This window comes from Ursus arctos, unplaced genomic scaffold, assembly GCF_023065955.2.
Source record: "Ursus arctos isolate Adak ecotype North America unplaced genomic scaffold, UrsArc2.0 scaffold_18, whole genome shotgun sequence".
Lineage (NCBI taxonomy): Eukaryota > Metazoa > Chordata > Mammalia > Carnivora > Ursidae > Ursus > Ursus arctos.
This window is the reverse complement of record NW_026622852.1, coordinates 16,312,749-16,889,464: the sequence shown is the minus strand read 5'-3', so window position 1 is coordinate 16,889,464 and position 576,716 is coordinate 16,312,749. Positions and strand designations below refer to the sequence as shown.

Sequence of the window (576,716 nt, the reverse complement as noted above, 5' to 3'; positions counted from 1 at the left end):
CATTAATCAGAATTCCATTAGCACATCAGTGGTTGATTCCAACAAAAAAATCAGCCTTTATTAGTATCAGTCACAAGTAAGTTTGAATTTCCTCACGTGTAATTAATTTTAACATTCTTTAATTTTGCATCTGCGATGAAACGTCACTTGTACCCAACATCTAAATATAGTATTGTGTTTTAACTTAATAATTATGATGACTATTTTTACCCAGAAAAAAAAATCATTTTACCAAAAATGATGTGTCCTTACAATATAAATATGGAGCAGAATATGATTTTCAGAATATAGTCATTAGCCTTCATAGCCACAATCCTTAAATAGTTCTCTATCTAGATATGCCCTTTTAGATATTCAATATATGTCCTAGATATTCAAGAAATAACATAACTGAGTCATTAAAAGTATAATCTCTGGAATACAGCCATCATAGTTTCAAATCCTGGCTCTACCACCCAGTAGCTGTAAGACTTGGGAAAATTATGTAATCCCTCTAAGGTGAGTTTCCTCATTTGTACATAAAAATGATGATGATGATGATGATGATGATGATGATGATGATGACGACTACCACCTCATATTGCTGTGAGGATTAAGTGCTAAGAATCTGAAGTTCTTAGCATAATGCCTGGCTGGGAAGCAGTAAGATTTGTTTAAATATTAGCTATTTTTTTCTCTTTTTTTCATAGTTATACAGTAAAATGGGAATCTGGAGGTAAGGATTATTGGTCAAGATTAGGTATGCAGGAATTTTATCAAAGAGTTTCTTGGGAACAATCTCTGGGTGGAGCAAAGGAAGCAAGTAGCAGAGGGAGAAGTTGAGCGGTGGTCACAAGAAAGGCCTACACTGGTCTTATGGTGAGCTCTAAAACCGGGATGGCCCATCAGATTGTCCAAAATTAGGGCAGGAGGACCAAGATTTCTTTTTGAAATATTCATTTATTTATTTGACACAGAGAGAGAGAGAGAATATGTGCAGGCAGAGGTGTGAGGGCATCTTAAGCAGGTCGCGCTAGGAGCAGAGCCCAACGTGGGGTTGGATCCCATGACCCGGAGATCAAGGACCTAGGCTGAAACCAAGAGTCTGATGCTTAACTGACTGTACCACCCAGACACCCGAAGGACCAAGATTTTATACCTCCACTAGAGCAGATACTGGGTTCACAAAACTGGGATGTGACGTTAGTCAAGATGAGTTTCTTTAGTTGAAGGCAATTCTTAGAGAGGGATTCATCTGAGACCTTTCAGTCACCAATATTCTATCAGCTTGGGAATGAGTGCCTTGGTCCTAAAGAGAATCCTGGGATGTACACCACAGCATCCACTATTGTAAGTTACCTAAACTTTTCACCAGTAAATAAGCTATAGTATAGTAAAGCACTATTCAGATCAAGGGAAGATCATTTTAAATTATAGAACATATGCTGAAATATCCTTAAATATATTTGATTATTTTTAACGGATTCTCATTTAAGGTAGGAATAAGAGTTTACAATCTTAAAGACTTTTCAAAATTAAGGAAATGTGGAGTGTGTGTGTATGTGTGTGTGTATGCATTCATTTATCTGAAAAAAAATGGAGAGAGAGAGAGAGATAGATAGATCTCCTGCAATCTTAATGACTCTTATTTTCCTGGTAGATTTCTTTTTAGAGATAGCATTTTCAAATTTCAGCCCAGCGCAGGTAAAATTATTATAACTCCGCCTTACTGGAGACTATTTCAATGAAGTTCCATTGTTTTCTCATTATAGACAAAGTACAAGTACTTTGCCTGCAATGAGAGAAAGAGAACGTTTCCTCCCTCCTAGCTAGTAGGAGAAAACTTCCTGGAGAAGGTTACATTTTAGCAATGGGAAAAGAGGAACTTGCAGAGGTGCAGAAGTCCTTAACACAGATGTAAATTGAGTGAATTTCAAAAATTCTGAGATGGATAATCAGGCACATGGGAGAATGAGTCAGTATGCCTCAGTGGCTATTTTGGGAAAGCCTGATTAAGAGATTTAAACCAAGAGTTTTGTTCTTATGCCTAAGGTAATTAGAGTTTTCAACAGGAATGTAAAAAACGATATGGTGATAGCAGTGTTCAGACAAAAGAAATGTGACGATAGCATTCAATACTGAGGATAGGAGAGTATGCTGGGGCTTAGAACTTGATGAGAGTGAGAAAAGAAGCATTCCATTAAAAATGACCAATTCACGAGCCATGGATACACCCTGTGAAAATCAAGAAAGACAAGATATATAAGATATAAGAAAGTGTTCTATATTTAAATTCGGGCTCACTACGAAGGATATTAAATTAAGAGAAGTCAAAATTGTTTAACTTTTCTCTGAAAAACAAAATGTAGTTGAGAATGAAACATTCCCAAATCAAAAGTGAAATAAAGTTGAGAGAAAAGTTTAGAGGAAGAAAAGCTCTCACTTTTTTTTGTCTAAATAACTGCATTTATTTTTGCATTGAATGGAGAAGGAAAAAACTAGGAGCCATAATTAGAACTCAAATACTAAAAAATCCAGCAATTCAGAAGAATACACAGAATCTTAAGTCAAAAATTTTTATTTTTTTTATTTTTTATTTTTTTTAAGATTTTTATTTATTTGACAAAGAGAGATACAGTGAGAGACGGAACACAAGCAGGGGGAGTGGGAGAGGGAGAAGCAGGCTTCCCACTGTGCAGGGAGCCCGATGTGAGGCTCGATGTGGGGCTCAATCCCAGGACCCCGGGATCATGACCTGAGCCAAAGGCAGATGCTTAACAACTGAGCCACCCAGCCGCCCCTTAAGTCAAAAAATTTTAAAACATGAAGTGACTTTAAATCCATGTAGGAAAAAGGATTCTAAACTACTTTTTTTTCATGTTTTATTTATTTAAGAGAGAAAGAGAAAGCACATGAGCAGGGAGAGGCAAAGGAAGAGAGAGAATCCCAAGCAGCCTCCACACTGAGCTCCGACTGAGTCACCCAGGCATCCCTACAGTACTTTTATTGCATAATGTTTTTTTGGAAAATTGAATGAGCTCTTCTTCAGTATATATATATGTATGTATATGTAAATGCACAGTTATCTTGCTTAAAGTAATGAATAATGGCAGGGATTACAAAGAACTACCAATCAGGTTTATCTTCTTATCCTTGGAATAAAATTTAACCCCTGTTCTAGTTCAATAGTCTACAATTTATGTATAAAGAGAGAACTAAGAAGATGAACTAACTTATCTATAAAATCGAAAAGAAAATGTATGGCAGAGCCAGGACTAGGACCATGTTACTAAACTCCTTCATACAAAATATTCTTGCCTACATACAACTTGACTTCATACAAAATGTTCCATATAGACAAGATTTTACTGTCTTTGAAGGAGAAATATTGACCATATAGGAAATAATATAATGTAATTTTAAAATGGTAAATATTAGTAGAATACGAAAGTCTAGAAACATTCTTTATATTTCCTAATAACATTTAAATTTGTCAGAAAATATCTACCAAAAACTTTCAACATGCCCTTCACTCAGCGATTCCACTTTTAGAAATGTATCCTACAAGTTCATACTTATAAAAGTTTATAGAAATTCAAGTACAATGATGCTCACTGTGTGCCATATAAAATAGCTAATGACTAAGAATAGTCTTTATGCTTCTAAGTAGGGGTATGAATTTAAAATATATTACTTAAAATCGAATACTGTGCAAACATTAGAAAAATGGAGGTAGATCTATGTGAGTGAATATAGAAAGATTATAAAATATATTATTGAAGACTTCTGTTCTTTGAGATTTGATGGGCTAAATATTCTGAAAGATCCCTATGTTACCAAATGACTAGATGCTGCATAAAACATACTGCATTGAAAGACTCCCAAGAAGTAAGACATTTCCAAGGAGAAGAAATAATCCTATGAGCTGAAACCTGATTAGTGACCAGGACACAAAAGACAGGCATACCAGATGGATATATGCTATTAATACCACAATCAAGAGGCAAATGCCTTAGCCTGAAGGTCACGAGTATAAATCTGAGACTGTTGAATTAAACTGGAGATCCTAGGAGGGGATAAAGTAGAACCAGGTTAGGAATAGTTTTTGGTACCAGAAAGAAACAAATGCAAACCATTTATGAAGGATAAAATTTATAAATTCAACTTTTACATTTTCCACCAATTAAAAGCAACAAAATATGGTATCACAAACATCACAAGTATATAATTTTTTAAAATGTATTATAAATAACTATCAAGCAGATTTGAATGAGAAAAGAATTGAACATATTTTATAAAATTTCTACTCATATCCTGTCTCTCAACAACTGGGTGAAAGGTAGAAAAATACATAAAAAAGAAAGCAAGAGGAGAGTCAAAAACAAATGGAACAATAAGAAACAACTAGCAAGATGGTATGTTAATCCAAAAATATCTATTGCTACATAGAATACCAAAACACACACCAATTTAAAGACTAAAATTGTCAGATTAATTTAAAAAGCAACACTCACCTGCATTGTCTATAGGAAAGTTACATTAAACATAAAGTTACATTAAACATAACTTACATAGGTAAGTTAAAAATAATTGATGAGATTATTACTATAAATACTATGCAAACACTATTCAAAAAAAGTTGTAGTGTCTATATAAACAGCAGAAACAGTAGACTTTAGAAAAATAAATACTATCAAAATGAAGAGGAACAACCCACTAGGAAAACTAAAGCTTAGATGTTATTTTATGTGCATTTTATAATAGGTTATGCAAATACATGAATCAAAACAGAAATGAAGGGACAAATGGACAAACCCAATTATTGTTGGAGACACTACTCTCAGTAATCAATAAAACAAGTGAATAGAAACTCAGAAAGAATATAGACTCTAGGGGCAGCTGGGTGGCTAACTTTGTTAAATGCCTGCCTTTGGCTCAGGTCATGATCCCAGGGTTCTGGGATCAAGTTCTGCATACGGCTCCCTGTACCTGCTTCTCCCTCTGCCACTCCCCCTGCTTGTGCTCTCTCTCTCTCTCTCTCTGTCAGATAAATAAAATCTTTTTAAAAAAAAGAATATAGACTTTAACAATACAATCAATCAAATTAGCTTAATTGACATTTATAAAACAATCCATCCAACAATGACAGACTACACATTCTTTTCAAGTACATATGGAACATACACTATCGGATCATAAAACAAAACATTAACAAATTTAAAACAATTGAAATCATACACAGGATGTTCTCTAGCCATAATGAATATAAACTAGAAATCAATAACAGAAAGATATCTGGAAATTCCAAAATATTAAGCTAACAGCAATACACTTCTCAATAACCAAAAGTAAAAGAGAAAGTCACAAAGGAAATTAGAAAATATATTTTTTAAAGATTTTATTTATTTATTTGAGAGAGAGATATGGCACATATGAGAGAAAGCATGAGCAGTCGGTCGGGGGTGGGAGTGGGGTGTGTGCAGAGGGATAGGGAGAGGGAGAAGCAGGCTCCTTGCTGAGCAGGGATCCCAACTCCAGGCTCAATCCCAGGACCCTAGGATCATGACCTGAACTGAAGGTAGACACTCAACGAACTGAGCCAACCAGGAGCCTCAATGAGAAAATATTTTTAATTAAAGAATATTGGAAAAAAACACCCTGTCAAAATTTAGGATGCAGCTAAAGCAACATTCAAAGGGATATTTATAGCATTAAAGTACTTATATTGGAAAAGAAGTTTCAAATAAATGATTCAAGAATACACCTTAAGAAGCAAAAGAAGGCCTAATTATACCTAAAGCAAGCAGAAGGAATAGAATAATAAAGGTAAGAGCAGAAATCAATTAAACCAAGAACAGAAAAACAACAGAGAAAAATCAGTGAAGCCATAACTGTGTCTTTAGGGGGAAAAAAAAAAGATAATCTTTTAGTCAAATTGATCAACAAAGTAAGAGAGAAGACACAAATTACAAATATTAAAACTTCTAAAGAGGACACGTCACAATAGATACTACAGACATTTAAAGACAAAAACTATGAAAACTCACTCAAGTAACAGATACTCTGAATAATCCTGTATCTATTAATTAAAGTGTATTACTAGTTTAAAAGTTTCCAACAAAGTACAGTCCATGCCCATACGGATACATGGGCAAATTCTCCCAAACATTTAAGAAATAATACAAATTTGACACAATCTTTTCCAGAATAGAAAAGAGAATGGTTCTTGACTCATTTCATATAAGGTCAGAAATACGCTAATATCAAAACCAGAAAAAGACAACACAAAGAGAGGGGCAGAGGCTATAGGCCAACAACATTCCTGTGGACAAAAATCCTCAACAGAATACCAGCACACTGAATCAAGTAATACGTAAAAAACAAAAAAAGTATCACGACCAAGAGCAGTTTATTCAAAGAATGCTGGACTTGTTCATCATTTAAAAAACAATCAATGTATTCACCATATCAATGGAATAATGAAGAAAAAAACATGTGTACATCTCAAAAGATGCAGAAAAACTTGGCAGAATTCAACTCTGATTCATAATTCTTAAAAACTTCCAGCAAACTAGAAATAGAAGGGCATCTACAAAAAATCTATAGCTGACATCGTACTTATTAATGAAAAACTGTAAGTTTTTTTCCCTAAGATCAGAACAAGGCAAGAATGTCAGCTTTCCTATTCATCATCATACCAGACACTGTCCAAGACAGTGCAATAATGCAATTATAAGAAATAAAATGAATACAGATTGGAAAGGAAGAAATAGAACTGTCTCTAGTCATAAAAAATAAGACTGTACAGTTTTTTTTTTTTAACCCAAGATCTATTTTTAAAAAGCTACTAAAACTTATAAGTGACTTCAGGTTTCATATATAAAATCTATATGCAAAATCAATAGTATTTCTGTATACTAGCAATGAACAATTGGAAATTGAAATTTTAAAAGTACCATTTATAATAGCATTAAATACTATTAAATATTTAAAGTCTAACAAAATATATGCAAGATCTGTATTCTGAAAACTACGTAACACTGATGAAAGAAATTTAAAAAGATGTAAATAAATGAATAGGTAAGCCACTTTTAATGGACTGTATGGAAGACTCAGCATGTTTAACATGACATTTCTCACCATATTGCTCTACAGATTCAATTTAATTTCAATCAACATCCCAACAAGTTTCTTATAGAAACAAACAAGCTAACACATGTTGCTGAAATAATTGGTTGTCTATATGCAAAAAACATGAATTCTGATCCCTACCTCACACAATATACTAAATTAATTGAAAATGGATGACTGACCTAATTGTAAAATCTGCAACTATAAAACTAGAAAAAAAAATGATCAAGAATCTTTGTGACTCTGGGTTAGACATTAATTAATTAATTATCAGATAAAAACCCAAAGCATGAACCATAAAAAAAAAAGAAATTGATGCAGGGAACTAGCAAAATTAAGAACTTCTACTCTTCGAAAGACACTATGAAGAGAATGAAAAGATAAGTTAAAGACCAAAAGAAAATCTTTGCAAATTATAAATTAAAGGACTTGTATCTGTGCATAAAAATTCTTAAAGCTCAATAAGAAAATAATTCATTTTTCAAAAGGGCAAAACATTCAGACACTTCACCAAAGATAGATATCTATATGGCATATATACATCTAGCAACTAAGCACAGGAAAGAGGTTCAATATCATTCATCATTCAGAAAACATAAAATAAAACCCAACACAATCACTAAGAAAAGAATGCCTTAATTTGAAAAAAATAAAAATAAATAACAGACAGTATTTAGTGCTAAGGAAGACGCAGAGAATTGATAAATTCCCTGTGGAAATGCAAAATGATACACCCCTTGGAAATACTGGCTTAATATAAAGTTTCTTACAAAGTTAAACATACACTTGCCATATGACACAGAAATCTCACTTTTAGGTATTTACTTAAGTGAAATAAAAAATTTATTCACACAAAAACATATATACAAAGGTTTATACCTGATATGTTTGTAATTGACAAAAACTGGAACCATCCCAAAATGTTCTTCAGCTGGTGAATCAATAAACTACAGTAAGTACACAGCTATAATAGAATGCTATTTAATCATAAGAAATGAACTACTGATACATACAAAAACATGTATGAATCTCAAATGCATTATGCAGAGTGAAAGAAAGACTCAAAAGGCCACATAATGTATGATTCCACTTGTACAACATTCTGGAAAGGGCAAAACTATTGAGACAGAAAATAGATCAGTGGTTGCCAAGGGCGGGGTGTGGGAGAGGGACTGACTACAAAAGGGCATTTCAGTGGTGACAGAACTGTTCTATGTCTTGATTGTGATGGCATAACCATTTGTCAAAACCCACAGAACTGTAAATTACATGGATGAAATTTACTGTATGTAAATTATACTCAATCTTGAAAAAAATAAAAAGGATATACACTTTGATAATCAAAAACATTTTAGAAAAGGAAATGATAAAATCCAGGTTACTGGGTATCTATAGGTAGGAGAAAATGGACAAGATAAGAAAGAAACATAATCATATAAGTAATGGTTTAGGTTTAATTGGATGGTGGATTCACTAGTGTTCAGTTATTGTTATGCTGCATTACTTACATACCTGTAATATGCATATTCTTTGATATTTGTCAAACGTTACATAATTCTAATAAAGAACAAAAGGAAGTACCTTTTAATTGAAACGACAAACAATAAAAAAGATACAGTATTTGAGAAAATGAGGCGGACATCAACTATTCCTTAAAATATTAGGTCGAAGGGTGTGTACATTTTAAATGTTCGGGATATACTTTAGAAGGTTTATTTATCTAACCAGTTTCTTTTCTATAAAAATTAATACATTTACGCATTTTTAAAAATGACAATATTTTATTTTAACTCACTAATTTAGAAAGCTTTAATTTCTGAAAACAAAATATTCTTTCCCATATCTTTTCAGTTCCATCATTTCCATTTTGAATTTAAACAAATCCAGTGCAATTTCAGTATCGTGTACTTCTAAAGCATTCCTAAAACTTGACAGTCTTCCTCTGAAGTATGTACTCGAATTGCATATGTAATGTCGGGTATCTTTACACAGTCACACCAACTCAAGAATTATGATCATTCACTCATCACGTATGTATTTTAAAAGAAGAACCCTTCTCAATCATGCAAGAATTCAGGGTGGGATCTCTAAACTCTCCAAGTCTCTGTGACTAAATATTTCATATACTCTTTAGTAAGGGTAATACAAATGTGAATCACTTTCTCCTTAATTGTCAATATATGATTGCTAAAGATATACATGAAATGTACATACTGTTCGGCTACTTGCTGCTCAGAGGGTTGGAAATGCAGCTGTCACCCTGATACTAGTGATCAGATCAGGGGAGCAATCAGGCCAGGCATGCACAGATTCCATTATCCTCTCAGCCTTCACCCTAATCCTGCCATCCCACTGAGAAGGGCTGTTAGAGGAGGATCCTGCAAGCACCCCAGCTGCAAGTTTTCCTTTAGTTCTCAGTAGCTGCCATCAGCATCACTCCACCATGGAGTCTCGTGGGAAGTGCTGGTCCACAGCTTTCATCTACAGACATTAAATCAAGCAGTTGTATTTGGTTTGGTTTTTTAAGTCTTTGCAAATCTTCCCTCCCTCCCCTTCTCATCCCTCTACCCCTAATGTGACTTATTTATATTTTTAAAAGCTTTGCAGGGAGACTTTCCAGTTTTTATCATGGACTAAAATCCATCTGAGTTAAAATCGTTCAAGACTTTATGCACGATGGGGGGAAAGGGACTGTGCAAATTAATGTATTCATTCCAGATTGTATTTAGCTAACATCTTTCTTCACTTGAGCCTAACAGCTCGAGGGATTGCAAAATTATTGCATCAGCTTGACTGTGATGCTTTGTTCATTTAAAAAAAATAAATCTTTACACTCTGGTATCACCCTACTTTAAAATACTATTACAGTTTCCTAGTGGCTACACAGTCAAAGGGACTGTGTAGTTTCATTTAATCTCTTTGACTCTTCAGAGATCTGCATACCCTACCCGTCTCCATTACCTCAGGAATTATGATTGGATTTAACCTTCTGCTCATTGAATTAGTGTCAGCTATCATTCTTAGTGTACATTTGTTAAATTCAATCTCTCCTATAGGGGAATGCCAGGCAGAGAAACGATAAGTGTATTAAATAGTCAGAGAGGGAAGACTGCAGAAATTGGGACTTAGAATCACTGTGCAGATAAAGAGAACTAAGTTCATGTTGCTGCTTCGTTTCTTTCAAGGAGGATACAATCGCAGCAGGAAGTGTAAGCCTTTATAGTCAGCCTTCCAGAGTGTAAGGAATACTAAGTGACTCGGGACTTTCTTTTCCCTAAAGTGAAGAGGTGGTTTTTTTCAAGTCAATGTTAGTGCAACTGGGAAAGCAACCATATGGAAAACCCTAAAAATTCAGGTCTTCTGTTAATCCTCAAAAAAAAAAAAAAAAAAAAATTATAACACAGGCAGTCACTGTGAACACTTCCCTCCAGCAAAGCACAGCATCTTCGACTGCTGGGTCAGAAATGAGGCAATTATATCCTGCTTAGCCACATGGCTCACAATACGGAACCACCCTGATCTGCAAAGGTCCACAACGCAGGTGAGAGTGTGTATTCATCCTGCTTTCAGAGGAAATCCCCATGTCTGTGCCAGGGCTGCACGGAAAATAAATAAATAAACAAAATATTTTAAAAATACAGCAAAACAATCCAAGCACAAATAAATCTTCCAAACTTTAAAAATTGATCAACAGAAGTAAGACATCATTTTATTAAAGTCAAAAAGGAGAGAGCAAATTAGGTTTAATAGAAAAAAATCTAGGGGCGCCTGGGTGGCACAGCGGTTAGGCGTTTGCCTTCGGCTCAGGGCGTGATCCCGGTGTTGTGGGATCGAGCCCCACATCAGGCTCCTCCGCTGGGAGCCTGCTTCTTCCTCTCCCACTCCCCCTGCTTGTGTTCCCTCTCTCGCTGGCTGTCTCTCTCTCTGTCAAATAAATAAATAAAATCTTTAAAAAAAAAAAAGAAAGAAAGAAAAAAGAAAAAAATCTAAACCAACACATCTGTTAAAAAAAAAAAAAAATACCCTCCTCAAGCTATTAACCCTCCCAACCTTCTGATTTAAAGAGCCTCCAGGAGAAACATCCATAAGGCCCAAAGATAGGATGAGATATGAAGGAGTGACCAAACACAAGGAAATGTTACCCTGCATGCCTAGGGCCTAAAAGGAATCAAGGGGCCCAGAACATAAATTAAACAATAGGCCTAAATGAAATTTAATGTAGGCTGCCTTTCATTTCATTTCCCTTTTAGCTTGGTTTTCTAAAGAATGGGTTCCTCAGGGTGAAACTGTATGTGTTTTAGCTTCAGGGAGAAAAAGAGATCTTGGCATCCTAATACAATGTTTCTCTAACATTTTCTCTCCAGCTTTCCTTAATATAGTAAAACAGCCTAACCTTTAAAAAATAAAACAAAATAAAATTAAGAAAAAAAAAAACCTGGCAAGGGTTTTGAGATCAGATTGCTAGAGAAATGTAGAAACACACTGTCAACATGTAAATGCAGGAAACTAGTGTCTAGAGACCACGGGGAGAGTAAGAAAGGAAAGAACCATCCGAGGTTTTATGAGGGGCAATGAGCAAAGGATAGAAGCAGGAATATGCCAGTGTGGCTCATACCTCTATGGCAAGAAGTCATTTTTATTTTTCCGACTAATTTTTATGAGGGAGGGGGGTTAGAAAACTGAGGACATCAGGGGCACCTGGGTGGCTCAGTTTGTTGAGTAACAACTCGATTTTGGCTCGGGTCATGATCTCAGGTCATGGGATGGAGCCCCAAGCACTGAGTTGTGCTCAGAGCTCAGCAGGGAGTCTGCTTAAGAGTCTCTCCCTCTACCCCTCCCCCCACTCACTCACATGTTCTCTCTCTCTCTCACACATAAATAAATAAATCTTAAAAAAAAAGAAACAAAAATGAGGACATCACAAATAATACAAGCTCTGTAAAAATGTTTGTGTTTTTTTTTTCTCTTACTCTCTTGCTAGGAGGTCATGAGCATAAGAATGAGTGGTCTATCAAAGGACCTGAAGGAGATACTGTAGTTCATGATGGAAGATTAGAGTTAGAAAAAAAAATTTATTAAATATATATAAATACATATATAATGTATATATTTAACTATATAAATATATTAAATATAAAATATATAATATATTAAAAACAAAATGTATATTCTAACTATATATTAGTATATTTATTAAATTATATATTAATTATATATCTATCATCACTAATAAAAATAGTCTATATTTAACAAATTGCCATCGCTTTTCATTTATCAAAATAGTAAAGATTACTACAAAGAGAGTGGCATTGTGATAAATCCCTGGAAGAATAAAAACTGGCATGACTCCTTTGGAAAGTGATTTGTCAACAAGTATCAAAAGACTTAAATTGTGTGAGAGGCTCTAACCCAGTGAAGTTCTGGGAATCCATCCTAAAGGTATAACCTTGAAAAACAGAAAAAGCCTTATTCAACAAGATGTTCAGCACATTATTTACTATGAATGAAATTGTGTCAGAAAATAAAGAAATCATGAAATAATGCATGTTGTAGTGTATTCTGCAGTCATGAAAATATTCAGGTATTCATGCAGACTATAATATAAAAAAGGATTACAATATAACATTATGTAAAAAAAAAAAAAAGCAGGATATAAAATTTTATATATGGTAGTATCCCAACAGTATTTTTATCTTCATACATTAAGGAAAGACGAAAAGAGGAAAAAACAAACTATTTACATGGATTACCTTCTACGTACACAATACTTTCTTTGTTCTCTTTCCTGTATTTTAAATTTTTTCTAATAAATATAAATTTTATAATAAAAAACACTGAGCTACAAAGCAATGCAAGGGTAAAAGCTTAATTAAGATGCAGAATAAGTAGTAGTTATAAATGTAAGCCATACCAATTATATTTTTCTGCCTGAACTTTTAAAAATTTGTACAGCTGATGCATAAAATTTGACAGCAGATAATGGTAAAGCTGTTTTTTTATGTCAGCATTTTACTATGAAACAAGCAGGCAGGCATCCACCTTTCTAGACAAAATCCACTAGCATAACTATAATGGAAACTTTTAGGATGGGTAAGAACATAGTAAGTTAAGGAAGTAAGATCAAATAATAATTATGGGAAAAATAAACTTTCTAAACTCACATAAAGATTGAGTGCCAACTGTGGTACAAATAGGGACTTATTTCCTACATAAATTTACACTCAGAAAAGATTTAGTAGAGCACATGGACCAGAACTACTGGTAAGGCACTTTTATTATCTCATTAAATTAAATCTGCAAGATAAGCATTATCCCCTTTTAACAGATGAGAAAACTAAGATTCAGACAGATAAAAGAATCTGTCAAAGGTCACAATGAATTCATAGGTTAGAACACTCTTGTCATTTTTCTCTGAATCAAAGCCCAAGAGACCAGGGTAGAGGAGTAGGCCTGAATGCCATCTCCCGTACTTGAATACAAACAGTTGAAAACAGGATGACAAACCCTTAACAAACCCTCAAGCCTCAAATTAGACAAAAACTGAAAATATTTTTGAACTCTTGCATGCAAGAGATAAGAGCCTGACAAACATACAGTGGATATCCTATAACTTAAAAAACAAAAACAAAGCATATGAAATTTAGTATGTACTTTATGCCTGAACCTGAGAATTGTGCTACATAGCTGCATATTTAAATACTGGAGTTTTAGAAGTAATCCTTTATCTTGGGAATTCCTTTCCCAGCCTAGTCAAGAAGTTCTTGCTTCTCAGCTACAGACTTTTTTTTTTTTAAGATTTTATTTATTCATTCGATAGAGATAGAGACAGCCAGTGAGAGAGGGAACACAAGCAGGGGGAGTGGGAGAGGAAGAAGCAGGCTCACAGCGGAGGAGCCTGATGTGGGGCTCCATCCCAGAAAGCCGGGATCACGCCCTGAGCCGAAGGCAGACGCTTAACCGCTGTGCCACCCAGGCGCCCCCTCAGCTACAGACTTAAAAGGAACCCAGAATCTTGCAGGATCGTGTGATCAGCTATCTTTCGTGTTTCGTGTCAGGCAGAGGGGACCACAGGTATGAGCATGACAGGCAGAGAAAGCATATGATGATCCTACCCCGGGCCCAGATTCATGGGTGTAGAGAGCTTGGTTTAATGCTCTTCTTAAGATTGAGAATTTTATCTTTTAAATTGTGTATTGTAAGTGAAGTCCACTGGGACAATCAAGCATGTGCCGAAGAGGAGAGGCAAGTGCCATCTGGGCGTCTGCCATTCCTCGGCACCCCCTTCACATATGGAGTTCAGACGCCCCATGAGCACAGAAATCTGGTAGACCCACAATGCATGAGAGTTCATAAAGACACAAAATGAGTTCTAAGTGAGGGTGTTCCATCTATGACTGAATAAGCAGAGGCACTGACAGCTTCCAAAGGCCATGCTCTCCGTTCAAATCAGAACTTGACTGAAGTAGAGAGACAAAGCAAAAGTAGGCAATTGTTCTAAAAAACATGAATGGCCCAGGAACCCTATTTACCCTGTCTTGCTAGTGTTACTTCTTCATATTAGTCAGACTCTTACATTTAAAATGATGGCATAAAAGGAAAGGAAAGGTAGGATACCCCACAATTCCTTTTTCTTTCAGTCCTTCCTGACTCATCTGTAAGCCCAAGGTTGAGAGTGTTGGTAGAATGTGTGTATGTCAAGGAGTAAAATACAAATAGAGGTAGTTTCACACAGGGTTTCCACGCTTCTGGTGAGAAAGAAATACATATATATGTATGAGCTACAAAATACAAACTGCACAATTTGTGTTATTTCACATATGAGTTAAATGTTCTCAAACTGCATTTATTTAAGATTTGCTTATTTATTTGACAGAGAGTGCATGCAGAGGGGAGGGGCAGAGAGAGAGGGAGAGAGAGTTAAACAGACTCCACTGAGCACAGCCCAACGTGGGGCTCAAACTCATGACCCTGAGATCACAACCTGAGTCAAAAACAAGAGGCGGAAACTCAACTGACTGCATCACCCTAGTGCCCCTCGAATTGCATTTAAAACTGACATCATGCAACATAAAGATGAACAATAAAATTTATGCCAATAATTAAAATTTTCAATTTTTCTTTTCTTAAAATGACATTAAATAGCAAATAAAAACCCACCTTGACAAATCAAGAAAGAGACCATGGGAGAATGAAAAAAGCTTTACATCTTAGTACCTTTAATGGCATTTTTGTTCCTGCTTAATGAATAAAGGGCTCCAAATTTTCTCTTTGCATTTGACCTCAAAAATTATGGGACTGGCCCTCCCTTACACCAACACAGCTTTGCCTTGAAATTCCAGTAAACAGACACATCTAAGAAAAGAAAAAACCATTTGGGGGGTGCACATGGACGAAATGAATGGTTCTATTTGAAACAAAACTATTCCAGTCTTGATATTCTGTGCATTAGCAAACAGGATATGCCGATTCACAGTAGCAAGATTTCACTTATTTGTTTTCTTAGACAAATAGCATTTGAGATTTTGAATGCAAAGGACAAGTACTTTATCATGGCAAAGGTCATTTAAAATTCATACCCTGCGCTACAATGTGCAAGCCACCCCTTGCAGTCTGATGTCTTTCCTAAAGTTAATTAACGGGCCTGCTACTTCTCTTCCATTATCTTGGCCATTGATGAAGATGTTAAATAGATTGGTTCTTGGACTGACCCCTTGAAGATGAGTACCAGTGAGGTCAACCCAAGCTAATGCAGCTTAGAAGTCCTTTTTAAGCACAACTCTAATAATCTGAGCAATTACTTAACAGGAGTGTCTCTCCATTTGTAGACAGCATGTCATACAAAAGGGAAAAGTCTTCCTTAGTCAAGATAAATTACAACTGATGTCTTCCCTGTTACCATTCCTCCTCTTCACCCACCCCCACACTATCTATTAAGCCCACCTGCCTTGTCTCAGAATGAAATTAGATCCATTTGCCTTGGCTCAGAAAGAAAACAAATGAGTCTCAATGGTCTGACAGTTTCCGTCTTGATTATAATTTGAAAAATAAAGCTGAAGCAAGACGATATTTACCTTTGAGGAACGGAGAATGTTGAGGAAGAGAGAAAAAGGTACATCACCTACTTCTGCACTTTTAATACATGCTCATGCCCCTTGGATTCTTTATGGTTTTCCTCAGGGTTTTTCTGTTCTTATCCTTTATTCACATGTCCTCACCCACAGGAAGTTTGAACATTTGCATTGGCACCTAGGATAAAGGGATTCCATTTCCAAGATAGTTTGGAATATCATTAACTTTTATTCATATAAGAAATACTCATTCTAGGACATGATTTAAAGGTATCAGGCACCTAGAACAAGAGAAATAATATATTCAGTTTCCCTTAGCTCACTTTGATTTATTTTTTATGGAAAATTAACTTTTTCAGGCAAACATGACTTTATTGTAAATAGCATAGGACAGAATTCTCTAGGAGAAAGTAAAAGAATTCCTTTGTCCATACTTCTATAAATACAGGTGCTAATATTTATATAGCAATATCATCCTTTAACTCTTTGTAAAATCTTCCTGCTCCCTTAACGCCACCCTTCCCTCCAAGCATTGTATTTTAAGTAGATCTAACTTGCATTGAAAAAATTACTTAGGACATAAAACAATGAACTGTTGTTTAATTATAAAATTGACAGGCAAGAACAACATGGACCCACTGCTTGTTGAATTATTTTAAAAAGTTTTATTTTTTCATATCAGTCATAGATGATCTTGGGTATATAGTAACAATAACTAGCCATTTCTAGACCTGACAGATGAACTACTGGACAAAAATTTAATAAAAGACGTAATTTCTGCCTTCCAAAGATTTTCACTATAAACATAGAGATATGATCTTTCCTTTGACTGTTATGAATAAGCTGAGAAAATGGCAGATTACTAAGATAGTTTCCACATATTCCCTGTGATAATGGCTCAAAATGAAATTAAGCCTGTCAACAGCTGCAGCACAGAGTGGCCCCTTTCCCATCTGCCAAAATCCCTAAACTTTTTCTTTAGTTAGGTCGTCATTAACAGAACAATGTACAGGACAATATTTCAAGCTGACAAATTATGTGATATGAATATCCTCTCTCTGTTCTAATATTCTGATGTGCTAGTGGATTTCCTTTCTGAGATATTAAAGAAGTATTTGTATGTCCTCATCTTCTAAATAGTGTTATGGGTTTTGTGCTTGTGCAGGCATGTACAATTGCTGATTTAAGAAAAAAAAAGGGGGGGCTGAGGGATCCCAGAATCTCATAATTGATATTTATGCCTCTTCCAATAAACTAGAATTTAGGTTATAAAAAACACCACGAAATTACTAAAATCATCTTCTTTGCAAAAAAAAAAAAATTAAATCCATCAATTTCTTTTAACTCTTGAAAATTTAAATTCTTCAAGTATCTTAAATTGTAGAAAAGTAAAATGGATAGATTAAATACAGTAACTAATGGGAGGATTTATGGGTCATGCCTTATGATAAGTTTATAACTCTAATGCATTTGATTTTTGTTTTTTCTTTTTCCTTAGGGTTCACTAATACTTCCTAATTATTTCTTTTCATTTTTATTATCATAGAAAAATATATTTAATATAAAAATATTAAACTTAAGGATGAATATGTGATCTAGACCAGCACCATCCAATAGAGCTTTCTGAGATGGTAGAAATGTTCTATATAAGTGCTGCCCAACAAGGTAGGCACTGTCCACATGTGGCAATTGAACAATTGAAATGTGGCTGGTACAGCTCAGGAACTGAATTTCTCATTTTATTTAGTTTTAGTTAATTTGAATTTAAATAGCCTCATATGGCTAGGGGCTACCTAGCTAGCACAGATCTAGACCAACCAACCTTCAGATGGTTGGGACCACTCTGCAAAATTCCTCCTAAGCTTCTGTCTCCATATGATCACTAAGAGCTATCCTGAATTATATTTTGAATTTTATTATATAATTCTGAAACAAAATAAAGCTCAGATTTAATTATGCTAAAATGTCAATGGTACACACATGCACATGTATGTATTGAAAGTTCTCTATTTGCTCAGATTTGTATTTCCCGTAATAACAATGCTTAATTCTTGTCAAACAGTTTGAGACAAACACAACAAAAACAACCTCCAAAAAGAGCAATATGTTATTGTGTGTCTACTTCTGTAAATGTTACAAGATTTAGAAGGAATAAGACTGAGGAAAGACATTTCTACTAACTCCAAAATGGCTTCCTAAGGAGGATGACACACTTAACTTACACTATGGGCAAAATTAGTCATCTAATCTCTGAACAGGGGCTGGTTTTCATTAAAAGAATAACTGCATGGTCATTTAAACACCAAAATATTATCAAGAAAAATTGTACCAATAACCAGGCAGTTAATTAACAGCAAATCATTAACTTCTGAATATAGCATTTCAAATGTTTATTGGTTAAATGATGATAACAGTGTCATCTTTTTAATTTAACTTCGATTATCACCATAAGGGTAAAAACATCGAAAATGCTTTTTAAAGTTAATGTGTAATATTAAGTACAATGCATTGCTTCAGAGAATCATATCCAGCAAGAAAATGGTAAAACACACTACAAATTAAAAATATTTGGCTACTGGCTAAATTTCCAGAATTCTAGAGGAAAAGAAATATAACTCAAAATAAAGAATTTTTAAAGTTTCCCTAGACAATAAAGTACACAACACTCCGTATGATCTACCAGACAAACACCACTTCCTCTAAACAATAAAAAAGCAACCCAGGTATTAATGAAGATCTGGCAGCTTGTCTGTACAGGCTACTCAACAAGGCAGACAACCTTCAGAAAGAAGATACAACCTGTCAGGTTCATCCAGCTATAATTGGAGTATATATTGACTTTGGTCAGTTAGCAAAGAGAATATCAACTTACAAAGTGTTAGCTATGATGGAGATGTGATAACTGAAGATCACTGTTAAGATGTCTGACACTTTCAGAAAGATTTGTCTTCAGAAGTTAATAAGAATTTTAAAGTGCTGCAACAATTGCATGTCAACATGAGCTATTTCTTGACTATTACACATAAATTTGTAATATATTAATTTGAGCATATTCTTTCTGTCATTGAATTCAATTAAAACTGAATAATTATAAACATATAAATCACTAGAGCCTAAAATAACTAATTTTCAAGTAAAAATAAACTAAGAAGAAATTATCCACATTCAATCACATTTTGCCATCAAGCTTATTTTTCTGATGAAATATTTTCAACAAATAAAAACTTAAAATGGGGTGCTGTAATAGGATCATTAATAGATCCTTAACTCCACATAAAATGATTAATGCTTCTATTATGTGTATTATATATTGTTTGAGTTAAATATATCATTGTATTCAATTGGTCTGCTTTCTCTTAAAGCAAACCGTTTCACAAAGAAATATGTATTTCAGAAATATATAGGACCGTAAATAATGGGCATATTTGGAAGCATGAAATTGATAATACCTTGGTTTGATAGACCCGAAAACTGAAACAAATTATAGTCAGTCTGGATAACCTACCTATTGTTTTATATAGTTTTGTTTCAAGCTTAAAAATTAAGAGAAAGAAAAAAAAACAATAAAATTATTTTCACTGAAGCCACAAAACTTTGTACCATAACCTGAAATCCCACCTGAAATCTTGATCAGACTCACTTAGCTGAAAGAGCATTCTTAGACCACTAACTTTGTAACAGGAAAACTAGATTTAAAGACTGTGTTCCTTATTCTCATTTAAATACAAATATGATTTATTTTTAAATTTATTTATTTATTTGAGAGAGAGCACGCGCTCATGTGAGGCACAGGGGGAAAGGGGTAGAGGGAGAGGGAAAGACAGCATCTCCAGGAGACTCCCCACTGAGCAGGGAGCCAGAAGTGGAGGTGGGGCTCAATCTCATCAAGATCATGACCTGAGTCCAAATCAAGAGTCGGAGGCTTAACCGACTGAGCGACCCAGGTGTCCCTAAATTCAAATATGCTTTTTAAAAAGTAACTCAGAAAAAGGTAAAAGAAGCTCAGTTGTCCTGATCACATGAGCAAAACCATCTTTAGTCCAGCATTTAGAATCATCGCTTTCCTCTCAATCTACTTTCTAATTTACAAAATGACGTTTTATATACCAGAATAAATGAGAAAATCCATTTTTGCCATACCGAATTGGACTATTGTCCTCACTAGGATTTCATGAAACAGTTTCAACAAAATGCAATTACAATAAAATTTTTTGAATTACATTAACATGATCACCTTAGCCTCCCATAGAAAACACCAAAAATGTTTACTTTTTTTTTTAATTTTAAGCATTTTAGTTTGGTAAATCCTATCATGTTTGCCATTAAAATACTACTAATGCTAAAAGGTGTACAATACTTCTTCACTTAAGGCTCCATGTGACTAGAGACTTGGCACTTGAAGGCTCCAGGGGAATCACTAATGAGCTACAAAGCCTTTACACCTCTGGGTCAGGAGTTTGGATTAGACCTAGGTTGGGAGTGACAGAAAGTCGTTACCATCTCATGATAGTTCAATGGTGTATGTGAAGGGAATTCATTGTTTCAGGCCACTTTCTAATGAACAAGCATCCACCTCACAAAAAGTCACCACTGCTTTTGACAGTAATTGGCAGAGACCTGGAGAATGAAAAATTCAACCAAGAATTGTGTTCACTCCATGCTATGATGACCATATCCAAGTTAGGAATCCTTTTAATGGAAAAAGACACAATGCTCTGCAAGTATATCTGAAAAGTGTGGTTGGGAGAGAAAGAGAGAAGGAGAAAAACTGAAGGGAAAAGAGAGCCATTCAGAAGAAAGGAGTAAATCAAAATGCAGTAATACCCATCATCAAAAGCTTTCCTAGTACTTATACAACAAAGGTATTTAATTCAGAAAAGGCATACATCTGTTAATCTGTTTCTCTCCTGGTAAGAAGGCAATAAAATGTAAAAATATTTCCCAAGGCCTCTCGATTAGGGAATCAAAAAGATGATAAAAGCCTTGAAACAGTGTTCCCTTAGCAGAAAGTTGTCACTACACGGTATTGCCCTCCTCTTTAGGAAGCCATATTGATTAGTGTTAGTGAAAGAAACCGTGTCAATCTTTCTCCTTCTAAGTCTTTTACCACTCACAGACATAGATACACCATCACATACTGTTCTGTACTGTTCAGAATTGTTTTTGTATGGGTTTGTCTCAAGCTTTATGGCAAGGAATAAGTACATGCTTAGTCATCTTACCGTCACCATTATGTGAAATATAAATATGAGCAAATAGAAAATTTTCCATAAACACATGCACACATGCATGCACACACACACACACACACACCATTGACATTTTAGTGTAATCAAATCTGAGCTTTGTTTTGTTTCAGAATTATATAATAAAATTCAAAATATAATTCAGAAGTTATTAGTGATCATATGGAGACAGAAGCTTAGAGGGATTTTGCAGAGTAGTCCCAACCATCTGAAGGTTGATCTGTGCTAGCTAGGTAGCACTTAGCCATATGAGGCTATTTAATTCAAATTAATTAAAACTAAATAAAATGAGAAATTCAGTTCCTGAGCTGTACCAGCCACATTTCAGTTGTTCGATGGCCACATGTAGACAGTGGCTACCTTGTTGGGCAGCACTTATACAGAACATTTCTACCATCTCAGAAAGCTCTATTGGATGGTGCCGGTCTAGATCACATTTTGTCCTGAGGGAAAACATTAATTTGTAAATGGTATATCACTTTAAGATGCTTTCAGATGCATGTAACACAAAACCTTACTCAAACAAACTTACACAATAAGGTTGACTCCCCATAAGTGCAAGTCTAGAGGTAGGCTGGACTTCAGGATACCCTAATCTAGTATTTAGTTCTATTTCTCTGAGTTCTCCCTTCACTCTTCCTTCCAGTGAATTGGTTTCATGTTCAACATACTTCCTTCAGGCCTGAAAAATAGCTGTGGCAATTCCCATTTTCATATTCACACATCCTGAAATCTAAAGGAAGAGAGATCTCTCTGATCTCTTCTGGGTCAGAAAACTTTGTTCTTTGAATCTTCAAACAACCCTGTCCCCTTACATTTTATTGACTAAATTGGGTTCCATGTGCCTTCCTGAACAAGACTCATACTTAGGCTATCTGGCTTAGACCTAATTCCTAAATAGTGATTGTGAAAAAAAAAGTTATGACTGATGAATTTAGACCAACCAGGACCTACTCCTTGGAGTCAGTATGTGGCCACCTTCCCCTGAAGCACTTGGACAACATGGCAGGAAATTTGAGGATTCCCTTACGAGAAAGGTAGGGTGATAATGAATGCTGGGTAGGCAAACAATAGTGGCCACTATAGGCAGACAAAAACGTTTGTCTGGTATTACAATTTTTATACATTTCCTAAGACTTCCTTTGAAATGTGACAATTTAGGAGTCAGTATTCCCACCCACTTGCCCCAAGACACCAAGCATAAAAATAAACAGCAGAAACATCTCTATTTTTAAATTATATGAGGCTCTGACATATGAGTGGGTAGAAAGAAGTAAAGCAAGTGACAAGGGTTGTGCTACCATGGGAGATAATTAAAATATATTATAAAAAGAAAGATCTACTAATGTGGGGAGAAGCTACAGAGAGGAATCCAGGTTAACATATCTAAGAAAAGTGCTCTGTTCTAAGGCAGATCTTTATCAATTCTCCCAACTATAACCCAATTTTTGTGCTCTAGAGAATTAAGAGAGGGAGAGAGATTAAGCAAGTCCTTGAGATGGTCAGTGACAGAGCCAGAACTCAATCCGATCTAACTCGAAAGCTCATTTTAGATTGCCTCACCAAAACCCAGTATATCTGAAGCAAAGCCAATTGCCACAACTTTTCTATTAAATCCCCACATCCACATGTACTGAGGAGCAAGTCACAGTGAGCAAAGCATTGTGTTGGTGCTAGTCAGACAGACAAAAGTTTAAAATATATACATCCATGCATGAAAGCATATGCTAAGTGCTCAATCAGTAATTCAGACAAGGAGCTCCACCAGAGTGGAGAGATGGGGAGAAAGGAAGAGGAGAAACCAGTAACTATAATCCCAAAAATAAACTAAAGGAAAGGACATTAGACATTACGGACCCATGTGCATAGTGAAAGCTTCAGCCACATGAATCTGAGGAGGAGCAACATGAAAAGTTTTCAGAAGAAGAAGAATCCTAATTTTTCATTTGTAAAATGCCTTGTAAACTTTAAAATACTTTCGCATCCATAAATTGCAATGACACTACCATGTACTATCAGGTATTCTACATGTACTATCTCAAACCTAACTGTAGCCAGTAGAGACAGGTCATATGATATCACCATAGTCACACAGTGAAAGAGCAGAGAGGGAACTCAAACCCAGATCTATCTGACTGTAAACACTGCTCTTCTCATACTTTGCAATTTCTAAATTATTTTACTTTACTTTCCAATTGATATTTAAAGATAGGATGTGAAGTTTTATAATATTTCAACTGAGTTGGATTAAGAGTCATACAGGAGAGAGATGGATAATTGGAGAGAACATATTGAAAAAAAAATTATATATAGCAAATGAAAAAAAAGATTTTATTTTTGTAACTCACAGGCAGCCAAGGTAGATTGTATGTTCCTGGGTGATGAAGATGCCAAAAAATCAACACTGATCCCCAATGGGAATTCCAGAATCCCTTCTGGAGAGAATGGAAGACATATGTTTATGACTGCTTGTGATTGATCTTCCTCCACCCAACGTGAGATTCATCCACATTAGTGGATACACTGCCCCCTAAGAAAATGTAGATTAACAAACTTGAAATTTTACTAGGATTCCAGAGGCACAGAATTGAATCTTAAAAGATAGGAAAAGAAAGAGGAAGAAAATATTCAGAGACATACAATGCATCTGTAAGTGTTAGGTCATCTAAGATAGCCTATCAACTCTTAGTGATGGACAGAAAGCAAGGGTTTGAGTGGAGAAAGAGACTTGCTGTAAACACCAGAACTTCCCCCACTGAGATGTAGTAGCATACATCAGCCCTAGTATTGTGGCTTGCATTTCTCCTCTATTATCTATCTTGATGCAACCAGTTCTTGCAAATGTGAATAAAACTAAAGGAAGACACTAATAGCAAACCCCTTTTGAACAGAGTTTTGTTGGTTATACAATCAAAGTTGATAGCTCTCCCCTGAAGCCCAAAACTATGTACATCAATGCATATGAGAAGGGAGTTGAAAGGAAGAAACACAGAGAGGTTCAACATAGAAACACTACTTCAAAGTAAAGACTAAATAAAACCAAAATCTCCGTAAGTAAACATGCTAATACCAACCTCCAGCAGAGTATTATTTTAAGTATTACTTTAAATACTTTTATTGCTTCTGTTATTACAATTATTTTGCTCATAAAAAATCAGAAAATACACAAGAATACATTAATTACATGTATATTACATACATATACATACATATATATACATATATATAAAATATGGTGTATGTATAATATATATGTACTCATAAAATACATATACATAAAGGTAACCATTGTTAATATTTTTATTGCATACACTTCCAGAATATTCGGGAAATTCTGAGAATATATATGTGTATATGTAAAATTATAGATTTGTATTGTAATTTATAATGACTGACCCAAAAAAGCTCCCCTCTTCAAATATAAGTTTGGGAATCACTGGAGTAAGTTGTTTTAACTAAAATAAAAGTCAGGTACAAGTTCCATTTGTCATAAATGTTAAAAAAAAAAAACTATATGAATTTTAGGGAAAATGTAAAGGAAGAAATGGATGACAGGAAGGGCAAAAATCAAAGATTACTAGATAAAAGGATGTAGTGAAAAATGCCTTTGTATTTACAAACTAAATCTTAAAATTTTTATCACTAATCTGATTAATATATTTTTAATCTCATGGCAAATTTAAAGCCTCCTAAGAAAATATTCTAATTTTCAAGATTTTGTATTCAAGAACATTAATAAAAATCAATTTTGTTTTAAAATGGAAAGTATAGTCCTATCTTAGTGCTGTGAGATCAAACATAAATGCTGAATAATACTTTCTCTCCTCTAGAATCCTATGTGCTTACTTTATTTTCTATCTGGCTAGTTTTCACTTAATCACTGCCAAACGATGTATCTTCAATGCCTGAACTGAAATTTTAATAAAAGTTAAATAACAACATTGTATTGAAAACATAAAACAGTACTGCCTTTTCCAAAATCCTTTTGCTTCATCTCCTCAATATATTTGCAAAGTTTGTAAAGGCATGGACATTTCTCATCCTATGTGCCCAAATTAGGTAAAATAAACCCAGAAAGAGGATGCCTGGGTGGGACAGTCAGTTAAGCATCTGATTTTGGCTCAGGTCATGATCTTGAGGTCCTGGGATCAAGCCCAATAAATGGTTTCCTGTGGGGAGTCTGCTTCTCCCTCTCTCTCACCCCTTTTCCCCCAGCTTGTGTTCACTTTTCCTCAAATAAATAAAATCTTAAAAAAAAAAAAAAAAACAGAAAGGACACACAGTCTCTACCATGTACACAAGGCCATATCATATTGTTCATCTTTCTTGTCAATTTTACTCAAAGACTTTTTGGGGGGCCAGATAAGCATTCTTTACCTTTAATACTAGTAAGAATTTTAAAATGTATCTATATTGTTTAAAATCCAATGAAAAAAATCACATGTAAAATTTTTAAAACAGAAAAACATCTTAAAAGAAATGTGCCAGTGGTACCTGGGTGGCTCAGTTGGTTAAGCATCTGCCTTTGGCTCGGGTCATGATCCCAGGGTCCTGGGACTGATCCCAGCGTTGGGCTCCCTGCTCAGTGGGGAGTCTGCTTCTCCCTCTCCCTCTGCTCCTGCCCCCACTCATGATCTCTCTGTCTCTCTCTCAAATAAATAAAATCTAAATAATAATAATAATAATAATAATAATAATAACAAAGAAATGTGCCAGTGCTTTGTTTGTGGTTGTTTCCCTAGAACCCTGAGAATAAGAGGTTTCACACTCTGCATCTGGGATTTTTGGCAGAAAGTTTTGAGAAGCAATGTCTCACCATTAGCACAATGTGTCTTGTACATAATGGAAGTTTGGCAAATAATTATGTTGATTTGATTTGAGTTGCCATTAGATGTAACTTAGAAATATTAGAAAGTTTACTTTTTTTAATAATATTTTTTATTATGTTATGTTGGTCATCATACAGTACATCCTTAGTTTTTGATGTAGTGTTCCATGATTATTTGCGTATAACACCCAGTGCTCCATGCAATATGTGCCCTCCTTAATACCCTCACCAGCCTATCCCAATCCCCCAGCCCCTCCCCTCTGAAGCCCTGTTTGTTTCCCAGAGTCCATAGTCTCTCATGGTTCATTCCCTCTTCTGTTTTCCCCACCTTCATTCTTCCCTGCAGTCTCCTACCGATCTTCCTGCTATTTCTTATGTTCCATAAATGAGTGAAACCATATGATAATTGTCTTTCTCTGCTTGACTTATCTCACTTAGCATAATCTCCTCCAGTCCCATCCATGTTACTGCAAATATTGAGTAATCGTTCTTTCTGATGGCTGAGTAATATCCCATTGTATATATGGACCACATCTTCTTTTTTTTTTTAATGATTTTTTATTATATTATGTTAGTCACCATACAGTACATCCCCAGTTTCCGATGTAAAGTTCGATGATTCATTAGTTGCGTATAACACCCAGTGCACCATGCAATACGTGCCCTCCTTACTACCCATCACCGGTCTATTCCATTCCCCCACCCCCCTCCCCTCTGAGGCCCTCAGTTTGTTTCTCATAGTCCATAGTCTCTCATGTTTCATTCCCCCTTCTGATTACCCCCCCTTTCTTTATCCCTTTCTTCCCCTAGCGATCATCCTATTTCTTATGTTCCATAGATGAGAGAAATCATAGGATAATTGTCTTTCTCTGCTTGACTTATTTCACTTAGCATTATTTCCTCCAGTGCCGTCCATGTTGCAGCAAATGTTGAGAACTCGTTCTTTCTGATAGCTGAGTAATATTCCATTGTATATATGGACCACAACTTCTTAATCCATTCATCTGTTGAAGGGCATCTTGGCTCCTTCCACAATTTAGCTATTGTGGACAATGCTGCTATGAACATTGGGGTGCATATGGCCCTTCTCTTCACTACGTCTGTATCTTTGGGGTAAACAACCAGTAGTGCAACGGCTGGGTCATAGGGTAGCTCAATTTTTAACTTTTTAAGGGACCTCCACACTGTTTTCCACAGTGGCTATACCAACTTGCATTCCCACCAACAATGTAGGAGGGATCCCCTTTCTCCACATCCTCTCCAACAACTGTTGTTTCTTGCCTTGTCTATTTTTGCCATTCTAACTGGCGTAAGGTGGTATCTCAGTGTGGTTTTGATTTGAATTTCCCTGATAGCTAATGATTTTGAACATTTTTTCGTGTGTCTGTTAGCCATTTGTATGTCTTCATTGGAAAAGTGTCTGTTCATATCTTCTGCCCATTTTTTGATTTGATTATTTGTTTCTTGTGTATTGAGTTTGAGAAGTTCTTTGTAGATCTTGGATACCAGCCTTTTATCTGTAGTGTCATTTGCAAATATCTTCTCCCATTCCGTAGGCTGCCTCTTAGTTTTGTTTTTTTTTTTTAAAGATTTTATTTATTTATGTGACAGAGAGACAGCCAGTGAGAGAAGGAACACAGCAGAGGAGTGGGAGAGGAAGAAGCAGGCTCACAGCGGAGGAGCCTGATGTGGGACTCGATCCCGGAACGCTGGGATCACGCCCTGAGCCGAAGGCAGACGCTTAACCGCTGTGCCACCCAGGCGCCCCTGCCTCTTAGTTTTTTTGACTGTTTCCTTGGCTGTGCAGAAGCTTTTTATCTTGATGAAGTCCCACATTTTTTCTTTTGTTTCTCTTGCCTTTGGAGATGTGTCATGATAAAAGTTGCTTTGGCCGATGTCAGAGAGGTTGCAGCCTATGTTCTCCTCTATGATTTTGATGGATTCCTGTCTCACATCGAGGTCTTTCATCCATTTGGAGTGTATCTTTGTGTATGATGTGAGACAGTAGTCAAGTTTCATTCTTTTGCATATAGCTGTACAATTTTCCCAGCACCATTTATTGAAGAGACTATCTTTTTTCCACTGGATGTTTTTTCCTGCTTTGTCAAAGATTAGTTGCCCATAGAGCCAACTTTTGACACATTAGACAGCATATCAGAGGGAAGAGAGAGGAGAAAATAGAAAAAATAATAATAAATTCTGTTAAATAACTCCTCTGAGAAATACTGAATTCTCCAATGGTTGCCTTAGTACTAACTGATCTCTCAACTGCCTATGGAATAAAATCCAAACTCCTTAGCCCAGCATGCATCCAGAATCTCAACATATCCTGAGAGTTCCACCTTGTTTCCATTTTACTACTCCGTTTCAAGCCAAATTGCAGTACTCCCAGTTTTCCACACGCATCCAGAATTTTCCTATGTTTCATCCAATCTCTTCCCTCTAATGAGAATGCCTTTCCCTATCCGGCCACTATCATTTGTTGAGCATGGTCCAAATGCCACCCTCTTCCAGAAAGCCCTTCATGATCTTTTAGCCTAAGAAGTTATGGTTCCTTGTGATCTAAATAAGAAAGTTATACATGCCTCTTTCATTGAATTTATTTTCTGCCTTATGTTAGATGTACATATATGTCTTACTTTCCCTATTAAATTATAAACTCTTTAAGGAAAGGTAAAATGTGTGTGTAAATGCCTAATAAGTAAGTAATGAATTAATATATTCAAATCCTTCCAAGAGCCAGGAATATCATTAATTTAGTTTGTTTTAATTTTATTCTACACACATATTTAAGGATCAATTTCCATTGTCTCCTTTAACAATTGTTTCATTGACTGGAGAAAGCAGAAAGGGAGGGGAAACACCCTTTAATAAAATCTGCAAAGATCCTATCTGTTCAAGTCTGTACTAGGAACACAGTGCCAAGTTCCTTTTGGATTCTGTCAGCAGGATTTCAACCATTTCAATTTAAATGAATCACCCAAAAAATCTCTGGCATTTAATACACCCACTTCTCAGAGATATGAAATTCAGTTTTTCTTTATGTCATTTAATTGATGGTGACAGATAATGTCAAAAGCTTACTGATTAATAGCTGTTTTTGATTTGGTGGAAATAACTAAAACAAAAGTTGGATAAATTATTTTTTATAGAAATGTTTGGTCTAAGTGCAGAACCAGACTCAGTAGGGAATAGTTACATGCCCTTCTCAGGAGTGCCTATAGCTATCATAGACTTTAAAATGGACTTTGAACTGGTTTAAGTGAGGACATGATTACAGCAAAATATGTATTTATAATTCCCTCAATCATACACAAACATAAAAACATGTTTGCTGTTTCAGAAAGGATTGGAGGCATCTGAGAAAATAGCATAAAAATAAAAAATAGCAATAACACCACAGGACATCTTTTGAACACAGAGATTGCCAATATGAAAATCTTACAGGAAAAAGGTAGTTCAACTTAAGCTTTGGAAACTAAATGAATACTGAGAAACCTGGAGAACTTATTTTATGAAACCTTTTCTTCCACCCATTGAAGTGGGTATAATATACTATAAAAACAAATGGACATGAATATGTGTTATTTCAATAGCTTTCTTTTTATTCTCTGCTTTACTGAGATATAACTAAGGAGCTCCTTTTGGAGTTACTACCAAGCTCTTCCAGGTAACTCTAAAAGGAACATCTTAGTCTGATTGGTTTAGATTTACACAAAACCAGTTTTTGTTGGAGGTAGCTCTTTAAATTGCTTGTTTTCCTTAATTAGAAATCATTTTCAAGGACCCTTGACTCTAGTCTTTCCTTCTCTCTCAGAATTTCTCAGCTACTTCATCCTTATCCACCATTCATAATATGCTCAAGTATTTCTGTTGCACAAGAGCAAATAAGTAAGATTCTTTAGCAAAGAAATACATTCTATTAGCTTACTCTACTTTTCCAATAACATCTAATTAAGAAGTATAAATAATCTTATATCTTTTAGAGCTGTAAATTCTAAATAAGGTGAATTACACTGAAATAAGCCCAAAATCAAAATATACTATTAACAACTTCAGAGAGTAATTGAATATCCATCTATTATCAAGAAGTAGCTTTTGCTAAATTCTTTTTTCTTTTTTCTTTAAGTCAACTTTATTGAGATATAATTATATTCAATAAAACTCACTTTTTCTTTTTTTAAAGATTTTATTTATTTATTTGAAAGAGAGAGATAGAGATAGCAACAGAGAGCATGAGCCGAGAGGAGAGGGAGAAGCAGACTCCCTGCTGATCAGGCAGCCCGATGTGGAGCTCAATCCCAGGACGCTGGGATCATGACCTGAGCCAAAGGCAGATGCTTAACCAACTGAGCCACTCAGGCACCCCAAAACTCACTCTTTTTAAACATAGTTTGATGAGTTTTGACAAATGTACACAGTCATGTGAACACTACCACAATCAATAATCAGAATATTTCCATCATCTAGAAAAGTTTATTTCCCTTTGGGGTTGATGACCCCTATGGTCCCCAGCCCCAAGCAACCACTGATTTGTTTTCTGTCCCCAGAGGTCTGCTTTTTCTAGTATATTATATAAACGCAATCCTATAGTTTGTGGTCATTTGTCTCTGACTTTATTCATGTAGAACAATACTTTTGAGATTCATCCATGAGGTCCCAGGTATTTGCAGTTCATTCCTTTTTACTTCTAAATAACATTCCATCATATGAATAAAACACTATTTATTCATATATTCATCATTTAATGGACATTAGACTTATTTTCATTTTGAACTTATAATGAACAAAACTTCCATGAATATTTGAGTACACATAGGCCTTTGTGTGGACTTGTTTGTATTTTTGTTGTTGTTGTTGTTGTTGTTGTTGTTAAATACCTAAAAGTGGGATTGCTAAATCATATGATGTGTGTTTATCTTTATTTAAAAAACTGTCAAAACTGTTTTCCATTGTAGCTATATTATTTTGTATTCCCTTCAGCAAGGAATAAGGATTTCCAATTATACCACAACCCCATTATCAGTTGTTATTGTCAATCTTTTTAATTTTTGTCATAATAGTGGGTCTATAGTGATATCCCAATATGATTTTAACTTGTATTTCCCCACTAACTAATGATGTTGAGCCTTTTTTCATATGTCTAATTGGTGAAATGTCTATTTAAAACTTCTGTCCATTTTTAAAATTGGATTGTCTTCTTATTACTATAAAAGTTCTTTATAAACTCTAGTTCAAGTCCTTTATCAGATATGGGTTATGACTTTGATGAATATTGTAGTCCACATCCCGTTGGAACACTCGTTCAATGATTGTACAGATCAAATTAGATAAGGACTGTATCACCCAAGAACAAATTCCCTAGGAACCGCACCACCCAAAGGTCAATTTCCTCTAAGACTGTATCACCCAGTGGTCAACTTCCAAAAGACTATATCATGCCCAAGTCAAATTCCATGAAGGCATTCCATGAGAACTATACCATTCAATGTCTTCAGGAGAAAGTAGCTTTCATTTATCATATTCTGAAATCTGCTTTGTGTTTATATTAAAAATGATCTAATTCTGTCATTCTCATCAGGTCATATCTTGAGATCATTGACTTTGAGAACAAAATTGATTAAGATTTACACTGAGGGCAATTTTTAAAAATACTTAGCTTTACTCTACCAAACTTATACTTTTAAAGAGTCAATGAACCTCAGTAACCCCAGTTTCTCTTTTCCATGCCCTCTTGGGCCACTTGACAATATTAATTTTATCCGTATATTTCACTGCATATGTTCTGATGTAATTTTTTTTCTGCCTGTTTGTAGTGTCTCTTCTTTAAGTTAAGAATCACTCTCTGTTCTGTCTAGAGTACATTGCTCAGTATTTAAGCTATGTTTCAGTCAGACTCCCAGGAGGAAACAGATTTCACACTCAAAGGTTATAATAAAGGGTCTATTTACAAAACTGTAGGCAGGCATAAGGGAAACCAGCAAGCCATAGGTGTTATTATTTTGAGGTCTGAAGAAAAATGGAGAGGGAGAAGTTGTTCAAACCTAAACAGAGTACTATAGCTACAGGAGCAGTGGTCTGTTGTGGATGGATTCCAGAGACCTTATGGTGATACGGCAGGAAACAAATCAGGAAGAAAAAATACCCCAGTCTTATTCTCCTTCAGCTGTCCAATCTCCTGATAGTGACTGCAACTGGGAAACCCCAACAGGGAGCCAGAAAGCAGGAGATCATGTTGATGTGCTTCATAAAGGTCAGCCTCCCAGCACACAGAACAACAGATAAGAAGAGTGGTGGGTGGGGGCGCCTGGGTGGCTCAGTGGTTAAGCATCTGCCTTCAGCTCAGGTGTGATCCCAGAGTCCTGGGATCCAGCCTCACACTGGGCTCCCTGCTCTGCTGAGAGCCTGCTTCTTCCTCTCCCACTTCCCCTGCCTGTGTTCCCTCTCTCGCTGGCTGTCTCTCTCTCTGTCAAATAAATAAATAAAATCTTAAAAAAAAAAAAAAAAAAAAAAAGAAGAAGAAGAAGAAGAAGAGTGGAGGGTGGATCTGAATGGGCCACAGAAATTATTAAACATAGAAGGTAATAAATATGCTCTACTCATTGAACTCTGGATCTATATGGGAAATAAAATACAAAATAATGAGAATTATTAGTGTCCCCATGAAGAAATAAATGACTCTTATTAAGCCAGATGCTCAACAGGTTCTTTATGTTTGGACACACAGCCATTCTGTATGGCAGAAATAGGACATATATTTAGGTTTTTTGTTTTATAATCAACTAAAATATTAAATTAAGTTCATAAATTGGGGGAGTTTAGGGGAAAAAGGATGAGGGAAAGTAACCTGACCTGACTTGTATTGCCTTACCTATCAACATCTAGGAAAGATACTACTGCTGCCATTCTTGAACCACCTATACTATCCTAAAAAACATAATAATAATATCTATTATTTTTAATTTCATAAAAATGTTAGTTTACCTCCTTAATCTGAGCATGACTCTACATGACTCTTGAAAAAGTATACTGAAAATGGCATGGAATTAGGTATTGGTAGACCTAGGTTAATATCATGGCCCTATCTCTACTAGTGGTAATGACCATGACAAAATTATTTAACTTTTTTAAGCAAAAATTTCCTCATCGGAAGAAAAAAAACAAAGGAAACAAATAGTAATGACTATTCATCAGGACTGGGTAGAGTTTAAGTAAGGTGTGAAGAATTTCTCATCACTGTGTCTGGAACATTACAGACACTCTGTAAATATTAGCTTTCCTCTAATTTTTACTTGGGGACAAAATCTCTGGATCCTAAAGAAAGCACTACAGATGACACTTACCAAATAATGCTAGACCAATTTTACCCATAAACACCAAATGATACAGATGACTATGGGAACACTGTGGCCTATGAAGTTTGAATTTGGTACTCTATGCCATTACCTTTTTTCTCCACATATTCTAGGTTCACATTCTACCTTTTTCAGCCTTGGGGGTGGGGGGGAGTAATATGTTGCATTTCACAAAACTCCTCGAATCATCTATAACATGTGAGAAAATAACTATTTCCTTAAATCTCTAACTGAACCGAGGTGGGAAGTAAATGAAGAACACAGAGAAACTGATAATCTATGGAAATGGTCACCGAATTCAATAAGCAAGTCACAGACATGGATAGCATAGGTGATCATCACCAAAACCAAGTAAGAAGTACAGGACTAGACTAAGGAGATACCTTGATCCTTGGGAAGAACAATCACATTTGGACTGACAAAATTCACACACTTTCTAAAGCAACTGATGCTCTCTATGTACCCTACTTCCAATAAACTTCATAAATGGGCAACTCAAAGTTACGCTTCGTAACAAAAATTATGATTTTACATCAGGTCCCTAGAATTTAGTTTACCAAAATACAATTTGAGCTTTCGAAATTATAGCTTACAAAAATACTTGGACAATTATTTATTGTGAGCCCCGAAAGCAAGATCATGTGGAATTTTTTTTGTTCTATTTGAGAAAACTATTTAAATAAATGTTTGCATATATTGACTTAATTTAAATTTGTTATTTGTGTGAGTACTACAGAATTCAAGTTTTGTTATGTATTAGTTGTGCAAGTAGTACTGAAAATTATAAAAGTGGTATCTTTTTCATTTTATCTTAGATATATTTAGTACCTATTACTGGATAACTGCATTATCTAATATTGGACAATACAAAAACGAGTAATATTTTGACACTTGAATGCTACTGCTATCTAGAACTGGTTATATATACTTGACTCGTAAAGATAGAGAACATTCTGTGAAACATCAGTGTTTATTATTAACATGCTAGTTACATACTTAAAATTATTATGGTACCTGAAGTGTTAAGCCTAGGACTGTTCAACCTACTGCTCAGTCAGGATGAAAAGTAGCCTCTACTAGGTTTCCTGGCCTAGGAAGGAAGCAGATCAGTTCAGTTGGTGGGGACACTATCAGAGGAAGGACTCTCTGCTATGCTTTTGAACTGAAATATATAAATAAATGATACCCAAAAAAATCACAGCAGAAAATTACTATGGAAAATTTCAAAGTAACCAAATGAAAGAGGTGGGAGGATGTTACATTCCGACAATGAATAAACCATCCCACCTACTAATTTCCCCAAATGAAATTATATCTAAACCACCAGTTTCAATTTTAAATAGTAATAGGTGCCATTTATTGAGGGAAAAGCTTTATATACATTGTGTCATTCAATCTTCAACATAACTCTATGAGGTATATATTATGATTTCTATTTTATAAATGAAACGACTGAAAGTCAGAGACATTAACAATATTTCTAAAGCCATACACTTACAAGAAAAAAAGATTAAACCCATGTTTTTCATAAAACTAAGCCTGTATTCCTAGCCATGAATGCAGGTTGTCAATTACTTTGAGTGCTTCTTAAGGTAGAAAACTCCATAGGACAGAAACAATCAAATAATCAAACCATGGCAATTTTGTATTACTAATAAATTCCAAAAAAGTACAACAATAATAAAAAGATTGTGAGAGCTAGGCATATTGTTGTCTTTTATGTTTTTTATGGCAATCTTTGTATTACTCTGTATTACTCTGTATTTTAAACTGTTTTCAAAATTAAGAGTATCACAAAAACACCAAATTAGAAAATAGATCCACATTCAACACATCAGAGCACTTCCAGAATGGCAGTTAGAACCTCTGAAAATCTGCCTCTCTATAAAAGCAATGAGAAAGAACACTAGCATGGTGACTAATATAACAAAATAAAAATTATTTTTAAAAAAGAAGAAAAAAAAGAACAGTAGCAAAAATGATGAAAATCAACTTTATCAGAACTCTGAAATTAAGACTTGCAATAGTCCAATGAGTGTCTATTCAAGAAAAACAGCTGAAACTTGATAGGAAAAGTAAATTTTGTGGCATTTTAATTTGCCCTCAACACATTTTCTCTTCCCAGGCTTACAGTAGCCTTAAAAACCAACAGCTTCACAATGATGGTAACCGTGAAACCCTTGAGGCTTAGCAACACTGGAGTGGGCAAAATGGGTTTGGAACTTAGTCCCTAAAGCCCAGAGAATGTTAGTATTTGACCTGTTTAATAGCATCCCGAAAAGCACCATTCTCCAGATTTGTCTTTATTTAACCTGGTGCAGAGGGCACTCTGTGCAAACTGACCTACCCCCGAGGCATTATTGAAAATAATCAACAATGTTTAATGTCAATTAATGTGGCAATTGTTTAATGCAGTAGTTTCCTGAGGCAGTGTTATCAGTTAAGGATAATAAGAGGTTGACCAAAAAAGTTTAAAATGAAAAACTGGGGAATGAAATGTCCCAAAGGGGCTTTGAAAAACTCCGACATATTATTGGAATCTAGATTGCCACATGCATGTTCAGGGTTGTGTGCATATCCAGGAAAACCTAAAAACATACTCATCTCTCACCTCTGGCTGACCTTGAGGCGCTGCACAAGCAGAAAGTTAAATCTAAGGCAGAGTTATAAGCTGCCTACAGGAGCATTCAATACATGCTCCAACACACAAGACATGGTCTCAGCAAAGGCTGGGAGACGTAGCCATATAAAGCATTTAAGGAAATCTCTGTCCAATCATGAGCTAACCACTAGGCTAACTAAGTGGAGTCATCAGTGGTCAGATATAACAAAGAACACAAACTTTACATAATTATTCCAGGAAAATCACAAACCAAAAAAACAGTAATAAATAGCAACAAGAGACCCTGACGGTAGGGGGAATCTAATATCCAAAATTACCACATTATGTTACTTTAAATGTCCAAAAAACAAAAAAGTATAAGACACTCAAAGAAACGGGGAAATATGGCCAATACATATTGGGGAAAAGCAAACAATAGAAACTGTCCCTGGGAAGCCCATATTGTGAACTTATTAGACACAGAATTTAAATTGACTATTATGACTATGTTAAAAGAATTTTTAACCATATCCAAAGAATTAAAGAAAATTATTAGAAAAATGCCCCTGCCTCACACTACATACAAAAATTAGCTTAATATAGATCACAGGCCTAAAATTAAGAACTAAAACTATAAAACTCAGAAAAAACGCTTAGGAGTAAATCTTTGTGATCCTGAATCAGACAATGATTTCTTAGATATGGCATCAAAAGCATAAGAAGCCAAAGAAAAATAGATAAGTAGACTTCACAAATATTAAAAATGTTTTCCTCAAAAGAACACCTCCAGAAGGTGAAAAGACAACCCACAGAATGGGAGAAATATTTGCAAATCATGTAACAGGGGATTCCTATCTAGAATACATAAAAAACACAACTCAATGATAAAAAGAAAAATACCCAATTTAAAAACGGGGAAGGATCTAGATAGACATTTCTTCAAAGGAGATATATAAATGTTCAAATGGCACATGAAAAGACATTCAATAAAATCAGTTATCAGATAAATGCAAATTAAAACCACAATGAGGCACTGCTTCATATCTACTAGAATGGCTATAATCAAAAAGATGTATAATAACAAGCATTAGCAAGCATGTGTTGAAATTGGAAGCCACATGCATACCTGATAGGAATATATAATTGTGTAGACACTTTGTAAAACACTTTGGTAGTTCCTCAAAAATTAAACATAGAGTTATCCATATGAACAAACAATTACTCTCCTAGGTATGTCACCAAGAGAATTGAAAACAGATATATGACCACACAGTAACTTGTATACGAATATTTATAGCAGCACTATTTGAGGTAGTCAAAACATTGAAACAACTCAAATATCCATCAATTGATAAATGGATAAACAAACATGGTATACCCAGGTAACTGAATATTATTTAACCATAAAAGGAATGAAGTACTGATAATGGCACGACACAGAAGAGTCTTGAAAACATTATAGTAAGTATAAGAAGCCAGACATAAAAGACTATATACTGTATAGTTCCTTTTATATGAAATTTTCAAAATAGATTAATCTATCAAAACAGGAAGTAAATTAGTTGTTGCCAGAGGCTGAGGGGAGGGAGGAATGGAAAGTGATTGCCAATACATGGGGTTTCTTTTTGAGGTGATAAAATATGAAATCTCTTCTGGAGTTAGACAGTAGTGATTGTTGCACAACTTTTGAGTATTTTAAAAATCACTGATTTGTAGTTTAAATGGGTGAGCTATATGCTATATGAATGCTATTTCCAAAACGTGTTCTATTTTTTTTAAGTATAAAATGCATTCTGGTTGCTGAGGCCTTGGGCCTTGGCAGAAGTCAGATTGGAGGCCCAGGGTTCCAAGTCACAAGCCAGCCTGACCCTGGGCCCTCTGGGCTCCAAAAAGGCTACACTTTGGGGGCCCATCTACGTGCAGTTCACTCTGGTGCACAGCATTAGGGCCAGAGCATGGTCCCCACACCTGGCTGGGCTGCTGGAGTGAGAGGCTGTTGTGCTGTGACTGACAGAGGGGTTCAAGGAGTCCAGAGAATTGGAGATTGCATGATACGTGGTGTGAGCCAAACTCCCTATAGACGCTTCTAGAAGGAGGGCACTGAGGCACCAGGTGTTCCTCATCCCAAGACTCCCCTACTGCCTTGTAGATCTCCCTAGGTTCTCCCAAGGGGCATCCTCTGGGAAGCGTGGTTGTGGCTGCCTCCCCTCCAGCCAGATTCTGCTGTTTTCTGAGCCACCTTTGACCCTCAGCACATGCCAGCCCATCCTTTCCCTGCCCCTCCGCCAGGACCTGCACTTACTGCCCCACATACCCGAAGTCACATACCACACCCTGTGGGCTCCAACTGCACCCTCTGCCTTCCTGGGAAACCCCAGACTCCACCCACCATGACTTGGCCCCGGCCTAGTTCCCTAAAGTCCTACACAATGTGCAAAAAAGAGAATTTTTCCTGATTGGGTGGGGAGGGGGCAATGGGGGCGGGGCTTGGGTTAGCAAGCCAGCTCTGGGTCACAGGGTGCTGATAGATGGGCTGGGTCAAAACAGTAATGCCCTGAGGCTGCTCCCCAAGGCAAAAGCTGGTGGACTGAGATGGTCTCCTGGCATGACCTGCAGACTCCTCACAGTGGCCCCGAGAAACATCTAGCCCTAAGGATGCGCGTGAGTACCTGGGTTGTTTTTTTTTTTATATATATTTCTGTGAGAGTACGTGTGTTTCTTTTATTTCCCCTACTGCCATGAAGTGTACTTGCTCTTTCTCCAGAGCAGTCTTCAGTTGGGGGGGTCCAGGGTACCTTAGGACCCGCCGTAGACTGTGTGCTCGTTCCTATAGCGTGGGGTCAGGGAGTAAGGACTGTTTTTTCTCTTCGGTTCAACTTGTGCTCAGAAGGCTTCAGCGGGATTCCATTTCATTCACGGGGATAGCCGCCTGGGTCTAGCTGTGAGAATGTCTAGACTGCTGTATTTTGGGCATCAGGGTGTAGTGTTGGAAGGCTGGCATGTGACAGTGAGATGTCGGCGCCCACGAACCCCAGAGGCTGTGGTGAGCCTTTCTCTCAGGCGTGGGGGTGGCGGACGGCCAATGCCCTGTGGCCCTCGATCTGCGCATGCCCAGGCGATCCCAGGGCTGGGGTGCCCAGCTCCTTTAGCTATCAGAAACCCTAGGCCGAGGAGGGTGTCACGGTCTGTGGTTTGCGAAGAGGTCTTTGGACCGAACTGTACTCACATCTGCAGGAAGAGGAGAAAGAGGCAGCTCCCACGCAGTTCCTCCGCCAGCCTGACACACCTTATGTTCTGATTTCAGAATGGAATGGTGCATTCACGTTGCTGCGGCTTGGGATTTTAGCAGACATCAGATGAGGGGTTTCACGCCGGAAGCTGGGTGGCTGCTCAGGGCTGGTGCGGCTCTGGAAAGGCTAGAGATTTGTGCCTTGCGCATGCGCAGTTTATTCTCCACACCTCAGTTAGGGCGGTTCCTCCCAAGCACAGCGTTTGGGCCAGACCTACTGAGTGTGTGCGAGCGTATGTGCGCATGATTGTTGGACAAAATCCAACAGCGTTAAGAAACGAAAAACCTCAAAAGGAACCAAAATCATATGAAAGAGTAGACCCAAAAAAGTGAGGTTTTCCTTAGAAACCCAAAAGAACCTTATGATCAGAGTGAGAGCTGAGAGAAAAAGTGGACTATGGAAGGGAGGCAGATTCATTCAACACCTAGTTCTACGCCAGGAAGTAAACAGAGTAAGTCCTAACGCAAGTGAAATAAGACATTGGCCCAGATAACTTACAGCCATCACAAGGACAGAGAGCCTCCTCTTAAAAAGAAAAATCCATCCAACAAAAATGCCACCCAGTCATAAGACTCAATCCCTATTTCCACAAAACCATAAAAGCTGTAATGCCTGTTGTAGAAACATGCAATCACTGTCCTAAGACTGGAGATCCTCAGACTAGAGACTGTAATGATAGCTACTAATTAGATTTTTATAGACCCTAACCTATAAATAAAAATGGACAGTCAAAATCACCAACAAATAAGATAGACAAACAATGTATAAGAAAGAAAAATAAGAGAGAAATAGAACTCAGATACAGAACTAATTGCCAAAGATCAGAATTAATACAGGAAAAATTTAAGTTTTTAAATTACATGTAAAAATATTCTCAAAAAGTTTTAAGAATACTACCTCTGTATTTAAAAAGTAAAAAAAAAAGATAAGCAACAATAAAAAAGAATAATTGAATCTTTCAAAATATATTTGTGAAAATAAATATATAGTAAAATGGCTGAAAAACAGAAAATTAGTGTACTTAATTACAAAGTTTTAAAACATAAAAAGCAAACTCTATTAGAAATTCGAGAAGGTAGTTTCTATTTCAGGGAATATGAAGCAACAGATACCTTGAAGGACTTCTCACTCCAAAACATTTAGATCCAAGGTAAATCTCTTTTAATATTTTGTTGATCTTTCAGGAAATTAAGGAAAAAAGAAAAAGAAAGCTGTAACTGAACAAGAAACAGTAAGTGCTAGGAAAATATGAATGGTAGGAGTGCCTGGGTTGAGTTTCCAGCACTGGCTAAGCCTTGGTTCCCAAGTGAACCAAGGTGACCACATTCCTGGTTTAAAGTCACTAGTACCCTCTAGTGACTAGTCTCCAGAAGAAGCAATAGTAAATACGTGTTAGGGGAAAGCATCATCAATTTTGGCCCTTAAGGTTTCCACAAATTCAGATCAAACATAAATGAGCCTCCAGTCAAGGGAATGTAAACACTGAAGGAAACAGGTTTCTATAAATGAAACTCAGAGACAATAATAAACACAAATTTAAATACACAAGAACTTCATGTATTTAAATTATCAGATATACAATATAAAAGAATTTATATAAGATAGTTTTTTTAATGGAAATACCAAAATGAGCAAGCAGGAGACTATCCAGAGTGACCAGATTTTAAATTAAGCAAATAGAATTTTAGAAATGAAAAATAAAATTGTTGAAATTAACATATCAATGGATAAAGCAGTATATTAGACCGTGATAAACACAGTTAATGACAACCAGAGAATAAAGAGAATAGAAAATATTCTATTTTCTTTCTTTCTTTTCTGATAGCCAAAGGATAAAATGAGAAGGTCTATCATGGAACAAGTCAAATTCCCAGGAAAGAATAAAGAAAATAGAAGGCAGGAACTATTTGAAGAAACAATGACAGAATTTTCTAGAACTGATGAAAGATAATGAACCCACAAAAACAAGAAACACAATGCATTCCAAATAGGATCAAAAATTCACACCTTGAAAGTTGTGATGCATCTGTAGTTATACCAAAGACAAAGAAAAAATTGGTGGTGCCTATCTGGCTCAATCTGTTAAGCGGCTGCCTTCAGCTCAGGTCATGATCTCAGGGTTCTGGGATCGAGCTCCACATCGGGCTCCCTGCTCAGCGGGGAGCCCGCTTCTCCCTCTCACCCTCCCTCTCTGCTCTCCTTCTCTCTCTCTCTCTCTCAAATAAATAAATAAAATCTTTAAAAAAAAAAAACCTGACAGATAGATAAATCTAACGAAAATAGTCTGTATTAAATAATATAATAAATATTATCATAATAATGATGATACCTAAGTTTCAAGATTAAACAAAGACAGTACTGAAATGTTCTAGCATATTATTCAGAAGGTCAGGAGTACTAAATTGTACAGGAAAGGTGTTTATATAGATTTTTGTTTAAATATACCTGGTAACAATATCAGGGATAAATAGTAAAAGAATAGAAATAAAGAATATAACTTCAAAGCACTAGAGAAAAAATGAAATGAGATAAAAGAACTACAGCAAACTGAAAAAGTAAAGAAAAGAGAAAGATGAAAGCATACATAAAGGGGAATGAATGGAAAACAAATAGAAAAAAATGAGTAGTGATATAAAAGATTTGAATGTTCAAATTTGATTTAATAAATCTGCATAGCAATGTATCATTTAATACCAAATAAACAGTAAATATGTATTATTTTCAGATAAAAGGGAACATTTATATACGCTTGGGTATCAATCAGGGCCCAATCAAGAGACACAACCACACTAGCATACTAGTCCTCAAAAGAAATATCAACAGAATTTTAAAATAAGACTTTAGACCACATTTCCTTTTTTTTTTTTTAAGATTTTTTTGTATTTGTCAGAGAGGGAGAGAGCACACAAGCAGGGGGAGCAACAGGCAGAGGGAGAAGCAGGCTCCCTGCTGATCAAGGAGCCAGATGAGGGACTCGATCCCAGGACCCTGGGATCATGACCTGAGCCAAAGACAGACACTTAACCAACTGAGCCACCCAGGTGTCCCTAGACCATATTTACTAATCATGATTCACTAACATTATAAATAAAAAACAAAATGTTTGACCTACTACTAATGTTGGAACAAAAATCCAAGCATTGGTATATTCATTTTGTATTTCTACTATAGCAAGTTATCACAACTTAGTAGCTTAAAACAACATAAATTTATTATCTTACAGTTCTATAGATCAGAAGTCTAACATGAATCTCAACAGATTAAAATCGAGGTATTGGTATTCAACCTTCTTATATCTAGAAGCTCTATGGAACCATGTTTTCTGTTTATTCGGGTTGTTTACAGAATTCACATCTTTGTGATTGTAGGATTAAGGTCCTGGTTTTCTTGCTGGCTACTGAAGGTCTTCCCCAGCTTTTAGAAGCTTCCACATTCCCTAGCTCATGGTTTCCTACTTCCATCTTTAAAGCCAGCAACAGTGATTCAAGACCTCATGTTGTATTTCACTGACTCCCTCCCCGCCTTCCTCTTCCACTCTCAAGATATTGTGCAATTATATTGGGCCCACCCAGGTAGGATAATGAAGATAATCTCCCCATCTCAAGGTCCATAACCGTAATCACAATTGCAAAGTACAACTTGCTAGGTTGTCAGAACCAGGACATGGCCATCTTTGGGGGCCATTATTCTTACTAAAATCATATTGACACCAAATATATATATATTGACATCTACTAATGGTGAGGATGAAGGAAAACAGAATCATTGTGCAAGTTTATTAATGAAGTTTTTTAGAGCCCAATTGTATGATATCGATCTAATTTAAAACACAAGTTTTGGCTCTCTGATTCCAATTCTAGGATGCTCTCCTGAAGAAATACTTGCACGTATGCACAGAGATACAGGATGTTTTTGTAGTACTCTTTGCAAGAGCAAAAATTCTAAAAAAATCTACATTTCCACCTATATGATAATGGTTAAATAAATTGTGATACTTCCATAAAACATAATATAATGCAACTTTTAGGAAAATGAGACAGAACTTATTGAATGTACTGACTTGGGAGAAAAGTAGAAATATATTATGAATCAAAAAACAAGTTGCTTAATATGTGAGATGAAAAACAGCTAAAATAAAATCTTTGTCTTTGAAATTTAAAAATACCCACCTAAATTACTTATATTAAAAAGGAAATCAAAAATGAATTTAAAGACTATTAAGAAATTACTGACAAAATCTATGTGATGAGCAAAGAAGCACTTGGCAAAAGAATCATAGACTTAAATGCATCTATTAGCTGTCAAGAAAGAATTGAAAATAAGTGAAGTAAGCATTTAATACAGGAAGCCAAATTACAATAACAAAATCAACTTATAATAAGCAGTTGATATTTATAAAGATAATAGAATAATTAATGAGTTAAAAATAGAAAAAAAAAGCAGAAAGAAAAATTAGTTCTTTAGAAACCAAAACTTTAGAAAATCTTTTTTTAAAAAAGATACCAATAAATAAAATTAAGAAAAAGAAAAGGAACATTGGGAGATACTTTTTAAAATAAAGCCAATAACATAGAGATTGATTCCAATAAGTTGGCATTGGGGGGGATTAGATGAAATGGGCAGTTAACAGAAAATTTTTCCAGAAAGTCTTTAGCTACTCAATTTGAGTTTTGAAAGAGATAAGAAACTTAAGCAATAATGAAAAAATGTACTGAAAGCGTAGTCAATATCTACCCTTCCCCCAAAATGCACAAGACCCAGTTTTACTGATCAGTTATACCAAATTTAGAAAGGATAGGTAAGACCTAGGTTATTTAAATTTATTCAGAGCACAGGAGTAAAGATAAAAAGCTTATCCAACATTGGATCAAAATCATTATTGTCTATAAAGAAACTACAGATACCTTTTACTCATGAATAGAAATTTTTATGACAAATATTGGCAAATCAGGCCTAGGATTCTACCACATTAGGGTTTTTCACAAGAAAGGAAAGTTCTACATTAAAATATCTATTAATATAATTCAAATCATTAGCAGATTGTCTTTAAAAAATGACAATCTTGATAAATGCTAAAACATTTTATATAATTTCCCCACCTGGTGGTTCCAGTCTGAGGCACCATCTGTACCCACAGAGTTGAGGATGAATTCCACAATGTCACAGAGCATGGGTTAAGGAATGCACTTTTGGGGAGAAAGGGGAAACAGTTATTCCAGTAGTTAGCAAGAGAAGAGATGGCATAGACGGACACCCCTAATCCTGCCAACATGTCACAGGGAGGCCAACCAAACAAGAGCATTGCTGACCCAAAGGATTTGTAGGCTCTCCTAGCAGAGGCACTGTAACCCCCACCCCTCTACCACCTCTACATCCTCATCTACTCCTTATAATTCAAGCATGAGAGTCAAACTTGTGGGTGGAGAGAACACTCGGGCTACTTAGTATCAGGTTCTCTGGATTTAGAGTGAAAGCAGTTTATAGGAATTACCTGGGAAGGTCAGCCATCTGTCTGACTCTGGGGCAGTAGGATGCTACAGTTCCTCTCGTGAAGGTGAGATGGCAAGGGGGTGGAAGCTGCATTTCAGTGAGTTTTCTCCTACTGAAGGAGAAGCATCCTTGTCCCAACTAGTCTGATGTCCAAGAAAGCCAGCCTGAACAACGCCAGCTGTGGGCGTCAGTGAACACCTGCCTGTTGCCTCACAAAAATTTAATTCGTATGTATGTCTTTTCAAATCTTCATAAACGTGGAATAGAAATAAGTATGTTACTTTATTGGGGAGAATCTACCAAGAACCTGAAGCAAGGCTCACATTAAATAATAAAAGATCAAAGGCATTCCTTATTTAAAACATGAAAAAGACAAGGAGGTCCTTGCTTTTAACATTTCTGGAAACCTTCATAATACAGTAGGAGCAAAAAAAAGATGTATTTTTAAAAGACATGGTTATCAATATTTGAAGATATGATTGACTACCTAGAAAACAGAGGTTTCTGAAACAGTAATAATTGTATTTTTTGACCTAGCTCATGGTTATATGGTGTAAGCTTTATAAAAGTCATCAGGGGGCACCTGTGTGGCTCAGTAGGTTCAGCATCTGAATCTTGGTTTTAGCTCAGGTTATGATCTCAGGGTCATGGGATCTAGCCCAGCATCAGGCTCTGTGCTCAGTGTTAGTCATTGTTAGTCAGCGGGAGATTCTCACTTTCCCTCTGCCCACCCCTCTCCCTTCCTGCACCCACCCTCTCTCTCTCAAAATAAATAAATCTTTAAAAATATAAAAGTCATCCAGCTTTTCACTTACAATTTGTGCAAATCTTATTCTTCAATTTTCCTTCAAAGAGAAAGAATTAAAAATCAAGAAATAATCATGCATATATATGGATATTTAGGATAAGATAAAATTAATGTTTTAAATCACTGGTAGAAAATCGACTACTCGGTAAGTAATGTTGAGATAGATGGCTATCTACTAAGGGAAATTTTAATTTAGGTCACTTATAGTTAGATAAAATTATAGATGGATGAATGATGTGAACATTAAAAATCGATAAAACTACTAGAAGAAACTAGCGGGAAATATTTTTATAATTTTTGATTGGAGAAGTTCTTCATTCACAAGACAAAAATCTAAGAGCCACAAAGAAAAAATTAATAGATTTGGCTACCAGATACCAGAAACAAAGTAAAAAGATAAGTGACAAGTTAGAAATATTTACAACATATGTAAGAAGAAAAGGAATAATTTCAGAATTTTTTAGATAGTTCACAAGAATCAAAAAGAAAAAGACCATTCAGTTTTTTAAAAGAGCAATGATATGTATGAGCTGGCAATTTACAAAATATATATATATAAATGACTGATACATATAAGTAATTATGTTCAGTCTTATATTTTGAATGAAAAAAATAGAAAGAATAATGTAATATTGTGTTTCACATATCTGACTGACCCAAATGAAAAATTTGACAATATCTAGTGTTAGTTAAGATATAGGGAAACAGGGGGGGAAAAAAGGATATAGGGAAACAGGTACTATTAAGCAGCATACTAGTTTGTACAACTCTTCAGCAAGCAATTCGGCAATATCTGTCAGATTTAAAAGAGGCATACTTTTTGAGACAACATTCACACTTAATACTACTCTGCAGAAATACTTTTACAAATGAACAAAAGAACAAAATATTATTGCATCATTGCAATAATAAAATACTAGGAACATCCATTGCAATGGTAATACTTAAATAATACATGAGTTATTAAAAGAATAAGGGAGCCAATATGTATAAGCAGGGTAGGATGAAGAGAAAAAAAGAAGGGGCTAGCTCCTGGGCAGGTTGCTTTAGGTTGCAGGTCAGAGTTCTATTTTTATGTGTGGTCTGACCATCATCTGTATATTCAGTCTCTCAAGTGGTAATGGTTAAAGAGAGGAATGATTGGATTCATGACATTATCTGGCCATGGACCTGACAAAATTTGTTCATAGGTTGGAAGTAGGAAAGTTAGTGAAAAAGAAGAATGTGGAATGACTCCTCGTCTGGAGTCCTAACAAGCAGATGTGATAGATGGTGGTTCCTAGAATCAAAAAGTTGAAATGTAACTTGGGCCATAAAGCTGAGCACTTTTATTTGGAGCAGGGGTCAGCAAGCTTTTCTGTAAAAGGCCAGACTGTAAATTTTGAGCTGTATAGGCAGATGGTCTCTGTTATAACTCCTCAACTCTGCCGTTGCAGCATGAAACAGCCACAGACAAAATATAAGCCAATGCAAATGGCTGTGTTCCAATAAAACTTAATCTATAAGCAATAAATTTAGAATTTCATATAATGCTCTTTTGATGTTTTTAACCATTTAAAATGTAAAACTCCCCCCAAAAAAATAAAATAAAAATAAATAAAATATAAAAGCCATTCTTAGCTCACATGCCTTACAAAAATAGACAGGAGATAGGATTTGGCCTGAGGACCATGGTTTGCCAACCCCGGATCTAGAGTCAAGGATTGTTAGGTGCATGTGCCAAACTTTGTATTAAGACTTAATACAGGATGGAGTAACTGGGTGATGGACATTAAGGAGGGCATGTGATATAGTGAGTACTGGGTATTAGATAAGACTGACGAATCGCTGAACTCTACCTCTGAAACTAATAATATACTATATGTTAATTAATTAAATTTATTTTTTTTAAACGAGAAAAAAGACAATACAGATTATTTTATAATTCTCACAACTCTATGAGGTCATAGCTATTATTTTACCCATTTAATTATTAGGTAACTGAGTCTTAGAGAAGATAAGTAACTTTTGCAAGGTCACTTGCCTAATAAGGGCCAAAAACATTTGTTACTGAAGTAACAATATTTGACTTGGATTCAGTGTTAACACCTCATTTTGCTGGACAGGTAAACAACTCACTTGACCTGTCTCGACTTTAGTCACTACAAGATTAAGAATGCTAATAAAACATCTCTATCTTGCTTTGGTTTTTGTAGGACTCAGATAAAATAATCATAGCTTAAATTTCACCCCATCAAAGACGTTTATTCTGACCATCCTAAAATAGCATGTCTGTGCTATGATGTTTTTTCTTCATAACACTTTTCACACTCTGTTACATTATAGATTTATTTATGTGATTATTGTCTGTCTTTCCATATGAGACTACTACAGGAAGCCCCATGAGAAAAATTGCAGCTTGTTTAAGCCCGTGCTATATCCCCAAAGCCATGAACAGTGTCTGGCAGACGTAGATACTTAATAATTATTGAAAAATGAATATATACATATAAGGTATAACTTCCATGTAATATTTTTTCTCTTCTTACTTTAGTAAAAACTTTTAGTAGAAAATTTATCTCACTGCACACATTCTTTTAAAAGAAAGTAGACACAGCACTAAAGCAGCTATGAAAATAGCATTATAAGCGCTAGAACACTCCTGCTTCCAAAAAAGAACACCTCTATAATCCATTTTATTTTTAAACTTGTTGACTTTACTTTGAAGAGTTAAAAGAACTTTTGAGTTCCACAGAATTGTGTTAGATGAATTCATAATAACACAGACATCCAACAAATAAACCAGAAATTCTAGAGTATTGAACAAAAACTATTGGTTGAGTTGGAAGATATCTCTAAAGGTTAATAACCCCACATTTTGACATCTTGTCAATTATTAGTTTCAGGTACCTTTTTGGTTTGACTTCTCTCTCTCTTCCTGATCCCAATCCCTTCAAGTCATGCTACTTTGATATAATTCTTAGACATATCCAGTTTTTCAGGGTTTTAAAATTTTTGTTCAACTAGCACTAGCTCTCCAATGTCTCCTATGAAACTTCGTATGTTTGTGTATGTGAGTGATTTTCCAGATATTTCTGGAAACTCTGTTTCACTCTATTACTTCCTATTTGCTGATTTATATTTTGTTAAAATTTTATTTCACTATTTTCTTAGCTATTCTTTCATGCCTTAGAATTCTAAATTACATTTATTATACCCATTAATATTTTTAAAAATTTTACATTTTAGTGATGAAGACAGTCTTATCCATATTTTCTTGAGATAAAGATTATTTTTAAAAACTCCTAAAGATGGTTTCTCTTAGTTTAGTTACTTTTTCCTTTCAATCATAACCCATAATTACATAATAATTTCTACTTTAATGTACCTGAATATAAACATACGACTGTATACATAGATATCTAAGAACAGAACATGATCTGTAAATGGGTGCTACCTAAAGGAGAAACTAAATAACAGAAAATTTATCACTGTCCTGTTTGAAAGTATTAAATGGGTAATGCTATATTTTGAAACATTACTTGAGAAGCTGCATTCTGCGAAAATATCCAAGAACTGTATTCTGTGAAAATATTAACCAAGTTAGAACATTACTTATAAACAATGCTCAAAGTTAAAAATGCATGAAAAGCTATAACAGCTATAATAACTTTAAGAGAATCCCCTCTAATTATGGAGATAAAGAGTAACAGAAGTGTAAATATAACTCAGATTAATAATTTTTATCTTCCTAATATCCATTCCTTGAATATGTAAATCATTCCAAGCCATCTTTTGTGCTTCTATGTGCACTTATGCTTATTTTTAAATGACAGCCACAGGGGCAAATGGGTGGCTCAGTTAGTTGAGCCTCTGACTCTTGATTTCGGCTCAGGTCATGATCTCAAGTTTGTGAGATCGAGCCCTGTGTTGTCCCCCCATCAGGTGTGGAGCTTGCTTAAGATTCACTCTCTCTCTCTCTCTCTCTGTCGCACCCCCACCTTTCTAAAAAAAAAAAAAAAATTAAAAATTTAAAAATAAAATGACAGCTACAAAATGAACAGATTCCAATAGATTCACAATGAAAGAAATTTAGCAAATGTGTTAGCCTTAGTCCTGTTTATAGAGTTACGTTGGGGAAGAATAATAATTTATTGACTTTAGCAAATTCTTATGCCTGTTATCAAAATGGGACAATAGGGACACCTGGGTGGCTCAGTCAGTTGAGTGTCTGACTTCAGCTAAGGTCATGATCTCAGAGTCCTGGGATTGAGCCCTGTGTTGGGCTTCACACTCAGGGGGGAGTCTGCTTGTCCCTCTCCCTCTCCCTTTCCCCTCCCCCCCCCACTCATGTGCGCTCTCTATCTCTCAAGTAAATAAATAAAGTCTTTTGAAAAAATGGGACAATAATGGGGTGCCTGGGTTGCTCAGTCGGTTAAGCCTCTGTCTTCAGCTGAGGTCATGATCTCAGGGTCCTGGGATCGAGCCCCACATTGGGCTCCCTGCTCAGAAGGGAGCCTGCTTCTCCCTCTCCCACTCCCTCTGCTTGTGCACATGCACGCTCTCACTCTCTCTCTCTCCCTGACCAACAAATGAAATCTTAAGAAAAAAAAGGACAATAATGGCAAACAATGGATGTTTGCCCGAAATTCAAGTTTTGTTATTTTAAATATTTTATCATTTGCTGATAGGCTCAAACACGAAAAAAGATGAATTTCAACAGCATGCTACAGGACATAGGCAGATTAACATTTATTTCCTGACTTTGTGATGCTTTCAGGGCAAAGTGAAAACTTGTAGCTTCATTATACTTGCCTCTAGGTTGACTTCATTCAGTGAATTGGGACTACCATTGACAAAAATCCACCTTTAAAAAATAAATAAATAAAGAGAAAATTAGAGGATTCTTGTTGTTTCAGCAAAAGCCCACATGTGTTAGTACTTATTTTTTGTCTTATGAGCTCAGATTTTTAATTTTCAATTCTTGCTTATGTAGTTTTATGGCTGCTTTTTCTGACCCAATTAAAATTATTCATTCACTCATATATTCATTCAGAAAACATTTATTGAGAGGACTTACTAGGTTCTAAAAATATATAGATGAATTTAACTGTTCCTGCCCGCAAGAGTACTACAGTGAGAGTTACAATTGTGTGTGTGTGTGTTAACGATAGTAATGCAGTGTGGTAAATGCCATAGTAGCAGTAGGGAACAAAAGACGTTTCTATCGCCCTTGGCAGAGTTGGGGAAGGCCCTTCACAGAGAAGGTCACATATCATATTGCCAGACAAGTAACATTTTGGAAGTTGCAGGGGAGGAAAGAAGTCCAAACAGGAGATACAGCATGGTTAGAGGCACAGAAATTTGTAGGCAACAACAAGAAATCCAATGAATTTTATGGTTGGGGATGGCAGAAAATGTGACTGGTAACAAAGAGATTAAATGACCATTCATCAAGAAACTTCAATAAAGGATTAAAATAGGGAGGAAGGTTAAATTCTAACATCACTTCCTAAATATCAGTCCATATTTATGATGTTCTTGCCTCCGCGAGCTATTTAAACGTGAGTTACCAACTTCTAATTTACTTGTTAGCAATTCATAAGTTCACATAGAGTCTGCTAACACTATTTGTCCCTATACTCACAATAATCATTAAAAACCTAACACTAGCTATTGATTAATCATTCTGATAAACATTTTAAAGTTATTTTGAAATAAATAAACAAATAAAGCTATTTTGTTTATGAGATGTTCTTAGAAGTTTCACACAACTTGGTTAACCTAAAGTGTCTCATGGATAAATGGGTTGAAAGGATCTACAATGACTATATTGAATACATAAAAACGGTTTACTTTATTGTTATAATCAAATAAGTGATTCAAGATAGTATTAATAGCAGATTTCTCTAGAAAAAAGTGTAATCTTATTTACAAGAAGCCCAGATATTTTATGTGGACACTTTCAATTTTAAATTATTTTATACACAAAACCAAGTGTCCATGTGAAACCTAAATTTTCATGAACACATTGCTTCATGGTATCACAGCATTCAACATCTCTAATTTTAAGAATTAGTGTTTGTAATATTCACCAACTATTTTTTGAAAATGATTTCATTGTATTCTGCTCAGTTAATAGAAAAATTAAATTTATGACATTACGTATTTTGTTGGTGAATTGAATAGTTTAGTATTTGATCCCAATATCTTGGAAGAGAAACTCTTTGTAAGTAATAGTGGTCCTGCCAGAGTTTTCCCCATCTAACCATATCTCCAAGATCTGCCAAGTTCTAAGTGTAGTAGAATAAACACAGACACACTTTCATGGAGAGAATGTGCCAGTTTTTAATCATCCCTTTAATCACCTCCAACATCTGCCAGCTTTTTTCTTTCTGAAAAGTGCTGCCACTTTTAGCATGGACCCCAAGAGGCAGGTGCAATATACAAAAAGCATGGTGTGGTGCTTTCCAATTGAATCCCTCTTGGCTTTCAATTGAATGATGTCCCAGCCTCGTTTGGCTGAGATCAGATGGGTAACTCCCCTCCTCCACCACTCAATATGACAACACCACAGGAGTACTAAGTCCTGGGGCTTTTCTAGCAGTCCCTGAAATAAAATAGCATAAAGAAAAAGAAGTCTGAAGAGGAGGTTCGGAATTCAAAAGGATAAAATAGTGTGAAGTAGGTGGACACTAATATATACATGAGCAAAAAAAAAAAAAATTGCAGTAGCTATATAGGATTCATCAACAAATCAGATGCCTACATTTCAAATAGCAATTCTGATTGCAAATTAACTGGGTAGGATGAAGTATTGGAGACAGTTTACAAATCAGATAGATTCAAAGAGTGCTCCTACTGGGTCTTGGCTTAGAATAAATCCTGCCTGAGTACCCTGAAATTCTGAGTTTAAATAATCAATTGCTATTGATTTTTCACTTTTGTTCTGCCAACATTTGGTTATTCCCTGGGTCACGTAGCCTTGCCATTTGAGCCAAAGTCAATAAAGAATTTATTCATTCATTAGAATCCGTAGAGGTAGAATGTAATGTTGAAAAATTACATTTAAGATTTCTACAGTAAATATCCAACATTTTGTGTGGGATTTTAATGTCCATGACAAATCTGTACTAAAGGATACCAGCGAAATAAACTTATGCCTTGTGAGGGACTGGTTTTGATGACTTAAATTGCATTACTGGACGAGAAAGGCAACTTTAAAAGAATCTAATAATAATTCCTTGGACTTTGTGGTAGGACTGTGAATTTTAATTTATTCAATATATTAATCATGAAGTACTTGTACTATTTTCTTTGTATTTCTTGGAAGCACCAGATACAAATAGAGTATTATGACCAGATCTCTATTGGCCAATTCCATTCCAATGATAAATTGCTAGTAAACGCACAGAAATAAAGGTTTATGTAGCAATATCAAAGTAAAATAGCTCCCAGTTTGTCTAATCATTACAACTACTACTTGTGAAAACGTCTGAATTAACTAGAAAAAGTTTATTCTGTTCTCACTTATTACATTGACTCAAGTATTCTCTTTAATTTTTATGCAAAAACACCAAAATGCCTTGCAGTGCTTTTCAGTAACTCTAACTCTATCCATCACTCTGAACAATAATATCAAATTGTTTTTTTAAGTATATAAAAATAGTAAATGTTGCTCAGAATATTTCGATAAATTAATAAGGGTCTATTTCATCATATCATTTAGTAATTATTTTCTAAGATATTAAACATTTCCTTTTAGAGCCATTTGTTTATTTTCACCTGGAAACCTCTTTGAGGGTAACCACTGGTGTACAGTGTTGAGCACATTCTACTTCTTTTCACGATTGAATATGCGAAGTTCTCAAATTCATGACTATGGAACCTTCCTGGATCTTCTATAGTTTTTCTAATATTGTGTAGCCTTTGTGTAGTGCTTTTACATTTACAGACATGTTCTCATCAGTTTTCCATTCTATCCTCTCATGAAGTATTTCCTCGGTTTTACTTCTCTTTTTTTTAACATTTTTTTTCTTTTTAATTAATGGATATAGTTTTTTTTTTTAAGATTTTATTTATTTATTTGACGGAGAGAGAGAGACAGCCAGCAAGAGAGGGAACACAAGCAGGGGGAGTGGGAGAGGAAGAAGCAGGCTCCCAGCGGAGGAGCCCGATGTGGGGCTCGATCCCAGGACTCTGGGATCACGCCCTGAGCTGAAGGCAGATGCTTAACAACTGAGCCACCCAGGCGCCCCTCCTCTGTTTTAATTCTAAGAAAACAGGTACAAAAAGATTGAGTGAAACCAAGATGTAAAAACATTGCTTATAGAATTCAGATTAGAACTCATCACTTTGTCTGTTATCTCACAGTCTCCATTTGTCCTGCCCAAATTAAACTTAAATGATAATTGCTTCTACAAACTCATGCTTTTCAAACAAAGTTCCATAAATTCAGTGATGTGCTAGTTACACAATCTCAACCTGGGACAATGAAGGTAAGTGACTCTATCTTTTAAAAATTAACTTATTAATTTATAAAATTAACAAAATTCTAGATCATATGAACAAGATTTCCTTCTCCCAAGTAAACTAATATGTTAATGTAAAATTTGATGTTCCAAAAATGACTGTTTCTCTTACATTTCCTTCATAAGTTTTTGAAAGAATTGTAAGTGTAGGGGGGAAGGTTAAACCTTGAAGAAAATACATAAAGCAAATATTTGCCTTAGGTTTCTTCTTATTAGCAACCATTAGAAACCCACCGGGAGATTTTCCACATCCCTATCCCATCATCCAAAATACGTATTTTAAACAATTCCTTAGATTCTCATGGATTTTTGTTCTTTTTCATATCAAGTAATTCATTCCTATATTAAGACTGACATTTTGAATCATAAGATATTTTTACCAAATAAAAATTAAATGATTGACTATCTCAACATTTTCATTTTACAAATATAAAATGTAGATTTCAAAGATAGATTCAACAGTGGGTTTTGTGACTCTAAATGATATTTTCTTTCTGCTTTTTCAAAACAGGAAAAAAAAATTAAGTGAGGGTTTGTATGGCATACAAGTGAACACAATTAAGGAAACCCTCATTGTTGTCTTCTGAATAGACTTGTCACATTACTATTCACAGCTTTGTCTAGTGACAGTGGAATATCAAAAAGATACTGAATAATATAGCAAAAATCTATTGTGCCACTGAGATCTAATCTTTGTCTGAATGTAATTGCCTTATTAAAAGATTTGCAAGCTTACTCTTTCTGTGATTCTAAAATAAGCCAAGAAAAACCATGCTGTAAAACTGCAACTGTAGTCTCTATGATATGACAACAGCATGTAAGTCAAACTGAAAATTAAAACCCCATTCCATGGTTCCCCGGCAATGGCATGGATGCTTCTAGTCCTGCTATTATCCCTGGTGGTATGAATGGCATTTGGAAGACTTTCTTCCCATGAACTTAGCTAAGAGTGCCTGAGGAACTGCTTATGTAAATACGAATATCTCATTTAGATTGTAATTTATGTTCTGGGCAGTGTCTGCTTCTTAGTACCTGTTCATTATAGCTAATAGATTCAGGATAAGCTCTTTGTCTTTTTTCCCCACTCCCTTCCCCGAAACACCTTGCTCTAAGCCTTCCTAGGGGAAGAACAGTTTCCACTGTTCAGTGGAAACAGATAAGTAATTGCACATACTGATGCCAATACCCTTACAAATTGTCAGCTTTAGTAAATAGTGTAAGTGGATGAATCTTCTTCTTCTTTTTTTTTTTTTTTTTTTTTGCCCTTCAGCCTATTCCTTTTATATATTGTAATGTTATACTTTTATGATTTCATGAAAGGCATTGCTTCCCACTCCCCTCACTCCCTTCACTCAGATGTAATAATAAGACATAATACAAGCTCCACGGTAATAACAGCATTAATTCACTTCTATTATGGCCTCAAGTCCTTATTCTTAATAGAGAAATGAACAACAACCAATTTCATTCTTCTAGAATATAACTATCTCATTGAGGACAGAGTAGCCACTTTAACACAACCCTTTCAGTAAGAGTGGATTGGGGCAGGAAAAGGGGGCACGGGCTGTTGATAGACTCGTGTGTATTTTAGTGATGTGTAAGTCAGAAGAATTTGTTATTCATCCAGCCTTAATGGGGTTTTGGTATATATTCAATATGTATAAAATATGATACATGTAAATTAGATGTAGTTTTTCTTCAATATTCTGTTTGCACTTCAATAATGGGAGTCTATTCACATAATTGTGAACTTAAAACCGCTTGTTTGCCAAAATGAAAATATGAAGTTAAGTCTAGTCAGAAACTATGACTCATCACTGTGACCACCATGAAATATCAATTTAATGCCAAAAATTACATTTGAGCTCATCTTTAAAACACAAATATTTGACATAACTACATAAAATGGAATTTGTTCAGTGACAGTATTAACAAAATTCCAAAAATGGGAGCTTATTTATAATAGTAAGCTTCTCCTTACAAAATCAAAACTTTGGTTAGTTATTATGGAAATTAGGACTACATAACTATTATTTTTTTTTAAAGATGTTATTTATTTATTTGACAGAGAGAGACAGCCAGCGAGAGAGGGAATACAAGCAGGGGGAGTAGTAGAGGAGGAAGCAGGCTCCCAGCGGAGGAGCCTGATGTGGGGCTCAATCCCACAATGCTGGGATCACGCCCTGAGCCGAAGGCAGACGCCCAACGACTGAGCCACCCAGGCTCCCCAGGACTACATAACAATTATTAAAAGAACACTTTTGGGGCATGTGGGTGGCTCAGTCAGTAAGCATCCGCCTATGCCTCAGGTCATGATCCTGGGGTCCTGTGATGGAGTCCCTGCCTTGGTCTCCCTGCTCAGCAGGGGGCCTGCTTCTCCCCGTGCCTCTGCTGCTCCCCCCGCCCCCACTCATGCCCTCTCTTTCTCTCAAATAAATAAATAAAATATTTTTTCTTTTTTTTTTTAAAGGTTTTATTTATTTATTCGACAGAGATAGAGACAGCCAGCGAGAGAGAGAACACAAGCAGGGGGAGTGGGAGAGGAGAAGCAGACTCATAGCAGAGGAGCCTGATGTGGGGCTCGATCCCATAACTCCAGGATCACACCCTGAGTGGAAGGCAGACGCTTAACCGCTGTGCCACCCAGGCGCCCCTAAAATATTTTTTTCTAAAACACTTTTTTCAAATTATAGGTGTGTGAATTAAAAAGACCCAAATACATTTGCACATAACGTGCATGTGCTAATTTATGTATGCCTTCACTTCTAAAGACTAATCATTTAAACATAATTATTGTTCCTTTTCCTTTTTTTTTTTTTTTTTTTTGTTCCTTTTTCCTTAAATCCTCACCAGATCTTCTGTTTACAAGCATATATGGGATCTTAGAGGATAGACACAGAAGACATTACCAGTCTCATAGTAAGTGAATGTCCAACTATTGGTGCTCTTGAACAGGAGTGAGGTAAATGCTGCCTTACAGTAAGTTAATCCAAATCTGTCCAGTGTATAATGCACAATTGTCTAGTTGAAGCAAAAGTAATATGACAAAACATTGGGCCTCTGACTTTATGCAATTCTGGCAAAACCATTCCTTCATTCTCTTTCCAAAATCTCTTAAGTTCTCGGGAAGAATGTAAGGTAACCAAAAGGAATGTCCACTCCACCTTACCTCATTAGCAAATTAACCAAATTAAACACTCATTATTCTAAGGTGTCCACATTTAGATGCATAATTCTGAGTGTAAAAGAGGGAGCTATGAATAATTATACCAAGACAGCAAATGTAAATAGAAGTGTCTCATGAAAACTAGAAAGTATGGGTACCATATCCTTCCCCCTATATTTCCCATTTCTAGGGCAGAGAACACTCACGCTCTTTTCTCTTAGGATAGAGATAATGTGTCACAGATAGGATGTTAATGATGTATCTCTGACAAAGACTTGACTCTTTCTGGAGACATCCTTTGGTAGTCAAAGGTGTAAACTGTCTTGAGATCTTGGCATCTCAATTTTTCATCTGCAGAACAAAGATATTAGAATAGATAATTTCTAAGATCTCTTTACTGTTCTAATATTCTAGGATTTCCCACATGAACCTGAAGTTCTGAATTGTTAGGAAAAGGAAAACACAGCAAATGTTTTGCTCCTTGTTTTAAAAATGTTGCTCATACATAAATATAAGAAAATATCACATTTTCCCCCTTAAACATGAAATCCTTTAGCGATAAGCTTGAATTCTCATATCTTAAAGGGAAAACAACATTTCTTTTACTGAAATCTAGGAACAAAGCAGAATCAAACAAATAAATTGTAAGTGATGCAAATATTGTCATACACCCATGTTTTTTAACACTTAATAAGGCTAAGACTGATAAAATAAATATTACATATAATATTTTCAATTTCTTCAAATTATGCCCACATCGCTCTTCTTTTGTGTGTATCTTCTCACAGCTTCCTACAACTTCAGTGGAGATTTTTTCTCTCTCCTTTCTGAAACAAATTACTTTATTTTTGAGATATTGATATTGTTTCTCACCAGATAGGAATTTTTCTTACATTTCATAGCTTCCTTATACTCATGATCAGTTACATTAAAATTTTGTTTGAAGAAAATTACAAGTGGATGTGGATGCTTTTAAAATTAAATCATTAGGGGCGCCTGGGTGGCACAGCGGTTAAGCATCTGCCTTCGGCTCAGGGCGTGGTCCCGGCGTTAGGGATCGAGCCCCACATCAGGCTCCTCCGCTGGGAGCCTGCTTCTTCCTCTCCCACTCCCCCTGCTTGTGTTCCCTCTCTCGCTGGCTGTCTCTATCTCTGTCGAATAAATAAATAAAATCTTTAAAATAAATAAATAAATTAATTAATTAATTAAATCATTAAAATACATCCAATATAATCTCATGAACACCTATTATAAATTTTCCATTTATTGACATAGCTGGTGATATGTTTTCTACATGTTTTGCTTTTAATTTTACTTTACATAATAAAAGTTAGGCTATATGTCCATGGAACTTGTACAAAAGATATAAAATGCCTAACATCTCCATACAATATTTAGATTATTTTAGAAACCATTTTCTAGGGGCGCCTGGGTGGCACAGCGGTTAAAGCGTCTGCCTTCGGCTCAGGGCGTGATCCCGGCGTTCCGGGATCGAGCCCCACATCAGGCTCCTCCTCTATGAGCCTGCTTCTTCCTCTCCCACTCCCCCTGCTTGTGTTCCCTCTCTCGCTGGCTGTCTCTATCTCTGTCAAATAAATAAATAAAATCTTTAAAAAAAAAAAAAAGAAAGAAACCATTTTCTGAAGCTAGCCATCATTTTTAGCCACAAAGAACTGGAAAATATTTCTATTTGTGGACATAATTTTAGTGTAAGTGTTTTTAGGAAATAATATTTCCATCACTATTATATGATATCATGATGCCCTAAGTCTTTATTTTAAATTGGAAGATATTCCACTGAATATTTTCATTATTTTCACAGATGATACGACAATAGCTATCCAATTGAAAGACTCTAATTCTCATCCAATGTGTTTAATGTATTCATGCCAAATGTAGATTTTTTTTTATTTTCTTCAAAATATAAACTGCTAACTTCTAAGTCCAAAAAATAGTGTATTCATCTTTGAAATTCCTGAGATATAATTTTTATACTGCATTTATACTACACCATAATTCACATTTACTTTTGTTTTATCAGAAAGAAGTTTTTTAGATTATATGCGTATATTATCTACAATACAGTGGAGATACAATCAGAGAAAGCCTACTATTTAACTTTAAGCTTACCATAGGCATTAAATATTCTCTGACAGATGTTATAATGTATGTTGGTTTGTCATAAAAATATCTAATAACTCTTGTCTTAAGAAATCGATTTGGATTAAATATGAACATCACGTACACATTTCTTAATTAACCTCCTGACACTTACAACAATATTTTCAGCTTTATGGTATTTTAAATGAAAGCTATACACAGACTTTTGCTAAAATAATTTTTACTATAACTTTCTGTTTTATTTTTTATCTTATATTTTATTACAAAAGCAATACATAACTATTATCTACAATTTGTAAAATAGAGCAAAATAAAAGGAGAAAATACATCCATTATCCCAACATCTAAAGACAGTTCTTATTACCCTTTTGGTAATTTTCCTTATGGACTTTACTCCATAGAATTATTTTTTAAGTTGTTTCTAATTAAACTGTGTAAAACTGTGTGTCCTAAATTGTACATTTAACATCATACAATATTTTCTTATAATAATATAAACTATTCATGAATGTCAATTTGAAGGACAATGTGACAATTACAGGAGATAAGACATAGAAAAGACTTAGTAGAGCTCACGATACACAGTAACTACATGTCAGCATATGTCAGCTACCATCTTCATCATTATATTTCTTATTGCATAATATAAAGCCATAAGGCTTTACCATAACCTATGTGACCATCTAATTTTTAAAAGATATTTAGGCTCCTTATATTTTTTAGCCTTATAAATAATGCTGGATTGGACATATTTTGTACAAAAAGCTGTTTCCACATTTTATATTATTTTCTTAGGAGAGATTTCCAGAATGGAAACTACTGAATAAAATAGGATGCCCATTGTCAAAGGCTTTTAATATAAATCACCAAATGTTTCAGAGGGTTTTCCCAACTTCTATTCCCTCCAGCAATGTGTGAGATTGGCCCTTTCGTGGCACCCTCACTGACATTCAATATTCTTATTTTCTCATCTACTTTAATCATGTCCTTAGCTCTGTCTCTAATGGCATATTATATGTTTTTTTTTTTTTATTTTTGAGAAACGACATAATTTAAGAGTAACAAAAAAAACAGGGCACCTGGATGGCTCAATAGGTTGGGGGGGTCCTGATCCTGGGGTCCTGGGATCAAGTCCCCCATCGAGCTCCCTCCTCAGCGAGGAGTCTGCTTCTCCCTCTGCCCCTCCCCCCTGCTTGTGATCTCTCTAACACATTCTCTCTCTCTCAAATAAAGAAATAAAATCTTTTTTAAAAAAAGAGTAACAGAAAAAAACAATAATACAAAGAATTCTCCAATACCCTTTACCAGGTTCCCTAAATGTTGGTGTTTTATCACTTTTGCTTTTTTCTTTTTTCTTTCTCTGTCTATAGATATTGATGGAATTACTTTCTGAAATATGTAAGAGTAAGTTGCATAAATGGCACTTATTTACCTTTAAATATTTATTTCACATGAGCACAGTACAGTGATCAATATCAGCAGATTAACACTGACACAATAGATAATATATATATTATCTAATCAACAGATTAGACTTGTAGGGGCGCCTGGGTGGCTCAGTCGTTGGGCGTCTGCCTTCGGCTCAGGGCTGATCCCAGCGTTCTGGGATCGAGCCCCATATCAGGCTCCTCTACTGGGAGCCTGCTTCTCCCTCTCCCACTCCCCTGCTTGTGTTCCCTCTCTCACTGGCTGTCTCTCTCTCTCTCTCTCTGTCAAATGAATAAATAAAAAATCTTAAAAAAAAAAACAAACAGATTAGACTTGTAACTAAAGCATTTGTGCTACCTCAGGATTGGTTTGTTTTTTCTGTGGTTTTTTTTCCTGGACTATAGGTCATATTACCCTGGTTTTTGCACGGCTAGAAAAATCATATACTAGACATTGTGGATGACACTTGTGGACACTGAATTTTGTCATCTTCATTTGAGAAGCTATTTGATTTTGTTCTAGCGTAAAAGTTAACTTGGTGGGACTCAAATTCCACATTCTTCCTTGTGGTGAGCAGCCCCGGAAATCTCTGCTCATCTATTTAGCTTCTCCAGCTTGATATCCACGAGGCTGCTTCCGGTCTTCCTTGCGCATGCGCAGTTCAGGGCTTAACTAAAGATTGGAGAGATTTTGTAATTCACACTGTGGAGTACTCTAGTATGAGATTAACCCCTTTCAATTTTGAGCTACTTGGAGGGCCCCAAACTCCACAGTGTGACACCACAAGCCAGTACTTCTGTGTCTCTTTACTCAAACTGCCCTGCACTGCCTAGGCTAGGAAGGGTGCTCTGGGAAAAGTCTATGTAAATGTGGAATCTCACTCAGTGCAGTTCTTTTCCTTCAAGAATCAATTTGCTTTTAGTATATTTTCCTACTCTTGGTGAAACCTCATGCCCTTTTATATATATATATATAAAATCCGTAGTTTACAATTGTTACAAGCAGGATGATTAGTCCAATACCAGATCCTTGGCTATTACTGGACCCAGAATTTAATCATTTCTGTAGCCTATATCAGAATCCAACAGATTTAGGAGCGCCTGGGTGGCTCAGTCAGTTAAGCATCTGCCTTTGGCTCAGGTCATGATCCCAGGATCCTGGGATTGAGTCCCGCATCTGGCTCTCAGCTGAGCGGGGAGCCTGCTTCTCCCTCTGCCTGCTGTTCTCCCTGCTTATGTGCTCTCTTTCTCTCTCTCTCTCTCTCTCTCTCTCTCTGTCTCTTTGACAAATAGATAAATAAAATCTTAAAAAAAAAAAAAAAAAGAATCTAACAGATTTAAAGCAACATTTTCCAAAGGGTGTTCTGGGGAACACAAGTAATTCCTTGATGAACAATCAAGAGGAGGTTGTTATGTGGTCAAATACTTAGGAACCCTGCCTAGTCTTTCACCCTCTATGCCTCTTAGATATTTACAATTGCATAAGCATATTGAAGGATAGTCCAAGTCCTCAAGAGTATAAAACTATTAAACATTAACACAGGTTTCATTGGTTTAATTAATATTTATTCAGTGACATTTTAGTGGAGGTTTTTTTCAGATATATTTCATCATGGAACTCTCTTTTCTTTCTTTTCTTTTTTTTTTTTTTCAAAACTACCCCATAACCTAGCGTTCTGTGTAACACACTTTTAAAATGCCACATTAAAAGTATGGTCTTCACCTAGAATTTTAATTTTTCTCTCCTCAAACTTCATTTCAAAAATTTTCTATTCTAGAAAACTGGTGTATTACCCCATAAACACATCTCAATTGTTTTCTACCTACATGATTTTATTTAGGGCAAATATATTATCAATATATTTCCACCCTAACTAGTAAATTTATATTTCTCAATTATTTTACCATGAAGTTCGATACAGTTTTACTGCTTTATTCAAACCAGTTTTTATTCAAACCAGAATGTCACTACAGACCTAGGACAGTCCATAAAATTTCTCTCAAAGATGTAGCACATATTAGAGAATGCAGAATAAAAATGACAACAGAATTACAACACATAAAGTAAAATGTCTTTTGTTGTTTATCTATTACCATGAAACAAACTACCTCCAAAACTTAGTGCCTAAACAGTAATCATTTTATTATACCTCACAATTTAGTGGGTCAGAAATTCAGGCAGGATTTGGCTGGCAACCTCTTCTTCTCCACGTGGCATCATCAAAAATTACTCAGGGATACTCAGGGAGCTTCTAGGCTGGTTGGTAAGTTCTTAGATGGCCTCACTCACTTCCCTAGCACCTTGATGGGGATGGCTGGAAGGCTGGGCTCTGCGGGAACCTTCTGCATCTCTCACAGCCCCAGAGCCTCTCCATCTTCTGCTGAGGAGTCAGATTTTTTCCACAGTGGCTCAGGGTTCCCAGAGGGGAGGATAGAAACTGTAATTCCTCTTAAAAGCAAGGCCCAGAACTGGCCAAAGGGCCCCTTCTCTCATATCTTATATATTTTTTGTTAATATAGTCATTGGCCATCCCAGATTCAAAGCAAAGAGAATTAGACCCCACTCTTGATAGGAGGGATTTCAGTGAATTTGTGTTCATCTTTATTTAATCCACCATGCTATTCTCATGGTAAAAGGCAGTAGACATTTTGCAGAAAGTGATATGAAAGAAAGGGAATTCTGTTCTATTCAAGAATTATATAGATAGGGACAATAAGTAGAAATTGCTAGTGTTAAGATACAAAACTGAGGAAATTATCACAGACACTGCAGACATCAAAAATATACAAGTATATCATGAACAGCTTCATGCCAAAACATTTGAAAATTTAGATAAAAATGAAAATTTTCTAGAAAAATATAACTTATAAAACTGATTTAGGCAGAGATAGAATTATCTAGATAGTCATCCACTATTGGAGAAATTGAAACCAAATCAAAAATCTTGCCACGTTGAAAACCCCAAGCCCATACGATATCACTAATGAAGACTTCCAAACATTCAAGGAATAAATATTCCAATAATATTCAGGTCGTCCAAAGAATAGGAATACAGGTTATAATTCCCTAAATCATTTTATGAGCTAGCATAATCTCATGTATGATATGTTTATTAGGGAGATCAGCCTATAATTGCTTTTTCTTTGCTGTCCTTCCTAGCATGTCAGTGACTCTAGTTTGTCATTATGTAAATGTGTAAAAAATGTAAAATATAGCTCACATTATACACTCAGTATTAACGTACATTATCAAAAGTTAATTAAACATTAACATGTGCTAATGGATGATGATCAGTCCCTCTCAAGAAAAGAGACGTAGATGATTGGATTCTACATGGTCTTTTTTTTTTCTTTTAGATTTCCTGGACAGAGTAGGGTAAAAAATGTTTCTAATGTTAGTTTTCTGTTTTCCTCTCTTTCTCCCTATCGCTACTAAAGACAAATTTGTTATTGCCCTTTTAGATTCTCTTCTTTCCTACTTTCTGAGGAGATCCCCTTCTTTGTCGGACCTGTTCTTTTGTGATGCAAAAATATAAGAATCAGATTGGCAGAGGGAAGGAGAGTCCTTAGCCACAAAGCCTATGTTTATTCATATATCAAAGAACTGGGAGAGAGAGGATACGGATTAAAAGACCTGGGTATCTGGGGGAGTTTGGGGGAGATTCCTAAATCCCTCAAAGAAATTACAGGATGAGTAAGGTGTATTCTAGACAGCATAGTTTGGGAATATGAATTTGATTCCCTTTTTTGTTATACAGGTGCAAGTAAAGATTGAAATTACTTTTTCACTAAAAAGTAACTGACCTGACAGTGTTAGTCTTTGCATACATATGACCCCCTTCAAAGAATGAGCAATGCAGAGCACTACAGTGAACACCTTCCATTTTTCCAAAACATATGAAAAGAAAAAATTACTCATTTAACCCAGATATCAGCTGGGGATTTCCCATGCTTTTTACCTGCGCAAACTTTGTCTAGATCTGGTTGACAAAATATAAAACTTCCAAAAATTCCAACAAATTGGTGAGGGGCTCAGGTTCTCAGAATCTTTGGCCACCTTGGTTCTTGGTGCTGTATATACTATCTCTATAATGCGTAACTTTACCCTGGACATGAAACTCCACCCCATCTCCAATGTACGCAGACACTAATAGTGTGGAGGATTCATAAACTTAGTAGACTTTACTGACTTTGGAGAGGAGGAAGGGAAATAGGCTTATATCTCCGCAATTCAAACAATTTCCTCTGGAATATTATTTTTTAAATTTTTTTTTAATTTATTTATTTGAGAGAGAGAGAGAGAGCAAAGTGAGCAAGAGCAAACACAAGTGGGGGTGAGGGGCAGAGAGAGAGAGGAAGTAGCAAACTCTGAGCAGGGAGCTAGATGTGGAGCTCCATCCCAGGACCCTGAGACCATGACCTTAGCCAAAGGCAGATGCTTAACTGACTGAGCCACCTAGGCACCCCAATTTCCTGTGGAATATTAAATCTGAACTATTTTTAAATGCCTTTATGCCCTTTTACTGTTGTGATACAGTCCCAGGTTTGCCCCGACTTTCTTGAACCCCTACCCTCCTCTCTCTTTCTCTTTCTCCATGTTCCATGTAAAGGAGCTTTCCCTCTTTTAACAATGAAAATAGTAACAGCTAACATTTATTGAGGACTTCATATATTTCAGATGCTGTGCTATGTGTTTTACATGTATTACTACATTTATTCCTCACAAAAATCCTAGGAAGTAACTATTAATATTACATCCTTTTATAGATAAGGAACCAAAGAATCTAGTAATTTTTCCAAGTTCACACAGCTAATATGTAGTAGGGTTGGGATATGAACCAATACAGTCTGATTCTAGAACCTCTTCTTTAAACCACTATAGCATACTACCTTCAACTGTAATATATGACCTTGGCAACTGCCACACTCTTGCAACAAAATATAATTTATTGCATGGGAGCTTTTTACCCCCAAACCCTTCTCACTGTGAGAGAAATTCTGAGGCTAATTGCTAAGATGGTAAAATGTTTTCTCATCTCCTTACATTTACACTTTTCAAGCTTGACACAAAAATTTGGCAGAGAGCAAGATGACAAAAAGCATTATTTTTGTGACACACTAATGATATTTATGTTGCCAAATCAATATGAAGACTCAAGGCATGATGATCTGCTTGGAAAATTAGGAAAAGACAAGAGGAAAAGGCAGAGGTAAAAGAGGATCTGAAATGATACCTATACTCTAAAACAAGTTGGGTACTAGGGAAACAACTCTGCTTGCAAAGACAAAGCCATGTAAAGACTGCTGTATCCTACATGTATAGCTTTGGTCTTCGTCGTCCACGAAATGGAGTTCAGAATCAGGAAATACAGGAAGCAAACAATAATTAGGAATTTGATGAGTTGAATGGTAGAAAAGTAGGATTTAATTGTTCAGTATAAGGCCTTATCCTAGAGGCCAGATATGGAGAGGCAACCAGTAATATAAGATTGAAGACAGACGCCAGTACTATTGACTACACAAACACACAGTGGGGGAGCCACCAGGAGGTCCTGAGAACGTTAGCCCCTGAACATGAAAGTCACATGGCATCTGGAGCTACTTGCACCTGTCTGGCTTCTTTGAAGAAACAGAACTGATAGGAGATGATAGATAGATAGATAGATAGATAGATAGATAGATAGATAGATAGATATTATAATATAGACTATATAGAAATTAATATATAGATAGAGATTATTTATAGACTATATAGAGATTTTAAGGGATTGCCTTACACATTTGTGAGAGTTGGCTGCTCTGAAGTTTGAAATCTGAAGGGCAGACCAACAGGCTGGAAACTCAGACAGGATTTCTATATCATGGTCTATAACAGAATTCCTTCTTCCTGGGAAATGTCAGTTTGGGGTCTTAAGGCAACTGATTGGAGAAAGTCCACTCACATTATCAAGAGCAATCTCCTTTACTTAAGTCAATGATTATAGGTGTTAATTACATCTACAAAATACCTTCAGAGCAACATCTAGTCTAAGGTTTAACCAAACAACTGGGCACCATAGCCTAGCCAAATCGACATATAAAATTTAGCCACCACAGTATTCTTTTGAGTTGTTTGGTTTCTACATCTGGTTGAGAGGGGAAAAATTCATGGATCTAGAAGGCGATTTGCCTCGGTTGGAGAAAGACTCAGGACTCAGAGAAGGGACCCAGACTGGTATAAGAATGGTGCACTTCTCTTTGAGAAGCTAGTGAAAGGGGAGAGGCAATACAGATTAACTCAGATGATCATGATTTTTAAATGTTAGGTTAAATAAGAGTCACCTGTTTGTTTAGAAATGTGCTTAAAATTCAGATCACTATGTTTTTGATTCTGTAAATTTTGCTCGAATCTAATAATCATCCGAAGTGATGCTGATGCAAGTCACACACAGATGACACTTGAGGAAGAGTTGAAGTGAATAACAATGTTCATCCCATGGCTAAAGAAAGTGAATTCCTAACATAATACAATCTCAGTGAGGACAAGCTTCACCCACTGAAATGATAGAGTGACCAGCTAGACCTGAATCCTATCATCCCACAGAATGAAGATAGCTCCACGAAACAAAAGCAAATGATAGCCTAGATATGCCAAGCAAATTTAATTTCAAAATAGCCATTTTTGAATGTACAAATGGAATCAGAACAAGTCACAATTGAAAGCCAGTTCAGAATATGGCCTGTACCCTACTTCCCATCCCTACGCCTTTCATTTGTTTGTGGTAATAAAATTAGAGCATATCACAGAGAAAAAGAACAAAGTAACTGCAATGCTAAGTGAACAGTTTGTTCTCTACCCAGTTTTCCAAACTGCTGTTTATGAAAAAAACAACTGCATTCTTTTTGCCAAATGAGATGCTCACCAGTTTGAATGACTTACATAGGGAATATCAGAATGCAAGTTTACCAAAGACAAAACTTCTGATGGAAGATGAGCTTGAAATAAAATTTTAATTGAATTACTGTTGGTAATAGAGAACGAGAAGTGAAGTCAAACTTTCATCTTGTAAGACAAAGCACTATTATTATCATACGTTTGAAACTGTTCTTATAGCCATGCAAATAGAAAAACAAAAACCTTTCCCCCTTTGAACTTGATCTAATTCATAATTGCCATCCAAGGACCTCTAACCAGTTTCCTGTCATTTAGAATTATGGATTTCTAGAATCTTTGATGTGCAATGGACCTGATATTAGATCCAAATATCCAAATCATCTACACCACATATTAGCCAAACAGCTTCCAGCATCTCTTCAAAAATTTCTAACAATGGGAAAGTATTATCTCTGAAGTAATACCTCTCTATACTTAGCAACCTTAATTTTAAAGTTTCTCTTTGATCTGTTCTCTTTTCCTACTCTCCCTCAACACCCCTTACCCCTCTCTGTCTTACTCCTTACCTCCCTACAAACAGAAATAGTCAGACACACACCTCCCACAACTCACATACCCTCTAATCTCCTGGGACCTTTAAAAACATTAACCATGACAAGAAAGAACACAAGCAGGATTTAAAAATATATCTGATTCCCCTAAGGTAATCACTTATTAAGTTTAGGGTGCTAGTATTTTATTTCACACATGGGAAGTAACTGACCTTCAGTTTACTAATAATCTCAGTCTTTAATCAGAAAAGAGACAAGGGCTATAACTATACAAGGCAGATGTTTTCAGGCATTATGAATTGTTCCATCAAAAATTCTTTTTTTTTTTTTTAAGGTTTATTTATTCATTTTGAGAGAGAGTGCAGAAGCACACAACCGTGAGCAGGGGAGGGGCAGAGGGAAAGAGAGAGAAGCAGATTCCCCACTGAGTGCAGAGCCCTACTCTCAAGGCTCCATCCCATGATCCTGAGATCATGACCTGAGCCAAAATCAGGAATCACTCACTTAACCAACTACGCCACCCAGGCGCCCCCAAAAATTCTTTATATTGAAGGCTTCTAAGACAGTGGGAAGAATGAAATATAATTTGACATTAGACTGTCAAGGAGGTAGATAAATAATTAGGAATGTGATTTCTGAATAGCTGCATTATTATAGAAGAATATATAGAAGAATAGCTCCTTATTATAGAAAAATATATTTTGCAACAGCACTTTTAATGATACTTTTTAAGGAGGGCACTTGGTGCGATGAGCACAGGCCGTTATATGCAACCAATGAATCACTAGATTCTATCCTGAAACTAATAATACACTTTATGTTAACTAAATTGAATTTAAATAAAAAATAATAAATAAATAAATAAAATGAATGCTCAGATCCTGTACATTGTTAGTCCCACAAAAAAACGTGGCCTGGCAGTTAGTCAAGGTGCTTAGTGTCTTCTGTGCATCCAATTACTGTCTTAACACATCACCATAGCTGAGTAAATGTTAGGTAAGATTTAATTAATTATTTTAAAAATTTTGTACCTATATTTAAAGGTTACCAACTTGTAAAAATGAGTTCCCAAAATACGCTAATTTTGTATATAATATGAAAAGTCACTAAATTGTTTAAGGCTCTATTTACAAACATTAAAGGAAAGAATATTAATATTTAATTTTTTTATAACCTGATACCCCATGAGATTGGTAAAATAGCATTATTTACTGACATTTCTTTAAAAATTTACTGGAAGTTAACATAACTACATCACAGTGCTCACAATTCTATTTGTATAAATGCCATTGCAGAATAAAGTGAGTTTGCATTGTATAAAGGAAATCTTGACCCAGATGAAGAAAAGAGAAATAAGTTGGAATTCTGTCTCTACTACTTACCAGCCCTGTGGCAATGAAAAATTTATTTAACTTCTCGGATTGTCAATCTCTTCATTTGCAAAACAGGCATAAATTATTGTTATTGGTATTAAACTATCTTACGACATTGTCGTAAAGATTACAAACATTTTATGTGAAATAATAAACACAGTACTTGGTACATAGTAAGGCTCAGTAAATCATAGCTGTTGTCTGCTATTGCTGCTTTTACTGTGTTAGGTGACCAAAAATCAAAGAAAAACAGGATTCAAAACAAAAGCAGAAAGCTTAAATCGTTTCTATTGTGTTTACGCCAGTCTTTTGATTTTAGAACTTACAACTATTGAAATAGCACATTAATATAAGAATATTTATATATAGTGTGAGTTTCTAGAAAAATCTTCATGATAAATATTACAATTATTTTTAGATAAATGTGAAACACAAAGAGGTAGGAATTACCACCATATGATTTAGACAAGAAAATTGGGCCTCAGAGAAATCATTGCTTGATCTGGATCTCACAGCTAATGCATTGGAAAATCAGAATTTGAGGCAAGTTCTGAAACAAGTTTTAATGTTTGGAGTGATAAAAAAATAAGGAAAATCAGAGCAAAAAAAAAATCAAAGTATAAAATAGGAGTGGTCAACCTGAAAACATGAACAAAGATTATATAAGTAAAGGTATTCCAAATTATTTGATTATTATCATATATCCCAAATGAAAAGGATCACCTCTTTCCATGACATTATGTTCATAAAATAATGAAATCAGATGTAGGAAATGTTTGCTAAGATATCTCTTTGAATGTCTTCACTAAGTACTGATTACTTTAACTATAATAATTATATATTAACATAATTAATTTTAATTAATATATAGTACTATCTTAGATATGTTTATATAATGTACATACATCATGTATTTTCTATAATATAATGTATTACATATAATTGTTATGGTATATATAATTTATTGATTACTATTCTAATTATTCTGAACATTTGTTAGAAATCCTATAGAAGTAACATTTACTAGCTTGGAAAAAGTCATTTAAGTCAGTATTCACTAAAGTATGTTCCACAGTCCGTTTTGTTTGTGAGTTGAATTATTATTTTATGATACCTAATGTAAACAATTCCATTCATTGCTAGCAATTTATCAAAAGAAATTATTTTCTCCCCTTAAATTCCAGTCAGTAATTGAGTGTACGAGGGAGAATACTGCCAAACAGATGAGTTAGATGATCCAGCAAAAAGGAGTTTAATAAATGCTTGTTGGTTATTTGATCTGTCCATCAAGATAAAGAAAACCACTACCAACTTTGGTATATTTCAACTTCAGTATTTTCAGCTCATTACCTTCCAAAGCTATCCTGAAAAAGGGGATTTCTCATTTTAAAATGTACTGAAAATGCATTTTAATTAGTAAAGGACAAAACATCAGATAATAACAGGCAATCATGATTAGGTGAGAAAATGTACATAGTTTTTAGAGTTGCATACCAAAGTACGCTGAAATATGTAAAGGTGAATGACAATTTCTGAAATTTACTTATAATACTTCAGCACATGTATACATAAAAGAAATGCATGCATATATTCAGCAAAAGGCACATTAAAGAATGTTAATGGTAGCACCATTTTTAATGCCAAAGACTGGAAACAATCCAAATGTTCAAGAGCAAAATAATGGCCTATCCATACAAACCAGTACCATACAATGATAAGAATAGGCAAACTCCAGCAAACTGCTACAGCACGGGTAAATCTCATAAACATAATATTGAGCACATAAAGACAGACACAAAAGAGTCCATACTATACAATTTCATTTATATAAAATCCCAAAAATAGGCAAAACTAATCTATGATGACAGAAGTCATAATACTGGTTTCCCTTGAAGTTGGTAGTAGTGACTAGAAGGGGGCAGAAAAACACTCTTGGGGTTCTGTTGTTCTGCTTCTTGATACAGAGGCTCATAGGGTTATATTCTTATGGTTTGTGTACTTTTCTATAGTTTGTTATTCTTCAAAAAAAAGTTTATATAAAATACTCCTGCAAAGTAAAAATTATAAAACAATCATAGTAGTCTTGGTAACTGTTGAATTTGGATGATTCGTACACAGAGATTCATTTTACTTTTCTTTCTACTTTGGTGTCTGCTTGAAAATTTTTATGTTAAAAATTAAATGTAATCTTAAAAAACACCATATCGTTAGGTGGGGACCTGAGAATTAAAAATTTATGAACCCTTCAACAATACAAATTCAAGAAGAATTTGGTTTATACACATATAGTACATTGAATCTTGTATGAAAACTAATCAAGATTCTGCCCAAAATGCCCTTCCCCATACACATAATGGTTTATTGTTGAATTAAATTGTCACCCACCCCAGAGAACTGACCTAGCTAATGTAAGAATAATCACATTGGACATCAACGTTTATTTTATTAAAGAGCCTGAAGAAATTAAACCACTTGGCAACACTAAGAAAGATGGACGTCTTCCCTAATATCCAAAGAAAATAGCTATGTTTAACTGATTCTTATTAATGTTTATTGTATATATTCTAAAGACTAGTTCTAAAAGATTTGGAGGGAAGATTTGAAAGGGAAGTAAGAAAAAAGGGTGAGTACCTTGAGAGCAGCATGTCTACAATTTTCAGCAAAGCAACTTCAAATTCAGATGCAGTCAGAGTTGGACAAAATATTATTAAGCTATTGATTTAAGGAGGTAAAGAAAAATTTTGTCTACAAGGAATAGTACAATATTTCATTATGTCAATATGAAAACTCAAGAGTTTGCTGAATAGAACCTACTGGGTATGCATGGCCAATACTTTGTCTTTCAAATTTGGCCATTTTTATACCCACTATGAAGAGTGCTCTTTCTGAGTGTGTTATTAGTTAAGCTTTGCAAGCCTAAAAAGGTATTCTCATGGTATATGAAAAAATAATTGATTCCCCCCTTCTTTGTTTTCCTTCTATAAATATTCTTTTTATTTTATATAGAATCAGGAAACTTGATGTCCGAGGTGAGGCTGGAAATTAACAATTCCAAGTATTGATAGATTTGTTTTTCATTTTGTAACCATTTGCTAGAGTATTCCTACTTTTTTTTAACCTAACTTGGAAAAAATATTTTACAGCAGCCAGTTACAACAGAAGTCAGTTTCTTTTTAAGCAAGCTAGCACTGCTTGTTACTTTTTTATGTTAAAGCTCAAAAGAATTCACACCTAGTCACAGGGTATATGAATTGTACTTAATAAACCATTACTCTCTGTGAACATTATGATTCTGGATTCCTACTATTATATATTCCTTAAATTAAAATTTTAAAAAAATCTCTCTCCATTCAGTACAAGTAAAATAGGCTTAACAGTAAGTAATTGCTGATCATTTTTGCCAGATATTTTTATTAGAATTGCATGGTAACCATTAAAATGGGTTTGCATTTTCTTCAGGAACATTAATTTTTGGATTAAATAAAATACATGGTCTTATTTTAAAGCAGGCTCATTTTATACAATAGAACAGTTTTTTTAAATGAGCTACCCTACACTTAATGTCATTAGTAAACAATGCATTTAGTCACACAGGAATACAAGGCTCATACATTTAAAATACTTCAGCATCTTGTTATGCCAGCTGAACCCCGGCACAGTGATATAACCTAACAATAGCTACTTACATAACCAAATGAATATAGAAGACCACATTTTCTAGCACAGATGCTGCCTCTTATCTACCCTTCCTAGGACAATGTCAAAATAGTGATCATTATCTGTATATGTTGAATCTCTATGTGGTATTTTTCTGAGACGAATGAGAAATTGAATGATCCATATTCTTTCATAGAATTCCGTGGAACATCTACCAACTGAGATTTTCCAAGAGATTGTTCTGAGATCTAGGGCTTACTGTGGTATGTCATAGGAGCTATCTTAGGTTATATCTATTATGCATGGGGGTAGCGGTCTACAATGTTAACATCATTCTATCATTGATAGCTAACAATTATTAACCATTTGCAAGGCAATGTGCTAAATCCGTCACGTGCTTACTCTCATTAAATACTTGCAAAAGCCCTATTATAGATGCTATTTCCCCATTTTTATGTCCCCATTTTATAGGTAAAGAAACTGAGGCTCCAAAGAGATAAACAATGTGCTAACCATTATACAGCTAGAAAAAGACAAATTCAGATTCTAACTAAGTCCATGTGACTCTAGACAGCAAATCACCTCAGCTAACTTGATACCTTTTTAAAATAGTGACTTCTATTTTTTTCTTACTTTATGCCTCCTATTTTTCTCTAAAACTAAAGCCCCAGAATTTGCAGATAAAGTGTAATTTTGGCACTAACTCCAGCACAACTCAAGCATATATACAAGTTATTTGCAAATAAATGATTTATTTTCTTCATTTGAAACAATCATCAAATTGTAATGTTTCTCCAAGAGGTAAAGTAATAAGTAAAAATTTGTAATACTCAAAAATTTTGTTAAATTCAAGTTTTTCAGTGCTATTAACATAAGGATGACAGTTCAGATTTTTAAAATAATGATATAGAGATATCATAGGTTTATAAATAAAGAAGGAATTGTATAATATTTGAATCACAGGTACTCTATGGGGTAAAAATCTACAGGAATCATCTGGTGTCCTTCTGCCACATCATCCCCAGGTCCAACACACTGTCCATAACATACATACACAAACACATATATCCATCAAATACTTTAGTACCCTCAAATAACATTACTATAATTGGAGATCCCACCTCTGCTTAACTCCCAACAATGATGAGAAACTCTCTATTTTAAGAGGAAACTGATTCCATTTTTCAAGGGGTTCCAATTAGTGAAGTTCTTCCAAAAATAGTGCTTGCCCCCCAGTCTCACTAAGGTAACTAAATTCAAAATAACAACTGTTGGAATAACAACTGCAACATTTATAGATGTTGCCTCTCTTCTCATTCTGTTTGCCCTTGTGAATTATATCTCTAGCTCCTTGACTTTGGTTTTAATGTCATTTTAGGAGGGAATACACACAAATACATGTTGTCAGTGAGTATATTTAAGTGGAAGCTCTTTATAATTTTTCAGCTCTATAGCTGTCTCAAGAAAGGTTTCTTGTGATTTATCCACTCTCAGAATTTTTTTTTAAAGAGAGAGTGAGTGTGCGTGCTTGTGCGTGAGAGCCTGTGGGGATAGGGAGCAGAGAGAGAGGGAGAGAGAAAATACTAAGCAGGCTCCATGCTCCACACAGAGCCCAATATGGGGCTTGATCTCATGACCTTGAGATAATGACCTGAGCCCTGAAATCAAGAGTCAGAGGCTTCACCGACTGAGCCACCCAGGTACCCCCAGAGCTCTCATTTTTAAAGCAAAAGTGAGCAATACTTAGTTGAATCAGGAGTTCAATAAAGATGTTTGTTATGGATAATATAACTTTAATATTTAAATTTAGATTAAGACTTCAGATTATTCTTGCTGTTAAAAGATAGCAATACCAAAATTTGTCACAAAATTTAAGAGAATGCTTGAAGTAAATGACAGTCAAATGGAAATCAAAGTATTTTAAATTACTTATTTTTAGTTTAAGTTTCAATGAAAAGATAATATGAGATACCCTCCCCAAGGGAATAATTTATGTGAATCATGTATTTAAATATCTAATTATATTTATGTACATGAAATACATTTATTTTCTAAATTGCTTTAATTCTGTTACATCATCAGAAATAATTTTTTAAAATATCAGAACTTCGAAGAATTAAGGTAAAAAGAACTAACCCATGTCTCCTAAACATAAAGTCATAGAAAAAGAAACATCATTCCAAATCCAAGATATTTCTGTGAAGAGTGTATTTTCAACAAATTAAAAAATTGTTCATTTGTATAGTGCTTTAGCTTGTTATTGCTGTATTTTCTTCTTTATCATAATATTCTGCATTAGATGGTCAGAAAAGGGGGGAGGCAAGAGTGGGCTCCTGGAAAAAAAAATGGAACAAGGACATTGTGATTAAGAGCAGAAAGGCTAAGGAAAAATAGAGGCCTTAGAAAGTCAAGAAGAAAAGGAAAGTAAGAGGCAATAATTGTGTTTAGTGATGGAAAAGGAACAAGAAAACTCTCAATGGGGAAGGACAAAAGGAGCAAACAGCATATTACAATTGTCCCTGTTTGGGGTGCAGGGAGAGGGTACTCTAGAAGAAGGCGGTGCCTGGGTGGCTCAGTTGGTTAAGGGAGGGACTTTTGACTTCAGCTCAGGTCAGGATCTTAGGGTTGTAAGATCGAGCTCCATTTTGGCTCCATGCTCCATGGGCAGTCTGATTTGTCCTTCTTCCTCTGCCCCCCACCCCCTCCCAAATAAATAAAATCAGTTAAAAAAAGGAATTCTGGAAGTAGTAGTGTATTCCTACAATGAAATATTGCAATACAACAATAAAAATAGACAAACTGTATCTATAAGTAATGACATGGATGAATTTTATAATGTTGAACAAAAGAATACAGGCAAAGGTATACTTATTGTATGATTTCATTCATATAAAGAAAAAAAAACCACATGCAACTAGATTATAGTGCTACAAGTCAGAGCAAGGCCAATAGTGATTGAGAGAGAGATACAATCCATGCTTCTGGAGTTTGGGCAATGTTCCATTTTTTGACCTAGGTAGTGCTTTCAAGGGTTTTACTTTGTTTTTAAGTCATTGAGCTACCCATTTGTATTTTGGGCACTTCTCTGTGAAGGTGTTACATTCAAAGTGGAACAAAACAAAAAAGTATTGAGAAAAAAAAAGCAATGAGATGGTGACAAGACACAAAGCCAAACACTAAACTTCAGTCATATACTTTTTGAGGCTCAAATGCTAACACTATTCCATCCACTTGGGCCTAACTGCCCCTCCCAAAAAATAATTAAAATAAATTAAACCAGTGACCTTAAATTTTTTTTTAATTTCAATTTTTAAAAATCCTTTTATTATATTAAACAAGACAAATTTGGGGGTCTCTGCCTGAATCAGTCGGTAAAGCATGAGACTCTTGATCTTGGGGTTGTAAGTTCAAGTCCCATGTTGGGAGTAAAGATTACTTAAAATCAAATCTTTTAAAAATAAATAAAAATAGGGGCGCCTGGGTAGCGCAGTTGTTAGGCGTCTGCCTTCGGCTCAGGGCGTGATCCCGGCGTTGCGGGATCGAGTCCCACATCGGGCTCCTGGGCTGGGAGCCTGCTTCTTCCTATCCCTCTCCCCTGCTGTGTTCCCTCTCTCGCTGGCTGTCTGTCTGTCACATAAATAAATAAAATCTTAAAAAAAAATAAAATAAAATAAAAAATAAATAAAAATAAATAAACAAGACAGATTTCATATAAATTTTAAATATCAATTACACAGTATTGGGGTTAATGGGGAGACCATCAAACAGTCCCACTAACTCAGAGATAAATAAAAGATATTCTTTAGATATTCTAGGCAGCCAGGGCAAATCTTTGTACAGAAGAACTAAATACCCTGCCTTCATAGAGATAACAGTATTAGGGAAAAACCAATAAATAAGCAAACAAATACCATATAGGAATAACTGCCATGGACAAAAACCAAAGCAGGGTAAGAGAGACAGTGACATAAATTGTAATGATGGGTGAGGCATTGCAATTTTAGGGAGTGAGGGTGCACACACACGCAGGGGGAGCAGCAGAGGGAGAGGGAGAAGCAGACTCCCCACTGAGCAGGGAGCCTGATGCGGGACTCGATCCCAGAACATGGATCATTACCTGAGCCGAAGGCAGATCCTAACCCACTGAGCCATCCAGGTGCCCCAGCATTGCTATTTTACATAGAGTGGTCAAGGACATCTTCTCTGTTAAGGTGACATTTGAGCAGAGGAAGGAAGTGAGAGCAAATCATGATGACGTGCAGAGGGGAATCGTTGTTGTGGAGGCATTAGTCAATGCAAGTGGAGATCAGAAAGAGAAAGAGATACAAAAATTGAAATGGAAGAAGTGAATTATCATTATTACCAGAGTAGTAAAGTCATGTACCTAGAACACCCAAGAAAATGAGCTAAAAACCTCTTCCAAATATCAGTAAGATGACCAGGTAAAATATTAACATTTAATCAACAGCCTTCATACATTCAAACAACAACTTAGAAGATATAATGAAGAAAAAGATCCAATAAAAATAGCAACAAAAAAGATAAAACACCAGGAATAAAATTAACAAGTAATATATTAGCTCTATATGAGAAAAATATTAAAATGCCACTAATGGATACAAAAGAGGAGGTAAATACATAGAAAGGCATACCATGTTCTGAGTAAAACTGAAGCTCATAAATAATACCCTTTAATTTAATTTTTAAGCTTTAATTTTATCCCAATAAAAAAGTTAGACAATATTTTTGGAACTTGACAAGCTGCTTCTAAAGTTCATATGGAAAATAATCAAGCAAGAACTGGTAGAAAATTCTGAAAAATAAAGTTAAAGAGTCCTACCCACTTCAAGTACTAAGGTGTATGAGGTAAAGAGCCCTAGGTATTAAGACAGGCATTGAAAAACTACATTAATTAAAAGATTATAGGAGCACCTGGGTGGCTCGTTCAAGCAGCTGCCTTCAGCCCAGGTCATGATTCCGGGGTCCTGGGATTGCCCCACATCCAGCTCCTTGTTCAGCAAGGAGCCTGCTTCTCCCTCTCTGTCTGCCTCTCCCCCGTTCATGTTCTCTCTCTCTTTCTCTCTCTCTCTCTCTCTCTCTCTCAGATAAATAAAATCTTAAAAAAAAAAAAAAAAGATTATGGAATGAATATGTGTGTGTGTGTGTAGAGGGTGCATCATGAAACAATAATAGACCCAAATACATATGGAAATATAATAAATGATAAAGGAGGCATCATAGATGAGAAAAAGATTGGATTATACAGGAAATAGTGTGGAAATAAATACCTGGAAAACACTACATTGGATCTGCACTACATACCTCATATTGATGTAAATTTGAGGTACATCAAAAAGTACTGTGAACAAAGGACGCCATAAAAGTTCTGAGTGAAAAAAGCCTTTTAAAGAATGAGTTTTTTAAAAAGGTACATAAAAAATGTAGATTAATTATATATATTCTATTTCTGCATAATAAAAGATACCATAAACCAAGTCTAAGATAAATGCAAATTCAGGAAAAATATTTGCCACTCATATTACATTCAATCATTTGATTTCTTTAATATATTGATTTAATGGTAGGAATCTTTAATTCCTATCATTTAATTCTTAAAAAGCCAGTCTCCCAAACTGCACAAAAGACATAGATATTTCACAGAAAAGGAAAAACAAATGGCCCTTAAATTATAAAATAGTTTTACCTTTCCATATAGTAAAATACATGCAAATTAAAATGACAATACATACTTTTTTAAAATTTATCAGATTGGGGTGCCTGGGTGGCTCAGTCATTAAGCATCTGCCTTCAGCTCAGGGCGTGATCCCAGCGTTCTGGGATCGGGCCCCACATCAGGCTCCTCTGCTGGGAATCTGCTTCTTCCTCTCCCACTCCCCCTGCTTGTGTTCCCTCTCTCGCTGGCTGTCTCTCTGTGTCAAATAAATAAATAAAATCTTTTAAAAAAAAATAAAATAAAAATAAAATTTATCAGATTGACAAACCAGGAAATTTGATTACACACTCTGTTGTATTATCCTGTGTGTCAGAAAGTAAGTTCTTTCATAAGCTGCTGGTAGGAGTATATACTGATATGTTATCAAAAATTTTAAATCATTTTTCCACAATTCTACTTCTAGATGTTTTCACTGTAGATATGCTTGAACAAATGAAAGATGACACATGTAAAAAGAAGTACAGAATTGTTGGTCGTAGCAAAATGTTGCAAAAATCTTAAATGTTCATTGATAATGAGCCAGCCAAATAAATATTACAGGATGTGAAAATTGAAGTTTCCCCCAAGACATGTATGAAGTTCCAAAGACAGAGTGTTACATGTAGAATTTATGAAGCACATTAAAAAAAAAAATCACTGTGTCAAGCTGAAAAACTTCTGTTAATCAAAAAACACAATCAACATGGCAAAAAAGCTACTTACAGAACAAGAGGAAATCTCTGTAAATGATCAGAAAAGGGGTAAATATCCAGAATATATGAATAACTCCTAAAACCCAACAACAAAAAATCAAATAACCCAATTAAAAAATTGGGAAAGGACTTGAATAGACATTTTCCTAAAGATGATATACAAATGGACAACAGCCTTATGAAAAGATGCTCGACATCAATAATCATCAGAGAAATGCAAATCAAAACTACAATGAGATATCTCACAATTATTAGAAAAACAGACAATAACAAGTATGGTGGAGATTTGGAGATGTTGGAATCCTTATGCTCTGTTGTTAGGATTGTAAAACAGTGCAATCAGTATGAAAAACTGTGGGGGTTCCTCAAAAAATTAAAAATAGAACTACCTTATGATCCAGCATTTTCACTTCCGGGTATAGATCCAAAAGAATTGATAGCACGGTTTCAGAGAGATATCTGCACCTCCGCATTAACAGCAGCACTACTCACAATAACCAAGTGGTGGAAGAACCAAAGGTCCAACAACGGATGAATGGATAAACAAAATGTACTTTATACATACGGAATGCTATGCCTCCTTAAAAAGGAAGGGATTCCTGTCACATGCTACACCATGGATGAAGCCTGAGGATACTATACTAAGTGAAATAAACCAATCCCCAAATAATAAATACTCTACGATTCTACTTATACGAGATATCTAAAGTAGTCAAATAGTAGACTGGTGGTTATCAAGGATTGGGGGCAGGAGGCAAAGGAGAGTCATTTAGAAAGTACAGAGTTTCAGTTCTGCAAGGTGAAAAAGTTCTGGCGATCTGTTTCACAACAATGTAAATAAACAGTGAACTGTACATTTAAAGTAATTGAGATACTACATTTTATGGGTTTTGTCACAGTAAAAAAAATTTTAAGTAACCACTGACATTTAATTTTTTGAGTGTTTGGCATTACTATAAGTACTTTATAGGAATTGATTCATTTAAACCTTACAGGAACTCCATGAAGAACATAATGTTATTATCTCAGTTTTATAGATGAGGAAATTGAAGTTCAGAGAGTTTAAGTAATTCCCTTGTAACTGGCAAGGGCAAGATGTGAACCCAACTGACTTGTTTCTAGAATTTATTTCTCAAGGTGCTAACCATACTACTTCTCCATTACCTACTCAGAGACAATTTCAAGACCAGTGGATGTCTCAGCTGGATCAAGTTATAAAAATAACTCAATGTATGGAAAACGGGGGGATTTTGTGAAGCGATTTTCTTAGAAGTATTGCACTGATGTGAAAAGGAAAGAGGGGGGATTTTCCCTCTTTTAGCTCAAAGAGGGAGCAGGGCCAAATGCAAAACTTAAGGGAGCTATCTTTTAGATAGTATGAATAATGCAGCAGTGAACATTTTTTTGTGGACATATATTTTCATTTCTCTTGGGTATATCAATAGAGACAGAAAATAGATTACTGGCTGCCTAGGGCTGGGGAGAAATGGGGCAAGGGGAAAGAGCTTTTAACTTCCTTCCACTTGGTTCAAAATATGGGAAGATATTTTGATTAGGTATATAGGGGTATGCATTTTCTTTTTGCCTCAGATGCCACTGTAGCTCAGCAGAGTACTAGAAAGGAGCTTTCATTGGGGCCAGTGAGAAAGCTTGAGCAGTGTTCCCTGCAGGGCACCCTATAGGAGGTAAGCAGTTCGAAGGGTAAATAAAAGGTTGACTAACCACTTGATGGTAAAGCCAAGAAAGTTCTCCTGTGTTAAGAGTGACCCACAGTCCTAAGATTGTGAGGGGGAAAAAGACATGATTCCCTATTGACAGGCTATGGACAGAAGAGAAAGAGCCAGGCTGGAGCCATCTTTAGTTTGGCCTAAGAGGGCTTCTGGAAACTGGCAGAGGTGAGAGGACCTGTCATTGAATGACTATGGAAGGTGAACTACCAGAGAAATGTTAAGTTGAGGCAAGATAGGAAGGGGCCTGCTGAAGGAAAAGGTACCTACCCCATATCAAAAGAATCTCATATGTGGTGGGACCCAGCAGAGAACCTCTGAAAAGCCCACCAGGGATGGTCACCTTTAAACATCTGCTCAGTCTAGACGGCATGAATACATACAGCTTAAAAGAAATCAAACTAAACTTCTTGCCCTTCCCCATCCTCCCAGAAGATTTGAATAATCTCTGAGACAGTGCCTTCTGATTTCTGAATTCAATCTGGGTTTGTGGCAAAGGAAACTATCACTTCCTAAGAGGGAACAAAAAGTCCTGGGAATCTGCCCACATTTCTACCTGGGTGCAGGGGGGAGGCGGATTGTACTTACTGAGTAAATTTTAAAGGAGCTAATGGGGAAACAAAAGCATCCTGTTATTACATCTCATGGGTCTGAGTTACATCATTATGTATGGATACAAAACAAGATATTATGCACAATTAAAAATAATGCAGCAGTTGTATGTTTTTACATGGAACTACTTCGAGATATAAATTTTTTAGAAGTATAAAATTGCATATGCTGGGGGCGCCTGGGTGGCACAGCGGTTAAGCGTCTGCCTTCGGCTCAGGGCGTGATCCCGGCGTTGTGGGATCGAGCCCCACATCAGGCTCCTCCGCTATGAGCCCACTCCCCCTGCTTGTGTTCCCTCTCTCGCTGGCCGTCTCTATCTCTGTCAAATAAATAAATAAAATCTTTAAAAAAAAAAACAAAAAGAATTGCATATGCTGTATGCTATTATTTTTATTAAAAAAGTAAAAAGTATATACACAAATGCCATTCCTGGAGATTTACACTAGAAATTGATGACAGTGATTTCTCTAGGGAAAGGATCCATACAGATGGGAGATAGGAATACGTAGTATACTTACTTTACACTGTATGTACATTTGTGTCTTTTGCATTTTGTACTGTATATTGCCCATTCGAAAAAATTAATTAATTAAAAGGAAAAAATGACTTCAAACTTACACATGAAGATGACCAAATGAAAGTAAATTACAGAATAAGAATAGTAAAACCCAAGCCAAGAAAAAAAAATCATATATACAAGGGAAGGAACATAGCCCAAGATCATTTAAAAACGTGGGTGGCAAATGGAGTAAGTAAAGGGTTCTGGAAGACAACATGCATGATGAGTCTGACAACGTCAACTTCTAACCTGCCCCACCCCCAGCCAGACTGAACTGCTGAGGTCTCTGAAGAGGCCTTTCTAGCCTACTTGTGTTCTGAAGGGGAAAAAATGAGAACACAAGGTATTGGCAGAAGGGAGACATATATATTATATTTATAATACAAAGAAGCTAAGTTAATCACATAGCTTAGGGTAAAAGCAAAATGAGTGACCAGCCAGCACGTAGAATTAGACAGATTTATCCACCAAATTAGAGACATCATTACCTATCAGAGAAGTCATTCCATCTCCTTTGGCACTCCTTGATTAAGGAAAACCCAGAATACAGTGCTAATGGATCTTGTCCAACAGGAAAAGTACCATCAGGAGTAGGCTACTTTATCATCTGACTTGGGAGTAGTTAGAAATGATTGCCAAGGAGGAGATGAAACAAGGAAGTGAACAATGGTGTGGGTTCTCTCTTTGAAAGAAGTGAGGTCTATACTCAGAATTAAGGGACCCACCCAAATTCCAAGTATATGCTTCAATGAGAATAAGACATCCCACCACCACCAAGTAGAAACAATGAACCCTGATAGAAGACCTTTCACAATGTGTGCAAAGTAGTAGCAGAGCCCCGATGTTCATACAGTCTTGTGTTGTCCCCCTTTGCCTTCATGATCGGGGGGCAAGAGGGGGATCTAGAACAATAAGTTCTCAGCCATCAAACTCTATATGAGAGGAGAAAACAAACTGATCTTAGTTAAGGTGGCATTGTTGTCAAAACATTCCTTTCACTATAAGAAAAGAAATGCAGGTCTGCACAGATCCCCATGAACATGCACCATGAAAAGAAACAGCAAGGCAACAATGCAAACAATTAGGAAGGCAGGAAGACTGTATGAAAGACCAATATTGAACCAAGCCTAGAAAAAACATAATGCAAGAAAATGAATTAATTCTCTGCAAGTGCTATGCTATTTATAATAACTTAAGAAGAATAAAACAAAAATTCAAAAATGAGTCTAAAAATGGCAGAATGAAGAAAAGAGGGATTGCAAACCTAAGGAAATAGAAGACTGAAACAGAATCATTAAATAATAAATTTCTTTTCTTTTCTTTCTTTCTTTCTTTTTTTTTTTTTAAAGATTAGGTTGAGAAAGAGGAGCACGAGCAGGAGGGGTAGGGGGAGAGGGAGAGAGAATCTCAAACAGACTCCATTCTGAGTCTCAACCTCACGACCCTGATATCACAACTTGAGGCAAAACCAAGAGTCTGACACTCAACCAACTGCACCACCCAGGCACCCCAATAATAATAAATTTCAAAAGCAAGAAAGAAAGACCTGCGATGACCACAGTAAATACAGATGAAAGAAGAAGAAATTAAGGAATTGGAATGAAGCCGATCGAAGTAGAGGATGACAAATTCTGTGAAACACTCCCGTGTCTCTTAGGTAGAAAACCCAGAGGAACACAGCAATGTACCCAAAGATATAATTTTTTCTAAATGAAGAAGAAATTTCTCAGCAATGAAGCAACAGTTTGATCTGCAGATTGAAAAGTAACATATGTTCCAAGGTAATTTGATTGGGAACACTCATCACTAAAGCATGAGATGTTTTAGCACCCCAAAAGCAAAGCAAATCATTATCAAAGAAAAATACCCATGCTGGTCTCATGATTGCACAGTAACATTCACTAACAGAAGCCACTGGAAAATATATAAGGAATTTTTAAGGAAAGAAATAGAATCAAACAACAATATAAACATCCAAAATATACAAAGTACACGCCCACTTGGTATACAACAACAGTTGGTAGAACAGAGAGATGTTTTCAAACATGAAAGAAGTCTGAGGAATAGAAGACCCATGCACCCTTCACCAAAACAAAAACAAAACAAAACCCAAAAAAACAGACAAACACACATTACTTGATAATAAAATCCAGCTACTTACAAGCAGACTAAAAAATAAAGAGGAAAAGAAGAAAAGGTCCTGGGTGAGCATTGAAGCAATTTAAAATATATCTAAATCATTTAAGAATAGAGTGCAAATATATAAACCTTGGCAGTAATAATATAAATAACAAGATCAAGAGGTGGGAGAAAGGAAAAGAAGCTAATGTCTTTATCTTTCAGAGCAGGGAAACAATTGATGCCATCTACAGTTGAAATGTGCAAGTTTTAAAGCTATCATTTCAGCATTTTAATGTTTCTTTATAATCTCTTCTTAACTTTAGAGGGATCTCTTAAGAATTAACATGCGCTGTACTGGATACATTTATTTGAAATTTAGCAATCCATTCTAATTTATTTCAGCTTCATTCTAATTCATTCTACTTACAAAAATAGCAAGTATTAAATGTTAATAATGGTAAAAAGGGATTTGGGGTGATTTTTTTAAAAAACCTCTTTTAAATTTTCTGCATGACTTGAACTCATTACAATGAGCAAGTGTTTTATTTACAAAATCAATAAAGTAATTTTTCTTTTAAAAATGAACAGGAAAGATAAAAACAGAGAAACATTTACTTTTTTTAACAAACTGTTATAGAACTCAATAAAAACAGTGTTGTAATTTAGTTATTTCTCAGACTTATGATTTTCTGTGCACTTGGATAGATCTCATCTCCAAATTCCAGATAAGCACTTCCATTTGAAAATCTTTTGATTCTGTAAACAGAATTTAGCATGCAGAATACGTCCTAGCACTTAAATCACTGACTTGGCTGCTAAATCAACAGCATAGATGGGATCTAGGGTTGGCGCCAAGGGAAATGATGAAGGTTGGAGACTGCAATTATTACATTATAATAAGAACGCAAAAAATTGCTTCTACTTTCACAAAGCCATCGTTTGATCTGTTCCTTCTGTTTATACCTGTACCCATTTCAGTTGAATTGATCTCCATTACTTTGGTGGGGGCTGGGTTTTACAAATGTTTTCCTTATACACACAGGCATGATGCTTTCAACTTAAATACATTACTTACAGGGGCGCCTGGGTGACTCAGTCAGTTAAGTGTCTGCCTTGGGCTCAGGTCATGATCCCAGGGTCCTGGGATCCCACGTCGTGCTCCCTGCTCAGCGAGGAGTCTGCTTCTCCTTCTGCCCCTTCCCCTGCTCCCTCTCTCTCTCTCTCTCTCTGTCTCAAAAAAAAAAAAAAAAAAAAGATAAATAAAAATAAAAACAATATTTACAGGAGATGAACTATAGAACCAGATATGCTTTTAAAAAGATACATTCAGGGATGCCTGGATGGTTCAGTCGGTTAAGCATTCGCTCTTGGTTTCAGCTCACTTCATGATCTCGGGGTCATGAGATTGAGCCCCACGTCAGGTGCCTCCCCACTTAGTGGGAAGTCTGCTTGAGATCCTCTCTCTCCCTGTCTGCCCGCCTGCCTGCTCTCAATCTCTCTCTAAAATAATAAATAAGTAAATCTGTAAAAATGAAAAACTCACTGTCCTCTGGATGCCTATACTACACTGCCTTTCCAGGACCAGGCAAGTAACTCATGTTTCACCTTCTTCCTCCTGCAGTTCATTTCTAAGACCTGGGACACTGCTGCAGTGACAGAACCTATAGTACATTTTAAAAAACAAAAAAACAAAAAAAAAAAACAAAAAAACGGGTGTCTGAACGTAGAAACAAGGCAAGAGGTTCCTTTTCCTAGCATAGGCGTTCCAAGGAGAGGTTTCCATCCACGTCTTGCGAAGAATGTAAGGGGGTAAAGGGACGGAGTAGAGAGGACACAATGCAGTTGGCAGGTAAATCCTGTAGCAAATACATGAACAGATACCCAGGCAGGTAGACGGTGGTTCCAGGGAAGTTGAAAGGCAGGTAGCGAGCACTAGGACAGGTAATGAACAAGACCTGTGAGAAGGGCATACCAGCCAGTTAACTGTATAAGGATCTAATAATACCTGTTGACAAAGAAAATGGAGAACAAAGCAGATTTCTTAACTAGAAAATTATGATCAAAGTAATAAAACCTTGAGACCAAGTCTAAACACTTCAAACATAGAGATCCATGTATTGCCCTTACCCTGAGGTTAGTGTCACCGGAATGTGGGGTTGAAGTTAATGCCCCCATCAGGGAATGGTATAAAACTACATGAGCAGGATCAAAGCTTGCCATTATATACCTACTGTGTTCAAAATATAATACTTCTGGTTCCCATTCTCACGGAAGCCTTTATTCATTAGATTTCATTGCATGAGAGTAAACTTAAGCAGATAAAAATAATTGAGGCAGCATAACCCAGTACAGTGGAACTTTTCAACCTTTATATTTATTGTTAACCCCCATACACCTGGGGGCTGGAGCCTCTGCCTAGGTCAAAACAACTCTGAGGTTGTTGCTCAGTGTCTCCATTTTTGCAATCAGGGGTGAATATTTGGCATCATAAAGATTGAAAGGTTTATATTGTGAATAACTTTAGCCATGTGATTGCACTTCTTTAGTTTTTTTACCTGCAAAATAAGAGGTTTGGCCTGGAAGGTATTTATAGTCCTTCCAGTTCCTACAGTGTGCCAAAGTGGAGAGAGAGCGTCTTTGGTGCTAAAAAGACATGAGTTCCAATATCAACTCCACCACTTACTGTGTGACACTGAGTGAATTATTCCATCTGTATTAGTCTCAACTTCTTCATCTGTAAAATGGGATTAATAACAATACCCACTTCACAGGGTTGGTGTAAGAATTAGCAACGATATACATAAATTACTTAGCAATCTTTAAAATGATCTTTATAAATATCATCTCGCAAATAACAGGATGCATTAACCTCATTAAAATGTTATCATTATGGGGCGCCTGGGTGGCACAGCGGTTAAGCGTCTGCCTTCGGCTCAGGGCGTGATCCCAGTGTTGTGGGATCAAGCCCCACATCACACTCCTCTGCTATGAGCCTGCTTCTTCCTCTCCCACTCCCCCTGCTTGTGTTCCCTCTCTCGCTGGCTGTCTTTATCTCTGTCGAATAAATAAATAAAATCTTCAAAAAAAAATGTTATCATTGTAAACGTTCTCAAGGAAGGCCTGGAAAATTATGTATGCTACACATTTGGTAGGATGTATCAATTCACAGACTGCTGCATAACGAAGGACCTAGAAACTCAGCAGCGTCAAACAATAAGGATTTATTACTGTTCATGGGTCTATGGTTCAGCTGGGCAGTTCTTCCACTCTTGACTGGCATTACTCACGCATCAGCTGTGGGTCCTGGAGGCAGCTCTCCTGATTTTGGCCAGGCTCTCTCACGTGTCTAGTTGCTGATGACTGTAGGCTGGTCTGGATGGCCTCAGCTGGAACACCTGGGCTCCCCGCCATGTGATCTCTCATGTTTTATAGGGCTACTTTGCTACTGTTTACATGGCGATGCCAGGGTATCAAGAGAGAGGAAAAGGGCAAGGATTCTTGAGGCCAAGGTACAGAATCAGTACACTGTCACTTCTGCCACATTGTATTGGTCAAAGCACTTCTCAAAACTAACCCAGATTCCAAGGATGGGGACAGAGACTCCTCTTGATAGGGGAAACTGCAAAGCCACATCACAAAGGACATATTCCTTGCTCAAGCCTATAGCTGTGGTTGCCAAATTTTAGCATGCATCAGAATCTCATGGAAGGCTTGTTAAAACATAAACTCCTAGGTCCACCTGAGTTTCTGATTCATTAAGTTTGGAAGAGGCCCAGTAATTTGCATTTCTAACAGTTTTCCCAGGTGATAACGATGCTGTCTGCAGATCACGCTGTGAGAACCATTGGACTACACTGGAGTCTTCTACGTTAGAGAAAACCTAAAATTTAACATGTCTAATTTTATTTTTAAATAAACTATTTTCTGCATAGTATAACATATTATTCATGATTTATTTCTCTTCCCATAAAATACGAAATTTTTAAAATCTAAGTACTTTTAGAGGACTTTGATTTTTCCCTTTTCTCTGAAAAATGTAATTTCCTTTTTCAGACAGTACCCTAACACATAATAAGCCATAGTCAGTCAAAAACTATTGAAAGATTTCCAGGGCGCCTGGGTGGCTCAATTGGTTGGGGTTCAACTTTTGGTTTCAGCTCAGATCACAAGCTCAGGGTCCTGGTATCAGCCCCCACACCTCAGGTCAGACCCTGGGCAGGGTTCCCCACTGGGCAGAGATTGGCTTGAGGATTCTCTCTCTCCCTCTCCCGCTGGCCTGCACATCCGCGTGCTCTCTATCTCTGAAATAAATTCATCTTCAAAAAAAAATAAACTATTGAAAGATTTTATTTCATTATTTCATTTCTCCCCTTGTATCTCTCTACCCCTTCTACAGTCTGTCCTCCTTCATGCCAAATGCAATTAGGTCAGTGAGGGGAAAGTCTTGTTTAGTTAAATAAGACAATTGTATTTTATATTTTGTTAAAATTAACTACAAGCAAATAATTGAATAACTGAGAAGTATATTCATATTCCACTTTCTCATTTAATAGTTGAAGGACAGGCACAGAGGAGTTGACTAACCCAGACACCAATTTTTGTTTAAAAACCTTGCTTGATATGTCATAAACACACATGATCTAAATCAGTAGTCATCTACCTTCTACTGTCATCTTATTTCTCTGAGTAATGAAATACCTCTGGAGATCTTGTAAACGCCAAGTTAATTGTGCCTTCCTGGTTCTTAGAAAATGCATCCAGTTTTCTATTCTTTATTAACAAGGGAGAAAGAAGTAATTACCAGATTCTTACCTATTTTTGAGAACATTTCCCTGGGAAGACAGGCATTAGCTATATGACACTGAGAAAAATAAGACCTAGGTAGGTTAAGAGATTTTTCTAGAATCATGCATGGGAGCTAGGACTTCTTTGTTTCTACTGCATCAAATGTCTTTCCACTGCATCAAACAAAATAATAAGTATCCAGATTATTCCATGTTAACTATCCATGATTAACTCATAAGTCACTAAAAATAAATTCATTGTTCATCTCTTTTGTTTTTCAAAGTATCATGGAAAACACCTTTATTCCATTAGCTAGCATTCCCATTCCTTACATTTTTCCTCTCCTAATAGATGTAGTTCTGGGTTGGGGGAGGAGAAAGGGAGATCAGAGAAAAGTGAACTTAGTAAGATGTATATTTTCCAGAATTCCTTCAAATCTATTGAAAAGTAGACTTGTGGCTCTTGGTAGCAACTCCCACAAACAGCCTGATATTCTTTACATTTTAAGTATTTCGAAGACTTCACTATTTACCTCACATGGTATTATCCTAAGTGATGTTTGTTAATCACGCTCTGTATGGCAAACATCATATGCAAAACCCATATTTATTATCCCATTTAATCTTCACAACACCTAAGACAGGTACTATTTTTATCTTCATTTTACAGATTAAAAAATAAGCCTAAGTGATCAAATAATCACTCAAATCATACAACTAGTAAGTAGTAAGGTTGGAGTTCAAATGAAATTCTATTGGATTTGTAATCTTACTCCTTATTGGTGACACTGTTTTGTCTTGCAGCTTGTACTTTTAAAAAAAAATCAACTATAGCAAAGTGATAGTACTACAAAAAATGCTTTGAATCAATTGAACAGTGAGCCTGTTTCAGAATAAGAAATTTATGACAGAATGGAAGGGGAAAGGTGAAAAGGAAACATCTGGTTTGTTCAAAGAAACTGCAACTGAACATAGCAATGAGATTGACAAATTTAGCTAACACATGTGACCAAGTGTGTGAATCTCCAGAGCAGTCACCTTGGGGAGACATATGTTTATATAAACAATGTCATCACTGCTACGACCCATTTTTAGGCCCGTTTTAGGTCTGATTATTTTGTGTACACACCTGTTCTTTTAGCAATAACAACAAAAATATGTATTATCCAATTTGTAAGTGATTGCATACTTACTATACCAGATTTGATTGTGAACAACTTTTTGGATATTTTCCAAAATCAAATCCAATCTTTAGAGAAAAAAATTGTCGACATTGCTATCATTCCCTAAAACTGTGATTCAGATTCTGAACATAATTCCTAAAAAAAGGCATTTAAATTTTTTTGTCTATGGCAGCAAACTAAGATCATCCATTACAAATAAGTGTTTTTGTATTCCAAGGTGAATATTCTAAATATTTCAATATCGATATATTCCAAGGTGACTATGCCTATATGTTTGTTTGAAAACAACAGCAAAAAAAAAAAAATCATAAAAGAAAAGAGTAAAGATGTTTGGACTAGATAAACTTTAAGTTCAACCTATTATAGCACAATTATGCAGCTTCCTCAGAAAAAGACTATTAGTGTGGGACTTCCTCAAATAAATGATTCTTACAACCTACTCCTTGTTCAATAATTTGAACAGATTATCCCATCCAGTACCAGTGACCTGGTTACAGGTGGTGTCTCAGAAATCTTTTACCTGGAATTCAAAATAACTGTCATGCAGTCATAGTAATCAAGGTAGATTGCATTTATAAGCAGGAATACACAACAGTAGCCAATATATCAGCTGGGAAACCCTGAAGATACAGAATATTCAGTGACATACCGCTTAAATAGAGCTTTTTTCCCATATAAAACAAGAAGTCCAAAAGTAGTCAGTATAGGACTAATTGAACAGAGCAAGCATGTCATCAGGAACCGGGGTTTTCCCATCTTTCTTCACCATGTTTCAGGAATTGGCCTTCAACTTATTCATACTTGCAAGGTGGTTGCTTTACCTGCAGACAGCATACAATATCCAGGTAAGAAGAAGGCAGTAGGGTAAATGGGCAAAAGGTCATGGCAGATATGTCTCTTCCTCTGTCATCAAGAAAGCAAAAGTTTGTCCAGGCAACACTTCAGCAAATAGGTATTTATATTAAATTTGCCAGAACTGTGTCAAACAGCCACTAATAGTTGCAAGGAAAATTGGGAAATCAAATATTCAAATTTCCAGGCTCTAAATTAAAGACAAGGGGGGAGGAGGTTGAGAATTTGTGTTGAGTGAACCCAATTACATTACCTGTTTCAGTAGGGCTTACAGTTTACTAGACAGTGTGTTTTCACACTTCGTATCATTAAATCATCACAACAGTAGGAGTTGGTCCTTGTTCTTTTAATTTTACTGGAGAGGGAAGTGTGCCCTAGAGTGGTTAAGAGAATTGCCCATTATCCAGTTTATAAGCACTGGAACCAATTTCAATATGACTCCAGAAATCCTGCTCTCTAATATGGGCAAAAACTTCATAAGAGCACAAAAACAATGCTTTCCCAAAGACTGAACCTCCTCTTAAAAGGTATCATGAAGGAGAATCTTTAGAATCCATACTGGATTCTTACACAGTGATCTTGTATTTACCTGTCACAAAACTTGTTGAGAAGTTCCTAAAAGGAGAAAGTCAAGGTCATTTAGGATTAAGCACTGTATTCCATTAGTCACTGAAGCCTTTAGCATGCTATCAACATTCACCCACTGGTGAGAGATTAACCGATGGTGAATTGCTTATTTAATACCTAGCTTATATATTTTCCAGACTTGGTTTGCTTTTATTGATTATAATGTATTCCTTGATGTATGCCAAAGAAACTGTTTTGTCCTCTATTTTCTCCTGCCACATAGAGCATGGCCTGAAATAAATCAAGCCTATAATTGTATTAATAAAAATAGAAAATAGAACATATTACCTTTGTCAGGTATTAAACACTCTTTTCAGAATGTACTAATATTATCATATAGGTAATTGTGGAATGTGCTAGGAAATTTTGGTAAGATAAACATTTTACAGGATGGTAGATTTAAAAAAAACATCTACAGTTTTTCTTTGGACTTGATATACCCTTCCCTCCTAGAGAACTTTCAGTCTACATTTAGGCATATGACTCTTGCCAATTTGGTACAACTGTGTTTCACACACGAGGCTCAAGTTCTCGTTAATGCTGAGTGAGTTGATGTGTCTTAATAATCTCCAACCGTGCTAACTTCTCTCAGGTGCAATCTTACGTTTCACAGGGTTAATACGTTTAATCTATACACTTACTGGAGCTGTTTTTATCCCATCTTGAAAGTCTCATTTAGTAAAAGACCCAAAGTCCAAATTATCGTTCACTTTTTGGTCTGCTTTTCAAAGTGTCAGGGAAAACACCTTGATTCCATTAGTGTTCCCATCCCTTCCGTTATTCCTCTCCTAATGATGTAGTTCCAGGTTGGAGAAACAGAAAGGGTGATCAGAGAAATGTGATTTTAGTAAAGTGTATATTTTCCAGAATGCCTTCAAAACTGTTGAAAAGTTCATGAAGGCAGAGGAGGAACTTACCTGGCCAGCTAATGAGTTATTCTTTAAAAAAAAAGGTCATAGTTTTCAACCAGGATAATATGTTCAGAGGCAAGTATTTAGTATCTTGCCCATCTAGGTCTTGAGGCATGGAGAGCTTCAATAACAACATAAACTTTAATTGTTTATTATTATACTTAAAATTAATAACCTACTACAAAAGCTATTTGCTGTCTCCACTCACTATTTTTTAGCTAATTACATTACACAAATTATTAGTAAAACAATGTAAGTACAACTCTTTTAAGTTTTCATGCTCTTACAAAGGTGTTTATGTAGAAACAATTATTTTGTTAATTATATATAATTCTTATTCTTCCTCATTAAGGTTTATCTCTAGGGATTTCTTCTAAGCATGCTTTATTAAATCAGTATTACTGTCAGTCAATATATTAATTAATACATCAATTTATTTATATTTTTCACTAATTCTAACTGGTCTTCCTACCCCACCTTACCCCTTTACTTAATTATGGAAGATACGTGAACATAAGTCTGGTACTACCTTCAAATCATAGAATTGTAAAAAGTTGTGAAAAGTAATTGGTTAAAAAAAGAGGAAGTTTTCTGTGACATTGAAGATTTATAAACCTGAGAGAACCCCGCAAAATCAACACCACGCCCTTCTTTTCCATGCTGAAAGTCTTCTGACAAGATCTTTCCTTCTCATCTACTAAAAGAAGCAATTAAGAGAGTATGGTTCTTTTACCTTCTCCAGATATCAGAAGGTTTTTGAGGAGGGTCATAAACATCTTTCTTAGGGAACTCCCACAGCCTAGAACAGGCTGCATAACCTATATACACAAATTTTAAGTGATTAATAAATAGCTGACATAAAAAGGAAGAGATGTTTCATTAAACAAAAATTTCCTGTTTTCTCTCTCCTTATTGCTTTCTTCTCGCTGCTATAAGGCATCAATGATGAAAAGAGTCGATTACGTAGTGTCAGAGACGTGGTGCTCCATAAACTCTAACCGACATAAATAAATATCACGTGTTCTGAAGAAATCGCTCGGGTTGTTTGGAATAGGTGCTTTGTAGCCATATCAAGAGTATACAGCGTCCCAATTTGTTGTAAATAGAAAGTTGAGCAAAAGAAATCGTCTACTTGTCCACGTAGGAAAATTAAAGCCCTGTAAGACTTCCCTATACTTGAAAAAATCAGTGCTTCTGAACTGGATTCTTTTGACCATTAACAAAATTGAAAGAAAAAAAGTATCCTGGATGTTTTCAACAGGACAAGAGGGAGTCAAGAAAGCAAAAATTCAAGACTCCACAAAGTGGGCAAAAGGAGAGGCGTTTTTAGTGCTTTCTGCCTTCCGGGGGCAGCGGGGGCCAGAGAGAGAAAGGAGTGAGGCGGGAAGGGGGTGTCAGGTCTGGAGGCGGGAGAGAGGAAGAGGTCGGGGGTCGCGTCCGGGAGATGACTTTGCTGCGTACCTGCAGGGGCGGTGCTCCCCCGCACAGGAGGGGCCCGGAACGGAAGCGGAAGGGGGGCGTTGGCCCTAGGAATACCCACTAGCCCGGCACAGAACCCCTTGTCTGACCCGCCGTGCCGGACCCCGAAACTCATTCCAGCACCGGGGCAGCCCCTCCCCAGCCAGTAGGCTTTAGGTCTGGGGGCCGGATTCCCTCCCCTCAAGGCTTGCGAGGTCAGAGTGTAAGACCCCTCATGCAGTCTCCTTCCCACGCCGGGGTCTTCGGGTTGGTTTTATTTTCCTCTCCTCGCCCTGCTGCCCGCCCCTCGACAGTCCCTGGCCTTGAGAGCAACGCGGTGCGCGCGGTAGCGCTGTCCCGCGCCTCCCGGAGCCGGGCGGAGTTGGTGGTGAGAGTTGACTCACAGTTGCAAACTATCCGCCAGTTAATATCCCGCTCTCTCCCGCACCCACCCCGCTAGCTCTTCTTGCCCTTCCTGCGCCCGTATTTTCGATTTTAGGATTTTCTGTTTCCTTGTTTGGATAAAATCGCTGTCCATAATCTACTGAAACAGAAATGAGCCGATGGTTTTCATACTTTTTTTGAACGCTGACTGCAGAAAATGCCATAAGGAGGCGGGGAAAGAGGAAGGAGTGTGTGTGTGTGTGTGTGTGTGTGTGTGTGTGTGTGAGAGAGAGAGAGAGAGAGAGAGAGAGAAACCGACCTAGGGGGAGGGCAGGGGGCTTCCCTCCTGGAGGACAGACAGAATGATACATACTGTCATTAACAGTGTTGACCCACCCAGACCCCACCCTTCGGTTGCATCCATCACACAGTCTTTACAAAGGGGCAGCGCTGTCATACGGCTTGCCCTGCTCCTGGGGCTCTCGGGCTGGCTTAATGAGGTGCACCCAGCCGGGACTATTGTGCAGCGCGAATGAGGCAGGAACGCGACGGCAACGATCCTAGCAGCTGCTCGCAGCAGCCCCGCAGCCGCAGCCAAACCCAGACCTCAAGTGGATGGATGCCTCTGGAAGTGTTTTCCTGAACGAACCCATCAGGCAGTGGAAGACTGTGACAGGGCTAGTGAACTTAGATGGGGCATTCCTCTCCTGAAGTTGAGCTGGCTGGAGGCAAGTGCAGTCACTCGGGTAATCGCTGGGGTGCTGGGAGCGGGGGGTGATGGTGGTGGTGGTTTTAAGCCAGTCCTCAGTCCGAAGACGGTTTGGATCAATTTGCCCTGCAACCACTCAACTTCCCCTTTACCTTTTGTTTTGTTAGCTTGGCTTTTTTCACCCCCACCCTCTCCCTCCTGTGGTGTGAACCGTGCGTCTTGCTCTGAGGTTTGTGCATTTAAATGTAATTCTGATTGGTGAATGTTCTCTCCTTTTTGTTGTGATTACTAGAGATACTTTAGTCCTGCCTTCCCAGTTCTGCGCCCTGCACAAGCAGTTTTGAAAAATTAAGTGCAAAAAGCATGACAAAGCAATATGAGGTTGCCGTGGTAAGTGAACTTTTAAGCCAAAAATTAGCATTTCTGCTCGTATGCTCGGTCTGTGGGTGGTTTGAAGGGGAATCATCACACACAAAGGGCTGGGGGCTGGGAAGAGGGGGCGGTGAAACAAACAAAAAACAGTAGTTGTAATTTTGTTTTTCTTTTAACAATGGTCAGGAGACATGTTCCGCATTTATCTGGTTGATACTCTTGGGATGTAATGGGCTTGATGCATTTAAAGTGGGTGAGAGTTGGCAGTCTGCAGGGTCGAGGTGCAGGGGAGGGAGGCGAAGGGAACAAGGTTATTGTCCGGTTTCTAAAGAACCGTGCAGCTCTGACTTCCTGAACTCAGCACAGTAGCCGGATCATTCCTGATCCAAATCCTTAAAGAGAAAAAGAACAATGGGGTCATCCTCAGTCACTACAACTATCTCTCTGTCCTCACCTGTACTGATAGACCTCCTCCTTTCATCCTCATACTTCTCAGGTAGCGACATTAGAAGCCATCATTCTTAGACAAAATCTAAACACTTATGGATGATAAAATAATACATTTGGAAAGCTGTAGTCTTAAAAAGAGGTTTGAGGCTGGAGAAAGGAATTGCTTGCCACCCCACTTCCCACTTCTACATTCTCTTCTCCTTGCCCTCTCTCCTTTTAAACTAAAGAGTACAGATTGATTTAAGGGTTCCTCCCCAAACTCCCCGTCCTAATCCCTTTTCTTGTTTTAAAATGAGAGGTGTGTTCCAGAGAAGGATTTCTGAGTTTTGCCCCTTAATCTCATTCACTTTCTGAGAATAACTATCTAACTCAGTATTTGTGGTATACTTAACCATTTCAAGTTTGGTAAAAGGTTCAACCTTTCCTCTGGAAAACTCTAAATTGTTTGGCCAGCTCTGACTTAGAACATAAAAACATTAACAGTACTCAGTACTCTTAACTTTTTCTGTTTGTGAATCTGGTTGCCCTTTAATTTGTCAAGGGGTGTTGTCATGGAGATGACTGGGATGCCCTATTTTGGAATGGACCTGCACAGTCTCTGGTGAGGCAAGGCCATCCAAGTTTTCTCATCTGAAGGATGGAATAGAAACAAAAATGCCCCCCCCGAGAGGAATTATATTCATGTTTTGTTGAAACCATTCTTAATTATAATTATTTTTGATAATTATGTGTGCAGATATAATTGCATATGCTTACATTTTTCAAGACCTATTCTAAAATATTTTTAAGCTGTAAACTTCCTCTGATCATAAAAAACACAAAATAACTTTTTAAACTGATTACTTTGCAACAAAATTCATGAATTTTATTGGGATAATAGTTTAATAACTTAACAACTGACTTATTTTTGATCTCTTCTTCATGAAGTTGATGTAATTTACCAGTAACTATCAAAGGAAAGTGACACCTTATGCAGTTGGCTTCCCAAATCACCACGGTTGCTTTTAGTCTTGCTGTTTGCAATGACCTTCTTTAAAACAGTTTTCTGTATGAGAGTTTAAACACCTAATGGCTAACTAAACTACTCAGCTGTTGGTACAACTAGAATCAACTCAGTGAAACTTTGAAAAAAAAAAGAAGAGTTTAAATTAGAATGTAGTATTATATATATTTGTAGTAGCAAGAGTTTCGATTGGGAAGTTTGCTTTTCTTTTGTACTGATATTCTTAGGCTATAGATAGTCAACCAACAATATTTTTAACTCTGTAATTTATTTTGGAGCATTCTACTCAACTGTCATACCTATTTAATTTTGTAATTAATCTTCATCTCTATTGGTACTGCCTGGGTTGTTGTTGTTTTTTTTTTTAATGAACATCTTAAACTGTATTTACATAAGGAATATAAACAAAGTAAGAATTCACTATTACTGTTGTACAGATATTTGCAAGTAAATTTATGGCCTGTATTTATGCAAAGTTAGATTACTAGGACATTTGGGGAAAAATGTTTAATCGGAATTATTTTATAATACTCATAATCCAACTAAGCTCTCAACTTTACTATAACTTTCTATCTACACATTGAAAATACTGTTTCATTTGAAGACATTCATAAAAATTATTACTTAAAATAAGTTGGATAATTGAAAGTTGTCTAAGTGATAATAATAGTGCATGTAGTTTAATATCTTATAAACATACTTAGATTATTTAATGCCATGTATTCCTGGCACTTTCCCTCACTAATACACAATCTGTGGCAATTTTAGATTTACTTACTTTTCTCAATATGGAAATTTCTTTATATCAGATTGTGATACTATAATCATTTCTTTCCTCCATGTTCTAATTATATGTCATGAGCACATTAGAAATATAGTGGCCATGTTCTGATATTTCCCCTAAATGTCAGTCCATTCGAATAAATTTTACAAAAACAGAAAGCTTATAATGTTCATAAGAACACAATTGTAAGTGTTTTCAACTAAGCAGTATTCTCAGAAATATTCATCACCTCCCATAACATTGCCTCACTTTATGTTAGTATCATACATAAAGGAGCAAAATAGATGAGCTAGATGTAGGCAGTGCAGGTAGGTGGCAGCCAGGGTCATCTAATGTTACATTGAACACTTTACCCCTCGTACCATATCTAGGACAGGAAATGTGCTTGCAAGCAAACAAGCAAAAGAGAAATGGCTGAAGTGATATTATGATTTTAACAATTCAAAAATAACCTTCATTTCTTACTTTTAATTAGTATTAAACTTAATATATATTTTCTATCAAGTATGCAATCTAAAACAGCTAAAAAGTTAACTTTTTTTTATTTTTTATTTTTTTAAAGATTTTATTTATTTATTTGAGAGAGTGAGAAAGAGCATGAGTGGGGGGGGAGGGGCAGAGAGAGAGGGAGAAGCAGACTCCCCACTGAGCAGGGAGCCCGATGCAGGATTCGATCTTAGCACCCTGGGATCATGACCTGAGCTGAAGGCAGACACTTAGTTAAAACTGAGCCACCCAGGTGCCCAGAAGTTAACTTTAATAGTTAACATTTGTTGTCTACCCGCCATGATCCAGGCATGAGTCCACTCATATGTGAGTGCTTTACATATATTATCTCAGTTAATCTTCAAAACACTCTAACAGGTAGGTTTTATTATGCCTAGCAACTAACTATAGTAAGGTCAGTAGCTTGATGAGCATTTGAATCAGATCTATTGAAACTTGATCTAAAATCAAACAAAATGAAAATCAAATAATAGAAAATGCGAGATAATTTTCTAAATTTAAAGAGACCCTCCACGTAAAACCCACATGATCTCCACAAATTCCCAAGATAGGAATGATTACCCTTAATCTTGGCACTTTCTTTGATAAAACATTTTTGAACAAATAAAGCTTAGTGAAAATATTCCTAATTATAACTCCCACATTGGGTTTAGATACATTAGGCTAATTTGGCTGGTTGTTTCTCTCTTGGGACAATAATTATGGAGAATTTATTGTATTCTCCATCCCACCCCAAAGACAAACAAAAGGAGAGGAAGCTTAAATCAATATAATGACAAAAGTATTTTCAAATAAGTACCAAAAATGCCTACTTACTAAAAGGAAAACCTAACTGCAAACCTAGTTTTCCTTAAAAGGGGACTTACGATCAAATAAGCGGAGTGATTTTTTTTTAATTTTACCAACTTAAAATGCTATTTAATTTTTCATTTTAAAGACTGTAAAATTTTGATTATAATAATATTTGCCTAAGTAGTGAAATGTTACATGGTTTGATAGGTGGCAAATCATTTAATGATTTTTTACCATACTATGTATTTTTTTAAGTTAGTTTACTGTGATATACCTATAATCAATTAACTTCCACTGTAATTATTTTGTGAATTTTTAAATTGCCCTCATTTAGTTATAGAAAGTGATATAGAAAATAGAATTTTCAAATGAGATCCCATTATTTGATTCCTTTTTAAATATGAAAGATGATAGACTCTCAAATATTAGAAAAAGATTCCTTCCCTTTAAAAAGCTCTAATTGTGCTCTTTTTTTTTTTTTTATTTATGAAATCCTTGAACCTGAGAGATTGGGACATAGATATTGCATCTGCTCTGGTTTGTTTATTTATTAACTTGAATCTGGAAAAATGGAGATGTTAAGATTCTATGGAGATAATCCATTCAAGTTCCCTTAAGTACCGATGAAATATTGTTTAAGGACATCATTTCCATCCAACAGAAAACTGCTCAATTTTTTATTTTCACCTGAGAAGAAATGAAAGCACTCAGAATAACTCTGTTATTCTGAGACGCAAAAATGGTCTCCTGAGTTGTTTTGTGTAAACATTTTTTTAAAATTGGGTTACTTTTTAAAAATGCACAGAGCTCACATGTTAAAAGAGATTTTGAATTTATGTTCTTGTCAAGTGAAGAACTTTTTAGAAATTGATTTGTTTTGTAAGTGTCAGCTTTTTATAAAGTGAAATCATCCAGATCTATCTATCATATTTATTTTTACTTTCTTTAAAGATTTTATTTTTAAGTAATCTCTGCACCCATCATGGGACTCAAACTCACAACTCTGAGATCAAGAGTAACACACCCTACTGACCGAACTAACCAGGCACCCCATAGATCTATCAGGTTTAAACCCCAATTACTATGAGACTGCCAGTAGCTTCTTTAAAAGTCTGAAAACTTTCGATTTTTAAGAACCATGTTACTATCAGAGAACTGTGGGGTTTGTGTTTCAACCCGGCAATATGCTAGCTATTGGTCACATATAACTCAGCTTGACTTCACTTTGACCTTGGAAACCACACCTTGACAGACCCTTGGATTTTCACCCTCTAAAAACTAATTCTAGTTACTCGCCTCATTTTAAATAAAATTCAGTCTCAGTTTTTATCATAGTTAATAAGATATTTGTATAATTTTGTTTTATCCTTGATTTGAAAATTTCCATTACATTACTATGTACTAAAATCATAGAACTGTATCAAGATGATTTTCTTTCATTTCAAATTCATCAAAGTGCACAGGCCTATATATAAATCATAAATAACTGTAAATATACATATACAAAAAGTTATGGCTTTGTTAGTTTGAAGCGAAAGAGAAAACGTATTAAAGCAGTTTTTCAGTTTTAAATTTATGGGATAATTAATGCCACAAAACTGAATTTTACCTAATGAAAAGTATATTAACTATATTTATTATTAACTAAAAATCTAAGAGAATTTTAGGATAGGCCTGTGGAGCCTATTCTATATCTCCACTATTGTTTTCCCATAACTTCATGCAAAATGTTAATTTCTCTTGAAAAATTAGGAGATGTGGGCTATGTTTAAATTAGGAAAAGAATGGAAGGACCTTAAGATAGTTCCTGCATAGGTTCTGGAATCCTTCAAGCTTTGCACCTCAATAATCCCTTTAAATTCTTTTAAACATGGAATTATTACATTTTGTGTTCAAAGTAAAGTTGTATGTTAAGGATTTTCAAAGCTTCTCAGAGCATGAAGGGTTTACAGGAAAGGGCAAAATAATACAAGCTAGATACCACCACACCTGACAGACATTGACAGAGGTTGAAAAGACAGTATTTTAATGGATTTTTTCTTTAATAGAAATGTGCAGTTAATGAAATCTGAGGTCATTACCGTTAAGAACTAAGAACTCAGCTTTTTGAATGTTTCCAATAAAAATAATTAACCACAGGACACATTATAAATATTTAATAAAATCTAAAAAATTACCACTATCCTTTGTTAAGGATAATGAGAGTGAAGATTGCTATAGAAATCTAGACTTCTACAAGCAGAGAAAGACAATTATCATGTGGTTTCACTCATTTATGGAACATAAGAAATAGCAGGGAGATCGGTAGGAGAAGGAAGGGAAGAATGAAGGGGGGGTAAACAGAAGGGGAAATGAACCACAAGAGACTATGGACTCTGAGAAACAAACTGAGGGCTTCAGAGGGGAGGAGGGTGAGAGATTGGGATAGGCCCGTGATGGGTAATAAGGAGGGCACGTATTGCATGGAACACTGGGTGTTATATGCAAATAATGAATCATGGAACGCTACATCAAAAACTAATGATGTACTGTATGGTGACTAACAAAACATAATATAAAATTTAAAAAAAATTAAAAAAAAGAAATCTAGACTTCTGAATTTCTAATTTCTCAGTGCTTAATTTATCACCATTAAATTCGGTGTTATGGCAGAGATAGTATGTAATATGCTTAGTTCTTATCATAGACACCATAACATTTTGGTGTGTCTTAGAATACAAATTAATGGTATATATTACTCAACAAACATTATCACATGCTTACTAGGTTTTAGGGACAGTGCTGGAACCGGGGAACACCGCACTGGGAGAGATGGCTTTGCTATCAAGCAGTACGCAGTCAGTGTAGGAGACAGACATGTCAACAAATGGTTATAATGGAGTGAGATCATTGCTATCTGAGCTATGTACAAAGTGCATTTAGGAGCGTGGAGGAAACTATTGTCAATTTGCCCGCAGTTGGCTTTAGGGAGGGTATTCAAGAAGTGCTTCTCAGTGGAGGTGAAGTTTGCACACTGACTTTTTTTTTCCCATTAAAAAAATGTAATACTGGACCTCCAAATAATATAAAGAAAGATGCAGTATATATTTTTTGAGTTTTTACATTTTGATTTGTACTTAAGATGAGGGAGAGCAAGTTTTCTGTGTAGGATGCTGAATTTTTTAAGATTCATTAGTGTAATTTCTCAGATACACTGCCTTTGACAAATGTGCACAGCCAGGCAAGCCTTTAATATATTGGTTATGTTAGTGTTTTGTTGCTAGTAGCATAATGGATAAAGCACAGGCTCCATTTTTATTCTTCTATGCTCTACCAAAGGAAAAAAAAAAAAAAGAAGTATATTGCAAACCGTGAAAGGCACACAAAAGCAAAAGTAATTAAATAACATAAATGGTGAGGGAGACTGCCTGTGATCTGGGCTAGAATTAGAAAAGGAGGTGTAAGAAAGAGGTTATTTGAGAGGAAATGATATGAAAATGTTTTAAAATAGAAAAAAAAGAGTTCTGCTTTGTAACAATAGGGCATCAACTTAAGTGATTTCACTTTCCTTTGTGTTGCTTTCACATTTACAACAGAGGAGGGAAGTACTATTAATCTGAAATTTTCTTTACTTAGGATTAAGTTTCATCATTGATCAGACTGAAACCACCCTATTTTTCTTTCTTAAACTCCCAATTGCATGAAAAATCTTCACTTCAGAGTGATTAGTACTTCATGTGAATATCATTATGCGTTTTGCTTTCTGATATCTTGACAATGCAGTTTATCCCATTCTCGCTGGGATTCTCTCTTGGCAACAATTTTTTATTTCCTTGTGTTCATTTTTAGGAAAATCCTCTCAACATTGTTTTATGTATTATTTTATAGGAAGGAAGCATGTAAAATACTCTTGAACTCATTTTACTTGTGAGTTTGAATAGCATTCAGATTAGAATGATTTCCCCAGAATTTTATAGGCTTGCCCAATCCAGCTGTATATTTTATATGCTAATGTAAATTCTATTTTTGTTCCCCTTGGGGGTTTAAGTGATTATAATTGTTGCTCTTCAAAAGCCAAACAGATGATGATTGCTGCTTCAGGAGTATACCAAAAGAAACTGGGTTTCATTAAACCTGCTCATCCACTTCATAATTATCTCCATTTTATCTAGCTAAGAAGCAGAAAAAAATGGCAAGTACAGTTCATTGAAGCCAGTTCAGTTATTTAAACATCCCCTTATTGAACTAGCAGGAGGTGTAAAGTAGGGGGAATGTTTTCATTCTAACACTGATATGTAGCCAGTGGCCCAACTCAAGAGTTAGTTGAGCATCAAATGCCAGAGGCCACAGGGAAGGAGAGGGGAGACAGTTTGAGCCATTCTGCGAGGAGTCCTCTAGTACATACCATAGTACTGCAGTGACAGCGATGCTGAAATATTCTTTTTGCTTGTTCTTCCTGTAAGTTAAAAATGAAGTTAGCTATGTAGCTTTCTACTAAGAAAGACTCAGAAATGCATCCGAAAAGAAAGAGAAATTTCCTATGTAATGTAAAAAAAAGGGGGGAGGATATTGATAAGTTCCAAATACCAAATCCTGAGACTGACATCAGAAATCCTTCAAAGAATCCTTATGGTCATACAAGCCTTGTGATCTGATCATGGGTCAGAAAGCAGATTCTTATGGAGGTTGATTTTCCTCAACAGAAAGAGTATCTTCCCATTCAGGTGACCTGGGGCTCTGAGTTATCTGTTCCCTTGTCCTAGGGGGTGGGTGGAGGGGGGCTTTGGATTTGGCTTGTATTGGAACGTGTTCCTGACCACATACATTGCTGGCTGTCCTGATGGCACAGTGAGGGTCCTTGAACTCTTACCCAGGGGAATAGAAGAGTATCCAGAGTCACCAGCTGTTTAAGCTTCCAGCTGTGAGAAAGCCCTTCTCTGTTGGTTCAATGAAAAATTCTGAAAGAGCTCCCTCCTCTAAGATTTGAAAGAGCCATGTTGTAGAAACCAATTTTCTAAGGGTAGACTTAGATAAAACATTATTTTCATAAACAAAGAGAATGGAAGGTTTTAGTTTTAGTTTAGTTTTGTTTTGTTTTGTTTTTACAGATTTTCATTTTCATGTTCCATAACAGTCCTGCAAGTTTCAGACAATTTCACTTTTGAAGTTTTAACATAGAGTTGTTATTTTACAACCTGATTTTGAAACTTTGGTGGAATCATATTGAAAAAGGGGGGAAAAAGTTTACTTAATAAGAAAAAGGAAATATGTTCCTGAAAGACTTTTGGATAATTTGCTGGAAAGTTCTATACATTAAAAAAATAGTTATTTTCCTCTCAATTCGTATGCCACAACAATAAAAAATTTTCCAGTTTTCATATGTGTAATCTTATTTTGGCTTCACAATAACCTCATAAAGGAAGAAAAGTAAATAATATCATTTCATTTTATATATAGAAACAAAGATTCATAGTTTTAAAACTGGAATCTGGGGTATACCAACTCCTTGATCAATATTTTAACACCTAGATCTACCAATAGCTTGCCAATACATGATGTTGGAATTACATCTAGACTGTAAGAGTCCTTTCTAAACCCCAGGGTTGGGCTAAAAATGTTCCCAGAGAATGAGTATTTTCTCAATCTTAGGTCACCTATGCAATTTGCAGTCTTAGATCCTGGGAGAGGATCTATCAATGGCATGCTCTCTAAAAACTCTCTGAATTAAAAACTCTATCTGGTAGTGGGACAGTATTAGAATTTTCTTGGATTCCTGTGCAGAAATGTGCCAGGGTTTACATACTCTGATTTCCTACCAACAAGGCCTATAAAAACCATAAGCTAAGAATATACCAGCTGCACCTGGAGCTGCTCGAGGCAAAAATGGTGAAAACTCTGTGATTGGTTTTCTCACCTCTCCATCACCTTCTGATACCTCTAGGACCTGGGCATCCTTTATTTCCCTAGGGCTGTGCTGTCCCTTTACTCATATTGTTAAAACCCAAGGTCTCCTAGGACAATATCTCTTTCCCTTCCAAGGTGACAGGTTGTTAATCTAATAAATTATTCTCCACTAATGGGAAGATATTAAGGAGAGCCCTTTTTTTCAGTTAATATTTAAAAGTCACTCCCAGGGGAGATGTCCTCTCTTTTGTTAAACAATCATGGTGAATAACTTGTAGGGTGGTCATTGTCAGGCCAGTATGAATATTTTTCTGGTAGCTGCTTTTCTTAACCATGCGGCCCTTCTTCATCTCTATCACTGAGGAGACTGCTTACTTATCTTGAAATAGGACGGTTAAAAATGAGCTCACTCACCAGGAAAATATAACTAAAAAAGAACCCTGCCTTATCTCTGTTTATTAAATAGAAGTAAAAGCTATAAGCTAGAGTAAACACTAAAAATATACCCATGCCAGTGGAATGACTGTAATTTCCCAGGGCCATCTTACACGTCTGTTCTTCAATATGACAGGAAATTGTGGAAAATCGTGCTGACTCTGTGACCTCACGGGCGTAAGAATGTAAATCAAAGTCTCCCAGTTAAATCTCTTTCAGCATAACACAAAGTACAAATTTGGCAATTATTCTAATTAATCTGTTCAACAGAGAGCCACACTAAAATAGTTCAAGCCACACTTTAACTCCAAGTTAACTGAGCAACTGAAAAATTGGTACTGTTTTGTTTTGTTTTGTTTTGTTTTAAATCACTGGTTCATCAGAATCATCCGTGGAGGTTTTTATAAACACCTAGGCTTAGATCTCACCTCAGAATTACTGGGCAGACGTCCTGGGATACAGACCAGCCATCTGTACTTTAAAAGAAAAAAACCTCCCCGGTAGGTTGAGGCTTCGATCCACAGCTATGTATGAGAACCTCCAGGCTTTCCTTTCACCAGTTCTAACGGTCACTGAAGAGTCACTCGTGCCAGGCATTCTTCTAAGCCCTTGACAAGTATTTTTTCACTTAGTGCTTACAATAACCCTAAAAGGTGGGTCTTATTCGTATAGTACTTATTTTACTGATGAGAAATCTGAGGCTTGGAGAGGTCGGGGAATGTGCCTAAAGTCATATACCAGGGATGTGGGAGAGGTAGAACCAAAATCCACATCTGCTCGAATACTGTGAACCGCTACAACCCTGAGAAGGCCTTTAAAATATACAGCTTGAAAATGCATGGCTGTGTTTTATAGCTGTAATTTCCAACCTAGAAGCTCCCATTTTGCTGCTTTGATTATCCTAAGATTATCCAGAGTGTACAGGGATTGTTTCATTTTATGGCCTTAAAAGAGAGCTACTATATTCATGTGAGAGGAGACATGGTCTAATAGGTAAAAGATTTCTTAAAATTATGGGTGAACTGTTTTGCTTTCTTTGTATAAAAGTCACAGACGACTTTCTACTTTAGGTCTTAATTCAGAAACTCAGGAGCTGCTGTAAACTACCTTTTAATTTCATGGCTAAAAAAATATTCAGAGATGACACAATGTTAGAAGAGCATACTTTTTTGCTTCCAGGTTAATTTCTTATTAAAAAATATTAAAAATTACATAAAATCATTGCTGAGAAATACAGTTTCCACTGTGGAATATGCAATTTTAGGATTTGTTCTTTCTGATTTGGGGCTGACACCATTATTTAGAATAGTGATGACTCATGTCTAGGACTGAAATCTGTTCTTCATGGGTTTATACATTTTCCCCTTGAATTGCACCAAAAATGGTTTTTTAATTGGCTTTAACTCATGCCCAATAAATTGGACAAAAATTGATTGCCGCAGTCATGTTTGGTTTAAAATTATTCAAGACTGCGCCATGAGTCAAATGAGTGCGTGATCGAGGGCAGCGATGCTTTATGTCCTCTGTTTATGACAAATAATGTTTTTTCAAAATGGTCATAATTCATATCTAAAAGTTAATATATGTTCACAACTTAGAAAGCTTAAAAGACAGTAGCAGAGCCACGTTAAAAACTTCATGTTAAAAATTTCTTTTATTTTTATATTATTTCTTAATATCTTCTTTTTCCAGTTCTCCCAAGACTACAAGTTTGGTCATTATATTCCTTTAAAATTAAATAATTCTGCATGTAGTTCTTGATAGATTCTTGGTCATAATATTAGAATATTTTTTTTAAAGATTTTATTTATTTATTTATTTATTTCACACAGAGACAGCCAGTGAGAGAGACAGCCAGTGAGAGAGAGACAAGCAGGGGGAGTGGGAGAGGAAGAAGCAGGCTCCCAGCAGAGGAGCCCGATGTGGGGCTCGATCCCAGAACGCTGGGATCAAGCCCTGAGCCGAAGGCAGACACTTAACAATTGAGCCCCCCAGGCGCCCCTAGAATATTTTTAAATAGCAAAATTAAATAAATGAGAATGTTCAGACTGTACCATCCTATAGAGTTGAGACCGGGAGCCAGTTTCCCATTCTCTGCAGAGTGATTTTAAAGACAAATATTAAACAATATGAAAATTGAATTAACTCAGGTGACTGTTTAGGGCATTGAAATAGCAATTCACTAAATGGTACCTGTCAGGAAGCCAGTTTTTGTTCAATCTCATTATAATTATTTACTGTGTTATGGTTTTCATTTATTTATATGCCATAGAAATATAAGCAAATCACTTTAAGGTCTTTGCTAGTTGGGAATAAAGGTGCATTTTATGAGATTCTCTAACAACTGCAGGAAAGGGTATAATAGGGAAAAAGAAATGATTAATTAAATGAAAAGAACATCCCTTGGCCATAATATAGGTAGACATTAAGTGAAGGAAATAGTTGATATTATTGAGTATAGTGAATATTAGGCAATTCTAAATGGACAGGATAGTTATTTTCTTATATTGTATTCTTCGAAGAAACTGGTGGAGCAATTTCTGAAATTTTTGTCAATTTGCTCTATTATATATGTATTTTTCATATGTATTAAATCTCAAGATTTGTTTTTGTAAATGAATATTATTTTGTTTATAAACTCCGGGGCTGTTCATCTGTCCTCTCTATGAATCTAAGCCGTCTTTTAAGTGGTCCCTGGTCCTCACCATTTAGTATCTACCACCAGCTTCCACCTGCTGACTACAGGGCTGAAGCTTGAGCTCTTCAGCCATAGTTTTTGTGTGTTTTTTTGACCCCAAACACAAAACTACCCGTTTTTCAGGTATATAAAAAATAATGCATGCTCAGAACTTTTACAAACCCAATAATGTGGAAAACAAAGAAAAAAAGATCTAAAGGTCCAATTCTTATTACCTCAAAATAGCCACTGTTTAATGCTAGTGGCTGTTCTTTTTGTGATGAATATTCTCAACAATATTTCATGGAAATCTTTATCTATCACAAAATTCCAAATACATACTCTCCTTTGCAATGGCTTATAACTGTTTACTGTGGTTATAGAGTAGACTTCTGAAAATTAAAATCTACAAAAACTTAATAATGACAATTTCCTCAAAACCTAATATGACTGGTGGCTTGGACCTCTGAGGACATCATATTTTATGTTCCTCAAAATCCTATTGATTTGACCTGAATCGTTTTAAAGAAGTGAATCATCTCAGTATCTTTTATCTCTCTTTCATTTGTCAGCAATAGATGGCATGTCAAGACTTGAGTATGATTATTTCCATTTAAAAAAATTGAGTTTTGTCTTTTTATGTTAATTGTAATCTCTATTTTCCCTGTACTTTTCTTCTCTTGTGAGTGTTATGTCATCTTTAATTTCTACTATATATATATTTTTAAATTTCTGCTATATTTCTTTAGAATTACTGGATTTTACACCTGGAAAGTACCGCAGAGGTCATCTGATAAGTGGTTGTTGAGGACTTAGGCCATACAAAGGAACCACTTGGGGTCAGATCACACCTCTGTCAGTTTCTAGTGGTGTGATCTTGGGCAAATTACTCAACTTCTTCAGGCTCCTGTCTTTAACATGATAGGATTATTGTGAGGATTAAATGATTTAATGCGTGTAGAACATTAAAATGCTGTCTGGCATGCAGTACGTACTCAATACTTGTTACCAATGATCATTATTTTTACAAATCCAGTCTTCTGGGAATCGTGGCATTTAGGGTGCCTTGCTGTTAAGGAATCAGCTAGTCAGTGGGAGAAATAATATTCAGACTCATGTCTCCTTTTTCCGAGCCTAGGAATCTGAGCTCAATGCATCCTTCCTAACAGTGTTTTTAAAGCCCCCTCTTGGGCACAGAGCTGTCTTAGAGGCATCCATAGCTAATCAGGGTACAGGCTCTGGTGCCTGGTTTCTCACGCTCATAGCTGTCTTGGGCTTTTTGGCTCAAAAATAATATTTGCTCAGAATGCTATCACTTTCTCAGGGCCTTCTATAAATATTTTGGCCATCAAAACATTTTCATTATTATCAGTGAATCCCTTTTCTAGACCTATCAGTCTTCCCCCATCTTTATTTATCCCCTTGCCTTGCCACCTCATTCCAAGGGGTCTTAGGGTGGTTGTTGTTGTTGTTGGTGGTGGTGGTGGTTTTAACTTTTTAGCTTCTTAACCCTCCTTATGTCTTGATTCTGATTCCTATACCTTTGAGTCTCTTCCCTCTTGGCATGCCCAAAATTTACACTTATCAATAGATATATCCTATATCCAGTAGTTTTATGTCAGTATCACTTCTCGGCCTTTTGGCTAAGATCAAGTGTAGTAGTTTTATGCCAGCATTTTCCTCTGCTGGCTTTCAAAGCCTTCCATGATGTGACTCTGGAAGACCTAACCAACCTGATATCTTTGCTCTCCAGCCCACTTCCTTCACTACAGTCAGCCTGGTCTCCTCTACCAAAGTCTTGCAGTTTTTTCCTCTGAACCTCATGTCATTTGCTCCAAACATACACACACATGCACACACCCCAGTACAGTAGATTTATATAAAGATCTTTTAAAACTAAGGACTAAAACACTGTAACATATATTTATATTTTCTCTTTTATAACACCTTGTAAGGAGGCCCAGATCTTCATGTCTCCTTTTGATGTGGCTAATATGGAAACATACCTCTCGTTTAGCATTCATTTCAAATCTAGGAAATATTAGTATTCTAGAAAACATCAGTGCCATATGAGTTAAATAATGAGCTTTGACATAAAAGAAAGGGCTTTTTTTTTATTGTCTGTACAAGGAATCTAGAAATATCAGCAAAAGAAAAAAAGAAATTTCACAGTAAATTGTGTCAAAATAATTCAAGGAAATGTCTATTTGTTACTCAAACAGCTTAAACAGTCTGTAACACCGTTCGTCTGTGTTACATCTTCCAACTCATGTTTACAAAAACTGACATTTCAAACAACCATAATTTCTAATTTCTTATACCAGAATGACAGTGACCAAAGAAGAGAACATCATTTTTATTACAATAGAATTCTCAGTATTCTCTTAAAATGCACATTCATATGCTCAGTCAGAGAAACAGATTTCCCGTTTAGCCACGTCAACATGAAGGATTAAAAGGGGTTGGTGTGATGGCAGTAAAGAGCAGCTCTGGCTGTTCTGTGTGTACGCATGTGGGTTTCTTCTCAGTGCTAATTACACTTCCTCATCGAAGTCTGGCAGTCACATGACTTGACTGGGCTTTGTGTGATTCGGTCTCATCAAATTATAAGGTGCATTTAGGCACAGAGAGATGCTCATTGAAGTTTAAAATGAAAACACCATTGTTTTTTTAATTGTAATCTATGAACTTAGACCTCAAAAAGGTATAAGATTCATTCTTTGATCAGACTGCAAAGTTTTGTTTCCTTCCATTCCACTTCTTCACCGAAAGTCCATATCCATAGCTGCATCTCTATCAATCCATGGCGATGCTAGCCACGAGGGAACTGTGAAAGTATAAACCACAAGCAAATTTTAGTATTCTTTTGGTATTGTATGTTTTCCAATGTCAAGTGTACATTATTCCCCCCTTTTGTTTCATTCAAAACAAACAAAAACTATTATAAAAAGCATATTCTCTTGTGCCCTTTATACACTTTACCTCCATATTCCTTTGTATATTTATTTTGATAGATTTATTGAGCACAGACAACCTAAGAAATAGAAAGCTAGAGCAGAAAGTACTGTTAGCCTATGTAAATGGAATAAATATAATAGCCTATAAAAATGTGGAGAGGGGGAATGAGCCTAGGGAAAGGCCAGCGGTAAGGGGATTGAAACTGATTTCTTCCAAGGTCATTAATGACTAGTAACTTTTAAATTCTTGCCTGAGAGTTAACATAGAATGGTAAATAAAAATGGATAATATATATGATTGAATAATAAAAGAATCTCTTGGCATAAAATCAAAATATTTTAATTTGATTAGACTGTGATGGTATGTATTTCATTCAACTTGATTTCAGTGTGTAATTAACTGAATTATAACTTATACTTAATACCAAACACCAACATTTTGAGCCTAACTAAAGTAACAATAGTCATAGTCAATGCCAAGGAGAGTAACACATTGTAGAAAGACTGACATTTAGGAAAGCTTCTCTTTATTCCTATTAATCTTAAAAATGTAACCTGTATTCCTAATGCCTCTGTTATGCTCCTGAAAATGAGAAATAATTTATGTCCTTCCTTACCTTCTGGGTTACAATGATAAATATGTAAAAGTGCATTGAGCTTTTTGTGATAAAAGGTACTATAAAAATCTAAGGTGTTTTTATTATTATATCAATCAAATGGGATCTCAGATTAAGTTCCTTTTTGAAGACCCACAACTTTTTATGGGCAAATAATGAAATTGTTTTGGGAAATATACTGAAGCCACATAAGAGGGCAGGCAGAAGATTTTATGCCTTTTGAGGCCTTTTAAACTTGGTTACAATTAGAAATGGGAGAAGATATTTATCATAGCATTTATCAGTTGGGATACTAATGAGAGCAAATGACTATATTTAAGAGACAGTATGTAAAAGCAGGAACTCTAATTCTTGCTTCATCAAATAAATGTGCTAAATCACCATTTTTGTTTCCATCATCATAGTTACTGTGTATCAACTGTTTCCTCTGTTTCAGGAAGTTTGAATCTTTTACACTCCTGGTTACATTTAACCTCACAGTAATCCTACATTAAGCATTATTATCACCATTGTATAGATCAGTAAATCAAGGCTTAGAAGAGATTAAGTAACTTGCTAAAGGCCCACAGTGATGGAGTCAGGTTCAGATGGGGATGTGCCTGAAGTACAAACTCAAACTCTTAACAATTTACAAAATTGTAGCTCATGATAGAGTAACATTTTAATATCTATTTAAAGGACTAATTTCTGACAAGCTATACTATTAAAAACTTACAAGGAGATGTACAAATATAGGCACTCAAAAGATGCTTGAATCAAAGTGAAATGGGTCTTTTGTCAAAGATCAGGAATAAATACTTAGAAACAGGCACTGATTATGTATTGGTCATTTGACCTTCACCTGAAGATAAATAGTATAAGGACACTATTAGTTGTCTGATTTGTTCTTTGGTAATAGATTTATAATCAGTTTTAAACAAAAATATTACAAAATTAGGTATTTTTAAAGCTCCTGATTTTTTTGCCTTTATACTTCATAGAGAGAATGTTTTCCTTAAAAATCTATTATCCCATTTCCCACAGAAAGGAGTTAATAGTGGAAAATCCCCCTAGAAATAAAATAAGCATTTTTTGATTTTTTAAATTATTTTTCATCATTCGTAATGCCATACATATCATTTATTTGTGACAAAAATTAGGAGTCCTTTTTTATAATCCATGCTAAAACACTTTTCTGTTCAATAGTGTAATTTTCTCTTTTTAAAATTATCTTTTAGTTTTGAAACATTATAATGTACATTTATACAATATCTTTTTCTCACATTTTGGACTTGGTGAGAGTACATCTTTTAACCCTTAGGTATCTTTAAAAAGTCCTACCTGTCTTGGCAAAGAATAGTTTTAACTGTCCATTGTATGCATATTTTCAATTTAATTAAGAAAAAAATAAGCATAGCTTAAGAGGCTCCTTAAAGCTGGCAGTTCAAATTTAAGAGTATTTGTAACTAGCAGAAAAATATCTTATTGTCCAATTATTTGAAGATAATCGTGACTGAAAGGCTGGAATTTTAAAGACTACTTCTTAAAATGCTTGCATAGCAGCCATTATTTAAACCAATATAACATTATTGAAAATGGTGATATGGAAGGGAAAAGTTAGCTTGAATAAACATAAATTTCTCTCTCATTAAAGAATACCTACAGCACTCATTCGTCATACACTTGAATTAAAAAAAAAAACCCACCTGTTTTCTGGGTTGGAAGATATGAAGCATTTTTGCATAAAGAATTGAAAAGAAATGTGGTTGAGATTCCTTGACTTGTATTTATTTGCTCATCTCCCTATGAGTAATCAGATAAGTGCAAAGTTTAAAATAATAGTTTTTTAATGTATCTAAATAGTTTAATAAGTACTGAAATGTATACCTGCACCTTAAATTTTTTTTCTCACTACTTTTCCTAACAAATTCATGTTTAATTCTTCTACTTCCCACTGTGATTTAAGCAGCCTTAATAGTATCAATTAAGTGTATCCTGGCGTTGACCAAAGTTTTGGGGTTAAAGTAAAAACTGATTTTCTAAAGCTGCATTAACTATGTGTTATCACCAGAAGGTTCTTTTTAGACATGTTGCTAAAACTTGAGATATAAATGCTGTTGTGGAAAATGAAATGTATCCTGTCATGCACTCTCATAAATGCACACCAGTGAATTTACAATCCACTCAATGACAGAAAGAACAAGGTACAGTGCAAAGTCATTAGTGAATCAAGACACCAAGGTCACTGGTTATATTCTGGTCATTATACATTTTAAACTTTCGTGAAACATTTAGTCAAATTATCATAGAATTTCCTGCTATCCACAAAAGCAGACATACGAGTGTAGGTATAAAGTGTGCTGTAAGAACCATGTGGTGTCAAAATACACACATGGAATTTTTTTAGTTCCCTGAATTACCCCCTAGTAATTATCTGAGTAAAGGGGAAAGGGGTGAAATATATCTCTTATTCCTGTAAGTGGGTAAGCTCTTCTGTGGTCGATAATTTCTTAGGCTATTCTAAAAATTACCCTGGCATCTCTGGTGGCTCGATCACATCAACAAAAGGTCAAGTTAACCTCAGTTTATGGTAACTCCTCTGTCCAGTTGATCTGCTTTTCTCAAAATAAAAGGAAAAGTTTAGATTGCATTAGAATCAGTTTCTAATACTGTAGTCAGAGAGCTTCCTTTGCCCCGTGTTCTGATAAAGACAGATTTCTATTTTCTATCAGATTGCTTTCAGTTGTTCCTTACTTTTTATTTCACCAAACTTCCCACAACTTTATACTTTTGAGATTGTTTATGCAGGGTAGCTACGACTAGGAATCATGATCGAGATGCTGTGTCCCTTTACTAGTCCTCCTCAGTTTACCCTCCCCAGATAATAAAACCGGTGGGCTTTTTCTCTCACAGCTCCCCTATCCCCCCCCCCCTTAAAAAACAAAACAAAACAATATCCCATTCCAGGCGCCCCCTCTCTGCCTGCCGCAAGCATTTTAATGACAGTTTACTTTAGCGGTCTATCAGCAGACTGCTGCCTCTGCCACCTGAATTTCAATTTCTTAATTTACAGCTCAGATAAAACAGAATGGAGCAGGATCCGGGCTGCTCTCTACATTGGGTTGGCCTTATCAAGCGTGAAGTTTGGCGCATTGCAAACCTATTCAAGTGATTATCTGTTGAGGACCTCTCGAGCCATCTCCATCTCTGCAGCGGGCTGATAAGACAGCTGTTTCTCTAGCCGCCGTGTCTCCCCGGGCCTCAGTCTTCTTCTGATACAAACTCCGCCTTTGTCACCGTGCCCCGGTGCGGTCACTTGCTCTATGGGGCAAGGGTCTGATCTGAACACACGTGGGGGGAAAGTGCGAGTGTGTGAGAGAGCAGAGGAGGGAGGAATGAGGAGGGGGAGGGTGGACGGTAGGAAATAGTGGAGGGAAGGAGGGTTAGAGACCGGTGGGAGGTGGGGGCAGGGCTGCGTACCCTGAGCAGTTGATAGCTCTGATTGACTGGTCGCTCGGCCCGGCTGTATTATTTCAAATTAGACGTGCATCGCACACAAGTGGAAACATAAATCTTCAATATAAGAAAGAGCCTCCGAGCATCGGAAGCAGAAAAACCGTTTCTTCCCAGGTCCCGGTAAAGGGGCCGGCCAAAAGACTGATTGCCACCAGCTGAGACAGATGGTTTCCTTTAACTTTGGAAAACTGCTATTTTTAATTACTTGTATTAATTTTGCATGAGATGTATCGGCTCCAGGAGGAAGCTTAGAGAAAGCTGTTAGCATCCCTGAAAGAAACGGACACAAAGCTCTGATTTGCCTTTTCTCACCTCCAGTTTTTCTTACCTCACCCTTGCCTGGTCGCCCAGCTCTCCCTTTGCATGCTCAGCAAAGACGTGAGTTTATCCTGCTAAAAGTTGCCACTGTGTAAAAGAGGGGAGGAAAAGAAATCTGAGGACATTTGTGGGAAGCTTTACATAAATGATCGTCGATCCCAGGCTGCAAATATATTTTCCGAGACACTCTGGGGCACGTGCAACAGATCTTAGTCTGAATCTGAATATCTGCAGTCAAATCACTTAAAGGAGAATGAACTTCATACAAATTTTGCCCAGGGGAAAAAAAAGGTGGGAGGTGGGGGAGAACACTCTAAGCTGGTCTCAAAAGATTTACCGCGACACTACATTACATTTAAAAAATTTTAAACACTTAAATAAACAATTCACATGTCTTTAAATGTGAGCAGTAACCTAAGGTTTTAGGGGAATTCTCCCTGAGTCTACTCTCTTTGCAGTTTTTTTTTTTTTTTTTCTCTCGAACAGGAGTTTAAAGCAAAATATAAAGAGAAAGTGAAGGATGTTTGTGATCCTGCTCACTGCCGCTTCTGGCACTGTCCCTGATGGAAAGTGTTTGCAATATAAAGGGTCCTTTGCAAAATAGTCTAGGAGGTCACTTATCTTCGGATAAAAGACTTTGCCCCTTTGCCAGTAGGTGGATGGAGCCGGGGAGGAACTGGGGGTGGGGGGAGCAAGGGGGAACGGGTAAGCGTTTTTTTTGTTGCGATTCCCGCTGGGAATTTTGAGGATTAAGAACTCTGGAGTAGGTTTAGCAGACTTTCCGATGACTACCTGGATTTTCATTTATTTTGCACGAACACTTTAATGAAAGGCAGGCTCACCAGGGCAAGGGAGTGTGTGAAAAGAGTTCAGTGGAGGGTGTGCCCAGAGTTCGGGGCTCTAACCCTCCTGACGGTTTGTCACCAAGGCCAAGTCCTAGCAAAAGCCAGCCTAATTAAAAATAAACGTGTTTCTGTGAAGTGGGACAGCCTCTTCCTTAAAGTCTGTGGAATGAAACGTTCCCAAGAATTGCAGTTTCCGTGTCTTACTTGGGAGGGACAGAAAACACTGACAGGCTTTGCAAACCTTTATTTTGGATCGGCTCGTCTCTGTCCATGGTGCTAATTTCTGCCTCATTCTCTTGCCCGGTAGCCACGCTCTAAACTCAGTATTGGTGTCAATTTTCTCGAGAACTTTTTTTCTGTTTTCTAAATTGTAGAAGGAAAGTTGACATCCTCCTTTAGGTAGAACAAATAAAAGAGTAATCACCAAGCTGTGTAATATCTATATTTCTCACGCAGGCATTAAACTGTCACATTTCCAACATTTTGAACCACAGACCCCACCCCCACCCCCACCCCCACCCCAAACTGTCCAACAAACTCACACAGAATATTTTTATTCTTCTGAGAGAGTATAATGTTTGGAACTAGTGCCCTAAGCCACACATTGTAAACTCACCTAAACAGCTTAACTGCTTTATTTACTTAAAAAAGTCACAATAGTAGTTTATAGTGTCCTTTATCATAAAATGCTAAAATCACACCCCCCTCAACTAGTGTAAGGGAGTTATTTATTCTAAAAGATATTGACCACAATAGCTTATGAGTATTCCTGCGAATGAGTGTTGCTTTATAAACTGTAGCAAAATAATCTACTGAATTCATTATTTTTCAGCTTTGAGAACTATTCTTTTTGCAACTTTCTCCACATCAGACTTTTTCTCCAAACTTTCAGTGAGTGACCCCCAAATCTATCCATTCTGTGCTGCAGTTTAAAATAATGCCAAGGACTTTGAAAATATCAGAGCTACGATGACAATCATAACTCAGATGTCTTTTAAATGGCATTTCTAGTGCAAGTTCAGATGCTGTGGATAATTCTTTACCTAACTATGGGTGAAGAGGGGTTGATTACAGTTCCTTAATATGGAGTGTGATGTTTACACATAGTCTTTATTAACTGCAAGCTAGATTATGTTAGTATTTCAGGCTGTGACAACATGAATTTCAAAGTGAAATCTACATCCAGATATCACTTATTTTAAATAGGCTGTATTCAGTTTTTATTTTTAAAAGTTGGATAAATACACATTACGTAAGATATATGTATCCATTTAAATGTTTTTAAATTTAAAAATGTCTGTTTTATTGAGGAAGTAAACTAGTTTTTTAAGATATTTTCAATCTTAAGTCCATTTTACCTATATAGAAAAAACAACATGTTGAAGATGACAACATTTTGAAAAACATTTGCTCCTCTGCCCAAACTAAAGAAAGCATATATACCCAATCCACAGAATTTAGCATTTTGCGTTTGAATGGATAAGTTCACTATTTTCCAAATAATTTCTTTAACTATATAACACACAAGCTAGATTTTCATCACTCCACACCACACCCAGCTTTCCTTATCTACCCTCCCCCTTTAGGAAAGTATACCATTGTAATCTGCAAATTCTTGTGGAAACAAACACACATCTAAAAATAAAACGAAGTATTAGTTTCCACCCAATTAGATGATACTTATGTAGTTGTAAGTTAATGGTAAAGATTTTCTACAGAGTGCTGAGAATATTACATGAATACATGCAATTAATTCAATATTAAGAGCATGTTAACAAGGAGAAAAGACAATTCACTTCATAAATAAGTCTGCGTAAACAGTATTATATTTTTATTTAAATTGTATTTATTACTTTAAGAGTTATTTCTTTATACTGACCTGGGGATGAGGGGAGGGATTGAAGGAAGATGATAACAAACACAATCTTCAACTGTTTATTCATACAGTGATTAATCTATTTTAGGTGAAGTGGAGTCTTTCTGTCTTTTCCCTTGACTTGTCCTTCCCTCAGCCCCTTCACTCCATTTCCTCAAGCTCCTTTTCTTTCTTCTTCCCATGAGTTCCACCCAGGTCTAGAGAATAGATTTAAGTTGAAATTAGGACCCCAGTCTTGTTGTTATATAAAAAGTGGGGCTAGGGATTAGGACATGGTAATTATAAATTATAAGATAACAATGCTAATTATAAGATAACATATAGATTCAGGCCTCCTTTCCCAACCCCCCCCCATTATTGTCATGCAAAGTAATAGAACTTGAACATATTATACGGCTGTACGGGAGATAAACAGGTCTTCTGTTCTTTGCCATTAATCATTTATCCACACTCAAGGACATTCTCAAGGAACTCTGAATCACTTCACCCCTCACTTTGTAGTCATTTTGCTTTGTGACTATCTGTCCCTTTCCCTCCATCCCACTCCACCTTCCTGCAGTCTCTCTTACCTGTACCTCCTTTTTCTGTTTTCAAAGATAGCCACTAGTAGTAAACAGGTAAAGGAATTCCTTTTAGATAGGCATGAGCATCTAGAGAAGATACGTTACATTGTGTAAGAAACATAAGTACTATCTAGGAAGTTGGCACTGTCAAGATTAAAAGAAGAAATTCAGGCTGAAAAAGAACCTAGGTCAAGTTAATGTTGTCTCTATTTATACATCAAGTCAATCCTGAGGACCACGCTTTCACTTGTAGGAAGAAATAAATACCATGCACAAAGCTATACTTCAGTCTCTTGAATGTTATTAAAATATGGTATTTAATAAAGTAGTCTTCATCTATAAAGCAGAAGCATTGACAGCACTTGGTCTTCTGGTTAAACTTTCTAAATCCTCAGAGAAAGAACCCAGATAAAGATTCGACTAATCTTTACTGTCAGCAATACATGTGTGGTCCAAGAACTGTACCGCCAGCAAGTACAGAGGAGTGGCTTGTTCTAATTTTATATACAGATGCTCTTTTTGAGTCACCATATACCTCAGAGTAAAGGACCTTAGCTCTGTTCAGTACCTCTTTTCCTGACAGGATGTTTATCCTACACTTTCCTAACATGAAATGAAAGCTAATTCAAAATTCAGCTTTATTGAAAGCATTTCTGAATTCATTCTTATCCTAAAAGGATGCTTTAAAAAATAAACAAGAGAGTTGCAATATGCATATATTAAAGTAGAGAAAGACATAAAATTGCTTAATATCTAATACAGAATACTGGAACACAAATCGAAAAAGGCATGCGGGCAAGTAATGGATGTACTTTCATCCCTTTCACTCAGATCAAAGAGAGGGAGCTCTCAATGACTCATACATACCGGACAGAGTTTAATGTTATAAAGAAACGTGCCATAGATGCGGCAGTGATGGCAAGGAAAATGAGTCTTTCGGAAGCAGAAAGATTTAAGAGGAAAGAAGATCATGCCATATCGCAAACTCTGATACTACAGTTCCAACCCTCCCACGTTGCTCTTTCCATCTCTTTTTGCTTCTTGCATTTCCCTTCGCCGCCTGTGTTAAGTGTGTACCTTCCCGCACAACTTACCTTGAAACGGGACTCCATTGAGCTCTTGAGAGTGACACAAGCTTCTAGCCAATCAGATCAAGCATGCTCGCCCGGGCGGCCGCAATGGAAGCATCTAGACCAATCAGAGTCCTGGGGAGATGAGCAAGTTACGTTGTGGCGCCACTCGGCGTATACTTCCGCGCGTGCTGCCCGGGATAGGAGCCTGGCAGAGCAGCTGCACACACGGCAGTGCGGAGGCAGAGAAGGGGTTGGTGATACGGTGCTATAAATCTGTGGTCCAGTCCACCTCCCTTTTAAGACGTCCTCCCCCCTTATTTCTGTTCTCAGTTAGAGATGCAGCAGCTTACTCCTGTAGCGACCTACTAAAAAGCAACAAGGAGAAAGACATCGTCTTTTTGAAAAAACGTTCTTTCGCCTCTTTTCTTTGTTCCTTCGTTTGTTTTTCTTGCCCCTTTTTGTTTAGTTGAACGGCAGTAGGAGGATAGTCTCTCCGTCTTTTTAAACTCTCTTTTTTAAGTTTCCCCTCCCCTTTCATATTTTTTTTTCGCCATTTCTTTTAGCGTTGGACTTTGGGGTCGAAAGCATTTCTTTTTATTTGCTTCTTTTAAGCCGAGCACAGTTTAGGTTTCGTGCTGTCTTAAGAGAACTATCCAGCAGCTTCTTGCTCATCCTTATTGGGAGAACTGCACCGTTACTTTAAAAACACACATACACAAAAACCTTAAGGGAGAAAGGTAAGTTTCGGTTTGGTTTCTTTAATCATTAGTTGCAGCGATGCGCTGGCAAACCCAGAAAACCTGTAAGTGAGCGGAATACAGAATATGAAGTTAATTGCACATGTTTGTCTCATTTCAAAGCTACTGCTCTGCTTTTTAATTCTAGAGAGCTAGACTTAAAGACAGGGGACGCATGCTTGACGTACTGAATTTTCGTAAATGTCAATGGCATAAACTTAAGTGGTAAATGTGGCTAGAGTAGAGCAGGGGTACAATGGGAGTCTAGGTGTTGAGTGAGCTACGGGATTGAGGTTGGAAGTTCATTTCGTGGGAAGAGAGGGATAACTTGGATTTTGAGGGATGCATGCCTCTACTTTGGCACAACCACCGAAGGGCTGGAGAGGCTTTAATACCATTGAGGGGAATCAGAAGCCCGGACTTGCAGATTAGACCAGCGAAAACCCCACACTTAATTGCATTAACCAGATAACATGTGCTGGGGAGATGGGATTGCCAGATGGAATTTAAATGCACCAGGCTGCTAGTTGTAGTTGACTGAAAAAGTACATGCCGCCTGAGGGCTAGGGCTGGGCTGGGGCTAGGGTGGGTAGAAGCTGTCAGAACTCATCATTGCTAGGTGTGCGGGCTCTAATTCATGGTTGCCAGTTACCGTGATTCTTTTTAAAAGAAGGTAGCCAATTTAGGGCCGAATTCTTAAGCCTGTACCGGATATGAGATTCCCTTTGTTCAGAAAAGCGTAAATAAGATCCTTGGAGCTGTGTCTGTGGAGTGGCGGCTGCTGCTGCCTTGCTGTGCTGGGCACTGGGAACTGGATTCCAAGCCCTGTCCTTGGTCCTACGCGGCTGACTTCGGCTTCCGGGCGAAGGGGAACCCCTTCGCAGCCGCGAGGATTCACAGTCACCCCAGGAGCCAACTCGGCTACGTTGCCCTCACCCCCTTTCTTCCCCCCCCCCCCCATAGCTATTGTTAAACTGACGCCGGGAGAAAGATGGTTGGGGGTGAGACGCTGGGCAGACACATGTTTCATTTTAACTTTTGTGATTTCTCAGGGTTAGGGAGAAACCAGCTGTCTTTCTACTGCGGAAAAAGAGAAATCAGGGTAGATGTGGAAAAGGGGGAGGGTGTTCGCTGGGCGGGGAGGACCCAGAGGGTGGTGGTGGCGGTGAACGAGGTGCTGCCTTTGCCTAAGAGAAGTTTAAATTATTGGCACGAGGGGGTGTGGGTGAGTGTGCGTGAGAGCGCCGGTGTGGTGCTTGAGATGGAGAGAATGGGGAAAAGGTACAAAACCGGTCGGGGTTGTTAATTTCTCCCTGTTCTCTACCCCACCCACCCTCTCGGGTCTAAAAGCCAACTTGGCGGCCAGCCTCCAGACTCGACTCTGCCATCTCCGGGGCGGTGGGGTCTGGGGATAGCAAGGTGGCAGTGCCCTGCACGGGAGCTCCGCGCCGAATAGGACTTCGCGTGGCCATTGTTGCTTAATTTATGCCCAGCACGTTGCTACGTACCCACCTATTTCACGTCTGTAAAGAATAATATGAGAGCTATACAACTGTGGCAAATTGGAGGTTGGATACGTTCCCCGTTTGCCATTTTCAAGTACGGGTTAGCGAAACTGATGTCGAGACTTGATATTTTCTCTTGTAATTGCCAGCTGCAGATCTGGCTTTATTGTGGCCAGAGTGAGAGAAATAGTCAACCATTTAGTATTTACTCTTAACACTGCTGGGATGGGAAGAATGTCTCTTACTTTCTCCCCGAAATGCAAGGTTCTTTCCCCTCCCCCACTCACATACAAACACTCTTGTTGGTTAGGATTCTAAACCTTTAGCCTTTCCCCAAATCTCTGTTTATATGTATATATACCCATCTTCTGGATGTTGGGAATAGGAGGGAGATGGAGATGGTTTATTTCTTAGGCCTACACTGCAGCCTATAAAGTGCAAGCTTAAAGTGGGGTGGGGGCGGTGGAGAGTACAGAGCAGACAGTAGTAACCGAATAAATTGTTTTTCTAATTGGAAATAAGTTCCTAAAGGTCAAGAAAAAAGTGTGCATGTTTTAGGGGTGGTAGAGTGGAAAAGCTGTTTGGGCCTGTAAGACTTCCTTCGTAAAATGGCTTCTTAAATGGGACATCTGAAAGGTTTGTCAGAATCTGAACAAATAAGTCAGCAAAACAGGAAAATGTTGATTGTTTAAAAGTCGCTTTTTGGAGGATTTAAAAAAGTAACTATCTCTCAGTTATTATTGTCATTCCCTGAGTCTGTCTGTCTTACACCACTCACTCCTGGGTTCTTCTTTCCTCTTTTAACCAAGTGCTTAGGCACCCCGTTTTAACCTGTTCTGGAGTTCACGAAAAACGCAACGTTTGCAGGTCGAAGGGGATTGGAAGACTTGGGGAACTCTGTAGAGAGGTCTCCCATAACTTCAAGAAGTCAGCTTCAGGAAGTAGGGCGTAGGGCATTCTAAGAGTTTTAGGCTTGGATTGGCAAATGTGGTAGGCCCATTTTTGCCTAACGTTTGAAAGCAGGCATTTTTAGCAATCCTGCCTGCCTGGGATGGGAATATTATAATTAACTGTTTAGAGGGAGGTCAAAGAGGCGCAGGCGCTTTGAGCAGTTTTCCCAGTAACCCCGTACAAAGTCAATTAAGGTCATTTAATTGCTAATCGGATTTGGGGTGACAACAGAAATGCTGATATAGAATCAATTAGCTATTTCTGGTGTCCTCAGTCTGGGTCCCCTAAATTGAGGGATGAACTGTCTCCATTTCGATTTTGGTTAAACCCGTTACTTCACTACCCCTGATTTGACTTCGCCCAAGAGGGCAATTTTGTCTCCTCCACCCCCGCCCTGGGTGAAAGAAGTCCTTCCTCCATTCTGTCCCCCCCAACCCCGCCCCGCCCGTCGCGTGGGGGCGGGGAGCGCTGGGCGCCCTTAGCGGACCTTGCTGCATCAAACCCGCATCATGCCCTTGAAGCTGTAACCTCGGTCACGTTCTTGCGGCGATTCGGTCGCCCACTGCTCAGTTCCTTTCTCTTACCTTCTGCGATTTCAGGTAGGTATGACAGGTGATATTTTAAGTTCAGGTTTTAAGGGGGAAGGATTAAAACAGAAGCCTTTGCAATGAAAGCAACCACAACAACACGACAGGTGCTCTCGTAATTAAGCGGCTGAGCAGGTGTAAAAACGTGCTCCCACCGCGTGGCTCGGGGTCGGTTTTGACTCCCAGTCGCGGGGCTGAGTCTGAGGACAGGCACAGGTTTTTCTGGGGAAAGGCGATTGAGCAGGGCGTGGGGGCGGGCCAAGGCTAAGCAGCGATGTGACGCCCCCTCGGTGAAGAGTTGGCCATTTCGGGGCTAACGTGGGGGGCGTTGGAGGGATGCGGCGAGCGGCAGGCTCTTGTATAGTCGAGTGCAGGATTTCCTACTTTGCGTTTGAAGCAGAGTATAGCACCCCGCACAGGTACTCGGGCTTATTTGAACGTCAGATTCCATCTAGAGAGGCAGAGAGGGGCAGCCAGGGCTAAGCCTTTAGTTTTCCGCTAAGGGACAGGACGCTTCGGCTGTGAAGTAGGGGGAAAAAAGAGCCTTTTAACTCTGCTTGCAGTATATGTGTATGTATGTATGTATGTATGTATGTGTATATATCTGATACACATATACATCAAAGTAACCCCCGCGCGAGTCGCTCTGGCTCCGCGTTAGCGCCTGGAACCTCGGGGTTTGCAAACTTGCACCGGGAATCTACCGCCTCTGGGCGCGCGACGCTCTCCGTGCTGCCAGGGGAACCTGGTCCCAGAGCTTGCTCTGAATCGGAAGACGGGAGGGACCGAGCGGAGCGGCCGCAGCCGGGCGTCTTCTCGCAGGCACCGACCCCCGGGCGGCCGGGCAGGGCACGCGCCGGCGGCGGCAGTCTCGGCGCCGCTAACTCGCCGCCGGCCCCGCCTCCTGGCGCTCTTCCAAGCAAGCCCCTCCTCCCCGCCCCGCTACAAACAGCGGGACCGCGGCGCCTGGGCGTCACTGAGGCAGCTGCCGGCCGGGTGAGGAGGCCGGTCGCCGGCGCGACGCGGGTAGGGCGGGGGTTTCGCCGGGTTCCAGTCTGCCTTCCCGCCTCCGCCAGGACTGGGGACGCCGCCGCCGCCACCGCCTCTCCGCGGAGCCCGCCCGGAGCGACTCCTCCGCGGCTGTGCTGACGGCTGGCGGCGCGAGCCGTAGTAGCTGCAGCTCCGAGTCGTAGCAGGCAAGTGCGGGGGCGGGGGGGGGGGGGTGTGGGAGTGGGGGCGGGGAGGGCGGGCACGCGGCGCCTGGCCTCGGGTCTGTTTTGGACGCCGAGGCTAAGGGCTGTGCGCGGCGCCGCGGCGCCGAGCGGAGTCCGGCCTCCGCTTGGTGGGAGCCCTAGTCCGGCCTCGGGCGGGAACGCCGGTGGGGGTGGCGGAGGTTGTGCACGCGAAGTTCCTAGAGCTCGGCTTCTTGCGGCGGGAGTAGAGGGAATTGGGCGCTTCGGGAGGTGGCACCGCCCCTCCTGTGGGCACAAGCTGGTTGGGGGCGGCGGGAGCCGAGCGGGGCCAGTCGCGCCAGGCAGCGTGCTCAGGCCTGGACGTGCCCGGGTACGGCCGCGTGTAGCGCGAGGAGAACTGCGCCGAGACGCAGGTGAGTGCTTTGGGGGGAAAGTGGGGGGAGGGGGCTTTTCTAGAAAAAGGGCAGCATTCCTGTGGCGGACTGGCAGCCCCGCCTGTGGGAGGCTGTGTGCACTGGGTTCTCCAGTCGGATGGTGCCTGGTGGCATGCCCACTTGGTACGGCGCCTCCTCGCGCGTGGTCCTTGGAGCTCCTGGGGCGTCTGGAGACTTGGGGCGGCCACGCAGTGTGCGGAGGTGGCATGGGACTGGGGGTGGCCAGGGCAGAGCAGCGAGGATCCCCCGGGCCGCTCGCTCTCTTGCGCGGTATTAGGTGAGGCCGGGCGCAGCCGCGCGAGGTCGCAGCTCGCGGTGGCATCCTGGGTTTGCGCGCGAGCAGCGCGCTGGGCGGGAATCGCCGGGCGGGCCGCCGGGCGAGCCGGACTCCGGGGTTTGGCTCGCTCGGGTAGGTTGCGGCAGCTGTGCCTTCAGCTCGGCCGGGAGTGCCGGCCAGTTGCGGCCCCCGTGCACGGACCAGTGTGCGTGCACTGGTCTGATTGGTGGTCTCGCGGGTCCAACATCGGTTCACCAGCAGGTGCTCCTCCAGTGGTCCTGACAATGAGCAGCAGGCAGTCTTTCCACAGCGCTGCTTTAAAAGCCTAGTTGTTATCCTGGAGGGCCGGGGCGCAAAACCTTGTCTCTAGATGTGAGCACGGAGTTGTAGCTGTCCAGATGGTCATTTAAAATAGTGTGCGTTTAAAAAGATCATCTTTATGATGAAAATTTCATCTCCTGTCTTCTCCCTACATTTTCTCAGAATGTGAGAAAGGAGGACTTGTTCCCAGTTATCTATTCTCTTTCATTCCCTCCCCAAAGAATGGTGCTTAGCAATGCTAAGTGAATATACCTCCATCAAGGACAAAGAGTTTTTCGAAACTTAATTTTTTTGGTGGACCTACCCGTAATAATTCTGTCTTCATTAAAATGTATCTCAGCCCCGAACTTATGACAAATAAGTCCATTTAAAACCACTCAAATACCAGTTGGGGCGTGATTTCCCCATCTCCTTAAAAAATCAGTTTGAATTACTGGTTAGTTGCCCTTGAAGAGAATCTTCTCAAGAACCGTTTCCCCAGAGTCCTTTGAATTTTTCGTTTGTGCTAAGCTCGCTCTTTCTTGTGGAAGCTGACCTGGAGTCTCCATTTTGGTGAGCGGGTAGACAAGCTTTCCTGGATCTACTTTCGTATCTAGACCTTTGGGTCTAGAAATGGTGACTGTTTCACTGGATGGACTGGAACATTACTGCATTTTTTTTTGGGTTATTCTTTATGAGAGGTTTGTAGGAATGATGATTTAATACTGCTCAGGTGGGGGTGTGTGTGTGCATACTTAGAGAAAGTTCCTTTGGAAATGGGGGAGGAAAGGGAAAGGGCAAGAAGAAAACCTGTCTGGAAAGTAATGCCTGGGGTGGGGTAGGAAAAATTAAATTATGAAGAAACATTCCAACCAGTTTGATGTGATTTCTCTGCTTTTTTTGTTGTTGTTGAGAGAATGTTTTTGTGTTTGTGTGATCAAACTGGCCCCTTATTGCCTATTTGGGTAACTTGGTGCTGCCACCTTTCGGGAAATGAGGTTTTTTATTTACCCTTCAAAGACAGCGTGAGGCATTTAAGGCCCCCCATTTTCTCTAGGTGTTTCCTTCAATGTGTAGTGTTTGTTCTTAGGAATCAGGTCAGCTCTTTTAAGCTGTGGACACTGTTCCTGCGGTTGAAGAGAATTTTAGTTTTAGGGTAAGCTCCTGGAATAAAACAGGTACCCCCAAACTGGTAAGTGTAGGCCAGGCCTGTTATTTACTACTGGACCTTATTTTCTAGGCTAAGAATGCGTGAGTTAAGAGTTCTGTTTTTGTTTTTTTGGGGGACAGGTGGGCAGGGTTGGTTGGTTGGTTCTGGTTAATGCTTCTTCACCAGAGAAACAAGGTCCTTCTCTTCCTGGGTTTTGCACTTTTTGTTTTGATCTATCTCCTGGTGAGATATGGAACAGCAGTGCTCTAAGTGACATTTCTTTTTTTTTTTTTTTTTTTTTTTTAAGATTTTTTATTTATTTGACAGAGAAACAGCCAGCGAGAGAGGGAACACAAGCAGGGGGGAGTGGGAGAGGAAGAAGCAGGCTCCCAGCAGGGGAGCCCGATGTGGGGCTCCATCCCAGAACGCCGGGATCACGCCCTGAGCCAGAGGCAGACGCTTAACGACTGAGCCACCCAGGTGCCCCCTAAGTGACATTTCTACTACCTCATTCCTTAATCCACCCTTTTAGATTTTTGTATACAGACAGATGTTCCTGGCTGAATCCTTGTTACCACTTCTAGCCATTCTAGCCTTCTATGCTTTTCTGGTTGACATTATAATTTTTAAAAATATTCCTTTCCATCCCCCCCCCTTCTTGATTTTATTCTAGAAGCAAGTTCCAGATTTTCTTTAAGGACACAACAAACCATCCAGAATTCCCCGACTTCTAAACTGGGATCAACCTTTCTTTGATGGGGAAAAAACAAATTTTTTTTAAACCTAGGGTACTTTTCAGGTGTTAGCATGACACAAGAACACCACAGTGGTACATTACTCTTCATGTTCTTTTTTCCCCAAAGGACTGGATATGCCAAAATAGCATCTTTTTTTAGACTGACTTTACTGTTTACCTTTTTGATAGATCGGTCTGCATGGTAGGGTCAATTCTTTAGCTCTCATTTGAAGTCTTACTAAAGCCACCATAACACATTCTTTTTGCCACTATTGTCACCAATAATGTTTATTTGGAAATAAGGGAGGCTAGAGATCCATGGTACTTATCCCTGTCAGGTTATTTACTTATTTATTTATTTATTGATGGCATTGGGGCTGTATGGGTGAGGTGGTATGGGGCCTGCGTGGTATGCTACCCTGTGGAAAACCAGCCCATGGGCGTATACTCCAGCTCTTTCTTATTCTTTGGATATTCAGCTGGAAGGCCAATAATCACGTTAAGCTACCACATTTGAGGTTTTGTTTTGTTTTTAAGCATGAGTACTTGGTTGGAAGCAGAACTGCTTTATGGTCATATAACCTGTGCAGTTTTAACCGTTCTCCCTTGAAATTCTTAAATTTTTGAACAAGGGGACCCTCTACTTTCATTTTGCACTGGAGTCCACAGATTATGTAGTTTATCCTGGTTAGGGTCTTAATCATTTGTCAATATTTTTAGCTGCCAATACTGCTGTTTTATGCTAATATGTTATAGAACTGTTTGAACGCCTTATGCCCTGGTGATGCCACACCCAACTCTCGAGTTAACTCTATAGAGGACATTAGACACACAATATTCATTTGCTTTGGCCAGTTTCATTTTACAGATGTGGAAGTCTTCACTGGTTCTGGTTACTCACAGAACCCACATGTTGTGTACTTTAATGCCAAACTCCTTGTTTTATATGTTTCTAATTTGGGGAGAAAATTTAAGTTCTGTTTGATTTTAGATACTAATCGGTTTGCAATCTTAGTTGATTTTTCTTCTTGATTTTAAGTAATATAAATCTAAGCAGAAATAGAAGGTGCTTAAGCTTGAAAGGCAATAATTTGTTTTAAGGCTTTTGTGTATTAAAAGATACACATTTTATTATGGTTTAAATAGCATCGGTAACTTTTGGAATCTGAACTAAAAATAGGAATTAGTATAGTAAAATGCTGTGGCGGTTTTATGGAATATGTAGGAAACGTTTCACTAACGAGAAAACAGATTTGGCTTTCAGCATGCATGAGGCCTATCATAATTTTAATTTTAGTAAGATCACAGGAGAATTTTAAGAGAGTTTGACTTTCTATATTTCTAGCCTTTTATTTTGTATAAAACAAAACAAAAGGCGACTCTTCTGTTACTCTGTGGGAGGTTCATTCCTGTAGACATCTTCTCCTTTAATACCAGTGCTACCTGTGGAGAGATGGGGCTACATTAAAATATCTACTTCTGGTAAAGGTATTATTTTCTCAGAGTTATGGGTTAGGTTTTGAATGCATCAATTTCACTGATACTCTTAACTGTATATTTCCCCTTTGAGTGTTGCTGAATAGTTTTGAGTGATGACATACGGGTTTTCCTTGTAATAAATCTTCATGCAGAGAAGGACGGGTGCTTTGGGAAGGAGTAGGATAGGTAAAATAACCACGGTCATAGGAGCAGGTGGCAGGAGGTTAAAACTAAACCAATTTGGAGGTTGCCTTATTAATTGCAAGTAACTTTTTTTCTTTTTTTTAAACTTGCACTTTTGTAGTGCTTGTGTGTTGTTTCCATATCTAATTTCCATTATGTCGGTTTGACTGAAAATGTGTGGCAAATAGCGTTTGACAGGCAAGACCCCCTTTCCTGTTTTTAGAGATTATTTGGGGGGAAAAATTGATAGTTTTTCTCAATAGGCTTATTTATTGTGAGACAAAGTAAAATGATAGTTTTTGTTTTGTTTTAACATGTTAAAGGTTTTGCTTTAGATTAGATAAGTTTTGAACTCCTAGGTTGAGTATCTGTATGTTTTTTCCTTGTCTAATCTAATAGTGATAGATTCATACCAGTCTTTTCCTTTGATTTTTTTTTTTTTCCAAAGATTTTATTTATTTGACAGAGATAGAGACAGCCAGCGAGAGAGGGAACACAAGCAGGGGGAGTGGGAGAGGAAGAAGCAGGCTCATAGCGGAGGAGCCTGATGTGGGGCTCGATCCCATAACGCCGGGATCACGCCCTGAGCTGAAGGCAGACGCTTAACCGCTGTGCCACCCAGGCGCCCCTTTTCCTTTGATTTAAAGGAGTCATTCTCATAAAAAAAGAAACTTCTACATGACTAGCTTTTCTTTTCCTACAGAATTTTTGTTTTTGTAGGCTGTTTGTTACCAGAGATGATTGCAACAACTTTAAAGGCTGTATGAATAGAATGTCACAAAAATCCATATTTTCATAAATATCAAACAGATTAACCTTATAGGATGGGTTTTTGTTTTATTTCATTTTGCTTTTTAGTTAGCAGTGGTCAAACTCACTTCAGGCTTTATTAGACATTTTCTTGACTAGTTTTATTTCTTTGTGAGAATAGGGATTCTCAGCTTTCCTGTATCTTTGTTACTGAATTCCTCTAAAACTGAAATTTCTTATTAATATCGAGTTGAGTCTTTGAGCATCTGGGAAGAAGGCTGTGGGCCCTCTCTCCCTAGAGAAATGTACATACACTGACATTTCCATACAATTCTTACCATCTAGCCCTCAGGATTCAAGAAGGTTAAAATAAGGTTCTGTTTGGAAAATAGGACTTCGAATATTGGAGTTGTCCTCTATACTGGTGAGGGCAGAGGGAAGTCATCCCGATCAGTTCTTATCTGCTGTAGCCTTAGCAATGCGGGCTTTTCATTAAAGGCTGACTCTAAGCTTCCTTGTCGCCTCATAGTTTGTTTTAAAATCCATTCTGATTTTGTAAACAAATATTACACATGTAAGGTCTTGTGGTGAGCGCAGTGCTGCCAGTTTAGCTACTGAGTTGTCTTGCCTCAGTAGGTTTTGTCACTTAAGTAGAAATTCTTAATTTAGCAGAGCCAGGTGGAATATGCTATAGGCTGGAAGCCTGAAGTTTCCGTTGTCTGGTCTTTGACTCAATTACTTATGTCCTCGGTTTCTTAAGCTTTTTGAATATAAAACCTTACCCTCCATATCTCAAGGATGAGGTGATGATGGGAGCATACTGAAGTATGAGATTTTTTGGCAGTGGATTGACAGTGTTTATTGAATTGGAAAGGTGGTAATCGGTGGTTCCCATTGATTAGTTTTAGATCTTTGGCCTTCAGTGCCATATTATAAACCATAATTTTTAGTGATTCTTTACAACATAGCATCATATAGTGCATATTTCTGCCATGGAGAAAGAGAAAATTCCCAAACTGCAGGGAGGTTTTGAGAGAATTGTGCCTTTGAACATTTCAGTATGGAAATAGGTATAAATATATCTATGATGATGGCATTTGGAAGGGAAGTTTCAAATGCATTTTTTTTTTCTGGAAAATATAAATAATGTTAAAAAATTACATGTGAAATTATGAGAATTTAGCCAGCTAACATTCCAGGAATATAAATGTCTTAATTTAAATAATCCATCTTTTTTTCAATGAGAAATCAGATCTTTAAATTTAAGCATTTAAATCAAAATAATCAGTCCATATTTTTCTGATTTGAATTTTGTTTAATCTCTTATAGAGGATCTGTTCCTCTACATCACAAAATGGAGTTTACATAGAAATACATTTTTTTCCCTGTTTGTTTCTGTACACTCTCACCACCTTAAGTGAAAAGTCATTGATGGATGCCCTGTCAAGTAAGTTATTGGAAATTGTTCACTTGTTCAGTTTTTAAAGGATGTTTAACACTTTTTTATTCTTTGGGTGTCATGTGTGTATCAAAAGTACACGAGGTATTTCTCAAAGCAAATAAATCACAGAGTATTTGAAAATAAGTTCAGTGAATTGGGTAAGGTTAGGAAAATATTCTTGAAACTGATTGTACTTGATCTTGAGTTTACTCTGAGCTACTTTTGAAAGTCAGTTTTTTAAAAATCTCACTGTTGCTGCTTCTGTACTGGAGGCACCTCTGGTGATGTGAGGATCCCCCACCATTACTGCAGAGCTAGCTAGGCTGTTTTACGCATACAGAGTTTATTATAGGGTGAGCAAGTTTTTATAACCTATTCCCAGGTCAAGGTCTCTTTCCATATGAGTTTACTCAACACCACTTTCTTTCCCTGAGGTGCTACTTACTGGTTGCTGGCTTATTTTGTCTAAACCCCTGGGGCCCTTTTTGGCCTATGGCTGTGAATGACTCATGGACTTTTCCCAAATACTAGGTCATCAGTGCTTTTGACTTTCATTATTCCCCACCCTAGTCTCTGCAAGGAACTTGATCTACCCACAGCCTTCCTCACTTCTCTTTGACACCTCTGTGCTAGCCCTCTGTCCCTTAGTCACCTGTCTATGCTTCTGAGCCCTATGGTAGTCTACCTCTAGCCTGGCAATTCTGGGTCAGGTGCAACCTAGTCATTTGTCTCTATTTTTTAATTTGGCTTGCACCTTTCCATTAGCTCTTAAGCATTTTGTTATATTTCACTCACTGAAGAATATCTTCTGTGACCAAGTGAATTGCTGTTAGAGGACAAAAAGGAGAAATGGGTATCCATGGACAAATAGTTCCTGCCATCAGTCCCAAATGATGGCCAGAGGTTGCATATAGTCTGTAGTTGTTTCATTTGGCCTAAACCTCCCCCCCGCCAAAGAATTTTTTTATTTGAGAGCAAGTGTGCGTGTGGGGGAGGGGCAGAGGGAGAGAATCTCCAGCTGACTGAGCTGAGCATAGAGCCTGACATGGCCCCGATACCACAATCCTGAGATCATGACCCCAGATGAAACCAAGAGTGATATGCCCAACCGACTGAGCCACCTAGATGCCACTGGCCTAAAACATATTTTTTAAAAAAAGTAGTGAAATTTTGATTTAGGTGCTGGGAAATATCATATTAAGATCTAAAACCATATTTCATGTTTCTTGAAAAGTTAGAAGGGTGGAGCAACACGGGGCCCATATTTGTCAACTGCATCCTTTATATGGAGCATGATTTGTTTTACTTTGGAATAAATTACTGCCTGGCCTTTGTGGGTATTTGAGTTATGACTTTGTGACGGTTCCTCAGGCTATGGGAAGTAAAAAGTTTACTCGAATATAAAGACAAAGGCAGTAGTACTTAAGATTTCATAGTCTTTTGATTGTGTTTGTAAATATTTAAATTATGTTAGATCACGCCATATAAATATTTGTGGTCTCCTTTAATCTCTGGTCTAAAGAGACTTTCTCCTTCCTTTATAAGATGTACTTCTAGCAGTTTATCTTACCTTTCCCCCCTTTTCCTGGGATTTTAGACCTGCCCTACTGGGAGTGGGAATTTCTTCCTGCTGGTCACCTGCTTGTATTCATTCACATGCTTTGGGGTCAGCAGAAGTTGCTTTGGTGCTGTGAAAACTAATAGGATGTTATGAGCTGTTTAAAAGAGGCCTGTGGCCCACCTGCTAACTGCATTGCTGATGGTGTCAGCTTAGAAAAGACATTCTCCCTTCAGATTGCAGTAAAAAAGAGCTGATATGAGAGGTTACCAGGTGTGAGGTTTATGTGTGTTGTTTGTCTCTCCTCTTCCCCGTTATTTTTTTCAGCCTTCAGCCTTTTCTGCCCTTCTATAGAAACAGCAGGACGGCTTCAGCACAGCTTTCTCCCATGTGTGCAGTAGAGCAGGCTGATGCACCAGCAGAAGTAGAAAGGGGCTCCCCATATCATGTTTGGACCAATGCTGTGATTTTTTTTTTTCTTTTTTACAGTAAGGAGGGTGGATATTATTAATCTACTCCTGAGCATAATAGCACAATCTGAATAGCAGAGAGCAACTTTGGTGTGTGTTAATGTCTAGTGAGATGAATGCAGATGAATGATAAGTAGGTAGAAAATGTGAGTGTAGAGCCTTCCTTTTGGTGACTTGACGCACTTACATTTCTAGTTAACTTTTTGTTCAGCCTGGCAAACAGATACAAAGATCTGTTTGATCAACCTGGCACTGATGTAGCCTGTGAGGACAGAACAATGCCTGTAAAGCCCTGCTGTCTTGGCAGCCACTTGAGGCAGGCCAGTCATAACGAAGAATTGGAATATGTCCCTTTATTGAACATCTTAGTAAAACCCTTCTGAATAACAGGAGTGTGATGCTGGCAGTTTTAAAAATGGGTGCAGTCTTCAGCCCAGCCAGTTTTTTTCCCCCTATACTTGGGGTGTGAGTAAAAGTATATGCTTGTTTTAAAAAAACTAATTTTGAATTAACTGTATATAGTTTTGAAAAAATTAATAGGTGCATTCTGAACCTTTTTTTTTAATCTTTTTTTTTTTAAAACTTTTTTTTTTTAAAGATTTTATTTATTTATCTTGGGGGGGGGGGGAGAGCATGCACAAGAGCCCGCATGGTCAGGGGGAGGGGTAAAGGGAGACAGAGAAGCAGACTCCCTGCTGAGCAGGGATTCCCAATGTGGGGCTCAATCCCAGGACCCTGGTATCATGACCTGAGCCAAAGGCAGACGCTTAACCGACTGAGCCACCCAGGTGACTCTCTGAACTTACTTTTGAGAGGCACTTAGAACTCTTGGTAACAAGATTACCAGTCCTTTTCCTTGATTATATGATTCTTTTAGATGAATATGTTGTTTATTTTGATGTGCCCTGGATCATCTGGTTGAGGGGCTTCTAGGGTGTCTTGGTTGTTGGTTTGGGTGAGGAATTGAGAATTGGGGGGGAAAAAGTTTTTTTTTCTCCCTAAAGGTTGAAAATCATTGTGATGGAGCTTACTCCTGTACAGTAAGAAGGGCTTTGGTATAGATGGGCTGTGGTTAACTTGGCATCTAGATCTTACCCAAATTCATCTAGAGTTTTTTTAGTTTTGTTAAAGGATTTTAAAAAGTTTTCAAGTTTTTTGTATTGGGGCTGTGCTCAGAAGCCAGGAAGATTGTATAGTATTTATTATTTTGTCACATGGTATTACTAAGTGCTAGATACTGAGAGAGCTTTAGAGAAGATTTATAAAGCATCCTTGTTCTCATATTTGGTCTGTCTGCTTAAGGAGCTGAGGCAGAAAACGATAATTTAAAAGACTGCTCCCCTCTCCCCGGGAGTTTAATAGTGTTTGAGGAATTGAGAAAAGGGAGTCTGGACATTAGGGTTATGGCCAGGTTGCTGCATATGGCTTTGGGGACAGGAAGTGTGTAGCTTTTCTTGGTCTGTTTTGTGTGTATATGTAGTTTTGTGTCTCCCTCTTCTCCTCACTTCCTCCCATGTCATTTTTGTTTCTTTTGGTTCTCTCTTGTGGTATGCATATTTCCTGGTTTGCCAGGAGCCCAGTCACTGCTGAAGAATATTTATGCACTGCAGAACCTGCCAAGTTTTAAGTTGTGGCTGGACAGAGATGCTACTGTGACTGTCTTAATTCTGTGGTTGTCCCGGAAGAACAATCCCAGGCACATGTGTGTGTGTGTGTGTGTGTGTGCGCGTGTGTGCGCGCGCGCGGCAACATGAAGCCCTCAGCCTTTCCCCCCATAGTCTTCTCTCCACAGCATGATGTGCCAACATAAAAAAATAACTTTTTTTTTTTTTTTGGAAAACACCTAGGAAAAAGTCATAAGGTTAAGATGTTTCTTTGGCTCCTTCCTCTTAGTATGGTTCCAGTAGTAGAAAGCAAGTATTTTGTCAGAAGCTTAAATGCTTTTAACCACACTGATCACCTTTTCCTTGAGTCTTCTTCATGTCTAAGACCATATCTGCCAGGATCATGGGTTCTCAAGACTATTGTTTGTAGCTTTCTCTTGCCAGTTCTTGGTGTTCCCAGGTCTTTCTGTTGCTTTTCTGCATTACTGGCATTTATGTTCTTTTCTTTTTTTCTTCTGAAAGGTGACCTAAACAGCCTTTTACATGCTGCTTCATCTCCTTGGTTTTGTGGAGAGGTTCAGTCCCTCAGTTGAAACTAGCTATTTGGGTATAATACGTATTCTTCCTTCTTGGACTTTTAAAAAAGAGTTTGGCCAACTTATGGGTATTATTTTGTAGATAGTAGGGGGCATAGTTTGATTTGAGGGTGAACAACATAGTTTGTGATCTCGAGAAAAATGGCTAAATGTTTTCTCCCTTTTGTACAACTATTTTTTTTTTCTTTTTTTAAGTAGGCTCCACCCCAAGTATGGAGCCCAGTCTGGTGCTTGAACTCTGACCCTGAGATCAAGACCTGAGCTGAGATTAAGAAGGGGACACTTAACCGCACTGAGTCACCCAGGCATCCCCACCCCCTTTTGTACAACTTCTAAAGTAACTTCTAAATTATTGCTTCTTGAGAATGCAATTAGAGTAACCAACCTTGTATTGGACAGTCAATTGGCAGTGTATTGGGAGGGGACAGCAAGGAGCTGCCTGCTTTTAGTTGCTGACAGACCTATTAGGACAGAAAAACAGTAACTGAAGGTGGTGCACCACCCAAAATGAGGGAACCAGGAGATGAGAGCATTTCCACTAGTTACAGTGATGGTGCCCAACATAACCTGTTCTTCCGGAGCCTTACCACAGCTCCCTGAGGACATTCAGTTTATAGATGAGGAAAATGAGGCTCAGAGGTTAGGTGCTTTGCCTAAGGATTCAACCTACCCAGTGGGGAAGTAGGACCCTAGGTCTGTGACTCTTAGTTCAGTACCTTTTCCATGAACTCCAGAATGTTTTTTCTATCTTTTGGAATTCTGCTGGTTGTAGTTTAAGATGGCTACGGCCAGAGAGTCAGATCCAAGAGGCCGCTCAGCCACTGTATCTCATCCCCAGGCTTTATTGTGTTTAGTTCCTTGGTGGTGGTGCTGTTATCTTTTTTTGTTTTAAAAGCTTCACTCTGGTCCCTGTAGCACTCCCAGCATTTCCCCAGAGCGAGGATTCTGACCTTGCATTATTTTAGGTTCGTGGCTAGGTGACTTTTGGAAGGGTTCCATCACAGGCTGATGTCTTCCTGATGCAAGCTGGCAGTCTTGACTTGGAGGATTACTTTTTGGAAGCATATGAAGTATGGATTGGTTATTTTCTATAAGCAAAGGAGCGAAGACACTGTCTCCCAACTTATTTTTGGATGCTGCTAAAATCAGGAAAAAAGATCGAAAAACTGTATGTTCTATTCCCAGTGAAAGTGACATTCATGTAACCCTGGCTCATTGTAGTAGAGAATCTGTAAGGGCTATTTCTTCAACTTGTTAAGTTTCTGAAACTAGTGTTTTCCAAATCTGATGGGCTTTTGGAAACACCATTATTTTTGTTCTGAGAAAAATAGTTGCAGGTCAGGTGTTCAATAGGATGTATGATGTCCAAACTTGAATCAAGAAAATATCCACCCAGTAAAGATTATTCTTGATTCACCTGGTTTCTCCAACTTAACTATCAGAAAAATTGGTTGGGGGGAGGATGGAGAAGAATGTAGGTTCAAGATAATCCTTTTGGTCTTCCCTAGAAAAGAGATTATTTTATTTTTACTTTATCTCTTGCATCACGGATGCTACTTGTTTGTAGTAGAAACTTAGGAAACATTTGTTTAATTCACTTGAATTCAAAGTTTGGAATAGAGAAGATAATTTACAGTAAAAGTGAGATAATGCAGTACTTGAAACTTACTGTCAATTGAGAAAATTTTATTTACATCTCTAGGTAAGCCACAAATGACAGGTGATCTTATTAAGATTTTAATTACTACAAGAAAATATTAGTAAAAACTATTGCTTTAACAATTGACATATTCAAGTCTTAATTTTTTTCTTTGTTTTTGAGTCTCATAAATATGTCTGCTTAATGTAGTGATTTTTATTTTTCTCAAAGCTGTGAAGTTAGTGGTGCATCTTTCTATGATGTCTTAGAATTGAGGAGCTGATGTAGCTGCATATTAACATGTTCTTTGGTTTCTTATCCCTGTAGTTTACTCCTTGTAGATTATAAGTATTTGTGCTCTGTGAAGCTGGTGTAAGCCTAAAACAATAAAATGATCAAATTGTCTCTACAAGCAGGTGTCTCTGGTGTAAAATTAGCTTAATAGGCAATAGACACAGCAAAGAGTAGAAAGTGCAGTCCTGCCAAGGATGCTCCTTACTGTTGAGCCATAATTTAGGGCATCACAAGATGAAACAAATTAAGATAGGTCTTGAGACTTCAAAGCTGAATAGCTTTTTTTTTTATTTTTAAGATTTTATTTATTTATTCGACAGAGATAGAGACAGCCAGCGAGAGAGGGAACACAAGCAGGAGGAGTGGGAGAGGAAGAAGCAGGCTCATAGCTGAAGAGCCTGATGTGGGGCTCGATCCCATAACGCCGGGATCACGCCCTGAGCCGAAGGCAGACGCTTGACCGCTGTGCCACCCAGGCGCCCCTGAATAGGTTTTTACAGCATTTTAAGTTATAGGACACTACAGTATTAAACCATGACTTTGATGAATATGTACCACTTCTCTTTAATTTGTGTTGTTGTTGTTTTTTTTCCCCCCTCTTTTAAGTTGGCCTAGACTACCAAAGATTTTGAGTAAAATGTTTCTGTAGTTCCCCAGTTCTCTAAGAAATTCAGAAACCTACAGAGATCCAGGGACTTGTTGTCAAGTCTTGGGTGTATTTTACTTCAGTTTCCCTAAGGAGTTTGTGGGGATTTCTCCATAGGAGTTTTTCATTATCCTTTGTTTCTCTTCTCCAGTCTCCATAATTACTTCCCGTGTTACTGTCTAACAAAATGAAGCAAATTTGGTGATGGTTTATTGAATAGCTCATGAATATTTGAAAATTCACTATACTTTTTTTTTTTTGGCAAACTCTAGTTTTTATTAGTGGCTTCTTTTAAACTTCAAACTTTTCTCTAGACGACACTTTCATAAGATTTACAGTTTTATAATTCTATTTTGCCTAACCTCCTGATCTTAATGGTATTTTGCTGTGTTTGATTGCTCACCCCTTCACTTTTTTGAATGTTGATCAACCTTTTCTGTCCTGCCGTAGTTTAAAAACAATTATTTTTCTAGCCTCTATATGTAGGCATTTCTTGGTTTCTATGCAAAAATTGATTTAGTATTTGTATTCATACTGTACATCACACACTCTTATGTACTGAGATATAGTGATAAACACGATATAGTCCTTGCTGACATGAAACTTAGCGTTTATTCAAGGGGACACATGTTGAAGTTCTAGAAGTTATTGTTTGTAATTGTGATTTGTTCTATGAAGGGGAAGTCTCTGGGGCTCCTAACGTAGTGTGGAATATTCAGGCAAGTTCATTTGTAATTTTATCTTTCCTCCTGTCTACCCTCTTCTTGCAGTACTCACACAAAGGCAGGCTTTTTAGTTTTTAATTGATGGACATTAGTATATCAGAAAAGGGTTTTAAAGTTGAATCCTCCTTTCCCTGGTAGATTCATGGTGAATTTTGGATCCTGGATCTGATCCCTTCAGCCACGCTTGTATGCCACTATAGATCTGGCAATTTTTTTTTTTTTAAACAGCTGAGAAACACATTTTAATGTTCTCTTTAGGACAATAATAATTAAGTAGCTTTCACACTAAAAACTATACAATGAATGCCAGCTCCAGCAGTGAGATCTGCATTGTCTGTATCCTTTATTCCTTCACTCATGGCTTTGAAAAAATGCTCCCTGATTTTTGAAGTATATTTTATCAGTATTTTTTTTGGTAGTGTTTTTCCAGTATATTGATTGAAATGGTAAAAACTAAAGAGGCAAGCAAAAAACTTAACAGACACTCCTCAAGTTCTATACTAACTCAAAATTGTAGTTTATCATTGATTCGTTTGGTTAATTTATGAATAAAATTTATAGAATCCTTCTCTGCCAGATCTTGACACCCCCCCACGTTCTTCACAATACTGTGTTCCTCCTTGTATTCATTTATATTTAAACTAAAAACAATACCATATTAATTTGGAATTGTCTTTAAAACATTTGTTGGGATGGCAGAGGCTTAGGCAGGTGTCTTTAAGGTTTCTACAAAGAAATGTATTGAATAAACACTTTCTCGGAAGTGACCCGAGTGGCTTTTGGGCAGTCCCTTAATTCTAAAGGGCTCTGTATGTTTGTAAGAGATTGGTAGAGTCTGGGAGATTGCTCTAAGCATTCAAAAAAAGACACGGAAAAAAGAGTTAAAGAAAATGAAGAGGAAATAAATTCTCCATGTGGCTCAGTTTCCTCATCCACACACAGATGATCAGAATGGAACAGTACAGTGAATTTATGACATGGTATTTTAAAATAGTATCTTACCTGCGTATTACATTTATTAGAATGTATTTTTAACTCCTTAGTTCCTCGGAGAGGTGGGTGGAGTCTGATGGCCAAAACAGCTGTTTCTGCTTGTTTTTAATATTATGTGGTTTTTTGGAAGGCAATCCTTGGTAGTTGGTAGAATTGTGTAATTTGGCTCCTATAGCATTTTTTTCTTGTTGAATCTTATTTTATCAAAGCTTTTAGATTTTAGTCCCTTTTTCCATAGGTGCAGAACGAAGCCATTGAAAATATACACAATAGCCTTCATTCTTGATGGAATTTGGAGAGAAGTAAGACAAGTTTCAGTTCAGGAGAGGAGAATTCTAATGCTACTTCTGGCATTACTGGGATAGCTGGGTTGAGAGTTAGGGGTCGGAGGGTTGGGGTGACAACTCCCTCACTGCCCTTGGTATCTGGTCTGTTCTTAATGGCTCCTTAAATTAGTTTACAGACACACACACACACACACACACACACACACACAAAGTTTGTACTTCTGGGACACTGTTTAAATATTGTTTTCAACTAAATTGGCAGTTCCTTGATGTCAGTGATCTGGTCTTGCAACTGTATTCCTTGGCTGTAGTAGGTCCTATTTTACCAATATCAAGATTAAAATTATAGAATTACACATGCTGAAGGTAAGCACTGTGTACAAGATTTTGTGTGTGTGTGTATGTGTGTGTGTGTGTGTGTGTGTATGTGTGTCTTAGTGGTATGCTCTGCCTTGGTACCCTGACTACTGCGAAGGTGCCCTATATAACATACATATTTTACTAACTGGACTTAATAATTTTTAATGTGTAAACTGAGTGTTTTGATGTTTTTCAGTGAACATTATTTACTACTATACAATAGTAATTAAGTGCTAGATAATAGATAATTTAATATTTTAAGATGACTTCTGTATTCACAGTGCTCTTCTCTTCATCCATCCCCATGATTAATTAAGATTTCACTGTGTCTATTTTCAGTCTCCGAGCTGGTGACTTTAACAATTTACTTGGACCACACAGGGAAAGGTCTGGTGTGATGCTTCTTTAACCGCTCTGGCTAGGCTGAGACTGTGCCTTCTACATGTATTTATGACCTGTTTTATACAACCTCAAAGCATGCTATATTAAAAAGCTATCACTGCTTCAGGACTGGACTGAGAAGCTGTGTTTGCTGGGATTAAGGAGGCAGGCTCTAGGGATGACCGCTGGGCCAATCATTTAATAGCAGTGTGAAACCTCCTCTGGCTGTCGGAGAATGGCTGCTTTCTGCTCAACACTGAGTCTTTCTGGAAGCAAACCGAGAAGTTGAGTGTAAGGTGGATGCTCTCATCATGGAAGGCTAACCTTAGGAAGGGTTACTGCGCTGGATACCCCTGCGGTATGCCCTTGGCCCCCACACGTGCACACACAGTCCAGGGTACGGCAGCAGCTCCATCTGCGATGCCGTGACATAGAACTGTTTGTTCTAAAGCAACTCATTTTAAAGCTGCAATATGTTAAATGGGCAGCCCTTCCTTGAAGGCCTCCGGTGTGTTGGCAGTTTATCAGCAGCAGGGTTGTGATCCTGTCACTTCTTGCTAATGAAGGCTTTTATTTAGCTTAGCAAATCCTATCTCCTGTTATCATCCATTTTTTTTCAGATGGTACACTTGAAAAGGATGTTTGTGACTTTTTATTAATTAGTAGCCTTCAGGTTGCTTTGGTCCTTGCGTGTGATAGCCATTTAGCTATCTTTCTTCTACAGAGGCGCAGCTTGTCCTGAACTAGGAAAACCCTCAAATGATTAGAATAATCCTTTTTTTGTTTGTTGTTTTTGAAATGGTTTTTCTTTCCTCTTAGGTAGCCATTTCCTCCAGTCTCCATTTCAGTTGCATTTTTAAATTCCTAGCAGGGGTTTTATCAGAGCATTTACTTTCCCAGTGCGGCAGTTTGACTTCCCAGCACTTGTTTGTTTAGTTCTGGGCAGCACAAGAAAAGAAGGATTTTGTCTTCGTATTTAATGTGTGTTTCTTACATATAGCCAATTCAAGGACACAGAGAATGTTAGAGCTGGAGGGGCCCTTACGCACAATATCGACCAATACCCTGATTTTATACAAGCGGAGCTAATATTAAAAATGTGTTGCTTAATGTCTTATGAATAGTGACAGTGGTTGGGGGCTCTGGACCCATGGCTGGTTCTTGGCTTTTCTTTCCTTCTCCCAAGCCCTTTTCTTCTACACTGCTGCATTATTTCGGTTTCATTTTTAAAATGCAGGCGAAGCCTTGGAGGGATTACAAATTGATAAGTTTTTAGAGGGCTTTTTGGCAGCAGTTAGTATAATTAAAAATGCAAATAGACTGTGAACCAGCAATTGCTATTCTTAAATTTATATTTTAGCTCTCTTGTATAAGTTATTTGTTGCAAGCATTGTTTGAAATCTCAAAACCCTGGAATGTTTATCAGGAGGGAATTGGTTAAATTAAAACAATTAATTGGTTAATTAAATAACAGGTCTCTTATAGTCATCTATAAAGAAAGAATTTTCTGTGTGCTGGTATTTCAGTGTAAAAAGCAAGGTGCAAAGAAAGATTTATCTCTGTGTGTATTAGAGTATTTGCTTTCCTCATCTGTGCTAGTATACATTTGTCTTCATTTTGACATTGTTCAAATTGCTAATGAAACTTAATCTCTGGGGTATGGGTTGGAAGAATTAAAGACTTCTATCTTTCATTTTATACGGTTTAGCAGTTATGATCTTTTTGCATCACCCATATATTTTTTAATTTGCAAAAATATTGACACATAATTACTAATTCAAAAGATAATCCCCCTTGTATTTTTCAGAGCATATTAAAAAAGTTTTAATATCTGCATCTAAACCGTTCATTAGTGTTTGGTGCCTGTGTTGTGCCAGGACTCTGGGAGTTCAGAAGTTGTAGCATATGGATGCTGTCCTCCAGTTGTTTGTCTGGCCGACAGCCCACAGACGGGAAACGTGAGGCGTTGAGTATGGGATTGTGGGTTTGGTGAGGGCTGCAGTCGTAGTTGGGCAAGTAGGTCAATGTGAGTGGCACTCGAAGGGAGATTTTATATAGGAGAGGGAGACTACTTTTTTTTTCTAGGAGGAAAAGAGGGGGATTACACGTGAGGTATGCCTAGCATACTGAGGAAATCATTTTGACTTTTGGAGGATGGTTGGGTTTTCTAGAGGGTCTTGAAACCCAGGCCAGGATGTTTCCATTTGTTTGGTGAAGGGCATTATGAAACCTTCGTAGCAAGGGGATGGTAGAGAGAAGCCTTGAGAGAAATCAGACGGGGAATAATTTTGTAGGGTTGGCTTGGTGTGAGGAAAGCTGAAGTAAAGGACAGGGGCCAACAGGACAGAAGCAGGACGAAAACAGCACATGATTTTCTGCCTGTGTTGGAACTGACCAAATGAAAAACCACTTCTTGGCATCCTAGGGACTCTTTTTAGGAGATCATTGTAATATTCATAACATCATTTATGTTGCTTTATCAAGTGTCTTTATTGAGAACCAGAATATAAAGGTATATTCATGGCTTCCGTATTGTGGGTTTATAAAAATTCCCTATCAAAGGAAGTTGACGTGATTTAAAAAGTACTGGGCATAAGACGTAGTTTACGTTGTCCAGGGCTGGAGGAACATCCCTTTGAAGGTGGGAAGAGGAATAGGAAGCTTTTCTGAAGTTCATCCATACGTGCTAAAGGAATATACTGCAAATTCCTTTAAAAAAAAAAGAAAGCTTATTTAGCAGTGAGACCAGTGTTTCTCAAACTTTGTGGTCTTAGGACTCTTTTATAGACTGAATTATTGAGAACTCAAAAGACCTTTTGTTTGTTTAGGTTATGTCTATCAATCTTTGTTAGAAACTAAGTTGAGAAGGTTTACAACTATTTTTTGGTTCAAAAAATAATAAACCGATAACATATTAACAAAAAAGAGCCTTTTAAAGGGACGCCTGGGTGGTGTACTCAATTGAGCATGCGACTCTTGGTTTCAGCTCAGGTTTGATCTCTGTGTTGTGGGGTCAAGCCCCTCATTGGGCTCCATGCTCAGTGTGGAGTCAGCTTTGGATTCTCTCTCTCCCTCTGCCCCTCCCACTCGTTCTCTCTCTCTCTCTCTCTCTCAAATAAATAAATCTTTTAAAAAAATAATGTTTTAAAGATGAAGGATATGTATATTTTTTTTTAAAAGAAAAATAGTGGTAAGTGTGGCATGGTTTTACATTCTTTCGTCTCTTTACTGTGTAGCTTAGTAGAAGTTAGCTGTATTGTCCTGTTGCACTGGACTAAATCAGAAGCAGATGCCACACGTCATGTAACCTTTGGAAAGCTCTCTTGTACATTTATGAGAGCATGAATGAGAAAAAGGTACTGTTTTCTCCTCCTGGATCTGTGAAAAGGTCTTAGGGACCTTTAAGGTTCCCAGGCCACAATTTGAGAACCCCTGGGTTGTATTAATTGCCTGCTTGGAAGAAATAGGGCAAGGCTCATATGAGCCCTAAAAGAATTTAGAATCAGTGTTTTTGTTTTTGGTTTTTTTTTTAGATTTCATTTATTTATTTGACAGAGAGACAGCCAGCGGGAGAGCGGACACAGGCAGGAGGAGTGGAAGAAGAAGCAGGCTCCCAGCGGAGGAACCTGATGTGGGGCTTGATCCTAGGACTCTGGGATCACACCCTGAGCTGAAGGCAGACACTTAACGACTGAGCCACGCAGGCGCTCCTAGATTCAGTGTTATAGGAAGGAGGTGTAGACAGTCATCTTTCCAGGGGAAGTGTAAATTTAAGAATAAAGGCATGGAATTAGAGAATAATTAAATGTGAGATTTTGCTGGGATTGAAGGACCTCAGTGTTGTGAAGTTTTAACAATTTGGTCCAAGTCTTGGTTCTTATTTTCCTTACCTAAAAATTGAGGCCGTGGGCTAGAAGTCCCTTGCAGCACTAACATTTTATGATTTAGTCACGTGTTGTTTTTGTTGTTTTTTTTTTTTTTTATAGTGCTCTCAACACCTTCTATAAATATGCACATGCCCACACATCTACATAACTCACAATTAGGAGCACTCTGGAAGGTCACATGCGCTAAAAATGCACCTTGGAGTAGTTCACCTAAGGCATCTTCTTTTTCGTACATTGGAATCACTGTCCCACTTTGTTTCTTAAATAGAAATTGACTAAACGGTACCATGGGTGTATATAGAATCTTAACCTCTTTTGTCAGCTGTTGAACACACCTGCACTATTTTCTTTTTTTTTTTTAAACCTTCCACTGCATTCACAACTCCCCCCCCCCCCCCCAAGTAGTCATAGGATTAGGTGGGTAAGGTGAGATGTCATCCAGACTACCCTGGCCAGGCAAGGCTCTCCTTGTCCATCCGTTGCAGGTTGCTTTGTTTGTTGGGAAAAGAAAATGCCCCAGGAATCCTTTCCCTCTTAAATTGCAAAATGGGGTTGCTGGTGGTGAGAAGGTGCCCATTCATTTTTCTGTGGTGATTCCACATTTATTTAATATTCTGATAGCACTTACTTCTTCTAAGTTTCAGATTTGCTTTAGTCCTTTTCTGCATTTTAATTTGGATAACAAATTCCTGAACATTATGTTGTCAAGTATTGAGACCTTCTTATGCCATACCTGATCAAGAAATATCCACACCAGTGGCGTCTAGCATTCTTAATGATGTTGATTTCTATTTAAAACAAGTGTTCCTTCGTTAGGATACCTCTCCTGGGTGGTGGTGAGAATTCTTGGTATTTTGGAGTTTCAGGTTGTGAGAAACTTACTTCTCTGGAAACTCTGAAGTCCTTGATGACAAAGAAGACACTTTTATATTCTGATAGTTCCTTGTACACAGAATTTAATATTGAATGACAGTAAAACTTTTATTTCCTTTGAACACAAAATTCAAGATTAAGAACATTAATCACTATTTTGGAAATCACTTGTGGCTGTAAAAAATGAAATCTTCGATCTGAGAAAATTTCTGCTTAGTTTAAAAGAAATAAGGCAACAGTCAGTTAAAAATAAACAAAACTTGAGCCTCTTTCCACTTTTGCTGCTTTTATATTTCTTTTGAGCTTTTATATTTTATACTTAGAGATGTTTCTGGGTAAGGGTATCTAAAGGCAAAGGGCTGTTTTGAGATAGAAAGTCTGCAGGGCAACTCTGTGTTATACAACTCCAAAGTGAAGTGGGAAGTAAAAATGGAAGAAAGGAGAGGTTGCTATACAGTTCCCAATATTTAGGCATGAAATTGGGTCCAGCAGTAAGGCTTGTCGGTTTGTAATGTGTTTTTGATCTGAAAAGCCCAAATGAGGTGCTCTTGTTTCGGAAGAGCAGGAAGAAGAGGATGTTAATGCCAGTTTTCCTGTGGCTCTGTTTAATAAATGAGGATGAGATCCTGTGAGGAGATTTAAAAAGCATATTCCTTGTCCTTGAAGGCACCCATATTGAGAGAAGACAGATCTAAATTAGTATTTGAATAAGAATGTCAAACATCATATGCTTCCGCAAACTAAATTTTAAAATTTAGTTTTAAACTTTTACGGTAACTTATTTTAAATAAGTTGAGTTTTTCTAATTTTGTAGGATCATTTGCTGGGAGGGATTCCGTACTGATACTGCACTCAGAGAAAGCAGTACGGAATCTCAAGTGGCTTTCCATTCTCCTACTGCTTAGACTACCAGTTAGCGTTAGTAAAGATTACATCCTTTGAACGGCTCTTAAAATTTCATTTTAATTTTTTTAAGAGAGCGAATGGGGCTGCGGTCCTCTTCATTTTTCTTGGATGAGAGGGGAGGCAGGGGGAGAACTTGTACTAGAGGTTACAGATTGTCCTCTGTTGTTGAAGTGTGTGGCCCTTGGCTCTTTCTGGTTTAGCAGAGCTGCTCTTGGGCTGCACCATCTCCGGTTGTGAAGTGGCCCCTAGGAGCTGACAACCTGGTGACACCTGCCAGTGTTAGGTAAGTTGAGAGGAAGAAATAGGAACTCTCTTCTGGTTTAGAACTTGATTGTTACACGGGGATTAGGAATTCAGGGTCCTTATTCAAGTCTCTCAGCCTCTGTATGCCTTATAGTTTCTACAAAATGAGAGTGATACCCATGAGGAAAGGTTGAGTGGGGTGCTGTAGTAAACTCTCAAAAAAACAGTAGCTATTTTCTTTTTTCTGTCCTGAATTGGAATTTTTTGGAAGACTGAAAATACTCCCTGATGTTGATGACGTTATTTTGGGAGAAAGTATTTGACTTTAAGTCTCTGTTTCTACAATATTTAGAATCCTTTGAATCTTGCATAAAGATCACATCTGTCCTCTGAACCATAGAGCCGTTGGAAACTAAGTTAAAGGCAAGGGCTTGGGTTAGATTTGTGGGAAGACATCTCACAGCTTTTGGGAAAGGAAAGAGAATGAAACACCAAAGAGCTTAGATTTCTCTTTTCAGTGATAAATAGAGCCCTTTCAGGATCTTCTAATTCTTTAATAGATTTTTGGCCCAACTGTGTGTCTCCTGTTTGGTGTATTAGATCTGTAAAGAAGCTTAGTCTAGCCAGAAGGGACTTGGGTATGGTAAGGCAATTACAGGCTCTCAATAGATGATGCATTAATTAGTGATCTACATCCCTTTCAGACTAGGGTGCTGGCTGCTGGGAGTAGCAGGGGTTACTATTAAGCATCAGTGACTAAGAAGTAATCTTACTTAGCTGGAAATGGGGCTAGATATTGTAATTAGATGTTCGAGGCACAGGGATCAGACTTGAGAATGTAGACCCTCAAAAAATATTTGTTTTTCCCACTCCCCATATTGTGGGGTGAAGGTAGAGTACAAAATCTTCTTTTGTACTGGGAAAGACCTGGGTCCTAGTGCCGATTTGACTCTGAGGGTCTTAGGAAAGCTTGTCACTTCTCAGAGTCGGTGGTTTTTTATATCCAGAAATGTGGGATGGGATGTAAACATAGGGTTGCTTTTCTCCTTTAGCAATCTGATTTGCTGACGTTAGAACCAGGGAAAAGGTTGGATGCTGTTACTGATGACTTTGTTTTCTGTCTAGGAGCAGTAGGTGAGAGTTAGGTATAACTTTAAGTTTTGGGCTTTTTGTGGGCAGTTGTTTGGAGACATAGGTGAACAGATTTAAATAAAAATGCTATGAGATTGTGTTAGGTTGTGTTAGGGTCTCTACTTTCAGATTATGCCTGTCATAATTGGATATTAATTAGCACTTCAGAAGGCCATTATGATAAGGGTTTTAATAGTTCTTCTGCCTTTCACTTTACATGACCACCACCTGGGAGAAAATTTTGTGCACCTTTCAAGGAAGAAAATAATCAAGTTTTGGATTTAAGAACCTAATTGTTAAGTCTTGATTAAATGATGCCTATTAGGTTGTAATTATATCTATCCATAAAAAAGGGATGATAGCAGATTTCATTATGGGGTTTCCTAAAGCAGTCTTTTAAGATAATGAATTTTAATTACATACGTGTGCCTGGGAACCATTTTAAGCCATTACGAGGGGAAAAATGGACAAGGCATATTGAAAAAGAAAGTGTTCACTTCGGTTTGTAGCTTTTAGCTTGTGCTTTGGAAGGAGCAGAACAGAAAAAAAATGGGACTCCCCCCTCTCATCTCCCTCCCTCCACACATCTACGACTACAAAGGCTCCTGAATCAATATTCCTTCTTTTATATGAGATGTTGCAATAACATTAATCAGATGGCGAAAGCATATGGCATAGAAGTGGTTGTATCAGCATCACCTGAAAAGCGTTTTCTTTGTGCCAGGCACTGTTGTAAGCAATTTGCATTCTTTCTCTCAAGTTCTCGAACTCTGAGGTTGTAGGTAAGTCAAATTTCTCCCATTTTACAGACAAGAAGCTGCTGCACAGGGGAGTTTAAGTTACTGGCCCAAAGATACAGTAAATGGCAGAGCTAGAATTAGAAGGCATGCAGTATGGCTCCTGAGTGCACGATATTAACTGTATTAGAATTCTGTGTGCCCAGGTATTAGACCTCAGTTGTGGACCAGGTTGGAGTACTGTTTTGCTTTTGTAATCTTTTTAGCATTGATTTTTATGAAAGATCTCCATGGATAAAAATAGAACTGTAAGATTTAGACACATCTGAATTAGAACCTTGCACAGAAGAGACAACAGGTAAAGGACAGCTTCGGCTCTGCCACTCCTGCCTGAAACCTTCAGTATCTCCCTATGGCCGACAGGACCGATTTCAAGGACTTTGGGGTACTCACAGTTCTCCGTTTTTTCCCAAATGTAATGTCCACTTTCTGAACTAGTCAGAGGATTTTTTTCCCCCCTTGAACATGGCAGTGAATTCTTAGCCCATACTTTTTGTTCATTCACACATTATAATGGCAACCGTGAATCTTACACATGATGTCCTTTTCCATCTTCTCTCATCTTATCTTTGATTAGTTTTTTCATTATCCCCATCTCCCCTGCAGCACCCTGATTTTTCAGTTTTCAATTCCTAATGCCTGGCATTCGGGGCTCATTTAAGTGTGTGTTATATGAGATTTACCTTATACCATGAAGATGACTTACACATTTCTTAGTTTTTGTTTGTATTTATACTGCTCCTGCAGTGCATTAGGGACTTAGGGATCATGTGTTTACTTTGGGCTGCTTGTGTTTTAAGATTGAATTTAATGATTTTTAGAAAATAGTTCTTTTGAAGTGCTTTTGTTGGCTATATTTTTGGAAAACACTTTTTTTTAAAAAAACAGAATGAAGGTTCACTGTTGGGTTTAAATAACAGTAGGATTCATTCTGAATTTTCGTTCTTTTTTTTCTTTCCCCTTCAAATCTTAAACTGTTGAAATCCTATTGTTAGCAGCTCAGGCCTGGCCTCAGCTGGACAGATAGTATTCATCGTACAAATCAGGACACTGAAGCATAAAGGTTAGGTTAATTCAACCTTTGTTCACTTAGCTAAATTAGCTGCCATATCCTTCTTGTGAGTTGGACTCCATGTCAGCTAGCTTTGCTTTCCATCATCCCATTCTTCATCTTTTATGGATTGCCATCTATCAAATGCAACCTTATTATTGGCCATAAGGAGAATGGGGTTTGAGTGGATAAGCAAACCTAAATTCATTTCCTCTATTGTATTCCATAATGATATTGAGTCAGTAGGGCAACCTATACAAAGGACATAGGGAAGGGCAGTTCTCATAATATGTTTCTAATATTTGGGATATTCTTTGTTTTAAAGAGACTGAGTTATAGAACTTTGATTAAATACCTTCTTGTCCAGGGAACCAAATCTGTACATAGATTTGATAATGATAGTGTCATGGCTCCCTGTAAAGATGGTAAACTCTGAATAACTTATTTATAGAAAAACCATTGCCTTACTGAGGTAAATTACAGATCTTTGGAGCATAATAACTATATAGCGGAATTATAATCTGGCAACTTTGTGAGTTTACTGTTAGAGTGTGAAACTGTTTTTGCCTTTTGGCAGTATTTTGCTTTCATCAAGATGATCCCAGCTTTCATTAAGATTTCATCTAATTGAGAAGATTGGTTTTTGAGTAGGTGAGAGTCCTTTCATGTAATGTCTCAAAAGGACAGAGTATGGGTCAAATCACTCTTCAAATGGATGGTAATTGTGAGGAAGAGCCTTTTAAAATGGAGATAGCAAGTTACCCAGAGCTTATTGGAACTAAGAGCTTTTATATGTAATACGCTTCCACATTTGTAAATCACCGGAACTGTAATAACCCAGTGAAATCCTGAGACCAGAGTTAGCCTCTCACTTTTATCACCCTTCTTATACCAGTCTTGTTTTGGGCACTCCTTCTGTGGTGGGACCTAGAAAGTTCATCTTTCTTCCTTAGGTTGCTGAAGTATTTTACTCTTCCTAGTTGTAAAATTAAGACTAGTAGAAAATCCAAGGACCAAAATGAGTAGACTTCCTTTGTATGATATTCCACAATCTGGGGTCAGGGGGCGGGGAATATCGAGATGAAGTAAGTCCTTTAAGCATCCATGTAAAAGCCTTTTCCTCAGTCTGTAAAGAGGTGGTAACACTACAGGGCAGGTTGTGAAGAGGAGTCCGTATTAAAAACTATTGCTTAGCTCTTGGAAATACTTTCCTGGAAATGCTAAATAATACATCAGCTTTCAGAGAAGAGACACTTTACCATTAAACAGCTCTTGCTTTTGTGTCAGCTTTATAATGAACAAAGTTCTTTCTTAAATACATGGAAACTTGAGATTTAAAAATTTTGAGTATAGTTGATAACACAATGTTATATTAGTTACAGGTGTACGACATAGTGATTCAACATCCCTATCCCTTATGCTGTGCTCACCACAAGTGTAGTGACCATCTGCTACCATACAGTGCTATTCCAGTATCACTGACTATATTCCCTGTGCTGTGCCTTTTATTCCCATGACTTATTTATTCCATAACTGGAAGCCTGTATCTCCCCCTCCCCTTCACTTATTTTGCCCATGCTCCTCTTCCCCTGGCAGCCATCAGTTTATTTTCTGTATTTATAGGTCTGATTCTGCTTTTTGTTTATTCATCCATTTTTTTAGATTTCACATATGAGTGAAATCATATGATACTTGCTTTCTCAGTTTGATTTATTTCACTTAGCATAAATACTCTCCTAAGTCCATCCGTGTTTTTACAAATGGCAAGATCTCATTCATGTTTTTTTTAATGGCTGTGCAATATGCAATCTTGAGATTTTAAAGTCCGTTTTAATATAGGCAATTTAAAATTTCTTTGTAAAATGTTCTGTATTTTATGTGTCCCATTCTTTTTGGGGTCATTTTATATGCTGCATTATATGAGATTTACCTTATAACATGAAGATGACTTACACATTTCTTAGACTAGGACATATTGTCCAGTACTTAAAATTCGTTCTTTTCAGTATCTTACGTAGTCAGTCACTGGTGGGATCTTGGACTCTTTCAGAATCTTTATATAAAATATAAACAAATTACCCTCCTTAATTATGAGCCTCTTCTACCCATGAATGTAGGGGATTAATTTGTTTTTTAGGTTTCTTGGCTTTGAAAATATTGCCTAAAAATGTGTTTTAATGTCTAAAAAACAATAATGCCATTTTTTCCCTGTAGTTATTTTGATAGTTGTTGATTTGTAGGGTGTGTGTGCAGGTGTTTTCTATGTGTGTGTATGTGTGTCTAAGAGGGAAATTTTGGTTAAAGAGAAGTATTAATCTTTTTAGTTTTAGTTTTCTAAGAGCTACATACACCTACCATATGTAGTCCTGGCTCTCTGCTTATCATTGTAATGTAGAGGGTGGAAACATTAATGCTTACTTTGCCCTGTTTTATTTTTATTCCATTGGTCAGGAAATCTTCCCAGGTTTTAGAGATCCATGCCAAGTGGTTGGTGTACTGACTGAAAAGATTAGGTTGCATTTAACCGCATGAATTTTAGAAAGATTTTCCTAAACACTAGGGATTGATTGTACAAACCTTGTGTAATTTTAACAGTCTGGTTTGACTAATGTAATTATTTGGTCTGAAAGGGTTGGCATTTTGGAATTATCAAATTATAGGAATTTTTAAAACTGAAAAAGTTTCTCATTAAGCAGTGAATTTGAGAAAGGGGGCTATCTATCCAGTATGGGTTAGAATATATCTTTTCATCTCTTAAAAAATTGTTGTCCTCAGAAGCTTTTAAGAACTCTGGCAGGACAGCTTGCCTTTTCTCCTGCAAGGGGCCTGCTGTACATGTGTTTAACAGCCAATCTGTTTTAGAAAGTGGGTGGTTCTTTTCCCCTTTTGATGGGAAGCCGATGGCCCAGCCCTCTTGGGCACTTGGTGTTCTGAGAAACAAGAAAATGTGAAACAGTCACTGAAGTCCTTGAATGTTATACTATCAGTTTCCTTCTGATTCCTGGACCTGATTGTAGATCTGCTTGGTATTATTTCCCTGTCTTTTCACCCTTAAGTTAGAATGGGAAAGATAAGCTCATTAAGCGGTCTGTGCGCGCTGTTGGTGTGCTAGTCACTGACAGTGGAGTATCTCCGAGTGGTACTGACTACAGTCCATTTCGATTTAGGTTGGAGCAGTAGTGCTAAGGCTGTATTTAAGTCTCTACTTGTTTTAGGTCTTCACATAAAAATGACGACATACCGGTGAAGTCGTTATTGCTGGGGTCTTAAAGGTGTCTGTATGATATAGTGCATGCTAAGTTGCCAGGAAAGAGCTCTTGGAGTACTGTTTTTAAAGGAAAGGAGGGCTTTGAAGGTGAGTGAAGTTTTTATAGGTGATGAACGAGTGTGTGAATGGGAACTAGGGAGGAGAGGATGTCAAGTGGAGAAAATAGCAGATATGAAAGTATGGAGGTGAAAGTCCAGTGAGTGGGACATAGGCTGTTTTGGGGACATACACAATTAAGAGCCAGGCTTTCAGTTTGTGGAAACCTTTGTATATTACTATTTTTTTTGTCATACACATGATGAAAATCAGTTAGGATCTAGTGTAGGTTATAAAGTCAGCCATGTCCTCAAAAAAAGAGGTTGAAAAGGCTTGTGAAATTCTTTGAGGGATTGCTAGGGGAGGGGATCACTGAGAATTTGGAAAATCTGAACGTCTCCATAAGTTACAAGTTTTGTTGTTGGAATATAGGTGGTGGCTTTAGAAATAAAGTGGATTTAAGGAGAGAACTGTTTGAACTCTGAGATCACGTCTTTTGGTGTCTCCTGGTCTCTCTAGACCTTATGCAATGCTTAGGATAAAATTTTAGGGAGAGGTGAAAACTTTCTGAATTTCATTTATGTATGATCTCCCCCATTTCCTATTTACGTGGAGCTGAAATTTTCCTGTGCTGTGTAAGTTAAACATCAGTGACTCAAAGTAGAGCATATAGTCTGTTTCCATGTACCTGTTTTCTGGGGCCAGTTGAAGCCCTCGTGGATTTTCTCCTTCCTTCTCTCAAGCCAGAAATAGTCTGGACATATTATGGAATTTGTGACTGTTTCCTATTTCTTTTTTAGTAGATGGTACCATCTTTCAGCTCTCATATAAGAACTTGGCATGATGCCTTGGTGGGGCTAAATGCTTATTTGAATAAAATGTACAGCAGAGCAGCATTTGGAAGTACAAGGTTTTCCCGTGGCCCCTTGTGATTGTACAGTGTGTTTCAGTAACTTCTGTCTTCTTCTAGCCGTCATTTAGAAAGAGGAAATAGAGCAGAGAGGACATTGTAAGTTTTTACAACAGAGAGAATAAAAAAGAGGGAAATGGTTGAAAATGCAAGAGAGATTCATGGGATGGCTATGGGTCATCTTGACCTTGTACAGGATTTTGCCTGAGAAGCTGAGAGGGCACATCATGATAAGTATTTAGAAAATGAAAAGACCCTTGAATGTGGTGTGTATGTATGTGATTGGTGGTATTGGAGCAGGTAATAGAATGGGATCCTCTTGGGAAGTTGAAGCTAGCCGGATTGGTGTGAAGCCTAAGTGACTGGGGGGAGATAGGAAGCAATGTATATGGCGCTAAAGGCTTGCCCTTGTGTCACGGGAATTGGAAGATGAAGGGTGGATATTGGTGGTAGTGCAGGGAAAATGAATGGTTGTGAATTCTAAAGTAAGGATGTATGGTTCAGTGGATCTCTACCCAAGGTTTGAATCCCAGAAGTCTCTGAAGGTTGGATAGCAGTGTCAGGAAGGAAGCAGTAACTGAGACTGAGAATTGGTTTGGGGACGGTATCAGTCTCCTGGGGTTACCATAACAATACTGCAGACTGGGTTGCTTAGCTAAAGAAATGTGTTTTCTCACAGTTGTGGGGGCTGGAAGTCCAGAGTCAAGGTGCTGGCAGGGTTGGTTTCTGGTAAGGCCTCTCTCTCTAGCTTGTAGCTGCGTTCTCACGGTGTCCTCAGTTGGCCTTCATTTGTGCATGCTCCTGGTGAACCTTCCTCCTTATATTTGGGTCCTATTCAATTAGGGACCTACCCTTATGACCTCATTAAATGAAATTACTTCCTTAAAGGCCCTGTCCCCAAATACAGTCACATTGCGGGTTAGGACTTTAATCTGTGGATTTTGGGAAACACATCCAGCCCACAACAGAGGTAAAGGTATTTAATTCCTTCAGGGATGAGGAGAAATTAGTCTTTCCTCTGCATTTCTGATGTATAGTTTTCCTTTTTTCAGTGCAGAAGAGAAATGCTGTCTGATTTTTACAACTGGTCAAAGTCTCCTTGCTCTACCCCAGGGATTAGGCATTTCCAACTTGGTGATTTCTTTTTCTTCCCCCTTTACCCTGTACAACAGCTTCTGACCAACTCTGCCTTTGCAGGCTGGGTTTTGACAATTGATATACAATTGATTTCTTCTCTCATCTCTTCAATTTTATAGTTTGACCTTTTGTTACAAACTGCTTTTAAAGGCACTGTGCTTATGCTTTAAAAGCCACTTAAACAGAACATATATTTAAAAGACACGATGCTTTTCGCCATGGGTGTCAAGAGGGTCTTGGCAGTGTTTTCCCTGAATGTCTGCTGAAGTGTGCAGCTCTGAGACCCTGTGGGCCCCTTTACTTGGAGAACATCAAGAAGTCAAGTGTTCATCATGGAACCTGTGTTGTGTTGGAAATGTTAAGAGATGTAAGCTTTGTGGTATTTTTTATTCCTTTTGCTTTGTGTACTTACCCAGAGCACGTGTCTGCAAGTCACAACTTTTTAATGAGGCTCTGATTTTCAAACTTAAAAGGAAGATTAGCAGTGAAACCCTAATATAGAAAATGTAAAGTCAGAGCTTTGGGATAAACAGCTATCACCTAGCTACATTAGCTACTCGGTTTATACTTATTGGCCCCAACTAAACTCTTGCTTTCCTGTCTCATCAGGTAGTTGTCAGAGATTTAGACCTTTTGAATTTCCTCTTTTGGGGGGGGAACACAGTGAGATTTTTAGCTTTCTTTAGGCTGAGGTTTATTAGGTATTTGAGATGGAGTTATAAGAATGGGATGGAGCCTGAAATGGGTTTTATCCTATTTCCTTCAGCCAGATTTTTTAGTGTTGGCCTCTTTTTGTTTGAAAGTGAACTCCCAGAACAACTGATAGGCCTCTAGTTTATCTATCCTAAATAGACAGGCCATTCCAAAGCCAAACCTGTATTTTTCCTTTACCTGTGCAGGTACAGAATGGGGAAGGGGAGGTGTGAGTCTCTGAGAATGTGGATTTCAGTGGTTTGGTGAAAATACCCACTGTTCTTCCATCTAAGCAAGAGTACTTCAGTGTATTTAGTGCCTTCTCCTGTCCTTTTTTGCCACAAAAGTTTTGTCAGTTTCAGGAGTCCTTCTCTGATCTCTCCCTGCTATTCATTATAATAGTTAGATCTATTTTGTTTCTAGTACAAAGCAAGAGAACAGCTGTAGGACCCTTCATTTCTTTTAGAGTGGTTCTTTAGCCAAAGAATGATTTAGGAGAAAATTTCTCATTTGCTGAAAGGCTTTTTTCCCCTCCTTACCAGCAACTGCCATTTTATGTGTCTTAATGGGCTATCTAAGCATTATAGCTGTTTTCTCTTTGAAAACTGGGTTCAGGAAATAGAAATTAATGTAATTACTTCACTCTAGGTACATTCCCCTTCTTCCCCCCCTCCGCCCAAGCTCTGAGAGCCCTACCTCTGTACAGTCAAGAGAGGGTTAAAAAGAACGCAGAGCTCTTTTAAAAACAGCTTCAGGGGTGCCTGGGTGGCTCAGTCAGTTGGGCATCTAACTCTTGATTTCTGCTCAGGTCATGATCTCAAGGTCATGGGATTGAGCTCCGACTTTCAGGCTCTGTGCTCAGCGTGGAGTCAGCCTGAGATTCTTCCCCACTTCTGCCCCTCCTCACCAAGATCTCTCTCTCAAATAAATAAATCTTAAAAAAAAAACAAACCCTTCAAATATCTTTTTCTCATTTGTAAGGTATACTTAATAAAGGCTTGAAAGATATAAGAAGTTGACTCCTTTTCTGACTGTACTTTTTTCCTATGTTGACTTCGCCTCCTCTTTCTAAGAACATTTATTTTCTTGGGGAAGGAGAGACCCCAACCATCAACTCGGGTTTCCATCATAATGACTGGACATAATAGCTTGTATAATATAACAAATTATTCATAGAGCAATTTCTTGCCATTCAGAGTGTGAGTTTAAAGATTACTTAGCTAAAGGATTACCTACTTAAGTGTGTGGGAAATCATCTTAAGGCAAAATAAGGTATGGGAAAATGACAGTTAAATAGGAAATCTTACAGCCTACCAAAGCTTTATCATTTGGCAGACTTCAAATTTTAAGTTGTGTGGTTATTTTGACCAATAATTGAAGGTTTAACCAATCTTCTTACTAAATTTGTTTCCTACATACTACATGGCCCCAAGAATTCAGGTGAAGATAGAGTATTGTTTAATATAATTTTGTATATAAGTTTATATATAAATTACATATATATATGACTTAAGATATAAATTTTACCAGATATTTGTGAAATGAAAAGCTCTTCTGGGTTTGGGAGGTATATTCCATCTTACCATTTAGAAAGAATTTCCTTTTTTTTTTTTTTTTTCCTCCCATGGCTGCATCTTCCTCTGGATACTGGTCTGGAGAGATTTGGAGAGTATTTGAAAATAGAAACTGAATAGGCAGGTCTATTCTACATTTACTGAAACTTTAAAACTCTCAAGACCATCTACAACTGTAGTGGTAAGAAGGGAAAAATTGAGGTATTGTTTTTCTTATGTTGCATTCTATTAAAATATAGAAGCTCTGCGACTGTTTTCTTTTATTTGAGTTATTTCACGTATTCCTTCCAATACATGAGCAAGATGATGTGATATTTTCTCCATTCTCTAAATGAGGAAATCAAGGCATAGAATGGGGGATGCTGGGAAGGGTCACCACAGAGCTCATGGTTGTAACTACTACACCATATCTGACTCAGCAAGCCCTGCTCTTTGTCTGTCATTTCCTTTATTTCGTATTTCTGCCTGTTGACTTTATTTTTTTTTATTTTTTAAAGATTTTATTTGAGAGAGAGCAAGCACGAGTGGGGGTGGGGGAAAGGGGCAGAGGAAAGTAGGAGAAGCAGACTCCCCAGTGAGCAGGGTTCCTGACGTGGGGGGGCTCTATCCCAGGACTCTGGGATCATGACCTCAGCCGAAGGCAGACGCTTAACTGACTGAACCATCCAGGCGCCCCTGCCCGTTGACTTTAGATTAGTCAACTGTTATGAATTTTAGGAAGCCAAAGAAGAAATAAATATCCCTTTTGTTATGTAAGTTATAAAAATTATTTTGTGCCCCCTTTTTACCTGCAGTCTTTGCGGTACAAATCTCCTGGCCTGTACTTTGTGCTCTCAGCAAAAAGATTCCAGTCGACTTTCTTTGCCATTTTAGTCACTGCTCTGGTGAGACTTTTCCCAGGACATGTTCTTGCCTGGCTCTGCCTCTGCAACTTCACTGATGCCCACAGTCAATTCCACCTAAAAGCTGGATGCCTTCCTCCATCTCTGATGATTTGACTCCTCCGTGTTCTGCATGACCCAGCTGATATTCCCCTTGTTTTATGAAGGTCTTTGCAGTGGCTCTCAACTTTGGCTGCACATTAGCATCAAATGGGGTGCTTTAAAAAATATCAGGGTCTGGTGTCTTACAAGAGATTCTTATTGGTCTGGAGTGAAGCTAAGCATTGGCTATTTTAACTGCTTTACTGATGTGGTGCAAAGAGCATGTGCTTTACAGTCTGATAGACCTGGATTTGCAAGTTTTGTAGTTCTGGGCAAGTTAATCTTTTTAAAGCTCATTTCTGCAACTGCAAAACAGGGCTAAAATGACCCATTTCCTTGTTGGTAGGCTCACATGGGGATACTGCCCCTTAAAGGGTTTAGCACACTGCCTGGCATACCCTCAGTTAAACTAATAATAGCTATTGTCTTTTTCACCTCATCCAACATCCAGTGTTGTTTTTTTTTTTCCTTTTCCAAATGCCTATATTCTTTCTTGCATTTGCCATTTATTTATTGCCTTTCCTGTGTGTTTGAATGTTTCTTTACCATTAAAATTTGTTTACAGGTCAATGATGTTTTATTCCATACCTTGTACGTCTTTATCAGACATGTAAAACTTCAAAGAAAAATAGATACATAGCATCAGTCTTTTTTTCCAGCTTCAAGGGGAGAGATTTACACAAGGCATGGATGGATACTAAGAGATAGGAATATTGGGGACATCGTAAAATTCTTTTTTTTTTTTTTTTTTAAAGATTTTATTTATTTATTTGACAGAGAGAGAGAGACAGCCAGCGAGAGAGGGAACACAAGCAGAGGGAGTGGGAGAGGAAGAAGCAGGCTCATAGCAGAGGAGCCTGATGTGGGGCTAGATCCCAGAACGCCGGGATCACGCCCTGAGCCGAAGGCAGACGCTTAACCGCTGTGCCACCCAGGCGCCCCTCGTAAAATTCTTCTGACCACACAGATTTTATGATTTTTTTTTCGTTATGGATTATAAACTTCCTCATTTTTGGTGTTCTAAAAAATCACATTTAATGCTTTAAAGCTTATTTCAAAGACTGCAATTTAAGATTGTCTGAATTAAGATACCTTAACAACTAATTTGTTACTGTTGTTGTTTACATTTTCCTGGTATACTTTTCTCCAGCCTTTTTTTTTTTTTTAATTTACAGCCTTTTTGAGATATTTTGACAAATATTTAATAAAATATTTTAAAAATAATTTTTACAGGTTCAATATTTTAATAAATTTGACATATTTATATGTGTCTATAATTTGTAGCCTATTGTTTGGTTTTGTTTTTTTGGAGGGTGCAGTAGAGGGGGGCAAAGGGGGAGAGAGAGAATCTTAAGCAGGCTCCATGTCCAGCATGGAGCCCAGCGTGGGGCTCAATCTCAGGACCCTGAGATCATGATCTGAGCCAAAATCAGGAGTCTGTTACTTAATGGACTGAGTCACCCAGGTGCCCCCATATTGCTGGGTCTTATTTGTAAGTTAAGCAGATTTCTTTCTACTTATAAAAGAGTTTAATCCATTTTGAGTTCTTTACATAACAGATTTAAGTTTTAGTTTTGTCCCATATTTTATGTTATGTTTTTTAGTTGCTACTTTTAAATCTCTTGTTTGGTATTTCTTCCATGTGTGTGTGAGTGAGAGAGAGAGAGAGAGAGAAAGATGTGCGTTTTTGTGTTTCTTTACTATGAAAAGCTTATATTCCTATTATGATTAAGATGACTGTAACTTTTTGTAATGTATTTATTCCTCGAAACTTTGTAGCAAATCTGTTGAGTCCCAACTGTGAGAAAATATGAAATTTGTTCATTTCTATTTCCTCCTTTACCCTCATTTCCCATATTTTAAAACAAAATTTATTATTGAAGTATAATTGACCTACATTGTTATATTAGTTTCAGGTATGCAACATATTGATTCAAAAATTTTTTTTGAAGAAAAGTAAACCGGGACTTGTGGGTATTGTTCTAAAATTTCAATGGCTTAGTTTTTTTAAAAGGCTTTCTTTTGTTTTTCTCTTGCCATTAAGGACTGTGTTATTGAAGGCACTTCAAGTTTCCTGCTAATATTTTGTTTTGATGGGGCGCCTGGGTGGCGCAGTCATTAAGCGTCTGCCTTCCGCTCAGGGCGTGATCCCGGCGTTATGGGATCGAGCCCCACATCAGGCTCCTCTGCTATGAGCCTGCTTCTTCCTCTCTCACTCCCCCTGCCTGTGTTCCCTCTCTCGCTGGCTGTCTCTCTCTCTGTCAAATTAATAAATAAAATCTTAAAAAAAAAATTTTGTTTTGAACACATGTCTTAGTTTTTTGTCTTAATAGGTTGCTAGTCCTGTCCTTACCTGAAGTTTAGTTTTTTCCCCCCAAGCTTGTTTATAGCTTCAAGGTGACTTTTTGAGTGAAATATTCTATCTCCAGTGATAAAGGCCAGATCACATCAGTTGAAAGGGATAACTGTCTTTCTATTTTTAAAAGATGGGTTTTCATTGAACCTTTTTTTTTTTTTTGGGACTAAAAGACCTCAAAACTCCCGTTATTCTGATATGTCAGTAATCACCTTGCATTTGTCATTTTAGTAGCTCAGGTCCATGTACATTTCTAAATCATTCATGTCTTATAAATCTTGGTATGAAACAAGCATCCTTCTGAATTTCTTGTCTGGAATAGTCTGAATTGTATAGCATGTCTCAGTATAAATTAGATCTTTATTGCTTACATCATTTTGGTAAAATTAGGTATCAGGAACTTTCTTAAAGTTCACCTTGACTTTCCTGGTATATAATAGATTTGTGTTTTTAAACTACTCTTCCTTTTCTATGTTACTTTTTTTTATTAGTGCACATGATGTGGGCTTTCACGGCAATTCTCCGGAAGGTGACTTTTCTTCAGTAACAGAGATAAATGCCCTGGTACAGACACAAATGTTTCTGATGTCCTTGGGAAGACTTAAAAATCTCTCCACTTCAGCTAGCCTGGGACAGTTAGTGTCCGAAATAGAGCATAGCATCAGTGAAGACCAGCCAGGCTTGCTTTTTCCAGTAGATCAATCAGCATTCTGGGTGAATTCCCCTTCAGGGTGGTTTTATCTGGTGACCTTCAGAACACAAAGGTCTGGAATTCTTAGTTAGGTCACTGTTTCTTCGAGACTGTAAATTAAGTGAGAGGTTGAGATAAGTCGTCTTCAAGTCCAACCCAGAGTCTCATCAACTCTGTGCAGAGTTCCAGAAACGGATTTCACTGTTTTTCCCCATTGTGTGTCCTTTCCAGGTTGAATGTATTATTTTGCTCAGGGTAAACCTGGTCATAGGCTTTAGAAGTACCTCTTTAACAAGTTGACCTTGAGCAGCTGCTAACTGGCAGAAGAGGTTTGGGTTTCTGTGCTGTAGACGATTAGTGCTTGTAGTGGGAGTCTTGGGTTAACCAGATATGAGACAGTGAGGGTTGAGTTATAGCGGCTCCAATTTAAAGGGCATCTTCCCTTTTGTTACATTCCTTTCCACACCGTCCTTAAGAAATGATCATGTAGGATTTGGAAAATATGTGATTAAAAATTAATGTTTCTTTTTTTTACTACATTTGACATTTCAGGACAGCTGTAATAACTTACAAGATTGTGAGTCCCTTTTTTGTCCAAAATTAAATTGATCAAAATTCTCAGTTTATAATACTTTGGTCTATGCGTGGGTCCTATTTTGCTGTTGAATTATACTCAGTTGTGTGAGTTTATGACCATTTATTTATCTTCATGTCTTCAGCTTTCTGTTTATCTTCCTTGATAAGTACTGGAGTTGTTTTAATTGTTTTCCCTGATGAACTTTACTGCTGTGAACTCCTTAAGTGGCTCCCCACATACCCCCTTATTCTCTCTAAAAGTTGTTCCTTAATGTTTGTATTTCTCAGGCAAGTACAATAAAATATAAAAGTGTATGTGGGGGAGGAGGTTTGATAGGTTTGCCAGGGGAAGTCATTTAAGAAAATCTGACAGACTCACCATTATCAAATACCATTTCCTGGATGCTTAGACACCCAAAAGTTGGATGCATGTAATTTCAGAAGAGAAATTGAATATATTTCACTTTATGAAAAACTCACTACATTTTTTATTTTGTCCGGAACCAGAGAAGATTATTCTACAATGCCTGGTGAAGTGCTTGACACTTAGGCCCAAGTCTGCTTATTTTCCCTACAGATGTTAAGTGTTCCTTAAACATTTTTGATCTGTTGAACTCTGGTTTCCCAAATGAATTTTCTGATTAAAAATCTAATGGGCAGTGTGGAATAATGAGAATTAATAGGCTGGTGCCCCACTGCAGCCCCTACTTAGTTCAGCGGCCCTGAACCAATCTTTGGCCTTCATATCCTTCATTTGAAAAAAGGAATGGTTGAGCTGGATGGGTTTCAAGTTCTCTCCAGGTCCTTAAGGTTCCCTAACGGTACAGTTCCGCTGACAGGGCTTCCACATTCTGCATGTGACTGTTACCCTAGGATGAGATTCCTCAGGACACAGGTTATGTCTTATTCACCATCCCAATTCCCCCTCTACCCTGAGCACCCTGCATGTTGCATGGCACCATCCTCTCCTTTGAAAGACCAAGTGTTAACATATACCTAATGTGTTTCTTATCTCTAGGTCTCAGTTTGAATGTCACTTCTCTAGAGAGCACTTTTCTGATCACCTTTCCTATTTTACACCCATAGATTCTTATTTTCTTTTCATGGCATGCATTGCCATTTTTAATAATAATTTCATCCTTTTGCTTCTTTTATATCTTTCGATCTCTAAGTTCCCTTCTCTGAGTGCCTGTTTTGTGGACTCTTGTGGCAGACATTTATTAAGTGGTTGAATCCATGTGTCTTATCCCGTGATTGAACATATGACAATGGATAGCCTCTGGTCCATATGTCCTTTCTGTTCTTTAAACCTTTCTGATTTTTTTTCTGTCATCCAGATATAACCCCTCCTTCTCACACTTACCAGATTGTGTCCTGTGCTGTGGTTCTGCATGCGTTCTGTTCTTTGCTAGACACTAAATGGGAACTCCTTAACTGAGTCATCTTGAGTATCCAGCACAGTGCCCTGAATGTTATAGGATTTGCATATTAGAATGAATGCGAATGTCTTTGTCCTTCAAATGTGTTGATGCTTGAGACACATCTATTTTTTTCTGTGTCCTTTTAGTTGTGATTTAAGCCTTTTTGGAAAGCTCCATCTCAAAGGATCTCTTATGCCTTTTTTTCAGTAATCTCCTTGTTTTCAGGTTGGTGCATGGCCCCTTTGTAGTTGTCCTGAGTTGTTCAGGTTGTCACGCTGTCTGAAGTTATGTGTGTTTCTTCCGTGTATCTTACTTAATTTTGCTTGCGGTCACTTCATGGAAGTAACTCTGGATTGTAAGCTGAGATCTTACTGTCTTCCGTGCTTTGAGCATTTATGTTCACTTAGGCTATTTTTATTTGAGCAGTAAAGTTTTAACAGATGAGGTAGGGATAATTCTGCCCAAGTGGATCATCTGTGATAGGGTTGATTCCATGCTCCAGAGAATACCTTTTACAAGTAGTGGAACAAAATTCCAGATATTTCCTGCCCTTTTGAGGTATGAGTTTGTTGGATGCATTAAAAAATGTGATAGGCTCTCTCTCTCTCTCTCCAGGCAAATATTTAGTATCTTAGGATATTTGAGGACCCAGCTGACCTCTCAAATTGGGAGATAGGATGAGGGCCTGATGAGAAGCTAGGAGGGAAGGGGCGCCTGGGTGGCTCAGTTGGTCAAGCAACTGCCTTCAGCTCAGGGCAGGATCCCGGAGTTCTGGGATTGAGGCCCGCATCCCGCTCCCTGCTCAGTAGGGGCGTCTGCTTCTCCCCCTCCGTTTGCTTATGCTCTCTCTCTCCCTCACTCCCTCTCCTTCAAATAAATAAAATCTTAAAAAAAAAAAAAAAAAAGCTAGGAGGGAAGTAAAGGGCTGTTATGATAGGCACAAGACTATCAAGGACATTTGGTATCCTCCCTGCTCTTCCTCCTAGTCCCCCACCCTGGCCCTCGCCTGCCACCTTCACCTTTGGAGTTTTGGGTTTCTACCTTCATTTATGCCTTTCCCTTGTATCCAAGCTGTTTGGTAGGATTGTAAGTAGTTTCTTTATCAGTAAATTCATGTAGGATTGTTTGATCAGCAGACTATACCAGGAAGTATGGGCTGTATAAGGTGGTTTTCTTGGTGTGGTGTGGTACATACTAATCATCATTAGGCTTAATTTTAGTTCATACATCTAGCTTCTCAAAATGGCCTAATCTCTTTTATGTTTTCAAGAATGCTAAGCATTTAATATTAATTTCAGGCTACTGTCAATTTGTTGACCATGTTAGGACCTTGTGTTAAACCCTGTGCTAGGCTGTAAGCAGATGCCTACTGTGTACTTTAATTATGATTTATCGCAGGGTATCTGTAGTGTGTGGTTCTTAAATTGGCACCTGAGTCAGTATCTGCTTAAACTTTTTTATGTTATACAGACTACTCAAATAGTGTATTCTGTCTGCTGTGGTGGTTTAAATATTTGGTACTTGGAATGTGGTATATAAGAGTTATTGGTCTGCTTACAGGTAAGTTTAAGATAGAAAACTACCTTTTTTTGTTTGTTTTTTTGAGTGAGTGAGTGAGGAAAGCACAGCCAGCCTTGGCCATATGCAGGAGTGTATGTTTATCTTTGTTAATTTGAATTTTCTAAGTTATACTGATTGTGACAGCTTGACCTTAGCATAAATTAGAAATGTGCTGGTAGAAGAAAGTGGGAGCAGAAAACTGTTCTCAAGGTTAGTGTCTTAGTATTTTCATAAGCCATTCTTTTACCTATTGTTTAGCTTCTTATAAAAGCCCTGTTTTTAATAGGCAGAGTGGGAAAAATCTATATTTCATAGATAAGGGAAGTTACTGAGGTTAAAATATGTCGAAGATCAATAAAACTAAGAATAATTAGGAGTGGTATCCAACTTCTTTACTTCATGTAGGCTTTTCCTTTTATTCTCCTGTTTCCATATCCTCTCATCCTGTCTATAAGAGGAGCACCCGAGGAGATAGTTGTCCTCGAGGTCACTGCGCAGCCCTGACTTTGGTTGATGTGAAGTGTAAACTCCATCATATCTCCGCCACATGCAGTGTAGTACTGAGACTTTTCTTTCCTTGACCTTGATTTACCTGGCCATCTCTTAACTCTTCTGAAGAATTGAACTGAAGCCTTCATTTTAATATAGATGGATGCATTTTATTCTGATATTTTGGAAACGGGAAATCGTAGCTATACTTGGAACCCGCTGTATATTCTACATGATAATTTTGATTTGATTTTAGACGGATCCAGTGCATTTATTTCTTTAACCTTGGTCCTTAATTAAGAATATAATAAGGGGCACCTTGGTGGCTCAGTTGCTTAGGCATCCAACTCTTGGTTTTGGCTCAGATCCTGATCTAATGGGTTGTGTGGGATCAAGCACGTCAGGCTCCCTGCTCAGTGGGAGTCTGCTTAGATATTCTCTCCCTCTGCCCCTACCCCCCAAATACGTAAATATTAAAAAAAAATATAAGAATCTTGGTGTGGGCCAACATAATTAACGATATGAGCTAAGGGGTGTACCATACCTCTTATCTGATATTCATGTATTCTAGAGTGTAACTCTTACAAGGTCATAGTACATTGACCAAAAATACCACGAGATAGTGATTATACAAAGACCCGTAATACTCAGTACTTAGAACTGTTGTAAAATTGGAGGAATTTAGTATGTGGAAAGCCGTTTGCCCAAGTTTATTAGGCTGAAAAACCTATCGTGAGGGTTAATAACAATTAGGTGTCAAGGGGAGAACTAAATACTTGGCAGTGTTTATACTTAAATGAGAATTTCAGATTCCAAGTTCAGTAAGGTCTCTGTTTTTGGACCACTTTGTTTTGGAAACTCATATACGAGATTAGTAAACAAATATAAAATAATTATTTTAATGCACTACTGCTGTTTAATGCCAAATATTGGTCTGTTTGCAGTTCATGTTTGGTAATACAGCCCTCAGAGAAGAAAATCGACCTAAATTCCACCTGCAAAATAGGCAGTATACTCTGCCCATTTAGGGACTCACAACTCCTTCCCTCACAATAGAGTTTAGACTGAAGTTCATGAGGATTTTTTTTTTTTTAAAGATTTTATTTATTTATTTGACAGAGACAGCCAGCGAGAGGGGGAACACCAGCAGGGGGAATGGGAGAGGAAGAAGCAGGCCCCTAGCAGAGGAGCCTGATGTGGGGCTCGATCCCAGAACGCTGGGATCACGCCCTGAGCCAAAGGCAGACGCTTAACGACTGCACCACCCAGGCGTCCCATGAGGATTTTTTTTTTTTTTAAGGAAAACTACCATTGATTCTGGGGGGGAAAAATCAATAGCATTAAAGTAATAGTCTGCAACCTTAAAGATTTGCAGTTGATAGAGAATAATTTAATGTGCCTTATAAAACCCTCAATTTTGGAGTTCCTCTGGCTTTTTATTTTTAGCTGTGGCTTTTAGTTAACAAGAAGAGGTGAAAAGTATAGTTTTCTCCTGGTCTTTGTCTGGAATTACTGAAACTTACAATGCTCAAAGATTTCTCAGTTCAGGAGGGAGGTTCTTGGGATACCATTATTCTATCATTGGGTTGGTGTCCCTTACTCTTTGTTTAGACCTCTATTTCTAGAGAATTGGAAAGAATGGTGAGTTAATTACCTCAGGATTTTAACCAAATTGTAATTGCTTTGATATTGCCAAATGGACCTAGGGAGTTTTTGCAGTGCTTTGAAAACTTACACCAGAAACAAAATAGCGAGTTCAGGGCCATGGAAGAATGCGTTCAGCTCACCCTCTAGTGGTTCATGCCATCAGCCACCTCCCGATTTGCATGCTCACCCTGCAGTAAAGTGGCCAGTCTTCAGGCTTTCTACTCTCCTTGCTCTCAGAGACTTTCTGCAGGCTCAGGGATCTCCTCTGTCCCATGGCCTGACTGTTCTCCTGGTTCGAAGAAGGTTTTTTCAGCAGTGTTATTTGGGTAAGCTGAGGGCCACAAGGAAGACCTTTTCTTTATACTTCTTTTCTGTCCCTACTTACCTTCTGTTCTACCTCGAAAATACAATTTGTGGTATGCCATTGATAGTTTTTAGAGAGTTCGACCTTCACATTTGTTTATATTAATTCAAAGGCTTCTGGTATAATGAAGGTGATTTTTATATTTTTGTGTGTTTGCTCCCTCCTACTCCCAATATAAAGCACTCAGTGTGCCTCTCTTTCCTTCTTTCTGGTATTAAGATATTTATTTAGGTCTGAATTAACTTTCTCCTTAGCTTGCAGAAGGGAGAGGATATGATTATTATTATTATTATTATTACTATTATTATTTGTGGACAAGGTGGCTTTCTAGTTAGTCCCAATGTACAGTAGTGTAACATGCCAAAATGGATCTCATTTTAGAGTGTCTTGCATGTATGTGGTAGACATTGGGATGTATAGTAACACAGTCATGATGGTTTTTGTTTTTGTTTTTGCCTTATTCTTTGTTATCCTCATTCCTTTGCTATGTTTCATTCTATGTTATGCTCATTTCATAGGCAATTAGGTTTGAAATGGAAGAGTCTGTGTTTAGATAAACATGATATGCCAAAATTAGTTAATTCACCCCACTCTGTACCTCTGTGCCATATCTACAGTGAAATTGGCAAGCATTTTGCACTAGGGATCTCGTCGTTTCTGTTCCCCCACCCGCGTGCCAATACTCTGGTCTTCCTGAACCTCTCTACTACCGCTGTAGAAAAGCTGTGCACCCTTCAGCGTGTTTGACCTTCAGGCTATGATGTTGTTTTACTTGAGGTCCAGCCTTTGCAGAAACCAGGCAAAGGAGTAAAGCTGGTGTTGGGGGAACTGCAGAGAACATGCTCCTTTTAAAAGGGCAGCCTGTTGGCTAATAGCTCTTTGGGAATGTGGCCTCTGTTGCCAATCTCTGTCTCTCTTTTAAGAGAAGCTAGGATTTTTTTCTTTTTTTTTTTTTTTAACTGTGAAATAGCTAAATTGGTAAAGTTTTAGTGTTAGACATTACTAATTTTAAAAAAAGACATTAGATAAACCAAATAACATGTTTGCAGACTAAATCTGCCCTCTGGTTTCCAGTTGTGACTTTAGGCTGCAGATATTAAGGAGCATCATTGCCTAACAGCTTTTCCCATCTATCTCTTGGTTTTCCTCCAAGAGGCATGTGCGTGATCATATGTAGTTACTCATGACTATTTTTACTCATGACTATTTTTTGGCACCTTTCCTTATTCTTCCTTTCAGGTGTGATCCTGCAACCCCTTTTCCACTTTGTGCATGAATTATTTAAACAAAGTCCATTGTTGTCTTTGCACTTTATTTTTGGTTTTATTAACTGTGGGCATGTATGCGAGTGCATAATACTTGAGTCAGGAAGACTTTGACTCCCTCTATTCTTACACCTTTCAGCTCCTCCGTGGTCCAGCTTTTCTTCCATTCTGGTCAGAGGCACCGTTGGGTCTTGTTCACCATGCCTTTAGGTATATGATGAGCTTCATACCACGAAGGACGTCAAAAGTGGTCACCTGGCTGCTGCTATTTCTGTTAGCCATGTTGAGTAGGTCTTGATTAATGTGCAGGCAACGTTGATGGATAAATAAGAGGATTTATTTGTGTGCTGCATTTTGGTCAGTTCTTAATATAGGAAGCCAACTGTCTTTAGTTTCAGCAAGTCAAAATACGGGTTTTTTTCAGTTTAGGACAAGAAGTTACTTTAGCCAAATACCACTGTGTCTTGGCCAGTGATGCATAGTAATTGTTCTGTCTTGGCCTGATGGCAGTGAAATTTGTTCTAATGAGTGTTCTAATGCGATGTAAGATTTTCTCCAGTCTTAATTTACTACTTCTGCTTCTACCTCGATGATTCCCTTCCCGCTTCTTGCTTTCCGTCTTCTTGAAATAGAAAATGAAAATAGTATCCTGATTCCTCAGCTTAGTTCCAAGGACTGCAGTCCCCAAGCATTTGTTGTGAATCCTGGGCTTTAGCCCAACATAAGATGGTTTTAAAAAGCATGCTTGGGTGGGGCTAAGGGTATATAGTAAAATTATATTTCTGAACCGTTCCACTTCCCATGTAATGATGATTCTCAACCAGAGACTGGCAGTCAAAATCAAGTTAAGGTACTCTAAAATATGTCTAAGAAAGAGTGTACTTGTGTAGATCTCTGCCTTTTTTTTTTTTTTCTTCCAGAAAAAGAGTAAAAAATTTGGGGTCATGGCCTCAAGAATGGCTTGAGGATTCCCTTCACCCTTTTTTTTTTTTTTTTCAAGTTCATCTGAGATTAAAGTAGTAAATGATAGTAAAACTTTCTTTCCTTGTAGGCTGATCTGGACTAGCATACTGCCTGTTACATAGTAGGTAGGTACTTTTCTGCAAGTCTTGCTAACAGTAATTTATATGTAAAAGTCTGCTGAGAAAGTTCTCTTAAAGAAACTTGCTCTTTTGTATGGGAAAAAGTTATAGCAAGAAATGAGTATGAAGAAGCTCTTAGCAATCCTAAAGCAGAAAAACTTCAGCTTGTGTTTCTTTGTAATTTTAAATTTTCATAATGAGGCAGAAATACAGTTTAATGTTTAAATGAGATAGCTGTGCACAATCTCCTATTACTCTCTAGCATTTTAAACATTAGTAAGGAAAATGCTTCATTTTTGCTCAAATATGTGTCTAAGTTCAGGTGTTTAAGTTAGAGGTGGTAGTTTCCATGGCAATGACTTTGCCCTTGTAGCTTTTTCTTAGCACAGTGTTTAGCATAGGTCATTCAGAGAGACTGTTATTCCTGGCTGTGGATTCTTAAAGACTGATTTGCAAGTCTTTGACTCCTCTGGGTGCAGGTGTGTTTTGGAGAAGCTCCATGAGGGGTGGGATATGAGTAGGATTTGTGCACCTTGTTTTCCAGCGTCTAGCACAGTGTGCTTGTCATGCCCTGTAAATCAGGGATGTTGCTTTTCTGGCTCTGGGTGTTTACTTCTCTCCCTGATACTATTCTGTATACCAGACCTTGGCTGGGCTGGGGGAGAGAGGTATTATCTTGTGGTATGCTCTTGGTTTTTCACAATAGTGGTAAGGCTAGCTTATTTTAAACTGTAATGTGCTCACAATCCCTGTCTTTCCCCCTATCTCTTACTCCCTGAGGCTTTGGTTGTTCTAACAAAGGCTTGTACTTCGAATTAAAAAAAAAAAATGCAGATTCAACTTGAAGTTTTAGCTTATAAGAACTAGTAGGTGTATCTGGAAAGGGATATGTATGTGTGTGTTGGTGGTGGACCATGACAGCTTACTGCAAGTCTACCTTCCTCTTTATTAACAGTCCGCGGTGACCTTAACTGGCTCCTCAAGGTATATAGAGTAGCATTGGAAAGTTTCTGCTTGGCAGGGAATGTAAAACCACATGAAAATTCCCATAAATTCATGGGATTTTTTTTTTTTAACTCATCATCTTGAATTGCACTTGATGACATTGATGTTCTGTCTTTTTATGGATCTCTGTTCACATTTATTGCCGAGGAGGTAAAGGTGAGTATATGGGCTAATAGAAGCACACAGGAGTATTTGGCCCAACTCAGCGGTTTACAGAAGGCTTCCTGGAGACTTTGTGCCTCCTTTTTGTGTGCTGACGATATTTCCATTACCAGGAGAAAGGTAATGAGGCTGTGGGAAGCAGCCTGGGCATGGGAGCAACTGCCCGGAGTTTGCTGGAGCCTCCTGTGTGTGAGGTGGAGTGGTAGGCATGCCATGGAGAGCTCGGTGGGAACCAGGTTAGGTTGGGTGTCTCACTGCCGAGCTGAGATTTGCTTTGTAGGCAGTGGGGAGTCACTGAAGACCTGGAAAAGAGAAATGGTTATGGGATGCTGACCCTTTTAGGTAGACCACTGTAGCTGTGGAATGGAGGATGGATTGGAGAAGGGGTAAGCCTAGAAGCAGAAGACCTCAGTTAGGAGTCTTCAGACGGAGTCTCAGCACTGCTTTCAAATCCCAGTTTCTTTACTTAATAGCTGTATGGACTCCTGAAGTTTCGAAATCTTCATTTGTAAATTAAACATAATGTCTATAGCTCATAGTGTACAAGAAGATAAAGTGGGATTTTGTTTGTAAAATATCTAGCTTGAGGTCTTGCCTGGAATAAGGAATCAATAAATGGTTACTTTCTTTTCCTTTCCTACTTTTTCCTACCTTCTGTTGGTAGTAGGATTTATTAAATTCTACTACAAGAGGCACTTGGATAATCTGAACTTCTTTCCTGTAGGAAAAGATACCCAAATCCTGTGGAGAGTTTAGGAGGATGCCTTAGTTAATTTTATTATTATTTTTTAAATTAAATATTGTCTTAAAATCAAAGTTAGGGCAGGCTTAGAAAAAGAGTGTTCAGATTCAGGTCATTTTGAAAATTGTGACGGTAGGAAGATGGTAGGATACAGTACAGTTGTGTGTGGATGTGTGTGGATCATTTCCTTGATCTGTGGATTGTAGGAACTTGGCACCATGTGACCCACCTCAGTGTACACATTTTCTGTCTAGACTCTAGAGTACATTCATGGCTGAGACTTCTGCATGCCCAGTCTCTCCTGTGTGGAAGTGGAAGATGCTTGTGTCATCCTTAGAGTTCTTAGCCAAGGGAACAGTGAGGTAGCAGTTTCTAATTTTAAATATTAAAATTCCAAGAGGCTGAGCAGCTGAGCATGAGAAGACGGAGTTGGGGAGGATGGAAGGCATGTGCACACGCGCGTGCGTGTGTGTGTGCGTGTACACTTTTAAAAGTAAGGTAAATTAAAATAGACAAGGCTGTAACTTGGACGCGAAACATTTAGGCTGTTGGCACTCTGTATGTTCAAATGTAGTCCTTAGAGGTCTGGGGTTAAAAATTGCAGCAAGTCAAGTAAAAATTCTTATCCTCCTTAGTCACCATTTGTGGCTGTGTGCTAAATGTAGTTTAACACAGCATCTGCTTCAGAGGCCCTGCACAGGAGCTGACAGTCGTGGTTGGGCAAAGTCTGCATATTGCACTTTCTGTCCACAGTGTTCTCTTTTCATGTTAAGAAGCCCCCAACAAAACTGTACCCATGTTGTCCATAGACATGGGGGGAGGCAGGGGAGCCTAAACCTTAGCCTAAGAGATGGATAAGCGAATTCTCTATGGTAACATTTTAAAAGAGGCATCTTCCTTTGTCTAACAATAATGATACTAGCCCTTAGTAGTCACTTGGCACCTCAGAATTTGTGAAGTGCTTTGACATACTCTGTGACTAAATAATATGTATATAATTAAACCTTTTAAAGACAACAGACCCTTATAACCCCTCCCAACCTTACTAGAGTGGAAATAATTTAAAGGCTAGCTGTCTTTGTGGTTTGAGTCTTAAGAATTTTCCTATTTTAAAATGTAGCCTGTGGTATCATATGCACCTCCTTTCAATACTTCAGCTTATAGGAGATCAATATTGCTTCTCGTTAACTCTTGGAAATATATATGTAAATACATAAATAGGTTCTGTATGCACTTATATGCTCACACACCTCCCTCATTGTTCATTTATGCAGTGGGGGGACTTGCCCCCCCTGTACTTTTAGAAATCCTTAAGCATTTTATTTAAAATGTGCTTTATTTTGGTGATAGTAAGATAACTTGCAAAAGGGAAATCTTAAAGCTGACGTGTCACTGACAGGGAACTCCTTTCCTTGTTAGGTTATTGGGTGTATGTTCCCTCTATGGATATAATAAGCGGACAAGGTCTGAGGTTAAGAAAGAGGCCTTACCTGATCTGTAGTGTGTAGTATTAATTTTCTTTTTTTTCTTTTCCTTTTCCCTCCTCCCTCCCTTACTTTTGTTTGTTTGTTTGTTTGTTTTTTAAAGCATTAGCTCTTACACACATTAGGCAGGAGATTAACCAGAAATTTCCTTGGCAATTAACTGAATGTCAGTTCTTGCCCTCCCCGCCCCCTTCCCGTTTCTATCCTCTCATGAAATGTTGCAAATAACTAGGAGTTTAATTACGATAACTAGCCACAGATGTACCTAGGTGGTTTTGTTTTGTTTTGTTTTGTTTTGTTTGGGTTTGTATGTTTGTGTTTTTGTTTTTTTCCAGCTGGGATGTAGCTTTTAAAGAAAGCTGTCTTTTAGGGAGGAAGGGGAAGAGGTGGACCAAAGGAAATAAAGTATCTTTCTTAGTGTGAGTCTTGTTTTTTAAGATGCTCCAACTTTCCATACTAAATAATTCATAGTCATGTTTCTGAATCAAAAGTATACGTCTCTTGGGAATGTCAGTACTTTAAACATCAGCTGAAAAGAAAAATACATTTCATAGGCAAATACCAGTGAGATGATCTACATTTCAGAGAGGAAGGAAGCTTGGCCTCACGTATTGATCAAAGTTTACACTCCTACAGTCCTACAGTGGGCAGGGTGAGAGCCCATTGTTCCAGTCTCCACGGCACGCTAACAAAAAATGATAAGATTTTCTATGTCCAAAGGTAGCCGCTCTTTGTTTTCAGTTTCTCTGAAGTTAGAAGTACTTGTAGCCTCCCAACATTATTAAGGAAATACACTTTGTTTTGTTGATATTTTGGTATTAGCCACAAGGGGTTAAACACTAACTACATTTTTTGGCTTTCTGTCCTAAAAGTCTTGTTAAATAACAGTGAAGAGTAAAGTGCTAACCTTAGTGGCCAGATGGAGTATTGTGGTCCTTTATAACACTTGTGAGATAAAAATGTTTGTGACCATAAACCTTCCTTGTCTTATAGTCCATTTAAGACTAGGCATAGTTTTTCTTTTGGAGCTTGAATATGACTGTATTTCAGTGTCTGTATCCTACAGTGGAGCTGTTTTTAACCTGCCTAATGAAAACCCTCAACTACTGGGATTAATTTGAGGATTTCCAATCAGCCTTTCACAATTTGTTACTACCCTGAGGGGGTTCCCTTTAGCTGTGACTTTAGTGGAAGAATGTGAAGTTAATCCAATTTCTATGTTGATTACTATGTTAACTGTCTTAATTTAGCAATTCAAATTTATCTGCCTATACCAAACAAGAACTCTGCTACAAAACTGTGGGAGTAGTTGATTTTATTCTTATTATGCTCATATCTCTTTTTAGGTTATAGCCAAATAATGGCATTGGAAATTAATTAGGCCTACTGAGGTTAGAATGAAAGAATGAGGTTGGAATGATTCATCACTAGAAGGTAGTGTATTCCAGTTTATAACCAGGATTGAGTTAACCCCTGGCTCAACTTTCACTGTTTTGGAGGTGTATAAATGGCTCTTTTGAAGAATATAGATTGAAAAACTTACTTGATTGCACAAAATGTAATTTATTCTCATTACTTTCATGTATTTTTTTTTTTTTTAACTTTTGGGAGGAACATTGAGATATTTTCTTATTTTGAATTCTGACAACTTCAAGCAGGTTCTCAAAGGTTATGAATCAATTCCTGATATACTGACAGCTTAGTAGTTTCATCTTTTACGTTACTCTGATTTTAAAAAATTTTACATTTACTGTTTGCAAAAAAAAAAAAATCAACAAAGTAAACTTTAAAGACTTTCTTTGCTTTATTCAGTGATTTATGAATTGGGCAGCATCCTGTCTAGCAGATAGAAAGGAGCTCCGAAGAACTGAACAAAATGGGAGACTTATAGGCAGAAGGGGACAGTGATAAGGAAAGAGTGGATTACCCCATCTTTTTTGGGGGGACAGACTGGGTAGATTAGGCTAATTACCTCACTAGTGTTGACCAGGAAATTCCAGATTTACTAGGTGAAGGTTACATACCCAGGACGAGTTGAAACTGTAATTAGGTTAGATATTAAGTCTTGGTTTGCTTATGTGGAGCTTAGCACAAGTAACTCCATTTTGGACCTGTTTTTTTATCTTTTAACAGTGCCTCCCCTTTGATCAGAGTCTCAGTTGAGACTCACTGAAAGATGTGATAAAATTTAAGGCATTATCACCACTCCAAGCTACTGCTCTGAAGTTCTCTTAAGTTTTTGTTGATCCTCTGTGTGGTATTCATAGGCCATGATAGGATTTTTTCTTAGTCTCTGTGATGTTACAGATCATTATTTCAGGTTCACAATTTTTAAGTCATTCTCTTGGTTACTTTTTTTGACAGTCCAGTCTTAGGGAGATCGTTTGCTTGATGCTTAGCAGCTGTGGACATGCATTTATAGCTTTTCAGAAAATATAGCATGTTAGGGAGGCTAACTGTGATTATTATAAGCAGGATAATTCCCATGTTTGGAGTATACTTTGGAGCCATGGTCTCCAAGACCCAAAGCAATCAAACTCAAGTAAATCAAAGAAAGAGACCCCATTGAAGGATTCACCTTTCTAAGTCAAGGAACTCTTATGATGATCTTAGTCACTGAGTTTCAACTTCCCAAGAAGTGTTAATCCAAGGTTAGTAGGTGGTTTTGGCCACAGCACAGACATCTCCTTGCTGAGCTAAAAGATAGTTAAAGGCTGTCTTAGTATCAAGAACGTCTTTGACCAGAGAGTCTAATTGTTGGGAACTTACTGTTTTAACAGCAGATTCTGCAGTACTTTGAAGAGTTAAGGAAAGGGCCCTGACCATATCCTCATTTTCATTTACTTCCAGCCAGGAGAGCGTTGATCTGCCAATGGAAGCTAATTTTGAATCATGAATGCCTCCTGATAATTTCCGTTTGAGTCTGTGGCCTGAGATAGGAAAAGTGACAGTCATGGAGGCATGTAAATTTTAGAGTCTGCAGACCACATAGGTGGGTTTATTCTGATAGCTTTGCCTTATGTCCCTTTCTTCATACAGAGCCTGGATCCAAGTTTGTCTGGGTTTGGAGTTGTTAACCAGAGACTGGGAAATAGACCCGGCATGGGGGGGGTGGATTGTGTGTCTCCATCCAGAACCATGGGCAGATTGGCGTTTTTGATGATAAATCCAGTATTCAGAGAGGTTACCCCTCTTAGCAGTGGCCTGGAACATATAGATGATGGTGTTATCTTTCCAGCCCAATGCTATGGTGAAGAAAGAAAGAGAAGATAAAAGGGTTCATGTTTAAAGTGTGAAGTCTTGATTCAGTGTCTTGGGAGGAAGCAGTCTGCATTGATGTCAGCTACTTCTCTTCCTTGGCAATTTGAAGGACCCCAGTGTTTGTACAGGATCACAGATGTCAGGCGAAGCCTTCTTTAGATGTGAAATGTGCGCCTGAGGTTTTAGTTCCTGAAGTTTGGCTGCTATCTGGGTATTGAGGAGGACCTGGTATAGTTCTTTCAAGGAGATTTTAGGGGCAGTCTCTGTTCTTAGTGATTCCAAATCAGAAAGGTGGGAGAAAATTTGAAACATTGGTTTGGAGAGTCATAGCCAAATATTTTAGGAAACTAGAATAATTTAGGACCCAGTCCAGTCTACAGGTATGTAAACTCAAAGACAATGGGATTAGAATTTAATATCAACAAAGGTGTAAACAGATTTTCTCTGTAGTTACCCCAGTTTTTTTTCCCCCAAAGGTAATCACAATAAAACTCATTTGTTTGTGTTAAACTTGGCTTGACGTAAGTGCAGCAAGAAGAGTGGTTGGATGACCAAATATGCTCTTTTTAAGATACCTTTGCTGGAACTTTTCATAAGGAATCATACATCGAACTCTGAAAAACCTGGAGACCAGGAAGCCAAGCTAAGGACTCCTTAGCACATCTTACCTCCTATAGTACCATTCCACCCAAAGCTTTGGTAATTTGGTTAGTGTTTCCTGTTGTGTCCTGGTGCAAGGAGAACTGGTTCTTACTAAATTTATGTAAATATCTATATTGCCATGAAAAGAATACTCAAGAGTTTCTGAATTTTGGAGGGATTTGGTAGGGAGAAAAAGTAAATATTTCCTCCTTGTTTACAATGGTATGCTTTACCAAATTGCTATAAGTCATAAATAGTTTAAGAAAAAAGGTTTTCTTAAATCTATGAAATCAAAATATGAGGAACAGCAGTGTTTTCAAACGAAAAGTCCTAAAGTTTATAGTTCTTCTCTATTAATACTTGTTCTGCTTAAATCCAGTTTTCCCATTAGTTCTGGTGATTTTTACCCAGTTCAGTTTTATGATCTTACTGTTAACAGAAACTTGTACTTGTCATAGTGCTTTCCATGAATCTCCTTAAAGATGAAGCACTTTTACAGGAACCCTTTTGCAAAGGCATCAGAGTAAAACAGTAACTCCACAAAGGACAAAAGGCTTAAAAATGATTTCATGTTTAAAAGATCTGATGAGTGTTCATCATAATGGAATTGACAAGGAAATTTGGTTATTTTTGTAATATACGATATCTTAAGATAATAATTGGAATTATGACTGATAACATTTTACTAGGATATATCAGATTTCTTGTGGTTTCATATAATTTCTGGAGTTCTTCTAACGTATATCTATACAAATACAACATAACAAAGCTTGGTATTCTTGACAGTGCTTCCTTCCCGTGTAATTTTATCACGAGTCTAATTTAACATTTCCCTTTTTATAAGGAGAGAAGCCATATCTTTTGAGATGTTTCTGGGACCCTCCTAAAAATCCCGAGTTAGTTTGAGGTCAGAAAGACATCATTTAGAATTTGATTTTGTGAAGTTTATCAAAACTATCAAAAAGGTTTTATTTTCTTTTTAAAGATTTTATTTATTTATTTGGAAGAAATAGAGACAGCCTGCGAGAGAGGGAACACAAGCAGGGGGAGTGGGAGAGGAAGAAGCAGGCTTCCAGCAGAGGAGCCTGATGTGGGGCTCAATCCCAGATCTCCAAGACCGCGCCCTATATGCGCCCCTATCAAAAAGGTTTTAAAATGCTTGGTCAAGTAGGATCATAGTCACTTTGAAACAATACTTACTTATCCATTTAACCATAGTGATGATTAAAGATTTGAATACAAAATCAGAAAGTTAAATAGTTAAAAAAAAAAAAAAGAAAGAAAGAACCCCCCCCCCCCCCAATAAAACAGCTCTTTTAATATGGAAGACTGAGATTTCAAAAATAAAGACCTGATAAAAATGACATGAAACACAGGGAATTATTTTGACAAGACACAAAATCTTTGTTTTCCAGGGAGAATGCTTACAAGATAAAAACCTATCACAATTGCTTATCAGGAGCAGACTAGTAGTCCCAAGAAAACTTCGTCCTTTTAGCAGATGAAGGAAAATTGAGGGCTAATTTGACATAAGTACACTACTGATTTTAAAGCTTACTTTTATAACCCTTATAATAAATTGATTTACTTTTAACCAACTGATCCAAACAAGGTAAGGTTCTTTTTCTCTCTTCCCTACTTTCTATTTAATTTGTCCTTTATTTTCCCCTTTTCTATTATGAAATAACCAATTTTACTTTGGGAAAATATATTTCATTTTCCCTTAACAGAAACGCATCTTCAAACCTCATGTCTTTTCTAGTCAGAACAAACGTACAAAACCTATATTCTACTTTCCTTGAATACATAGTTGTTTCTCTTATTATTTCTAGTCATTTTAATTTTGTATGTTAGAATTCTTAATGCTTAAAAACCTTAATTTCTAGTAAAAAGAAAGAAGTACACAACTGTTAATTGTCTTTTAGCATTAGCATTCTGTGGCTTTGCAAATTTATACATACTTTTTATAATTTTTGGAAACATATGTTTCTCATAGTAAATTTCTCAGCATGGCACAAAACGTGTTTACTAATAGGCCCAAAATATCTCTAGTTCCTCTGTAAAGGAGGCCAAAAGTGGATAAGCCTATTTTTAGCAATTAATGTTCTTGTGTTTTATCATATTTGGAAATGATTTTGAAATTTAATGACTATTCATCATTTAATTTAACTTAGCAAAACTGTAAGATTTCAGGTTACCAAGAAGATTTGGGGAGACTATTAAAAAATTTACCTAAAAACCCTTTATTTTGCATATATCTCTTTAATTTACTTGTTCTCAGCAATTATGCTTGGATTACTTATGAAAATTTCATCATACCAAGTTATTTTTCTTGCTGACAAGTTTTGTAACAGAAAACATGAACTTATTTGACTAATAAATCCAGGTAGAATAAAAGTTGTATATCTGCATTATATTCAGTGTTGATAACTCTAAAGATATGTTTATTTTAATTAAATCTACAAAATTAAATTAGCTTTAGGAGCGCCTGGATGGCTCAGTCGGTAAGCGTCTGCCTTCAGCTCAGGGTGTGATCCCAGAGTCCTGGGATCGAGCCCCACATCAGGCTCCTCCACTGGGAGCCTGCTTCTTCCTCTTCCACTCCCCCTGCCTGTGTTCCCTCTCGCTGGCTGTTGCTCTCTCTGTCGAATAAATAAATAAAATCTTTAGGGGCGCCTGGGTGGCACAGTGGTTAAGCGTCTGCCTTTGGCTCAGGGCGTGATCCCGGCGTTATGGGATCGAGCCCCACATCAGGCTCATCCTCTATGAGCCTGCTTCTTCCTCTCCCACTCCCTCTGCTTGTGTTCCCTCTCTCACTGGCTGTCTCTATCTCTGTCAAATAAATAAATAAAATCTTTAAAAAAAAAAAAATTAAAATAAATAAATAAATAAATTAGCTTTAATACTGAATATTTTCCCAGCTCCACATGAACTGGAAAAGCATTCAGGTTAGTTTCTGTTAGGTTTCTGAGAATTTTAGGAACACTATAATTCATATCAGCACTTTGTTTTCTTAAAGTCACTTACATAGAATTCTTTTACAGATTAATTTTTGGCAATACCGTCTGGAGGTAGAAAATACCACACATGTATAATGTACGTAGACACACATAACATGTAGATACACATAAACACATAGATGCAAACAGAGACCATATAGCTTCTATTTTAAAATTACTGCTATTAGATATAATAATACAAAACTCACTAGTTATGAAAGAAGTTGGATCTAAGTTGCTTTTCTTTTAGGTGAGATAAATTGAGTTATTGCTCAAATGGTAAAAGCTTTTTACTAATATTGCGGAGAAGACATTTAAAAGAATTTTTCATTTTGTCTAAGTTTTAATTTTTTCCTCTTTCGTTGTTGTTGTTGTTTTTTTTTTTTTTTTTTTTTTTTTTTTAAAGATTTTATTTATTTATGTGACAGAGACAGCCAGCGAGAGAGGGAACACAAGCAGGGGGAGTGGGAGAGGAAGAAGCAGGCTCATAGCGGAGGAGCCCGATGTGGGACTCGATCCCGTTACGCCGGGATCACGCCCTGAGCCGAAGGCAGACGCTTTAACGACTGCGCTACCCAGGCGCCCCTCGTTGTTGTTGTTTTGATAGGAGTTATCTTCCTGAAGTTTGTCCATTAACTTGGCAGAATTTTTTTCTTTTCTTTTTTTTTTCATGGTCTTGTAACCTTTTTAGAGTAGAAAGACAATTTAGACAGGATTACTAGAATGAGTGCTTGAATAAAGGATAGAAGAGAGCAGTAGGAGTTGGCATTCATCTTATAGTCTTTTGTTTTAGACATCTCTTACATCTTTAATTTGTCATTAGCTTTTTACAACGAATCTTTCAATGAAGCTATTTTGGAATCTTGAAACCTTTTGGAGGCTTCTGCATATCAGTTAAAATAGGTATCCCATTATGTTTGCTTAATCTGGGAGCCCTTACTTAGTGTACCTCTTAAGTGATTTTACTAATTGGAACATTTCTCATAATGGCCACTGTAATTTCCCTGATGGGCCTGGCAGCAGTTTGGTAGGACCCTTAACCACAAGTGGAGTGCAACTCACATTTCTGTCCAGCCATATCTGCCTCGAATGGGGTGCAACCCATATTTCTGTCCTGTAGTATTTTGGGGCCCTTAATCTGATGATTACCAAGCTAACTTCTCAGGACATAACACAATGAACTTCTCTAATTCTGGGTTATTTTTAGTAAGATTTTGTTATTTATGTAGATATTTACAGCTTCTGGCATCATAGTTCTTAGACCTTAAAATAAGCAGGTATGCTGGATTATGACTTGCGTAACTTTTTAGAATTTAAGGATCCTCTTTATTATTTAGTTTTTAATTTTTAAAATTTTATTTTATTAAAACTTTTTTTTTTTAAGCGAAGACTGTGGATCTCTTGGAGCCAAACTGATAGCTGGAAGGGATGTGCATCTGAGTTGGGAATTTTGTGATGTTTTACAGTGTACATCATTGCATGGAAATTTTCTTAAGGTTGGCATGTGACCCTAGTATTAATTCAACCTGTTACTTAATCAGCTAGCTTATCCTAACGCAGAAGTCTTTGAGTGGTCTGACAGCTTTTAAGTGCTTTACCTGTACCCATCAATTTTTGTGGCCTTCCCCCCACCCAGATTCCCATTAACAATAGCCTTTATCTACACAAACAAGACAAATGGGCACCTTAACACATTGGCAGTAACCAAGAGCTGTTACTGGCCAAGAGAAGGCCCTGTGTACACCATCAGCAATTCCCAACCTGGAACTGGGGAACAGACTGAACCAGCAGACTTAAGAATGAGGAGTGTGTACTGGACTGGGTTTCCAAAAAGGGAAATTGTGGACTGAACCAAGGGCAAAGGGCTTGGGTTCCTGGTGAAACCATCTGCTAACACAAGCTGACCTTCAGGCAGAGGGTGGTGTTCAAAAGTAAGAGGAACTTAACCATGGCCGTTGGGAATGGTGAGAAAGACCCAGAACTCAAGGGTTCTGCAAGTACTACTCCTGTGTTTTTATTGTCACTGGATGTCATCAGAAGTTCACTTTGGATCTTGTCACTGCCACCAAATCAAAACAGACAAAAACAAAATTCAACTGAACAAACTTCAAAGATCTTACTGGCTTTATCCAGCAATTCCAGAACTGGGCAACATCCTATCTAACAAACAGAAAGGAACTCCAAAGAGTGAATAAGGTGGGAATCTTTTATAAGCAGAAGTGGGCAGGGACAAGGGAAAAGGGGATTACCTCATCTTTCTTTGGGGGACAGAAGGCGTCTATTAGGTGGATTACCTCACTAATGCTGACCAGACAATTCCACATTTACTAGTTTTAAGGTTGTATTCCTGGGATAGGTGGAACTGCCATTAAGTTAGGAATTAAGTCTTGGTTTGCTGATGTGGGTCATAGCACAAGTTACTCCCATTTTTAAACTTTCTTTTTTAATGTATTAAATGAATCACTGAATTCCTCTCTAATGAATCCATGCATAAAATAAATAACTCTTGATTTAATATTCATAAACTCAGTTTTCATGTGTTGAATTTCCTCCTGCTAACCCCTTAAGACAACTTTCTATAGAAAGCCATTCCTTTGCTTAATCATCTTACATTCTTAGTGCCCAGGTCTTAATAAATGGCATTGGTGGTTGGTGAACCTGTGAGCAGGTAGAATCAGAACCTATTTCTTGATCATGGATTTAAACAGTTTAATGATGTAATCAAAGTAGCACATTACTAATGTATTTTCTTCTGGGTATATCCTCTTCTCTGGTGTCTCCCTGGATGGAGTCCGTCTTTCTATATCATGGTTACTGCAATTTTTTTTTTTTTTTTAAAGGCAATTGTTTTTTGATAGGTCTTCCTGTTTCCAAAATTGCAGAGTCCTCCCATACAATCATACGTGTTTATTTTTACAACAGTCACATGCTGTTGTTTTGCTGAAAATCTTATGGTGGCCTCTGATGGGGTTAAGACATACTACCTTAAAATACAACAACTTGGCATATTGAATATCTTGAGTTGAAGGAGTTTGAGAAAACAGAAGCAGAAAGGTCACCCTGCCCACCACCCCCCTTTTCCCCTGAAACAGATTCTAAAACTCTATATGTGAAAGGTATCCACATAATACAGGGAAGAAGGAAGACATTCTTATCATAAGACACAGGGAATTTGGGGCTGAGAAATTAGTGCACACAACCCTGTTAAACTAACCCTTCTCTTCCCAGTCACTTCATCACCTAATACTCTAGCCCCAACCCCCTTCTCTTGTCAGTTCTTCACAAATTTATTCTCTATCTAAAAGGTGTAAAAGCTTCCTGTTCTAGTCACTATTTTTGGTCTTCATTTTCTTGTGAAGTCTCCCACATACATGTAAAAGTTTGATAAGATTTGTATATTTTTCTCCTGTTAATCCGTCTTTGCTAGTCTAATTTTCAGACCCAGCCAGGGACCCTAAGAGAGTCAAAGAAACCTAACTTTTCCCTACCTCCAAGACCCTGTATGGTCTGGCCTTATTACCTCTTTGACTCCTCTCCCTCTCACTTCTTCTAGTTTCATTCTGGGTGGTCTCTGCCTGGAATGTGCCTCTTCTGGATATTCCCATGGGGATGTATTTGTTTACTATTACATCTCTAAAAAATAACCATTATCTTGGCACTTAAAACAACGTGATTTTATTACTTTCCAGTTTTGAAGGTCAGAACCCCCTGAAGTCGGGTCTCACTGGACTTTGATCAAGGTGTTGGCAGGACTGCATTCCTTTGGAGTCTGTAGGGAAGAATCTGTTTTCCTTGTCTTTCCAGCTTTTTGAGGCTGCACACACTCTTTGGTTGGTGGCTGTCACCCATCTTCAAAGCTAGTTGAGTCTTTCTCACACTCTGTTACTCTGACACTGACTCTCTAACCTTCCTCTTACAATTAAAACAACTCCTCTTCTTACATTGGCCCTACCTGGGTAATGTAGAATATTCTTCCCATCTTGGAGTGATTTGATTAGCAGCCTTAATTCTCTCTGCAATTTAAATTCCCCTTGTCATGTAACAACATATTCACAGATTTCAGAGATTAGGATGTGGCCATCCAGGTGAGCTATTATACCCCCTCCTCCCCAGTGGCTAGTTTATATCTCCTCCAAACCTTGCTCACCTTCTTAAGGATGCATACTGTTTAATATTGGAAACTACCCCTCTTTACATTTTCAACCCCTGCTCGGCTCTACATTTTCTTTTTTTCCAAAGCTCACTTCTTTATAGCTGTTACACTGTTTTCTTATATATGTTCATTTGTGGTCTGCTGCACACACCTGTTGAAAATGTACACTCCAGGATTCATCTTCATTACTGTATTTCAAGTACCTAAGACAGTCCTTAGGTTATGGGAGTTGCATACAAATGTTTGATGGATGCATGATCGCATGAATGAATGAACAATGTGTGAAGCTTAAGCAAATCTTTCTCACCAGAGCTTTGCTTTTCTCTTGCCCAGCATGGATGCCTGAAACGGACATAGAATGAAGGGAAGGACTTGGGACTCCTAAATTCATTAGCTTTACTCTCTAAGCTCAAAGGTTTTAATCCCGCCAGCTCTTACAACTACAAAACCTCAGAAAGAGTGGCGTTGGAAAGACTCTAGTTTGTAGGAGCCATAAAGGGCCAAGAGACAGAGAAATGTTGGTTTCATTGCCAAAGAACATTCTCCCTGTGACTCCTGCAGCTGTTCGTTGTATTGTCTCTGGCAGCTCTTGGACCCTTGTTAGCCCCAAGGCCAAAAATCTGAGCTTGACAAGGCTGAGGAATCCATAGAGCCTGCAAGGCAGCTAAAATGGTCATGGGGGTCGGGTGGGAATTGACAGGGATTCTTGGACTGAGGGAATCACATGACGTTTAAAACCACAAACCTTTATTATTTTAGGAAGGACAAAGGAAAGTGAAGAGGTTTAAAGAAAACAAACTGGTGGCTCATTCCTGTAGTTGACACCATCAGCCCCATGATTTTAGTGCTTGGTTGAGTTCTTCCGTTGCTTAATTCAGTAAAGCTGAAATACATCCTGAAAATGCATTTTAGTGGGAAAGATAAAAAATTATTATGTGGGAATGGTGTCTGCTAGGTAGGTAGCCCCATCAGCTGCTTACCCAGCTCTCATCTGTAAGTTCTCATTACTCCGCTGATTATTTCCAATGCTTTAGCTCCCAGCCTTGCATTCCCCAAAGGAAAATGCTTTTGGGACAAAGTTTCTGTCTTTTATTTTGGTAGTTTCTCCTCTTAAACTTTAGAGACAAATGCCTTCTGTTCACCTTGTAGCTTGGTTTTTAGAGAGGTTTGTGGTTACAGGAAAGACTTGGCACTATCCTGATTCTGTCCTGGTGCTCTGCTACTCAAGGTATTGAGAGCTCACTAGCTTGCAAGGAAGTGTCCAGACCAACGTCACTTTATCCAAGCTGGACCTTTCAAAGTGTGAGAGAAATGCTCGCCCTGAGCCCTGGCCAACGTTCTTTTTAGAGATGTTGCCTTTTTTATTTGGGTAAACATTCTAGTCTGTATCGCATTAAAACTGTTTGAAATCCATAGCTTAGTTATGATGCATTTTTAAACACTTTTGTGTTATAAAATGTTTATTTTTTTTTTCCACATCCACCTCTGCTTCTGCCATCTTTCTGAAGTTAGACCCAGATTCCAGATGCAACATCTTTGTAACCTAGCTGGCCAGAGGTTGGAGCACATTTATACCATGTTTTTGTCTTGGCATCCAGCTTTTTTGTAGTTGGCAATATGGCATGATAGAGTCTTGAAATACTTGAAAGTACACAAGTGATCACTCAAGATAGTTTCTCTTTGTTATGCTGTTTAACAAGAATTTGGATTTTAGTGGGTAAGGGTGGCTAATGGAGTGCGCCAAAAATTGAAAATATGTTTTCATAATTATCTCTGGTTTGAAATACTTGAGGTGGGATAGAAAAAAGCTACTGAGTCTGGATGCATTTAGGGAGGTCACTGCCCTTTCATGCGCAACTTTTCAAAAAAGAAACTGTTTTTATCCTTTGGTATGTTTTCAGATGCTTAGTCTGGTACAACCAGGGATGTAGATGTGTGGAGGGTATGGCTGGGGGCCTTCCAGACACATGGAATTGCATGAACAAAGCCGGAGAATGTATGGCTTTGCATGTACTGCAACTGTTTGAGGAACAAGGAGTGGTACAGATTTTTAGGTGCTTAAATATGTCGGCTGATAAAAGAAGTTTATTATTAAAAGAGGGTCTCAGATGCTTATACTGTTTATACCAAGTAGTTTGTACTTAATTTGATAGACAGCAGGGAGCTATTGCAGGTTTAGGAAAATCCATTAGGGAGTTGTAGTGTTAGTGTGCATTAGGATGATGAGGGGCCTTTGGGAAGTCTATAGTTCAGTGGTTCAGATGATAAAACATGAAGGCCAAGATTGGATGGTAAGCATGACAATGAGGTCCACGCAGATGACAGGCCTCACTAGGGGATGTGCGGTGGTCTCTCAGTGGTCCTGCTGTGACTTTAACCTGCAAAGGTCTCTTCCCCAAATCAGGTGGGATCTAGGTCTTGGAAACCCTTTTTTCCCTTACAGACATTGTATTTAATGAGAATTCTCAGAATATATTTAGGATGTTTTCGATTAGCAGTCTATCTTGTTTGGTGGCTGTCTGTAAGAGTTTGAAAATAGGAAGGGAACTGATGAACCTTAGTTTTCAGAACTCTGTATTAGGAATTTTGGAAAACAGGGACTTTGGTTATCTCTCATGTGACCAGAAAATTGTTGGTTCCAGATAGGAGAAATCAAGCTATAATGCTGGTTTCCTAAAATCCACCACTATTAAGAAAATTTAGAAGTTAAAGTACAGACGGCCATTTAAGTGAAAAAGGAAAAAAAAATCAACTTAAAAAGTCTTTGTGGAGTTTTGGAAGTTAACTGAGTGAATGCGAAGAAGACACAGAAGCCGCTCCCTGCTCCCGTAAAATCATGATTCCACCAAACTAACACCTCATCATTATCTCTTGGAGCCCAGGGAAAGTTTAGAATATTCTAGATTGAGCTATGCCGAAGTGCCTTTCATAAATTACTACATGGAGAATAACAAAAGAAAAAGCAGTCTTAACTGGCACAATTGATGTCTAAATTAAGATATGAACATATATTGAAACATTATTTTTTAAGCTTTAAAATGAATGGTTCTGTGTTGCTGGAATGTGGCCTTCCCCTCCCCCATTCCAAAGAGTTTCAGAGCCAAAAGAATCTATAAATAGTGCAGGCCCGTTGTCTGTGGTAGATTGAGTAGAGCAAAATCGCCTGTCCTTAAGTGAAGGGGAAGTAGCTTTACATTTTTAGTAACTGAATTGTTGGCCAGCATAAAGGTAAGGGCCATGTGAGCAACTTATTTATAACTTTCCATAAAGGTATGTGTCTGCCTCAAGCAGAGAAACTGTCTGGGGTGCTTGAAATGTAAAAGTGCAGTAGAATCATTTTCCATACACAGCCTTCCTAGCTAGTTGGTGCAATAAAGTGATTGTTCACATTCCTGGGGCTTTCAGAAAGAGGGGTGTCAGTAGATTAGTTTATTAGTGTCGCCTCCTATGGAATAGAAGGGACTGAGGCCATTAAATGTGAATCTGTGGTTTTATGTAGTGAAAAATGTTCAGATACCAATTCCAGAGGGTATTCAGGACATACATTTAAGCTTGGTTTTACCTCTTGGGTGTGGTCCTACCTATTCTACCCATGTGGTCTAACCACAATTAGGTTCTTGTCAAAATATTTCATGGATGTAAAAGCACTTTATTTTTTCACAGGTTTAGTTCAACTATAAGTAGGTTTTTTGGTTTTTTTTTTTGTTTTGTTTTTTAAATAAAAAACTTAGAATCAGACTGAATGATAACAGTGGGAGAAGGGAAGAAGTGTAAAACATTTTCATGGCATCCTATAAAGAGTATGTTAAACCCTTTTTATAGATGCCAGAAAATGGAATCCATTGTTACATGTTAATTAATGTCATCACTCGCATCAAGAATATATCACTTAAAACCAGGTTTAACTCTAAGGATGAAATTTTTATAATTTTAAATACCTAAGTAAAAGATGTTTTTGGCCCTCCTTTGTTACTCCTTGTCTGTTTTCAGAGACTGAGTTTTTCTGAATATTGTGTTGACCAGTTAAAGGATCTGCATATATGGCTAAAATGTAAACTTTGGCTTTTGTGCCAATATTGTGGCTCTGTTTAGTATTTGGGCAAGTTGTAATAAGTGGTAAATGGCTCATTAACTATATTGGAGGCCTCATAGCAGCACTAATTTCAAATCGTGCTGCGTTTACAATTTACATATTAAAAAAACGTTCACTTGATTTCGTTCAGGGACAAAGCTGACATCCTATATAAGCATTACTCCAAACAATCCTATTTATTGGTCCAATTATTTCAATCGAAAGATGCTGGTTTACTGCCTCTTAGTATATGTGAGCAATTCTCAGTGAAACTGTTAGAGATCAGTTGGACGGTAGTGGCAGAATAACCTCACAGGGTTTCGATTCACTTTTAATTTTAAGTCCCAGGATTAAGGATCATTTATAGTATAATGTAACAGTGTGGGCAAATATAGTTTCCCTTAATGCCTTTCTGATATTTTGGGGAAAGAATGCTTTTATGCAAAGCATTCGCTTATGAATTGCATGACTGCCTTTTCTCACTATAAATTTCATTCACATTTCCTTCCTTCTCCCACATCCTTAAGAGACAGGACAGCATGCAGTGTTTTGCTTCATTTTGTTATTTAAAAATCTTTTTGAGATGTGGTTTAAGGTAGTTCTTCAGGATAGATGTCAAGGTAACTAGTTAATACTGTTTGAAAATCAGGCTCTTAATTAAAAATGCTTAATTTGTGCAAGAAAACTACATGTTAAAATGAATTTGGAAAGATTAGATTGGAATTGCCTCAAATTCAATTAAGCCACACTGCATGGACGTGCTGGGAATATCAATACAATCACTGTAAATTTTGTACAAACTGATTTGTTGCATTATCTTGCTCATCTAACATACGGTACTTTTTGTGTCCATATTGCAGACGGCAACTCCAAACTAACATGGCAGTCAGACTGTGTGATGTGGCTTCTCTGCTTAGAAGTGGTTCGTGGGCAGCAGAGCCTTGGACTGGGGTCTGTGGGATTTTTCTTAAATTCTGTAGGCTACTTTTTTTTTTTAGCATGTTGCAGGAGTGCTGAGGCCATACCAAACACTTGAACTTTTCATTTGGCATACTAATTATTCTTACATTTAACCTATTGCGGTATGGCCATCATTAGGACTTAAAGCACATTGCAATTTTAACCATAGTGGTATATGTAGCATCAGAACCATGCTTTTGTATGTAACTTTTTATAATCTAAATTAGGATTTAGTGCAGACTCAAAGAAAAGAGTGACAAGCTTTTTTTTCAAAAAAACAAAAAAGTTTTGGTATGGTCTGAATACTAAGTTACCGTAATTCTTTACATTCTGTTTACTATGTATTTTTTTGGTTACTAAATTTTGAAGTTATTTACAATTCCTGATGCTCAAAAAAAAATTTGTTGAAATTGTAAATCTGGCTGAAAATTATTTGCCCAGTAACTGTTGAAAGAGTTTGCATTCTGTGAACAGTTGTGTTGAGCCTATCAATGGAATATGCATTATTTGTAAAATATAGCACATTAGTATCATTTTATTCTGAGCAGATGGTCCTATAGCTGAGAGATGCTGTAATTTTCAGCACACACAGCCTACTGCAGCTGTTCACTTGAATGTTGGCTTAGGAGCTCATTCTTGCCACCTGAACATGGAAATAAATGTGCAATTAAGTGAGGAGTGTTTGTTGTCCTTGCTAAATCCTGGTAATTTCAGTCAATGAACACTTTATATTTTAGATGCCATCCCAATGAGTTAAATTCAAATCTCATATTTGGGGTTCATATAGTTTCTACACATACCCTAACTTTTGAATAGCAGTTTGTTTTAATTGGCCTTGGCCACTGTCATCTTGCAACTCATTGTTTTCATAAATGCTGGGCAAAGGTTAATCCCATGAGTTTTGCTGTGGAAGGTGACCCACAGCTAATATTCTACAGTCTTGGAACAGTTATGCTTTATTAGGAAATTTGAAAACTCCTTTCTCAGTTTCAGATAAATTTGTTAATTGTAATAAAATGCATATCTTGAATTGTTTCAATTTTTTTTTTTTGCAGATTTCTAAAGATTTCTTTACTTTCCCTTCCTCTTTTAAGTATTCTCTAAGAACACTTACCCAAGAGAGGTAGCATGCGCTTGTAGAAAAACAAAAACAAAAACCCATTTCTTTGAAAAGGAAATACAGTCATGGAGGGTATTATAGGTTGTTTGATATTTGATAGGTAGTCTGGATTTTGTCTATTTTTTATCACGATAACACGGATTCTTGTCCAGTCTGACCAGTCTTAATCTGGTCAGTTGACCAGTCTCAATCTATCCTATGCTGCCTTCTTTTATAAACATCTCTTGGCAGTAGAGATTTCTTCCTGCATGCTTATCCACTGTTGTGCCCTTTTATTTTTCTTAGGCAATATGCTTTTTAAAAGACTTTTTTCTCTTGTAACACTCTTTCCCTCGACTTTGCTTTTTAAAAATTTTGCCTTAAATTCTTTGCCTTTTATATGTTAGAGAACTTCCCTAAAACTAGCATTCCATCAATTCAGAATTGTCAGTTTTGAGAAGTAGTTCTTTGTGGAGATGAGAACTGTATTGAATGAAATATAAAGGATAATTCTTTCAGTGATGCTTTGATTTTTGGATTCCCCCACAATCTTGGCTGTCCAAAGTAGATAGCTATGGGAAGATGGTTTTAGAGAATCTGGGGCTGTGGTTTGTGACTCTTTTGCTCAAAGGGCATAGCACTGATTTTTGGGGAAACTAGATCCAAATTTGCTTAATAAGTAGATTTTTGGAGTAGCCTGAACAGTTTGAGGCCATTTTCCCCAAATCTGCTATTTATCCTGTATATGGAGTTTATAGGTACTTTATTACTTGCATTTCAACAGGCTTAAGTGCTCAAATGAAAATTCCTTGGGCTGGTCTGTTTGCAAAAGTTGAAATATTTATGTTGTTGTTTTGGTGAACTGGATAGGTTTTTGTTTTTGGGTTGGTTTTTTTTCTTTTCCTTTTTTTTTTTTTTCCCATTTAAAGGTAGAATCAAGGCAAAAACGCCATATTGAATTGTTCGGGGATTCTAGTTTGATGCTGTAGACAAGTTGCTTTGTTGGTGATCTTTGGCTGCCAAGGTTGACAAGAATGGCTTGTTAGATTCTACAAGGTACACTAAGTACTCATAGCTTCTTTTCCAAGTTATCCTACAAATCCTTTTCATGCCCTAACATTTGACATCTGATATTTTTCTTATTTCTTACCAACAGAAGAGGTATAAGATATTGTCAATCAAAAACATTTTCAATATGTAACCAAAACAGTACATGTTGACAAATTTATATTTTTTAAAGTACTCTTGCTCCTTGATTTTAAGTTAATGGATCTCTGTCCATTTTAGAATATTGAAACTCTTAGGCTAACTGAAAAATCTCTTCGGAGTTTGGAAGACCATTTTTTTGTTTGTTTTTTTGGTAGCATGTTAAGCACTTCTGTTTTGTAGTATGATTTTAGTCAGGGTTTAATTCTGTGCCCTTTGGTACTAAATTTCCTCAAGTCTTTGGACACTGCAGGTGAGTAAGGGTATGTGAATAGACCCAAAATGCGGTCCTAGAGAATGTTTAACATTTACAGTGTGCTTTTTTATGCATGTATGGAATATGTATGTGAAAGTATAATTGTGAACTTAAATTGACTAGCTTAACATATGAAGGATAAATTAGCATAGGTGTTACACTTTTTGTTGAAGCTTTATTGTAATTTCAGCAGAACGACTTGTATTTAGTGACAAGTATTTACATTCTTGTTTGGAATCTCTAATAGTTTGTGAAATATGAATTCTGACATTTCTTGTTTTCTCTGTTTTTAGCAGGTAATTGCTGCCATGGAAACACAACTGTCTAATGGGCCAACTTGCAATAACACAGCCAATGGTCCAACCACCATAAACAACAACTGCTCGTCACCGGTTGACTCTGGGAACACAGAGGACAGCAAGACCAACTTAATAGTCAATTACCTTCCTCAGAACATGACACAGGAGGAACTAAAGAGTCTTTTTGGGAGCATTGGTGAGATAGAGTCCTGTAAGCTTGTAAGAGACAAAATAACAGGTATGCAGTTTTATATAGGTTACTCACCTTTAAAGGATTGTGTTTCAGGGTGTGAGAAAATATTAAGTTTACTGCTTATAGATCGTTCAGTGCTGCCGTTTTACCCATCTAGATATTCTCTCTCTTATGGACTACATCAGCAGCGTGAAACTTAGTCTTAAGAGCTTTGTTTTCCTTTTAAAGCATAAAATATTTTTATGGGCAGGTTATATTATAACTAGACTTTTATATATCCTGTACTGTACAATAACATCTTTGAAAAATGTTTTAGAAGTGTGTGTATGTCTGGGACGGAAAGTGTCATGTTGACCTTTAGTTTTTAGTTTCCTGAGTTTATATGATTTAGCATTTTAACAATGAGATACAAGAAGCATCTTCTGTTTGGGAGAAGGGATAAACCTCTTAAAATGTCTTCCTTTAAGTCTGTATGGTTTTGCTTATAATATATTTGACAGAGTAAATAGTAATATTCACATTGTCAATGTATAAATACTTGCACTGATATAACGTGAATGTAGCAAGATCTTAAGTTCTCTTCCTTGACAAGAAAAGGAAAAAGTGGTGTATGAGTGTTCCTCTTATCGTAAAGATAAAAATGAAAAGATGAATAATTTGACCTTTGAATACTACATTGTTGAATATTGGGTAGTGGAAAATGTCCTTAGTATTTTGTAAGATTCAACTAAATATTTAGAATAAGCCAAAACCCTAAATGAGGACCATGTTCTTGGGATACAAGGGTCAATGTTTCCTGCAGGAGTTGTTCTCAAACACTGAAAATGTATGAAGTTAAGTGTAGAAAGACTAACTTTCTCATGTTATTGTTAAATTTGAGTGATGGTGTATTTTAAATTCCCTTATATGGCTTATAACTCAAACTATAAAAGCTAAATATTTGGAATAGGCAAAGAATACCTAAAGGCAGTAAGAAGAGTTTGACCAACAGTCTGAACTTTAGTCCTATGACCTTGGACAAGTCAACTCTTGGCTTCAGGCCTCCCTTGGTAAAATGAGGTAGAGGGCTAAGAAGGGGGTCACACTAGGTGATTTCTGCAGTCATTTTTACTTTGTCTGCGATAGTACCTTTAGGTGTTCTTTTATCAGGACAGCAGGGCTTACTGCCTCTAAGGTGAGTGAGTGAGTTCTTAGAGCTGACACCTCCGCTTGGCCTCACAATTCTGTTTCCTTGAACTACAAATTGAAGCTCACAGAGAGAACATACAAGTAAAAACTAAGTAAAACCTGGTTCTCATCACTCCATACTGAATAGTTACATTTTGACTAGTTACGTTACTTAGATGTTCACCACAATATCATCAGGAAGATTTGTGGGGTTTTTTGTTTGTTTTGTTTTTGAATACTGATAATCAAATGGAGAATATTTTTCCATTTCTTTTTCCAAAATCAGTGTCAGCAGCATATGTGAAACTTATAAACAGTTTTTGAAAAGTTGGAAAAGGTAGAGAACAAATGGCTCTTAGTACATTTGTCCTGACTCTAAATTTTATTACTTTCTTTTTAGCAAAACAGCTTCTTCATATGTGGATTTTGCAACCTCTTTGACATAAATGACTGTGTGATAAATGGTATAAAGGCCATGACATCAGTGGTGTGATTTCTGGTTTGATTGCTTAGTAACTGTCCCTACCACTTAAAAAAAAAATGCTTGAAGTAGGTATACAAATGTTGAATTTTTTGTTATGATACTGTGAGTAGATAAAAATATGAAACAAATCTTACATCCTCTGTATTAGGCATCTTCTGCAGAAAACATTGCAAAGATTTTTTACCTTTCATCTCTTTTCAGTCTTGAATTATCTTAACCTTTCATAAGTCTTTTACTAGAGCTGTTTTATGGTGCAATAAATTTGAATTCTGTGTCTTCATACCCTTTGCTTCCCTGTCTTTAGTGTGATAAACAGTGGTAATAACACCACAGTGCATGGTAATCTGAAGTACATGGTTAGATACTGGCAAAGTTGGGTGGCTCAGCCGTTAAGCATCTGCCTTCAGTTCAGGGCGTGATCCCAGAGTTCTGGGATCGAGCCCCACATCAGGCTTCTCTGCTGGGAGCCTGCTTCTTCCTCTCCCACTCCCCCTGCCTGTGTTCCCTCTCTTGCTGGCTTTCTCTCTCTGTCAAATAAATAAACAAAATCTTAAAAAAAAAAAAAAAAGACACTGGCAAAGTGCATTAATATTTGCTGTCCATTTCCTTTATCCTCCACCAACACCCCATTGTCTTTTCAGTGAGAGGGAGCCAATAAAGTTTTCCACTGTGGTAAAATTTCTGTTTAAAACCTCTGGTAAGTGGGGCGCCTGGGTGGCTCAGTTGTTAAGCACCTGCCTTCGGCTCAGGGCGTGATCCCAGAGTCCTGGGATCGAGCCCCACATCAGGCTCTTCCGCTAGGAGCCTGCTTCTCCCCCCGCCGCCTGCCTGTGTTCCCTCTCTTGCTGGCTCTCTCTCTCTCTCTCTGTTAAATACATAAAATCTTAAAAAATAAAATAAAACCTCTGGTAAGCAAATGGAGTACCCAAGAAAATCCATGGTGGGCAGGAGGGTCAAAAGGTGTTTTCTAAGCTTCATTCCAAGAGACACAGTCATACTTGTTCTTCAAAGTAAATGTTCTATTGACAGACAAGTTTGAGATGCTGTCCTTCATAGTTTCCTATTTAAGAGCCAAACAGCAGATCATTAGCATATTAGAAACCACACATTAAAATCGTGCAGTAAAGAAACCAGTTTTCTGGCCTTATTTGACCACAGAACTCATATTGGGGGATATCTCCCCAGTACTAGATTTCCATCGAGCATATTAAAGCTTTTGCTATGAAAGCTTTGAAATCATTTAACAGATTATCAGACATTCTGAAACTCTTCTGTAACCTGTTTATATCAAAGTATGAGCATGTTTCATAAATGGATGTCCATGATAATGAACTATGTATTATAAAAAGGTGAGTAGGTAAATAAGAATACAGAGGACCTCTTCTAGTAACTCTGTTTTGACCTAGTCCACTGACACCTTATTCTTAGTATGGGGTAAAACAGTGTTCAGAAGGGTCTCTCTGACTCATTTAGTTTCAAAGCATAAATTTAAATATATATCTTTTTAAATTCTGAGTTTCTTAGTAAAGTATTTGTATTGAACAAAATAGTCTAATAAATGTAGATTTCTAAAACTGGATTTTGAATGGTTGTACTTTGCCAAGTGGGCGTATCTTCTTAATAAGCTACTATTAACATATCTAGAAAGATTGAAAGAATTTGTGAGGATTTGGACCCTGCCCTGTGGTGTTTAGCATTACCCGGTTTATGCGGTTTCTCAGTACACAGTAGTAGAGTCAAGTCTGAGATCCTTGGTCTAGTTACCCAACTTATCCTACCTCCTGGGAAGCTTGTATTCTGATTTTGTAGGAGGTAAGCATTAATTGTCTGGATTTTTTTTTTTTTAAGATTTTATTTATTTGACAGAGAGAGAGAAAGCACCCCAGTACCCCGAATTGTCTGGATTTTAAGAAAACTATGAGATCACTCTTTGGGAAGAACATTTAAATCGCTCTTTTTCATTTTTCTTCAGTCTTTCCCTGCTTAAATAATGCTGAATTAGGAAACTGTATCTCAGCTTAAAAAAAAAATCTAGTTAGGGAAGTATGTGCCTCTTTCCTGAGTCCTAAAAGAGAGTATATAATTTTTAGATTGTGTTATTGTTGGCAAATTAATGTCACTATTTTCATAGAATGAGGATTAGAAAAATACATTAAGACACCTCTTCAGGGGTGCCTGGGTGGCGAAGTCGTTAAGCGTCTGCCTTCGGCTCAGGGCGTGATCCTGACGTTCTGGGATCAAGCCCCGCATCGGGCTCCTCTGCTGGGAACCTGCTTCTTCCTCTCCCACTCCCCCTGCTTGTGTTCCCTTTCTGGCTGGCTGTCTCTCTCTCTGTCAAATAAATAAATAAAATCTTAAAAAAAAAAAAAAAAAAGGCACCTCTTCAGTAGTAAATATAGTAATCTTCTCTTTGGCCTAAATTCTATTTATTATGTTGTTTTTCAGGTCCTTTCTTTGGGCTTATGCCAAGCTTTATGCTTCATCCCATTTCCTGTTTATAGACATTCATCATGAGAAGCTACTGCTGCTTGTACAGTTTAGCTGATGTCGGTCCACCTCTTTGAGTTTATGCACCTTAGAGTCCTTGACACCTGCTGATGCTGCATTCTAGAGGAGTGAAACGGATTTTATGATGCAAGGAATGAGTAATAGAGTGTTAGAATCAGAAACATCCTTGAGGTGACCTTAGCCAATTCCGTCACTTAACAGGTGATCTGAAGCCTAGGTTTGTTTAAATGACTGAATAGTCCAAGACCACGTAGCTAGTAAGTGGTAGAGCAGGGACCAGAATTCTGGTTTTCTGCTTCTTTCCTGGGATATTTCCTCCTTGCCTCCTGTTAGAGGCCAGACTCTTAAAAAATTAACCACAGGACCAAGTGACTGATAAATGTATAGTGGGACACATAACTTGTACAGATCCACTGAGGGGCATCTTGTGATGGGTGTGTCTTCTTCAGAAGGGGAATGGGAGAGTTTTGAGAGGCAGGGGCTGACCGATACATAAAATGAAGGAGAACATCCATGCCTCTCTACAAACTTTGTAGTCTATAGTGGTGAAGTTGGATATTCTAGCTCAGTGATTGCTAAATCTGGCTGCCTATCCTCATGTGAGGGAGTTTTATAAAATATAGATTCTGGAGGCTTTAGGAATCTGTTGTCAGAAAGTTCCCTAGGTGAATTTGACGGGCCAACAAGCAGTTTTGGGAATCAGCCTTTGAAGTATAGTCAGTAGAGTTACCTGCATTGAAATCACGTGGGATGACTGTCAGAAATGCAGCTTCCTGGGCCCTGCCCCAGACCTACTGAATCAGAATCTTTGAAGTAGGGCCCAGAATGTTCCGTTTACCTGAGAGGTATCCACTATTTTTCCTGAACATTTTGCAGGGAGCTAGAACCAGAATATTCCAGGTTTACCTGAACCCTGGCTGGAGATGGGTGGCAGAGTTTTAAAACCACAGTGCTTGAGTTTCAGGGGCTGACCCCTCCCCAGTGGTGGTTTCTGATGGGTTAACTCTTGGGGTGCAGCACTAGAGATGTCAAGTTTAGAAGTCACTAGGCTGTGTCTTTACTGAACACCCAACCTGTCCCTGAAAGGGTGTGTGTGTGTGTGTGTGTGCGTGCGTGTGTGCACACACGCACATGTATAATTGGTTGTCAGAATTCCAAGATAGCCTGTTCTGTCATTGTTACTTTTCCTTTCTTCTAATAGAAGACCGAGAGAAGTATAGTTAGTTGAAGACCTCAGGTAATGAGTGATGCTCCTTTTTATCTTGGTGTGATACCTTCACTATTATTCTAGGAGTTGTTGGAGGTGGTTCCTGTGCTGACCCCATCAGCTGTCTGCTGGAATCTTTCAGACAAAAGGGAGAAATAAAGACCCAAACAATAAATACAAACTGTAGGGCACTCAAGGAGGGACTTTGCCAGTGTCCCTCCTTGGATGATTACCTCTGAACAGACAGTGCCACCTGTGGTAACACAGACTTTCTTTCCCACCCCCCCCCTTTTTTAATAGGAGAGTTCTTAGCTAGATTTAAGTACATCTTTGTTCCTTCCTGAGAATATTCTCCCCTCTTTATTTTTTATTTATTTATTTTTAAAGATTTTATCTATTTGAGAGGGAGAGAGCAGGCATGAGAGAGGGGAAGGGCAGAGGGAGAGGTACAAGCAGACTCCCTGCTGAGCAGGGAGCCCTGATGTAGGGCTCCGTCCCAGGACCCTGAGATCACGACCTGAGCCAAAGGCAGGTGCTTAATCGACTGAGACACCCAGGCGCTCCCTCTCCTCCTCTTTTTAAAGACAAATATAATCTTAGCTTTTCAGAATTGAAGCAGTAAGTGGTATTTTATTTTTCTAATACATACCTTCAAATTTAATAGCATTTATTTACTCTGATGAAGTCAATCACAGTGAGCCTCAGGCTGTTTTGATGAACATTAATTTGAAAAGGTGGTTGTGTGTGTCTGTTACAGTCCTAAAGTCAGCTGTTGAGTGTCCATAGTATCAAGAGATTAAGAATTCTGATTCTTTCAGACAAGTAGTTGAAGAGGGCAGAGTGAGTGGGTGGATGGTTGTAGCTTAATAAACACCTCACATTGCAGACTCTGCGTGCGATTTAATTAGAGATTTAGCAGAAAGGCTGGTGTGTGCTCAGGTCTTCACAAAAACCTTGGCTCTACTAGTAAATGCTTTGGTGGTCCCTAGTGTATTAACGGGTGAAATACAGTACATTTGAATATGGCTATCTTTAGATTTTAGTGATGAAATTTGTATAAAATGAAGTTCTTTTTTTTTTTTTTGGGTGGTGGTGGTACTGAAGAAACTTTGTATCTTTATTTTCTTTTTCTTTTTTTAAAGATTTTATTTATTTGATAGAGAGAGACAGCCCGCGAGAGAGGGAACACAAGCAGGGGGAGTGCGCAAGGAAGAAACAGGCTCCTAGCAGAGGAGCCTGAGTGGGGCTCGATCCCAGAACGCTGGGATCATGCCCTGAGCCAAAGGCAGACGCTTAACGACTGTGCCACCCAGGCGCCCCTGTATCTTTATTTTCTTAATTGTACCTTTGTCTGTTTTCAAAGGTCATGACTAATCAGTCATTTAAAACATTTGTTACCACTACAGAAGCTTTTTATAAAGTTTTGGAAGAAAAACTTTAAAATTCTATGTTCATTTTTCCACTCAAACCTTGAACTCAGGTTGTTTTATAGAACAAATTTCAATGTCAGCCTTGAGTTATGTAGATGAAGAACTTCAGGATGATGAAATTAGAATTTATCGAATTTAGGAAACTAAATACAGTTCTTTACCATTATCAGGGAGGAATATTTTTTCCTTAATTCTCTTCGTTTGATTCACAGGCCCTCAGGGACTGAACCTAACAAAAGACAGATTAGACAATGTTTTATGTCAACTCTATCTCAGTAAAACTGGGGGGAGAGTGGATTAATAGAAGAGGCACACAATTTTTATTAGTATTTTGTATGCAGTAGAGTTCACAAAAGAGAATTGAAACTCAAAGAAGTGGTTAAACTTGGGGACTTATACTATTTTACCAAAGGAAAGGAGGGCGGTGTGGATTCTGAGGCTTGATAAATTGTGGGGAAGTGACCAGGAATTACATGGGGGAAACTGATGGAAGGTATTGAGCTGTGTTAGCAAGGTTTGTTTGTACATTTTGGTGCCAGCTCTCCATCTCTGGTGGTGAAAGTTGCTCTCCTCTTTCTGGCACAGGGGCCGGGGACCTCCTCACGAGGAAAGTTTGTTACTTCCTTTGTAGGCAGAAGAGGATAGGGAAGAGAACTGTGTGTGTGTTGATTCTTAATTGCCTTCAGCTCGTAATAATTCTAGGCCAAAATGGCATATTTGGGGTGGTATCTTCTTGAGGACCCTTTTACCGTGAAATAAGTTTAAGTTAGCAAACCTAAACAAAAAATGTTCTTCTTTGGATATCCTGTGGTAATGCAACCTGAAATGGCTAGTTACTTGGAAGAAAAGACAGCTATCGTGAGGATATAGAAAAGTTTGGAGCAAAGCCATTGCTGATTAGTCGGTCAGTCATTTGGATTTTAGTTTCTCTGATTTCTTGATGTTTGTGTTACTTTATGTTATTCCATTAGAAGGAAATGAAGAAAAGTATTGCAGCTTCCTAGAGCTGGTTACACATTTTCCCAGCAGCTTTTTAAGAGTATCTACTGGGAAAATGAGGTTGAACCTAGTGTGTAAATGACGTTTATGAGTTTTGATTCTGTGTTTTGTTGAGCCATATTGTCACTGGGGCTTCTGGAATGATCATGGTTGTCTTGTCAGTAGATTAAGAATAAGCATTGAGTGCTTTGGCTTGATTCCTTTATTAATTTGGTATAAAACATAAGCTTTGTTAATGTATTCAAGTTCATTGACAATACAGTTGAAGCTCTTCTGTAAGGAGTCCTCCTCTTGAAATTTAGCCAAGTGTGAGTGCATGTGTGCTGTTTGCTATTTCAGATCTTTTCACACTGCTTTTTCTAGTTTTTGTTTACTTCTGCATCAGGAGATTGGTAGCATAGAGTAGAAACCACTTTCAATTTATTATTTAGTGGCTCTCCTAGTAATGATGAAAAAATGTAGATGAGAAAAAAGATGGTGAACTAAATGGGAGAATAAAGAGCCATTAAATTCTGATACAGGATTTCTTCTTCCTTCTGTAATCCACAGAATGTTAAAATCCACTTTCTCACCTGTGAAAATGACTCTTCCCCCCTCCCTTTCTCATGATGTAATACAAAATCAACCTGTTTTTCTTGTGATGGTTTCTATTTCACTGTCTTAGATATTACGCTACCTTTGCATCCGTCTTTGTTTTTTAACTTTGGAAATTTTGAATAGAGCAAAGCATTTTGATTTTGCACCTGTTGGAACATTTCCTTTTAAATATTTCCTGAATAGAATAGTTGATCATTGAAGCTAAAACCGTGCTTCACAATTCACCAGCTTCTTCCGAGCTTGTTCCAAGTTAATTGACTTTCAGTGGAGTGCATTGCTGGTACTGAATTTTGAGAGCTGTGGAAACCCTTAGAGCTTGCCTTTTCAACTAAAAAGGTCAGCTTTAAAAAATATTTCCTGGCATTTTACTTGTGAGTGTAGTTTGATTTGTGAGGCCTAAGCAGTGGCTTTAGTTAGCATGTTGTACTCCTTAAAACGTGGTTTCGCTTTTTAAAGTTTTACAGTGTCAATATTTTGACACCATTGAATGTCCTTTTATTGGTGATGGTATCTGTCATCAGCTATATTCTGAGGAGCTTTAAAGCTGTAAAGCAGCATTGGCAGCTCTTCCAAGTATTGTGAAGAAACAGATCCTCAGTTAAAACTGTCTTTTTGTGATCTGACTACTCAGCCTTACATCATATATCATACTGAACTAATTGAGGAAGGGTCATTCTACATTGTTCTAAATAAGAACAGATTCTTACTCAGTAGTGTGCCTCCTTCACGGAAACAAATGCAAGATGGAAGTATTCAATTTAAACTGTGTTCATAGCATTCCTTTGTATCTTTCCTTGTGAAATGGACTTGAATGCAGTGGTAATAGGATTTACCAACCCCTGTGTACACTAGGGTTGTTATTTGCTTAGCTTGGAATCGAGTTCTTAGGATTAACATTAAAACAGAATGCCTGCTACCTGCCACTCCCTAGCTAGGGAGGTGGCCTAATGAGGCTATTTGAGAGGTTTTAGCCTAGAAAGAATGTGTTGTTCATATCCCAGTCTAGCCACTTACTTGTAATGTAGCCTTATATGAGCTATTTGACTCCAAAGTTGAATTTCTTTTATAAAATGGGAAGCTCACAGGCATCTCTCTCTCTCCTGTCCCCTTCTTAGCAGTTAATACACATTCTATTATGACAATTGCAGACTTTTTGCCTTAGGTGAACCAATTTTGAAAAAAATCTTCAAGTAGATCTGGTGCCTTAGAATTCTTATAGTTTCTCAGGCACAGTGTGGGACGAGCCCAAAGCTAATGTTCTGTTCTTTGCTTTCTAGACGATTTGACCAAGATAACTGATTTTCTAGAGGTGGGACAAAGTGGGAATAGGAAATTCAAGGCAGGACTTGGGAGCCCAGAAAGATGGTTACTGGTAATACAAGTCTGTATGAACTAGAGTGCTGGAGTGTGGACTTACTGCTCCGTGTGGTATTGTGTGCATGTTACTCAGAATGAATGAGCTTGACTTAAAATATGAAGGTAATCTCAGCTGAGCTTCCCCAGTGGATTATTACTGGCCTGGAAGGTCAGCAAGTTGTTAAATTGAGTCATGAGGTATTGGTTAGATAAAAACTGAGGCTTGTTTTCACTTTTATGGACATCTTCTTCCTTTAAAGTAGTACACCTTTAATATAAAGTGTAAATACTATTCTGAATTCATAAAATAAGATATTCAGGTAGGGAAATGCAGAGACCTGTGTGTTTGGATGTTAAGAAGCCCAGTATTCCTGTAGTGTTAGCAGATCAGAGGACTTAAAAAAAAAAAATTGCTATCCCTTTGTTTTCTTTCTGTTGGAATATTCATTGAAAACATTTAAAGCCTTGCTTTTATTCAGTCATCACAGACTTTACAGATTTCAGTTTGTGTAAGGGGGGTGGCGATTTCCACGAGGGCATGGTTAACTTAGCAGATGCAATTTTACATCTTGTTTTCCCTTTTTTGTTAAATCCGTATGCATATTGTGAATTAGAGTTTATTTTTAGCTCTTAATGAGTTCTTTTCTCATCATTGTACTTTTTGTTGGAACTCTGTTTTCTACATAATGCTTTGGTTTTGAAGGGGGAGTGTATATGGCTCACAAGTCCTGTAATCCACCCCCAACCTCCTGTCCAGCTCCACAGAAATTTGCATTTTTGCATTTGAGGTGATAGATCCGGTTATTTTTTTACTTTCTAGAGGAGATGTGGTCTTGTCCTTGACTCTTCACAACCTGTTTGACCTTCCTGCTTTATCCTGAGAAAGTCAAATTCTCCTTTTAAAGTAAGGTTTAAAGGAGGCAGAGCAGCATGTAAACAGGCAAACCGGAGTCCTTTCATTATATTCAAGGTCACTGGAGCCTGAGGGAACAATTTTACTTCCTCACATTTTGATGCTTTAAATCCAGTCTTAAGGTGCCACTGGGTCAATAACACAGTGGCCTCCAAGGCATTGTTCTCCATGTCCTCTTTCCTAACCCTGGTACTAGTCCCCGAGAGCTTTTTTCATACCACCGAAATGAATTCTGTAGTTTGCTCTTAGTCCACTTTAAAATGGATCCGAGTAGGTTGGTTACGGTGTGTCAGATCACTTGTCCCACCGAGTCAGTGGTTTACATTGTCAGTATCAATGGTTTTTGGACAGTCTTCAGCAGTTGGTTTTTTTTTTTAATTAAATTCTACTTTTAGCTTTTTCTTTTTTACAGTACTTTTATTTTTAACTAGTCTCTGATGCAGAATTGTAACTGTAATTGTTTGAAAGAATATGTGGTCGGTTTTATGTTCTCAACCCTGCAACCTGTTAAGATATTTATGTAAGCTTAAAGGATTAGAATGGGATATCTGTTCAAGTAGTTAGCTTTTAGTGGAAACGTGACATGGGGGAGGAGGGGCATGGCCTGACCAGGGTATCACCAGGTTTTAGGAGATGATACAGAAAGTCTTTGAATAACACCTTCATTAGCCTATAGATCCTGCATTCAGAAAAAACAAAATTCCTTTGGGGATTGTAATAGTGTAATATAGCTCCTGGTCATTTTGTGTTTCCGTAGAATTTTGCTTCCCGTCTTTTAATTTAGATGAGAGTTACAGAGAATGAAAGTGAAGGGTAAGTTAGCTCTGTGAGCAATAATGGAATCCAGGGTCTTGGGGTAACAGGCAAGATCTGGAAGTCATTATGTCTGATGGTAAGATTTTAAATTTGACTGAGGACTATCATTTGTTAAGATATGATAGCTCATATAGTTATCACTGTGATTAACCTTCAGTTTTTTGTTTCTGGATATTCAGTCAAAAGTCTTGAGAATTGCTGGGAATAAGAAGAAATACTGAGTTAATTTCCATGTTTTAAGAGTGCAAGGGCTAAAACGAAGGTGTTCTAGTACCACAGAAGAGCATAATTGAATTGTTTAATTGATGTTTAATGTAATCTTTCACAGTCTGGAGGCTTCAGAAAAAGAATTTGTCCCTCTCTCTTTCTTCAGAAGAATGCTGCTTAGAGGCAGTCAATCTTTATCTCAGTCTCAACTAATCTCAGAGGGATCCGAAGTTTTTACATCTTTACGATTTACAGCTGTCTATAGGAGATAAAGCTTTTTAAACACAGTATAAGTTCTACTTCCTTTAGTCTCAGATGTAATTTTTTGAGAGAGAAGTGGAGATCAAGAACCCAGGTAGAGTATGGAAGGCTTTGGGTTAAAGAGATGCATTTCAATGAACATATGTGTTTTCTTGCTAGAAAAATATTCTTGCTTAAGGAAAATGAGATTGATAATCTGAGTATAAATGGACTACCTTAAAAATGTTGGTGTTTATGAGGGCAGCTAGAATAAGCCCGTATTTTATACATTGCATTATGTTTGAGGATAGGGCTTGACTAGTAAGTGATCTGGCACCATATGTAAGACTTTTCAAGTTTTCCCAAAATAAAGGAGATTAGTTTGTAATATGTAACTATTTAGACCCCCCCACTCCTTTATACGTAGCAGGGAAGAAATTGTCAGCAACAACATAAGAAAACTCCTTGGCACTAAAGATTATTGAATATTGAAATGAGCTGTAAGACTAGTGTTTAGTGAAATCGTCATTTGAGTGGTGTGCTTGTACTTGAATACCTAGCATTTTGTATAGCACTCAGCAGCCTAGGAGGCTCTTTAACATGACTGATTGGAATGTTCTGGTAGGAATTGATTTGTGTAACTTACTTGACAAGGGCAAGGTAGATAGTGGAGGCACAGGGGTGAACATGAGAGAGTGCATAGAGCCCAGCTTTTTTCCACAGATGAGGTACCCTTTCAAAGAAGTGCATCTTAGGGCTGAGTTAGCTGGAGGCCTTACACTCCCAGCCCCCTTTTCTTTAGGGGACACTTTGTGGCAAAAAGACAGATTTTTCTGAATGAGCTACCTTATGCCATGTGTTTTTGCCCTAATCTTGAAATATGTTTGCAGAGTTGCCATGTGATGTGACCCAGATAGCTTAGAAGCTCTGTCTGGAGAGGTTGCTTCCCCCACATCACATGTCCTTATTATTATTTAATCTGGTGTCGTAAAAACACAGCATCTTCCCCAAGAGTGAGCCTCAGATACGTAATCGGGTAACTTCAGTAATAGCAGGTGAAAGCAAGAATAATTTTAAAAGTCCTTAAGGTAGGACGCCTGGGTAGCTCAGTCAGTTAAGCATCTGCCTTCAGCTCAGGTCTTGATCCCAGGATCCTGGAATCGTGCCCTGCGTCGGACTCCTTGTTGGGAGGCTGCTTCTTCCTCTCTCTCTGCCCCGGGGTTGCTCACTCTCACTCTGTCTCAAAGAGATTTAAAAAGAACTTAAAAAAAAAAAAAAGTTCTTAAGATAAATTAAAAGTTTAGGTGTACTACTTTTATTTATTTTAAAGTTTATTTTTTAGTAATCTCTGTACCCAGTGTGGCGCTTGAACTCACGACCCCGAGATCGAGTCGCATGCTCTGCCAGCTGAGCCAGCCAGGCACCCTAGGTGCACTTGTTGAATAAAATTCTTTTTCCCACCATCTTGCTTTAGGTTCACGGGTACTTGAGATGATAAAATGGTAGTAAGTTAAAAGGATTATTTTTGTGTTTAGGTTTTTCCTGTTTCGTGGGGGAAATTGTGTCCAGAGTTAGCAGCAGTGGTCAGATAGACTGAGTTGTGGAGTATATGATTTGCATATTTCCTTTTTAATATACCTTTTCGTCAGTGGTAAGAGAGCAGCCTCTGTGCTTCTCCAGGTGATGGTGCATTTACTGTGATGCTGATGAAGACAGGGCCACTTCACTTTTGTGTGCTAATGAGTCATTGTCTGAGCAAAATCTTGTAAGCATTTGCTTCTTAATTACAGTGTGTGAATTTTAAATTTGGAGATCACAATAGTTAATCTTTTCAACTTTTAAACTAGGTTATTTTGTCAGAGATGCTTATGTGTGATATGAATGTGGCAATCATGGGAGCCAGACCATTTTGTATTTCTTTTTAGAAGCCATCTGTTAATTGGTGGGCAAATTGCCCTATGGTCTCAGAGTGGTTTGCTGTAACATAGCTGTCCCTTAGCAAAAACAAAATGGATATTTATTTCTGTCCGGGTACCTCTTTGACTTAATTTGTAGCCATGGTTCCCATCTGACCTGCAGCTTTTAAACTTCCACCTTGTACTACTGGCTTCCTCTATAGATTTTCTCTTTACTGGTTCAGAGAGGGCTTTCTTGAGGTCCTTGAAGCTGTGTCTGCAGAATTTAAAATACGTTTCCTTTATAGTCAGCATTTATACCCTAACCTGACCAAACACAATTGGTCTGTTTGGGGATTTCTCCTAAGTATAAAAATCAGTGCTTTTATGTGACTATTTTAAGTTGAGGGGGAGGGGAAAAAAACAAAACAAAACCATGTTCCTCATATCCTCTTGAAAATGTAACTGCCTTTCTTTATTAAATATAAACTAAACAAAATGTGCTGTACAAAAGAAAAGGAAAATCACATGTTATTTATACCTAAATCTTTGTGTCAGTTGGGGACAGTGGATGTCCTTTGGAATTTTACTTCCTTTGTCTTTGCTAAAAATATCTCTAATTTAATTATGGTCTTTCTTTATTGAAATAAAATGAACCAAAGTGGAGCGTTGTCCTCAAGTGAAAAGCCTTGTTACATATATTGAGTATACTTTATCAATGATACAGATAAGAAGGTGAAATGATACATGTTTTTTACTTTATTTGAAACTTTTTTTCCCCCAAATGATGATGTGATGCTATCCAGGGTCTCTCCCCCCCCCCCCCCCCCCCCCCCCCCCCCCCGCTCCTTTTTTTAGTATGCCCCACACCCAGTGTGGAGCCCAACACAGGGTTTGGACTCATGACCCTGAGATCAAGACCTGAGCTGAGATCAAGAGTCAGAAGCTTAACTGACTGAGCCAGCCACACGCCCCCAGGGTCCCCTTCTTAAACGACCCAGCCTTCCCCTCTTTCTCATTCTCTTTTTCTTTTTTGACTTGGTATCACCATTTGTATGTGTAGGATTTAGGTATGTGGATGCATTCAGAAATTACGCATAACCTTGTGTTAGCTACACAAAATGTCAAAGTAAGATTTAATGCTTTGTGATTGTTTATGGTACTATTAACATTTTCCACTCATAACAACAACTTAACTGGGGGTGGGGGGGGGGGGAGGATTCAGGTATATGTATTTTTACAGCTTTGTAAAGGAGGTCTTGGAAAATCATAAGTCTTCCCTGGGTAGTCAAGTTGGGTTTTGCTGTTTGATGGCTGGGGTTATCCATATCTGTTAGCTGCGTAGTGAATGAATATTCGAGAGGCTGTTGGGTTGGTGCTCTGTGTTAACTGCTGAGTATTAAGGTTCAGAAGGTTCCTTGTCTTTGTTACTCTTAGGAAGGTGAGAAGTTACGCCATAGAAGTACAGAGCTACAGGGGTAGGAGGGTTTGTCTTTGATTCCATTCCTGGCCTTTATTATGGAAGGCCCACTGAAGGAAAAGAGTAGTTGGCCCAAAAGTTCAATTTTGGGTGTAGAGGGCTTAGAATGAGTTAATCATGCTTAGTCTAAGGTCAGAGTAGAGGCTCAGAGAAGGGCAGCATGAGCAAAATGTTTTGTGGAATAGGAGAATAAGGAATAGATAGGAGGTTAGCCATTTCAGATTGGGGCAGTTTGTAGGGATTTGTGAAAGAGGTCATGGGTTTTTATCCTGTAATTTTTGTTTTTTAGAGATCTCTGGGGACTTGAATGAAAGGCATTTGGGTCAGATTCCTTTCTGGCCTATCAGAGAATTTCTTCCTTAATGGTCTTCTTGATCTTAGATCTGTATGTCCTGATTGTTCTAGGCTTCCAAAGTTAACCTCCCTAGATTTCTCTGTTTCTTTCTCATCTTTCTTCATTGTCCCTCCCTGCTTGGTGCATGCTGCAGTATGACCACTACCGACCTTCATGTAGGGGCACCCCTGTTACTACGGTCTTCTTCCTTCTTCGCAGACCATGTGCTGTTCGTTCAGCGTGCCTTTGGTCCGACCATCTCCTCTTTCTCTACACATTAGCTCTTCTCCGTATGCCTAGTTCCTTATTTCTCTGTCAAGAAACTCTTAAGTTTCTTCTGTTTCAGCCAACTAAATATATCTTTTGCAAGTTTGTGCTGGTTGAACATGAAACTCCAGTGATTAACCATAGATGTTGCATGTTCATTAGGTGCCTGCATCTCCCTTGTTTACTGTCATGCTTTATATTTTTGAACAAAGATCTTAAGAGGGCAGAAAGCATGTGGTATTGATCCCACCTGCTTTTCTTCAGCTAGGAAACCACACTGTGCGTATAAAAGCATTTTAATGCAATCTGCTGACGAGAGAAGTGTCTTGTGTGGGAGACAATTTTGGCAGTAGCAAACATGTTTGGCTTTAGCCATAAGAATTGCTTTCTGAGTTTCTGGAAAAAGAGTATGCAAATCAAGTCCTGTTTTAAATGAATCTTTTTATAATGTGGATATCTCTAATCTGTTTTGTAATGATGGATTTGTTTTGAGGATTTAAATGGTTTGTGCACCTGCAGCATGCCATTCCTTTACCCCCCCCCCCCCCCACTCCCTTGCAGGTTTTTTTTTTTCTTTTGTACATAGTGTCTGGATGGATTAGGAAAGAGTGGTGAAGTTCCAGTCAATCGATTACATGACAACAAGAAAAAAATTGCAGGTGTATTTGGAGGTTATGAATATCCTGGTTGAAAACATATGACCTTTGGATGCACAGGACTCTGCTTCAGTGTAATTCCCAAACTTGGCCAAAGGCAGTGAAGTGTATGCCGGGAAAACCAACTTTGGAAAGGTCAGCCCTGGCTTTGAAGAAACCTACCATTAACCAGCTAACTGTGTGCCTTTAGCAACTTAATTAGCATCTTTGGGCCTCCAAATCATAACTGTAGAATTGGTACAGCTCTGTCTACACAGAGCTTTTATGAGAATTAAATATGAGTATGTGTAAGACTTAAAAGTTGCTTGATGGCAGTTTATAATTAAGCATTGGTACTGTTTGTTTCTAGAAAGCTTAGATAAAAGCAGTCATGGACCAGTAGGAACAGACTTACTGAGCTTTTTGTATTGGAAGGCTTTGGCTGGTGAACTTTTAACTCTGGTTGAGAGAGAGGTTTTTTTTTGTTTTGTTTTGTTTTTGGTTTTTTTTATTTAACACAAACTATTATGTGTTCAAGAAGAAAATTTACCTCTTGCCAGATTTCTCTTTTAATCAGGTGGAAGTGGTGGGATTTGTAGACTAATATTTCCCATTGTTCTGGACAAAACAGGGAGCTCTTCATAGTGGTTTGCGAGATTCTTTGACAGAGTTTCAAAGGGTACTGAGCTAATTCTAGTGCTTTAGGACACTTAAATTTTTTTTCTTGCAATATCTAGAAAATAATGTCTTACAAAGAGAAAAGCACATTAAGAAGCTGTGCTGCTTTTGATGGTCTGCTCACCAGTGCGTGTGAGTGTGTGCGCGTGCACGTGTGTGGGTAAATTGACACCAGCTGGTAGCGCAAGCAACAGCAGATGCCCTTTTTACTCCTGCAGTTGTTAACTGGTTTCTCTCTTTACCACAACAATATTTTGAGATACACAGTTCTTCTGGCCTCATCTCAAATGATATTTATTCGAACAACTTCATTGCCTTTTAGGAAATTACCAGATAAAGCTAATAACTCACGCCTGTGTATAGAATTAAAAGAAATTTGTATAGAGGCGCCTGGGTGGCTCAGTCTGTTAAGCATCTGACTCTTGATCTCAGCTCCAGTCTTGATCTCAGGGTCACAAGTTCAAGCCCTGTGTTGGGTTCCATGCTGGATGTTGGGTCTACTTATTAAAAAAAAAAAAAAGTAAAAAAAAAAAAAAAAGAAAAGTGTATGGAATTAATTAAATAAGAAATGAGAATATGGCAGTGGACCTAGATCTGCTGAAAGTAGTTTTCCCTTAGCTCAGAATTGTTGATTTTGTTGTGTTTTTTTGTTTTTTTTTTACAGAAAAACTTGCTAGGGTTTTTTGTTTGTTTATTTTGTTTTGTTTTTTTAACTGTAATGTCTGACTTTCTGGCCACCTGCCAGTTTTTTGGCTTTTGCTCTCGTTATGGGGGCAGTTTCCAGTATTTAAGGTAGCACTGCTGATTTTTCTTTGAGGGCAACTTCCTGAATTGGTAAGTAATGAGGGCTGGCTTTTATTTTAACTGTGGTGTTGAGATGCTGCAATAGCTCACTCTGTCTCTAGCTAGCGAATCTCTAGCTAGCGAACCTCCAAGGTGAAGTCTTATCCCAAGATGTATGTGCTGGAGCAGTTGGTTTATTTTCCTCACTTTGGATAAAGATCATCTTTCCTAATTTTCCTGGTCTTGGATGCAAGACATCTTAGTATCCATGTGCAGTACTCACGAATTTAATATGCTGTTGCTGTTCTCGATAGCCTAAGACCGAATTGTGTGGGAGTTCTTAATGTTGTCTGAAATTGTGATGTATTAAGAATCCAGTTTCACCAACTTAAGCAAGGTCACGCTGCATTGCTAGCAGATTCATAATTACTGGGATTGGAACCATAGGAAAGTAGAGCTCTACCACTTGCATAATCAGAGGACAGATATGGCGATTAAAATTAACTTGAAAGGAAAATGCCTTGGTGCTGAGGATGTTAAGAGCTCCCTTTAGAATTAGGCTGCTTAGGTAATATTTACCAAATGATCACTATTTACAACTTTGATTTCAGCAGAAAAGTTACAATTTAAACTCTCCTCTGTTATCTCAATATATCTGTGAAGTCCTAAAGATCTTTTTAAAATATTGGGGCATTTTAGTCTTAGGCCAGCTTTATTAACATTTGGGTGGAAGATAAGTCTTCGAGTGAGCCATCTGTTTTCTGTATTATGCGAGTGTCTAGGTTGAATTCTCCTTCCTTGTGCTAATCCCTGGTAATGTCCTTTGGGAAGCTTTCAGGGAGGCTGGCTTGTTTTGTAGTAATAGGATCTCACTAGGCTTCTGCCTCACAATTTGATCTTCCTCATTAGAGGGCAGCTAGGAGGACCTGTTTAATTTGACCTGAGTTAGTTGAGTGTTTAAATGAAAGGTCTTGCTGCATCTGTTTTGCAGCATCTGAGGAGACTCGGGCTAAGTCAGGAATTAAAATTTGGAGAGAAAACGTGACTGGAGAGGATTGCATCCCTCTGCTCTCCTAAGATTCTCTCAAACCTTTCCCCTGACGTGGTATCCGCGTGGTTTTGATACACATCAGATCTGAGATATTAAGAGAGCTCCTTTGTAAAGTCTGGTGCTCCTGCCTTCGATGCCAGAGTTGCAGTGCACAGCCTGTCTGAACAGACACACATAACCAATGCCCAAGAACAGAAAGTCCATCTGAAGAAACACAACACATTTGCAACTTTATTGTGTGTTTGGGGGAGGAGGAGAGAAGGGTGGTTACAATGAGGGAAAGGGGTAGGTCTGTCTTTAAAAACAAAAATTGCACCCCCGCCCTTTCCCCTGGAGTAAACTTGTTTTCTTAATTCAAATTATTTGCTTTTTTTTTTTTTTTTTGGTTAGGGGATGAAGTTTTATATAGGGGCCGCATTTGGAGACAGTGAATCTTTTCACTTTTTTTAAAGTATTACATTATTAGACCTCAGATTGCCAATAGTCTTGCTTGTCAGAGAGGACCATAGTGACCTGTTTCTGCTAACTGTGGGATTTAGAAAAGATTCATGCTGCTTTTGTCCTTTTTTATTTCATAAAACATTGCTACTGCTCTAAATGAAATAATAGATACACATCAATCAGTGTAGTCACCTTTTATTGTTGATTCAACTACCAGGTTTTTACAGAATTCACTCTGCATTTTATTTGACTTGTACATGAATAGTCTCGGCAGACTTAATTATATTAGTGAAAAAGCACTTTCAACAAAATTATATGCTGACATCCCATAATTCATACTTACAGATTTGTGAAACAGATTTATGTAAATCTATCAAATTACTCTAGGTGACATTATTTTTTAAAACTGAGATTTCATTTAAATGGTATTTGTAGAAATTTTTCATGAAAAATTTTACATGAACTATTTTAAAAAAATACATCTCACATCACTCCCTTATAAGGACAAAACACTGTAACATTTGAACACCTTTGTTCTGTAGTCCTTCTAGAACAATGTAGGGACATGGGGAGCAGGGTATCTCTCCTCCAAACCATAATTTCCTGAAAGGCAGATGGCTGTTCCTTTGTTCATTAGCTTTTTTGTTCATTCATTCAATTAACATGAAGTTAATAATCTGTGCTAGGGTTTTCTATGTCATGAACTATGCTTAGCATGCCCTTGCTCAACAGTTTAAAGTGGGGTTGGGGGACAGTAATCCAAGCTGACTCACTACACATGTGTACTAAAATAAAGGTATATAAGGGCTGTGGAAGAACTGAGGGGCATTGAACGGTGTGTACTGGGAGTGGGACAAGTTGTGTCAGGAAAAGGGTCTTAGAGAACATCTCAAAGGATATGTGGGAGTTGGCCAGTTCGAGATGTGTATTCTAGGCACAGGGAACTGAATGTGCATTTTAGGGTATGTGTGGAGGAGTAGTGGAAGTAAGCAAGAAGCCAATGACCACCTTGGAAACCAGAACATAATTGGATTGTCTTTTGGGAAGATCATCTGGGCAACATCATGGTGGAGGACAGCTGGTTTAGGAGTTCACAGGAGTCTAGGGAAGGGGTGATGGCTTAGGGTATTGTAGCAATAATCCAGGTTAGAATAATACTTGAGGACCTGTGCTAATGCAGAGGGGGTGGGGAGGAGGGGCAGAGTTAGCTGGTAGAACTGGCAGGGTGGGGATACCCCTGTGGGATACCCCTTGCACTGAAGTCCATCTTACAAAGCTTTCCTCTTAGACTCTGAGTTACTCCTTCAAGTCTTGGATCAACTGTCATCTTCTGGATGAGGCCCACTCTATTTAAATAGCAGCCCTGACCCCTCTCCCCCCACACTCCTCTCTGCTGCTTTTATCTCCTTAGCCCTTATTTTCTTCTAATACACTGTGGATCTTGTTCTTTTGTCTCCTTCTTGCTGTATGTAGGGTTTTTTGTTTTTTCCCCAAAGATTTTATTTATTTTAGAGAGCCAGAGTGCCAGTGAGCATTCCAGCAAGTGGGGGGAGGGGGCAGAGGGAGAGGGATGGAGAAAGAACCTCAGGCAGACTCCCTGCTGAGCACAGAGCCTGCCGAGGGGCTTGCTCTCAAGACCCCGAGATCACCCTGAGATCACCCCCAAGATCACCCTGAGATCATTACATGAGCCAAAATCAAGAGTTGGATGCTTAAGTGACTGAGCCACCCCAGTGCCCTAGGATTTAAGTTTTTATGAAGAGGAACTTTTGTCCTTGGGGACTAGCAGAAAGTACACTTTCTATAATTGTTGAATAAACAAATGCTCAATGTTGGTAAGAAATACGTAGGATGACTTTTTGTAATACAGTATTTTACTTTCCACAGTTCCATGTTGAGAAGGGTCTCACTTGATATTAGTTGGATAAAATTAATGTACTAGGTTTATGATCAAGAATTATGGAGGTCTATTACCTTTACCTTTAAACCTGAGGGGGTAATTTAATATTCTGCACATTGGTAGTAATTTGAAATAGAAGAGACTAAATAAAGTGACCTTTGAATTAAATGGGTCCAGAAGATTGTGTATTTTTAATTAAAATATGCAATTAAATTTTAAATTAAAGTATGCTATTAAAAGCAATGTAGGTGGCAGGGGAATGGCTGCTGCTTTGAATTACACACAGTTTGGGATAAATTGGAGTTTACCGTGTGTCCCGCCAGCACTTTGTTACCATAAGGACTTTTCCTGTTTTCCTCTTCCTGCCCTGACCCCTACGTGGCTCTTGATGGACCTTGGTCCCATTCAGAGGCCTGTGGAGTGCTTCAGCTCTGTGCTTTAGACCACTTGACTGTGGCTCTACGTAGCCTGCCTCTAACTGTTCTCCTCATGCCAGGAGCAGTTTGTAAGTGATTTTTCTACCTCTTGTGAAGAAGGGATCTTCTTCTGTGGCATATATATTAGATTAAAAAGGACAATGTAAAGCAGAAGGCATTTGCACACGCAGTGTTTAGAATACATGTGCTGAAGTATGGTATTGACCTGGAGTCTTCAGTGCCTGTGTGGAGGTCTTAGGCCATATAACTGTTCATGTGGCGTTTTCTCTGTAGTGGCATTCTAGAATCCTTGCCATGGCTGTTCGGACTAAGGCTTGGATTAGTGCTTCCAAAAATCCCTACAAGCCTTGAGACCACAGGTAGCCTGTTTTGATAGTTGGGGATAAGTGATGTTGACATCATTCTTGATGTCCAGTTACCAGAAGGAATTTTTTTTTGGCTTTTAAAGTTAGGATTTATTTGTCTTGAAGTCCTTTTTGGAAGAGACTTAGCTTTGTCATTTTGTTCAGTTTTCTTTTAATCATGTGTGGTTTCTTTATCCTTGGAATTTAAATGTAGAGCTTTATAAATTTTTTTTAAAGAAAGGATTCTTGGTTTTGGGATTATCAATATGCAAGTTCTAAATTCAGAATGATTTCAAAACTAGATTTGGATGGTATGGATAGATCATGCTTGGTTTCCAAGCCTTCCCTGGTGGTTTATGACTGTTACTAACTGATGAATACAAGAGTGGGAAACTGCGGACCTTGGCTAAATAATTTTTTTTTGATTTTTGGCTTGATACTGCTTTTATTTTTAGAAAATCTGCACTCACCTAGGATAACCTGAAGTGAAGTAGTCACTATATAATATAAGATGCAATTTACTTTGCCATAGGAATGAATAATAACATTGAAATTTATATATAGTGAAACTGATATTTGCACATGAAGTACGGGAGTTTGAGACAGTGGGCAACTGTCTCAAAACAGTTGTGGTAGAACCTCTTCAAAAATGCCTGGTTACTTTATACTTCAAGCATATTAAAGATGGTCTGGGTTCATATATATATTGGGTGCAGAATAGCCTAGCATTTGAGAGTCCTGGATTCAAATCCTGACTACTACTTCCTACCTGCTTTTTTTATTTGCGGGAGCTGAGTGACCTTGCCCAGCTTCAAAAATCGTATCTCCCTTACAGGAGAGGAAAATGAGTACCTCACACGCTACATGTGAGGCTAAAATTAAACAGTGAAACCCACGCAGCTGGAAGGTGGAATTGGGGGGGAGTCTTGCCTGTCCTGGTGTCATCCATGAAACCTTTATGTATTGTAAACATTCAGTAATACCTGAAGATGAAAATCGCTCAGGTTCCTAACTCCCTTGTACTTTTCAGGGCCAACTGCTAATTCATCTACTATAGTGGATTTAGCAGCAAATATCTCCTTTTGTATGATCTTCCTCAGATTAATAGTAAAATTTTGCTTACCGCAAACACATTCTAATTGATGGGTGGTGCTTTTCCTAATAATGCCACTAAGCAAATTAGAAACTCTGTGGAGGAGAGGTCATTTAGGGATAAAATGTTGTCTAAGTGTAGTCAGTTTACAGGTAGTAGAAACGTGGCTGACTCATTAGAGCTAGCCATGATTGCTATGGGAGGGGCGTCATTTAGTGGATGGACCATCTGATGTGATGTTGATGATAATGCCTTGGTTAAATACATAACACCACTGTGTTTCTCATTCATTCATTTAGCAAGCTTTTGAGTGCCTACCGTGTGCTTAGGAGTAAGCACTCAGAGGCCAGCCTGGCAGACAGCTAAACAGGGACTGACAGGGCAGGCTCTTTACTTTACCCAGTGACCCACCTCCAGCAGGCACTCTTGTGCCTGAGAGTGACCTCCTCAGGCCAATGAACGGTTTGTCTGAAGTGATAGGTAACCTGAAGATTTTGGAGGGAAGACATCCACTTGTATCTGAAGATGAATCTGTAAAAAAGACAGTCTTCCTGCAGGGTTTCTTCCCATGCCCAGACCCTCAGCACGTGGCCCCTCTCAAGGTTCCCAGATGCCAGATTTGCAGTCCCAGATTATCTCTCACCATTAAAACTGATTCTCAACCTTGGCTGCATGTTATAGTCACCAGGATTTTAAAAACCTGGTATCGGTGCTTCATAATAGACCAATAAAATAAAAATCTTTGTGACTAGGACTCAAGCATTAGTGTTTTTGTTTCATTTTATTTTTCTACAGCTTTGTAGATGACTCGAGTGTGTGACTGAGGTTGAAAAAGCACTTCGATTAATTAGAAGCTGCTAAAATGCAGGTGTGAGGATAGTGCCATAGGTAGGAGAAATAGACTCTTAATGCGGTTATAATTGATGATTTGATATATTTTATTATAGAATAGCAGTGTGACAAAGCCACACAATGTTTGGCTTGCCTTTCCTTTCCCCATTATGTTTGTAGCATCTTCCTGATTTATTTATGTATTAAAAGATTTTATGTATTTACTTGAGAGAGTGAGAGAGACTGTGTGTGTGGGGCGTGCGGAGGGGCAGAGGGAGAAAGAGAATTTGGAGCAGAGCCTAACAAGGGTCTTGATCCCACAACCCTGAGATCACTACCGCAGCCAAAATCAAGAGTCGGATGCTTAACTGATTAACGAACTGAGCCACCCAGGGGCCTCCTGATTTAATTTTTAAGTGAATACATGGATAACCTCATTAACATGTAGTGGATATATGTTATTTTTCTTACTTTATCTTTTGACTAAAATAACTTCCTTCCATCAGTAATGAATGTTCTCACCACTGCCTCAGCAACCTTGTTGGGTAGAAATTACTCTCTTCGTTTTAGAAATAAGGAAGATATGGCTTAGAAGTTGAGCAGCTTCTTTAAAGTCAGAGAGCTGGTAAACAATAGAGGCAGGATTAGAACTCCTGTTTGTCTGTCTCCAAAGCTCATATTCTTTCCATTATAAACTGCTTCCTTGAGCTGCTCTTATGATCAGCCCATTTGAATCCTCCTCAATGACAGCAGAACTGCAGCACATTTCATAAGAGGGCACTGTGCATGCAATAGACCCATGGTAAATGTCGAATTAGTAAAAAGTTGAATGCTTAAAATACAATGGCTTCCCGTGGAACTTTTTAAAAATAGAACCTTGAGTAAAACAAAATTTCTGATTAGTGTGAGAAAAATTAATGAACGGAATTAGTTTTAGCTTTTCTGTCACCCTCTTTTTTTAAAAAACAGAAAAAAATACAGTTTGATAAGGGAGCATATATGTTAGCAGTGATTAACCAAATTCTTTTTTTTTTTAAATTGAGGTAAATTGGCATATTAGTTTTGGGTGTTGTACAACACCCAAATTCTGATAGTGGTCCCAAAATACAACCACAAGTTTTCATGGTTATTTGGTACTATATTTAGTGTTCTGTGTCCCTCTCTTTTTTTGTGTGTAGTTAATAGGGAACCACATTAGGGTAAGCAGAGTGTCTGTCCTAAATACCTGTATTCATAACCACATGCACCTGTAGTGCCCCATCAAGGAAAAAATTCCTCCATTTGCTATGAAATTGATGAAAAAAATATATTTAATAAAAATATTGGACATTACTGAGCATCTTCTGGGAAACCCTCAATTAGTTTGGTTTGACTTTAGTAGACTAAACCTGTTTTAGGTCTATTTTTGAGACCTATTCTACTGTAGTGTTTCTTACCTTCTAAAACTGAGAAACCTCTTCTTGGTTGAAAAAATTGACGTTTCGGATTGGCTTTTACTTAAGTGTGCATTCCATTGATTCCAACCCCTTGAATACCTTCCATTTTGTTTAAGAGTTTGGGACATCATTGAGCCAGGGGTTAGGGAGCTCAGCTGATAGGGGGAAACAACACAATACTCCTTGTTAAGCAGCTCTTTAGAAATTGTGTTTTATTATTTTTGTTTATACTCTTTCTTTTTTCCTGCATGTTCTCATTGGCTTGGATGTTCCCAGTGTAAATCTTTATGTTCAGATTTCCCTGTATCCTTATGTAGGTCATCAAACCTTTTTTAGAAAATTGGATTCAGTTTATTTGAAGAGGCTCTCCTATAAAATAAATGTACATATATACCCATATGTGCACATGTGAACACACGATTCTTCACCTTTCAGATGGAAATAACTGTACGTGGTAAAGGCTGTAAATTTGTCAGGGTACAATGTACAGGATACTGACAGATTCTTGGTTGTTGCTTGACGCCTTCCCCTTTTATGGGTAAAGAAAAACGAAACTGAAAAAGTCGTGCCCGTGAAGCCCACTCAGCAGCTTGGCGGAGACTTGCACCCACAGTTTCTGAAGCTGAACGTTGCAATTGCTGCTGGGTGCTCTGGCTCAGCCAGGAGATGTTTGATGGAATGCTTTGGAGATATGTGGAGGGGTTTTTTTGTTGTTGTTTTTTGTTTTTAAATGCACAGCTTGCTGCTGAGTTCTAACTGATGTTTAAACTTGCAAATGTAGTAGGAGATGAAAAAAGACCACATGTATATTTCTAGGAGAATTAATGTAGACTTCCTTTTATTATTGAGAAAATGTGCTGGTGTTAATGACAAGACCATATGCCAAAATGAGAGTGGATCTCTGTCATCAGCGGTGTAGAACTAATACATGCCTTTCTTCTTTCCTTCATTAGGGCAGAGCCTGGGATATGGCTTTGTGAACTACATTGACCCTAAGGATGCAGAGAAAGCTATCAACACCCTGAATGGATTGAGACTTCAAACGAAAACTATAAAAGTATGTTGAATTTTTTTTTTAAATCTACTTGCAGAATGGAGATTAAAAATGATTCAAGTCTTCTTGTAGTTCTCTTCCTTCATTTCATGCCCGCATAGACACTTCTCTTGGAGGCAGAGCAGAATTTTTTGTTTGTTGCATGATGGGGGAAACTGTTCACAAGTACTTTATGTAATCACTCCTGTATTAACAAGGGGACAGCAGCAACTTTCTTCGCTAAGTACTTTGTGAAGCCTGCTGAATTAAATCTCCTTCCTTTGGAGTCAGTTACTTTCCGTATAGCTTGAGGAAACCTGTGACCCATTCTTTGAGCCCTGGGCTTGGGAGACTTGTTCTGTGATGGGCCAGGTAGTAAATACGTTAGCCTCTGTGGGTTGTGCAGTCTCTGTCCTGACTTCTCAACTCTGCCCTTGTACCGTGAAGCAGCCATAGCCAATAACTACGTGAATGAATGGGTGTGACTCTGATCTTAGAAAACTTTATTTATGGAAGCTGAAAGTTGAATTTCATGTCATGTTCATGTGTCACAAAACAGTGTTTTTCTTTTGCCCCAATCATTTAAAAATGTAAAAATCATTCTTAGCTCATGGGTTATAAAAAACATCTGGAAGGCTGGATGTGGTCCTTCGGCTCTGTTCTGACTCTGCTCTACTTTTGAGGAGACTGACTGGACCTGCTCACATGCCTCACAGGTTATTTGTCCTGATAATGTTTTTCAAGACAGTTGGTCAGTAATTTGTGGATATTTTCCGGCTTTTTTGAATTTTCGAAATGCCGACGTAGATTGTATCTGGATAAGAAGTTAATACAGTTTGCAGTATGGATTTCTTTTCCTTTAGAAAATAAAAGGGACGTTGCTTCTGGCAAATGCTTAGTGCACGTGCCATCAATTTTGCCTCTCCTGCCCAGTGCAGACATTGCCAATCAATCATGGCAGTCTTTCTTACTAAGTCTAGATGTGGCTCCCAAATATTTTTCAAAATAGTGTTCCAGACAACCTCTATCAATTGACTCAAGTTGGAACCTATTTTCCACCCTTGATTTAAGAAGTCAGCTCAGACTATAGCCTGAAGTGGTGAGGGGAAGTTAGTCAAGGCTGACTATGGCATCCATCTTGCTTAGAGACTTGTCTAGAAGATTTCTGCTCATTTTTTCAGAAATCTGGAAATGCAGTGTCATCTTTATGCTTAAAAGTTGCTTCTCTCAGAATTGTCAGCTAAGGTAATTCATTAGCTCTGGGTAGTTTTGACATCTCATTCTTTATATTTATTGGCTCATAGGAAAAATGCCTCCCAGCTCTGTCTCATCTAAAGGGAACTCTATGGGGGGCTCCCAAATGTATTTGGATGTAAGATGTCCAAGAATTTTTCACATTTATTGATTAAGAAAATGTCCTTTGGAAATATTCACTCTTGAGCTAGAGAATGAGCTGGTTATTATGCTACCAAGATTTGAGGGGGAAAAAAATTAAGATTCCTAATACAGTCTGTGATTACAAAGACTTGGTCTTTTAATCTGGATTGCGTTTTCTAATTTCCATACTTATCTGCACACTTTTTGTGTCACAAAGGTTAACCTTTTACTAGTACTATTAAGCACTATTACTATTAAAAACAAATGCTGTTAAAAAAAAAAAAGACATCTAATATCCAGTTACTTTCAGACTGTTTTGTGTGCTCTCCGTCCTCCTGAGGATTTTTGTAGGCCTCCCCATGTTAAGTTGATTTCCAGAATTGCTGCTAATTTATCTTAGTGTTGAGGTCCCTGAGTTGTGGTTACGAAGAAATTGGAATAGATGGTTGAGATGGCTCATACCAGAACATACCCTTTTCTCCATTCCAGAAATAGCCATCCTTATTTCATTCTAGTGAGTCAGTTCTTTTGCTCTAAGTTCTTTTGCAATGATGTCCACAAGAAGGCAGAAATGCAGGGGAGACGGGTCGCCAGAGAATAAATTTCCATGGACTGCAAGGAGACCATTGATGACAGCTGCTTCTTCACTGCCCATTGCCCGGCTTTCTCTTCAGTGCCCAGCTGCTTGGGCAGAATATGTGGAAGAAAGGACAGTAATGCCTTGTGTCTTTTAAACTGTGACATCTGCTACTTCTCTTCTGATTTTCTGAAATGGGGGTGGGAGTGGTGGGGAAAGCAGCAGGCTACTTCTTTCCCCGCCCCCATTCGGTTCCTGTAAAAATATCAGATAACAGCTGGTATCCTCAATTTGGCCCAGATTTCTCTGAGAGGCAAAGCAGACCATTTTCCAAAACTACAGAGCACCATTTTTGTCTGTTTGTTCTTTGTATGGTTATTTTTTTATTTTATTTTTTTTTTAATTTTCAGTGAGACATGTTTTGTGTTCTTAGGCAACATCTTGATCCAGTTTTTTCTTCATGTTTGCTGCTTCAAGTACCTTTTGGAAGCTGCACTTAAACCATTCCATTTTCTGAGATACCGTTCCATAAATTAGCCTTTTTATCCTTCTTGCAGTCCATCCTGGTGGTGGCTGTCAGCCTAAACTTACACAAACACCACTTTCCTCATGTTACTTCTCACTCAAACTTCTCTTGTATTTCCCAACTCTTTTACCAAATCATTTGAGTTAACTTCGGAGTGTTATTACTACTGTCTGTGGTAGTCAGCCTGGCTCTTCCCTGGCAAGCCGATCTCAGGCTCTGCGCACATGCCCCTGTAGCTCTCGCTTCCTGGCATACCCTTTCACACTGCTTTGAATAGCAGCGTCCCCATCTATGGGAGCCCATCTGAAGTTGTTCCTTCAGCTGCTGCCCCAAATAAAAGAGTTGAGACCTTAGTGCTCGAAGAGTTTGGCTAAGATCAGGCCCTTTAAGACAAAGCTCTTACATTTAAGGTGGCAAAACTCTTTCCCTTTAAAAAGTTGCAGTAGACTAATTAATATGTACATCATATACGAGTATACAGATGTCGGTGTGCTCCTCAAGGTAGTCTTCCAAGCCACCTAGCAAGCAGTTAGTATGCATTTGGTAGAATTCCTAGTAATTGGAATATTGAAACAGTGAATCAAGCGCTCTGAAAGGTGATTTAGCATTTTCTCCTGGGGCTTCCTAATGGTATTATCCCAGTAGGATTTTGTGCAATAGATGGATGGTGTGTTGAATAAATGACAAATGTTCAGTATTTCTGCAATGAGTGAAGCAAAGTCCCTCAGGCACTGCGGAATCCTAAAGCAGTTATTCCTAAACTTGGTTGCATCAGAATCACCAGAAGTGAGTTAGAAATGGAGGTTCTTGGGCCCACTGCAGAACTACTGGATCAGTGTCCAGTGATGGGATGCGGGAATCTGCTTTTTAATATGCTTTCCCATTAGTTCATGACAGCAAGTCTAAGGCCTAACATGTAGGAACCACCAAAATGTACCTTTTCTGAATAGGTGGGTTCTCTGTTTGGTATTTTTGCACCCAAAGTTCAGTTTGTTTTCATCTTTTACCTTGGTGGTAAATCTTCTTGTGGATAATTCTTAGCATGCTGAATGATAATTCAGCATTCAGAGTAAAAAGTAGTTCATACCGTCTTCACTTTTTAAAAAGTATGGCTTAGAAATTAGAAAAACTTATGTTCACCTTATGTTAGAAAGATATTTATTATAAATAGCATTCATAGGTTAAAGTTTCAAAGTGGTTATTGTTTTCTTCTAAGGATCACATTTTTTCCTGATTAGGTTGATGTTTTGGCAGCTTACCTTGCTGGTGATGTCATACATACCATCTCTGAGCTACATGGGAGGCAGTCATGATAAAGCCTGCCCACATTGTCCCTGATACTGAGCTGGTAAATACACTGTGAAGAATACAAGATGTTTTTAACTTCTGATATTAGGGATGGTGGTGAAAAGGTAGTATATGCACAAGTCAGGTGTGGGGGGTGGGAATCTCCTCATGACAGTGTCAAAAATAGTATACTGGGGGGAATCTCATTAAGAGCCCGCTGGTCCCCATGGGAACCCTTCGTTCTGTGGACCATTTGGGATCTCAGTGGTTGTGACTACTGTATTCAGTCTTTATGTTCTTTGCTTATTTTGTTTTTAGGGGTCTCAAGTACTGATAAAATCTAAATTGGTATATGTATGGCTTCAAGCTAATACTCTTCCCCCTTAAGGGAAAATGTATTTTTTATCTCGGTTAATGGTATCAGAGTTAAATTCATAATTAGTAGAGTAAAATATTGAATATTTCCAAAGAATCTTATACGCTCCCTTCCCCCTCTCCCCCATCGAGCACTGTGAATCGGTGATGGAAGTCTTTCCTCCCAGCATCACTCCCAACTTCTCCCCCTCCTCCAAGGGGTGTAGGGATCTTTGTTATTCCCAAAAGTGGGCTTGCTTTTATCTGAAAATGAGGGCTGTTATCTCAAGGAATAGAAGTTTTTTGTTATCACTGATAGGTACCCCGAGAAATTCATGGCTTTTCTGCCCCACTGAAGAAAAAAATCCCTATTTGGAAATCCCTATTAGGCATGGAAAAACTGCCTAACTTTGGTTTTGATTAAACGGATTTTTTTTTCTTAATCATTCAGACATAAACCAACCTAAATTTCACCTTTGCTTAAAAGTTATTAATTGATACATATATTGTGAAATTTCTCATATTAAAATATCCAAACCACCATTTAAGGTCATATGGGAAAACTATTATAAAAATCGGAATACTAATTACAAATAGTGTCAATTTCTTCAAGTGTTCAGTTTGTTAGAGAACGTTAAGTAAAGCTAATAAACCTTTATTCTGAGCCATTGTGTTGCTTTGTTCGTTACATTTATATCTTTTCCTCACTAGCCTATCCTTTTTCCAGTAACTGTCCTACTCACAGGCTTCTTTTGTGTTTGTTTTTAGCGTGAACTATATCCTTAAAATAGGAGGAATATAGAACTACATTTCTGAAGTTTTAGTCTTCCTGACATTGATGAAGTGATTTAACTGGCTGTGTGATCTTGGACAAGTCTTTTAATCATTTCAGTTTCCATTTTATCTGTAAAATTAATTAATTTATTCATCATTGAGAATGTTTATTACCTGCCTCTTTTTAATTTTTTTAAACTGTCCATGGTCTTCCAAATTGCATTTTAAGAAAGATTGTAACTATTTAATTAAATATTTAATGAACTCATGGTTATCATGGAATGATTTAGTTGGTGGTGAAAGGCAGCACCCCATCCTGAAGAGACAACAGTTTAAACTGTTTTCTCTTTGCCATTGCTGAAACTTTATCAGCCACCGTAAAATTTGTGCTGGGAAACCATTCTTTAGCTCAGCCCTGTTTTTGGTACAGAATTACCAGGGAGGGCATTGGTTCTCACTAATCACTGTAAACCGTTCTTTTATAAAATTTAATTCTGACCATTAGAAAATGCTACCAGATCATTGGCTGTTCAGTGTAAGAAAGGAAGGGGCATGGAAGCAGAAATGTAAGTGAAGTTAGGCTTGCTACCTGTTAGGTGCTCTGTTAGAATATCTGCAACACCATTTTGGGGTGTTTGAGACAAGTGGGTTACATAATAGCAATAATGCTGAGATTTTATGCTGTTCGTAGGGAAGTTTGAAAAGCAGCTGGTAGAGGAACCACGTAGAATTAGCTAGAGCAGTAAGCAGGGGGAGTGATGCAGAAAGGAACGAGGGACCATTGGGGGATTATAAAAGGCAGGTGTGCCATGCCAAGGTTTTATATTATAGGTAAGGGAGTAGGGCAGTGATGGATTGGACTTGAGTATTTGTGAGGAAGGGAAGGTCTGTTTGGTACAAATAACGCGTCTCTCTGAGCAACTCAGGCTACCCTAGTGTTCTTTTGGCTTATGTAGTTGATTTTGTTTTCTGTGCAGCTACAAAGTGTAGATGTTTGTAGAGGTGTGGGCCTCACAAATTATAAAGCATCTCCTATGAAGTACCCCACATTTCAACACTGCTGCATATGGATCATCATTTACTTTTTACCTTGACCAGATTTGGAAAATTTGAAAGTCTGAAGGACAGGTCCCAGATTAACAGACAACTTCTGAGATGTTAACCTAAACTGCTATTTGGCTGGTCAGACTTTTGTTTGTGGAGGGACAGGAAAAAAAAAAAAAAAAAAAAAAAAAAAAAAAAAAAAAAACGGAAAAAGTACATACCAGGAGTGGAAGTGAGAATGGAAGCTGAGTGAATAATTTCTTTGCCTTTTTAAAAATAAAGACTGAATGTATTGTACCTTCATTTTTAAGCTGTGGTCTGGAACTTTCTAGAGCCACGTGCCAAATTTTACCAGTATATTGATACATCATATTATTGGAACCTCTTCAGTGCATTTAAATAAAACTCTCAAATCTATACCGAGTCCAGTTTACATAGTCCCTATCTGAAATGAGGAATAAGATTTTTAAAAATAAGGTATTATTTGTATAATGCCCATTACGTGTTTTCAGAATACTCCATTGTGAGCTTGAATTTTTTTTTTTTTTTTTTAAGCCACAAAAAAGCACCATAGGTTGTTACTTACCTTGGGTGGCCTACAGAGTGTGGTAGGTGGCCTAGTGTAGTCCAGACCTACATTGTCCCAACTCAGGCCTGTTTGTGTTCCTCCTGCTCCTTCCAAGCTGCCTTTGTAGTAGAAATGAGCTATTTGAAAATTCCCAGAGGGCAGTAACTTGGCATTGTCTGAATGGCTTTTCTGTAGATATTTTTTCATGGTTGCTACAGCAGAGGCTGAGCCTGCACAGAGGGATAGATGAGGAGGGGAGGGTTCCTGGTAGCAGGGTCTCCGCTTGCTCCCTGCCCATCCCTCCTTGTGAACCACAGGGCAGGGGGGGCGGTGGGAGAGTCTCAGCAGTTGATTGAACCCATCTTTCTTAGGAGGGAGTCCATAGATCATTTTATTATCCAAGCCTCTACTTTTCCTGCCTGTTTAATAAATGTGTATCAGCAAAGGCATTTCTGCTAGGCACTGTTAACACCTGTCTGCTTATCTTTTCTACTGCTTTTTGAGGGTAGGGTAGGGCTTGTGACCTTTCATTTGTGACTTGGGAGAAGCACTACCAGGTAGTTGGGTGGCTTCTGTCTGTTCTGCAAAGCTAGTTTGAGAGGTTAAGATAGGTGTGCTAACTTCTGAAGAAGAGTCCCTTGATTTCTTGCTTTACCTGTTTTTTTGTAGTAGTTGCATAGGACTTTTATCCTTTTACTTGTCTGGATTTATGCAAAAACAATAGTCTCTTGTAGGCAAATTCTCCCCCCACCCCCGTTTTTTAAGATTTATTTATTTAGAGAGTGAGAGCACTAGCAGAGTGGTGGGGAGTCGTGGGGGAGAGGCAGAGGGAGAAGCAGACTCCCTGCTGAGCAGGGAACCTGAAGTGGGGCTCAATCCCAGGCCCCAGGATCATGACCTGAGCCAAAGGCAGATGCTTAACCAACTGAGCCACGCAGGCGTCCCAGGCAAATACTGCCTTTGATCAATGAAATGCAGCTCAGGTTAAGGGACTTGTTAAAACACAGTGCGGCTAACAGCACCAGTAGGAACAGAAATGTAAGGTCACGTTGGCTGACGCTGGTGGCTTTTATTGTTTTCTTTCCATCTCGTATTATTGATATTCAGGTGTTTTCCTTAGAAACAGGTTATAGATACCACTACAAACAAATGGAATATTCTCTTGGGGACCTTAATTTGGGTCTTGTACTGTCTTGAGACTTCCTGGATCAGATCTCTGTTAGGTGTGAGTAAGTGGAGCTGTTCCTGGTGGTGGAAAAACTGCTGTTTTTTGGGCTAAGTGCTAGAGGTGGCCACACCTCTAGCTTGAGAGGAAAATGGTGTCTGGAGGTCATGTTTAGCAGATGGGCAAGTTCACAGAGATGTAAATATTTTGATGGTAACTGGAGAGTAAAAGAATCATTATAGTAACTTTCTGGATCTCTGTTCTAATAAGAGACTACCCATTCAAGAATGTTCTTCTGGTAGGTTCTTGCGAATCTTAGATGCAAGTTTAAAAGTTAGAGAGAGTTGCGTTTGTCATTCTTGAAGTTTGTGCGGACTCTATAAAAGCATGTGTAGTCCATTTTCTTTTATTCCCGCCTTTGCCACATTTTCCTGTCATTGCCCGTAGCATCAGTTCTAAGCCACAAGCACTACATCAGACTTGGGGGGTTTTACTTTGGGAAGTTTCTTGACATACGGTTTATGGTTAAGCAGGAAAAGAGGGCTATGTTTTGAAAACGGCATAGGCAGTCTGCTACGTGTGTGCCCCCCACCCCAAATGAGAAGCACTCCTTTGAATGTTGCATCAAGACCTCGAGCCATAAGTCCTGGATTTCTGTCCTGCTCTTGCTCTCCTGGTCTAGCTTTCTCACTTGTAAAATGGTGAAGGGTGGTACCGACTATACAATTATTGTGTAACATGTTATTTAACATCTAGAGGTAGAAAGTACTCGTGTTGGCCTGTGACTTTCAGAAAGAGAAGATCAAGAATATTAAGTTTTTCAGTCTTTTCTATATTTAAAGGGGTAACTTAGAAATCTAGTTGGGGAGGATTTGAAAAGCTACTTTTTTACTCTGAAGAAAATAGTCACCCTGTCTACTTCGTTGGTTTAATTTTATTGGATATTTAAAAAACTATTGTAGTTACCTTGTGTTATAGAGAAGTGGGTTGTGGAAAAAAAATCAATAAATCATGGTAATGTGCTCTATTTTTTGGTCATTAGTATAAGGTTACCTCCTCCCGCAGGACTGAGAAGTGTAATCCTTCCTGCATAGGTTCTGGGGTTGCTAATGAGTCTTGAAGTGACCCTCGCTGACCCTCAGGTGAGCAGCGGGAAAGGCAAGGGAAAGGAGAATGCCTGCGTGGTCCTGGAAACTGATCATTCAGAAAATGCTTTCATGGGGCGCCTGGGTGGCGCAGTCGTTAAGCGTCTGCCTTCAGCTCAGGGCGTGATCCCAGCGTTCTGGGATCGAGCCCCACATCAGGCTTCTGTGCTAGGACCCTGCTTCTTCCTCTCCCACTCCCCCTGCTTGTGTTCCCTCTCTCGCTGGCTGTCTCCCTGTCACATAAATAAATAAAATCTTTAAAAAAAAAGAAAAAAGAAGGAAAATGCTTTCATTTTGACAAATTTTGTTAAATGACTATTTAGAAATTCGACTATTCCCACTTGTTTCACCCAAAGAACCCTGTTCGTATTCCTAGAAAGATTCTGTAGTCATTGAGAGTGGCTCTGCCCTCTTAGAATTAAGCCCAGCAGCCTTTTGCAGAGACCAGCCAGGCTGACGAGCTTCCTGATCCCGGTGAGCCCCATCCATCCATGCTGATTTTTGGAAAAACCTTGAGATGAGTTTTATACGCTTTGTTTTACCTTTACATTTTTGTATTTGCTGGTGATTTATATTCATATATACTTTACTTTCAAGCTACCTGTGAATTTCTTACTCATTTGGAAACCAACATCGGTGGGTGACAAGGAGGAGAGCTAGTTTGTAGGAATCCCGAATATGTCCCCCGAGTTTGTGGATTACCTATTTAAAGTCCCTCTATATAAGGGACTGCCAAAACATTAATGTTCATCAGAATCCCTGGCGTGGGTGGTTGATAAAATGCATATTTCTGGACCCCTGCATATTTCAGTAAGTAAATAAAACTTACTGAATCTGATTATCTGCTGAGTGAGAACAAAAGGTTGAATTTTAACCAGTCACTGCAGGTGACTGTTAATAGGCAGTGGTCTGACCAGAGAACCGTTGTTTGGTGGACCTTAATGATTTGAACTTGGATAGGTCTGTGGTGCTTGTTTCAAAACAAATCTGCATGTAAATAAGATTTTCATTTGTGGGTTCTTTCATAAACTATCTGGAATACTTGTGGTTAACAGATGTACTTTTAATGAATATAATGCTGGACTTACCTAAATAATACATTCTCTCTCTTTCTCTGTCTCTCTCACTCTCACTCATACCCATACTACTCATTTTCAGAGCATTTTGGTGTCATTAAATACTTTTAGCATTACAAGTACATAAACGCCATTTAATATTTGATTCTGAGGGTAGGGAATTTGCAGCATGGTTCTTCTGGGGCCCATTCATTTAAAATGGGTATTTCATATTAGTATAGAGATTGGGAGTTGAATTATATGATGCAAGATGGTTGTGGAGCCTTAGAATATGGAAGTTGCTTTTAAAATGCAATAAAAATTTATTTCCTATTTATAAGCTCCCAGCCACACCCCTCCTCTCCCCCTCCCCAGTATCTGGATGTTTGAACTTCTCTAGTCACAGTTTGAGTAAATGGGAATTTGCTCTATTATCATAAAAACTCCCCCCACATAGCATGTTATGAATATTTAAAGAAAAAAACTATTTATGCCACTTTAATTTAGAAACCTTTTGACCTATAAATTCAATTTTGTCCCAAAGCTATGTGAAAGCAGTGCATACATACTGTCACCACACCAAAAGGCTTAGAATGTCTCTGTTCTCAGATTTGCAAAAATGGTTTAATAAGTATTTGTCACCAACTTACAGGATTTTCCATAGTGTTCTTCATTAACCAGTGTCTTGGGGGAATTGTGAAATACGCATTGTCTGCACACTGCTCTGGCGTACAAAGTCAAATGAACTGTGAAGGTGAGGGCTAAAAACACCCCTCTCACCTTTGTACTTTGTCCTTTGAGTATTAAAGAACATTGATCTACCAAGTGGCAAAGGGGGTACTATTTGGCGGTTTAATTACAGCCAGTGAATGTTATTGATGCTATCAATCAGCGAGACCCAGGGAAAGGGCATGGTGCCAGACCATTCGGTGCTCCCGACAGTGTAATTAAATACCGCAGGACTGGATTCTCAAGGTAAAGTGAGGTGCTTCCACACATCTGAAGCAGGAGAGCACTTTGTCTTGCAACCCAGGTAAAGGTTATCCCCTCCTACTACTCCTCTTTAAATTTTTGGAGGAGTCTATGAATGGCAGTGATATGGTCTGTTCCTTGTATACCAGTTAAGGTTGTTGGTGTTTTCCTTAAAAACCCTTTTTCTGTAAGATCTTCACAACTGTCATACAAAAGGCTTTAGGCATATAGTAATTACTTTTTGTTAAAGCTGTTTGGGGGGATATACAGCTCAGGTGTCTAGTAGATATTTGGAGAATGAGGGATTGTCTTTGAAGGAGACTATTAGTCCTGCAAATCAGTTCATTTAAAAAAGCTTTCCCTGTGATTATTCTCTAATGTCTAATCATGTTGAGAGAAAAATATCTTGGTAGGTTGAACTTATAAAACATTCAGTAATATTTCAGGGGTTATTCCTTTTAAATTAGCTGTTGAATAAATTTTTCATAGTTGTATAACTTATGTCAGGTCCACAAAATATATTTGGTAAAACTTTCTTTGGCTCTGGGGAGAATTTATAACAACATTTCTGTTACTCGTTTTTTCTTTTTCTCATGTGTTATACATGTGTTTCACACAAATTTTCTTCTAGGTCTATTTGAGAGATGAATTCATAAGCAATCCCAAAACATTTGTTACTCCTTTTTTTTTTTTTTTAAATGATGTGTAGTTTATACTCATTAAGGTTTACCAAGGACAGGCTCCCCTTGAAAGAAAGTAAGGTGGTTTCCTAACTTTTTGTGCATATGCGTGTGTACACATACGCATGTACACACTAGATTCCTGACAGTTGGGTTAAAACAGGCCCGAAAACACTTCTTGGCTGTTGTGGTTTAGTTGTAATACAGGTATGGGTTGCAAACTGTTTTTACATTTACAACAGGTGTTTGAAGGAAGATTGTTAGAAATTATCCTTTAGGTGTTTGAGGAATAATTTTTTAAGAACATTAAAGTTTAATAAAAGTGATTACTTCGTCTTCAAGAGTCTCATCCCATGAGGGCCTTTCACAATATGTGGAATCATAGCAAGTTCTATGGTTCGTTTCCAAGTTTGTATTGAAGGGTATATGTTTTAAAAGTTATTAATGGCCATCATACGTGTGCTTTTTTTTTCTTCTCCTCCTCCCACTTCCCACCCAAGGCAAAGATATCAAATGTAATACTAAAAAAAATTGTAAATTGTTTTTTTAAAGACTATACAATCCTGGATAGGGAATCTTGGATAGGGACCATTTGTGCGTAATGAGGTACTTAATTCTGCAAGCGTTTAGAGTGTCTAGTATGTACCAGTCAGCTTTGCTAAATGTTGGAGCCGTGCTAAAATATGACAAGGTACCGTCTTGTCCTTGATGTCATTGTGTAGTAGGGAGAGACAGCACTTACTTTCTATGACCGTTTTTTTTTTTTTGATGTATGATAAGTGAATGCAGAGCGCAATGGGAATGGATATGTCACTGGCTGTCGAGAGGCCTCTGCAGTGGTTTCAGAGGTGATAGGGTTTTACAAAATAGGGTTTATCACGCAGAGAAAGAAGACAGGTATTATACGTGAAGGAATGTCTCATCCAAAGGCACAGCGGCCTTTATGTGACATGTACTTTTTGGAAGAAACGTGCATCTGGAAGCTATAGAGTGTGCTCATTCTGTCGAGTATTAACCTTCTATAAAAGTGATTGGGAGGAAAATTTGATTAAACCTAGCCCCATAGCTTACATTTATCCTTTTTTAGTGAAGACCTAATTCACAAAAGGAGCTATAGAGATGAATTTTGGGCAGATTATTTCATTTGCTCGTGGGTACCTCTCTGCCTTGTTCTGCAAAGATCCATGGTAACCTGTGAGACTCATTTAAGATATTTAAAAATGGTACCAAGATGAAATTTCTCCGTGGAGTATTTAGTGTACACACAGAAATAGGATCATTATATTTTCATTACTGTATGTATAAGTAGGTCAAAGAAGACTTGGATATCTGAACCAACATTGCGGCGAAGCAGTTTTTCTTCTAGTTATAGAACAAAAGGGAACTTATCGTAGATGGTATTTAAATTAGCTTTTTAAATGGCCACACTGATATTGACTATTCTGCTCACCTAGCTTATGATGGGAAAATGACCTCCATATTGTGTATGTATACATTTCTGTAGACTGTCACTCCCCTGCTCATAGACACTTCACTGTGACATTTAAGGCCTCCAGAATCTGCCCCAACTTGCTATTACCACAGTGTTGTCTTTGTTCTGCAGAGATTCTTGTCCTGCTCACCCGGGCTCATCATCCTTGAAGATGCAAGTCAAATTCTTATCCCCTGCCTTGGGTCATTCTCTGCCTATACTGCCTTATGCCAATGTCATTACTTACTGACTTTTGTTTGGCAATAGAGGCATTTATTTTTTTACTGCACGTTACCTTTTTCTCCTCTTTCGTGGTCTACGCTCAGAGGGCAAGCATCTTTGTCTTTAGAGCAATTCACAAAATACTTCAGCTTTTATTTAAAATTTCTGAAGGAGGAATTTTCTAATATATTGTTAATAAGGAATGTTGGAGATGTGCTCTGTACACTCAAAGGTAGGAAAATTCACAATTTAAGTGAAACCAAAAGTGATACTCTTGACACTTCCTGGTGGGTGTTACTATTTATCGAAGACACGGTCGAGTGAAGAATAAAGGACTTACCTGCTTTTTCTTTTCTACAGTTAATGAAGATTGAACTATTGTTTTCCTTTTATGTGTGATTTTCTGCATAACGTCCATCAGCTTGCGTCTTTGCCCTTTGTCACTTTCATGTGTTCTTTTTTTCCTCTCTCAAACCTTAGATGGAGTATGTTCAAGCCCGAGGACATATAACCCACCAAAATTGACTTGTTGAAAACCTTCCTCTTTTTCCACACATTACCAACTAGTCAGTGCTTGTTGACTTTTATCGTTAAACATCTCCAGTTTACTTCTACCAAGTAGCGTGGAGACCTTCTTTAGGTTTCACTTTCCAACTCAGCAATTTTAATCTGTTGGCAGTGCTTTAGATCTACTAGGTGGTCCACTGCTACATAAATTATATTTTAGGTTTATTTTTGGAGGTAAAATTGTAACAGGTACCTTGATAGTATGGCTTTTGTTAGAGATTGCATCTGATCAAATTTCAGAATCTTGAAAGAACCCTTAAGAAGCTACTACGGAGAATGGTTTTCTAAGAATTGAATGAGTACGTCTATTTTTTTCTGCAAGCCATTTTAACTTGTGTTGTTTCCAGTGGAGCACAGAAAGCCAGATTGTTTGGACAAGCATCACACCTTCTAATCATCTTGCCTGAGAGGTACTTCAGAAAGAGCCCCTGCAGGAGGCCATGGAATATTCAGTCAGCAGGAATTGGAGTGCCTCCGTGGTGGGTGGGGCTGTAAGATACACGCACATGTAAGATTAGTTTCAACCCTCTAGGAGCTTACAGCCTAGTAATAGAAAAGCTTTGTAAGTGAATTTCAGTACTGTTACCCTGGGAGGAGGCTTTCAGGCGGTCTGCTGCTCTGGCAGTGTTGAGGAATACCCAGATACATCTGAGTGTTGAGTACTAAGTACTGAGATTTCCCTTTTTCTTTAAGTCTCTCTAGTATGTTTAGTGATAGTGTCCAGGATGAAAAATTCACAGTACTCCCTGCTAGCATAGCCACCTCAGTGTTTTTTTCTACTGTGAAATCACATTGAGTCATTAGGCACTGGTTGAATCCCACATTCAGAAGCATACACACAACCCTAATCTGAAATTAGGCACTGTTCCCCAAAGTCCATTTATTACTTCTGCCAGTGTCTCCCTGAAACAGGGATGATTCTTTGTTTCTCCTCTATTTCTTTTTTTTTTTTTTTTAAAGATTTTATTTATTTATTTGACAGAGATAGAGACAGCCAGCGAGAGAGGGAACACAGCAGGGGAGTGGGAGAGGAAGAAGCAGGCTCACAGTGGAGGAGCCTGATGTGGGGCTCGATCCCGTAACGCTGGGATCACGCCCTGAGCCGAAGGCAGACGCTTAACGACTGCGCCACCCAGGCGCCCCTCTCCTCTATTTCTTATTCTGCAACCAACTTTTGGCTCTAACAGATCTTTATGAGAGAGAATAAGGAGGTGGGAGGATTTAATATGCAGTAGTTTGACTGGAGGAATAAAATGAAGTTAGTCTTTTCTATCAGCCCATTTAAAGGTGCTGGATGTTGACCCCCTGTACGACAGCAAGACACCATTTCCCTCATGTTTCAGCCAGGCTTTGGGCTTTCCAACACACTCCTCTGCCATTGTCTTACAAAATACTTGTAATATTGTATTGCGATATTGTAATTATTAGGGTTAATTTTGATAATAACTGCCATGGATTTGGGAGAAGTCTTATTTATTTACTCTCTGAATTGTTTTTCTGTTAAAGTGCATATACATCTTCCTTGTGCCAAATGACGCCATGTGTGTCTTCTTACCTGTTTCCTCTCAGAGATAATAGTTACATTTGAGTTTCTTCTTACACAAATTAGGGATGCTGATGATAATACCCAGTTCATACCCTGCTGTTAGGATCAATTCAGCTAATATATGTAACATACCGAGGGGCACCTGGGTGGCTCAGCTGGTTAAGTGTCTTATTTAATTTCAGCTCAGGTCATGATCTCAGGGTCCTGAGATCGAGCCCTGTGTTGGGGCTCCACACTCAGTGGGGAGTCTGCTTGGGATCCTCTCTCCCTCTGCCACACCTCCCCCCACTACGTGCTTACGTGAGCATGTGTGTGCTCTCTCAAATAAATCAATCTTTAAATATATAAATATATAACATACCAAGAACAGTGCCTGGCACATGGTCAGCATTGAATAAATGTTTGGGGCTACCATTATTTATGTTATGATTTTATACATATGTGAAATTCTTACGGTATGATGAAACATTATTATGGTTCTCCAGCTCTGTACTAATAGTTTTATTTTTCCACTTAATCCTTGTGAGGTAAAGACTGTCATTAACATCAGATTGCAAATGAAGAAACAGAGGCTTCAGAGAATGTATGGAATTTATTCCCTAGTTACAGAACTGGTAAGGTGGCAGAGCCAGCACCTGAACTGAGCTCTGTGCGATTCCATGCCCTGCGTTTGTACTACTTCCTAACCTGGGAGGGCTGTGGTACGAGCATCGGTTTCTGGCCACTAATTCAGAGTATGCTCTGTTCGAGCCAGTAATAATGCATTTTCTTTTGCCTTTATAAGTGTTTCGACCTAATACTAAACTAATTCATGTTTGCCTCAATTCTAGCCTATTTATATTACTTAATACTTTTTTGTATTTTTTTTTTAAGTAGGCTCCACACCCAATGTGAGGCCTGAACTCATGACCCTGATGAGATCAAGGCTTCCATGCTCTACCAACTGAACCAGCCAGGCGTCCCTTACTTAATACTTCTAAAGATATGTGGCCAAATAAATATAGGCTCATTTCTCATTTTTAATGTTTAAGGGAGTTCACTTTTCCTAACCAGTACAGAAAACTTCCTAATGCAGAGAGGAGGGTAGGAATGAACTCTCGTGGTTAAAGCTCAAACGCCCATCTATTTTTTTTTTTCTCCAAGCCACTTTAGTGTAATCGCTTTCTAAAATTGTAAGGGACTAAGTGAAGGGATGGGATTGGAAATGCAATATGGAGTACCAATTCCCTTTGATAGATTCCTGCTTAGACCTTAAGATGACGACTCCACCGCCGCTGCAGTGGTCGATCCGATGTAGTCCCCCCTTCAGATGCCGCATCACTACTTCGATCTGCTTGTTTTTTATTTCTTTGTTAAGTTCTTTACATGCAGAGATCTTTAGAAATTTGGAAGGCATTTTTGGCCTAACTCGCATTTCAAGACTGCTTTACCACAGGCTCCCTGTTTGTCTTTACCAGCACGAGAGTCCTTGTTGAACCAGCTGTGTGCCACAGCCAGGCAGAAGCAACAGTGAAACGGCAGATGTGATCTACTAACTTTGATAATTTACTAAATACTTTGATTCTTTAATAAAATTTTAATAAAAGTATACTTTCATAAGATACGAAGATGTCTGTCAGGACAGTCTGTTTGGACCCTCATTTAATTGATAAACCTGCATGAAATGGATTTGGGTAGCTTTTTTTTTTTTTTTTTTTTTTTAAGATTTTATGTGTTGGAGAGCATGAGAGAGTGAGCATGAGCAGGGGGAGCAGGCAGGCCCCACTGAGCAGGGAGCCCGATTCGGGACTCGAGCCCAGGTTCCTGGGATCATGACCTGAGCTGAAGGCAGACGACGCTTGACCTCCTAAGCCACCCAGGTGCCCCTGATTTGGGTAGCATTTAATAGACTGCGCAGTGTAGTTTTCTCATAGACTGAGTTTAAGATGTGTGAAAAAGGAAATCTAGTTTTCAAGTATCCAGTTTATGATGAGTTGCTTAATATGAATCTTAAAACCAGCACACTTTTGTTTTTCTGTTGCTGTTCTGTAGTTTTAGTGTTGTTGTAGTAATGCCATGTACGATCCCTTTATTCTTACGACTTATTCTTTGGTTCATCTTTAAGTTGGATATAAGAATCAACTGTTTTGAATTTTATTTAGTATGGTTGCGCTAAAACTTGGAAATGATGTGAAGCTGGGTCGTCTCTCTAGTGTAACACACTCAGTTGCTGTTTTCCCTTTCTGTTTAATAATACGAGATTTAGAAAAAAAAAGCATGTTTAATACCTAGAATGTTCTGATTATTCAAGGTACATTTTAATTTAGTTGGTGTAAAGCCATAGTCTACAGATTCTTGGTTTGATTTTTCTCTCTTCAGTTGCCTCCCCTCCCCCTATCTCAGCTCTTTTTCAGACATTTCCTATATGGTTCTCAGGCAATAGTAATAGAAGAAAAAAAGGAACTGTCCTAAGGAAAAGACCCATTTTGATGTATTTCAGATTTTTTTATGGGTACTGAAGAAAAAATTTAGCAGAGCTATAGCAAGTTCTTACCTTCTTGCATATCTCTTCCGGTATCTCTTTGTAAATGTCTGATCATCCTCCCCGTAATTGTCATTTTGCTAGAAAGTTGTATGGTTTCAGACTGTGTTGCATCCAGTGGTGTAGTGGAAAATCCCTTCTTCTGCATCTTTGGACAAGTCACGTCACCTTTGTGTGCCTCAGTCTCCCTCTTTCCTAAATATCAAGAAATTGGGCTATATGATTTGTTTCCTTTTGCTCCAAAATTAAGACACCCCCCCCCCCAGCAACATATTACTCCGTCAAAGATTTTATTGCTTCTGGGGATTTGAGTTCCCAATTTGTGAAATGAAACTTCACTCTTGATATGTTTAATGGCATCTGCACAGAATCTATGCACAGAGTACCATCACATACGATGTTTGCTATATCACAAAGCAGATTATGCGCCCTCTTAATTTTTTAGACAAGAACTTCACTTAGTGTCTGATTATAAATCCTCTTCTTTACAGTAAATTTGTGCCAGGTACAAGGATGTGCAAAATAGGGTAAAAACAAGGTTTCTTACTTCAAGGACGTAAGGCAGTTACAAGACAGGATAAGAGACAAGTTTATCTTGGTTTGTTCAGTGTGGACAAGAACAAGGTGCATGATGCAGTGTGGGTACCGGCAAGGGTACTAACTCGGACTGGAGAAGACGGAGGAGAGTGGATGTGAGGCACTTTGGTGATGCCCTTGTCGAGTCCGAAGTGACTCACATTTAGTTGAGTGGGAGGAGCAGGTTGTACTAACACAGGGAAGTAAGAGAGGAAGGTTTGGAAAACTACTGAAGGTTGTGTGTGTTTATATAGAAAAGGAAGTCAGTGCCCCGAGCATAAAGAACTAAGAAATCTGAAATTAATCTTAAAGCATTAAGGAGCCCCTGAGGGATTCGAAGCAGAGAACACAATCAAATGTGTTCCTGGTGTTGCTTGAATTAAAACAATCTTTATGAGACTTAAAGCATTCAACAAATCAAGTCTCAGTAAAAAATTTGAGGTCTCACATACATTTTCCACTGATGCAGTTTTCTGAATTCTGCATCTTGGAATACCTATTAAAGGTAACTCCCCTAATCTATAATACCCTTTTTAAGCCTTCCTGCTAGGGGTGATTATTGCTTTTAGCTCTAACACCTTTGCTAGAGCTAATCTTTAATTTCTTATGGACTTATTTCCGTATGCTTTGTTTTCTCAGGGTTACTCATTTGCAACCCTTTGTGAAACATGCCTGCCCTTAAAAAACTTAGACTGTGATATGTATATGCCTTGATGTGTGTTTGAGACATGTTCCTGGCGGGGGTTTTGCATTTAGAACCAGATAAAAGTACAATTCTTCCTTTCGGGTGAATTTTGAGGACTGTGGCCTGAATTGTGGTTGGAGATCGCATCCTTCTGTGTGCTCCGCTTCTGAGCTCTTTTGGAGGGTCTAGTGTAGCCACCTGTCTGTAAAACCTTAATGCTGCCACAAGACCTTTGCTACACTCTACCAGAGCCAGAGCTAACTTTTACTTAGTGAGATTGTCATTTTTCAGACAGTCCCATCAAGACTCCATTTTTTGATATGAACAGCAATTAATTCTCAGTTTAAATAGGCACAAGCATGACCTTGTCCACTCCTTTCAGCTGAAGAGATTGAATGGAGCTTTTCAAAAAAGTCTGAAGTGGCAAGTATCTAATTTTCAGGTTTAATGTTTATAGTTCTGGGTCAGTAATTGACAAGTGATAGAAGTTGTTCAATGGTGATCTTGCCAGTGGGAGATTTTTCAAATGTCCTTAGTTTAATAAAGAAGGAATTGCTTTGTTCATTTATAGACCTTATCTCTTTAATCTGTTGGTATTAATGTCCACTGTCACTGATCTTTCCTTGATAAATCAGAAAAATGAGAGCAGTTGTGTTTTTGGACAAAGGCATTTCGATGGACTTCTGTTGAAAGTAATGTACTGGGATTTTAAACTTTACTATATATGTGTAATAAAGTACTAATTCTTATCCATAAGATATTTTCATTCCATTTAATTCTGTGTATTTTGATTAACTTGTGTTTTGATAGCCCATTCTTAGAATATGTGTTACTTGTCCTTGAATGTTTAATGTATAATTAGTTTTAGTTGCTGATGAAGAAATGAGTTTTTAATTACAAGGAATATATTGTGTTTCAAACTATTCCATTTTCAAGACCTAATTACTTTGATAACTCTATTTTTATCTCTATTTTGTCCAGTGTGATCTCATTTGTGAAGAACAATTTGAGAAGCCATTGGCTAGAGCATTTATTTGCCTGGTGCTTCTAACTGCTTCCCTTCCTTCCCCTCAAGTAATCTCAGTATTGCTTGCCTTTGTTTATTATATCACTTGTAGGGTTGTGAGAAATTCCAGAATAAACCTGAGTTTTAAATTGCTATCTTTGGAGTAGATTGGTGTTCAGTGTTGTACTCCCTGTATCATCTTTAAATATTTAAATTGCAGACTCTCTGGCTGCCTCTTAAATTAGATCCTTCACTTAGTAGTTTTGACATTTCATAACCTTGCTCCTCAGGCATTAAATATTCACCTGTTTAAATGGCAGTGAAAATTTAAAATCCAAACCCATTCTATTAATCCAGTGAATGTAGATTGGAGAACAGCTTGCAGTTGGTGAAGGAAGAAGCTGTTTTGACCCCACTGGGTCACATGCTGGAGGTTCATTGTATTGAAGTATTTCTAATACATAATTTGCCATGAAACAAAACCATCTCTTGGGTCTTCTCCAAGAGGTTGTAACCTTGAAGAACCATAAAAATAGACTTAACACTTCGAGGTTTTAGATAACTCAAGAGTGGTTCTCTTAGTGATTCAAGGCACCAGTTCAAGCTCCACATCCACAGAAAAATCAGAATGGAGAAGGTTGCTGATATTTGCTAGATACAAAATTTTGTCTGGAAACGGATTTGACTCTCCAAGTACAAGTCCTTATCCCACTGGGGGAGTCTTCTCCCTGCTTTGATCTAAGTACATTCCGTTGATAATCCTTGGAGATGCAAGAAGAAGAAGAAGAAATATTTTGCTTGTGTCGGAAGGGAGGATGTTGAGACGTGACCCCATGGTCTGGGAGAGGGATGGCTGCCCTGCTTTACATTTTTATTTCTTGGAAGTGGATGAGGGAGGGGTAGAGGGAGATACATTGCTCATTTAATTCATTCTAAGAATTAGAAAGTAATAAAACTAATTTAAAAATTCTAATTATCATGTGCAGTTTCTGCAATGAGTCTCCATTAGTGACCAGTCATTCTTGGGAGAAGTTACTTTTTAGAAATATTAATGGAAAATGAAATAAAATAACTTTGGCTTAACTATATTTTCTAGTGTCATCCTCTTTTCTTCTTAGCTCAGTTTCACTGTGTGTGTGTGTGTGTGTAAGAAACAACCAAGATTCATTTAATTTTTCCAAACTTTTAGAACAAAAGTTACTGTAGTGTAAATTGTACAAAGAAAACTGGACAAGGATACAAGGACATGGGGTCAGAAGATCAGAGTTTGAATCCGGTGGTATGTAACATTAGGCATGTTATTTACCTTGTCGCTACCTATTTGCCCAGCTATAAAATACTAATATGTGCCTTACCTACCACAAACAAAACACTGTTTGAAAATGCGTTGTGCATGGTGAAGTTTCGTTAAGTCCCTAAGTGTAAATTAAATGGAAATATTATTTGTCACTACCGTGAGTTTGTATGCAGTATAGTCACCTCTGTCCTGCCTGTGGTGATGGGAACCAGTTCCTGAAAAAGTTACTGAAAAATACTCTTGAGGAGGCTTATTATTGGTTCTTGGAGCCCTTTTAATGTGGCTGCATTCTAAAAACATACCCAGGATTTGTTTTAATCAGGTATGGTAGGACATGCAGACATGGAAATTATTATGAAAGAAGTTTATAGTTACATATCTTTAGAAACGGGGGGAGGGGTGCCACATGACACGTAGGGCCACGTGGGGAAGCATCAGGATGGTCAGGAGGCAGAGAGGAGGGCAGGGCATGGCCCAGGGCTTGTTTGGTTTTTTTTTTGTTTTGTTTTGTTTTGTTTTGTTTTGTTTTGTTTTTTTGAGTTCCTAGTGGGAAGTTAAGGGCCAGGCAGTAGAGGGTTCTAGCCTGTAGGGGGTAGGGGTTGTTTTCAGGATTCTGCCCTGGGGTTAGGACCGGGGGAAATAGGGTTGGTATGTGAGAATTTGACAGAGGAGTTATGGGTGTAGACTCTGGATTTGTTGTTTACATATCAAAAGCATGCTCAGAGGAGAGTCATTTACTATCTCCCAATAAGTAGCTATTCCTGGGAGGGTCAGTCTCTCCAGGATCAAGGCCCCAAATGCTAGAGCATCAAGAATACAGAAAATAAAATATTGTCAGTACAGGCTGAGAATTAAAGAAACAATGTGAACTTAAGACCAGACATTGAAGGGGGAAAAAAAAAGCAGATAACATAACTGACCCAAGTATGTTTTCAAAGCTTTTATATAAGCACTAAATATAAACCGGTTTTCCTAAATATATTTTAGGATAACTTTTAAAACACTCCACCCACACTCCTCTGAAATGCACAGAGCAGTAAATGTCACTGCATGAGTAAATTATTCTGGAACACAGTAATGGTCTCAGGTTACTCTCACTTTTAATGGTCTGTGTCTTTATGTATATTCTCAGATGCATGTAGAGGTAAATAATATTTATATTCACCCAGGTTTTTAGGTTCTGTGCTAAGAATTTTATGTAGATTAGAAATTATTTTATTAATTATTCCTAATAACCATACAAAGAAGGTACACATTTATGTGGTAATAGACTTGCATAATTTATGCAAGTTCACAGAGCCTTCAGTGAATTGCATGTAGTTTTGAACCCAGGCATGCTGGTTAGAGAGCTGTCCCCTGTAACTACATTATACTACCAAACGCCTTGCTTGAGCTCCTGGAGTGGCTGCCTGCCTCCAAGGCCTGCTTCATCAGCCCCTGGAAGGGAGCCTCCCAAGTTTGAGAATGTACAGATGCTTACTCTGTTGGTCGTGGGAAGTGGTGCTTCCTAAAGGGAACACTTTAGTCACGTGATCCAGAGAAGACTAACAGCTGACTTGCTGAGAGCTCCCTGCGCTCAAAGCAAGAGTTTAAGTGGTGGGATTTTTAGCTTACCGGGTAATTGAGGATTGTGCTTTAGAGAAGAAATTGGGTATTCATTTTTTCACATCACTAAGTGCATATGTAGTTCATTTGTTTTGTTTTTCAGTTCATAGCAGTCCCAGAACTACATTCCACTTGAATTATTTTGGTGATCACTTGGAATTTTCCTTCATTTCTTACTTTTCACTTACATTTAAGTTCCCCAATCTTCATTCTTCTTAAGTGTTTAGGCGTAGAGAAAGAGCACATGTGAATAGTTACCTATCTTCTCTCTACCACTATTCCAGATTCCTTGTGCTCCTAGGACAGGTCAGTGCTCACTTGACTTCAGATATAGTCTGTGGACCAACAGGTGTATTTTTACTTGTTAATGAGCAAATTTGTTGAATAAAGGGTAAGAATATTAAATGTTAACACTAGTGGGGGAGGGATGAAAGATAGCAAGACTTTTATAAAGTAGAATAAAACCTGGCACTTTTTTTTTTTTCCCCTGAAAAGCCAAAAATAAAAAGGTGATAACACTGGACATAATTTAAACCATGTAGAAAATATCTGAAAATACCAGAAGCTTGTTTAAATTGAAAAGATAGTTTCTCTGTTGTTTTTGTAATGAACAATGGACTAGATTAAAGGTGGATACTAATAGATAAAAGTAGCAAGCAGAAGTTATCATGTGATGGTACCTGAACAAATCCATCTGAGTTAGACCCACTGGCCATTTTTATGAATGATATGAAAGATGGGGGGTGGTATATTGTGGAGTTTTTGCAGTTAGACAGTCCAGGAAAGCTCAGAATTAAACCAGAGGGAATGTGGTCAGGACTAGCACATGGGACTTAGAGCTATCCGAAAATTGGCAGAGATAGTTGTAAGCAAAGAGCCATCGATTATAATTTGGGCAAGCTCTTGATGACTGCATGAACTGTCCCTTAAATCCTGTGGTCTAGCAAGCCACTGTGGACCCACAGGATCAGTGGGGTATTAGATGGGTTTTACTCAGCAAATATTCAAGCATCTACCACATGCCAAGATATCGAGGATAACCAGGATAAGAGAGAGAGATGTTCCTTAGAGCATGGAGCTTACGTGAAGAATGTTGATTACAAATAAATACAGACAGACTTATTTTGTCTTCCATCCTTCTAGAATTATGAATACTATATCTTAAAGAGAGGAAGCTTTTTGAAAGGATACATAAAATGGTAGGTAGAGCCAATAAAGGGACTTAAGACATTTTGGAAAATCAATGTTACGGAGACTTGTGGACAAGAAGACAATAAGCAAAGAATAACAAGGGATATAGCTCATTCACATACTTAAATTTCTGGGAGTTTAGGGTTGTTAGAAAGTTATTTTGGCGGTGAATCAAAAAGGCATACTTACTGATAATAGTATGACTTTTTAGAAACTTTGTGCCACCACCTGTAGAGATGGGAGAGGCTCAAAAACAGGTCACAGAAATGTGTTGGATGAATTTGAAGGCCTTAAGCTTCATTATTCGATTGAGCCTACCTTCCTAGTTTAGGGGTTTGGCCCCACTGAGGACAACTTATTACCATGAGTACTACTGTACTATGCCATTTGTTTTGAAAACCTGCAAACCTAGGGATAAATATTCTCTTTTCTTCCCCATAGTGGAGTGGCATTTCCCCTTTGTTGAGCATTTCTCCAGAAATGAGTAAAACTGTCTTTGCCAGACTTGCTTTAACTTCATTGTTTGTTACGTGCTCCGTATGGAAGAGCTGCTGACTAACTTTAGACAGTCTTTGAGTTTCTGAAGGAGGTAACTGAGTGTGCATAGATGCTTAATTTCATTTTCCTTTCCTAGGTTTCCTATGCTCGCCCAAGTTCAGCTTCTATCAGAGACGCGAATTTGTACGTCAGCGGACTTCCGAAAACAATGACCCAGAAGGAGTTGGAGCAGCTTTTTTCACAATATGGACGCATCATTACTTCTCGTATTCTTGTTGACCAGGTCACTGGTAAGTAGGCAGCTGCTCTAGACACTCTTTTACACTTTCCGAGTGGCAGATTGTGAAATATTCTGCCTTTCCGTACAGCAATCTTGCCTCTGGAACACATCAAAGGTGTATGTTGCCTAGAAAATGCAATTTTCTGCTGGAATTGTTCATAAATATGCATGGATAAAAATAGATTGTGGAGTGGAGTGAGCGAGCTTGAGTCATTTCCATCCTGAAGGGGCAGGTTCGAAGTCTGTTTTATGGCATGTAATAAATTTGTAGATGATATAATCCTCATTTCCAAGCTGCTGCGTGAAAAAAGCCCCTATCCTCCTCATAAAGTACTCCTCCTGATAAATAGTCTTGTTTTTTGTGAAAAGCATAGTTTAACACAGCAGTGTGTACCTAGTTCTCTAAGGGAGGATGACACTGTGTCCACACCAGCTGTTCAGGCTGGTTTCTAGGTCCATGCTGTGTTAGATGGGCATGTGTAAGAGTTTGACATTTTGAATGTTAGAAATTTATTTTATACCTGGTATAACTTTTGACCAAACTGAAATGAGAAGACTAATAGGTTTATTAAAACTTTTGTAAGGGAGCTCTTCTGCCAAGGCTTTTAAAAAAAAGTTAGCAATATAGATTTAATTATGGGTTTTAAGAATAAATTAATAATTTTCAGTTATAAAAACAATGCTTACTCTTTTTAAAAACATACCGAAAACAGAGAAACATGGTAAGGAGGGGGTAATTAACTGTAGTGCCATATGGTCAAGCAGTCCCATTAAGATTTTGTGGGTTTTGAGGAAAACATAGATTTTCCTCTTTAGTTTTCTTTGTGTTTCTTCCTTTTCTTTCCTCTCACTTTCCCTGTTTCCTTTCTCCTTTCCCTCTCTCTCTTCTAATACCAGAGGAGATGCATCCTCATGTATTACAATGTCTGTTTTCTTTCTGAAGGAAGCAGTGGATAATCTCTCATAATCCTTTGTATTTCTGTAGGTCTGTTATTTTTCCTCTTTCATTTCTGATTTTGAGTCCACTCTCTTCTTTATATTGATGTATCTGGCTAGAGGTTTATCAGTTTTGCTGATCTTTTCAAAGAAGCAGCTCCTGGTTTTCATTGATCTGTTCTACTTATTGTCTTTTTAGTTTCTATATCATTCATTTCTGTTCTAATCTTTAAAAAAAAAAAAAAAGAAAGAAAAAGGCCATAGATTAACTACAGAATAAAATCAGGCCAAGTTTTTAATTCTTGAAGTGAAGATCTGAGTTTGAACAGAAGCAGCCCATGTTCTGCTTCCCTGTGCGGTTAATCGGCCTCATACATAAGGAGCATCATCCTTCAGAGTTCTGGGTAGAGAGCTATCTACCTCATATACATGCTTGGCAGAAGGGCCGATAGGTTTTGCTATATGAAGAAAAGTCTAGGAAAGGAACATAAAAAATACGGTCTTTATATCATAGCTGTGTTTTCTAATCTTCCTTGTACATTCTGTCAGTCTGCTATATAACACAGACTGCTAGTCATTTAAATAGAAGAAATCCAGGTCTAGCAATCCAGATAAATTTGCTTAAAGCAACAGAATTGCCCTTTTTTGTTTCGGATCATTCACGCATTTTTAATTCATCATTTTTAATGAGCACTTGATGAGTCGGGAGTAGATTTCACTTCTGATACAGAAAGCCCATCTCTTTAACTGAAGCTGGGCATTGTACCAAGGCTTTGGGTTATTCTTTGTTTCCTTTTTTTTTTTTTTTCCTCTAAGATTTATTTATTTCAGAGAGAGGGAGAGAGAGGGCATGCAAGAGCGTGCACTCACAAGTGGGTGGAGAGGCAGAGGGAAAGAATCTCAAGGATACTCCCCACTGAGCTCCAAGCCAGACTTTGGGCTCCATCTCACGACCCATGAGATCTTGACCTGAGCCGAAACTAAGAGTCAGATGCTGAACGGATTGAGCCAGCCAGGCGCCCCGCTTTGGGTTATTCTGATGCATGCTCAAGTTAGAGGACTTCACGTTTAGGTGACTCAGTCTTTGTGGAGGCTGTTGCATTGCTAATCTAATGCTTTCCTCATGGAACATTTAAGCTCTAGGGGTTATTAATTCTTCATGTTAGTGGATAACTAAAAGAATATGTTTATTGTCATTTCACCATTTTATCTCTAATCTTTATACTTAGGACTTTCAAGGTGAAATTATTCACTTTACCTGAAATGGAAAAGAAAACCCTGCAATTTTGTTATTCAGCCATCAGGTGGTAATAATGTACAACTGATATAACTTAAATAGGAAAGGAAAAGTGGTATGGGCTGAGATAAGTGTATATGGAAGAAATGCTTCTCCACCTTAGAATAAAATTCTAAGCCCTTGAACTTACACAGTGATAATTACAAAGCAAGTAGAACTTCATTTCTTTTTAAAGTTCCTACAAATCATGATGGTCTAGTACATTTTCTCAGCCTCTCTTTCTCAGTAACCTCTCGTTCTCTTCCTCATTGACATACTCTGAATCATCTAGACTTTTCTACCTAGTAGTCCCAAGCTGGTACAGCTAGTACCGATTTGCTTGCCAAGAAAGTGTTTCCCTACAACTGTTTATGTCCGGATGGCCAGCTATGGCCACGTCAAGTAGCCCATTTAAGCTAATTAAATGGAATGGGTTGGGTTTTTCTCTGCCATTTTTCAAAAGCTGGACGGGTATTTGGCCAACCCTCTGCTTTCCAATTCTTGTCTCTCAGAGTGGGGAGAGCATGAGACAGAGAATGACATTTCCATAGGAGTAATACTGCTAGAGCCAGAAAGCTTTGAGGCTTTATTTCTTTTTTCTTTATTTTAAAAATGTAGGTCCTCTTTTATCCCTTTTTCTCCATAATAATATTGTTTCTCTCATAAAGTATAGCTAGTTAAAATCAGTGGGGGCAGTTTCAGGGAACCAGAAAAGCCTCTTCATTCATTTTTCTTAGCGGATCAGTATCCTATGTAATATTATTAAGTAGAACTTTATTATTTAAAAATTTAGCTGAAATATCTTTCAACCACTGTGATGTATTTTTAGCATAGCTTTTTAGCATTTTTTGCAAATGCCTGGTTTTGTTCTCCTCATTACAAGAAAGGAAGCTACTGTGCCCTTCATTATCTAGTACCGTTATTTGAGAAATAGAAATCAGGCATCCTGTCATTGACATTACTAAAGGCAGGGGAGTAGATGGGGGAGAGAGAAGGTGGCAGGTAGGGAGAACCCATACATATTTGCATGCTTTCTGTTTGGGCTTATTGGTCGGCATGTAATAATGGGTATTCAGATTGTATAGATGACTTCATGCATTAAAAAAGAAATACAAAATTGTGATTCTAGACTGAATTGCTACTAAGGTAAGGTAAAACTTTCCTCCTCCTGTGATTTTGTGGCAGATGTTATATGTGGGTGAAAACATGTTTTTGAGAAGGAAAAATTAATTTATCCTTTCTTCTCTCCCTCCCTTCTCCTTCCGCTCCCTCTTTCCCAAATCTTTCCCCCAATCTACCAATAGGCATATCAAGGGGTGTAGGGTTTATTCGATTTGACAAGCGGATTGAGGCAGAAGAAGCTATCAAAGGCCTAAATGGCCAGAAACCTCCTGGTGCCACAGAGCCAATCACTGTAAAGTTTGCTAATAATCCAAGCCAAAAAACCAATCAGGCCATCCTTTCCCAGCTGTACCAGTCTCCAAACAGAAGGTATCCAGGACCACTAGCTCAGCAGGCACAGCGTTTTAGGTAAGTCTGGTCTGGTTCTTAGCCCAGCTACTTCACTCAGAACTCTCCGGTTCACTCTGCAGTACTTTTGTTGACAGGATTCTGGTTTGTTCTTACTGTTGTTGGTGGTGTTTTCTTTCTTTTTCTTATAGGCACAGAGAAAACCTATTTGGTATATAGTGTCTTTTGCTAATATTGAAGGTGGTAACAAAAAAGGACAATAAGCTATAGCAGTCAGTCTCAACTGGAGAGTAATTTTGCCCCTCGAGACATTTGGCAGCATCTGGAGACATTTATGTGGGTATAACTTGGGTGCGGGTGCTCCTGGCGTCTCCTGGGTCGAGGTCAGGGGTGCCGAACATCCTACAGTGCACAGGGTAGCCCCCGACAGAAGCAAATCGTCTCACCCCAAACATCAGTAGTGTGAGTTTGAGGAACCCTCACCTACGGAGTCCCGGGTTCTTTCTGTTTCCAGTGCTTCTGATTTCCCCTTTCTAGTTTTTTTTTTTTTTCTTGGTAAGATTTTATTCTCATATTTCATCTTTTAGGTCAAGCTCTTTCAGTTACTTTGTTTTATAACATGTACACCACTATGGAGATATAACCCGTGTGAAGACATCAAGTTTCTACAAATGGATCCCTCTCCCCTTTTAAAAATTGTTATTTCTTGTATTTTAGGGGTTGGCAAACCTCCTCCGTAAAGGGCTGGATAGTAAATATTTTAGGCTTTGGGGGTCATGGTCTCTGCAGCATATAGATCCTTTTTTTAAACAGCTCTTTAAAAATGAAAAAAACATTCTTCACTCCTGGGCTATACAGAAACAGATGGCAGTGTGGATTTGGCCTGTGGGTGGTAGTTTTCAGACCCCTGTATAGTCCGTAGAATGACTATGCATCCTCATCCCAAAGAAGACATTCTGTCTTGTAGACAAGCATAAATATTTCGATTTTTCGAGTTTTAATTTAAACCTGGGGTAACAATCAAATCAAGAGTCATTTTAAAAACATCTCTAATCTGCATGTGAGAACAGTGGCTTTAAGACATAAACACAGCACAAAGAACTTAACGGTTTCTTAAGCAAAGCCACCCAGTTTTTTTCCCAGAACATTTTTCAATATCCTTTTTGGCCATATGGTATACTGCAGCCATAATTCCATCTAACCCCATGCTAATTTTTTTTTTTTTTTTTTTTATTCCCAAGTGCATTATCAGTTTTCTTTCTTTCCTTGCAGGGACAGAATAGTTAATTACCAAAAATAGAATCACAAATGTAGCTTAATGAGGAGTTATGTTTTTGAGCTCAAATCACGTGCATTTTTTCATTGGGGTATTTAGGGTGCTAAAGAGTGGAGATAAAATCGGTCAGATACCTGCTTTTACAAAAATACTCAGTTGTGTCACCTGAGGTGTGAGAAAGAAATTTGTCATGAAGACTATGTTCAGTTCCTACTTAGGATAGCTTTTGCCCTGGCAGGAGAGGTGGTACTGTCAAAAGGATCCATTTGAAACTGGATGACTGGGTTACCCAGTTGATTGAGCCTGTGTTCACACTCTGCTTTAAACTTTGCAATGTTTTAAAAATAAAAACAACAACAACAAAAAACAAAATCCAACACATTGTCAGGAAACACTGCTCCCTTTGACTGTGGTGGATGGTCAAGGCCATGGCTGCAGAGGGAAAGATGCATTGGAGCAGCTTGATGCTTGCTTTTGTGGAGAAAAATCTCACAAAGCTGTTGTTTGTTTGTTTGTTTTTTTAAAGCTCCGCCTGTAGGTTTCCTGCGTGGCATCTTAAAGTGAATAATAGTTTCTGCACATTTTGCACAAACTTGAGGGAATTTTAGAAGTGTTTCCTGGACAGCCTAACTAGTTAATTTCAGAGCTCTTTGCGGTCTAGAAAAGAGTTTTGAGCTTACTACATAGAGGGAGGTTCTTTGAGACTTACTGGTTGATTTCAACCCTGTGAAAATACAAAATGTTTGATGTTGATAGCTGTGTTCGTTTTAAATTGTTGGTTATTTCTGGTTTCCATTGTAAGCTCTGGTTTCATTTTATGGTGGTTATTAAGTAAGACTGTGTTCTGTGAGTTAAGACTGATGGAGGAGGAAGATCAGACCAGAGGTCTGAGGTGGCAGGATCTGCAGGGGGACGCCTCATCATTGAAATGGCGAGGCGTGCAGAAGACTTGCGGATGAGGCTGGTAACTGCTGGGTTTGCACACAGCCCCACCCAGCCCACTCCCTGCATGCTCTGTGCTTCTTCCTTGTGGGTTGGGAAGGCTTTCCAGAGTGTTCTGATGGTCAAATTTATTATCTTTCTAAATATCTTTCTGCCCATCCTTTGCTGTTACCCTTTTGTTCCATATGTTATTAAGTTGAAATTCTTCCTTTCTTTCACTTCTAGGAAAAGAAATCCTGAAAACGGGAGTAAGAATTGTCTGTTGTAAGGGAAACAGGGTTTCAGAAAATGGAGATTTTTATTGTCCTTTCAAATTCCTGACTCTCTCGTCTCTATGGCCCTCTGTTCCTTCCTTTCATAAGCTCTGCGTAGATAGTAAGTAATGAACTAGTCTTTGAGCTCAGTGAAAGTGCTTGGTCTAGACGCCATGTTAGAAGAAATTGGGAGCCTTTATTCCTAGAGTTCAGGTTTAACCTGATGTATGTTTGGTTGCTTTTAATACTTTAAAAACTTGGTTGTCATTACCTTTATTCCCCTCTCCACCCCCCTACCCCCGTTAAATTAAAGTTGAATCTTCTTTCTCTTCATAAAGACCGTTGAATTAAGGACTTGCTTGTTTTGTTGGTATTTTACTCTTCCCTCATTCAAGTCTAGATCATTACAGAAATATTTTGTCCTTAACATCTGTGTCCTAATGCTCTTAGCCTTCAGTTTGTCACCTTCCAGCAGACACTTAGAACATTTCTCACTGTTTTTTTATGTTGTCATAGTACCTTGGGAGTTGAAAGAGATTGGAGAATACAATTATAAGTATTATAATAATAGTCAAGGATATTTTTAATATTCATGAAATGCACCATATCTTTTAAGGTAAAAAAAAATTGTCAAACCCATGCAATAAGGGTTAAGTTTAAAAGTGGGCTTGTGAAGTTTATGACTCAGTCAACCCATACGAATAGAGAATTATTTTAACATGAGCACTGTTGATCTAATATGCTTACTTAATTGACAACAGTTTTCAAAATAAAACCATCCTTATTTATTTGGGTGGATAGTGTAATTCAAGCCTCTTAAGTATATTTTTGGGACACAGTGTCAGAATTAAGCTTTCCGCCAAATTTTTCATCTCTCTTCTTGTGGAGCAGCTTTAATTTTATTGAATGTGATCTAGTCTAATGGCCTGTGTGCCTGCTTCTGTAAGCCTTTATGCATTTTTAAAGGAGCCCTTTAAATCTGTGCTTGTGTTGCGTTGAAGGCATGTGCTGGTTGCTACTATCATAATTTCCTCTTGGAAGAAACTGATATCAGTCCTGAATAATTTTTTTTTTTTTTTTTTCTGTTAGAGGATAGATGACACCATCTAATAGGGTAAGGGGGTAAGTTGATGATCTTGTGGTTTAACTTCAAAGCACATCTTGGCCAGTGCTTTGGAGAGATTTTGAGAACCATTATTTGTAGAGTTCAGAGTTGCACTTTCCCATTAGGAATCTCTCTTTATATTTTTATTTCTGACTTTAAATTGACTTCACATTTCCCTTTCTACTTGCATGTGGGCCTCCCCATAGTCTGTCAGCTCAATTTCTTGGAAACTAAGAAGGTGTTTTCTTTTTGTAGATCTCTAACTTTGAAATGGGAATGCTTTACCTGATTTTTGGTTCTATTCAAAATATCGCTTAGTCTGAGTTGTATTCCTATTGAGAGAAAAATGTTTGTACACATATCCCCAGTATATATATTTTCGTAAGTTATATGAACATGGGCTGGTGCTATTACATTCATGAACTCATAAACCCTAATCATAGAAAATACAGATAAAGATGAAAGAAACAGTATATTAAATTTCTTGCTTATTATCATGCTGATTGACTTTTCATTTAGCCAGTATCTTAATAAATCCTATATTGGTAAAGTAAGATTCATAAAATTATCTTGGTAATTTTGAACTTCATGTTGGATTATTTCGTGTCTAACCTCATAGTGGACTTTGTACTAGGAAGAGGAGAAATAATCAGAAATAGCAGCTCTCCCTGTTTTTGTTTACTTGGGCTTCTTTTACTGGAGTCATCCTGACTCTGATGAGGATGATTTTTATAGAAATCTTTGTGAAGCTACCTCTTCTTGGAGGGTTATTTTAATTAAAGCTAGGTTTCCCTTTCTAATCCTCCAGATCCACTTAATGTGTTATTTGTAAAGTGGATTATATCCAAGCTACAGAACTGGGGAAGAGTGTCACTGTCCCTTGAGGACTGCTCAGTCTTCCCTCGGGAAAGTAAGCAATGCATATGGACGGAGTGAGGGTACTGGGGGTAGTGCATCCATTAAATTTGAGTAAAGAATATTTTTAAAGTTAAAAGTATCTTTTTAATGGACTCTTCTCTTGCCACGCTATAGTACATCGTCATCCCCACCCCCCGGCCCGGATTATTCTGGAGACTACTAACTTGGTCTCCATTAAATATTAGCTTCTATTTTTAAACGCCCGCGTGGAAAAGGTGGCTGTCCTCGAGCTCTGGACACACCCAGCAAAGGTGTATAATTCTGGAGAGTAATAGTGGTCCTATGTCTGAGTGAACTGTAAACTAGGCAATTACGAGAGAAGATGCTTAGTTTACAGTTTTCCAGCTGCTACCAGATTTGGGGTGCATAGTGCCCATGTGGAGCACCGACTGCTTTCTTCCAGCTCCCATGAGAAACAGTGTGTGGCGCCAAGAGAGCAGGGAAAACCGCTCGGTCCAACTGCATGCAGGCTGGAGTTCTCGGCCCTGCCTAGGTCCTGTTTCTTAGGTCCTATGCTCCTCCTTGCTCTCCTTGTTAATGGGGGATGTGGGAGAGAGGAGGAAGGAGATGGTGGTGGCAGGGTGGGGGTTTAGACAGACAACTTGGCTTAAGTTCCAAAAGACTGAATTTTTTCTGAAAGTGGTACTGAGGGAAGAAATCAGTGGTCAGGATCACAGTGTATCGTAGGATTTCGTAAGTGGGGCACATGGGAGGCCCACCGAGAGGGGTCCTCAGAGATCCTACTGTAAAAGTCCTAGGCCTCCTGCCTGGAGGATCCTTGAGTAGAGAATGGTGAATGAGACGTCTCTCCCTAACACATGTAATTCACTCCTGGGGCAGTTTTGGTTTCCATCCTGTCTTGAAAATACTGAAAACTTAGGAGATTTCATCTCTGGACTTCCGGTTGGTATAGTAAGCTGATGGGGGCAAAGTGTGACACTCCCTACTTGGGCAGAGATGGTATAACTCTATTTAGAGTGAATCGATAAGGTGTCTCTGTGTCTGGGCCCTTCAGCACTTTGGAAGGAGACTTCAATTGCCATTGTTTTCTACAGGTATCCTATGCCAAGTGCATTCTTTATTGATCATTCCAGTAATTGTATGAAATTATCTGTATCAGATTACTTTATGGTTGGTGATACTAAGTTGTACGCATCTTTATTTCTGGTGTTTGTGGCCTTTCTTTTGGCTTATAAAGGCATGACGTCTTTGACTTAACTGCCTCTGCAGAAAACCAAGCCCTCCCACCTGTGTACTTTTCCACACATGTGCTTTCTCCTTGCATGTGCAAACAGGCTCCCCAGCCAGCCCTCCTGATACTTTACATTCTGGATTAAGTAGTTAAGGATAGTATTTGTAAACATACTGCTTTATTTGTCAAGAGATAGTTATTGTAAACCTGCAGTGACCCAGGCCTGTGCTTTATGCTTAGTGGCACAATGGGGAATGAGCATGTCCCTGCTTCTGAGAGGGTGTTGGGGCAAGACACACACACACAGATCATTGTGATTTGTTCTGTTTCCTTGCGCTTTGCATTACATCAGCTCAGTTGTTTCTTTCCATTTTTACAAAACACACAAAATGCCCAGAAGTGATTGTGGACAGGAATGTGTGAAGATTCTTTTTCCAATTCTAAAAGACCAGAAAGAGATGTTTTTTGGCTTTTAGAAAACTAGAAGCGATTGCTTTCTCATGTGTGCCCTAGCTTCATTTGAGGCCACAGGTTAGACAATAACATTGAGCCATTTTTCAGACTTACCTTTCATAGGTGTTAAAGAAATTGTTCCCCCTGCCTCAGGGTCTCACTTGGAAAGTGTTGAACATTGTGGCAGTTGAGGGTGGTTCTGTCTACCATAAGCTAGGCCCAGCTCCTCTAAATATGTGTAATTAATTGGTACACATTATGGAAATTTGGAACATCAGAATGGTCTCTTTGAAACTGACAAAACAAGAAGAATCAAGTATTATAAAATCAACTTAATCTTTGAAATAGGAGAAAAGGATGGAGAGTTTTAAAGAGGACCTACCCACCTCCAACTACATTGTTTTAAAATTTTTAAGAGAAGTTCACATCGGTTGGTTTGTTTCTACCTGGCTTCTGAGACCTTGACGAGAGCTACACTTCCGTAGCAAGTCAGAATAAACATCAGTCTCGGGGTCTGAACTCTTTGCCCTGTTGCTCACTGAAGCAATGAGTCGGCCGTCTTCCTCTGCCCCTTAGTTGAGCATATGGAGAAATGGCAGATTGAGCTGATACTGTCTGTAAGGTTCTTTCTACCTGTAATACACCATATTGTAAGAAATGAAAGTCTTTCAGAGTTGAGAGGTTGAAGGGAAATTTATGGAATATTGGTGTCACTGTTTACTAGCCCTGTGGTCTTTGGCAAGTCACTTAATCGGTGTGCCTTGGTAAACACAGGAGTCAATGGAGTTATAAAACTAAAAGTTAAAAAACAAAATTCAGCTGAGTAAATTTGAACATCAAATTGGCTTTATTCTACAATTTGTGAATCAGGCAGCATTTCACCTAGCAAACAGAAAGGAGCTCCAAGGAACTGTACAAAATGGAAGGCTTTAATAGGCAGAAGGGATCAGGAAAAGGGACATTTCTAACAAAGAGTGGATTGTTTCAGGCAAGGTCACCTTCCTTTGGGGGAAGGGTGAGGGTCTTTTCAGGCAAAGTACCTCACTAGAACTGACGAGGTAATTCCAGCTTGACTGGTTGAAACCTGTATTCTTGAACCTACTATTAGATTAGCTATTAAATCTTGGTTTGCTGACTTGGGGCTCAGCACAGGTGACTCCATTCGAGGCCTGTTTTCTTCCTCCCTGCTCCTCCTCCTCCACTTCCTCCGCCTCCTCCTCCTTTTTCTTTTTCTTAACAGTAGTATAAAGTACATGGCGGTGCATGTGGAGCACTTCGAATTTACCTGGTAATAGGTGAGAGCCCGCAGAGGAACTGCGGCGGAGCCTCCACATTTCCTCTCTGAATGGTTTCCTCAAATGACCACTTACATTTCTCCTCTATGGCTCTGATCACCGTAGGGATAAACTGTATCCATTGGAAGAACTAGTGTCTTAGGGCAGTGGGTACCCGTTCTTTCAGGAAAAGAAAAGACCCAGAGTTTTGAGACTTCACATAGAATTAACATACAAATCTCCCCTTGGAAGACGGCAGTAACAAACCTGCTTTCTTGCGCATTAAGGGGAAAATTAAAAACTGAAGTTTGCTAAATGTATGTTTTGCAGGTTGGACAATCTGCTCAATATGGCTTATGGAGTAAAGAGGTAATGATAGAGGTTCATGATACTCATAATCCCTTCCCATAATTGATTAGTTTCTTTGATTTGGGGAGTGACACCCTTCATGAGTTTGTGTTCAGTTTTCTTTTGCATGTGCAACCTAATGAAAAGTTGCTTTTTGAAGCACGGTTGATTTGAATATTTTCATACCACTGGATGCCACCTGGTCTTTAAAAACCCCATTATTTGTTTTATATTGCATTGCGACGCTATAGCATGTGTATGTGTGTGTTGGTATCCCCTCCCCCCGATCCTGCTTAATTCATGAAGCCACTTCTAAATATATTCTAAATATATTTCTTTGCTATTGTGGGTCATATGATTCAACACAGCATATAATGGCCATTTCATAATTTATTAATACCATGTCAATATAGCATGTCACTGCAAGCCACACACAGACCTTGGTTGAAACATCAGATGGTTGTATGTATCTGTTGGAGGGGAGGGGGTTACTGAAACTCTTGGGATGGGAGGGGAAAAGAAATACATCCATTGCTGTAACCAACCTCTGTTTCTATTTGTGTGTGTGTATGTGTGTTGTGTTTGTGTGTGTGTGTGTGTGTTTGTGTGTGTGTGTGCGTGTATGTGTGTTTCCTATTTTGTTTAGTAGGTTTTCTCCAATGACCATTGATGGAATGACCAGTTTGGCTGGAATTAATATCCCTGGGCACCCAGGAACAGGGTGGTGTATTTTTGTGTACAACCTGGCTCCTGACGCAGATGAGAGTATCCTGTGGCAAATGTTTGGGCCTTTTGGAGCTGTCACCAACGTGAAGGTCATCCGTGACTTTAACACCAATAAATGCAAAGGTTTTGGATTTGTGACTATGACAAACTATGATGAGGCTGCCATGGCGATAGCTAGCCTCAATGGATACCGTCTGGGAGACAGAGTACTGCAGGTCTCCTTTAAGACAAACAAAACGCACAAAGCCTAATGAGCTCTTGTCCTCAGTCCATTTATATATGAAAACTATACAACAAAGGCAAGTTAAGAGAAACTTTATACATTAGTAAATGTCTTTGTAAGTCAGTGTTGAGATGGGGATAAAACGACTACTTAGCATCCTAAGAAATATGTGAGATTTTTTATTGCTAGTATTTGAATTAAAACTTCTTAAATATCTTTTATGTTTGAATATGGACAAGAGGTACAGGGTTTTTACCTGTCACATTGCATTCTATTGCCTTCTTTGAAGAAGGTGGACCTTTTAAAGTGTTTCAGCTAAGGGAAGACATTTCTTTTCTTTTTACATAACTGCCTTGAACCTGTGAGTAAATATTGAGGCTTTGTGTTGTAATTCTTCAGTTGGTTGTGTCTTTTTTTCCCCCTTTTATTTCTTTTTCTGATTAGCTTTGTGTTTGGTTTACATTTAAAGCATTGCTGTTATGTCTAAGAAAAGTATTTTGAAGTTTACATTTTTATTTATGAAGTTAAAAACAGTATTTATTTTGTAATTATGATTTGGGTTGGGGAAGGGGGGGGCTACATTATAAACGCTTATTGTAAGAATACTGGAGAACTTTTCGTAAAGCAGTACCTTGCCAAAGAGATAAGAGCCTCTTTGATGTGGGTTTAAAAAAAGCATCTATTTTTATAAAAAAGAAAATTTGGAGAAACTTTTTACTGGTCCTGGAACAAATATTTTGACTTGAATACTTTGAGAAATCTCTTCATATGACACCTAGTGAGCTTTTAAAATTTACCAGGAAATTTGCAGTGGTTGGAAAATTTAGAAAGATTTATGATGTAGAAAATACTACTTTTGAGATCTTTGTATGAAAGGAGTAGAATCAATGGGGGAAACACTGCTGGTTTCGTTTTTGTAATCACCAGTGGAGCGTCGGATCATCCTGGTTATTATGTGATAGGTGGCTCACATTGATTTGTGATTTTGAAACAAAAAAAATTTACAAAAGAATATATAAGAGCAGGCAAGAAATTTAAATTACCAAGAGATGGGGGAAAAAAAAATCTGTTCTTCCTAAAGAAATCCCTTCAGATAGAGCTCATGGTGTTTAGTGATGTACTTGCAGTATTGTTTGAAGAATTGTTTTGTCTTAAGGAAAAAAGATGTTGCACATGATTTGTACTGCAGCAAATCGGCAAAAGTGATCTGAGTTGGATATATTTGAAGGTATTTTGAAAGTTACGTTCAAGGCTAACACCTGAGCTTTGTGTAATGTAAATAAGACCTTGTGTTTATGAACCTTTCAGCTAATTTGATTTTTTTTTTTCCCTTACATGCCAAGTGATGTTCAGGTTTTGAATGTTTTTGTATCAGTTTTTTCCTTTGTAAATGGCATTAACATTGTTACTTGAGGTCTTGCTTAATCACTTTTGTTGTCCTGAGGACTTGAATTTACAGTGCATCAGATTTGTTGCTAATTTTGTCTGTAGATAGTCTAGCTTCAGCTGTTTATGGTGATGCTACATTTTCGTTTATAAATATGTTTGTGGTAAAAAAAAAAAATGAGTATAACCATAGGTTTTGAACAAATTTCCTTACATTTTTCATACAAAAATCATAAATATCTGTATGCTACTGAAATTTAACTTTGTATGATGCTTAAACCACTATTTGGGGAAATAATAAAATAAGTCTTTACCATGTATGAAAGAAATTTTAAAAAATACAAAATATTTTCTGATTAGCATCTAGCTTATAATAAATTTTCAAAAAAGCTGAAGGCAAAAATGCCTTCATCAGGATGCACTGAGAACTATATAGTTACGTCCTGCTTTTTGTATAAACTGAGATGCTCACATGCTTCCCCTTAGAACAGGCAATGTGCTATGCATAACATAGTTGTACATTATCTTTGCGGTTGCGTTGAGTTTTATTTTTTATTATTTAAAATTGTAGTTATAAAATTTTTCAGTATAGTACAGTACATATACTGTGAGGCGCGTGCTAAAGTGAATAAGCGAGTTTTCATGCTGACCCACTCAATGCTATTCAGAAATCAATTGGCTTAGCACTTTCTCATATCCTTAGGTGCATTTAGATTGTCAGAGTTAACCTTCTGCGTTTAAAAAAAAAAAACTAAAAAACAAAATACATGTATATACTTAAAAAAAAAATAAGGTTTCCCTCATGGGAAAACAGCAGCTACATGCTTCTTTCCTATACTACTGTAGCAAACCAAGGCATTGATGAGAGGGCATGCAAATTGTGCTTCACTTTACAGTGTTTATCAGAGCACTTAATAAAATGTAAGGCTGGTATTTATTTGAAGTTGTACAGTATGACTTAATTCACATCTGTTGGAATAGAAAATATATTCTGTTGAGTATTTAAGAGGCTGTACATGTTTTCTTTTGTGTTTGGATTCTTTGTACTTTTTCATGTTCAGTACATCAATAAACAAAGTTGAAGGGAAAGAACAGTGTGGTGAGTAGGTCTTTATACACATTTTGGGGGCTCCTGTGCTCAGGCTAATAAACTTACCCTCTTGAGTTAAGAGGTTCTCTCAGAGCTTTAGTTGAAAGCTGTGTTATCTAAAGTAAGAATTCTAGAAGCATGTTAATTGAAGTAGAATGTGCAAAAAAAATTTTTTTTGAATGACATTTCTGATAGTTAGCTTTCAAATATTACTTAATGAGTAATTTTTATAGGAATACGTGCTTTCATCTGCTAGTTGTAAAGTTTGGGTAATTGGATGCTGACATCATTCTATTGCTCTGATTTAATAATCACCAACTTTTTTTTTTTTTTTTCCCTTAACCAAATGGGACTTGTCCTCACACATTTACTTGAGCTAAAGAAAAACCAAAGAGAAGGAAGATAACTTATTCTGCTTCTGCCGGCAAGGTTTAATTCACCCGTGGGATTAACTGCTGGTGTGTGAGATTTATTTTTGTTGCCCAAGTGCCAGATTGTCAAGAGACTCTGCTCTGAAATCAGAAACTCCGTTTTGCTTAGGTTAAGGCTGATGTGGGTGGCACGTGTCCACGGCAGGAACTGTGCCAACCTATGTTGCATATACATGTTTAGTTTCCATTACACATCCTTACCAGATTGGTGGAGGAAGAAAAATACTTCTTGCTGATCTTCTATGCGAAGATTCTGCTTCTATAGAACTTAAGAAAATTTGATATAATAATGAAGTACTTTCTTTTTTTTTTTTCTTACAAAGTATACTAAATGGCTTTTTAAAATTTATATCAGGGTTTTTTTTTTTTTTTTGTAAAAAGCCATTCTAAAAGTAATTGTCCTGAATTCACAACTTAGTAGTCAAGAGCATAGCTGAGTGACAAGACAATTCGTTTTCTTCTAACATGCAATTAATCTCAAATCTCCATACCCCCTTCTTTTTTATACGAATTCAATACTCTAATTTTGTGGTATCGGAACATCCTCGCCTCACCTCTCTCCTCTTGCATGCTTACCCGTATTTTGACTGGTTTGCATGTCAGCAGTTCTTTTATATTTGAGCAGATAGTGGAAAAATTCTCAGGAAAGGAGGTTGGTGAGCCTACTGGTATACTTGAGGAGAGAGATTTTTTTTCCCCTTAGAATCCTTTCTCCCCTCACGCTTGCAAATCATCTTAGAGTACTGCAATTCTGTGTTAGGGTTGCCAACATAAATTTTTAATCTTTACATCATTTTGCATTATTTTAATCTGATTTGAGTAAAAGTGTTAGCAATTTAGCCTTTCTGTTTAAAAACAACAACAACAACAGTTTAGAGTCCTACCCTTACTTTACAAGAGGTACAAAAATGTAGTGAAGCTTATAACATCCTGCTCAGAGAGTTACCTAGAAATAAGAAAATGCATATATTTTAACAATAAGTATGTTGAAATTTTAATATACTTCCAGAACAGTATGCATATACTTTTTATCAGGAGAAGATACACTTAAGAGGCATTGGTTGTGTTCCTGTGTATCTGTTACTGTATCGGAATCTCAAACAGAGGAAAACAGAAGTATTGCTAAAATCATAACGATTATTTGAAGAGCATTTATAGCTTTAGTCATGGCAGTGAATGGTTCCTTTTTCTCTACTATTTCTTTGTATTCTTTCTCTGAAAATTCCCAGAAGTTGGCTCAGTTCCCTTTAAGTTGGAAGGATTAAAACATCTATACCATTAATAAAGGCAGCCTGTTGATACAAGGTTACTGAAATTAACCTCTCCAGAATTCTGGTTTACAGAAATAAACAAGTTATTTTGGCTGCTCAACACAGGTTTATTGGTTTTCTGTGTACTGTGCGTTGTGCCCTCAGTCTGTAATAATGACCAAGATGTGGCTCGTACGTTCTTGAAACTGTCACCCAGAAGGGAGGACAGATAAGCCACAAGGCCAGGACCACAACGTCATAAGTGCTGTGAGAGCCCCGAGCAGGTTTCAAGCTAACTTGGCTGTAGTTTTTATAAGTCCAGTTACAACTTGCCAAAGTGAACTTGCTTTCCCCTTCTTATGGATCCCACTTTTCCTGTCTTGGATTTGATTATTAGCTCACTTGTGTAATTTTTAATCTGACGTTAGTATCATTTAGTGAATCTCGAAGTACTCTCGTATGCATTAAGTTGTCCCTTTCTGAAGCAAAAGAAAAGTTACTGTATGCAGTTAGACACTGTTTATCTGAATAGTTGGGTTGATGGAAGAATTTGGCCAGATGTTCTTACTCTCTGTAAACATATAATATGTGGGTGACAATTTACAAAGCACTAATATGGTAAAATGCCCTGAATATTAGAAGTATGCCGACTGGCATTATTCTACTCTGAATCAAGACATGTCACAATCTTAGGGTCTCAATTTCAATATTAACATTACTTTTAGTTTAAATAACTAAAGATGCAGGTTAAGATGTAGTAGTTGATACTAACCCCCAGAAATACTTATTTCAACCAAGCATGAACCCCCACAGCGTACACTGTCTCAAAGGGGCAGACATAAGTGTTTGGGTGACATATGCTTCTCTGTTCTCACACAGTCTGTCTTGTGCTCCAGAAGATTTGCCCACATCTACAAGTAACTATACAGTAGAAAGAAGATCAAGAGTGCTGTGCGCAAAGTACATTAAAAAGAAGAGGAAAGGAGTGGGGGGTGTGTGTGTGTGTGTGTGTGTGTTGGAAAAGTAATTTGGGTGGGAATGGGAAGCCACACAGTGGTAGCAATTGAGTTGGGACATTAAGTGGGATTTGAAAGAGATTGGGGGAGGGAAGTCAACAAGAGAACACTGATCAAAGACATGTGGGTAAGCTTCTGTCTACTTGTAGTATTTCTGGGCAATTAAGTCATTCACTATAGACCTTTGAGTTCATTAAACATTTTTATGTCTATGACTAGTTAAATCTCAGATGAGTCAGAATTGTAAGTCCATCATGAAATACAAAGTATCTAAACATCAAAACTTTGCTCTTGTTCCTTTGCCCATATTTCTATTATTACACTAAAAATACTTGCTATGATAGGTAATATTTGATTTTAGGAGTTGCTAGAAAGGACAGTGCCTTCTTTTAAGGGAGATGTTTATTTAGAGTATTTGTTCAGTGTATGCAAAACAAAAGCAAAAACCCCCACAAAATCTCCCCAGTAATCTCCCCAGAACACTGGACTGATCTATTTCTCAGTGTGTATACCTTTCAAACTCCATGATTTTAGATGTAAAGTGATCCTTCTATAGTGTTTATACTATTTCTAGGGCCAAACTACCCATTTGACTCTTAATGTTGGACTGTAGTTTATTATTTTCTTAACCCGTATTGCTCAAGAATCATATTCCTAGAAGATGAGGGGAACATTGTAAAACCCAAAGGTTCCTCAGGTATTTCCAGGAGGAGGTTTTAGTTTGACAGCTTTTTACCTTTCTGGGTTTTGTGTTTTGTTTTTTTGGAAGCTCAATTAATAGCCACACCTTCCCTTTCCATGAAGAACCACAGGAAAGAAAGGCCGACCATTTAAGTGGCCCTTCCGGGGGGGGTGGGGTGGGGAGGGTGGGCTTGTTTGTTTATTCTAAAAGCCCCTTGGACCTACAGATCCTGGCCAGCCATGTGCCGTCTCTAACTCTGATTTTCATTGTGCACTCCTTCCGAGAATCCTTCCTGGACAGTTTCAGAAGCCATCAGCCTCACCGTGGACTTCCTTGCAGATTTGAAGAAACTGGCAGCCCCTTCTGAGTGACCCACCCTTTGGAATGAAGTGCAGTTGGCAAGGTAGTTTTATTCTGTGGATTGCACTGCAGATGCGACAAAGGTGAAGTGACTGTGGTGAGACTGGGGAAGGGACGATTATGACCCATAAATACAGGTGATTGGGCTTCCAAAAGATGCAGAGCTTGTATGTGTTGGCCGCGGAAGGAAAAGCAGCCAGTTGGGAAATACCGTTAAGAACCTCGTTGAAAGTAACCCCCCCCCAATATGTTCCTGATCTTTTCCTTTCTCAAAAAAAAAAAAAAAAAAAAAAGTTTTGTAAAGTTGCCACTTTTAATAATTGCAAGAAATAATGCAGGTTTTCACACTAAAAAATTCCCAAGTTACTATCAAAAAGGATAAGTAGCTGTTGCTATAAATGTTCAAGCCACACATTGCAGTTGCTACTGTATTACTTAAATAATCTTTAGCAGAATTTCATCTTTTGAGAATGGTTGCTGTTGTGTGCTCTCCATATGTACCCAAGTGTATGTTGAAAGGATTCTGGTTTCCAGAAGTTACTCTTAGAGAAGAGCCTGTTTTACACCCATAATTGTGTGAGGAAAGTCCCTTTCAAAGCTCTTTAAGTAAACAGTAATCTGTTTTAAGATTAAATAGCTTGAGTATCAGGTGATAAAGACCCACATGCTGTCTTTCTTAATGAAGGGCAGTGAGAACTTTTTATAAGTTGATCATGAACTTCTCCAAATAAAGATTTTTTTGTGTGTGTGTAATGGTAGTATACTTAAAAAGTTGTGCTTCACAGTTTTTATATGATGGGCTGTAGTCCTGAGATCATCACTAGCTGACACACCTGTTAGCCCTTTGTCACGTGGCAGCACACAGGTTGGGATGCTCTGTGTTCAGTATTTTTTAAAACCTGTCTTCTGGTAATTCTTTCATTAAATATACATTGAGCACCTGCTCTGTACCATAGCTGTGCTATGCTTCTGGGCTTAACATTTAATTTATGTCTGGTTTGGAGCCAGAAGACACTTCAGGAGTCTTGTTCAGCAGATGTGTGAGTCCGTCCCAGAGACGTGAAGGTTCTCAAAGGTTCTTTTGCTAATGTGAGACCTGGCACTTGAACCCAGCCCTCCTAACTCCTGGATCTTTGCCCTTCACTGAGTTAATAAAAAACACGCTGAATTAACTCATATAAACTGTGTCCTCTTGTGGGATCTGATTTCTTAAATACTGCAGAATATATATGGCATCTAGAAGTTGAACACAGGCAAATACGTGTATTTTATTATGAGGCACTGGATATTATTTTAATCCCTGTGGATAATTTCAATCAATAATAATACAGTTCCTGTGGAAAATTTATAAAGTGCAAAAAGCACAAATCAGAATTAACTCAGTCTTCGGAAAAGGTATTTTAGCACCTTTTTTTTCCTCTCTTTTAAAGTCATGATTATATATCTAATCTTTTTATAAAAACTTTAAACATTCAAATCTGGTTTTTGGTTTTCTTTTGATAAGGATTCTTTCCCTTTTTGAGTTTTGTTCCAAGTGTATATGGAGAAAGTTGGTGTGTGCGTGTGTGTGTGTGTGTTTTTAACAGACATAAACTAATACATTCTGATTTTGGTTTAAGACCTGGCACGTGAAAGCTGTTGCCTGGTTTTTATTGTATCAGAATGCCACTGATGTTTTCTCAGGAGAGCTAAAATTCAGGGTTTCTACATGGTTTCCTGTTACAACTCCATTGCTCCAGGCTAAAGACCAGTTGAGGTCCAGAAACTGGGGTGCTGTCTCCCAAGCGTTAAGTTGTAGAGATGCCTAAAATGTCTGCTTGCCATTGTCTACGGTGGGTTGTGGTTGTGAACTTCACCTAAGCAGCTGGGGCTAGAATGGGGAGAGAACTATGAAGTTACTACTTCTCTTTGTGGACAGAAGACATGTCAATGTCCCAGAGTACTGAGAAGTCAACTGCTTCTCTCCTTTCTTTCCTTAGCAAAAGGAAATGCTGGACGAGGAGAGGATGATGAGGCACCTAATTGTGGGTGAGTAATTTTTCTTTCTCCTTCCATGCGTCTCTGATTGCAGTGATCTTCCCTCTCGCAAGGGTCTGAGTAAATACTGGCTCCTTATTGCTTGTGCTCAGAGAAGTAGCTGATGGTAGAAGAGCACTTTTAAAAGGATTGAGGAGGCTGAAAGACGCTTGTTAGAGTGCACCTGGATCCTGCCATGACATCACAGGCGGACCATAAACGGCTCTTCAGAAAGCACAGCAGCCTTTTTTCACCCCTTTCTTAACAATGAGACGTAGATTGGGCTTGTTCTCTATTCAAGCATCCTTATGAGTAAATGTCTATTTTTATGGTAGAGCTGCACTTTAAAAATAGCTCCAATCAGTACGACTCTTTTCCCCCATATGTTAAAAAGTTATACATGAGTTAAAATATCCCAGATTGCTTAAATTCTTCCAGACACAAGGCACTTTTCCTTTTTCCTTTTTTTTTGGGGGGGGGCAGAAGTGTGGGGGAGGACTTTCTGTCTGGACTGCCTCAACCCTGTTTGTTCTTGGAGACTACTTTTTTTTTTTTTTTTAACCAGTAGCAGGGCTTTTAAAACAAGATTTGAGATTTCTGACTGTTAAAAAATTCATTAATATTTGGCGGGTACAGTCTTCTTCCTGGAGCGATTGTTTATTTTTGTTGCTGAGAGCAATTAGCTAGAACAGTCACAGTTGCAGCTGTTAGATACTATAAGCTCCAGCGGAGATCACAAAAGGCCTTATGCACATTTAGAGTCTGTATTTGGATTGTTTTTAATGGGTGATTCTTCTGGAGTATACTGTGTTAGCAAATTCGATTGGGTGATCCTGAGCCAAATCAGATGTACAATGGGATCGTCAGCATGCTGTGCTGATCAGAGTGACTTAAACACCTTGCTATGTGGGAGCCGGGTTGGCTGTGTATGCCGCTGCAGAGAGAACCCATCCAGTCCTTTCCTCTCTGAGTCCTCCCTGTGCAAACCTGAATACGGTTCTTCATCCGAAAGCATCATGCTATTTTCTCCGTAATTTGTCCTTTGCTTTTACTCCTTGTTTGTTGCTCTTGATTTGTTGGGGCTTTTGTGGGATAATCTACATGTGCAAGTGTGAGAAAGAGGATTCACAGAACAGTCTGGTGCCTCAGATTTATATCTTTAGTGAAGAATGACTTCTTAGATAATCTTGGCTCCAGTTTAATGCCTGACACTTCCAGAAACAGCAGCTCAAATGAAGGGATTGTGGGTTTCACGGTTTTTATCATGTCTTTTGCCTTTGAATGTAGTTTTGATAGAAGAGGGTATATGTGTGTATATATTTAATAGTCATATTGCTTTAGGATTCACAATATACTTTTATAGACAATTTGACATTTGAATGCCACAGTAGCTTGTGAGGCAGGAAATTCTGTATTGTCCCCATTTTACAGAAGAGTAGATAGTCTCCAAGTTAGTGGGTAGCCAGCCACCTGCTTACTTTTCTGTACTGTACCCATTTACTTTTGTACAAGAAAGAAAATATGAATACATGTATTTTACTGCCAGTGTACTGAGCTGAAGCAGGTTGATGAACTCTGCTTTATTTTAAAGCCTGCAAGAGATTGCTTTAATGTCCAAGACTCGTTTACAGTGGCTTCTCAGAAAGTTAGAGTAGAATTAGGATATTTTTTTAATCTTTATTTGGAGAAATAATTTGGGAATATTGGAGGGTTTTGGTGTATTATAAGTGGGAGTCTAAAATGTGCAGTGAACGTTTGTTTCCTGCTAGCTAGCCTGAATTAATTAGGAGTCAATAGATTTTGTAGAGATTTAAACACTTAATATGAGAATATTTTTGAGCAGCCTTTCAAATGGCAATTGATTGACCTGATGGCAATCTGATCAGCCAGCTTTGATCTATTATTACTAAGTCAAGTGCAGTATTTCTTTTTTAATCACACCCTCCCTCCAATAAAATTTTTCACATAGTTGGAGAGGTATGAACACAGGTAAACTAAAAATTAATCTAGTTTTTGTTTTGTTTTTTTTTTTTTAAAGATTTTATTTATTTATTTGACAGAGATAGAGACAGCCAGTGAGAGAGGGAACACAAGCAGGGGGAGTGGGAGAGGAAGAAGCAGGCTCATAGCGGAGGAGCCTGACGTGGGGCTCGATCCCATAACGCCGGGATCACGCCCTGAGCAGAAGGCAGACGCTTAACCGCTGTGCCACCCAGGCGCCCCTGTTTGTTTGTTTTTAAACTAACTCCCGACCGTGAGATCAAGTCGCGTGCCTCCACCAAGGCCAGCCAGGTGCCCCTAGCCTACTAACTTTAATAAATTTTCCTGTAAAATTTTTCTCTCTCTTTGGGTGACTTTATTTTTCAATGATGCTATAGTCCCAAAGTAGCATGATTTGAACTGAACACACAAAAATTTCAGCAAAATGCAAGACATTATCCTCTTTTCCTTTTTGAATAATGTTAAGTAATTGTAATATTAATTTTTGATGGCTTTCTTGTTTCTACAAACTTCTTGAGACCATTTCTTATGTTGTTCAATCTTTTGGAAACCTAATCCATATATAAGAAGGCACTACAGCCATTAGGATTGAAGTATGTTTATTGGACAAGGTTTTTTTATACTCAGATTTGATTATGAATACCTTTGAAGGCAGTGTGGCAGCATTATCTTGGATAAATTAAGACTCAAAAGAGATGCCGATAAGTGAGATAAGAAGGATGTGGAAACATGGGTAGATGGGTTGGCCAGAATATCTGAGCAGAGGAGTGAGGGCACCTGGGTGTGATGCTCTCCTTTTTGTCACAATGAATGCCCCGAGGAGGTGAGGTTGTCCTGATGAATCCGTGAAAACCTCATTAGGAAGACTTCTTGATGGAATTTAGTGCTGTGATCCTGAGATTTTGAAGAATAGGCAGCTAGCTTTATTAGCCTCAAAGTAAAGTATCAGATCTTAGCTGAAACATGTCTCAATATTGCAGCACTCATCAAATGTTTTATTTTCCACAATGGTTCTCAAGATCACTTTTGAGCTTAACACTCAAATTTGAAGCTTATTAATTTAGGAGCATAAATATTGAGGCTCACCCCTAGATTCTGGTTCTCTGGTCCTAGGGCAAATCCCAGATGGGCACATAGTGCAGGGAGATTTTTCAGCCAAGGTAGAGACATCGTGATGTAATGGGGTGTAGAGGATATAGGAATATTAGGTGTTCCCACTCTGCGTCTTTCCTCTTCCTTCTCTGTTGTAGTCTTTTCAGGTTCCGGGAAGCCTGTGGCTGTCTGTTCCTACCTCATTTTTCACTTGGAAAACTTAACACGTGACTGTGTATTTGGATCAAGCACCATGCTAAACACTTTATATACAGTATCTCAATCTTAAAGTCATGAGAGAAGTACTCTAATAATCCCTATTTATCAAAGGAATAAAATGAGATTTGAAGAAGTAAAGAAACTTGTCCAAGGACTACAGTTAGTAAGTTGACTGAGAGCTTCAGCGGCTGTCTGACATCAGAGCTACAGTCTTAGCCATACTGGGTATTGTCATGGTAAATGGAGGGCAGTCATGTTGGAAATATCTGATTTTACCCTAAAATGAGGTGGTTTGGGTTTACTCCTGCAAATACAGCTCTTGGAAAAGAGTCCAGCTGGGGTTTTTTCGTGTGGTGGTGGTGGTTTTGTGTGTGTGTGTGTGTGTGTGTGTGTGTGTGTGTGTGTGTGTTTGTGAAGTCCATAATACATAGATATGTTTGTTCATGTTTTAGCTCACTTTCTAGACTGGGGAATTCCCTAGGGTAGGATGTTTCTGTGATTCAGCCTGGTGTTTCTTTTCCTCTGTGGCCACCATAGCACCTTGTACATTGTGAGCGTTCAGCATATTTGTAGAATACATAAAAGGGAAGACTGAAGTTTGAGGAGCTACTGCCTATTCAGAATTTGAGTTGGTATGAGACCTAGTTTATTCTTTTTTTTTTTTTTTTAAGATTTTTAAAACATTTATTTATTTGAGAGAAAGAGCACATGTGTGCACAGAGGAAGAGAGCGAGAGGGTAAGGCAGACTCCTTGCTGAGCAGAGAGCCTGACGCAGGGCTTGATCCCAGGGCCTGGAGATCATGGCTTGAGCCGACGGCAGACAACGCTTAAACCAACTGAGCTACCCAGGTGTTCCTAGACCTAGTATATTTTTAAATGTATTTTCTCTATCGGGAAATTAATGCTTATAACATCTGTGTTTCTTAAACATTTCAGGTTTGCTTGCTTGTTTTGAGGGCGAGTCAGGGTTGGAAATAATACCTAAATTGTAAAATGATGACCCCAGGGAAAGTATGGGAAAGGGACTATGGTGCTCCAGGAGGAGGTGCAAGTCTGCCCAGCCAGGGACTTCTACACATTCTGTTTCTGTTCTCCTTGGATAGAAAGGTCTTCTAAATGTGAATGTTAGGGATATGAACAGTTACTGTCTTTTCTCTTGGACAGTGTATAAGCTGGTCCTATGTCTATATAGTCTGTGTATCAGTAAGAATGAGACAGAAATGTAAAAAGAAGTTGAAATGTCTTTTGCCCTGTTTCTCAGGGGTCCCAGGTGACCTGGTATTGGTATACATTTATAAACACAAGATTTCACAGCTCTTCCCCTTTTTATGGAAATATTATGGTGTTAATAACCAGAAGAGTAACCTGGCCTCTTTGAATTTACTCTAAGTAATAAAATATTCCCTGCTTAGAGTTTATAGCTTGACTAATGTCGTTTTTTGAGTAAATCCAAGTCCTAAGAGAGTCATGCTAGATCAGGAAATTAAATAGTGTCTTAGTTCAGGCTGGTATAACACAATACCAGGGACTGGTAGGCTTATACACAACAGAAGGATATTCTTCATAGTTGTGGAGGCTGGACATCTGAGATCAGGGTTTCTGCATGCTCTGGTTCTGGTAAGGGTCTTCAGGTTGCAGACTGCCAACTTTTTGTTGTGATCTCACGTAGTGAAAAGAGAGCAAGCCAATTCTCTGGCCTCTTTGTAGGGGGACACTAATCTCTTTCATGAGAGTCTCCTCTCATGACCTCATTATGAGGCTCTACCTCCAAATACCTGGGGATTCGATTTCTACATGTGAGGGAGGTGGGGGTTCAGACATCCCATCCATAATATACCATGTGGAGTTCTAGGGTGTATTTGAACAGCTATCTCTCTAACTCATATCAGACTCTCATCATATAAAAGTGTATTGTCATAATGGGTTTCTTCTTTTGAATGTCAGTCATGACCCAGTCAGGAGTCTGGGCATTTCATATGAGTTGGTGCTGATTTTCGTGATAATTCTGAAAGGTGCATATATCACCCTCCTTTTACAGATAGGAAAACCCAAGGCTTAAGGAGACAAGGAACCCATGATGGGAAAAAAATGTTTTAGCTTCTTTTATCATTGCTAAATAAAATGGAAACGAGAGTTCTCCATTTCCAGGCAGGTAATGGTACATTATGTATTTGGTAACTAAAGTATGCTCAGGGGAATACATTTTGGGACCGGAAGTCAGATTATTCCCTTTGTGTCTTGTACCTGCACGTCCAAGAAATCAGAAAGCTCACAAGTTTAATGGAACCTAGTTCAGATTAAAGTCTTTATTTTTCTGCCTTCAGAGACAAGAGAACATTTGTCCTTTTGGTGGTAACATACAGTTATCCTACTGCTTTCTGTGTATAGAAAATTACATCAGGGGGCGCCTGGGTGGCACAGCGGTTAAGCGTCTGCCTTCGGCTCAGGGCGTGATCCCCGCGTTGTGGGATCGAGTCCCACATCAGGCTCCTCCGCTATGAGCCTGCTTCTTCCTCTCCCACTCCCCCTGCTTGTGTTCCCTCTCTCGCTGGCTGTCTCTATCTCTGTCGAATAAATAAATAAAATCTTATAAAAAAAAAAAAAAGAAAGAAAATTACATCAGTAGCAGTTGTGGCTATTTCTGTTTTTAATGTTTTCTAATGGTCATGCATGCTATTGTACCTATAAGGAGTGCATAAGCCTGTGGATTAGTTGGAATAAATGCCTTCATTTGGCAGGTGAGAAACTTGGGTAGAGGAGAAGCGATTGGCTTGACGAATGTTGAGCACTTGCTGTGTGATTAGAATTGCAGACCTCCAGGTACCAGGCTGTAATTTAGAAACTGAGCAGGATCAGGTGAAATGATACTTGGAAATACATTTTGCAGTAGCACTCACTATCTAAATTGAAGTGCATAAAAATGGAAGGTATGGGTTTTTCTAAAATGCACAGTTATCTCAGGCTGGGTCTGATTACTTACCATTACCACCCTTCCAACCTTCAACATCACGTGATTTTGGTTCCCGGATTAGATTGCTAATGAATTATTATAGTACACAGAATAAGAGTGTTGGACTCTGTTCTCTAAGGTCTTGCTATTCTAAGTATGGCCCATGGATCAGCAGCACTGATATCACCTGGGAACTTGTTAGAAATGCAGTCACCCTGTGTCTCTGCCCTCCAACCTACTGAACCATAATCTGCATTTTTGTGGAATTACCATGTTGATGCATGTGCACATTAAAATTTGAGAAGAAGTGCTCTCAGGCAGTGTTTCTCAAATTTGAACATGCTTAAGATGGGCCTGGAGAGCTTCTTAAAACACAGATTCCTGGGCTCAGAGATTGAGTCATTCGGTCTGGGATGTGTGCATTGGGAGTTGTCCTGCATACCTTGTAGCAGTGGTTGGATGGCCTCTGGTGCTGGGTTATTCCCACTCTCATTTGGATGGCTGAACTCAATGAAGTTAAGAAGCTGTGCAACCAGTTCTCTGGGTACTTTTTACCAAGGGCTGAAGGTGGAGTCCACAACAGTTTTACACTTACTTATTGAAAAGTTACCCTGCAAAGGACTAAGGTTGATGGGAAAGTGTTCCGTGGTCACTATGAGAAAGGAAGATCCATTTATATAGATAAATACATATATAAAGATAAATAGAACAGGGAAATAATAGTTGAACTGTTTCCTGGAAGCCACTGAATAGGTTGGCCAGAAACATTGCCCTCTTTCTTCATCAAAAAGGAAAAATTGTATATCTCAGCTTTTCTAAGATTCCACTTCCTTCTAAGAACTCTCCATAATTTCTCATCGCCACCCTTGCCAAGTACCACAAACACTGATCAGAACTCAGCAGCCTACTTGGCCAGCCAGTCTTTCCTTTTTAAATCCATTAAGGCAGTTCTTTTGTATGGAGGGTTGGCTGCTTACTACTTTGCCTCAAGGTGTTTTTCTGAGTTCATCCATTGAGAGCATAGGTACCTTTAAGGCTTATAAACGATTCTGTTGATCAGTGTGGTCAGGAAGTATTGAGCCCCACCCTTGTACAACACAGTTGTACAGTACTAAGTTCGCAGGGAGGTAGATGTTTGATGGGTTTTCATAGATCTCGAAATGAAAGCTCTTGAAGTTTAAATGTATTCTTGTTTGTATCATGAAATTTTTAGAAAAGCATTGGCCCTGGCAAATTCACACACACCCCCAAAGTAAAATTTTCCTACAGGATTTTTTTCCTGCCACATCTAAACCATTGTTCATCTTCTTTGGTTGACATTAAGTATTTGATATGTCCTAATGAAAGAAAAAGTTGCTTTACTGCTTGTGGGTGTGATACTCAGCAAACCTTACTTTTTTAAATTTAGAGGTGAAGCTTGGGTATGTGGTGTTTTGTTCATTTGCCCTTAATTTTCAGTACCCTCCTATAATAATAAAAGGTAACTCATTCATAGATCGAAGAAGTGACCGCTAAGAGCAAAATTTTCTTATAGGACAGTTATCAGGATTTTAAAATTTGTGCTCCCTGGCAGTTTCTTTTGTTTTTACTTTCTGTGCTTTAGAAACAAAGAGTTGAAAGTTGGAAGGCTATTTTCTGGAAAATATGCCCTAGGAAAAAGGGGGGTTTAACGTTCATTTTAGGCATGGCGTGTATATGCACTTACTGTATTGCAAGAAATTGTGGTATCACAGAGCCATCAGGTAATTCGAGAAGTTATAGTTGGAAGGGACTGTGGGATTAGAAGAAGAAAACCACTGCTTCACCAAGTATCCACTGTTAGCTGAGCGCTGTGGGAGGCACCTCACAATCCCATAAACTGACTTGTGTGTTCCCCTCTTACAGCTGAGGAGACAGGGCCTTAAATAAATCCCCAAGATTTATTTGCAGAGCTGAGATTTAAATTTGGATTTGAACATGGAGTCTGGAACCTACTCTCAGCATGTGCCTTATTTGGTTGAAAGCTAGGTAAAATAGATTTGAGTCCATGTGGCCATTAAAAATGAAAATGCCTCATGCCGACCTCAAGGTTTTAAAGTTTTTTTTTTTTTTTTTTTAAAGATTTTTATTTATTTATGTGACAGAGAGACAGCCAGCGAGAGAGGGAACACAGCAGGGGGAGTGGGAGAGGAAGAAGCAGGCTCCCAGCGGAGGAGCCTGATGTGGGACTCGATTCCGGAACGCCAGGATCACGCCCTGAGCCGAAGGCAGACACTTTAACGACTGCGCTACCCAGGCGCCCCAAGGTTTTAAAGTTTTAAAAGTGTTCATAATCTTGTGAAATAGATAGGGCAGGTACTAATGTGCTCATTTACAGGTGGGATTGGGCTGGATAGGTAAGAATCTAAAACTCAGCCAGGGGGCGCCTGGGTAGCTCAGTTGGTTAAGCATCCAACTCTTGATTTCGGCTCCGGTCGAGATCTCGGAATCATGAGATTGAGCCCCACCTTGGGCTCCACACTCAGTGCAGAGTCTGCTTGGGATTCTCTCTCTCCCTCTCCCCCTGTTCCTCCCCCTTGGTGTGTGGGCGCTCCTTCTCTTAAAATGAATAAGTAAAATCTGAAAACAAAAAAACAAAAAACAAAACGAGTCTAAAACTCAGCCAGGTAGAAGTACTGGCTGAATTGAACAAGGTTGGTAAATGGCAGAGCCTCTGATCCAACGCTCATTTGAGTCCAAACCTTGATAGGCTTTCCGATGCCCATCCTAACAGTTCGTTGCAAGTGTATTTAAAAGAGACCTGAAAAGTTGTTAGCAGAATAGTTTAAGATTGTAAACATCTCATAAAAAAGGCTTGTAAAATTGAAATGCGTTAATAGTTGGGGATCTGATCTAATAGTATTTAATACCTATGTCTTCAAAACTTAGTTTTCTTAGAAAAAGGTTTTTAAATGCCCTCCCTCTTTAAAAGTTAAGTATTCTTTCCAGTGGGTTGATTACACTTTAGAGGTTTCTTCATCTTTTGGCTTATCCTGAAGCTTAATGTTTACCTCATTAATTTTTGTCTGCATAAAAAGTCTTACTTACCTTGAGACCATTTTTAGCCTCTTTTTGCTTGAGAGACATTTGGAGTTGGAAGGTAGTGTCCAGTGTGAGCACTTGCGGCTTTGATGGGGAACGTCGGGAGGATGGGTTTCTTCCTCCTGCAGGGTTACTTCGCTTTTGTTATGACCTATCAGGCCCACATGTCTGGCTTTATCTCGTCATGTGTTCTTCCTGTCTGGTCAACACAGGCTTGGGGAGTGACTTGCCGACCCTGCCCTGAGAGTCTGCTCGAGAAGGTTGGCAGACGCTCCTCGTCCTGCTGTGAATCCCTCAGGCTTGTGAGGGACGACAGATGGTTGAGCTAAACTCGGAGCCACCCCTCTACATAATGAAGAAAAATGACCAGCCTCCTGGTAAGTGGAAATCAGAACCCATGCACCTTTAATTCCGATGAACAGGACATTGAAACAAACACGAAGTGAAGAAGGGAGAGGAAAACCTTTCACAGGTTACCCGTCTGTTTTTGTCGGTACTTGCACTTATTAGTAGGAGATCTTCACGTACCTACTTTTTCATCTAGCTATTCACTACGTGGAAACTACTGAGACTGAGAAGTAATCCTGTGTGCCTTTTGGGTATACATAATCTCTGTAAATGCCAAAAATGTTGAGTCAGGATCCAAGTAGGGTTGTAGAGCTGCTTTCTGTACTACGTGAGCAGCCTGGGGCCTGCTGTGCGCCTAGCTCCTTTCACGCTTGTCTGCCTCTCCAGTAACTCATGGGAAGTCATGGCCCTCTGCGGCCCTCGTGGCCCAGGCTTTTGTACCTGGCCTCTGCTAACTGGACCACTGGTACCTCACTCGGGAACTGCCTATGTGTCGTCTAGCCAGTGAGCGACTTGGGCCAGTTACAGAGTGGAAGCCAGTTGGTAGAGGCTGGGAAGCACATAGGCAGAGTAGCTGAGTCCCGGTAATGGTGGTCACGAGAATAAAGGTTTTTGGACATGGGTGACTGGTGCCCCTCTGGTCACTTCGGCTCCACTTACTGTCTCTGTGAAGCATGTGGTTGAATCTTGTAGAGTCTGTCTTCCTCATTGCTGCTCATATCTTCTGGTGACACTCCCTTAATGTAAGCTGCCTCCGTGACACCACGTCTGCGGGCACTAGAGCCCAGTGGTTGTGCGTGCAGTCAGACCGCTTGGCTTCTGAGCCAGTTTTACCCATTCCAGGCTGATGAACCCTTGGGCAAGGTTGTTACCCTCCATAAGCATCAGTTGCCTTTTCGTATAAAAAGAGGAAACGGTACCTGCCTCAGAGTGTTGGAAGGATTAATATATAGCAGGGGGAACCCATAGCATAGTGCCTCGTACATGGTGTGTGCTCAAGAGATGTTGGCTGCGGCTGTTACTGCTGTTGCTGTGTCCGCATCACCTGGAGACTGATGGATATTATTCCCTTTGCTAAAAGAGTACGAAGAGTAGGAAGGACCGGTTGTCCACTTCTTGTCCACTGGTATGATTGTGTATAATTGGGTTAACCGTGACATTAAAGCATATAAGACTTTCCTTTCCTTTCCCTCCCCTAAGCCCTTTGGAACTCTGTTGTCCTGATCTTTGTCCACAAACCTGAGGCTGTTCTTGACTGTTCCTATGAGAGAGAAACATCTAGCATGCAAAGGGAACCTAAATCCCATGAGCGTCAAAGGATGATCATACCTCGATAAAACCATATTTACGTGATGTCTTCCCATAAATACATGTACACTTTGATTGTCTCTCTGCCAAATCATTATTAAAAAGAAAGGAATTTTAGTGACATTCCTCTGTATTTTCCCAAATAACTGTTGTTGTTCACTGAAACACACAAACATGCCACAGTCTTTTGACCTTATCTCTTGTCCTTTGATGACCGAAGCTCTCTAGGTTCTCTCCTGTTGGCATTTGGACCAGGAGAAGAAGGTAAGCAAAGATGGTCTTTTATCTCTGGACTGTTCACCTTTGGCTTAGTGCCCCACTGCTTATGTGCCGGAAAGAGAAGTAAAAAGTAATTATTAAAGAGAACTTCCCCACTATCAGTGCTGTGACCTCCTTCTCTGGCAGCCAAGTTTTTAAACAAGCATCTTAATATTTCAGCAGATGGTGCTAAGGTTTGTTACAGCAGCCTACAGTATTCCCAGTTCATTCCCACATTTCTGTATTCTTTGTAATTAGCTCGCAACATGGGTGAAAGCGAGCTCAGATGTAGCCTAAACCCATGGAGCTTGGAGAAAGAGAAGCATCTGGTGAGAGGAGCTGGATAATGTTGCTTTGCTTTCAGGGAGTTGCCCCAGAGGTGAGCTCTATAAGATTAACAGCAGCTCGAAGTCATGCAGCTGTGTTCTGTAGTCTGTTCTGGCTGCCCATTTGCTTCCAGATACGATTCAGGTATTGATTTTCATTTATAAAGTCCTTTGTCATTTTTGTCCCCAGCCTGGTTTTCTTGAAAATCTACTCTTGCTCCTTGGTTTATTATTAGTTCATTGTCTCTATTCCTACCTTTTGTACACGTGTCTGGGGCTCTCACATAGAAGGCGTTACAATTTTGTAAACAAGTAAATAGTTGGTTCTTAAGAAAATCTGGTAAGACTAAATTTAAGCCGAGTGCTTTTACCATGTCAGGGTCAATGATACTATTTTCCTAATGCTATATAGTTACTTTCTTTGTAGAAGGAACTCTTTCTTCCACAATCCACTCTGCCTAAAGAATGCTGGATATGTATCTGTTTCTTGATTAATTAATGTGGCATAGCATCATCTGCAGAGACCTCCAGTTATTTGAGGCAGCATCTTCTTTCCCCTTGATGTTGTGACTGGGTGAGGCAGGGTTGGATGGCCTGTCAGGCTCACAGGCAACTCCACGGATGGTTTTGGGGCCAAAGCACTCTAAAAGTAGTTGTTGCTGTTGTGTTCCTAATGATAGGAGGAGTGGATATCAAATTTAATGACCTCTTTCCTACTGAGAGTTTTCCTTTGTCTCCAAGTATATATGACTTAGAAGAAAGTCAAGAAAGATACCTTTCCCTTGTGATTTTTTTTCCCCTAGTCTATCTTTGTTTCTGTTTCTGACAGCATCTATGCTCTTAGCAGGAACTTTGCTCAGTAAAGATTATTAAGTACATATTAAGGACTTAAATACATAGTAAGGGCTTACTGCTAACCAGATACTGTTAAATGATTTATAGGCATTTTTATTCAGTTGTTGTAACTCCACAGGTAAGTAGGTTATTTTTTTGTTTCATAGGTAAGGACCTTAAGATTACCTGGGTAGTAGTAAGTGGTAGAAGTAGGACTCGAACCCAAGACCATCAGACTTCAAAAACCTGTCAACTGAAACTGAGTGGAAAGAACCCTAACACAGTTACTTTCTATAGGGCCCCTGTTTCCAGTTGCCTAACTTTTCTTTTCTTTTTTTTTTTTTTTTTTTTTTTTTAAAGATTTTATTTATTTATTTGACAGAGAGAGAGCCAGTGAGAGAGGGAACACAAGCAGGGGGAGTGGGAGAGGAAGAAGCAGGCTCATAGCGGAGGAGCCTGATGTGGGGCTCGATCCCATAACGCCGGGATCACGCCCTGAGCCGAAGGCAGACGCTTAACCGCTGTGCCACCCAGGCGCCCCTGCCTAACTTTTCTTGGTCAATTGTTAATTTTTTCTCTTCTGTATTTATGGATGGAAAAGACCCAACAAACGCTGTATGCTATGGAGCAGAATTAGGAATGAAATGGGGAAAAACATCATATCTGAGTTAACTAGCTTTGCAAACGAATGGGTTTTAACAAGGGAGAAAAGCTCCTTAGTAAGACAACAAAGTCAGAACATGAAAGACAAGTTAGAGTAGTTAATGAGAAGGTGAAGCACTGTTGTGTCTGGGGTCAAAAGTAAATATTGCTCCTCCTCCTTTCTGCACATGGCAAGACTATCTGGGTGTTATTTTCCTTACCCAGAAGGGTTACTTACTGTCAGAGGAGTGAACAAATTCTTTGAAATGGGGCCCCTAACTGAGTGGTTAGCTGTTCTTCATCCTTATAATCATCTTCTATTCTTATAAGTATTTGAGTTTTCTTATCTCAAGGGCAGACTTGGAAAGCTTTACTGACATTTAGAGAGAAAATACCTGATATTCTAGCCTTGGTACTTAGGATTCCCCTCCTGAATGTTAAGCAAATTCAAATAGCAAAGGTACTCCTAAGGAATCCTTTTTGGCCAGATGGATCAGGGATAAATTTCCAAAATTAGTATTGCACAGAGAATTCTCTCTCATGGACGAATTATTCTCCCCTCTCTAAGGACCATCTGTCTCATGGGCAGAAGAAAAATAGGCATCTGTTCAGATCTGTAGGGTTGCCATTTGGACCCATTCCTGTAGTGTTTCCAAGTGGAGGGTTGGGTTGTCTTTGGGCCAACCCAAAGCCTTAAGTGCTAGGGTCTTTTAAGTAAAGAATTAGAGAATCAAGACAAAATAATTTTGATCCAGAACCTGGTTTTGTAGAGCAAGAACCGGCGAATACTCCACCATTCTAGACCAGGGATCTGCAAACTTTTTATGTCAAAGATAATATTTTAGGCTTCGTAGGCCATGTGATCTCTGTCACAACTACTTACCTCTTCTATTGTAGCACAAGAGCAGTACATTAATGGGTGGTCATGAGTGTGTTCCAATAAAACTTAATTTACAGTAAGAGGTGGCCAGCAAGATTTAGCCAGCAGGCCAGAGTTTTTATCAACCCCTGTTTAAGACCACAAAAATTCACTATATATGGGAGATTTTTCAGACAGAGGCTTTGGGTTCATGCAGTGTAGTTGTCAGGGATAATGTGAAGTTTATACCCTTAGATTTGTAGATTTGTAATGGCAGTTTTGACCTCCACCACTGTGGTATTCACTATTTATCAAAGGTTTTGATTATTTGGAAGTAATTTCATCATCACAAGATGATGTCAAGAAGATCCTTTGCGGATATCGGACTCCCAAAAGAGCACCAAATGCCTTTGAACATCAGTCTGAACACATCCCTTTAGATAAGCTGTTTCTAAACTGAATGTGACTAGTTCCGTCCTGGAATGCCGCTGGGTATTCTGAATAAGTCAGTCCTATTGAATAGACTTCCTTTACTCCTAGACTTTGCCTCCATATGGATATGTTGGAGTTCTTCATCATAAAACTAAGAATTTCCTTCTAAAGATGCTGTGGGTGGTTCAGTTTATCACAATCGCAGTGATGGATGTAGGCCCAGTAACTTTGTTCCCTCCCCCATTTGGGCTCTGAAAGGATATATCGAGGGGGAAAAGCTGCAGATGTGAGCCACCAAAATAAACACACGTCTCAGAACCGATGCTTCCTCTTTCTTGGTTGGGCTTAAATTCTTTACATCCAGACTGATGGCTAACTGTCTAGGCAAGTGAATTAGAAGTGTTTTACAAGCTAGAATGTGAATACCAGTCAAATATTTCTGCATTGTTTTATATCATTTCCTTTCCATTTTCCATGGGGAAGGGTTATAATTGTGCCCATCTGAAAGTTCTGTTTTTACTGCCCAATTTAAAGAGACACTGCCTTGTTAGACACATGCAGCATTTGCCTTTTTATTTTTCATCAGGAATGTGTAATAAGGGACAGGTACTGACCTCTTTGCTATTGAAAGGCAATATTCATATTTATGTATTGATTATAAGACTTAATTTTCTCTGGATGAGTCAAATAGGCGTGCAACTACTTGTGTCCCACTTAAACATCTTCTTGTCGGAGATAAATAGAAGCCTCAGGTGCCCATAGTGCATTATGTACCCAAGAGCCCAACCAGGGTTCGAACTCACGACTGTGAGATTGAGACCTGAGCTGAGATCAAGAGTCAGATGCTTAACCGACTGAGCCACTCTGGGGCCCCCGAAAAGCTCATTTTTACTAGGTGAATTCAACTGTTAAGAGAAGAATGAATGAGAAATGAGGAAAACAAGGAACTATAGTAAGATAGAGGGAAAAACTGGCATATTTTTTCCCCATCTTTCTTATTCCTAGTCTAGTGAACTGGAAGCTTCCAGGTTCTATTAATTGATGTGAATGGAGTTGATATAGTCTTGTAAAAACTGGTACATGGAGTCGTCACTCGTTAGACTCTCATTTGTGTATTCTGTTAACTCACTGATTATATTCTCCTACTGACACGTGTTTGTGATGTTCTCAAAGGGACCAGTTAAGTTACCAGCTAAGATTGCTGTGTAAAAGCGGAGGAAGAAGAGGAAGAGAGTGGAGAAAATTATGTGAATATGGTTCTTTTCCTTAGTGTTTTCTTTGGAATTGGAGGAGGAGATGTGAAAAATGAGTAAATAACATATACATACGAGGAAATTCAATAGTATTGGCTTATTATGGAAAAATTCACCTTTTCATGTGTGAGACTGCAAGAATTAGATCTCGCACAGCTTGTTGAGATAATGGGTACGGAAGAGACAAAAAGGCAATTGCAATACAGAATGGAGGGGGTAAGTGTATAAGAGTGCAGCAGAGAAGCCCCTAACTTAGACTTGAAGAGACACACCTATCTTCCTGGCACAGGGAACATAGAAGCTGAGACTCCGAAAGATGTGGGGGAATTAGTTAGCTGGGCCCATGTGGAAAGCCGTGAGAGACGGGTCATGTGCAGAGCCTGGCCTGTCCAGAGGTGAGAAAAAAAAATGCATATGAGTTTAAGAACTTCCCAGTAGTTCCTGTTAATGAGAGAATAGGGACAAGGGAGAGAGCAATGAGAGGCAAGGCTTACAGATACAAACGGGCCAGCTCTTGTAGGTTTTCTATACCATGTTTAAAAGATTAGTTGTTTTCTTTTTTCCCCTAGGGCCAGTGGGATATCTTTAAAAAAAGTTTTAAGCAGGGAAGTGATTAGATTAAATTTGATTATTACGAAAAATACGGATGTGGAGTTGGGAGGAGGATAAGCCTGGAAGTAAGATCAGTTACATCATTGCTGTAAAGCTAATGAGAGATGATGTTATCTAATCCTAAAACTTGTCCAGTTAGGGATTAGTGGCCGTAGAACCTTTTAAAAAATTACATTCAAAATCAGAATGAAGGAAGGGTAGGAGTTTTTGTTGGTGATGAGATTTCTAACTTGGTTGTGCTTTCTAGTTTCACGTGTTCATTTGTTGAGGTGGGGAACAGTGAGGGCGAAACAGAGTTGAAGTCGGGGGAGGAGATGAGTTAATGGAGTATTATCCAAGCCATTAGAGCTATTTTGGGAAGAGCCCAAAATTGAACCTGACAAGTGTGAAGTACCTTGAGAGATGGAGCAGGAGACAAGGCGTAGGACCCAGTTAGGGAGGACCATGAATGCTGTACAAGAGGCCAGGTTTGCAGATGAGGAATGGTGACAGAACCTGAGTTGTACTTGACGGACAGCTCAAGAAAGATGGGAAATGAGTAGGAGGCTAAGTGGCCAAGTGAAAGGAAAGGGAAAATGCTTGTGGAAATGGAAGGAAGGGGCTTGGGAGAAATGCACGTGTAGATGTTGGTGGAGTTTGGCAGCGATCTGGAAGAGTTCAGTACAATTCCAAAGCATATCTTATTTGCACTACTGGCCCAACCCCATCTTTCCAGTCTTACCTTATACTTCCTTCCTTGTACTTCCATCTCAGCTAACCTGCAGAGTTTGCAATTTCATGAACATGCGAGCTTCGGTTTTTTATGTTTTACCCTTACGTTATTTCTTCATCTGAAATGCCCTTGTCCCACTTATCAAATCCTGTTGAGCCTGGAACGGGAGAACAGGATTTTGATAAGAAAAGGGAACGTTTTCCTCTTTCCAAGCTTTGCTTCAAAAGCTACCTTTTGCATCCTCCCCTCTTGGCCTGAAATCTGTTGTAGCCTATCCTGGTTACTGGTTTTCACACTGGTTTCCACTAAGCTTTAAGCTCGTTGACAACATATCTGGATTTGCACATGTCTGTTTTCCTTCCACTGTACCTTGTAGTTTCTCGGTAAAGGTCTGCACATGCTTACTGGCATCAAACAGGCTGGGATTGAACCTATACTGTATCACTTATTGGTTCTGTTACTGGGAGCAATCTCTTTCAAAATCCCTTTGAGCTTCAACTTCCTCACTTGTAAAATGAGCATAATAACACCCGCTTACAGATTTATTTTGGGAGATAAGGTAGATCGTGCGTATCCAGTACTTGGTGTGGAGTTTGGTCATGACAGCTGCCATTATGGAGCGCTACTACTGATAGCAATGTGAATACTGGATTATAAGGGGGCACGTCACATAATGGTTTCTTCTAAATAAGAGAGGACACTTAAATTAATGGATGTCCCAAGGTGTAGGAATGAGGGGACATGCATATGATGGAGTTGAATAATTTTCCTGTACTTCTGGAAGAGCTGGCAGATACCTGAAACTTACCAACAGGAAGGAGCCTTGTGGAGAAGAGACCTACAGCCATCTTAAACCCATCCATGTTTTACTTGGGATTAAAGCATATCAAAAATCCCTCCTACCTTTTTAATATACTAAATTATAAAATGAATCCTGTTCCCAGATCTGGGGGAGTCATGTGGTCCCATACTGCAAAGGGCCTCGATTCCTCCCTCCCATCTTGGAATGTCAGGATCACTCAGGAACTTCGTAGAGGTGCCCTAGGTAAGTAATTTGCCAAAAAACTTAGCAAATCTGATGATGAATGAGTTCATTTGAATTTGTTTCATTTAAAGAATGTTTAACAGTGCTTATTACTCCTATTTATTCATAGCTATGCTGATTCTTAAAGGCTTCCTAAGATTTTAGTTTATTTTTCTTCTTCAAAAGAGGTTGATTGTGTGGATTCTATAGGCCCCCCCCCACCTCCGGTTTCACCTATGTGCTTCGCTAGGAAAGGTGGACTCTGCCCTATTTGAGTGGCTAATAAACTGGGCATTGTAGAATCGGGGTTACAAAATCCCCTCTTCTTCTGTCTACCTGTTAGAGTAAATTCATGGAAGCAGTGAGTCTCCAGTCTGCATTTTCCTCTTCTTCCCCACGGATGTTCTGGTGTGATGCAAGGTCTATAGCTACTCTCCACATGCCGCAAGTTCAGCATCTAACACAATTGTGTTGACGTGAAATCTGTTTGTGTGTTTAATCCACACAGGCAGTTTCCCATTATAATAAGGCTTTCACAGTTGAGTACTACTGATCTCTTGTGTTCTTGAAAATGATTGGTGATTAAAATCACCCTTTTTGCAAGCAGCTACCCACTGCTGCTCTCCACGGAGAATAATAAATGACCATACGCAGAAATATTAAGACACCACTTAGACTATTAGAATTTTAACCACTTCATGTGGCTGAGGCACAGGGGCCTTTTCGGCCCCGATGATAGTTATCTCAAAATTGGGAGCAGGCCTAGCTTAACTTGGTGCTTCCCTGGGGCCCACGCTGCCTCCTGCAGTGCAGTGTGAAACTTAACTGTAATTTGTTGTGACTGATCCCTAATGCAGGTGTTAACAGTGGCTACTTGCCATGAGTAGGAAAGTGAGAGTAAGTGTTGTTTATCCAGACAAGAAGTGATACCAAAATGAGACTGGAGGTGTGATTCTAATTTGCACCTCCATTTCATTTGCCCAGAGGAACTACATTTCTTTGTCATTATTTCTGAATATATATAGTGACAGGGGAAGGCTTACCGAATGCGCTGCTAACAGATGTGGCAGTCACACTTCTATGCAGCCCCTCATTTTGTTCATTCATGCTTTCTTCAGATCACCGTGTGCTTCGGAGGAAAGACCCATCCCAGAATTGTCTAAAATACCAGCCAAGTAAGAAATAGAAGTAATAATGCCAGTGAGCATTTTGAAACATCTTCATTGCCTTGTATCCTGTTAGGGTAATACTGTATTTTACACTGCCCTATGCAAAATATCCTTGTGATGGAAAGATAGGAAGTAGTGAAGGGTATGTGTGTGATAGAAAAGGTAGTAAAATACTTTCGACACTTTTAAATGGTCTATTCCAGAGATCCCAAAAATTTATTCCATGGAACACTAGCCCTACAAAATGTTGCACTTTATGAAAAAGGAGTCAGTGGTAAAAAGTTTAAGATGCAGACTACATGTCAGGACAGTAAAGGCTCAGAGAAATTCTGCAGAAAAGCATTCCATTTGACTTTTATTTAGCCCTACTTCCTATACGCATTTTCTCAGAACTTCCTTTTTCCTACTTAATGAATTGCACTTTTGGAAATGCCGGCTTGTTCTGATTGTTAGGATAGACGTTTCTTCTTAGTCGGCTTTTATGGCCCTGCATCCTTGGACAGACCAGTAGTATGGTCAGGTGGCTAAGCAAGGTGCAGTAGTTCTTCAGTAAGAACGTTCGTATCATCATCATCAGCTTTTATTTATTTATTTATTTATTTTTTACTGTTGCAGTTGACTTTAAACAGCTGTCCTAAAGCAGACCGAAGTGTCAGTCCGGGAATAAAGTATAGCTGGAATCAAGCAGAGACCATTGTATTTCTCACTCATGCAGTTGGGGAGGGGCAGGTGGCAAGTCTTGCTGGAAACCTAATCTTACCAGCCGTGGGAGGCTTCACTAGTCAAATACTGAGAAATGCTTTTACCCAGTAGTTGTACTTATTATTAGAAAGCCATGTTGGAGGTTTTCAGGCAAATTGAGACATTTCTTCATTTCTAGGACTTACCCGTATATTGTGGAGATAAAGCTTAGAAGAAGCACGATCGATTAATGCCCTCCTTCCCTTTGTGACTTTTAGCAATATCTCACGAATACGTACTTGGAATCAAATAAAGAAGTATTGTATAACAAGAACTGCACTACAAACTGAGCTGCATTGCCTTGTAAGAATGCAGGGCTGGGAAATGTGTTTCCAGTGAATCAGAAGCAGCTCTGGCTTTGCCGGCCAGCCCTTAATCACTTTAGAGTATGACCCACATAATTGGTTTTTTTTACTGTCATATGACAGACCTCTCACCCCCACATTGTATCAGAGCTGAAGAGTAAACAGCCTGCAGAGTGAGGTCTGGAGCCAGGAAATAGTCATGCCTGCAGTTGCGCTCCAGTTGCTGTTTTGAAGTTCGCACCTCAAGGTGCTGCCTTGTGAAGAGAATTAAATTCAAAGGGGAAGTGCTCAGATGTAAGTCACTGTTAAGTCAAGGATCTTTTTTCAGGAGCTTGGGGAGGCATCGCCACTGATAATCCCATTTGGCTGTATGCACAGAAAGTTGGGCAGCTATGAAAACAGCTGCCTTGTTTTTCCCGAACTTCGCCCCTTGCAGCATGAAACCCACACTGGAGAAGTGACGGGATCAAGCCTCTCTTGGCAGAGCAGGTACAGGGGGGTCTTCTTACTTGGAAAGAAAATTGCCGTACAGGGAATGAACACATTTCCCACTCTAGTCACATGTTCTGCATTAAAGAACTAGGTGAGCAGAATGCCATCCCAGGCACACACAGGCCTGAAGATCTTTGAGGGTCTGATATTCCCTGTGATAGAGCAGTTCTGGCAAAGGATTTCCCAGGGCTGGGTTCCCGGACTTGCTGGCAGTTTCAGATAACCGTGTCTGGCCTCGTTGGGAAGCTCTCAGGTGTAGGGAGGCAGACTCACATAACTAGTGCTGACAGGTTATTTTATCTTCAGTTAAGTTGTAGCATGCCCTGAGATCAGACTGCTCTACCTAAATTAAAGATGTTCTTTCTGTTACAGTGTGGGAAGCAGGGGAGAGCCTCAGAGGGTGAGGCAGGACACAACAGAAACTCATCAGCTTCACCACTAACCAACCGCAAACAAATCCATGAATAACCGCCTTACTTTCACTTTGCTTTCTGCACCATGTGGAAGGATAAGCTCTTCTCACGGACGAGTGTGAGGAATAGAAAGCAAGCACTCGCTGGGTGGAACCTGCCGAAGGTGGCGATACATAATCGGAGGAAAACACTTTTTACAGGCATAGGATGACATTAAGCTGATGGGCTCTCAAATTCTTTTCTTTTCTTTTTTTTTTTTTTAAGATTTTATTTATTCAACAGAGACAGAGACAGCCAGCGAGAGAGGGAACACAAGCAGGGGGAGTGGGAGAGGAAGAAGCAGGCTCCCAGCGGAGGAGCCTGATGTGGGGCTCGATCCCAGATCGCCGGGATCACGCCCTGAGCCGAAGGCAGACGCCCAACCGCTGTGCCACCCAGGCGCCCCTCAAATTCTTTTCTAAGCAAAGACTCTTATTAAAGCTTGTACCCATTAATTTCCTCCCCTGCCCCCGATCTACCACTGCTACTCTGGGTCTTGCCGATTCAGGAGAAGTCATCCAGTGAATGAGGAAATCTAGATAAGTTGATTGATTGAGCAGACCTTTAAGTCCCTACCATTTGCTGGGAACTGGAGATACCCAGTACCTCAGGTTGTGCATATAGTCTGATAGTGGGAGAGACAGTCCCTGCCACGGATTATGTGTATCGGTGACCTAATGGTTAACCTGAGTTACTGGTGTGAATACACATTTAACTAGTAAGACATAGCCCCTTGTGAGAGCAAGTCTGCCTTTCAGTGATGGGTCCCGAGAGCAAGAATGGCGTTAAGGTGGCCGAGGACTTCACAATGGTACAGGTGAACAGGTATCACCTTATGGGGGGACCTTTATCATCACCAAGAGCCTTTTGCTCAGACAAGGATCATTTTCTAATAAAGAAGATAGAAGACCCAAGGAAGAGGGGAGGAGTTTGTAAACTCTAGGCTGTTCATTCTCCAGTATTGATTAAAAGTATACGCTATGTCAGGCTCTGCCCAAGGGCCCAGGGACACAGTAAAGCACACACATATGATGCTTACCCTAACGAATAGGGAATGTATTCAGATAATCAACATAATAATTGATGTATTGATTGTGATAAATGTTTTGAGAGGAACAAAAACAGAGACTGAAATAGAAAAACATGGGCAGAGGGTGAGAGGAAGCTATTTTCCAAAGAATATTGGGGGAGCAGGAGATATTAAAGCTGAGACTTGAATGAGAAGGTAGTTCTAAAGAATATGAAGAACATTCCAGAAAAAGGAGATGTAAAAAGGCCCAAATGCAAAAAGAATATTCTGTTTGAAGAAGTGAGAGAAAAAGTATAACAGTTCGTGGTTGTATTAGGTTTCTCCAGAGAAACAGAACCTGTGTGTGTGTGTGTGTGTGTGTGTGTGTGTGTGTGTGTGTGTATCTGTTATTATAAGGAATTGACTCCAGCAATTATGGAAGATCCACAGGATAGGTCGGCAAGCTGGAGAGCCAGTGGTATAGTTCCAGTCTGAAGGCGGCAGACCCAAGGCCCAGGAAGAGCCGATGTTTCAGTTCAGGTCTGAAGGGAGTAGAAAACTGATGTCCTGGTTCAGAGGCTGTCAAGCAGGAGGAGTTTCTTCTTACCCGAAGGTTAATATTTTTGTTCTATTTAGGCCTTCAACTGATTAGATGATGCCCACCTACATTAGGGAAGAGTGATGGTTAGTTTTGTCTGTTGCTTGTTTAGCCATGGGGTGCCCAGATATCTGGTTAAATATTATTTCTGGGTATGTCTGTGAGGGTGGTCCCAGAAGAGATTTGAATTGGTGTACTGAGTAAAGCGGATTGCCCCCACAACGTGGATGGGAATTATTCAGCCTTCTGAGGGCCCAAATAGAACAAAAAGGTGGATGAAGGTTAAGTTCTCTCTCTGTCTCTCTCCCCCTCCCCTAGACTAATTACTGAACTGGAACATCGGTCTTCTCCTATCTTTAGACTGGGACTTAGATCCTGGGACTTCCCAGCCTTCATTATCTTACTAACCAATCTTTTGTTTTTTTCCCCTGGAGAGGCTCTTTTTTTATTTTATTTTATTTTATTTTATTTTATTTTATTTTATTTTATTTTATTTTATTTTATTTTATTTTTTTAGGATTTTATTTGAGAGGGAGAATGAGCACTGGGAGGGGCAGAGAAGCAGGGAGAAAGAGAGAGAGAGAGAAGCAGACTCCCTACTGAGCAGGGAACTTGATGCTGGGGTCAATCCCAGGACCCAGAGATCATGACCTGAGCTGAAGGCAGAAGCTTAACCAACTGAGCCACCCAGGCGCCCCTTCCCTGGAGAACCTTGACTAACACAGAGGGTAGTCTGTTTTACTCAGTCTGATGATTCCAACGTTAATCCCACCCAAGATGTATGCGGAATACTATTTGGCCAAGTGTGTGGGCACCGTGTGGCCCAGGTAGGTTGACATCACAGGGGTCAAAGTCACGGAGAGGGGCACAAATGAGGCTGAGAGAGGCAGGGCCTAGCAGGTCCTGATGAGGAGTTTGGAGTTACTTTTGAAAGGACTGGGGTTCTGTGGAGGTTGCTTCACAAGAAGTGACCTAACCCCACCTCCTTTCAAAGCCCATTCTCACTTCCGTGCTGTGGGAGACTACTTTGGTGGTATGAGAGATGTGAGCAGAATGAGGAGGGGCCAGGATGGTAGGAGCAGACCAAGGAGGGAGAAACAAGTGGATCCACGGGAGGAATATTTTGCAGGACTGTGTTTGGGGAAGGAAAGGGCTAAATCAGGTGTGACCAAGCCTATGAAACAAGGCTCTGCACTTTGCATCCTCTGTGGTGGGATGCTGCATAGGACGCTTGTCTCATTCTCTTGGCCAGGTATCCGCAAACTGTAGCCCACCTGTTTTTGTATGGGCTGCAAGTTAACAATGGTCTTTACGTTTTTATATGGTTGAAAAAAAATCAAAGATTTTGTGACCTATAAAAATAATATGAAATTCAAATTGCAGTGCTCATAAATAGTTTTATGGGAACGTTTGCATAGTGTCTGTTGCTGCTTTTGTACTGAAACAGCAGAGTTGAGTAGTTGCAACAGAAACTGTGGCCTGCAAAACCTTAACTATTCATTATCTGGGCTTTTGCAAGCAAGTTTGCTGACCCCTGTGCTAGTTTATTTGGCAGTTTCTGGAAAAACATGTTGGTGTTTGTACGTCCATCTTATCCATCCCTTTAGATCCTTCTTGGCAGGGGCATTGTCAGAGCTGTGATTTTTTTTCTGTCTTTTCTGTATGTAGAACGAAGAAAGTCAGCATTAAAAGGGGCATTTTTGTTTGCCAGCATTAGGGACTTGACCTATTCCAACCTCCCAGTAAGGCAGCTTCTCAGACTGAAGAGATTATAGAAATCGTGAGCAAGGATCATGAACATAACCTCCTATGCTGGACCTTAACATATCTCCTCTGTCCTGAAAGGGACCCAATGGTCAGTGTCACAGGCAAAATACACTAGAGGGCTTTGGCTGCCTCAAGGGTAAAAGGACAAACTATCAGGTAAAGGAGGAAAAGACAGCAGCTCATACCTAACCTGTTTCTTTTTTAAATTTTAAATTCTCTAGAGATTGCCTCCTGGCTGGAATGAGCTGTTCTGGCCCCTGAAAGGTGAAGTTCTGTTAGGCTCGAGCTCCCAGCTACCATAGAGGGGGCTGGAGGTCATTCTCCTGATCACCTCTTAGTGTGGTCGAGTTTTCCTACAAACAAACTCATCTGTAGGGATCCTCCAAGGCCCACTGACAAGAGAGCAAAACCCATCCAGCCTGTTTTTTAGATGCAGACATCAGTGTTTCTTAGACCTTTGGGTACTACACCTGAATGTTACGTATCCCCTAATAGGGATGAAACTGAAAAAAATTTTTTTAAAGATTTTATTTATTTGACAGAGACCGTGAGAGAGGGAACACAAGCAGGAAGCAGGGGGAGTGGGAGAGGCAGAGAGAGAAGGAGAAGCAGGCTTTCTGCTGAGCAAGGAGCCCAATGGCGGGGCTCCATCCCAGGACCCCGAGATCATGACCTGAGCCAAAGGCAGACACTTAACGACGGAACCACCCAGGTGCCCCATGAAATTGAAATATTAAAACTTTTTTCATTTTCGGAAAAATATCTAAACATCTATGGGACACAATTCCTAAAACTGACAATGTTTGAAAGTCACTGTATTAAAATGTATTTCTATAAATGTAAACAGGACCTCATTTTTTAACATCACAGAAGCGTAGAATGGCTTTTTTGACGGTAAGGCCTTGGCCTAACTGCCCCCCCCCCCTTTTTTTTTTTGCTAGGGCTCAAGGAGGTTAAGGGAATTGTGCGCGGTTGTGCCTTGACTAGCAAGGAAGCCGAGCACGGGGTCCGCAAGGCCGCTCTCCCAGCCCGACAGCCTGCTCCACGCTTCCCTTTGCTGTCTCTGCACGGTCAGCTATGAGGGACTGTTCCCAGCTCCGTGTCTGAAAGCTCTGCTGATTCACTTTGCTGACATGAGAGTGAGAGCCCTGCTGTCACAGAAAGGGTTGTGTCGCTTTTGATGGCTGACATAGTGTAAGGAGGACTCAGACTTCACATTTGAAGCCAGAGATGGGAGGCTTCCCTGTACAGCTCTCCACATGGGTGCATGCAGACAAAGATTCTCTCTCTCGAGCTCTGAAATTTCTAGAGCAGGGCCACGTCTTCAGTAAAGAGCATTTACTGTTACTTGCCCATCTTTGCTTGCTTCCTGTGTCTCTCTTCTTGACTTCAAGTTCCATTTTGCCTTTGCTTATATCTCAGGGAGAAATCTGAAAAGAATACTGAACCAGGGGCAGTCTTAAAATACGAAAAATTTCTGCTATTCCAGTATTATTTTTTCATACTATGCTAATCATTTTTTAATACATTGTACAGATGGTAGGTTGTATTTTTTCAGAGGGCTTTTCTTCAAGCCAAGTTCATAAGACATGATCTTGAATTTGTAATGCTGCATTCCTAAATGTATTTTTTTGGCTGTCAAAATAGTGCTGTCTTTAAAAAGTACAATGTAGATACTTCCCATAAGACTGATTATTTCTGCTTTCTTTCTTTATTAAAAAAGTAAGCGTATTTACCCATTACAAAAGTAACACATAGAAAATTGGAAAAGGAGAAACATAAAAAGAGGGATAATAAATTGATTAAAGTCTTACCCTCAAAAACAACTGTTTCCTCCCCTCCCTGCCCTCCCCTTTGGTCATACAGTGAGCAACATGATATAAATTCATTCAATTCCATCTTAACTCTCTGTGTGTCAGACATTTAAGGAACAGAATATCTGGGTTGGAGAACAGATTAATAAAAGCTTAATTGGGGGCGCCTGGGTGGCTCAGTCGGTTAAGCATCTGCCTTTGGCTCACGTCATGGTCCGGGGTCCTGGGATTGAACGCCGAGTCAGGCTCCCTGCTCAGCAGGGATCCTGCTTCTCTCTCTCTCTCTGCCACTCTCCCTGCCTGTGCTCTCACTCATTCTCTCAAATAAATAAAGAAAATCTTAAAAAAAAAAAAAGCCTTAATTGTAATGGAGGTGCCACAGTAAACTGAAAGACCATGGCCTTTGAAAACATGAAGAACTGGATTTTAATTCCATAATTAGAGTTAAGTTCTGTGTTCTTGGAAGGTTACTTGCCTGTGTTTTAACTGTAAATCAAGCAAATGGCTGTTTTAGGAGCTGTTACACGAAAAGCCTCAGCTGGTGCTGCCTGGAGATCCACCGAGTCTAGTGAGATGACCGAGGGCAGTCATCGCTCTCACCCCCGAGCAGCTGCTGCCCGCACACCTGGTCTGTGGCTGACTTTTATTGTGAAGTATCACATGCTAAATATTTTAGGCTTTGTGGACCAAGGGCAAAATCCAGGATATAATGCAAGTACTTATGTAACCATTTCTAATGTAAAGATTTAAAGATGTAAAAGAAAAGTTTCTTAGGTCATAGGCCATATGAAAACAGGCAGTGGGATGGTTCCAAGTCATCTTCACATATTACAGGTAATATGTAGGTGTGTGAGGTAGTCACACTTCTAATACCTGGTGGAGCCCAGATTCACACCAAGGCAAGCAGAGCCTGGAGCCCTCCAGGTACTGTAAATAACGGTACTGTATTTCTCTCATTCTGCACCTCAGCGTTGTCCCTTTCTTGCTGTCCTATCCCCGTCCTCCCCTGATCCCCAGTCCCTTTCTCTGCCCACCTTTCTCCTCATCAGCCCTGCCCTCATCTGTGAGCCCATCAGTCTCTCCTCCTCAGGGCCTTTTTGTCCCTGAGCTCTCCTTATGGAATGCCCCACCCTTGGGTGCTTCTGGCTAATTACCTTTCAGATCAGTTCAAATGTTAACCTCATTTGGAGAAACCTTAAAATACTTGTCCTTGTGCCCTAGGCGTTCTATCACATCATCCCTTACTTTTCAGGTGCTTTGCCTCCTTCCACTTCCTGGGATGCATCGCATTCTGTAATTGCCTTGTCTCTGTTCCCATGTTTGTCTGCTTCTGTGCAGTAGAATGTAAGCTCTAACTCAAACGCAGGCTCAGGACTTTGTCATTTTCATTGTTACATTCCCAGAGTCAGGAGAGTGTCTGGAATATTATAGGTGCTTAGTAAATCTTTAACAAATGTCTTGTCTCGCCAACTGTCCTTGTTTTTCAGAAATTAGTTTAAACTTTCAGTGTGGGCTTTCTCGATCTTAAGTTCAGGTGGTTGTCTTACGGTACTCTGTATTGTGCTCTGTGTCTAGGAGAGCCACCTATGATTTGGTAAGCCCAGCACCTGAGGAAGAGAGTCAGCGCCTCTCATGTGGAAGGAACTATGAGGTGTGAGCCTCAGGAATCCACGGCAGCCAGGATTCCTGTGTGAGGCAGAATCTCATTCACAGCAAGAGAAGGGGAGTCATGCAGGGAGCAACTTGCCTGGCAAAGTCAATACCTGACTCATTATTGCAGGAGCTGGGAGTAGTACCTCTCAAACCCTGAGGTGCTTGAGAGACGCCTGGGATCGTGTGCAGGTTCTGATTTAAGTAATCTGGGCTGCGATCACAATTCTGAATTTCTGACCTGCTTTTATAGGTGCTGGTTAACGACAGACTGCTGAGCAATAGACCACGTGTGTAGTAACAAGGCCTCAGGGTTTCTCAGAGAACCTTGGCATTCTTGGACATTGGAGACCAAATTATTCTTTGTTGCGAGGGACTGTCATGTGCATTGTGGGGTGTTTAGCACCATCCCTGGCTTCTACCCACTAGACGCCACTAGTGTTCTCCAGTTGTGACAACCAGAAATGGCTTCAGACATTGCCACATGTTCTGGGGGTGGGGGCGGGGCAAAATCATCTCTGATTGCAAACCACTAGCCTAGATGTTTCTCTGCCTTTAGTTTGCTTTTCAGCCCTTCTTCAGATTCTTTGAGCCAATGAATTTCCCTTTTGCTTAAGCTAGTTTATTTGACCATTTATGAACCTGTAATTGAATCCTACAACTTACACGCATGTAAGTGTGTAATTATCTGTGTGCCTCTGTGCTCCACCCAGCTCTGTACGTGTACATTCTGTGTCTTTATTTTAATACATAGCGTGGAGTCCAATCTGTGGGAGGTAGTTGATAGGTGCCAAATGAGTGACTGAAATTCTATGAAGGATGGTGTATTTATGCTTTTTTCCCTCCCTTTTTGAGCCCTCTAATGTTACGTGTGTGTACATATATATATGCATTGACCCTAAAAAGGGCATGTGAGTGTACAGCTTGATGAATTTGCACATACTGAACATTCACGTGTTACAGGCCTCCAGATCAGGAGCCAGACATGACCAGCATCCCCGTCTACTCCCTTCTACTCAGTAATATTTTAAAACTTTCTTCCTTTTCAGTAATGAAAAGGAATCCATGTTCACTGTTGAAAATTTTAAAAGTACAGAAAAGCAAAAGAAGAAAAACATACTGTCTTTAAAGACGTAAATTTTAACTTTTGATGTATATCCTTCCAGTCTTTTCAGTGCCTATATATACACATAAGTGTATTTTGAGATTTATATTGTACTCTGTCTAGCTTTCCTCAGTACCACACTGTGAACATATTTCCACGTGAATAAATGCATATGTAATTCACCATTGTGATGGCAATGTGGAGTTCCATTGAATGGATATACCACAGTTTACATAGCATCCCCTTTCCTTGGTCATTTTTTGGAAAATTGGACATTACAGTGGTTTCCACTTTATACTCTCATAAACACTCTCTCAACACTCAGTTTTTTTCTTAAGGCCATTTCTTCCCCTTTACAATTGCAGAGTTAAATAAAATGAACCCTGATATAACCTTTAATCCATATAACTTTGGTTGCTGGAACCATCTTTTAATTAAGTAAAAAGAACGTGTGCGTGGATATGAATAGAAATTGAATTTAATGTGTGCTTTTGCTAAGATAGTCAAAATGAACAGAAAGAACACAGTGAAGAGTAGCTGCTTCTCTTCCATACCCTCCCAGTGATCTCCTTAAAAAGCAAGTACCATTATCATTTTCTTGGGGGTAAGAAAATATTGACATTCGTGGTCCAGTAGGACCTTTTAAAGTAAAGATAGTAGAACCTTTCTTTAATACTTGAAATTTCCCAAAGACAACAAAAAGAGTTCTTGGATGACTAAATCTATACTCTGGATCAGGGGTCAGCAAACTTTTTCTTTATAAAGGTCCAGGTAGTAAATATAAATACTTCAGACTTTACAAGCCATATGGTCTCTGTTACAGCTACTCAGCTTTACGCTGGTCGTTCTCAGACAGCCATCGGCGCTGCAGAAACAAAGCAGCATGGCTGTGTTCCAGTACTACTCGATTTACCGTAATAGCTGGATGTGGACTGCATACCCTACTTTGCCAGCATCCGTTCCATTATTAATTAAAATGTTTCCTATATATATTAAAATGTGAATATTCCCAATCATTAGGCAGTTCAGGGGGTGTGATATGAACTATGGCTGTTCCTCACAAAGGTTCTCGTGGGGATATATATATATCCTGTGGCTTAAAGTAGTCTCACTTTGGCCCAATCTGGGTATCCCTTTTGTGTCTTGCTGATTTTTCTGCCCTGTCCTCGTTCTTCCTGGCAAGTCTGTTGTGGAATCAGTTGCCCTTCATTGCATGGGTTTCTTAGTCTCTGCTAATGCAATTGATCACAACTTCCTTCAGGTACAAGATCTTTTCAGTTGGTCTGAGTCTGGTTTCTTCTACATAATACCTGCAGTGAGTCCCTGATTGTCAGGGAACCGCGGTCTGTGTGCTGTAGTGTGGCGGCTCTACCTGTTTTCTGCTCTGATTTCCTGCCCATGCTTTCGGCCTCCCCGCTCTGGTGGGTGGGGTCACATTCCACTCTGTTGGGTGGTAAGATTCCACACCTAGTCGAGGCTCACACTACGTACAGATGCACTGACATGTCTGAATTATTACTATTAAGAGCCTTATCTTTATCTGCTGAAACTGAGGGTTTTCTTTCTTTCTTAAGAGGGCCATGACTAATGTTATGTGACTACCCTCATAGGAGCATTTTTGGTGCTGATTTGTTCTGTTTGTGATGAAGGATTCGGAGATCAAGGTGGTTTTCTTCATTAAAGTTGTGAAAAGTCTTCCCACTCCAACTTGCTGTGCCTGAGATAGGCTAGCATATGTGGCTTTGAAAGAATAACCAGAATTTGGGGCTCCTCAGTGGCTTAGTCAGTCAAGCATCTGCCATTGGCTCAGGTTATGATCCCAGGGTCCTGGCATCAAGTCCCACATCGGGCTCCCTGCTCTGCCGGGAGTCTGCTTCTCCCCCTGCCTCTGCCCCTCCCCTCTCTCATGCGCATGCCCGTGTTCTCTTTCTCTCTCTCAAATAAATAAATAAATAAAATCTTAAAAACAAAAACGAAACAGAAACTTCATTGGCTTAAAAATGGCAAAAACTTCTTTCCACTCAAGTGTAAGATTCATGGTGGGTTAGCTGAGGTCTCTGCCCCACTTGTCCTCACTCTGGGATCCAGGCTGGCTGAATAGTCAAGGCTTCTCCTAGGTGCTTTTTTATCTCCGAGTTAGACATATGCAGCGAGTTGCCTGTGAACTTTGCCATGGCAGGTCTTGTTTTCTGTTAGTTAGTGAAAAAAATCATTACCTGACTTCAAGACTCACTGCGAAGCTACAGTAACTGAGACAGGGTGGTATTGGTGAAAGAATAGACACCTAGATCGGGGGGTCAGAATAGAAAGCCTGGAAGTAGATCAGCAACAGCTGTGGTCAGGTGATCTTTCACTATAGGAGCAAAGGCAGTGCGGTAGGGACAGGATAGTCCTTTCACTAAATGGTGATGGAACAGCTGGACAGTCACATGCAAAAAACTGAATCTAGACACAGACCTTGCCCCTTTCACAAAAATTACCTCAAAATGGATCATAGACCTAAATGTAAAATGTAAAAATCCTCAGATAACCTAGAAGAAAATCTTATTGACCTTGGGTTTGATGATGACTTTTTGGATACAGCACCAAAAGCATGAATCACAAAATAAAAATGTGGTAAACTGGACTCTATTAAATTTAAAACCTTTTGCTCTGTAAAAGACACTGTTGGAGAATGAAAAGACAAGCCACAGGCTAGGAGAAAACCTTTGGAAAAACCACACATCTGATAAAGTACTTGTATCCAAAATATACCAAAAAAAAAACCCCCCCAAAACCTTAAAACTCAACAAAAGGAAACAATCCAATTCAAAAATGGGTAAGAGATCTGAACAGACACCAGAGAAGATCTACAGATGGAAAATAAGCATATGAAAAGATGTGCCACATCATATGTCATTAGTGAATTACAAGTTAAAACAACAACAAGATATACCACTACACACTTATTAGGACGGCAGAAATTCTAAACATTGATAGCACATGCAGGCAAGAATGTGGAGCAACAGAAACTGTCATTTACTGCTGTTGGGAATGCAAAATTGTACAGCCACTTTGGAAGACAATTTGGCACTTTTTTTTTATAAAGCTAAATGTGGTCATACTATACAATTCAACAGTCACACTTCTAGTTATTTACCCAAATGAGTTAAAACACAAAAAACCCAACATGGGAATGTTTGTAGCCACTTTACTCGTAATTGCCAAAACTTGGAAGCCACCAAGATGCCCTTTAACAGGTAAATGAATAAACTCTGCTCCGTTCATACAATAGCCATTTTTTATCGAGTGATAAGAATAAATGAGTTATCAGGACATGAAAATACATGGAAGAACCTTGCATATTAGTAATTGAAAGAAGCCAATCTGAAAAGGGGAAAAAACTTTATGATTTTATATATGACATTCCAGAAAAGGCAAAACTGTGGAGATAGTAAAAGGGTGAGTGGTTGTCAGAGGTTCAGGGGGTGAGAAGAAAGGGAGGATGAATTGGTGAGGCCCAGGGGATTTTTAAGGCGGTGAACTTTATGATACTGTAATGGGGGATATGTATTATGCATTTGTCAAATCCCATAGAACTGCACAATACAATGAGCAAACCCTAATGTAACCTGTGGACCTTAGTTCATGTATCCATAGTGGTTTATCAGTTTTAACAGACGTACCACATTAATGCAAGATGTTAATAATAGGGGAAGCTATATGTGGGAGACAGGAGAAAGGGTATATGGGAACTCTGTGCACATGCAGAACCTTTGATTTTCAATGTAAGAATTCCAGTAGTTTGTAAAATTGATCCCTTTATTGCTGATTCCTTTCCTAACCACACCATCTCCTGAAGGAAAAAAAAACCTATCCTCTACTTCATATGTGGGTGTTTTCCCCCAAATAAGTTTTAAGTCTGCCCGTGCCTACCATAAACAGCACCAGTGACTTTCCGTTGCCCGAGGATAAAGTACACTCCCCTTAGCAAAGCTACTAGCATTATTCAGTCAGTGGTACAAACGTTGGAGGGTGTTGCAGAGAGTACCAAGCCTGTGGTTATCACTCCCCTGCCTCATCTTTCCCCATTCCATTCCCCACAAGCCCTGCAGTCTCTGTCCCCATATAGTTAGTTCCTGCACATGTTTTTTTTTTTTTTCCCTAGGATTGGAGAAGCTCCTACCATGTCTGTGTTTCAAGAATCAACTTGGGAATCATGGCCCATATTCCCTTAGCACCGCTTTCCAATTTCCACAAAAACATCCAGAACTCCAAGGGTATTTCATTCGTAGGACTTAGGACCATGCACCACTGTAATTTTGTCCACTTGTGTTACTTCCTTGATTAGGGCGTTTTCTGGGTTGAGTCATTTCTTTCCTTATTTCCTGGCATGTGTGGAGCAGCCATTATATTCTTGTTTCAACTGAATCAACACATAAATTAACAGATCAAGCCAAACCACAATATTAGTTCAGCCAATGCTAGCTGCTTCAAGAAATAAATGACAATAGTTTATTCCTCCAGGCTCCTTCCATTCTGTGGCTCTGCCAGCCTTCTTTAACACATAGCTCCAAAGGCTGGCACAGAAGGATGAGGAGTGTGGAGGCCCATCTTGGGGCTTCACTGGCCAGGCCTGTACGCGATGCACGTCACTGGACCTGTATTTGCTTGGCCGGATCTGGTCCTACGTTCAGCCCTAACAGCCTGAGAGGCTGGGAAATCTAGTTTATCTAGGCCTCCACGAGGAAGATGGGAATGGTGTTTGAATAGTTAGCAAGCCTCTGCCATAGCTTTTATTTAGAATTGATCTGCATTCAGATATGAATTCCCTTGGCTTTCCATTGAGATGGCCACTTTTATGTAGAGTATGGTATGGAGTGCATCGTAGGAAGGGAGAGAAGTTCCTCCTGAGGAGAAATGAGTTAGCTTGTTATCTCTGTGTTCTAGTAGTGGTAGATCATTTGTTTCATATTCAGGACACACTAAGTTATCAATATTTTATCATTTTGCAAAACCAGATTTTCTAGAAGGCCACATAAAAAAAAGTACGATGCCTCATCCTATGCCTTGTACCACTACTACTTTAATCACCGTGTGACAATAACACTCTCTTGTTCAATTAAATGTGGTGTGAATTACATTATTTTTTGGAGGGTTAAGGAGTTCCTGTAAGTGTGGTTTGTATCTCAGTGGTCCTAATATTTGAAGGAAATGGCTTTCTGGAATTCAACATAGTAAGAGAATTAGAATTCAATCAGTGTGATAAATCATTGAACTTGCTGTTGAAGGGCCTAAATTTAAATTAAACCTTTAAAAACAATAACCTCTTTTCAATTTTGGTACTACTAGGAGATAATGGAGCTCTTAAGTGGAATGAATTTGATTTACAAGTACAGCAATTCTTTCTTCAGTGTATCTTTTATTCTTTCAAAGTTTAATCAATAACTAAGGTAAGTGAAATGTCTCTTTCTCACCTGTTTCCTATTTAAAACATTGGCTAGTTTCTAGATTTGTGGGGCTTTTTGTTGGACATCAGGATTATAGGTGTGTATATGATTGTGTCGGGTACATGTTTTAATAGTATCTTAGCCAGAGAGATGATTTTAAACACACGCTAAAGATTTCAGGAAATGGTGTATTTAATAATAAATCCACCTTACTCCAGGTAGTAATCACACATGCCTGGGCTCTGTGTCTAGAGTTCACTCACTCTAATGGCGCGTGACTCCAAGGGGCCGCCTCCAGAGCTTGCAGACCAGTGTCCTGATTATCCCTGACTCAGGACCGAGGGATAGCCACCCAGGGTGGGGTGCTCAGGAACTGGTCAGCAGGAGGTGAGTTTCCCGCAGGCTGATACAAATCAAGACTGCTTGCCTACTTAGACTGGAGCAGTGCGTTCCTTTCCTGGGGGTGCTGTTGACAAGTTACCACACATTTGGTGACTTAAAACAACTGAACTTTATTCTCTCACAGGTCTGGAGGCCGGAAGTCTGAAACCTGATCAGGCTTCAGAGATGAGAATGTGCATACCTTCTGAGGGTGGGAGTGCGTTATTCAGCCTACCACAGGCATGTGAGCTATTTTGGAAGTGACTGTTCTGGAAGTGAGTTACTGACCATAGTGCTGAATTTTTCTTTGTAATCTGAGTTCTAGTTAGGCGAAATCTATCTTTCCGGTGGTTCGCTCTGCCTCTCTTAATGAAGGCTCTCCTTTCTTGCTGAAGGGCAGCTCATGTACCTTGACAGAAAAAACAAAGGCAGGGTTAGCACTTTTTCGTCATTTTTCATCTTTTAGTTTTAATTTTTGATTTAGGTGTTTTGTATTCTCCTAATGGTTATAAAGATGTAAATGTTGTCATTGTAAATAGTCATGTTAAAAAGCTCCCCTGAGAAGCAATATATTCGATTACCTTTTGAAATGATATTTAAGTTTATTTTCATTTGTTTTTTTGGTTTTGGTTTTGTTTTTAGAGAAGGGAGGGGCAAGGGGGGGGGAGAGAGAGAGAGAGAGAGAGAGAGAGAGAGAATCTCAAGCAGGCTCCATGCCCAGCTCAGAATCTGACGTGGGGCTCAGTCTCAGGACTCAGATCATGACCTGAGTTGAAATCAAGAGTTGGATGCCTAACCAACAGAGCCACCCAGGTGCCCCTAAATTTATTTTCTAATTAGAAAAGTTATAGCTCATTTTAGGAAATTTAGAAAACTTAGAACAGCACAAAGAAAAAAAAAATCTCCCATAACTTTAACAATCTAGAAATGAGCGATATTGATAGTTTTGACTTCTTTTATCATATTGTGTTAGTGCCCCCCCCCCCCCCCCCCCCAGTGTTTAGCAGTTGTTCTGCCATTCACCCACACTGTTTTGAAAGACCATCAGTATTTTGTAGGGAAATCAGTTTTCTGGAACGCTGGAGAATGGAAGCCTTGCTGTTGTTCAGGTTAGACTCCGCTTTTTTCCTTCAGCTGCAGAATGGGCATTATTCCTGACACTGGGTCTGAGTCAGGTACAGAGACCCTGAAATTTATTGGCATTTCCTTAAATGAAAGGTTGTAGATGTTAGTGTCAGTTTTTCCTGGATGCATCTTTAGGCCATTTTCTAGCATGTTTTTTTAGTTGAACCTAAATCCTGAGAGATGCTCTGAGCAGGGAACAGAAGTTGTTCATGAACAAGTAAGTTTGGGAAACCACGTATACTTTGTGCACCTGCCTGCACACATGTGCGTTTTAAGTCACCGCGTATATTAACATCTTAAAAAAACAGATTTTCAGAATAAGGGAGGCTGTTTAATGTAGAGTTTCCCTCCAGCTGATTGATTTATTTTTCCTGATGCCTATGACAAAGAACTGTGTGGAGCATACTTTGTGAAGCACAGAAATAACGAATGTAGCTAAGGGATATCCAAATGTTTTTGGTGTTAAAGGACTTTGGTCAAAATGATGTGTGTGTCTGTATATAAATATTATCGTCCTCTCTGCCAAAATCAGATTTTTAAAAAACTGGCTTATTTGATTCTAGTATCCTAAAGATGTCTTACATTGTAATACATTCGATGGCTTTTCTCTACCCTTTGGGGAGTTAGGAATTAAAATCTAGGAATAGTATCAAGCGGAGTGAAAGTTCAAGGGAAGAGTGAAAGAAATTTGTGTTTTAAAAAAATGTAGTGTGAAAGCTTCCCAACCTCTCCCACCAAGTGTCATTTTGGCCTGAAGCTGAATTAGTTCTCATCTGATTAAATCAGAACCAAATTCTGCTATTTCCTAACTGCTGTGAAGTGCAGATTTTAAAAATGTGTCAAAAAAGCAAGAATTTAATCCTAGTAGGAAACAGCTCTCTTAAAAGAGAATAATTAGCATTTCATTTATATCATCATTTTACAACTTTTCAACATACAAAATTATTCATCATGTTTATGTAACATGTAATTATTAAGTGCCTGGTCAGAATACCAGCATTAATTTTAAAATTCAGGTTTCTCAACTGAGATCCATGGAGATTTGAGGAATCTTAGGGGTGGATGGAAGACCACACTAATTTCTAGTGTCCATGTCTGTCTAATGAGAATAGTGATTTCAGAACCATGACTAAACTTTTGGCTTTTATAACTTTAGGGTCAAAACCAGGCTCAGGTAACAAAGTGGCTCATCCAGAAATCGTTTGTTCTAATTTAGGAAGCAACCATAGAACTTTGAAATATTTGGGGAGTGAAAACCTAATTTCCCTAGTTGATTAAAAATAAAAAGGTCTATAAGAAAAAGGAAAGGTCATTGTAATTGAAAACTCTTTGCAGTCAGGTGACGTTACTTCTCTTAGCTTATGTATCTTCACAGTCCTGTAGGGCAGTGGGTCTCATAGGCTCACCAAGACGTTAGCTTCTCCTGGTGTGATGGTTAATTTTAGCTGTTGCCTTGGCTAGGCCAGTTATGTGGTCAAACACCAGTCTAGATGTTGCTTGGAGGTATTTTTAAATGTGATTAACATTTAAATGGTAAACATTGAGTAAAACAGATTACCCTCCATATTCTGGCTGGGCTTCATCCAATCAGTTGAAAGCTTTAAGACAAAGATCAAGATTGCCAAAAAAGAAAGGGATTCTGTTCCAGACCGCCTTTAGAATCAAGATTTCACATTGACTCCTGCTGGCCTGCTGTGCTGATTAGATTTTAGACTTGAAATTTTCATTACTGTATTACAGTTTTCCAGAGTGTCTAGAGACCCCTTGTTTTAGATACCCTTGCACTGAAGGACATTTTCAAATATAGTATTGCCATGTAGCAACTAGGATGTATTATCAGGGTATAGAAGATAAACTACTGTAAAACATACATGCCAGAATCATAGTAGTGGATCACCTTTTCAGTCACCAGAATCAGTGTGCTGGTTTGGGTAATGACTCTCCTCCAAGCAGTAGATCGGAGACCCAGAGTCTGTCCTCTTGAGGTTCTGCCGATGTTGCTGTGTGCCTTCCAAGGCGGCCGTGTAAGAGGGAGACATGGAGGTTTCTGATAGGCAGGCTGGTAAGTGGTGCCCATCATTTCCATCTCCATTCCGTTGGCTGGAACTCAGTCACACGGCCTCTCTTAGCGGCAAGGGAAGCTGGAGAATGTGGTCTGTGTGCCCAGAACCAGAGGAAATGAGTTCCGTGATCAGCTGGCAGTCTCTGCCACCTGGGACTTAAATGCTCTGATGTTGGCAGGTTTGTGCTTTTGCCCATGATGGACTAATGTTCTCTGCTGATAACCAGAGCATGGTGGGTGTTAGGGATGTGTATAGATTTAGTTGTTATTAATGCCCCTGACTCCTTCCACATCCTTGCTAACCTGAGGAAACAGAGTCACAGAAGGAATAACTTACAGGGTACTGGCTCTTGCCCACGGCTTCAGTGGGGATCTCCCACCACCTCTGGATTTTTATCTAGTTATATCTTATAGGTCAGTCTGTTAGCAAGACTTCTGTGCTATCTACAGTCTTTTTCCTCTCCCATTTCATGTGCACCCCTAGCCCTCATTCCACTGTTTAAATTCACTTCCTGTCACTCACCTGAGGGTACCTTCTCACTGCTTCTGTGCCGGGAGTGCTCCACAAACAGCTTTCATAAACCACCATCCACCAAGAGGCTGGAATGGTGTTCTATTCAGGGCAGCAGTAAGGAGAATGCCTGTTGTCTTAGTTATGTATTGCTCTGAAACAAACTATTCCATAAAACTATCATTTTTCCCCCCTGTGTTTGTTGGGCTCAACTGGATAATGATTGTGCTCCATGTATTGTTGCCTGGGGCTACTCAGATGGCTGCATTTGGCTGGAGCTGGAAAGTCCGAGGTGGCCACCAGTCCCCCAGGTCCCCGGCCACGTGACTTGCATCCTTCTGTAGTCTGTGTTGTACTTCCTTACAGCTCTGCGGTGGGGGAAGCTTCAGATCTTTTATGGTCTTGGAGGTCTCAGAACATCATGTCCACTGCATTTTATTGATGGAAAAGTCACAAAGCCAGCCCAGTTCTAAGAGAAGGGAAAAAGGTCATGTGTGTTCGGGGATACGAAGAATTATTGGTGGCCACATTTGGAGATTATCACCATGCCTTTCACTCTGCCCACTTTGTCCACTGTACCTTGAGGGCACACTACCTGTACATATATCAGAGTCACTCATGAGATTATTCCTTTATTCCACCATCAGTATACTCTTTCTTCAGAGGGCTTAGGTTGCTGACATCATTACTGTAACCTTGGGCAGGTAGGCCCTGATTCTGGGAATATGTGAGGAGTGCACAGGAAATAACAAAATTGATGGGGCGCCTGGGTGGCTCAGTCAGTTAAATGTCCAACTCTGGATTTTGGCTCAGGTCATGATCTCAGGGTTGTGAGATTGAGTCCCATGCTGGGCTCCCTGATAGGCATAGAACCTGCTTAAGATTCTCTCTCCCCCTCTGCCCCACCCCCAACTTGCACTCTCTCTTGCTAAAACAAATAAAAATTTAAAAAATAAGAAAATTGCTTTTTGGCCAGTGCTGAGGGTTTGTGTTAGGAGGGTAGTGAGTTTGAAGAATTATGCAGTGGTCACGCTAAAGGTTCAGGATGCCGGTGGTGGTAAATTGCAAAGCGGTGTTGAAGGAAGGCGCAAATCTCACAACACCGTATAAAGAACATTGAAGGATATTGTCTGTGTCCGTGGCCACTATATGTTGATATGAAATGAGCAAGGCCTGGACTGTAGGCAGAATAGTGGGTCTAAAAGAAATGGTCATGAGGGGGCACCTGGGTGGCACAGTGGTTAAGCGTCTGCCTTCGGCTCAGGGCGTGATCCCGGCGTTATGGGATCGAGCCCCACATCAGGCTTCTCTGCTTGTGTTCCCTCTCTCGCTGGCTGTCTCTCTCTCTCTGTTGAATAAATAAATAAAATTAAAAAAAAAAAAAAGAAATGGTCATGAAAGGCAGAGTATGACTCAGAGGCTATGGAGAGGTAGACAGGATAAAGGGAAGGCTAGGTGTAGTGAACTCTGCCACAAATCAGTTTAAAAATACCGTTAACAGGGAGGTTTGCGTTAAACATGAAACTCTAGAACTAATCGGGTAGGTAGTCAAGAGGATGTTATACTTAAAACTTAGTTTGGTCTTGCTGGGGAGGTGGTAGTAAAAGTTCATATGTCAATCAGCTTAGAATTTATTATGCTGTGGTAACAAACAGCTCCAAAGTCTCAGTTGGTATGACAACCCAAGATTTATTTCTCACTCATAATAGGACTGGTGCAAGTCCGGTCAAATCTGTTTTACTTCTTCTTCTTTTGTGATACAGGCGGAAGCAGCAGCCTATCTGGAACATTCCAGTGTCAGGGTAGAAGGAAAATAAAAATTGGTGGAAACATATAATAGCTATTAAAGTTTTTGCTTGGAGTCACACATGCCCTTCTGTGTTTTATTTTTTCTTTTATTAGTCAAGCAAGACACATAGTTAAGCCTGATGTCTTTGGGTACAAGAATTCTATTCTTTCCACAAAAAAAGATACCAGGCAAGGGCTCCTAGGAAGGAGCAGCAAATATTTTGGAATAAATAATACAATTACAAATAATTACAATATAACATGTAGCCATGGTTACATGTTTCCCTGTTTTTAATGACACAAATAATGAAAAGTCATCCTAGAAAATGTTGAAAAGCACACAGCAAACCTTTCCAATCATCCCAAATTTCTCTCACTAGATATAACTGTTCCTGTTAGTATTTTGATATAAATATCTTTAGATATTTTTCTCTGGGAAATTTTTATAATGGCGTCAAATGCTATATGCTATCCTGTCACTTAACGTGTGGACTTAAAGGTACACAGTGAACACGCATCATGTCAGTAAATATATATCTACATCCTAACTCATAATGGCTCTTTGGAATTTCTCTGTATGAATATACCATTATTTATTTAATTGTTGGACATTTTTGATTTTTCCAGTTTCACTGTTCAATAAAACGCTGTCATTAAGTCTCTTATATGTACACAATTATCAGACTATTTCTCTTAGATAAATTCCCAGCAGTAAAATAATTAAAAGAAATATCTTTTTAGTCCTGTTAGATACATCATTGACAAATGTATAGCTTAGTTTTTAAGGCCCACACTTCCTTTTTCCTCTCCTAAAATGGAGTAGTGTTACCATAGCAATAGAAAAAAAAATCCGTACTCTCATGGAAGTGCCTAATTTGTCTTTGTCTTCATTTTATCTCAAAGTTACATTTTGTGCCTAGATTGGCACATAAAATACCTGTCCGGAATCTCTCGTGGGTTAGGAGGTCAGTGCCCTTGGAGAGATGACCTCAGCCATGCCTGGTTATCCTTTTTCACAAATTGGCTCCCCTGTTGTCTGCTGGGAGAGGCTTTGTCAGTCCTAGTTGGTCACGTAAGTTGCCCTGTGTAGGGAGACTCCATGACTGATCAGTGTCCCTCCATCAGCCTGTAATTTGGAAGGCAGTTGGTCATAAACAAGGCAGTTTATGTAAAGATCATTATTTAATTAAAAAACCCATCTCGTTAGAGTAGATCATTTAGGGAACTGATTCAGTTCTCGAGACTTTTCAAAGGCACGATGCAAGCTACCTGTCGTCTGGATTTTCTTGGAGAGCGAGAGAGGAAGAAACTTAGTCTGATGAGCTGACTTAGCACGTTAGCCAGCTTGCTAGCGATGGTCTACTATTTTGGAAACCAAGCCTGAAGTCTGTATTCTCAGACTGGTGATTGAATTAAAAGATGGTCAGAGATGGTACAAGCCTAACTTCAGAGGGGCCTACGTGAGGCGTGTGAGGTACTCATGGGGTGAAGGGTGGAACGCTGTTAGCGGAGTACCGGGCAAGTGGAGATGAGCCGCAGAAAGCATCCTTTCATTATACCACTGCCGAGATCAGGCTGAGGGGTCCCTGAGCGAGACTTGAGGGACTCTGCAGTAGTGTTAACTAAAATACGAGATTGTTTATTCTGTATGGCAGAAAATAAATTCACATGCACATGTGAAATGCAGAATCTCCTGTGGTAACTGGAGTGAAATCCATTAGCATTCTTATCTTGTTTTGTTTTGGTTTTGTCTTAAAGAAGGAGGGAGAGCAAGCAGTCGAGGAGCTTTGGAGAAGGACAGCCTAGGGCTTGAGTTCTGGCTGTGGTGCTCTCTAGCTGTGCGACCCAGGCTTGTCCCTGCTACCTTGCCTGGGCCTAAGCATTCTCATTTATGAAATGTGACAGAGTTAGCAATATCTACATTGTAGGCTGTTTATAAGATTAAAATACATAAAACATGTAGTATGATCCCTGCCTCGCACGCAGAAAGAGGTCAATAAATGGTGACTTTTCTTTTAATGTGATACATAGCACAATTACAGTTATTTTCACAAAGCAGTAGTAAATTTTAAGAGGTTTGAATCACTCTAAGAGGTTTAAGTCAAGTGTTTGGCTACACTTAACGTGGTGAGCATTGAGTAATGTATAGAATTGTTGAATCAGTATGTTTGTTGTACACCTGAAAAAAAAGAGGTTTGACTCATAATCAAGGGCAGTTCCATAGCCCTTATTATCACATATATGGAGATGGCTTTTACTTTATATGGTTTTAGAATTCTTGCTCTTTGTGCTGTAAAATAGCAAACTGCAGTTATTTCAGTGGCTTATTATAATAAAACATATTTCTTGATGTATCTGTTAAGTGGGATGTTGTTGGAAGGGGGCAATTCTCCTTCACATGGTGACAGAGAATCCAAGCTTCTTCCATTCCGTGGCTTCCCTGTCTCTTAAGACCTTAGATTTCACTGCCGCCAGAAGAGAAGGGAGAAGCATAAGAAAGCTCTGTGAGTCCATAGTCTTTCATGGTTCGTCTCCCCATCTGTTATGGACTCCAGGAAACAAACTGAGGGTTTTAGAGGGGAGGCGGGTGGGGGGATGGGCTAGCCCGGTGATGGGTATTAACGAGGGCACATATTGCATGGAGCACTGGGTGTTGCACGCAAACAATGAATCATGGAACAGTATGTCAAAAGCTAATGATACACTGTATGATGACTAACATCAAAATAATAAAAGAAAAAAAGAGCACTGTGAGGGGGTTTTCCATGAGCCTGGACTGAAGGTGGCACCTGTCATTGCTCACATGGAACCGTCCAGAACTGACTCACATGGTCACACCTTACCTCCAAGTGGTAGGGCTGAGCAATGGATCCGCTGGTTGGGCAGCCATCGCCCAACAGCACTATAGCCACTCCCAGAATGTATGCTCTGGTTCCAAAGCGTGGTCAGGAAAAGGTTTCGATGTTTTGCCTATCCCTAATATCTTACAGGAAAGAGTGATGAGATTTTGTTGACAGGAGACAAGTAGGAGAGATAAAGGACAATTTGAGGATTCGAACTAGGGAATCCAATAGGGCTGATGATCATACCATGTAGGAATAGGGCTTTGGGGCAGGTCAGCCTGTTTGTGGGAAAGGGACCAGAGAAGGGTGTTGTAGGTGTTATTGGAGGCAACTGTGAGATATACCGTGGAAATCTTCGTTGGGTGCTTGAAAAAACAGACCTAGAACCTCAGTGTGGCCACTTTCCAAAATGAGGACACATATTATCTGCCTTTAAATATGCCTGTATTCATCTTCTGATATACACGTAAGACAGGATTCTCAGGACACTTAACCAACCAGCGGTTTACCATTTCTTCATGATAAGAAATGCGGGACCCAAATGGAGGGGAAAAACTAGACTTTTTGTGGATACTTTTTCTTTTTTTTAGAATACGCATTTTCAAGAATATCATGCCTAGTAGTCCTTGGGACTGGATGTACCATCACATGATTTATTATTTGTTCCACTGCTGCCCAGGGGCAGCAATCCACCCATCAGTATCCAGATCCAGAAAACAGATCCAGAAAAACTCGAGGCAAGACACTGAGCAGCCAGTTTTTTACAACGTCCTAGATCTGGTGTCTACAAATGTGTTATGGCATTTGATTTAAGTTGGCCTCAATGTGGAACCGGGTGACTGGCCTCTGGTACTTAGAGAGTTTGTGAGCGGGGTAATTCTCTTAACAGTCCTCAGATTCTATAAAGTGTTTATTTTCCACAGCAGTCAAAATTCTATTTTTCCTCTATAGCTTCTTGGGTAGATACCTCACTTAATAATTCAACCCAGGTGAGCATTTCCTACTGTCTAATTTTCACTTTCTTGGTACTATCTATATTTCAGGCCTTTTGTGTGAAGCATCTGTGCATTTCGTGTCCTCAGGAGGTGTACACTTTGATGTAAGATGATGGACCCAGGCCATCTTCATCTTCGAAAAATCATTTGATACGTCTGTTGATCATATGCCATCTTACTTTGGTTCAATTGCTATAACAAAGTATCACAGGCTGAGGGGTGCAAACAACAGAAATTTCTCCCAAGTTGTGGAATGTCTTACAGTCTAAGATCAGGGTACCCACAGATTTGGTTCCTAGTGAGGACTTGCTTCTTGGCTTGTAGACAGTGACCTTCTTGATAGGAGCTCACGTGGCCTTTCCTTGGTACATGTGCATGGAGAAAGAGAGCTCTCTCTGTCTTCCTCTTATAAGGGCACTAATCCCATCAGAAGGGCCTTACCCTGATGACCTCATCTAAACCTGCCCCCCTGCCCCAAGGCCCCATCTCCAAATATCACCCTGGGCATTGGGCTTCGATATATGACTTTGAAGGACACACACACTTTCAGCCCATGACATCTGCCTTTATCAATTAGGTTTTAGGGGGCGTGTGGGCGGCTCAGTTGGTTAAGTGTCCAACTCTTGTTTTCAGCTCAAGTCATGATCTCGGGCTTGTGAGATCAAACCCCACATCAGCTCTGCACTGGGCGTGGAGCCTGCTTAAGATTCTCTTTCTCTCTCTATCTCTCTCTCCCCCTCTGCTGCTCCCCTCCTCCCAAGTTCAGTAGGTCTAGCCTACACAGAAACGTAGTAGAGCTGAGGGTCCTTTCCAGATTTCAGATGGAGGAAAGAAAAAGGTATAGATTTATCTCTTTTCTGTTATGATAACATAGCCTTTTGTCATTCAGTCCTTAAACGTTTATGATATATTTAGTTACCAGGCATTGAGCTAGGTTCTAGGGATGTGGAGATTTTTCAGACATGGCCAATACCTATAGGTAGGTGTGATTTAAAAGAAAAAAAAGAAGAAGAAGAAAAGAGTCAGATTTCATACAAATATGCCTGGCAGACTGCTATGATGGAAGTTAGTGTACACAGTAGGGGCCCAACAAAAGAAGTTGTTCATTCTGCCTAATGATATGGGGAGGGGATCCTATTCAAAGAGCTGTGAGCAGTAGTGGGTTGGTGTTCAGAAGTTGGACATAGAGCATGCAGGCATTCAACTGAGGGATTAGTGTGGGGAGATTTATGTAGCTCTGAAATGAACTTGGGTGTGTGGAAAAGCAAACTTTTCAGCTGATTGGAGCCCAGGTTTTAGGTGAGTGCTTAGTTGGAGATGAAGCTGGATATGTAAGCAGGTGCCATATCTAGGAGTACCTTATTCTCCATGCTGAGAAGCTTGGGGCCTTATCTTTTGGGCATTAGGGAACCATCAAAGAATATTCAGCTTGGGAATGACATTGACTTCTGCATTTTAGAAAGATCACTTTGGAAGAATATGAACAATAAACTTAGAAGTTCATGTTATGTTTTATTTCTGGACCTTGAACGTTGGGATATTTATTTCCATGGGTTTCAGCTATTGTCAGACATCTTTGAGTAGCACTGTGACAGAGGTCTCTAGAAGTTCATTTATGAGAAAGTGAAGGAGAGACACGAATTCCTTTGCTCGGCAGCTCTGCTTTAAACTTTGACCTAAAGAAGATTGAGATCACCGGCCATTCCATCCCATGGCACTTACACCCACCTGGAGAAGGTCACCAGCAAAACTGCGCTGAAAGCTGCCCTTAAGTTCTATTGCTTTGACCTCATACTGTCAAGTGATGTACCTTAGATGAGAAGATATAGTGCTGCCCCAAGAAAGACAGAATGCATTTTTTTTTTTTTTTTTTTAGTAGAGAAGTTTGATCTTTCTGAGTCAGTTTTCTCATCTGTAAAATTGGAGTTAATATTCCCTGGCCTACAGAATATAATCAGTTGCTGTAATTATTTTGAAACCATTAATTTGTTCTAATACCAGTATATTAGGGAACAATTTGGTCACAAAATGGATTTTGTAGTGTTATGTGGGCTTCTGTCTGCAAGGAACATTAGGTAAATATGGAAAATTATACCCAGCTGAAGTGGGCTGTGTAGGAATACACAGGTCACACACCCACAGCTCAGAAATCTACCACCTGCTTCAGTTCTCTGGGCCATAAGCCACACTCCCCCACATTCCCACAGCTGGTGTGACAACCGTGCCTCTGATTTCAGGTGGCCCCTCTCCTACCATGTCACAGTAACTCACAAGCTGCAGCCCATCAGATGCTCATTTCCACAAGCAAACTTGAGGCATTTTCAAGGTCAAGTTTCATAAGGTTCCTTACATACTTGTAGTATGAACATATTTCTTAATCATTTAATATGTATAAAACTGTGTACTATTTTTATTAGGTTCCTCTATGTTACTGACAAGTCTTTGTGAGTGTTGCACCCCTAGCCTGGCTTTCCCCACGAGGCATGTGGTTTTTATTGCGTGATTTCACATAGTAGACTGATTTGGGGAATGCCTGTGTGGAGTGATAGCAGAACTGACTGTCGCGTAAATGTTGAATGTAAAGATGCTTGTGATCGGGGGCGCCTGGGTGGCACAGCGGTTAAGCGTCTGCCTTCGGCTCAGGGCGTGATCCCGGCGTTATGGGATCGAGCCCCACATCAGGCTCCTCCGCTAGGAGCCTGCTTCTTCCTCTCCCACTCCCCCTGCTTGTGTTCCCTCTCTGCTGGCTGTCTCTCTCTGTCAAATAAATAAATAAAATCTTTAAAAAAAAAAAAATAAAAAAAAATAAAGATGCTTGTGATCAAATTCGGTACAATATTTACACACCGGGCGTGAACACAGACTGATTTTCTCCCATTCATGAAGCCATTCCCTGGAGGCCAGATCAGATGGGAAGAGTGTTTTCAGTTGGCATTCTTATGGGTCACACTTCATTGGCCGAGGGACAGGATTGTCAGCGATGAGCTCACTCCTTTAACCAGCGCACCCCGATAGGGTGTGTGCTAGTTAGTCCTTGAGCTTTTTGTCTCGAACTCCAAGCCCACCCTTCTATACTGGACTCACAGTGTTTAGGCTGGGAGTCCTTGAGGCTGCCTCCCACTTAGACTCTGCCTGCAGGGGCACTGAAGGGAGACTGAAAGAAGAGAGGAGAAGGGTTTGCTCCTTCCTGTGTGTTCGCCATTCCTGTTCATCATCCTGGCAGTGGCCCTTAGATTCAGTCTCCAGTTGTTTGGTTGGTTCTGGTACAGCTAGTACGAGCTGATTAGCACCCACCCCTCAGAAGCTTGCTCCCAGCTCTGCGGAGTCCCTTCTCCAAGCTTCCAGATCTGAATTACTCCATCTCTTCCCTTTCTTCCCTAGGGGTGGTGTTGGTTTTGTTTGGTTTTCATTTCTGCATTACCACGGTCTTCCCTGTTCCCCTTTTCAGTTACACTGCACCTGTTTAACTAATTCCTTATGTCAGATGCTCTCTGGGAAGATATTTGGTGTGGTTTTTGCTTTCCTCCCAGGATCCTGATTGATCTGGGTTGGAAGATTTGCTAATTGCAATATCAGGAAGACAAGGGGTATAAGAGCAAAAGATAGGACGGCTGGCTGACGACTGGGATTTGATCAGCCTGACTGAGAAGCCGTAGACGAGAGCTGCTCTGATTCTGATGCCCGACTAGTGCCACTGAGGTGCCGAGCTTGGACTCAGGAACTTCTACTCTGCCATTTACTAGTTGTTTCTTCTACAGTTTATTTAATCCCTTTAAATCTGAATTTCTTCATCTGAAAAAAATGGGATAATAGTATCAGTGGGCTGTGGTCAGGACTAAACAAGACAATGCTTAGGAAGTGCGTAGGGCCGTGGCTGGCACCTGAATAAGCTCTCAATTAAGGGTTTTCCATTTCGATGCTGCCGCTGCTTGTGTGGTCACCCTGGGGAGTGCTTTTTGACGTCTGTGGCTGCAGTTACTCAAGTCGTTGTGTTTTTGTTTTGTTTTGTTTTTTATTTATTTTTTTATTTGACAGAGACAGCCAGCCAGCGAGAGGGAACACAAGCAGGGGGAGTGGGAGAGGAAGAAGCAGGCTTCCAGCAGAGGAGCCTGATGTGGGGCTCGATCCCGAAAGCCGGGATCACGCCCTGAGCCGAAGGCAGACGCTTAACGATTGCGCCACCCAGGCACCCCCCAAGTCCTTTTGTTTTGAAAGACATCCACAGAAGCATTTCATAACCCATAGTTTCAGCATTGAAGCATATAAGTGACCATCCCTTCTCTTTCTAGCTGCAGGTAACTTACTATGAGAAGGAGTGACTCACCTTTTTGAAGTTCATTTTAAGGAGAAAGCTTCCTTTGATGACTTGAATTTAGAATGGTTAGTTGCTTTGCGGGGGAGTTGCACCTCCCTTAGTAAAGCTGGTGACTGTGTCCCAGGGCTGTGTCCCACAGATTGGATGTTGGAGTATACTGTGGCCTTGAAGGCATGATGTAGCAATGCTGGAGATGTCCTGATACCATTCTGATAAATAGAGGATACTTCCAAGGTGCCTGGGTGGCTCAGTCGGTTAAGTGTCTGCTTTCAGCTCCGGTTATGATCTCATTGTCCTGGGATGGAGTCCCACTTTGGGTGCCCTGCTCAGCAGGAGGTCTGTCCCTCTGCCTCTCCCAGGTTCGTGCCCTCTCTCTCTTTCTCTCTCAAATAAATAAATAAAATCTTAAAAAAAAAAAAAAAAAGATTGCCTCTGCAACCCCCCCACTCAAAGAGAAAATCCCTCCATGGAGTTAATGTGGGCCTCCCATTTGAGTGATGGGTATGAATTTGTTCTATAATATTTGAATGCATAAATGTTACATTTCCTCATTGTTCAAAGCTCAAATTGGTCTAAACTTCTACTTGCCAAAGTGGATAGATAAATTTCCAACACCAGTTATTATTGGGGTGGGGATCTTCCTAAGGTGTTACATGAGTTCTGGATGCTTTACAGTCTGACTTTCTTGTGAAAGTGTCCTTGTTCTTACGGATTTTGGTTGTCACTGACTCATTATGAGCATGATCCATTTTATTTTTTTAAAAAGATTTACTTATCTATTTTAGATAGAGAGCATGGGGGGAGGGGCAAAGGGAGTGAGAAACTCAAGCAGACTCTGCACCGAGCCTGAAAACTTGGGGCTCCGTCTCACGACCCTGAGATCATGACCCAAGCCAAAACCAAGAGTCAGACACTTAACTGACCGCACCACCCAGGTGCCCCAACATGATCCATTTTAAAGACAAGTTAGGCATAGCCATCATTCAGCAAGGTGCTGAGCTACAGGATTGGTTCGCCCTTTCTAGGTACCATAGTCTCATTTGGAAGATGCCCTTGGGCATATTGTTTGCCTTCTCGTTCGAAGGAAGACTAACCTCCCTTTATTTCCCTTGACACCTGCTGCCCCTTTCAACCCCTACGTAAAACCGCAGAAGTCAGATCACAGAGACATAGCTATATTCATATAATGGGAGAAAATAACTGCTCATGATTTTGCCTTTTACAGCTATGAGTAGAATTCAAATTATTACCTCAGTAGAAATTATGCCACAGTACTACATGCCAAACACCATGCTCAAAAGACTTTTGCATTCACTACCTTTAAACGTTGACAATTCTGCGTGGCATTGACCTTGTTCAAGGAATGATGAAACTGAGACTCCAAGAATGTGTTACATCCAAGGACATCCTCCTGGTACATGTAGATATCACATTAAAGAGTTGTTTTTAATATCTGAGACGTCAGTACATATTTCTTTATAGGAAAACTGAAAAAAAAATAGGTGATTTGATGATTGACTCAGAATGAGAGAGAAAGGGTGTTTGGTTAGCCATTTGAAGGAGAACTTTATACATTGGAATTGTATTGATACTTTGGAGTACTCATTGTTAAGTGTTTTTTGCATTTTGCCTTTAAGGAGTAAAATAAGGTATACCTGAATATAGATGAGCTTGTGACTGTAGCTGAATGACTAGTCTGACATGAAGGGTGGTCTCCTGCAGGGAGCCTGCTTTTGTTACGTTAATGTCTCAATGGCATGCTTTTGATTTCTGGGCCAGACCATGTTTGTATGGCTACAGACGTTTTGGTATGTTGGCATTTGTACATTGTTGGCCTGGAGCTGTTAAGTATGAGAGTGACTGGTTATGAGGATATGAGTACCCACATTGTGGTTTAGTGACCTTTTCTGTCTTTCCTCTTGATACACAAACTGCAGTTAATTCTTTTAGAGCACCTGGCAGAGAGAAACATGGGCTCATAATTAAGAAATGAATGCCCATTTTTAAATGGAAGAAGAATTCATCTTACAAAAAAAAAAAAAAATCCACCATTGTGTGCTTTAAATAACAAGCTGCTATAAAAGCATTTAGATTTATCCAGACAACACATAGGAATTGAAAGCTCACTATGTGCTAGGCACTGTTCTAAGTGCTTGGGTCCTCTCACTGAACAAATTAAAGATTCCTGTGACTGTGGATCTTACAGTGTTCTGAGGGAAAATAGGTCATAGGTATTATGTATAATGTGTGCATATATACACACATACATATAGAAGAAGTAAGATAAGTGTTGTGGATAAAAAAGGAGAATTCGACAAGGGACACTGGGAGTGAGGGTGAGGGGTGTTGAGTTATTAAATATAGTGGTCAAAAGGATCAGATTTACTGGAACTTCTAATGGATATTGTTAAAAGTTTGAATACAACTCAACAAAGGGTTTGTGTGCTAGGTTTAATGCTAGCCCATTTATTTGACCACCTATAATTTCTGTACAGTGAAAATGATCATGGCAATGCAGATTCATTGTTTCTAGTCAAAGCTATGCCGGTCTTGTTTTTCTTCTGTCTGTGACAGTCCGTGGAAATTAACTGGCATGGTTTCTTCACAGACGTATTAGATCTAGAAATAAACATTGGTTTTTATAATATATTGTGATTTATGCAGCTTCTGATTTAATACATTTAATTAATTTGAAAGATTTGGAATAAATTTACTAATATGCTGGCTGTAATGCTGTATATGGCACATCTAGAAATTAATTGTTCTTCATAAATTAATGGCTATTTCTTTATTTTTGTTATTTTTCAAGTAGATTTCCTAGGGGCAGTTTTTCAAGAGACTAACACATACTTTCTTTTTAATGGTGAGTGGGAAAAATCTATTAAATTCATATCTGGGCAAATGTAGGTAAGCAGCTGTGGGATTAAGTTTGCAAATTTAATTTGAAATCAATTTTTCAACTTTTCCCTCACCTGCATTGCTGAAGGGACCCGTTTTCAACAACCTTTGAAAAATCTCACAGTTAGTATTCAACTAGTGTTAGAATTGATTCATCAAATATATGTTTGGCGCATTTCATCCATTTCACAAAAGTTCTTATTTTTGCATTGGAAAATTTTTGCAACTTTTGGGCAGTCATCAAACCCATACAAATCAAATCAAAGTTCCATGCTAGCACTATCATTTTAAAGGATTTGGTTTCATACAACTGTTAATTTTTTAAGTTTTTGTTTTTAATGGAAGTAGGAAGTTTTTGTGTTGACCATGAAAAACTGTAAGACAGTCCAAAAATGCCTTCGAAAATTGCTTTCTAGTTCTTCATTAGATTGTAGTTTCTATTTGTGTGGAAAGAAAGAAGAGAAAAGAGCAGCGAAATTGGAACTCTGCTCCTTACTTTGGTCCAGAAAGAACCCAAGCTGCCCTCAGCCCCAGCATTATCCAATCTATCACACTCCTACAAAAGAACTCCTATTTGGAGCTTACACGTGCGTGTTCACACCCACTCTGCACCACCGCTCTAAGGGACATGAAAAGGGAAAAGGAACTGATGTCAGCTGAGGAACTGCTTGGAGGCGGACGCTGTGCTCGCCACAGTGATGATAATGATTATAGTGACACAGTGATCTCTGCACAGAACTTTGTGACATGGCCATGTGTAATCTGCTTGGAATCCTTTGAGGTGGGTGGTTAATATTACCCCATTTTACAGGCGAGGAAACAGAGGCATGGGGAGTCTAAGTCTGCCCAAAAATAGGATTTTTAACTAGTTTGGCTGGGTTTCCAGTTGTGCTTTCTCCCTGCAAGGTGAAGAGAGCTGTGAATGCAGGTTTGGAAATGTTTCTTGCTCCTTCCCATGTCTAGGAAATGCACTCTGCGACCTTAGAGAAAACTTTCTGAAGTAGCCTTATTCTCCTGTCATGACTCATTTATTCTCTGCTTTCTCTCCTGTGGCACTTGGCATTGTCTGACAGTACAATATACATTTATTTGTTAAGACATTTTTTTAAATAGTGGCAGTAGATATGTTTAATTTGCTGCAGGTCTTCAGCCCCTAGAACAATACCTGGGACATCAAATAAATATTTCCCAGATGGACATGTAAATCTTTTCGACTCTTTCTATTTCAAACTGCTTAAGCCTGTGCTCTGCATTGCTGGAGATTTTAAGAATGAAAGGGTGCCACTCCTGCCTGTCCAGGGCAGAGCACTTGATTTCTTGCCCATTGACCACCCACTTCACAGAAATAAACCCATGGCTATGAAGCCCTTATCAGGTTTATAACATGATTTTTTAACACTGAACTCCTTTTGACCACCGCGAAATTCAGGTGGGATGTCCTTGTGTATTAAAAATTGTTCTTACAGTCCCTGAAATGCTGAGGAGAGCCAGGTTAAAAAGTCCTCATTTTGTCTATAAAACTCATCAAAAGACTCAGATCATTCAATTCTATCTGTGTAAATAAGTCATCTTGAGAATCAAAGAAAACCAAACTGGTAAATTTATTTCAATAAATAAGACTGAATATAGAGATCCAATGCAAACTATCTGATAGGGCCACATTCCCCATAAAACCTTTAAAAGAAAATCCACAACATCAAAACCAGGTCTCTTTATTTCTCTTCCTACGAAATCTTGAACCTAATAGTAAGTTTGCTTTGAGAAAAGAGAAAACATAAAAGTTATTTGTATCCAAGGCTGGCTGGTATGCTTCTTGGGGCCCTTCTGGGTTAGACTAGCGTAGTTCAGGGACCTAAGCTCTAGCAAAGTCTCTACTTTGTCTTTTTTTCTGCTGTTGAGATGATCTCCAAACTCTTGCCTTAAAACTTTGATCAGATGGTACAAACCATTGACCTCTCAGCTTCATCTGGCACCAGGCTGATTTTGTTCGACCTGGATGTGTTTTACATTTGTTGCCAACATTTCAGAATTGGAAATTTCACATTCAACTTCTATTTCCACTTCTCTTAAAATATCAGAGGATTTGGCCGTTGGACCTCCATGCTGTTATGACAGAACATTGGGCTAAAGTTGAACAGTGGGTGCCCCTTAAATAGGGCCTGGACTCCCCAGTTTGTCACAGTCCTCCGCACTCTCTAGGTACACCCACACTTGCTTCCTCCCCTCAATTACTTGTCTGGTTCCCACAGAGTTTAGGCAGCGATTCAAAATGGGCTTAGAAAAACTAAAGTCTTGGTGGTTCCCTCATGCCTTTGCTCTTTCCTAAAAGCAGTATGGATCTGTGCTTTCTGTGCGAATGCCTGAGTTTCAGTAGGGGGGACCAAACTGGCCACAGCCCTTGGGAGGAGCTCGAAGAGCTGATTTGGGAACTGGCTTGTTTGTCTATTTCTACTAAGATGGGAATATTTGGTTCACTGTCTGTGAGATCAAAGAAGACAGACTGTAGCCTTCTCCTCCTTTCTAAGCTTTTTCCCATCAGGAGGAGGCTCAGTGGAAACTCTCAGTAGACCTTCATCATGCTGTGCTAATAACTAGAGCCAGCAGCGGCTATCATGTCTCTGCGGCGGGCTAAGCACATTGACGGTCCTCTTTCTGCCCTCCCACTCCTTTTGATTTTCAACACTCTTCTCCTTTTGCAGCCCAGTTTAGTTGGCTTTTATGTGACCCAGTGGATAGAAACCTTAATGTCAGCGCCATTAAATCAGTGCCTACAAAAAAAAATCTGGAAATGCTAAATCCTGGCAGGAAGTATGTTCCAATTAGTACTGATAAAAGTACAGTGAGCTGAAAACAACAGTGACTTCAGCAAAGTAGGGAAGAGGAAGTGAAGCTCCTTCGGCTTACTTGGAAAATGCAAGACATCCCAAGAATTCATCTCCTTTGTTCACTTGCAACTATTTCTCTAAGATACTTTCCCTTCTTTTTTAATTTAGTTCTCTGGCTGAAAGGGACATGAACGTTTCTTTGCAAGGATCTAGCTTTAGGATTCTGGGGCTCTTACTATTTGTGTAGCTGTGTGTGTGTCCACACTGTGCATGAGAGAGGGACTGGATTGTACTTGATGTCTTCTGGCTGCATTTCTTTGAGATGCCGTCGAGTTTGCATTATATGTCCATTGTACTATCCGAGGATTCGTGGGCCTGTGTTAGGAAAATTCACACCAACTTCCCATGAGCTACAGGGAGATCATGTGATGGGCTCTGCTCACATCAGATCTGAGCCTCATGTGGATATAATAGGTTTAGAAAACCTTCATGTCCTGGAAATGTGTTTTGTTGTTATGTGTGAAGAAACCATTAACTTTAAAATGCTATTATCCATTTTACCCAACTAACTCCTGCTTATTCTTTAAGACTCTTTATTCAGGAAGCCTTTAGAGCTCCCACCCCGTCCCTCATCTGACTTGGGTGTGCCTTCTCTTTGCTCCCAGAACATCATCTGTAATCCTCTAATGCACTATCTTATGATCGATGTCTTGTCTCTACCATATTCCAGGCAGTGTCTCCTTGAAGGAGTGTCTATTTTGTTGACCTTTTTGCCCTCAGTGCTTATTAGCACATAACAGGAGCTCAGTATATGATGACTGAATAAATGAGTGAATGGATAATTGGACGAATAGGTAGACGAATAAATGCATTTTTTAGTGATTGCTGAGTTACTCTCATTTCTGTATTTTATATATGATTGGACTAAAATATATCTTCTAATATATCTTCACTTGTCATTTTGCTGTCATTTTAGGGGTTTACATATCCTAATTTTAGGTTCTAATATATGGTATGTTTTACGTCAACATAAACATGAAACATTTTGTTTCAAATTGCTAACTGGAGGGGTCTATGAAAAATATGCAATGTGGGGGGCGCCTGGGTGGCTCAGTTGGTTAAGCTTCTGCGTTCGGCTCGGGTCATGATCCCAGGGTCCTGGTGTCGAGCCCCGTGTCAGGCTGCCTGCTAAGCGGGGAGTCTGCTTCTCCCCCTCCCTCTGCTGTTCTCCCTGCTTGTGTGCTCTCTTTTTCTCAAATAAATAAATAAATAAAATCTAAAAAAAAATACCAAAAAAACGCAAAATGTGCAATGTGGAAAGAAGGGACTTGGTCCTAAAGGAAGTGAGGGGTAAAATGGAAACATTTACTAAAATATTGACAGGTTTGGCTACAATAGTACTGAGTAACCTTGGTAGAAGTTTTTACCTCTAGGCCACTTCTCCTACAGGGAGAAAGATGCCTGGAGTTTTGACAGCTTCTTCACTGATCAGCACTGTTTGTGTGGGAGGTGACAAAGGCACTGCACTCAGTCTTTGAATCCCTGGGTTTCATCCACTTCATGGACATCTCTTCTACTTTTTTTAAAGTTCAAATCTGAATACCTTTAGAGGAGGCCTGAATCACTGGGAGCCAGACATTTGTGGTAGCTGTCCAAATCCTGAAGATGCTTGCTCTTTCCACTCCTGTATGTTAGGTTTGTTCTCACTACCTCTGCCATAGAGGTTTAAGGATTGCCCAGGGTTGCAGAGTTCAAGCCTCCTGCCTTTCCCTTCACTATAACCCCATCATTTTGTAGACACCTTGGTGACTCCCATCTCTACCAAACAGCAATAAATAGATTCTTTATAAAACATAATTTAAAATGAGAGCTTTTGAGTGAAAAAAGTCTCTGAAAGCAAAGACCTTTTCTGTAAGGCAAACATTTCTTTTTTTTTTTTTTTTTTAATGATTTTTTATTATATTATGTTAGTCACCATACAGTACATCCCCGGTTTCCAATGTAAGGCTCAATGATTCATTAGTTCTGTATAACACCCAGTGCACCATGCAATACGTGCCCTCTTTACTACCCATCACCGGTCTATCCCATTCCCCCACCCCCCTCCCCTCTGAAGTCCTCAGTTTGTTTCTCATAGTCCATAGTCTCTCATGTTTCATTCCCCCTTCTGATTACCCCCCCTTTCTTTATCCCTTTCTTCCCCTACTGATCATCCTAGTTCTTATGTTCCATAGATGAGAGAAATCATATGATAGTTGTCTTTCTCTGCTTGACTTATTTCACTTAGCATTATCTCCTCCAGTGCCGTCCATGTTGTAGCAAATGTTGAGAACTCGTTCTTTCTGATAGCTGAGTAATATTCCATCGTATATATGGACCACAACTTCTTAATCCAGTCATCTGTTGAAGGGCATCTCGGCTCCTTCCACGATTTAGCTATTGTGGACATTGCTGCTATGAACATTGGGGCGCATATGGCCCTTCTCTTCACTACGTCTGTATCTTTGGGGTAAATACCCAGTAGTGCAATGGCTGGATCATAGGGTAGCTCAATTTTTAACTTTTTAAGGGACCTCCACACTGTTTTCCAGAGTGGCTGTACCAACTTGCATTCCCACCAACAATGTAGGAGGGATCCCCTTTCTCCACATCCTCTCCAACAATTGTTGTTTCTTAAGGCAAACATTTCTTGAACTGAAACTTTAAAGGAAGCATGTTGCTTTAGTTGATGGCCTCATGCTTCAGAGCTTTGTTTTCTGTGTTACTCTAAAAGCCAGGGAGCTTAAACGTAAGCCTTGAATGTGGTCAGTGTAGGAGCCCTGGCTCTGGGGGTTGTCCAGACAAAATAGTTTCAAAAACCCACCACACCTATAAAAATACTCCAGAAGGTTAAAAAAAAAAAAAAAAACACATGTTAGAAGTTTGCCTTTGGCTTCTAGCATGTAGAGGACACAAAGAGAGTCTACAGTAGCTGTAATTGTTGCTTTAAGCTTGTGCTATCAATGTGGAGTTTTAACTCAATTAGATTGACATTACTAGATAAAGTATAGACTCTAAAAATACAATAATAGGAGGTAGAATTATTTCTCTTTAGTAAACAATATTGTGTAGTGTGTTTGAAGGAAACAACTGCTAAAGCTCATGGAAAACTATGTGATCGGCCATGACTTATGTCAGATTATGGGTTTGGAAGGAATGTGAAGACTTCATTCATTCATTCCTAAAACATGTGGTTCTTCCTCTTACTATTCAGTAATCCTTAATTACCCCAGCCAGATGAGGAACGCTGAAGGTTATGACTTTCAGAGAAGTTGTTTCTGTTTTGTCTTCAGCAACTCATCCAAAAAAAAAACCAATAAAAAATACCACAACCAAACAGGTCATGATCTTGGGGTCTTGGGATTGAGCCGTGTGTCTGGCTCCCTGCTCAGTGGGGAGTCTGTCTTCCTCTCTCTGCTCCACTCTCTCTCTCTCTAAAATAAATAAATCTTTAAAAAAATATATTTAAAAGAATCATAACAAATGTTTTCTTGTTAAAAAGGAACCTGTGTTTATTTGGTATTTAAAGTTTTGTAATGTGTGAAGAAAATTTCATGTGATAGAGTAACAAATCAGTCTTATAATTCTAATTTAAAATGCATAATTGAGTAATTGATTTAGACTTGTGGTTTTAGGTTGAAATATTACTAAATTGATCTACAGTGTTGGAATATTTAAAAGAACTTGATTCACTATATTTATAAATTTAATTTATTTGATTTAAGAGATTTATTTAATTACTCAGGAAGGTTTTAAGTCAGACAATTGAAGTACTTAAAGGAAATCAAATGTATTAAATTTATAAATGAATTTTAAAATGTTTGAAGAGCTTCAAATAACTGTTTATAAATGGAGCTAAATATTCCTCTAAGTCCCTTTAAAAGCAATTGCTAAAATTTACTAGATTATAAATAGAATTAAATTTGTAAGCTGAAATGAGAATCTTAAGGAAAAACTAGGCTTTTAAGTTTGTAACTTGAATAAATCAAATATTAATGTTTAAAACCAAAGTACCATCAGACTAATCTTTTTTGAGCACAAAGGTCACCCTCAAGGACTCTAGAAACCTCATGTTTCATGCACACTTTTTGTTTTAAACATAGAATTATTCTTCACTTCCACAGAGAAGTATGCATTCCTTTTTTTTCCTAGAATCATGCAGCACTCTAGATAGCTTTCCTTTCTCTTTTTTCTTTTTTAGAAATAATTCTCTATTTTAATCAGCTGTGAAACAGATCCTCCCAGTGCAATTTTATCTTCCAGGTTTTTTCTAGAAGTTCTACTCCCCATTAAGGAAGTTACATGCAAATTTATGAAAGTCACCTGAATTCCCTAATAATACAGGAGATGGTCACAAATTACTAGACAATAATAAGCTATTTTCTGGTATTGCTCAATCATGCATCATATTTTTTTTTAAGATTTTATTTATTCATGAGAGGCAGAGAGAGGGGGAGGGCCGAGGGAGAAGCAGGCCCCGCACAGAGCAGGGAGTCCAATGCAGGACTCCATCCCAGGACCCCAGGATCATGACCTGAGCCAAAGGCAGATGCTTAACTGACTGAGCCACCCAGACACCCTGTTATATTTTCTTTTTACCTTTGACGTTTTTCCCATTTTTGATTGGTACATTCTTTTCTGGGAAGAATCAGTGCAAATGTGGTATTTGGTGAACAATAGAGAATGGTGGGGACTGTGGCATTCTAAATAATGCATGCTATTTGGCTGATCATTGCTAGGTGACTATTCCAGTGACTAATAACTTGTGTTTTATTTTTCCAGGAGGTCAGAAATTTACGTGATTTCTGTCACATGAAAAATACTGGTACCAATTATTTTAAAATTTGGGAAGTGGGGCAACATCTGTATCCGAGACCGAATTAGCCTGCAGGTCACTTGGTTGAGAACTTTGATCTATAAGAACGTGCAGTGAACAGTGATGTGATCTGGATGCAGTTGTCCCTTTGTCAAACTCTGCCCCGGAAAGATGTAGACCAGTGGCATTCTAACATCCCTAGAGTCAACTCATACCAAAGCATTGGTAAATAATGTTGTTTTTACTGAAGATTTTGAAGAACAGAGAGAGAAGTTTATTCTTTGTACACATACTCCCCCTGCATTAAAAAAACAATGAAAGCTATATTGAAAGTCCTCCGTTTTTCCAGCCTTCTACACGGCTACTCTGCTTGGGGTGGGGAGCAGAATGGGAGCAATAGTGATTTTTTTCTCCTCCTCAACCTGCACACGCCACCCAGGATCCCAGGCCTCTGTCCACATCCTTGATTCTCACAGGGTCCTTCAAATTCCACTCCCCCTTGTTACGCAGAGCAATCCAGTTATGTCGCGCTCTTAAGCATGCGGGGCACTCAGCAGTGGTGCTGTCACTGCTGGGCTGGGTAGAGGTCACTTTTCTCCCGTTGTGGCTGAAACCAGCAATGCACGCCAATATCTGAGTGTTAGACACTCACAGCCCATGTTTTTCTGGTTCACAGTCGTCCACCGCAAGGTGCTGGTGCTTGCCTCCTTTTTGACGTTTTTTCCCTGCAGCAGCAGCTGCTACTGCTGCCCTTCCCACGTTTGCTAGGCCTTTGCCGTTTCAGTGCACGCTGGGCCTGACTTCCAGTGTCAGCACCTGCTGCTCGTCCCCTCAGCACTCCCTCTGGCTGCAGGCACGCAGCAGGCCTGAAGGTCGGGCATCTGAGGCCTTTGTCTCCTCCCCACCCCGCACCTCCTGCAGCAGTCCGTGGTGGGAGCTGGTGCGTGGAAGCACAGGCACCTCCTTCCTCATGTGGGGCATACGTGTGAGGTTCCCAGATTCCTCCATGGGGTTGCACTCCTTCGCCCATCCTGCTGACCTATGATAATGACCCCTCTACCGCTGTTCTTCCCTTGCCCTCTCAGCGTTTTTGCCGGCATGTCCCTGGATCACCTCCTACTTACGTGCTAATCGATACCTCTAGAGGTACTTCTGGGGGAACCTTACACTATCAAACACCCCAAACCAAATGCCATTTTAATAAAACCAATAAAACCATGGAACTTAGTTAGCCCTTAGCAATCTTAAGGGTTAGCACACGTTTCCTGCACAGCTACCGAATCCAGGATTCAGGCAGCACTAGCCTGGCCTCACTAATGGTGCCTGGGTATTAGAAAAGGATGTTCCTCTCTCTGGAAATTTTGATTCAGCAGTTTGAATTTTAATAAATCATGCTGACCCCTCACTGTTTTCTGACCAAATCAATTCCTAGGAGCCCCATCCCAGCTTAAGGTAGGAGATACGGGTGGTGTGGGTGAGGAGAAGGTTCACAGTGTAGGCCCCTCCACGGATGTCTTTGTGCAGCTTCAAAACGTGGCCACACTAATGGCTTTCCGCTCGCTTCCGTTCAAATGCCGAGTAGACTCTTGGGCCTAATGGATATTTACGAAGTGGTTCATTATTACTCCGCTGAAGGTTTTCTGTCTGCCTTGAAATCACCTTATTGGTGACTCAACTGCCCCCAGGAAGTTTGTTTCAGGAAAGACATTTAAAATTTCTAACCACTGACCAGGGAGTGGCTTACTCACCCAAAGGACGCAATCTCTTCGTGCTGACATAGGCTGTCTAATGCAAACATTATAAAGTATTCATAAGCCTCCCCTTTGCCTCAAAATAGAACCCATTTCTCCATTTGGATAAGGTATTAGAACGCTAAATGCCTCCACAATGAATCTGCTCACTTCTGGGTTCTAATTGTCTCTCTCTTCCTCGGAGGGTGACTCTGGGACGCTCTGCTTTTCTTAGCCATCTGTCCTTTTGCGTTTGCTGTCGCCTCATCTCCCTTGTCTCACTTTTCCCTCCAGCCTTGTTTACAGTTCTTTTTCTGGAGGGGTGGTTGCGGAGTTGACTTCCCAGGGAAAAAAATTAAATATTCATGAGAAAGATAGTGTGGGCTTATGGGATCTGGAAGAAGGCAAAACTGAATATATAGTAAATGAAAAAATTTAAACATGTTAATTTTAATACTTTCACAAGCACTGGCATGTCTGTAGCCCCTTACAAGATGTAGTCGTCTTGAAGCTGGATAGCCTGTGTTATAGCTATTTTGGTCATGCATATTTTTTTCCGCTCTGTCATTAAATTAGAATATGATTACCTCCCACAGCCAAAATAGCTCCCGTGGGTACTAAGTAATATAATTTATTTCATAAATAGGATCAAAACACCTTTATTAGATGGTAGTGACTAGGGAAAAAACAGCATTTTATTAACATTTTAGTATTGACTCTGTTTTATTACATTTAATCAGAATGGGATTTTGAAAGCGACCCAGAGAGGTACTCTAAACTTTTATCCATGCTTCAGCTATCTTGCTTGAAAGATGCTTGGTTTTGTTTTTCTTTTAACCGTGGAACCCAAACTGTGAGGGATTCTTTTGAAAACCACAAGGGCTACATGTTTAGTTTGTCTGAGGTCTGGGCTCCTAGTGGTTCCTTTCTCTTGGTAGGTTCAAATGAACAGGACCACAAAGAGCCAAATGTGCAGAGCCCAGGATGGAAGACCCATGAGGACGCGGACTTTCTTCCTGCCTCCCTGCTTTGCTTTACTTCCTGTTTTCGACAAATATTTATTTAACACCTGAGGATACAGCACTCAACAAAACAAAATCCCTTCCCTTGTGGGTCTGGAGTGTAGGAGGAGATAGACAATAAAAGGAAATGGGGGTTATGACGGGCCGAGCCCCTCCCTCACTCGGCACAGGCTTTCTGGAGGTCTGAGCACTGTGTTATGTTCACCTGCTGTCTTCACCTCTGTGGTGTCAGGTAGGCACACTTGGACATTCTGTAATGGTTTTCCCTGGAGACGATAAAAATAGGATGTCAACTCGTTTCTAGTTGAGGCATAAAAGGAATTACTGTGAAATTTAGAAGAGGCATTAAAGGTCATTAAAAAAAACAAAAGCTGGCTCTGCCACTTATTGGCAGGGTGACCATGGTCAAGTGAGCTGACTTCTGCAGCTCAGTCTGTTCTGTAAAATGATGATAATAGCACCTGCCTCCTGAGGTTGTTGTAAGCATTAAATGAGTTAATATTTGTCGTGTACCTGAAATAACGCGCCTGGCCCGTGGTTGGTGACATACAGATGTTGGTTGTTTGGTCTGCTCTCCTGCCTGAGGCTTGGACTTTTGGTCTCTGTTGGGTTGGTTGGCCAGCTTCTGCTTTTAAACTCCACTGATGAAACCCGGAACCTTCCGGAGGGCCCTTTTCAACCTTGACTTCTGTTTTGCCTGTTAACTGCCCTCCTTCATGTGAAGCCAAAGTCTCTCTCTTACGCTATTTCTGCCCTGTAGTCTTTCTCTGTGGGGATTGATTCAGTTATTCTAGTCCTCCTTGCACATGATGCTCTCCTGATATTTGAAAAGAGTGTGTACCTTTTTAGAGGACTTTTCACCAACCTGAATATCCCAGGTCCTACAATTTTCTCTCTAGACACGGTTTCCTAGTTCTAGTCCCATCCCCAGATTACTGGAACGACACACGCTAGCCCTCCTTCCCATAATGCAAGCATCCTGGGTGCTCTCCTCTATTTTCTCTTGTCTGTTATATTATCTCTTACAGGATGGGATGCCCAGGTGTGCATAAATAGCCTGCTGGATACCAGCAGTGGAGTACACGAGTAGCAAGATAGAGGCATCTGCACTCGTGGAACTTAAATTCTAGCGGTGAAGATACACTATAATCAAAGGAATGAGACCTTTCCAGATAATGCTCTTTTAGATGAGATGGACAGAGAAAGCCTCTTGGAGGAGGTGATGCTGAGTTGAGATCTCAAGGATGAGAAGGAACCAACCAACTGTGTTGAGAGTCTGGGAAGGAGTGTGCCAGGTAGAGACAAGAGCCTGTGTAAATACCCTGAGGTGGGGAGCAGCCTAGCCATGTGATAAAGCAACAGACAGAAAGCCCATGTTGCTGGAGCAGAGGGAAAGGGGGGAAGGAGGAGAGTACAGTAAGATGAGAGGGTCTAGGACTCTGCCCATCAGAGGGTGTCCTGGTAATAACTCTCCTCTCTTACACCGGGAAAGTTTCCAAGAGCCTCAGGGTTGGAAGGGACATTTACCAAACCACCCAGTCTTTTTTCTCAACAGTACTGGTACTCAACCTTCATGCAAGCCATGCTTAGGTTCTTGGAGTGCCATCTGTGGGAAATGTTTAAAAAAATATAGCAGGTGCCCAAATATAACTGTTAGAAAAAGCAAAATCTTTTTAATGGCACCAGACATCTAGTCCCTTGTTCTCTCACATTGCTGTTCCTTTATACATACTGTGTTCTCTACCTGAAATTCCTTCCTCCAGCTTGTGGACTCCTGTGCATATTCTAGAAATCCCAACTTGAGGGCACCAGCACTTCTGAGAGGCCTTCCCCACCCTTTGAAGCACCCTGTCCTACAAGGGTGAGAACCTTCTGCTCCTTCAGCACCCAGTCACATTTCTAGATTAGCCATGTATCATCACTCTTGAAACTGGTTATTTACTTCCTTATCTCCCTCCATTAGTCTTGAGCCTCTTGCAAGAAGAAACGTCATCTTGTGCAACTAGGCCTAGAGTTTAGCAAGGTGCTTGAAACTTAGTTGCCCAACAAACACTTGCTGCCTGATTGATTGTTGAACATTCAAACATTCCCTCCAGGATTTGTCTAACCCACTATGTCTCAATGGGAGCACAGTTTGCATTTTGGGCAATAGAATTATTTGTTTTGTGGACACAGCTCTTACCTTGCATCCCTTCCCCCTCACTAAGTGCCTCAGTGAATTTCCAAACACCCCCTGGGAAACAGTAGTGGCCTCCAGTTGAGAACCATTGCTGGCCCATGAACTTATTTATTTATGAGTTAATACCACATGCCAAGCCCTCTGATCAGTTCACATGTTCAGGTAACACTGGAGCAGGAAGGAATTTACCACATCTTAGCCCATCCATCTTGAGTTGTCTCTGTAGGACAGTTCTTCCTCATCATATCAAAATGTGCCTCTGTAACATCTAAACATTGATTCTGGTATTATTGTCTGGTGCAATACAGAAAATATCCAATCTTTTTCTTTTGCGATAGCCTTTCAACTATTTGAAGACATTTTTATTACCCTCTGTGCACCTACAATTTCTCCTTTCTCTAAGTGAAACATTACGGATTTTCTTGACCATTCCCTATGACATGAGTCCGAGTGATCTCAGCTCTGTGTTACGGGGTGGGGATGTATCAGTACGCATTTACTTGTCGCACTGTAATATTTTTACTCCACTTTTCATGTTTGGCATTTTCCCCATTGTTTACAACTCAAGCAGTGGTAGACCTGGAAGGTTTTTGTGTAGGGTATATTTTTAAACGCATTAGGTCACAAAGATGTAGCCATAGCAAAGTCTTTGTGTAATGATTGCCTCTTTCTGGGCTTCTAATAAGTGGCAAAATGTTTAGCGCCTACTGCGTGTGGAATTCTATGTTGAGCAACACAGAGAACAAAGAGAAATGTGAAACATTCCTGTTGTCAAAGAGCTAATGAACTCAGAGCACTTGGCAAATGTGAAAAAGTTGAAACCAGTGGTATGCCAGTAAATGTTGAACAGCTGTCTCAGTGGGCTGGAGTGGAGGGAGAGCTCTGATTGGCGTTTGCTGATTCCTGTGGTGTAAATTCTCCCACCATGACTGATTGAATGCTACCAACATGATGTCACTGCATGTGGAGCTGGAAGGAGATGTGCAGAAGCCCTCCATCTTATAGTATTTCCTCCGCACATACGTCACAGACATAAATAACCTCAGGAGCACAGATGACGGAAAAATGTAATATAAACAACTGGGAAGCACTGTGTTTTGAGTTTAGTACCTTTGTTTTTAATACAATTTAATTATAATTTTGTGAAATTTAATTTTTAGTAATGGCTGTGTTTAACAACCCCCTCTCAAAATCCCTGAAAATTTAACACTTGGCTCTCACAAGCTGATGTGAGCTGGCTTCAACCCACTACTGGAAATTCAGTTTATGACACAGTATGATGGGGCATCAGACACATGTGCAAAATAAATGGTTTGGAAATTCAAATAAGAAAATAATCACTGCATTAGATACTGAAGTAATCCAGGAAGATTTTCCTGGAGGAGGTAGGGTTTGAAGAATGCATAGGATTTGCGTCAAGGATGAGAAGGGAGAAGCATAATGGCTTTAGTGTAGATGGCGATTAATGACGTCTTAGTGACAGTAACACAACAATTAATTGTTCTTGAGGCCTACTCTGTGCCAGGCCTTGCACTAAGTACTCAAGTGCATAGCTTAATGTAACTGTTGAAAAAAACCAAGTTGTTTGGTTTTTGGTTTTTGTTAGCCTCCTTTTAAAATGAGGGAACTGAGACTTCGCTCAAGAAACACGGCTAAAGTCACACAACTGGTAGGACTTATTTTGCTTCTGTTGCTCATCCTGCCTGAGATTGATTTCAGACGTGTTTAGTAGAGGGGACAATACCCGTGAGCTTCCTCTGGCTTGTCAAGTTGGCCGGAGACCACAGCGTTCATAGTTACGGAAGCCCCCTTAGTGGTTTCAAATCCTCTTTACACTAAACTTTCCCATGCATCTTTCCCTGATGGATAGACCACCAAATAATGCTTTCCCACGGAAGTCACTGGTCTTTTGGGAGGACACAGGGGACACATGGCAGAAGACAGAACACCCAGATGACACTGGCTTCCTGAAAAGTGAAATTGGTTGTAAAACTGCAGGTGCAGAGACAGGCCTAACCACAGTCCTGTCTGGACTCGGGGACTCACACCACCCTTACTGCTCCATTTCTCCTCTGTGTTGGCTCCATTTTAGGTAGGTTTCCCTTCCCCTCGGTGGGGCCAGATGCCTGTCCACGGTTCGTATTTACGTTTTCACCACTCAGGTAGAAAAGCGAGGGCAACCCTCTCTTCCCAGTTTGAAGAAAAGTTTTAGCCGTTCCTCAGAGGAAAACGAAGATGCTGTTAGCAGAAGTTCCTAATAACGTTACGTAAAGAAGAGAAATACGGGGCAGAGGAAGAAACAGTCATGGAGGAAAAGATGACACAATGAACACAGAAATCAGAAACTGTATGGTAAAGACTAATGCAGAACGTGGGTCATCCAGATCCTTCCATTACCACGTATAGAATGGGGCTCTGTATACGTATGTGGGGCACATACAGCGCTTACAGAGCAGCGACTGCAGGAGAGGTGGGCAGACTCTTCCCCGGAGAGTCCACTTATTCAGCAGTTATGGGGCATCTGCTTGCTAAGCACTGTGACTGTTCTCATCACATTCTCATTTTTTTTTTTTTTTTTGGTCTTTATACTTAATTGGAGAACAATTAGCTGCATATGTTTAAAGTGTATGATTTAGATTTGACATACGTGTAGGCCTGTGAAACCATCACCACGTCTAGAAAACAAAACATTTCCATCACCTCCAGAAGTTCCCCAGTGCCCATTTGTAATGGTGCCCAGTGTCTTCCCTTTATTCCTTGCCAGGTGACCTCTTCCATCTGCTTTCTGTCATTAGCAAATACTGATTTGCATTTCCTAGAATTTTATGTAAATAGGAACATATAGTATATGCCCTTGTTTGTGTAACTTCTTTCACACAATGTTTTGAACTGCTCGTGAACTCCCTGTGCACACAAGGTGTTATTTCTATGTAGAATAAGGACATATTCCACACAGACTTGGCACGTGGAATATGTCATTATGGTTAGTCATATAGCGTCTTCCTTGACTTGTTACGTCCACGAAGCTCTAAAGAAACTTGTTGCTATTTTACCCTTTCAAAATTATTTGATTCTTAAAACCATTGCTTAAAACCAGTGTAGTTTAAGACAATGTAATTCTAGCAAACTGTAGCTAGCCCTACTTTTTTTTATGTAACTCACAATTTGCATATGAAAATTTATTAGGAAGTGTATCTTTTGAAATAGTTATCCCTTCTTGGCCTTTTGGCTGAGATCAAGTGTAGCAGCAGGCAAGGCAGAACCTTCCTGAGCGTCTTCTCTCTGGAAAATTCTGGCCTCACAGCTGGAGATAAAGTGACATAGGGAGAGAAAATTTGCATTACTGTCAAATGGTGTAATTATCTTTCCTTCTGGAATCGCTTGTATCCACACATCAGCAGTATTGAGCATTGTCATGAGGTTGGGGTTTTGGAAAGAACTGCTTGATGACTGTGCGTCCCCTAGTTCTGAGGCTGTATTTTACTTCTTCTAATCTTAATTGAATGCTTCTGATTAAGTCAGTATTTTCTGGTGCACATGCGTGCACACAAAGCTTTACTTTGAAGGAGGAAATCGGATTATTTATCTTTGTTTTCTGGTTTCCAACTTTCTGGCCTCAAGTCAAAGGCCTGCCCTTGAATGGAGTTCCTGGGTTTCTGAGGAAATTATCACTCAGTATTCTACCAGCACTGTCTCTGTTAACCTCAAAAATAGGTGGTAGTTTTGTTGTGACTAAGGTGTGGAATGGAAGAGAAAGAGAAAGGATGAGTGAAGTAAGGATATTTCAAAAGACTTCAGGGTGATGCTAGCAGCACATTTTCAAGAACTCTAAGTTATAATAATCACCGTGTAGATTAAGTGTTTGAGGTAAGTTATTTACTGGCATCTTCTGATTTAATGAGGATAAGCCGCGTCATCCCCACATTTACAGATGTGGGAACAGAGGTTCAAAGAATTAAATAATTTGCCAAAGGTCATTGTGTATGTCTTGGCAGAGCCTGGGTTTGAATTTGGGCCTTTGTGTCTAGAATACATTTTAATCACTACATATTGTACTGACTTAACTAGGACCAAACCCTCATTGGCTTAGCAGAAAATATAGAAGAAGCACAATTTGTATAGCCTTGGAAGGTTTTGCCATTCATGTCTCTAAAAAGCTTGTTTTATGCTGGATGGTCGATGAGAATTTAACTATAAAACTGTGCCATGCTTGGATGCTCCACTGGGCCCGGACACAGACTGGCGACACCAAAATGCTCTTTGCAAGAAGCCTCAGCCCCTAGCAAGATTGGGCATAAGCCTTAACAAATCCCATCCCTGCCTTTTCTTCTTCAAGCTCCCGATGCCTGTATGCCCTCCCTGCTGAAACGCCGCTAGGATCTAATTTTTAGAAATGGCCTTAAATGTCACGTCATGGAAATCTCGTGTTGGTGAATTTATGTGTCGACTTGGTGACTGGGGGTGCCAAGATAATTGTCAGCCATTACTCGGGGTGTGTCTATGAAGGTATTTTTGAATGATATTAATGTTTCAGTAGGTAGACTGCCAGCCTTTGGACTGGAACTATATACTCCCCATGCAAATGTTGGGACTTGTCAGTCTCCATAATAGTGTGAACCAATTCTTTATAATAAATCTTTATATTACACACACGCGCACATGTACATAGATGCTCTCTCTCTCTCAAGCTCTACTGATTCTGTTTCTCTAGAGAACCTTAATAAAGACCCCTAATGAGACGCCTTGTGCATATGTCTGTGCCAAGTGATTGTTCAAGCCTGTGTAATCACAAGGTGTTTTCCATTCTCATGGGTTAGAGGGAGGTGGGGCTGAGCTTGCTCAGCTCTGTGGAAGTATAACCTTTCCTTTCAGCACCAGCAGTCTTGCTGGGTGTTTAGGGTTCCACCCTCCACCCTTCAATCTCTGGAGCTTACAACATCTAGGACCTCCTAAGTTTGTAGTGGAGAGAGTTTTCTCAGCGGCTGAGTAAAGTGGGGCCTGTGTGAGCTCCTTTCCAACTGGGCAGCGCTGGTCCTGCCGGGTCCCTGAATCGGGCAGCCGACAGTACCCCGAGACACGGGCAGCGCATTTACTTTGTTTCAGGGCAACTTGGACCATCTGCAAAAGTGGACTCGCTTCTTGCCTGCAGGTAAGGGATGCAGGAACTGTCCACAGATGTCTGTGTCTATTCCGAACTTTTGCCTCAGAAGAGGGCTTTGCTGTCTAGTGTGGTGGGTGATTTTTTTTTGTTTGTTTTTACCCCCTCTCATTACCTGATGATTCCGGACTTTGGGAATGCAAATGTAAGAAATGGGCTCCATTTTTCTCTGTGTTCCTCCCTTCTCTGACCTGAGGCCCTGAGCACAGGCATCTTGTCTAAGAAGGAAAAGTAGAAGGAAGGGTTAAGAGGGAAAAGGAAACTCTTGGGGATTGGGGAGGGAGTCAATTAACATTTCAAAAACAGTATGTTACATTTGCTTTAAGGTTTCCAGGGACAGAGAAGTAACTAACTCCTTTCCCTCCTCCCAATCTAAGGAAGACCCATTCAATTTTTGGACTATGGTGTTAGCATGAAGTTGGCTTCTCCAGCTCCTTTTTTCACTCATTATTCAACTCTTCATACCTCTGAGACATCCGTTTGAGTCTGTCTCATGTCCTGCTGGCTTTCTTTAAATGCACTTCATGCCTTTTTTAAGGTTTGTGACTGAGCCTGGGCACCACCCCTGGTCCAACCAGAGCCCTTGCATAGTTGCGGGTCTCTGTATTGATAATAAAAAATCACCCAGCCCCTAGAGTCAGAGTAGCTGCGGGCTATCTTCCAGCAGCTTCACTGCCTCCCAGGACTCTCTCCCAGGCGTGGAAAGGGCATGCCACAACCAGTAACACTACTTCAAGTAAGGTCTTGCAGGAGCCAAGAAGCTTAATTTTGTGCTGGGTCAAGGTTACTTCCTATCATGTCTTTCATCTCCATTCAGAAAGAATTTACACCAGCCATAAAATCTCCCTGCTGAATTCTTCTATCTTAAGGGGATACCTGCAAACTCTAGGCTCTGCTGGTTGGTGTAAGCTCCTATCAGAGGGTTCGGTCCTCGTCGTCGGGGGAGGAAGGCAGTCCGTGTGCGGGCCTTTCTGAGCTGTATCCCCTTGCCCTCAGCTCGCCAGCCTCCTGGAAAGCCCATCCATTCACGCTACTGTAGGGCAATGATTGCACTGCAAGAGTGGCGTCACCTGGCTGCAGAGAGGTTTACTCTCCGTAGCACAGTGGAACTGTAGAAGCAGCGAACATAAAGCTGTTTTTCTAAATTTTCCCCACCCTTTATCCCTTAGTGCCCAGGGTTCTTACATAAAAGTTCTGGTTTTCTGGAGGAGTGTAGACCTGGGCAGATTATCTCTGTTAGTGTGAAAGAAGAGTAGGCCTGCCACCTGATTTGGAACAGTAATAGCTGACAAGAGCTTGAACATGCAAAGGGACAGTGGCCAGACCATATATGATGATGGAATCCTGACCCACAGCCTCCCCAGCAGTTGGCTCTCTAAGGTTAGGGCTTGGTCTGTGACTGCCAGATCCCCTATTTTTGCCACTTTCAATTGAAGATCACCCAGAGAAAGTCAGATGTGCTTCTCAAATGGATCATGAAAGATCTGCTTCTGGTTTGTTCACCTCCAGCCTTCCCATGCCAACAACCTCCAATCAAATCTACCTGACGCCTTTTTCTCCTTCTAAACCTCTCTCACTCCCTGCTTGTCTTTGAGTCTCTGCTAAATGTCAGTGATGATGTCTAACTCCCTGTTACAGCAAGCTTCTCTTTGTTCTCATTCAGATGGTCTTTATGTACGTTGTCCTCACAACAACCCTATGAATAAAATATTACTCTCGTCTCTGTTGTCCTGATGAGGCATAGGACAGAGGAAGTTATCTGCACAAGGTCACACCGCTGCCCAGTGATGGGCCAGGATTTGAATCTAGGTCTGTCTGCTTCCTAAGCTCCTGTGTTTAAGCTGGTACCTCCTGCTGTTTCTCTGGGGTCCCTCACTTAGGAGCTGTGCAGTGATATCTGCTCCAGCATCAGTAAGAGTTGAGATTTGGTAGGAGATCATGTGGACTTTTTATATATGTCTGCTTTGGTCGTCAGGCCAGAGATAGCTAGCTGATCACCAGCCTGGTGCCCCCCTTCCATGAGGTAGACTTATAAAGTGCCATTTGGCTGGGTTTATGTTTATTTCCCAAGGCTCTTGTGTCTAGCTTAAGGCTGTGTGGCTACTTCTGGTTAATGGAATGTGAACCTGAATCGTGTGTAATTTTGGAAGAAGTTCCTAAGTTTCTGATAGGTCATGCCCGGTCCTCTCTTGTTATTCGTCCATGGAAATTACGGAGGGTCATGTCGCGGATGCAGGCGACAAAGGATGGAAGGAAACTGAATCCCTGAGTTTGTAAGTTACAGGAGCACTGCCCAGGAGGTCTGCCAGATCGGGATTATCCCACTGGACTTGGCATAAATGAGAAATAAATGTTCATTACGTGAAGTCTTTGAGGTTTTGGTGTTCTTTCACCAGAAGCCTATGCCTTCCATTTAAAAATACATTAAGCGGGGGGCAGGGGGGTGATGGTGTTAGGCCCCCCAGATCATTTTCTACCAACAAGTAGATTTCACCTGGATAACTAAAATGTACATGCTGACATTTTTTAAAAAGTATTTGTAGACCTTTTAGCTTGTAGAGCTAGAAATGCAGGCACAGTAGACTGTTGTGCGAGGAGCTGACACTGAACACAATTGATTGCAGCCACACCGGGAGCAGGACAGACAAGGTAAATAAATTATGAATTCCGGGGGAAAGGAGCTTGCAATAGCTGCTGTTTCATTTCCCTCTTAACCCCCTGTGACTATAAACACGCTTATAGATATATTTTATTAATCATTGTTTTGATGTATTTGGATTTTGCAAGTGGCTATTGTAGCTAAGGGATTTCTGGACACCCCTCCAGCTAATCAGATTAGGGACATGAGTGCTGTGGTGACAAACCAGTGTATGCAGGAAAAGACAAATGGAAAAGCTCTCCCTTACCAGCACTTGTAAACTAGCCGTTTGTTTAAAATAACAGCTTTAGACCTCTTTCCAACTGTGCCGTCCTCACTTCCGTCTACAGACGATGGACTTGAGTCTGAAAATGGGGAGAAGCTTAATAACTGGATATCTTTGAAGGAACATCATCAGAATAAAACACTTCAAAATTCACTCCATGCTGCTTGAAGAAAGATAGTATTGATGGGGTGTATTGAATGAACCGCAGCTACCAGAACTTACCTGTCCATTTTATAATGAAGGCAAGGCAAGGCAATGCATGTATATCTTTAATGGTATAGCAGGCTAAATCTTAAGAGGACAAGATAGGCTTTGCATGAGCTCCAGACTTACCCACACAGAGTGTGTGTGTTCATGAAAACGCCTGGTTTATTTTCTGTCGTTCCTTCACTGGGCGTTGGTAATTACAGTCTCAAACTTTTTTCTTTTCAAGGACATTATACACTGAAGTCTGACCCAATCCTGCATCACCCCAGCTCCCAGGGAAACTGGGGGAGATCATTTTTCATTCATTTCATCCTAGACGGTAATCTTGGAATAGTACCTTTTGCTATGGAAATCTTTTTCGTTTTCTAGGCTTTTTTGCTCTTTTACCACTTGTCTGTTTTGTTCACTGTTTTATCTCCAGTGCGTAGCACCCTGCCTGGCAGACAGAGTATACTCAGTATTTGTGGAACATATACAAGTACGAGCAAGGTGACTGGAGATGACAGGAATTGGGGATGTCTTAACATTTAAACATAAGATGGGAATTGGGATGAAATGTGAAGGTTGGGTAAGTTGTAAATATGTGAAGAGGAGGAAGAGTATTCCAGGTGGGGAAGGGAGCAACCATGGGCTAAATCTAGGAGTCAGGAAGGAGTTCAATATGTTTTTAGAACAGCTACTCAGTAGACAGTTGGGGGAGACAGTGTGGTGAAATGGAAGATGTGTTTCATGGCTGAGTACTGCTTTAGAATGCCAAGCATGAATATAAGTATGGAAAATTCTTTGTTGGAAGTTTCAGGACAGCCTCGTTTTAACTCAGAAGTGTTGTAAAATGCCTTTTATGGACTAATTTTACAAGTTAAAGCCACACGCTTTAGTCCCTATTAGCCCGTGTGGCATGTCTGCGTTAAACTTTCTTAAATGCCATGCACCTAAAACCAGAACATGAGACCGTTTGTTGGTTTTGTGTTCCCAAGGGAAAAAGTGGAAATTCATTTGTCACTCAGCCATTGTCCTTTCCCAGCCCCAGCCCCAGGATGGAAGATTCTTAGGTGTTAAGCAATATTTTCTGGGATGGATGTGGTGACATCAGACACCGTGTTAGTGTTTCCTCTGGACCAGAGTTCAGTTGCTGGGGTTCCGGTGTGTCCAGCCCTGGGGAGAGCTGGACGAGCAGAGCTGGATCTGGGAGCCATTCCACTGCATGTAAAGCCAGCTGTAGCAACTCTAGTCTGTGCAGGGACTCACATGCTTTATGGTCCCATCTGCCTTCTGCCCACAAACTCCTGGTTGTCAGAGAAAAACAAGCTTGTCATTGGTCTCTCTCCCATAACGCTCTTACATATAAGGCAAGGGTCTTCCTCTTGTGACTCATCTCCTCCTTGTATACAAGCAGAGGAGTTAGGTGGTCTCACTACCTTCAGCTCAGCTCTCTTGGCTCATTTAAGGAGACTAAGGAGCTTGCCATAGCTGCTGTTTTGTTTCCCCGGAACACTGGCTCCCATCTGTTTTCTAGCAACAATAATAACCGTAATTACTGATACTTATTTAGTCATTACTAAATGCTTAGAACCACACGAAATACATTGCCTATGTTATTTAACTTTTTCTCCAAAACCCAAGTATTTCTTCAAATCCCCGGCCTGAGAATTTAAGGAACATCCCCAACATCATACAGCCAGTGAGTGACACCATTATCTGTGGAATCGTGATGTATTATGATCAAAAATATAGTCATTAGCTAATGCTGGCTTTGGCCTCCATTTTTAAAGGGAACGCTTCTCATATTTAGGCTGAAATCTTTACAGTTTTCTGTCAGACCTCCAGATTAGATAATCACAAACCTAACTTTAGGTGAGATCCTTTGCAGGAATCATTCAGGTAGAACTAGGAACACTACAAGAACGCAGTGATCTCAGTACCCACTTACCCATCGTCCTGGGCTTCGATCCCAGTGTACCATTTCCTGGCTGCGTGTTGGAAGCCTGTTTTCTCATCTGTAAAAATTAGGGTAATACTTGCTTCTCAGAGGGTGTGAGGCTTCATTAAGGTACTATATGTAAACTACTTAGGACTGTGCCTGGCCCGTGTAGGAGCTCGGTGGATGCTAGTAAGAATTCCTTCCAGAGTGTACACAGTGTGAACTGATAATGGTAGAGCCCTTTTCCTGGCCCCAGAATGTGCCCTGCCTCACCTTCTTTTCTTTCAGAGAGTGTGTGTAGGAGGGCGTGGCGTCCTAGGTGATGAAGGGGTGAAGCAGAGTGGGCACGTGCTTCTAACCTGTAGAGAAGACCATAGAACTGGCTAAATAAATATATTGTCATATATTAGTGCGAGGAAATTAAAAATACAGTATATTTGGAAACCAAGATTAGAAGAGGGATCATACGGTACTAAAAGGAGTCCTGTTTGAATCCTGATATTCTCTGGCAATGCTCTTAAACCTTTAGGGTCACGGACCAATTGATAATTGTAGGAAAACCAGGGGCATCTGCCCTCTAAATGCCCATACACACGGAATTATGCATACAGTTTTGGGGTTCACAGAAACATCCCCTAAAGCTGGGAGTTTGCTCTCAGACAAAGAGCACCTGGCCTCTTATAAAGGACTAGGGGACACTGATGATGCTTTTCCATCTGGAGCTTTCTTCAGTGATGATGACAGAATTGGAGGTTGAAGGTTGAAGAGGAGTCTTATTGATAGAACAGAGGGAAGGACACCGCAGTAAAGCGGAATTTGTGGAGGAACTTAAAGAGTGAAAGTGAGCAGCTCGCAGGAGGCCCTCTGGGGAGGAGCAGACAGGCTGGGACTACATGAAGGGTTTTTTGACACCGTGCTGAGGAGTTTTGTTTTATCTTTGTAGTCTGGCATCCTCAGAGCATCTCAGGCCTCAGATGGGACACTTGGGGGGTGGAGGTCTCCGTGCTCAACTGGGACAGCTACATTTTCTGATTTATAGATAAGATTTAGTTTGATTTAAGGTTTTATAGCTATTTTTTAAAAAGATTTTATTTATTTATTTGACAGAGAAAGAGAGCACAAACGGGGAGCGACAGGCAGAGGAAGAGGGAGACGCAGACTCCCCACTGAGCAGGGAGCCCAATGCGGGGCTCGATCCCAGGACCCTGGAATCATGACCTGAGGCAAAGGCAGATGCTTAACCGACTGAGCCACCCAGGTGCCCCAAGGTTTTACAGCTTTAAAATGTTGAAAAAAAAATCTGTTATAGGCAATTAGAGACCAAAGAGAATTTAAAAGCAGGGAATAGATGTGAGCCAGTCTGTGTTTGGAAAGATACTGCTGACCACCAGGGCTCAAGGAGGACACACCGGTCAAGAGGCCAGGACAAGTCTTGCCTCAGGGTATGTTCTGTCCAGTAGAGCTTTGTGCAGCAATGGGAATGTTTGCTGTCATTGCCGTCTGATAAAGGAGCCACTAGCCACACGTGCCTCTTGATCACTGGAAATGTGGCTAGAGTGATGGAGGAACGGGATTTGTCCTCTTACTCCATTTTGGTTAGTTTAAATTTAGATAGCCGTATATGGCCAATGGCGACCACATCGGACAGTGCAGGGCCAGATCAGTGGTGTCCAGTCTCCCGAAGGGAGTGTAGCCCTGTCCACAGTGAGATCTGTGTCAGACTTCAGGCCTGTGGAGCCAGAAGATAGGAAATTTATAGCGTTTTAAGCCACTAAGCGTTTGGCAGTTTGTTATGGTGGCACTGGAAGCGCAATAGTTAAAAGTTCAAATGGAATCGTTAAAGGGACTTTTGAGCAAACATGATTTCAGGGTAAGAGTCACCAACTAAGACAATCCTATTTCTTGTTTTTTTTTTTTTTCTTTTTCATTTTGAAAGCTGATTCTTGTTCTGATCATCTAGTCTATGGTCATTACGCAAAATTTAGAGAAAACATAGGACATTATAAAAAGGAAGAAAGCAGGTATCCATGTCTTACTTTCCAGCAGCGGATGCTAATACAGTTTGGATATATTCCCTCCTGGTTTTTCAGGCATATTTTAACGGTGGAGGTAATAATGAGCTTAGAGGGATTGAATGATTATTATGTGCCAGACCCTGTTCTATACACTTTATTAATACTAACTCATTTAATCCTCATTACAATCTATAAGATAGGCGGTCTTCCCATTGCATAGATAAAGCAACTGAGGCAAGAAGATATCTTGCTTGCATGTCTGTTATAGGACATGGCAGAGGAGTCTGTCTGTCTCAGGCACGAAGTTTCTCAGCACAGCTCAATCCTCTGCTATAATGCCTACATTCTGAATATATTATTTTTAAGCTTAATTTTTTCACTTGACCCTTTAAAATAAAGATTTTCCCCTGTTATTAATGACTCCTCAGTGCAAATAAGGGGAGCACAAGTATCACCCTTTTGGAGCCACATTGATGCCAAAACAGTTGCAACGAGCTCCTTTATCGTTAAAAAGAAGCATGTGGAATAGAAGTCCTTTTCCTTGAAGGTGAAATTAGCATGATGCTATATTATGAACAGAGGCAAGAGGTGAGGGCAAGTGCCAGATAAATTTGTGAAGTCATTTACTTGGAACTCGGGAATTAGTTTTCCTTTAAAATAATGTGATACATTATTGGATCTTCAGCAGCGCCTCTCTTCCCATGTGCCTATTTTTCATGTAATATAATGGAGTGAGTGAATGTTGTCAGTACATTGAGGCTTATCCTAAAATCTTGTATCTGAGAGAAAGAAAATGTCCCTCAGCGAGTACCACTGCAAGGTTGGTGTAAAAATGATCAGAGCAGAGATAGCAAAGTTATCCTTAAAAAACCATATAGAGCCCAGGCCTGTGAGATGTTACCAGAAAAGAAAGACATAAGACAGAAGGATCTCAGTCCTGGAAGAACTAAGAAAGGAGTGCCTCCAGCAGCCATTGGGCGGAGTCTGGGGTGACTCTGTGCACCGTGGAGGAGCATAGCTGATGACCGCTGAAGAGGCTGGCCCCTTTGGGGGAGAGATGCATCAGGTTAGTTTAGGTGATCCAGTTAACATCACCTAATCCTCTTGGGGTTTTTTTTGGGGGGGGAGGGGGCTTGGGGTCGTTCTGCATATTCAAAATTTTGTTTAAAATTTGGCTTCTCACGTAGGTCTGCCTGTAGGCAGAGGCTTCTGTGGTCATGCTGCACAAGTGTTCTAGCCCTCCCATGATTCCGTTTATCTTTGTCAATTACAACATAGGTGTTGCAGTTCTAGAAATCTTTCCTGAGTTTGTTTGAGTAATTCAATTATACCCCTTAGCCATGGATCCATTCTGGGCAAGCTGACAAAAATCAGATCTTTGAAAGAGCCCATGAAACTAATGGTCAGTCCCTGAACCAGAGACTCACCAGGCAGGGAGCCTGGCTCTCCTGCTTGCTTCACCTCCTTTGACATGATCATTGGCCAAGCTTAGGCCGCTATTGTTATTTAAGCAATCCCAGTGTATATTTGTAATAATACAATAGGAAAAATACAGTTGTGATCTCAGTAATTACTACCACAGGATGGTAAGGTCAAATAAGAACAGTTTAATTAGAGAAAAATGTAGGTGCTGCTTCTGCTAATAATGACAAATCACATTAATTGGGACTTAAAAATATGTCAAGCATCGCATTATGCACTTTAAATGAATCCTTTCATTCAAACCCAGCAACCGCGCGAGGAAGGCACATTATTATGTACAGTTTACCATTGAGGAAATTGAGGCTCTGGAGGTCAGATGCCTCGCCCAGCCATCCGGTGAGCGTAGAGCCAGGATGATGGTCCAAGCAGCACGAGTCTTTGGCCAAACTCTTACCCATAATGCTACATGAAGGCGCTGAGTGGAGGCTCTGGGGAGACGCTAAGGAGGACTTGCATTGCTTCAAGAGTCGACGCTGCTGGTTCACGGTTGCACTTGCTTCTTTCTGATCCAAGGATATCGTTACCTTTTCATACTGACCACTCAGATCGGCCCCACTCTTGGCTCGCCAGCAAAACAGGAGAGGAGAGAATCTTCTAAAAAAACTAGTTATACATTGGAAGGCGCTGGGGCACAGTGATGAGGAAGGGGTCAAAGATGATAAATGTGTATGGAAAAGATTGTCAGATAAGAATTAAGCTGTGAACATTGACAGAAGAAAAGAGGGAAGGCAGGTTTGATGTCCAATCATCATCTTTTTGAGGGAGGAAGAAAAGACTGGATCAGATACCAGTTACTAGAAGAATCTTTGCTTCTGTCTGGAGAGGAGGTGAGGGGCAAGGGAAGCATACGCAGCTGGACATCAGTCTGCGTGTTCCCTGGTTTGTAACTGGAAGTCCTTGCTATTGTCTTTGAGCTCTGGAACTGTTTTATTGCTTTTATAAACTACTAGCTATCTTCTTTTAGGGGGAAATAACAGATGGTCATGCTGCAACTGAGCTTTTTATCTGAATCTTCAAAACCTTTTTGTGCACAATTTATGAGGTTCAGTTCTTTGCAAATTCAGTGCTTTCTTGTAGCTTTTCCTTTTGAGATGAGCCACAAGAGCCTCATTTTCGCTGGGCATTGCCTATTAGTGGCAAAACTCCTTTCTTATTTAATCAGCTTCTCCAAAGGAATAGGGCTGAGTCCAGATACGTTCTATTTATGAGGGTGAAGAGATTTTGGCGGTCTGACTAAAAATAACACACGGAATCTGCCACCTGGGTCTCCCTTCCATATTCATCTTGTATTTTTATGCGTGTTGTTCATGGAGTTCAAGCGAATAGGTCAGCCCCTGTGAGCATGGAAGAAATTTGACTGGGTCAAGTGTTTGTGGCTGGGTATCAGCCCTGCTGCCATGCTGGAGAGAGGCTGACCGTGACCTGGCTGCATGTTTGTTTGGTGAGGCTGGTCTAGCCCTGAATCCTGACCCTCTTGGATTCAATGTTTGGAGGATTCTTGCACTCAGTCTCTGTTGAGTGGGGGAAAAAAATAAAAAGTAAGATAGTATATGGTCTATGAACAAAACCCTAGGAAATGATAGATTTTTTTCATAATTACTAAAAATCTGCAAGATAGTTGGATACACACTAGGCTCAGAAAACAAACAACCAAATCAAACCCAGAGTTAAGCATATTCATAGTTCATTTTGTTCTACAGGCTTATTTCCCACATCACTTGGAATTAATACTGTTCTGATTTAGTATTCAAATCCTTGAGTCCACCAGAGCTACTCTGAGCCAGCTTTTGTGCAGGCTCTGCACGCTGCCTAGACTCGAGCATGCCCGTGTGGTTTAGGGGCCAAGAGCACAGGCTCTGGAGTCAACGTCTGCATGTAAGTCCGGAGTCTGCCACTCACAAGCTGCATGACTTTGGGCTAATTATTAAGATTCTTGAAGCCCTTCGGTTTCCCTCTACTGCAAAATAGAACGAACAACTATTTTCCAGGGTGGTTATGAAGATGAACTCCTATACGTACGCATGTATATACTCACACATATGCATGTATATTGCATAGCATAAACTGTATATGTGTATGTGTGAAGTGCAGGCGTATAGGAGATGTACAATAAGTGACATCCGTATTGGTCTTCAGTTGCAGACTTTGCCCCTCTGTTTGGGAAGGAAGAAATACTAGTCTGGGTGTTCCCTATTATTTGCTTTAATTATATTGGCTTAAGGGAGAAGGCTAAATCTCTGGTTAAAAAATTTTTTTTGTCAAATTCTGTATGAAGTATTTCTATTTTGGAGAGTCACGAAGGCTCTGAAAAGTCCTGCGAAAAAGAAACCTATTAAAATTTTTATATGCTGAATGTTCACAAAGCGTATTTGATTGCTAAAGCCATTTTTTCCGGTTAAACCTATTAATATCCTGTGAGTTTACTGCTCTGCAAACACCCTTTAGGAAATTCTGATCAGGTAGGTAACCACAGTCTTGAATGTAGAAATGTGCATTTAAATCCTTGTTCTGCACTTCCTGGCTCTATGCTTCTGGCAAAGCACTGAACTTGGCTATCTCCCGCTATTCGTTAAGACTCAACTCAGATATTATCAATTCCAGGACCATCAGATAACTGGGTAAGAAACAAATGCGTATAGTTGGTGCCACGCAGAGCAGTACTGGAACCAGGCAAAAGGAGAAGTCAGTTACACTGATACTGTCTTTATTTAAAAGGAAGTTCTTCACTTGCCTCACCCTATTCCTGACCCTGCTCATGATGCCCTGACCATGTGCCAATCCTACCATATATAATAATAATATATACTATACTCTAATAACTTATCTAATATGTCTCCACAAATAGACTGAAAGCTCCTGGTGGGTCAAGACCTTCCAGGTAGTCCTTCCTCTGCGGTACTCTGCTCACTGCTGGCACAAAGTCAGTGGTTTCCGGTCAGTGCATCTCAGACTGGGATGTGCTTCCTCTGGAGATCCGCTCCTTCACTCCCTTCGTGTTCCTGCTTATGTATCATAATGGGGAGTCCTTTCCTATAAAATGACGTCACCCTCACCACCACCTCAGTATTCATCCCTGCGTTGGGTAGTTTTCCTTTCTGGTGCTTAGCCTGATCTGACATCTTTATCGTGCATCTCTCTCGACTTACACCTTGGTGGAGCAGGGGCACGGTCCCTTGTTCCCTTGCTGCTTCTCCGGTGCCTACCATGGTGCCAGGTTACATAATAGATTGTAAATATTAGCTGACTAAATAAATTATCGGATGAATAAATGTCTTACTTTTCCTTTGTTGCCTCTTTGGGCAAATGGCAATAATGCAGCGTACCTTCTCCACCAATATGATTAAGTAAGGATGTATATGCGTTGGCACTTAATACTATGCTTTTCCCATTGGTGGTGCTGGATAGATGTTTGTTAAATAAATCTGAATCTAGCTGAATATGAATGGAAAAAATGGTAACTCATGTGAGGGTTTTCTGAGTCTGATGATAACTTCTGTGCCAGAGTTTTCTGATACCAGGAATCGAATGCTAGATGGTGCGGTCTCATTTACTGAGTGGCACTTTTACAAGCAGAATATTAATGAAACAACAGCCACACTCCTTTTTTTTTTTTTTTTTTTTTAAACAGAGTGTATATTCAATCAGAGACTGAGATAATGGTTTTTTATCTTCTGGTTCTACATATTGTAGGAGAATCCAGGGAACACCTCGGGTATTAGAGTCCCAGTGTCTGCGCTTGAATTCTGACTCTGCCCTTTACTGATGGTGGGTGATTTCAGACAAGTCACTTACCCTATTTTTGAGCCTCTGCTTCTTTGTAGAAAAAGACTATTAGATATATCTCAAATCTGATATAAGGATCTCGTGTGCTCATTTTGTAAAATAGTAAAAGGTGTTCTTTGTACTACTGTTGCTGCCACCATTGCTGCTGCCAGTGCCACCACTAATACCAAGTAACATCTCCTGGGAATTTCGAAGCCAAGATGCTACCACTGTCTATTTCTCATAAACTTTTAGCAGATCTCAAAGTCCAACGGGAAGCTGGGAGCTGGACAGATTGCACGAACTGATTGTATGCAGTGAGGGAACCCAGCAGCTTCTTTCGCCATCAGTAGGCTATGTGTTGGGTCCTGTAACTCTGATCTCCACATCCCCTTAGACTTCTCTTGCCACTTCAGGGAGGTTCCACCACAGGCTGACAGATCTTTAGGACAGTGTCCCTTAGCCAACGAGAAGGTCATAGACTTGCACATGAAGAAATGGAGATGATGCTCGTTGTTGGCCTGTTAATAGGCCGTTGCGGTTTCCTGTCAGTGGGTTTTTCAGAAGCTAAGCAGCAGTTTACATCAGTCTCAGGCTCTTGAGCTGAGACTAATGGCCAGAAAGAGTCTAGAGGTGTGGCCTCAGTGCTCCTTAGGCACGGGAGTCCGTAAGACAATGAGACCCTGGCCGCAAGTCCAAGGAGTTGTTCGTAAAAGTGAATTGGGAATGTTTAAGGTTATTTTAAGATTATACCTCAAGAAAGGTGTATTTGTTTATGCTCTGTTTTCCTGAGGACTTGAAAAGAGCTAGCAGCTTCCCTTGGGTGTCCTTCCTTATCCAACTCCCTTTCTTTTACTATTCCTTCATTTCTTTTTGGAGAGATCACGGCGAAGTGTGTGTGTGTGTGTGTGTGTGTGTGTGTGTGTGTGTTTTCTCCGTAGCACTAGAAAGAAAAGATAGCCCTTCTTAAAATAGAATTACTGGAAACATATCTCCTTAAAAGAAGCTGAGATAACAGATTTCATTAAAACTATGCTTTAATGGAATTGAAGGGAACTCTATCATTAAGATGTGTTTGCAGAAGGTAAGTAGAAAGTGATTTTAATTATTGAATGTTTCTAAATATATCCACCCACTCCTCCCCAACCAAGTAATGCACATCTGTAGTTCCAGGAGAAACTAAATAGTATCATTGAAGGGTGACTGGAGATATCCAAACTGACCATGATTTGGCAAAGCCTCTTCTTAATTTACCAAAGCAGAAACAAAAACGGAATTCTCTACTTGTTTAGTGGAATTATATCTTGAAATATTATAACTATGCTTCATACTTTCTGCTGAATTTGCCTTGTTCGCTTTCAGGCAGTAGTGAAGTTTTCATGTTCCCTCTCCCGAGGGTAGGTTTGCTACAGCCTATATGCAGAACGATAGAATAGGCAGAGTTCCAGTCTGGGGTTTCATAAGTAAATTTTCAATCTTGAGACACAGATATACCACCAAACAGCCTCAGGGATTTTGCTTCGTGGGTATCCTGCTTTCCAGGAAATCAAGCCCAGGAGGTAGGAGATCTTTGAGAGAAGCTATGGCCAGCATGGGTTGGGGTAGTAGGTTAGAATAGCTGTAGGAGGTGCCTTGGCAGATATGGGCAGCCTCAGTGTCCCCACCCCTTCACAGTCTGGAGTGCAGGGCCCCAGAGTGTTTGCCTGAGGGGTCTGCAGTGGTGCAGGTGTGGCCCAAGAGCTTGGAGCTGGAGCTGGAGAAGCTTCACAGCTAGAGCAAGAAAGGTGATGGTAGACATCATGTAGGAACATGCATGTCTTAGCAGGTGGATGGCTGTACCATCATCTTGGGTGATTAGACCTCCTTTAAAAAAAAAAAAAGCCCTCGGAGCACCTGGGTGGCTCAGTGGGTTAAGCATCCGGCTCTTGATTTCAACTCAGGTCTTGATCTCAGGGTCATAAGTTCAAGCCCTGCATTAGGCCCCACGCTGAGCGTGGAGTCTACTGAAAAAAAAAATTAATTAAAAAGAATAAAAATTTTTAAAAAAGGTCTTCATCCCATGAATGTATGACAATTGTAGCATTATGTGTGAAATAATGGAAGATGATTAGGTAAGTTAATATCGTAGAACCTTGAGTGCTTGGCATGAGGTTTTGACTTGGTACATGTAGCAAATAGGAATGATTGCAGCTTTTCTGGAAGGGGATGGGCAAGGCAAAAACGCTTATTATGCTGGAAGAATGCAAAAAAAATACTAGGTGGAACAAAGACTTTTAGATATTTAAGGATAAGGTCTGGGTCTTACTCCTTTTTTAAGAAGATTTTATTTACGTATTTATTTGACAGAGAAAGCACAAGCAGGGGGAGTGGCAGGCAGGGGGAGAGGGAGAAACAGGCCCCCTGCTGAACAAGGAGCTGCTCAAGGTGCTCTATCCCAGGACCCTGGAATCAACCTGAGCCGAAGGGTTAATCATTTTTAAACCCCTAGTGCTTCCGGGTACAAAGTCTGGAACACAGTTAGTGCTCAGTAAATGTTTGTTGGATGAGAAAAAGAGAACAGTTCTCTCTTGTTTTCTCATGGACATCCAAGTGGATTCTGGCAATTTAAGGTGGATATGAGGAAGGTGTTTGGCTTTTGTTTTTTGGTGGACTGTCATTACCCCTTGAAATAGAAACTGTGGGGTGACGTGCAGCATCTTGAGAAGTCTCTATGGTTTAGACTTGTTCTGGCCTCTGTGTCAGAGCTAACTTTGCACTTAATGTGTATTTGACTTGGCTCTGTCGTGCATGTGAAGAGTGCTAAAAACCCACCACTAGCCATGGGAAGGCATGGAGGAAACTGAAGCCTTTTGCTAAGTGAAAAGAGCCAGTCTACTTCTGCTGTATAATTCCAACGATATGACACCATGGGAAAGGCACATCTATAAAGACTGTAAAAAAAAAAAAAAAAAATCAGGGTTTAGGGGGAAGGAAGGAGGGTTAAATATTTGGGGCACAGGATTTTGAAGGCAGTTAAATTATAACACCGCTATGGTGCTGTGTGATGATCCATATTTGTCAAAACCCACAGAACTATGCAGCACAGAGTGAACCCCGATGTCCACTGTGGACTTCATTTAATAATATGTCTATTGGCTCATCAGTTGTAACAAATGTATTGCACTAATGCAAGATATTAATAATAGGGAAAGCTGGGAGGGGGCAGAGGAGGTATAGGAGAATTCTCTGTACCCTCTGCTCAATTTTTCCATAAACCTAACACTGCTCTAAAAAATGGCCAATTAGTAGTTTTTTAAAACCTTGTAAATCATCAAGACCTAGAGCAGTGAGGATTCTTTTAATTTGGGGGAGCATTTTTTCCTTTATTGAAATGTCAGGACTGGTATACCTCTCTCTCTTTCCTAGTTGGAAAGGATTGGGAGGAAATTGGGCAAAGAACCATTATTCTTCTCTATCAGACAAAAATAAAAGTGAATTGTAGCAATCAGTTCCTTTCTGCATACTCCAAGCTGGAAGATGCAGGAGAAAAAAGATCCTTCTTTGACTTTTCTCCCTGGCAATTGATGGCTTATGTTCTTGGCAGTTAAAAGCAGCAGACATGTGAGCAGGCATATGGAAATCAAAGGGCAGAATGTGGTTGAGTCCAGTCCTCACTCAACATGTTACAAAAGCAGGGTCCAGTAATCAAAAGGCAAAGGCAGATCCCATTGCCGTAACTTTGTGCCTCCTTCTCCAGCATTTCCCTGGGGTTTGTCTCAGGTTACCCTCATTTCTGGGCACACGTTGGCTCTCTTGGTGTCACCCTAGCCTGCATTACGATGCCAAATGGTATTTCCAGTTTGTATTTAATTCTTATCCAGCTATTAAAGCGGACCTAGCCTTCTGTTGAATTTTTTTAACTTTGTCGGAAATTGAGCAGATGGATTTGAATTCCTAATTTTCTTCAAAAATGTGCCAAGCACTTGTTCCTTTGTTCCTTATTTTCCCCTTGACCAATTCCTTGTGGCTTTGCATTTTTCCTCTTTAAAGACATCCCACTGATTAGTCTTGTCTCTCTGTGTTTGAGGCATCTCATTGGTAGCTAAGTTCTCTAGAATTCACTCCCCTTCTGTTTTGATATGCTAACCACCTAGTTTCATACACCTAGTGTATATTTCCACTGAAATATTACCCCTGAAACCATTGAAAATCCTATTAAAATGCTAAAATATAATTCATACTTCTTGTGATTGCTTAAGAAAAGGAAAGAAAAAAAACATTCGTCTAGTGTTTCATTGAGTACTGTGAACCAGTTAATTTGCACATTTTTTAAGATAAATGATCTTTGTTTAATCTCAGTGAATGCCCCCCCCACACCCCTTCCTCAAGAAGTAGGCTCATAGTCCCATTTTGCGGAGTAGGCTAGTGTGACTACAGAAATGGATTTACCCGAGATCACATGGCTGGTAAACAGTAGAGTCAGGAGGCAAATTCAAATTTATTTTACTCTGTCGTCTTTCTTTTGATTAAAAGAGCATTGGCTTTGCAGTCTGAAGGATTAAGTTTTGAGTTTTTCCTTTTGGGGAGTGGTGATGTACACGGCAGTTACATAAATCACCTAAAGCTTAGTTTCTTTGTCTGTAAAATGGGAATGGGGTGAACTTACTTTCAGTATTGCTCTGAGAATTCAAAGAGATAACGAAAGCAAGTTCTTGCACTGAGCCTGGGGTGCGGTAATTTGCAGAGTGTCTGTTTTCTTTTTATATTAAAACTATCATTTTTATCGATGATATCATTCACCTTGGGACAGAAAAGTAAACTGTGCTAAGTTGAGACATATAAACTATGTGTTACTAGATCTGTGCCCTTGACCACGCCATAGGAGCCCAGTAACTGAAGCCAGCTCTTGATGTGTAGTCCTCTGCTGACGTCTGCAATCCCATTCCCCAGCCCTGTGGCCAGAAAGTTATTTGTAGACCCGACTGTTTTGCTCCCTTTTCTGAGAGGCTGTGTTTTTCTGTGTGCAGCTACCTTTGCAATCGAATGCCAGACCTTCTCCTTCCGTCAGCACACCTGTCTGAAACCTTCCTGCTAGACTGAAGTGATCTGTTTTCCATCCTCAGTGAGACTCTTTCTGGATGAAAGGTCAGACGTCCACATCTGTAGCTCCCGCTCCACTTCTGTGGCTGCCTGTGCAAATAGCAGCGTGCATTGCCTTGTTCTGCCATGTTCCTCCTGCTTCTCTTGCTGCCACTCAGATCTTAAAGCCTTACCTTGGCTCAGTACTTACTTGTCTTTGCCACAGGTTTTAGGACTTGACATGCAGAACCCAGATCATCAAAATGGAACAAAGAAAAGTAATAATGAACAACATAAGCAGCCATTGACCTTGCACTTTATAACAGATGGCATATATGTTATTTTAAATTAAATGTATCTTGAAATTCCTTTTTGTTGCTGGAGTGTAGGTTTGCTTTTCTTTCTGCTTTCTTTAAAGCATCCATTTCAACCTTGGCAATTCTGCCTTGTTTCCAGGAAACAGAATCCAAGTTGGTCTCTAGAACAATCTTCTAATACAGGTAGGGCCAGTGGGCTGATCTTTTCCTGTATCTTGGTACTTTGTTGCTGTCAATGTGCATAGAACCCAGATCTGAATGTCCGCTATACATGAAACTTGCATGGCACCAGGCACAAATTAGGCAAGCAGAAAAGGTCCAGGAGTGCAGGTGGGTGTGGAGTTTAGAGCCATGAAAAAGGAAACATAAGGATGCTATACTTCGGCCCAGTGGGAGGCCAAGCCTCTCCTTCTGATACAACCAGAAAGCTTTAGTTCCCACCAATGAGCTAGCAAGTGAAGATCTCCCTGCTAGCAACCTCTGTGGCACAAACCACACAGGGTAGCTGAGTAGAGAAGGTCTAGCCGGGGATAAGACAGAATGGCATTTTCCAAATGGGTCTGATGGAAAGCAAAGTCTCCTTAGTGGTATAAATGACTTGTTTATTTAAATTGGGAACTTTAGTTCCTTGCAAACAGGGACAGAGAAATAGTTTTGCAATTAGAAATCTGAGCTCTGATACAATGAAACAGCATAGGCTCTGTGGTGGGATGAGAGCAGATTAGGAGTGCAAAAAACCCAACAGCCATCTGAACTGGACCAGGGAGATGCTATTTTTAGAAACATTGGCTTAAGGGTTCAACCTCTTCTTACTAAGAAGGAGTTGGAAGTTGGTACCAGACTCTTACTGTATGGAAATTGAATTTTGCTGTATATTAGCTCTGTATAAGCTAGCTCTCATGAGTGGCAAATTAAAATCCCCAAGTGAAAGTCCTCTGACTTTTGGGATAGATGGCCACTTGGCCCAGGTGGTTCTGCCTGATCATGGCAGTCAAGGGCTTACAGAAGACAATACCAGATACCTGGAAATGTTTGTGGCCTGGGGCTTATCAGAGTGGACTTCTATTTTCTATACCATGTGTCACAGTAGCATGGTAAAGAATATGAAAGAATCTCTTCATTGGAAGAATTTGTAATCTAGGAGAAAGGCAGAACACATCAGAAGATAGCAAATACACAGAATTATTTTATTTATATTTTATTATCAAAGTACTACATGTGCATGGTATAAAGCAAGACAAACATGATAGTAACAGAATAGACTATAATTTTAAAATACAGTTCCTTGAACTGCCAGGCCCTCCTTCCAGTCTTACTACCCAGAGTCAACTTCTTTTAACTGCTTTTATTTTTAGCTCTTCTGGGAGTTATGATCTCAGCATTAAAAAATATGTGTTCACTACGTTATTAATAAACAGTATATATTATTTATTGCTCCCTATGGCAGTAAGACTTAGCTTACCTCCCCACTTCCTCCTATCTAAATTTATAATTGTACTGTTGTGTTTATTTTTTCTACTGATTGCTTTTATAATTAATTAAAACTGTGTTTTTCTATTCTGTCAACTTTTTTTTTCCTATTCCGTCAACTTTTGATGGAATCCCCTTTCATTATCTCTCCTTCAAGTCTCCTTCCTCCCTTGCTCAACTCCATTGTCAGAGCCTGAATTTTACAGTGTAAAGGCTGATAATTTTTACTTTCTGTTCTGAAAGGACATGTAAGTTTCCCTTGCTTCGTATGCAAATTATTTAAATAGCAATATAAACTTCTTTACAAAGAAATGCAATATTCATATTCCAGGTTATTCTAGTTCCTTTACCAGCTCAGAGACCTGAGAAATCAGTAAAGGTAAAATAGATGGAGGCCAATTCATGGAGGCATTAGGCATTAGGCATGAGTCTTGGGAAGTGCAGAAGACTCACATGGGCAGGGAGGTCAGAGGTGTGGAGGGGACAAGAAAGCAGGATTTGTAAAATGAGTCCGGGGTGGTCAGGTGATGGACAAGTGACAAGGCTATATGGAGAAAATTATTTCTTGGAGCAAAATGGTAGATAAAGTTGGAAAGGTAGTTTCGAACCAGATGGTTGGCTATGAGCCTCAGGCTGTCTGCTTCCCAAAAGTTGTAGCCTACACTTTCCCTGCCTCCACTTCCTGCTCGCTCTCTCTCTGCAACCTCTTTCAATCTGGTGTAAGCCCACACAGCTCTATTAAAATTGCTCTCAAAGACCACCAGAAACTTACTTAATAAGTTTAGTCCTAACCCACAGCCTCCTTTTTGTCTGTGGGAACTGATACAATTGGCCATCAGCTGCTTCTTGATACTTCTCATTCTCTTTATCCTGTGGCATTAAATTCTTCATACTCTTCTCCTGTTCTCTTAGAATTATTCCATTATCTCTTTCCTTTTTTTTTTTAAGATTTTATTTATTTATTTGACAGAGATAGAGACAGCCAGCGAGAGAGGGAACACAAGCAGGGGGAGTGGGAGAGGAAGAAGCAGGCTCACAGCGGAGGAGCCTGATGTGGGGCCCGATCCCATAACGCCGGGATCACGCCCTGAGCCGAAGGCAGACGCCTAACCGCTGTGCCACCCAGGCGCCCCCCATTATCTCTTTCAACATGTTTTCTTTAGGGATCTGTTGGGGTTCTGCATTTGACTCTTGTCCGTCTCTCTCCATTGGCTGTTCTGTCTACTTCTCTCTCTATCCTGTGCTCTGACTCCTGTGTCTCCAGCTCTTTCTTCCCGTGTTCCAGATCTACCTCGCATCTCAGTCTGAATAATCAAACATTTTACGCTCAGCATTTGCAACACTTACACATTCCCTTCCACACTAGTTTCTCTTCCTGTTTTCTTTGCCTTTCTTCTTTTTGTCATTATCCTTTACATCAGCCGCCTTCAACCCCTCCCGATCGCTCTTGATTTCAACCCCTGCCTCTCTCTCAGGCTCAGTCACAGGGTTCTGTCAATTTTCTACATGTTATTTCTCTGGCATTTCTCCCTCCCTTACGTTCCCAGTGTTGTGCTTCTGCCTGGGCTCCTTTTTTGTCTTAATCTGTATTGAGGCAGATGTTTTCCTAAATATTTACTAATGTCTCCTCATTTCAACCAGCCCTTCATAATAATCCCAGACTTGGACAGGTCAGATCATTTTCTCCCTTGCTCAGAATCGTCATTGGCTGAATAAAGGCCTAATGCTTTTACCTGGCCTGGGCATTCCAGATCATCCAATCGACCTTTCTAGCAATATCTTCCATGATTTGCTCTCATTGTAACCCCGTAGTTGGGCAGATTTCTGATTTCCCCCAACCTGCCTTGTTTCCTTCTCTTCCTGATTTTTGATTTGAACTCTTGATGTCTTTCACACAAAATTCAGTTCAGTTGCTACTTCTGTCACAGAAAGCCTTTCCTGTGTATTACCACTTCCCTTCCTGCCTTTCCTTCCATTGGGGTAAAATGATTTCTTTTTCCTCCATTTTACCTTATATGACTGAAATCTTAGGATAAGACAGTGTCTCAATTTTTTATCACCAACCCCCTTCTTGTATAGGTGGTAGGAGTTTTTTATTTAACATAATTAGAGAGTGGTATTTTAATGAGAAAGACATGCCTTTTGAGGTCAGAAAACTAATCAGAGCATGATTCCTATTAACCATTTTATCTTTAGCAATTCACTGAGCCTCTTCAGCTTCTGTAAAATGGGGATAAATTTGTATCTCCTGTTCTGTGAGAACTAGAGTTCTGTGAGTTGATATATTTGGAAACTGCAAGGTTCTATGTTTCTCTTCCTTTTCAAAGAGTTTATAGTTCTTTCTCTGAAACACTGTCCACCAACCTGTTTTATTACTGTAAGATGGATGTTACCCACTAATTCCGTTTTACAGAGAAGACTATGAAAAAAGAAGGAATGAAGACTTATATTTATCTAAACAGATACCCTCTTGAAAAGATTCATATTCCTAAAGAATAGGAATTTTTGTCAAGCACGCTAAAGTACTTAGAACCACTGAGGCAAGCCCAGAAATCCCCAGCTGCCTCAGTGTTCCTTTCAAACCCAGGCAGTCTCCTGGCCAATATTAATAGGAAGGAAGGACAGGTCTTTCCAGGGTCTCCAGGGAAAAGGGTGTAGAGAAGGCCTTCAGGCTAGATGTCCCCCCTGACCACCAGAGGGCACTCTATGCAGCATCAGTGAACCATAGTCACGGAAAGACATGGCGGAGACTTTGGAGCCCTAGGTTTCAATCTCTGCTTAATTTTTTACTTTAGCCAAGTTACGCAACATTTCAGAACATGAAAAATGGATAATATCTACTTTGCATAATTGTTACGATTAAATGAGGTCATGTAAGTGAGAGCACCTAGCTTTAATACTGGCATAGTGTTGAGACTCTGTGAGGTGCCTCTTTCCCTTCCTTCTTCCCATCTTCCCATCCCTGTGCTCTAACATCAAGTTTACCTTCTTGATCTGGGTCAGCAGAGGCTTCCAAAAGGTGACTGTTGATCAGAGCAGGACAGTATCCCTTGACCCATGTCCGGGTCCCCCAAACCTCCTGGGGTTGTCACTCTAAATATAGCTTTTGGATGAAGAAGGAAATGCAACCACTCAGCAGCTCCTAGTGGCTTCACAAAAGCAGTTGTTGGCAGGGAGCCCACAGTTAGAGAGCGTGGAGACAAGAATAGTACTCAAGGCTAGTTCGGAGCTCTTTCTGCCAGTTTCTGCTGCCATTGCACATGTGGGCATGATCGGGGATTAACTCTTCCCTTCTTTCTGCCTCACAGCCATGGCCTTTATTAAGTAGGAGCTGAATCTCTGTTGCTTCTAGAAAAATTATTTTCCTATACTTTATAAAGCGGCACATTAAACTTATGCACCATACCTTTGTTTACCATTCCTGAATTACAAATATTGATTTCAGGCTTTTCAGGTTGATTACCAGGCTGACCTTGTATATCCACTTGAATGGGTTTTGTATAAATCACCGCCAAACTGAGACTTAGGCCTCTTGGAAAGAGCACAGACTCTATTCTGGCAGACACTTGCTCAGTTTTTCTTCAGTTACTTTTAGACATGATTACTGCCTTGCCGTGCTTTCCCTAACCACTTAGCTTTACTGTAGCTGCTTGCATAGACCTAAGATAGCAGACTTCATTTGGTCTTTTTCAGTGGCTAATTCATTAGTCTGCACTTGACGGAACGGGAGGTATCTGTTCCCTTACCCTGATGGCTAGTGGTAGTTGATACAGGTCACTGACTTTCTGTATTCGTGTCTGGTCTGTGCATCCCAAAACAATACTTGCTTTCTGGAGGCCAACAAGAGTAGAGCCAGAGGGTTTGGAAAAAGCAATCTCTCCATGAATCTTATGGAAAAGTATGAATCAGAAGCACATACACAAAGGATTGAGTGTTCTTTTCTTCATTAAGTAGTGTTTGGTTCCAGGTATTAGCTGGTTCCCCTTAGCAAGCTTGAGGAACATGGGACTACACTGAGATCCAGATAGCTTGGAAGTCAAGCTTTTAGCTGAACAGGCAACTTCCATGTACCAGGAGCAAAGATAAGAAGAGGGATTCAAGAATGGCAATCATAATTAGAAACTTCGATTTGATGACCATTTACTGTGTACCAAATGATTTATGTACATCGTCCTACTTGACCCTCAAGACATGGCATCATGAACCCTATTTCACAGATGAGAAAATTGAAGTTTAGACTAAGTTACTTGACCAAAGTAATTCAGTAATAAATTCAAGACTCCATTAAACTCATTGTATAAGTCATTTTACTAGTTAAAAATATAAGAGTATATTTCACTTAATTGTCACTTCTTAGAAGTAGAATCACTCAACGCATTGATTCAGCACTCACCACTCCGCCCTAGTCCCTGACCAGGTTCAGTACTGGATTTACCTCCAAAAAGGCTTTTCTGACCCCTTAAGGCTGGTCTGCCAGCGTATCCCCTCCACCCTCCACCATATGCACCGCATCCCCTGGAACTTGAGCCTTTCCCACAGTGCTGAAATTGCCTGTGTGTGTGATAACCCCTTTAGATTGTGACACCTAAAGGTGGGGTGGGAACTGGGTCCTATTCATCTGTCTGTCCTAACACTTGGCCCAAGGCTTATATTATAGTAGCTGTTCAGTAAATGTTTATTGGATGAAAACAAAGTACACAGAGAGCCAGCCAACTAAGTCTTATGAATGAATTCCAGATTATTTAAGTACAAAGGGGGCCAGTAGGAATTTAGCACAGAGTATTAGGAGACAGAAATTTCTCCTTGAACTTCATGGAATTATATGGCCCTACAGATGACCATACAGAACAGAAAAGATCACTGAGTTGTGTTTTTTTTTTTGTTTTGTTTTTTTTTTTTAAGATTATTTGAGAGAGAGAGAGAGAGTGAGCATGAGCAGAGGGAGGGAGAGGGAGAAGCAGACTGCCCGCTGAGCAGGGAAATAGATTTGGGGCTTGACCCCAGGACCCTGGGATCATGACCTGAAGCATGAAGACGCTTAACTGACTGAGCCACCCAGGCTCCCGCATTGAGTTTTTCTAATGGATTTTATGGAAGCGTTTTTATGAAAACATATGAATGCAAAGTTCACATTGTGTCATTCTTTATCTGACACCTTCTCTAAGGGAATGTTGTTATGTAGCATCAATCACTAAGCATTAATGTATGCTAGGAGGTACCAGGACATATAGGGGATTACTGGTCCTTCTCAAAATGTGTACTAGGATGCTGTCTTAGCCTGTTCTGGCTGCACTGACAGAAGACCATAGACCAGATGGCTTAAAAACAGCAGAAAAGTTATCGCTCACAGTTCTGGAGGCTGAAAGTCTAAGATCAAGGTGCTAGCATAGTCGGTTTCTAGTGAGGGCCCACTTCTGCGTTGCAGGCTGCCAACTTTTCCTTATATCCTCACATGGCAGAGGCGGCAAGGGAGTTCTCTAGGCCTCTTTTATAGGGGCACTAATCCCATTCATGAAGGCTTTACCCCTTATGACCTAATCATGTCCCAGAGACCCATCTCCTAATATCATCACCTTGGGGGTTGGGATTTCAACACATGAATTTTGGAGGGACACAAACATTCAGTATTTTTCAAAGCACTATCTAAAATAACTACAATCACTCATGTTTGTCCAAAAAGGACCTAAACACAAATGTCCTCCTATGGGTTTACACAACTGTTCTTGGAATTGGGGGATTAAATATCACCATAAACCTTGCCAGATTCAGCTCTGTGTGGGTCTATTCTGTCAGCTGCAAAACTGTATGGAAGACATTCTTGGGATGGGAATTGGAGCCTTTTTGTGGTGCTCGACTCCGGACCCATGGGAAGGTTTCAGTTCAGTCATGTATCATTTGAATGTCTGCATCCTGTCTGTCACCTTGGTTTTGGAAACAGATATGGAGGCCTCAGGAAATGGAATATCAAGAAATCATTTATGATAATGAAGTGTGACTTTATTCTCAATATCATTTTTGCCAGGTGCTTGCTACTGTGCTGTGGGAACAGAAACAGACACTAATCTACTCTTTGGCACAGGATCTTGGTGTAGATCTGTCTGCAGAGGATTGGATTGAGGATGTTTCATTATCAGCAAGGGACTCAGGGTTTGAAGTATGGATCCTGTTAGAGCAGCATGTTTAGGACCAAGATCAACTACCTTGCTAAGAGGCCACAGGAAGAACTTCTCAATTTTCTTAATGGTCTCGAAGTAGAATGTACCATGGTCTATGTCTAGACAAGCACCATTTAAAATAAAGAATCTTCAGTGTTTATTGTTCTTCTTGCTCTCTTTAAATATGTGGAATGGTTAGAGAAGAAGACTCTGTCCTATGGATGGGTCGGTCCAACTCATGCACTTCTACTTTCTGACTTCATAGCTGAACCTAGAGACATCTGACCTTTAAGGCATTTAGGGAAAGTCTCCTACTCTTCCCTGCATTTCTACTCTTGATCCAGCTAGACTGTGAGTTCCATAAGGGTGACAGCTCATCTTTGATTGCTTATATATTTTCCCTACCTATTACAATATATGAATATAGAGAGGCGCTCAATAAATGTGGTGACCAAATGAGCAAGGTATTTGGAAACACAGTTTGAGTAGAGATGCAATGTCAATATGACTTTCGTTCTGTAGTGAAGAACAGACAAGAAATTTAGCAGTTTCTCCAGATGCTCTGGTTTAGAGTAGTTGTTTGGCGCTGTCCTGCCCTGCCCTCCATTCCCTTCTCTTCCTAGTATTTCCCTTCTCTTTCATCCACTCACCTCCCCTTTCCTTTCCCTTATCTTTTCTTGCCTTCTCTTCCCTTCTTTCTATCCTTTCCTTTTTAAGAAAAGATATTTGAATTGATTGGGGAAGATTTCTTAAGGAGATGAGTGTCGAGGGTGAGAATAGCAAGCTGCAGTAAAAAGACACAGCTTCCATGTGGTCTGCCTCTCGAACTTGGAGTCTCTTTTGTTACTTGTAAAATGTGAATATGACATCTATCTTCCAGAGTTGGTAGCAAGAATTAAAGATTTGAAAAGTGCCTGCAGTTATTAGTAATTGGCATCAAAGGAACTCAACAAATGGTATAAATTACATTGTTGCTGAAAAACTTGGAATGGAAATTTACAACCCATTTTTGCTGCTAAACTGGATACGATGTTAGTCATTCTACCAAACTCTTAGAAAATTGAGTACCACAAAAAGGCTCTAATTCCCATCCCAAGAATATCTCCCATACAGTTTTATAGCTAACGGGAACAGACCCACACAGAGCACTCTGTATTTTTTGGTATGCAAGTAATTTAGTCTATAACCATCTCTTTTCCTACATTATTCATTAAGTGTTCAAGTGTGTGTGTGTGTGTGTGTGTGTGTGTGTGTGAGAGAGAGAGAAAGAGATAAACCTATTTCTTTTTTGTAAATAAGTGTTTGCAAGGCACAGTATTTAAACCCCCAATATTGAGTGTCTGTGGGTGGATCTGTGGGTGATTGATAAAGGTGAAAGTTACTGTGAAATGTCACCTGGATCCTTAACCTACGTTAGAAACCAACAATTGATAGAGAACAAAGGCCTTACCTGTTTGACATGCTTTAGTCAACGAAGGGTAAATATGACAATGAAAGTGCTGAGCACGATTATTCAGAAGGAAAACAAATTTCTCAAGCCTCATTTTCTTGATTACCATTTTTCAGATGATGTGACTTTGACACAGGATATTTCTACTTGGTGCACATCCTAAAATATCTTGCACTAATATAGCCTTTCATTCCAATTTTTTAAAGATTTGATTCATCAGGAGGAAGTTTGTTGTAAGAGAAGGATATGGAATTCAGCGACAGGCAGACCTGAGTTTGAAATGTAGCTACACCATTACCTGACAGTGGGATTTTGTGGTATAATAAAAGATAAATGAATATTTGGGTTTTGTCCACTCTCTCTTAGAACCCAAAGCTCCTAAAACCCTTGGAATTTGTGGTCTTTTGTATGCTAAAAGGTGATTCCTGGGGAAGGGGAGGCCCTACACAGTCATATGATTGGAGGACTAAAACTTTCACCTACACCCCTTGACCTTCTGGGTGGGGGAGGGGCTAGAGGTTGGGTTCAGTTATCAACGGCTGGTGATAAGTCAAGCACACATAATGAAACCTCCATAAAAACCCCTGGGTGATGGGGTTCAGGGAGCTTCTGGGTTGGTAAGCACACTGATGTACCAGAAAGACGACCTACCTGGAGCGGGTGTGTAAGCTCTGCACCACCCTCCCCGGCACCCCACACCGTGTCCCATGCATCCCTCCCATTGGGCTGCCCTTGAGTGGTATCTTCTTTTTATAAATATTGATTTATTTGAGAGAGCACCAGCGTGAGCACAAGCAGGGGGAGCGGCAGGCAGAGGGAGAAGCAGGCTTCCCACAGGGCAGAGAGCCCGACGTGGGGCTTGATCCCAGGACCCCAGGATCACAACCAGAGCTGAAGGCAGACGCTTAACCGACTGAGCCACCCAGGAGTCCCTTGAGTGGTATCCTTTAACTAGAATGTTTTCCTGAGTTCTGGGAGTTGTACTTGACGCATAAGTAATGGGAACTCTTGAATTTGCAGTTGGCCTGGCAGAAATATGGGTAGCCCGAGTCCCCCATTTGTTGCTGGCTTCTGAAGTGGGGGCAGTCTTGTGGGACTGAACCCTTAAGCTCTGGGGTCTGTGCTAACTTCACGTAGTTTGCATCAGAACTGAGTTAATTGTTGGACGTCTAATTGATGCGGGAGAATTAGGCAAGAGGTCTGGAAAATCACATGGCTTTGGTAAGAAAAAAGTACATGGATCTTAAGGAAGTTTTCTTTACAGTGAACTGTTTTGTGATCTTTCTAAAAAAATGGAGGGAGGGGGCATTATAACACCTCAAAGGGTGATTAAGAGATTTATAGATCTAAAGGACATGTCAACGCCCTCCCTCATTTTCCTACGTAATTTTTAAGAGAGTGCCAGCCATCTGTGTAGTATTGTTTAGAATGGGATGGAGAACATGGCAAATAAATACCTTAATGATGGCTCTAAATTACCTAGTGAAGATATGGAAAGGAAAGTACCAGGAGCTCTGCATGAAATGGAGAAATGTGGAGTTATTTTTTGAAGTATATTAATAGTTTAACAATAGAGTCATCCGAATAGTCATAGCTTGATAGCCTGAGGAAGAGCTCTCATAGTATATTATCCCAGTCTTGTTGAACCTTGTTTTCCTTTTTTCTAACGACTTGAATGAAATTATGGAGGGCTTGCCTGGCAGATATATTGGGAGAGAGAATTTCTGTGCTTGACCAGTGAGAATTTCAAATAACTTTTCTTAGGCGTAGAGTCGTGGACCAGAACCAAAAAGGTGAATTTTCCCAGCAGAAATTTTAATGCATGTGTTGACACCAAGGTTGGTTGTAGACTCCCACTTGGGGATGGCCAGGGCCCCTCCAAACTACTGTCTCATTACAGGGACTATACACTAGGACAGAGTGTCCAGAGAGGGGCAGCTTGGTTCTCCACCAGAGAAGAAGAGGTGGAGGAGGAGGAAGGCAATGGAAGCTAGGCCAGCTTAGGAGGAGTTTGAGGACCTGTACTGTTTCACTGGGAGAACAGGTGTTGTCACTTTGCTGATTTATTTCAAGTTCTGCCTTGTGCAAGGAGAGACAGGCTAATTCTGGTCACTCTAGAAAATAGCATTAGAACCAATGGGTTTATAGTACTGAGAGGTAAAATACAGTTCCAGTTAGGGAAGACTTACCTGATAACGTAGAGGAGTTCAGAAGCTGAATAGGCCTCCCTATACAGTATAGAAAGGTCCTCGTTGCTAAAATTTCAAGCATTGGCTGCACGATACAGTGAAAAGGAGGTTAAACAGAGACTCCTCCCATTCCCACTCAATAAATCCTCTATTTTTAAAATATCAAAACCAAAGAAAAACATTCATAATTCAGCTAACCTGGGCAAATCAAATTGAAGTTTTTATCCTGTTTTAGGTTCCCTTCCAAAGAGAGGCGATGCTGACATATGGGGTTGAGTGTACCCCTCAGACATGTATATTCTCAGGTTTCTTGACTGACCTCTCCATTGAACTCCCCACCACCTCTGATTCTCCAAATCACAGTCCTCAGAAGTGCCAGTCAGTGAGTGATCTTCCCTAAAGAACCTTGCAGTGAAAAGTACGTTTTCTTGGATACCTTCCACTATTTTCAGCATCTACTTCTCTTAACATTTAGACTTTAAGAAGACGGAGGGGTGGTATTTGTTGAGACAGACACTGCTAGGTGCCTGTCTATTCATTTCTCCCAACTTCCTTGCTAACAGAATCCAGATTGTATGACTAGCTCCAGGAAAGAGAATCACTTTCCCAGGCTCCCTTGCAAGTAGAGGCACTCAGGTGATATTGCTAAGGACGTTTACCTGGAAGTCAGCCAGGGGCTTTTTCAAGGCCCATTCATGCCTTGAACATCGGTTCATAACTGGAGCAAATACAGCTGCCTTGAGACTATAAAGAGAAGGCTGGGGGCGCCTGGGTAGCACAGTCGTTGAGCGTCTGCCTTCGGCTCAGGGCGTGATCCCGGTGCTCTGGGATCGAGCCCCACATCAGGCTTCTCTGCTAGGAGCCTGCTTCTTCCTCTCCCACTCCCCCTGCTTGTGTTCGCTCTCTCGCTGGATGTCTCTCTCTGTGTCAAATAAATAAATAAAATCTTAAAAAAAAAAAAAAGAGAAGGCTGAGAGGATTTTAGAGACCTCAACCTTGGCATTGCTGAGCCATCGAATAAGCCTCAACAGCTACCTTGCCCTGGACTTCTTGATAGATAGATATATATATCTGCATTTGTGTTTTCTGCTACTTGCAATTGAAATTACTCCTAACTGGTCATTTGCCCATGGCCTTTATTAACCAGTCAACAAATAATACTAGAGCTTTGCCTGTGTGCCATGTGAAATGCTAGTCACTGGATACAAAGGAAAATGAGACATGGGTCTTTCCTTGAAAGAGACCTCAGCCTCAGTCCTGAAGTCTGAAAGAACCTTAGGCGGCAGCCTGATAGGAAAAGTCAGATGCTCTGTTTCTTCTTTCCGTTTCTCTTCGTGGAGCCCAGAACTGTGAGATGCATCCACAGGAGTGATGGGAAGACAGCTGTGTCGGGAAGAGTGGCCAGGGATGACCTAGCACCTGACCTTGGCTCTCCACGAGCTTCTCGGAGGCTGTGGTGCTAACTTCGTGGTGGCATCTGTATTTGGTGATTTAGCCATTGAAGGAGAAGAGGTGTGAGTAGTGTTTACATTGATTCGATGGGACTGTTAAATAGCATTAATTTTCTGAGTACTTTATTTAGCTTTATTCGTTAAAAAGGTACATTACCACTGTAAACTGTGAATAAGATATTTAGAGATTTCTATTTAAAAACCATGTGAATGCTCTCTGTTAGATGTGTTTTTGAAGTGACAATTTACTCCCTAATACCTTTATGATCGTGTATTAGTATTTTCAGGAAAGATGATACATATGTTCTTTGCAAAAACTATATATATACAGTGTATGCTTAAATAACCTCTGTAAAATAGAAATTGTAAGAGAATTCCCGAAAAAGAAATGCACCAAGTGATCGTCTAAACCACTGAATATTGGGATTCGGTACGATCAAGATCTTCTTTCCACTTTCCTGACTTTATTCTAGTTTTATTTTAATTAGGACATATTATTTTATTTCTAAGAAGAATGAATGTAGGGAATTATGTACTGAGCCATGACAAATGAATTGACATAGAAACAGCACAACTATTTTTAATCTGTTTATATAAATAGATCTGTATAATTATCATTAAGCATCATAAGCAGATACTGCTAAAAAGAATAGTTCTATTTACTCAAATTGAAGTTGGATTTTATTATAATATCCAGCATAATAAGTTAGATCACATTCTAAAGAGAATGAGAAAATGACAACACTAAAACCATTCTATTTATCCTATTTACATAATGTGTATCTAGGCAATAATACCTATCTGCTTATTAAGTATCTGGGTGTTACATACCCAAAGCTTTGGTATCAGCAACCTAAAAGTGCTGATAACTTGCTTTTGGAATGTCGAAAGGGAGAAGACACTATATTCACACTTATCCTTTTCATGTAATATACGATTCTAGAATCTTCTGTGGAGTCTTTTCCCTGAATGAGGATATTTGATTCTTTAATCCATAAAGCCACTATAAGAAGATCACACAATCATATACTTTAGGGTTTGAAGAGATGAAGAAATAGAGACTTAGTGATAAAGGTATCTTATTCAATTATTATTTTTAACAGTCCTTATACTCTTACTTGAGGTACAAAGATGATTGGTGGTGGTTCCTGCATCACCAGCACTTATTGATGGGGAGTGCTTCCACTGGAGAAGAAGCAGGTGAGCTTGGTTCATGGGTAACCAAGGGAGGAAGAGGGTGCCATGTTAAGCCTGAAAGTATCCATTGCCAGCACCTGTGTCAGGCAGGTGGAGTCTTTGGTGACCGTCACTTGAGTAGGTTTGTCAGAAGGGTGGGGACAGAAATCAGCTCGTGGAGGGCAAGGTGAGAGAAGGCCGGCGTTGCATTTGGCAGTTTTCTCCTTCAAGGGTGAATAGGGGTGCTGGGACCTGTTCTTTGCATGGAAGGCTCACTGGAAGCCGGGACTCTGGTTTTATATGCGTATGTGTTTATGGGCATAGTCACCTCCTTTCAACCCCAACTAGTATTTTATTTTTTCTAAAAATAAAGCGGAGACGTCCTTGCTGCCCCTGCCAGTGCAGGCTCTTCTGTCTGCACTTGCCTGTGCCATGGCAGTACCCACTCTCTCTCTGTTGAACTTTGGAGAGTTTCACTAATTAGCCGCAGTTAGGCCAGGCAAGGCTAGTCACTTCCATGAAAGTTCTGCTTCTCCATTTCTGTCAAATTATCCACCTCTCTAAAGCCCAGATTCCCTGACTATTTCATAGTCCTTTACGCTCGTCCCTCCAAATGTTAGCACTCCCCTGGATCCTTTCTGTTGTGCGCACAGAAACATCGTTTGTTAACAGTTACCCCCACGCTCAACTCTTCCTCAAAGTGCTGTTCAGCCAGAATTTAAAACCTTCGTCTTCCTCAGTATATTGTTTCCCCAAAGCGCTTTTCATTAAAGGCCAATCTTCCCCTAAACTTTTCGTGGGACCAGGAAGGAGGCTTGCTATTCCCCCAAATTCCCAAAGAATTTCCAGCCCATTCACTATCCTCCCTCATTGAAAACTCCTCCTGCTTTGAAGGTCAAGCCTCCCAATTCTGTCCCCTCAACCCTTCTCCTTCACTGTGGCCCACCAGCTGGCCTCTCTCTTCCATGGAAGCTTGGAGGCACGGGTACAGAGTTTCCTTTTGGTGCTAACTCTCTGAGTATCAGTGTGTCCCTCGCTACTGAATAAACCCAGCGCATGAAAGTGTTCATTTCAGTTGGCCTCTTCGGCATTTTTCATTCCCATTTTGAGCAGGACTGTGAAGAGGGAAGCCAATTCTGGGCGAGCAGTGTGTGCTTTCAAAAGCAAGCTGTATGCCGAGTGGCAGCTCCCGGGTCACTTTCTCTCTGAAACAGCTCTGGGGCTCCAGGGAAACAGGAGACTTTTTAAATAACTCCAGCTATTCAGGCAGGATCTGAAACTCCTGGACCACAATGAGAAAAAGAAGCGGTTTGTTTCAGGTTGCCCCCAGGGCTCAGGTAGACCGCTATAGTATGACAGCAGGTTTTAAAAAGAGCCAGAATATTCCAGCTAATCAGGGAATAGCTTGTCGGCAAGTGAAAAAAAAACTTTCAATAATAATATTATTAATAAAGAAAAGCCAGAGAGTTCCAGGAGGCTCTGATAACAAAGCACAAATATGTGACAGTTTTTGGTGAAAGGAACTCAAAATAGTTTCCTCCCTGGTTTCCTCGGCTTGTGAGTCTGCCTTTTTCTCTGGCAGCTTAGCTTTATCTGTGTTGTGTCAGTTAGATTTGACCTGTGAGGGAAGATCTTTGCTTTTCATTTCTGCCAGCTGCACGAGTTTCTTGCTGGGCAATGCTTTTGCTTCATCCCCTTTAATGGTTGACCAAAGAGATAAGTGCCGGGGGTGAAGGAGGGAACCGTCTTATTCAGAAACCAGAATAATTCCAAGAGTCCATTGAATGGAGAGGCCGGTCTAAGAGTCTGCCTTGGACCTTCCCTGTCTTGGCTTTTATTAGGGACTGAGTTTGGGGGGGAGTGGAGGGGAAACAAGGAAGAGACAATGTTTTTTTCTCTTGGATATGGAATTTCTCTCGCAGGTACATGCCCCAGTTGCAGAAAAAACAGCTATTTAAATATGTCCTAAGCAGACCACCTTAAACTCTGAGTTCTAATTTTAGCTCTGGTTTAATTCATGAATGTTACAGCCAGAAAGAGACTTGGGGGTCCTCACAGAGCTGAGGCCCTCCATTTTACAGATGAGCAGATTGAGGTCCCGAGAGAATATATCAACTTGCTCAGTGCAGTGTAGCCATGCTCTTATCATAAGTACCCTCTTTGCAGCATTTTCCCTCCAAAAACAAACTCAAATTCCCCAAGATCCATCCCTCTTAAATGGTAAAATGCTTTTAGCTTTACTAAAACCCTTAAAAATTTTATAGACAAATTTTTCTGGGAAGTTGGTGCACCTTATAGCCCTGATCTCTCATTTCACATCACTCTTATTAAATAAGGGACGTGGGTTCCTGGGGACAGTTAATACTCAGAAGGTGTGTATGACTTGTTCAAGATAAAAAGGCATTGAGAACAAAAGCTGGAAGTGACTTAGAAACCGAATCTATATTTAACAGAAGAAGTGACTTTCCAGAGTGTACCCAGCAGGGAGGAGGCTTTAGATGTGGGGAATTACTATTATTAATCACACTGTCATGTAGGTCATTGAAGGTGATGACCTATTTGACTCGAGAGAAGCCTGAGCCAGTTTATTTCCTTACCTTAGTCCTCCCACTTCTTGGTCAAATCAAGGCTCAAGCGCACCATGCATCTTTCTGCTTTTAAATGATTTCACTGATGTGACTTAATAGTCCTATCTGCCAAAAAGGCCAGTCTCTGACCCATCTCTTTTGCTCACGATGTCAGTCCCTTCTTCTGTCTTCCGTTGAACAGGAAACAAGGTCTCTGTCGACCATTTAGTCTTGGCCAGACTTGGCCAGGACCGAGTGCAGGAGACGACAGAACATGACTTTGTACTTTTCTTGACAATTCCTGACGGACTGTATATCTTTAATCTTTCTATTCGACCCTATATCTTAGCATGGGACCTTAAAAGCCAATATTTTGCTGTCTTTTTTTTATGAGTCCTCTTAACTTCCCCTTGGTCTGAGTGGAGAATGTCATTGGATTAAAATCAGTGGGGGTTAAGATGAAAACATCCGTTGTAGGACCTGGAAGAACTCGTAATTTTAGGTAGAAAGCAAAAGGAAAAGCTTGCTATGGAAAATAACAACACCGATCCCAGAAAAGTTATATAATGGTTTGATATTTGTGAAACCGTAGCAGTGGGAATGGACATTCTGCTGGAAGAGAAGGTTATTGACCAGCAAATAGGAGTGATGGATAATTCTTTATTTTTCACTTTAATTGTCACTTCCTCTAGCATATACAAGTCAGAGTAGTAATATGCTGGTGTAGTTTCTGTTGAGAGAACAGTTTGGGTTTTTACCTACCTCATTCTTGTATGAAAAGGTCACTTCCAACCACTAGAGGTGAGACTATTTAAATGGCACTCTCTTATTTTCAGTAGTATACCTACGGTCTTTCCAAATGATTCATGAAAAATAAAACATTAACGTTGTGGGTTGGGGATTTTTCTTTCTTTCCTTTTTAAAGAGTTTTAAGGAGCAATGGCTCCCAATTCTGTAGTGTGACTTTGGGTGGATAATTACTACAGAATACTGCAGACCTTTCTTCTCCCTGTAGGGTGATTGATTTTAACCTTTCTCCTCTGCCAAACCTTTGTTCTGTGCATGACATTTCAACCCCCACCACTTCCTATGTTCTATTTTGCTAAAGAAAATTGCATTTTCTATTTCTGGATAAAGCATGGTTGTTTGTGTCAGTCAATTTAACACAATACACCAGTTCTTATTTGTGCAGAGGAAGCACTAATAAGATTCTAGCAGGAGATGGGTCCTGAGCCCATGACCAAGCCTCCTGTTGGGCCCGGAAGACGGAAGCCACAATAATCCATTACTGATGAAGCTACTTAATGGTGATATAGCACCTTTTTGTCTCAGAGACCTCCAGGTAGTATGCAGTCCTGTTTCCTGCCCTGGGCACTCATCCTGCAAATGATCCATGAACATAAAAGAAAATGGTCATGTGGCATAGTGGAAAGGACAGGCATTCTGGAGAGTCTGACCTAACTTCTGACCCCTACTTTGCCATTTGCCATCTCTAAGCCATTAAATGCATTGCATATCCTTTCTGAGCCTCTGGTTCTTCATTGAAAATGGGGATACAGAGATCGTTTCTGACTTGCAGGGTTGGTGGGGGAATGAAATAAGATAATGGACACGAAGCTCTTAGCACAGGGTACGTTCCATGGGAGGCGCTCAGCGAGTAGCTATTAGAATGAGATCGCTCCTATAGGGAAGGACATTCTGCGTTTTGATGAAGTCAGCTGTTGTTATTACGAGTTGTCTTTTGGTTAAAAACATGGTTATAGACCTTCCACTCTTTTGTTCCACAGAGTTGATCAGCTGTGGTAAAAGTATAAAATATTCGATTTCACTGCCATTTATGCCGTAATTCATTCGGCATTTCGTGAATGCCTGCTGGGTGCTCTGCATGGTTCTAGATGCCTGAGTCAGGGAGTAAGAACACAGAGCAAAGAGGCATCTGAGGGAAAGGCGAGAGCACAGGGTCTGGCGTCAGTAGACGTGGCTCCACATTCTGGCTCCGTAGTTAACTTCTCTGAGCCTAGTTCCTGGAGCTCTAAAATGTGAATGATAACGTAAACCTCACAGGGCTGTGATAATAGATATAAAGCAGTTATAATCAGGGATGATGCTCAAAGTGCTTCCTAACCAGCATGGTCAGGGCATTGACGAGTCAGAAAGCACCAGCTGCAGAAAGCCTGTAAACTGGTACATAGCAGCTTCTCCGTGGACTGTGAGCCCTGCTTGAAGTCGTGCTAGAACGGGGCCAAGAATGTGCTAGCGAAGAGACCAGGTATTAGTTTGGGGGTTGGGAGTTGTATTGTTTACATTTTTTATTTTCTGTATATTATGATGTTGTGACATCTTAAAACCTTTCTGGCTTTTTTATTGACTGCCCTTCAGGGACTGGCCAACTCTTAGAGATGGCAAAGTGTTCAGGCTCTGGGAGCATGCCTCTGAGCAGCAAACTAACCAATCCAGAGCCATACTTCCTTTATCCTTTGCACTCCAGGAGGCAATAGCCCTCTTCCCTAACCATCTCAGAGCCTGATACCAGGTGGCGAGGCACCACCTTAATAGCCTAAAGCCGGAGGAAATATTCAAACTAGCCAATCCTGAAATGTTTACCTTGCCCTGCCTTGCCTTATCTTAGGAGACCCCAATAAAGGCTCTGTCCTAGACATTCCTCTGCCCCTGTCTTGTCCCTCCTGACTAAAACCTGGCATGTGTTGCGTGGAGTGCCTCCTGTTTCTAGGATCTGTGAGTGTAAGACCTCTTGTTTTCCTGAGCCTCTCCCATGTCTCTTCTTATGGCCACGCTTCCATCACATAGAGCACAGCGCACAGGAGTGGACAGGGAGACAGGGTGATGGTTGCCATATTGTATGAAACGTGCTCTGATGAGACTCCATGCCAGGATGGAGAGCACAGTGTAGAGAGCTCCCGAGTCTAGCTCAGGAGGGATCCAGGAGGGATTAGGAAAGGAGAGAGACCATCTGAAGTAAGTGCTAAAGGATGCACACAAGAGTGTGCGGGGCTGAGACAGCCCCGTGCGGAGGGAAAAGCCTGCACCACAGCACGACAGTGCACACGGCGATGACGGGTTTCGGCATGTGTCGTGAATGGCGGGCTTGGGCGGGGCCTCGGGCGCTGGGCAAAGGGTAAGCTGGAATGCACGTACGGGCTGGAGCTTGAAGGACCTTCCAAGCCATGCTGGTGGCTATGAGAAGCAGTTGGAATGAGGAAAACCCAGGATAGAGAAAACTCAGTGAGAAGTGTGGCTGTGTTGGTCAGGGAGAGCTCGGAGGACCTGAGCTGCAGAGGGGTATCCCAGGCACGGAGTTATGCTAGCCACGGAATAGATGGAACTACGTCAGTGCCTGGGTGCAGGGGTGAGGGGAGGAAGCCGCTGAAGACAACTCCTGGGTCTTCCGCTTGAGTGACGGGTACATGCAGGGATCCCAGGAGAGCGACGGGTTTTAGGACGAAGTGCTCTCTGTTTGTGCAACTGCATCATTCCCCTGCCTACCAGGTCAAGTAAGGCTTGCTTCTTTCTTCTGATTTTTTTTTTTTTTTTTGGGTCTCACAGCTGTAAATATTTCATGCCAGTGGCCATGTTTCTGTTTTATTTTGGGAATGGCACTTTAACTGGTTTTTCAGTTTAAACGACTCAGGAACTGAAGGGCCATTTTTGTCTTCAGGGATATGTTTGGTGCTGAAGATGGTAGACAGTTGGGTGTGGGTGAGGACAGATAGCGCCTGAGGTCTTGCAGCTTAGAAGTAACATCTTGTCGTTTGAGGATAACACTGCCAAAGGTGCGTGGGTGTATCTTTGAAGAAACAAAACAAAAAAAGCATGACCAGCAATCTGATCTGTGCTAGGTGTCTATAAAAATCATTATTTTAGTTATTGCTTTAACTCTTACGGAATTGCCATACTGGCCTCATTGATGGCCCCATTGTTCAAAGGGAACTGCCCCCCATGGCGTTTAGGGGGCGGTTGGCCAGCCTGTCAGTGAAATTTTTTTTTCTTCTTTTTTTGGCACTGTCCTGTTATACCGATTCATTTAGAATTTTGCTTTTGTGTTTCCTCTCCCCACCATCCTTGGCAGTAGCTGGTAATCACCCACCCCCGGGGCGACGGAGCACAGCAAGCGCTGGTCCCCGTGTTCCAGCAGGCACATTTCAGAGCCAGGACCGCCACACAGAAGCCAGGCCTTCCTGTCTCTGTGCTGCTCTGTGGCACCGAAACGATTTCAATGGGACGATGGATTTATAAGACGATGCCTTTCTTATTATAACAGGTGCCTCTCCAGCTTTTTGATTCTAAAGAGGTTTGCAGTGTCTGGAATTTTCCTGACAGCATATGCTTTTCAGGTGTCTTAAGTGTCAGTATTTAAAAAACCTGAGAGCCAGGCTCTTTACATCCATCATATCATTTACTACTGTAACGGCTACTAGGGCTGCGTTCCTGAGCTCTTCCATGGGTTAGGCCCCATGCTGAGCACTTTACCCGGATCCTCTGAGCTCTTCTTCACAACAACCCCATGGAGTAGGACATGGGTACCTCCCGTTCTCAGATGAGGAAACTGTCCCTGGCTCAGGTTCACTCAGCTCTGAGTGGTCAAGACTCCAGCCGTGACCCTTGTCTCTGAGGAATTTGCACTCCCAGCCATCACATCTACAGCCCTACAAGATAAATAGATACAAATGCTACCAATTTTAAAGAAAACAAGACTGAGGCTTAGAAAGGCGTAGAATCCAGGACGCAGGTCCCTCTGACTTTAAAGCCACGTTGCTCTCCGAGGCGCCAGTTGCCTCTGGTTATACCTTGTGAGCAAAGCATTACTTTCAATGAATTACTTTATCGCCACCTGACCCCGAATCCTGGGATCTTCAGAGTGAGCTCATGAAAGTGGTATTGCTTTATGGTGTGGTGGCACTTCTGGTCTCACGCCTGACTATGCCATTCTTTCTCACTGTCGAGGGTAAAAAGTACATAAAATGAGAACATTTGCATTATAAATTATTAACTGGTAAATCCCAGAGTCAGTTTGGCCTGGCGACATTGCTGACTCTTTGCTGTGTACCAAGCACCATTAAGGCCAATATGTGGGAGGGTTTCTACCTCTTCCTTTGGAGTTTACAATCTTCAGAGAAATACAGGACAGCTATTTATTTTTGTATTTATGCAAATTATATATACATATACAATGTTAAAACATAAAAACAACATATGGTTTAGAAGAATTTCCGTCAGTGCTGCAGGCATCTCCTGATACGGAAATAGCATGGCTGCTAATAACGCAGGTTCCTCAGTGCATAGAGCTCACAGCCTCAGCCACGCGCAGAGTATGAGAAGTGAGGGGCTCTTCTGGGGATGGGTGCCATTGCCGTACTCCCATTTTAGTTTGCCAGCTTCATTCATAATAAACAATTGCATTTTAAAGACAGTTGATCAGTGGTTAAGGGGAGGAACTAGAGGGCACCTGAGTGGCTCATTCGGTTAAGGTCTGACTTTGGCTCAGGTCATGATCCCAGGGTCCTGGGATCTAGTCCTGCACCGGGCTTCCTGCAGCAGGGAGTTTGCTTCTCCCTCTGCCCCTCCCCCCCCACTTGGGCTCACTCTCTTGGGGCGCCTGGGTGGCACAGCGGTTAAGCGTCTGCCTTCGGCTCAGGGCGTGATCCCGGCGTTCTGGGATCGAGCCCCACATCAGGCTCCTCCGCTATGAGCCTGCTTCTTCCTCTCCCACTCCCCCTGCTTGTGTTCCCTCTCTCTCTGGCTGTCTCTATCTCTGTCGAATAAATAAATAAAATCTTTAAAAAAAAAAAAAAAGGGGAGGAACTAGAAAGAGGAAAACTCCCTTGGTGGATCCAGCCTGTCCTTTTGGGTCGAAACCAGCCAAAAGCCCTGATCTGTTTCATAGAGCAGATTTGACACACTGAGCAGAATTTGAGGCTCACGCTTCTAAATCAGAAACAGAGGACAGCATAGAACCAGTTCCTTGGGGCGCCTGGGTGGCTCAGTCGTTAAGCGTCTGCCTTCGGCTCAGGGCATGATCCTGGCGTTCTGGGATCGAGCCCCACATCAGGCTCCACCTCTGGAAGCCTGCTTCTTCCTCTTCCACTCTCCCTGCTTGTGTTCCCTCTCTTGCTGGCTCGCTCTCTCTCTGTCAAATGAATAAATAAAATCTTAAAAAAAAAAAAAAAAAAAAGAACCAGCTCCTAATGAGCCTTATCACCTGTCTTGCTCATCAGGTGGAAAAGATAAAGCATTAAAGAAAACTGAAGAAAGAAGATAAGAAGGAAGAAAGGAACAGGGAATTCTCGGGCTCTGTCGCTGTGCCAGGGTGTGGTTTCATACCCTCCTCACAACAACTAGGTAGAGCAGATACCGTGCTTAGTTCCGTGTTGTAGGTGCGAAAACCTGGGTTTCAGAGTTGACGGGATTTGCCCAAGATCATGCAGCCAAGGGGTGGTCTACCAGAATCTGTGTCCAGCTCTTTCTGATGCAAGGGAAAGCTGGTTCTTTTTCTAGCCTAGCGACAAGCTTTCCTGAAAGACTCCAGATCATGGCCCAATGGCATTTGCAGTCTTTGGGTCCACCCTGCATTGATATTTGGCAGAGACCGTGGAAACCAAAGGTGAGTGGTATAGCCAGAGCATGGCTGGGGACTCTTCAATTTCCTCTCCTCCCAGGCTGCCAGGCAGTAAGCACGGTCATCGCTTTCCACACCAGGCTTCATTTGTTCTTTGTACCACGATGTGGTCCCAGGGCCTCTAGTGCAGGAGGATATTAATTTCCCCAACATTCCCTAATTTTTGGCATGGACCGAATGCAGCCAGAGAGACTAAGCCAGGATCGCATCAAGGACTTGTGCGGGTGTCTGTGCAGAGGGATGTGCAGTTGCCATAGCAGCCATCAGTCTGCTGAAGAACTGGTAACATAAACTGATTCAAAGGCAAAGACTGATTTGGGTCAGGGAATGGCACTCTGTAAAAGACAACTTCTCTGTGACTTCTGAGGATTTTTTTGCTTTTATGGATGGCCCTAGAATAGAAATGAGTGACTACTCAGATGCAAGAGGGGCGTGTGCACCTCAAGAGGTGAGCAATATGCTGTTGCCGGGCAGTTGGAATGGGAAGTTCCACGGATCGTGCTGGAACACTGCCCTCGTGCTGCATCTCAGTTCCCAGAGGTTGAGGTCCAGTAACGGAAATGATAGCATCCATTTACTGAGTTCTCGCCATGTCCTGGGATGCTTCTCTTTCTTGGTCTTTTCTCAAAAGGACAGGTTATTTCTTCTTGGCCATCTACATGGAAAGGATTGCGGGGTTCTGATTCTGTTTTGTTTATTGTACAATGCTGCTAATTATTTTTAATCCAACATGGAAACTGTAGGTCTTATGGCAAGCAGACTTGGCATTCCCAGAGGTAGCATGGACCAGTTTGAGCGATTGGGGTTATCGTGCCAAAAAGGAAAAAAAAAAAAAAGCTGTTTTTTCTTTTCCTCTGGTTTTTAAAACAGTACCAGACAGTCTGTTGTCTCCATTTGGATCTAGCTTTTGGGTAAACTTGGCTAGGGAAAAAGCGTTTCTGATGTATAGAAAGAGGTAGCATGTTGTAAAGCAGAAAGCACTGGCTTGATCGCCTGTGTTGACTTACGGGCCCTGCCACTTTCTAGCTGTGATCTTGGGCATTTCACTTCTATCTTTTTGGCCTCAGTTGCCAACAGTATAAAACAGGGACGGTGACAGTGATGGTGATGATGATGATGACAGTGGTGATGATGATGATGGTGGTGGTGGCAATGGTGATGGTGATACCACTTAACTCTCAGTTGCCTAAAATACTTTTTGGAGTGAGACAGAGGTAAAAATTGCCTCGCATGCTAAAAAAGCAAAGCCTGCAGATTCCTTTGCATCAGGGAGTCTCTTCCCTCATTCTAGTCTCTTCATTTTTTATTTTTGTTATTTTGCTTAGAGGCTCTGAATTAAACGTTTAACAGAGTGCCTGGCACGTGGCTATGGTTAGTAACTGTTAGTTTCCTGTTGAAACAAAGCCTGAAAATTATTAGATCATCCATCCTTCACCTTTAGATCTTGTTTTTAGTCACTGGACTCGGTGCTGCAGAGGAGTTTGGGCCCCAGGAGCCCGGAAGAAGGAGATTCAGGCTCCCCTTTATATTTTCTGGTCCCTCTTTCCAGTTCTGTGACTGAAAGTCAGGAGGTGAGGCAGGCTCTGTGGGCTGCATTCCTGCCTGGAAGCCTCAACTTGCCAGAGTGCTCAGCCACAGAGCTGGGTCAGGAACGCTGGAAATGAACTGCATGCAATGTGCAATTTGACTCAGCCGTGCCAGCTGGAATACACCTCTAGGAGCTGAGCAGGTGAGTTCATTTGGGGGATCCTACTGTTTTGCAGCCTCTCAGCAGAAAGGATGGCGATTTCTGGTGGAAATGTAGTCTTCAAGCCAGCTCTTTTCGCACGGACTGTCAGTGGGTTATAAACATCATACAGGCAGGGCTGGGCTGCATTTTGAGCTTGTGGCCCGGAGGTGAAAGTTCTGCCCATCCCTTCCAATCATTCTTCCCCATGAGGTGGTATTTTTGCATTGACCTAGAGCCTGTCTACTGGTTTTCTGTGCATGGCACTGCTGTAATTTGTGGCTTCGAAATAAGCGCTCAATTTTTTCCCGTGTGTGGACATTGATTTTTCTTTTTAAACCTGGAAGGCAAAGGGAACCTGTGCCTGCGATCTGAATATCTCTAATTAGGCTACTTGTGCAAATCTACCAATTGACTTTAACAGATTGGATCCAGTTCTGCAACTGTCGGAGGGGAAAGGAGATTTCCTTGCCTCCCTAGTTATCTTCGGTACTCTGTCTAAATACAGACAGATTTCCCAAATTCGCGATACTACAGCAGGCAAGCGTTGCCGAGAGCCTGAAAGCAGGATTTAATCATAACGCAGGTAAATTATCTCTGCCGTGAGAAAATCCGAACAGTAAATGAAACGTGAGTCTACTTCACGAGGAGGTCATGTATGTTCCAGCTCCACACCAACCTGCTTCTCTGGTTCTAGAGTCGAGGCTGACGTTCAAGCCTTCCTTTTTTTTCCCTTTTCCTCTTTATATTCCACTGAGCCTTGTTTACTTCAGCTTCTCCGCGTTCTACCAATTAAGCCCAAAATTGCCAGTTAAGACAAAATACATATGAAAGAGAGGAGGCGGTGAGGAAGTGGACAAAAGCAATGGAGAATAAAGTTGAAAATGGCTCGTCTCTTCCTCTCTGCATCATTCTCCTGGCACCCGAGTTAGTACAGGAGAGACGGAGGTTTGCATGATGCAGAACCAGTAACTTGCCAGGTTTGAGTCCCTGGGCCGTCTCGAGTACTGTAGCATCCCCCTTATCCGTGGTTTCACTCTCCACCATTCTGCTTTCCACGGTTTTGCTTTCCTTGGTTTTCACTACCTTGCGCCCCGCACCCCCCCCCCCCCAACTACGGTCGGGAAGCACACGATCCTTCTCCTGAGATAGCTCCGGAAGGTCGGCGGTAGCCTAATGCTGTGTCATAGGTGCCCACGGCATCCCCCACACAGGCGTTTTGTCATCTCACATCATCACAAGAAGGGCGAGTGCAGCGCAAGAAGATATTTTGAGAGACTGCATTCACATCACCTTTATTACAGTATTTTGTGATGACTTGTATTTTTTTTTTTTACTAGCTATTGTTGTCAATCTCTTACTGTGCCTAATTTATAAATTTGGCTTTATCATAGGTAGGTATGTATAGGAAATACCATGCCGAATATAAGGTTCCGTACTAGCCTTGATGTTAGGCATCCACTGGGATTCTTGGGAGGCATATCCTGTGGATACGGGGGGGGGGGGGGGGGGGCTTTTGTAAAACTATGTAGGAGGCAAAGTTTGTTATTGGAGCCCATCCTCTTTCCCTCTTATATTGGTGCTGCTCAAGTTCCAGGGCACACCTGGGCTCCTTCCCATGCAACATTATTGGGTAATATTTAGAGAGGTATACTGTATGCCCACCACTGTTCTAAGTGCTTTCAATGGGCCATCTTGCCATTATCTTATAAAAACCCTAAAAGGAAACGCATATCGTCTTCATTTACAGATGAGTAAGCTGAGGCAACAGGAAAGTATAGTACTTACCTGAAGGTCACACAGTTACCAAGTGGGAATAGGATTCAAATCCAGACAGTCTGACCTGGGAGCGTTTTCGCATTACTTTCTAATTATTAACGTATTCTGCATACATTGTAGAAGACCTGGAAAATATTTTAAAAACCTAGAGAAGAAAATAAAACCATCCATGCCTTTGACTACTCTGATAAAACCACAATCACACCATTTTGTTGCATTTCATTCCATTATTTCATCTAGATATAGAAATGTACTTTATATATATTGCTGAGATCATGCTTTAGATATATAGTATCTCACTCCTTTTTTTGCAGTCAACATTCTAGTGAACATTTTCCCATGCCATTTTTTTTAAAGATTTTTAAAAAATTTATTTATATGCGAGAGAGAGCATGAACAGGGGGAGCAGCAGAGGGAGAGGGAGAAGCAGACTCCCCACTGAGCAGAGAGCCTGACACGGGGCTCGGTCCCAGGACCTTGAGATCAGAACCTGAGCTGAAGTTAGACGCTTAACTGACTAAGCCCCCCAGGCACCCCTCCCATGCTATTGTTATAAGTTCTTCTCTTGGAATTAATCCTGTGTAATTAACCATTTCCCTATTTTTGGACACATAGGGTATTTCTAATATTTTCATTTTAATGGTGAAATAAAGGCCTGTTTTGCTTAAGGGGAAAAACGAATCTTTTTAAAATATAAAGGCAGGAAGGAGTGGCATTTTGAGGGTCAAAAAGTCCTTTGATCCAGATTTATTTTCCTTTTTTTAAATTGACATTTTCACTATTTACATTTTCTAAAGCTTCGATTCCTCAAGTCTGCTTTCCTTTATGACTGTGCTTATAGACCTGTATAATTCAGCCTTAAGATGGACTGACAGTCTTTGTAACAAATCTTATTCAAAGGTTGCAGTGGGCTTCTTTTGATGGTACAGTTCTTGGTTTTCTGGAAAATCTTTCGTGTTCCACTGTCTCCAGTCACATTTGTGCTGTATACCCCAGGGAGCTCCTTATTTTCAACTCAATCATACACCTATTGTTTGATACGCGCGCACGTGTGTGTGTGTGTGTGTTGTGCTGGATACTTGACTGGCCAAGGGGAATGAACCCAGTCACACACGATTCTCACTGAGGACCTGTGAGTCTAGCCAAGGATGAGCGTGAAGAGCAAGAATTAAGATTTTAAGGATTAAGCGCTGTGATACATATGGTTAATGGTCATAAAGGGTTATGGGAACCCAGCTTAAGAAGCATGCTTCCGAGGGAAAACAGATTTCAGCAAAATAAACAAGATGTCTTTAAGCTTAACCTGGAAAAGTGATTGTGAATTTTGGAGGCAGATAAGGTAGGCGAAGGGCACACCTTACAGAGGGACGATTATTCGTAAGCTCCCCCAGAGGTGGGGCTTGTTCGGGATACACATATAATGCAGGTTAGGTCAGCGGAGGATGGACAGTGGTTAAGGAGGAAGTTAGGGAGGCAGGAATGGATCACGGAGAGTGAGGTGCCAGCTCAAGAGGTTTTGATTGTGTTCGGTAGATGTTGGTACACGGATGAGGTATTTAAGCTAAAGACATGATCTCAACTCGCAGGAACTCACAAGCTCAGGTCGGCATCTCAGGTACCCGTTGGGCCGCCTTTATTCATATTCCCTTTTGACCTCTTCCTGTTTTATAACCTGGTTCCTTTTAAATGCCCTGGCCGCCGGAAGGTCATTCAAACACTTGAGAGTATCTGAATATGAAGTTCCTCGACTCTCAGTGCCTAGCGGAACCGTTTGGGACACTGCGGTTAACCCGTTCGTGGCCTACAGCATCGTAGCCTGCTCTGGTGGCCCGGGTTTCCTTTCTGCCTTGGGTGTGTATTACTTAGGTTTCATTAGCTGCCATAAAAACCACACCCAACGCTCAGTGCCTTAATGCAGTTGCTCCCTCCCATTTCAGTCCAAGGCAGACCAGGGCAGAGGCATGTGGATGTCTGTGGTCCGTGTAGTTGTTCATGGCTCCAGGCTTCGTAGGAATTCCATTCATGTTTCATTGGCCAAAACTCAGTCTCAAGGCCAAAGCTGATCTCATGGGAGGCTGGGAATGTGGAGAGAGAAGGTGGCCCCCAGAAGAAACGAAACGTGGTTTGGTGAACATCCAGTTCCAGCATACAAGGATAGGACTGTAGTTATGAAAGGCTTTTGCTTCTAAGGGAGGCATTTCCAGTACTACAAGTTAGGCTTTCTGGTTTGGGGATAGCCCATGCTCACAGCTATTTAATAATTTATGAAATTTAGTTAATTCAGTTTGGGCTGATAGTCTGGCATATGTGCCTAGATTTTCTACTTCTGCTTTTTTATCTGGAATTTATTTTTCATCTTTGTCCCTACTGGGTAAAGCTCTTACAGAGTAAAAGTGTTTATACCTTCTCCTTTCCCTCTAATGGAGAAGTGGTGATTGTGAATCAGCCTTCAAGTTGTAAATGCAAAATTGAATATTCTATCAAAATAGTTCTCTCTATTAATTTAGTGCCATCTTAGAAGGTAAATCAGAAGCTGCTGAAAGGCTGAAAAACTGTACGACGGTGTGCTCAGACTACATTTATAGTAGAAGAAACTGCAAAAATCATCTTCAGTTTGATTTTATTTATCTTTATAAAAGTGTGACTCTGTTGTGCTTTTTGTTCTAATCTCCATGTATAACATTTGCTGTTTTCACCCTGTCCCCCACCAAACAGATCAGTCTGTCATATAAGTCATATCTTCTTCTGTTCTGTCACCTCCACACCTGCCTTATTTAATTCTGTGCAATCAGGAATGTGTTATGGAGAACATAATTAACACTACCAGCAGACCAGCAATGAGACTGCGTGTGTGTGTGTGTGTGTGTGTGTGTGTGTGTATGTGTGTATAAGATGGAAGAGACGCTTCTAGGTAAGGAAATAGATTTTAGTTTCAAATTACACAGGAACTGCTGTAAGCCCCAAGGATAGGAGTTAGAACACATTTTGGTAATATCATTGACAATTAATAGGTATTTTTTTTGTTTTTCCCTTTACCCCCTCCACTCCTCCCTCATTCCCTCCCTGACAGTCCATCCATCAGTCTAGGACATTCAGAGTATGAGACGAGGCTCTGGGCAGACCCCTGGCCACCAGGTTAACTTCCTCAATAACTTCCCCAACTTCAGACTTCAGCTTAAATGAACCTGCCTTGAGGAAGGCTTGCTTGACTAGGGAGGCGAGGCCTGGTGCCCCTGCAGTCTGCCTCCTTAGCACGCATGTTCCCTGCCCAACACTGATCACGCTGCATTGTATCTTAGTACTCTTAAAATTATCTGGGAAATTATCCACTATAATCCTGGCATCTAGCACAATTCCTGACACATGGTTGACACTCAAACAATATCTGTTTCAGTGAATGCATGAATGAATAAATGAGTGAATGAATGAATGAATGAACGAACAGGTTTGTGGGCAATTTATTTAATCTTTTTATGACCCAGTCCCCAGAGCTGCAAAATAAAGGTGGTAGGACCTACTTTGTTGTTCTGAGGATTGAATGAGCAAGACCATGTACATACAGGAGAATTCCTATCTCACAGATGCAAATGCAGTGTCAGTTCTGTCACCCATGGAGAACAGTGGACGACTTGGAACAGGACAGTGACAGAATGAACTTTGTGCTTCGTGAAAGGTGAATGTGGTGGTGGGTGCAGAAGAGATGAGGAAGGGAGTACGGAAACTGCTGTGTGATTCTTGGTCTGCGATGACAAGGTCTGAACTTGTGTGGAGTTATCCTCCCAGATGCCGTCTCTGGGGGCGCAGTTCACCCCGTGGCACTCTTTAAGTGGCCTATGAATGTGACAACTCCTCAGTGAGCTGCCTTGCTGAGCTCTTGGCCATTTTGCCAGCAGGTGCTGGCTTGGGTTAGTCAGGCTCCCGACCAGATGAGGAACAGTGACTCACTGAGACCCTCTTAAACAATGAGTTCATTTTAAGGATATCCTTCAAATGAAACAGGAAGGCTGTGGGGATCCAAGATACTTCTCTCCTTCTTGACATTCACCACTTCACTGTCCTGGTGTGTCTGCTTCTCTCTGTAGACTTGCTCTTTTATATCTCCTTGGTGACTTTCTAAACTCCTCGAGTCCAAATCCCACAGGGTAGCTCTGTGTTTGTCTTCGTCACCATAACCCCATGTAGAGTTTGTTTTGTGCTAGACGAGCTCATGGGTCCTCAGCCTGGCTAGGAAAGAACATCCTTTGGGTTTTTTCTCTCTCTGACAATGAAGGCCACTGGGGTAAACTAGAAAGGGACCTGGGGACGGTAGCTAGCAGGACTGGCTCGCCCAGACGGAGTAGTTGAGAAGGCAACAAAATTTTCCTAATGCTATTGGAAAAGCAGACCCTATCTGTTAGCATAAAGATGGGCCTGGTGTAATGGCAGGGGCCCAGTGACATAAGCAAGGAAAGGAACATGGCTTCAGGATCATCCAAAAGAACAGGCAATAGAAGATCGTCAGACAGAGGACTCCATGAAAAGTGCGTTTAGTAAATTAAGAAATAATTATTGGTGCCTGCCATGTGCCCAACACTGTACCAGGTGCTAAAGATACAGTGGTGAACAAGCCAGAGACCCTGCCCTCATGAAGCTTACCCTCTAGTGTGGGAAGATAGTGAAAAGGCAAGCAAATAAATATGTGACGTAATTTCAGGTGGAGATAAGCCTATGAAGACAAACATAGTGCCGTAAGGGGCCCCTGGGTATGGTGCGTCACCAATCCCATTTACTCTTCATGAACACAAAGATAGACTATATTTTCCAACCTGCCTTGCACTCCAGCTGTGACCATCTGACTGCGTTCTGGCCATTGAAATGTGTGAAGAAGTGACGTGTGCCCCTTCCAGGCCTGACCCATAAAAACCGACCACTTGTGGTCCTCTGTGCTCTTCCCATTTTGGCTGGCTTGGAACAAGACAGCACCTCGGGCAACCCCGGGCTTCCTTTGTTAAAAATAGTGGAGCCATAGGATGGGGTACGTGAATCACTGCGTGGAGGAGAGCTTCCCTGCTGGTGTGCCTCCTGCATTCATTGTTACATGAGTGAGAAATCAACTCGAATTTTGTTAAGCCAGTGACTCCCTTAACCAGCAGTGTCAGCATCACCTGAGATCTTGATATAAATGTAAATTCTTGGGCCAAATCCCAAACATACAATATCAGAAACTTGGAGCTGTCTGTGTTGGAACAAGTCCTGCAAATGATTCTGATGCATGCCGAAGTTTAGAACTGTTCTAAACCGTGGAGATCCTGGGGTTTGTGTGTTACATCAGCGGGCATTATCTAACTAAGAGAGTAATTTGAGTGGTGGAGTGGGGTTAGCAGTTTGAAAGGGAGTGATCACGGAAAGCAGTTCTGTGGGCATGACAGTTAAGGGAAGGAAGAGCCACGAGATGTGGGGAAGATCATTTTAAGCACTGGAATGCAATGAACTTGAGGAGGAGAGAAGTCCAGTGTAGTTGTAGAACAAAAAGGAGACTGATAGGGTCAGAGAAGAATGATTATGGGAAAAGGGCAGGAGATGAGATCAGAATGGAAAGCTGGGACCAGATCACATTGGGTCTGAAAGGCCATGGATAGCTTTAGATGTCTTCTAAGTGTCATGTGATGTGTTTATGCAACCAACTTTTTTTTTAATTGTGGTAAAATATACACAACAGCAGAGTTTACCATTTTAAACCACTCTAAGTGTACAATTTAGTATAAGCATTAAGTGCATCAATAGTACTGTGCAAACCATCGTCACTATTCGTTTCCAGAACTTTTTCATCATCCCAAACAGAAACTGTACCCACTAAACAATAACTCCCCATTCCCTGTTCCCTTACCAGCCCCTGGTAACCTCTCTTCTACTTTCTGTCTCTGTGAATTTGCCTATTTTCAGCTCCTCATGTGAGTAGAATTGCAGAGCATTTGTCCTTTTGTGTCTGGCTTATTTCACTTAACATTAGTGTTTCAAGGTTCATCCGTGTTATAGCATGTGTCAGAATTTCCTTCCTCTTGAAGACTGAATACTATTCCATTGTATGGCTGTATCACGTTCTGTTTATCCATCCTTCTCATGCTGGACACTTGGGTCCTCCCCCACCACCTTCGGCTATTGTGAATAATGCTACTGTGACCATCAGTGCACAGTTATCCACGTGTGTGCTTTCCGTTCTTCTGAGCCAACAAAATGTGTGAGTGCTCTGCTGCCGTGTGCTGAGCGAGGAGGTGCACAGGCTCTGACCTGGCCAAGGCACTCACTCCAGGTAACAGGAGTCGAGGCAAGATCAGTTGGGATCATTGGAGTGGAAAGGCGCGCTCATGCCGTGCACCTAGGAGGATTCCCGGCTCGTGTCTGGGACAGTTTCCTAGAGGAGGCAGTGCTGACTCAGTCTGAAAGAAAAAACAGAAATGAGGCAGGTGAAGAAGACAGGGCGGGGTGTTCCAGGTAGAGGGCAGAGCACAGAAGCAGAGGCCTGAGTGTGTGACCCGCTGGAGAAACCCAAGCTGGCTCAGGGTGGATGAGGCACTGAGGGTAAAGTGGGGCAGGCGGTAGGAGGTGAGGCGAAGGAGATGAGCCAGGGCCTGGCTGCGGAGGGCCTGGCAAGAGATGTTAAGGAGCCTGACACTAATCCCTTAGGGCCGTGGTTCTTAATCTTGACTGCGCTTGAGAAGCGCTCAGCAGCTTTCAGAAACCTCCAGTGTGGAGCCTGGATTCCACCCCCACACATACATTCTAGGCTTAAATGGGCTGGGCTGGGGCCAGGACATTGACATTTCCCCAGGTAATTCCGGTGTGCAGCCCGGGTTGGGAGGTATTGCCTCCGGCAAGGGGAAAGCTTTTGGAAGGTTTTAAGCAAGGGAGTAACAAGATCAGATTCTTTCTTAACCACCTGCACATATTTCAATATAAAGTGAATTTTATGGCTGATGAGGCGTCCTTGGGGGAAAGAGGCCCTTCTCTGTTCTCGGAGCCTCAGTTTGTTCCTCTAAACTTCACTAAACTGAAGATACTCCTTACACACCTCCAGGGCTGTTGTAAAGATTGCATTTCGTCCCTGCTCAGAGCAGATGGGGAGTCTCGGCCCTCGATCAAAGGTGACAGCGACCTAAGGACTGTAGGCAGGGACCCTTGATTCGCAGGGTCCCGGGCGGCCACGGCGCTGCGTTCACCTGGGAAAGACAGGAGCAGCCTTCCGTCGGCGTGGCTAAGCCTCCTCCTGAGCAAGCGCCGGCCAGGCGGCAGCGGCTTCTCTGGCCTCGGCGCTCTGCTGGGATCAGTCAGAGTCTCGTTTCCTTAACGGGAGACTTCCTGATGAGCAGGATGAATTTACAGTTTGTTTGACTGGAATGAAAAGTAAGAGCTGATGCAGCTGTGCGTGCTGAGGATGAGGGAGAGCGAGCGAGGCGGCACCTGCCCGCTGACTTCATCGCGGGCTCCATGCTGTGGCAGCAGTCGTGTGGTGTTTGCTTGTTTCCATCTCTTTCCGGAGCACAAATCCCATAGCAGGGCCCTTCACCTGCTCCCTTCCACCCCTTCCCAGGAGCGGCGTGCGTGACTGTGTTCAAATAACAAAGAATAAGAAACCTGATTCTGAGTTGTATCTTTTCTTAGGGCACAGCAGCCCTTAATCTTGGGGGTGGGGGTGTCATTTTTTCTTCTCCTTTACCACCCCCCCCGGGGGGGCCTGAACTGTGCCTGTGGTCATTTTGTGCTTTGAGCCCATAAGGTGGACCAAAGTGTGTTCGGTTGCCTGAGGGTCAGGTAGAATCAACTGTGCTAGGGAGGGGGAGGAATGACAATGACCCCAGTAGCCTTGACACTGAGAGAGAAATGCAGGGGACCAGTGGGTCTGTGTCTCACTTCTTCAAGTGCAAGTTAACAGAAAGATCTGGGCCCTGTCCTACGTGTGGGACCATTATATGTTAAAGTCCCTCGACAAGGTGAAATCCCAGGCCTCTCCTACCCCATTGATAGTAGAGGCACACTGGATGTGAGGTGGGGCACCCAGAAACCCCGGCACATGCAGAAGCATCGGCAAAGTCTTGCCTGTGTATCCTTGACCCTCTGCATTCTGAGGTCACACAGACAATTGAAATCATTGCACACCTCTGCTCTCTTCCATTTCTGTCGGCAGTTGAGTAGTTGACGTCAGTTCGGAGGGGGCTTCTAGATCCAATAGCCTAATGTTAGAGGGTACGGTGTTACTGTTCTCTCCAGGTCAGAAACCGCACCTCGTTAGCTGGATTTATTTTTAGGTTTGGTACCTTCTCAATAAGCTGGTTCTCCGTTACTTTAAAATAACACCACGGGGTTAATAGTGCATTCAGGGCAAGTGTTTGAGCCTGTGGCTGTCTGGGGATGGCCCTGGGGCCTTGGCCCAGCAGGGGGCCCTGTGATTCCTAGCCTCAGTAACCGGGCCTGGCCATGCATGCATGCTCAGATGACGGGCCATCTGTGCTCTGCCTTCGCCAACTCACAAAGTACCTCTCTTGACAAATTAAAGGTGAGGAAGCCTCAGGCTTCCTAGCTCCTTGTGAATGTGCCTACTTTGAAGTAGGCAAAGGTGAGGAAATAGGAGAAAGGACCCTCCCGAAAAAGTACCTGGCGTTTCTCAGCAATTCCTTCATTGAACCCTGGCGAGGCAGGTGTTTGTAGCTGTATTTTACAGATGAAGGGATGAAAGCTTCAGATGACTGAGTGACCTGCCCAAGATCACACAGCTAGGCTGGCGGCACCCAGAATTCAAAGCCAGGCATGAGTGCTGGGCTCGATGCCTGGGTTTCTCGAAATGTCAGCTGTTGACATTTGGGGATGACAATTCTTTATTATCTGCTCTGTGCCTTGGAGGGTGTCTAGCAGGATCCCTGGTTTCTATTCTAAGTGACAGTAGCACTCCCTCGCCCCCACCCCAAAGGTAACAACCCAAACTGTCCCAGACATTGCCATTTGCAGGCATTCGGTGGGCAAAATCATCCCATCCCCAGGTGAGAACCACCGTCCTATGTTAATATGTATGTTTTCTCAATTCTTACAATGACCCTATACATCAGGTACCATTTCTTCCTCGTTTTGCAGATAAATGTTCAGAACCCACAGAAAGTGTAAGTTGACCAAGGTCCTCAAGCTTGGATGTGTAGCATATGTAGCAATACGTAGCATCTGGGTCTCTCCTTTCTCCCTAGGGGCGGAGTGGTGGAGCCTGTATTAAGACCAGGCAAGTGTAACACCAAAGTCTTTTTTTTTCTTTGCCACTTTACCAGGCATTTGGAAAGTTTAGTGTTTATGGAAATAAACCAGAGAGGTTGTTAAAATTCATATTCATGATAGATTCAAATCCAGTAGACCTGTTGGGTGGGGGGGGCGGCAGTGCAGGAATGTGTATTAGAAAACACTCCCACAGCGATTCGGGGATGCAATGGTTCAGGGAGCCTGAATTGAGATACACTGAACACTGCACTTGGCTGTGTTTGAAGTGACCCTAAGATAAAAACTGAGGAGGAAGAATGGAGGTGATGAGTTGAAGGGGTGTGGGATGAGACCTGATGCGTAAGTACTTTGCAGAATCCAGTTTAATTGCCAGACTTGGAGGGTGATGAACGCGCGTGGTACCGAGTGACCGGCAGTGCCGGCCGGGGTAAGGGGTATCTAGATACGTCCAGAGCGTCAAATCCTATCCGCCCCCTAATGTTGAATCCCAGGGTTGAGTGGGCTGCCTCGTTTGGAAGCAGTGCATCCTGAAATTCTAAAAACGGTTATAGTTAAACAAAAACAGCTGTGTCAATTTCCAATTTCCGCTCTATTCAGATTCACACTCTGCCTCCTCTCTTCTGTCAGAGGCTCTGGGAGGGACGCAGGCACACGCACACACACGCATACACATGTCCACACACACGCACACACACGCACACACACTCTGTCGCCTTTCTCTCACTCACACTTGACTTCATTTCTCCATGGAGAGGGAACGGTTCTAGTTTTCCAAAAAGGAATCACAATCAAGAGAAGCCACAAGAGCCCAGACTACAATAAAATGCTACAATATGCTTTCAAGCTGGAGCAACTAAAAAGCTGGGAAGGGAAGGCGGCAGCATAATGCCTATTTTTATCTTCAACTGTAATCTACCCACTTGTGGTTTCATAGCTGTCAGGAGGCAGAAAAGGACACGTAATCAGCCCACCGTTCTCTGCTCGCATCCTCCGTGTGACACAGATGTGGGTGTGTGTGCACATACTTAGATATTTTAAAACAACTGTCAGAGGGATCACCTGAACTCACACCTGAGGCCAGGTTTTTTCTTTTCTTTTTTTGGTGGGGGGGGGGAACCTGTCCTTTTGTCCATTATTTCTTGGCAACCAGAAGGTAAAAAGCAGGCGATTGAAACCCATTCTCTAGATGTCAGGGAATAATGGTTACTACTGGATGCCTAGAAGAAACAGTGGGGCACCCCTTTAGTCTTTTTCAGCCTTGGCCAGATGGGGTCATGGGCACGTCCTGACCTCCTGGACACTAGTCACGAGTCTGGAGATGGCCTGTCTCCTTTAGAGGCGGTAAACACAGACGGGTAGATAAGCAGCCTTGGAATGAAGAGGCTGCCGTGTGCAAGTTCTATGACCTCCAGCATATTTCTCCCCTCTCTCGGAGCCCAGAATCTTCATCTGTACGAAGGGGATGACGGTACCCGTATGCTGGGTTGTTGAGAGAGGCCAGTAACGAATGCAAACACCCAAGTGTTACCACATGGCAGAGGCTAAGGAAACGCTGCTTACTAACAGTATTATTTTGCTCTTTCTGTTTTATTTGTATTACTGCCTTAGTAGTGGAAGAGGAAGTAGTAGTTTGGGGGTTGATTTCTGCCTCTGTTCTCTACTCTTTGCTGTTTTTGGTGGTTACTCTCCTGGATTGCTAGCATAGGGTATTGATGAGGAACTTAGCGTTCCTACAGCGTCACCACAGACAAGTCCCAGGAGTGACCTCCTTGGTGGTGTGACGGTAAGACTTTTTGAAAGTCTGATGCCCTAGCATTTTCCCTTTACTTCCTGGCAAAGGTACTTAAAATCTTCATGGAGAAGCTCCTTCCCTCCGAGGCTTCCTCTTTAGCTGTTGCCGTGACATCTCCGTGTAAACGGAGGAGCTGGGAGCAAGTTTGGTGATCAGTTTTCAGAGTCACGACACCGGGAATTACACGGAGCTTGATCTGAGTGCTGCCCTGGCTTTTATTAGCCACGTGAACTTGGATTGTTGTTGAATCGCTCAAGGACTCGATTTCGTCATTTGTGAAATAATACCTTTATTGGGTCATAGTAAGGTTCAAAGTGTGCAAACGCTCTGTAAACTCCGTAGTGCCAGATAACTGCTAGCCGGCTGTCGTGATCGTTGAGGACGGCCGAGGGATGATCCCACCTTTCCGAGGGCGCAAGTAGCAAGAATCGTGTTCGCTCGTTTGGACCCCAAACCAATTTCTGCAGATGAAGCGCAGTGATTTTCGAGTGTGGTTGTCGCTCCTTGCTTTCCCGCCAGCCTGCGTGCAGAGCCCGCACCACACACCACACAGTCAGTTCTTTGTCTGAAGCCTCATTAATGCGGCCACAACTTGCACAGGAGAGCAGCTGTTTGGTGGCGTCTCCCTCACTGAGCGGGACACGCAGGTACTGCGGCTGCGATTAAGCACTTGCAGGATGACAGATTGCCTCAGTGAAGTGTCCATGTGCTTCTCCATTATAATGCCTCAGGTTGAGGAAAAAAAAAAAGCCGGGACCCACGAAAAAGCGCTCACAGATTGGAAAGGGCACAGTTTGGGGGTGTTTAGCACTTCAGCACATGCTCTGTGACTGTGCATTCAAGGCAACATGTCAGAAGAAATTAGTCTGCAGCAGGCCACATATGTCAGCCAGCCGGTGGGGGCATGTGCCTGACACCCCGGCTCGGGGCTCCGAAGAAAAGGCTGCTTACCTTCAAACCCCCTGGAGTTGAGCGTGTCGGCGAGATGGTCCGGCCTCTCCCGCTCCGGTCAGGGGTGGCTGAGGGAGAGGCAGGTGGTACCAAGGAAAAGATAGGATCCTGGGTCATTTACTCAGAGTTAGGCCGCACACACGAACACACTTAGGACAACAGTGCGGCCACGTGGGCAGCACGGACATCTGAATTTACACACGGGGAGAGCAGAGCTCAGAGAGGTCGCCCGGCCTGAAAGTCATCTAAGGAGAGAGTCCCCCCCAAAGAGGCCTTCGAATCTGGAGTGTACTGACGCTCCTTCCCTCTTACGGAGCACGTGCCTATAAAAGGGGTGAGGTTGACTTCCTTCTCAAGCACATACCAGCACTCACATACCTGACTGTCACCCTCCAAGCAGAAACTCTGACAGGCGCTGTTCTACGACCAGTGTTCATGTTCAGACCTTGTTGGGTTCCTGTTCGGGAACGTCCTTCGTTCTTCTGAAGAGACTCAGTAACAGTGAGTTAGAGCCTCTTGCAGGTGGGTTTGACAAGTGTTCGAGAGAGTGATTAGGATTCTGATGTGAATGTCTAGGTGGGAGATGGGCTAAGGGCAAGGGCAGCGGTGGTAGAGGCCAGGGCACACGGGACAGGAGAAAGGCGCAGTGAGCACTGTAGGAAGAGAGGGGAGGGGAGGAGCGTTTCCAGCTGGGGAAGTGGTGTTGACGGTAGTGCAGCTTCCTCACTGAATACAGGAGGAAGAGGAACGGTTTCCTTGAGGGAGTGGGGGGCCGGGTTGGAAAGGACTCAGACAGACCGTGCTCCATTTAAGATCACGGGCACGCTGCCCTGGGTTCGGAAGTCAGAAGGGGGTTCAGAGTTGCTGTTAGGGTTTGCAGTTGGTCAGTATGTGATCAGAGGACCATGTGTGATGGGTGACATTATGTGTCAGCCAGACTGGGCAAAGGGATGCCCAGATTGCTGGGAAAGCATTATTTCTGCGTTCCTTTGTGAAGGTGTTTCCAGTTGAGATTAGCGTTTGAATCAGTACACTTAGTAATGATCACCCTCCCCAGCGTGGGTGGGCATCATCTAATCTGTTGAGGGCCTGACTGGAACAAGAAGATGGAGAAAGGGCAAATTCTCTCCCTCTCTCTGTCTCTTTCTCTCTCTTTCTCTCTCACTCACACCTCCTCCCTCTCCCTCTTTCTTCCTGACCTGGGACGTCCATCTTCTCCTGCCCTCAGACATTGGAGCCCCTGTTTTTCTGGCCTTCAGATTCCAGAGCTTACACAAGCTGCTTGTACCCCCACCACACACTGTCCCCCTATCCAGGTTCTTGGGCTTGTAGCCTCAGACTGGGAGTAACATGTTAGCAATCTGGTTCTCAGACCTTCAGACTCTGACTGAATCACACCACCGGCTTTCCTGGGTCTCCAGCTTGCAGACGGCAGAACGTGGGGCTTCTCAGCCTCCGTCATCACATGAAGCGCTTCCTATAATAAATCCTCTCTTATCTATATCTGTATGTATCCTGTTGGTTCTGTTTCTCTGGAGAACCCTGACTAATACGCCATGAGAGCACATACGATGGGGAGAGTGAAAAGTGAAGAGAAAAGAACACTGAAACGTAATGCTGTTTAAAGGGTGTGAAGAAGAGGAGGGATGTTAGTGACTCCTGAGTAACATCACCCCTGTTTCAAGCACATCCAAGCCGACAGCCAGATTGAAACTGACGTAAACGTGTGAGAAGAGGAAGAGGAACGTGATCCTATTGTGTAGGCCAATCATCTCCGCCAGGCTTGGTCTTACGAAGATCATCAAAGAAGGTGGGCTGATGCCAAGTGACAGGTCAGTTGCTGACATGCCTGTGTGCACAACACAGACACGTGCACAGTGCAGCCCTCGGCCACACGGTCTTGGACTACACTGGCTGAACTCTTGCCTTTTTTTTTTTTTAAGATTTTATTTATTTATTTTAGAGCGAGAGTCCACATGTGCGAGCAAGGGGAGGAGCAGGGGGAGAAGGACAAACAGACTCCCTGCTGAGCACAGAGCCCAGTGCGGGGCTCAGTCCCACCCCAAAATCATGACCTGAGCTGAAATCAAGAGTCAGACACTTAACTGACTGCACCACCCAGGTGCCCCTGAACTCTGCTTTGAAGGATCAATTTGGGAGAGAAGAATTCAAGCAAGTATTCCATCCTGCTTTGCCTAGCTCCTGACTAGCCTCCTGGAAGGAGGAAGGAAGTTTGGAAGGAAGGAAGAGTGTGGTATAGAGCAACGGGAGTAAGGCGTCAACCACGGCAGCCAGTCCTCCTCTTCGGCGCACTGGCACCAAGACAGCGGCTCAGAGTTCTTCCTTATGCTGAATTCACTGTCTCTTCTTTGGATGGGGATGTCATCTGCCTAAACTGTGTGGATCGCATATGTTATCATGGGCCGGTGCTAAAGGAGCTCAGACGGGAAGACAAAGGCAGAGCGAGACTTCAACTCTTAAACATCAGTGCACTCTTGGGCAAGTGACTTCAGTTCTCTGCGTCTTACTTTCCTCTGTAAAATGAAGGCTTCGGTGTGGACTCCTCCTTTGTCCCCACTGAGATGTCAGAAAATATGTGTGAGACTTAATAGAGCGTGTTCACGCATGCACACATACAAATGTATTCCTACATCTGTTTCATAAACATATAGTTCTCGCTAATCTGAAGTTACCTAAACAAGGTCACAATAAGGCCATAGTCTCTTTATTTGCTGAGTCACAAAGGATCTTAACCTCCACCTGTTCCCCAGATTTCCCCGGGGTCCCCCAGGCTTGCAACACTTGTAAGAAGGAGTTCTCCTCCTTATTTGTTGCCTCTTTCCAGGAGAATTGAAAATCTGACACAGCCCTTAAGGCTGCCTGCCATAAATGTGGACATCTGGGCAAGTAATGAGATTCATGCCGGAACCTTGGAAGTCCTGCTTTCCCAGGGCCTTGCTTGAGTCCCCGGAGACCTAAGTGTACGTGTGCACAGCTTCTCTCTGTGGATGTGGCCCTATTAACCATCCCGCATCATTTCCAACCTCTGACCCCTTCAGGCACACTACTGCAGCCACCCTGGCCTCTTTGCTGTTCTTGACCATGCCAAGCGTACTCCCACCTTAGGGCCTTGGGACTTCCTATGTATTCTGCATGGAGTAATGGCTACTCTTGTCCAGTATCATATAGTAGTTCTTTCATTTCTCTTAGGTCTCTGCTTACGTGTCACTTCTGTAGAGAAGCATTTGCTGAAGACCCCATATAAAATAACAGCCTAAGTATCTTTTTTTCATACCTGGCTTTATTTTCTTCATGGTATACCTGGCATTGTTCTTTTTGGCTATTGGCTATCTCTGCAGGCTAGAATGTGAGCTCCAGGGGTCCAGGGATACTGTTCAGTGCTGTCCTCAGCACCTGGAACAGTACCTGGCCCAGGGCAGGTGGGTAATACATGTTTTTCAAATGAATGAAAGTCTAAAGGAGCAAACAGGGTGCATGTGTAGCTCCAAGAGTTGTCTCTCTGGGTGATACACTCTTTCACCTCATTCGTGTCATAATTGAGAAAGAAAAGAGTCCCATTTTTGTGGAGTTTATATTCTAGTGGTAGAGGCAGATTTTGTAAGTATGTACAGTCTTGGGGAGCCTGGGTGGAGCCGTCAGTGAACCATTCAGCTCTTGGTTTTGTCTCAGGTCATTATCTCACAGACGAGCCCCACAGTGGGCTCCGTGCTCGGCATGGAGTCTGCTTAATATTCTCCCACTCCCTCTCCCCCTCCCTCTGCGCCGCCCCCCTCGCAAATAAAGTATGTACCTTCTTTAATTTCAGATGTCAGCAAGTGCTTTGAAGAAAATGAAGCAGAGAAATGGGAAAGCGTGGCTGGGTGGGAATGATGGAAATTCTCTTAACATGGAGTGGTGAGGAAAGGTCTCCGGGTAGGTGAAGAACTGGGGGAATTGCAGGTGTAAAGCCGCCGAGGTTGGAATACGTTTAGTGTATTTGAGCAACACGGAGCCAGCGTGTCTGGAGCTTAGTGAATGGGAAGGAAAGCACTAGGAGCTTGGCTGGGGGCCTGGAGGTCCAGTCATTTAGGATCTTGCAGGCCACGGTGAGGTTAGACTTTATTATATGGGTCATGAGAAGTCATCCCTGGAACCACCAGAGGTGGTACCCATTCCAGGATACACAGCATGTACCTTGCCTGTAAGTCCCCTGTACTTGCACGGCTCTGGGGTCTGGTCACATAATCAAGGGCCCCGCCTTCTGGAGAATCTCTTTTCTGAGCATGCATGATGTCCTTTTCCATCATCTGTTTTTGGTTACAAGACAATCCATCACACAAGTTTTTAAATAAACGACATTCACCTGGGGAGAGTCAAGGTCCCATTCCTCATTTTCCCCTTAATACCAATACATAAGGGAGGAGATGATACTTCAGGGTCTATACTGCAGACCATGCCCTTGAACTGCTTAAAATGTTAGTTTGTGCTCATATAAAATGTTCTCTGTCTGTCTCTCTCTTGCTCTCTCGGCTCTAAATGTCTGTACGTCTTCTGCTTTTCTGGTAGAAGACCCTTTTTACTTCCTGCATTGGATTTTTAGTGTAAGACTGCTTACATTTGTCTACTGGTTCAGCAAATTTCCATGATTTTAAGCCACTGATAAGAACTCTCTGGCAAAGGAATTCTAGAGATGTACAGTTTATGGAATCTCAGGCTTGGAAAAATCCTTAAAGATTTCCACCTTTAAATGCTGTTTCTAGTAGGAACAGGTGATTGGGGTAACTGGGTGGCAGTTATTACCATTTTGCTTACTTCTTAATATCTTGTTAGGCCTATACTTTAATAGTCTTTCAGGTGGTTGACCCAAATCCAGTGCATTATAGCCAACTGCCCAGTGGCAAATGGGGCTGAGGTGGCCTGGCATTAATCCAGAAGAGTGGTAACTCTTTCCAAATCTACAGGGGAAAAATTACCATTTTAGAGAAAATAATTTCCTTAAAATCTTCTCCCAAAATTCATTCTTAAACTTTGATGCCCACTACCACTTGACTGTCTGGTAGCAAGCACTAGCAGATGACCAAAGAAATGAACAAACAGCAAATGAATATTAATGGGAAAATTCTGAAACAGTTGATCATGCCTGGTTTGACAGCTTGTTTCTTTGTGGACATGTGGGCTCCCGGTTCCACATATAGAATTTTTCTCCTAGTAAAATTGTGCGTGCTTCATCTGATGGAGCTCTCACTACGGTGATATTTTAAGGTGGTTGGCAGAGCAGGGCGTTTTGCAAAGAGCATTCTTTATTCCAGGTTCTCCTTTTTCATAACTTTGAGAACCATTCCGTTTCAGGGATCAGCTGAGGTCTCTTAGGAAGTCCCCAAATCAGCTTCTGCCTCTCAGCCACCAGAACTTTAGAATGTTTTTGCCAGTTTGTACGAGACTATGTGAAGACATGGCTACTTCACGGCATCCACGGGTGGAAGTCCATGTTCATTTACTCATGTATTCAGCAAACGTGGCCTCCACGGTGTTGTGCTGAGCTGTCCTTTGTCAGCTTGAAATCACCTTCATGCACCCCTGTGGGCTTGTGGAGGAGAGGTTGGAACTGTATGTCCCAGGATCCCCTTCCCTGTGTGGTTCCAAGTGGGAGTCTGCCGATGAGAACTACCCTGGTGAGATTTAGGAGATGGGGAGAAAAAGAGGCCATGTAGGCAGTCTAGGCAGATGCATGGACAGGTGGCAGACTCAAGCCTTACGGAAGCTTTTGGCAAGCTCCTGTGAGTTACCTGCTTTGTGCTCTAGCCAGTGGAGACAGTGTGACTATTTCTGAGTCCTTGATTGAGTGTTGGCAGCTGATGGAGGCAGCGGGGGCTTCCTGGAGGTTCTTGACTTTTAGTAGCTTCTTGGGAACCACCTGTTTTCCCTGCTGCAGGCAGGGATCTTCAACGATGCTTATCAGTTCCTTGCCAGCCATTGCAATGATTGTACAAACTTCTGAAAGCCTATATTCAAACCCTTCCTATTTGGAACACTCGGAGGTTGGAAGTTTAGAAACTGGAGTGTGGGGTTGGTCCTGTCAGCCATTTGACTGCTGCTGACCTCCACAATCCCATAGGATATCATCAGATGGGTCAGATCCATCCTTCGACCAGCCTAATAATGCCCTTTGACAGCACCATCTTTGTGAAAGACAGTCTCTCCCTATCACATAAATCTCAGAGGACTGGAGAAGACACTAATCTGCTCAGATTTGACATCCTTGGACTTATCAGACCCTCCTTGAACCTGTTTACATTTTCAGTGTTACCAGCACTTGGGAAATAGTTCCACTTCCTTCTCTTATTTTTCCTTATAACTATTGGCTCTCATGTCAGACTTGGCTGGTATCACTCTAACAGTTCTTTTGAGACTCCGAGTTAAATAGACAAAGCATGGGAAAATCAGACTTTTTCCTAAGAATATACTCTTGCACAGTATCTGGGTTAATTGTGGCACTTACACTCCGATGTAACGGACAAACACTGCTGTCTCCAAGTTCACTCAGCATGTACCTGAGCGTATAAAAATATTGTCATCTGGGGCGCCTGGGTGGCACGGCGGTTGGGCGTCTGCCTTCGGCTCAGGGCGTGATCCCGGCGTTATGGGATCGAGCCCCACATCAGGCTCCTCCACTAGGAGCCTGCTTCTTCCTCTCCCACTCCCCCTGCTTATGTTCCCTCTCTCACTGGCTGTCTCTATCTCTATCGAATGAATAAATAAAATCTTTAAAAAAAATATTGTCATCTTCGCTGCTTCACAGAGAAAAAGCAGCGTAGAAGTTCAAACAAAATAAATGTTACAGTAGATGGAAGCAGACCGAGGGATTGGTTCTGATTAATGCTTGCATATTTAGTGGATGCAGGTAGGCTCAGAGAGCCAGCTGGGTCTGTCTCCACCATCAGTGAATCCTGCTGCGTGGACCAAGGTCTCTTGTGGGTCAGCATCAGGTAGGCACTGATGTTGACATTCACCTCCGTAGGCCATGCTCTGTGGCTAACAACCCCCCACTCCTGATCAACACACGCTTGACACGTTAAAACATTCAATCAAGTCGTAGTCACGTCATGTTTTAGTCCATACTTAGGGCCAGTGTTCTACTGTTGGATCACTTTTACGGCCCTACCAGTTTTAAAAATGTCGAAAAGCTTTCTTAGTAGTGGGTCACCGCCGCTCTGAGTCTTTGTTGTGACAGACTTGAGCTGCACCCCGTGTTGGCCACTTCAGGCCCTGTGACCGTGGGCACTTGACTCTCATTGGGTCTTAGTGCACTCATTTAAAAATGGGATAATTCATAGGGTGTTTGTGGAGATCAAATGAGGTAAACATATATGCAAAACACATCAAGCTGAATTGATAGCTAAAACCAAAACCACGAAATAAGCAACCTGCTCTTCAAATTTCGTACTCTAGGCATTGTGAAGGAGAGCTGAGCAGGTGTGCCGGGCCAGGGGCATGCTTTATGTTGTGGTAATTTTCTGTTAGCTTCTGTGATGGACTTTTATTTATGTACTAGCATACTGACTGCAGGCCTTCATGTGTTGTGAAAGTCATGTCCCAGGAGAAAGGAAATGGGACCCAGTGCTTTCCCTTACCACTTCTAGGAAGAGATGCCAAAGGAGAATGGACTTTTTATTCCTATCCTGTGGCCTGGGAAACCACTCACTTCCTTGGAAACGGTCCGAGGCCTCCTCAGTTTCCCCAGTGCAGCTGAATCCTTGCCGGTACCACAGAGACACACAGTAAGGCAGGTGTGAGTCGACCAAGTTGCCACCTGGGCAAGCTCTTCGTCCTGCGGCGAAGCCCCTCCCCCTCCCCCCAGGCTGCAGTCCATGGCTGCTTACGGAAATCAGCAACGGGAAGCGATGCCCTTTTAATAGTAAAGGTTGCATCGTGTGGTCTTCTGAGTGCCTCTTGAACAGCGAAGCTCGTTTCCTGTACTTTCATGTTTAGACTATAAGATTCTTATCTTTAAAGTCCAGGCGACAAATAAGACTAACCCCAAATGCCAGCACAGCTTTGCTTGGCAGAGCCTGCTGATCTGTTGTGCTTCCTTGGGATTCTAAGGCTCCAGTTAAGGCCTTGATTGATTAACAATATCCGTAATGGGCGTGGGAAGGGATAAGCACAGTGTACCTATACTGCATTTTCCTACCCTACTTTATAGTCTCTCTGATTCTTGTGCAGACAGTAACTTTTTTTTTAAGGTACAAAATGGCAGACTGAATGAATTGGAGGAGCTTTTCTTAGGAAAACGGTAGAAAACAAACTAAAGAGATACCCATTCCTAAGCAGAGCGTTCTGTGATTTCGGATTAGAGGGTGTATTGTCGTATGCGCAATGTAGGTTCTCTGGTGCTTATGTCTACAGGCAAGGAAAAGAAAAATATGTGTTTAAATGTACATAATCATTATGCCCTAGCTTTTTTACCTCTATCTGCTAAAGTAGGCTATATATGCCTAAAATTTTCAGTCTTTTTTTTTAACTTTCTTAAAGTTAAAAAAGGGGGTGTTTGCGTGGTGTTCTCTCCCGCAATGGGATGCATTCATTTCTTCCTTTCCTTACCTCTGTAGCCCTCCGCCTACACTGATGTGCTGGGAAGCCACTTAATGGTATCTTGCTGCTATAGGTACCCCCAAGAGAAGTTGGATGTTGGTACCAAGGATGCCATCTCCTGATGCTCCAGAAGTGTAAATCCTCCAGGGCCGGTAGAAGTGCTCTTCAGCGGGGAGATGCCCCCCACCTTCTTCTGTCTGTGTCATATTTCGTATCCTGGGCATTAAGGCAGCACTGAACCTCATGAACCCACAACCTTTGCTTCTGCATGCAGACCCTGTCACACAGGAGACTGCTCGCCCAGGGGACTGGCTGAGGTCTAGGGGCCATGCTAGGCTTCTGTCCCATGGGTGTGCCCACTGTATTTCTTGCAAAACTACTTGTGCGGATTTCCAGTTGATGGGTCTGTCTCCAAGGGACATTAGCACTTGGACAGTTAGAGGTCTTTAATGTTTTGGATCATGAGTATTTCATGATTTCAGGTTTTCTTTCTAATTCCTCACAGCCATTCGAGTAGAATGTGGTTTTCACAGAGCATACTGGAATATCTGGAATAGCTGGGGTGTGGAGGAAAGTTTTGACATTTAGATTAGACCGTCTTCTTTCAGATTTCATTATATTCCCTTTTGTTAATTTCCCCCATTTGTTAATTTTTTATTCATTCATGTATTCAACATTTATTGAGCTGCTCTGATGTACCAGGGAATAGTATTGAGTCCGGAACTGATAAATATGAATACTACAATCTTTGCCTTCAGAAAGCTTTCACAATTTTGCAGAGAATAGGAGATAAACGTGAACCTGAAATTCTATCGATGAGTGAAAAATGAAACACGAAAGCATTTCTGTCTAGAGAATAGCCCTAGGGAGGAAAAGATTAATCTCAGGTAGATGAAGGGAAATAAATGACTTTAACGTTGCCACCCAGCCCCGGACACCAGTCTCTCCGGGCTGATGTTGACTTTACCCAGCTCACAGAGGCATCATTAGCGAGCACTGGACTGCCAGTACTGTTTAAAAACTAAAACAACTCTAACAACATCCTGAGCTGGAGGAAATCTTAACCGAAAACTGCAAGGAATAGCTGCCTTGGCATAAGCTGTGTGGAATCTTAAAAGGGAGCAGGTTTTGAGGCCAAGATTTATGTTCAACAGCTAATGCTTTAGAGACGGAGTTATATGTAGAAAAGCTGACTCTGTGTTTGTCCCTTACGGATGCAAATAAGAGGCACATCTGTAATCCATGCTTTATTTATTTCTTTGTTTGTTTATTTATATTATAAAAGGTGAGCATAAGGCTAACCCAGAGTACCAAAGGTCTCTGCTCACCCCACTGCAGTGGGACTGAAATACGGGAAGAGAGGAACAAGGACCGTGAAAGTCAGTTACCACCTCGCCGCTAACTGTAGGGGTTGGTAGCTGTAAATGTCAATAGTCCTAATGAGGACTGTGGAGTCATTTGTTAAATAACCGAGTGAGCATGCCAGTCAGAAGCTGCTGGATGAGCGTGCAGCCTCAATTAGAGACAAAGGAAATCGCTTGCTTTTCTCTGCATCGAGTGGGCCTTCGGAGGCTCAGAACTAGCTGGTCCAGAAAAAGCAGAGAAAGCAGAAGAAGGAGTGGGGGTAGATGAGACAGCTCGGCCTCCTGGAAGTCTGAGGGGCGGTAAAGAAAGAGACCCCTCGCTCACGCTGGGAAAACACCCAGGACCTGAACTAAGGGTGGAAAGAAAGGTCCGCGGTCCCCAGGGAACTTGACAGAGCGCGTCTGACAGCCAGACTGAGTGACCAGCCTCACCATCTGCTCCCACACGTCTCCCCCAACAATGGAGACTTCTGCAGACCTTCTGCCCCCGCCCCTCCCCCACCTGCAGTATGCATTCAAATGAGGCCCCGCAATGGGGGGTGGGGGTGGCTGCTCCCATTGTGATCTGTCACACCGGGGGGGGGGGGGGGGGGGGCAGCCTAGGGCCCGGAATGGGAGGCCTGAGGGGAGAGGTTAAAATCTCAGCTGCCCAGAGAGATGATTACGGAGCTGCTCCCAAATGAAGCTGCTTCACTGCTGGTACTTGGGCATGTGTTGGGATAATTGTGCTTGAATACTTAATGCTTGATTGACTTGGCTGTTTTGTGTTTGACCATATTTTGAAATGCGATCTCACTGTTGGGGTAGGCAATTAGCATCGAGCCCACGGGGTTGGAAAGAGTGAAACTGAGTTGCTTCTATGGTGATTTCTGCTTCTTTCCTGGATTCAGCACAGAAAGCTGAGTGTTCTGCTGGGGCTCATTTGCCTATATTTGGATCATCTGGAATTTTGATCTTAAAGAGGAAGCCTCTTAATCCTGAACTTCAGTGTGGCTGCCAGCTTTGATCCTTGGGCCTTTGGTTCCAGCAGAGTTTTGCTTCCATTCCAAGTGACCTTTGTGCCAGGTCAGCAGTGGAAGAATAGAACAGGAGAGGAGAGGTCAGGGCTCAGGAAAGGGAGATTCTTGCCAGCTGTAAGAAAGGCGAGGACAGAATGTGAGTGATAAGTTATGACACGGGATCCAGAATTTCTAGAAGGCGGTCAGCTGAGTGGCTTTGGTGCCCTGTCTTGTTCAGTTCAGTGGGTATGTCTTCATCATCTTTGTACCCCCAGTGTGCAGCACAAAGCCTGGCTTTTAGTAAGTATTTGGTATTTTTATTTGAGAAAGCTCACAATTTTTAGGAAAACAGAGAAGGGCAATTAGCCAATTTTTAAAAACCTGTTTAATTTCATTTTCAGATGCCAATCTTGAGCACCACTTAGGCTGTGTCCCGTATGATTGGAATAAGGTGTTCCAGTTAAGAATTATAAAAGGCAGACAATGTATCTCACAGACTCAGGATCACTTTTGGGATATGCGAAACTACTGACTCCCTGTTATAAAGGAAGGCTGGGATTCTGCTCATTTAATTCCATTAAAAGCAGCACAAGCAGGTACTGATTTATTTAAAGAGGAAAGTTAACTATGGAATGGTCAGATAATTTAATGTGCATCACTCATTCCTCAGAGGAAGGTGCCCATTCCATAAATGAATGCATCAGAACCCATATGTTGAGTTTTATGAGAAAAATAAGAACCAAGAACTAATTAAATGTATTATGACACCTAAGTATCGGGTCTTTATAGGACAGCTCCCTGAGTACAGAAACGCAAAGGCTAGGTCTAAGTCCAAACGTCGATACATGCACACGGTCGCAGTCTCTGTGTTGCCTTGGACCTCTGAGGACTAGGTCTTAGCAAAGTGAAAGGGGTCACTGACTTTGGCTCAGGGGTGTGAAGTTCAGCATATCTGGGATATACAAACTCAATTTATTTGTATATTGACCATGAGCGTCCCTTAATCAAGGCAGGATTCCTATGTTGTTCTCATTGTTGTTACTGTTTTGAATTAAAAATGAAGAACAATTCCTGGATTTGCATTTGTTCTGTGTTCTTAACTCATCAAAGACTTTTTCCTGTCCTGGATGTTTAATCAACTCTTTCAAAATTAGTTATTGGTACTTCTTCTGTTTTTGTTTCCTCATCTGTAAAATGGGGATTTTAATAGTACTTACTTCGTAGAACTGTTGTGAAGATTAAATTAAATAATATATGGAAAATGCCTAAATTGTGTCTGTCACCTAGTATTTACATATATTTGCAATGATAATATTTGCAATGATTTAATTTGAGCACCTTCTTGTTTGTCAAGGATACAGTCTCATTCATATTTCTTTTCTGTTTAAGTATGTGTGACTTTGCTTAAGAAGACTGTAGACTTCTCCAAAAGATAGTGCAGACAAATTTATTATAGTAAATACTTTTGTAAGGTCACATAATGAAGTATAATAATTCTCAGTCACTGCCCTACATTTGAAATTCTAATTATACAATTATCATAAATTCCTAGCAGCTGGGGAGTCTGGGTTAAGTATTAACAAGGCTAAGTATCTCAGTGCATCACGTGAGGCGGAAGAGAGTAGTGAATAAGCGAGTGGGTTTGAATCTTGGCTCTTGCCGTTATTAACCTCTTTGAGCCTTGAGGTTCTTGTTTTTTAATGGAGTAATAATACCTACCTCACAAAACTGGTGAAAAGATTGGGTAAGAGAATATATGTAAAGGACTTAGCCCAGTGTTTGGCCTAGATAGAGAGGACCCAGTAAGTGAATAAGTGAAGAGGAGGAGGAGGAGGAAGAAGAAGAAGATAGCTGTGATCATTACCTTAGGTCACAGAAATTGGAAGGTGGGGCTTTTTTTTACTCCTCATGGGGAAACCGTTCAAGAGAAGCTCACTGGGGACAATTTGGCATCTTAGAGGAGATGCGATGGTTTATTGCCAAGAAGCCAGAGGACATGGATTGGAATTCTCGAAATGAATGCCAGGCTTGCAGTCCCTCTTGGAAAGCTCTACAGAGCAGAGGATGGCTTTGCTGCCACAGGAGGAAGGTGGCCTTTCTGCTGTAGTAGCAAAGGATAATCTCCTATGCCTATTCTCTGCCCCCAGTAATCACAGCTACCATCAGAAAAAAGGCACCATTTATTGACTTCCTTTTATGCACAAGGACTGTATGTGCATTATTGTTAATCACTGTAGGAAATCCGATCTGCAAGCTAGATGTTATCCCATTTTACATTTGTAAAAAAAAGTCGCTGGGCCAGTGGGTAGCAGAACCGAGGATTCTGGTAGGGTCTTTCTGACAGCTAACCCTGAGATTTCACCATTGTTTTCTGGCACACGTTACCATCCTAGTGCCATCTCAAACTTTACCCTTAACAAAGGTCTCTAAAAACAGTTACAAAGAAACATTTTTGAGAATAATTTTTTTTCTCAACTTGAGTTGTGTTTCTTTTCCTCCCCTACAGAGTACAAAATTATCAGAATCCACACATATACACACTTGTGAAACCATAGTGCGAGTCACTACTCTGAGTGGTGTTACATGTAGTTTGGCTGCAAGAAAATGAAACTCTGCATCAGGAAATGGTTCCTAAGACCAGTATTTTTATTTTTTACTTTTTTGTATAAAAGCAGATGCCAACGAAAGAGTGAATCCGAAAAAAAGTCTCCCAACCACAGATAGTAAATACGTATACTATTAGTTCAGTGTTCTAAAGAGGTTGCTCAGGGTTGGTCCCACAGCAAGTTAGTAATGGAATCAAATTAGAATCCACCCTTTGGATATTCTTTCCAGCACTTTTTCTTGACACCTCTGCAGCTTGTCAGGTATTGGGGTTTGTAGCACAGAGAACAACTTTTTAAGAAGAATGGCTTGTTGGGGGGGAAAGTGTTTAACACACTCCAGTAATATGTTAACTGAAGAGGGTGCCTAATTTTTGAGCCCTTTTGGAGGTTGCCCACGTCCTCTATGTATCATGTGCATAAAGAGGGTATTTAGCTCCAGGCCACCGCTCAGCCCTCAGCATACACTACACCGGGCATGTTGCAAGGACCATTCATTCCTACTAAACACTGCTGCGGGGGCAGGTCGAGGTGTAGCAGAATGTCCCTGGTGGCCTCCCTCCTTTTCTCTCATGGTCCTCTCACTCCTTTTGATATACTACTAGCCCTCTGAAATCCGATTTGTATGTTTTGTTACTGAACAGTTTATTCTGACATGAGAACTCTTGTTTTACAAAATTCTACAAAAACTTTCCTGCTAATAGTAATCGCCTGTATTTGTATAGCTTATTCCATTGTATAATGTATCCACATATGCATTATTTTATTTTTCTTGTTAACTCTGCCAAGTGGAGCAGATATGTGGGTTGTCCACATTTTACTACCACTATAAAACAAGGTTGGAGCAGTGTTTTAAAAGACTTGCCCAGAGTCACACTGGGTAGTCAGCAGTAGAATCAGATCCAGCTTAGATCTTCTGGGACCTAACAGGGCATTCATCATTGAGATGCATTTCTTCAGAGAGTATTTTCACTTCTAGAGAAGATTGAAAAGTGCTTAATGTCAGGACTCTGGTCATAGAATCTCAGGCTGTATAGCAGAAATTAGGCAAAGATAGACTTTGGGGGGCACCTCTTGCTTCATATCCGGGAAGCCTAAAACCTTAAGGAAGGAAGGTCATCAGAAGCATTCCTTTCCCTAAGGTGTTATCCCACAGTAAACGTCTGACAAAGTTTTATCTTCAGAAAGAAGGAAATAAGTTTTTATCAGTGTCAAGGTTAAACAACAATCAGTGTCAAGCCAAAAATACTCAGTATTTCTTCCACTTCCCATTTCCAGAGCCTCTTTATTAGAGGATTTTAAATTCTGAGATAGATGTTAACCACATGAATACATACAACGCAATTGATGGGAAATTCACAAGTGACTAATGTGAAACAGTGACATTAGCTACTGGTCATACGTTGTCCAACTGTTGGTTCACAAACTCGGGAATTTCCTGGGTGAAATCTGTAACTGGCCCTGGTCCGCAGAGGGCGTGGAGAGACTAAAGAAAATGCGGGCGACTCCAGATTGGTAGGTGGCAGTTTTAATAAGCAAAGGAACGTACATACGAGTCTTGTCTTCAGCAGCCACAAGATCAGTAGATCTCTACACCTGTCCGCCACAGTCTTAAAAGTTTCTGTAGAGGTCTTCACTGTGGTCAATCCTTATGGCCTCACCAATGCCTTATGCTCTAAGGCCATGTCCTTGAAACAGCTCCTAGTGGTGGAGTGGTGGGGCGATTGTACATTCCAAGATGGAAGGGGGTGAGGAGCCTCCAGTTGCCTGGGTCCAGCTCTGAGGTCAACTGGCAGTCATGTCCTTTCAGTGACCTCTTCCAACAGCATCATGTTGGCCATGGGTCCCTTAGAAGATTCAGTTACATAACAGTTTCTTAGCTTCTTTGGAAAATGACAGCTGGCGCTACAAATACTCTCAGGAGGATGTGATGCCCTGATGGTTACGGAACAAACAACTTATGTACCTTGAGGAGGAAAAGGTGGCATAGCCATAATTGCCAGTTATATAAAGTTAATAACATAAGAGATAGCGTTAATAATTGTTTTTAGTTTTTTATTCGACTCAAGAGAATTTGTAATTGCTTGTAGAAGCATTTTTGTGAAGGCTGCTTTAAAATTCTTGTCGGATAATTCTAATATCCGATTACTCTCAGTGTTGGTAGCTGGCGATTGTCTTTACTCATTTAAGTTGTGATTTTCCTGGTGCTTGGTATGATGAATGGTTTTTTATTGTATCCTGGACATTTTGGATATTATTTTTATGAGATTTTGGATCCTCTTAAATCTTTTTTTTTCTGTAGGTAGTCTCCCTGTTGAGATGTAGCTTGAGGGCTGGATGGGTATATATGTCTAGCTTCCTGATGGGCTCTGCCAATACCAAATGTGGAAGGATGACTCACACTGCTTCCTTGCAAGCGCGTGGGGTGGGAGTTCAGCTCCGCATTTAGTCCTACTGACACCTTCCTGGAGAAGGCGGGGCATCAGCTTGTACTGCCTCCATTGCCTCTGTGTGGTAGAGATTGTACCCTGCCGACGCCAGAAGGGGCAGAGCAGCAGGCTGACTCACCTGCTTTTGCTGAGACTGGGGCAGACGTTGGGCATCCTTGACTTCAAGGGCAGGGAAGGGGGGATAACTGCTGAGTGCTAACTAGCCACTCCCATCCTCCCCCTGCCGACCCCATACTTCCTCTTACCACCTCATGGATGCCAGGTGGGCACAGAGGTTTAGCTCCCCCCTGGGCTCCACAGACACAGGGGTGGAGGCGTATTGGATTTACTACCCAGTAGGGATAGGAGCCTTCGCAGGTCACTGGACCTCACTGACTATCCTGGCGGGGGAATCTGTGTGTCCCCAGTTACTGATGTGGGGAGGAGAGTTGGGTGGGGATAGGAGATCAGCTCCCTATTGAGCCCTCCTAAAACCACGGGGGGTGGGAGGAATGCAGTTTTTCTTTTCCAATTTCCTCGAGTAAGGCAGTATTGCCAAAAACGTTTTCTGCTGATAGGCTACCCTTTTCCTAGTCTTTTGGCTAGGGAGAATAGGCTTTTCTTAGAATTTTGGGGTGGTTTTTTTTTTTTTTTTTTTTGGTCTGTGCATGTTGGTGGTTTCTAGTTAGAGGCTTCTACAGCCCCATATCTGGGCTATATGGGGGAGTGGGGGTACCATGTGGTTCCTCAAGTCCTGAGATTCCTAGGCAGTCTGTCTTCTTCCTCCCAACTTTTGGAGTCTTTCAGCTTGTTTGTGCTGTTATGTTCATGAATTCTTACCTGTGTGAGAGAGGACCTCTGCCTGTGTAAAAGGGAGAAATGGGGCTACTCCATCATAGAAGTAGAGGTCCTGTAACCATTTTTAAAGAACTCTCTGACATTCAGTTTGGTCAGAATATTTGCATGACCTTGCCAAGGGAGTCCTGTGTGTGTGTGGGGGGGGACTTACAAGGACAAATCTGAATGACTGAAATTTTCCTTCTTCCAATACTCATCATATTTTGCTTTCCTTACACACACACACACACACACACACACACACACACACACAGTTTGTGGTGGTGTTGATCTGTCATGCAAGTTTACTTGCACTTTCACCCCAACTCCAAGCTCATTCCAAATCTTGCCCCGTGATGCCTTGCCTTGGGTTGGATGTAAAAGTCAAGGGTATTAACTCATGTCACCAAGTAATCCCAAGTATCTACCTCTTATTTTGCATCTGTTTGATCATGTTGTTTGGTATTATAATTTGTCTTAGTGGCTTTGCAGGGAACTTCAGCTCCAAATTCTTGATTATTAACCTTTGTATCTATAGCACCTGGGCTCAGTACCTGAGACTTCACAGGTTTTCAGTTGACCATTTGTTGAATACAGTGCCCATGTAAGCACGTCATCCATTCACCCCTGTCCCTCTTGGAAACCTTTCTTTGCACATCCTAATTTGCAGCTGCTTAATTTATTTGAGAGTAAAAGGCATGGCCTACCTGATGTTGGACTGTCCCACTGTGTAACCTTGGGTAGTTCAGTATTTCAGTTATCTATTGCTGTGTAATAAGCTGTCTCAAAATTTAGTAGCTTAAAACAGCAATGAGTTTGCAATTTGCGTAGGGCTTGGTGGAGTCAGCTTCTCTCTGTTCCATGTACCATCAGCTGGAGTGTTTTGACTCACTCTGGAGAATATACTTCCAAGATGTCTCACTCTCATAACTAGCAAGTCAGTGCTGAGTGTTTGCTGGGAACTTAACCGAAACTGTTGACCGGAGGTCTTGCTTATTCCCACACGAGCCTCTTCATGTGATTGCTTGGGCTTCCTCACAGCATAGTGGCTGGATTTCAAGAGGTAGAAGCTGCCAGTCCTTATTAATCCATGGCTCGGAAGGCTCATAATATTATCTATTGGGCAAATCAGTCTTTAGACCCAGCGTAGAGTCAAGGGAGAGGGAATGTAAGCTGTATCTCTTTATGGGAGTTGCAGCTTGTTTCTAGAGGGAGGAGCTGAGTTATTTGGGGCCGTCTTTGGAGAATAACTTTAACTCTCTGCATTCATCCTTATGTGTAGAAATGTCAAATGGGCAACAATAAAACATACATCATAGAGTTGCTATGAAAATTACAGGAGAGAATGTATGTGTCAAGTTTAGAATGATTTCTGGCGCATAGTAAGTAGTGAATACATTTTAGCTACTTTAGCTAATTTTTCTTGATATGAGAATAGAGAATTGCAATGGAACAGTGAATTAGAGAAGAGCATACCTTTTCCTCCATGGAAGTTATGACATTTGATCTCATAAAGTCCAGTCAGATGATTTTAATATTTCCTTTGACAACTTCAATTAATGCCTCCTCTTTGATCTGCTGCTTCCTCTTAAACAACTAATAGAGATGTAAAAAAGAGAGAGAGACCTCAAATCAGTAGCCATCAAGTAAAAGGAATAACCCACAGTTTTGTTGTCTAACGACTTTTGGTGTCTTTGTTGGAATCCTTTTTCTTTTTTTTTTTTTTTAAGATTTTATTTATTTATTTGACAGAGATAGAGACAGCCAGCGAGAGAGGGAACACAAGCAGGTGGAGTGGGAGAGGAAGAAGCAGGCTCATAGCGGAGGAGCCTGATGTGGGACTCGATCCCACAACGCGGGGATCACGCCCTGAGCCGAAGGCAGACGCTTAACCGCTGTGCCACCCAGGCGCCCCGGAATCCTTTTTCTTTTTATACTCACTATTTTTGTTCTTGGTATCACTTTTTAGTTCCTCCACATTGCACTTTGAAAACGCAGCCCTCTCAAGAGATATAATGAAGGACATTGGAACGACATGCCCTGGGAGCCTGCTCTTGGTCCTCTCTTTGGAGGCACTCATGTGCAGAGTTATTCCTTTAGGAAAGTTACAGATCATCAGAGGTCATCAGCCAGATAAAATCCTAGGTGTAACCAGATCACTTCCAAGTCAAGTCATCTCTGCACTTTAAATTCCAACAAAGTAATTTCTTGTTACCACAGATAGGGATTGATACCACGTGCTACTACAATTATGTAAATTCATTCTTTTTAGCAGTTGAAATGTTAGCCAGGTCAAAGTGCTTGGTGCCTTTGTAACTATCTTGATTTTATATAAAAAGAGCTATCAGGTTTGTGCTCAGTTCTAATAGCACTGCTAATCTCATTCTTTTATTTTGATTCTGTGTCCATACCTGTAATTTTACCAAGTGATTAAGACCACAAGTTATTCCTTTCTACAGTTGGCATTTCCTTATGTGGTTATTCATCTCTTTAGTTCTTTTAACAGCCACGTTTTATTAATGATCATTTACCATGCAGTAATAAACTGTGTATCATTTTGTCCTTCCGGAATTTTCTGATCCTTGATTACAGTGTAACATATTGCCTGATTAATTGCTCATCATTGCTGTTTTCAGCTTCTGCGTGCACCAGTTAAGGTTATTTCTTCCCTTTTTGGCTTTACTATCCCCTGAAGTCTTTCAATTTCAACAGCCTTATTAGTTGTCTTCAACTTCTCTCACTTCCTTTTTGTATTCCCTAATAACACGGAGCATGTACTGACTCCTTGCAAGTGGTTACCATTTACTCTTGTTTCAGTCTAGCACAGTGGTTCTTAGGTTTTGTGTGCCTTAGGAGTGCCTAGAGGGCTTGTTAAAACACAGATTGCTGGATCCCACTCTCAGGGTAGGTCTAGTATGGCCAGAGAATTTGTTTTTTTAAAAAGTTCCCCGGGGGTGCCCATGCTCCCTGTCTGGGACCAAGCTTTGAGAACCACTAGCATAGCAGGTTGGCATGGTGTTGAAGAGCCTAGGTTCTGGGTTCAGCGGATACGGGTTCAGACCATAGCTCTGCCACTTAACTTTCCCAACCATGTGACCTTGGGAAAGCTAAGGTTTTATAGCTTAAACTTCAGTTTCTACATTAGTAAAAGCAGAAGAGGGCCAACCTTTTCGATTCCTTGTAAAGATGAGAAGAGAGAATCCACATAAAGCACTTACTACAGTAGCAAGATGTCAATGCTCAATAAACGTTACTATTGGTATTTTTTTACAAGTGTGAGGAATTAATGTTCAGGCTTAATTACCAAAATTAAGAAAATGTGCCTCTTTTCACAAATTGGCCATTTTTCTTTGGCTCTTGATTTTCTGTACTGCTGAGTTAGAGATGCTATTTTTTTTTTTTTTTAAAGATTGGCCATGTGGACAGAAAGATGCAGTAAAGAGATCATGAGATTTGGAATCAGGAAAACGCATGGGTTCTAGTCTAGACTCTGCTATTCCTGGCTTTGTGACTCACAGCAATTTGCTTCATCTCTCTGATCCAAGTTTCCTGTAAATATCTTCTAAAGCGGTGACATAAATGCTAAGGGTTGTTATATGGATCAAATGAGCTAGATCATTTGATAGATTTTTTTTTACTTTAATGTTCCATACAAGTAGTTATTATTGTTATTTTTACTGAGACTAAGGGTCTAGAACAATGTGTTACTGCACTTATTATCATTGTGGCAAGTCATGCTTCTATGGAGTGACAATTATGGAAAAAACTTTTCCTTTAGCATTATTTTGAGGTGGTAGGGACTCTAGGAATTGCTGAACACTTGCTTAGATGTATGGATGTGTTATTTTCTATTCGTGATCGGGTTAGATCTCTTTCTTATTGACTGAAATGCTGGCTCATCTTCCAGACTTTTTACCTGGAGGGAATTAACATCCGAATGACCGTATTTAAAATGACGCAGAGGGAAAGAGAAACAATTGTGTTATATCTGATAATGATTGGACCAAAAGCTCACTTAAGAAAACTTGTTCTCATGGTGTGAGTTGCTGAGGTTTCATAATAGGTTTTAGACAAAAATCAGGGACTTCTTTTCCGTTGATACTACAGGATTCTTTCAGAAGAGGAAAGAAGTTCCATTTAATCAAAAATCTTAAATGTTTGAAGATACCAAAATGAACCACTCACGTTTCATGCTTTCGATGCGTTTTTCTCTTTAAGAAAGCAGAACGACACACAAAAAAATCACTACATATGTCCCAAAGAAGGCCGAGTCGGAGGGCTGAGGGAGTTAAAGGCAGAGAGATTGTTTCTGGCTGGGGGACCAGCAACCTCCCGTTCTCGGGCCACGTGCTGAGCCACATTAAGCCGGTGTGTCTGAGTATCATAAGGAGCCTGAAAAGGACTTTGTGAGCCCAGTTTATTGACCTTCACAAAGGATTATATTTAAACCATCTCAGACAGATGAGAATCTATCCTCCACTGGGGGAAGAAATCCTTCCCTTGAAGGAGATTCTATAACCTTCCCTATTAACTCATTTTAGTATTTACCATCCTTTGCTTCCTGCAGAGAAACCTGTTTCAGCTGCCACAGGAACATCAGGATTTGTCCGCTCTGGATTTGCTGAATGCAGACATCTTTATGTAGCCAGCCATCGTCATATCTCTGGGGCCTCCGTGTCCCTGCTTCATCCGTTGACTACACACTTAAACACTTCTGGGAGTCAGGTTATCGTCATGGGCAAGAGCACGGAGAGTCAGCCGGTTCTGGATTACGGTCTTGGCTCCTTCACTTTCTTATTCCTATGACCTTGGGCAAAGTTACTTAAAACCTCTGAGCCTCAGTCTTCTTACCCATACAATGAGGGCGATAAACATAGAGCATATCTACCTCTTAGGGTTATTGTGAAGATGAAATGAGAAAGACGAATGTTTTAGGTTGAGCTACATGAAATTATCAATTTGTGACCGTTTGGACCAATAAAGCAATTTTACATGGTTCATACTAATAAATGGCTTAGCAAAGGACCTGAATTCTATCAAAGGTTTAACAGTAATAACAATTTACAGAAACAAGAGAAAAAACTTCAATAATGTATTACCATTAACATAATACATATAATGTTAATACAGTATATATGTAACATAATATATATTATAATAACATTATTATTATTATTAATGTTATTATATTGTTATCATTATTATCATGGTATACAGTATCCAGTCTAGGTGCTAGAGAATATTCCTGCCAACGAGCCATTATGCAATAGTGAGAACACTGATTTATGGAGCTGTGTGTGATGCCATAAAAGTGTGGAAGATAGAACATCTAGGTCAGCCTGCAGAGGTCAGGAAAGGAGCCTGAAAGGCAGTAGTGTTTGAACTGGGTTTTCTAGGGTCGGTTGGAGCTTTCTGGATAGACAGCCTGATGGAGGAATATCGAGCAGAGGAGCGAGCATGGGCCTAACCCACAGAGGTAGGAGGGTATTTGGGACATTTGGTGACCTGCAGTGCTTCTGTGCAGCAAGAACATAAACTTGGACTTGGGCATGGAAGTAATTGAGTGTCGAGAGAGGAGAAAGAAATGGCTCAAAAGAAAGGTAGATTTTACTGGGGAAGTGTCATGACTGGTTTTTGCCAGTTTGGAAGGTTCCTCTGGAGGTTTTGTAGAGCACAATGGGCCTGGAGCAAGCATGGACACAGAGGGACGTGGAAGGAGGCTACTGAGAACTATTGTCAGCTGAACGTGGGGCGGTAGCGTGCTTGAGAGCAGTGGATGCAAATGACAGATTGATGGTTTCAAGGTCCTAGTGATGGCTGGGCTGAGACAAGAGGGTGACATGTACATAGACTCGTGGGTGTGTGGCTTGGGCCTAGGCGGGTGGTCACACTGTTCCCTGAGGTACTGGAGATAGGAGGAGCAGGAAGAGGAAGACTGGGGCCTGCAAACAGGGAGAGAGTTGAGATCACGAGTTGGGTTTGGGCATCCTTACTGTGGTCTAAGTGTTGTGTTTCCCCAAAATTCATATGCTGAAGCCCTAATCCCCATGTGATGGTACTTGGAGGCGGGGCTTTGGGGAGGGAATCAAGTGTAGATGAGGCCGTGATTGTAGAGCCCTCATGATGGAATTGTACCCTTAAAAGGAGGAGGACACCAGAGCTGCCTCTGTGCTGTGCAAGGACCCCGCAAAAAGGCAGTGCATGCAAGAGGACCTCAGTATTCTCCAGAACTGTAAGACCTGTGTGTGTTTGGAGCTAGACACGGCCACATTTACAGAGTGGCAGAAACAGCTTCTGCGCGCCTTCCATTATGGAGAAATAAGGAGTCAGCTTTTCTGACTACCAAGATAAGAATGTGTGAGAACCATCTCTGCTTTTCTAGGTGAGAACGATGGTGGCTGTTGTCAAGTAGTTGAGGTATTTTGTAATGACTTTGTAAAACTTTGATTTTAGACTATTCCCCGCTGTTGGGAGAATCTCCTAAGTGAGACTTATTATGAGCCTAAGGGACATGAGCAGATCTCGGAGAGTTAGCCATGGGAGACTTGCTCCTTCCTAGAATTCACGCTGATCAGTAATACTGGTTCTGAAAATAGCTGAGAGCTAAAAATATCTTTCAGAGAGAGAAAAATTTATAGGCCCATCAAGAAGGGAAAGCACAAGAAAAGGAAGATGCCACGTTTTTCTTGAGCTTTGTAATGGCATCTGCTAATATAAATCTTGGATGAGTGTGGGAATAGCAAAAAGAAAAAGGCATGGCTGCTCGAGTCTTTTCAAAGAACAATCTCCCTGAGTCATAGTGACTGATTACTATGTGTAATGAAAGATAGGCATGTCAGTGATGATGGAGTTTTCAAGCCTGCCTAAGTGGGGAAATGTTGGTGTTATTGATGAAGGAGAGGAATTTAGCATGCTGAGCCCAGTGTGGATGGAAGGAAAAGGACGAGCTCAGTTTGGCAAGTGTTCATTTGAGGGAAGAAAATGGAACAGCCAAGTAGGAACATTCAGCAGGAATCAAAGACAACACAGCAGGGACTGGAGTGAGAGAACAAGGTGGAAGGTAGAGATTGGGGTGTCATTTGTACGGACATTATCCAAGAAGCAGACAGAACATTTGTAGCAGAAGAAAGAACTCAGCACCCAGACTGAATTTTCAGAAATGCTCAGAATTCAGAGTTAGGGGACAGGAAGAAGAAGAAAAGCCAGGGGTAGAGGCAGCGATCAAGCAAGGAGGAAGAACGACTTACCTTGGAAGTGGGTAGAAGCCATTTCAAGGTTTCAAGGCAGATGATCAATAGATCCTTGAGCTTCTTTTCAAGAAATATGTTGGTAAAGGAGGAATAATAAGATGGTAGCTGGAGCCGACACCAAGATCATGCTGAGATTTTCTTTCAAGGTGAAGGTGAAACACACAGGTTGGGTTTAAGTCTATGGGGAGGGGAAGTTTGAAGATGACAGAGAGAGGAAATAAATATAACAACCGTATCTCTCAGATGGGATCTAGCTTTAGAGAAAAATGGAGGGCACAGATTCCTTTGACCTGGAAAGGACAAGAGGGTTAGTAAAAATGAAAGTTGAAATAATTTTTTTTAAATGACAGTGTTAGAGGGGCACCAGGGTGGCTGAGTAGGTTAAGTGTCTGACTCCTGATTTCGGCTCAGGTCATGATCTCAGGGTCGTGGGATCGAACCCTGCATTGGGCTCCACGCTCAGCGGGGAGTCTGCTTGGGATTCTCTCTCTCCCTCTCCCCTCAAATAAAGAAATAAATCCTTACAAAAATAAATAAATGAAGGTGTTAGGATGAAGAAGGGAATCTTTGGAGTTGCTCGTTAAAAATAGAATGGGGAGTTATTTATCAGGTAAGAATGCAGATCTCAGAAGAGTTAAGAGATTTTGAAGTACCTAATGGTAGACATCTTATCCCCCAAAAATGAGGAAAGAACTTGGAGCTAAGTGGTGAGTACTGAATTTGAGTAGCAATCACAAAATAATTATTTGTTGTCCCTTCTGTGTGCCAGGTACATGTACTTGAAGCCAGAATACACGTTTACGTCTCTCATTAGCAATTCTCTGGGAGCAAGGCCCAGGGGTACAGAGAGTCAAGGGAGAGGATTTTTGCGAGTGGAGGGGAGGACCACGCTGGAGAACTTGCCGAGTAGGCGTCCAGAGTACTTTGCCACTTATAAAGCACTGTTCCAGATTCTGACAACACTTACCACCTTCACCATCCCCCAGAATTTGCATCTGGGTGTTAATAAGCTAGAGTCAGGAAAAAGGAGTAGTTCCCAGAAAGGGAGAAGAGAATTAGCATTCTTTGGAAAAATAAACAAATGGATATTTTTTATATTTTTTTATTTTTTTTAAAGATTTTATTTATTCATTCATGAAAGAGTGAGAGAGAGAGGCAGAGGCAGAGGGAGAAGCAGGCTCCCCTCTGAGCAGGGAGCCTGATGGGGGCCTTGATCCAAGAACCCCAGGATCACAACCTGAGGTGAAGGCAGATGCTTAACCAACTGAGCCACCGAGGTGCCCTAAATGGATAATTTTTAATAGATATCTTTGATCTTCTTAGCAGTTTTATTATGATTCACTAGGTATGGCTTTCTTTGTATTTATCCAAAATATTCATGAGTAGTAGAATGGATAAGTAAATTGTAGTTGGTTTCCATGGTGGAATACTATACAGCAAGGAAAATGAATACACGCTAGTCATACACAACAGCAAGGATGAAGCTCACAAACAGAATGTTGAGGAAAGAAGACTTACACAAAAGAATTTATACAAATTTTTTTCATTTAGAACATTGATCTGTGATGTTAGAAGTCGGGGAGCTTCCTGTTTGACTTAGGCGAGAGAGTACGAGGGGGCTCATAATGTTCTGTTTCTTGATCTAGGTGGTTTCCCTTGGGTGTGTTTTCCTTGTGCTAGCTTCGTCAGCTGTAAACTTCTAGTTTGTGTGCTTTCTGTAGTATGTAACACTTAAATAAAAAGTTTTTTCCACAAAAATGCTGGTTAGCAATGGGAAGGAAAAAAGAAACCCATTTGAATTTAGTTTGAAGAAAGCAAATTGGACATCTGTTGAATATCACTGGTATGATACTCCATCCTTTATTTTACAGACTAGGAAACAAATATCTAGATCTATTAAATGCCTGAGTCTAGGACTCAGAGATAATTAGTAACAGAGTTAGGATGGAAGGCTGTTCTTGAATTCCAAATCAAAATCCAGAGCTTTCCACCAGTCCATCATACTACACAAAAATATACATAAATCATTCTAGCTCTGGGACCAAAGACTGCTTTCATCCGTTCATTCATGTGGCACCGATTATGAGCCAGCCATGGTGCTAGGCTCAGGGCTCTTGTGTCTGCTGCCCTGCACCCCAGTGAGTGCCGTACTACAAAATATAAACAGACACTGAGGAGCACATGTAGGGAGCTGTGAGATCCTAAGTGGGTCAGGGGTGTCATCATAGAGGTGTATTTCTATGCCTACTAGATATTCCGAGAGGCATATGTTCAGTGGTGAGGTGGGTGAACTGGTGTAATACTGTCTGGATTGACCCCTTGGGCACGTCACGTACCTACTAGGCAGTACGACCAAGCTAGATGACTTTAGGTTAGTCACACAATCTCTCTGTGCTTCAGTTCTCGCAGCTGTCAGATGGGGTTCCGTTACGGAAGTTAATAAATATAAATGCTAAGGAAGGTGCTGGGCACAGACAGCATGTACCAAGGAGGAAGGGGAGCTCAGGAGGAAAATTCTGCCCCAGTGGGTAGGAGTGTTTTATTACTGACATTGTTTAGAATTGCCAACATATGGTCGTCAGAAAAAGCAGACTCATTTTTTGGCTTTATTATTGTTTTTGAAATCTCTGTCGACAGTGCAACTCCTTAGTGCTTGCATCTGAAGCAGCTCCTCCCACTACCCCACCCTCTACCCTCTACACCACCAGATACATAGTAAGCACTATGTAAGTGCCTCCCAACATTACCGTTTAGGTACGGAAGGCCCCGGAAGAATTCCCCAGAAGAACGGGGTCCGGTGGAAGCCAACTTGGGGACAAGGCCTTCCTGACAGAGGAACCCCACTTGCAAAGGCAAGTAGGTAAAGATTGTGTTCATTCAGACCATCAGTTAATACTCAAGTCAGGAAGAGGACAGGGCTTTCCTGGGGATAGTAATCCCATCACTACAAAGGACAGCGAATCATTGTGAATCTTTTCTTTGACAGGCGTCATCGAAGGCCACTCACAATTTCACATGAGATCCCTCTGCCTTCGGTTCAGCATTTTCCCCACTCCTCGGCATTGTACGTGGTTGCCTTTCTGCTCTAGAGAGTCAAGGATGGCTTGAAGATACTTGCCCTCGAGAGTGTAATTCTGCCAACAAGCTATTTCTGTGCAGTGCTTCTTACTGTACCAATGTGAGAGCCTGCTTTGATGATAAGAATTATCAACTGCTTTGTCTTCTAGAGGGTTCTTAATGCCAACAGTCCGTACTTCTCTGTGAGTGCAATTAAATAAAGGGACGGACAAAGCCCAGTTAAAGAATTCATACGAGCACAACTACAGAAAGAAAAAGTTAGCTCAGTTTTTCCATCAGTCAGGCAAGGGACTCCCCGACGCTGAGGACTGTCACACCATCATAGGAGTCCATAGCAGAAATGTAAGTCGTCTCACTGAAGAGTCCCAGGAGGACTGGCTTAACCTGCTTGGGCTGCTGTTGCAAAATACCATAGACCATAACCGACAAGGGATCACCTCATACCTGTTAAAACGGCTGTGATCAATTAGAGAAGAGATAACAAATACTGGGGAGAATGTGGAGAAAAACAAGGCCAAAACAGGGCACCATTGGTGGGGATGTAAGTTGGTACGGCCACTGTGGAAAACAGTAGAGACATTTCTCAAGAAATTAAAAAGAGACATACCACATGACCCTGCAGTTCCACTTCTGGGCATACACCCATCGGAAATGAAAACAGGATTTAGAAGACATACCTTTACCCCAAGCTCCCTGCAGCATTATTCGCAGTAGCCGAAATAGGGAAACAGCCCAATAAATGGAATATTATTTAGCCATGAGGAAGAGGTACATTCTGCCGTTCGTGAGAACATTATGGTAAATGAAATAAATGAGACAGATAAAGACAAATACTGTGTGATATCCCTTATATGTAGAACCTAAGAAAAGCCGAACTCATAGAAACAGACACTAGAATAATAGTTACCAGGGGCTGGGGTGGGGGGAGAGGGGAGATGTTGGTCAAAGAGTACAAACTTCCACTTATAAGATGAATAAGTTCTGGGATCTAATGTACAGCATAGTGATTATAGGTAATAATAGTCTATTATTTACTTGAAAGTTGCTAAAACAGATCTTAAATGTTCTCACCGCAAAAAAGAAATGATAATTAGGTGACATGACGCAGGTGTTAGCAAACGCCACAGTGGTAATTATTTTGCCGTGGAGAAGCGCACCAGATCAACACATCACGCGCCTCAGACTTACACAATGCTGGGTGTCCGCTATATCTCAGTAAAGGTGGGAAATGCAGGATTGTGGTAAAACCGGTTATCACCTAGACATATCGGTAAGAGAAGTTGCAGAGAGCACTGTTATTCCAAGTAACTGTACACAGCACCCGAATCTTTCCAGAACTTTTCCTAACATCTGGAGCATCTAGAAAGGAAGCAACCTCCCATTTGCATTAGGTCCTCTCCTTCTTTCTGAAAAGCTCCCACCCCTGTTCTCCAGTTGTTGGGGTGGGATATTGTTGTAGTGGGGGCTTCTATTCGAGGATATCATGAAATCTTGGCAAGTGTAAGAAGAGATTTTTGTCTTTAAAAGGTTGTGTCAAAACACCGTTTTCTGGTCTGGGCTTTGGCCATTGTCTTGCCAGCTTCCGTAGTCCTGGCAGGCACCATGATGCCTCCCCACCTTCCTAAGGCTTTATGAGTCCGACAGGCCTCAGTCCTTATCTTTGTTACCTCGGTCCCCAGGGAGGCCATGACGGTGTTTTGTTTCGGTGGTGGAAATTCTTAGAACACTGAATCTCCCGAACAACCGCGACACCATGGGTATTATTAAGACTGGTTTTCACGTGGCAGGAACAGACTGAGAGACATTACACAACTTGGCCAGGGTTCTTGCTGCCAGGAAGTGGTGGACTCGGGATTTAAAGCTCCATCGATCAGCTACCAAAGCTTATATATGCTGTTATGCGGCACATTCAGCAGTATCCCTATTTGTGGAGATTGAGTTCACGGTTTCTAATCTGTTATCGATTAGCTTAAATTGTTGGAAACCTATTTCAGATACTGAAGTAAAAATCTGTTTCTTTTTATTTCTGTACAAAATTGCCTTGTGAGAGCTATCCAGAATGTCCACCTTTTTTTCCCCTCCTGACAATCACTTTCAAATACTTGAAACTCTCAAATGTAGTTGGGGATGGATTCATAATGGGGGACCTGAAGAAGAGCCATAAATTTTGAATTGATGGCAGTGAAAGAAACAGACATGATAGGTAATCAAATGTGGTAACAATAGAATGATGCGTTGAGGCTTACCGCGTCCGGTATCGTGCTGGTCACTGGCTAGGCGTTATCGCGAGTCGTCATCATGATGGTTGTGCAGAAGGTGGAGGCTGTAGTCCTTTTAGAGATGCAAAAACATACTCACGAGATGTGCAGTGCCTTCTCGTCTTTCAGTCGCCATCTTAAACATGCTCTGCCAATTTCCTCCATTCTTGTCCTCTATTAACATTTTAAGAGGATTCCATTGCTTTTTAGGCCTTTATAGTCAGGGCAAAGCCCAGGCCATGTAAGTCTCAGATTCCAATCTCATTTCTTTCGCTTTCTCCATCTCAGACCCAACAACCTAAGGCAGGTAACCTGCAGTGAAGAAGAGCATGATGTACGCATTTAGTCTTTCCCTCCCTCTTTCACAGGCGTTTCAGACGGAGTGGAGAAAAGGTGGTCAAGTGACCATTAACTGATGACGTTGGCGTCGTCTTTGACAGCTGCTGCTTCTCTAGGTAAGTCTGAGCAGCTGCCGATGCTGTCCGTAAGGCCAGCATCCACCAATGGGCTGGATTTCGGGAAATGAAGGACAAAGGGAAGCAAAGTTAAGGTTTGGATGACAGGGAAGATGGCATTTATGGAAATGGGCAAGCTGCAAGGAAGCGAGCGGATTCAGAATAGGCATAATCCAAAGGGCATGGTGGAAGCTTCTGTATGATGACTTAAATTGGAAGGACAGTTAGCTCTTGCTTTATGGAACTGGTGTGTTCCAGCTGTTGGTTCTAAAATGAACCCAATTGCTCTTGTTAACTGCTGTTAGAAAATCAAGGATGTATCCCCACAAGGAATAAAGAAAATTCTCAATAGACTCAATTAAAAACTTTGGTTGAAGACGTAGTTGAAATGGTGGCCAGCTTCCTAGCCCCTGTGGGATTGTTGTCCCACTTAGTGGTTCACTTCTCCTTTGCTGTGATTTTTCGACTCCTTGGTCTCCCCTCGGCTGTCAGTCCCAATCCTGCTCCCTTTGGGATAGAATGTAGTGTGGTGTCTATTGAAGACATGACTGCAGAATCCTAAAGCGCCTCGAGTTTTCTGGCTGGCTATAGAAGATGTCACATTTGCATTCAGGTTTTACGTGCTTTCTCCCTGCCATTTCTTACCTTTGGAACATCTCTAAAAATAACAACCTACTGGGAGCACCCGTGATGGTGACTGTGACCTGTATCCCTTGAACAAAACTCCTCCAAGAAAATGGTCTATAGACATGGCGTCTTCTGTTTCATCAGACTCTTAGTTGTCCTGTAGATTTGACATTCTCTGTGTCTGTATAACATTTATTGGTCTGTCTATTATGAGAGAGCTCTCTTTTGAACCAGTTATAAGAAAACCCAATTTGGCAAATGGTAAGTTATGTCCCTACCTCTGCCCCCTGAGTGATTTGATCTCAGGCACCACAGGAAGTTGCCGAGGTTTGGAAGGAGAGCATGAACAGAAGACACCAGGAGATCGAAGAACTTAGGAACACCTTGGGAAAGAGAAGAGGCATAAGGAGGGAGGAAAGGGCTACTGGCATAGATGAAATTACTTTAGAAATATTTCTGCACTGTTTTCTATGCGGGAAACCTATAATACCAATCCCATTGAAAAGACTGGGTCAATAGAATTACCTCCTGAACTCTCAGTTTATAGCACCAACATTTTCTCTAACTTTGTTACAGCTGAAGGCAGGAGTCATGTTGATACAAAACACTAGTACAGCTCTTCTTGAAAAGAAGAAAAAGATTTTCACAAATGCTTCCCTTCTCATTTATTGTCACTACCATTTTTTCCCCAGACTACTCTCATTCTCGGCCCACGTAGGAAATCAGAAGATAATCTAAAATTAAATGATGATGGCTCAGAGCTTAGAGCACTTAACAAGAGAGGGGAAAAAAACCCACATCACATCTTGACAGGGCTGGGAATGAGGGCTGGAAGGTTGCCAAGGAAGCCCAGAAGAGCTGTTGACAAGTGGGCCTTTGGTACTTTGTGTGACCAGAGAGGATCTGTGAGACATTCTCCTTCCTCATGCCCTGGGATGGTGTTTGAGGTCATGAAAACCTAGGGGAGAGTTGGGAAAGAATGGAAAGCAGGTATACACAGAGCAGTAGTGAGTTAGGAAAACCAAGTTGAACACTTGGCTTTACTAGTTACCATCTTGTGATATAAACCTACTCAGCATTTCTTTCTGTACCTAAAATGACATCCTCATAGAATATGAAGAAATAAAACCAAATTTTATATATATATATATATATATATATATATATATATATATATACACACACACACACATATCTACATACATATATATAACTATGTATTTATGAGATATATATTAACACACACACACAACATATGTATCCCACACCCCACATGCACATAACTCTTAATCAGTGCAGGGGTTAACATATAAACCACTTCTTACAGTAATGGTATTAACTATTTTTATTATAGACTATAAAGCCAGCTCTTCAGCTTACTTTAGCTTTAGTCCCACTTGCCCATATGTGATGATATGCAAATCACAAAAAGGGCCCTCCCGCTTAGCATCTTCCATTTCTTGTCAAGGTTCTCTGACTGTTGGAAGTAAAAAAAAGCATAGGTGTCAGAGTCTGACAAATCAGAATTCACATGTGTGCTCTGCCGCTCACGAGCCATAAAACCTGGGACAAGTTACCTTTCTGGGTCTCAGAGTCCACATCTGGATAATGGCATTATTTATTACTTCACAACACGACAGGGAAATTTAATGAGGTGAAAAGTATGTTACAGTGCTGAGCAGATTGCCTGGCATATAAGATACACTAAATCAGGGGCTGGCAAACTTCTGCCCAAGACCAGATAGTAAATATTTTAGGCTTTGCAGGCCTAACTACTCAAGTTAGTCATCATAGCATGTAAGCAGCCAGAGACGATATGTAAAAGAATGAGTATGGCTGTGTTCCAATAAAACTTTATTTAAAAAAGACATGTGGGTCACTTGGGGCCTATGATCTGTAGTTTGCAAATCCAAGCTCTGTTTCTTCCTCTTTCCCCAATTTGTGATTTAGGTTTTTCATGTGTGTAATGTTGAAAATAGCACCTACCAAAATGCTAGTTTATTTATCCAGCATCTGTTGTGTGCAAAGGACCGAGTAAAGTGCAATGGAAGAACAGCGTGAATAAAATTTGCTTTTACCCTTGAGGGGCTTAAAGAATAACACAAAGTGTCTAACTTATCTGAGTTTGGTCTTACTTCTTAGCCAGGAAATGGTTTAAGTGTATTGATTTCATGAAGTTATTATAAGAATGAAATAAAGCATATTTAAGTGGAGATGCGGTACCAGCCATTGTGCAGAAATGGTCATAGGACTGAACCTTTCTGCTGTGAAGAACTGTAAAGCTGGACCGAGTGTCTGAATAAACTTTTCACACATTGGGCAACAGATAGCACGGGGCTGTGATGCTTGAGGTCAGCAAACACCATATTTCACTGCAGCTTTCTGCCTGGGACCCCCATTCAGACTTCACCACAAGTAAGTGAAGCCCAACTGAAAACAAGTTGAGTGTAATTTATTTTTTTAAGTGTCTCTTTTTCAGGTAGTGGTTTCACTGGGTGGAGGCAGGAGAGAAGAGAGTGGGGGCTGCTGAGGTAGCAGGAAGTTATAGGTCAGGTTCCCGAGGAGCAGGCAGCTGCACACGTAAGGTGACTTCAGAACTCTGCAGCAGGGGTCCCCTGGAGGTTTCGGGTGAAAAGAAAGCTGTGTAGGCTTAGATCAAGATTCGGTACGATTAGGCAGAGAACAGCTATTGGGTAACCGTGAACTGAACAAAATCTTGGAGGTTGCACGGGAGAGGAAGATGGAGTTAGAACCATCCAGCGTGAAGGGACCTCATAAACACCCTGGACATTTGATTGAGACCCCAGGAAATGTACATCTTAAGAGTAGGGTTGCTCTGGCTCTAGAAGAAGGGCTACTCGAGAGTCGTCATTAAAAAGCTTAAAAGCAAGCCTTGATAGGACAAAGTTGATCTGTCAATAAATTAAGTGCCTGCTAGAACAAAACACAACCATCTTAAAATTCAGACTTATATAACAGCATAGAATCCATAATGGAGTATACATAATTTGTTTGAAGACATGTGAGGGAGTAGGAAAATGTGGCACCTAACCAGGAGAAAAATGAGTCAATAGCAACAGACCCAGAAATAACACCGAGCTTGAAATTAGCAGACTTGTTGCTCTTTTTTTTTTTGGCCACACCTACCTCCCTTCCAGCCCCCTCATCCCTGACCCCTAGCAACCACTAATCTATTCTCTGTGATTTTGTCATTGCAAGAATGTAATAAATTATACAGTCATCAATCTTTGGGGATTGGCTTTTTTCACTCAACATAATTCCCTGGAGATACATTCAAGTTGTTGCATGTATTGATGATTTGTTCCTTTTATTACTGAGTCGTAGTCCATGATGTGGATGTATCACTGTTTATTTCACTGTTCACCCATTGAAGGACCTCTGGATTGTCTCCCCCTTTTCGCTATTACAAATAAATCTTCTGTGAACATTCATGTACAGGGTTTTTTGTGTGAACATAAGTTTTCATTTCTCTGGGCTAAATGCCCAACAGTGCAACTGCTGGGTTCTATGGGAGTTGCATGTTTAGTTTTATAAGAAACAGTCAAATTCTTTTCCCGAGTAGCTTTATCATTTTATAATCTCACTAACAATGTACGAGTGATCCAGTTTTTCCGCATCTTTGCCAGCATTTAATGTTGTCACTATTTTTTATTTCAGCCATGCTGATAAGTTATGTGAGATGCATTTTAAACACAAAGACATAGATGGGTTAAAAGAGAAAAAAGTCATTGACCATAGTAAAGATGCAGTAATTGTGTCAAGGATAGGCAAAGTAGAGTTCAAGGAAAAGAGTATTACCAGAGATAAAGAAGATTTCATGATGATGTAAATAATGAATTAATTATTATTCGTTAAGACAAAACAATCCTAAATGTGAGCTCATCTATAACAGAGCCTCAAAACATATAAATCAAAAAGTGATAGGACTGAAAGCAAAATAGACATATCCATTATAAGAGTTGGACATTTTAACACTTCTGCTCTCAGTAACTGATTTGACAAATAGACTAAAAGCTGTAAAGATATAGATTTAAACACTGCTATCAGCCAACCTGATCTAAAAGATAATTATAGCACACTATTCAACAATTGGAGGACACTTTCTTTTCAAGGGTACACGAGATATTTATCATGGGAGACAATTTGCTGGACCATCAAAATGTGTTTATAAATTTAACATTATCGAAATCTTATAGAGCATATTTTGTGTCCATAAAGATGTAAATTAGAAATCAATAACAAAATATTGACACAATTCTCAAATATTTGGAATAAGAAACACACTTCTACATAATATATTCACCAAATAAAAAGAATTACAAGGGTAATTAAGAAATATTTTACTAAATGGCAATAGAAACAAAGTATCAAAGTTTGTGGGGTGCAGGTAAAACATTGTTTAGATGGAAATTTATAATGGCAAATCTTATATTTAAAGGAAGAATGGTTTTATTTTCTTTAAGATTTTATTAGAGACAGAGCACAAGCAGGGGAAGCAGCAGAGGGAGAGGGAGAAGCAGACTCCCCGCTGAGCAGGGAACCCAATGTGGGGCTCAGTCCCAGGACCGTGGGATCATGACCTGAGCCGAAGGCAGAAGCTTAACCTACTGGGCCACCCAAGTGCCCCAGAAGAATGGTTTTAAATCAGCCATCCATATTTGCACCTTAGGAAGATAGAAAAAGCAAAGGAAATTATACCCAAAGTGCAGAGAAGGAAGGAAATAATAGAAATTAATGAAACAGAAAATGAGCAGATAATAGACCAAATCAGTGAAACAAAAAATTGATTATCAGAAAAGATGAATAAAATTGAGAATTTATCTTTCTCAACTGGGGTTCTGCAAGAGAATTAGACTTAGAGAATATTATTGGACCATTTTCTCTATTCTTCTAAGTAAGTTACATAGCCAGTACTATTTTAGATCAATAGAAAAAAGTTTACTTCATTTTATATAATGGGTTCTTTAGAGCATTAGGTCTTAAATTCTTTTGTGGAATCCTAGTTGAGAACAGTTGCCCTGGCTGCAGTGATAAAAATTTTATTTAATTTTTGTTTGTTTTAGAGATATATTTACTTATTTGAGAGAGAGAGAGAGAGCTGGGGGAGGGGCAGAGGGAAGGGAGGGGAGAAAAATCTCAAGTGAACACGCTACTGAGTGTGGAGCCTGACACACAGAGGCTTGATCCTATGACCCTGAGATCCTGACCTAAGCCAAAACCAAGAGTCAGACACTTAAACGACTGAGCCACCCCTGTACTGATAAAAATTTTAAAAAGAAAATAGAAATTACAAATTACCAATATCAGAAATGTAGAAGGGGCCATCACTACAGATGCTGTGGACATTAAAAATTAGTAAGAAAATACTATATTTATGCTATGAAATGAAAAAACAATAACACTACAACTGTGTTGAATTTTAATAAGTTAAATTTATAATTTAAAACCTTCCTATAATTCCAGATATAGGTTATTTAACTGGAAAACTTTAACTTATATTTAAGAAAGAAATATTTCTGGTTTTACAAAAACTTGTTCAGAAAAAGGAGTTGGAAATGCTACTCAACTTTATGAGGTGAACATAGCCTTGATGTCACAGTCCAATATCATGCATTAACGTGTGTGTGTGTGTGTGTGTGTGTGTGTGTGTGTATGACAAAACATTAGAAATAGAATCTGGAAATATATAGTCAGATAGTATATATAACAAAGTGGGATTTATCTCACAAATGAATGCAAGATTGTTTCAACATTTGAAAATCAATGATTTAAATCAATTTAATAAAATTAATGAAATCAATTAAAGGGATATGTCACATTAACAGATTAAAGACGAAAAATTATGTGATAATCTAAAATGCAGGAAAAAATATAAAATTCAACACCCATTTATAATAAAAACTTTCAGCAAAGTAGGAATACTAGGAGGTCTCTCAATCTGATAAAACCTACAGTTAACATATTTAATGGTGAAGGACTGATTGTTTTCCCTATGATTTTGGAACAAGACAAAAAAGGCTACTCCAATGCTATTCAACCTTGTGCTCAAAGTAATGGTTAGTGTCATAAAGCAAAAATAAAAAACATACAAAAGGAAAAATGGCAATATAAATGTATACCTAGAAAATTTCATGGGATTTATCAAAAAAGATCCTAGAACCAACATACGACCACAGAATATAGTGTTGATACAGAGAAGTTAATTGCATTCTACGTAATAGCAACACATCATTTGAAGATTGAATTGAAAAAACCCACTGCTTGCAACAGCATCAAAACATCAAGTAACTAGATAGATGTAAGTATGTGCAAGAACTCCTCACTGAAAACTGAAAAAATTACTGAGCAAACTAAAGATCTACGTAAGAGAATAAATAAATGATATTCATGGATTGGAGGATTAATAATGTAAATTTAAGATGTAAAATTTCCTAAATTTTTCTATAGATTTTCAGTGCTATCTCAAAATCCCAAGGTTTTTTTTCTTCTAAGAATTGGCAAGCTGATTCTCAGATTATTTGGAAATACAAAGGACCTAGAATAGTTTAAAAAAAAAAAGGGAAACAAAATCTTGAAGGGGAGAAACAAGTTAAAAGATATATACTACCTGATTTCAGAACCTATCATGAAGTTAAACTGATGAAGAAAGTGTGATGGCGGTTAACGATAGATCTTTAAGGTTTATCAACAGAATAGAGAGTTTAGGAAGAGACAAACGGTTCTATAGTCAATGTGATTATTGACTCAGGAAAGGTATATAAATGGCCAATAAACACTTGAAAAATTGCACTTTATTAGTTATCAGGGGGATGCAAATTAGTATGGAAGTATCATTACACTTCTGGGATGGCTTAAATTTTAAAAAGCCTGCTAACACTAAATGTTAGCCAGGATGTGAAGCAATTAGACCTCTCTTCCATTGCCGGCAGGAGTATAAAACGGTACAACCAATTTGGAAACCAGCTGTTTCTTGTCAATTAAAACATGCTTCGATCTTATGACCAAATAATTTCGCTCCTAAGTATTTCACCAAGACAAATGAAAACATATGTCCACAAAAGACTTTTATACAAATATTCATTGTCACTCTATTAATGCCCCAAACTGACATAGCCCAAATGACCACCAACAAGACAATGAAAATCTTGTATTCCAGCCATCAAACGAAACTGTACTTAGTGATTTAAAGGAGAGGATAGATTTGGCATCTCTAAGGTAGAATTAGCATCAGTTAGTGACCTGACTGAAAGAGCAGTGTCGAAGAGAGGCACGGAAGATGGCCTTGAGATGATTTGGGGAAAGTGAGGAAAAAAATGTAGGAAGGGAGGAAAAGCCTTCCGGATGAAAAGGATCGATGAAGATTCTCTGAGATTTGCTTAGAAACAGTTTTTTTCTCAGTGTGAAGTAAAATAAATTTCTGTATTAATGGAAGGTTCCAGGTAGTCAGAATTCACTTGTTGCCATGTTTCCACCTCCTTGTGTCTGCCCTGGGCTAGTTTTCAGTGGCTTCAGAGGGTGCTGTGGCATTGTGAGTGTACCAAGAATGGTCTCAAGAGTACTTCGTGTGCTTTAAGTACTGCCTGTTCCCTTTTTTAATTTTTTTTCAAAGATTTTATTTTTATGCAGCCTCCACCCCTAGTATGGGGCTCAAGCTCACGACCCCGAGATCAAGAGTCTTGTGTTCCACGGACTGAGCCAGCCAGGCGCCCCTCCCTATCCTCCTTTCTGATGACCTATTTAAAGCTCAGGTATTTGTGGGATAGTAGTGGGATGGATGCCTGCTTAGTTTCCTTTCTCTTTGGTGAGGGGGTTTGGGCTGAGATGCACGACTGGGAATGTTCAGGAATGACAGTGAGGAAGGAGGGGCAGAGCATCATAGAGTGCCGTATGTCAGGTCCTCCGGGAATCCGTCATCGCATTCCTTGAGTTATTTTCTGTATTGGAGTTGTTTTCTTCTTTACTGATGGGTGAATTTCTTGAGGGTAATGACTGCCTTATTCATCTTCTATCTTTCCTCCCTGAAGTTTATCATGAAGTGAGGTGGTACTCCATGAAAAGATGCTGAATGAGGAACCAAATTTGCCTCTGGAGATTTTATTATCTGGAGATTTATTATTCTGAAATACAAAGTTTTGTTATTAAAAACAACAACAAATGTAAACAACAGTGACAAAGTGAATTTTTAAGGAACTTTCAAGAGAGGGGGACATACGACAAGCCCAATATAAAAACAGAAAGACCCTTGACTAAAAGGGACATTTAAAAACCAGATTGGAAAGATAAGAGAGAAAAAGGAGAGGGGGGAAATCAGATACCCAAGCTTTCTGAACTCAGAAAGGGAAAAAGCAGAAGAGATAGATCAAAAAATCAAAACTCCATTAAGGGAAACAAATGGGGAGTAAAGGGAATAGGGTGTCCCTGCAAGATACAGAAGCATTTTGATTTAGCTATTGAAACAGAGGAAGGTCGCAGGAAAACAGGGTGAGGTCGTATAAAAACAGAGGGAGGTTCCCTGAAAAGGGCCCACTGGTACCCGGGAGCGAAGCTGGATGGACATTCGCTTTGATCTCACCGTCTCCTTAGTGATCTGCTCTCTAGATTATGCACCGCTCGATATTTACCCATAAACTGTGGTAAGCAGCGTGGAATAAATAATGCCTGCCCATGAAGGATCCACGCTACAACTCAGCCACTTGCATTTTTCTCACCACTGTCCTGTCCCGTCAAACCCTTTAACACTGACCTTGAAACCACTTTGGCATCACTCTTCAATGTGTTCCCTTCAAAACATGGTGTAAATTCTGGTATCTTCCACATCTAACTAAGACGATTAGTGTGAGGTGTATTCTTTTGAGTATATAAGAATGAGTATGACGAAGGAAAGTAAAATAATTATTACTTTAATAGCAGAATGTATGGCTGTCTTCCTTGAATGTTATCTGGCATTCGAAGGCCTCAGAGTAGATACTGTGGTCTGAGAGGCAAGCTGCCACTCTTCCAGTGTCACTTTTTACAAAATCAAAATAGGTTTAGATTTTATTTTTAACTATGAATATTCAAAGAGAGTTCATAGTTGAGAATGAAGGATGGTACTTTAATGGAAAAATGCCTTCAGAATGAGGTGGTCCTGAATTATATATGAAACATGCAAATATTTCAGCGAAAGCAAAAGTCAGCTGAACCTTGGACAAATCATTGAGGGGTTGCTTCCTCCTCAGTAAACAAAACTTTGGGTGAAGAGAATCTGGAAGAAAAGAAGCAGTGATTTTATGCTTTGGGAGTTTGGTTGGTCTTTTCATATTTGCTGCTATAAAAAAACTATCACAAATATAGTGGCTTCAAAACCCACTAATGTATTATCTTATAGTTCTGCAGGTCAGAAGTCCAGCGTGAGTCTCACTGGGCTAAAATCTAGGCATCTGCAGGGCACTGCTCCTTCCTGAAGGCTGGAGGGGAGAACTCATTCCCTTGTCTTTTCAACATCTACAGGCTGCCCACACTCCTTAGGACTTGGCCCCACCGCCCCACCCCCTCTTCCAAGCCAGCAATGGTGGGTGAAGCCCTTCTGCCCTCCCATCTCTTTGACTTCCCCTCTGTCTCCCTTGACTCTTTTAAGAACCCTTGTGATTACATTGGGCCTGTCGGGATAATCTCTCTATTTCCAAGTCAGTTGATGAGCAATCTTAATTCCAGCAGCAACCTTAATTTCCCTTGTCATGTAACATAACATACTCACTGGGGATTAGGGTGGGGACATCTTTGGAGGATTATTATTGTCTGCCACAGCTGGCTTGTGATTTCTGCCTCTGATGCAGCATGCTGTATGACGGCAGTCCCTCCTGAACTTGGACAGTCCCTGCTACATTTGCTTTAAAAATATACGTGTTCTAGCCCGTGTACAGAATTGACCCTGGTGCATTATAGGAAAATATTTGAGGCTATTAAAGTATGCAAAGTGTTTGTGAGCTGCCTTTTTAATCTTTTGTGGTCTTTTACCCACCAAAGCTAGGTTATGAAAACTTGATGATCCTGCTAAGAGACTTACAATAAATTATTTAGAAATTATGTTTATAGTTAGTACAAGTGAGGGTCTCGTTAGCTTTTGTTAAACACCTCCTGTGATACTTTATTGACATTTTAATTGCTTTTATATGACATGTAATACTTTTCTGAATTTCGACTGAATTTCCTTCTATGGACAAGTGAGTATAATGGAGTTTTCTTAACAACAACAACAAAAAAGCCATCTTGATCCAGTTTTTGAGGCCCTGGCTACAGGCAAGTCAGACCCCATCGTTGAGCAGCTGATTAAATCCATACCCCAGTCACTTCCCCCATCAGGTCCTCACACTCTGGGGCCCCTAGGCCATTATGCGCCAGCCCTAATGACCCAGGGGCCAGGTACCAGCCCACCAACCCCTCTGCCCTGCAGCCTACAGAGCTATTCAAATTAGCCAATCCGCAGGAGTCCAGGGTGCCTCGATGGAACCCCATTCCATTTGCGATTCATAAACTGCCCCCTTTAGCCCCAGCTTGCTGTTACCTTGTCCTGGGTGCAACCCTGCCTGGCAGCCTTCCCTCATTTGGAACCCTGAGTCACAACGACTTCTGCCTTTCGTCTATCCGAGTGTCCGTGCGCTGTGTCCCACCATCAAAGAATCTTTAGATCTTATAAAACCATGAGCCGCTCATCCCTCTACCTGTTCTGTGCCACTAACATTTATTGCGTGTTGAGTATGGGCAAGCCCTCTGCCAGGCCACAGGGGTGATTACGGTGGTCCCTGTACCCAAAGCTATTACAGATGTAGAGTTTGTTTCTACCTGAGCTCCAGCATATCGCTAAGTCTTTCCCCCTTACCCCACTTTTTTTTTTTTAATAATGATTTTTTATTATATTATGTTAGTCACCATACAGTACATCCCCGGTTTTCGATCCCTTACCCCACTTTTAAAAATCATTTGCTGCTGAAATTAATAGCTCTGCATTGCTTTTGCACAACCCAATCAAGGTAGCTGGAAATCTGTTCGCATATGAATTTTAGGAATGAGACATTACGTTTCAGCTTATATGGATTTAATTTGCCACAACACTGATTGGAATATACTCTTTCGAGCCCTTATGGCCACTTGAAGATACTGACTATTGCCAACAGTTCTCTGCAAGATGCCATTGATACATGAACTCCTAAGAAGAAAAAAACCACAAAACCTATTGTAGTTAACATGATGAACCAGCCACGTAATAAAAGAAATTCAAGCAACGTTTTACCAAGTGGTGCCCTCTATAAGAAGAGTTGTGGTTTGTTGTGGGTTTTTTTCCTATCGCAGGCAGCAAGAATAGCATTTGTTTGAATGACCAGTTCCTTCTCTTGCTCTTGTAGGGCAGCCAAAGCCATTTTAGGATGGTGAGAGACATGTCGCCAGCACATTTGAAACACGTCTCTGGTGGACAAGGAGCTGTATGATTCACCCTCGAAGTTCTCTGGCGTTCGAAAGGGATGAAGCCGCTTTGACTTCAGGAGGACCGGAGGTGTTAGGAGCTGCTTGGCATTTTGACTGTGTTTTTCGAGACGAATATGTATGTATGACTGCCTGGGGAGAAACCACACACAACAGAACCTCAAGCGAGTAACACCGGCTGATGCGTTGCCCCTTACCATTAGTCATATCATAGGCAGTGTAAACAGAGTGAAGCAATTGCTCCTTTCCTGGGTTCCATTATGTATATGTGTTTATTTAATCGGGACTAAATGATATTACGTGAAGTTCCCCTTGCCCTCCTGAGGAATCCAGATTCAACACTTTCAGCGCTGTTCAGTGCTGGAGAGCGAAGAAAGTGTAACCATAGTGATGGAATGGAAATGATTTTCTTTGTTCAGAGGCTTCAATATCCAACAGACATTACAGTTTTCAAGGTCAAAAATATATTAGGATGAGATAAAAATTAAAGAAAAATGTGCTGGCTTAGCTACAAAAGCTAATTTAGTTTATGCATTATAAATTATGTTAAAACGACTAAAATGAGATTTCTCAGCAAGAACTAAATGTGTGGTTTCACAAAACTAATTTCCAAAGACGAACATGATTACAGAATTTAGCTTTAAAAGCTTTTCAGGCCATCAGAAAAAACAGCAAAGCTATCAATTATCAGACTTTAGTAGTGCCTCTGTCAGAAATATAATGGTATTTTTAGCATTCTGCTCAGCGTTTACTAAATTAAGAATGTCTACAAACAAATCAATTAATTGGGACATTATTTAATTAAGTCAAACATGTGATCTGTCAAAGAACCTTAAGCAGACGATTCTAACAAACATCCCAGTAGCCTTCTTCTCCTATTGAGGGAGATAGCAGGCCAGCAGCAAAAAGATGGAAACTACAGGAAATGAAATGTTGATCAAACAAGCAAACACAGCCTCATGCTTTTCTGATTCATACTGCATACTTATGTAATTTTAAAAAGTGCTTGTTTTGAAAATCTGTGATTTCCTGGGAGAAGGTCACTGCTATCTGTCAGTCATTCCAGGGCTGTTAGGTGGATATGTGGCATTGGTCAGGTGGGGTTTCTTTGCGTTTTTTGTTTTTTTTGTTTTTGTAGCAATGCATATATAAACATAAAAGAATCTGTATTCTCACGCATGGCACAGTTAAGTCCCTGGGTGCCAGGAAGTTACTGGGTTCCTGTTTTTTTGCTTTCCATACACAGTTCAGATCCGATGAAGGGTTACTTTGGACCCCACTGTCAGCCAGGCACTTTCCCACCAACCATCCCATTCTACCTTCCAGCACTCCTGTGAGTTAGGTATCAAGACCCCAGTTTTAAAAGGGAGTCTGAGGTTCAAGGAGGCAAAGTACTTTCCCTGTACTCATACAGCTGGTAATTTCAGAGCTAGGATTTAGATCCATGACCCGTGATACCGAGTCCTGGACACTTCCCATTATTCCAGTGTGGACTAGCCCAGATTGAAATGCGGTGGCACAATGAAATCCCACCTTGTTGGCCAGCAGAGTCCTTAAAATAACAGTGTCTTCAAAGAGAGTGAAGGAGTGATTTGGTTGGGGAAGGAGCGAGTGGAGCCGTGGACCTCCATTTGGACAAGTCAGAGTATCTATTTGCCAAATCCCATGAGGCAACATGGAAGAGATAAGACTGCCTATTCACCTGCAGATAAGCCGGGGTAACGTTCTATCCTTATTTGAAGTAATTTCAAGTACGGACCAAGAGAAGTTAAATGAAGTGAGATGGAGAGCAGCGACGTGATACCTATGGGAGCAGGTGTGCCATAGCAATGTTGTGACCTGTTAGAAACTCTAAGATCGATTTCCTCCCTTTTTGTTAGTGAACATTATCTCCTCGCACATATCAGAATAATGAGCTTGTGTTTTGGGGAATATCTCAAGAGCTCTGTCAAACGCCCTTGAAATAATTTTCCAGAACTCATTTGATCTGAGCCTGTATTATTGGTCCTACCCAGGTGACTGTCCCCATCCAGGCCAGTTGGTCTTCTGGCGCCCTTTGTTCTTTCTTTGTTCCCTTTTCTCCTCTCAGATCCGGGTGTGTCCCTGCTCCGATTATGCATCCAAGCTTTCTTCTCCTGCTGGGTTTATCTTTCTGAAAATTTCTCACATAAGACATGAATGTAAGTCTGCAAATCACAGACACCTGATAATCTGCGAATGATCAAGAAACCAGGGAACATGAAAGTGCTTTCAAATTCTTGTCTCCCTTAATATTAATTTTTAAGTCAAAGCTTTGTTACTTGTTAGTCTCCACATTTTTATTACTAAATAATATATTAAACTTTTAATGAAATGCCATGTGGGAAATTGACAAGTTTTCCACTCGATGCTAAAAATAAAAGAACTTACTATGTTCGTCATCAAACTGAAGAGAGAGCATCTTACTGCCCAGCCCTTACCTGGTGACCGAGGTGGGTGTTGGCTGTCCTGGCTGGAGCTACAGGAAAGGGCACAGACGGACTTCACTCTCTGCTCACGATAGACAGCGTGTGAGCAAAATGCTTTGCTCTAATTAGGGTAATTTTGTATGCAATAGGGAGAAACAACCCCTTAAATACCAGTGTGGGATTCAATAGCAAAATATGTCTAGACATATGAAGCCTTCCACACTGAAAGAAGTTATTGAAAAATGATTCATTTTTACATCCTCCACCTGCTGTCTGATTCTTCATAATATTGATTTGTGAGAGGAAGAACTTTCCCAAATGATAGTACTGAGATGGGTTGCTAATAAGATACATAATTTTAAGCACTCAGCCTTATTAAGCATCAACTATGTGTTCGATGCTGTTTAGAAAAACCAGAGTAACTGTCTTTACCTTAATTCCATTTTCATAAGAATTTTCTTCTGTCATTCATACTATGCAGAGTTTAGGATCATGTAAACATGGATGATGTTTGATCTTTTCTTTTCAGAGCAGGAAATTATGACTTTGAAAATGTGCTTTTTGTGTAAGGATAGATATTTATTATTAGAAAATTAAAGTTGTTTTTCTCTGTTATCTCACTAGTCTGGATACTTTAGAGACAGTGTTCTAGATATTCTGCTGCATCCGTTTTTTAACCTGTAATTGCAAGAATAAGGTTTAATAGTACTTAAACAAATACTTTGTTTTTCTCACACATTGAGGAGTCAGAATATACTTGGCTACTCTTGTTTGTGCAGCTTGATGTCAGGGACAGCATCTCTGTGATTTTCTTTACCTTTTCCTGATAGTCACAAGATGGTTGCCGCTGCTCCAGACATCATGCCTATATTCATGTAGAAAGTAGAAAGGCAGGTGTAGTACTAGAGATGTATACTTCTTTTATCATACAGCAAAGCTTTCCAGATACTCCAGCAAACTTCAACTTACAAATCATTTGGCTAAAACCCAGATATCTGGCCATTCCTGGCTTCAATGAATCTGAGACAGTGAGTATTAGGTGTTTGAGAATGGACTCAGGTTACCTATCCAACAGTGCCTGACACCTCTTGCAACCGAATTTATATTTTAATGAGTAGGATTGATGCTGTGACTGAGTGAAATAAGCTATAACTTAGGCTTTATTGTATAGGAAAAGAAAATGGGCTTCAAATCATATTATCTGGGTTTAAATCTCAACTCTGTAGTTCCCATGTTATGATCCTAAGCAAACTACTTACTTCTACAAGCATCAGTTTCCTCATCTATAAAGGGAGATAAGAGTTCCTCTCTGGAGGTGTGCTGAGGATGAAATGAATAAGATGTCTTAGAGCATCAAGTACTGGTAGAAATTCACGAATTCATTTATTCATTATTTCTTTCATTCATATAGTCAGTTGGCCAAAATAAACTTAAGGAGAAGCAGCCCAGAAGAGGTCACCACTGGTCAGGTTTGTGTCTGTGAGGCCAAAGATGCAGTAGTTACTCATTTTAGGGTCTTGTTCCTGAGGAGGGGTGTGTGTGTGTGTGTGTGTGTGTGTGTACGCACGCACGCATGCGTGTGTGTGCACACTCATGCATGTGTGTGTGTGTGTGTGGTTACTCCAGCCTCTACATGGCGATGAGGCAGGGAAGGAGGGAGGAAAGAAATGAACTTTTATTGACCATCGCCTACATGCCTCTCTTAAGCTCACATTGTTTTTTACCTGATGAAACAGACATTCCTTTTCTCCCATGTTAAACCAGGCTATTAAGCTACAAGCAGAATGGCTTTGACCTCTCATATTTCTAAGTTGCACATATTACACTGTTTTTCCATCTTATTCGGTCTTTTATTTCCCTGGGAACCCATCATCAGTTCCTGGAGGCTGGGCAGAAGCACAAAGACAGTTTTGTTAAATACTGCTCAGGGTCACACGCCAAATCTTTCCTTCCTTTCAACCTCCAACTGATATTCCACAAATAGGTTGGTACCTGATTATCTCTCTCCTGAGAGTATGCCTCTTCCTATCTCGACTTCTTCCATCCAGTTCCTATCAGAGAGAAAAGATAGCCGTTACTCAAGACTAATTTGGGATCTGAACTTTAGGAACTGTTGTCCACTTCTTCAGGTGTTGCCTCTTCTCTGAAGGTCCGTGTGCCCTCTTTGCTGGTCTGTCCAGATGTAGCCAGTGTGACATCCAGATTCGCTGTGGTTTATTCCTCAGACCTGTGATCTGGAAACCGTGCCACGCCCAGGTTATGTAACACTGTCATGGACAGTCATTGCTAAATATGAACGTGTGAACATGTAAATATGTCTTCTGGACAAGGAAATACAGTCTCTTTTGTCCTTCGCTCTTCCCTCCATCCATCTCTTCCTTCCTCCATCCTTGATTGTCTCTGCTTCTCTCCTCCTCCCTCTCTCTCTGCCTCTGCCTCTCCCTATAGCTGAATACTCTGCAGGACAGGGACACTCTGAGAGACGACTAGTAATCTGTATGTAACACACTGATGTATGATGGATTGTGAACTGATCCCTCCTGAAGGATGGTACATGGAATCAAACCAGTCATTGAATTGTTGCCAGACACTCTGATCAGCCTCTGTAAAAGATCAAGTCATGATGATTAAAGCGAAGTACTAATTCTTGACTTTCCTCTAGAGGGAGCTGGTGGGCAGGCTAGAGAAAACCAACAGTGAAATGGGTCAAAAACTAGTGAGAAAGCTCTAAATGTAGGCAGCATCACAAGACTGGGTGGAGCTGAGCAACTAATCCTAAACCCGTGGAATTAACAAACATCAGAAACTTCAAGGAAAATATCAGAGACACAACTGCTGTGCACCTCGTCTAAGTGCTATTTGCTCGTGCTACAACAGTGCTAACATCCTGATTTCGGGCCTGGAAACATAAAAAAAGTTTATGAACTTTCAACCACCCATTTATTTATCTGTCCACCTCCCATTAAAATTTGCTGAGCTTATATTATGTACCGAACTCTGTGCCAAGTATTGGGCATGCAGAATGAAGTGGGCATTGTCCCTAACCTCAAGGAACTCACGAGCTAATGGAGAAAGTACATATAGAAACAGATAATTACAATTTAGTGCAAAAGTGATAGTTTGAAGATGTATATGTGACATGATCATAGGGAAGAAAGCATACAGGATAGTAGGGAAGATTAGCATGAGGAATTGATCAGCCTACTTGGAGCCATCTCAGAAACCCAGCAGACAGGCAAGACTTGACAAGGCAAGAAAGAGGGCCTCTGTGAAACTTGTGGGTCAAGGGCTCCCCAGCACCACCATATAACTTCTTTGCCTGATATGCGAGCCTTATCATTCCATAGTTGGCTCTCAATTCCCATTGGTGGTTCCCAGAACATGTCTTGTTATTTTATATGTTTGTGTCATTGTATACGCTGTTTCTCCCAACTTGATATCCTCCCGTCTTTCATTCTGCTCTCCTATCTACCTGATATCTAGAATGAACCACCCTAGGATTTGGGATTGACTTCACTCCTCATCGGCTGTCAGCTCAGTTGTTACCTATTCAGGGATATCTTCCCTTCTCACTTAGTCTAAAGTGGCAGGCCACTCCATCCACATTCACCATCACATCATTCTTTTTTATTTTCATCATGGCACTTTTCCATATTTTCTATATCTGAATTTCTAGTTCATTTATTTCTTTATTGTCTGTCTAGACCTTGATTAACAAGTACATGCTGTGACACAGGGACTTGGACAACCTCAGTCACTGCTGTATTTTATGGTCTAGAATCAACTCTGGTGCATAACAGGTACTTACTAAATATTTGTTGAATTGATGAAATAATTAATGAGTAGACCAGTTTTTTCCACTAGGGCAGATGCCTCTGAGAAGGGCTCATAGCTTTTTTCCTGTGTATTCCACGTACTTGGTGTACTCTCTGACACATAGTAGATGCTCGATAAATATTGATTGACTGAATGAATGCAGGCCAAAAGAGTTCTTTCCATCACCAATGAATTCAGTCATTTCCTCCCAATACAATTAAATTAAAGATTATTCAACACTACTTGGCACACAAATTATGGTTCCTGTTAAAAAATCAAATCAGTACCTAGAGAATCATTTTGGGCAAATCTATTTTGAGGAGACATTTTTATTGTTAATAATTTCATCAAACTATTTTACCCCTGTATCCGGATAGGTCATTTAGTATCAGATTTCCTGGTGGAGGAAGCTTCCCTGTTCCAACCTCATTTCTCCAAAGGCTCAAGGGGAGAGTGGGTGGTGAGGAAGTCATTTTCTGTCTAAAACAATGCCAGGGTCTGAAACCTTCACTTGAATGAAAAGTAGTAAAACATTTTTGCCCTCTGGCACTATAACCTCCTCAGAGAGAACTTTTCTGACCACCCTGTTTAAAGTGGGTACCCTCTGCCACTAGCTCCGCTCCTTGATTTCTCCCCCATAGTAGCATTGCTAATGTTTCCTTAGGATTTATCTTCTTGTCCACACCCCCCAGTACATGCTGTTTTGTCATCGTCATGATGGCAGACGTAGGTCTTCTTGTCCGCTCCTGCAACTCCAGCTCCTGGCACCGCACTGGATACACAGAAGGCAATACGCATTGGTTGAAGAAGTAGGTGGTGCTCCTGTGTGAGGCACGCCCATTAGTAACATTTACTCTCAGGCCACAGGACACGTATAAACGTAGTAGTCTGTGATTTATGCCTAATTTCCTGTGCACAGGTGTAACCGCACCTCTTTTTTTCACTGATTGAGCCATTTGGTGCATTGAGACACCACGGTAGCAAATCGTGTGGATGTAATGTACAGTTTATGAAGGAACGGAGGGAGAGCATGGTTCTTTAAGACTGAGTATCTCATTTGGGAAGGGGAAGTATGTGACAGGCTCTGAAAAGCTTGTATGTTCATCACTTGTGGCTTACTGCTTGGGATTTCTTGGTCACCTGAATTCCTTGTGCAGTCTTCTCTCTCTCTCTCAGCATGTGGTTCGTGGCTCAGTAGTGTAGGCATCATCTGAAAACTTGTTAGAAATGCACACTCAGTCCTGCTGAATCCGAATTTGTATTTTAATGTGTTTCTTAGGTGATGTGTGGGGTACGTTGAAATCTGAGACGCATCCGTAGATGATTAGATTAACTTCCTGCTTTCTCCCTGTTGTTGCCACCAAATTAGCTTTTCCATCACCAGCCACTCTCTTCTGCCTCCGTGGTTATGAATAACTGAGTTCCTCAGTGTCTTAAAGGTCTTAGTTCTCTGAACAGCGATAAGCCCTCTTTGATGCCTGTGAGGCTTCCAGGTCCATGAGAACTCGCCGGAATGTGCGTCAGATGTTTCATGAGCCCTTACGTTGGGGTTTCGGTCCCATAAATTATAATCAAAGAGAAAAATCGTTAACACCAGTAATAACACATGCGGTACATTTCCGTGATGTTTTTTTCTCTTTTCAAAGCACTTAATTTGTGATATTCATCGTATTCCCTAAAAACTCAAGAAAGGGGGTAGAACTGGTGTTATTATACCTGTTTTGCAGATGAAGAACTGAGGCTCATCGGGATGGATCTCGCTCCCAGACAGCGTTCCTGGCCCGTCTTTTGACTCCCATTCTCCTTGAGCTGCACAAACCAAATCAAGTGAAAAATGAACAGGGGGCACGTGATGATGCACTCATGACGAAACATGGCGGCTGTTTTAAAGATTTGTCAAGTCATCGGGGGAGGCCGACCGTAAGCTTGAAGGCCCCAAGAATATGTCTTTATGCCTTGAGGCTTTTCATGCTAAAATATTTTACGAAACAGAAAAAAAATCAACTGAGAAAAATATCTCAAATGAGAGATGCTGTCAGAAAGCCCCTGAAAGCAGTGTCACCAACATTGTGACAGGTTTGCTTGGGTTATAAAGTCGTCAGTCACTGGGTTCTGCTGTTGTCGCTGAAAATGTTCAAGGAGTGCCAGCTTTGTGTTTGCATCTCTTCAATGTATGGACTCGAGTGAGTTTTAGTTCAAATGGGATTGGTTTGGAACGAGGTGTTTTATGCCCGCTTTGGAATAAATCCTCAGGTATAGTTCTAAGGCGGCTGTAGTCTTTAGTGATGAGGCTGGCTATTGACTGGAAAGCAAGGCATTTTAAATTCCAACCCGGAATAAGCACAAGATGAATTGTTTTTATTTTTAAAAATTTTCCCTTTCTCAAGGAGAGATCGATTGGGCACTTTTGGAAAGGACTAAATGTTCTTATGTTTTCTTCAGAACTTTGGTTACTTTTTGTGTCAGATGTAATAAAGCTCTTCCCATGTGTGGGAAGGGGCACCTGACTGACTGCTCAGGGCCACACAGAGATTCTCTTGGCTGTTGAGAAAACAGGAGCCGAAAGACAAACTGGGCCCTGGCTTAGCTGGCAGATATTTCTCTCTGAGCTTCGTCTGCTCTGGATACCCTGATGTGACTACCTACAGTCTCCCTAATTCCCAGGCCAGATCTTACTGCCCGTGTCGCCAAAAAACCTGCGTGCTCTCGTTTCCGGGTGCTTTGGCCCCTTTTTGGGTCCCTTCCCTTGGCTCTCTCAGCAGTGTCCCTAATTTAGTCTTTAAATTTCCAGAACTAATGAAGCTTTTCTTTCCTTTTAATTTTTTTTAAACACTCATTTCATTTCCTTTTCCATCTCCCCTTTCCTTCTGCTTCACCTCTTCTTCCTCCTCCTCCTTCTTTCTTCTTTATGACAGTCCTCTACTTCTTTTGGTTTCTGTGATCCATTTTTCATTGCAGATGAAGACCAGTCTTTTCCGGTGAAATCACAGAAGTACCAGGATATTAATTGACAATCTGAAGCGATCACTGTAGAGCGTTGTACTAGAGAGCGGAGTAGTTATTTCGATGACATCTGGAGTTTGGATACCATCTGTCTGAACCTGTGGGTTTAACCTGGACCAGCCCACCTCTGGACCAGGTGCCTAGCACCTGATAATAGAGTCCCATTGCCTCTGCTCTGTTCATGACAAGAACCCTATACTTTCTCATCTTTTTGCTCCACTGGTGCAGCATTTTTACTTAGCTGCAATTGTGCAGTTACCTACATTTTATAACTTTCCCCCACTGTTTTTAATTTCACCATGATAATAGATTTCGTTTCTGTGATTTTTGATAATTTGAGATTTACCCTTAAGTTCCCTCTGTAGATAACATAGTTAGGTCCTGACCCTGCGACCCAATTCTGGAGCTTGCTTGATGGGGCTGGGGGTTTTCATTCCTCCTACCTCAGCCTTCAAGAAGTGCTCAACTGACAGACCCAAGTCTTAAACTTCTGTTTCATAGTTAAATACGGCCAGTAATCCATGTTTAAGAAATCATGATTGACACAAGGAAGGACAGGGCTACCCCAGATATAATGAATCTGATTTTCTTACAAATTCTCCACCTCTTTGTCACTGTTAACAATTTATGGAGATTGATATAAGTGAAGAAGGCAATAGGGAAGATGCAGTTTGCTTTCTCCAATAGGTGTGTTCCTAAAAACATGTATAAGTAGAAGGCCTGTACACGAATTCTTATTGATATATCTTAGGAGATAGTTAAAGAAACATCAGGATTGAACTTTTACAAAGTATAAAAAAAAACAAAAGTCTTTGTGTTCTGTATCAGTCAGGATAGGCTGGTTTATGCTGCAGTAACAAATAGCTCCTCAGTCATAACAAACATATTTATTTCTCATACTGTTGGTCTAAAATAGGTTGGTCAGGAAGCTCTGCAAGTTTGATGGAAGCTCATGCAATATGAGAAGGACTTGACCAGCCATGGCTAGCTTTGGAAGTGGAAGGCAGCCAGAAGCCAAGGAATGTGGGCAGCCTTTAGAAGCTGAGAAGGTAAGCAAAAGGATTATCCTCTTGGGCCTCTAGAAAGGAACACAGTCCTGCCAACACTTTGATTTTAGCCTAGAAAGAGCCATTTAAGACTATCAGAACTAGAAAAGTAAATCTGTATTATTTTAAGCCATCAAGTTGGTAGTAATTTGTCACAGAAGCAACAGGAAATGAATACACATGTTAAATCTGCTCAGAGCTTTTAGCACTAGCTTTTAACACTATTGCCATATCCTTAATTTAGTTTTAGCTGCAAGGCAGAGTTTTAATCAGGCTTTGTTGCTCAAAACTCTTTCTCAATTACATATTTTACTCTTTAAGTATGAGGAGTAGTCGTTTCTTGTAACACTTCAGCCCTTCAATTAGAGAACTTTCTATTTCCTTTTTATTCTAGCTCGTAAACCAACCAGTTCATTTTTCAGCTTATCTCACCATGTCATATAGAGCCAATAGCAGCCAGCATGTTACTAACATTCTGTTTCCCAGCTCACTCCCCTAGTTGTCCAATTTTATTAGGTGTAGAGTATGCCTTCTACGAAATTGCATGTGGCGTTTTACCAAATATTCTGCATAACATAGATCACCATTCTTCCATCTCCATGGACAGTGTTCTCACCACAGTTTCTAATTAATGCTACATTTTTATCATGGTGGGAGCTCATTTCTGTGTCCTAATTTCTATTGGTTAGAATCTGTATCCAGTCTACTCATGATGGAGATTATGGGGAGAGATTACTCTGTGCAACAAATAATCCTAAAGTCTTGGTGGCTTGAAGAAGAAAGGTTTACTTCTCATTCACACTATGTCTCTTCTAGGGGCTCTGCTACCTTGTACCATCTCCAGATCCTAAGCTAGTGGAGTAACTACAATCTGGAACGTTGCCAATCCCTGAGGGACAGGGAAAGTGTTTGGTTAATCACATACTAGCTCTTAGGCTTTCACCAATAAGTGACGCATGTGTTCAGTTACATGACCTGTAATTGGCCATATCAAATAACTCACTACGTCAAACTCAACGGCACAGAGAAGTGAAATCTTAGGCGATGTCGGTAAAGAGAACAGCAAATATTTGGTGAACAGAAACAATGACTACCCCATCCTTTCCTGACTTCTGTAAATTGAGTTTATTATAGTAGACTACAAGTATATTCAGAAGTGGGAGCCATACTATGAGAAAAGATGACTCTGCAGAAGTATTTTTGTTGCATATTTGCAATAGAATTTTAAGTGATAGACACATGTAGTCATAATCGGCTGCTTATTCTGACTTTGTATTTTTTTTAATTTATTTTTATTTTTTTTCTGACTTCATATATATTTTTTTAAAGATTTTATTTATTTGACAGAGATAGAGACAGCCAGTGAGAGAGGGAACACAAGCAGGGGGAGTGGGAGAGGCTCATAGTGGAGGAGCCTGATGCGGGGCTCGATCCCAGAACGCCGGGATCACACCCTGAGCCGAAGGTGGATGCTTAACCGCTGTGCCACCCAGGTGCCCCTCTGACTTCATATTTTAAAAGCCTATTAGTTTACAAGCATATTTTAGAATATAAGGAATACTTAAAAAAAAAAAAGGCTGACATAATACCGCAACTTGACACTTCAGTATTTCAGAAAGAAATACAAAATACCAGCAAAGTAAAAGTGTGTAATTCAGTGTTATTTTATATTGAGAAATTTGCAACATACCATACACTTTTTAAAAGTACAGTATATACACTCGCTATAATATTATGTGGCAATTATATAAATTATGTAAATATTAAGTGCTAGAAATTGCTTCCAACCTGACATTAATTTAAGCAGTAGAATATAATACTGCACATATAGTTTGAACTTTAGCTTTTATGAATATGCGAGGATAAAGATGAGAGAAAAATATGAATACTAATAGTGGCTGTATGTAAGTGATGGGTTTATGGTTGGTTATGATTGATTTTTTCCATTTTTATTTTCCAAATTTTCTACAGTAACAACATTTACTTTTATGTCCAAACCAGTAAACAAAATAAAGAGGAATAAAAATGTATTCCTTTCTAAAAAGTATTTATGATGCCTTTTATCAAGGCCTGTCAATAAAACTGTTGAAATGGAGAACAAAAATTAAAACCATGTTTGGCAGGCAAAGTTATAATCATGTCCCTCCAAAATCCCGATTACCTGGTATTTATTTATTTATTTATTTATTTATTTTATTTATTCGACAGAGATAGAGACAGCCAGCGAGAGAGGGAACACAGCAGGGGGAGTGGGAGAGGAAGAAGCAGGCTCATAGCAGAAGAGCCCGATGTGGGACTCGATCCCATCATGCCGGGATCACGCCCTGAGCCAAAGGCAGACGCTTAACCACTGTGCCACCCAGGGGCCCCACCTGGTATTTAATTAATCACTAATCGGAGTAGGCTGTGAGGAGATTTTGAAGATGGAATTAAAGTTCTGAATCCACTGACTTCTAAATGGAGCAAGTATCCTGGGTTATCCACATGGGCTCGGCGTAATCACGTGAGCCCTTAAAAAAGAAGAGGCAGGGAGAAGAGTCAGAGAGATGTGTCAGAAGGCGGGGGAGGGGGGTGGTCAGAGATACTCAAAGCACGATAAGGACCCCCACCCAACAGTTAATGGCTTCAAAGTCAGAGGATTGTACTTGAAGGAATGCAGGTAGGGATTCAACAGCTGAGAACAGCCCCTCACACTTAGCAAAGGAACTGCAGAAGCATTAAATGGAGAGATCAGAAAAAACCAGAAATAAGTCCATGGAAAATAAGATAATTATAAAAGTAAAATCAGCAATCAATCAGGGAACACAAAACAGTAGAATTTATTAATGATTTTGAAATCTGGTCCTTTTGGGGGAGAAATCCATCTTTTAAATAGTTGAATGCATAAATATCATTTTCGGTTAAAAAAAAACAAATGAGACAAAAAGGCAATGAGTGAATGTAAAACTCAGATCAAGTAAGCATGTAAAAAGCACAGTGTCAACCATTTTCAGAGAAATTATGAATTATCAGAATGATCGTAGAAGAGGTAGCCAACTTAAGTTCCTGAAAACCCATGAACAAACAGGAGGAAAAAACCTTTGGCCACAGTTTTATGAACAAATAAAAACTCTAACTTTTAAGGACCATATAATTCCCATGTTTTTGTACTATGTTAAGAAGATAGAAAACTTTTGCTGTTTGCTTATTCTTTGTCACTAATAATTCTATTTGATAAAGGTACTCTCTTCCCACATAAACACACTGAACTATACATAATTTCACTCATGAATAAGCACAGAACAAAAAACCTTGCTAAAATACTAGCAAATCATATACAGATATATATAAAAGAATAATAGATTATGACCAAATGGAATTGATTATAAGAATATAAAAAATGCAGTGTTGTCTGATATAAGAAGAACGACCCTAGAACGATAACCCTGAAACAAATCTGAAAATATACAAGAACTTGGTATACAAAAAGTGATTGAAGAAACCAGAAGAGGGGCATAGGAGTTATTCAAGGACTAGTGCATACTTCTGGTAAACTATCTGGCAAAATAGAAGTGTGGATCCTTATCTCACGATTTATGTCAAAATCAGATAAAAGTTAAATGATAAAAGACTAAGAGGAGAGTTAAGGGAAGGAGAGAGAGGGAGTGAGAAAGATAAATGATGGATAAATAGAGAAAGTAACTGGAGGAAGGGGCAGGAAAGGAGGGATATCTAGAAAGAATTTAGATATAGGGAAGCCCCAGTGGCTTAGTCGGTTAAGCGTCTGCCTTCAGCTCAGGTCATGATCCCAGAATCCTGGGATCGAGCCCTGCATCAGCCTCCCTGCTCAGTGGGAAGCCTGCTTCTCCTTCTCTTCCCCAATCGTGCTCTTGCTCCCTATCTCTGTTTGTCTCTCTCAAATAAATAAATGCAAATCTTAAAAAAATTTAAAAAGAACATATAAATAACTAAAGATAGCGTGGGCAGATTATCTCTCTGAGGGATAGGGAAGGACTTTCTAAGCATAAAAGCGATGCTGAAAAGCACAAAAATATCCATTGGGTGCCTGGGTGGCTCAGTGGGTTAAAAGTCTGCCTTCGGTTCAGGTCATGATCGTAGGGTCCTGGGGTCAAGTCCCGTGTCAGGCTCCCTCCTCATCGGTGAGCCTGCTTCTCCCTCTGCGTACTGTCCCCCTGCTGTGCTCTCTCTCTCTGTCAAATAAATCAATAAAATCTTAAAAAAGAGAGAAAAATATCCATTGATTTAATTCCATAAATATTAAAGTTTTTTGTACAAACAAACCCATCAGTATCAGTGTCAAACAACAAACTGTTTTTAAAAAGATGCCACAAGTAAGAGACTGGGTTAGTATCCTTGATGTATAAAATATATTCAAATGGAAAAATATACAAATTAAAGAAGAAATACAATCGATAAAGTGTTATGAGGATACTCTTGGTAGCTTTTGTACTAAGCCGAGAAACTATGGTCTAGGCAAGAATACTTGAACCACAGTATCAAAACTAAAACAAGAAAGAATTCACTTCATGAGCAAAACAAAAGAAAAACATTCATTACAAAGTGGTTTTTTTGAGTGAAATTATATTTAATATTTTTACTTAAGGAATTCTCAGGTGAAAAAATATAAATAAAATCTGAGTAATGAAAAAGAAGAATTTGGTTGAGATGATAGACTCTAAACAGTCAAGCATAATTTAGATGCATTTCTAAATTATTACATAATTCTTGTGCCAGGTATACCTGAGGTAGGAAAAGCCCAGATTATTCTGTAGGGCAATCTCTGGTTACTGGCTCAAGGCGCAGCCAGAAACCCAGAGAATCCGGGTGCCAAGGAGGCTGGAGGGGTGCCATTGCGAGCACGGTGCTGGCAACCATCTGTGTTCACTTGATATCGCTGAGTTACCCTGGGCTGGTGATTTAATACCTGCAAATTTCATGTTTATTCATTTGAAAAATAGGCAACTATGGTTGTTGAGAGAATCAAATTATATAACCCATGCAGAATGCTTAACATGGTTCTTGACACTTAGAAAGTACTCAAGAAATGGTTACCATTATCATTCCAATCACACCAGGCACAATTCATCATCAATATAATGTGGTCCTTTCTGAATAGTAAGGGAAAAGAGAAAAAGTCAAACTAGCTGAGAAGTTTTGGAACCCAGTTCGCACTATCAAATGAAGTCCTACCTTGGCTGAGTCATGTCTATAATCCATCTTTAGTTTCTGTCCCTTTAAAATGGGGTTATCACCTGCTTTGCCTCCCTCCTAGAGCATATGAAAGTGCTTTGGAAACAGAACAGAGTGGAATTTACCACCACTAACAAGTCACCACATTTCAATGGCCAGAGTCCCTCTTTTTCTTCTATTACTGATGCCATTTTTCACCCTGTGAAGGGAACTCACACGGTGATCTCAGAAAGCCTTCGCTTGGCATCTCCACGGTGTGTGGTCTAGTGCAAGGGGTATGGGGCTGAGGAAGATAGGCTGTAAGACAGGAACTCTGCCTTCAAGCAGAAAGACTGATCTGCTAGCAGTGTTGATAGAGAAGAAAAACTGGAGTTGGGGGGGCCAGCGTGGAGAATTTTGCAATAACACAGGTAGGAAGTAATGAGATCCTGCGCTAAGATGATCTCACAGGGAAGTGGTTGAGCCCCTTAGGTCATGGTCTGAGCACGGGGGTCTGGTTGGTGAGAGTTTAGCCTACATGGCTATCCATGCCCATGTTTGCTACTGGGGCTGAGCGTGTTTCATCCAGTCACTTCCTGTCACCTCCAGATCCTGGGACAGAGATGCTATCGATACTAGATGACTATCGTAATGATACTAGTTAATATTTATGGAGTGCCAACCATGTGCCAAGCAAAAGTATTAGTTTACTCACATCGGCTCCTCAGAGAGAGCTGATGAAATTGGTGCTGTTATTACCTCTATTTTTCAGGCAAGTGGAGGCAGAGAAATGTTAAATAATTTACTTAAGAATACACTGCAGTAAGTAGTGCTTTCTAGATTTAAACCCCAGGCAATCCGACTCCAGAGTCCAAACTCTTATCCACTGTTTCATAATGATAATAACGATGATGGTATAAGAACAAATATGGTGGGCTTTCCCTGTTATACCCTGTGCTGAAGGCCATGCGTGAACTCTCCACTTGATTGATCGAGTATTGACAGCTCGATCACATGAATGCTTTTTAGCAAGGCCTCCGCTCTTGTGTTGAAGAATGAAACCAGGCCAGTGCCGCTGACTACAGCTACAATTCCTTTGAGTGTATGGTCCTCATCCAGGGCATGGAGCATTCAGGGGTGGAAATGGGTCTTGCAGAAAGCACATTTCTATTCTCTGAAGTTCTGCCTGCTGCCAGAAGCCTTCCAGGTCTCATTCATTGACTCCATCCAGAAGGAAGCTTGCCAGTGCCTTGCCCCAGTATTGTGATGTCCCTAAATCAAGGGGAATACCCTTATGTCATGGGGGTATGTTATGGGGGAGAGGCTTCCAGGCCACCAGTTTGCTGAGATGAGGCCCTGGACTATATCATGTAACTTACCATTATTAGTAGTAATTCCCTCTCAAAAGCATTGTTTCTCTTCATTTTCCCTTGATTTTTTTTTCCCCGGTGAATTTTGGCTATCCCACTCTCTTGGGCAGGTTAATGATTTTCTGTGGGCCTTAGTTTCCTCATGTATAAAATGAGGATAATAGTTGTGGGGATTAAATGAGATAGTCCATGCATTACGGTACTTATAGCGTTTGACCCACATACTAAGTACCCCGTAGGTGGGAGCTGTGACATCATCTTCATTTTCAACAGCCCCACCCCATGGAGAAGGGATGTGTCGTACTCTGGAATAAGTGAAAAATAGTACTAAGTATAAAGATTTCCCCCAAAGAGCTGCTTTATGTAGAAAAAAAATAGAGAAAATGGAGTTCTTGTTCCATCATGCACTTTATGGTTAAGAAAAGTTTAGGAACATAGGCTGGTAGGAGAATAACTAGCCTTCTGAACCATACCCTAAAACGCTACAGAAAAATGCTGCATGGTTCCATGCCAAAGACTCAAGGGGAGCTATCATTATTGAGATATTAAGTCGTTTCAACTTTGCCCCTCCCCAACATCGTCACTTTTGTTTTAGAGGAGAAAGGAGGTTGAATCTTGGGTGGCCAGGGACTTGGAGGATGATGAAGGGACAGGGAGAGTTTTCTAGAAGACCTTCGACCACATAGTCTAAGAGTGCCAATGGAAAGGAGAATCCCAGGGTCAGGGAGCACGATCAGAAGGAATGTGAAATGCGGGTGGTTTAGGGGCAGAATCCCATGGACCTCGGTATGCTAATGATGAGAATGCTGAGGAAGAGCAGGGACTGGAAGTAGGAGTTAGAGCCTTTGAACAGTGGCTCCGAAAGTGTGTGAAGGGGGACCTTTGGTGGAGCAAGACAGGAAGAGCGAGAGTAAGCCACAGTACCCGCCACTACTTCACCCTCGGAGCCCCGGTACCCCTGGGGGGGTTCCCTTGACTGTTGGGATTGAGGAGAAGCCCAAGGGATGGGTGGCAGCTGAGGCTGTCCAGCGCCTTTAAACCCTCACGTCTCTCCTGAGGACACGCAGCCAGAGCTGGGGACAAATACAGCTGTCATCTCAACTTTTTCATGGCCTCTTCCCTGATCTGCTGATTCTGACCCATTTCGCTCTCCGATTCTGATCACCATCCATTCTCCTCTGGTTTCAGCTACATTATTCTGGTCAGTACTTAGGACTTTTCTTTGCGCTTGGACCCAGAGCTTTGGTCCCAGGGGACCTGGTGACTTTGGGTGAGTAACTGGTTGATACGGCTGTAGGGCTTGTTCTGGCTGCGCAGGAAGGACCAGGACAGGTGAAAACTATTCTTGTGTTTCAGCCAGAAAGTGCTCAGAGATGGGGAGGAAGGGCATCAGGAAGTCTATGCCAGAACCCTCTTTTCTTTCATCATTTGCTCCAAACGGTTCCCCCCACCCTCCTCTAGGTGCAGTTGCTCCAGTTCTTTTCATGTCTATATGGTTGGTCATCTGCGTATTTGAATTACTTCAGTGGAAAAAAAAAAGTCAAATGAACAAATCCAATAAAGTAAAGACTTTCTAAACTGGGCTGAGAAGTATTTTGAAAAGTGAATACAAATGATTTCACTATATATTTTTTTGTTAATATATAATACACTCAGCCTGGAATAATTTTTAGCTTCCTAGGGAACACAGAGTTTGATTAAAGAAAAATATATGCGTTTATGAATCCAAAAGGAACACAAGTTAAATTTGGTAAATGCAGACATTCTTATGAAAGAGGAACAAAGAAAACAGAAGTCAAATGAGAAACTAGCCCCAGATATTAACATATGAAGACATAAAAAAGAGGCTTCTTTGCTTCCAACTTTTCTTGAAAAGTTCTTTGGAGTTAAGAGCAAATGAAAAATCCGGAGCTCATTTATGTGACTTGATTACCTTTTCAAATGTAAAACAAAGAAAATCCCTGAGAGTAGAGAAGATACTGGGAAATGGGAAATGTTTCCAGGCAGCATTTTCTATTTTCAAGAGAAAATCTCAGGCTCAAAAAGAAGTATGTAAGCTTGGATCAATGGCTCTGATATTTACCTTTCCTTGTGGAAAAGATTACAGCAATCTACAATATCCGATTCGCAGTCTAGATAACACTCTCTAGTTGCCAGTGCTGCGGTAGCAGCACGTGACCCTATGCAGGAGTGACTTGTTAAAGGAAGAAAAGGCCAAAAAAACCCAAAAACCAAAACAAAACCCTACACAACAACAAACACACCAAAAACCCCTCTTGTACTCTAAAAAATATCCCTGGCCTTGTCCTCCTGAAAACAACATGAAGATTATTGCATGGTAGCAAACATGTCCCTCGACTTCACTCAAATATAAGAAATGTAGAAATTGAGTTAAAAGATTGGATTGCCTAATAAAACAATGGATAAACGCAAACCAGTTGGGATATATACCAAGAATGGACTATGACAACCCTAGAAGATTGTTTAATACACTGTCAAAAGCTACCAATATAAAAGATTCCAATTTACTCCTGTCTCCAGATGCTGGAAAAGCTTTTGACAGTTAATTGGAAGCTTTTATTTTTGACACTGAAAAGCAGGGACTTGCCACAAGAATTCATTTCATGGGCAGAAACATTATCTGATCATCCAAAGGCCAAAATTAAGGCTAATGTGTATAATTGGAGACCTTTTCTTTCTTTCTTTCTTTCTTTTTTTTTTTTTCTGTTTTTGACAAGGAAGCAGCCATAGGCCGTCCACATTTTCCTCTCTTATTTGGTTCATCAATAGAATCTCTGGCAGGCAAGATGAAGGAATAAAAATGGGGTACTTAAGGCCCACAATTTCATTGTGAGTAGATAATGTGGCTCAATTCTGGGTTGCATGTAGACTTGTGAAATCCACTTCTGGGGAGTCAAGTGGGAGGCCGAATCCCCTCTCCTAGTGGAGGGGCCTATTTGGTTTAGCTCAAGAGGTATTTTCCTCTTAGGAACAAGCTCTTTATTGCTAAATAAAGATGTGTGTTACGGTGCCTTCTTTGTCCTTGGAAGCAGTCACCTATTCTGATGTCAGCCTGTTTCTCCTGTTCTTGCCCCATTTTTTTTTTTTCTGGAATAATCTCTATGCAACTGAAGAACAGAACTTCCAGTAATCACCATATATTTTTTCTAATTTTCTTTTTCTTTCCTGATCAAATATATAAAGAATTAGGATTATCTGATGAGTACATAGGTACATGAGAACTGTAAATTTTTATATATAAACAAAAGATACAGATGTTTGACAAATCGCAAAGGAAGTATGGTAGAGAATTGCTTTAACGCTAGCTGCACCTAACCTGAAGAAATAGTGGCAGGTATGGGGCATTCTTACGCAGTTCTTATCCTCTCTTTTTAAACAGCTTTATTGAGCTATAATTCATATATAATACAATTTACTTATTTAAAGTGTACAATCAACAAAATAAAGTGTACAACCCAGTGGTTATGGTATAGTCACAGCGTTGTGCAACCCTCGCTATAACAATTTTAGAATATTTTATCATCTCTAAGAGAAATTCCCCGTGCACTAGCAGTCACTCCCTACTTCTTCCCGTCTCTGAAAGCCCTAGGCAAACATTAATCCACGTTCTGTTTCTGTATATTTGCCCCTTCTGGACATTAAATGGAATCCTACACTATGTGGCTTTCTGTGTCTGGCTTGTATTATTTAGTGTAATGTTTTCAAGATTCTTCTCCGTCGTAACATAAATCATAACTTCATTCCTTTTTATGGATGAGTAACTTTTAATTGTATGAATACACCACAGTTTATCCGTTCATTAGTTGATGGACATTTGAGTTTCTACCTTTTGACTGTTATGACTAATGCTACTGTGAACATTTATGTACAAGTTTTTATGTGAACATGTTTCCATTTCTCAAGGATTTATACCCAAGAGTGCAGTTTCTACGTCGCTTGGAAACTCTGTTTAACCAGAATGTTTTTCAAAGAGGCGGTACAATGTTACATTTCTACAAGCAGGATATGAGGGTTACACTTTTTTCAGATCCTCATCAATGCTTGTTTTTAGCCATCCTTATGATTATAGCCATCCTAGTGGGTGTAAAGTGGTAGCTCGTGGTTTTGGTTTACATTAATATCATGGCTAATGAAGTTAACCATCTTTTTAGTTGCTCATTCGTCATTGATACATCTGTTTGAGAAATGTCAGTTCTTACCTTTGCCCATTTTTAAGTTTGCTTATCTCCTTACTACTGAATTTTTAGAGTCCTTTATATATTCTAGATATGTCTCTTATCATATGTATGATTTGCATATCAAATTTCCCATTCTATGGGTTATGGGTTGTCTTTCCATTTTCTTCATAACATTCTTTAACCCACAAAATTTTTTAATTTTCATGAAGTCCAGTAGACCTATGTTTAGTTGTTTGTGCATTTAGGATGTATCTAAGAAACCAGTGCCAAATCCAAAGGCTTGAGGATAAGCACCTATGTTTCTTTTAAGAGTCTGTAGTTTTGAACAGCAGTGGTGATAGTGGACATCCCTGCCATGTTCCTGACCTTGGGGGAAAAAACTCTCAGTTTTTCATAGATGGCTTTTATGATGAGGGTATATAACCTCTGTCATTACACTGTGAAGAGTTTTAATCTAGAAAGGAGGTTGTACTTTGTCAAATGCTTTTTCTGCATCTATTGAGAGGATCATATGGTTCTTGTCCTTCTTTTATTAATGTGGTATATCACATTGATTGATTTGCAGATGTTGAACCAGCCTTGCAGCCCAGGAATAAATCCCACTTGGTCGTGGTGAATAATCCTTTTAATGTACTGTTGGATCCTATTGGCTAGTATTTTGGTGAGAACTTTGGCATCCATGTTCATCAGGGATATTGGTCTGTAATTCTCCTTTTTGGTGGGGTCTTTGTCTAGTTTTGGAATCAAGGTAAAGCTGGCCTCATAAAACGAGTTTGAAAGTTTTTCTTCTGTTTCTATTTTTTGGAACAGTTTCAGAAGAATAGGTATTAATTCTTCTTTAAATGTTTGGTTGAATTCCCCTGGGAAGCCATCGGGCCCTGGGCTTTTGTTTTTTGGAAGATTTTTGTTTACTGCTTCAATTTCCTTGCTGGTTATGGCTCTGTTCAGGTTTTCTATTTCTTCCTGGTTCAGTTTTGGTAGTTTATACGCCTCTATGAATGCATCATTTCTTCCAGATTGTCTAATTTGTTGGCATATAGTTGCTCATAATATGTTCTTATAATTGTTTGTATTTCTTCGGTGTTAGTTTTGATTGCTCCTCTTTCATTCTTGATTTTATTTATTTGGGTCCTTTCTCTTTTCTTTTTGATAAGTCTGTCCAGGAGTTTATCAATCTTATTAATTCTTTCAGAGAATCAGCTCCTAGTTTCGTTGATCTGTTCTACTATTCTTTTGGTTTCTATTTCATTGATTTCTGCTCTGATCTTTATTATTTCTCTTCTCCTGCTGGGTTTAGGCTGTATTTACGCTGTTCTTTCTCCAGCTCCTTTCAGTGTAGGGCTAGGTTGTGCATTTGAGACCTTTCTTGTTTCTTAAGAAAGGCTTGTGTTGCTATATACTTCCCTCTTAGGACCCCCTTTGCTGCATCCCAAAGATTTTGAACCGTTATGTTTTTGTTTTCATTTGTTCCCATGAATTTTTTTTATTTCTTCTTTAATTTCCTGGTTGACCCATTCATTCTTTAGTAGGATGCTCTTTAGCCTCCATGTATTTGAGTCCTAGCCTCAGCAATCAGACAACAAAAAGAAATAAAAGGCATCCAAATCAACAAAGAAGAAGTCAAACTCTCACTCTTTGCAGATGATGTGATACTTTATGTGGAAAACCCAAAAGACTGCACCCCAAAGCTACTAGAACGCATACAGGAATTCAGTAGAGTAACTGGATATAAAATCAATGCACAGAAATCAGTGGCATTTCTATACACTAACAATGAGACAGAAGAAAGAGAAATTAAGGAGTCAATCCCATTTACAAATGCACCAAAACCATAAGATACCTAGGAGTAAATCTAACCAAAGAGGCAAAGGATCTGTACTCAGAAAACTATAGAATACTCATGAAAGAAATTGAGAAAGACACAAAGAAATGGAAAAATGTTCCATGCTCATGGATTGAAAGAATAAATATTGTGAAAATGTCTATGCTACCTAGAGCAATCTACACATTCAGTGTAATCCCTATCAAAATACCATCAACTTTTTTCACAGAAATGGAACAAAGAATCCTAAAAATTGTATGGAACCAGAAAAGACCCCAAATAGCCAGAGGAATGTTGAAAAAGAAAACCAAAGCCGGTGGCCTCACAATTCCAGACTTCAGGCTCTGTTACAGAGCTGTGATCATCAAGGCAGCATGGTACTGGCACAAAACGAGACACATAGATCAATGGAACAGAATAGAGAACTCAGAAATGGACTCTCAGCTCTATGGTCAACTAATCTTCAACAAAGCAGGGAAGAATATCCAATGGAAAAAAGACAGTCTCTTCAACAAATGGTGTTGGGAAAACTGGACAGCCACATGCAGAAGAATGAAACCAGACTATTTTCTTACACTGTACACAAAACTAGACTCAAAATAGATGAAAGACTTAAATGTGAGACAGGAATCCATCAAAATCCTAAAGGAGTACACAGGCAGCAACCTCTTTGACCTAGGCCACAACAACTTCTTCCTGGACACATTGCCAAAGGCAAGGGAAGCAAGGGTAAAAATGAACTATTGGGACTTCACAAGTATAAAAAGCTTTTGTACAGCAAAGGAAACAGTCAGTAAAACCAAAAAACAACTGACAGAATGGGAGAAGGTATTTGCAAATGGCATACCAGATAAAGGGCTAGTATTCAAAATCTATAAAGAACTTAACTCAACACACAAGGAACAAATAATCCAATCAAGAAATGGACAGAAGACATGAATAGACATTTCTGCAAAGAAGGCATCCAAATGGCCAACAGACACATGAAAAAGTGCTCACATCACTCGGCATCAGGGAACTACAAATCAAAACCACAACGAGATACCACCTCACAGCAGTCAGAATGGCTAAAATGAACAAGTCAAGAAATGACAGATGTTGGTGAGGATGCAGAGAAAAGGGAGTCTTCCGACATCGTTGGTGGGAATGCAAGCTGGTGCAGCCACACTGGAAAACAGTATGAAAGTTCCTCAAAAAGTTGAAAATAGAGCTGCCCTATGGCCCAGCAATTGCTCTACTGGGTATCTAGCCCAAAGATACAAATGTAGTAATCTGAAGGGAAACCTGCACCCCAATGTTTATAGCAGCAATGTCCATAATAACCAAACTATGGAAAGAGCCCAGTTGTCCATAGACAGATGAAAGGATAAAGAAGATGTGTTGTATATATATACAATGGAATATTATGCAGCCATCAAAAAATGAAATCTTACCATTTGCAATGACATGGGTGGAACTTGAGGGTATTAGGCAAAATGAAATAAGTCAATCAGAGAAAGACAATTATCATATGATCTCACTGATACATGAAATTTGAGAAACAAGGCAGAGGATCATAGGGGAAGAGAGGAAAAAAGAGGGAGACAAACCATAAGAGCCTCTTAATCTCAGGAAACAAACTGAGGGTTGACGGAGTGGAGGGGGGTGGGAGAAATGGGGTGGCTGGGTGATGGGCACTGGGAAGAGTATGTGTTGTGGTGAGCACTGTGTGTTGTGTAAGACTGATGAATCACAGACCTGTACCCCTGAAACAAACAATACATTATATGTTAATAATAAAAAAATATAAATAAATAAACAAATTTTTAAAAGAGTCTGTAGCTTTAACTCTTACACTTAGGCCTTTGATTCATTTTGAGTTAATTTTTGTATATGGTGTGAGATAGGGGTCTAACATCGTTCTTTTGCATGTGTCTATCCAGTTGTCCCAGTGCCATTTGTTGAAAAGACTACTTTTCCTATTGTATGGTCCTAGCACTCTTATCAAAAATCAGTTGACCATAGGTATATGGGTTTATTTATGAGCTCTTGATTCTATTCCATTGATCTGTGTGCCTGTTTTTATATCAGTACCATGCTGTCTTGAAACCTATATTTTTGTAGTGCATTTTGAAATCATGAATATGAGTCTTCCAACTTTTTTTCCTACGACTGTTTTGGTTGGTTCATCCAAGTGAATCTTAGGATCAGCTTATCAATATCTGCAAAGAAGTCAGCTGAGCTTTTGATACTGTGTTAACTCTATAGATCAAAAGATCTAGGGAATGTGCCGTCTTAACGATAGTAGGTCTTCTGATCCATGAAACTGGGATGTCTTTACATAGACCTTCAATTTCTTTAAACAACATTTTGTAGTTTTTCAGAACATAATTTTAGCCCTTGTTTTGTTAAATTTATTCCCAAGTTTTTAAAAATTATTATTATTATTATTATTTTAAAGATTTATTCATTTATTTGGGTGGGGGAAGGGCAGAGGGAGAGAATCCAAACAGACTCTGCCCGGAGCTCAGAACCCAACATGGGGGTTGATCCCACTACCCTGAGATGATGACCTGAGCTGAAACCAAGAGTCAGATGCTCAACCAACTGAGCCACCCAGGCCCTCCAGATTTTATTTTTAATCCTATTATAAATGGAATTGTTTTCTCAATTTCATTTTCAAATTCTTTATTGCAAGTGTATAGAAATAGGACTGATTTTTGTATATTGATTTTTTTTGTAACCTTGCTGAGTTTATTAATTAGTTCTGGAAGATTTTTAGTGACTTAGAGACTTGGGATTTTCTAACATACAAGATTGTTGTCTGCAAATGGTCATAGCTTTGCTACTTCTTTCCAATCTGGATATTCTTGCCTGATTGCCTGAGTCAGAACATCCGTACAATGTTGAATGAAAGTGGCGAACTCAGACATCCTTATCTTTTTCTTGATCTTAGAGAGAAAGCATTTGTCATTCATTATTAAGTATGATGATTGTGGGTTGTTTGTTTGTTTTTGTAGATGCCCTTCTATCAATAGAAGGACGTTCTCTTCCATTCGTACTTTGTTGGATGTTTTTATTATGAAAAGGTGTTGGATTTTGCCATATACTTTTTGTGTGTCTATTGAGATAATTTTGTGGGTTCGTTACACTGATTTTTGGATGTTAATGCTGCCTCCCATTCCTGAGCTCAGTGCCACTTGGTCATGATTTATATTCCCTTATGTATATTGCTAGATTCAGTTTGCTAGTATTTTGTTGAGCATTTTTGCATTTAATTCATAAGAGATATCAGTTTACAGGTTTCTTATCTTACGATATCTTTGTCTAATTTTGGACTAGGAATCTTTCCATTTAATCTGAGTTATTTAATTTTTTGGGATATAGTTGTTTATAATATTCTTACATAAAACTTTTTAAAAAAATATTTATTTGAGAAAGAGATCGAGTGAGTGCACATGAGCGGGGGAGGGGCAGAGGAAGATGGAGAGAATCCTCAAGCAGACTCCCTGTTGAGCTTAGAGCCCAATGTGGGGCTCGATCCCAGGACCCTGAGATCAGGAGCTGAGCTGAAACCCAGAGTCAGATGCTCAACAGACTGAGCCACCCAGGTGCCCCATCACATAAATGTTTTTATTTCTGTAACATCAGTAGAAATTTCTTCTCTTTCATTCTTAATTTTAGTAGTTTGAGTTTTTTTTCTTTTGGTCAGTTTAACTATAGGTTTGTCAGTTGTTGATCTTTTTAATCTTTTCAAAGTAGACACTTTCAGTTTGGCTGATTTCTCGGTTTTACTATTCTTCATTAGCTTGCATCCTATTTTTTAAAATCATTTCCTTTTTGTTGCTTTATGTTTAGTTTTCCCTTTTTCCCGTGTCTGAGGTTGGAAGGTTTTATCTTTGAGTGGTGCGTTTGGCAGCTTCTTTTCGTATTTTGACATTGACTTTTTAAGTTGCGTAAGTAATAACAACATTTTCCTTGAAGGAAAACACAATATTATAGACATATCATCTTCCTCTATGCCCCCAATCTTTTTCATGTCCACCTGGTCCTTCTAACCCCATTCCACGAAAATGTTTACATTCATTTACGTATGTGTTGTTGTCTGTACGTGTATTTGGGTATGTATTGTTTACATAAGTATTATTATTCTGTCAGTGTTTTCCAGCAAGTTTGTTCTACTTCTCAGTATTGAGACTAGGGTATATATTATATCCGATCGAACAAGTTTACTTTTGCTATTGCGTATGTTTTATATGTAAATTGGCTATTTGTATGTCATCTGTAAATTACGTATTTTTCCCTTTAACCTATAAGTCAGTTGGTTTATTTTATAGATGTTATTTATATGATTACTGGTCTTTATTACACAAGATGCAAATATTTCTTCGGGAGGATAATTTATTTTTAATTTATTTGTGGTGTTTTCATTCTTGCAAAAGATTTTAGTTTGGATGTTGCCAGATTTGTTAGCTTTACTTCATGAGTTTTTTCTTTGTGTTTGCCTTTAAAAGGCCTTATCACATCCTAAGGGATTAAGTATTCTTCAATATTTACTTTAAATATTTTGTAATTTTTCCATATTTATGTAATTTATTTGAAACTAGCTTTTGTGAATTCTGTAAAGTGAAAATCTAGCTTTACTCTTATATGGCCAATTACATTCATAATTATATTGAATATTTATCTTTCACCAGTTTGAAATGTTAAATCTTATAATATTAAAGGGGTTTGAATATATTTAAATATATATTTTCATATATCCATGGGTTGGGTTTTGGGCTCTCTACTTATTTAATTTTAATTTATAACCAATGGCAATATTCACATTACAATAGTTAAATACTATGTCTTGATATTTGGCAGGAAAACATTATCCTTTTGATTCTTTTTTCTTTTTAAATTTTTTTACTATTCTTACAAGTTTTATTTTCCATATGAATTTTAGAATAGACATGTGAAATTATACCTGAAAAATCCTATTGCGGTATCATTGTAATTTGCATGAATTTAAAGATTAGTTTGTACAAACTTGACAACTGTACACTGTTGAGCCTTCCCTACCCAGGAATATGACATATTTCAATATTCAAGTTTTATTTTACATCTTTTAATAAAGTTTTAGTTTCTCCATGATGATGTGAATATTTCTATTTTTTTATTCCTAAATATTTTATAATTTTTGTTTTTATATGAACGGGTTCCTTTTTCTACTACATTTTATAATTTTAATCAATGTGTAGGTACTTGATTTTTGGATATCGATCTTGTTGCTGCCTCTTTGCTTAGTTATCTAATTTTCAAAATAATTCACCAGTTTAACTGATATTTATAAATAGACAATCACCATCTATCAGCAATGATAGTTTTTTCTCTTGTCTTCTAAATTTTGTTTTATATCTTTTTCTTTCCTTACAGTACCATTTCTAACAGTATCTATAATAGCAGGGAATGTCTTATGCCTGATTTTAAAGCAAATGCTTCAGTGGTTTACCCTTATATGATATTTGCTATAGATTTCTGATGGATATTCTCTATGCTTTGTCGGATTAAAAATTTATATATACAACATATGTGACGATGTTCACAGGATATAGATCAAAATATTAAGTATGATTTTTTTCCTAAGAAGTAGGATTTTAGTGATTTTTAGTCCCCTCCCCTCATTGCAATTTATTTTTATTTATTTATTTAAAAAAAATTTTAAAGATTTTATTTATTTATTTGAGAGAGAGAGAGAGAGAGAGCACAAGCAGAGGGAGAGGCAGAGGGAAAAGCAGGCTTCCCACAGAGCAGAGAGCCTGATGTGGGATTCAATCCCAGGACCCTGGGATGGTGACGTGAGCCAAAGGCAGACACTGAACCGACGGAGCCACCCAGGCACCCTCATTGCAATTTAAGAGTAAAGTTTTAATGCTTTTGCAAAGTAAAATGCTTTATTCATCCCAAGCTAGCAGAAGAGGACCAAATTCTCAATGATACAATCTTTCTTTTTTTTTTAATGATTCGTTTATTTGTTTAAGAGAGAGACAGAGCGCAAGAGGCGTGGGGGGAGGAGCGGGGGGGGGGCGGCGTGGGGAGAGGGAATTCTCAAGCCGACTACCTGCTGAGCATGGAGCCTAATGCAGGGCCCCATCCCTGACCCTGAGATCATGACCTGAGCCAAAATCAAGAGTGGAACGCTTAACTGATGAGCCACCCAGGTGCCCCGGTATAATCAGTCTTCAACTCTCTGTTTTATGATAAGGTTTCCCAAAGTTTGTTTCTTAGGATGTTATTTATTATTCCTTGTAGAAAGTTTTTGTGGTCCATTAAATTTGGAAAATAGATAAGACAAAGTTAACTATGACTTTTTTGAATGTAAGATTTCTTGGAACCTTTGATATACATGAGTGAAGAGTGAAGCTCCAACAGGGAGGGTAGAATCTAGCATATCTTCCAGGAGCACCTCGTAAGCAGTGTGCCAGTGAACTCTCTTGTTCAGTGGGCTTCTGTCATTGCTGCTCTTGCAGTCTGGGTTATGTGTGCCTGGTCAGGCACAGCTTCCTTCAGAAGCACTGGGTCAGACAAACTTGTATCAATAGCTCTCTCTCCAGAGCTTTACACTTACTTGTCTTAGAAAGCAAACCAATCAAGCCAAAAAATTAGTCAACTCTCTTCTGCCCTCGAGAGTACTGGGCTAGGTGGTATGAATAAGGGAGGATGGACTGGTGTTCACAGCGTTGAATAGTGTGGCCTTCAAGGAGTTTCCAGTCTAATAAGATCTGTATCACATGTCTTCCTTTTGATGCAAGGGAATAATAAAACCACTGGTACCAGTCTTTTTATCAACTGAGGACACACACGTGGATGGGTTGGTGATGAGTCCAAGGTCATGTGAAGTGGAATATCAGTTGGGAACAGAGCAGAGTCATTTGACTACACTTACAGCACCTTCCTTATTTGACCTGACTTCCTCTCCTACATAGTAGATACAATAGATTAACTGTTGGGGTGGGGAAAGTGAGTGAGTGGGAGCTAAGCATTTTGGAATATCAGAATAATTTAATTGGATCCCAAATGAATTAAGATGTGTGGGAGTCCAAATTATATCCCAAATACCAAGCTTGCATAAAGCCAATTTAAAAATAATTTAAATTAACGAAATAGAATGATTGTCTCACGCTAATATAAAGAATGCAAAAAAGTATAATGAATGTACTGAAAAAATTTTATTCACCTCACATCATAATTATTAAACTTGTATTTCAACAAGGAACCTTGAATTTAAAATCAACTTGAAGTATGAAAAAATGAGTTATCTATACCTACTTTGAAATATATGTAATAGAAGTATTACTGAACAGAGAATAAATGTGTTGGTTTTGTTCAATTTGATGACCAATATACTTTTGAAGTACTTTTTTCCCCAAGCAATAGGTATGTACACATAGAATTCTGTAGGGACCATCTATCTACAAAATTGTGGCTTGGCACCTTCTGTTTATGAAACTTAAATACAGAAGGAGAATGTCCAGTTTTCTTTTTGTTTTCTCTCTCCCTTTTTCTGCTTCTCTCCCAACTTTTAAAGTGCTCTGGTAATGTATAGGAGCTCAGTGATCCATTCTTTTGCTCTGACTAAACAAAGCCCCTAACTTCCACCCTCTTCTCTTGTTTGATCCATTGGCGCTGTGATCCAGTATGACTCTCTACTCCCTCCTTGGGAGGCAGCTGGTACTAGGAGTAGAACTTTGAGCACATTGCTGTGCAAGCTGCACTGATATTCTCCATAGCAATAATAACTTTGGGGACCACAGTAAATGAGTGACGTCTGGGATTGAAGCCAGCCTATGATTGCGATCTTTATCTGGGAGGGAAAGAGGGGGAGAATCAGGACAGAGCAAAATGGTGTGTTGCTTTCTCTCATGATTCCTAGGTGTCTTACTTGGGCAGTCAGATAGGGTTTTGTTTAAGTACAGGATTCTGAGGCTTAGTTGCTCTAGAATTCTCTAGTTGAGAGTTTAATCTACTTCTGTGAAGGTGAAAGTATCTGGGTACCTATCCATCCAATTCTTGATGCTGGATAGACTTGCCTGTCCCTTTTTCAGCCATTCAGTGTCACTCAGGTACTCAGGCTTTGGGCTTGGAAAAGGACGCCCATTGCAGAGATTGATTGGAGAGAGAGATTTAAAGCAATGACCAGAGGCTGAGCCTGGGTGGCTCAGTCGTTAAGTGTCTGCCTTTGGCTCAGGTCATGATCCCAGGACCCTGGGATCGAGCCCCGTATTGGGCTCCCTGCTCAGTGGGAAGCCTGCTCCCTCTCCCACTCCCTCTTCTGGTGTTCCCTCTCTTGCTGTGTGTCTCTCTTTGTCCAATAAATAAATAATAATAATAATAAAAAATTCAAAAAAAAAAAAAACAATGACCAACTTCTTCACATCATTTTTGGGGCAAATGTAAAGGTTAGTGAGCGAACCAGCAAATGGGTAAGAAGGACATTTTGTGACCCTTCGCTCTTGAAAGTGCAGGATATTGGATGTACTTGCCTCTGAAAAACTTCAGCTCTTGCTAAGGAGTCGGGCAAAGTACCTTCCTTCTTTGCCCAGTGCCTTTTCTCTTTTCCCTCAGTGGGTCTGAAGAATGGTTTCCTTGGCTTAAATAAAAGCAGTATTACTTATATTTGTTTATGTTAACTGTCTGACTTTTATGCCCAATGAACTTATGACACCATAATAATTATTCATCTCATTAAGTATGAGTTGGATTAGCTTTGTTATAAATTACATGTGATAATGGTGCTGAGTTTTATTTAAATGACGTTAATGGTGTTTCTCATCAATGTAATTATTTGACTTTAAGTTTTAAAATTTTGAGGAAATTTCTGAAGTTGGTAATAAAATTGTTGCATGCTGAATACAATTGTGACTAAACTATGAATTCATTTATTCGTCCATTCATTTAATCATGCATTCAAGTAACATTTATTCAATGGCTAATACCGTATTAGTAGTATGAAAGCCATGGCTCCACTTTCCAGGAATTCACCATTTAGGATGGCAGCCAAGTGAGCAGACAGTTGTGACATGATGTGACAGGTTAGTAGATAAGGATATGTGAGGGGCCCCTCACCCACACTGAGGGCCAAGACTGGGGGAGATCAGGGATACTTCCTGAAGTAGATTATATTGATACCGAATTGTAGGTAATATGTAACATTTAACCAGGTAGAGACTTGAAGAAAGGTGAGACGCAGGCAAGGGAATAGCAGCATCAAGGGCCTAGAAGCAGGAAAGGACAAGATATATTTAGAGAACTCCAAGTATTAATGTGACTATACACTGATGTGTGTGGTAGGGCGTGTTTAGTGTGATTGCAGACTAGTGTGCGATGGAGGGAGTGGAGGAGATGATGTCAGAGAGAGGCAAAAGCCAGATTGTAGGGGACTTCGGCTTTTTCTTCCTTAGAAGGGAAGAACAGTCCACGTAACATGTATTTCAGTCTCTTGACGAGATGCTAGTCTGAGGTTATGCTTTCTCATTGCAGTAAACATTTACTGTGCTCCCACTGTATGTCTAGAACTGTAGTCTGTGATGAATGCATCTGCTTTACAGATGAAATTATTACCCGACTTTGTTTTTTCATGCGTAATACAAAATTTAGGAAACTAACTGGTAAAGTATAAAACATCCTTTTCCTAATTACATGTTCTATATTTTTAAATAAAATCTATTGATGAATCAATTGAAAGACACCTGGGGTCTTCACTGAAATTGATCAGTAGTCTTTCAATAAAGCGTCTTTGGAGTGTTGAGTTCTTGTAGTTCTGCTTTTTAGTTAATTGGCTAAAGCATAGATTCTCCAAAACGCAGGAGGAAAGATGGGACAACTTAAACCACAATGGTATGCGAGCTGTGGAGTCTTTGAGATAGATGGAGATGTTCATAAGTTAGGAAAAAATGACCTTTTCATACTGCCATGTGATGGGGAGGAGGCAGTACCTTGACTGGCACGTTCCGTGCACTTCCTCCTGCTACCACAGTTCTTTTCATTTTGACTCGATGGTAATCATGGCCCTGGACACCCTGGGGGTGATTTGATAGCCTAGAAGATCTGGGAACCTTTCCAGTATAAGTTCTGTGATATTCTTCAGCAATTGTTTATTGAGAATCTACAACAGATGCTTTACATGTGTCATTTCTATACTTTGTGTCATTGAAGGGACCCAGATTTGCTGGTTAGGAAACCATGGGCATGAGGGGCTAAGTGATGGTGTGTTTTATGTTGAAACCAATGCTAGTCCTCCTATGTCTTGTGCACTCTCACAAGGAACGCTAACTCTGTGCAGGCCAAGCTCATCTTTCTTCACTAAAGGATTTTTCTCCTTTAACTATTTAAAAAATTGAGATATAGTTCACATACCATAAAATTCACCCTTTTAAAGTGTATACTTCAATGGTTTTTAGTATCTTTGTAAGGTTGTGCAGCTAATACTGTTATCTAATTTGAGAACATTCTTATTGTCCCCCAAAAGAAATCTCGAACCCACGAGCAGTCATTTTGCACCACCCCCTCTATGCTCCAGCTCCTGGCTGCCATTGATTTGCTCTCTGTCTCTATGGGTTTGCCTATTATGGGCATTTATCTCGGTTGAATGATACAATAGGTGGCTTTTTGTGTCCGACTTCTTTTATTTTGCATCGTGTTTTCCAAGTTCATCCATGTGGTAGCCTCTGTCAATACTCCATTCCTTTTCATGACTAAATAATATTCCCTTGTATGGATCTACCACCTTTTGTTCCTCGATTCATCAGCTGGTGGATGTTTGAGTTGTTTCCACTCTTTGTCTGTTTTGAATCAGGCTGCTACGTCTTCATGGTTTTAGGCTGCACTAAGTGGTGGTGTCTTTACTAGGACATATCACATTATAGTTGTGACGTGTTATTATTATATTGTGTCTTTCTCCTGCCCTTCTGTAAACTCTAAGTGTACGAAGCGTATTTGTCTTGTTAGCCGTTATATCCAGCATAGCACACCCACGTAAGAAACATGTGAATGAGGGGCGCCTGGGTGGCACAGCGGTTAAGCGTCTGCCTTCGGCTCAGGGCGTGATCCCGGCGTTCTGGGATCGAGCCCCACATCAGGCTCCTCTGCTATGTGCCTACTTCTTCCTCTCCCACTCCCCCTGCTTGTGTTCCCTCTCTCGCTGGCTGTCTCTATCTCTGTCAAATAAATAAATAAAATCTTAAAAAAAAAAAAAGAAAAACACGTGAGTGAATAAATTAAGGAAGGCAGCTCTGTAGCTCTGGGTGAGACCTTTGAACTGCTCATCTAGCCTGTCTTCTGTCACTTCACCGAGGGGCTGTGTCCCTCACTCTGTTTAGAGCGTGTGTTAGGGGCTGAGCATCTTGCTCTAGATTTTTCCTGACATTCTCGATCGTTGGGAGAGGGGAAGTTGCATTGATATAGTAGCCTTATAATTTGTTTGGTTGAGTTGAGTGTTACCACCTATCAGCAAAAGTGAGAGGAAAGCTAGATTTGTTCTGACAGTTTGTGCTGGGAGCATTTTGGGACATTTATTAGTAAGGGAAGGAGACCATGATCCCAAGTTTGTCTGTTGTCTTGCCAATTAAAACTGCCTTCCTGGGCATGTGTCACGGCCCCACCATGGGATTCTTCCCACCAGGGACACTGGGAAAAACCCATCAGTGTTCAACTTATTGTTTGCTTTGCTTTTATCCTCTTTGTCTAACTCTTCCTTGATCATCTCAGAACTCATTCTGGCAGATTTTCTGTGGCTAGCGGGAAATGTTGCCTACCTCCCAATTCTCTTTTTCAAAGGTAATAGAACTTAATCAGGGCAAAATCCTCGCATGTATTTCTTGCTTCAAATAAAGCCCTGGTTGTTGGGGCCTTCCTTTCCTGTGCAAAATGTTTCGCTCAGGTACTTAGACCTATTTCTTGGTCTTGAACCCGCCAAGAGATCCCGAGGAATGCCAGGCACTGGGGGGCCCTGTAGTGGCAAGTCGGAATGTGGCAAGTGCTCTGGCAGCCTCTGCTTTCCCCCTCCCTCCTGCATCTGCCTGCTCCTTAGCCTAGTGAGAATGACAGGAAGGGAGAAGGAAGCTGCCAGGTTTCCTGTATGCGTGTCTGTGGGAGGGAGACGAAGAGGGCTGGCAGCCATGAACTAAGTGGGCTCCTTTCCATCTATCTTTTCTGATTAAAGTGAAGCAGATTCAGGCTGCTGCCTGTGAGCTGTGATGGGAGCCATAGCTCAGAGACAATTCCTGGAATGACTGTTCTAGACGTTGCACCCATTTCTACCCTGGAGCAACTTACAGGCTGAGGGGGTTGAGAAGTCTAAAGCTGTCGGTACTATATGCTTGGTATTTGGCTGAAAATCTCCATGTGCTATTATATAAACTTCAGAGAAAATACTGTGAAAATATAAATAAAGATGTCCTTAAAAGTATGTGTTTTTGGTGTAGCATCTCATGGCTTCAATTTTTGTGCTGTTTTACTGCTGTCGATCTCTCCCGTTTGCGATAAGATGGGTTTGGCTTCCAAGTAGTTGTCATAAGAGGGTAAGGTTTAGAGACCCGATGTAGCCATTGTTTCATCAAGATCCCATGAATACGTTGTTTTATTTCAATGTTTGTGCCTGATTATTGCAACAGATTCCAGATCCTTCTGGATGGTTCTATAAACATTTATCCATTTTTGCATGAATTCGTAATTTCTCAGACCAGTCTAGGGGAGGACTGTCAAGAATGTGGGTAGCAATCACATGACGATAAATTCCCATCTTGGATCTGAGCCTCCTTCGTGGACTGTCAAGGACGTGAGGCCCCTCTCTCCTTCCTCCCAAGCAGTATCCTGGCGTAGCTTGTCAGGTCTTCTTGGAGAAGATAAAATTCTGCTGTGAGCTCCGGGGTTGATCTCTACTCTGGCCAGAGAAGGTGTTAACAGCTGACACCCTGCTGCAGCTCATTTCATGAGGATGTCGCTTCCATGCACGTGAGAACCATTGCTCTTCCTCTTGCTGCAGGTGACGGATGGACCTTCTGTGCTCCTGGTCTCTGCTGTTGCTTCCACGGTCACTTTAGGAACTGCCAAAGTCACAAAGGATGCACCAGTAATATTTTTCTGCTTTCTTTTTCTTCTCGCTTGCTCGGAGGGCTTCTATTGTTATAACTATTCAAAGTGATCTTCTCTAGTAACCAGGGTCCCAGGGTAGATACCAGGCGCTTCAACTCTTTCATATCAGTGTAAATCCCCTCATCTTTTAAAAATGTCTTAATTTCTCATTAGACACAGCAAATGCCCTAGTACTGTTCTTCTGGGGCGGGGGGCTGGGGGAAAACTACCAGGTGCTGGTAAATGGGATTCGTTGGGGCTTTACTCAGGATGAAATGCATCGTGCTATGGTAACTAACAACCCTATAATCTCAGTGGCTTAAAACATTTTTTTGCTCATACTACATGTCTAAAGATGAGTAGTATCATTGTAGTTATTTAGGGTCTCAACCTGATAGAGACTTCAGCATTAGGGTGCCTCCATCTCCCTGTGGCGTTTGGGGTTTGCAACAGTAGGGAGGCTAACAGGTAAATACTGCTCTTAGACGCTTCCCCTGAGGAGTGATACGTGTCACTTCTGCTCACCTCAATTGGCCAAAGAAAGTCATGGAACAGGAATCTTGGTGAATTCTGGAAGTAAGGGGATGGGGCTGAGGCAGCAAATAGCTGGAGAAGAGGTCTGAGTGGGTTGGAAGGTATACACGAAAAGCCCAGTGCTCCCACAGTTGATTTTCTGCTGATAGCATTTATCATTCCTTTCCAGGGAGCCTAAAGAAGATGAAATCAATTGGCACAGATTCTGTAACTAAATGATGCTCTCTCAGGGGTAAAGCTATTTGGAACTTCACTGCTTACTAAGAGCGTGAAATGCCACGGGAGTGGCTGAAGCATTGGTAGAAGTCAGCCTGTGGGGCCACTCTGCCATGCGCCCTCTATATTCTGCCACCATCAAGGGATTACTGGAGCAGGTGGGGGTCACTGAATGCAGGTAAGGTCCCACTCGCTGCACCCACCCAGTGAGCATGCACCATCTGCCCGGAGGAAGGACAACGCTGTCTATGGGTTTGAAGCAAGAGTCACTTACACAGGGAGTTTGTGAGAGGCGTATGACACAGCAAAACCTTGCTTTCAGTAAAATCAAAAACATCGGAAAAATACAACTCTTTAAATGGCATAGAGTTTTCAACCATTGCCTTGTATTTTACTAAGCACTTTTATGACACTATCTCATTTGGTTCTTAAAAACTGTGGAAATCAGGGACGCCTGGGTGGCTCAGTTGGTTAAGCGTCTGCCTTCCACTCAGGTCATGATCCTGGGGTCCTGGGATCGAGCACCGTGTCGGGCCGTGTGTGTGTGTGTGTGTGTGTGTGTGTCCGCACGTTTGGGGGTGGGGGGTAAGTGATGACTCAGAAATTAAGAGTCTTAAATAAGTTCATAAAATTGTTTAGTAGCAGAGTTGAGTTAATAAAAGTCCTCCTTTCTGCATTCACGTTCCTTCTTTGGTTTAGAACAGGCCGTCTACAAAGTTGAATTGTAAGTTCCATTTGTGGGGCACAGTCAGGTTATTCTAAAATTAAGACAGGAAAGTGTTGGGGTCTGAAGGTGTGTTGCTGAGACGGGAAGAGGCATGGAGACTAAGTACTGGACCCTGCGTGTTGGGACATAGGACTCACTCCTAAGTGCTATCTTTTTTGTTTTTTGGTTTTTTTTAAGCTTTTATTTATTTATTTGAAAGAGAGAGAGAGAGCACAAGCAGGGGGAGCAGCAGGCAGAGGGAGAAGCAGACTCCCCACTGACCAAGGAGCCTGATGTGGGACTCCGTCCCAGGATCCTGGGATCATGACCTGAGCCTAAGTCAGATGCTTAACCAACTGAGCCATCCAGGTGTCCCTAAGTGCTATGTGTTTAATTCAACCCTTCTTCATTTGGCAAAATTGAATGGGACCAAATACAAACTTCTAGGTACCTTACATATTGTGATAAAATCACATCACACTCCTGTCTGCTTTGTGCAAAGATGGGCCCGATTTTTCTTGTGGTTCCTGTAAGAAATTACCACAACTTTAGTTGCATAAAACAATGGAAATTTATCCTCCCAAACATTTGGAAGCCAGTATTCCGCGACCAAGGTGTCATCAGGACTGGAGGTCACTCTGGAGGCTCTGGGGGAGAATCTATAAATTGGTCTCTCCAGCCTCTTGTGGCTGCTGGCAACCCTTGGTGTTCGCTGGTTTGTGATTCTGTCACTCCAAACTCTGCCCTGTCTTCACATTACCTTCTCTCTCTCTCTCTCTCTCTCTGTGTGTGTGTGTGTGTGTGTGTACATAATCTCCTCCTACCTGTCTCTTACAGAGTCTTGTGACAGCATTTAGGGCCCACCCAGATCTTTTAGGATCATCTCCTTATCTCAAAACCCTCAATTTAATCACATCTTCAAAGACCCTCTTACCAAACAGGGAACATTTACAGGTTCCAGGGATGATGGCCTGATTCTCTGCGGGGCTCTCAGTCAGCCCACCACCAGCCTCAGCCTCAAAGCTGTCCTGGGTCTCCCTTCTCTTCTCATCTCTTCACAAGTTCTAAAAATACGTAGTATATTATTTTCTATCACAATTCACCTTATTTACATAAATAGGTACCTTCTAAAACTTACATAGGCTTTTTATTTTATTTTTCTAAAGCGGGGTTGGTAAGCTCTTTCTGTCAAGAGCCAGACATAAGAAGTAGGAAGATCGGTAGGAGAAGAAAGGTTTAAAGAAAGGGGGGTAATCAGAAGGGGGAATGAAGTATGAGAGACTATGGACTCTGAGAAACAAACTGAGGGCCTCAGAGGGGAGGGGGGTGGGGGAATGGGATGGGCTGGTGATGGGTAGTAAGGAGGGCACGTATTGCATGGTGCACTGTGTGTTATATGCAACCAATGAATCATGGAACTTTACATCAAAAACCAGGGATGTACTGCATGGTGACTAACATAATATAATAAAAAAATCATTATTAAAAAAAAAAAATGAACCAGACAGCAAGTATTCTAGGCTGGGGCGCCCTCCAGTTTCCATCGCACCTGTTCTTTTCTGCCCCGGACCATGAAGGCAGGCAGAGCCAGTAGTCAAAGAATGGGTGTGCTGTGGTCTAGTAAAATCAAAACCAGGTCTGGCACACTGGCCTCAGCTTGCTGACCCCAGTCCAAAAACCCCTCTACGTTTCTCTAATTATCATTTCTACCTCTAAATATGAAGTTTTGATGTTTTACTTCAGTCTTCTTTGCTATTAGAGGTAGTCCATCAACTTACTTGGTTTTTTCCTGGCACCAGACTAAGGTGTTTGCACAGAACTTCAGTGGATTGCAGTTTGGTACCGTCTAGATACACTGAAATGTTTTCCCTTCTCTTTTGGCTCTGCCTTCTTGCCTCTCCTGTTCAATTATGCATTCGTTAATACCATGAATGTTTATTGGGAGTGTGCTGGCTGCCAGACATGTGTCCAGCCCTGAGGGCCATGTGACCCGATGTACACTGTGGAGGAATTTCAGAGCAGAGAGTGTTTGGGGGATTTAGGAGACCAAGTCATGGCGATTTAGTGGTGGGCGTGATAGGGACACACGAGGGACAGAGAGATCTCAGAGATGACTCCCGTGTTTCTGACTTGACAATGGCTGGAGGGTGTTATCACTCACTGAGATGAACAATGCTGGAAGAAGAAGTTTTGGTGAGCTTGTAATGTGACATTGGATGGTTGACTTTGAGGCCTTGCTGGGGTCTGTGTGTCCCAGAGGCTTTTGCTCACTACTTACCTACCTAAGCATTTCTTCCTCTTCATGCGCTTTAACCATTTTCCATGTGTGTAAAAATGTGTGTGTGTGTGCGTACATACATGTGTGTATATGTTACACACCCAGTAGATGTGTCGGGGACTATCCAGTAATCTGTCATGATCTTGACCCACTTCGCGTAGAAATTCTCGTAAGAGATAAGATAGCTATTCTCACACCAATTTAGGCAAAAGGAAAGAACTAAAATAGCAAGTATTTCCTGAGTACCAGCTATGGATACATTTTTATTTCATTCTTGCAGCGAATCTATGATGTATGTACTAATGGTTTTTTTTGTTACGCTTATATGTAAAGGGAGGCTTTGAAAGGTTAATAATTTACTCAACCTCTGAGTTAGGATTTGAACCCAGTCCGTTTTTTATTCCTGAGTGAGCTGATAGACTTGTAAACAATTTGCTTATAATTTCGCACAGTAAATGAGACTTTACCTGGGGGGTCTCCAAAGAATACCCTCTCACAGTCCTAGAAATACGATTTAGATGCCCCTCCTATGAACTCCCCCAACGTTATGTTTTCCTTTTTTCATAGCATTTATTGTACTACCTTTTTAAAGACAGAGTTTTTCAAGGGCAAAGACGGTTTTATTTTTTATATTCTCTCCTTTCCTGCAATACTCAGCTGAAAATCAGTGCTCGGCACATGTTTTCTGATTAAGAATCTCTTCTCTGCTGAAGGGCTATTAAACTGATATATTTTACCTTTTGTGGGGTCTTGAGTACACACCACCGCAGAATGGTTTGTTAGTTTGGGCCATCCCTGTTCCGGTGTTACAGTAATTTTGTTCTTGAGAATTCTTGCCTAAAAAGAAAGCAAAGCAAGCAGAGCAAAACAAAACACAATGTAATAAAATAGCAAAACACTGAGGAATGGATCTCAAATTCAGTCGTTTTGGGGTAGTTGGTCCTTCATCTAAAGGAAAGCAAGCTCTTCAGGAAAGGACAGTCCATGAGACAAAGTTGCATTTTCAGCTTCAGGTGTCGGCTGAAGCTGAGCTCCGTGGGCATTTGACAAAAAAGGAGCTTTCAAAGCCTCTTCTCACCCTTTGAATCTGTGACTTCAGATATCTGCGTACTGCGGCCCAGTTTTAGGTTACATGTTTTAGATCCATTGTCTCAGTCCTCAGAGCTTTGTGATAAAGATTTCATTATTATTCTTACTAAACCTAGGAGGAAATGGGAGCCAGAGATGTTATGTAATTTGCCCAGGGACACACAGCTGCCAGGTGGTGAGCCCAGGAGCCGCTGGGTAAAGCCCGTGCTTCATGATACCACTCTAAGTAATGACATTGCCGAGTGATTTGTCGATTGAGAAAGGGGACACCCCTTCCGATTTCCCTAGAGCACTTCTCAAACTCTAATGTGTATCAAACTCACTTAAGGGTTCTCGTTAAAATGCACCTTTTGATTCAGCGTGAGGCCTGCGTTTCCACATTTTTAACAAGTTCCCAGGTGATGGCAACACTGCTGGCCCACGGCCCACACTTTCAGGTTATGCCTGACGTGGATCTCCAGCGTGATAGGGGAAATAGGGTACAAACTATTCCCAAACAGCCGCCAGCGCCGAACTTCGGGTGGAGGGCAAGCGGCCGTGGGAGTGAATCTCGGAAGCTTGTCATGCTTGGTGCTGTTCCGTAAGACAGGCTGGCTTACAGGCGAAGGGGAGATTGATGACACTGTGCAAAGAGAACAGGATAGAAATGAAGTGAAGATTTGTCTGTCATATCCCCCATCAGCCGTAACTGCCTGTGGCACGCTGGGTTATTGTTCATTTCTCAATACAGGTTCACTGAGTTAGCTGGGTATGCTAGAAGAAGGACCACATATAAAATCTCCTTTCATTTTGGTCGTTCCTGGAGATCTAGGCTTTTGTCAAAGCTTTTCCTCAACACAAGACTCTGACGAGTTAGAGATGGAAGAGATGAGATGATGGCCTCCCTTCTCCCCAAGTCTTTCTTCCCCATTCAGAATGTGAGAGAGTCTGGGGAATCTTAGAATCTCGGGGCTGGAGCAGAACACCAAAGGAAAATGGATGCTAGAGATGGCCCAGAGGGTTGCAGCCGCTTCCCACTCTCCCAGGTGCTTACTGACATGCGCTGGCTCTTTGCTTACAGATCAGGAAGGAGTGGCCTAAGATTTCCCGTCGTCTTCTGATAATGGATTTGGGGGCATGGGAAACTTAGCATCTCCTGTGGAGCAGTGAATGATTACCGACAAGAAAGGCAGGAGGAAAGTGAGGAAGGGAAAAAGGAAGGAAGAAAGAACAGAAGTCACAGAAAAAGCTAATTTATCATTTATCTTTGCCATTTCAGTTGCTATGTGATAGGCTTTTCTAGAGCAGGTGTTTGAAGGGATCCTTCGGTACTTAAAAGCACGTTTCAGTTTAAAGGGCATTCCCTCCTCTTTTCCCTATCCTGTCTGTCTCTTTTGTTCTATGACAGTTATGTTTTATATTGCCCGTTAGAATGGATATGAATAGGAAATAGAATTGAGAGGCAGCATGAAATTGTGGCACAAAAACTGACCTAGGGTCTAAAGCATGGGATTTTAGGTTTTTCTCTGCCATTAGCTTTTTCCTGTGGAAGTCAGCTGGGCGTCCCTAGAATTTTAAGATTGAAGCCTTATTCCAAGAATTGTGGAATTGCAGAAGGCTGAAGTCCTGAAGCCCTTCCCAAGATTTCCTTTGTTTCCCTAGGAGCTATTGCTTTGGTCACCTTCGCCTCAATTTCTGCCACCACTGAATGTGTGTTTTCTTTGCTCAATCTTTTATGCCCAACTAAATGAGGGCCACTCACAGCAGCCACAGACACAAGGCTGCTGCAGATCTCACATCCTTTGCATGTCTGTCGGTCGCATCCCACACGGCTACCCACGACCGTGCCTGGCTGCCCCAGCATCACCGGCAATCTGTCCCGGCCACTGCCACGGCTCTCCATTAATCCTGGAGCTTCGGGCCGCCTTGCTGCTTCCCTGTTCTCCCTCTTTCTTCCCTTTTCTTTTCTTGCCTTGTAACTCACATGCACAAAAAGAAGAATGAAATCTCAACTTTTCTTACAGAGAGCACTTTACCTCTAATACTACTCAAGGTTTCCTTTTCTACCACAGTGAAGTATTTTTATAAAGCAAAGAAGGATTCTAATGCCTGATATTATTATAATACAGTTTTGATCGTATTACATGTGTCACCTAACACGAAATAATCTTTTACATTTTTGTTGGTGGTGATGGACCAGAAATTAAGTGACTTAATTAAGTTGATAGAATTGCAGAGTTGAGACAACGCAGAATCCTGTGGGGTTCTTGTCTCCTGTTTTAGTTAAGAATAGGTGCTCTACAAAGCCTAACATTTGTAGATCTTATTTGTAAAGCACGGAGAGGGGAATATAATCACAAAGGAAAGTGTCTGGGATTTGAAGGTGTGTGGTTAAGAGCAGAATGGGCATGGGAACTCCTGAATCCTCCTCCTTGAGCTTCAGGAGCTGGGACTCCTTCCCAAGCGCTATTTCTTATGTGACAGCTTCTTTATTGGGCAAACTGAATATGACCAAATACAAACTTTCAGGCACCTTAAATATTGTGATGAAATAGTTTTATTGAAATCGAACGGCAGTTAGAAATTCATGAATAAGAGAGCTTAAAAAAAATACACGTAGGTTCTTCAAATGTATCAATGTATCAATACTAGAGAAAATGTAAGACTAAGAGAAACAAAAAAGTAATTTGGAATTTCAATATCCAGAGAGAACAAGCACCGTTATTTTATACTTTCTTGTGGTCCTGATACGCAGCTAGTTTTGTACCTCGATTTATTTCATAAGCATTTTCTGCATCCCGTGTCTCTTTCATGTCAGTTTTAGATGGTTATGAAACAGAGCATTCAATCATTCTCTATGGTTTAGAATAAAGTTGTTTATAATTTTGCATTATTAAAAATAATTATGATGTGAAGGTGATCTCTAAATAGATAGAAAATATTTTCTTAGAATAAATTCCCAAAGGCTGGATTATGAAGCCAAAGCCTCCTGCTAATACTTTATGCTCCTGCTCTATGAGAAAGGCCTTTCGTATACCTTTATCAAGTAGAATATTCTAACTTTAAAATGGCCGATATAGTAAGTAAAAAATGGCATCCGGTTTTTCTAATTTGCCCTTGATTATTAGTGAGTAGAACATGTCTATCTGTTCTTTTTTCCTTTGAATTTATTATTTCTATCCTTAGCACGTTTATCTGTTGTCCCCTTATTGTTTTCTTACCCATTTGTGGCTATCGAGAGGCTTTTTAGAATGACTAAGCCAAGCAACGCTTTGTTTAAAGCACTAGACTATTTCGGATGAGAGTTTTTTTTGCTACTAAAAGCAAAGGGGTGTGGAATTCCATTCCATCCTGGCATGTGCTGACTTTTTCGGCAGATTTCAAAGCTGTCTCTGGGCTTCATGTCAGTGTGACCTAGAAAGGAATGAAAGCTCGGCCAGCCCAGGTCACTGTCAGAGCTGTAACCTTCACTCTGATTTCCTGTTTCCCTGAGGTTGGCCTCAATATAGATTCTACGTTCTCAAGCAAAGTGCAGCATTGGATTTATTTTCTTTTTGCTTTGTCAAGGCGGATTAATGCACATTGAGGTTAGAGACTGCCCGAGAATAAATGGTAAACAAGACAAAACTCAGTTTGGGACCCCCCCCCCATCTCACTGACCAGTGATCTCATGCTGCCCCTAGAAGCTTCAGGATCTGCCTACTGTACCACGTGTCCTGGACCTTTTAAAGGCTGCTCCTGACCATTGAAACCTCCCTGTCAATTACCTTATTTCCTCTCAATCCTGTTGTCAGGCAGCCGTTGGCGGCAACGTCCTTGGGTGAAGTTGTAACCATTTTGGATCGCCTGTTTTGAAAGAAATTTATAAACAAAGGAGAGGTCTCTGCTTGCACATGTGTGCCTGTCTGATTTGTATGCTATTTCCTCTGCTAAAAATCTATCTTGTAAGATTCTTTGCACATATACTTTTGTCTTAAGATTTTTCCCAGTTGCTTTTCCAATTGATTTTCCCATTTGGGTTATATCTCTTTCAGCTTTGATCCTCCTTAGTATATTGCTTGCTCTCTTCTGTGGGCATATACTGAATTATAGTAATTTGCATATGTATCCTTTCCCACAGTGGGTTATATACTCTGTAAAATAGAGATTGTGTCTATTTTTCTTTCTTAACTTTCTCAATTAATCAATGTATTTTCCTTACATAGCGAGTGCGCATAGCTGTTTACTTGAATAATTTGAGTCATATTAATGGCTGGAAGTTCAAGCACTATGGCAGGCTGAAGCAAAGGGAGACATTTTTTACTTCACATTATTAGATATAGATGGATGCCAAACATGGCTGACAGGAAGGGCAACCATTAGTTAAGTAAGGCATTTCCTCAAGGAAAGCTAAAGTCAAGTTTTAGTTGGTTTGGTGATGCTCACTCAGCAATATCCTTAAACATCCGTCTTATAGCTGTATGCTGTAGGAGACAAAATTGTCTGTCAGAATGAGTAGGGAAGGATGAATACTTCCCCAACCACTAGGATGTAATTGTTCAGAAATCCACTGAGTAAAACCTTGTGTTCTTCTGCCACAGGTTTTTCTTGATGTCACTTGGTGTTACCTGGACAAGCAGTCATGCTGTGGGGATAGCTTAGGAGTTCTGATTTGTTCTTTTGGCTCTTGGCTGTTGTGAAGGTGAAGAGCTGTCAAGCCAGAGCTCCGGTGTTGGCTCTTGGGGGAGACCCCATCCGACTTACACAGATAGGTCTCAGTACGCTAGTATACGAAACTTGATTTCTGGAAGTGGCCCTTTCATCCGGAATTGCTACAAATGCGAATTTGTCTTGATTTTTCACTATAATAAATGCATGACTATTTCAGAACCTTTACTCTTCAATTAGTAAAGGATGAAACATTACGAATTAAAATGTCTTCTTTAACATATTTCAAAGAAACTTTCTAGACACATCTCTTCCCTATATTGTTCAATAGAGTACACTATAAACAATTCAAATGTATTCAACCATTTTTCAAACCAAGCAATTGTTTTCCAATAAATCTAGATTAATAACTGTTAATTAGCACTATTCCAAGCCCTAGGGAATGCTGGGAAGATGAGGAAGATGTTGTCCCTCTTGAAGATTACATTTAGATCCTATTCTTCATAGTACAAGTCTGTCTGTGAAGAGCCACGTCATAGAGGTCATACTCCTATGAGGTTTTTTAGCAGAGGAGGAGATGCAGGACGGAGACCCTACCCTACCTCTCGCCTGTTAGCCTGTCGAACTTACTTTTCAGTGAAGACTTTAGATCTCAGTTCACTTTTTAATCATTGGGATTCACTTAAAGGTAGACTTGACATTTGGAGCAGTGGACATGGCTGATTTTCCTCACTTTGGATCAATAAAACAAAGGCTTAAGGTACATTTTTCTAGTTTTCCCAACTTCCAGAAAAATAACATCTTCATTGTGATTGGTGCTTTTGACTTGTCAGCACTATAAAATATCATTTCCGGTTCCTACATCACCAACACAGTGGACCATGGGCAACCCCACCCAAGTTTATACTCCCCTGCTCCTGATTTGATTTTTGTGGTCTGACATCCACTTGCTTCTGAGTTTGCGGTGATCGTGAAGGCTGATGGTTATGGGAAACTGGCAATCATGTGATAAAACCTTCTAGACCCTGCAAAATTCAGATGTCACTGTTTACCTTGTCTTCTAATTCCTCTTTTCCTTCTCTTCTTTTTCTTATATAGAGATCCTTGCAGCTCAAAGTGGCAAAATCTTTTGCAGAAAGAAGAATGTGATGACTGAATTTAAACCAAAGTACATTAAGGATACAAGGTCAGACTGACATTTAAGTTTTACTGGGTTCAATATATAAGGAATCTCCATTTTTGTTTAGGAGGTCCTGCCTTCTCCTAAGTGACTAAAAGATAGTGTCCGTAGTCTAAGCCAGGCATAATTTGTATAATTGCCCTTGACAGTTACTGGGTTAGGAAGGAGTGGCAAGCAATTATCAGATGTTTTCTTCCCGATTTTATGTATATAAATAAATATACTTTCTCTGATTATAGATAATATATATATATTATGACATATATGACACAATATTTGCTGTATATATATTTGCTATATATATAAATATAGGACACACACATATATATAGATATATATATCGATATATGGGACACAATATTTGCTCTTCTCCTGGATGCGGCTGTGTTTTTGTGGGTTCCCTCTAACTATGGTTGGCATCTTGGCAGCGTAGGAAAGGTTAGCTGGAACAAGTTGGGGGACAGGCTGAATTGGGCACGCAGAGAAACAGAACAGCCTTGTGCCTGTTTAGTGCTTGAGACTATTATGTGAGATAATAAATATCCCTATTGTTTTGGCCATTCAAGTCAGAGATTAAATTACCGGCAGCCAACCCCACCCTGAGAAAGTGGTTTGCTGGAGTTAGGCTGAAAGGCATGACTTTACAGCTCGTTTTCTTCCTGTACTGCCTCCGTGTTTCCTAAAATTCTACCCATAGGCTCTTCGGTGAGTGAAGCTACTGTTAACTATAAATCTGCCTCTGTTAACTATAAATCTGCTTTCTGGAGGGTGTAACACATTCGTATTTTATCTCTGTATTGAGTAAAACTCTCTCATTGGCCACCGATTTCCTGAGAAAGTAGCAAACAAAACAGCAAGGTTTGGTGAGAAGGGAGCCAGGAAAGACTGGCGTGCGGGATGATGGCGGGAAGAGCAGTGGGGGAGGATGGGCTGCAGAGCGGGAGAGCTGGGAGCAGCTTTGAGACATCACGGGGAAGCACTGGGGAGGCACGGGGGCGAAGCGCGCGGGGGGGCCAGGATGAGCACCAGAGGCAGAGACGGCTTATCCCAGATGGAGCTCTACCATCCAGGGCCGCCCCACGTGGCACAGTTCCTGAGGACACAAAAACCTGCGGGGTGTCTCGCTGAAACTTGCGGAGTCTATGGCCCCTGCACCTCCCACTGTATATAGCGTCTATCGAGTTTTACCTGGCTCGTTTTTTCCAGTTGGCTGAAGAAACTCAGCCTCTGCGACATAAGGGGATTTAATCCTAGGGCAAAATATTTATTCCTAACAAGTAGACTCTGGGTCTAATGAATTTGGCGTATACGATTTGATTTGGGTTTGATAAGACATATTGATTTCAAGTCTTGAAAAGAACATTCTCTTCTTGCCTTTCTCCCCTACCTCCAACTACCTGCCACCCTCTTAAAAAGATAGAATCTTTTCTCCCGTGTGTTTCAGAGTAATAGAAAGTTGCTTTTTTTTTTTTTCCTTCTCTTGGTGGACGTGGAAGGGAAAAAACCCAACTTGAATAGACTCCGCGTGAAGAAATGTATTATGTGGAGGCTGAGGACAGGTGCAGCTTCTGCACTCATTCTAGATCTCATTTTCTAAACAGAAACTTCTCAACTCTGCATTTTAGTCTGAGGCTGATGTACCCCCCCCCCCCCAGGTGCTGCCCACACGAGCAGAGCATATGGTTCTGCTAATGTGCAATAAAACTTGAGAGAAACCATTGAAGCCTGCTCTCTTCTGGGAACAGAGAATCTTTCCAATCAATTCTCCGATGATCCACCCATGTCCTCTTGGCACCTGCCTTCTGGGTCCTGCCAAGCATTAGCTCCTGGCTGCATTTCATCTCTGCCTATTTGCTCCTAAGAGGCTAATCCCATGTATTGCATTTGCTGCTTTTAGAAAGGGAGGAGGAGGAGGGAAATCAAGAGACGAAGTTGTTTTGGAGATCACCTTACGGCAGTTTCAATAATAAATGACTGCGGGGCTGAGTTTCACATCCTAATTATAAATGACTACTTGAGTGGATGGGCTCCTCTACAAAGTGCTTGGAGTTATGGTTTTGCTCTTAGCTTGGTACTCTTTCAAAAATACGCCTTTGCCTTATTATGCAGCCCACGGAGTGACCAGTATAATTAAGTTGCCAAACAGCTACCCCCGCCTCTTTATCACCTTCTCTTTTCAATTACTGCAAAGTTTCTGAAAAATTCAGATTAGTGCCTTCAATTTCCTACTCGATCCAAGCAAACGAGGCCAGAGTAAACAGATGGTACCGCGGCATTCCGGCAGGCAAGCGGCCCCAGATGCTGCTGGACCAGAGGGAAGACACACACGGATTGGGGTGCTTTGGGCTCCGTGCTGTGGATGTCTTTACTCCACAGTTCAGAATCACAAGTCTTATGGTCTGAGCAATGGGATCATTTATCTGAGCTCTGCGAGAGAGCGTCCGGAGTACGAAGTAATTTCTAAGGGCATCAACAGTGGGATTCAAAATTTTAATAAATAATCACACATTTATTAAGGTGAAAATTAGTTAATCTGGCACTCTATCCATTGAATTCTCAATTAAGTAGCAATTCTGCCCAATTATAGTAAAATACAATTAGTGCCTATAATGAGGGCCCTGAGTCCCTGCAATTATTGGAAAGCCTTCTGAATCATCCAAGAGGGATACCACTGTGATCAGCACAATTGATGGGACATTTATTATGTATTCCATTTTTTAAAGTATGGGATTCTGTCCTTGACCTAAATGGTAACTCACAATCCTATGAAACTTACTATCTTCTATTGAGGTGTGGTTGAAAAATTATGGGTACAAGGTACCCTGTTTATGAGGATCATTGGAGAAATTGTTTTAGATCTTGCTGATTACCTGACTTGATTGACTTGTGTAAATTGTCATGTTTCTTGCTTTGCTTTGGCCTCTTGGAAGCTTATGGGCTGTAGGCTGTTATTGCATGCTTGAGAGGGATGCTAATCCTATTCCTTGATTTTATTCTCTCACCTACTCGTCCTTATTCTCTTGTTCCCTGAACCATTTATTTTATCTTTTTTTGGTATGTGTTTTGGTAAATCATCTCATCTTGTTTGGAGAATGACTGGAAATATAAACGCTGGGTTCCCTTCCCTGGGTCATGTTTAGTTTAATGTAGGGAATGCAGTATCACCTAATTTTAAACAGTAAATGTCTGCTTAGAGTGAGATTCTATGAGTAAGCTCCGAGATGGATCTTTGTTTCTTCATCCAGTTTTGTGATTAGATATGTGCTGGTTTTTCTAGATTTATGTCTTTAGACACGTGAAAATAACTGACAACTCACGAACAGACGCAGGTCATCACAAAGCCAGGAGATTCGAATTCAGTTTTTGTAGGACTTCTCTGTTACCTGATACAGACCGTTATGTGGCCTTACGTCAGAGCCCTCTGATCCCAACACATAGAGGCGGATTTTCACGAGGCATTGTAAGACATTCTATAAAGAACAGAATAAATTATGCAGCTTTTTAAACCTTGAATGTCCTGTCTTGGTTACAGTCTCATTATCCACTTTTCGTGGAGCATTGTACGGTATTAATACTCATTTTTCAAGTCTGTACCCTTTCTGCAAAATGTGTTTACACAAAAGGCTGAGGAAGACATATTTTTTTTCCTATTTAAATTGATGATGAGTAAGTGGGTCATATGCTTGCAGTGGTGTGTTTTGGGGTGAGAGCAGGGTGAGCATAACAGGGGTATTCGGGTGAAGGCTGGAGCCCTCCCACTTTTCCATGTCTCCCTGGAGCAGAAATCCCCGCTCCATTAGTACAGAATGAGAGGCCATGGGTAAATATAGTCACATAAATATATCATTAGGCAGTTTTGTAAAATTCACATTATTTACTCAAGCAAATATGTAATTAGAACATTTTTTAAAACACAGATTATCTACCAAAGAGACTCAAACTGTTCCTTTGGAACATTTAAGCCTATTGGGTAAAACTGTAATTAGGCCATTAATTAAACCCAAATCATATTATTTATTAAAAGGTGCTTTGCTGATCTGATAAGCATTTTCTTTGCTCTTTTAAGGCATTTTAATAATTGATTATTGTAAACCCCTTGGCTATCACTTGCCCTTCATTCATTCCTTTCTGATTTGCTTCTTGTTTCATTTTATGATGATGGTTATAGATTTAGATTTCCCTACGGATAGTATGTGCAAAAAATGCCTGATCTAGCATTGCCCCCCTTTTCCCCTGCACACCCCTTCAAAGATATGAGGATGAAAAACCAGCTCACTATTTTTTTAAGCTATATCCCTTTTGAATCTTTTTCCTCAGGGGAAGTGGTTAATAGTAATTGTCCTTTTATTTTTTCCTCATTGTTACACATGGACTTGATAAGATTAAAGTTCTTTCAAGTTCTGAAACATTGAGATTGTCTGAACTTTCTGGAAATGAATTTGTTCTGAACCAAGTCAGCTTCCCTCGTTGGGCCAAAGTGTGTATATTTGTAAAATGCTTAATTCAATGTACTCTTCTGTTTGCAGTCTTGAAAAGCAGTGGTGACCCACATAGGGAGCAAACCCTCATTCCGTCTCCGGTTTGTAGAGAGCGGTATTGGCTTATGGTCTTCCAAGGAACACGTATCCTAGAGGATTTTAATGGTGGATGTATGAAGAGCGTAACGTGCTTTTTGCCTTGCCTTGCTCCAGATCCGGTCTCCATCTTAGAGCAAGTGGTTTTTGTCTTTCATTCTTTCTAAAAATGCAGCCTGATCAATTAGTTTCTTAAAAGCCTAGAGTTCTTTTCTGCTCAGTCTCTGTTTTTGTTCTACCCTTTGTTTGGAACCCTGCCTGTCTCTTGCCTCTCTTAAGCCGAGGCAATGCAGGAACTGGTGCAATGTGAGTTAAGAACGCAGAAGTAGGAGCCACACTGTCTAGGTTGGAATCCAGCTCCCCTTCTAAGTAGCTGAGCAAACTTGGCAAGTCACCTTGTTCGTTGCTCCTCAACTTTCCTATTCACCTCCTCTTATGTGAAGATCGGTGTGATTTTTACATAATACAGGAACACATAATACATTAACACAAACATTAATACACAAAGTGCCTACAGAGCTATCACTATTATTTAGGTCTTTTGTTTCTGGGAAGCCTTCCTTAACCTTTGACAGCTTGGCTTTCCCTGGAACCTCTCCTGTTTTCACCCTGCCCACACATTGCTTTGTACGTACTGATGGATTACCTTTCTCTTACACTAGTCTAGAAACGCCATCAGCGAAGAGACGCAGTCCGTCTTCTTTAATGTTCTGTCAACAGCACCTGGCACACTGCTGGCCAAAGGGCTCCCTGTTCAGCAGCAACCAGATGATTCAAGGTGCTGTGTTAGGTGCTAAAGCTGGAGTAGTGAACAGAAAGAACATCGTTCACCCTCATGTAGCTTCCAGTCTAGTAGCGAGGATGGCTATTGAGCCAGTAAGTACGTAGAAAATGTAAAATTGCAAGCAGGACGTGCTGTAGAAGATAGGTATGTCATTTCATAGGAGTCTAAAGTAGATCTCTCTGAAGAAGTGATACTTGGATGCAATCTGAAGGATGAGTGGTTACTGAGTAGAGGAGAAAGAGAGAGAAACACATTCCAGTTGGAGCAAATGGCTTGTACCAGTGTCCAAGGTATGAACCCAGCAAGGGTGGTGAATTGCAAAACATCCACGTCTTCCAAGTGAAGACATCAAGGAAAAAAGAAATGCTACGTGAAGCCAGAGAGATAGATCAGGACATGCATGGAAAACATTGGAGGCCACCTTAAGAAGGTTTTCTCTATCATAAGTTAAATGACAAATCACCAATCTGTTTTAAGTAGAAAGGGGACATGATTCTATTGGCATTTAAAAAATACCACTCCTCTGGATGTGTCTGTAAGGTGGAGAATAGATGAGATGAGCATAGCTGATGGAGAGAAGAAGTACATACAACCAAGTTATATGTTGCTGCAAAAAGTCTAAGAGAAAGATTTTGGTGACGTGGACTCAGCTTGTAGCTTAAATAGAAAAGAAAGTGCGTGGGTATGAGAGGCATTTAGCTCCGACGTCAGCAGGATCTGGTGATGATCAGTTATGGGTGCTGAGGGAGAGGGAGTCACAAATGAGGCCCTGGTATTGGCAAGCAAATGAATGCTTTTTTCCACCATTTCCTGAAAGCAGGCTATATGAAGAGGATGAAGTTTGGGAGGAAAACAAGCTTTTCTTTGGACATGTTGAAGTTAGGGGGCTCTGGGACATTGTCGATATGATTTCAAGTAGGAAGTTGGAAAAACAGTTCTGGAACTTAGAGATGAAGTCTGGAATGTTGATATAAATCTAGGCATCGTCTGCAAATAGGTGGATAGCAAAGCAATGGATGTAAATGCAATCACCTAGTAGAGACCCTCAAGGAAGGTAAGGAAAGAGCTGGGGACAAGTCCTCAGGACTCCCAACAATTGTTGACTGGCAGGTGGTGAGTGAACTGGGAAAGGAGTAATGAGAAACACACAGAAGGAAGGAAACCAAGAGATTTATATTGTAGAAGCCATGTGAAAAGTATGTTTCAAAAGGGGAGGGTAAAGTCTATCGTGTCTGGGAGCTGCTAAGAAGTCCTGGGATTTAGTGACTCAGAGGTCATTGCTGACCTTAGCAGGGATGAAGCAATGAGTGAATTCACTGATGGAATAAATTTAGTAGAATCTGGATAATGAAAGAGAAACAAGTTTTCTTTCATGAATACTTTCTCAGGGCCTGTAATATAGGTATGTATCATGACTCTCACAAAGTAGGATACTCGTTAGGTAGGTTTCTCAACGTCATTGTCCTTGGCACCCTTCTTTTGCTGGTGTATCTTATAGGACCAGACGTCCTATGGAATCCCGGAAATGTTAGGCTCGGAGTATTATTTAGGCGACAATTCATGATCCTGCCAAGTTTCTCATTTCACAGGGCATGGCTTTTTATCTACTTTCCTTGTCTAATGTTGGACTAGAGTGTTAGAATTTTGTGGTGGTTAAGAGAAAGATCTCTGAAGCTAAACATCTAAAGTTTAAATCCTCTAGCGTACAGAGTGAACTTGAGCAATGCGATGGTTAATTTATGCCTTATGCCACTTGACTGCCTGAGGGATGCCCAGGTGGCTGGTAAAACATTATTTTGGGTGTTTCCAGTAGAAATTAGAAGTTGAATCAGGAGACTGAATAGGGCAGGTCTGCCTTCACCAATGTGGGCAGGCATCATTCAACTGGTTAAGGGCCCAAATACAACAATTCAAAGAAAGGGCAAATTCTCTCTGTCTTCTTCATCTAAGACCTCCATCTTCTCCTGCCCTTGGACATGGGTGTTTCTCTGGCCTGCAGGTGGCAGATCATGGGACTGCTCACCTGCATAACCAATGAACCAATTTCTATATAACCATATAGCACAGTCGTTGAAGTGGCCCACTCTTGGTTATCGGCTCAGGTCATGATCTCAAGGTCATGAGATGGAGCCCCGCTTCTGGCTCTGTGCTCAACATGGAGTCTGCTTCACTTTCTCTCTCCTTCTGCCCTTCCCGCTTTCAATCTCTCTCTCTCTCAAATAAATAAATCTTAAAAAAAAAAAAAAAAGGCAGAAATTGAAACATGCAGAGAACGGGGGCATATTCCCAATTTGTGTTTTGCTCATCTTTGCTACCAAGCAGACCCCAAAAGAAAGCGTTTTCTTCTCAGTATATTGACAGAAACTCATTATTTCATTCCTTGTTACGGTAAAAAGGACTTATGTCTCCTCTGATACTCTAACCATCATCATTAACAGTTTTAAATTGCTACTGTTAGTCCTCTAAATACTTTATACACATTAACTCCTTTAAATTGTGCATAACTATCACCATCTGCATTTAATAGGTAAGGAAACTGAGGCACAGAGAGCTTAAGTAACTCACTTGAATTAGGATTCTCCAGAGAAACAGAACTAGGAGATTATATATATTATGTTATGCTATGTTATTATTATTATATATTATTATATAATGTTATATATTAATATTATTTTATATTTATAATATTATATTATTACATATTAAATATTTATATATTTATATATATACATAGGCACCCCTCCATTTCTGCTTTTTAAAGCAAATGTCGATTGGGTCTTTTGGAGAGTCTAGAATCGGCTTGACGCTGGATGCCTGCATGTGATGGGCAGGCATCTCTTCAGATGTGTATCGAGTAGGCCCCTTAAATTTCACAAAAGGGACTGGCCCTCTCTTCCATTCATTTGATTAATGAAGTCTGCAGCTTTATCTTTCACATGTAATCCTTGTTTTTGCCAGGGAATATTAATTGTCTGCTGCTCAACTTTTCTCAAACTCTTTGTTAAAAAGAAGCGACTGATATTCTTGGAGAATGGCATAAAAGATCATCCGTTTGACATTTCCTTCAAGTTCCTTAAAATCGACCCCTAGATCATCAGGCTGGGAGACTGGTAGGTAGAACCCGTTACTGTGGCCTTGTAGAATTATTCTCAACAGCTCTGTGTCTTGGGCCCTGGGTGCGCCTCCAGGCACGCTACCAGAAGTCTCTGAAAGTCACTCTCCAGCATTACCGTGGGAGATTTTTATCTCAGGCCTCTGTGCCTTTTCAGAAACCCCTGATATGCTATTAATGATACATGCTCTGAGTTTTGGAACTAATTATGTTTCTAATTTTGTTCTGGCCTGTTGCTAATATGTCTGTAACGGAAGGTATAGGCTTATGCTCTGTGTTGAATGTCTTCTTCTTACCCCTCTCTTCCGCACGTGGCTCTGGGCTCTGGAACCTGACGCGTGTGGACTGTATCAAGGGGATTCTTTGCCCTCAGGCTTCCGCTGGATTTGGGCCATGAGAAGTATCAGAACGAGATCTAAAGGCAAGGAGAGAATGAAACTCGGCACTTATTCCCTGAGCTCTCTGCAGGTCAGGACACTGCGGGTTAGCCCCTCCTTTTGTACGTCCGCACCTCCTACCGGGCAGCCTGTCCCTGCGGAGTTCTTTCTCTGGGTACGGGTAACCACTCCCTCACCTTGCCCTTGAGGTCTAGAGTAGTAAAAAATTCCTGGCGGAGTTTTTTTTTTTTTGTTATTTTCCCAGAGGCACTCCACTTACCCACTTTTTCCATTTCTTAAATCCTTCCAGCACTTTTACAAATAGTCCCTTTATTAAACTCTCCTTAATGGATTCAGTTTGAATGTGCCATCAGATTCCTGCTGAGACCCTGACTGATAGACTGTAGCAACCGCTGGGCACCAACTCATCGCCTCTTATTTTTATTGTGCCCTATTTTATTTATGGATTTATCTTTTATTCCTTTGAATGATAAACCCCTCTGTTCTATAAAGCACCTCAAAATATTCTTTTGCAAAGAGTCAAAGTGTAAATAAAAAAATGCATATGCAAATAAATATGCTAGGTCCTCTGCTTTATGCTGGGATGAAAAGACAATTAAGGCTTCGTCCTTGAGGAGATCACAGTCTGTGAGGAAGACATTCAAGGAAGCAAATAATCGCAGAGCATTATGATGAGTTATAAGGAAGATGTAGGCACAGTCCTCTGGGGACCTGCTATGTTCCTGACTGAGCTCAGAGGAGGAGATGGAAACTGGTCGGAGGGACCAGAGGGGGAGATGGCTGAGGTGCTCACAAAAGGTGGGGCTGTTAAAGTCCAGGGAGTGGCATGGCGACAGGCGCCCAGCGTGGAGGGCCAGTTGTTTATCTCTCCAAAACATCCATGATCTTTCCTGGTGTGTTGGAGTTCCCATTCATGTCCTGTGGGATTGATTACTTATTATTTTTAAAGTCTGTTAATTTTCAAGCCTTGATTTAGAAAAAAAAGAAAACTTGGAAAATGCAAAATACTTTGTTATTCTCCAGAGATTTATGTTTAACTCAGACACGACTAATGAGTCTCACAATACGTGTCTCATTCCTTCCCCCTTTCATGTACGACAAGGCTTACATAAATCACATACCCGCTTCATCAAAAGTGTCTTTAAAAAGTGAGATAGATTGTGACTGGCAATATGAGCAGCAGGTAAGTCATGTCTAAGTAGCAGAATACACATAGTTCGGTTTCAATAAGAGGTGAAAATTGTAACAGTGCTTTAAAAGGAAATTGTGATTTACTATCTGATCTTGGAATAGGCCTAAGAATGGTCCATCAGGAGCCTGCAGGAGACACAATGTGTCCTGCTACGTGTACTAGAGATGGCTATTTCTTATCTGTCACATATGTTTAAAAAAAAAAGACTAAGTGATCAAAATCTCTGAATTGTTTAATTTTGGATTAATCAGAAGATGAAACATGGGCTCTAGGTCTTTCATCAGCCTTCAAAATGAGTCCTGGCCTAGTCTGCTAACTTAAAAATAAAACCGAATGCAAACCTTCCCTGCTGTGTGAAAAGGTTTGGCTCGCGGGCCTCCTGGACTTTTTTGTCTGTTGGGTTTTTAATGAGGACCAAAGTCTGGGTTCTGGAACATGGTGAATTTCGATTACAGTGGGGTTCCAGCCTGGTTGGAATGGGGGAAATGTCAGAAACCTCGTGAGCTCACCACCCAGCTTCTAGATGAAAGGCATGGGAGAAGCTTCTCAAATCCTGCTCAACTCTTGGTTTTTATCCAAACCCACGCTCTAAACCCACAGAGGTTCAGTAAGCACAAAATCCCAGCCAATCATTGGCTTTGTAAAATGCCAATTCCTCTTTTAGCAAACAATTATAAGGCATAATTGCTAGTAGAGAAAATCAATCGACCTTCATAGATTTTTAACTGCCCATTTTATTTTGCTTCCTCATAAGTATCAAGAAGATGACATTGGCTTTGGTGCAGTTGTGTTTCTGTTAAAATCTTGACATCTCCAAAGTGAGGAGGAGCCTTAATGGTCTCCCATGATCAAAGTGCCCCTTGACAGCTCTGATCTCCAGGGAAAGCATGCTTCCAGAGTACACTGAAGCTAGAAAGTGCTCGGTTCCTTAGCTTTTCTCCAGAGACTTCTGCAGAGCATGCCAATTAGTGACTGGATGGGTGGTTTGCAAGTATTGATAGACATCCAGACATAAGGATCATTCCAGGCAGTGATCACTGAGCCACTCAGCTATAAGATGTCTGTAATTAATTTTAAACCTTATCCCATTTAGAGGAAATAACCCTTGGTCAAAATAAACTAGATGATACTGTTGCGATCCTGTGTGTTGATGCGGCTGTGGTAAGGCGATGGATCTCAAACTCTTCAATTTTCCAACCTATGCGGTGAGACGAAAGTTGTAGGGGCCGGTTTGGTTTTGTTTGCCCCTGACAAGGTGAGGAGACAAGGTATGTCAGCGGTGTGTGGTGGCGGAGGAGGGGACAGGAAGTAAATACTGTTTTTTATTTGAGTGTAGTTGGCACACAATGAATGTTACATTAGTTTCAGGTGTCCAGCATAGTGATTGGACAAGTCTATACATTATGCTGTGGTCTCCACAAGGGTAGCTCCCCTCTGTCACCGTACAACACTATTAAAATATCACTGATGACACTCTCTATGCTGTGCCTTTCATCCCCGTGACTTGTACCTTCCACTCCCCTTCACCCATTTTGCCCATCTCTCCACCACTACCCCCTCTCTCTGGCAACTATCAGTTTGTTCTCTATATTTTTGGGGTCTGTTTCTGCTTTTTTAAACATTCTTTATTAGAAGATAAATGATATGGCATTAGATGGGATAAACTGAATTGGTAGCGACTTTTTATTAAATATAAATTAGCCACTTATTGTTCCTTCATTTTTTAAATACTTATTGAGCCTTGAAACCCTGTGCCAGGATTCTGTAATAAAGCTCTTGTTCCTAATATAAACACCCTGACTGGTAAGCACAAAGTCCTAGGGGAGTTCCTACGAGGAGCATCGAACTAAGATCAGAGAAAGGAAGTGTTCCCTATCTCCTTATATGTGGCCGGCTATATTCCATCATAGTCCTGGCTTAGCTGCATAGGTGGTTTTTTTTTTTTTTTTTTTTAGATTTTTATTTATATATTTGAGAGAGAGAGAGAGTGAGACAGCACAAACGGGGAGCGGCAGAGAGAGAAGGAGATGGAGAAGCAGGCTCCCCGCTGAGCAGGGAGCCCCACGAGGGACTCGATTCCAGGACCCCGGGGTCACGACCAGAGCTGGAGGGAGACACCCAACTGACTCAGCCACCCAGGCGCCCCAACTGCATGGGTTTATGACCCTGGAGTACCCAAATTCCCAGGCAATGATTGAAGAGAGACGGTGAAACAGATTCAAAAATAGGAAGAAAGTATCGAGTTGTGTTTTCATAATTCCCTTTACCCTGTTTTCTTCAAAGCACTGATATGTACTTGGATTAAAGTGCATTTTAAATAGGGATGGAGACACATTGTAAATTGTGACACACCTCAATTTCCTTCTAGCCTCTGAAGCCTGAAATCTACTATTTAGAAGAACACAATTCTGTTACTATGAAACTTTGTTTTTCAAACTGGCATCTAGGGGGACTTCTTTTTAGGGAGTCCACACAGGCTTTGAGGACTGAAAGTTTTATGTTTAAATTTTCAAAATCATTGAAAAAACTAGTACAAATATATCCCGGTTTATTTGGATGGCTGGCTTTTTAACCTTCCACTTGATTTGTGACCCAATTTGCAATTGCCTGTTGCAAGTGATTGCCGGAAGAGGCAGCATTTTACTTTTAGTCCTGTGGTTTTGTTTTTTGTTTTTTTTTTTTACTTAAGTGCTCAGGTGACCACAGATGTATTTCAGTTCCTCCGTGATTTTTCCCACCCACCCACCCCTTTTAAATGGTGGTTGTTTATTTCTTGGTTTTGAGAACGACTGCTGTAAAACTTTTTGGAGTTGGTATAATGGAATTTGAGATCTATGCAACTGAGTCCTGTGAGGATTGACCCGGAGGGCACACTTCAAGTCATAAGGTAACAAGAGATGTGTTTTTTCTATATTCCTCAAATGAAAGGTGGAGGTGTGAATACAGTTATTGAGTACTGAATGTCTGCTAGCCTTCATGCCAAGAATTTTGCATACCTCACCTTGCTGAATCCCCAAACCATATGAGACAGCTATTAACCATATTTTGATGAGGAGGAGTTAAAGTTCAGAGAGTTTAAGTCTCTTGCACAATGTTACATTGTCAGGATTAAAATCCAGCCTCTTTGACCTGAAGGGCAAGGTTGTTTGCCATATGGAAGTGATTGATAACAAAGGACAGAAAAGGAAGGGAGGGCAAATAGGTCTTTTAGACAAGCAAACGTTAAGTTAGCTTTGCAGTATTATCTAATTCTTTGTAACCTAAATAATACCTGTATTTCAAAGAACTATATGTGTTCATTCCTGTAGTCAGCAGTGAGAACCTATACTGTCCCACATCGACAGGGTCTGCATATTTCCCTGCAGCTGACCTCTTAGATGCTTTTGGGGGTAGCTGAGAATGCTGTTACTTCACCATTTTATACATTGTTCGTTGTTAAAGAGATACTGTGTTAAAAGGTTACTAAGACCTAGATGTTTTTTATGTTTCTGAGACATCTTAAACATTTCAAGGCTCAGCTGCATTTCAGTAAATTTGGCCTATTTTCCTGACACCTTAAAATTCTGCAAGTGTTTAGATAATTAACTTATGCCACGATAAGACTGCTACTGTTCTCTGGATAGCATTTCTGTGATTTATGGTCATACTATCTCCCAAACTCTAGGTTAATTTGATTTTGCTTGGGACTAAAAGAATACATTTTTGTGAAAACTCTAAATGTGGGTGTAATGCAATATTCTTATTAATTATTATAAGAAAATGAGCAAAAAGAATATAACTTTTTTACTTAACTGCAAAGCTCAGAGTTTTAGAAGGATGGTGACTTTGAGTACGAGCAGCCCTCCAGAACAGGCACTAAAACCTTCGTCAGTCGTCTGTGGATGTCTTTGTATTTACTTTTGGCATGCCCAGAACTCTTGATGGTCTTATTTATTTGACAGCTTGTTTTGGATTTGGTCATATGATAATTATCTCCTGAGGTATGAGTTTTACCAGTTAGGGATTTTGTGAGCAGAGGATTCCACAGAGAAGTGCAAACGCGTGTGGCCATCTTGGGTTTGGTATTGGAGAAGAATACTCACTGCTAGGAGAAACAGTGAAAACTAGCTTGCTGTGGAGAGGCAGAAGAAAGGAGAAAAATCGAAACACTAAAGAAGATGAGACGTTACTGTAAATTTAGGAAGGAGATAATCAGAAGCTTCCACAAACCATTTGGGTCTTATCTGCTAAATAATTGCTTATGTGTGTAATTGTTTACCCACCCTAAACCCCCAAAGCAAATTAAGTGGGCGTTTTCACCTCACTTTCTACACATTATGCTTTGTTCTGATTTTACACATTCTTTGAATCGAATACCCTGGAAATGTGTCTAAATAAGTAATTCTAGGTTTTCACACAATAGCTATGAAGTAGAAGAGACTAATGGCGTGAAGGAAGAGAAACTGAAGAGAAATGTGTTGAATCCACATGTAAAGGGGGCATCAGCGTGAAGACTCTTGGGGAAAATTAAGGTGTTTGTGGGAGTTAGACTGAATAGTAACATGGGGACATGCAGGAATTAACATTTATTAATAAGCATTTTCTAGGTGCCAGGCACTATACTGAGCAGTATGGACATAGCGGAAAACAGACCTGGACCCTGTCCTCCTATAAGTATATTAGGAAAGAGAGACAATGGCCAAGTGATTACAAGTGTTTAGAGCGTTCCAGAAGGAAAGTGCAGGATGCTAAGAAAATAAATATGGAGGGAATTTAGCCTCGTCTAGGAATTCTGGGTAGTGTCACTAAAAAGAGGATGAATGCTAATTAGTCAAAGCAATGAAGTTGTGAGGAAGTAGAGGAGCAATGGAGTGATGTCCAGGGAGGCACACCCTCCACTTCCATGAAGGAGAAAGGTAATGAGAAACAGAAATACTTAAGTGCAGACTGAAAAGCGCTATAAAGAAGCAACGGGCCCTTAACTGGAGGACCTGTGTGATAAAGGGGTCTGAGAAGACCTCTCTGAGGAAGTGATAGTCCAGATGAAATCTGAAGAAAGAGAAAGAAACTACAGAAAGAGCAGGGAGCAAGGTGATTCAGGTGGAGAAGACAAGACATGTGAAGACCTTGAGAAAGGACAGTCCTTGGTATATTTAGGGAACAGAAAGTAGGTCAGAGTCCCTGAGCATGGCGTGCTAGGAAGAGAGTAGCTTGAGATAGAATTAAAGAGGAAGGCAGGGGCCAGATTTAGCAGGATTGGTAGACTCTGTATAGTTTAGAGGGGGAGTGTTTGGGGACTTGTTGACAGGTGGCTTGTCAGCGTGCATAGAGACCTCACAATAACTGAAAGATGAAGAAATGGAGGCTATGAAAAATTAAATAGGTTTCTAAATGTTTTTGCACACTGTAAACGACAGAGCCAGCTTTTGAACCTAAGCTTATTTAACCCCAAAGCTCACGCTCATTGGGAACATATGTGTGAGTGACTCACTTAGACTAATGATTGACAAGGAAGTGCCCTGAGAGAAACATATTCAGAAAGAACTTTTGGATTTTTCAAAATCCCCACTCCCTAGAGAAGGACCCCATAAATGGACACTCTTAGATGTTTTGGAACTGACTGTACCCAGATCAAATGCTAAAGGAAGAACAAACTCTAAAAAACAAAACAAAACAAAAAAAAACACCCTTAAAAACCCTTCAGAAAGTCCATACACAGATGATCCATTTAAGGTCTCTTTATTTATTTAAATATGTGAAGGCAAAAAGGACATTTTTTTGGACTGTGCGATGTTCTCATATTTTATAAATGCAAATGAAATAGATTCTTTACTCCTTTCTTCTTTGTAGTCCATTTGTCATTTGTCACTTGTTTCTTTTTCTATTTAAGTGTTGTGTCTTGGCTTTTGGAGTCCCCTAAAATTATGTTGTGTCCTTTATTGATGGTGACAGTCAAGTACATAGGAGCTGGCACCTGCTTCCCAGTTCCCCATCTCTATTGGCACAAAAGGGTGTCTTCCTCTGGGCACCTTGGAATAGTGATCAGGCATGGAGTGGGGTCATGGCCAACGAACAGCTCACAGAGGTACACTTTTTATCCTTCACTCCAAGGTGGGTTTGACAGTTTTCTCAGTTGCCTTCTTGAAGAATCTTTCTGCTTAAGAAAATACCACTGACCATTTTCCAGAGTCTTTGAAGAAAGAAGAATGAATTAAATCATTCTATAGGAGCAAAGAGTTTGAACTAAAAACACAGCCTAATCATTGTGGTGAACACCGTCTGTTCACTGGTGATCTGGGCAAGTGAGGGAGTCCTGGAGACCTGACAGCTGGCTGGCAGATTTCTGAATGAGTGAGGAAATTTTCCAGTTCATCTGTGTAGAATTTAGTCCGACATTACAACATTAGGCTACCCATCTGCAGCCTGCAATTGGTGTAGACAAGAGAATCACTATTACTTTGTGGAGACAAGCCACAAATCTGGAATGAGGCAGACTGGCATGCCTGTTTGGGGTTGGCAGGGCCGAGGTTTAGTCTATTGTTGCAGGCCTGCTTGCCAAAGGAGAGTGAGAGTCCGATTGCATTCGGCACTCATCACACACAATGTCTTCGGATGGACAGAATGTGGGGAATGAACTGAGAGACTTTATGAAGGCGCTGTTCCCACTTGCTTGCTTGCTGTTTGAGCCCTTCCTAATGGGCTGGTGTCTTTTCACTCCAAAGGCCATTCATTACTGGAGTTGGATGGCTCTGTGTGGATGCTGATATCAGTTTATGGGTTATTATATCCATTTGCAAATCATGACTCAAAAGAGGAAACTCTGGGATGCGAAACACTCCATATGCCCATAAATCACAAATTGAATCAAAGTTGGCATCGTGAAAGTGATTGTGTTGGGAGTTTGAAAGCCTCAGTCAGCCAACCTTTATTGAACCTCTGATATTATAGGCTACAGTACTTGGGGGACTGCAAAGGAAATAAAGAATATGGAAGAGTACGTGCAGAAAGGAACTTAGAGGTCATATAGCCCAAATGCCCATCTCAAAGAGAAGGTTGGTTCTTTGCCATTGGGCTTGTTTTTTAAATGGGAAGGTAACTTAAAAAAAAAAAAAAAAGACCTATGTGTTGGCTCAAATAGAGCAAATAGAATGTGTAGAATGTGGCCCTTCCTTTTTTTTTTTTTTTTTTTTTTTTTTTTTGCATTTCAGCGAAGCCGATGGGTTGATTCTAAAATAGTTATACTATTAGTAATATAAAAGAAAAAACAATAAAAGCGGTTGCAATTTATTGAGCTCTTACCAAGTGTCCGTCACTTTACAAGCATTGTGTCATGAACCCTCACAAAACTCTGAGGTAAAAATTAGCATTTGTTTCCATTAAAATATGTGAGGGTTTTGAAGGGCACCTAGATTTTGTGACTTGCTCAAGACCAGAGAGGAGAGCCATGGACAGAGCCAGCACTTAAACCAGGTGAAGAGCCTTCGCTCATCTCTACAGGGGTGGGGAAAGTAGATGTAGAAGCATAAAAAGGAGATAGATACCTTTTCCAGCGCTTCTGCGTCGTGTAAGCTAGGACAGATCTTTTCGACTCCGAGTCTCAGCTTACTCATTTTAAATGGCAAAAATAGTGGCCTTTAAGCACGCACAGTGGCTGGATGAACGTACGGAATAATGTCTGTGAACTCGTTTAAAAATGCAAAAGCTTTAGGGGCCCCTGGGTGGCACAGCGGTTAAGCGTCTGCCTTCGGCTCAGGGCGTGATCCCGGCGTTATGGGATCGAGCCCCACATCAGGCTCCTCCGCTATGAGCCTGCTTCTTCCCCTCCCACTCCCCCTGCTTGTGTTCCCTCTCTCGCTGGCTGTCTCTATCCTGTCGAATAAATAAATAAAATCTTTAAAAAAAAAAAAAAATGCAAAAGCTTTAGTAACACGACCTTCACTTAGGCGACACACAGGAGCTGAGCGCCTGCGTGCTGGTCCGCACTTCGCTAGGCCGCGTTCCGGTGACGAGATGCGGCGGAGGCCGCCCAGAGCTCAGCTTAGTGCCGGGAGGGGTGAGCGCATGATTGCGTTGTGGTAATTGCCCTGGCGTCAAGAGCAGAAACTAGAACACTGTCTGGAGAGGTTGAAGATGACTTTATAGAGGAGGTCTTCGCGTTTGGACAGATGGAGAAGTAGGCTTGTGGCTGGTCAAGAAAACATCATAATGAGAAGGAGAGATAAGAGCAACATGTTAGCATAAAAGTGACGCTGAAAGAAAAAAATATATATTTAATTGAAGTATAGTTAACAGACAGTGTTATATTAGTTTCAGGTGTACCACGTAATGATTCAACTAAAATGTATTTTTAAATAGGCTTTTTATTTCAAACTTACGGAAAAATTGTGAAAATAATATAGAGAGCCTGTCTCACGCTAGTGCAGTGAGAGGAACTGCCACCATGTCTGCCCACCAACGGACGGCCATGGGGACCTGCTCCAGCTCCATCAGGCAGACATACCGCGCTGAGTCCAGTAACCTGAAAGCTCACAACTCCTTTTGCTATAAGGGGCTGATTCTCTGCAAGACTGTGGGTATGGAGCCCGGGGTGATCATGAAGTGTAGATCCCTCCAGCAAAAGCTGTCGCCTCCTACATGCGGACCGCCATTAACAAGAATGCTCCGGCTACCCTCAGCAACGTTGGATACATGAGCCACAAGAACAGTTACAGCCCAGGTCTGTGAGTGGCTACAATTTGCAGAGCCAGTGCCATCCTATGTAGCCAGAAGCCTGTGATGGTGAAGAGGAAGAAGGCCCACCCCACCAAGAGCTCCGGAGCCCCTGCCCCCCCCACCTCCAAAGCAAGAAAGATGTCAACCACCTAAAGAAATAGTGCAGAGAGATTCCACGTATGCCCCATACCCAGATTCCCTTATTATTATCTTACATTAGTATGATAAAATTGTCACTATTAATGAAGCAATATTGACACCTTATTAAATAAAGATAATACTTTATTCCAGTTTCCATGATTTTTACCTAATGTCTTTTCTGGAATCAATCCAGGATACTACATTGCATTTAGTCATCATGCCTCCTTAGGTTCCTTTTGGCTGTGCCAGTGTTTTTTGTTGTATTTGATGACCTTAAAAGTTTTGAGGCATACTTGTCAGGTAATTTGTAGAATGTCCTTTTGTAGAATTGGTCTGTTTTCTTCAACAGATGTTTTGATGATATGTCTATCACTTTTGATGTTAACCTTTTATCACTTGGCTTAGACAATGTTTATCAGATTTCTCTACTGTACTGCTACTCCCCCCCCCCATCCTGTTTTGGACGTTTTTGGAAGAAAGTGGCCATTCCTATTCAAAGAGTGGGGACTTATACTCCACCTCCTTGGGCGTAAAGTAGCTACATAAATAATTGGCAGTTTTTCTGCATGAACAATTTGTTTATTGTCACCATTTATTTATTTATTCAATCATTTATGCATATCAGCATGGACCCATGGATATTTATTTATGCTTCATATTATAATCCAATACTCCTTTGTTTTGTGGCTTAAATTATTCCAGCCTTGGCCATTGAGAGCTGCTTCAGTTGATTCTTCTGTCCCTTTGACTTATTCCTTATTCCTTATTATTTCCTGCCTCCTCCCCTTACTTTCTGGCACAGTGAATGCTTCAGGTTCATCCTGTATATTTTGTCTTTTTTATTTTGTCCTAGAATCTGCCATTTCTCCAAAGCTTCCTGGTTCCTTATATTGGAGAATGGTATTAGAAACCAAGATCTGGAGGCTAGGTGTCCTTGTTTGGGCTGCAGTGTCATTGCCTGCAGGCTTGATGGAGAAAGGAAATCTGTGTGTATAAACTAACCAATATAGATACATATATTTATAAATATATATATGTAACTACCTGTATCAACATTAGCTAAACATGAGTTCGGACTCATGTGCCCAACTTCGGTGTCATTATACCAGGAATCATTCTAGATTTCTTCTCTCGTAGATTCTTTGGGATTTTAGACATAGTAATTATGTCACATAATAGTTTCCTTTCTTCCTTTCCAACATGGGTAGCTTTTATATACTTTTCTTGTTATATTGTACTAGATAGGGCTTCCATTAGGTATTGAATAGGAATGATGAGAGAAGACATCCTTGACTTCTTCTAGATCTTAGGGAGGAAGCATTCAGCTTCTCTCCATTAAAAATGATGCAGAATGTAGGTTTTTGTTAGTTGTTCATTGTCAAGTTGAGAAAGTTCTCTTCTATTCCTGGTTTTCTGACAGTTTTTTTTTTAAACATAAATAAATGTTAGATTTTGTCAAATGCTTTTTGGGTGTTGATTGATAATATCATATGGTTTTCCTTTAGCTTGTTGATGTGACGGTTTACAGTCACTGATTTTTGAATGTTGAATCTTTCTTGCATACTTGGAATGAATTTCATTGGTTGTAGTGTTTAGTTCTTTTTACACATTAGCAAATTGAATCCAGTAATATTTAATTGAGGATTTTGTGTCTATGTTTATGTGAATTATTCTCTGTAGGGATTTTTTTGTTTGTTTTTTGGTAAGGTTTTTATCTGATTTTGTTAATAGGGCAATATTGGCCTTATAGAATGAGTTAGGAAGTCCTCCCTCTACTTTTATTTTCTGAAACAGATTTTGAAGAATGAGTATTATTTTTTCCTTAAATGTTTTGTAGAATTCATTAGTAAAATCATTTGGGCTTGATACTTCTCTTTTTGGGAAGTTTATTAATTATTGAGATAATTTCTTTAATAGATAAGATTTTTTTCAAGTTATTTATTTCTATACACATGAGTTTTAGTAGTTTGTATCTTTAAAGAAATTGGTCCATTTCACCTTAGTTATCCAATTTGTGGGCACAAAGTTGTTCATAATATTCCTTTATTTTCCTGTTATGTTCTTGAGATGAAGAGTAGTGAAAACTCTTTTCTTTCTGATATTGTTAATTTGTGTCTTTTTTTTCTTTGTCATCATTTAAAAAAACAGCTTTTCAATATCGTTTGCCTGTTTTATTTTTTTTAAGATTTTATTTATTTGAGAGAGAGAAAATGAGAGACAGAGACATAGGGAGCATGAGAGTGGGATGAGGGACAGAGGGAGAAGCAGACTACCTGCTGAGCAGGGAGCCCCGCGTGGGACTCAATTCTGGGACTCCAGGATCATGACCTGAGCCGAAGGCAGCTGCTTAACTAACTGAGCCACCCAGGTGCCCTGTTTTCTTGTTTTAAATTTCATTGATCTCTGCTCTAATTTTTATTATTTTGTTTCTGCTTGCTTTATGCTTAAATTACTCTGATTTCCAAAAAAGGAAGATTATATTGTTGATTTTGTACATTTATTCTATTCTAATATGTGTATTCAGTGTTATAAATTTCTTTTTAAGCACTGCTTTTGCTACATCCAACATATTTTGATAAATTGTATTTTTATTTTCATCTAGTTCAAATATTTAAAATTTTCTCTCAAGAATTCTTTGACCCGGGGCGCCTGGGTGGCTCAGTAGTTAAGCATCTGCCTTCGGCTCAGGGCGTGATCCCGGCGTTCTGGGATCGAGCCCCACATCAGGCTTCTCTGCTGGGAGCCTGCTTCTTCCTCTGCCACTCCCCCTGACTGTGTTCCCTCTCTCGCTGGCTGTCTCTCTCTGTCAAATAAATAAATAAAATCTTAAAAAAAAAAAAAAAAAAGAATTATTTGACCCATGTATTACCTAGAAGTCTGTTGTTTAATTTCCAAATATTTGGGGATTTTCCTGCTATCTTTCTGTTGTTAATTTCTAGTTTAATTCCATTGTGGTCTGAGATTATATTTTGTATGGTTTCTATGCTGTTTTTGTTGAGTGTTTTATGGCCCATAATGTGGTCTGCACTTACAGGTATGAGCTGGAGAAGAATGTGTATTCTGTTGTTGTTGGATGGAATATTCTATAAATGTCAATTAGAGCAAGTCAAATGGTAGTGATGTTAAGGTCAACTATATGCTTACTGATATGCTGCCTGCTTGATCTGTCTATTACTGACAAAAGTATGTTGAAGTCTCTGATTATAAGAGTGGATTTATCTATTTCTCCTTGCAGTTCTATTGATTTTTGCTTCCTGTGTTTTGATGCTTTCTTGTTAGATGCATACATGGTTAGGATTGTTATGTCTTCTTACAGAATTGAGCACTTCATCATTACGTAATGTTTTTCTTTATCCCTAATAATCTTTTTTCTGAATGTAGATTTGTCAGAAATTAGTATACCTATTCCAGCTTTTTTCAATTAGTGTTAGCATGGTATGTCTTTCTCAATCTCTACATTTAACTTCTCTCTGTCTTTATATTTAATGTGGGTTTCTTGTAGGCAACATAAAGTTGGGTTTTGTGTTGTTTATCCACTTTGACAATCTTGGTTTTTAATTGGCATATTTAGATCATTCACATTAAAAGTGATTATTGATACAGTTGCATTAATATCTGCTGCATTTGTATCTGTCTTCTATTCATTACCCTTACCATTTTTTTCCATTTCTTCCCTCTTTACTCTGGTCTTAACTGAGCAATTTTAATGATTCCATTCTATCTTCTCTCAGCATTACAATTATACTTCTTTTTAAATTGTTTATTGCCCTGGAGTTTACATATACATTTTTAACAACCTAATTCCATGTTCAAATGATACTATCGTGTTTCACATGTAGTATAGGTACCTTATAATAGAGTCTTCCCAATTCCTCCCTTTGTGATAATATTGTCATTGATTTCACTTAGTCATGTGTTATAGTCATCTAATACATTGTTACTATTATGACTTTATACAGTTATTTTTCACATCAGTTAAGAATAAGAAAAGTAAAATTATCTATTCCTTTTCATTCTCTTCTTGTCTTTTGGTAGATCCAAGTTTCTGACCGCTATCATTTTCTTTTTGCATAAAAACCTTTTTGAATTTCAGGGCAAATCTGTCAATGCTGAATTCCCTCAATTTTTGGTTGTCTGGGAAATTCTATATTTCTCATTCCCTTGTAAAGAATAATTTTACTTGCTATAAAATTCCAGGTTGGTGGTTTTTTCTTTCTATACTTTACATATTTCACTGCACTCTCTTCATCATATAATTTCTGATGAGAAGTCCACTGTCCTTCTTATACTTGCTCCTCTATTGGTAAGGTATTACTTTTTTTCCTCTGTCATGTTTCAAGATTTTCTCAATGTCTTTGGTTTTCTGCAGTTTTAATATGATATGCCTAAGGGGGTGTGTGTGTGCACGCATGTACACACGTGTGCATATAGGGGGCATGGTTTGCAATTATTTTGCTTTGTGTTTGTTGAACTTCCTGGACCTATGGTTTGGAATCTGTCATCAGTTTTGAAAAGTACTTGGAAAGTTCTCCATTTTCTCCCCTTCTCATTCTAATTTTCCTATTATATGTATGTTACACCTTTTGAAATTATCCCACAGTTCCTGCACGGTTCATTCAATTTTTTTAAACTCTTCTTTCTCTTTACATTTCAGTTTGTAATTTCTTTTGACCTATCTGAAAAATCATAGATCCGTTCCTCAGTTGTGTCAAATTTATAGTTTAGCTAATCAAATGCATTTCTTTATTTCTGCTATTTTTTTTTATTTCTAGCATTTCCTTGTGATTTGCTCTTGGATTTTCTTTCTCTTGCTTATAATACCCATGTGTTCTTGCATGTTGCCTACTTTTTCCATTCAAGTCCTTAACATATGAATGACAGTTATTTTAAATTCCTTTTCTGATAATCCCCAAATTCGTGCCATATGTAGTTCTGGTTCTGATGATTTTTTTTTTTTCAATCTCTTCAGACTGTTTTTTTCTCTTGCATGTCTTAATTTGTTGTTGTTGTTGTTGTTGTTGTTGTTGTTGTTGAAAGCCAGATGTGTTCTATCAGGTAATAGGACCTAAAGTATATAGGTATTTAGTTTGAGGATTTATGTAAGCTGGCTAGGAGTTTGGTTGGGTTTAATATTTGCTTTAGCTATAGGTGCTGAAGGTTTCAAATCTCTCTAGCATCTGTGTTTTTGTCTCCCTGTTTGACCTTGGACTTCCCTAAGTACTTTTCCTTGCAGAGTTTTTTCAGCTGCAGTCCATTGTTACTATACTGGAGTCTTGGTCTGGTGATATGTTATGGGGAGGGGGACCATCTGTTTTATACAGCTTGTGTCTTGGGGCTGTGACTTTTGTTAAGCATCTTTCCAGTAGTTTAGCTTTACCCCCAAGCCCCAACCTTCTACTTCTTTGCCTGGTTGCAGTGTTCCCAGTCTATTTCCTTGAGACCTGGACCCCCGTTCACTATGTTTTCACCTTCTTAGATGAGACCGGAAGGCTAGAGAAGGCTGCAGTGGGAGGAATGCCCTTTCCCAGTAGGGAAAAGCTTCTGAAAAACTCTTTTCCCCTGACGTGCAGACCTTTATTGCGAAGAAATCTCTGCCCACATTTCACAATAATTACTCTTTCCCTCCCCCTGCCAGAGCCCTTGAAGGGATCTTTCTCAGATCTTTACCATGAGAACCTGGTGAGTTTCTTGTTGGTAAAACCCATAAAAGTGTGTCCCCCAACTCCTCAGACTGCAGCATTCAGGAAGCTAGCCCACCCTCAGCCTCCAGCAGCTCATCAAAACTACCATTTAACTCTTACTGCCATGTAAGTATTCCTACCAGTGTGTGGCTCCGGTGGGCTTCTGCTCCACGTAAGATCTTGGCCACGTTTATCTATTTCTCCACCTCTCCGCATTGTAGCCCGCCCTGAGTAGTACCTCAGTTCTCTGATGATTCCAAGAAAAGTAATTGTCAGGGTTGTCTGTTTTGTTTTTCTTCAGGTTTTACTGTTATAAGGACAGGAATGATGACTTCGAGGTTCTTCACTCTGTTGGGAGTTGAAATTGGAAGTCGAAGGAGATGATTTTCATGTCACTGGAACATAGGAGATATGAAGAAGGGAAGGGAAGCAAGGCTGGAATAATAGGTGTGGTCTCACTTCTCCAAAGCCTTTTGTTCCAGGCTCAAGGTTTGGACTATTTGCTGCACGACAGAAATGGGCCATCGTGCAAGAGTTTTAGCTGGGCAGGGACACAGCTGAAGGCTTACAGTGGTGGCAACATAGGGGTGCCTCTCCTGGAGACTGAAGCCTGGGGACAGACATGATCTGGTCAGACTGAGACAATTGCATCGCGCATTCTTTTCCCATTTGGATACCTGGGGTGGATTTAATGCTATTGTTCGGTTGTTATTTCAGTAGGGCACGTGTCATTGTTTACTTTAATTGAACTAGAAAGAAAGCCTTTTATGTTGTCTTGTTCCACACTGCCTTCCCAATGAACTGGGCATAGCACATACTGAAATAGCAATTGAACTGAGTGAACCGAATCATTCAGGAGTTTTAGTGCAATTTCAGCCCAAGCTATCTCCAGCAACTATGTTGATGGAAATACAGGTTAGAGGTGAATTTATATATTATTTTCTATAAGCCTTACAAAGTCATGTTAATTTTATACTTATGGATAAAAAAGGAGGCAAAAAGAGATAGTCCCTGTCCTGCTGCCTTTTCCAGGGATTATTATGTGCCAAGTTCTAAAAAGAACAATTTATAGCACCATATATATTTTTATTGTTAAAGTAACACACATGTTTTGGTTCATATAAATCAACAGTTGTGATACAATGGAATAGTCTTTCAGCAAAGCTCAGGAAATCATTGTATCAAATGCAGGTGGACTTTACTCACTAAGCAATAAACTGGCACCATCAATGAGTCAGGTTCTGTGCTAGGCGCCATGGACAACAATATGGATATCACATGCCTGCCTTTAATGACTGAAAACCTAGTGGGTTAGGCAGGCATACCGTTATCTAGAATATCAATCAGATTGTGATAAATGAGCAAATAATAATAAGATGATAAAAGTAAGGTAAATACCTTCTTTCAAGTTTTTACTATGTAGCCAAGACCTATGCAAAACATTTTATATATATGCTCACAGTTCATTTTTACAGGGACCCTGAGATGTTAACATGATTATACCCACTTTATAGATGAGAAATATGAGGCTCAGAGATGTTCAGTGTTTTGCCCAAGGTCACAGCGAGCAGAGGAATCAGGAATGGAAATGAGATCTTTCTGGCTCTCAACTTCCATCTGTTCACTCTACATTAAGGTATAAGAACCCAGAAAGTGTGATTTAATTCTCTCTGGATGAGTCAAGAAAAGCTTCAGAGATAAGGTTACATTTAAACTAGATTTTGACAGCAGTTGGATCCTGCCAGGATGAAAAGGAAGAAAGGAGCATATATAACAGAAGAAAGAGCAAGAGCAGAGGTATGCAAGGGCTCAGGACTGGGGAAACCTGCAGAACGGCAGGAGAATGGCTCATGGACGGGATCTGGGGGAAAGGACGTTTGCTTCCATCGGAAGACGTGAGTCCCGAGCCACGAACGGACTCTGGAACAGAGGAGTCAATGACCTGATCAAATCTGAGTTTTAGCGAGGATATGCTGGAGGCATGTGGGAGAAGTGCAGGGAAGCGAGCCGGGAGGCAGGGAGATCATGTTGAAAGCTGTTATGAAGTACAGGAAAAAGAAGTTAAAGACCTAATTCTTAATACTAAGTTAAAAAAATTTTTTATACAGAGGATCAGAATATTTTAAGTCCCTTTACAAGAGAAAACTTTGATTCCCCCGAGATTTCTAGACATTTGATCTTGATGGTTGTCTTCCAACTCCTATTATTGCTTTCCTTAAACAGCGCTGGGGCTCGGGAGCCTGAACTTTGAAAGTTACAACACGCCTGCTAATCCAATCTTTTACACCTGTTTTTGTGAAAACTTAAATGGATTATATTCACCTAAAATGTGTTTAGAAAGAGTAGTTAATAAAGCCCATTTCTGTGGCAGAAGGAAGTCCAAACAATTCTCTTATGTTTAACTCGTGTCTTTGGAGTTCTTTACAAAGCATGGACACATTCCTTTGTTAGTGACGAAGCTAGAAAGGGTCTGAAAATAAAATGTAGCCTGGAACTGGGGTGAAAAGTGTGGGAGAAATCCAGACACTCGCTAGTAAGCATCTACGGGTTATTCCGCAGAGTCTGAGAAAAAGGATAGTCTGATTCCGAGTCACAGGAAAGGGCAGGTCCTTCGGTCAAGACCTCTTTTAATTGGCAACCGGTCTGCTTGGGATTGGAGCAGTCTCTCCTCCAGCGAAGGCAGACCGTCCTAGATGGGCCATCTGCTCTGTTTCCTCAGCAATGACCCTGGTTCAGTTCTTACCTTTAGAACGTGCTCCTCTTCATGAGATAAACAATATGTTCGAAGCACCAGAGATGCTGTGCAACTTAGGAGAGAAATGATGTTTTATGAACTGTCATCCTGTGCGGCCATCTGCGAAGACTCGCATTTGACCATCCTTGGGGACGAGTCCATTTATCCCAGGGTTCTGCTGCCATCCGCTGAAAACTGTCAGGGGTTTTTTTGTTTTGTTTTGGTTTGGTTTGGTTTAAAGATGAGCATACTTTTTTTAGATGGAGAAAGGTTTTTCATTTCTTATACAGTGATTTATGGATAAAAGAGTTACTAGAGATGAATTATTTAATGGGAATATGATCTAAAAATGACCATGCTTCATACCCTAACAAGAGTTACTTGTAAACCTGTTTCCTGCCTCCTGTAAACTAATTATTCCGAACTATAAACTACCCCACCTCAAGATTAGCTAGAAATTGAGTCAGTATAAATAAATACATCATAAAAATAATGACATTTATATTAGTCATTAGCACATAACTTAAAACATTTTAAAATTTTAATTCACTCGGAATGATGTGATGAGACTGAAAGTATTTAGCACTGACAATAACTACATTATAGCCTTTTAATCCACTTCTGTATATCTTTATTGTTTTAAATCTATTCTCTCACAGAGCCACAATATCATTAATATACCTAACAGAGTTAATGATAATTCTCTAATAGAATATTCAGTCCATGTTAAAATTTCTTCAATGGTATAAAAAATATGTTTTTAGAGTTGATCTGCCTACATAAGGTCCACTCATTGCCAATGGGTGCAATGTCTCTTAAGCATCTTAAATATTTAGTCTAGAATAGTCCTTCCTTCCTTTTCTTTCTCGCATGCTATTGACTTGGAGAAATTGGCCCAACTGTCCCATAGAATCTCCTATATGCTGGTCTCGCTCCTTGTGGTGTAATCTTACTTGTTCCCTCATGCTCTGCATTACTGAAGAATGGACTTTCTCTAAGGCTTGATTAGAGCACAGTACTTTTTTTTTTTTCTAAACTTCATAGATGTGTATTTGAGTCACGTTGGAGGCATAGAATGTCTGGTTTTCTCATGTTTGGTAATGCTGAATGATTACTGACCACTTCAGCTTTTCTCCCAATAGTGTTAGTGTACATTCATGACAATCGCTTGGAAAATTTTTTTCATCCCATCTTGCGAAATGATGAATTTCTAGTTCTAACATTCTTCATGCATTGGTGAGCTATAATTATTCGGGACAGAAAAATTTGTCACTCATTGGCTAGGTCAAAAAGTGTATCGGACTTGAGTTCAACCCTTTTCCCAAAGAACTCCCCTTCCTTTTCAGAGGGAATGGGAATCAGAGATTGCATTCTGGGTTCTAGAAGTGCTCATTGCTCCTGACTTGCACAGCTTCCAGGCACATGGTAGGCGGAACTAGTCAATATGTATTTTTAAACAAGGGAGATAAAAGGATTTTACATTAATATTTCTAATTCAATTTTAAGCTGTAGGATTTTTTACTTCTTGAACTTTTTTTTTTTCCTGAAGTCCAAAAATCCTTGTTCCCACTGACATTAACATAATTACTTGCTCACTTTATCATACAATATACTGGTAATAGTTTAAAAATAGAAACGCTAATGTTAGTACTAAAATTAAGTCTACAGACTATAATTTAAGATTTCTGTTTCCCTAATTATGAAGGAGAAATGAGCATTACACACACACACACACACACACACACAGTCCTCAGAGGCTTCTTAATTTTTTTTTTTTTTTTTTTTTTTTTGTGCTCTCTCCTCCTGTCTTTTGCCAATTTTTGTATTAGGAACTTGATCATTTTCTTCTCAATTATGAGGCGTGTTTTAAATATTAGGGATATCAAAACCCCGTGCTGTAAGTTGCAAACATTTTTCTCAGTTTGTCATTTATTTACTTATTTTTTGAAGTGAATGTAATCTCAAGATTTTATTGACTTCATAATAAAACAGAAAATGAAGCTTAGAACTGGATCCGTGGCCCTTTCTCTTATCTTCTCGCAGTTTAGATGTTTGCATCTCTTAATAGCCAGCATTCTCTTCGATCTGTATTTGGGCTCAACACATTCAAGCCTCAGCACCGTCTTCTTTGTAGTTTCAGCGTCTTCCCAGAAAATCGGCTGAGCCTGTCCGCCAGAACCACTCTGTTCCCTGTCATCGTGGCGTTTTCCTTGGGCGTACAGAGAATTCTTGCCTTTCATGAACCCCGTCACTTTGTGAGGTGGGTGCTTGCTATCCTCTTTTTTTTTTTTTTAAAGATTTTATTTATTTATTCGACAGAGATAGAGACAGCCAGCGAGAGAGGGAACACAAGCAGGGGGAGTGGGAGAGGAAGAAGCAGGCTCATAGTGGAAGAGCCTGATGTGGGACTCGATCCCATAACGCCGGGATCACGCCCTGAGCCGAAGGCAGATGCTTAACCGCTGTGCCACCCAGGTGCCCAGCTTGCTATCCTCTTAACAGACAGTCCACCAAGTTCTGAGAACATCCACCATGTTTCTGGAAGTATTAACAGCATGGGGAGAAAGCTCATTGATATTTTTACTTTGTATATAGTATTTTATGATGCAAACTTTTTTGTTTTTAATTTTTATGTAGTCAGCTGTACCAAGTTGTTTCTGACCTGCTTCGAGATTTTGAGTTAGAGGAATTTTTATCCACCCGTGGCTTATAAAAGAACGCAGCCATGTTTTTTCCTACTGTTTGTGGTTTCTTATTGTGATCCACTTGATATTCATACAGGTGTGCAGCGTGAGGAGGAACGGATTCGGTTTTATCTTACTCCATATGGCTTCTCAGTTGGCAAAACACTTTATTAAAAAATTTCCTTTAGGGGGCGCCTGGGTGGCACAGCGGTTAAGCGTCTGCCTTCGGCTCAGGGCGTGATCCCGGCCTTATGGGATCGAGCCCCACATCAGGCTCCTCCACTAGGAGCCTGCTTCTTCCTCTCCCACTCCCCCTGCTGTGTTCCCTCTCTCGCTGGCTGTCTCTACCTCTGTCGAATAAATAAATAAATAAAATCTTTAATAAAAAAAAAATTTCCTTTAGACCTTGACTTCTGGATGGAACGGACTACCTTGTATATTGATAAGGCAAAATAGAAACAGCAAAATAAAAATGATAATCATACAAAATGAATTGTTTGCAGGTACCGCCGAGCTGTCATGTCCTTGAGGACGTAAGGGTCCCAGTCACTGGAGAGCAGGGAAGTGTGCTGAGATGAACCAGATGTTCTCTGCCGGTCTTGCCCTTGAGGAATCTGCTCAGGTAGGAGAGTCCAGGACTGGGAGGCTGAGAAGCTGAGAAGCCAAGCATCAAGCAGATGAAAATACCGAGAAGATCTCAAGTTCACAATTTAGTAAGTTTTGACAAGTGCATACTATCTTGTAACCAACACTCAAACAGGGTATAGACTATCTCATCACCCCAGGAGATTCCCTGGTGCTTCGTTCCCGTCTGCAGAAGGTACTACTGTTAGGATTTCCTTCACCATAGATTAGAGTCACCTGTTCTCAGACTTCTTATAATGGAATCATTGAACATGTACTCATTGAGATCTTTCTTATTTTGTCAAACATACTTTTTTTTTTAAGATTTTATTTATTCGACAGAGATAGAGACAGCCAGCGAGAGAGGGAACACAAGCAGGGGGAGTGGGAGAGGAAGAAGCAGGCTCCTAGCGGAGGAGCCTGATGTGGGGCTCAATCCCACAACGCCAGGATCATGCCCTGAGCCGAAGGCAGACGCTCAACCGCTGTGCCACCCAGGTGCCCCCGTCAAACATACTGTTTTGATATTCATCTGTGTTGTTTGTCTCAGTATGTCTTTCGTGTTCAGATTACCTAGTTTGCTTTTGGGGAACAAAGCTCCATCCTAAACTGTAACCCAGTCGCTTGGGTCCTTGGCTATCTTGTATACCTGTCTTACTTATTTACTCCCCCTCTGGGGTCAGACTTTTCTCTGTGCCTCCACTTGGCCTTATGTATACTTCTGTGGTACATGTACTTATTGTGGCAGAGTCAAGGGCTTAAACATCCTTTATTTCCAGGTTTAGCACGGTTTCTCTTACATGGGGCATGGCCAGTATACGAAAGACTTAACTAGGATTCTGCTTTTTTGTGGATTGATTGCTTATAACTTTGGCACTGCGACCCCGCATTTGGTCACCTTTGAACCTCCCTGTCTGGAACAAACCCTCACATGTGTTGTCTTAACTTGATCTGTTGGGTCACTGCCCAAAATTATAAGTGGAAATCTAATCTCTGAGTCGGCTAAATAAAATGTAAATTTATCAGCGTGCTACTTGGCATGCATTAGTTGTTCAGTAAAGTGGGGAGAAAGACGTGGGGAACCCAAGCCCAATCCTTCGTGGGCAAATCATGGACACCACAGAGTTCCCACCCAGCTGAGCCTGGCCAAGTTAGAAAACTCTTCTTATTGTTTCCAAATTACAGAAAATTTGGTTTCCTTTCTTATTTTTCATTAAAAAATCCATTTTGTCTTATGTACACCATTTCTATCTTCATCAGAAAATAAGTGCTTTGCAACAAGGAACTATATCTTCCAGTACTTCTTTGCACTTGCCCTAGGACTGAGCTGCAGTTTTATACACACTGGACACTCAGAAATGTAGAGAAAGTGGCGATAATGAGTTCAGAACAGAATAATGAATAGACCTAGTCCCTGAGGTGTTTGATAACCTACAACGCCACAGAAGAGCGTGTAATAACTGTCATTCTCGATAGCAGAGCAAAATGAACAAAAAGATAAAAATCGAAGAGAACATCTGGATAAGAAGTGAGAGGGAGCAACAGAAGAGAAACTTAGCCATAAGAATGTTCTGTAACTGTGGATTGCCAAACTCAAGGGAAAGGTTTAGAAAAATATGATAGGCTCACTTACAGGGAACTCAGTTTCCTTAGCAAATGGATTTGGTAATTGGAATTTTTGTTCCTTCTTTTCCTCTGGGAGTGTGTGGATGAAAGTTAATTAATGTGGTAAAATTGCGCAGTGTCTTTGAAAATTGCAGCTTCTGAAAGACCCATTGCACTACATCTGTGTAATTTGCATGACGATATGGGAATGGTAAAGAGGACCCAGACCGACCAGATGTTTTCCCTCTGAAGTTTCAGACTCCAGACTTAAGATCACATAACTGAGAAGGAATAAAATGGAGGAAGACAAATCCTACAGGTTTATAACAGATGATTGTAAGCCGAATTGCATAGCTTTGTGGATAAATCTCACCTGGTAGTCTACTGGGGCAACTTTCAGATTTGCATACGCAAGTTGAATACCACGGTCTCTAAGTCTCCATCCACTTCATTACCTTTTCTAACTTCTCATGTTTTCACAAGTTGTTCAAGTAACTACTGCTGAGTAATAAATTACCCCAAACTTAGTAGTATAAAGAAGCTACTTTATAAAGCTTACACATTCTGTGGGTCAGACATTCAGACAAGATACTACAGGGATGGTCTGTCTCTTCTCTACAATATATCAGTCTTCATGTCACCAGGGGTGAATGGAACCATGGAGACAACTATCTAGAGGCTTTGTTACTTGCGTGTCTGATGTCTAGGCTGGGGTAACTCAGCTGGGCATGGCTGGGACCATCTTTACAGTTTCTCTTGGCGCTGTGGCTGGGTTCTTAGAGGGAGAGCCTTGAGACCGAGTATTCCAAGACAGCCAGGCAAAAGCTCCATGGTCTTTATGGCCCAGCTGCACAAGTCACATGTCTTTACTTCTTTTATATTCTATCTTCAGAGCAGACCCAAGTACCCCAAGAATCTAGGGGAGGCAGAAGACAGAGACCACATCTCTTGATGGGAGAAGTGTCTGAAGATTTGTAGCCATAAAAAAAAAATAACCACCATATCTGTGCATTAAAAAGCAAACACAAACCAAAAAAATGGTATTCTATTAGTCAGCACTTTCTCGGACTTGCTCAGAGGATGAGTTATGCATTTGTTTCTGGTCCTTTTGCTATCAATAGTGATAAGCCATGTGTAAAAAGGTTTTAGGTTGGATTCTGACAATGAAGCACTTGCACTGATTTGGGAAATTGGAAGAGACGTCATTTTTAGTACTTGACAATGGTGGGCAGGTGGCAAATCTCGGCTTCAGTGCTACTGTCAGCTGAGTTCATTCATGGCGATGTCCTTAATTGTCCACAGCTTCCTCATTTCCTCATACCCAGAAGTCTTTTCCCCTCAGCCCATCAGTTCTATAAGTACTATTTCCTTCTTCTTTGAAATGCCTAGAGAAATTCCTCTGTTTTCACAACTGACCCTTTAATCTATCTATTCAATTACATATTTATATTTCAGTGGATTAGGGAGTTCTTTTGCAGAAGCAGTTTCTAAAAGTCAGACATAGTCCATCAGGTGATTTGCAGAAACTACCTTTATAATGTCATAATAGCTCATTTTATTTACTTGACTAATTTATATTAAAGTTCTCAAATAAGTATGAAAATAGGCCAGTAATTTTTGCCATCAAGTTATTTAAGTCTGATAATTTTTAGTAAGAAAGAAAAGAATGTCTTGACAATACCCCATCCTGGGGTAAAATGCCATGAATACATAAGGAAAGCTTAAATAATTAAAAAAACTCTTAAGTGATATGATACATACTGAATAAGTTATGCTAAACGCCCATGGAATTCTGATATTTACAAGGACATTTGAAGCAGTAAGGAAAAAATATTTGAGGTTAGCTTATTTTGTCCTTTGTTGGTGTTCTCTTCCAGTTAATAGTTTTTATCAGAATGTCTGTCTGCATTACACTTAGAAGCAAAAATATCGATGGCACTGCTCAACTATAGTTATAGACCAGAAAGTGGTAATGAGATATTTCATGCATTTTGTCAATAAATGTATATGGAATATAATACATGAGAATATTACTAATTCTGTCAGAGTCCAAGATAGAACCAACACTGTCTTGGCTCCTAAAGATCATATTATGGTTCAGTAATTTTAAAGACAATAAGAACAGGTTTTAAAAAGCTTACAGTCAAGCTTGACTCTGAGAGTGGGGCAAGACAAAAGATTTTGGGCAAAATTTCCAAACACTTGATTTCTGATTGCTTGAAGGGAATTCGAAAAAGTCACCCTTTATTCTTGATCCTCTTTATATCTAGACCCCCCCCCCCCCCCCCGAGAGCCAGACTGTTGAAAACTTTTTAACGTGGAGTTTGCCAGCCAAATATCCCTTTGCAAGTTGAGGAGGTCAGCTAAGTGGGGAATCCTCCTTTGATGAATACGGTGCCTCAAACACTTTGCAAGTTGATGTCAGGTTACAGACAAATCTGAACCCCATGCCTGGAAAGTACACGGGTGCGCATGTGAGAGAGACGTTCGTGTGTCAACGTCACAGTGCTCCACTGGTGACAACACGGGGCTATTGTTGGATCATGGGTCACCTAGACCCCTTGGACATGCTTTGCTGCTTGACCACATTCATAATCTTCGCCAATGACCTTACTAGTGAATGCTTTTGATCACCACGGGAATTGAACAAAGACTGGTAAAGGTTGGGAAAAATAGACTTTAAGATGAATATCTGTTATTTAAAAATGTGTGAACTTTCCGGGTGAAAAGAGGGAAGGGGAATTGTATTCATAGGGAGCAAAATGTGCAAGGCACAGGCCCATTTGGGGACTTGAGTAGCTTGTTGGAGTTGGATATATGGAATAAGCAGACTCTGGGAGAAGAGGCTCCTGGGAAAGGAAGGGGCCTGGAGCTTTGGAGAGGCCAGATATGGAAGAGCTTGGCCTATCTCAGAGTTTCACTTTGTGTAGAACGGGGAGTCAGGATTTGAATCATCATTGTATTGCAAGGCCAGAGCTGCACCTTGGAAAAGATCACTCGGGCTGCATTGTGGGGAATGCATCAGAGGCAGCTTGAGAGAACTTGATGTGATCTCCACAAATATGATAAAAACGCCTTCTTAAAAGCCGGATGTGAGTGGGGCTACCTTCAGGGACTTCTCTACTACCCTTCCCCTTCTCTACTGCCCTTCTTCTTCCCCTTCTACTACCCTGTGGGGGTGTGTGTACCCATAGAGAAAATGGTTCAGGCATGGAACCATATCTGTAGCTATTTCTCTGTAAAGGAAAGTTTTATGACTCAGACCCCTATGCCTGCCTCTTATTGCAAAGAGCAGACTCGAGCGACAAAAACAAAAAGGAGGGAGCAAAATGAAGGATTTAAAAATTAAGTCAAGGCTGCAGTAGTCAAACACAAATTATACAAGCATAACCATCTCCAGTCTTGGCAATTCCTAAAAGTCAACAAAGGGCTCGGATGTTTATGAACTAAAGATCACCAAAAGACTCTTTGTGGAAAGAAATCAATAAATATAGTAGGATCAGAAAAAAAATCCACAGCTAGGAAGGAAAAGCCAGATAAAATGACGCCTGCTGAGGTAGGTCAATCTAACTTAATTTGTGATGTCTTGAAGAGCGTTTTTAGGCAATAATCTGGAAAGACAAGAGATGTAAGAAAAAAGAAGAGGTAATTAGAAATATATTATACTTGCTAGCGGGAAACATTGCACTGATTTCTTCTAAATATGTTAATGAGCTCCTCAGAAGAGTTCTTGGCTTCAAATTTGGGGGACATGTTAGACTTTATGAAGAAACCAAGACTTCTGCAATTTTATCAAACTTCTGGCAAAGTAAAATAACCCAGGACTTAAAAAATGCCAATACTAGCTGTAAATGAAGAATTCAAAACAGATTAATTCAAAGAGAATTTCATTCACAAGTGCCAATAAAAGTAATAGAAAACTCATTTGTAGGTGCATGTGTATAATTTTGTGGTAATTGAAGTTAAAAATGAGACATAAAGAACACAGGGGCCCAGCTGTGAGTTAAGGAATTCCCAGGAATATAGTGGAATTGAGCATTTAACCCTGGTTTCTATTCTGAGTCTCTAAAAGTCTGAGGTTGGAGCCAAAATATTTCATGTTCGGAAACTTGAATGTTTGTATTCTTTTAAAGTGATGTTCTAGGGGATGAGCTACACTAACCAGACTCATATGAGAGTGATGAACAAACCGGAGTAAGGCAGACATTTATAATGAGAAATTTAGCTGCCAAGCAGATTGGTGTACTTGTGTCAGCTGATCTACTCCGTGTGGGAAGAGCTTTGTAAACAAGCCACATTCAGACAACTTCTTGGTAAACTGGAATAGGAAGAACGAGAAAAAGTGAGAGAATTCAAATGGCTGGAGTCTTAAGGGCATGATGGCTTGGAGTTCTCAAGTGATACAAATCAATGGAAAATACCAGACATGGCTGGCTTTTCCTGAATGAGGCTAACAACCAGTTTATAAATATCCCCCCTTTGTGTACTCTTTCTAGGTACTGGACAGACTATTTTTCTTTCTAGTTCAGGGAAATATTAGAATAGAAGGACAGGAAATCTAAAATACTTTCCACGAATTTAGTACCAACTAGCAAAGGAAGAGGTTAGAGTTTCCCAGGGCTAGAGTTAAGGTAGGCTTGAGGGATGGAAGGAAGTTATAACTTGAGCAGTTTGGACCTGAAGCAAGAATGATGAATCACGTCTCCAGGGACAAGCATCAGGGAGGCTTGAATTGCTAAGAGCTGAGGGCAACATGTGCTCGTTGATGGTAGGCAGGTATGACATCAGGGTTTTTCACCTAAAGCCAGTGAGGTAGACATGAGGGGAAAAGTCTTTTTCTGTTGGAGAGCAAATAAGAAGCTTAGGGTTAAAGGAAGATGAGAAGATGGTATAACAGCCTGGGTCAGACAGAAAGAAGGACGGAAATCTTGAGTTAGGTAAGCATCTGTGAGGTTTCAGTTCAGCTGCTTGTATTTTATTTTTTCATTATTTTTTTTAAAGTGTGGAGCCCAATGAGGGCCTTGAACTCACGACCCTGAGATCAAGACCTGAGCTGAGATCAAGAGCCAGACGCCCAACTGACTGAGCCACCCAGGTGCCCCATAGCTGCTTTTACTTCTGAACAATCTGGACTATTTCTAAAAGTCCTTAATGGCTAATATTCCATGCATTGAACGTCTTCAAGGAAGGAATGAACTTGGGCAGGAACTGCAAAGTCACTACAAAGCGAACAGTAGTCTACCCCACCCAAGTCCAAAGCTCACGGAAAATTCACAGCTGATGGGACTCTGCATGGCTACCCTTCTGTGCTGAGCCAGGGGAAAATAGCTGCGTGAAGAGCATACGTGCCCAGTGAGACCTGCTCTTTTACTTACTGTGTTCCTGTGGGACATCAAGGCTGAGCCCCATTGGCTATTAGAGTGACGTGACTCAGGGCCTGTCTGTTGGGTGGCAGCCACAGAAGTTGGGGTGCTGGATGTGTGGACAAACTCCTTCCAGGGAGAAGCTGGAGAACTGGTTTTATTGTTGAAATGAGCCAGAGGGAGAATCGGAATGAATATTAATGGTGGTGTAGAGCTAAAATCATCGTGCCCATATTTCCACAAAGTGAGTTAGTACATTTTTGGTTTGTAACCCCATTCCAGAAGCTGTTTTCTCCATGAAAGGCATCATGTGGAATCCATGCCCGACTGTAGCATCACCAAAACAACATGAGGACCGCTTGTTGGCAGATACCCTTCAGAGCGTGTTGAGGGAACTAAAGGCTTTCTAGAAATACAATTATTAAAGCCAGTATTTAACTCAGAGCAGTTTTCATGAGGAGACTATGAATAAGTATCCTGATAACAGTGAACATTGTTTCAGCCTGGGCTGGAGCGAATATACACAGCATGGGGCCCATAAAAGAGGTTTAGCAGGGCCTGCATGTTGCAAGGAGAGGAAACCATGCTGGATTAGAACCGAGAGGACTGTTTAATACCCTGGCAAAGGACTTTCATTAACCTTTTAGTGAGAGGAGCTGCGTGTGTATTCTGGTCGCCCTGCTATAGTAATTGCATGTGTCTATACTCAAGTTAGCTCTCCAATAAATTGCATGTAGTTTTCCTTTCATGGTGTGAGTAAAACATCTTTACACAGACATCTTCATCCTTTCACAAAGTCTTCGTTAAAAGCAGCAACAGCATAAATAATAATAACCACAATCACTGGTATTGATATAGATGGGCATTCAGATTGAGCAAACTTGACTGAAATCAAGGCTCTGGATCTCAGTGGGATAAACTAGGTTGGCCATAATAGCTACAGAATGTTGCTTTTACTGTTTGTTTCTTTCTCAGCATGCTACATACTAAAAAGATAGGGATATTAGAAGCAGCAAGGGCCTAGCACCAAAGCTGGGGACCTGTGAAGGTACATGAAAGACTGGCATAGATGAAGGTTTAGGTCAAGGTTATGGGTTGAATGGTGAGTCTGCTATATTGGGCACACATGCTAAAGGCGATATTGGCCTTCAGATGTGTTTCCAGGGCTTTCCTGGGACACTTAAGAATAAATTCATGCCTCAGCCCTAAAACATCAGCTTTGGAAGTGTTTTCAGATCTCACTTGGTATGAGTAGGGGATTCCAGTCGGCTGCTGGGTCTGGCTCTCCTTGGCTCTGGGGCTCACCTTCACAGAAGCCATGAAGTGGCCACTGTCTGCAGGCCCGAGAAGAAAGTTCCAGACTTTACCTGTTAGGTGGGCTTGGGGTATGGGCTCAGGTGCTGATTTTATTTTATTTAAGATTTTATTTATCGCTTTATTTGATAGAGAGAGAGACAGCCAATGAGAGAGGGAACACAAGCAGGGGGAGTGGGAGAGGAAGAAGCAGGCTCCCAGTGGAGCAGGGAGCCTGATGCGGGGCTCGATCCCAGGACCCTGGGATCACGCCCTGAGCCTAAGGCAGATGCTTAACGACTGAGCCACCCAGGCGCCCCATCAGGTGCTAATTTTAAAGTCCTCAGATTTTCCAAGTGAGCAGAGCCGGGAGGTTTGGTCCCACAGCAGATGTGAACATTCTATAGAAACTTCCAGACGATTGCAGCTGGTAGAGGATGGAAAGCGCTCGGAAACTGATTCACTTGCGCTATCAAGGGCTTAACGCCTTGCTATTTATTATTAATTGCACTCCATAAAACTTTTGTTTACAAAATCATTTAAATTAGGTTTCCCTCCCAAGGGCTGCTGATTAACTCACGGACTGTGGAAGGAAGTATACACTGGAACAAGTTAAAAGCCTGCCCGGGGTTATGTGGCAAGCCTGGGAGGGCAGAGCTGGTGTGAAAACAGATCCCTGGAGTCCTCTGTCGCCCACTGAGTCACTGTGCTGTGGGGAGTCACCGTGCTGCTCCCTCCAGCCAGGTTTGGGATTCTTCGAGCAGCTCTCTCCACAGGCGGTTTACAGATCATCTATTCAGTGTCCACAACTACAAATCATAAAGGTATTTGAGCTGCAGAATAAGTAATAGAGTTAAGATGCCTTCGTTTGACTCCTGAGTCTGATAAAACCTGGTTTTTCTTAAGGCGCCTCTATACTCAGTATTCGACCTCTCCCAAGGCCTGCGAAACCCCTAGAATATTCAAGGACGGATGGTTTGTATCTGAGTGAAAATACGTTCATCCCTGGCGTTGGCTGACTAGAATAATGGTCTGAGAAATGGAAGCATGAGGGAATTAAAACGATGCCTCACACTTGACTCCCACAGTTGACAGCCCACCTCCATAAACTGATAGTGCCTTTTGACATGCTTTGTTCTTTTAAATCACTAAGGCTCTTGAAAAATATCAGAAAAAGATTCCATTCCTTTTAGCTGTTATCAAAATTTAGAATATAAAGATATATGGAGATTTTTTTTTATCACATAATTGAATTTCGAGATGATCTGTTTCTATGGAGTGTGAAGCTATTAAGGTTGCTTTTGACTTTTATCTTTTGGTATAGTCTGTTCGACCCTTATCTTCTCATATCTGAGTAGTCAAGAGGCAACATTACACGGAAAACTGGGAGCACGCCTTGTCCAGGACACATTTTTGAAGTATTTCTCTGCTGTGTTCAGGGCCTTCCAACTTCTCTTTATTCACCCTGCTCTCTTTTTACTTCATCATGCCTCCGACTGCTCTGACAGCCCACGTTTAAGTTCTACCTAAGCATGTCTTTACCTAAAGCCCTTCTCCTCATATTCCAAAATTGCTCTTCTGTTTCCTAAGTCTCTGCTATTAAAGTACTCAATACTCTGGGGATATCTCAACTGGAGTTTAGGAGGGAAGTAATTTAAAGCAGCCAGTGCATTCTCCATAAAGGACTTAATTGTTAAACTAATTCTCTTAGAGTTATTTACCTTTCCAAATGGGCTTGTTAACCCAAATGAATCTTGATTTGGTAGAATTTCACACCTGAGAAGAGGGAAAGAGACCGATTCAGGAAGTGTGGAGAAGAGACTGTTGGGCAGTGGGGATCCCCACACTCCTTGTTGTTTATCATATGGACTGATCGATGTATTGATCCAGTTGTTTATAATTTTATTATCACCGCCCTGTAGAATATTGGTCAATTTAAATAGGTAATTTTGAGGTGACCTGGATGATTCAATAAGAGACATCTGGCTTGTTGGTCTTGTTCCCAACTCAACCAGTCACGCATAAGGTAGATTCCTCGTTTGAACTCTATGCTGTTCATAAGCGTTCTGCTTTGCTTGATATGGTCCCCTTCTCACCTTGCTTGAAGTTCCTTAGTGGGTCATAAAACAAATAGAAACAACCTCTGTGTTTAGTAGTGGGTTTCTCTCTCTCTTCTACTGATACATGGTTGAGTTGACGACATTTACCACTTGATGACGCAGGGGCCATAGGAATGAGATATAAAATAGTTCTAAGCCATGAGTTTCTCATAGTTGGGGTAGGATGACAGCATGTATTTAAAGGAGCTGGTTGGGAGCTGTCAACCATGTGGAGATGGAAAAAGGAAGGCTGATGGCAAACCATTCCTTCATCCTGCCAACTCCTGCCCCAGGATATGCAGGTTTGCTCTTAGATGAAATGGAAAACTTTCAGCGTCTGGTACTTAGGATTTCAGGTCATTGTTCACATTCCTTTGAGTTTCTGGGATAACTTAATAAAGAAAGACCAATTTGGATTTCAGGAACGTGAGAAAATTTATACTGTTTGTGAAGCCAACAAGCCTCCTGGGAGACAGGCAATTAGATAATATAAGATTATTTCAAAGCTATGCATGTTGAATAGAAGACATATATAGGTCACAGAAATCACTTCTGAAATTAGCGTTACTTAAGTATTTCAGTCTCTAGCCAACATTGTTACCTGAGAGGGGGTTGATGTGGAGGAAAATATTTGTATGAGAGACGAGAGGAGTCAATGACTAGGACATTCATTGGAATATTTTTTATCCTAGTGTGTCCCCATCCATGTTTTCCTCATGAGCTCCAGGCACCTTTCAATGTTCAGTTCTTTCCCATAAGGACTAGGCATTTCTTAATATCTTGGCAGCAATTTTATAGAACTTTATATTCTAGCGTATAAGCAACAATATTGGCTCAGACGAACACTGAAACTGCTTACACCTTAGTTATCTACTCTAGGAAGGTGAGAATCCTCTGAGACAAGAAGAATAGGTTATGAGTAGTTAGCTCTTTTTAATAGGTAAAGAAAATTAAAGATTTGAATTGCTTGGGTCTAAGTGGCAGGTAAGTGCATCCTGGTCCAATTCTAAAGAAAACAGGGGAAATAATTTTTTTTTTTTTAAAGGATGGTAGACTTGTATTTCTTTTTTTTTTTTTTTTTAAGATTTTATTTATTTATTCGACAGAGATAGAGACAGCCAGCGAGAGAGGGAACACAAGCAGGGGTAGTGGGAGAGGAAGAAGCAGGCTCCTAGCGGAAAAGCCTGATGTGGGGCTCGATCCCATAATGCCGGGATCACGCCCTGAGCCAAAGGCAGACGCCTAACCGGTGTGCCACCCAGGCGCCCCAGGGGAAATAATTTTAATTGGTGCAGATTTGAATTCAAACCCCAGCCACTTTCAGGTAGTGATCTAGGATAGGCTTCCTAGAAAAACTCTACTACCCAACACTCAGCTCTCGCGCAGATAGCTCCAGGAAGACAAACTCTGTCCTGCCAAAAAAGTACTTGCCTAGCTTGCGGTACCTGGAAGGCATGCTCATGCTTTGTGGTCACTGGAAAAGTTTGGCAAACTTGCTCCACTGAAGGAGATCTTGCAGGGGGTTTAGTGAAATAAAGCCACATCTTCCTCTCCCTGGAACTCCAGGTTCTTCTGTGAACTGAATGGCCTTCTCTGGAGCAGGGACAGAAGCAGTCAATTGGGGAGGAGGGGTATGGTCAGAGTATAGAATAAATGACATTTTCTTTCTTGCGTTGCCTGGCAGACTGCCTTCTTGGAACACATACATACAGACAGTTGTCACACATCTTAATTATATGGAGCACAACTGTAGATGACACAGAAAATATATTTGCTTCTCTTAGAAAATATTTGATAGAAAACATGTTAACATCAATCTGAAAAAGCCTGCAGTTCTTGTGATCTGGTAGAAAGACACTGTGGAGTTAGTAGTATCCCGAGAGCTCTGCTAAATGCTTTGAACTGCCCTCGACGGCTTACTCTCTCTTCCTCTCTTCCTAGCACCAGTGCCAGCATCACAAATGTTGCCTTTACTTCCAGTGAGTGAAGGTATCTCCCACCGTTGTGTTGTGTCTGCTTACATTGTTTTTGATGTTGTAAACCAAATCATATTTGCTATTATTCAACTCAAGGAGAAGCAGATTTTGTTTATAATTACATGTTATGAGGCATGTTGATGTCCCTTGTCTCTTTCTAAACCTAATTCAGTTGGCCTAATAATACGCTAACATTTGTCGTTCTGTCTTCACAGCACCTGCATGGAGGAAATTATCTTATTTATTTGCCTATTTGTTTGTTGTGCGTATGCTCCGACAGAATGTTAGCTTCATGGTGGCAGAAACCATGGCTGGCTTATGTGCTACCATATTCTGAGCACCTAGAACAGTTTTGGTCCGCAGCAGGCAAAGAATAAATACTGGTCTGATGAAGAAATGGAACCAAGCCGGAAGATGGTCTTGTCCCTGGCTACTCCTTGGACTTTGTGCCAGCCTTTGTCCTCCTGACCTCTAAATGTCAGAGCTCTCCAGGACTCCATCCTGAGCCCTCTTCTCTTTCTTAAATTCACTCTTTAGGTGAAATATTATCTATTTCCTTGGCTTTAATTGCCCCACATATGCCGACAACGTCCAAATATATCCAACCAGCCAGGCCATCTATGGATTCCAGACTTGACTATGCACTTCCTCCTTGATCTACATTTGAAAATCTCACAGCTTTACTGAAATTAACTTTTAAATCAAACTCTTAAACTTTCATGCAGCCACCCTCTCTAACCAACCAGCCAGCCAACCAACCAAAAAAAAAAAAAAAAAAAAAAAAAAAGAACAAACGAAACAATAATCAAACAAAACCAGTCCTTTGCCTGTCTTAATCAGCTCTGTAAGTGATAACACCACCCACGCAGTGGCTCAGAGCAGAAATCCAGGAGTCATTCTTGACTCATCCTTTCCTCAAGTCCCATAGCTCCTCTATCTGGCTGTCTTATTGTTTCCACCACCAAAGTATATCTGCAAATGTGTTTGTTCTTTTTTTCTCTGGTGCTGGGTGGATTTTCTTCCACTTTTAATAAGTGCTGCACCGTCATGGTTCTGACTCTCGACCTGCACCCCTGTGTCCACCCAGCGACAGTAAATCAGATGACGCCACTCCCCGGCTTAAAGCCCTCCTCGGCGTCAGACTCCTTCCTAGCTGTGGCAGATGAAGCCCTAAAGGAGCTCATCCCACCTTCTTTCCAGCCTCTTTCTCACTGATCACGCTTCAATCATGCTGATCCTTTTTCTGTTCCTTGTAATTGCCGAGCTCTTGTCAGTCTTGGAATTTCCACCCAAGTTCATGCTGACAGGAATTCTTTCTTCTCACGATCAGGCTGAGTTCTTCTCATCTATTCATGTCTCAAGAGAATTTGCAGACGTCCCGTGTAAGGCAATTCCTCCCCGTTTATTTGAAATCGTATATTGTGGTAATCATTGGAATTACTCCCTATTTTTGCATTGCTTCCATCTGAGCACGCTGTGGGGCTGTACATCATCACTCTCTTCCGATTTAAATAGGACCATGTGACGTGGCATAATGAGACATAAGTAGGAGGGATCCGAGCCACTTTTGAACAGAAACTTCAAGATCACTGTGGGATTTGCCGATGTGGAGATTGTTGAGAGCACACGTTAAGGTGAAGTCTCTATCAGTCTGATTCTCTGAGTGACAAAGACATGCAGACCCTTCCTGTAGACTTGCATTGAGCGAATTGCTTGAGTGGGGGGGAAGAAAGCTTTGCTGGTATGAAGCCATTGAGATTTGGGGGTTGCTCATCGACATAGCATAATCTAGCCCAGCCTGACCAATGCATGTGCGGACTTGCTTGCTTTAATTCTTTATTATCTTTCTCCCACTCGACTACTAAATCTGTAAGGCCAGGAACCATGCTTGTTTGATTCATCAGTGGTATTAGTAAGTGACCAAAGGCATAACACAATAAGCGCTTTAAAAATAATTTTGAGTGTATGAAAGAACAGATGAAAGACTGCTTCCCTGTCTCTCCATGATGACCTTACAGTATGGGTGGACTTCTGTCCCTGATTTAAAGGCAACAGGACAACTCTTCTGTCAGAATAGGGTGGCAGGAACGGCACTGAGAATGGTTTAAGGATGGTGGTGGAACAAGGAGTAAACCTAATGCTTTGGTTGGGTGGGAGAGATTCCATCAGGCAGCCAGAGCTTTACAAATTCTTAAAATTTTATAGTTAATAAAAATTATGATCAATAAAGTTATTTTGCCAGTGTTATCTCACTGGCTTCTCTGAATAAAAAAAAAAATCTGTTCAGCATGTAGACATTTCTCGCTCTACTTTTCATATGAGAACGCGGAGATTCAGAAAGACCACACGTGACAAGTTGTGGACCAGCAGAAGCTCAAGCCAGACTCTTGCCTCTAAGCCTTCCTTCCGGTGAGCTTCTATATACCAAATATTTTCACAGGAATTCAGTAGACAGCGAGAGAGTTACTGTTTTGCAGATTAGGGGGTTGTGGTTTGTCCAACCTCACGGTTATTTCGTAGCAGAGCTCTTTAAATACCGCCTCTCCTGCCGTCCTCAGTTTCTTCCTTGGACGATGGTTTTTGTATTTGCACAACGAGAGGCTATGATACCATGCTGTCGGGTTGTTGGCGGCGGTGGTGGCTGCCGCTGCTGCTGCTTTTGCTGTTTTTGTTTGGTTTTGTTTTTTAGCTATAATAATTATCAGTTGCATAAACGATTAATGCCCCAATACAAACATGAAAAACCCCAGTATAGCATTGTGTTAGAATGGAACAGTAGTGCTAGGGTTCTTCGTGTAAAAGTCAGCAACATGAGGAGGAAGCTACTGGTTGACAGATGTGCTAGTTACCGGTGGCTAAGTTCCACCTCAGCCACGTGCTCCAGTGGCGTTCTGTGGCATCTGTTCGTATGTGCCACCAGGAGGCAGAGTGTATACAACAGTAGCCTTTTGACTGTTTTTTTCTCTTGAACATTTTAATTTTTTGGAAAGCAGCGTGCATGTATATTTGTATTAAATAAATTTGACACGTAACATTGTATAAATTTGAGGTATACCGTGTGTTACTGTGATACATTTATATATTGCACTATGATTGGCGTTGCAGTGGTATTTATCACCTTACATAATCACAGTATAATATTATTGTCTGTATCCAGTATACTGTGCGTTAGATCTCTATGACTTATTTACTGCTCATTATAAATCTGTCCCCTCAAATACTACCTGTCTTATCTCCTTACCCTTCTTCCCCTGGTGACTGCTTTTTTACTCTTTTTTAGAAGTTTAATTTTTTTAGATTCCACAGATAAGTGATCTCATACAATATTGGTTTGTCCTCTGATTTACCTTGCTTAACATAATAATGTACTTCATTTCCAGTCATGTGGTCTCAAATGGCAAATATCCTTCTTTCTCATGGCTGAATAATATTCCATTTTCTATGCATACACATACACACACACCCCCCCCACATCGTTTTTATCCATTCATCTATTGATTGACATTTGGGTCGTTTCCGTATCTTAGTTATTGTGAATAATGGTGCAGTGAACATGGGACTGCATGTATCTTGTCAAAATTCTGTTCGCGTTTCTTTTGGGTGTATTCCCAGAAGTAGAATTGCTGGATCCTATGGTAGACCTATTTTAAATTTTTTGAGGACCTTCCATATTGTTTTCCGTAATGATTGGATGAACTTGCATTCCCATTAATAATGCATAAGGGTTCCCTTTGCACCACACCCTTGCCAGCACCTGTTTTCTCTTGACCTCTTGACGACAGCCGTTCTAACATGTGTGAAGTGATGTCTCATGCTGGCCTTGACTTGCATTTCTCTGGTTAGTGATATTGAGCTTCTCATCATGTGCCTCTCGGCATAGCAAAAGAAATAACAGAATGAAAAGACAACATATTGAATGGGAGAAAATTTTTGCAAACCATAAATCAGATAAGCAGTTAATATCCAAAATATATAAAATACTCATACAACTTAAGAAAGAAATGAAAAACTAACAATTTGGGGCACCTGGGTGGTGCAGTCGTTAAGCGTCTGCCTTCGGCTCAGGGCGTGATCCCGGCGTTCTGGGATCGAGCCCCACATCAGGCTCCTCCGCTGGTAGCCTGCTTCTTCCTCTGCCACTCCCCCTGACTGTGTTCCCTCTCTCGCTGGCTGTCTCTCTCTGTCAAATAAATAAATAAAATCTTTAAAAAAAAAAAACCACAAAACTAACAATTTGATTTAAAAATAGACAGAAGGGAGTGCCTGGGTGGCTCAGTCAGTTAGGCGGTTGACTCTTGATTTCAGTTCAGGTCATGATCTCAGGGTCATGAGATCGAGCCCTGCATTGGGCTCCCTGCTGAGCATGGAGCCTGCTTAAGATTCTCTCTCTCCCTCTCCCTCTGCCCCCCACTTGCACACATGCTCTCTCTCTCAAAAAAATTTAAATAATAAAAATGGACAGAACCAAATAGACATTTTTCTAAAGTGGACAGGAAAAATGGCCTTGACCTCTTAATGGCAATTATGAAGACTTTTTTAGCTACCTAGAGGAATACAGGGTCTTAAAGAGCTTGAAGGCTGTAAACCTTGCTATTTGGGCCCTATCATCAGTAACTATTTGAGACATCATTGCTTTTTTACTTATATATTTTTTTCTACTCTAGAATGTTCTGTCAAGGATTAAATATATGTGGTAGGAATATAAATTGGTACAGCCACTGTGGAAAACGGTACAGAGGTTTCTCAAAAAATTAAAAATAGAAATACTATATGATCCATTAATTCCACTACTAGGTATTTATCTAAGGAAAGCAAAAACACTAATTTGAAAAGATATATGCATCCCAATGTTTATTGCACATTATTTACAATAGCCAAGATACAGAAACAACCTAAGAGTCCACTGGTAGACTAAGGACAAGGAAGATTACACACACACACACACACACACACACACACACACACACACAGGAATATTATACAGCCACAAAAAGGATTGAGATCATGCCATTTGCACACAACAACATGGAAGGACCTAGAGGGTATTATGCTAAGTGAAATAAGTTAGACTGAGAAAGACAAATACCATATGATTTTACTCATCTGTGGAATCTAAAAAAACCCCAAATGAATAAACAAACAAAAAGCAGAATCAGATCTGTAAATACAGAGAACTAATGGTTGCCAGAGGGGACGGGGATGGGTGAAATGCGTGAAGGGGAGTGGGAGATACAGGCTTCCAATTACAGAATAAATAAGTCACAGGAATAAAAGACAAAACATAGAAAATATAGTCAATGATATTGTGCTAGTGGTGTATGCTGACAGACAGTAACTACATTTGTGAGCATGGCATAAACGTGTCAAATCACTATGTTGTATACCTGAAACCAATGCAACATTCGGTGTTAATGACACTTAAATTAAAAAATTAATTGAAAAAAGGATTAAACATATCAGTTCAAATTTTGATGGGAATGTCCTAGGAGCAAAAAAAGCAATGGCAAAACAAGTTTTAGACCTTGACTGCATTGGAGTTAATTAATACCACGTACTCTTGGTCCTTAAAGGTTCCCTTTCTGCCCCTTACTATTTCATTTCCTAATATCAAACCAGGCACTCCAACTCTTTTCTATATAAGGGGGATCCTTTGAATAAGGGCACTTCATAGTAGTAAAGGGTAGCCTTCATTAATATTAATGATTACCAAGATCTTGGAAGTGATTAAACCCTAGTTTTCTCTTGGAAAAAAGATGATGACAGTGTCAATTTCACAAAAGGGCAAGTGGAATGATAAATGTAAATGTGTTTTGTAAGATGTAAAGGAATCTATAATTTTTATTAATATAGTAATGTGTTAAATATAGAGATAGCAATGACTACCTTTAAAGCCTATGGAAAAGTTGAGAAAACTAATGAGATTATATTTATAACACTCTCAGGCTTCTTCACAAATAATTGGTATATAATGTCATGCATAATTAATGCTTAGTTATTATTTTGTATTTGTACTCAGTTCAGGGAGGCAGTATCTTTTACTGTTTGATTAAAAAAATAAAAACAATAAACCAATGGATAGAAAATGCCCACGTTGAGAAATAATTCTTAATTTGATAGACCACACATCTAGACATACCAGTTGTAGAATTCCCAGGATATCATATTATCTTTAAGATATTGGACTTAAAGTGTATCGAGTTCTTGTCTAGTATTACTCAAGGCCGTGTGAATTCAATGAAGGTAGTCTCAGCTGGTTTGGCATGGTAGAATAGAATTTCAAGTTGATTGTTAACCTTGTTCCAATGACCAAATTAAACTGCTATTTTAAGGAAGGAAGCTGGAGTAAAACTTAAAAGTATTAGACCAGTTGTGTAAAATGCTGGTCGATCGTGAGAGTTGTTAACACTAATGAGACTTGGCAAATGAAGTTCTGAAAACTTCCCGTGGATGTGAAGGGGGAAAGTAAGTATGAGTTAAGAAGTTTTTACACTCAGTCTTCCACAGAAGAAACTGTATGGAAGATCTCTTATAGTCTTCTGACTCCCTAATCATCACTATTCAATAGCTGCTCCTTGTAACACCCATCCTAGCCTCTGCTTCCTCAAATAATCATAACATGCTGTTTGGTGATATTTCCAGTAGTCAAGGCATGCATATATAAGGACATCTAACAACACATGATAGATATTAAATGTTAAATGAATGATATGGGAAATTATAAATATAGATTTTGAAGAAGAAGAGACCCTTGAGGAGTGTGGTATTCCAGCTCCCAAAAGTGGGAATGCCTTATTAGTTATGCATATGTGTTTCTTGGTACAGTGTCCTTTCAATTCTTTTTTGTCCAATTTTTTTCATTGTGTTTATCTTTTTATTATTGAGTTGTAAGTGTTCTTTATATATATTATGGACACAAGGTGTTTATCAGATATATTATTTGAAAATATTTTTCCCAGTTTGTGGCTTATTTTTTCATTTTCTTAATCATTATTTTCTGAAGCACAAAAGCTTCGATTTGATGCTGTCCAATTTATCAGTTTTTTCCCATATGGATCGTGCTCTGGGTACAGTGTTTAAGAACTCTGCCTAACCTCAAATCATGAAGATATCCTCTCTTTCAATTCTTTTAAAATTTTAATGGTTTCAGCCCTTACATTTAGGTATATCATTCATTTTGAGTTAATTTTTGTGTGTGATATGAGGTAAAGGTCTAAATTCATCTTTTTACATGTGGATATCCAATTGTCTCAGCACCATCTGTTGAAAAGACTATTTCTGTCCCCCATCGAATTGCGTTGGCGTATTTATTAAAGATCAATTAACCATAAATGTAAGGATTTACTTCTGGACTTCCAGTTGTTTTCCTTTCATTTTATGTATCTTTTCCTGAGCCGGTGCCACCTTATTTTGATTACTGTATCATTATAGTAAGTTTTGAAATTGGAAGTATAAGTCCTCTAATTTTTTTCTTTTTAAAATGGTTTGGGGTATTCTCAGTCTTTTGCATTTCAATATCAATTTTAGGAACAGCTTGTGAATTTCTGCAAAAAAAGCCTGCTGGTGTTTTGATAGAGATTACTTTGAATCTATAGATCAATTTGAGGAGAATTGCCTTCTTAACACTATTGAACGTGAACATAGATTGCTTCTCGATTTATTTATATCTTCATTCCTTCTCCCAGCAAATGTCTTGTAGTTTTTGGTGTACCAGAATTGTACTTCTTTTATTAAAATTCAGGATAAGTATTTTTTTTCACTTTTTGAGGCTATTGTGAATGGAATTGTTAATTTCATATGTGGGTGGCTCATTGCTGATGTTTAATTGATGTTTCTATATCTATCTTGGCTCCATTGACTTTACTGAACTCATATGTTAGTTCTAATTTTTTTTATGCAAATTCCTTAGTATTTTCTACATACAGGGTCATGTTGCTTACAGATAAAGATGTTTTTCTTTGCTAATATGGATTTCTTTAATTTATTATATATAGCCTTATTACACTGCCTGGGGCCTGTAGTATAAGGTTGAATAGAATGATGAGAGTAAACATTGTTGCCTTGTTCCCAGTCTTGGGGGAAATCATCCAATCTTTCACATTACATATAATATTAGCTACTGATTTTTCATAAGTGTTCTTTATCAGGTTGAGGACAATCCCTTATTTTGATCCTAGCTTGTTTAAAGTTTTTCCTAAATGAGTATTAAATTTGTTCAATATTTTGTCTATTGAAAGCATAATACATTTTTAATTTTTTTCTATTAATGCAATAAGTAACAATGATCAGCAGAGATACATATTGTTTAAAAAGCACCAAATGCAAATTTTGGAGATAAAAAATGTAACTGAAACAAAAAATTTGCTAGGGGTCTCAACGGTAGATTTGAGATGGTAGAAGAAAAAAAAATCAGCAAACTTAAAAACAAAATTGAACAGAGAAGAAGAAAAGGAAGAAAAAGCAACAGAGTCTCAGAAACCAGTGGTATAATCTGAATATATGCATAAGGGGCTCCTGGAAGAGGATAAATAGAAGTGGAAGGAAAAAATATTTAAAGACATAATAGCTTAGAACCTCCCAAATTTGAAGAAACCATTAATTTAGATTTCCAAAAGTTCAACAAACTTGAAGTAGGATAGACACAAAGAAGTTCACACCTACAAACAGAGTCAAACTGTTCAAAGCCAAAGACAACAAGAGCACCTTGAAAACGGCAAGAGAGAAACAACTCACATACAGGAAGAAAAACAATACGATTAACAGCCGACCCCTCACCCAAAATGATGACGTTCAGAAGGTGGTGGGATAACCTTCAAGTGCTGAAAGAAAGAAGTAAACCAAGAATTCTATATTCAGGAAAACTATGCTTTAAAAATAAAAGTGAGTGCACAGATAATATTATTTGTATATAGAAAATACCAAAGAATCTGTCAAAAACTTCTGAAACTAGTGAGTTTAGCAAGTTTTCAGGATAGAAGACCAATGATCCAAAATCAACTCTGACCCCATATACCAGCAAGTAACATGTAGAATTTGAGAATTTTAAAAAATGTCATTTATAATAGTTACAAAAAGTAAAGTATTTAGATATAAGTCTAATAAAATATGTATAGAATCTGTATGTGAAAGACTACAAAATGTTGATAGAAGGAATTACAATCGATCTAAAAAAATATATGTATAAAATATACTGTGTACATTGAGTCTTTTTAATAATTTCTGTCTCTATTGATTCTCCATTTATTGGATCACTGTTGCCATAGTTTCCTTTAACTCTTTAGATGTGAGTTCCTTTAGTTCCTTGAACATATTTATAATAGCTCCTCACAGACTTTGTAAGTCTGTGCCTTCGTTTCGATTGCTCGTTTTCCCTGAGTATGGGCATATTGCTTATTTCTCTGCATGTCTTACAATTTTTTGCTGAATGACATTTTAGAAAATCTATTGTAGCAACTCTGTATTAGAATCCTCCCAGGTTTGTTTTTATTGTCTGTTCGTTCGGTGACTTGCCTGCACTATTTTTGTGGACATGCTGTCCTTCCTGGTATGTGATGGTATGTGGACATTGATAGTTGTGCTCAAATTAAAAAAGCATCCCTCCATCAGCATGACTTGATGATTAGTCATTAATCGGTTAGAGATTCTTCTCAAATACAACCTCATTTGAGTCACTAAGGATTCTACCCTTTGCCTATGAATCTGTGTCTGGATTGGGAATGCATTCAAAAGTTCAGGCAGTGTATAAGTTTGGCCCATTTTTTTTTTTTTTTCTTTCTGCTCTGAAGTCCCTTCTGTGGATGCACAAGTTTTCATCTAGGGGTCGTGTCGCTGGCTGGTTCCCCCTCCGCCTGCTCTTGATTCTGTGCACAACCTTGTAAATGCACACAGCCTTTCAGACCATCGAAGTAGATAGGAGCTCCCCAAAGCCTACTGTGATGTTCTCATTCCATGGATTTCTCTGTTATATTTCTTCCTATTTAGCTGATCTGTTGCTTACCACAATCGAAACAGCAATTTCAGATTAGGTGTACCATGACCTACCATTTGGATGCCAGCTACGTGCAGGGACACACTGTTTTCCCATGGTCTACTAAAAAATCAAGGCAGCCCCCTCTGGCAGCAAAGTCTGTTTTTCACAGCTCACTTTCTTGTGGTAGAATTATCATTCTGATGAAGCCAGGAGAGGGTTTTCTGATAGCCCCCTGGCTAAAACACCACACACTCTCATTGTTCTTACCCAAGGTTCAGTAGCTTTTCTTGAATAAACGCTTTTAAATTTGTTGTATGCCCGAGGTTGATTTCCAGAGCCCTGAAATTATTGCTTTTGACAACTTTATCAAGTTTTATTGGGGAGAGGATTTGATATGCTGCCATTCTGGAAGTCTCATTTCCCAACTAATCTTTTAAGAAAATTAAAACGTGAAAAGACGTCGTCTACGTTTACCCATATATTTACCATGTTAGTGCTCTTCATTTTTTGTGTAGATCTGAGTTTAAATCTGGTGTAAGAATCTTCCCCCTGAAGAAGTTTAACATTTTTAATGTTACAAGTTTGATAACAAATTCTCTTACCTTTTGTATTTCTGAAAAAGTCTTTGGTTATTTTATTTGTGAAAGATTTTTTCCCTAGATTTAGAATTCTGAGATGAAAGTTTGTTTTTTTCTCTTAGCACGTTGAATTGTTGTTCCATTATCTTATGGTTTTTATTTTGCTGACAAAAAATCAGGGGATACTCCGATCTGCTTTCTGTTGTGTACTATGTGCCTGTTTCTACTGGCCGATTTCTTTTTCTTTCTTTTTTTTTTTTTTTTTAAGATTTTGTTTATTCATTTGAGAGACAGAGCGTGAGAGAGAACACAAGCAGGGGGAGTGGCAGAGGGAGAGAGAAGCAGGCTCCCTGCTGAGCAGGGAACCCAACATGGGGCTCGATCCCAGGACCCTGGGATCTTGACCGGAGCCAAAGGCATCCAGGCGCCCCCTTCTGGAGTCTTTACTAGAAGTCTACATACTTATTGGAATCTTCCCATTCTGACTGGTAGAAACTCTAGTCCTATGTGAGCTCTGGGAATTATGTAGCTTATAGTGCCTTGATTTTTTTTCCTTTTTTTTTTCCTGGAAGTTGTTGTTTTCCCTGCCTCATGAAATTTTATCCTAAGCAATCACAGCCAAGGACTCAATGGATATTGAATTTGTAGAAGTCTGTTTCTACATAGCTCTCTTCTCTATGGTACTCTGTCTTATAAAGTTTTGCCATCTTTGCCTCCCTAAATTCCAATTTTTGTCTGAAGGTTCACTTTAGTTTAGATTTTCTGGGATCTGTTTGGGTTCCCTTACCCTGAACCATAGTCCAGAATTGCTTCTAACTGTCACTGGGCTGACCTCATTATTTCCCCTCCTTTCAATAGTCACAGTCCTATGACTGTTTTCCAGTGTACATAGGATTGCTAAGAAAAATACAGGACACCTGTAATTTTTGTTTACCTGATTTTCAGGTAAACAGCAGATACTTTCTTAGTATCAGTATGTCTCAAATGTTGCATGGGACATACTTTTACTAAAATTGTCTGAAATTCTTTTTTTAAAAAAATTTTTTTTAAAGATTTTATTTATTTATTTGACAGAGAGAGATAGCCAGCGAGAGAGGGAACACAAGCAGGGGGAGTGGGAGAGGAAGAAGCAGGCTCCCAGTGGAGGAGCCTGATGTGGGGCTCAATCCCATAAGGCCGGCATCACGCCCTGAGCTGAAGGCAGACGCTTAACGACTGCGCCACCCAGGCGCCCCATAAAATTGTCTGAGATTCTAATTTAACCTAGCATCCTATATTTTATCTGGAAATCCTGAAAAAGCTGTTTCATATATTTTTCATAGTTTCTAATTGCTTACAGAGGCCATTCTGTAGTAGTTACTCCTTCATTGGTAGAAGCAGAAGTGCCGATGTTATTTGTTTACGGATGCTGTGCATTGTGAATCTCACATTGTTGATTTTTCTCAAGTTTCTTGTCTCCTCTTCAAGAGTATTGAAATTTGTTTTTCTGACAGCCTTTAAGGCTCTGACTGATCATTTTGAAGCTTTTTTTTTTTTTAAGTTACCTTCTGGTGTTTCCAGAGTATTCTAGGACTGTTTAGTCCATTATTAATATATGACCCTTCTGGAGCTTCTATTGAGTGTACTCATTCTCAACACATTCTCTCTCCTTTGGCTAGTCACAGTGCTCATCTCTCCCAGGCCCCTGTGAACTCTGGGGATTGTTCAGCCCCAATCTCTCTGATGGTGGTTCTTTTTCTGCCTCATGGAGCTTTACCTTATACAAGCACAGGTAATATTCAACCAAAGACTCAGGAGGATCCCTACGCAGATTTCTGCAGCCCCTTCTCTGAATAGCTCCCTCCTCTCTGGCACTTTGCCCTGCAAATTGTAACCACCTCAGCTACCCCACACTTTGATCTCTGTCTCCTGAACTCAGAAAGGCCACAGTGCTGTCTCTGCTCGGAATCTCTCTCCCTGCACTGCGGTCTGGAAAGTGCCTAGAAGAAGCATAATGCTGATGTGATCCTAGGGCTCACTTTATCCATTTCCCTTCTCTCAGGGATCCAAGTCCTGTGCTACCTATTATCCAGTGTCAAAGACAGTTTTCATATAGTTTTTCCATTCTTGTGTTGTTTATGGCAGACTTTATTACGGCCAGAAGTGGAAGTCTCATTTTTTAAATATCTTTGATCTGTAAGGACTGATAGTGGTTCTTCAGCCTCTTCATAAATTCTGCATATGGGGGAGTAATTGTTTCATACTTACGTTGGTAAATTTATACCTATTTGGTTTCTCAGTTGAAAGTGAAACCGGGAAGAACATTATTCTAAAATATTGTTACGTGTTGTCCGTTGGGCTTTCTGCTCTAGGCAGATCAGAATTATTTTTTACACCCCAGGATCCAGCATAGTGTGAGGAACAGAATAGATGGACGATAAATACTTAATGATTGTAAGAATAAATCAATAAGTGGCAAGGCATGGAGCTGTAAACTGGCAGTTGGTTCCTCATTTGCAGATCAAATAATTTGGATATTGCCTTGTGGACAGTTGAAACCAGTGTAAATAGGGATGAGATATGTTCAGAGTGGTACTCTTCAGAATTATGATCTGGAAGAAGCTTTAGAGAGAACTACACTAGTGTGATATGTTCAGAAAAACGGAAGGCAGGCAAAGAAAAGAGGCCCCCATGAAAAATAATCCACGCATCATGCATGTTAGTTAAAAGAAGATTTTGGATGGACTTGGATTCTGAAATCAACTGAAGAGGATTATAGTCCCAAGTGTCCTGTCACAGGAGACAGAGAGCCAAAGAAAATCTGACAGACCATTTGTTGTTTATGCTGTGGAAAGTGTTCTAGAAGTCAGTAGACGTTGGGGCTAGCTGGTCTTTAAGATTCCTTCCATTTCATTCATTCATTCATTCATTCATTCATTCATTCACCATGTATTTATGATTGAACAAGTCCTATGTTCTAGCAACTGATTTAGCAATACAGAAAAGATCAGAACTTGCCCTTTCTCTTAAAGGAGAGCACTGTATTATGGGAAAATAGATGTGTGACTATTTGCAATAGAGTAAGAAAGTTCTTGATTGAAGTCATTTTTCCCTTTGACGGTCACAGCTGGGGCTGGCAGGGCAGGGAGGCAATAGTTTAACTGGGGTCTCAGTGGTTCGGAATTAAAATGGTGACGTGGGACGTGGATTAGATTCCCACTGTGACACTTCTTCAACACTCTGAGTGGCTCTTAGGTCAGCAGGGAAAAGACCAAACTGAGCTGAAATGTGAATAGATATTCCGCACTATTGATATTTATTCCGTGCTGGAAAAGAAGACATGCCTAAGCCACATTAATTATCATACTATTTAGTATTAATCTGCATAAGTATAATTGCCTTATTAAAAAGCTGATTAGATTAATGCTCTTATCATGATAATGGCTAGAATCATTTGGAAAATGCCATATTTTTTATAAAAAATAAAGCCCGGAGTCACTGCCGTAGGCAGAGGCTGAGAGTATATTTTATGAGTGCCATTGGTGTTCGAGTCACTCATAATGTGCAGGAAAACAGTTCGGGGAGGAACACGGAAGAACATTATCTTGTTTAGTGTGAGGATTATTTCTCTGAGTTACTAGTTAGCCCAGTAAACTTTGCTTTCATTAATGAGAACATTGAAATTTATTTTACTCTACAAAGTTTCTTTTCTTTTCCCATGAAGTTTATTTATGCTTCTCATTAGGAAATTAAATATTAATTATACAAAGAAAACAGAACAGTGAAGAGGACAAATATCTATTCATATTTCTACCATCTAAAATAATCATTATTAATAGCAATATCCTTATATTTCTTTTCTATTCGTATTTATGCATTTTTTATTGTTTTATTGATTTGACATTGTTTAAATTGCAGGGCGTTGAAAACTGTGGTTTTTTTTACCTTTGTTGTTTTAACACATAATGGCAAATACACAGCAAGTGTATCATGCTTTTCGTATCTCCTATTACTAAGTCACTTAGCAGCAGGAGAAAAGAAGGGGAAAGACTAAAATGAATTCTCTGCTTGTTATGTGCCTCTTTAATTAACTTATTTAATTGACACAACAACCATGTAAGGAAAATGTTCTCTCTACTTTAGAGAAATGGTATCTTAGAGAAGGACTTGCCTGAGTTTATAGAGTAACCTCATGTTAACCTTGGGTATCCTTGAGATCTGAACTTAGGGCTGCAGGTCTCCTAAAAATGTTGTTATACATCTCAACAGAAGCAAGAGAGAGAGGAAGAATGAAGGAACCAACTAGAGAGTTGCAGAATGGTTGGCAGAGGGGTAAGGGGATTGATTATGAAATAATAGGTTCATTTCCAGAGAACAAAGGTTTCCTCAATTTAACCTTCCTGATCTAAAATTTGAGAGAATATAGTTGAATAAGGGAGCAATGGGAGGAAGAAGAAAGAGTTCAAATTCTAGTACCATGAAACCATTTTTCTTTTAGGATAAGCAATCGTATGGCCAATTGAGTTATATTTTACACCATCTTTGGAACCTGATTATTTTAACAAGTGCTGTCCAATTGCTGTATTATTTAAAAGAAAAAAACTTCTTACATTTCTAATTAGTATTTATTTTTAATTAATAATTTTTAATTAATGTGAGGATTTATTCAATCTGTGAAGATAAAAGTTTTTCTTTCTTTAGGTTGGTTCTGCTTAGGTAAAGTCATCAGAGGTAATTTAAATTTTACTGTTTTATCGTTGGATAGTCTGGGGGCTAGTCTGAGAATCTGAGTTGGTAACACGCTATTTTCCTGAAGACATAACTGAGAGATCATTCCACTTGCATGGCTCTTGTGAAATTTGGAAAGAAATGAGGTGAAGACCATGCATCTTTTTTAGACAAGTTCTATACAGAACACCTTCTGTAGCGAAGGACGGCAAATTCTCAGCTGAGAGGGATTTTGCCCCCACCAGCTATTTGGCAACGTCTGGAGACATATTTGGTTGTCATACCTCAAGGAGAAGGGAAGGTTCTGGCATCGAGTGGGTAGGGGGCAGGGACACCAAGAAAGATCCTGTCATGCACAGCCCTGCCTCCTCAATCAAGAAAGCATCTTCTCTGTAGCGTTAATGGTGCTGTGGTGAAGAAACCTCCCCTAGGAAGGTCCTTCAAATTCTTCTCTCACTATGCAACCTACACAGTCAGAAGACAGAAAATGAAGAGAGAAATGCACAAGAGTGAGGCGTAATCAGCTTAGAATAAATATTGGTTTTTTCCTCTCCTTTACCTTCAAGTCACCTGAGGGAGGCTCCAGAAGACCCCCTCAGGGATTTGAAGGCAGCTGCAAGATGGAAAAATGGCGTCTCTCACACTAACTGGATGTGTGCTGATTTGCAGAGACTTGTTTACTCACCTGATTCTGAGACAGGAGGAGGGCGAGAGTGGGAGAGTTCTCAGAAGTGCTTGACATGCATTCTGAGTTTTAGAGTATACATGAATGAAGAGACTGCTATTTGGTGGCTGTCTGGAGAATTCTAAAGTTGAGAAACTGTCTGGAGTGGTCTGTGATGGCTGGCCAATGGAGGAGGGCAGTGACAAGCAGGGGGAACCTTCAACTTTCAGTTTGACAAGAACAGAGGAGTTTTCTCTGGGCTAATTGAGCACCTTAAAAGAGCAACTGGGCTCAAGATATTTGAGCCCGGGGGCGGGGGGCAGTCTGCCTAGATGAGAAGCCCCCAGCAGCTGGAAGTTAGAGGAGTATCTGCTGGTAGCAGGAGATGAACGGTGGGGTGTTGCGAGAGGTCAGGTGGTTATTGTTTTGCTCACTTGAGGACATTGTAGGTAGGAAGGTCACTGCAGGGCCTATGAAAGAGCTGTGAACGTGGTCTACAAGTCAGGGAGCATGTAGGCGTCTGCCACGCCGAAGAACAAAAGATCAGATGACACAGCGTTCTGTCCTGTTTCCCACCCCATGCTTCCCCCTCAGCCCACTGCAGGAGAAAGGAGACCACGCAGCCTCAGAGAGGGGAAAAGGAGCAAAATGAGGGGAGGAGGGGAGCGAAAGTGAAATAAGAAGAAGAGTCAAAGCCCATCTTCCCCACAGACGTCTCTGAGCCTGGGTCATCTATAAATTGACGTGAGGATGGACTGAATTGGGTATGAAATCGCAGTTTGGGTATACACTAGGCTGTGTAATATCTGAAAGCCACTTCTCAGTTGCCAAAGTGTGACTTTTCTCTCATAAATGAAGGGAGCAGAAAGCTGAAGGAATCACCGAAAGTCTTGTCTCGGACCAGAAAAGACATCCAGCACAGCATGTTTGCAGGAACTGGCTGGAGGAAAAGTATTTCTGGCTTGTTCTCTATAGAGTGCAACCCGGTTTTTTAAAAAATCAGTTCTGTTGGCCTTTGTCACACACCTTACGTGGGTCAACCTCCTCTTTGTTAAATGTTCACCTGAACTAAACCATTGATGCTTTACCATAGTCCCCAAAGAGAATGAGCATTATCCCCATTCATAGATGAGGAGGAAAAAGTCTGGGTGGGGTAAATAATGTATCACAGCAAAGAACGGGGACACATCCTTTGTAGGTTCTGTGTTTTGAAAGTTTTCTCCAATCGCTAATAATTTAGGAAATAACATGGCTACTTCTGGAGTTTTGAACAACAGAGAGAATGGAATTTTAGCATTAATAAAAAGTTACTTCCGATACGGAAATTAACAGGACAGTTTAACCGTAAGAACAATATTTGTTCTGCCGTGTGTTCTGCTTTTCACTCAGAGCCACGTGTCCCACGTGAGCTAAGATTTTGCCCTGTTCTGACGGACTGAGAAGTTCTTCCTTTACCTGCTGACACGGCCAGCCCCTGAAACATCCTATCCTTTAGTACTAGTGCTCTTTCCATTCTGAATTATTAAATAGGCTGACAACCGAGTTGAGTGAGAAACGAGTTTCTCTGAGTTGCACCGGCAGCTCTACAAGGGCAGAAGGGCTCACTCAGGTGACGACTGGGTTAGCGTCCACTAGCCGGTGTCCATCTCTCCACTGCCAGTTACATGCGTGAGCGTCTGTGTGTGGCACAGAGGTGCTAAAATAGAGCCAATTAAGAATTAATTTTTATTAGAACCTGCTGTTTCTTTTCACTGTTTGGATCTTAAAACTCCCAGGGTGCTCTGATTCCAGAGGTGAAATGAACCCATTTTGCTACCTTATTTGTCTTTTCCAAAGTGTACTAAAATGATCATTAAATAAGCATGCATGCATCAAGGATGTAGTAAGATAGAAGTTAGCACTCCTCACGCTGACGCCTGAGTCTAAAGTGGGCTTCTTTTACAGCATCAGCAAGGATACGGTTATTTACAACTGTTCATCTCCCTGGGAACAACCAGTACCTACAAAGTATGTAAACCTGTGTTTGCGTTCTTTTTTTTTTTTTTTTAAGATTTTATTTATTTATTTGACAGAGAGAGAGACAGCCAGCGAGAGAGGGAACACAAGCAGGGGGAGTGGGAGAGGAAGAAGCAGGCTCCTAGCGGAAGAGCCTGATGTGGGGCTCGATCCCAGAATGCCGGGATCACGCCCTGAGCTGAAGGCAGATGCTTAACGCCTGTGCCACCCAGGTGCCCCCTGTGTTTGCGTTCTTAAATGAAGCTTTCAGGCATCAGGACTATTTCTGTTGTGGATTTTATATTTGCTCTGCATTTAGCATCTCAAGGACTAGAGTCCCTGAAACTGGGAGACGGACTCCATTTTGAGTGTAAGATTTGCCGGGTCTTAGTGATGGGGAAAAAGATCTACTCAGTTCCGTCCACAAAGAGTTGCCAAGGACGCATGTGTCTTGGTGTCAAGGACCTTGATCTTCCTGTAACTTCTTGACTTGCAACTCCTTCTGATCCCTTACTCTCAGATTAGTAAAAAGCAACAGCATCTACCCAGCGGTACAGACTGACTCTGGGTATCACCTGGATCTCCCCAAACTTAGTCAATCACCTAATCCCATTGATTCTACAAGTTACGATCTGGAGAATCCAGATCCAGGCCGTGTCTCCCATCTGATTGCTGCGAACTTGGTCCAGCCGGCTGCCTTCTCTTGTAAGGGTTATTTATAAGAGTTTCTTCACTGAACTTCTTGACGCCTGTCTTTTCCACTGTTCATTCATTTTACAGAGTGGTATTAAGGAGGGCACGTATTGCATGGTGCACTGGGTGTTATACGCAAGTAATGAATCATGGAACTTTACATCGAAAACTAGGGATGTACTGTATGGTGACTAACATAATATAATAAAAATTGTTTAAAAAGAGTTATATTTATAAAATAAAAGTTTTATAGGGCTGGTTCCCACCTGAGCAACATCTCAGGAGCATTTTATTGCCGAGATTAGGAAACCCTCGCTCCATAGCAGATGTGGAAGTCCCTGTGACAGGGCTCTGCTCTCCTCAACACACCGTCTTTGAACACGGTCATCATCCACTGTGCTCGGAGGTGTAGGGCAAGATTAATTGTAAAGCAGAAAGACTATTTTGTTCTGTTATTCCTCCAACATTCCCTTCCTGTTTCCTTGCAACACCCGTCTCTGACTAAACCTGGTTAGTTTTCAGTCATCTTTATGTTTGCAGCTCAGACTTTATTTTCCACTTGGGCTGAGTTGGGTCTCTGGTTACAAGAGTGCCATCATTCTGTATTACCTCCGCTGCCACACCATTTACTGTGTACTTCCCACTCTGGTCTCTCAGCTCTGTGCGGCAGACGCTGTGTCTGTCTGTCTGTCCTTTTTTCTTTTTTTCACTGAATTCCCAGTGTCTGATACATAGTAGGTGCTAAATAATATTTGATGATTTAATGATTTTCTCTGAACCTAGTACTTGTGGGGATTTCTGACCTAGATTTTGAAAAAAATCTTAAGATAGATAAATGTACACACACACACACACACACACACACACACTCCTACCTTTCCCCTAGCTGTTGCATTTGGTGTATCATCCTCAGGGAATCTGAGAAGAGTGCCATACAAGCCTGAGAACGGGATTGGACAATAATTCTTTACTTAATTGGGTTGTTAATCCTACATGCCTGTGGTGATAAACCCCAGAAAATCTGGATAAGCCTATATAGTGTTCCGAGAGAGCTGGAAACAGCTATAAATACGTATCAAAATGTCAAATACCATTACCACTGAGACAACTCTGCTGTCCCTTCCAAATTATATTAGGCTCTTCTTGCTTCCCAACGTCTTCCATGCCTATTCCTATTGTGTCCCTGTTACTCCCTTCACTTTCTGTGTTCTTGCTCTGTCTACCCAACCCTCTCCCATTTCTCCCTTTTCCTCCTTCCATTGCATTTATTTATTGACACTTTTCCCGTCCGCCTCGGCGATTCTGCCTTCAGGAATTGTGTCATGCTTTCTCACTGTTCTTGCTTTCTCTCCTGTCCTTCCTTCCCTTATTGCATTTCTTTTTTTGGGGGGTGGTGGTGGATGGAGACTTCTGGGTCTGTCTTCTGTCAGTCCGCTTACATCGTCTTCTTCGCGTCTTCCGGCCTCTGCCCCTGGTGGAGAACTGTGAGCACCGGACCGTGCGACCCGGGGAGGACGGGGAGTGGCCCGCTGGCCACAGGAAGCCCCGGTGCTCCCTGGGCAGCCATGTTTATTCTAGATTAGCATCCATGACTCCCAGGCAGGGAAAGCCTGAAATTCCATAGATAAGCAAATAATTCTTGGCAGTTTCAAAATGAAAGCAAGTGCACTGCCAAAGGGCTTCTGTTTACCACACAAAACAAATGTCGTTACTCTTTCAATTCCAAAAAAGCATCTTAAAAGCATCCTTTCACAAGAACATTGTTCTAGCCTTTATGTCTAATTAGATGTAAAGAAAATCCTTTGTTATTTTTGCTACACAATTTAGGCTTGGCTAATAACCAGAGATAAATAATAGTTTACCCCTGCTGGGTCTGAATAAGAGAAGGGCACATGCGCAGTACAAATTCGGTGAAAGGCCTTTCTTTCCTGTATTCGTTTCTCTTTCTTCCTTATCCTGAGTCCTTTCACCTCATAATAACCCTCTTCTATTTTTTTCTTCGAGAGCGTTGCAGCATGGTTTCCATAAATATTTTGAGGAAAACAGCCTCGTTCTTTTTTTTTTTATCTTCATTACCCTATTTTGAATGTTTTCGACTAGAACGCACCGTGACTCTATTGGCTTTTCTAGTTATAACTAAGCTGTTCTGTTGAGACTGGATGCGATGGGTGGTAAGTAAAGGCCTCAGAATACAGGTGACCGGGCCATGCTACGTTGGCAAGGTAAGCTACACCAGGGTTTTGAGGTGTTTTTTTTTAATATGTATATACACCATCTTTTTTTTTTTTTTCTTCCTTTTCCTGAAACTGAAGTGAATTTCTCCTGGTTTGCGCCTTTGTTGAGATTCCTGTACTCAACATGCTCGTGGCCCTCCTCTTTGCTTACATAGTCTTAATTTTGTTTTTTTTCACACAACTCACACATTGTATCTGCTCTGAACACAGCGAGTACCTTTGGTTTTCTACCTACTTGTGTTTGCTGCTGCTCTGATTTTCAAGTACAGATGAGAGGGCAAATGTGCAGCAAGGACCCCAGACCTTGGAACGGACCCCTCCTGGAGCTAAGGCACAGCGTGCGTGTTAGCATGTGGCCCAGTCTGGAGACAGGGCCTCTGTTCTGACTGCACCACAGACGGCCATGTGGCCTTGAGCACATCTCTTGTCTGATCTCTGCCTTTAAACTCACCCTCGTTCCCTGCGTGGCACTCTTATTACGGAATCAAGTGAGATGCAATGGTGACATTTTTGAACACAAAATTTCAGTATTATTTTGACATGAGTTTTATGCTTCTGGAAGGGTAAAATGGTACATATTATTTGACCCTCTGTCAGTGGAACCTTATCAAGAAGATAAGGTTCTCTTCTTGAATTTGGAACTCGGAATGGAGACAGAGAGAGCACATTTGGTGTCATATGCCGTTAATGCTCATGGTGCTAGACCCGTGCAGCTGTCCCCCTGAATGACCCCAATGGCTGGGTATCCAAAGTGTTGATTCTCGAATTCTTCTACCAAGTGTCATTCAGATACTCTGCCCTGCATTCCCCCTTTTGAGTAAATCTATCAATTTCATTGACTTGCAACCAAAAATATCTTAACAACTATAGTCATAATTATAACACGATTGAGCTTTTAGTACAAGCAAACATTGGCTTACCTCATATTCTGTGTCATATCATCTTCACAATAACCTAATGGAGAAGCTACTATTATTATTTCGATTTGTTAGATTAGGAAACTGTGGTTGACAAAGGTTAGGTAATTTAGTTAAGAGTACACTCAGAGTATGAAAGCCTTCTCAGCCTATGCTGATGACCTCAGCATACATGCTGTGCTCTCTTAGGGCAGCCTGTTTATGCTAGCCAATATGTGGCAAGAGTTGGCATCAGAAACGGAAGCGAAACAAAAAAGGAATAATGTCGTTAGAGAAGAACTGGTGGCAGGTAGGGAGATTTAACAAGCCTTTTAGAATGGTGGGAAACACAGAACGGAAAATTCATATTAGCTCTTGGGAAGAATTTCTTGACCATAAGGTTTGTAAGCAAGGGAATAAGTTACTGAGGGGATAGTAAAATTAAAAGCTCTAATAAAATATTAAATAACTATTCATATGGAGTAGTTTATGTAGGCTTTAATGTGAAGGCAGGGAATTGGAATTGAATTCAGCCTTGAAAAATGTTGTGGACTCTTGCAAGCGTAAAAAATTTAATAGCTAATAAAATTTTTTTTCTCAATAAGGAGATGCACAGCTTGTAATATTACAAATATCAAAATTATTTATTTTACTCTAAGCATGAATGATCAGGAGTAGTGGCTGATTATAAAGACTGGGATTAAATGAAATTTTAAATTCCTTTGCATATATATAAATTGACATGGATACTGATTATTACTATTTGAGAACTCATGGAAACAACCCTAAAACTGGAGATAAATAAATTCTTTTATACTTCTTCAAATCGGATAGTGTAGGATCTTAAATCTGTAGGCCAATAACCTTGATCTCAGTCCTCTTCAATATTCTAAGCTATAATGAGGAAACCTGGAAAAGACTGTGATAATCTCCAGGTACAAGGATAGCCTCACTAAGAAAAATCGGGTCTTTTTACTCTCATTTCCTTTTTTGGAGACTACACTACTAAGTTTGTAGCAGGAGAAGGCCAGTGCTATGGAATATCATGATTGTAGCAGTGAAAGAATCAAATGGGAAATGGGAAAATATTGCCAATATTTTATAAATATTTGAAATTAATTTTATCAGTTATTATAAGAGTATATTCTCAGATTGGTCTCCAACTTGGAGGGAAGTATTTGTTTGAGAGAGAATGAGAGGGAGAGAGCAAGTAGGAGAGGTGCAGAGGGAGAGAAAGAATCCCAAGCAGGCTCCACACTCAGTGAGGAGCCTAACACAGGGCTCGATCTCATAACCCTGAGATCACAACCTGAGTTGAAATCAAGAGTCCAATGCTTAACTGACTGAGCCCCCCAGATGCCCCATTGGAAGGAAGTCTTTAGTGGATTTCCACATAAATCCCATGGTTATCCTCTCTAGTCCAAAAATGTCATCAAATGATTTGAAATGTTAGTTTTATAAACTTTATAAAGGGAAGTATAATATATAGATAGATAAGTGCCCTACACATAAATACATCACTCAGTGATTTTCATAAAGTTAACTCACTCTTGTCACCAGCACCAAGAACAAAAGAAAACATTACCAGAATTTCAGAAGATCTCTCATGCCACACATTTCTCCTTACCACATGCCCCCTGACTTCTAATGCAGTCGTTGAGTTTTACATATTTCTCAAGTTCTATCAATGGAATCATGTAGTTGGCATTCTTTGGTGCAGGCTGATTTTGCTCAGCATTATGTCTGCGAGATTCACCTCTGTTGTTGCCTGAACAATGATTTGTTCATCCTCATTGCTGTATGTAGTGCTACAATGCCCAAACATTGCCACAATGTTTTTAATCTGTTCTGTCGATGGACATTTGGGCAGTTTCCAGGCTGGGGACATGAATGACGCTGATGTGAACATCCTTGCAATGATATTATGTGAATTGTGTGAACCTACTTACGTATTTCTGTAGTGTCCATGCGGAGAGAATGGCGAGATCATAAGGGTGTGCCTATTTTCAGTTTTAGTTGAAACAGCTAAAGAGTTTTCGATGGAATTGTTGCAATTTGTCATTCCAGCAGAAGTGTGTGAGAGGTTCAGTTGTTACACATTTTGAGCAACATAAGGTAGTCAGCCGTTTTCATTTTAGTCATTCTGATGGATGTGTTGGGGCATCAATTGTTGTTTTACATTTTTAGAATTGAGATGTAATTCAAATACCATAATATTCACCCTTTAAAAATGTACCATTCAATGGTCTTTAGAATATTCATAATGTTATCCAATAATCATCATTATCTAATTCTAGAACATTTCATCGTCCCAAAAAGAAACTCCACACCTCTTGGCAGCTATATACCATTTTCTTCTACCACAGGCCCTGAAAACTACTTTCTGTAATACTTTCTGTCTTTATGGACTTGCCTATTCTAGACATTTTGTGTAAAAGGAATCTCACACTTTGTGGCCTCTTGTGTCTGGCCTGTGCCTGTGTCTGGCATTTTTCTCTTGGCATGTTTTCAAGGTTCTTCCATGTTAATGCATGAATCAGGACTCTGTTCCTTTTTATGGGTGATTAATTCATTGTATAGATATATCATATTGGTTTACCAATTCATCAGTTGATGGAAATTTGGTTCCTTTCCATTTGGGGGTATCATGAGAAAACATTTAGGTGCGAGTTTTTGTGTGGGCGTTTCTCTTGACTATATACCTAGGAGAAGAATTGCTGGGTCATATGGTGATGTTATCTTTAACTTTTTGAGGACCTGCCAAACTTTTCCAAAATGGCTACACTATTTTACGTGTTCCTCAACAATGTGTGAGGGTTCCAATTTCTCAAATCCTCACCGATACTTTTTGTTTTCCTTTTTTTTTTGATACACGTCCTAGGATGTGTATCATCCTAGGATACACATCCTAGTTCGTGTAAACTGGTGTTGTACTGTGGTTTTGATTTGTATTTTCCTAATGGCTAGTGCTAATGAGTATCTTCTCATTTGCGTATCTTCTTTGGAGAAACGTCTATATATATATCCCTTGGCTGTTTATTAATTGAGTTGTCTTTTTATTGTTTAATCGTAGTTTTTATATCCAGTATACTAGAATTTTATTGGATGTATGCCTTGCATTGATACATGATTTTTCTCCCATTTTTTGAGTTGTCTTCAAGTTTCTGGATGATATCTTCTGGGGCACAAATATTTTTAATTTTGATGAAGTTTAACTTATCAGATTTTTGTTTGGTTGCTTATGCTATTGGTGTCATATTTAAGAAACCATTGCCTAGTTAAAGGTTATGAAAATTGGCACCTATATTTTTGTCTAAGAATCTTATGGTTTTACCTCTTCCATTCACTTCTTTAATTACTTTTGAGCTTTTTTTTTTTTTTTTGATATAGTGTGAGGTAGGGTTCCAAATTTATTCTTTTGCATGTGGATATCCAGTTGTTTCAGCACTACTTATTGAAAAGACCATTCTTTCCCCCAACGAATTGTCTTGGCACCATTGCTGAAAGTCAATTGCAATAAATGTTTCTGTGTTTTGTGATTTTATTTTAATTTTCCCTTGCAAGTAATCATATTTATCAACTATTCCATATACTTATTGCCATTTAGAGGTACTCTTTTGTGAAGCCTTTTGCAAATCTCTGCCATTGTTTTAACTGATTTCTAGGAACCCTATATATTTTTATATATTAGTTTCTTTAAAAAAATTTTTTAAAGATTTTATTTATTTATTTGACAGGGAGAGAGAGAGAGGACAAGCGGGTGGAGCAGCAGGCAGAGGGAGAGGGAGAAGCAGGCTCCCCGCTGAGCAGAGAGCCTGGTGTGGGGCTCGATCCCAGGACTCTGGGATCATGACCTGAGCAGAAGGCAGACTCAACTGATTGAGCCACCCAGGCGCCCCTGTATATTAGTTTTCTGTCAGTATATGTCTTATGAATATTCTTTGGTACTTTATGGCATGATTTTTGACTTATGATGTCTTAATAAGACTTCAAAGTTTTAGTGTAGTTCAATTTGTTGTTTTTCTTCTCTTTAGTTAGTGGTCTGCATCCCTATTAAGTAATTTTAGCCTATGCAAGTTTTTGAAAATATTTTATTTTTCTAAATGTTTATTGTTTTACCTTTCACAGATCTCCAATCCATCCGGAATTGATATGTGTGTATAGTATGGAGATAGATTTAGTTTTGATGTACGGTTAACCAAGTGAATCAGAACCATTTATTAAAAAGACCACCTTTGCTCTACTGCCCTGGAGCAATCACTTATGTTATACACAAGGGTACCAAGTATATGTGGGTCTGTTTCTACACTTCCTCTTCTATATCCTTCATGTCTGTTTCTCATCCCTCTCTCTCTCTGTGTTCCATTGGTCTATTTTTATCTCCATTCAGCAACAGCATGCTATCTAAATCACTATTACTTTATAATAAGCCTTAATATTTGGATAAATCTTATGGCTTTGTTCTTTTTCATCATCATGTTGGCTATTCTTGACCTTTCATTTTCAATGTAAGTTTTAGGATCAGTTTGTCAATGTCGACACAGAGATCTCTCAGGGATTCTGACTGAGAGTGCATTGGCTCTGCAAATCAATTTCAAGAGAATTGATATCTCTATAATGAGCCTTCTAATCCATGGGTAGCGTATGTTCCTCTATTTATTTATATTTTCTTTAATTCCTCCCAATATTAATTTTAGATTTTTTCACTGAAGAGGTCTTCTGAATCTTCTGTTGAATCTGTTACAATGTACTTGATTTATTTGATGCTATTGAAAATGATATCTTTCTGGTTTACCATTCCTCTTTATCATTGAGAAATATCTTCCTTTATTTCATTTATTGCCTCAAATCTGTTTGATATTATTGTAGCTTGGTTGATGGTGTCTTCTTTTATTTTCAACTTTTTGGTATTTGTATATTTAAGGTGGTTTTCTTGTAAGAAGCATATAACAATATTTTACTTTTTATCCGGTCTAATAATAATATACTTTTACTGGAATATTTAGTTTACTTCTATATGTGTTTATTGTCCCTACCATTTTATTATTTACCTCCAATTAGCCCTCCTGTTTTATGTTCCCTTTTGGTCCTTCTATTTTTAGTATTTAAATATTTTTATCAATCTGTTTTTCTTCTTGACTAATTTGTTAGAGATCCTTTGGTTTTGCTCTCATTCTTAATATTTTACTGGTTAACCTGGGGATTATAAAATGCATTTTAGCTTATTAGAGTCTAATGAAAATTATTTCTTTGACCACTTGCTTGATACTGTTAGGACCTTGACACACTTTAACTTCATTTACCACCTGCTGCTCACAATTTGTGTCACCATGTATTTCAATGAGGCATATTAAACATATTGTGATGCCTTTTTTTAAGTCGATAGAGTTTGATTTACTGCACATGCTTACCACCTCCATTGCTTCTTGTTTCTTCCTGAATTTCCATGTTTCCCCCTGGGGGTCATTTTTCTTCTGTCTGGGGAACTCCTTTTGCCATTTCTTTTCCTGCATGTCTGGTGGGGACACATTTTTCTCTCTCTTTTTTTGTTTGTTTATTTTGCTCCCACTTTTGCGTAGATGTAAGGAACAGATGATATTACCGATCCCCTCTTCCCTTTTACTCCCACTCTAGCTGTAGACACAGCCCACCTGAGGGAAGTTTTGATTCTGCAGAGAAGATACATTTATTCAGTGTCACTGTCTCATAATCACAGGCAGAGAGGGAATGAAAGAGACCCAATTATTGATGCTTTGACCTTTGAATAGATTCAATCTTAAAAAGTGAAAAGGGTGGGCCAGTGGCTGTCTTTCACCAACCAAACGGTCAATATTATTACCTCAGTAAAGTGACTCTGCGTGAAAACCGGACGAACGGGGGAAGTAGGTGGTCTCACCTGAGCTCTTCCCTTACTTTCTTAGCTCTTGCTTCTCTTAACCCACTTGTCTGAAATATTAAGCCTGAGTCAAGTCCTGCTTCCATTTGCATATGTGGTCTCCTCTAATAACAGGTGTTCCCCTGAATGTCCTCCTTGAACTGCTGGTATTGGTGTGAATTTTGCCTCCAGAAATTTTAGAAATGGATTAGAACAGTGTATTGATTAAATCCTTTCAAGGCCTCACTCTCCTCAGGAATGAAAATTCACTGCTTCTTCAGTTATCATTACAAAATTCTTGGGTATGTGGTCCAGCATAGGTCCACATAGGTCTACAATGAGTTTATGACAATATTAAGTCATCCTAACAATTTAAGGCCAACAATATATAGAAGTGCTCCAAATTTTAGTACAAATTCATTCTTCCTTTAAATTTTCCAGGGTGAAATTAAAGCTCTGAAATGAAGTTGCAAGTTCTTAGAAGTTGAAGTCCAACTCTTTAACATCCCGAATCGCATTTTCTTGAAATTTTCTATCAAAAGACCCGAAAAATTAACCTAAAAATTCATTCTTGCAAATTTATTGTTTTGCTTTGTCTCTGCAGCAGGGACTGTAGTGTGGTGCTCTTAAATTCTTAGAACAGAGACGGGAGGCCATGGGATAAAATTCAGTCTTCTAGGATGTAGCCCTGCAGAAGCATTGGTGGCAATTCCCTTTGTGTCAATCCTAGACTGAGGACATAGAATTGTATTGCTACATTGTCTAGTTTTTAGTTGCCAGGTAACCAGTTGTTACATGATAATCAGCATTGTTTTCTACAGACCTAAGTCATCTACCAGTAGGGGGCAAAATGGTCTCCTTTATACATGTTATTGAAATTGTTCATTTCAACATTTCTTCCAAATGTAAGACATGCAAATATATGTGTATACAATGTGCCAGCACAAACTACATCAAAAAAATTCTACCCAGATACATAGGCATATTCCATTCTACGGAGGGTGAAGCAGGAGAATAACATTATTTTCATTTTTATGGAGCCATGTGTGGGGTCAGTGGACTAATAAATGAAATCTGAATTATTCATCAGTCTGTATGTCATTTAGATCTTTAAAAGCAGTACTGATGGAGTAGTAGAAATGCTCCAGCTCTCACCAAACCAATATAATTGTCTCCTTCCTTCTCTCCCTCTCATTTTTAACCATTGACTTTTTTTTTTTTTTAAGATTTTATTCATTTGACAGAGACAGCCAGCGAGAGAGGGAACACAAGCAGGGGGAGTGGGAGAGGAAGAAGCAGGCTCACAGCAGAGGAGCCTGATGTGGGGCTCGATCCCATAACGCCAGGATCACGCCCTGAGCCGAAGGCAGACGCTTAATGGCTGCGCCACCCAGGCGCCCCTAACCGTTGACTTTTATTCGGGATTTTGGAATCTGGATAAATTTCCATGCATTGCCCCTAACAACCATAACAGACATTAATAATTTATGGGCCTGTAGTGTGGAGGGTGTTTGCGAAGGAGCATTTCACACAGTGTAATCTCACAGAAGTAACCCCAGATGCCTGACTCATGTTAGTTAACTTAGGCAGAGACTAACTTATTAATTTTCTGTATTAACAGAGTATCTGTGAATTCTTTGGAATTTATAAGACAGGGATGAGTAGGACTTTGTATATACTTTCAGCAAACAGGTTATTTACTTTCTTTGGTTTTAATACAAATCTACATGGAAAAAATAGAATTCACATGATAGGGTGATTTATTGATTAATTTCTTTCCATTTCCAGTGACTTTTGCCTCTGCCTTCACCCCTATAGATACATTTTTCTCTGTGGGTTTTTTTTTTTTTTTTTTTGGACATTTTGAAATTGCCTGTAATAAATGCTCAGAATTTGCTAAGCATTTCTCTCTCCTTGTGTTGCATTAAAACATGCCAAATTAAAAAGATATTCATGGCATTGGAAAGATTAATTCCTGAGCTACTGAAATGTTATTTTTCATCTTAAACTTGTTTTTTTTGGGAAAGCTTACTTTCAGGGACAGCTGCAAAAGAAAGACTTCTAACTCAACGAATTACTGAGAATATAAATAGAAGAGAGGAAATCCTTTAACGCTCCAGCTTCACCAATTCTATATTGTGGACTTAGATTAACAATAATTTCTGATGCTAACAATGATAACTGACATTTACTGAGTATTTACTGTATGCTAAGTAGTGTTTCAAGTATTTTACATTTACTGTACATAATTTTCGTAATAACTGATGAATAAGACCTACAGTTGTAATACCTCTTTTATATATAAAGATTCTGAGGCACAGAGAGGGTAAGTAACCTGCCCAAGTTCACCCAGCTCTTAAGAAGAGGAGCCAGATTTTAACCCACTGTGTCTGGCTGCAGGTCTTTCTTTAAGCTGCTGCCACTTGGTGTCTGGGGCCAGCAGTGCCCCGTGAATCGTTCAATGATACAGAGTCATTTCCTTTCCAAATAAATGATGTTAATGTCTGTTCTGGGTATTCTTCGGCATGGAAATTGGAATGCTCCCCATTATGCTGTATTCTCTGCATCTGAGGATGAGTAATACGCACACGAATGGCATTTTTGTGCAATCTTTAAAGATTCAAGATCTATATTCATTGGGGGTGGGACCTAGACATTTATACTTAAAGTTCCCCAGGAGATTCTGATGCAGTTACTTTTCAGATAAGCCTCTGGGAATGACTGTTTTACATAAAGCCTATGAAAGAATATGTCCCTATCGACACAATAACGTATAAGGTTCTGGCTAGGAACCAAAAGGCACAGATGGGTGTAGGTGGTAATTAGTTCAACTAGAGCTCCCCTCTAAAACGTTCATCACACTGTTGGTTCCAAAGCAGTGCGTCTCGTCCCCGGAGGGCAGAAGCGTTGACTGCCAATTTTCTAGCTGCTCAGCTCAGCCACCGGGATGGTGTTCTGCTCGCAATGGACACCCAGCAAATCCTATCATGATAATAATAAATGAAAACTTAGCATTCACCACCTGGGGGCCACATGGTGTTCTAAGGGCTCCACCTACATTACTCTTTTAATCCTCTCATCCTCCCCCCGACTTAGTCCTTTTCTTGTCCATTTTTCTCATCCAGAAACTGAAAACAGAGATGTTAAGAGCAAGAAATAGTAGCAGAACGGGGATAAGATTGACTGTGAGCTTCAAGACCATGTCTCAAGTGATAGCTTGAAGGCAGTCACTGCTCATGTCTCCTCTGCCAATCCAGAGAGGAAGATGGGATTTCATCTTAATACAGTTTTAAGACATGTCTGTCTCGATCTAAGAACTTCTTCCTGATACGCTTCATCCTTCCCCTCTCTCTCCTCCTCTCTCTCCATCCTCGTCTCCCTACCTCTCCTCTCTTTTCCCTTCCTTCTTCCCTCTCTTCTTCCTTCTCTTGTTATAATTAAAAATGTTTATCAGAGCACATGTTTAGTAAAATAAAAAGGGCAAGTAATTCTTATCCAAATATATTTTAAAATATTGTTTCACATTAACACGACAAATATTTGCATAAACTTCGAAATCGGTTTTTGAGACAAATAGCCATGTCTCTGAGCAGAGTCGTCAGTTTTGCTTGGTGATTAAGGAAGCACGTGATTTTCTGTCCGTGGCTACCTGTAGATCTCCCAGGAATAGTCAGGTTTGGAGGAAGTGTTAGGGCTTGGTAAATATTTCAGCTCGCCTGAAGGCTGTTTTAGGCTATCATCTTTTGTATTTTTAATATTATAAAGGGAATGGTGACTGGCAGGTAAAATTTTTTCCCTGATTTAGAGAGAAATGATGAAGATATTCTCTTGAGCCTTCATCACCTGGGATTTCTGAGGCAACCTAGGGATAAAATCCTGGAGCAATGTTGGGTGAGCTTCACAGTATGATCACTCGAAGTGTGGAGCTCCCGTGTTCCCTCAGGCAGGGCTATGGCTTTTATCTCCGTATCCTTCGTATTGAAGACAGCTCATATTGACTGCTACAGGTAGCCAATGAGAGATGTTTTCACTGAAAATAAATGAGTGAATTTACCTACTTAATTTCCAAAGCACTGGTAGAGGAGCATTTCTAACTCTTCGTTCCAACTCTTCCTTGGTTTAAACCTCATCATTTCTCATGGAGGCCAATGTTTCGTTTCTTCTTTCTTTTTTTCTTTCTTCTTTCTTTCTTTCTCTTTCTTTCTTTCTTTCTTTCTTTCTTTCCTTCCTTCCTTCCTTCCTTCCTTCCTTCCTTTTTTAACTTTCTTGATTTTTATTTTTTTAAATTATTTTTAAATAAGTTTAAGTAACCCATCATGGGGCTTGAACTCTGGACCCTGAGATGAAGAGTCACATGCTCTACCAGCTAAGCCAGCCAGGCGCCCCAAGCCAGTGTTTCTTAAACTTTAGTGGTGTATGTGTCCCTTTTTAGGAAAAATAAATCCAACAAACCAATTATTAATTTGAAATTATTTCTTATCACAGTATATAACACCAGGCATAAACTCCTTGGGCTTATACTTTCTATTTAAACCTCAAATCTAAACAAATTTAGAAAGTACATACAAGCAGAACAGCAAAATGATAGCATTTGAGATAAGACTTATGGTCACAGACCTTTTTTTTCTGCAGAAACCAAGGTGCCAAAGTTAGATTTACTATTGTAAAAGTATTATTGAATTTTCTGTTTTATTTATTGTCTGCTTAATTCTTTTCACTCTAAATATAATAAACTATCATTTATGTCAAGTCACCATCCTCATGATCATATTAGGTCCTTTTCTTTTCTTCTGTCCCTCTCTTTTTTTTTTTTTTTTTTTTAGAAAACAAGAGAGACAGGGGTGGAGGAGATGGGCAGAGAGAGAATCTTAAGCAGGCTCCATGCCAGCGTGGTGCCCACTGGGGCTCGATCTCACAACCCTGAGATCACGACCTAAGCTGAAACCAAGAGTCTTACACTCAACCGAATGAGCCATCCAGGTGCCGCATGTCCTTTTCTTTTTTTAACAATGGCATTTTAAGAACTAAATAATTGTTTTGGTAGGTCTATGAACTTAATGGCATGTCATAGATTCATTACCATCAAAATATAATGAAAAGTTCTTTTATTGCTTATTTAATGATAACCTTCTAATTGGAACATATGATGAAAGGATTGTACTTTTGATGCTACAAACTGCTTCTTTTGAGTTTATTATACTTGCACGACTATGCACTACATGGTAATCAAAATTTCTCATCACTGTTTCTCATTTGAAAATTCATCACTTAAAAATCTGTCTTTATTCTGTTATTATTTTCCCTCAACAATTAAAGTAGTAGTTTCTATCGCCTCACTCTTGTGATATCAAATCTAAGTCTCATTTTATTAAACAACTTAAGAAACAAAAGCCTTAGTCTATGAAAAATGTTCTTTAACTGCAAATTGTAATGGCAAAGGAGAATTTTATCTTAACTGGTAAAAGAATACGAATATAGGTTTGTACCTGAGACCATTGTTGTCATTTTGACATGAGAAATATGAATGCAGCAACAGGGTTTCAAAGCAATAACTGGTTGTAAGATTGTCCTTTATATACTCAAAAAACTAAGAAAAAAATCATTATTCTTTTTTAGATCTCTCAGTTGTGTAAAAATTTACCCACTTTAAAAAGCCTGGTTTGGGCAACTTTGGCCACCTTGTCTCCCTGTCTGTGGCTTTGATCCCATTTCATGATTTATCTGAAATGCGAGGCTGTTCAATTCATTGCCCTATTTAATATCTTTCAATAACTCCATCTGGCCTGAAACCTAAACTCCAGATTCTTTATGTGACATGGGGGCCGTGATTTAGCTCTAGGTACCTTTTCCATCCCCTTTCCACTCACTCCCCTTTGAGGGCCCGCCATGCTTCTTAAACGCATCTTGCTTTTTCAGACTTCCACTCCTGCGCATGCTCTGTTCTTCTGTCTTACGTACCCTCGCCCTCCTCAGACCTCCCCTTCCTATTTCACATCTCTGGGAAATTTTCCCTTCAAAATTCTGTTCTGGATAGGATTTTCTCAGGGAAGCCTTTTCTTAGTGCCACCAGGCAACAAGGCCATCTTTGTGCTTCTGAAGCCGCTCTCCTCACTGCAGGTGTCAGACTGTCAATGTGTCCTACACACGCAGATGTCCTAATAGAAGGTGGCTTGGTATTGACAGAGGGTAAGAGTACTTATTAGGTCAGTGTTTACCAAGGAATGGCAATACCAGGCCTGTCCCTCCCCTTTGAAAAGAAAGTCTTCAATAAAGGGGTTTGGTAATGAATTTCATGTCTTTCCATAGCAATCTTTCCATTTGCCCTGACAGGCCGAATAAAGTAGTTGTGAAGAGCAGAGGTTTTTGGATTCAAACACACTTCGATTCAAATCCATGCTCCTTCATTAATTCCCTACATGACCCAAAGCTTGTTTGTATCTCCTTGCTGTGCGAAGTTGTTCTAATGAGTAAATCAGATGATATAATGGTTAGTACATAGTAAACATTCAATACAAGTGAGCTATCATTGATAATAAAATATTAATCTGTACATTTACAAATCAAAGGAAAAAATCACTCAGATAGCAAATCCTGACTTGGAACAGAAAATAAGATCACCATATCGAAGACTGCAGGAAAAACCTCTCATCTCTTTGCCACGCCAATCCTGCATTGGTGACAGACTAGGAACACAGGCCATGGGTTTATTTTGTGTTACCGAGTTAATAATTTTCCCTCCTTTCTCCTATTCCCTCCCCTATGCCAAACTCCCACCATTTTGGATTCTCCATGTAGAACAGTCTGCAGGGTTAAAATGTACAAGTAACTGGCAAAGAAAATACATCTTTTGTTCTCTACCCCTTGCAAATAAAATGAATTCCTGGGGTTTGGGCTACTGTGTATGTTCTGTGCCTTTTTCTCAGGAACTGAATCCAAGGCACATGCAGAATGTATCTGTTAAAAAAAAAAAAAACTGAAGAAGCAAAGTTGTTGGTTTTTCCCCCCTTATATCAAGAAGGTGTCATTTGGAATCTTGGATGAATCATCTGTCATTGCTGAATGGCAAGATAATGGTCTTATGTTAGTAAAGAGAGAGACAGAAATGATGTGTTGCAAAGTAATAACAGAAGATTGCTTAACAGGTATGCGAAAATGGCACTAATGCTTACAGATACAAATGCAGTGTGACAGCAGTCTGTTAGGACACGGTGCCACTCGTGGAATGCACATATGCTCATGTAATGGGTATATCTTAATTCTATTGAATACTGTGTGTCTGTGCATTTATGTGGGATTTATAAACATGGCATGATACCGTTTCCAAGTATTCTAGTTCAGAGTTAACATGCGTTTAATATGCATTCTCTCGTTTGTTCCGTATAAAAACTCTGTGAGCTAGGTATGCATGGAAAAGGAAACTGAGCCTGAGAGATAAAGGGGTATTTGTGAGGTCACACAGGTAAATAGTGATGGATGAGGATTTGCCTTATCCAACTCCACAGCACTTTCTTACTATATAATAATCTGTTTCTAACATATACCAATCTATTCTGTATGCAAACACATTTGGAATCCATAAACTTATAACTGCACTGAGTGATGTTTACTCAAGAATTAATATAAAGCATAAAGCATTTTCCTTCTTTTTCTTCCCAGAAAGATTTGTGATTTGATTTATCCCGATGATAGGTTGCTTTGTTCTTCTGCGAGGATATTATCAGAATGCAGGACACAGCAATCTTCTGTACTGTGACCGCGGCTTTATAACAGAATACTCAGATGAGCTTAATGCTCTATAAATGAAGCTTTTTGGTGATGGACAGAAATGATGAAATGTTGGATGGCTGTATTAAGACAAAAGGGTAGCTTTATATTTGGCAGAAAGGAACCCACAAACTGATTTTTTCCCGTTTGTTTTCAAGATATTTTCCTTTTCCATTTTTATTTTTGTTATATTGAATTTGATAAACATGTATTAGTGCCTGTTACATGCAAGATCTTGGACTGCCCTTTGGACACTTTATAAGGAGGGCTAAGATCAAGAGGTTTATAGTCTAGTAAGATACTGATGCATAAACTATATGATACTGAGCCAAATGAAACGAGATTATTTACATTGTGCTCTTGCAACCTTTACAGAATTAAAGCCGCTGTATTACAATTCACAAAACTTGTGATGCAGTTAGTCAATTTTGTTCCATAGATGAAATGTTAGTAGTGTACTCTGAGTACATTAAGACAACCCAAGTTCAAGGTCAGCGTAGAGAGGAAAGTTTACTTAATACTAAAGCCATGCTCACGCTCTCATTTCTGTTGTGCTTCTATTCACATGAAATATGAGTCAGTATTTTTCAAAACTTTGGTTATTTTGAGGACTTAAAAATATTAAAAATATTTACTTCCTTACTTTACTTTTTGCATACTTTACCCACCTGGCTATCCATCTATCATTTTAATATCTATATATTATTTTAAATGTTATCTTGAGAAAATAATTACGATTTATTCTCTACAGTTTGGTTTTGATAGTGATAAAAACCTAAAAATGAACAAAAGTTTAACATCAGTTCTTCCTTGCAAAAATCATATGATTACACTTGTAAAAAGGCAATTAGAAGGTTAGGTATCAGTGGGCATACTTTTTAAGATTCTTAAGATCCATACTTAATTTCTCCGTGCTGTTTGCTTTCTACCACGTAGTTTTGCCTTCCTTCAGCAAACGTTTAAGTGTTGGGTATCAAACACATAAAACTGAGCAAAAGTGAGTTTGAGTCCTCAAGGAAATCCTTTGGCTGTCATGGAAAGGCAGACCAAAAGTGCCCATTGGTATTATGGCAGCTATCAGGGAAGTATTGTACAAAGAGTTGGGACACTATACAGGAAAAGAGCCAACGAGCTTCCAGGTGTGATGACGGAGAGTGGAGTGAGGAGCGGTGCAGAGGCTTCACAGAAAGAAAAAAAAAAGGTAGATGGAAAACTGAATCTTAAAGACTGATTTCAGTGGCAGAGACACAGAAAGAGTATTTTAGGCATAAAACCAAGCATATACAATAATATGGAGAAATACAGAGAAAAACTGAAAATCATGTTTTATTTCATTTGATCAACTTTATACATTTTTGTGGCTAGAGAAAATTTTTTATCCCACTGAGACTAAAAACTTTTCTGATTTATTCTAGAATCTCCAAAAACATGGCCTAAACAAAAACGTCAGGTGATAGGATTCTCTTGATCCGTAATACTAAGAAGAACTTCTGCTGCGCGATTTTATCAGAAGTGGAGTAAATGGGGATTAGGGAGAACCAGTCTTCTGTGTTACAATCATGGTAATGTATCACTTCCAAAACTCTTGTATCCCTTGATAGTCTACTTTTTAAAAAGTCTGTGTATCAGTCAAGCAATAGGGAATAAGGAATAGCAAGCAGCCAAATGGGTGTGTCTCAAGCCATAGTATTTTAATCTGTGTTTGTCTTGGCTATGCTGCACCTCTTCTTCATCTCCAGGGGAGCCAAATTCAAATCTAGACTTTGCATGCCCTCTTGCACCTTAAGTTGTTAATGCCTCGGAGCCTCGTTACTTCATATCCACTTCGAAGGAATGATTCATATCTATAGACTTGTTTTCAGGAAAAAAATGAGGGTTTCCTTGTAGTATACTAGACAGGTGGTACTGGATAAATATAAATATATCTGTTATTTATTTTGAGGAATGATTTTTTATTTTATATAGCTCATTTATGCATATTCACTTGAATAGATATATGAATGAACCTAAATACGTTCTAGAATGTTCTGTACCCATCAAGACTTCACCTAGTGAGCCTTAACAAAAATTTGTATATTGACAGTTTTGAGTGAGCGGCAACTAGTGACAAAACTCATCTGTGGCAGACCTCTTTCAAAAGTTGCAGGAGGGCACCTGGGTGGTGCTGTCAGTTAAGCATCTGGCTTGGTTTTGGCTCAGGTCATGATCTCAGGGTTTTGGGATCGAGCCCCTGCATAGGGCTCCGCACTCAACGGGAAGTCTGCTTGAGACTCTTTTTCCCTTTTGCTTTGCCCCTCCCCCTTTCTAGCTCTTTCTCAGATAAATAATAAAATCTTTTTTTAAAAAAGTCGCAAGAGGGGCGCCTGGGTAGCGCAGTCGTTAAGCATCTGCCTTCGGCTCAGGGCGTGATCCCGGCGTTTCGGGATCGAGTCCCACATCGGGCTCCTCGGTTGGGAGCCTGCTTCTTCCTCTCACTCCCCCTGCTGTGTTCCCTCTCTCGCTGGCTGTCTCTCTCTCTGTCATATAAATAAATAAAATCTTAAAAAAATAAGAAAATTAAAAAAGTAAAAAAAGTCACAGGAGATAATTTTCCTCTTGTATTCAGGATAGTTTTTGTATATCCGAAACATTTTAGTAAGTTTACTCTATAGGTCAGTGCTTATATGCATAGCTCTTATAGAATAGGCTTTAAAAAAAAATTTACAGAAGCTGACAACTTATATAACTGTATTCAGTGATCACATGATTCTAGTTGCAAAAAAACTTATAAGTATCATGTGTACTTAAAACACCAAATAAAAGACTCTACCAGATGTCAGGAGACTTCGGGGACCATTAGTTCTCCTTGTCTGGCTGATCACAGGGGCTTGTGGCAGTCATGTAAATGTTCTGGTCAGCTCTCCAGCTGTGAGGAGAGAACTTGGACATCCTACCCCTCTGGACATACCGCTGTGTTCACTTTGAGACGTGTTTCCTGTGCCCACTGGGCAGGGTGGGGATATTAAAGCAGGTCTATGGTGGTAAGACAACGGGCCGGAGAGTCTTTGGCTGAAACTTTCTTGCAACTGTGCTTAGTCCAAGAGTTTTTCTGCGCAATTCTTTTTCCGTCATTCTCTTTTCCCATAAGTGCCAGACCCACATTGCAGTGGAAGGCTCTCCTCACTCTTCCTGCTCTCTCTGTCAATACATCTCTTGAAATTCTAATCCTGTCCTAGGGTCTGCCTCTCGGTGGACCACTCGAGCTTCTTTAACTTCATTTTCCTCATTTGTACTTTGAACATACTGGTACTTCACCTACTTATTGTCAGGACCAAATATTAGAATATGCAATAAAAGTGCTTGAAGTTAGAAATTGTTATAAATTATTATAGACTTTCATAACTTGTTTTTTCTCTAGAAGAGACTTTGTTCCCACAATCAATTTCTTTTTTGCTCTCTCATGGCTTGGAGAAAATTTTTTGGTCCTAGTTATCATATGAAAGTTCAATCTCAATTCATCTGTTTCTACATCTTGAACTAGGGATGTATTAGACCCAACCTTGCTATATTCTGGGATTCTATTCATGACAGAGAAAAATTCATCATAAGGCAGGTATTTCTTGGAGCCCATCCAAGCTACCGAAATTTCAAAATGACCTCCTTATAAATAAACCTTCCTGAAAGTTGTCCTCCCTGTAGGAATCCCAGCAATATAGCAATTCTAAGCATTATAATAATTTAGGGGGGTTACATAATCTGCCTATTTATTTTGGGAAGGAAGTGTAAGAGGTGGGGGAAGAAGAAACAGTGACTTCACACTCCAAATCATTTTGTTATATGGTGTAAATTTCACAAATTAATCCATTTTTAGAAATGAACCTGTTTTCCGGGCTGCTTTGAGGACCGAGTGGAGGCAAGGAACAGAGAAGCAAATACTGGCTTTGAGAGAATAAGATTAATTAATTTAGTTCTCCTGGTTTTCTGTCTCACGCACAACCGGACTTAATAGGCTCTGTTGTATACGTACACAGCAGCGCAGAAAGCAGGATTGGAGGTACAACACCTGTATGATTCGAAGTCCTGCCCTTAATTTTATGGACAGCTTTGGGTGAATCACTTAATTGTTCTTCATTTGAGATTTCTTTTTAGTTGAGTATGTATTTTAAGTCCCCGATAAGTGATAGCTATTTTCCATCATTCCCAAACAAACGACACTGAGTGGGAAAACCTAAGCCTTTCTCTTCCTTTTACTACTCACACAGAACATACCACTTCTGATACTACTGGTCACCTGATGTGTGGCTTTTTTCTGACACCAAACAACTATGAGAGACCAGCTGGGTGGCCTACAATTTAACTCAGTTGTGATGCTATCTACCTAGAAGGAGTGTCAGACCTCGCAGGTGAAGGGCTCACTCCCACAATGCTCCTCCTGCCCCCACTTCAGAGGCCATTCGCAAGTCCAGGCTGTCACCTGTGCTTTTGACTATTGGCTATAAATCTGAGGTTTCCATGACCCCTGCCTAAGGTTTGGTTAATTTGCTTGAGTGGCTCACAGACCTCAGGGAAACACATTTTGCCAATTTATTAAAGGGTATAATAAGGGAAACAGATGAACAACTAATGAAAAGATACATAGGGTGGGGTCTGGGAGGGTCCTGAGTACGGGAGCTTCTGTTCCCTTGGAGTTGGGGTGCATCACCCTCCTGGTATTTGCATGTGTTCAACCACCTGCAAGCTCACTGAACCCTGTACTATTGGGATTCTATGGAGGCTTTCTCCTGTAGGCATGATCTATTATTAAGTCCATTTCCAGCCCCTCTCTCCTCTCTGAAGTATGGGGGGCTGAAATTTCCAAGTTTTTAATTGTAACTTAATCTTTCTGGTGACTGGTCCCCATCTAGGAGCCTTCCCATAGTTGCCTCAGTAGAACAAAAGCTGCTAGTGCTCTTATCACTTAAAAACTTACAAAGGTTTTAGAAACCCTGTGTTTCTAAACAGGGTCAAAGACCAAGAGATGTTCTTATCACTTAGGAAATGACCAGGGTTTTAGGAGCTCTGTGCCAGGCATGGGGTGGGAGAGGGTAGACATGATAGATAGATAGATAGACAGATAGATACATAGATGATAGATAGATAGATGATAGATGGATAGATTCTGTTATCTCACAGGTGCTATCTAATTACAAATTCATGGCAGTAGTGGGGAGAAAACATTTTAATCTACATACCCAACCATCCTCAATGTTTAGATTCTCAGGAGAAGACTAAAAGGTGCAGAAGCTTCTCACAGTGGAAAGAACATGGTGCTGGAGTGAGACATGCTGTAAGTCAAATCCAGGCTTTCACATTTTCTAAGAATTGGGCTGTTTACTTGATTTATTTGAGGCTTTAGATAACATTAACCCTTGGTGTGAAGACCAAAGATAATTCTGCAAAGACACTTAGCAATGCCCCATCTTTCACCCCTCCTCATTTCAGTAAACATTAGTGAAGATCTTTCTTGGATGCCCGGTCATCTTGAGCCCAGTTCTACAGAGGTTGTGTCACACTCAAGGAACACTTAGTGGATATTTGTAGACTTGAAATACATATCCTTACAGTGTGGAAAAGCCTGGTGTCAGGTAACATATCTACTCATCAGGAGGCTGTACAGCTGGTAATAACATGGCGTTTAGGACACTGATTGTGTCACCTGAGGCAACTTGCTAAATGTCTCTGCTTTTCAGTTTGTTCATTAACAAAACATAGACTATAGTAATACCTATTTCATAAAGGTTTTGGAGAATTAAATGACACGATACAGATGAAATGCTTAACAAAATAGAAAGCACAAAGTCAACACCTAATAAATTGTGGTAAAAATATAATCTGTGAGAAGGTGAGATTTCTCATTAAACTTAGAAATCAAATATAGTCAAGTAGATACTTGACAAGTTGTATTAGAAAATTAGAATAACACTTGATGGACTGAAGCAGTTGTCCTGACCAAAAGATAAGGAAGTACGGAATGGGGAGATGGGTTGAAATGACAGGCTCCTCATCACAAAATAAATGATATGGGGAACATAATCCTAAGTAAAGTTTGAGTCAACAGGTGATTCCTGGATATCTCTTCTCAACTCTGGAATCAGATGTTCAACTGTCTGCTTGACAAGTGTAATGGAAATCTAACAGGCATCTCAAACAATTATGTCCAAACCCAAATTCTGTATTTTGTCTCCTAAAACTGTACTTGTACTTGTCATGGGCTTTCCTTTCTTGTTAGGAAAAAAAAAAAAAAAAAAAGAAGCTATAATCTATATCTGCATTTCTTTTCTTTTACCTGAATACTTTGTTGATTGTCTGCTGTCCCCACTGGATTGGTTCTACATTTCTTCTTCTTTTTTTTTAAGATTTTATTTATTTATTTGAAGGAGACAGAGTGTCAGAGAGTGAGAGAGAGACAGAGAACACAAGCAGGAGGAGGGGTAGAGGGAGAAGCAGACTCCAGGCTGAGGACTCAATTCCAGGACCCTGAGATCATGACCTGAGCCAAAGCCAGACGCCTAACAGACTGAGCCACCCAGGTGGCCGTGGTTCTGCATTTCAGGAAGGCAGGGATTTTGTATGTTTTGTTTGCCTCCATAATACTAGTCCCTAGAACTGATCCAACTCATAGGAACCTTCAGTGAATGTTGAATGAAAAAATAAACCCAGAATGCAGTTTATTTGCATAGAGGAATGTGTTTCTTTCCCATAGCAACGCAGGAGCACAAAACAGTGATGTTGACTGAAACATTAATATGTGGAGCTATGAGGAAAAGAAGAGAGAAATGGGTATTCGTTGACCTAATGTCTGTGGAATTGCATGACTTTCTCGGGCTTATTAACACATGTGTTCCAACTCTGTGGCGAACAAAATGTGAAGAAATGGTTTTAAATAACAAAATGGGGGATTCCTTTTAGGCATATAGGTAGGCGACAGTGGGTGTCTAAATGTTGGGATCACTGCAAATTTCTCTCCTCTAGCTCTAGGAGACAGGTTACACTTTGCGTTCTCTTGACAGGGTTTTGGCAGGGCCGTGCCTGGAGGCAGGGTTACGTACTTGAATGCCACATGAGCTCTCAAGCCTAAGGCTCCTTGCCCTGTGAGTCTGTGAATTAACACATCTCTTTGAACAAACTTGTTTGATAGTTTGTGAAAGAAAACAGACTTTTAAAGAGTAGTTTGGTAAAATCTGAAAGCATGTGAAAGATCCATTTTTTAAAAAAGATTTTATTTATTTGAGAGAGAGCGAGAGAGTGAGAGCATGAGCAGGAGAGAGGGGCAGAAGGAGAAGCAGACTCCCCACTGAGCAGGGAGCCAGATGTGGGGCTCGATCCCAGGACCCTGGGATCATGACCTGAGCCGAAGGCAGACACTTAACCAACTGAGCCACCCAGGTGCCCTGAAAGATCCATTTTTAACAGAGAACTTGGGAAATCTCCAGAGTAGAACGGTTATGTCCACAGACAAATTGGTTCCCAAATCTGCTCTAAAGAGTGACCTGTTCTTTTCCACATCTACCAGTTTAACCACTTGGGCATCTAAGTGTAAACATGTACAAGTGATTTAAAGGAACAATGACTGGAAGTGGAAATGGCTTCCAAAGTAAATGGGTATTTTTGCCATAATCGTGACATTTATAGTGACATAGATTTAGACATATATTTAACCTAGGCTGCCTATGGTGTTGCCAAGATGTGAATCAGCTAAGCTCGGAGACAAATCTGCAAGCTGGAAAACGTCAAAGAACAGGATTGTTCCATAATTTTAGAAAGCGTTACAATTTCTTCTGGGTTGGCTTTCCTGCTTAACCTGCTTGCCTTCTATGAGTTCTCTCTCTTTGTTCAGGGAAAATTCTCCTTCCGCATGAGAGAGGGGAGGTTATTGTGGTAGTTTTCACCTCTGTGTTCTGGCTTAAAGACAACCGGTTTTTAAGAGCACCTGGACCCATCTTGTCCACGGGAATTCATGCCTCCAAGGGCCACATGGCATCTCTAAATTGAAATGCCTCTGATCAGACCCAAGAATATTCTAAAAAAGGTCTCCCATCTAAATTCTAATTTCGTGTGCTGCTGTAGACACCAGCTTTGGGTGAGCCAGCTCAGCATGTGTCCCTACTATTTAATGTCAGCCCATGACTATTCTTAGCCTTGACACCTCCAAACAGTTTACCAGAATGAACAGATTTCTCCAACCCATCACATTTTCTCTCCATTGAGTTGCAGATGGAAGAGGATAAAAAGGATACATATATGAAAGGGAACTGGTACACGTTTCCCCCACCCGCACAAGCTAATCTCAGCAACTGAGCTGGTGTCAGTTGCATGTGAAAATAGGTTTTTTATTTTTTATTTCTTTCCCCCTATGCCTGGTTCTGGGAAAATGAAACATAGGCATGACAATAATGTGTCTGTGCCAGTTTCGGGTGCTTTAGCTTTCCAAGTTGGCAGACACTTAACATCAAGGGAAGACTTTCTAGCTAAAGAGGAAGGACAACTATAAAGAGATCAAAGTAAATGGGCATTGGCTTTTGTGGAGGACAGGAAAATCCATTTTGAAATAGGAGCTAATTGATGGTATTGACTCTGAAGAAATTACCTGCATATTTTCTGAAGTGCGTTCTGAGAAACACTACCACTGCCCACAGAATCTCAGAGAACGAAGACTAGAAAATTGGGTGGATGGGCTTTCCATTTTTGTCACGAGTCATTCTTCAAGCTCTGAGAAGCCGCACAACTTCATATGGTTTCTTTCTTTGGGGAGGGGGCAGGGAGGAGGAGTTGTTTTTCAAGTAGAATAACATGGAAATATCAGGAAAATATCCTGACAGTACTTGAGGTAGGGACTGTCCTAGAAGGATTCACTCTCTGTATCTTACACGTACCCTTCCATCTTCTTTGTTATTCCAAATAGGTCAGAATTGGAACTTCAGCCCCTCGTCATGCAGGGTACAATGGGCGTGAGCGTGAGCGTGGGTGCCAAGATTGGGCTTCAAAAAAGAGAGGTTTAGTAGATACTTCTTACCAGAAAAAGGTTTGGGGGGGGAAGTTTGAAGTAAAGGTGATTTGAAAAAAGAGAAAGGAAAAACTGAAAAAAAAGAAAAGACAAGAAAAAAAAAAGACCCTAGGTCAAGATAAGAAAAGCCGTGGAAGTAATTTCTGGAAAGATTTTTACCTTCCTAGAATTGGAAGACAACCCCTCACCCCCACTCCAAGAAAAATACTGGCAAGCCGTTTCATTTCAAGAGCTGCTTACAAAAACAGAAAGTAGCCAGCTGTATCTTCTACTTGAGAGAGAGCTTACCCAGAAAATATTTGAAGCCGTAGAGTCTTCATTTTTTGGAGTTCTTGGTGCAGTTAATATTTGTTGATTTTTTTTTTTTTTTTTTTAGTTGAATCGTTCTTGAATCTCTGTGGCCCTAAGCATTTTTTCATGGAGTCATAGCTCAGAGAACAGAAGGATTAATCCAAGATCATATGTAGAGATAGTCGGTGGTGGGACCAGGGCTACCAACTCCTGTGATGTCATTGCTGCAATGTACCGATGTCTTTTCCCCACCAAGTCCTTGTGAAGTGTGGTTACAACTTTTACCCAGGGTTCTGTTCTTTTTGATGCCAGGTTCCCAGTGATTATGAATAAGGAATTATGAGATGTTAGCGAGACATCTTTGCATTTGCATACTTATGCATGGCTTGGTATTTTAATTTAGTCTTTGGATTTTCAGTTGATTGAGTTTTCAAATCAATCAGGGTACATGTCTCTAAAATATGACAGGACGTTTTAGAATGAATTGTTTAATTATTAATAGGAAAACAAAATTTTCAGCTAATTTGTTGGTAACACTGGGAATTTAATAATGTAAAATTTGGAGAGTAGATTTCTAAGAAATACCAAGACAGATTAATTCCATTTATACAATTCCCTGGTGTACGTGCAAGTGAAATCATGACGGAAAGGCAGAAGATAATAGTGATTTTATAGGAAATATTTATCTTCCTATTCAAAGTCAGAAATTAACATATAGTAGTTCCTCATGTGTTGGAAGACATATAACTATATTTTTATGTGGGAAAAAAACATGTTCTTTCACTCACACCAAGTTGAATATTTTACTAACACAGCCTTACAATCAGTTTTTATAACATTTGGACCATGTTGCGTTTGTAAAATGTCACTACTAGTTATATGCAGATCTCACACACAGATGACTGAATTCTGTTCAAGTGCCCAAAAGTTTCAAAAGCCTTTGAGTTTCCTGCCTATACACATTTTTAAAAGGTTCACTTTCTTGACATATCACCCAAATCTAGGCAAACAGAAGAAAGAGACTGAGCTTAAAACATAAGAATTAGTTTTTGGATTGGCCCTGAATAAGCGACTAACCCATGTAGCCACCTGGTAAAAAACAAATTTCTTTAGAAAACAGTCACGGATAGAGCTACGATGCAGGAGAAGAAAAAAGAGCCACGTAATAAAAAGCGTTACTTACCTTAGAAACTACTTTAACTTATGCTGTGGGTTCAGCATATCCTACAAGGTATTTCCTCTACAGAAGTATTACGCTGGGAGGGCCAAAGATGTTCTCTGTGACATTGGAAAACCTCATTACCTTGGACTTGTCTTGATTTAGAATTGGTAATTACTCTAATGGGTCTGGTACTAGCTCCGGAAATCCTTTTGCTCATCGTAAAAATAGTAAAGCGGAGGTTAAATTCTTAAATCTGAGCAGATAAATAAGGAGAAAAGTATTGGAAGGCCAGAGGTGAAATGCCTGATATTGGCTGTGTTGATGTGGCGTTACATGGAATTTCCCCTAGTTTTGTATAATGTATTTGTATCATTTTATAGTGAAGATACACATTTAGTAAAACAAAATACCTAGAACTTTTGGGGCACTTTTAAATATCTTAGACCTGTCCAGTTATCTGCAAGCAATTGAAATATTTCATTGAAAATTATTCTGATCTCTCCTTGTCGTTTTTCTTATTCTACCTCATAAGGTTGAAATGTTATAATGATTTTCATCAAAACAAATGATAAACGGACTTACTTTCTCCCCACTAGATATTAGTTTCAGAAGAACTCTGTAAACTCACATGAAACATGTTTTGAAAGGGGGCTACCACCTTAGCCGTAACTAAACACGTTCCAAGGAGGTAGACGTTAAGTATGATCTTGGACCTCTTACGTGTAAGTTCTGTTAAGTCACAATAGAGATTTGGGATGATTTAAAATATGTGCTTCAATACAGAAGTGGGTGTTATTGAAGTAATGGAGAGCTTAGGACAGTGCAGTACACCTAGTTCAGAATAGCAACTGTCCTTGTGGTTTTGTGACTTTATTAAATCATATTTTCAACCCTTACTTCCATATTTCTACAGTCTTTTGGAGTCTTTTGAGTGAAATATTACTAGACGCAGATATATTTTTGAGTCTCCTCAAGTGTCATCTGGTGTAAAGACCCTTCTAACTGAAGAGCTAACTAGGTAACTGACTAACTAGATTTATTCATTTATGATGGAGATTTTGTTCTTGAGAATATTATAATTTTTTGTGTAGTGAAGCCTGTCCATCTTTTATCAGTAAATGTTTGGTGTCGTGTTTAGATGGGTCTCCTTCACTTCAAAACTATAAGACTACTGATCCAATTTTCTTTTCATACTTTAAAGGCTTCATAATTAGATTTTTAACCATTTCAAATCTTTTTTTAGTATTTTGTAATATTTTTTTAAATAGTTATCCAGTTTTCTCCTCCTCATTGTTTGGGTAATACATCCTTTCTAAACTTATTCATACTGCTTATATTTTACACATTTCCATATTTTCTTTATTATCTTGATTGGTGTGTCTATGAGTTCTATATTGGTAGAGCCTGTCTAAGTTGGGTTTTAATCTAGCACTATCACTACAATAGACGAAGGAATGAACTGGCCATCTTGAAAACCCAGGCTAAAGAAAATGCAAGCCTATACTGAACCAATTATTCCCAAATAGCTTTCGTACTGAGCTTGGTTGGATGGTTTCTTCATTTCTTGCTTTTCTTTGATTTTAGGTAGATACTTGTTCTCTTAAAACTAGTATTTGGGAAAGACATTTGTTTCTGAAATATGTCCAGACTGGCAAGCATAAACTTTGGGTCACAATGATACTTCCCTTGGCTATGTTTTTGGTGAAGGATGGGCTTGTCACAGAGTCGCAGTGGTGGCTCTATTTACCTATCATTTTGAAGTGCTGCTTTTGCAAATTTAAAAGTTGAAAAACGATCAAGCTATGTGCAGAGGCTATAAGAGAACCAAAGTTTATGGTGTCAATTTTAGGTTATATAAATATTCCTGAGATTTATTTCAAGAGAAGTGTACATAAAAGTAACAACAAATAGCCTTTTGGATATGCTTTACTTCCAAGAGACAGAGTGTGTCCCTGGGCATCTAGATAATAAGTGGAAATGATTGATTATTTTATATTTTAGACATTTTAGACATTATGAAACAAAGTTATTTATTCCTTGACTGGTGTGTTCTGATTCTTAGAATGAAATGGATTGATACTTTCTTCTGTACGAGGTTTCTTCTTCTTTTTTTTTTTTTTTAAAGATTTTATTTATTTATTCGACAGAGATAGAGACAGCCAGCGAGAGAGGGGACACAAGCAGGGGGAGTGGGAGAGGAAGAAGCAGGCTCATAGCGGAGGAGCCTGATGTGGGGCTCGATCCCATAACGCCGGGATCACGCCCTGAGCCAAAGGCAGACGCTTAACCGCTGTGCCACCCAGGCGCCCCAGAGGTTTCTTCTTCTAACCTTGTGCTTGCTTCAGATTCTCTAACAAGTTTGGAATGTGATTAAATCGCAGGTGTAGATCTCAGCTCTCCCTGCTGTATCCCCAGGACTGCTTCCCTTCAGTGGGGCTGCTAAAAGAACTCTCTTAGTAGACATTATTCTCAGTGCCACAGAGGAAAAGGGATTTGCATTCGATACCTGATTTCTACTAAATGACTAAAGACAATCAGCCACACAAGAATATACAAATAGACCAATAGAACGGTGTGGAGTCCAGATGTAGATACGTAATGACAACCCTCACTGTCACCAAAGGCAGCCAGCAGAAAGGTTTAGTAATTCTTCAAAGAGCTTACAATTCTCCAGAGCTATTCCAGAAGAGAGAAAAAAATAGAAAACCTCCCAAGTCTTTCCAAGAGAGCATTATCATTTTAATCACCGACTGGTGAAAGGACAGTTTATATTTATGATAAGAAAATACACAAAGGGAAAACATTCTTGTAGGTTAGACTCATGTGTCAGAAATTTGAAATAAAACACCAACTAGTAAAATGTAGCAGTACGTTAAAAATTATTGCATATTGAATATTTAGTGTTTATCCCCAGGAATACAAGTAATGGTCAGCATTAAGAAATTTGTTATATAATCAATAGATTCATGGTGAAAAAATGGTTGTGTATACAGATGCTAAAAAATTTTAACATTCAGCAATGCTTCCATTAAATATCTCCTAGCGAACTAAGAGAAGTGAACTTAATGTAGTTGATAGGTATATTTTCCAGAAACAAGTGTATATACATTTATATACATCTAACATTTTTTTAATTTTTAATTTTTTAAGTAGACTCCATTCCCAGTATGAAGCCCAGTGTGGAGCTTGAACTCATGACCCTGAGATCAAGACCTGAGCTGAGATCAAGAGTCAGAAGCTTAACTGACTGAGCCACACAGGAGCCCCTATTCTTAATTTTTTTATATATTTATATACATCTAAAGCTTTACATTTTCCTTTAAGTATTGCTATAATTCTTTTTTAAAAAAGATTTTATTTTTATATAATCTCTATACCCAATGTGGGGCTCGAACTTACAACCCTGAGATCAAGACTCACACGCTACAACTGACTGAGTCAGCTGGGTGCCCCAAATATTGCTATAATCCTATTTAAAAAAAAAAAGATTTTATTGATTTATTTGAGAGAGAGAGAGCACCAGAGAGCGAGCAAGTGAGTGAGCACGAGCTGGGGTTGTGGGGGGAGGGCAGAGGCAGAGGGAGAAGCAGGCTCCTCGCTGAATAGGGAACCCGACGTGGGGCTCGATCCCAGGACCCTGAGATCATGACCTGAGCTGAAGGCAGATGCTTAACTGACCAGACCCCCCAGGCACCCTTATAATCCTGTTTTAACAATTTGATCACATTTTCATTTTCATTCAGTTAAACATTTTTTTTTCCTGATTTCCAACGTGATTTATTTTTTGATTTGTTGGTTGTATAAAAGTGTATAACTTCTAAACAGACGGGAATTTTCTAATCTTTTGGATACTGATTTCTAAGTTTGGACTACTGTGAAGAGAATATAATGTGCGTAATTTCATTTTTTAATATTGTTGAGACTTGCTTTATGGACCGGTGGGCAGTTCATCTTGGGAAATGGTACACTTGTGCTTGGAAAGAAACTGCGTTTTATAGTTGTTGGCGCAGTGTTTTATTTAGTTGATCAGGTAAATTTTGTTAGTTATATTGTTCAAATATTTTGCATCTGTTCTGATTTTTTTTGTCTGCTTATCGCTACAGTTACTGATAAATGTATTTTAAAATCTCCCATTGGGATTATGAATTTACACATTTCACGTTTTATGGACCTTTGATTTGATGTCACACTTACACGTCGTATATACCCATTTTCCCTTTTAATTCTGTAATTTTTGCTCAATATATTTCAAGGCTACATTAAGTACAAATAAGTTTAGAGTTAGTGTATCCAGTCAAGTTTTTCACTTTATCTCTAGTAGTAATGTTTTCTTTAAATACTCTTCTTGTAATAATAATTCAACTATACCAGTTTTCTTTTGGCTAATGGTTGCAGGGTATATAGAGTTTTCCTTTCAAAGTTTCTATAGTTTTGGATCTTATTTATTTATTTAATAGTTTTAGATTTTAAATCTTGCTCCTGTAATAAGAGATTATTGCATCTTATTTTCTTTTTAAAACCCATATAGACAATTTCTTTCTTTTGTTTGGAGCATTTGGTTTATTTACATATAATCAGCATTATCAATGTTAACAGTGATATGACGAGTTTGTATCTGTCATGTTATTACTATTTGTTTTCCCTCTTTTTTTTTTACATTTTTCTCTTTTCGTACTATCCTTTGCTTTATTATTTTTATTCCAATTGTCCTTTATAATTAGTATGCTTTTATTTTTTCAATAATTTCCTTGCAGCCTGCATACTTTATTAGAGTTTAATATAAATTTATACTTTTACATTTTCCCAGAAAATATAAGGACTTGAGAACACTACCATTTTGTTCTACTCTTCTGTTTCTGTCCATTTGGTTTATATCTTTTAATCACATCTGTTATTATTATTTGTTATTATTATGGCCTTATACAGATCATGTTCTTTTAGATTTATCCTTTTAATGATCCTGTGTCTGGTAGTGCTGTAGTCTGGATCCCCTTTGGGTGATTTTCTATTTTCTGTTGTTCCTCTCATTTTATGATCTTATTGCCCTCTAATTTCACAGCTTTGATTATTTATATTGTGTGCTGGATATAGTACATAAAAATGGTAGAGACCATTTGAATCCCAGGTTCCTATACCTTTCATGAAAGAATTTGAGTTTGCTTTTGGCTAGAGGCAAGGAGGACTCTCAATCCTTCTTTTTAGTAGGGATCGCCTTATTTCAAGTAGGGATTGAAAATTATTTGGGGGCTTTGGTCCCTTGGCTGCCTAGTCTACTTCTGTTCACGCTCAAATCTAGAATGAGGCTCTCTCGGTCCCCAGCTCAAAAGTTGGGATTTTATTAGCCACCTGACCTACCTTGGTGGGCCCTGGACTGTCTAGTCTTCAGTCTCTCCGCTGAGCTTCTCAGCCTCTCAGATTCCTTTTCTCAAGTAGGCAGAAACTTTCCAGAGTAAAAACGGTGCCAAATGCCTAGTTCACCTTCCTGTATTTCTTTACTCTTCTAGATCTTGGCCCTGTGAGTCCTAACTGCCTGTTCAGCCCGGCAATATCATTTAGCAGATTCAAAATCTATGTTGTCCTGGTCATTCTCAACGAGGGCATCGCTTCATCTCACCTAGTTGAGTTTTAGAGGAAGTGATTATTTCTTTACAATCTCTCCCCAGCCTTATTTTTAAAAAACAAAATTTATAACTTTCCAATAATAAACAAGAATTTGAGAAAGCTCATATCTTGGTCTTCTTTCCCATTGCATTGTGCTAATAATTGTTTTTTAATTTGGGGTTTTTAATGCCTGTCTTTCCTATTTTTCTTCCCTTTGGTCTTAGCTACTTTTGAAAGGACCACAGCAAACACTAACTAGATGTTTATTCACTTTTGCTTCATACATCTCCTGCAGCATTTGTATTTATGTTTCCTCTTTTAAGTACTTAATCCAAGACTGTTTTACAAGTGGGTATTTATGTGGTAAAATTTTAAAGGTTTCTATGTCTGGCAATATTTTTTTAATCGTTACTTTATATTTGAATTATCGTTTGGCCAGATGTAAAATTCTTGGTTCAAATTCCTTATTCTCAATATTTCAGAAACATTACCCCATTGTCTTCTTGCATCCACTGTTCTGATTTCTTTTCTTTTCTTTTTTTTTAAATAATTTTTATTTTGTTATGTTAGTCACCATACAGTACATCCCCAGTTTTTGATGCAATGTTCCATGATTCATTATTTGCGTATAACACCCAGTGCACCATGCAATATGTGCCCTCCTTAATACCCATCACCGGCCTATCCCAATCCCTGCCCCCCCCCTGAAGCCCTCAGTTTGTTTCCCAGAGTCCACAGTCTCTCACAGTTCATTCCCCCTTCCGTTTACCCTCCCTTCATTCTTCTCTTCCTTCTCCTACCGATCTTCCCATTTCTTATGTTCCATAAATGAGTGAAACCATATGATAATTGTCTTTCTCTGCTTGACTTATTTCACTTAGCATAATCTCCTCCAGTGCCGTCCATGTTGCTGCAAATGTTGTGTAATCGTTCTTTCTGATGGCTGAGTAATAGTCCATTGATTATATATACTCTGCTTTTTCATTCTTGAAATCATTAAGGTAATTCTAAGTTTTGTCATTAATAGTCTTAAATTTTCTCTACATGGGAGTATTTTAAAAAATATATATGCTCTGGCATTTTATGGAACCATTAAATCTGTTTTGCATCTTTTTTTTAATTATGAGAAATTTATTATTTTTTCAAATATTTCCTTCTCTCCACTTTTATATTCTTTCTTTCTGAATGTCCTATCTTCTGGATGCTAGCACTTTTATTTAATCTTTTTATCTCTTAAAATTGTTTATATATTATCTGTTTCTTTTTCCTTCACTCTCTTTCTTCTTGGAGAATCTACAATTTTATCTTTAAATTGCACATTTTAAATTCTGGTGCACCTGTTCTAATTTTAGACTTTGTCGAAAAAAGTCAAAACAAAACTGTCTATTCCAGTTTATTAAGGTTTTTATTTCAAAATAGTTGTTCCCTCAAATGTGTTAGCTTTTAGATCTTTAACCCCTTTTTCTCGTGGGCTCATTGTCCACTCTGGCAGGCAGTGTGTGTGTAGGAAGCTGCGGGCTCATTTTCAACTTGAGGAGCAGAGTCCGGAAGGTGTCGAATGTGCCCTAGGGGAGAACCTGGCCTTTGAAAATGACTTTCCATCAGCCCCTACCCCACAGAACTACTCAGGTTAAGGCAGAAGCACAGTGAGAAGAAAAGACTTGTTAAGTGGGACTTCTCAGCCCCGGGAATTTGAGGAAGACACAATGGGGAAGGAACTGCTCTAGTCCCCTCTTTCCCTTTATTCTCTCGACTCCTCAATAACACAGGACTCATTCTTCCTGATTTTCCTCCTCCTGACATTCGCACTAGTACTACAGGTCCGAATTGTTACTGTAGAAACAAGTACTACTTATCCCAAGGCAATGATGGAGGAAAAGCAGGAAAGAATGCTAACGAGTCCTGTTTTATCTTACCGTAGCTGAGCTGGGTTGCCCGTGCTCCAAACCCAGAGCTACGACTTCAGATAAACCAGTTAATACAACCACCCCATCCTCCCACCCGCCTCTACCCTCCACAAGGCTTTTAAAATTTTCATCCTAAATTGAATTCCCTCTACATTTCTCTGCAGTTCGCCTCAAGTACAAGAGCCAATAACCTTGCCTGTTCAACTTCTAGGTAGGATGTTTTTGTCTCATGTTATCTCATTGCCAATCAGTATTCCTTTTTCTTCAACTTTTCCTTTCACAATTTTCTTTCTCCTTAGTTTCTCCTGACATATTCACCATGCCTTTTTTTATTCCCTCATGAAGGCTCCCTGCTTCAGTTTCAGTTTGTGATCCTCTCTTAATCGATTCTGTCTGTGCGGAGCTCCTCCTGTTCCCCTGTATGGTCCTGCTTCTCACGCGTTTTTCTTCCCTTTCCTTTCCTTCTGTTCCAGAGTTCGCCAGCTCCCATTTCATTCCTTACTCTTTTTTTCTTGACTCTCATTCCGTAGCTATTGACCCCAAATTTCTAAGACACCTTTCTCTTACAAGATTAATGTTTTGCCCCCCCAAAATTAACTTGGCTGAGCTCCTTAGAGGTAAAACCTAAATTTAGTTTAGTATCTCTAGTGCTTTAATACGTATTACAATGTTTAACGTTTAATAGATGACTGACAGACTCATCGAAAACACACAAAAAAATCAATTAATGCAAAGAAAATGTCTAGTAGGGAAGAAATAAGCAATGGCCTTTTGAATAAACATCATATAAGTAATCATTTTCCTTACGTTTTGAGTAGTTTTTAAGCCTTCCTCCCCCCCATCCATAATACCCACTATTGATTCATTCTGTCAAGTATCCATAAATGGAGAAAGTGATTTGCACTTTCAGACTTTCTGGATGTCTCAAACTCATATTCATACTCTTCTGTGTGAATTTTTTTTTAGTCATGGCTGTGGATTCTATTCTAAGAGAGACACACAAAATGTGTATTATGATAGACACGATAAAATAG

General features: G+C 39.8%; 1 protein-coding gene across 7 annotated transcripts; it reads left to right on the top strand.

Annotated features, from left to right (window-relative positions):
• Positions 1-125,247: 125,247 nt before the first annotated feature.
• ELAVL2 (ELAV like RNA binding protein 2) lies at positions 125,248-563,628 on the top strand. 7 transcript variants are annotated; one of them, XM_057313493.1, is made up of 7 exons: positions 125,248-125,453; positions 193,028-193,271; positions 219,709-219,812; positions 244,634-244,787; positions 248,294-248,519; positions 256,204-256,242; positions 256,868-257,870. In XM_057313493.1, exons 2-7 carry the CDS (start codon positions 193,043-193,045, stop codon positions 257,196-257,198), a joined length of 1,083 nt encoding a protein of 360 aa, XP_057169476.1. In that variant the 5' UTR covers positions 125,248-125,453; positions 193,028-193,042; the 3' UTR covers positions 257,199-257,870. The 7 variants fall into 7 exon arrangements, 6 of the variants coding, with proteins under 6 accessions (XP_057169476.1, XP_057169473.1, XP_057169472.1 ...); XM_057313490.1 differs by lacking the exon at positions 125,248-125,453 and adding an exon at positions 190,056-190,164 and having other exon boundaries at positions 193,031-193,271; positions 256,871-257,870; XM_057313489.1 differs by lacking the exon at positions 125,248-125,453 and adding an exon at positions 190,056-190,164 and having other exon boundaries at positions 193,031-193,271.
• Positions 563,629-576,716: the final 13,088 nt, after the last annotated feature.

Bases quoted from the DNA above. Each gene is read 5' to 3' on its own strand.
- ELAVL2 (XM_057313489.1), top strand. From the start codon at position 190,093: ATGGCAGTCAGACTGTGTGATGTGGCTTCTCTGCTTAGAAGTGGTTCG. The intron at 190,165-193,030 runs GTCTGTGGGATT...TGTTTTTAGCAG, and splicing joins CAGCAGAGCCTTGGACTGGG to GTAATTGCTGCCATGGAAAC. The intron at 248,520-256,203 runs GTAAGTCTGGTC...TATGTTTTGCAG, and splicing joins CAGCAGGCACAGCGTTTTAG to GTTGGACAATCTGCTCAATA.